General features: G+C 41.8%; 8 protein-coding genes across 22 annotated transcripts; 3 read left to right on the forward strand and 5 right to left on the reverse strand.

The window, feature by feature from the left end:
• The first annotated feature begins 11,027 nt into the window (after positions 1-11,027).
• On the forward strand, positions 11,028-104,426 carry llgl1 (LLGL scribble cell polarity complex component 1). Of its 4 annotated transcripts, none has more exons than XM_052021184.1 (23): positions 11,028-11,358; positions 12,653-12,750; positions 53,993-54,074; positions 56,129-56,259; positions 60,578-60,736; positions 66,450-66,612; positions 73,600-73,732; positions 75,439-75,493; positions 76,094-76,248; positions 76,912-77,129; positions 77,593-77,660; positions 79,278-79,431; positions 80,981-81,085; positions 81,710-82,002; positions 82,767-82,920; positions 84,082-84,235; positions 85,130-85,246; positions 89,881-90,047; positions 91,210-91,474; positions 92,178-92,304; positions 93,660-93,754; positions 95,681-95,804; positions 102,759-104,426. In XM_052021184.1, exons 1-23 carry the CDS (start codon positions 11,278-11,280, stop codon positions 102,766-102,768), a joined length of 3,108 nt encoding a protein of 1,035 aa, XP_051877144.1. In that variant the 5' UTR covers positions 11,028-11,277; the 3' UTR covers positions 102,769-104,426. The 4 variants fall into 4 exon arrangements, with proteins under 4 accessions (XP_051877144.1, XP_051877145.1, XP_051877147.1 ...); XM_052021188.1 differs by lacking the exon at positions 11,028-11,358 and adding an exon at positions 11,450-11,463 and having other exon boundaries at positions 12,657-12,750; positions 102,759-104,413; XM_052021185.1 differs by lacking the exon at positions 95,681-95,804 and having other exon boundaries at positions 11,136-11,358; positions 102,759-104,413.
• Positions 104,427-107,978: 3,552 nt separating this feature from the next.
• flii (FLII actin remodeling protein) lies at positions 107,979-151,783 on the reverse strand. Its single transcript, XM_052021368.1, is given in 32 exon segments — positions 107,979-109,075; positions 109,819-109,884; positions 110,447-110,552; positions 110,961-111,070; positions 111,695-111,814; positions 112,182-112,242; positions 113,077-113,231; positions 116,619-116,826; positions 117,117-117,256; positions 118,322-118,507; positions 121,017-121,208; positions 121,298-121,402; positions 124,328-124,499; positions 125,182-125,265; positions 127,662-127,736; positions 128,917-128,996; positions 131,856-132,035; positions 135,240-135,286; positions 135,289-135,452; positions 135,691-135,716; positions 138,388-138,521; positions 139,765-139,912; positions 141,223-141,307; positions 141,805-141,962; positions 143,208-143,383; positions 144,683-144,786; positions 145,379-145,540; positions 146,087-146,172; positions 147,392-147,472; positions 147,977-148,048; positions 149,357-149,467; positions 151,660-151,783. Coding segments are annotated over 32 exon segments (3,792 nt in total). The 5' UTR covers positions 151,723-151,783; the 3' UTR covers positions 107,979-108,940.
• A 10,174-nt stretch (positions 151,784-161,957) lies between these two features.
• top3a (DNA topoisomerase III alpha) lies at positions 161,958-187,499 on the reverse strand. Of its 4 annotated transcripts, XM_052022056.1 has the most exons (19): positions 187,294-187,499; positions 186,585-186,644; positions 184,849-184,922; positions 183,309-183,384; positions 178,897-179,005; positions 177,983-178,126; positions 177,302-177,472; positions 176,658-176,758; positions 175,454-175,528; positions 174,059-174,141; positions 173,331-173,538; positions 171,631-171,816; positions 171,021-171,150; positions 170,219-170,332; positions 167,835-168,000; positions 166,086-166,229; positions 164,786-164,908; positions 164,035-164,702; positions 161,958-163,261 (listed from the first exon to the last, which is right to left on the reverse strand). In XM_052022056.1, exons 1-19 carry the CDS (start codon positions 187,429-187,431, stop codon positions 163,137-163,139), a joined length of 2,895 nt encoding a protein of 964 aa, XP_051878016.1. In that variant the 5' UTR covers positions 187,432-187,499; the 3' UTR covers positions 161,958-163,136. The 4 variants fall into 4 exon arrangements, with proteins under 4 accessions (XP_051878016.1, XP_051878017.1, XP_051878019.1 ...); XM_052022057.1 differs by lacking the exons at positions 183,309-183,384; positions 187,294-187,499 and having other exon boundaries at positions 162,015-163,261; positions 186,585-186,633; XM_052022059.1 differs by lacking the exons at positions 183,309-183,384; positions 186,585-186,644; positions 187,294-187,499 and having other exon boundaries at positions 162,015-163,261; positions 177,983-178,130; positions 184,849-184,892.
• Positions 187,500-197,289: 9,790 nt separating this feature from the next.
• Positions 197,290-218,104, reverse strand: LOC127573777 (histone H3.3A). Of its 6 annotated transcripts, none has more exons than XM_052022279.1 (4): positions 217,960-218,104; positions 201,345-201,487; positions 198,329-198,482; positions 197,290-197,654 (listed from the first exon to the last, which is right to left on the reverse strand). In XM_052022279.1, exons 2-4 carry the CDS (start codon positions 201,470-201,472, stop codon positions 197,526-197,528), a joined length of 411 nt encoding a protein of 136 aa, XP_051878239.1. In that variant the 5' UTR covers positions 201,473-201,487; positions 217,960-218,104; the 3' UTR covers positions 197,290-197,525. The 6 variants fall into 6 exon arrangements, with proteins under 6 accessions (XP_051878239.1, XP_051878243.1, XP_051878238.1 ...); XM_052022283.1 differs by having other exon boundaries at positions 217,978-217,996; XM_052022278.1 differs by lacking the exon at positions 217,960-218,104 and adding an exon at positions 217,360-217,501.
• Positions 217,467-314,328, forward strand: unkl (unk like zinc finger). Of its 2 annotated transcripts, XM_052022276.1 has the most exons (17): positions 217,467-217,671; positions 217,974-218,183; positions 252,516-252,692; positions 261,323-261,456; positions 270,114-270,249; positions 272,633-272,750; positions 277,252-277,336; positions 280,295-280,476; positions 281,755-281,794; positions 281,870-281,943; positions 283,938-284,003; positions 287,618-287,783; positions 300,082-300,174; positions 301,748-301,966; positions 305,276-305,478; positions 306,237-306,494; positions 307,308-314,328. In XM_052022276.1, exons 1-17 carry the CDS (start codon positions 217,607-217,609, stop codon positions 307,461-307,463), a joined length of 2,382 nt encoding a protein of 793 aa, XP_051878236.1. In that variant the 5' UTR covers positions 217,467-217,606; the 3' UTR covers positions 307,464-314,328. The 2 variants fall into 2 exon arrangements, with proteins under 2 accessions (XP_051878236.1, XP_051878235.1); XM_052022275.1 differs by having other exon boundaries at positions 281,755-281,943.
• Positions 314,329-314,749: 421 nt separating this feature from the next.
• gnptg (N-acetylglucosamine-1-phosphate transferase subunit gamma) lies at positions 314,750-339,008 on the reverse strand. The gene is made up of 11 exons (XM_052021988.1): positions 338,826-339,008; positions 338,443-338,497; positions 336,377-336,444; positions 336,043-336,097; positions 333,132-333,215; positions 331,877-331,970; positions 331,417-331,531; positions 330,884-330,966; positions 328,181-328,318; positions 322,747-322,825; positions 314,750-317,583 (listed from the first exon to the last, which is right to left on the reverse strand). The coding sequence occupies exons 1-11, from the start codon at positions 338,860-338,862 to the stop codon at positions 317,492-317,494; spliced, it is 900 nt and encodes a 299-aa protein (XP_051877948.1). The 5' UTR covers positions 338,863-339,008; the 3' UTR covers positions 314,750-317,491.
• A 106-nt stretch (positions 339,009-339,114) lies between these two features.
• On the forward strand, positions 339,115-352,885 carry tsr3 (TSR3 ribosome maturation factor). 2 transcript variants are annotated; one of them, XM_052021986.1, is made up of 8 exons: positions 339,207-339,345; positions 342,034-342,157; positions 342,458-342,671; positions 344,234-344,427; positions 344,922-345,092; positions 345,379-345,439; positions 350,824-351,028; positions 352,509-352,885. In XM_052021986.1, exons 2-7 carry the CDS (start codon positions 342,034-342,036, stop codon positions 350,990-350,992), a joined length of 933 nt encoding a protein of 310 aa, XP_051877946.1. In that variant the 5' UTR covers positions 339,207-339,345; the 3' UTR covers positions 350,993-351,028; positions 352,509-352,885. The 2 variants fall into 2 exon arrangements, with proteins under 2 accessions (XP_051877947.1, XP_051877946.1); XM_052021987.1 differs by lacking the exon at positions 339,207-339,345 and adding an exon at positions 339,115-339,134 and having other exon boundaries at positions 350,824-352,885.
• Positions 352,886-355,910: 3,025 nt separating this feature from the next.
• Positions 355,911-437,522, reverse strand: baiap3 (BAI1 associated protein 3). Of its 2 annotated transcripts, none has more exons than XM_052022221.1 (34): positions 437,465-437,522; positions 427,492-427,627; positions 414,805-414,895; positions 413,796-413,873; positions 413,356-413,463; positions 412,018-412,077; positions 409,652-409,718; positions 408,221-408,434; positions 404,221-404,265; positions 398,403-398,480; positions 393,295-393,397; positions 392,643-392,750; positions 391,963-392,055; positions 391,283-391,386; positions 390,277-390,394; positions 386,538-386,662; positions 384,530-384,620; positions 383,243-383,299; positions 382,272-382,369; positions 381,378-381,429; positions 380,338-380,489; positions 378,079-378,199; positions 376,412-376,555; positions 375,263-375,340; positions 373,322-373,537; positions 372,334-372,402; positions 371,438-371,517; positions 370,585-370,693; positions 366,371-366,442; positions 365,385-365,468; positions 363,229-363,349; positions 361,537-361,660; positions 360,847-361,052; positions 355,911-356,410 (listed from the first exon to the last, which is right to left on the reverse strand). In XM_052022221.1, exons 2-34 carry the CDS (start codon positions 427,569-427,571, stop codon positions 356,310-356,312), a joined length of 3,447 nt encoding a protein of 1,148 aa, XP_051878181.1. In that variant the 5' UTR covers positions 427,572-427,627; positions 437,465-437,522; the 3' UTR covers positions 355,911-356,309. The 2 variants fall into 2 exon arrangements, with proteins under 2 accessions (XP_051878181.1, XP_051878180.1); XM_052022220.1 differs by having other exon boundaries at positions 372,322-372,402.
• Between the last annotated feature and the right edge of the window lie 70,274 nt (positions 437,523-507,796).

The raw sequence follows: 507,796 nt of genomic DNA on the forward strand, positions 1-507,796 counted from the left end.
AGGAAATTGAGATGAAAATTGTTTCATTTCATAAGTGTTTCATTCTATATTCACTGCTTCCTGGGAGTATAATTTTTGCCATGGTGCAGTACAAGTACTGATGTTTGCATATTTTAGTTGTGCTTGTCATTATAATTATTAATGTGTGAGTGAAGCAACATATTAATTGCACTCATTAATCTGATAATTTATCTAAATATTTCCCTGTATTTGCACATTTAGAACAGTTTTAAAACAAATCCAGCATCTAAGTACCAGACTTCTCTGTAACACTCTCTTGAATATGTGCAATTCCTGTCTGGGTCACTTCCTGAAATACTTTGTCACACTTTTTACTATCAGCATTTTGCATTGGGTCAGATCACATTAATCCTAACTCCTTCCCAACATTCACCAACCACACTAGCACTAAGTTTTGTTTTATGGCCATACGGTTCCCAATGCATTGCTAGTGGTGCCAGTGCAGCAGGATGTAAGCAGCAAATAGACTGCAGGCAGCTTGTGTTATCGAAAGGCCTTTCTGCTGTTTTCAAATGTCTCAGACATTTGGAAGTAGTTGGAGGAAAAAAAAGTGCAATAAATTTGAAAACATGAAACTGTTCTTAAGTAAAACAATGTTGTGAAGTGAAAAAAAAACATAAAACTAAAAATAACCTTTTGCGTGAATGTTGGCAAACTTGTTCAAATTGGCCCCACTAAGATGCATTACCTGTGGCGGCCTATCTGGCTGAGCCAGGTATGAAGTGGGGATCCAAGAAACAGACTTGAGTTCTAATGCATTCCTGACTTTTGCATTGTGGTGTCAGGTGCGATAGTCTGAAACACACTAATGTGCGGCTACAGCTAACCTGTGGTTCTCTATGGAACTGCAGGCAAATCATCAGCACATTCCGCCCCATAATAAATGCCAGATTTATGGCCTCCTAGGCCAAAACACTGAATAATTTTTCATCTTTTTTTTGTGTGGTAAATAAAAATTTCATTGTTCAAAATGAAGGTTCAGATGGAATAAAATTGTATATTTCACAGAAGCATTATTAAACTATCAATTGAATATCTGATCTAATATGTTTCATCTCCAATGCCTTTTGTTCCCATTCCTGCATTTCTAATTTCCAGTGTCCCCTCTGTTTCGAAGTAGCCTACCACATATTCTCAAAGGCATTTGGGGATGAGCAATTACTGCTGGCCTTGCCAGTGATGCCCACATCACAAAATAAGCAAACAGTATGCATGGACTTTTCCTCTTTATCTACATAGTGCTCATGGATAACATTATCAGAAAACACACCATCATATTACACTACAACATCAAGCTCTACCTCACTTGCACCTATTTTGATCCCTTCATCCCCTCAGGTTGCTTAACCAACTTGCTGAGCAGAAATTTTCTCCCAACTATATATTGGGGAAAATAAAGGCTAGAACCTTTATAAATTTCTGCTAAAAATCCATTCGCCAACCACTGACTACCCACCCTCCTGGCTAATTGCCTGAGATGGAACCAGACAGTTTACAACACATTTTATCCTAAAGTGATGTGGATATGTTTGAAGCTCATATTGACTATATTAGCATCATCACATCTGTCCAAATTTAAACTTGTCTATTCATGAAACTGTGATCAGTACCTCCATTAGCCCTTAGACTTAACTATTCCAACAAACACCTGGCCAGCTTCCCTCTTGGGTCATCCAAACCTTTGCCTGTGTTCTAATTAGCACTGTCAAGTTTAACCATCACAACTATGCTTAGTAACCACTTCAGTTCTGTAATATGGTGATCAGAATGATATACAGTTATCAAGCTGTAGTCTAACTAGTATTGCATACAGTTCTAACATAACCACCCTGCTCTTCTATATTGTCAGCTTGTTGAGGAAAGCATCCTGTGTGCCTTTTAACAACTTGTTGATCTGCTACCTTAATTTTGCCTTTATAAATTAGACTTGTAATGTTCCTTTGAATCAATTCATCCACCACCAAAGTTAGACGTGTACTTGTATTTAATGGTTTATCTCTTTTTTTAAAAGAGGACAATGATAGCAGTACTCAAATCTGCTGGCCTTGCTCAAAATTATGGTCAGAGGCTTTGAAATTTCTTCTGCCTGGCAGGCAGAAGAAAACAACCTGGGATATACTTCATCCTGGCTTGGTGATTAATCAATCTTGATTCTTACTAGTTCTTTTACTATGATTATCCCTTCAATATTTCATACATGTCCTTAACTACAGTATTGACATCATCCATGTCTTTAGACAGCCACAAAATATTCATCAAGAATCCTACCTATGCCCTCTGCCTCCTCACAGGTTACATTTTTGGTTCTTAAGCAGCCTCTTGCCTTTACCTTCAAGTATTTGGATTTCCTTTTTTTTGTTCCCTTTGGTAAATTGGTTTATTATTGTCACATGTACCAAGGTACAGTGAAAAACTTGTATTGCATACCGTTCATGCAGATCAATCACACTGCATTGAGGTAGTACAAGGTAAAACAATAACAGAATGCAGAGTAAAGTGTTACAGCTACGGAGAAGGTGCAGTGCAGGTAGACAATATGGTGCAAGGTCATAACGAGGTAGATTGTGAGGTCAAGAGTCCATTTTATCATACTATGGGAACATTCAATAGTTTTATAACAGTGGGATAGAACCTGTCCTTGAGCCTGGTTGTACATGCTTTCAGGCTTTTGTATCTGCCCAACGGGAGAGGGGAGAAAAGAGAATGTCCTCCTTTGGTTATGTTCGCTGCTTTAGCGAGGCAGCGAGAAGTATAGACAGTCTATGGAGGGGAGGCTGGTTTCCGAAGCCATGGTGCATCCAGATAGGATGCTTTCGGTGATGCATCGATTTAAAAAAAATTGGTGAGGATCAAAGGAGAGATGCCAAATTTCTTTAGCCTCCTGAGGAAGTAGAGGTGTTGGTGAGCTTTCCTGGCCATGGTGTCTACGTGGTTGGACCAAGATGGGTTATTGATGATGTTCATTCCTAGGAACTTGAGGCTCTCAGCCCTCTTGACCTCAACACTGTTGATGTAGACAGGAGCATGTGTACTGCCCGCCTTCCCCCACCCCACCCCCCACCCCCTGCCGAAGTCAATGACCTGTTCTTGTTTTGCTGACATTGGGGGAAAGGCTGTTGTCATGACACAGTGTGACTAGACTCTCTGTCTCCTTCCTGTACTCTGACTCATTATTATTTGAGATATAGCCCACTGCGGTGGTATCATCTGTAAACTTGTAGCTATGGTAGGTATCACCTGCAACTTCTTACCCTGTCTTTGCCTTCCTAATTTACCTTTCAATTTCATTCCTACATTTTCAGGCTTTCTGCTATATTAAGCTCTTGGGATATTGCATAATCATGCCTTTTTCTGCCCTAGCATACCTGCTATGCATCTTGTCATCAGGAGATCTAAATTTGGCTATCCCATTCATTTTCTTTTGTAGGAACATGTTTACTTTGACCCCTTGAATCTTCTTGAACACTTCCATTGCTCTGAGGCTGCTTCAAGTACTTGTGTCCAGTCCATTTTTGCTAAATAATTTCTCAGTTCAGTAAAAATGACCTATTTTATTTATTAAGCTTACTTTGGGAAAAAAAAGCCTCTGGAGGAAATGGGAAAGAGGGAAATAAGGGTGTAGGAAACTTTGGGGCACTTGAGGGAGCTGGAGTTGGAGATGAGATGAATGACATCGGAGTAAGATGAAGGAAAAGATAAAGGCATTAACACAACATAAATTGGAGAAGGCATGGGCCATTTGGCTCTGAGCCTGCTCCAATGTTCAATAGAATCGCAGGTGATTTCACCTTGGCCTCAACTCCACTTTCTTCTTTTTTCCCATACCCTTAACTCTCCTATAGAACAAAGATTTGTCTATTTTGGCCTTAAAAATATGCAATGATTTAGTGTCTACATTACTCTGGAATAGAGATTTCCAAGGATTCAACATGGAGGTAAGAAAAATGTAGAAAATTAATGGATTGTGAAAAGAAAGTGTGGCACTTAATAAGTGAGGGTCAGGACATTGTGATGGAGGCGAGAAAGGAACTACTGAGAAGATTTTCTGCAGAACTCTGAGGGGAATGAAACTGTTTTTGGCTTGCTGGACAATTTCACACCCCTTCTGAAGTGGAAGAAATTGAGAAAACACCAATTCGTGGAGGTACTAGAGTTACCCAAGCAAAGAGACAGCTGAGTCAGGTAAAATCTAATCTTCCACTTGTTATACCATAGAGAACCTTCAGTCGTGCAGCAAGTAGAGCTACTCCCTTTCAGCTCCAGTGACTCGTGTTCAATCCTAACCTCTGATGCTGCTTTTGTGGAGCTTGGTCCTCCCTCCTGTGGGTGCACAGATTTCCGTCAAGTGCTCTGGTTTCCTCCCACATCCCAAAAACATGCAGTTTGGAAGGTTAATTAGCCACTATAAATTGCCACTGGTGTGGAGATAAGTGGTAGAATCTAGGGTAAGTTAGTGGGAATGTGGGGAGAATAAAATGGGTTGGGGTATGATTGGTGTAGGTCAGTGCTTGATGGTCAGCATGGACTCTGGGGAACTGAAGGGCCTGTTTCTATTCTGTAGACTCTGACTCAGAATCAAGTGTCAATATACACTTATGCCACTTAATTTGCATACCTGCACTTGTGTGCCCACCAGCTGGCAATGACAGTGTGATATATTCAAGTTTTTATTATAAATGCTGATATTTATAATGGTAATGTAAAAGTAAAGACTGATTCTTAAATTGAATCCAATCTGCATACCCTGGTTCAAAATCTCTCCATCTGAAGACCACATTTGGTCTCGACTGCCTTCTCCAATATTGCAGCAATCTCATGCTCTTGTCTCCCAGTACTGGAATTGAAAGCAATGTCCATGAAACAACATAAATGCACAAATTTTAGTTCTGTTTTGCTCTTCCCCAAGTACAAACTAAAGACAGTCACAAAGAACAAGTCTGAACATGTGGAACTTCTAGTGAATCCTGTAATTATCAGGCATTTGTACATATCTTTAACTTTAATGTTCAGTCTTGTTTCACAGTCAGTGAATTAATTTTGAAATGCAGTTACGCTCCCAATTTCCACACAGCAACATCTAGGAACTGCTGTGTAATAAATGAACAGCAAATATTTGAAGAATATACACTGGCCAGTAAACTTAAGTGCTCTTTTGAATAGTATAATTAGGATATATGCACAACCAAACAAGATTGACACAGCATCTTATCTGAAATACAGACCCCAGTCATATCTCTCCCAGTGTAATGCTCACTCTGCCTCTGCACTAACTTGCAGGCCTACGTAGGGTTCTGAAGTTTGCAAGCTACCATAACCCACTTCAACATTCAGAGAATGATATTACTTACTACTTGGTGAAAGTGTTTTAAGTTATTTAGCTTCATTTCCCCCAGTTTAGTCCCTCTTTTGTTATCATGAGCTTAATTATGCTCTATGTAAAAGATGACTTTTTTTAATGCCTGCCCCCAGTATTTATTTGGGAACTTTTGAAGTTCCCATTTTTGTCTCTGGTTTTCTTTCAATTTCAATCGATCCTAATAAAAACTTTAAAATATCATTTTTAAATTGTACTTTTTAAAATAATAGTGGGTTAACTAAATACCCAAAATGCTTTTTTGCACTAAGATAATAATGAATTTATAAAGACTGGCTCTTTATCTTCTTTCTTAGAACCACTTTCCTGAGTTAAACCCAGTTCCAGGTTTTGTGTGATAAACGGTTGGTAGTGTTGGATTCCTGCACCTTTAACATGTGGGTTGGGGCCTTAAATATTGATTTTCAACTGATACCACCAGATGGCAGGAGAGTTAAATGAGAGCAGTGGTAACTCTGGCTTCAGCAAAGAAAAACAATGCCATCAACTCTTAATTCAAAGTAATTTCTTTTGCTCAAAGAATTTGAATTATCAGTCAAATCAACCAATTTTACAAGAGCATGATTACATTTCTAGACAGGAGAAGTGTAGCCATTGAAAGGATTTAGAATCGAAGATAAGAATTATAAAATTGAACTTAACTGGGAGCAAATGTATGTCAAAATTGGAGGGAAGGGTAAATGGGATGTGCAGGTTAGGACACAGGCAGCAATGTTTTGTGCAAGCTCAAGTTAATGTAGATTAGAAGATGAGGGGAGCATTGGAATAGCTGAGTCTGGGTGTTACAAATAGCTGAATGAATTAAGCAACCTATGCAGAACAACTTGTGTATTTATGTTTCTTAACCTAGGCAAAGGAGCATTATCACACACAATCTCAGCCACAGGGACAGATGACAGAAAACTTGCTCAAAGTTGTAAAAGCTTTGAATAGAATTATATGTTGTCTATAATGTGGAAAAAGTCACCCATGTCAATACTGAAAGATAGAGAACTGAGAAGGTCTAGGTTTGATCTCTGACTTTTCTGAAGTAGCTGATACCTGCTGGGAGGCAGTCTGGGGTGTTAAATGGGCTAGCTGGGGCTCCACATCTGGAAGGTATCCCTTGAACTAATTAGTGCTATGAAATTCTAAAGAACAAGTTCTACAGCAAACTTTATGATTCTGCAGGAAAATACCTTCAGTGATTAAAGATAAAATACCAAATAACGTTGTGGATGCTGAGTTTGTGAGTAGGTAGATATTGTGAATCTCAATGTCTCTTTCATTGTAAACATTGACAGAATATCAAGATGCTCTTCAAAGTTAACTCAAAGCTCCAGCTGGTACTGTTTCTCCTTTCACCATTCCTTGTAATTTTGTAACCTGGGCACATTATGTCACTCATGCTGCTCTCTGTTTTTCATGGCTCTTTCCCAAATGTTATAGTTTCTCATTCCTCACTGATCTGTGTGTTACGCACCCAAGGCAGTTCCAATGTACCACTTGAGTCGAGTGTATTTTCCTGAGACTGTTGATAGTTATACTGCATTAGCCTGTGTTGTGAACCCAGCTATCAAGCCATTTGTCAACAATCTGTCATTCAAGTGCTCAGCAGCTACAGCTTACGGTGAGATCACTGGCTGAGGTCCAAGTGGGTCACAGGATGGGATAAAAGCACCAATACTTAGAGATTATCATGGGAGCTTTAGAGTCGGCAGACTTATTTGTGAGAACATGTTTACCCTGAATCTCTTGAATTCCTCTTATTGCTTATACCTTCAAATACTGTCCCAGTTCACTTTTGCTTAATCAGTTCACAATCTAGTAAAATGTGCTTTTCCCAACTCAGAACCTTTAATACTATTTTATCCTTGTCAATAATTATACTAACCTAACTTAAATATGATCAGCACCCCCACATGCATGCTCTCCCTCTGATACAAGTGCACAGTGGCGTTAGTAGAGCTTCAGCGACCTGAGTTCAATCTTGACCTCCAGTGCTGTCAGTGTGGAGTTTGCACATTCACACTATGACTGTGGGTTCCCTCCATGTGCACTGATTTTCTCCCACATCCCAAAGATGTGTGGGTTGATGTTAATTGGTCTTTGTAAGTGTGTAGGTGAGTGGTAGAATCTGGGAAGATTTGATGCAAATGTAGAGAAAATAAAATGGGATTAGTACAGGACTCAGTGAGCTGAAGGGCCTGTTTCCATGCTGTATGACTCAATGATTCCTTCCATCTGCTTTGCTGCATTCCCTGAAACTGAATGCAGAATTACCTACTGAGTCCTTTTATTTGGCTTGCTGTATCCTATCTAAAATAATTCTCATAAATGCAATTAAGGAATTCTGTGTCCTCTATAACTTTTACACTGACTGTATCCCAGTTATAATTAGGGGAATTGAAATTGCTCTCTACTACATTCTGGTGCTCATTCACCTATCAGAAATTTGATTTTCTGTCTTGTTCAGACTGGGTGGAGTTCTACAGTACACTCTGAACAATGTGATTGCTCTTTTTTTGTTCAGCCCATTATGCTCTCATTTGATGACCTTTCTAATATTATCATCCCTTTTCAGCATTTCCCCCACCATCTCACCTGAAAACTCTGTAACTAGCAACATTGAGATCCCATTTCTGCTCTACTTTATGCTAAGTTTCGGTGAACCCTAGAATACATGTTATTCTATGATAATAACGTATTATCAGGGCCTTCAGCTTATCTGCTTATTCAGTGATATAATATTCGGTAATATAGCATTAGGCACAGTCAGCCTCTGTGTTTGTCTATTTTCTTTCTACCCTTTGGTTTCTCTTTCTTATAAACTCTATCACTAATGTTCTGCCTTCCATTTCCATTTTTGCTTATCCCTTCTGAAACTTTGCTCAGTTTACTATCCCTCCACCAAGCCAGTTTAAACCCTCGCCAACAGCAAACAATGCCAATGAGGTTATTAGCCTTGGGTATAACCAGAAGATCTGGACAGATCCCAGTTTCCTCAGAACTGGTCTCAATGTCCTAAAAATCTAAAGTTTTCCCTCTTGCATCATCTCTCCAGCTGCTCTAGCTTCCTATTTCTATACTCACTGGCACGTTTTGAGGTCCTGCTTCCTAATCTCTTTCCTGACACCTTATGTTCGCAGCAACCTATGCTGTTAATGCCAATAAGGACCATGATTCTGGATGTTCACCCTCCCCCTCAAGAATGTTCTGTATCCACTCGCTGTTATCTTTGATCCTGACTTTGTGACTGCAGAAGTCTGTCTGCTTCCCTAGAATAGAATTCCTGATAACTATTCTCTCTTGACCTTTAACCTTATCTGAAGATCATCGTGCTGTTAGTGTGGAGTTTTCACTTGGTGCACTGATTTTTGCCCGCAGATATGTGGGTTGGCAGGTTAATTGACCATTGTAAATTACCCCTAGTACATAGATGAGTGGTAGAATTTGGGGGAGGAGAGGTAATTGATGGGGATGTGGCGAGAATAGGTTACAAGAAAATAATTAGTGGAAGATGGAGTGCTTTATGAGCCAGCATAGATCTGATGGGCCAAATAGCCTCCTCTTATGTTATAAGGAAATATGATTACTGATTAGGGACCAAGATGCCCTCCAGGATCTCCTGAACAACCTGCCTGGTCTTTTTATTGTTCTGGCAGTCACCCAGCCCCTCTCCATCTGCACTGTCTTGACCTGTGGAATACTCAGCTCCTTAAATGTTCAAATCTCATATCTCTCATCCTCATGGATAGGTTGTGGTCACATCAGCTTTTGCTCAAGCTCCAAAACTTTCTTGTCTCCTCTCCCATCATGTCCATGAGAAAAACAAAATACATACGTTCATTTCTAGATGACCAGAATTAAAAATCAGAGGTTGTGTTAAACTTGTTGAGAAAATTGGTGAGACCACATTTGAAGTACTATAAACACTTCTGGTCTCCATGTTATAAAATGGAGTTAGAGCCATTGACAGAAGTATAAAAGTTGAGGGGGAACTTTTTTTTACACAAAGGGTGGTGTGTATGTGGAATAAGTTGCCAGAGGAAGTGGTTGAGGCAGGTACAATAACAACTTTTAAAAGACAGTTGGACAGGTACATGGATTGAAATGGTTAAGAAGGATATGAGCCAAATGCTGGCAAATGGGACTAGCTTGGATAGGCAGCTTTGTTGGCATGGACCAGTTGCACCAAAGGGCCTGTTTCCATGTTGTATCTCTCTCTCTCTCTCTCTCTCTCTCTCTCTCTCTCTCTCTCTATCAAAAAGCACCAGAATAATATCAGAACTGTGAGGTCTCACTTATCAGTAAAGATTGGCCAGACTGGACTCTTTGCAGAAGTAAGGAGGAGCGGTGACCTCACACTCAACATCAGCAAGAAAAAGGAATTGGTTGTAGAATTAAGGAAGGGGAGGTCGAGAGAACACACTCCAGTCTTCATTGAGGGGTCAGCAGTGGAAAGGGTGAGCAGCTTCAAGTTCCTTGGCGTCAACATCTCAGAGGATCTACCTTGGGCCCAACACATTGATGCAATCACGAAGAAGGCACGCCAGTGGCTCTACTCCATTAGGAGTTTGAGGAGATTTGGTATTCCACTGAAGACTCTTGCAAATTTCTACAGATGTACAGTGGAGAGCATTCTGATTGGATGCATCACCACCTGGTATGGAGGCTCCAATGTGCAGGATTGAAAGAGGCTGCAGAGAGTTGTAGACTCAGCCAGCTCCATCACGGGCACAACCCTCCCCAACATTGAGGACGTCTTCAAGAGGTGGTGCCTCAAGAAGGCAGCATCCATCATTAAGGACCCTCACCATCTGGGACATGCCCTCTTTACGTTACTACTATCGGGGAGGAGGTACAGGAGCCTGAAGACCCACATGCAATGTTTCAGGAACAGCTTCTTCCCCTCTGCCATCAGATTTCTGAATTGTCCATGAACCCGTGAACACCATCTCGTTAATCTTTCTTTGCACTATTTATTTATTTTTGCAACTTATAGTTTTTTTACGTCTTGCACTACTGCTGCTGAAAAACAACAAATATCACAACATATGTCAGTGATAACAAACATGATTCTGACCTGATGGCAGTCAGGATATTGTGGATGAGGTCAAGAATAAAACTTACTACCTTTAATGGTTGTGATCAAGATTAAGGATCAAGATTTGCTTTATTGTCATTTCTCTGAGTATTTACGTACACAAAAAAAAGTTAATCTGGGATTCCAAAGGGAAATTGTATAAACACTTCAGCGAAAGTAATTTTCATGGTTACAAGGGCGGGAGAGAGGACTGAAGCCATCGAGCTCCATGGACTTCTGTGCCTTGACTAGACATACAATGGCACTAATAAATGCAATGTGGAATTCGTTAGAAATAACCTAGAAAATGGTGAGAATATGGTGCTCTTGTTGCAGAGCCTAGTTGAGGGAAATGGCATTGATGAACTGAGGGGAAAACAAAGGAGGACTCTGCTGATAAGGTGAGCAGGAGTCACAGACGGTCCTGAGACAACAGCGGCGCCATCACCCCCCCGGCGGGGCCGGCCTGTCTGCAAACTCCAAGCGAACTACATTTCCCAGGATGTAGTGCGCGACAGGGCGGCGCCGCGCGATTGGGACATACACCATCGCACGGGAGGAGACCGCGACCACCGATTGGTCTCGCTGGACAGATCCTGATGCCAATCAAAGGGGAAGCTCCAATAACTGCGCTCCCCCGCGAAGGCGGGGTTAACCGTGCAGAGCCGCCACAAAAGAAGCGGCCGCGGAGCCCTTGGTCCCTCGGTGTGAGTTCAGTCTTCCCGGCTCGCTTTCCCTTGATCCAGCCGCAGCTCCACTCGCTTCCTGCTGATAACACGCACCTGTACCGGGCCCGCCGGGAGTCTGAGCCGAGACCATGATGAAATTTCGATTCCGCCGGCCGGGTAACGACCCGCAGCGGGAGAAACTCAAATTGGAGCTGTTCGCCTTCAATAAGGTGAAGGAAGATGGGAGGTGAAGGGGGGCGGGGGGGGGGGTAGGGCGACGGAGGGTGGGACGGGAGGTGGGGTAACTCGAATTGGAACTGTTCGCCTTCAATAAGGTGAAGATGGGAGGGGGAGGGTGCAGTGGGGGGAGGTGGAGAGAGGGTGCTATGAGGGATGGTGAAAGGGGAGGTGGAGGAATGACCTGACGTGGGAGAAACTCGAATTGGATCTGTTCACTTCAATAAAGATGGGGAGAGGTGGAGGCTGGGAGGGTGGTGGGGGATAAGAAGAGTGTAGGGGAGAGGGGGTTGAGTTGGGGAGGGTGAGAGGTTATCTGGCGGTCAATAGAAGAAAGGTAGGGAGGTTAGAGTGGTGGAGGATTTGGAGAAAGGTACAGCGTTGTAACCTTGAGTGCCAAGATAAGGAGAGGGGATGATGTTGTATGGGTCTTGAGAGAATGAGGGTGGGGAGGTGTGGAGACGTGGAGGATGTGAGGAGGAAAGGGGATGAAATTTGGTGTTGGGGGTTGATCTGTTAGACACATTTTACTATGTACCTTAGGTAATAAGCCACTCATCATGTGAGCTTGGGCTCTATTATTCTAAAGCCAAAGTCACTTGTCATGTGAGCTTGGGCAGCCTTTATTATTCTAAAGCCAAAGTGTTGGCTCTGAATACCACTTGCATTTAATAAAATCTTTGGTAATAAGGGAAATGATTGGCTTGTATCAGATGGTGTTTAAGAACCTGAATGTTTGGAAAATTTACTTGATTTTGTTTTGCCCTTCCCCTGGAGTTTTTGTAGTCTTTAGATAAAGAAAACACATACATGAATGTGATTCATCACAACTTGACCATATGAGTACTTCACAGCAGCAATGACGTGCACTTGATTGTGTGGTGCATCGTGGCTACTTGCAAAGAAAGCTAACAAAAGCCCTTTTACTTTATTTCAAATTTTGTCACTCTGCAGCTGAGAAGAACATTGGGCTAAAATTATTGCTATTACTAACATGTTGAATTTTTTTTCTACTTGTTCTCCTTGGGTTCTAGAGCAGGATTTCTGCATCTCTACATCCCTTTTTTTCCTGCTTGCATGGGTCTAAACTCTGGAATTCCTTAAAATATGCCCTCTTTGACCAAGCTTTTAGTCACCTAATCTGATTCCTGTGGCTCAGTGTCCAGTTTTGTGTGACAAAGAGCCAAATGATGTTTAGTATTTTTAAAGTGCTATATGAATGCCAGTTGTTGTAATGAAATCTTTACACTGAATAAATCATAAATGCATCTATATCCATCCTTCTAGACAGTCGAACATGGATTTCCAAATCAGCCTAGCTCTTTGGCACACGATCCGAAACTCCGGCTAATGGCTATTGCAACCAAATCAGGAGCTTTGAAAATGTATCCTTTTTATAAAAACAAATCCTTGGACTGTGGTGTTGTTGATGCACGTGAAGGTAAGCATTTTATGCTGCCCTTTTTGAAACTCATTAAGCAGCAAATATGTGTGGGTAGTTTGGAATTGCAGAAGCTTTAGATGGGATACATACATGGCATCTGATTTGATTACCATGACAACATACTCTTTATTGTGGAAGATGAGTGGCAGATTTGAGAATTTTGGATATTGTTGCCATTTCACTTTATTTCAGTTGTAGTTGATTGTAGTGCTTTCTCAATGTGTTCACCTCTGATAATCAAGTTAGAATTTCTAGATGGAATGGTGTTAAAATTTGATGTTTGGCACTTATCATTGGCTATTGCAGCGGTATGGAGCAATAATTGCTATGTAACATGATTCCAGTAAACTTGGTAAAATCAGGAATTCCTGCTGGTTATGCATAAACTTTTGGGGCAGAAAAACCTTTGCCAGTCTCTCCTGTAATATCATTCTTGTACTTTGATGTCTAAGAATGTTGATTTTTTTTTACTTTTTTTTCCCCTGTTTTGTGTTTATTGAGACTCTTTTGGATGCATCTTGAGTGTTTTCTCTCCTGCGGAATCCCTTCTAGAAAAGGGAGTAGGAGGAATGAATTTGGTTAAATTAGAACCTGGATTAAATCCCTGTTTCCACTGCACTTTGCTGCAGTGGAAAAAATTTATAAACTTCCTTTGATTGTGACTGCTAGCAAGTGTGACTAGGGTGCAGGGAGGTAAGAATGCCTCTAGCTGTGTTTAACAACATTTGAGTTTGCTGTAGTAATTAACCCAAATATTATATAGACAGACCCAGCCTGGTTTAATAGGAGAAGTTGGGAATAGGTGAGGGGCAAGTGACAACTTTCCCTGGGAGAGTGCTGCTTTTTTTTAAGTTATCTGTATTGGTGTTTGTGCATGGACGATATTGGTGGATTGTTGTCTCTTGTGGGTTCTGGTGGCTGAGACTGCTTGTGCAGTGCCTGCTCCAGAGCATTGTAACTGATGTGGTCACTGACCTCTGTTCTTGCAAGAGCATTATTAATGGTGCAGTTAAATCACAACATCCTGTGCAAGTTGAAATTACTGTAAGTGTTTAGAACAATTTAATTATTTCAGCTTTAGCAATTATGAATTAATCAAGCTTAAAAAAAAATTGACTTATTTTATCTGCAATGAACTGATTGGAGGAAAGAATAATTGCCTTGAAAAAGCTGCATCAAGATGATCTATTTGGGTAAATGCCCCAACCAGTGTGACACTGGTTCAAAGTTTTAAAAAGACGAGCACTGTAAAGTCCAAGTAGAAGAGACAACATTTAATTATAATGTTCAAGTAGTCTTGTTGGCATTTCTCACAACTTCCAATTCCTGAAATCCTTTTGTAAGTTCTACTATATATTTTGCGTTCTGCAATTTTCAAAATATGGAATGGAAAATGTACTAAGCAGTTGTTTCATGTTAAGCTTGTCACTTTGTGCCAATATCAGCAGGACCTGAAGTACAAAAGTGAAACAAACTTCACAAATCATAATGCATACAATAAAATGATCTTCACTGCAGACTGGGATATATTGGATCAGTGTTTATTGATCAGGAGTGTTGTCAAGGAGTTGAAGGTGGGATGTATAGCTCATAGCAACTAGAACTTTTTTTGGTACAGCAGAGTAATTCACTTAGTTTTTTGAGGAAATCTCAAGTGCGGTGGATAAGGGAGAAGCTGTGGATGCTGTGTATTTGGATTTTCAAAAGGTCTTCGACAAGGTGCCACACAAGAGGCTGCTAAATAAGATGAGCTCGTGGAAATACAGGAAGGATATTAGAATGGGTGGAGCATTGGCTGATAGGCAGAAAGCAAAGGGTGGGAATAAAGGGATACTGTTCTGGTTGGCTGCTGGTTACCAGTGGTGTTCCTCAGGGGTCGTTGGGGCCGCTTCTTTTTACTGTATATTGATGATTTGGATTATGGTCTAAGTAGTCTAGTGGCTAAGTTTGCAGACAACACCAAGATAGGGGGAGGAGTACAGAGTATTGAAGAAACAGAAAGGTTGCAGAGAGACTTAGATAGCTGAGGAGCATGGGCAAAGAAATGGCAGATGAGATTGAATGTTGAGAAATGTGCGGTTGTACACTTTGGAAGAAGAAATAAGTGGGTGGATTATTATTTAGATGGGGAGAAAATTCAAAGTACAGAAGTGCAAAGGGACTTGGGGGTCCTTGTGCAGGATACCCTAAAGGCTAACCACCAGGTTGGATCGGCAGTAAGAAAAGCGAATGCTATGTTGGCATTGATTTTGAGAGGTATAACTTATAAAAGTAAGGGTGTGTTGATGAGGCTCTGTGGGGCACTTAGTGAGACCTCATTTGGAATACTGTGTGCAATTTTGGGCCCCTTATCTTAGGAAGGATGTACTGATGTTGAAGAGGGTTCAGAGAAGATTTATGAGGATGATTCAGATTAGAAATTTTTTAAAAGCTATTTATACCCTCTTTTCCGACACCATATAAAACTGAAATTATGGAAAAAATTTTAGGTCTTAATCCTTATCAGAAGGGCTTGATAGCAATAATCTATGATTTAATTATGAAAATACGTCCAGAATCACTGGACAAAATTAAGAATGAATGGGAAAGTGAACTCCAGACACCTTTACCACAGAGACATGGAAGAAAATTCTTCGTTTAGTTAATACATCTTCAATGTGTGCCAGACACCCTTTGATACAGTTTAAGGTAGATCACAGGACCCATATGTCAAGAGATAAGCTAGCCTGTTTTTATCACCATATAAATCCTATATGTGACAGATGTATATCAAATGTGGCTTCTCTGACACGTATGTTTTGGTTCTGTCCTCTTTTTGGAAAATTATTGGAAAGACATTTTTAGCATTATCTCAACTGTATTGAATATTGATTTGCAACCTCACCCTATCACTGCAATTTTTGGATAACCAAGGATCAAGTCTGGCCATTTATCTGCTTCCGCTTGTCTTTGTCACATTAATGGCCAAACGATCCATTTTGCATAAATGTAAGGATCCAATACCCCCTACTACTATTTCAATGGTTGTCTCAAATTATATCATGTTTTAAATTGGAAAAAAATTAGGAGTGGTACTGTTGATCCTTCGCTTAAATTTGAAGATATTTGGAGTACATTTATTCAATACTTTCATATGATATAGATCCCTTTTCAATAACTTTTTAATTTAGAGGAATGGAGTTGACGACATAATATTGCTCTGTTTCTATTGAGAAATTTCAGTCCAGTTTTTTTTCTTTTTGTTTGTTTTGAAATTTTCTTTGGTTTGGTTTGTTATATTATTTACAATGTTTTTTTTGATTTGGAGATACTTTTTCTTTTGTACACTAAATCTTTTTCTTTCCTTTTTTATATCATATTCATCTACTAAGAGATCGTGAGATCTAAAGTTTTTTTATATTTTATTATTATGATTATCTATGCCATGATTGTTCTCTTGATCTTTGTATTACATGTACAATCATTGATTTTGTATATTAATCTGTATGAATTTGGAAACTAATAAAAAGATTGAAAAAGAAAGGAAAGAAGAGAGATTCCCAGAATGAAAGGGCTAACATACGATGAGTGTTTGTCAGCTCTTGGACTGTACTCACTGGAGTACAGAAGAATGAGAGGGGACCTTATAGAAACATTTCGAATGTTGAAAGGACTGGGCAGAATAGATGAAGCTAAGCTGTTTCCCTTGGTGGGTGAGTCCAGGACTAGAGAGCACAGTCTTAGAATTAGGGGGTACCCATTTAGAACAGAAATGAGAAGAAACTTCTTTAGCCAGAGGGTTGTGGATGTGTGGAATTTGTTGCCACATACAGCTGTGGAGGCCCAATCATTGGGGGTGTTTAAGGAGGAGATTGATAGGTATCTAATTAGTCAAGGTATCAAGGGATATGGGGAAAAGGCCGGAAATTGGGGCTAGATGGGCATAGTTCAGCTCATGGTGAGGTAGCGGAGCAGACTCGATAGACTGAATGGCCTACTTCTGCTCCTTTGTCTTGTGATCTTGGAAAATGGTTTGTTTGAAGAGCAGAGGAAAGGGAAATCTCTCTGGATTGTATTTCCTAAATGAGTGGTGGCTCGTCGTATGTAAATAATAGCATAAAATCAATCTTTCTCATTTGCTGCAGTGGCTATCAAGCATGATTGACAAAGATGTTACTCAATTACTTCCATTCTGGCTGTAGTATAGATACTATTTACAGCCTGAATTTGGGTAGCAACAGATCTTCATGCTACTTACCAAATTAGTAAATATGACATTGATCATTGATTATAAGGGAGTATGGATGAAAGAAGGTTCCTCAATTACGAAATAAATGTTTTGTAGCCGAACATGGCGTGTGGCAGAAAAGAAAACTCAGAAACGTGGAGGCTGGACTGGAGCACACTTTACTGACTGAAAATAAAATGCGCGTGCTTGCAAAAGGACCCGATAGCCTCTCTGGCGGAAGTGACGTGAGGTCCCTGCTGGAAGGCCTGCCCCGCGGTTAGTCTACGTCACGCTCCCGTGCATGCACCCGCGGCCACTGATGGTGGTTCGAGTTTTGCAGATCTGGGCCGCTACACCCCCCCCCCTCCCCCAGGCAGAATTGCCCATGGGGGGCATGGGACCCCCAGTCTGTCTGTCCCTCTTGGGCGGCCTGCCCACCGGCGCGGGGAGGGCACCTTCACGGGCTGCCCGATGTCCAAATGCGCTGGTTTGAGGTGGTCCACTGTGAAGGTCTCCTTGCGGCCACCCACCTCCACGACACACATAGATCCGTTGTGCCAGATCACCTTGAAGGGTCCTTCATACAGCCTCTGCAGAGGTGACTTGTGCATGCCCCTGCGAATGAAAACGTACTCACAGTCCCGGAGATCCCTAGGGACAAAGGATGGTGTTAGTGCCATGTCTGGAGGTCGGAACTAGTGCCAGGCTCCCCACCTTGTCCTGCAGCTTCGTCAGCACTTCCGCCGGCGTCCCTGCTGGACCTTGGGCCTCTGGCACAAACTCGCACGGGACCGTCAGGAGGGTGCTGTAAACCAACTCCGCCGAGGAGGTGCTCAGGTCCTCCTTGGGGGCCGTGTGGATGCCCAGTAGAACCCAGGGAAGCTCATCTGTCCAGTCGGGCCCTCTGAGGCGCACCATCAGGGCTGACTTGAGGTGCCTGTGGAACCGCTCGACCAAGCCGTTGGCCTGTGGGTGGTACTCCGTGGTGTGGTGTAACTGGGTGCCCAGGGGCTGCGCCAGTGTTGTCCACAACCCTGACGTGAACTGTGCCCCTCTGTCAGAGGTGATGTCCGCTGGGAGTCCGAACCAGGCGATCCAGTTTGCGATGAGCGTCCTGGCGCGGGACTCAGTGGACGTGTCCGCTAGTGGCACGGCCTCCGGCCATCTGGTGAACCTGTCGACCATGGTGAAGATATACCTGGCGCCCCAGGAGATGGGCAGGGGGCCAATGGTGTCCACGTGGATGTGCTGAAACCTGCCAAGCGTCAGTTGGAACTGCTGGAGGGGAGCCTTCACATGCCACTGGACCTTGGCAGTCTGGCAGTGTACGCAGGTCCTGGCCCAGTGTCCGACCTGCTTGTGCAGACTGTGCCAAACGAATTTGTCTGATACCAATTTGATGGATGCCGGGAGTGTCAGTCCCAGAGGAACAGGAGGCTGTTGTGATGGCCAGCTGTCGAAGCCACTAGTGACGGCTGGCCCCGGCGTTTCCCGGAAAGGCACATGGTGGACAGCAGCGGCGCATGTTTGGCCCCCACCTCTGATGGTAAAAGCACCATTGGTCTGAACCCTCATCTCTGTCCCCCGTGGGTCTTGGCGGTTTCGGTTGTGGGGTCTTGGCCTTAGGCTGCACAGTCATGGTTAGGCAGATGGAAGCCGCTCCCCGCTGCTTACCCTGCCACAAAATGTCCGCCGAGGCTGCGCGGGTCGCTGAAATCTTCACCTGCAAGGAGGAGGCGAATGTCCTCTGGCATTGCTCGAGGAACAGCCCCTCAAATAGGAGGCAGGGCTTATGGCCATCCATGAGCGCCAGCATGTCGTCCATCAGCTCGGATGGCTTGTGGTGGCCCAGGCCGTCCATGTGCAGAAGCCGCATGGCTCATTTGTAGCGGGAGAGTCCGAAAGTGTGGAGGAGGAGTTCCTTGATCTTAGTGTACCTGTCCTCCATGGGTGGGTGGTGCAGGAAGTCAATGATCCGGACTGCCATGTCCTGGTCGAGCGTGCTGACCACGTAGTAGTACCGCGTGGCGTCGGCTGTAATGCCTCGGATACTGAACTGGGCGTCAGCCTGCTGGAACCAAATGTGGGGCTGAGCGGCCCAGAAATTCGGTAGGTTGAGCGAGACTGCGTTGTGCAAGTCGTTGGGATTCATGTTGCGGGTTCCAGATGTCGTCTGGGAGTGTTAGGGTTACCAAATGTAGCCGAACGCAGCGTGTGGCAGAAAAGAAAACGCAGAGATGTGGAGGCTGGACTGGAGCACACTTTACTGACTGAAAACAAAATGCGTGCGCTCGTAGAAGGACTCGAGAGCTTCTCTGGAGGAAGTGACGTGAGGTCCCTGCTGGAGGGCCTGCCCCACGGTTAGTCTACGTCGTGCTACCGTACATGCGCCCGCAACTGCCGATGGCGGTTCGAGTTCTGCAGGTCCGGGCACCTACAGTCTGACTTATTTGAGATACTTGACAATCCCTTTACTATATTGTTTGATGCTGCTATTGATGATTTACATAAATGTCAGAATAGCAATTTGTCATCTTTTTGGGATTCGGATTAGTTCCTCTGGATCACTGGTCCAAACCTCTAAATGCAAGTTCAAAGCTTGAGGCATAATGATTTTATTTTCTTCTGCTCCTCTGTGAAATAGAGATTGAATGAGCAATCTAGCTTGAGACTCTTCAGAACTTAAATAACAGTGGTAAGAGGGTGAATGGGGGAGTGGGGAGGGGCAATTTTGACTGCAGTTGCGTAGATATAATGCAGAGGAATTTATCCTAAAATTAACTTTATTACCCTGAGCACAATCCTTCCTGGTGACTTACTCTGAATAAGCAATATTTTACAGCTGACCCAGCATTGCTTTGGTTTTAGTTCTCTCTCTGAGCAAAGAGTCTTTAACAGAGGATGTGTCGGGGTGGGGAAAATGGTTTGGCTTTTATATCATGAATGCTCAATAGAGCAGTCCAAAGGGTCCCTTTGTTAGTAGAAACCTTGTGTCTGTGTATTGTTGAGATCTGCATGAGAGCATGACTGGAACTGCACAGCAGCACATAAGCTTTGCCTTGCTGGATAAAAGATGTGCTTACTGACCCTTCAGAGCAGTCCACAATCTTTCTCTTTAGTCTGATGCTTGTCCTGTCTGTTTCTGAATGCAGCAATGTTGGTTTGCGAACATTTATTGTAATATTTAGTTTCTTGCACCTATTTGTGTCCTTTGACCCCAGCTTTCATGATTGGTTGTATTGAACGATGTCACACCCTGATTTTGGTTGTAATTTTTTTGTGAGTTAACTCTTCTGACCAAGGACAGGCAATGAATCTGCTTTCCATTTCTTCCCTTCTTCCTACTTTTCTCATCTCTTCCCACTCCAGTACTGTTATTTTGAAGTCCTGCTGGATGTTACTTCACTCCCATTTCTTGTCAAGTGTTCTCTTCATTCCTTGCAATAAACCTTAACCTCCTAACTCCTGTGTCTCTGGAAGAGGTCTAACACAGTGCCAGGTTATTCAATATTGATGTTGTATTTGCTCCTGAATTGAGCTTTTGAGCACCTTCTGATGATGCTACTTTCATCCCTGACTGATTCCACCCTTTCCTCAGGTCATCTGCTGCTGCACCCTTCATACATGCTTTGGGTGACTTTAGACTTGACTGTTCCATTGTTCTGCTGATCAGCATTGAGAACCTTGTCCATTGCCATAGAAAATAGCACTAGGACTAAGCTATTTGTCTAGAATTCAATGACCTTGGCTAATTCTCTATCAGAATGCTATGCTCCAGCTACCAACACCTTTTGTGACTAGAGAAATACTTATTTCCTTGATCAACATCTTCAACCACTTGCCCTCCTGTGGCAAAGAATTCCACACGTTGACTGCTCACTGTAAAGAAATTTCTCATCTCCAGTTCTATCTGTCTTGCCTGTATACTGATAAGTGGCCCCTCATTTTAGATCTCCCTCAATACCAGGGAAAATATCCTCCACTCCCATTTCTTTTGCCCCTTTTCTCTCTTTCTTCCCCCCCCCTCCCCCAATCCAATCTGACTAGCCGTCGGTATTTTAAGTTTCAATATATTTCCTCTCATTCTTTTAAACTTGAGTGGATACGAGTGTAGTTGACCCAATTTCTTGTGCTGTTCTAAAAATTAGTCTGGTAAATATTGTTACATTTTCTCTACCAATGGTATCTTTTGGGTGAGGAGACTGAAACAGCAAACTGTGGCGACTCACCTTACCGGTGTTGAACTGCCTCCCGAGATCACGAGCGTCATCGGAGGCCCCGACCCAAGATGGCGCGGGGCCCTCCTTCTCCATCGTTGGGCTAGGAAAGCCCCTGCCCAGGAAGGTCAGGTGACCCGCGCGTGAAGTCAGCGCAGGAACTGAAGTGCGGGAAGAGTTCGAGAATAAAAGGCACACCGCGCCCCTGTCGAGCAATCGACTTCTACTCCGAGCAATCGACTTCTACTCCAAGCAACCGACTCTGTGTCCTTATTTTATAGTAGTGTAGCTAGCCGCTACATTGGTGACCCCGACGGGCCCAAACGTTTTTGGACCCACGATGTCTGCACAGCAAGAGGTACAAGCAGTAGCCCTTAAACTGCCCACCTTTTGGACACTCTGGCCACATGTCTGGTTCAACCAGGCTGAGGCCCAGTTCCAGATTTGTCAGATCACCAGGCACAACACCAAGTACTACTACGTGGTGAGCGCCCTCGACCAAGACACCGCAGTCCAGGTCGAGGACTTCATCCAGGCACCCCCGGAGGAGGAGAAGTACGATAAGTTCAAGACCCTCCTTGAGACTTTTGCCCTTTCCCGACGCGAACGGGCCTCCCACCTCCTCCACCTTGATGGGTTGGGTGATAGACCCCCCCTCTGCGCTCATGAACGAGATGTTGGCCCTGGCAGACGGCCACAAACCCTACCTGATGTTTGAGCAGGCCTTCCTGGAGCAGTTAACAGACAACATCCACCTGCTCCTGTCAGATGCCAACTTCAGCAACCCCTGGAAGGTGGCCGCCTCTGCTGATGTCCTTTGGCGGGCGAAGAAGGAGAGCAGGGCGTCTGTCGAGTGCGTTGCCACGCCACGTGCCCAGCAGGCCAGACCCAGCAATCGACCACACTCCACCCGCCACCAGGTCTGAGACACTGACCGACCAATGGTGTTCCTACCACCAGTGGTGGGGCGCAGACGCCCGCAGGTGCCGGCCACTATGCAGGTTTCCGGGAAACGCCAGGGCCAGCCGCCGCTGATGGCTATGGCGGCTGGCCACCCAGATAGCCTCTTGCATGTGTGGGACAGGCATTCCAGCTGTCGTTTCCTGGTAGATACTGGAGCTGAGGTCAGCGTCATGCCTCCCAACAGCCATGAGACTTGCAACTGCATACCTGGACCTGCCCTCAGAGCCGCTAACGGCAGCGCCATCTGGACCTTCGGCACCCGTTTGGTGCAACTCCAGTTCGGCAGCAGCAACTTTACCTGGAAATTCACCCTGGCCACCATCGCGCAACCACTCCTCGGGGCAGACTTCCTTTGCACCAACAGTCTGCTGGTTGACCTGCGAGGTAAGTGTTTGGTACATGCCAGGACCTTCCAAACGTTCTCGTTGGGTGAGGCCAACCTACCGGCCCCACACCTCGACTCCATCACCATGTCGACGAACGAGTTCGCCAGGGTCCTGGCAGAGTTCCCGTCTGTACTAACGCCCCAGTTCTCCTCCACCTTGTCCAAGCACGGCGTTCAGCATCACATCCCCACCCAGGGCCCACCCCTCAACACCCGCGCCCAACAGCTATCCCTGGACAAGCTCCGCCTCGCGAAGGAGGAATTTAAGAAGATGGAGGAGTTGGGGCTCATCCGCAGGTTGGACAGCCCATGGGCCTCTCCGATACACATGGTTCCCCAAGGTAGCTGGAGGCTGGCGACCCTGTGGCGATTACCAACGCCTGAACGACATAACTACCCTGAACCGGTACCCCGTGCCGCATATTCAGGACTTTGCTGCCAACCTGCACGGGCAGTCCATTTTTTCCAAGGTCAACCTCATCCACAGCTATCACCAGATCCCGGTGCATCTGGACAACATTCCAAAGACAGCGCTGATCACACCTTTCGGCCTCTTTGAATTTGTCTGGATGCCCTTTGGCCTCAAGAACGTTGCTCAGTCCTTCCAACGACTGATGGATGTGGTCGGGCGCGACCTTGACTTCGTCGTCTTATACTTCGATGACATCTTGATTGTCGCCACCAGCAGCAGCCACCAGGAACATCTCATGCACCTCCGCCAACTCTGTTCTCGTCTGAGGGATTTCGGCCTGACCATCAACCCAGCCAAATGCCAGTTCGGGCTCGAGACAATCGATTTCCTGGGCCATCGGATCGACAAACACGGCGCCTTGCCCCTGCTTGCAAAGGTCAACACCATCCACCACTTTGCCAGACCCACCTCCATCGAGGGCCTGCAGGAATTTCTTGGTATGGTAAACTTTTATCACCAGTTCATACTATCCACAGCCCACATCATGTGACCGTTGTTTGCTCTCCTGTTGGGCGGAAGCAAGGACATTGTTTGGTCAGAGGAGGCTGACACCGTGTTCGTCAAAACCAAGCAGGCCTTAGCGGATGCAGTCATGTTGGTGCATCCTCGTACGGACGTCCCGACTGCCCTCACGGTCGAAGGCGTTCTAGAGCAGCTCATCGAAGGGCGTTGGCAACCGCTGGCATTCTTCAGCAGACACCTTTGACCACCAGAGCTCAAATATAGCGCTTTCGACCACGAGCTGTTGGCGTTGAACCTGGCCATCAGACACTTCCGATACCTCTTGGAGGGCAGGCCGTTTACAGCTTTCACTAACCACAAGCTGTTGACCTTCACTTTCAACGAGGTCTCGGATCCCTGGTCAGCACGGCAGCAGCGGCACTTGTCGTACATGTCAGAGCACACCACTAATGTCCGCCATTTGTCTGGGAAAAAGAATGTGGTCGCGGATGCACTTTCACAGCCCACCATCCAAGTTTTGTCCCGGGGATGGATTTCAGCACTTTGGCGGAGGCACAACAAACGGACATGGAGATTCCCAGCTATCGCACTGCAGTCTCGGGCCTGCAACTGCAAGACCTACTGGTAGGCCTCGGTGAGCACACCCTGCTCTACAATATCTCCACTGGTAAACCCCGCCCCATTGTTCCAGCTGCCTGGTGTCGATGGGTGTTTGATTCCATCCGGACTACTGTCTGGATGATATCTGACAAGTTCATCTGGCGTGGTCTGCGTAAACAGGTTTCCGAATAAGCCCGGTCCTGCACACACAGCCAAACCTCAAGTACAGCAGCATGTCAAGGCCCCTCTGCAGGACTTTCAACCTATCCGCCGGAGGTTCGACCATATTCATGTTGACCTTGTCGGTCCCCTCCCACTCTCCCGAGGAGCGCGGTACCTCCTCACGATTGTCAACCGCTTTACCTCCTGGCCCGAAGCCATCCCCCTCACAGACACCTCCACCCAGTCCTGTGCACGGGCCCTTTTGTCAACTTGGGTGGCCCGTTTCGGTGTCCTGGCCCACATTACCTCTGACAGGGGAGCTCAATTCACCTCCGGCCTGTGGTCTGCCGTCGCCAACTTGTGGGGTTCCCAGATCCACCTCACCACCGCCTATCATCCGCAATCCAATGGGCTGGTGGAAAGGTTCCATCGACACCTCAAGTCGGCACTCATGGCCCACCTTAAGGGGCCCAACTGGGTGGATGAACTCCCCTAGGTCCTGCTGGGGATACATACCGCGCCAAAAGAGGACCTGTATGCCTTGTCCGCGGAGATGGTCTATGGAACGCCCTTGGTTGTCCCGGGCGAGTTCCTACCAGCCCCTCGGGGACCAGAGGAAGAACCTGCTGCGACGCTCGACCGGCTGCATGAGCAGCTAGGCAACCTGGCCCCGATACCCACCTCGCGACACGGACAGGCCCCGACCCGTATGCCGACGTCCCTCCGAGACTGTAGGTTTGTCTTTGTCAGGAGGGGTGCGCAACAAACACCGCTGTAGCGGCCGTACATAGGGCCATTCCGGGTCATCAAGAACAATGGGTCTACGTTTGTGCTGGACATTGGGGGGGGGGGCGCAAGGAGGTTTTTACAATTGACCGGCTGAAGCTGGCTCATTTAGATCTGGACCAACCGGTAGTGGTCCAGCGAGCACGACGCAGGGGCAGGCCACCCAAGTCATAGTTTATTTAATTCTGGCTTTCGCGATGGTATCGCCGGTGCTGGGGAGGGTTATGTGGCGACTCACCTTACCGATATCAAATTCACTTCTGAGATCGCGAGCGTCTTCGGAGGCCCTGACCCAAGATGGCACGGGGCCCTCCTTCTTCTCCGTTGGGCTAGGAAAGCCTGTGCGTGGCAAGGTCAGGTGACCCGTGCGTGACGTCAGCGTGGGAAGAGTTCGAGAATAAAAGGCGCACCACGCCCCTGTCGAGCAATCTACTTCTGACTCCAAGCAACTGACTCCGTGTCTTTATTTTATAGTAGTGTAGCTAGCCGCTACAAAATAATACATCAGGTCACTGTGTGTGGCCTCGCCAAAGTCCATTATAATTGTAGCAAGTCCTATATACATCGTCGTGTGGTGCAGGCGAACATTAACTGCCTTAATTGCTTGCTGCATCTATATGTTGGCTTTCAGGAGCTGATGTACTAGAGCACCCAGATTTCCCAGACTTTTGCCTTTTAAATGATAGTCTGCCATTGTGTTTTCCTACTGAAATGGATAACTTTAATTCATGTTGTTGTATCACATCTGCTATGTATCTGTCCACTTGCTTGACTTGTCCATACAGCCATGAAGCCTCGTTGCATCTTCCTGTCATTTCACAATCATATCCATTTTTGTCACTGGGAAACACATATATTACATTTTGGTTTCCTTGTCCAAATCATTAATGTATATTATGAAGATCTGGGGCTCAAGCAGGGATCCCTGGGGTACCCTTCTAGTCACTGCCTGTCACCCTTCACTCATTTGTTTCCAATCTATCAACCAGTTTACAATCTACGCCAGTACATTACTGCCTGAACCCATGTGCCTAAATATTGCATCCTAACCTCGAGGGAATTTGTCAAAGGCCTTCTGGAAAAATCAAATGTGCCATATCCACTGATCTCATATCTATTCTACCGGTTATATCATCAGAAAACATCGGCAGGTTTTTCAAATGCCTTTTCCCTTTCATAGATGACTTTAATCTTGTTGATATTTTCTAACTGTGCTGTTATTATATCTTTTATAATAGAGTTTAGTATTTTCCCTACTTGTGTTAGGGTAACTGGTCTGTAGTTGTTTTGCTCCCTTCCCTTTTCAAAAGAAAAATGGGGTTACATTTGCTACCCTCCAATCTGCTGGAACTGTTTCATAATCTGTAGTATCTTGGCAGATGATGATCAACACATCCTCTTGTTTCCATGGCTACCTGTAGTGGTATTCTGGGTTCAGATTACCAGGCCCTGGGGATATATCTGCTGTTAGTAATAAAGTCCAGCACTTTTTTAAAACCACCTCTTTAATTACTCCTCTTTATTATACTCTTGGTTTCCTGGCATTTCTAGAAGGATATTTGTCCCTTTTGATGAAGACGGAACCAAAGTATTTGTTTCCTTAGTCATAGTTGTATAGTACAGAAGTGTGCCCTTCAGCCCACTGCTAATGCCAACCTTTTTGCCTATCTACACTAACTGCATCTGCTTGCATTAGGTCCATGTCCTTCTATGCCTTGCCTTTAAGTGATTGTATCTGATTCCACAATGAAATCATCATTTGAAATCATCCTCTGGCAGTGAATTCCTGATGTCAAGCACTTTTTTTTTAAATAAGGGGAATTTGAGAGGAAAGGATTTTAAAACTTTCTTCACACTGTAAAGTTGTACCCTCTTATTTTTGATTCCCTTACCACGAGAAAATGATTTTGACTATCTCTGCCTTTTATAACTTTATGTACTTCTATCACCCATCAGCTGCCTTCGCTCCAGCAAAAACAAGTCCAGCCTATCCATTCTCTTCCCATAACTAAAATCCTCCAATCCAAGGAACAACCTGGTGAATCTCCTCACTCTCTCCCACACAATTACATCCTTCCTTAAGTGGGGCTACCAGAACTGTACACACTACTGTGGTCTAACCAGTGTTTGTGAAGTTGCAATATAACATCCCAACTCCTGTATTCTATGCCATGGCCTATGAAGGCAAGCATACCATGTGCCTGTCTTCACCAGCCTATTGAATTAGTTGCCAACTTCAGGGAACTATAGACTCGAATCTAAAGATCCCTCTGTCCAACATTTCTTATTGCCCTACCATTTACTGTATATGTCCTATTTCCCAAAGTACATAACTTTGCAGTTGTCAGAATTGAATTTGATCTGCCAGTGCTCTGCCTAACTTTCCATCCAATCTGTAGCCTTAGACAACTTTCCTCGCTATCCACAACATCAACTTTCCATGTTATCCACAAACTTGCCAATCATACCACTACATTAACATCCTGAGTTATTAATAAATATCAGAAACAACAAAGGTACCAGCACTTATCTCTGCAGTACACCACTAGTCACAGGCTTCCAATCAGAAAAGCATTCTTCTATCATTGGGCTCTGCCTCCTATCACCAAGCCAATTTTGGATCCAATTAGTCAGCTTGCCTCTCTTGCCATTTCTCTGTTCCCCATTATAACTTCTCCCATCTCTGCTTATAATAGGCCTACATTAATCATTCCTAATCTTTTCCAAGTCCCATTAACCTGCCTTCCTTTACTGATTAACTTGCATTGGTTCCTAGTTAAGTTGCATCTTAAAATTTTCTCCCTCTTTTTTTTCTATAAAATAAACATTGCAGAGATGAAACAAACAATGGTGCAGTCTCCTCCATTTGCAGAAGATCTTATCTCTGTGTTCAAGTTTTGGACTTTAGGGCAACTAAAACTTTGAAGCACAAATGTTTGTGGCTGTGCATTTTGATGCAGAAAGGCTTCAAGGGAGCATAGGTTAGGTGAATGGGCAAGGATGTGGTAGAGACAAATGTGAAAAATGTGTGATCGTCCAATTGGATAGAAAAGTTAAAATGATGAGATACAAGTGAAAATCAAACTGTAAATGCTGGAAATCTGAAATAAAACTGTGGGTGAACTGTGTAATGGGTTGACGGAACCTAGAGGGGAATGAAGGGGGGCTTGTGGGAGTATGAAGGAAAGGGGAATAAAATGGGAGGATTGGGTGGTGGGGGGGGGGGGGAAACAACCTACTGGAGGGGAGGGTTACCTAAAATTGGAAAACTCAATATTCATGCCATTGGGTTGTAGACTACCCTGGAGGAATGTGAGGTGTTGTTCCTCCAGTTTGTGTTAGGCCTCATCCTGGCAATCGAGAAGGCTGAGGATGGCTGGTCAGTCGGGGAATTGAAATGACATGCAACTGGGAGCAATCGGTCCACAATGGTCATCCTGAGCTCCCAGTTGCATGCCATTTCAATTGGGTGATGAACAAAGAAGACAAATGTTCGGGGCAAGATGTAATCTACCACTGGTTTTAATACTATATCTTACTCAGTTGCCTATAAGATGGATAACAATGAAGTTGTACTGTTTAAGAAATATTCCTGGATGGGAGGGAATAAAGTGCATTTGTATTGTGTTCAGTTAATGCAGTACAAATGTATTAGAGTGTTACTTTGCTTTTTAACAATGGGGAAATGCTAAGGAACACTCCTGGTAGTGAAATCGCCAAAGAAAGAGTTCTTTGAAGCACTTGCTGTTGTCTGCTAAGTAGTGTGTGTTTGGCAGTAGGCTGCAGAGTGAATCATTAGGAAGTGGGTCAAGCTAATTGTGGGCCATGGAATTAACTGATTTGCATTGTGGCTGTGCTTTGGGCTTTGATTAAATGTGTGAGCAAGTGGCCTTTCAGCGAGATTGGGAATAACCCATGTGGCATTGCCATCATTCACTGATATTAATTTTTATATTTTATGAACTAATCCATAAAATGACTATGTGGCTGAATTCTTTACTCCTTTTGAAGTCTGGAACCACATTTGTCACTCATAATTATTGAATGAGCCAAGAACTGGGAAAATAATTACCAAAGCAGCACTGGTTCCTCTAATTCCTCCAGGACTTTGGAATTTATTTTGTAGCAGGCTGGAGTAATATTGTATGGAAAAATTAATATTTACTTCCTGAAGTAAATTCCAAAATTATAAAATTCTACTGCTGTGTTCCCCTTAAATGTCTATGTAAACAATTTGTTGTAACTGCCACAGGTGATATTACTGTATGGAGCAGAAGTAGAAATACTTAAGAGTACAGCTCTGACACTGGATGCTGCTGAGTACTTGGCTTGAATGCCCTTTGCCAGTTCTGACAAAGGGTCTTCAAGCAAAAATGTTAACCCTGTTTCTCTTCCCACAGATACTACCTGACCTGCTGAGTGTTTCTAGTGCTCTTCAGATTTCTAGCATCAGTCATTTTAAAATTTTATTTTGATTTTCATGGAGATTGAATGTTAATTTTAATACCTGATGTTACTGAGAGGGTGTACAATGGTAAGCAAACTCTTAACAGGATTTGGTACCTACCAGATATGCGGAACGAAGATGGGTTGAAATAATGCTGGAGCTGCTCAAACAGATCAGGCAGCATCTGTGAAGAGAGAAATGGAGCTGATATTTCATCAGAACATAAAGCATGCTTATTTTCTCAGTTTATGTTGGAGTTGCTAGTTTGACTGGGCTGCTTAAGATGCAGACACCTGCCAGTGGTCAACCCTCTTAACTCCATAGTGTACTGAAGAATGTGCCTACAGAATAAGGCACATAACCTGATATCAAAGCCAGTGAACAGCCACTCTCTGCCTTGGTGTACGCTACAGTGACTGTTGTGATCTTGGTGTTTGGCCAGCAAAAATTAGGGGCTGCAAACCAAAGATGGCTTTCAGAGTCTGTGCAGCTACTGATGTCAAATGCGCTGAACCGATGTTGGAAAATGGTGGGGGCTGCTCCTCCTAAACCAGTGCTGAAGGGTTGGTAAGTTGTATCTCCTGAGAGCAAACTGATAATAGCAGTGTAAACTTGACGCTGAGGAAGTACTTGACTGTGGCATTAAAAGTCCCTAGGACTTAAAAGAAAAAAAAGACTTTACTGACTGGAGTTGTATAGTGTGTACGAAAGATGGTTATTGAATATCAATGGTTAGCCTCAAGATGTGCTACAAGAATTCCTTGGGGCCGTGTCAGAGATCAAGCTATCTTCAACTGCTTCACCAATAACCATTCCCTTATAGTCACAAATGGGGATGCTTGCTGCTGATTGTACTGTTCAGTTCTACTTGGATTCCACAGGAAACAAAGCAGCCCATGGTTTTGTACAGCAAGATGTAGCCAATGCTCAGGTACAGACTGATATAGGTAAAAACAAAACATGTTGTGCACATTACCAGCCAATTGGTTTGCCCAACTATCTACCCTTGACATTCAAGGGCTTACCATTACTAGGTTCCTTCCATAAATGTTCTAGGGATTACCTTTGATTCGTAAACTTACAATGGGGATGAAGCCATTTGGAAATCATACTGGACAAAAATGCGATCCAGTCTAAACCATCTTTCAGTGCCATATCTCCTCAAATCCAACTGCCACTTGCTTTGAATTTATACCCTCTGACAATTAACCACTCAACTAAGGAAAGTTTCTGTCAAAACCCAGTATAAATTTATGCAGTGCAATTATATCATTCCTCAGCCTTTGCTGTTCTAGCATTGGGATTCAATAGCTTCCATTTATACAACAACTCTAGCCGAGCATAAACATCCCAAGCTGCTCATGAGCTTTACCAAATAAAAAAAGTGACTTGCAGATACACAGATTGGGATGGATGACTTAAGTGAGGACTTTAATGAGTAGCTTGGAGCTAAGAGAATTCTGGTGCATCCTCAAAAGCAAATTATGCTGTGCCTCCTGGCATGTAGTTTCATCAAGCCAGGGGTTGAATCTGCTGTAGCAACCTTGGTTGTCTTTCAGTATGTTCTGCCTTTTGAATTGATCAGTGTCTAATGAGATTATTGGTTTAGCAGCCAGAAATTTGATTGTTGGTGCCACCTGATGAATTTTGCATATAGTATGTCATTAGTGCAAATATTTTCTGCACCTTTAATTTTGATTTCTGATCATATTGTAAGAAGTGTTTTCAAATCCATGATGTATGCTTCAGTAGCGTTGTTGCATTTAATTTATCATTCTGGCTGTGGTTTACAAATATTTGCATAGGTCTCCTGAGAACTTGTCTCAACTTCAAACAACCAGTAGAACATTAAAAGGCAACTGTTCTGGTGGAAGATGGAAAATACAAAGTAATAAAGAAGCTAGAGGGGTTGTGGGAAATGAAAAATGAATTTCGAATGCCTGTCTCTACTTGATTTGAATGCAGTGTACAAAAGTAACTTCCAATTTGTACACAGGAGATGTCTGTCATCACCTTTCAATGATCCGACAATTGTAGCCCATCCTCCCACCCTCCAATTATCAGAAGCATTCTCCAGCAGCTAGAAGGAAACAAAAACTTTGTCTTGCCTTTTAAATGCTGCTGTTTCCACCATCCCCATTGCTCTCTAAAATCCCAGACAATAAACTCTGCTCCATTTGTGTGTTCAGCAGACTTGCATGCCCTGTAATGTTCTGTACGAAACCTCCTGTTGAATCTGGTAGCTGTCTTATTGTAAACTTAATGTTTTTATATTTCTCCCATTGAATTTTGTCATATAGTAAGTAGACTTGTTTAAGTGCAGTTATTGCAAACTCTGCTACAGCTTAAGAAAAAGTATAATTATTTTTCCTAATCACTTTCTCAATCCATTATTTTAAGACAGTAGATGAACCCAGCTGACGTGGCTTCTGCCATTAAAAGAAAAATAGATGTCTTTGTTTTCCTCTAATGGGTCCAACTCGTAAATGTTTCTAATTATGCAACAGCCTCCACCCCCACAATATTGCAACATACTCAGGAAAGTATCCTACTTTAAGGAAAGAGGAAGATAGCACTTTGCCAAGTTTATGGATTGTTTTATAAAGAATCTTCTTGAGCAAATAACACTGGAGGCCTGAAACACTGCTGGAAATCCATTGCAGGCCTGGTGGCCTTTCATAGATCAGGTGGAGAATTTCATCCTGTATCTAACTCCATATAAAACATAAGCCATTCCCAGAATGACTTCTATTTTTTTTAGTGTTGTCTCAGAATTTCAGATCTAGAGAGCATATAAGTGTATGATGACTCCATCAGGAAGAGAATTCCACATCTAGAATCTGGTCGGGTTACCAGTTGCAGAATCCTGTTGTAGCTGTTGCCACTAACCTGAATAACAGCACCTGTTCTGGACATTGGGCAATCCAGTAGATGTCCTGAAACTCCACAATTTTGCATTTTACAAGAAAGTTAGTTGTGTTATACAGAATGGCAATGGGCCTCCAGGTTGTGCAGAAATGTTATACTCCTTGTGATTTATCTTGCTGCATTGAATGTATATTGAATGCTTTTGTGAACCACGAATTGCTACCAATCACTCTGGAAATAATTTTGAGCAGTTTGCAGGAAAATTAGCTCAAACCAGGATGCTACTTTTACTTCAAGCTACTCAATTTTAACATTTAATTTTCTGGATTAATGTTATAATTTTGCACATTGTTTGTGTTTCCAATAGCAATGTGTCTTTACTGAAATTCTTGACTGTTTTAGTATTAGTAAAGAATAAAACACACTGGAGTTTAAATGTATACACAGTTTCTGCAAACAAAAAAGTGCTTTGTCATCGGGAGCAAAGATCATTGGAAAATTCAGTATTTATGCCACTGGACTGCAAGCTACCGAAGCAGAATGTGAGATGTTGTTGTTCTTCCAATTTGCATTTGGTCTCTTCATAAATTTTAATTTTCAATTTCAGATAACCCACATCCCTGGTGTTCTCCTCCACACACACACTGCCTTGTCCACCTAGTTTTCTTCTCCCTTTGTTCATCTTTCCCATCTCCTTCCCCACCCCACCCCAACCTGGTTCTATCTGCCCATCATCCCCTCCCCATCTAGTTCCACCTATCACCTACCAGCTTTTATTCTCTTCTCCCCACCGCATCCTTTGTACTCCTACATACTGGCAATCTTTTCTCTTCTTTATCCTGATGCAGGGTCTGAACCTGAAACATTGATTTGTGCCTTTTGACCTCCACTGATGCTGCTGGGCGTGCGGACTTCAAGTGTTCTGTTTTGTTTTGCTCCAGATTCTGGCATCTGTAGTCTCTTTTGTCTACATAAGTAGGAAGTTTTGCTATCAAAGGAGCAAGATCTAAGAGGCCAAATACTGTTCGCCTCCCAGACTGGTGTATGGATGGATATGCAAACAACATTATAAAAACTTTCTGGGCTTTTGTGGAAAATGTGTCTGCACTTAAATGGAATGGAGGGAGGAGAATAAAATGGTCTCCATCTGTAGTCATGAAATAGAGAGGAAAGACCCCTATTCTCCTTGCCATTCACCACTTTCTTGTGTCCATCCACAGTTATGGTTCCATCCATTGTTGGGTACAATGGCATTCATTGGTTAATTGTTAAACAGTGAAACTCCGATAGCCCACTATCTGACCATTTCGAAATCCTGATGGCTTGGCACCTGGCTCACCAGGTGATGTGTGCAATCTCAACTCGCCTAGACCCTGGTTCCTGTGTTTCCCTTCCAATTTATTGCGCCCTTGGTTCCCACACAACCCTGTTATTTGTTGAGTTTGCTGAACGTCTTTGTTTTTTAAAAGGTTAATTAAAAGTCTATAGTATTGATAGTCTGGAAAATGTGTTGGTCCAGCACCACTAAAGTCCTGGGCATGCCAGATTAATGGAGTTTTACTCTAATGGGATCAGGGGTAAAAAAAAATTAAGGAATAAGTGAGTGTAGACTCTTTGACCTCCTTCACTGTTCACCTTTTCAATGAGGTCATAGTTAATCTTATTCCTCAGCACCACTTTCTAGCCTTAACCCAATATTCCCTTTTTACCTTAATGGCCAAAAATGGTTTCCATACTCGTGATGTAGACATTCCTGCTGTTGCCCACTTATCACCTTAACAGACACTTCTGCTGTGCAGGTGTCTGTTATACTGTGATGTTTGAACCATTACCTATTGACACTTGCCATTGTGAAATACCAGCTGGTTCCTGCCACCTGTAAAATTGTACAGGCATACCTTGTGTAAGAGCAGGAGAAAATTGGGAGATATTGCCAATGCAAACTCTGAAACCCATTGAGATATTGGAAGTAGTCTGCATTCCCTCTTTCTCTTCAGGGAAATATGCAGTCTTTAGCCTTTCTGAGGTGGTGCATTTTGATGTCACATGTCACTATATTAACAGTCATAGTTGCAAATTTACCATACTTTGACAGGTTGGTTATCTTGTCCCTCATTCTTGTTCCACTCTTCTCTGTATCAGGGTTTTAATATTTGTTTCTGGTGAGTGGGATTTGAACTAGAGTTTAATATGAAAATTGAAATTGCTGTATAAATAAGTTGCAAAAAGGCCTAGGGAAGTAGACCCAGTAGGTCTCCCAACTAGTACATGCTGCTTTATTTGGCAATGTCAGAACAACATTGGATTGCCCATGTTCCCAAAAAGTCTAAAGTAGAGTTTATTGTCATATGTACACGTATGCACAAGTACGATGGAAAACTTACTTGCAGCAGCATCACAGGCACGTAGTGTCAGGTGAACAGCAATCACAAGAAAAACATACATTTACCATAAAATATACTGTTTTTACAAGAAAAAAAATTATAACAAAAACAAAGTCCATTGTAGTGCAAAGTGATCATAGTGTTGCTAATATTGAGGTAGTGATTAGGGTTTTGTATGTTGGTTCAAGAACTGAATGGTTGAAAGGAAGTAGCTGTTCTTGAACCTGGTGGTGTGGGACTTCCAATGAATGTTCCAATTCCAGTATAATTCTGCACCTCTTGAAAGTGGAATTTGGTGTCTTGTATTTAAATGAACACTTTGGAGGTGGGGGGTGCAGGAAGGAAATCACAGGACTGCAGTTTTGTTCTAGTCAGGGTTTTGCTTTTGTTTGTAGCGTGCATAAATTGAAAGAAATGTCTCCACGAATTGAAGTTTCAACGGCAACATATTGAGGGAAAGTCAGTTGGAGGCTTGCAAACATGGTTTGTTTTCAGAACGAGTAAAATTCACAGATCTTAATTTGACAAGATTATACTGACATGAGGACATTGATTAGAGCATTGTGGTCAAGCTGGATTCAGTTGCTGCTTAATATTTGCATGTCCTTTCCACTAGAAACAATTAAACAATGAATACTTGCCAAACCTGCAACTTCTGCTGGATCTAAGTACTGGAATGCCTTACCCAAAAACATTTTGAGATTATCTTCACAGCAGAATGAATAGTGGATCAAGTTCTCTCACTGCACCACCACCCTCTTTTAAGCAATTGGGGGGTAACCAATAAATTCTGACCTTGCTGGTGATGCTCAGTAATACATTTTTTTTCCTTTTTTTAAAAAAAACACCAAGGGCAGGACTACCTTCTGGCCCAGGCTGCACGATAGAAGGATGGAACTCCCATTGTACAGAAGGCTGTTGATGCTCACTCAATTAATTTTGAATCAGATTTAATACATTTTTTTCCTAGACCAGGTATCCAGAGTTATGGAGCCAAGGCAGAAGAATGTAGATAAGGTACAGATCACAATCTCATTGCATTCATTGGAGGAAATATCTCAAGGGATTGAAGTTTCAACTATTTTGTATTAGCAGAAGTCAATTGTGAATTTAAGATTTGTTGTTTTTTCCAGTGAGGCTACATGGCCCTTCCCATTCACTTGTTCCAGGTTTCCTAGAAATCGAGCCTTGATTCAGCTCTGGTTTGTTAGTGCATGAGAACTGGGGAGTTAGAGCTTGAAAGCTTTCTTTGGCACATGGGCAGTTGGGCATGATTGGTTCATGGGTGGTTGTGTTTGCAGTACTGAGTTCCTAGTTTCTGTGTGCTGAATGAAGGACTGGTTCTCAAATTGAAAGTGGGGAAAGGAGAGAAAATCATTTGTAGACTTCATAGCTGCAGGGAATTGGCAAGGCCTGCCTGCCTGCCTCCCTCTAGGCTTCCTATTGGATTGGGTCAAACTGTCCTGTGAAATAAGGTGCCTTGGTGGCCCTAATCTGAGTCAGAGATTATAAAGCATGGAAACGGGCCTTTCAGCCTAACTAGTTCATGCCAACCATGATGCCTATCTAAACTAGGTCCATTTGCCTGCGTTTGGCCCTTTGCTATGCATGTACCTGTCCAAGTGTCTTCTTAGCAATGTTATTGTACCTGCCTGTACCACTTCCTCTAGCAGCTCATTCCATGTACCCACCACCCTCTGTGGGGAAAAGTTTGCCCCTCAAATCCTTTCTCGCCTTAAACTTATGCCCCATAGTTTTAGACTCCCCTAACTTGGGAAGGACTATGACTATCTACCCTATCTGTGCCCCTCATGATTTTGTAAGCCTCTAAGGTTACCCTTTGGCTTCCTTCACTCCTGTTACCAGTTTATTCCTATTTAAGGAGTCATAACAAAGTTGCAATAATTTATAAATTGGAGAAATTACACTTTTACTCCTTGGTCTTTGTTAAATTGGCTGTTTTTATTCAAACCAGGAAAGGGTATTGCAATTAAAGTAAAAGTCTACTGTGACAGCTGGTGTTTGTGGAGTTGTATCTGTACAAAGGATTACAGCTTTCAGACTGAGAGAGTAATTGTCTTTTTGTTAGATTTAGGGTGAGGAATGATGTTTTGGGGACTTGGATGATAGCCATTTTTAAAGTATTTGTTCTAGTCACTGACTTAAATTCTTCTGTCAAGAAATTAGGTGATTGAATGTGAGCTAGGGGTTTGCACTTGTGTACAGAACAACTTTTTGGGAGCTAAGCTTTTATCTGTTGATTGAGCACTACTTGCTATCTAAGCAATTGTTCTGTTTTTTTTGCAGCAGAATTACTTTTGTGTAGTTGAAAATGATTGCAGTGCTGATTCATAAAGGAGCACAGTGTGATTGCAACTTGTGAAGGGAGATTTTAAAACATTGGTAACTATTTGTAGAATGACAACTGCTTTTAGCTTCCTCCCTATGGTGCAGAATTTTTATGGTTGAGAGAGAAGCAATTGCTTGGAGCCCTTTAGTAAACTTTTGATAGGTGGGAAAGCTGATACTTGCTAATAGGCTTGATTTCTGAATGCTCTCCCCTGTTCATTTCCTGGTTCTGCTCCAAGTGAAGGCTGGGGACCAGCGTTTGCTGCCATCAAAAGATTCAGGTTCTGGTCTTGGTTTTTAAGTGGAAATCTGATAGCTGCTTTGCATATTTGGAATATAGAGGCTAGGTTGTTCCATTAACTAGTTGACTGGGTAGTGGAAATTCAGTGCAATATAAACAATTGTTGCTCCTGTTAACATTTCAGTTTCAGCATTACCAGATAAATTGAGTCAAGCGCCACTGATACTCATTTAGCTGAGAGTAACATCATTTCAGTCTGGGATGGAAGAAACGGAAGACTTGTCCTCTGAAATAATGCACAATGAAACCAACCGGGGAGCTGATTTGGTTAGACTTGTTGCATATAATAGGACAGGGTTAATTAGTAATCTCATTGTCCTCTTTGGGGGGGGGGGGGGAAGTAATCATTATCAGTAAAGCTAAATATGCATGGTGAGAGTGGTGCATTGGTTAAGGTCAATTGGGAAATGAGATTAAAAGATTTGACAGATAAATGATGGAAGGAAAGGAATTAAAGGATAGGAACAAATTTTACTGTTGCTAGGAAGCCTGAAAATTGGGTGAGTTGCAAAGTGTCAACAAATGATTTAATAGCTGATTGTAAAATTTTTTTTGATCTCCATTTTTGTTTTAATAAATTTTAAAAAATTACTACTCTGCAGACCTACTTGGAAAAAATGTTTGTACCAATGCATACTGGCAATAAATGGCAACAATGCAGAATTTGCATTTTGCAAGTATAATGTTAAAGTGGCTTTCAAAATGTACGCGTGGATTACTGGCCATCCCACTTGTTTGTTGGTGAGGAGCAAATAAAATTGCAGGTGGAAATGGCTATAAACCAAAAGATGATGTATGCATCTGTGTGAAAGAAAATGGAGATTTTGCTGAAGTTCATTCTGGTAACTTTCATTCCAGGGCTAGTGTTACCTCAAAATAATTCTGTAAATTTGTTTCTAACATACAGCCAAGCAGCTAACAGGCTGAGACTGACATGAATTTGTACACTATGGGATTATGTACAAAAGTAAGGTGCTATCTTACCATGATTAAAATTGAACAGGCTCAATGGAGCCTACTTGCTCTGTTTCTTATGAACAATATGTACTTGAGAAGAAATGGTGGAGGCTCCAGGATATGAAACTATTCCAAGAATGGGCACCTTAATGAGGGAGAAATTGTACATTTGGTATGGACTGTACATTTTTTATTGATGCCAATGCTTCATGTGCTATTCGTGTTTCTCCTTTTCATGTTGCAGATTAAAGGTGGCTTCATGAAAAGAAACTAAAATTGAGTTAGCAAAATCTAAGGATACAAGGGGCACACTGTAGGAAACTTTTGATAGAGAACTGGGGCCTTAGAAACTAAGATGCAGGAACTTTAACTGCTGTTGGCCAGTTTGGATTTTCCTGTCTGTTGTTGGCCTTAAAGGTCACACATTAGAGTTTTGTTTTGTCTTTTGTTTTCCAGCATCTCAGTTGTGGCTGCAGGCAGCAGTCTCGTCAAACAATGTCATTAAGCCACTGTATTGCTGAGCTAAAGTGAGTGAATAATTCTCACCTAAAAACACTCGAGTCATGTTCCTGTTTCTTTTCTCTCTGCCTCGTCCCCAACCCAAAATACTTCATCTCTACAGGCAGTTTCTGGCAAACATTTTGTGTGGAACTCTACTGATGTGATGTCTTGGTATAACTCTAGTGATTTGCTGAGTGATGGATTATGGCATTTGGCCAAACAAAGCACTTTACAGATGCTACACAGTCTCCCCAGTGAGTAACTTCTCCAATCTGGTCCTAGAGCTCTCCATGCCCTGAGGCTGAAGAACGCCAAGCTTCATGCATGGTTGCTTTTTAAATATACCAGTAACATTTAATTGTGAAGGTTAAGCGAGGCTATAAAACATGTATGTAAATTTCCAAAGTTTTCCACAATGTTGCTGTGAACTCTTGCACTGTCTGGATTGATCAATGCTGCCCTGTAAATGAGCTAGTATTACTATTGTGATCGTGAGTTGTCTCAGCAGTGGCTTCCAGTTTCTCTGGAGGTAATGCACTTTGAATGCCTTTTATTCTGCTCGGTCACAGGTCGGCTGGCTGATCAGGCCTGCCCCTGGAAGTAAGTTGAGATTTGCAGCTTGGTTTTGCTAGATAGTGTACACTTGACAGACACAATAGATTGCAGGGAGCTCCTTGTGCTTCATGCTGCCTTACAATATCCTGTAAAATGGTGGGCTTCGCAATTCTTCCTTTTTTCAACAGTTGAAAGTATTTTTAACAAAATGAGATCTCTTATACCTCCATCAAATTGTTTAGACCCCTGAATAAGTGTAGAGTGGAAAGTATCTGTAAATTCTGTGAGTACTATCAATTTTATTTTTGTGGAAGTGTCTGCGGTGTTTTGGTTTTTCTCATAATACATTTTGATCTTGCGTTGGGTACTGCAGCATCTGAGATTCAAAATTGCTGGAGAAGAGAAGCAAGTGTGAATTTTGAATGTGATAGTGTCATTTCATTTGGTCACTGGGAATGAAGTAAATTAAAAGTAAATGCATGCTGCTGGCACCACAACTGGATGTGATCCTAAATCCCAAAAACACATGGAACCAAGTAAAATTCCAAATGGAGCTTGTTTGTGCAGTAGATTGACAGTTGAGTGGCATTCCCATTATACCAAGGAGTCCCATGTTCAATGTATATTGCACTCTGAGGGTGGAGGGGGTGGGTAGAGGATGTCAAATTGGTCAGTTTGTGCTGGCAGTAATCACTGGGAGTCTGGGATGATTGAATGCTGATGGCTTGGCTGTGGCACTGAAGTCTTTGGCACTGGGGGCTTTCCCAGAAAGGATGGCCACCAGAGCATGGTATCAGAGGATGGTTAATCCATGAGTGGAGGGGTTGGGGGTTGCCAAGGAGCTGGAATGTTGCTGGTCTGTTTGGGTGGCAGCAGTTTGTAATTTGCCATGTGAAGTGCTGCTTTATAAACACCTTAAGGTATCTTAACATTTTCAGCAAAATCTGCATTGAGTCTGATATTTAAGTGGGGAAACTGGAAACCAGATGAAGAGGATTTGAAACTGATTCTAGAGCTTGGGGGCCAGGCATCTGAAAGCAAGAATGGCAATGATGGAGCAATTAAACAAATGCAGCTGTTTGAGGGTAATATGGATAAGGGAAATTTAGAGAGTGTAGAAGGATTTGAAAGAGGATGTGAATTTTTTTAACAACATTTGTTGCTTAACCAGTAGCCAGTATTGGTCAACAAGTACCAAGTGAAGAGTGGACTGATTTAGGATAGAAGATGCAAAGCTCAAATGAGCACAAGTTTGCAGAGACTGAAAGATGGGAAGCTGGACAGGAGAGCAAAACTATTGCCATCAGGAGCAGTTAGAAATCATTTGGTGTTTTTGGAGTTTCAAGTGGTGCAAGTGCCCTTGTTTATTTTCACCTTGCCATTTCAATGAGGATAAACTTTGCCTCTGTCTTGGTCTTGGTGCCATCCTGCATTGAGATGAACAGCTTTAGGAAATTACTGGTGTTATGTCCAAAATTCACATTCCATCCCTTTACATCAGACTTGATGCATAAGCTATTTTTTAATGAGAAAAACTGCTTTTGGAAAAATAGATCATGTTGCTGGGGAACATTTCGAAGGGAATGTTCCACTGATGGCTTTAGTTTGAAAGGCTTTAATTAGTTCAGAACGAGGCAGAGTCCTCTTCAAGCCAACTTTGTAATTTTTTTAAAAGTAAATATTCTGTAGACATTCCAGGAATCCTTTGGTAAGGAGACACTTGGAACAAATGTCTTTGGTGCTATTGTAAAAGTAATCTTGATTTTTCTATTGTAAAGTGTACACTAGTGTTTTATTTCGCTGTAATTAACTGCATATGGTTCCTCTGTAAAGTTGCATTCCTGTTTAAAATCCCCCCATAATTACCTTTCTCAGAGTATCATGCTGTGTTGCTGTTGGCTGTTACACTTTGTTGAGAGACCAATCACTGTACTTATCCACTAACAAGGGAACCTAAACATGCTTCAAATAACATTGTTTGATTAAAAGATCCTGCCAACAGATTCCAGACGAAGGATAGGATGTGTTTTTAATTGCTTCCCTACCTTTTTCTCTTCTCTCTGATGCTGACTCTTGTTGAAATACAGTTCATGTTAGCAAGCTTCAGAAATCTCAAAACCAGTCCTCCTCTGACCCTAAAGTGTTAGCAAGCAGTTTGAAACTGGACATTACTATACCCAGTTCTGGTCTTCGCTGTCATGTGAGCAAGGGACTGGAAGAGGATTGGGATGAATTACAGTACCCGGTGTTTTTGTTGTCTGATTTAAGAGAAAGTAATTGCTAACATGTGCAACTTTAGCAGAGAAAGGATGCTCGAACCTAGAAATTGGGTTGTCAAGTGTGTGAATGAACTCAGTAATGAAATAAACCGTTCTGGTGGAAAGTTGTTGACCTAACATCCTGGGAAGATGCCAGAATTTGCACATTGGATGCTGAGTTTTTGTTTAAAGCATCCATATAAGATTTTTTTAAAAAAGAAACTTCTCTCCCTAAACAAAATTCCAAAACTCATAGAGGGGGTGGATGCTGAATCTTTGGGTATATTCAAGACTCTGGTTTTTGATGCTGGGAAAGGAATCTTGGGATTGAGAAAGAAAATGGCCTTGAAATCACAGGATCAGCCATAATCTTATCGAATGACAAGAAGTGATCCAGACACTGCATGGTTAACCACCACTTTGTGCTGGCGTGTAGTAATTATCAGTTGGGCTAGTTGAGGGTACTCACTTTTTGTAGTAAAAGACTTCATGCTGCAACAGCATTTTGTGGAGAGGGCCAGATTGATGATCTGAAATGACTCGTGTCAATCTGAGAGCCCCAAATGTCATGAGAGATCTTATTTGAATTTGTTAAAATTTCTCGGGAAATGGCCATCGCTAGTATTGCCTATCCTTCATTGCCTTTGATAGATGCATTAAACTCCTATGATCTTTATGCTGAAGAAACTCTTGCTCTTGGGTCTGGAGTTCCAGGATTTAGACCCAGCGATGAAGGAACAGTGATATATTTATGTCAAGGTGGTGAGATATTTGGGGAATCTTCAAGAGTCTGTTCTTGTGCATGTGTTGCCCTAGTCCTCACCTGGTACTAAAGGTTATAGGTTTGGGAGGTGCTGTTAGTGTAGCTTGGGTGAGTACCTATAGTACACTTGCAGATGGCACACTGCAGCCACAGTATGCTGATGGTGGAGGGAATGAACGTTGTGGATGGGATGCCTATCAAACAGCTGCATTGTCCTGGATAGCACTGAACTATTTGAAGAGTTGGTGCTGCACTTATCCAGGCAAGAGGCATACTCCTGACTTCTGCCTTGTAGATGGTATAAAGACTTTTGGGTGTCAGGAGGTCAGTAATTTTCTGCAGCATACCCAAACTCTGACCTACTTTTGTGCTGGCAGCAGTAGTGGCTGGTTCAGTTCAGTATCTGGTCAATGGTAATTACCAGGATGGTGTTTGTGAGAAACTTAGTGATGGTAGTGCCATTAAACATCAAGAGTATGTGGTTAGAGTCTACTTGTTGGTCACTGCCTTACACTTTCATGATGCAAATGTTGCTTGGAATTTCAGCCCATGTTTCATGTTGTCTGGGTCTTGAAGCATGGAGTGCTTTATTCTGAGTTATCACAAACAGAATTGAACATTTGATTGCTCAGCAAACATGCCCACATCTAACCTTGTGATTGAAGGAAATTCATTGAAGTGCCTGAAGATGATTAGGCTTGGGACATTGCTCTGCAGAACTCCTGTAGTAATGTCCTGGGGCTGGGATGATTTGTGCAAGTAGTGATTCGAACCATTGAAGTGTTTTCCCATTGATTCCTCTTTAGTTTCATCCAGGCTCCTAGATGCTGCATTCAAGTGCATCCTTGATGTCAAGGGCAGTCACTCTCCTACTCTCCACTAGGATTTGGCTGTGGTCTACATTTGGACCAAGTCTATGATGAGGTTAGGAGGTTTGTGGTCCTGGCAAAAAACAGTTTGGCATCTGCAGTCCCTTGGAGACACGAGACTGCAGATGCTTTATTGTGGTGCAAAAAGGAAAGGAATCGTTAATGTTTCAGGTCGAGACCCTGCATTAAGACCAGGTGCAGCTCAACCCATTGGGTTCCTGCAGCAGTTTCTTTCAGTGAATTAGTTATTGGAGAATAGGTGCTGCTTGACAACACTGTTGACAACACCTTCCATCAGTCTGATGTCTGAGAATAGACTGAGGGCTTTAATTAACCATAATTAATTTCTCCTGTTTTTGTCAACAGATATACCTGTGTAACTTTCCAATGTTAGATGCCAAAGTTATTATTGCACAAGAACAGCTTGGCAAGAGGTACTAGTTCTAAAATTATTTAAGTGTTGCAGCAGGGATGTTGTTTGGTTCCGTAGCCTCTATCTATTACTCATTTCTTGATATTGCATGGCATGAATCAAACTGGCTGGACACAGGTTTCTTTGGCGTTGGATCTTGGGAAGAAGATGAGACTTGTTGAAAAGAAGGTTCTTCTGACTGAATATGGCTACAAATGCTTAGTGGGCAGGCATTCAAAATCTTTTGACAAGCAGTAAGCCAGGAATGGGGTTTAACTGACTGGCAAGGCTCTCTGCATTTTTTTAAAAAAAAACAATCAGCTGGTCTGGGGGCCATGTTGCTGCTGCAAATATATCCAGGGAAGAAAGGAAGGTATATGTGTGGGTGGGGTATTTTTAGAGGTGATGTGAGCTAAGGAAGGAATGTATTATTAAGAAGATAACCAGTTTCCTGCATGTGCATTGTCATCAGAATTAGTATGAATTCAGTTTTGTTGTCCACAAGATTAAATGCACTTTTAACTATACATTCTTATTTGTGGAAAACGTGGACATGGCAATTGGATTTCACCTAGATGGGGATAAGTTGTCATTGTGTTTGTGCTGTAGTTTACTGCTTTCAGGTTGGAGTGACTGTCGAGTTTACCTTGGTTTTGCATTGGGTTGTAAGTTGCGAGCATGCCATGGACTGCATTAAAAGAGGATAAAAAAATACTAGATCTGACTTGAGCTTGTTTTGTGGGTACTGGCTATGATTAGAACCTGTGTAGTTTTGGAACGTCATATGGTAATTTTCATTTATCAATGTCTTTATCTGAGGGAATAAGTTGTAAACTGAAATGGGTCTGTGCTCATTCTCTGAATTCTCCAAGCTTCTACAAAACTGGATTTACCATGAACCTTGGTAGGTGTAAGAGCATTCCTCCTCCCTTCATCCTAGTGAATCAAGATGATGAAGTAAAACGTTGGTCTTCTTGGTCGGTGTAAATCTGAATAGCTGGATTATTGGGTCCAAGTTATCTTAGCCAAGAAAGTGAACATAAGGAATTGGAGCTGGAGTTAGCCATGCTGCTTTGGAACTTGCTCTCATTTGACAAAATCATGACACTTTAAATTACTTTGCAGTCCCATCTGCATTTTTTTTTGTGCAGTTCTAAAACTCTATAAACCTCAGCTTTAAATGAGCCCTCTTGGGTCAGGAATTACAAAGATTTACAGTCCTGAGTTTGATCCTTCAAACAGTTTCTAGTGCTAAAATGTCTGTCCTAAATCTTGACACTGTTCCCAAATCTGGACTCTTCAGCCAGGGAAAACTTTTCTCAACATCAGTTGGATGCTAAAGCCACTTCAGAATCTTGTTTTGATAAGATCACCTGTCATTCCTAACTACTTTTAAGCCAGCTTGCAAAAGATCATGTTTTCATTTCTAATTATTTTCTGTACTTGCTAATTTTGATTTGTGTACAAGGGCACTCAAGTATATTTGAACAACAGGATTTATAATTTTTTTCTATCCTTCCTGTCAGAGAGTAGATTTAAGTATAGTCCAACCAGTTTCTTTTATCTGCCCTGGTGGTGACAATATTTAAAAAAAATAATAGATTTGATAAATATGAGTTCCCCTTTTCACAAGAGCCTGTTAACTCTGCTCAATCACGTTGCCCTTTTGTGACTTTAATCAATTCCAGCATTTTCTTGGTTAGCTTGACATTAGTTTTGTAGTTCACTGTCTTACAATATCCTCTTGGTTAGCGGAGTTTCGTTTACTTATTTCCAAACCAATGGAGCCATTTGAGAATTTGGAAAACTTTTTGGTAGGTCATAACCAACACATCCACTGCCTCTTCAGTCAACTCATAGAACCTCAACATCTTGGCCTTCAAGTCCAGTGGATTTGTCAGCCTTTAACCCCATTAGTTCTTCCTGCCATCATCACTGATAAAGTTTTAATTGACGCCCTGGTACCATGCTACATTTGGGATGTATTACTGTTCTGTGTGTGACGACAGGACAAAACTTAATGACATCTCAACCATTTCTCCTCACAGATGATCCTATCTCAACATTTCAAAGCTATTGTACTAACTTATTATTTGCATGTTTCTAAAATTCTTCAAATCTGTTTAGTTTTTGCTAGATTTCTTTTTCAATTTTTTCTGGGTCATCCTTTGGTTACAATCTTCAGGTTTACCTGAGCTGTGCTTCACTATAAGCCCATTTTTTTAATCTAATATCATTCTTAATTTTAGATGGCCACTCATAGAATATTTTTCCTATGGAGTTTATTTTTCAATGGGATGTAATTTCATTCAGAATTTTAAAATTTGCATAATTTGCCTCTTAACTGTTTTTAATCTGATTTCTTAACTCGCCATGACGCATTTGCCCCTCATACTTTTCTTGGCAATATTTTTAAGACTACAGTTTCAGGCTTGGGAAGGAATTTAACAGTATTTTGATATTGGCAATATTAATCCACTGGGTAAAAATGATGATTATTAATTGTTTCATTTATACAAGATCTAAAATAGCCTATTTCCTGGTTTGTCTGCTACATTTTATTCCAGGAAATTGCTACAATCCACCTGCACCCTAGAGGCAATTTTCAGTGGCCACTTTAACCTACCAACCTACATTTCTTTGAGATTCTGATGTGGGGGCGAAATCTGAGGTCACAGAGAGAATGTACAAATCCATACAGCCTGCGGTAGTTGTTGGGATTGAAACCTGGATCCACAAGAGACTGCAGATGCTGGAATCTGGAGCAACAAGTAATCTGCTGGAGAAACCGCTCCCAGCAGGAGTTAGACCCCAGCTCCAACCCTTGTTGTGTCTTCACTATCCCCTCCAACCTTCCCCTCTGAAGTGAAACGTTCTGTTCTCAGCGGGGGCCTTACCTTCATCCCTGTGTCCACACCTCAAGTGCCGCATCTGCCATGATGCTGAGCTCTTCTGTTGCTTCCATCTTCAGGCCTCCTACTTTGGCAAGGGTTCTCCACTGCCCACTGATGACCCCTTTTCCTGCCTTAAGCACTCCTCCTTCTCTTGGACACCCAGCTCTAGCCTTCTCCCCACTCTGGATCTTTTCATCTCTAACTGCCGACGGAACATTAACCGTCTGGACTTCACCACTCCATTCCAACCTCACCCCCTCTGAATGCACTGCTCATTCTCTCCACACTAATCCTGACCTCTCCATCAAACTCGCAGACAAGGGCAGTGCTGTTAGTCTAGCAGACTGACCTCTACCTTGCCGAGGCCAGACAGCAGCTCTCAGACACCTCTTGCGTGCCCCTGAACCAGGACCCTGTAGTGATTCACCGCACTGGCATCGAACTGGCTCCTGACATCGTCGGAGGCCCCGATCCAAGATGGCGCGGGGCCCTCCTTCCCCATCATGGGGCTAGGAAAGCCTGCGTGCGGGAAGGTCAGGTGACCGCGTGACGTCAACGCGGGAACTGTAGCGCGGGAAGTTTTCGGATATTAAAGGCGCACCGCACCCTTGTCATTCATTCGATTTCTGATTTTGAACCTGCGACTCTGTCTTCATTTCATAGTGTGTAGCTGGCCGCTACATTGGTGACCCCGACGGGCCCAAACGTTTTTGGACCCACGATGTCTGCACCACAAGAGGTACAGGCAGTAGCCCTTAAACTGCCTACCTTTTGGACCCTCAGGCCCCGTGTCTGGTTCGACCAGGCCGAGGCCCAGTTCCAGGTTTGCCAGATCACCAGGGACGACACCAAGTACTACTATGTGGTGAGCGCCCTCGACCAAGACACCGCAGCCCAGGTCGAGGACTTCATCCAGGCGCCCCCGGAGGAGGAGAAGTACGATAAGTTCAAGACCCTCCTTCTCGAGACTTTCGGTCTTTCCTGACGTGAACGGGCCTCCCGCCTCCTCCACCTCAATGGGTTGGGCGACAGACCCCCCTCTGTGCTCATGAACGAGATGTTGGCCCTGGCAGATGGGCACAAACCCTACCTGATGTTTGAGCAGGCCTTCCTGGAGCAGTTACCTGATGACATCCACCTGCTCCTGGTAGATGCTGAGTTCAGCAACCCCCGGAAGGTGGCCGCCCAGGCGGATGTCCTTTGGCGGGCGAAAAAGGAGAGCGGGGCATCTGTCGAGTGTGTTGCCATGCCATGTACCCAGCAGGCCAAACCCAGCAATCAAACGCACCCCACCCGCCACCAGGTCTGAGACACCGACCGACCGAGGGTGTTTCTACCACCAACGGTGGGACGCTGATGCCCGCAGGCGCCAGCCACCATGCAAGTTTCTGGGAAATGCCAGAGCCAGCCGCTGCTGATGGATACGGCGGCTGGCCACCCGGATAGCCTCTTGCATGTGTGGGACAGGCATTCCGGATGTTGGTTTCTAGTGGACACAGGAGCTGAAGTCAGTGTCATGCCTCCCAACAGCCGCGAGACTTGCAACTGCACACCAGGACCCGCCCTCAGAGCCGCCAACGGCAGTGCCATTCAGACCTTTGGCGCCTGTTTTGGTAGACCTCCAGTTCGGCACCTGCAACTTTACTTGGAAGTTCATCCTTGCCGCCGTCACGCAACCACTCCTCGGGGCAGACTTCCTTCGCGCCAATGGTCTGCTGGTTGACCTGCGGGGTAAGCATTTTGTACATGCCAGGACCTTCCAAACGTTCTCATTGGGTGAGGCCAAGCTACCGGCCCCACACCTCGACTCCGTCACCACGTTGACCAACGAGTTCGCCAGGGTCCTGGCAGAGTTCCTGTCCGTACTAACGCCCCAGTTCTCCACTACCTTGCCCAAGCATGGCGTCCAGCATCACGTCCCTACCCAGGGCCCTCCCCTCCACGCCTGCGCCCGGCGGCTACCCCCGGACAAGCTCCGCCTCGCGAAAGAGGAATTCCAAAAAAAATGGAGGAGTTGGGGATCATCTGCAGGTTGGACAGCCCATGGGCCTCTCCGCTACACATGGTCCCCAAGGCAGCTGGAGGCTGGCGACCCTGTGGCGATTACCGACACCTCAACGACATTACTACCCCGGACTGGTACCCCGTGCCGCATATTTAGGACTTCGCTGCCAACCTGCATGGCGGTCCATTTTTTCCAAAGTTGACCTCGTCCGCGGGTATCACCAGATCCCGGCGCATCTGGACAACATTCCAAAGACGGCGCTGATCACACCTTTCAGCCTCTTTGAATTCGTCCGGATGCCCTTTGGTCTCGAGAACGCTGCTCAGCCCTTCCAACGACTGATGGACACTGTCGGGTGTGACCTTGACTTTGTAGTCTTATACCTCGATGACATCTTGATCGCCAGCAGCAGCCGCCAGGAACATTTCACGCACCTCTGCCAACTCTGTTCTCGCCTGAGGGATTTCAGCCTGACCATCAACCCAGCCAAATGCCAATTCGGGCTTGAGACAATTGATTTCCTGGGCCATCGGATCAACAAACACGGCGCCATGCCCCTGCCTGCAAAGGTCGACGCCATCCGCCATTTCGCCAGACCCACCTCCATCAAGGGCCTGCAGGAATTCCTTGGTGTGATAAACTTTTATCACCGGTTCATACTATCTGCGGCCCGCATCATGCGCCCGTTGTTTGCTCTCCTGTCAGGCGGAAGCAAGGACATTGTTTGGTCGGAAGAGGCTCTCACCGTGTTTGTCGAAACCAAGCAGGCCTTAGCGGACGCGGTCATGTTGGTGCATCCTCGTACGGACATCCCGACTGCCCTCACGGTCGACGCCTCCAGCACAGCGGTTGGAGGCGTGCTAGAACAGCTTATCGAAGGGCATTGGCAACCGCTGGCGTTCTTCAACAGGCACCTTCGACCACCAGAGCTCAAATATAGCACCTTCGACCACGAGCTGTTGGCGTTGTACCTGGCCATCAGACACTTCTGATACCTCTTGGAGGGCAGGCTGTTTACAGCTTTCACCGACCACAAGCTGTTGACCTTTGCTTTCAACAAGGTCTCAGATCCCTGGTCAGCACGGCAGCAGTGGCACTTGTCGTACGTCTCAGAGTTCACCACTGACGTATGCCACCTATCTGGGAAAGAGAACGTGGTCGTAGATGCACTGTCACGGCCCACCATCCAAGTTTTGTCCCGGGGGTGGATTTCTGCGCCTTGGCGGAGGCACAGCGAACGGACATGGAGATGCCCAGCTATCGCACCGCAGTCTCAGGCCTGCAACTGCAAGACCTACTGATAGGCCCCAGTGAGCGCACCCTGCTCTGCGATATCTCCACAGGTAGATCCCACCCCATCATCCCAGCTGCCTGGTGCCGACGGGTGTTTGATGCCATCCATGGCCTTGCACACCCATCCATCCGGACTACTGTTCGGATGGTATCCGACAGGTTCGTCTGGCATGACCTGCGTAAACAGGTTTCCGAATGGGCCCGGTCCTGCACACACTGCCAGACCTCAAAAGTACAGCAGCATGTCAAGGCCCCCCTGCAGGATTTTCAACCTACCCGCTGGAGGTTCGACCATATCCACGTCGACCTGGTCGGCCCCCTCCCAGTCTCCCGAGGGGCGTGGTACCTCCTCACAATTGTTGACTGTTTTACCCTCTGGCCTGAAGCCATTCCCCTCACAGACATCTCCATCCATTCCTGCGCACGGGCCCTTTTGTCAACTTGGGTGGCCTGTTTCGGTGTCCCAGCACATATCACCTCAGACAGGGGAGCTCAATTCACCTCCGGCCTGTGGTCTGCTGTCGCCGACTTGTGGGATTCCCGGATTCACCTCGCCACCGCCTATCACCCACAATCCAATGGGCTGGTGGAGAGGTTCCATCGACACCTGAAGTCGGCACTCATGGCCCACCTTGGGCCCAACTGGATAGACGAACTCACCTGGGTCCTGCTGGGGATACGCACTGTACCAAAAGAGGACCTGCATGCCTCGTCCGTGGAGATGGTCTACGGAATGCCCTTGGTTGTCCCGGGTGAGTTCCTACCAGCCCCTCGGCGACCAGAGGAAGAACCTACTGCGACGCTCGACAGGCTGCGTGAGCGGCTAGGCAACTTGGCCCCGATACCCACCTCGCGACGTGGACAGGCCCTGACCTGTATGCCGACTTCCCTCCGAGACTAAGTTTGTCCTCATCAGGAGGGGCATGCACCGAATACCGCTGCAGCGGCTGTACGAAGGGCCATTCCAGTCGTCAAGAACAATGGGTCTATGTTCATGCTGGACATTGGGGGGCGCGAGGAGGTTTTTACAATTGACCTGCTGAAGCCGGCTCATTTAGACTTGGACCAACCCGTGGTGGTCCAGCGAGCGCGATGCAGGGGCAGTCCACCCAAGTCAGTTTATTTAATTCTGGTTTTCGCGACGGTATCACCGGTTTTGGTGGGGGTGGGTGGGGTTATGTAGCGACTCATCAAACCGGCTCCCGACAGCGCAAACGCCGTCAGAGGCCTTGATCCAAGATGGCGTGGGGGACCTCCTCCTTCCCCATCGTCGGGCTAGGAAAGCCTGCGCGCGGTAAGGTCAGGTGACCGCGTGACGTCAGTGTGGGAACTGTAGCGTGGGAAGTTTTCGGATATTAAAGGCGCACCGCGCCCGTTGTTCATTCGACTTCTGACTTCAAACCCACGACTCTGTCTTCATTTCGTGGTGTCTAGCTGGCCACTACAACCCCACTGAGAAGCATCAGGCCACTGTCTCCCGCACCATCACTGATCTCATCACTTCTGGAAATCTCTCCTCTATATCCTCTGACCTCATTGTTCCCCAACCCTGCACTGCCAGTTTCTAGCTCCTACCCAAGATCCACAAACCTAACTGCTCTGGTAGGCCCATTGTTTCCACCTGCTCCTGCCCCACTGAAATAGTATCCTCTTATCTCAACTCTGTTTTGTCCCCCTTGGTTCAGTCCCTTCCCACCTACATTTGTGACACTGCATGCTCTCTACTTCAACAACTTTCAGTTAACTGGCCCTGACCACCTCATTTTAACCATGGATGTCCAGTCCTTGTACACTTCCATCCCCCCTCAGGAAGGCCTCGGCTCTCTGCTTTCTTGATAACAGACCCAACCAGTTCCCCTCCTCTGTCTGGCAGACCAGTACTCGCCTGTAACTTTCAGCTCCTCTCACTTTCTCCAGACAAACGGGCGCCAGCTACGCCTGTCTTTTTGTAGGCTGCTTGGAATTGTCCATGTTAAAGTTACACCAGTAACGCTCCTCAACTCTTTCTCCTCTTTCTCCGCTACGTTGACGACTGCATTGCCGCTCCTTCCTGCGGAGCTTGTCAGTTTCATCAACTTCGCCACCAACTTCCACCCTGCCCTCCAATTCACTCGGTCTGTCTCCAACACCTCTCTCCCCTTTCTTGATCTTTGTCTCCATCTCCAGAGACAAATTATCCACTGACATCTTTTACAAACCCACTGACTCCCACAGTTATCTTGACTACACCTCTTTCCACCCTGTCGCTTGCAATGATGCTATTCCCTTCTCTCAGTTTCTCCTTCTCTGCTGCATCTGTTCCCATGATGAGGCTTTCCATTCCAGGACATCTGAGATGTCCTCTTATTTTCCAGAAAATGAGGATTTCCTTCACTGCTATCAATGTAGCCCTCGCCCATATCGCCTGCCATTTCCTACACATCTGCCCTCGCCCCACTTCTTGTTCCTCCCCCCTGCCGAACATAACACGGTTAGGGTTTTGTCCTTCCCTACCACCCCACAAGCCTCCGCATCTAACATATCATTCTCCACAACTTCTGCCATCTCCAATGGGATTTTGCCACCAGCCACATCTTCCCTGCCCTCCCCCCCCCCCCCCCCCCCCCCACTTTCCACAGGGATCACTCTCTGCAACTCCCATGTCCGCTTGTCCCTCCCCACCGATGCCCCTCCAGGCACTTATCCCTGTAACCATGCCAAGTATTACACCTGCCCCTACACCACCTCCCTCACCACCATTCAGGGCCCTAAACAGTCCTTCCATATGAGGTAGTCCTTTGCATGTGAATCCATTGGTGTCATGTGTTGCAGAGGCTGCTGCATCGGATGCATCGGTGAGACCCAACGCAGATTGGGGGATTGCTTCGTCAAGCACCTTCGCTTCGCCCTCCGTAACAGCCAGGATCTCCTGGTGGCCAGCCATTTTAATCCCACTTCCCATTCCCACACTGAATTGTCTGTCCACACCCGCCTCTACTGCCAAGTTGAGGCTAAACGCAGATTAGAGGAACAACACCTCATATTCCGTCTTGGTAGTCTCCAACCTGACAGCATCGGCATCAATTTCTCTAACTTCCGGTAACCAATCCCCTCTGGCCCCTTCTCCCCTTCTTTCCCCTCCACCTTCATGACCTGCCTATCACCCACCTTCCTCTCTCTGGTTCTCCTTCCCTTTATTTTATGGTCCATTGTCCTCTCCTATCAGATTCCATCTTGTTCAGCCCTTTGCCTCTTCCACCTATCACCTCCCAGCTTCTCCCATCATTCCTACTCTGCAACCCCCCCCCCCCCTCCGCCACCCACCCACCCACCTACCTACCTACCTACCTTCCCCCTCTCAACTGGACTTGCCTATCACCCACCAGCTCGTGCTCTTTTAACCCCCTCCCCCAATCCTTTTATTCTGGCATCTGCCCTCTTTCTTTCCAGTCCCAATGAAAGATCTTGGCCCAAAATGTCAACTGTTCATTTCCATCTATAGATGTTGCCTGACTTGCTGTTGCTGGAGAAACTCGGCAGGTTGAGCAGCATCTGTGGTGGGGTGGGCGAGTGGAGGGAGGAATTGGTGATGTTTCAAGTCAGAACCTGATGGACAGTTTCGACCCAAAACAGTGCCAATGCTTTTCACCCACCCTCAGATGCTGCTCGACCTGTTGATTACCTCCAGCAGATTGTTTGAAATTGGATTGTTGGAGCTGTGAGGTACTTGCTTGATCAGCTGCACCACTATGCTGTCAAAGGACTTGGTTGCATGGAAGCGATTGCTTTTGAAGCTTTTTTCTTAAGAAATAAATGGCAGAGAGATATCTTTTAAAATATAGGGACCGAAATGAGGTGCTAAAGGAAAAGAGTAATTGGGAATTCACTGGTGGTTAAGTGGAACAATGCTGGTCAATCCATGCTACTACTGTAGCACCTGATGGGCAGTAAGATGGGTTACCTTCATTGCAATGCATTGGTGCTCTGGAGTGCTTAAGAGAGCTGAATGCAGAGGAGCAGGACTGTTTTGAGCACAAATTCCATTTAATTATGGTAACTTTACATGCGTTTATTCCTTAATGTTTGATTTTAAGCTATGGAGTTCCGGGCGTGGAGTTTACAGGGCTGCACAAAGAAACTGGCACAGTGACACAGATGCACTTTCTACCTGGACAGGTATGCCAATATTCAACATTGTGCAAAGAGAGGAACATCAAGGGAAATGGTTTTGTAAAGAGGTTTGCTCTATTATTTAGAGGGATTTGGAGAGAAAGTACCATGAGGGGTGTTCAGGTTGTAGAGGCAACCAGCCTCTTGCCTGTGTTATGGCAGTTCTGATTTGGGCAATGGTAATTTGCCCTTGAGGAATTCACAAATCACTACCAAAATATCTGAGATATGGGAAAAAAATTCTGACAGTTTATGAAGAAACAAGTAACACTTGCTCCCAGATAATGTAAAAAGAGCTAAAGGCGAAGCCAATGCCTACCTGGTGCCTTTAAAGACCAATACAGAGAAGCAATTGACAAAATAACATTGTTTTTGTTTGTAGTTCAATACTATGTCAGAATAGGTCAAGAACAAATTGTCAAGTTCTAATCAGACCACATGTTTACTGTACCCATTTTTAATCAAGACATAAGGATGTTATTCAGTTACTGGGGCCAAGGCTGTGGGAGAGAAAAACATTTGCATTCCTTCCCAAGTTGTGAGGAATGACTGCAAGGTAGGGTTTTTTGGCCATTTGAGGAGGCATCCAAGCTGTGGTATTAAGCGCATATAATATAGTCAAGTAAGTACAAAAATGAAAGCTGGGATATTTCTGTTCAAGTTTGGATGAATGTTGCTTAACTACATTTTATGCATGGAATAAAAACATTTAGCAAGAGGAATAGAGATGACCCTCAATCATCCAGTGAAGTGGAACCCTAAGATCTTCCCAGGCAGATGAACTAGTGTTATACCAAATGGCTTTTCTAATCTATAATATCTTCTGATCTTGGAAGGTGGTCATCATTGAGACAGGTTCATGACAGTGAAGCAGAATATAATGCAGCCATAGGTTTAATTTAAATAATGGCATACTATTAATGCAATGTGTGGTAGTAGGACAAAACAATCAGTGTAAACAACTGCATCTGGCCAATGTTACTGATAAACTTGAGGGACTGTAAGTATGATTTCAGTTGTTCATTTCCTGGAGGAACTCCTAGATTTGGCTAGATTCAAACTCCTGAGTTTCATTGTTCTCTCACACAAGACAGAAAATGTGTCATTGGGAAGTGAATGAACTGTCATATTAATAACAAAAAGTTTTAAGAGCAACATTAATCCTCTGCTCACTTATGGGCTGACATGTTCAGTGGGGCTCATGTGCTGGGTCACTTCCACAGTTAACTCCCCCCCCTCCCCCCATTAACTTGTTCAGTGCTGTGCTTGTAAGCACGTTAGCAAACAAAATTCACTGTTCCTTCCTATCAGACTGTATTTACATTTTCTAATCAGAAATGGGACGGATGCACAAGGTGAGGCATCCAAGTTAGAGAGAATCTGGCTAAAAGGCACAGTTCTATTGCTGCACCTATAAAAACTTCAGTCAGGTCCCTGTCTCTGTAATTGAAATAAAAGTAATTAATGGAAATACTCAGCAAGTTGGGCACCATCTACTAAGAGAAACACAATTAGCATTTCAAATTGACAACCCTTTTGGAACTGGGAAAAATTAGAAGATAAGCATGCTTAAATTTGCAGAAAAGGGCGAAGGATGGAGAGAACAAAGGCAATGTCTGTGATGGGCTGGAGATGATGGTTGATGCTGATTGGCATTGATTAGGAGAGGATGCTGAAATTAATGGCAGCTAATCTATCTGAAAGTGTAAATTGAGGGGGGAAGAATCCTAGTGAAACTGAGATGCAGGAGAATGGTGGGGAAAACCCAGCAGGTCCAACACCAATCTATGTCATCAGTCTTCTCTTGGTCTCCACCCTATCACAAAATTCCTGTTTATGTCCAATAATCTCTCCTCCTTCTGTGCATTTTAAACACGAGTCTTCTAAATTTTTCCCAATTCTGAAGAAGGATCATTGTTCTGAAATATTTGTTTGGTTTCTTTCTCCACAGATTCTGCTTGATCTGAGTATTTCCAGCATCTTTGTTGTTTCATATTTCCAGCAAGTTAGCTATTTTTTCTTTTGTAATTCACCATGTTTTGTATTTTTCCCTTTCCCAGGGCCGTCTACTGTCTCTACTAGATGATAATACCATTCACCTGTGGGAGATTAATCAAAAGAACAGCTATTCTTTCCTGGATGAAGTTCGAACTTTCAGACTTCCTGGGCGGCCAGGATTCGATGGCGCTAAGTACAAAAACCTAATCTTTTATTTTGGTAATGTAAGTGATGAGGCAGAAGGGAAAGATGAGCAGATTGCTGTTTGTATGGCGAAGGCAAATAAGTATGGCTGTTTGAAGCTATAATCCGGGTTTTTAATTCTACACTTAAACATATTTTAGCTTTGTCTTGAGAACTTGTGCCCATTGTTCTGAGAGGGGAGGGCATTGAAGGTGGTGGTGGGAGCAATGCGAAGAGGAGACACGAATAATGGGATAACGTGGCCAAAGTAGGTCTGTGACATTGACAGAAAGGGTTTCTGGTGTTGGAATTGTGGGCTTTGGACACAAAGATTTGGAAGGGAGCAGGGGAAAATGGCAAACTTTTATAAGTTATCAGAAGTAGTCTGGATGGTGAGGACTTGCAAGAGGTTTCTTTGGCAGATTCCAAGTGAGGAACATGCAATTTGGAGTTCCAGGTATGGGCCATGACATTGGCTGCCTCAGGTTTCTCTACAATGTGTGAAACTTGTTAAAATTAAGTAATAAGCAGTCTTTTCAATTTTTCTCTTATCAATGTCCCAATGAAGTTATTGCTAATAATGTTACTGTTTGTCTTTGAGTTGAAGGGTAATGTACTGATGCAATTTGGAAAGTAATCAAAACACAGGTGATTATGGATGATGGCACTTTAATCTGTTTACATTTGGATTCCCAGCCCAGTGGGAGTCTGTTCAATGAAAGTCTTTGGCATCCATACTTTCACTTTGTTTATCCTCCAAACAACACTGGGTTTATACTAGTAGATTGAGATTCATTGCTGCTTTAGTTGCAGCACAGATAGTAGTTAAATATTTCAGCCAAGTGCGCTCTTTGGATGCTGTATCCATTTGCCACTTGATTTGTCTCAAATCTAGTAAGTCCCTTGCCTCCACTGTAGTTTTCCAACTGTTAGTCAAACTCTGCATAAATACTGAGCTTGTTTGGCTGTTACTGAATGTTGGTTATTGCCATGAATCTAATTTCCCTTGCCCGTTCCCGACCCATCTGCTAATCAGCATCAGTGCACTAAACATCACATTTTATAACTTCAAATACCAGCACTGCTTTTTAACAGAACCTGGTGTGCAATGAGCTGCTTTCAATTGGAAACTGGCTGCTGAAATCTTTCATGAAGAATTCAGTGATGCAATATTTTTACTTTTTCACACTGTGTGAAACTGTAGTCTTCAGACCAGTTCAATTCATTCTGTGTGTTGTCAATAAACAACTAAGAGCACTGGGTACAATGAAGGCTGTGCAATCAGACAACCTCCTGCCTGTAGTGCTAGAAATTTGCATTTCAGAATTAAATGTGCTTCTGACTAAGTTAGTCTAATAAAATTACAATATTGGCCATTACCCATACATGGAAATTATTCCAGGTATGCACTGTCCATAAAGTAAGGAAAATCCAATCTGGCTAATTAACCAAACCCATCAGTGTGCTCTGTTATCAACAAAAGTGATTATAGACGTCACTAGCTCCACTATTAATTGGCACTTTTATCTGCTGTCTGATTTGGGTGTTGCTAGGACCATTTATCTTCAATTCTCATGCAAGCCCTGATCCAAACCTGAATCAAAGAGCTGAATTCCAGGGATAGGGTAAGGCATGAAGACATCATTTGACCAAGTGTGACATTCAGAAATTAAACTGAAGCCATTGACAATTGATGGAAAAACCCTCTATTGACTAGAGTTGTACCTCAAACAAAGGAAGATAGTGTGGAGGACTGTCGAAGATTGCAGAGGGACATTGATAGGATGCAGAGCTGGGCTGAAAAATAGCAGATGGAGTTCAATCCGGAGAAGTGTGAGGTGGCACGCTTTGGAAGGACAAACTCCAAGGCAGAGTACAAAGTTAATGGCAGGATTCTGGGTAGTGTGGAAGAGCAGAGTGATCTGGGAGTTCATATCCACAGATCCTTGAAAGTTGCCTCACAGGTGGATAGGGTAGTTAAGAAAGCTGATGGGATGTTAGCTTTCATAAGTCATGGGATCGAATTTAAGAACCGTGAGGTAATGATGCAGCTCTACAAAACTCTGGTTAGACCACACTTGGAGTACTGTGTCCAGTTCTGGTCATCTCATTGTGGGAAGGATGTGGAAACGTTGGAAAGGGTGCAGAGGAGATTTACCAGGATGCTGCCTGGATCGGAGAGTATGGATTATGAGGAGAGACTAAGGGAACTTAGGGCTTTACTCATTGGAGGGAAGGAGGATGAGAGGAGGTATACAAAATGTTAAGAGGAATAGATAGTGGACAGTCAGCGCCTCTTTCCCAGGGCACCAATGCTCAATACAAGAGGGCATGGCTTTAAGGTAATGGGTGGGAAGTTCAAGGGAGATATCAGAGGGAGGTTTTTCACCCAAAGAGTGGTTGGGGCATGGAATGCGCTGCCTGGGGCGGTGATGGAGGCAGGTACATTAGTCACATTCAAGAGATTGCTAGATAAGCATATGGAGGAATTTAAAATAAAGGGATATGTGGGAGGAAGGGGTTAGATAGTCTTAGGCGAGGGTTAAAGGTCGGCACAACATTGTGGGCCAAAGGGCCTGTATTGTGCTGTACTGTTCTATGATTCTATGAAGATGGTGATCATGGTTATTGAGGGTTACGGGGAACTAGCACAAGAGGAGTTGAGGTCAGCCAATGGACATATTGTGGGAGTTTCTCTAAGGGCAGTGTCCTGGGCCCAATGAGAAGTGGGGGTGTTCTCTAAATGTACAGTGTTCAATTCTATTTACAACTCTTCAAAAATGAAGTAACTAATGCCTGCAGATTGTAAGAGCTGTGTAACAGTCAAAAACTGATAATTGGCAAGTAATTGACAAAATTATGGCCATATTTTTTTGTGACTATAATAGTAGGTCAAGAACTATGTATCCTGCAGCAAATAACTTGCCTCCTGACTCCTTAAAGCCTTTCTACCATGCATGAAACACAAGTTGGGGGATGTGGTGGAAATTGCTGCATTTGTCTGGGTGAGTGCAGCTTCAGTAAAAAGTGGAAATCTGCTATGAGTGGAAAAAATAACTAGAGGCTAGTGTCTGCTGGACATGATTTTCCTGAACAACCTGGAGGTATTTGTAAGATGGTGACCACATCTGTTGAAGAATCTGGGAAGAGTTAATTCGTAACTTTGAATGCAATGTATTATTTGAACAGACTTGTATTAAATACAGTAAGGGAGAGCACAGGCTAACTTAATACTGAAGAAGTAAAGGGTGTAACATTGTAGTGGTTGCTGGTAAAGAGAGCTGGGTTAATGATTATGGTGATTGGCTTTATTGTCTGATGGCTGGTGTAAGTTGAGAGTGGTCAACTTTCATTGATAGCCTTGTGGTAGCAGATCCTTTAAGTAGGATTTTTTTTCCCTGCCAGTATATTTTTTGGCTTCTGTTCCTATGATGCTTACACTGAACTGTAGAGTTTTATTTCTTTTTATTAGGTCATCTTTCCTTGCAAGTTATATTTTTCTTCCTGGATGTTGCAGTGTAATTTTTAGCTTCAACTGTCCAATTTCCAAATGTCATTATTAAAGAACATTCACATCCCACAGACATTTTCATAATTAGCTATGCTGGCTAGATTGTCTCTTCCCCCAACTTTTCTCTCTTCCCATGTCTTTTTTTTTGGTCTTGAATCCAGAGGATTCTGCTAAACTTTGGAAGCAGTGCTAGAACTGCAATATATAATGGGATGGAAGTCTGCAGAAATGGCTAGGCTTTAGTTACTAGACTTGTTCTCTTGCCTCTTTTTGGCTCTGGTAGCTTGAGTGGTTAACTGACCAATGTGTAATATTAACCTTGTAGTTTGAGTGAATAACCATCAGAACTAGGTGCAAGACTCAAGTTGGTATATTGGCTAGGATCTTAGAGATAAACTTTTTACTTGCGGAATGGTAGAAGGGAAATGTATCTATTTTAGCATAATAGTGATCCCTGCTGCAAAGCACAGTGTATGGTGGTGGATAAGGGTGTTTGTACCCCTTACACATGGTTGAATAGCATGCTATTAGTGCAGAGAAGTGAAGGAACTGCAGTTGATGGAAATCTACAACAGTTTGTATTTATTGCATCTTTACAGTGATTTCACCGGCCAGGTGAGATCTACCCTGAGGTGGTTAAGGGAAGATGATTTCCAATTTGCATTGATTGCTGTTAATCCCTATCCCAGTGTTCTAATTTTTCTGTAGTAGATGAGAACTCCCCCAAGATTTTTCTAATATGCTGAAAAACTAGTGAGTTGTGGTTTGCTATCTACAGATGATTAGCATGCTAAAATGTCATTATTTTCTAATACAGTGTGCCTCCCAGCATTACCAGAATTACTGTGATCATGTTGAGGTCTTGCTCCAAGTTGGCATGTTTGGGAACAGAAGGTGGAGGTGTGTACTTCCTGGATTTACCCTCAATGCAGCTGTTGGATGACAGAACTCTCCTTCAGGATGAGGTCTTGCAAGGGTAAGTATTTACTCTGAGATTATTTAAATTGTAACATAGTAGAAAGTTGAACATTGGGCTGATTCCTTTTCCCCCTCCTCCCTTCTAACTAACACTGGAAAAAGTTTGGTCTCTAGGAAACTTGTATCCCATTTTCTCTACAATCCAGCATAGTTCAATTAACATTGCCTATACTTAAGAGTTTTGAGTGAGCTGGGAACTGGTTTCTTGTGTGGGATTGGGCAAGAGAAGTCAGTCAATGGTTTAAATTTGTGTTGCAGATTTTGTTCTGAAGCCTGTTTGTAATTGTGACCTGAAGTGTGAGTGTTTTGCATATCCTTGTACACCAGTGTAGTGTTGTGTTTGATTTTTTTTTGTAATGTTTTGGGCATTACTTTTAAACTGTACTTTTAAAATTCTTCTTGCAAAAGCAAGAGTAATTGCCCGACAATTAGCCTTGGAAAGTGTGTACATTTTTAACTCTCAAATATCTGTGGACAATTGATCATTGTGCCCTTGCTTTGCTAGTAGGTTTTGGATCAATAGCAATGTACGTGCAGCATAGCAACTCTTTTCCTGCTTTTCTGCAACTTCCTTCATGTTGGATATGGAAAATATTACAAGTACTCTGGGTCAGGTTTAAGTTTTATACCTGTGTAGATGTGTCTGTGGATTAATAAGTCTTTTATGTAGTTCTGTTAGACTTTTCATATTCTGCCTTCGTCAGTAAAAGATTCAGTGTGCTCCATTAACTACCTTGTCTACTTGACCTGCTACCTTAGGGCAATTGTTGTGCCTTTGCTCTGTTTAGTTTCTTACGATGTATTATACCTTTTTTTTGTTCTCTAATGCCTTCTTCCCCAGATGGATTTCCATTTTGTACTTTTTTTGTTCACTTGATCAGTGGATGTCATTCTGTCCCCATACTATTTTTGTCTTTGGGCCCTATGCCTATTATTTTATTTTGTTATCCTCTTGCACCATATTTATTTGTTGATTTCACTTGGCAATATTTTTATGTGCTGCCTTTGTTTTCCTAATTTCCTTTGAGTCAGAGCTATACAGCATGGAAAACAGGCCTTTTGGCCCAACTTGTCCATGCCAACCAAGTTGCCTAACTGAGTTAGTCCCATTTGCCCATGTTTGGCCCATATCACTCTAAACTTTTCCTATCTATGTACCTGTCCAAATGTCTTTTTTAAATATTGTAATTGTACCTGCCTCTGCCACTTCTTTTGGCAGCTGGTTCCATGTACAGACCACCTGTGTGTGGAAAATGTTGCCCCCTCAGGTCCTTTTTAAATCTTTCCCCTCACTTGAAACCTATGCCCTCAGGTTTTGGGCTTCCCTACCCTAGGGAAAAGTGTGGCTATTCACCTTATCTAATCACCTCATGATTTAAAAACCCCTTTAAGGTCACCCCTCAGCCTCCTATGCTCCAGGGAAATAGTCCTAGTCTGTCCAGCCTCTCCTTATAACTCAAACCCTCCAGTTCTGCTAACATCCTCCTAAACTTTTTCTCACCCTTTCCAGTTTACTAAACTATCATAATTTAGTATACTTCTTGTCTTGTGTATTCATTTGCAGTTTGAAACTTGAAGGTGGGTGGGTTGGGTAGATCTAGCTTTGGGAGTCCTTGTCGTGAAAAAGGTGGAACATAATTTGGTCTATGGCTGACTATTTCTCTAACAGCGTCCCACTTCCTGATATTGATTTATCATCGTAACCAATTCTGGTCCACTTTTACTAAATCATATGTCTGCCTAATAAAATATATGATATCAAATCTGAGAAATTTCACTTTGGCTTTTTCCACCCCATTTTGTTGTGATTGATGCTAAATATAATGATCACAAAAATGCTCTTCCACTGGTTAGTTTCCAGGACTGTGGCTGGGTAGTAAAATCGGTTCCAGAATTGAGAATTGCCCTGTGTTGTTGGATTTCTTGCATACTGACTCTGGAGAAGTTCTATTGGATGTTTTTGATAATTCCACACTACACATGCTCTTACAATATTTCTAGCTCAGTTACTATTAGTGGTTGAATTAGATTGTTACTGCACTATTAATTTTGGCAGTTCTCACAAATTTCCATATAAGTTTGCTCTTCTATCTAGTACTTTTGGCTGCCAAATAAAATGCACCCATGTACATGATTTTTTCCTTTGGTTCCTTGGTTCAACCCTATGGCCTCATTTGTTGATCCTTGTGGCATAGCATCCCTCGTGGCAATACTTGGTTCCTTTTATTTTTTATCTCTCTCAGGAAGTGGGCATTGCTGGCAAGGCCAGCATTTATTGCCCATCCCTAGTAGTACCTGAAAGTGTACCTCACTGGTCCATTTCAGAGGATATTTAAGTCAACTAAACTTTTGTGTGTCTGGAGTCTCATGTAGGCTAGACTGGATAAGATGTCCTCCCTGAAAGGACCCAGATGGGTTTTGACTACAAAACTTTTGGATTGCTGTAACTGCACTTTTTTAAAATTCCAATTTACTGAATTTAATTTCCACAGTTGCCTTGGTGCAATTCAAGCTCTGGCCACTAGTCAGGCCAGGCCTGTGGATTAGGAGTCCTCTAGCTTGACTGTTGCATTACCACTATTCCCATTTTAACTTTGAGATCCTCAACCTCCACCACCACCCCCCCCGCCCCCCAATTGAAAATGATGTGACCAGAAATATTGAGCTGCTATTCCTACCTTTTTAAGATTGATATGCATGTAACCATACTTTTACATGTCCTTGTGCTGAGAGTGGGCACTGAAGAAGTGTTTTTCCTTTTTTCCCAACCTTTATTCCTTTGCCTTCCCTGTGCAACTTGCCTCACTCCTGTTTCCATCTCCCTACCAAGTTAGTGTAACCCAGCATGATTCTAGCAAATGTGACCTTGGATGTGTTGTGTTTCATGCCATCTTTTTGATGCAGACGTGCAAACCATCCCTTCTGACACGTTTGTTATTGTCAGTCAGCCAGCTACCTTCCCTACAGATTGTACAGGCAGACTTGTGTAGTTTTGGTTGTGGTTCTATATTGACTGCAGACCTGCAACATAAATCTGAATGTGTTGAGTGATTCTGGTACTAATCAATGTCCAATGACCTGTGCTGGACTAATCTACCATCTTCTGGAATTAGTCCATGTCCAAACTTCTTTCTACCTTTCTAATTCTAACTTTGATTCTCTTTGATTTGGATGCATTTGTCTGGCTGGAGTGGGAAGGAGGTGCTGGTCCCATCTTAAACTGGATCCTTTGGTACTAAGTCAGTGATCTGTGATTTGGAAGCTCTTCCTCTTTGGTGGAAACCATTGAGTTGGTGGAAACCATTGAGTTGGTGGAAACCATTGAGTTGGTGGAAACCATTGAGTTGGTGGAAACCATTGAGTTGGTGGAAACCATTGAGTGGAAATCTGCCCCGATGCTGCAATTATTGTTCACTTGCATATCCTTTGTGGCTAATAGGGCTTGTACTTTGTGTGGATTTACCCTTATGGAAGAAAAAGAAAGTAGCAGATACTTGGACTTGGGTAGATAGAGTTCAAAGTTTGTAGTTGATACAAAACTTAAATGTAGTGAACACGGAAGGTAGAACCAGACCTTGGAAGACCTAGACAAAGGACCAGATACGTGAAAAATGAGGTTCAATCCAAAGTAGTATGAAAAGAAGATGATTCAAGACAAAATGGCACAATTACAGCATGAGTGAAACACTGCAGATATTGAAAATCTGAAAGAAAGGTTCAAATTGCTGAATATACCTAGCAGGTCAGTTATATTTGTGGCAAGGGACTGCAATGCCTTGTTGTTAGAACTATTTTTGAAGGTGCAGGAAGAGACCTGGGTGCGTATGTATTGAAATCTATGAAGGTGGTAGGGCAAGTTGAGAAAGCTGTTTCTTTTTCTTTAAAAAAAAAAGCTGTATGGAATTCTTGATATTATTCAAGGTAATGTAGTAATGTTTACACTTTGGAACACCACAGTTTAGGCAGGATTCCAAGCCCTGGCACGGCCTGTAGACATTTACTGGAATGGAACCAGGGATAAGGGGTGTTAGAGAATGGATAAACTGGTCTTCTCCATATGGCAGGGGAAAAGCTTTAAAAGTCTAAAAGAATTGGAGTTGGCTAGTTCTACTAAATGATCAGAATAAGCATAATAGAACTCCAACTATGCATTATGACTGAGTGATGTCTTAATCAGGCCTATTTGCTAAAAATGGCAGGTCTGAAAGCTTGTCAACTATGTAGGTACAGTAAAGCAACTCCCCAGGACAAATTATCTACACAATGCCATTGACTGTAGTCCGTTGCGTAGCTAAAAATGTGTAAGAACACTTTATTACTTAAGAAAAATTTCAAAGGATCAGCGACTATATTCGGTCTTGTATTTCAAATGGTACCCTCATTAGACCCTGTCGTGTAAGGCCCTCTTCAGTTAGTTGTAATTTGTGTTTTTCTCATTAGTGAGATAAAAAGAAGCTTTGTCTCCTGGTGGGAAAGTAACCACTTCCATTGAAATCCCTGGAGGAAGCTGGCAAAGTGCTTCAGTATTGAGTATGTGGTTAACTTGGCAAATTATTACAAATATTCAAAAGGATAAATGATGAGTCCTTTGCTTTATAATATGTCAATGTTTCGTATTTAATGATTGTAATACACAGAGCATTGTTCCCACTACCAGTGACAGATGTGTAACAACCAGTATTTCACCATATTTTGGGGGCACAGTTGTAATTATCCTGTGCCTGCTTCAATTGTGAAATAATTACACAGGGCATTCTAAGCCTTTTCCACTTTTTCCAGCCACTTAATCATTTGTAATCAAGTAGCCTTGTTCATGCAGATAGCTCCTGATCCTTCCTGTAGGGTTATTTGCACTGAAGACTTGGTCTTAAATTTAACCTGCTTGCTCAAATAACTTATGTTTGCTATCACCTTGTGCTGAATAGTACAACTTCCTGTCCAAGCCTCTTCATTTGACAGAAATTAAGCCATAAAGTGTAACCCTTAAAAGTTTTATCACATCTGGTGCACTGCAATAAACACTAAACATTCAAGAGTGTGGTTGATGCTTAAATTGCAACACTGTTTGTGAATTAAGGCCTTATCATACTGGCAACTTCAAGTCTGTGTGTTTCGCTGTTTCCTAAGATGTTTTGATTCATTGCCTGGTTAAGTTTTAGTAAGGTAGGAATCCTGCTAGGATTTTTCATGTGTTACGCTGATATATTGCAACTCCTAAGTTCAGGAAGGAAATTTTATCTGAATGCATTGGGGGGGGGGGGGGGGGGGGGGGGGGGGGCGGGGAATGCAAAAATTCACCAAGAAACTGGTAAAAGTGTTAACATGATTTAGCAGGTGATTTCATGTGAAATTTAACTAACTTAACTATAGAACCACTTTTAATGGCTCACTTTAAGGTTTCACTGTTTTATAACCAAATGTACACTGGGTGGTACAGGGTAAATGGTATTCTATTGCAGGAGGGTATTGCAGTCTGTTTCATCTATACTGTGTCCTTGGAGCAGCAGGCTTATCTCCAAGCAATGTTTGCTCCAGCAGGAGCCTATATTGAGGTGCAAGTCAAGTGTAGAAAAGCTTCTACATTCAAATGTAAGCTTTACTTGAAATTGAAGTACCATTGCTGAAGCAGACTGTTTGTACAGGTCTGGTTCTGGCTGAGTTACCTTGTTCCTTTTGAGGAATGGTTATAATTTCCTGATCTTGCTTTTTAGTGTTCCAGATGATTACAAATGTGGAAAAGCTCTGGGACCAGTTGAATCTCTCCAGGAACATCCAGCTGATCCAGACAGGATACTTATTGGCTACAGCAGAGGCCTGGTGCTCCTGTGGGGGCAGAGCACCCGACAAGTAGAGAATCTGTTTCTAAGCAACCAGGTACCTGGAGGGATAGCAGCACCAAGAATTTTTACATGATACCTGATTGTGAAATTCACTGTTGTAATTAAGCTCGCTGTCAGCTGTTTTCACTAGTAATGGAGTTTATAATATAACGTGGCAGTGATTTGGCCAAGAACCATCTGCAATGTCATTTTTCCTTAAGTTTAACCCATGCGAGTCTAGTTCACCCATTTCTCTAAATCCAGTAGCACCCTAAATTTGAAGTTGCTGTTTTCATGTTCAAAGCTTCTGGTTAAGTTTTAGTAAGGTAGGAATCCTGCTAGGATTTTTCCTCTCATCTCTTAACCACCACTGGGAATATAACCCTTTGTTATTCAGCTGTGTCTTGTTGCTGACTAAGCTTTAGGCCATTCAGGTCCTAAACTCTGGATTTCCTTTCCTAAATCTCTACAACTTGCTCCTCAGGGCATTCCTTGTCACAGTCACTCCTTTGCCCCTTATTTTCTCCTCCATACATCAATTACTGTAATGTTGTTATTTCCTACTCTTGACCTGAAATGAGAGAATTCTTTATAATTTGTTTCCAAATTCCACTTTCTCAAAATCTCCCATCTGTTTTTTGTTTTCTTCCCTCAACTTCTCAAATACAGTTTATAGGAATATCCACTGACACTCTCAACTACCTTTTTAACTACACCACCAACTTGCTTCCTGTAAGGATTTGATTCTTGTATTTCTACATCTCTTGCATTTGTTCCAACAATATCACTTTCCAAGATAGTGGTTTGGATTGCCCCTCACTTTGGTTGACATGGTGGTCAACAGTGTCTGTTTCATTTCCTACACTAAATTTACTCCCTCCCATCCCCAGAAGCACAGTAGGTTTCTCCATTACCTCTCCTTCCACCACGATCAAACATCAGAATTGGTTCAGAGGTGGCAATCTTTCCATCCATAAACACTGTCAGCAACCCACCATAATGTCATAGTATCTATGACATTAGTAGAACTATATTTTCCCTATGCTCTAAAGAAATGTTTGGCCTACTGCACCTCACTTGGCTAGTTTGCTCCTCTGCTTTCAGAAGTCTGCTTCATTCTAAATTAATGTTGTTGTACTGAACTCCTATAATTGGTCTAAACTCCTCCTTTGTACTGTGCCACACTCTCCTGCACCTGATCTACTCGGTCACTTTCTTTAATTTGTTCATGGGTTGTGATTAACACTAGTAATGCCAACATTTATTACCTCTAGTTACCCCTGAGCCAGTTCAGAGCCAATTACATTGGTGGATCTGGAGCTGCAGTAAGGGTTCTGCTGCATTAGTGAACCAATTAAGTGACTTCTAGGTTACTGTTACTGAGACTAGTATTTTAAATTCCAGTTTTAATAGATTTAAAATTCTGCAAGGGACTAGCAGCAGCAGTCAGGTGTCCGGCACTGTGAGGTTGAGGGAAAGGGTGCAGTCAGACAGGACTATAGTGATAGACTCGATAGGGGGACAGACAGAAGATTCTGTAGCTGCAGAAGAGTCACCAGGATGGTGTTTTACCGCCAGGGTCAGGGATGTTTCTGAGCGGGTGCAGAACATTCCCAAGGGGGAGGGGCGGACAGCCAGAGGTCGCTGTATGTGTTCGTACAAACGATGTGGGTAGAACAAGGGATGAGGTCCTGCAGAATGAGTATAGAGAGTTGGATAAGAAGTTAAGAAGCAGGACCTCTAGGGTAGTGATCTCCAGATTACTACTGGTGCCACGTGCAAGTGAAAAATAGAAAGATAGGCCAGATGAATTTGTGGCTGAGGAGCTGGTGCAGGGGTAGGGGTTCAGGTTCTTGGACCATTGGGATCTCTTCTGAGGTAGAGGCGACCTGTATAAGAGGGATGGGTTGCACTTAACCAGAGAAGGACCAATATCCCTGCAGGGAAATTTGCTGGTGCTACATCGGCGGATTTAAACTAGATGGGTGGGGGGAGGGTGGTGGAGACTCTGAGAAGCAACAAGACGTGGGAATAAAGCAGTAGCCAGGGAGAGCAAGTTTAGTAATCAGGATAGCCAGGGGCACAGTAAAGGGAGGGGAAGGAATACCTGGTTAAACTGCATTTATTTCAATTCACGAGGATTAACAAACAAGGCGGATGAACTCTGAGCGTGGATTAGCTCTGGGGGCTGGGATGTTATAGCCATAACAGAAACCTGGCTGAGAGAAGGGCAGGACTGGCAGCTCAATGTTCCAGGATGCAGATGCTGCAGGTGTGACACAGGTACAGGTAAGCGAGGATAGGAGGTGTTGCCTTTTTGATAAAGGAGGATGTAACAGCAGTGTTTAGCGATGACATCCTTGGAGGATCATCCAGTAAGGCCATATGGGTAGAACTTAGGAACAAGAAGGGGAGGGTCACTCTAGTGGGGCTGTATTATGGACCCCCCAGTAGTCAGTGGGAACTTGAGGAGCAGGTGTGTAGACAAATTGCTCATAGTTGTAAGAATAATAGGATTGTATTAGTGGGAGATCTTAATTTCTCCCGTATTGACTGGGCCACCCAGAGTGTTAATGTCCTGGATGGGTGGAATTTGTGAAATGTGTCCAGGAAAGTTTCCTGAGTCTGTGTGTGTGTGTGTGTGTGTGTGTGTGTGTATAGGGCCCCACTTGTCCTCTTGGGGAATGAGGCAGGGCAAGTAATTGGAGTGGCAGTCAAGGAGCACTTTGGCTTGAGTGACTATAATTCTATTAGTTTTAAGGTAGTGATGGAAAGGGAGAAAAAGGATAGGACAGGCCCACAGGTTAGGGTCCTAAACTGGAGCAGGGCTAATTTTGAGGGAATTGGACAGGATCTGTCAGAGGTCAATTGGGAGAGCCTGTTTGAAGGGAAAGGAACAAATGGCAAGTGGGAGGCTTTGGAGTGAGATATCAAGGTTCAGGGGCTGCATGTTCCTTTTAGGGTGAAGGGGAACCCTGGCTAATGAGAGATATTGGGGCTCTGGTCAAGAAAAAGAAGGAAGCATACATTGGGTTTAGGAGGTTGGGGACAAGTGAATCCCTTGATGACTGTACAAAGATTAAGAATACTCTTAAATCAGGGAGGCAAAGAGGGTATGAGATAGATTTGGCGGGCAAGGTTAAGGAACATCCCAAGAGGTTCTATTGATATATTAAGAGTAAAGGATGGCTAGGAAGGGTAGATCCCCTTAGGGATCAGCAGGGCTGCTTATGTCTTGAGCTGCAGGAAATGAGTATTTCTCCTCTATGTTTACTGAGGAGAAAATCATGGTTGCTCGAGGTGAGGGGAAACAAGTAGAGATGTGTTGAAGAACAATCATATTACCAGGGAGGAGGTATTTGTAGCCTTGCAGTGCATTAAGGTGATAAATCCACGGAGCCCCATGTCTACGTGAGTTTCCTCCGGGTGCTCCGGTTTCCTCCCACATTCCAAAGACGTACGGGTTAGGAAGTTGTGGGCATGCTATGTTGGTGCTGGAAGCGTGGTTACACTTGCAGGCTGCCCTGGAACACTACGCAAAAGATGCATTTCACTGTGTGGTTCGAAGTACATGTGACTAAAGATATCTTATCTGAGTACATCCTCTGACTTTGTGGGAAGAAATTGTGGAGGCCCTTGCAGAGAGATTTGCTTCATCGTTGGCACTGGTGAAGTTCCCAAAGATTGGAAAGTGGCTAATCTCACTCTATTGTTAAGAAGGGTAGCAAGGACAAGCCAAAGATCTGCAGGTCAGCCAGCTTGACATCAGTGGTGGGGAAGTTACTTGAGGGTATTCTGAAGGACTGGATCTACCAGCATTTGGATAGACAGTCTGATTAGGAGGAGTCAGCATGACTTTGTGCATGGGAATTTGTGTTTGACAAATCTTTTTACAGTTCTTTGAAGAGGTAACCAAAAAGGTAGATGAGGATAGGCCAATGGATGTTGTCTTTTTGGACTTTAGCAGGCCTTCGGCAAGGTCCTGCATGGCAAGCTGGTCTGGAAGGTTGGGTCCCATGGACCGGGAGAGCTAGTTAGGTGGATTCAATATTTGGCTCGGAGGTAGGAAGCGAGGGCAGTGGTTGAAGGTTGTTTCTTGGAATGGAGACCGGTGACTAGTGGTGTGCCACAGAGGTCAGTGTTGGAACCCTTGTTATTTGTATCAGTGATTTGGATGTGAATGCACAAGGCTTGATCAGCAAGTTTGTAGATGACCCAAAATTAGGAGATGTTGTTGATAGTGAAGAAGGTTATCATAGATTACAAGGGGATCTTAATCGGTTGGGGAGGTGGACTGAGGAGTGGCAAATAGATTTCAATACAGTTAAGTGTGAGGTAATGCATTTTGGAAAGTCAAACTAGCGTAGGACTTGTACTGTGAATGGTAGGGCACTAGGGAGTGTAATGGAACGGGGGACCTAGGAGTACAAGTGCATAGTTCATTGAAGGTGGTGTCACAGGTAGATGGTGGTGAAAAAGGCACTTCAGTCAGAGCATTGAGTAAAGGAATTGGAACATTGTTGCAGTTGTACAAGTCACTGGTGAGGCTGCACTTGGAGTACAGTTTTGGTCACCCTGTTATAGGAAAGACATGGTTAAACTGGAAAGAGTGTAGGAAAGATTTGTGGATATTGCTAGGACAAGAGGGCCTGAGCTATAGGGAGAGGTTGGCCAGGCTCTGTCTTTATTCTTTGGAATGTAGGAGAATGACCTTAAAATTGAGTGGCTTAGATTAAGGTGGATGGTAACTGTCCTTTCCCCAGGTTAGGGTGAGAGGGGAAAGATTTAAAAGGGACCTGAGGGGCAACTTTTTCACCAGAGGTTGGTGAGTATATGGAATGAGCTGCCAGAGGAAGTGGTTGAGGCAGGTACAATGGTATTATTTAAGAAGCACTTGGATAGGTACAGTGGCATGCAAAAGTTTAGGAACCCCTGGTGAAAATTTCTGTTACTGTGAATAGTTAAGTGAGTAGAAGATGAACTGATCTCCAAAAGTCATAAAGTTAAAGATGAAATATTCCTTTTGACATTTTAAGCAAGATTAATGTATTATTTTTGTTTTGTACAATTTTAGAGTGAGAAAAAGAAAGGAGCATCATGCAAAGGTTTGGGCAGATAACTTTTACCAAGGTCTCAGGACCTTCATTAGCTTGTTAGGGCTATGGCTCGTTCACAGTCATTGTTAGGAAAGGCCAGGTGATGCAAATTTCAAAGCTTTATAAATACCCTGACTCCTCAAACCTTGTCCCAACAATCAGCAGCCATGGGCTCCTCTAAGCAGCTGCCTAGCACTCTGAAAATTAAAATAAATGATGCCCACAAAGCAGGAGAAGGCTATAAGAAGATAGCAAAGCGTTTTCAGGTAGCTGTTCCTCAGTTCATATGTAATTAAGAAATGGCAGTTAACAAGAACGGAGGAGGTCAAATTGAGGTCTGGAAGACCAAGACAACTTTCCGAGAGAACTGCTCGTAGGATTGCTAGAAAGTTAAATCAAAACCCCCGTTTGACTGCAAAAGACCTTCAGGAAGATTTAGCAGACTCTGGAGTGGTGGTGCACTGTTCTACTGTGCAGCGACACCTGCACAAATATGACCTTCATGGAAGAGTCATCAGAAGAAAACCTTCCCTGTGTCCTCACCACAAAATTCAGCATCAGAAGTTTGCAAAGGAACATCTAAACACGCCTGATGCATTTTGGAAACAAGTCCTGTGGAATGAAGTTAAAATAGAACTTTTTGGCTACAATGAGCAAAGGTATGTTTGGAGAAAAAAAGGTGCAGAATTTCATGAAAAGAACACCTCTCCAACTGTTAAGTACGGGGGTGGATCGATCATGATTTGGGCTTGTGTTGCAGCCAGTGGCACGGGGAACATTTCACTGGTAGAGGGAAGAATGAATTCAGTTAAATACCAGCAAATTCTGGAAGCAAACATCACACTGTTTTTAAAAAAAAAAGCTGAAGATGAAGAGAGGATGGCTTCTACAACAGGATAACGATCCTAAACACCTCAAAATCCACAATGGACTACCTCAAGAGGCACAAGCTGAAGGTTTTGCCATGGCCCTCACAGTCCCCCAACCTAAACATCATTGAAAATCTGTGGATAGACCTCAAAAGGGCAGTGCATGCAAGACGGTTGAAGGATCTCACAGAACTAGAAGCCTTTTGCAAGGAAGAATGGGTGAAAATCCCCTAAACAAGAATTGAAAGACTCTTAGCTGGCTACAGAAACCATTTACAAGCTGTGATACTTGGCAAAGGGGGTGTTACTAAGTACTGACCATGCAGGGTGCCCAAACTTTTGCTTCGGGCCCTTTTCCTTTTTTGTTACTTTGAAACTGTAAAAGATGGAAATAAAAAAAAAGTAATCTTGCTTAAAATATTAAAGAAATGTGTCATCTTTAACTTTATGCCTTTTGGAAATCAGGTCATCATTTACTCGCTTAGCTATTCACAGTAACAGAGAATTTGACCAGGGGTGCCCAAACTTTTACATGCCACTGTACATGGAAGGGAGGGGTCTGGAGGGATATGGGCCATATGCAGGAAATTTGGGTCCAGCTAGGAGGACGGTGAGGTCAGCATGGACTTGTTGGGTTGAAGGGCCTGTATTTGTGTTCCATTGGTCTGACTCTGGTCAGAATCCCACAATAGTAGCTGCATAATCTCTGGTTCCATTGATCCAGAACTCTGGCTCCTTGTTAAGTCCAGTAACTTAACAGCAAAAGTATTTGAACATGCTTCTAAGCAGTGCCTTTGCCTTAGTAGGCCCAGTAATATCCAAACTTCTAAACAAAATGCCAAAGACCCTCCTTATAGTCCAATTCCCCACTAGTGAATCCAGTTGTGCTCTGTAATATAGATGAAGTGAGCCACTTTGGCAGGGCATGGAGCAAGCACGGGGTTGAATAGGCTCCCTTTGCATAATACATTTACTAAACCATTCCCCAATATTGGTTTATTAAAGTGGTATAATAAGACAAGACAATTTGGTACAATGAGTGCTTCCATATGGTGACTGAGGATTTTTGTCCTGCAGCAGCTTGAAAGCCTGAGCTGGGAGCGAAGCAGCAAGACATTTGTGAGTTCCCACAGTGACGGAAGCTACATGGTTTGGCCAGTGAACAATGCAAAGTCCAAGAACCAGCCTATCACCTCTTCTATTCCATATGGTGAGAGCAACTGTGGAATTACATTTCGCACTTTATAGAAACTTTTATTTTTAGGATGAGAGAAACTTAATTTGCTTAAATTGTGTATGTTTTATCTGCCTAAGATTGGAAACCATAGAACTCTGTATAGCTCTTCTGCACTTGACTAACACTTGCATTGAGGTCTTGCACCATTACAAGAATAACATTGTGCAAACTGATTTTCATTGGGGCTGCATGTGGGAGGTAATGAAGCTATGGATGTGTTTTTTTTTTGCAACTTGTTCTGCAGTCTCCAGGAATGGAAAAGTGATTTTCTTCGTTATGGGTAGCTGTGTGCTTCGATGTTGGGAGCTACAGGGGTAGCGAGAAAACAGTAACAAGGCAAAATTGCTTCATGAAAGCATTGTGACTTGCTCTCCTCTGTGGGGTGAAAATCTGATTCCCATCCACTTCAGTTTCTGCTTTGTTTACGGTATCCAGAGTTTGTGGTTAAATGAAGCTGCAGTCTATAGATGATGCAAAATATTTTGAGAAAGTAAATTGTTTGAAATGGGGAACAGCAAAGGAAAGCATCCTGGGCTGCACAACTAGAAAGCCTAACTGTCCTTTGCTTTCCATTTCACCTAACTTCCCATAATCCTCACTGCTTTTTCTGTAGGGATCCTTGCCATTAAACCTACAGCCCTTGACACTGACCTTGCTAATATCCTAAAAGAAATACTGAGAGGCTTTTCTCAATTTCTGGCATTCTCATTTGGTTATGAGTTGGGAAATGCCTCCACCCCTTGTAGTTCAATGCAGCTGCATGAGCAGAAAGCATAATGGCATGGAATCAAGATTCAGTTCACAAGTAAGAGACTGCACACGTGTTTTTAGTGGCTGAGTGCTTTTGGGTGGACCTTGATACTAAAAAGTGCCTGTCTTCAAAATTGAACCACGTGGCTTATGAGATAAAAGTCTCAGGAGGACCATGGCATTTCCTTCATCTTTCCCAGGCGGGTTTGAAGTATTGGCACACTCTATAAACTTCAACCACACACTTCATTCTCTGCACTGTTCCCAGTGGATTAAATATTCAACATATTTTTTTTTCAAAGAAAGCATGTTATTTCTGCCAGTTTGAGTAATTGCTTCCTATATTTTCTGGTTCAATAAATTTGTGCCTCTCCTCCCCCATGCAACTAACCTCTTGTACCCTTGTAATGGTGCTGTTTACTATGCTTGTTTCTCAGAACTTGCTGTGTATGCCTTTTCTGCATTCTTTCCTTAGTCCAAAAATAGCAACTTTAAAACCTTCTTTTCTATTTGGTCTTTTTCAGCTTCGGTTAAGTACTCCCTTCTCACTATTCTAATAACTTGTACTCTTGCTATTGCCTCTGGTGAATCTGCCTCCTGAACTTTTTAAAGAATGCATTGTCGAACTCTGTCCCACAGCTGTGTTTAGCTTGGGTGGGTGGGCTCCAGTCAGCTTCAGCTTAACACAAGTCTGAGCTGATATGAAGCTTGCCTCTTGCTCCAGCTGATTCTCAGAGGAAGGAGTGGGGGGAAGGGGCGTGCTGAGTTTGAAAGTTGGTGAAATGTTGCATGTGCATTATTCTTAACCCTTTATTTTGAGAAACTTTGAGAGCTCTACTCCAATAACTTTGCCACAAACCTCCAGATTATTTCTTGATTGCTAATAGTTTAAGAATATCTTCATGAATAAAATTTCTTTCCTCCTACAGGACCATTCCCTTGCAAAGCCATCAATAAAATTCTTTGGAGAACATCAGAAACAGGGCAAGTATATTTTAGATTTGAAACAGCACTCCCACAGTGCTTAATTCTTTTGAACACTTTCATCTCTCTCCTCTGACTACTTCACCTCTGGTCTGAAGACTGCAGAATAGAAAGAACACAAATCTTACTCTGGCACTGTACCAACATTGATATTTTCTTTGGCAAGTCTTGTGCTTATACTGACCAATTGTTCTGGCATTAAACAGCTGAATGAATATTTGTTCTTTCCCTTTTCTCTTTTATTCTCATGCTGCTATCTAGTTCTATGAGTGCCGCTTTCCCAAGTGTTTTAAATGCATGAGGTTCCTTGGGGGCCGGTGGAACATTTCTTGTTAAAGGTCCACAGATGAACAGTTTTCTTAGTCACTACACAAATATTGGCAGTCTTCGCATGTTGCCCCTCTACCTCCCCAAGCCTTGCATTCCATCCCCTCCCCTGGTTGGCTCAGCACAGATGGCAGCACATGAGCTGTAGAAACTGCTGCCTTGATTTGACTTTGTTCCTTTTGTCTAAGAGAGAATAAGAAGACTTCAGTGGATTGTTATTTGGGATGGTTCATCTGTTTAACAGTAAGCATCTTTTTCTCTTTACCCCTCCAGGAGTCCATTCATAATCTTCAATGGTGGAATGCCAAGAGCCAGTTATGGAGACAGGCATTGCATTACTATAATGCAGGGCAAGGCCCAAGTTACTCTAGACTTCACCTCGCGTGTGATTGACTTCTTTACAGTACATAACATAGACCCTGACCAAGGTAATATTCTCCTCTTGGATGTAGTTTGGTGTTCGCTGGCTTATAGATTGAGTGGGGGGATAATTGTTGACAGGCTAGTAATGGATTGTGCTTCAATCTAAAAGAATTGGGATGATGAAACACTGTGTAGACTATCTGCTAGAGGAGTGTTTGTGTATATATATATATATATATATATATATATATATATATATATATATATATATGGTGTAGCTACATGGTGCAGTGAAGCAATAAAAAGATTGATTGGCTAAATGGAAAACATTTGCTGTAGTGTGGAGAATTTTTCCTAGGCCAGTGATGTACTGACATGGAATTGGCAGGGTAGTGGGAATTCAATAGGAGCAGTAAGAATAAAGGAAGTGGGCTAGAGGAGGTGGTTAGTACGAACAATCCAGCATTCTGAATTGAAAATGATGGCAAACTCCACTTTTATACTCTCTGCAGGAATTTGATGTGATCATTTATGGAATTATGTAGTAGTATTTGATGACTAATCTGGTTACTGGTGAAAATTTGAATTTATTTTGCATTTAATTTACTAGTTAGGCAGCCTGTAAAGGATAATTCGATACAACTCAACCTACACATGCTTTGTCTTATCTCGTCATGTTTCTATATTGCTTGCAAATGCAGATGGTAGTCTTTGTTTTTGGCTTTAAGAGTATGACAATCCCAGAGCCCTTCTAGTGCTGGTGGAAGAAGAGCTGGTGGCAGTGGACCTGCAGACTCCAGGCTGGCCAACCATCACTCCACCATACCTAGCGCCACTCCATTCCTCGGCCATCACTTGTTCCTATCACATTTCCAACATTCCAGCCAAGCTTTGGGAGAGGATCATCTCTGCAGGGAAGCAGCAGAACCCTCAGCTTTCAACAGTGGTGAGTAACTGAGCTGCAGGATCATTTGGGAAAAGTGTAAGCTCTTTATTATCCTGCTAATACCAATACTATTTAAAAACTTCATGTCCAAGAATGATTTTGGTCACATGATGTCCAGCTGCAGCCCAGCATATTTTTCTTTAAAACTGATGAATTTTTCAAGTGATCACTGAAATACTCATTACAGAAAGCCTTGAAGGAATTACTATTATCTGCTGGTTGTGGTTAAATGTCAAGTTTAATTCTTCTGTGGCATTGCAGAATGTTTGTTTTCTTTTGAATCATTTATTCATAATTATCCATTTTATTAATTAAAACTTTATAAACCAAACATTTTTCCCTGCACCTAGCAGCAATTGAGAGAACTGGCTGAGTTGATGGTTTTGAAGTGCCACTTTATCTGCAGTTAATTTGTTGCTTTCTATTGTACAATGCATTTCTAATGTCATTCTATATTGTTTAGGAGTGGCCAATTAATGGTGGGAAAAATCTGGCTCCAGAACCTGTCCACAATGGACTTCTGCTAACTGGGTAAGATTTTCATGCCTGTTTGTATCTTTTTTTTAAATTTCATTAGAAAGTGCTGTTAACATTCTCTTCTCATATTTGAACAACCTAATGTTGAACTTGGTTTTCCAGCACTGCTGTTTGTTTCTGTCCTTTCTCTACCCCACTCCTTACTGGAGTTTACTTTGCTCCTAATGGCCATACCTGCATCAGAAATGAGAGCCCATGTAAACATGGAGGCTGTATGCAGTATCCAATTGGATTTATTGATGACTGGTGTTTCACAGGCTCTGTCCCTTGGCTGTACAGCGTGACTGATTTTTTTTTCTATTTGATTTTCTTTTGGTCCCAATGTAATCTATGATTCTACTGTAATGAAGAACCCATTAACTATTTCTGACCTTTTGGCTGCTTGTCACTCATTCATCAGCAATTCTGCTGTACAACTTCCTGTACTTGGATTACATCCTACAATTGAGCAAAAAGTTCATCTAGTTTGTTTCAGAAATGAATATTTACCAGCTGGTGTATGGTGATGAATAAATTCAGCTGTCACAAATTTGTATGTCACTTGAGGGTTAGCAATGGAATGGGGGGGGGTTAGCAAGAACTGTCATTAATGAAACAGCTATCCAGACCCAGTTTAAAGTGTATCTACTGTTTAAATTTGAACCTCAAGTCCACGTTTAGACTTGGCTGCAATGACTTCTGTAGGAGATAAATGGAAGAATGCTTCAAAGTGCTTTAGGGAATGGGTTACTTCAGGAATAGTGGCTGTGATGTAGGCAGAAGGAGAAATCACATTTGCCATTGCGAGATCCACAAGTAGCACGTCAGTAGCCAACTGATTTTTGTTGAGAGCTTATTGTTGCTCAGGATGCCGACTAAACTCTGAGTTTTAAAATTGGCGATCTTGTGGCCACAGGATCTGTTTTCAAAATTGGTACTGGTTTATTATTGTCACTTGTACCAAGGTACAGTGGAAAAACTTGTCTTGCATTCCAACAGTACAGGTCAATTCATTACACTGTGCCATTACATTGAGTTAGTACAGAGTGCATTGAGGTAGTACAGGTAAAAACAATAACAGTACCAAGTAAAGTGTCACAGCTACAGAGAAAGTGCAGTGCAATAAGGTGCAAGGTCACAACAAGGTAGATCGTGAGGTCATAGTCCATCTCATTGTAAATTGCATCTCAAAGTTAGCATCTTTAATAAATTTGTTCTCTCAGCACAAGACTGAACTGTCAACTTTATACATCATCTCTTGGCTTGATTTTAAAGCTGATCCTTGTGGTGCTGCACAGATGATTTCAGATTTGATCTCTTCTGTTTAGATGACTTTGTTCAAATTTGCATTTTGAGCTCCATCAGTGGGGTTGTTGTCCTGATTACTCTCCGGTAACTTCTATTAAAGATGCACAATGTCAGCTGCATGCTTGCCCTATGAGTTTCTCCTTCGTTCAAGAGCTTTTCTACACTATTGACTTGTATGTAATTGGTTTTGTGCAGTACTTGCATCGTTGGATTCTGGGCAGAAAACTAGGCAAGAAATGTACAAATGCATGATCTTTCATTGGATGGAAAGTCAGTGGACATTAACCAATGGAAATATTTACTCATTAACCCTTTTGCTCTCAGGCATGAAGATGGGACAGTACGTTTCTGGGATGCATCTGGGGTGTCGCTGAAACCTCTTTATAAACTAGCCACAGCAAATATTTTCCAGACGGATGCAGACCACAATGAGGGTTTCCCACAGTGTGGGGAGGAGGAATGGCCTCCTTTCCGCAAGGTAATGTGCTCCAATTCAACAGCAGGTATTTCTGAGGCTTGCAGGCAATGGGGTACAAAAATGATTGCTGGCTGACTTGTCTCCTGGGAGCACTAGTGTGTAGTGGAATAAAAACAAAATCTTGGAATTGCATACATCAGGCAGCAATGCAAGTGCTGGAAGTACTTGGCTTGTCAGAAAACATCTGTTGACCTTTCAACAGAACAGGAAAATGTTAGTGAAGTAATGGGTTTAAAACAGTACAGAGTGACAAAAGTGGGTTTAAAACAGTACAGAGTGACAGAGTGTTCCTGAATGGGTGGAGGCAAGTGAGTAAATGACAAAAGGGGGTTATATGGTGCATCTAAGAAGCACCAAGTTGCATCCAAAGGTATAATTGACAAGAGCAAGGTCGTTGGGAACAGCTGTTGAATAGAAAGTGAGAGCCGTGGTCACGATCTTAAATTGTTGGACTTGGTTTAGAAGGCACTGATGAGCTTGCATGGAACAGTGAGGGAATTAGATGTTAAAAGGACATTGGGGAATGAACTCCCAGTCATCTGTCACTTTGACTTTGACTTTAAGATCACACTGAAAGTCTGAACAGAGGTGGTCTTCTGCAGAGTGATCACCTGCTCTGAATTTGGTGTTTCCAGTGTAACAGAGATTGGATCCTGAGCAGAATATATAATACTAAATTCAAAGTATGAGTACATATTTGGAGCATCTGGAAGGAGTTTGCAAGGCTCAGGGTCATGGGAAGGGAGTTGGAAGATGTGCTGAAAAAGATGGACAATGTGTGTTGAATATTGAGGAGTGAAAGAAATCCTTGTTTGAGGGGGGAAAAATTTCAAGACATGCCAAAAGCATTGAAATGGAATGTGACACCTTCAACAATGATGCAACAGAGAAATTGAGAATCGAATAGAGCAGTACAAGGGAAGCAGCTGGTTGCGGGAGTCAGTGGGTTTATGGTGGATGTCATTTTGCTAACTGAAAAACATAATGCTGGGGGAAAGCAGCAGGCCAGGCGTCATCTGCAGAGAAAAGCATTTGACATTTCGGGTCAGGACCCTTCAGGACTGAAGATAGGAAAAGGGGAAGCCCAATATATAGGAGGGAAAAGCAGAGCAGAGGCGGGGTGGGCACAGGGTGGTGATAGGTAGATGTGGGTAAGAGATGATGATAGGCAGGTGCAGGGGAGGAGTGGAGAGGAGAGCAGGTTCACCGGCAGATGGGTAAAAGGTAAGGGGGGGGGGGGGGGGGGGGGAAAGGCTAGGAAAGGGAAGAAGAGGCATGGTGGGGGGTAGTTCCCTGGAAATGGGGGGTAGAGAAGTTGAGATTTGGAGATGAGTCGTGTGACAGGGAGAAAAGGATGGAAATTGGAAGCACTGTTGATGAAATTTTGTAGTTCAGTGAGATGAGAAAATGGCATTGATAGTCATTGTACTGGAAAAAGGTTGTGCATACCAGAGTAGGTGCTCAATGCAAACTTAACAGTTTAATGTTTCTTTCATTTCCCCTTCCCCTTCAGTATTTTTGAGTATGACCTCTTCTGTCTGTCTTGTAGGTTGGCTGTTTTGATCCCTATAGTGATGATCCGAGGTTGGGAATTCAGAAGATTTCATTGTGTAAATATAGCAGTCGGTTGGTGGTTGCTGGTACAGCAGGACAGGTACTAACATTTCCCATTGCTTTCTGTTTAGAAAGTTGAAGTACATTGACTTGCTGGAGGATGGGAGTGGAGGAAACAAAGGCCCTTGTCTGGCTTGGGGAGTGGGGGCGGGGAGCGTGAAGGAAGGTGAGGAGCAAATTGTACTTGGGGCTGACTGGGTGTGGTATTTGGTTTTAATTAGTCTGAAACAGCCTCTCGTGGTCGAAAGCCATCATATCCCTGCATGGAGATGCAAAGAATTGCAGAGTTTAGTCTTCAACCTCCAATGGCTAAAATACTTGGAAGAGAGTACTGCCTGCAATAAAACCCATGGCTGGTTTGTATACCAGGGAGAAATGAGTTATAAAGGAAGGAACATCTTCCGTGATATTCTAAATGAGTAAAGGCACTTGTGTTGCCCTGGAACTGTTGGGGGGGATGGTGGAGAGCTATGGAAGGGTGCAATTAGTGATGAACCTTTTAAAGGAGGCACTTGCAGCTTCTCTTGGCCCAAAGCCAGTGTGAATCTAAAATGAGGGAGCCATTGCTGAAACCCAGAGTGTGGCTTTTTTTTTCCATCCTCTGCAGTTAACATTCATTTTCTTTTATGTGGGGGAGAAAAAGTGATGTATTTTCAATCCACAGGTTATTGTTATGGAATTTAATGATGAAAAGTTGGAACGAAAGATTAGTCTCTCTACAGTTGACCTCCTTCAGGATCGAGAAGGCTTCACATGGAAAGGTCATGATCGATTAAGCCCAAAAGGTGGTTTAATCAGCTTTGTAGGTGGTTTCCAGCCGAGCTTCCTGGTTCAGTGTATTCCTCCAGCATCTGTGACAGCGGTGGCTTTGCACACTGAATGGCAGCTTGTGGCTTTTGGCACCAGTCATGGTTTTGGCATCTTCGATTACCACAGACAACAGCCAGTGTTGGCTAGGTAAGTGTTGGCATCTGTAAATAGAATTGCTTTAATTCTGTCCCAAGTAGTGGGGAATGGGGAAAATGGGCAGATGGTTGGTGATTCTCATTAGTCATACTCATTACTTGTTGTCTTCCACCACCAACCCCCCCCCCCACCCCCGGCATTCTTGTCAATAATGATCAGAACCTGGTAATCTGTATAATCTGTAGGAAGTGATATTAGCTACTTCAGCATAATCCCAGTGAGGTTCCTTTTTTTAAAAAGCAGTTTCTAGAGAGAATTTATATGAACTTTTCTTTATCACCAGCCTCCTCACCATGGTACTCTTGTCTTTCTCCTGAGTTACAATCTCTGGCGAGCACTACACATAGGGCACTATCTAGGAGGAGTTACATAGAAGGGACTGTGTAGCTGAACCTAATATAGTGAGGGAAAAATTGAGAATTGAACAAATTGATCTTTAAGCTATTGTACTACTCTTTGAGTGACATTTCCATTGTCTGGGACATGCATTTCATTGTTGTGATCTGCAGGGACAATTAAGAATTTGCTGATGTAAATAAACTTCCTTCTACCACCAGTCATCTAATTTGATCAACACCATGAAAGATAACTCCAACACCTTGTCACCTTTTCTGCCTCATAGTTTAAGCCAATTTCCTTCAGGCTTTCAGAATGGTTTTTCAGGGCTGCTGTCTTTCGCCTAGATTTCACTAAATTTTTTGGTACTGAGAGAGAATGGAACGGAACAGTTTCATATTGTTTATTGGACCTCCTAGGTGCACATTGCATCCGAATGACTCTTTGGCAATGGAGGGTCCATTATCCAGGGTGAAATCGCTGAAGAAATCATTGCGTCAGTCATTCAGAAGGATACGGAAAAGCAGGGTTTCTGGGAAGAAGCGACCGTCTTCAAGCAGCCCCACCAGCAAGGTAGTCTGCTTAAGTATTTAGACTTTGCTCCTGTTGTCAGTCTCAACCAGAAGCAGTTCTCTGGACTACGTACATTTTCGTCTCTGGTAACTGTCTTAAACTGAACCAGACTATTCTGTTTCAGCATCATATTTGAATTGAGGTTTAGGCCACACATTCTCTATTGCATAAACTTCCTACACCTTCATTCTCCTGATGAAATTTTTGTCCCTGCACTTGTTACTTCTAAGCCATATCAGCATACCTTAACTGTCTTTTAGCCTCTAAGCTTGGGCAGCAGAGTTTTGAATGATCTCTCATCCCAAGTCACCAGGTCCCTTTTGCTCCCCACCTATGTGGTGCCTCTCCTACATTAGATGCTGGTTAAGAAACACCTGATTTGTCTACATATTTTTCCTTGTTTTCAAATCTCTTTTTCTCCTGCATGTCCCTAACTATCTGAAATTGCCTCTTGGTATGTAACCCTTTGTAATATCTGTTCTCATCTGATTCCAGCACTTATTCAATTTTATTAACTCCACCACTGGCAAACGTATCTTTAGCTTCCAGTGTTGATATTTCCTTTCTGAACTTTTAACCCTGCTTTCTTCCTCTTAAAATCGTCCTTAAACATACTTCCACTTACCCAGTACAACCTATGTGGGTCAGAGACAAATTTGTCAATGCTACAAAAAATATTTGAAGGCATTTTCTATGTTTAAGCATTGCATGTTGTTGACTGTGGATGTTTAAAATGGAAAAGCAGCAATACTTCTCCATTGACCAAAACAGATGCATTTTTGAGTTGCGTGAAGAGAAAGGGATGAAAACATGTAATATCCAGACTTGAATTTTCATTTACTAAGTGTCTTATGACAAGTGCGTTCTATAGTAGAAAAGTAATACTTTTTCTAAAGTGATTTGTGCTGTATCATTTAGGTAATGTGACACATGATATCCTTTCTGATTCAATCAACATTCTAAGCTGCTTGTAACATTGTAAGCCTTCATCTGAATTTGATCTTAAACATCTGGATGTGGTACAGCGATGATTAGATCCTTGGGTCATGTCTCATCGAACAGGTGCTGACCTGTCCTTCTAGATTGGAAAAAGCACTGAATATGAGATGATTACACAGGTTTAATATCCTTTTTGTAAAAAAAAAATCTCCATCATAACAGGTCCAAGAAGCAAATGCCAAACTTGCTGAGCAGGATGGTCCTTGCGACGTGGAGGTGACTCCAGTACAGAGACGGATAGAGCCACGTTCTGCAGATGACTCTTTGTCAGGTGTTGTCCGCTGCCTTTATTTTGCTGACACGTTTTTGCGAGATGGTGAGTGCTACTTTCTGGATGTGTGACTTGTTGCCATGCTGGTGGGTTTGGTGTAAAGTGGGAATAGGTGAGAAGAACTAAACTAATCCTGTGGAGGCAACCAGAGATTGTTTTTCCCCCTCTATCAACACTGCTCATGGTTCTGAGGAAGGGTCACTGGCTGAAACATTGACTGGTTAATCTTTCCTTAGATGCTGAGTTTTTGTTTTAGATTCCATCATCTGCAGTTTTATTACTGTTCAATAGTTTACTTATCCTGGGCTGTCTTCAGTAAGGGATGTCAGCATCCCAGTACTGAGGTACAGAGTTGACACTGTTTCCTAATCTTAGTTCAAAAATAAAAGACAGCACAGAAACAGGACCTTTGGCCCATCAACTCCATACTGACCACCAAACACCCACTTGCACTAATCCTACATCAATCCCATTTTATTCTCCCTGCATTCCTATCAATTTACACCCCCCCCCCCCCCCCCCCCCCGATTCTACCACTCATGTGCACTAGGGGACAACTTAGAGCAGCCAATTGACCTACCAACCTGTATGTCTTTGGGTTGTTGAAAGAAACCAGAGTGCACAGAAGAAACCTAAACGGTCATTGGGATAATATGCAAACTCCACAGAGCACCAAAGGTCAGGATTGAACAGGCATCACTGGAGTTGTGCCTCCCAAGTTGTTCAATGCTAGTGAATTGCAGCCACCCCTATGAACCTACAGCTCTCATTACTGAGTGTGGTCACATGCTTTGACAAGAGCCAGATAGTCTGGTGTTGGTGCTGTCCTGTTCTTGTACACATTACGAGGATCACTTTATTCCTCAATAGCTTTACTGCATAGGCAGTCACATTGCAGAGTCTGCTCTTATGGTGTAATGCTTTTTATTTTACTTGTAGCCACGCACCATGGCCCTACATTGTGGGCAGGAACAAATGCTGGGTCTGTTTATGCATATGCACTAGAGGTTCCATCCAGAGAGAAATGGACAGAGAGGTCCACAGAGGCTGTATTGGGTAAGATTCATGCTCCACTGTTTCTGTGCTATTGTTCATTCAGTTTGGGGCCTGTTACTATGGTACTACCAGCTTGCTGTGAAATTTACTATTGAATCATCTGCCATTCCAGATCACAACTTGTCTTTTCTCTATGAAATAAAGGGTGACATGAGGAAACCATTTGTTCTTTTTCCAAACTTGGCTCAGTTGTTGAAGGCAGATTTTTCTGCCACTGACTGCAGTTCCTTTTTTATATAAGAAAAAACTTGTGGATATTATGATCTTGAACATTTTTATCAAAACTCTTAAATTTCTATGCCTTGATGAAGAAAATGCCAGAACTCCCAACTCGCAACTCCCCATAGGGAATGCATACTTCTTAAACAAGACCACTGGCTGAAAGTCAGTGAAGTACTCGCACTGACAAAGAGCCTAAAAACACACCCATCTGAAGTCCCACAGCCCCAACTGGAACCAAACCCCAGAACTCATAACAGCCCCACCTCCCTGGTGTACCTTTTGGCTGACCACAAATCACCAACTGGCAACCTGATAACTGACATAAATGATGAAGTTCTAGGCTTTAACTTTTAAAGGAAAACCTGGCCACCTCTCAACTACTTAAGGAAAGGCCAGGAGAGATCTGATCATCTGCTTCACAAGTGGAACATGAGGAATATCCCAAATTGTGACACTGGCCACCCAAGTTAAACCATCATTCACATACTCAACTCCTGCCCTAATATCTATTTCTGATTAGTTTCTGCCTCACCCGAAGTTACTGAATAGGCTGCTAATTTTGACAGCAATAATTCTCATTGCTTCCCTAGCCACACTAATATATCCACATAACTGAAGTTCGTCATCTGTTTCCATTCTATTAACTCTTTGCCCCACTTGTCCATGGCTTGACATTCACCAAAATGTGTAACGTCCAGAATTGTCTGGATAATCCAGCTGTCCCTCGTCAGAGGGTTAAAGGTTTAGTGTAACCTCCTTGCCTTCGCACTCTAGCTGCTGTGTCCCATATCAACAACCTTCTCATCTTGTCCTTCCACCATCAAAGACTTGTGAACCCATAGTTCTGTTCCTGCACTCTCTTAAAATTTCCTACTAAAATGTATAACTTTACACTTCTTGGCATTGGGTTTCATCTTGCAATTTTGTGTCAATGCTGCCCTGACCTTTATTCCCATAAATTCTAACTTTGCTGAACTTGATGCAGTATTTTATCAAATGCCTTTTATAGGTCCATGTGAATTGCTCTACCTTCATTTTCATTTAAGTTTCAGTAAATATCCTTTGCACCTTCTTGATAGCCTTGACATCTCTCCTCAAGAGCAATGCCCTTACATTTTCAAAAAGCTCAATCAAGATAGGCAACTTGCCTCCAACAAATCTAGTAGTAATTTTCATTTCTTCCCTGGTACCTTTTAAATCTCATTGGTTAATTGCAGTCTCTGAGGACAGGTTCAGTAAATTGTGCTTTCTCCTCTGATGCTAGTAATGGTTATTTCCACCTAAAGAATTGTCAAGTGTTCATGGGTGAGGTGAGCTGTAAATTGTCGGGTTGTGTCTGATCCAGCATTGCTCACTGCACTGCCGTTCAATCATGAGTGAAGCAGAGCCATGATGGGTTCTCCCCATGATTTCTCTCCTCTCCCCAGTATTGCACTTTTGATGATCACAGATGCTACTCTGAGATCAAGTACCTGAAAGGTAGTGGCAAGGATGACCAAGCAAGGATAGGTAGCATGAAGTTGTGCTTATTTCCCTAGTAATATTTGGTGTGGGATGGGAGAGTGGATGAGGGAATAGGGAGGAATAATAGTGATTTAAAAATAATGACATTTTGCCTGAAGGAATGTATGAGAATCATAATGATCAAAGGGAGCATTGTGGATGACACACACTCATGGAATTTTCATTTCTTTAAATGTTTTAAATTTGACCACTTGCTTTGTGTGCCATAACATTGTAAAGGGCGGGAAGTAGAGGTGCACTTTTTTGGGGGAAGAAACATTTGATAGGGTGGGTGTGAGGAAACTGTTCCCCTAAGTTTAGAACAAGTGCCTATAACTAAAGTAGATACTAACAGTTTAAATCAAGAACTTGGGAGTAATTACTTTATGTACAGAACAGTGAGAATATAGAACTTTTTGCCTTAAGGAACAAATAAAGCATCTATGCATTTTAGTGAAGTGTTGAGAAAAGAGATCGAGGTTTCAGATCTCGGTGGGAGAGCATTTTGGAGATAGTGACCATAACTCCTTGACCTTTATCATAGCCTTGGAGAGGGATAGGAGCAGACGATATAGGAAAGTATTTAACTGGGGGAGGGGGAATTATGATGCTAATAGGCAGGAACTTGGAGGCATAAATTGGGAACAGATGTTCTTGGGGAAGTGTACAGTAGAAATGTGGAGGTTGTTAAGGAATATTTGCATGAGGCTCTGGATAGGTTTGTCCCGTTGAGGCAAAGTAAGGATGGTACAGTGAAGGAACCGTGGTTGACACGAGATGTAGAATATCTCTTCAAGAGTAAGAAAGAAGCTTACCCAAGGCTTAGAAAGCGTGGATCAGACAGGGCTCTGGAGAGTTACAAGGTAGCCAGGAGGGAGCTTAAGAATGGACTTAGGAGAGCTAGAAGGGGGCATGAGAGGTCCTTGGTGAGTAGGAGCAAGGAAAACCCCCAAGGTGTAAGTGAAGAATAAGGGGATGACTAGAGTGAGGGCAGGACCGATCAGGGATAAAAGAGGAAACATGCCTGGAGTCGGAAGAGGTAGGGGAGGTCCTTAATGAATACTTTGCTTCAGTATTCACCAGAGAGAGAGAGACCTTGATGTTTGTGAGGATGGCGTACGATAGACTGATGTGCTAGGGCATGTCGACGTGAGGAAAGAGGATGTGCTGGAACTATTGAAAAACATTAGGATAGATAAGTCACCGGGGCCGGACGGGATATATCCAAGGTTATTATGGGAAGCTAGGGAAGAGATTGCTGTGCCTTTTGGTGGTGATCATTGTGACCTCACTGGCTGCAGGAGTAGTGCCAGATGATTGGAGGGTGGCAAATGTTCCTTTGTTTAAGAAAGGGAGTGGGGGTAACCTTGGGAATTACAAACCAGTGAGTCTTACTTCAGTGGTGGGCAAATTACTGGAGAAGATTCTTAGAGACAGGATTTATGGGCATTTAGAGAAGCATAGGCTGTTTAGGGACAGTCAGCATGGCTTTGTGAGGGGCAGGTCATGCCTCAGGAGCTTGATTGAATTCTTTGAGGATGTGACAAAGCACATTGATAAAGGTAGAGCAGTGGATGTGGTGTACATGGATTTTAGTAAGGCGTTTGATAAGGTTCCTCATGGAAGGCTTATTCAGAATTCAAAAAGTCAAGAGGTATGGGATCCAGGGAAACTTGGCTATGTGGCTTCAAAATTGGCTTGCCCATAGAAGAGAAGGTGGTGGTAGATGGAGTATATTCTGCCTGGAGGTCAGTGACCAGTGGTGTTCTGCAGGGATCTGTTCTGGGACCCCTGCTCCTTGTGATTTTTATAAATGACTTGGATGAGGATGTGGAAGGGTGGGTTAGTAAGTTTGCTGATGACATGAAGGTTGGTGGTGTTGTGGATAGTGTAGAAGGTTGCTGTAGATTACAACAGGATATTGATAGAATGCAGAGCTGGGCTGAGAAGTGGCAGATGGAGTTGAACCCGGATAAGTGTGAAATGATACACTTTAGGAGATTGAATTTGAAGGCAGAATACAAGGTTAATTGCAGGACTCTTAGCAATGTGGAGGAACAGAGGGATCTTGGAATCCACATCCATAGATCCCTCAAGGTTGCCACGCAGATCAATAGGGTTGTTAAGGAGGCGTATGGAGTGTTGGCCTTCATTAGTCGGGTTATTGAGTTCAAGAGCCACGAGGTGATGTTGCAGCTCTATAGAACTCTGGTCAGACCACACTTGGAGTATTGTGTTCAGTTCTGGTCACCTCGTTATAGGAAGGATGTGGAAGCTTTAGAGAGGGTGCAGAGGAGAGTTACCAGGATGTTGCCTGGATTGGAGCGCATGCCTTATGAGGATAGGTTGAGTGAGCTAGGGCTTTTCTCTTTGGAGAGGAAGAGGATGAGAGGTGACTTGATAGAGGTGTACAAGGTGATAAGAGGCATAGATTGAGTGGACAGTCAGAAACTTTTTCCCAGTACGATAATGGCTAACACGTGGGGACGTAACTTTAAAGTGATTGGAGGAAGGTATAAGGGGGATGTCAGATAAGTTTTCTTTCCATGGAGAGTGGTGGGTGCGTGGAACGCACTGCCAGCAGAGGCTGTGGGGGCAGATACATTAGGGACATTTGAGAGACACTTAGCCCTCCATTTCTCTATCATTCATGTGGCTATGTGGGAGGGAAGGGTTAGATAGATCTTAGAGCAGGATAAAATGTCGGCACAACATTGTGGGCCGAAAGACCTGAACTGTGCTGTAGTGTTCTATGTTCTAAGGAGCAAGATTTGGAGGAGGTTTGTATGATGAATAAATGCCAGCCTTGACTGATCAATCTTGTACAATGCATTGACCTGGATTACATTGTTTCTATTGTACCCACGTAATGGAAATTTTTTTCCTTTCACTTTCACTCCTAATTGTAGGTAAAGAAATTCAGCTGATGCACCGAGCCCCTGTGGTGTCAATTGCAGTCTTGGATGGGCGAGGGAACCCACTCCCTGAGCCACTCGAAGTGTCTCGTGATCTGGCCAAAGCCCCAGAGATGCAGGGCAGTCATTCTGTGCTGATAATCTCTGAGGAACAGTTCAAGGTAATGAGTTGGAATATCTCTGAAACCAAATGGAGAAAAGGACTGTGAACCTGCTAAATGGAAGGCCTCAAAGGGAAGTGATAGAATCACTAGGGTTAACCTCAACCAGATCTGGAAGGAACATTTATGTAGAGGTTGTGAATTGTTTTTTAAATATTGGAACTGGAAATGAAAGATTTTCGAATTTATTAGCTGAGAGAATATCTGGATGTTTTGGAATGAGAAACAGATTAGTGTATATCAGGGAGGCAAGTTATCCAGTGCAAAGTACATAGAGCTACTGAGCTTGTATTTATAATGCAGAAAAAACTTGTAGACATTACACTATTTCCCTGTGTTTTGTTTTTCCTCAATCTCAACTATTCAAATACTTTGCTGACGGACTTCCCATCTATCCTCGAGAGAATTGATATAATCTCAAACTCAGTTAGTATGTTCATATTCCCACCAAATCCTGTTTTCCCCATCTGATCTGTCTTCTGGTTTGGCAAGGTCTCAAGTTTTAAAATTCAGCCCATTAATTTCAAATCTCTCCATGTTCCTTCCCCACCACCCCCTCCACATTTGTGTCACCTCACTGGTGCACTAGTGTTCATGGGTTCTGTTGCTGTTGGCTTTAAACTGTGGAGTTCTTTGCACTTCACCACCACCTTGGAGATGCACAACATCTCCAGTTGTGAGTGTAAACTGTTACTGAGTGCATCCAATTTTCAATCTGAGCTCCCTGAGGATGGGTTGATAGGAACTAGGATTGATTCATCTTGACGTTCTAGTCCTTGGTGTATATGTTAAAGTTTGGTTAAATTCCTCTATCAGAATGGAATAAATTAGCAACTTTACAAAACATTTAGTTCTGAACTATCCCCAGTTTCTACTTTATTTGTTGATCTTGGGCAGGGCACACGTTTGTGTAAAACAGCTGGAGTTCCTTCTCTACTCTCAACTAGCTGAAAGTGTTTGTGTGTAAAATTGACTAAAGGTGGAATCTGACTTGGTTGCGATACCTTTTGTGATTAACTAGCTACACAAAACCTCGTTGTGTAGTGCTTGTGTAAGGCAGTGTCCCAGAGCAGTACTGCCACCTTAGTTTTCTTTCTTCAGTGGGTGAGAGTTGTATGATCCTTTTGCAGCATAATCTCACTAAAACTTTGATTGTGTGTAGGTGTTTACACTGCCGAGGGTGAGTGCAAAGACCAAGTTCAAGCTCACTGCCCACGAAGGCTCCAGAGTAAGGAAATTGGGCTTGATGAATTTCCCCAGTGTTGCCTCGGATGAATATTCAGAGAACTGCTTGGTGTGTCTAACGAACCTGGGAGACATTCACATCTTCACAATCCCAGGGCTCCGGCCTCAGATGCGCTATGACTGCATAAGAAAAGAAGATATCAGTGGTATAGCTTCATGTGTCTTCACAAGGACTGGCCAGGGTAAATCAGATACAAGTGACGTTGAATATGTTTGAAGCAAGTTGTGGTACAGTCCACACTGGTGTTCTCCTAGGCTGCTTTTCTCAATGTCTGTTCAGCTTTCTTCTGCTGGTAAAGGTGTTTGGCTGGTCCCTGGTGCTGACATTCAAGGTCATTGTTGGGACTCTCAGTCAAGTGTATCCAATCATTTTGATTCTCTGCTTTTCAAATGTAGTGCATTGCCATGTAGTTAATATAAAATTCATCTCCCTTTTAAAAGAAAAAAATACATACCCTGTAATCTTAAAGCACAGGCAACTTGGCCCAGTCTGCTTATCTGGCTCCTTTGAAGGAGCCCGTACATTAGCCCCACCCCCTGCTTTGTGTTATCCTTAATTTTGTGCTGTATTTTAATTTTGGGATGCTCCAGTTGGTTTGAAGCTGATTTGTCTGTGAGATCTGTTTTATCAATTAATAATGATGTGATTTGTAGTTGATATGTCTGCTTATTTTAGAACTATTTCTCGTTGTATTAAACATGCTAAGTGAGAGCATGTTTGTTGTGAAGAGGCATGGAGACTGGGTGACCCTTGGTAAAACATTTATCCCATCTTCCGGTGAAATAGTGCAATGTTGTAAGGAACTTTTGGAATTACAAGCCTTTGAGTAGGAACTTTAGTGTAGTTGAGACTCCAGCTGATTATAATTGTTTTTCTTGTTTTAGGCTTTTATTTGATATCTCCATCTGAATTTGAGCGATTCTCCTTGTCTACCAGGAACATAACTGAACCGCGTTGTGTGGTGGCATGGGAAAGTACAAGAGAGCCCCTGAGCTCAGTCTCCAGTCTATGGCAAGTTGTATATCACGAAATCAAATTATGGCAATTCTACAGTAAAGTGTGTTGAAATGTGTTTGAGTTAGAGCCAGGTGGAGAGGAGAACTTAACATGTGGTTAAAATAAAGGGTATTAATAGAGAAATGATGAATTTAACCATTTTGAGACACCCATTATTTGGGTGGCCAGGTGGTCAAGTTTACCGCATTTTAGATGAAGACTAAAGTTGTTCCCATGGTTAGTGAAAAAATGATCATAGCATGGGAAGACATCATTTATTCCTTATCTGGTTGAAGACTAACTATCTGCCCTCTGGCACTAGTCCTTTGGTCCCAAAGGTCATGGTTCTTTAAGTATATACATCCAAGCATTGCTTAAATGTCATAAGTTTCAGGCAGAGAGTTGCAGACTACTGCCCCCTTTAATCTTTATCAATTACTTGAAATTTATGCCACTCCTTTTTTTAATTCCCCTGCCATGGAAAGTAGGTGTTTCCTACTTACCCCATCTAGGCTCCCCAAACAAGTGTCCTCTCTGTTTCCTGTTTCAGAGAAAATTTGACTTTGCCATATCCAATCTTGTTCTTTTTAAATAACATTTTCCAGTTCTGGCAACAATCTTGTAAATCTTCTCTTCAGTGCAGTTGCATCTCTCCTTTTAATGTGAGCAGAACTGTGCCCAGCAAATATACATTATCCCAGCAGCAATTAAACCTTTTGATCAATGCACCCTTCCTATTGTTCCACCAGTTGACCTTGTTTCTCTTGGGACAATGCATTGAGCAGTGTATAGATGTGTACTCGAGTTATCTCTGATAACTGGGCACTGATGTTCATTTGGAACATCGTGGAGCTAAAGTCTTTGAAATCCACGCTGCAGTTTCAGTGCAGTGCCAGTAAGTACTGTACTGCTGAAGGGGAAGTGTGATGGAAGCAATGCATTTTATTTTCAATTGTTGTCATTTCTGCCATTTTTTTGTATGATCATAGTTACCTGAAATTGCTGCATCTTCTTTAGCAACTTGGTCTGTGTAACTGAATTCCCAAAGTGGCAGGTTCACAAAGATGGAGCAATAGAATTTTGTTTGGAAGGTGATGTTCTTGACGCAATTTGGCGTTCCTGGGGGCTATTGATGTAATCTGGACAAGTTGCGGTTTTGCATCTTGTTGCCAGCATGTTGCAGGAAGTGTGTATTGAGTCAGATGGTGTCAATAGATGAGTTCTGGCCTCCCTCCCTTTATGCACGGCAGCAGAGTTGCTGGGGTCAGCAGCATGCAGGCTGGATTATTGCTGATCTTCTGTTATATATTAGCCCTAGCTTCTATCTTGGTTTCCTGCAGTAATTGAGATTTTCCTTTTTAAATATTCAGCAACAACTTGCAGGGATCACCCAAAGTGAATCGTGCCAATGGAACGCACAAAATTCAGAACAAGGATGAAAGCAACTCATTGGGAGCTACTGATGGTATGTCTCACCTGTCTCTACATCTTTGCGTGATGCTGTCTAAAATGTCTGTTAGAAGCAATTCATCACAAAGCTCTGGAATGAATGAAAGAACTATGAAAGCAAAACTGAGAAAGAAATTAAAGTACTGTCTTTAAAAACAAAATGGTGTTAGTTGAAGCTGGGTAAATTTCACCCAGAAGCCTTGTGGAATTGAAGACCAGTCAGAGGGAAAGGAGTACAGGGCACTTATTCACCTTGTGAACAGTGGCTCCAGATCTCAAATTCTCATTAACCAGAAAGAAGCAAAGAGACTTGAGGCTAATCATAAAGCTTGTGGTCTGATTTACAAGGAAAGCCTACAGAGACTTGAGTTTTCCGACTTGGAGAACTTCACTGTCAGTCTGGAATGTAAACTGGAGAGCAGGGTCAGGAATTGGAAAATTCTAGATTTACAACACGGGAAACCATTCATCCCGTTGTCCAATGTTGAATAAAATAATTTATCCAGCCTCATCCCACTTTACCCACCCCTGCACCTCCTGACCTTTCAACTACACCAAGTAGTGTTTAAATGAGATGAGGGTTTCTGCCTCTACCAAATCATCAGGGAGTGAATTCCAGGTCCTACCCATCCTCTGGGTGCAAGTGTTTTTCTTCAGCTCCCCTCTAATCCTTCAACTAATTACTTTAAATCTATACCCTCTGGCCTTTGACCCTTCTGCTTAGGGGAAATAGATCCTTCAAATTTATTGCCTAGTCTCCTCATAATTATATACACTTCAGTTAAGTCTCCTCTCCATCTGTTCCAAAGAAAACAGTCCAAGCCTATCCAGTCTTTCCTTGTAGCCAACATTTTCTGGTCCTGGCATCATCCTTGTAAGTCTGCTTTGCACCCTTCCCAGGGCATGTACATATCTCCCACAGTGTGACCAGAACTGTGCAAAAGAAGTGGTCTAACTAATGTTGTATACAGTTTGGGTATGGCTTCTCTCGAATTCTATGTCTCAACTAATAAAGGAAAACATCCCATATGCCTTTTTTAACCATCCTATTGAGCTATCCTACTACTTTAAGTTCCGTCTGTTCTTTCACACCTCTCTTTATTATTGTGTATTCATCCTGTATGCCTCATCACACTTCTGCAAATGCAATGTCTCAGTGTCTGCAATTGAATTCCATTTGCGACTTCTGCCCAACTGAATCTATACCTTTTCTGTAGTCTACAGCTTTCTCGCTTTTCTCCTTCACTGTTAACCACAAGGCCAAGGTTTGCATTTATCTGCAAACCTCCTCATTCACACGCCCCCCCCCCCCCCCCCCCCATTTAAGTTCATATTACAAGTAAGGGACTGAATACTGCATCAATAACCTTGAAGTTGCAAAAAACACTTGTTGACCATTAGCCTTTGTTTCCTGCCACCGAGTCCATTTTGGGACCAATTTACCACACTCCTCAATTCTATGGGATTTGCTTGTTGACCAGTCTGCATGTGGCTGATCTAAATAGCAGCTTCATACTTGTGCAATGTGAGTTTGGAAGCAGGAATTCCTTGGGTAGAGGGTAGATGGCATTTAAATACTGCAACAGTCAATGCAGTGAAGAGGGGAGGACAGGGTTAATGCATAACTGGTGGTTTGTACTGAGGTGCATGGGGAATAGGAATTGCAGGGTGAAATGAGGCAGGGAACAGCTTGACGCCAATTCTAGTTGCAAGAAAAGACAAAAGCTCCAAGCCTGTTTGATCACATTTGAGTTGATTGGAAAGCTGATATTCCTAAGGTTGGCTGTTTTGATTTTTGTTTTGAGCCCAAAATTATTATGGTGACAGGTTAAGTCATTAATCTTGAAGGGCAAGACTGTTATGAGATATAAACAACAGACTGTTTTTGAGCAGTTAAGCATCACTAATTCTGGTATAAGGTTGACTGCTTACCTTGTGACAGGGGTGATGGAGGATTTCCCACTGGCATTGTCTCAGACCCCACTTGACTCCCCCATCAGTAGCACAGACATCACTCTGGATGCGAGTGGTGATATGACGGTCGAGGATGTGAAAGACTATTTGCCGTGAGTATATTTTGTAATCTGATGTGATGGTGGGTAGGGGAGGGATAGTGGATGGGGTTTCAGGTCTGCATTTCACCATCTCTACTATTGTTTTAAAGTGGTGCTTCACGACTTTGGCCATTTTCTTTGCAGAAGAAACAAAAATCAATGTCTAGGGTGTGGTCTCTGTTCAGTACAGGTTTGCCTGTTTTGTGTACCCCTTAAGGGGGGAAAAGATCAAGATGCCATTTGTTTTTGAAACTGCTTTATCGGCTCGTAATCCTACATTTGTGTTTATAGAAGGCCTTTGTGATCTCATTGTGTAACATTATCAATGTGTTTCAAAGATCCCAGTGTTCTTCACATTGCACTGTGAAATGGTCTGATTGTGGTGTAGTCAAAACAATGCTCCTTCAATGGAGCCAGAAGATCAACAATTACTATCTGATCCGTGGTTGTGGTTTTGGTCTGGTCTTAAATTGCTTTGTGATTTAGTTTAATGGTGGCAAGTGGAAGGCCAGATATTGACTCCTTTAAAACTACTATTTGATTTCATAATTCCCTGATCACCACTGAAATCTGCTCTGTGGAGTATGATGGAAAACCACAGATCTGAGAATGACGCCCTTTCACGTGTTGATTTGTGGACAGATGAGAGAGAGATTCTGCAAGGGCATAACTGATCATAGTCTCATTCTCATGGTCATTGGTTCTATTTTGGTATTGTCAATTCTTTTAATTTCACTTGCCCTCTTAATGCACCCAAATTCCAGAAACCTTGCACTGTTCTCCTACCGATGTCACAAGGTAATAGGAGCAGGAGTAGACCACCAGCCCTTGTGCCAGTGCCCCATAACTATCAATTCCTCTTATTTTCCAAAAAAATTAATCAATCTCCACCTTAAATACATCTAATGATCTGGCCTCCACTAGCCCCTGCGGCAGAGAATTCCAGAGATTCCAACACAAGATCATATGTGATTGAATATGGTCACCTCTTAATTATGATAAGCCAACTCTTTCGTCCTGGGTTTAGCCTGCTGAATCTCCTTTGGACTGCCTCCAGTGTTACTGTATACGTTTATAAAATGGGACTAAAACTGTGCACAGAACTCCAGGTGTGGCCTTGGATTGCAAAATCTGTCCTGCCCATGTTCATTCTTTCATATGACATCATACTCCTGCTGAACTGACTTGATTGACTTACCTTACTGCCATCTACAGCATCCATAACACTAATCAGGCTTTCAAGCAACCTTGTTATTCCCGAACAGCAATTAATTTCAGCATAAGAAAACTTCTTGATGTGCTTTGAGCTTGATGAGCAACAGCTGGTAACATCACATAAATGATGTCAGAGAGATGTTGCTAGAAATGTCACATAGTCTATCCCCAGTTGCTCCTTAACTACTGATGCAATTGAGAATGAACTACATCTGTGAGTCTGGAGTTGTATCTAGGCCAGACAAGGTGAGAATGGCAGATTCCTCTCCCTGAATGATATTAGTGAGCCAGATGAGTTCTTGCAAAATTCCCATCGTTTCGTGGTTATTATCAGCATTAAAACATCTTTTTCAAAGAAAATCCATATTGACAATTTCTTGCATTTAAATTCCACATGTACCATGGTGGGATTCAAACTAATGTCTCCAGATCAATGATCCAAGACTCTGGATGCAGGTCTCATGATGTAACTATTTTGATACCATACTCCTTTAATCAATGCATTCCCTTCATAACCCAAATTCTCCCTCTGTTGGGAGCAGAATGGGAGCTTAAAGACGGTGGATGTAATTTTATGTGCCATAAATTAAGTAGAATTAATTAAAATTTTCTATGGTTGATGCCTTTCTTGATTATGCATGATTCTGGATGTTATCAATTGATAGCTAATTATTACCTTTTACATTTGGGGTTACTGATGTGGATTAAGCAGTGTTAGTTTAAGTTCATTATGATGCCAGTCATGTGTTCCTGAGCAACTAATGTTGGCAAATGCTGACGTCTAAGTGGCGGGTGCATTTTGTTGAGATAGTCTGTGTAATAGGATTGTGCACTTTCTCGTAAAATCACAAAGTTCAGTCTTGTCAGTCCCCAACTTTGCATCATTGTGTTTTGGAATTTGCCCTCTTAGCAACAAACTTGCTTTTGTTTTAGATGAAAGGAAATTCTGGCATTTTATCCATCACCGATTTCCTGTGGTGGCCATGCCTTCAGTTGCCAAGGCCTAAGCTCTGGATTTGCTTTCCAAAATCTCTCCTCAAAACCTACCTCCTATAATTTCTTCTAGGCATGTTGTTGATATTTACCTCTGGTCTCCTGTGGATCTGCCCTTCTCCTGCTACTCCCTTTGCTGCCTGGATTTTCCATGCTGTATTTTGCCCTGTCTGATGCTTTAAAGAGCCTGCCTCCTTGGTACTTGCCCTACTTGCTCTCTTTTTCTCTCTGAGATGTGTTATTGTCAGTAAAGATTCTACAATACATTGCCCTTCATCACAGTAGTTATGATAATGTTCATGCCTGCATTACTCTGGTTTCAGCTTCATTTCTGTCTGTCCTCTCCATGGCCTGAATGTAGATAATTGGCCAACCTGTCAGATGGATGCTGCATCCTGTACATTGAAGCATGTGGTTTAGATTATAGATGTGTTCTTCAGTTCATTTTGGGGATTTGTTGCCATAGGTGCACAGGCATTGTTGGCATGGCAACCAGAGGGCCCACTGCCAGGCTAATTTGCTATTAAATCTGTGTCCTGTAACTTGAAACTGCTTTGTTCATCAACTGTGACATGGCAGCGTGAGCTGTCCAAATGAAAAATTAGGGAGTGTTAATGTTAGAGAAGGACAGGAAGAGGGTTAGAACATTCAACATCACTTATGGCAAGTCAATTTAAAAACTTGAATCTACTGACTGGGAAACAGTTTATGCCTGGTACAATCACCAGTCAGACTCTGCCTGATCGATGGTCTGACTTGCTACCCTTGTACCCACAAGATCTACTTTTGGCTTCACCTTTCCTCCCCCAAGAACTGACTACAAGGGTAATAAATGTTGGAACATGGGGGAAGCTACAAACTGTTTTTCTGCAATCAAACGGCAAAATGGCCAAGAAATCTATTACCAAGCACTTCCGCAGCAAAGTGTGTGTTTGTAGATGTAGAGTCTAAGTTATGTCAGGGTCAATTATACTTTTCTAACTCTTCTGACAAATGAAGCCACTGGAGATTGAGCTATTAGCATAAGCCAGGCCAGTGAGAGTGGGAAGGAATATGGTTTCCAATGTCACTGAGATGTTCAGGCATTACTAGGGATGACAGTTCTTGCGTTCCCATGAAATGAATTGGCCTCAAAAGAGGTAACCCAAAAGTGCAACTAATTTTGAAGCCAACTATTATAAATTTGTTCCCTGCACTGCCTGGTGTTTCCTGGAGTATTTAGCTATTCATGGAGGTTGCAGAAAAGGAGTCATCTTGGCCTCCCTCCTTCCCTCCCTAATATTGAGTAGCATTTTAGATTACCTATGAGAATAAAAGTACCTGTGCAGAGTTCCATGCTTATCTCCCCAAATCTCTATGGTCTTTGTTCTTCAATGTGTTCAACTGTTAACTGCTTAAATTTATTTCCCCAATTACTGGATTCCCATGTCAGGATTGTACAGCTTTACTCTTCCTCTTCAGACTCCAGGTTGAATTATTGGACGATTAATCCAGAGACGTGGACAAGCTGGAAACAGGAGTGCAAAACCCACTAAACCAGCTTGGGTAATTCAAATTGAATAAATCTGGAATTAAGTCAGATTTATTCTGTTATGGTGACCATGACATTACCAGTTTATCCTTCAGTGAGGGAAATTCACTATCCTGTATGTGACCCCAGACCTGCTTCCCTCTGAAATGACCTGACAAGCCATTCAATTGTATTGAAAGTTGGTTTGTTACAACAAAATTAAAATAAAATCAAATGAGTCAATTGGCATCAACACCAAATTCGGACATGGGGATGGGGTGTGGCTGGGAGAGAATCACTCACAAGCCACTTGACCTTGCAAAACTCTCCTTGTGAACATTTGGACACTGAATGAATCAGGGGAACTACCCCACAGTCTAGCTGAATAGCATCCTGGTATAGTCATGCTATGACTGCAAGGTATGCTTCTCAATTTCCTATGATAGATGGAGGTAGGATATAAAGACACATGGAGCCAGGTGAGTGGAGGGTGGAGGTGGTATCCCTGGAGGGATAAATCTGTCGAAGGCTGGATTATATCTGTTACAAGTGCATCTATTCATAACAGCATTGTCTGTCTGGTTTATTATTCCCAATTTTCTTTCTCCTACTCCTGTTTTAAATAGTGGGATTAATGTGTTTGTTACCTTCCAGTCTGTTGGACCTTCTCCAGAATCAACAGAATTTTGGGAGATGATGTAGTGCATCTACTATCTCCACAGTTGGTACCTTTTTTAAAAACCTTGATACTGGGTCCTGGGGATTTTTTGGTTTTCAGTCCTATCAACTTTTTACAGCAAACACTAATTACCTTCAGTGGTGCTCACTGTTTGAGGGGATTAATTGCTAATTGATGAAATTTCTGATCTATAGCCTTGTCTTGGTTTCTATCACTCTGTCTCTTTCTTCCTCTAACTTTGAACTCCTTTGAGCCAGTTCCTCTGGTTCTGTGGATAGCACTTGCACCTAAGTCGAGTATTTGTTGAATGAAGCCACATCTAGAAAATAAGCTGAAAATTCTTGGCTGGCAACTCACAGTAGTACTAAGTACCTACTATCTTGTGGGTAAGCTGGTTAAATCTTGTTCCCCATCTGCCCTCTCTGGATCATAGATGCCAGGGAACTTCAGAAGAACAGTGAGGCCAACATTTATTCCCCAACCATCATTGCTGTAGCATTAATTGAAAATCAAAAAGGCTGCAGATGTTGAAAATATGAGGTAGAAAATACTGGAAATCTCAGCAGAACCACAGCATGTGTAAAGTGCAACAGAGTTGATGTTTCTAGTCAAAGACCTGTCATCAGAACTGGCTGATAAGGGATCCTTAATATGAGACATTAACTCTTTCTATATATGCTGCCTGTCCTACTGAGTGTTTCCACAATTATTGTTTTTTTTAATTATTGCTGAGAGCTTGCTATCTGTAAGTTGACTTCTGTGTTGCCTATATTGCCATTGTGATAAGGTAGCTTGCTGACAGTAAAGTGTTGCTGTTATGAAAGGAATTTAAAAATGTATCATCTTTTCTCACCATCATCTCTATCCTACCCCTCAACTGTAAGGAACCACGGAGGTTGAGATCATCAGATGTGTATCTTGCTTCCAGATCCAAGATTTTAAGATCCCTTCCCTTGTCTTTCCAACTATCTTCTGAGCTCATCCTTCCAACATACTCTTGATCCCTCGAACTCAGTAAGCTGATCACTCCACTATGCTTCCTGGCTTCCATTTTAGCTGGTGTGATCATCTCCCCCTCAAATTTTCTATACCCACATCTGCCCCCCCTCCCCCAGGTCTCTCAAACCTGTCCCCTTACTGGAGCTCACTTTAATCCCTCCAAGGTTTCTGCCACAAACATTTGAATTGCCCTCAGGGTATCATTAAAGACTATCTACACTGTAGTCTCTAAATTGCCAGTCTGGCTGGCATCCAGTACTACATGAGCAGAATTTTTCTCCAATTAATATTTGGAAGGCCAAAGTATTGTCTTCAATTCCCATCACAAACTTTGCTGCTTGGCTGAAAACACTATCCCTCTGCCAGGTAACTATCTCCCTGTAAACTGAAGCAGATGATCCACAATCCCTGTTGTGTTTAATCTTGATGACCTTGTATGCCATCTCTTGCACTTTCACCTGACTCTGCTACTGCCTCAGTGCATCTGCTGAAGTCTCCTCCATGTTGTTACCTCTAATTTGAGTATTCCATTGTCCTCCTGGCTGCCCTCCTGCATTGTACTGTCTGTAGTTTCAAAATTCTGCTTGTGCGTTAACTTGCTAGGTTCTGTTCAGCTATCACCACATGCTTGTTAATCTATATAAGTTTCCAGTTTAACATAGTTTTAATGAGTCTCATCCATGTTTAAATTCCACTAAAGCCTTGCCACTCCGTCTCCTATCCCCTCCCACCCTAAACTCTTAGAAGTTTTTTGTTCCACCATTTTGATCAAGCACCTCTATGATTGGTGGCTGTCTGTAGATGTCAAGGTTCTGAGTTTTGAACTTCCCTCCTGAACCTTGCTTGCCACCAAGATGTTACTTAAAACTGTGCTTTTGGTCACTTCCCTTAAGTAATCTATTTGTGATTCAGTGTCATATTGATGCTGTGTTTACACTTCCTGCTGTCTTGGGGAAAGCAGCCAACATAATCAAAGGACCCCTCCCACCTGGTTATTCTCTTCTTCCCCACTCTGATTGGGCAGAAGATACAAAAGCTTGAGAGCATGTACCACGAGGCTCAAGGATGGCTTCTAGCCTGCTGTTAAGACTCTCATATGCTAAAGATGAACCCTTGTACTCTCTCAATCTACCTTGTCATGGCCCTTGAACTTAATGCACTGCACTTTCTCTAACATTGTATTCTGCATTGTTTTTCCCCTTTTGTACTACCTCGATGTTATTGTGTATGGAATGGTCTGTTTGGATGGCATTCACGGACAATAAACCAATTAACAATGCCAACAACAGTGTGCATTTATGTAGTCCCTTTAACCTATTGAATATCTTAAGGTGCTTCACAGGAGCCATTAACAAACAAAGGGAGATCGGTGATTTATGGTCTTCACGTCATTTGTTGGCTGACTTGGTTTGGTTCCATCAAGCAGAATTGAGTCACTGTGATAATGTGATTCATTGACTTAGAGCGAGGAGAGGAAAAGTGGCACATTTGGTTCAATGTATCTATTGAGAATGTGTGAAAGAGTTGTTTTCTGTTTGTAATTTGGAATGTCTTTTTTTTCCATTTTCAGGGACTGTTAATGGAATGAGATGGAGTTTCGGATACCTTGTAATGTGACTGGCTAGCTGTGCAGAAAAGGGAATTTTATCCACATCAGTACCCAAACCTTGCATTGGGGTGACGGGCATCGATTTCAGAGGTTTAAACTGTCACGGTTTCTGTGCCAAAAGACGTTTCCTTATTAAGACCCTAATCTGAATCTACACGCAGCACCAGCTGCCTCTGCCTACCTTCACTCTTACCCAACACTACACAGATAACTTTATAAAGACTGGATTTCATATGATGAGTGAGAGGCACCTCCGATATTGTGGCTGATTTTTCTTTTTCAAAATTTGACACATGAAGAAACAACAAATTTGGAAACAGTTGATCATTAGTTTATACTTATCCTCACAAAAATGCCTGTCTAAGAATCAGCTTTAAATGACATCAATCACATTTTGTTTCCAGACTTTGAAAAGAAATTGAATTTCAAGGAAGTTTTTGTGACTCTCCTTGCAGCTTTTCTGTTTTATACACGAGGTTTCAATGATGTGAACATAATAGGAATCCTTTGGCAGATATTCCTGAATATTGTTTACCCTCCAGTAAAGGGTTGAATAATTACTGAAGCCTCCCTGAAGTAGCCCTGGGAGAATATTGGAGTTTAGTTTTCTCTGCAACATAGTAATAGTTGGATTTTGAATGGAACAGGTGACTGAACCAATTCAGTGCAATCTACACCAAGTTTAACTATGCTACATTTTAACCACTTTTTGAAATGATGTATAATTGTGTTCCTTGATATACAATGTAATTCGCCAATGCACTTGCACGTTAAATGGGCTTGAGGGTGTGAATCACCTTACTGCAGCATACATGCATTCTACGATGCCAATTTTAGATGGCATAATGACCAGTTTTAAGCTGTTTTTAATAGTCCAACTGTACAGTTTTCAATAGCTATATTCCAGCAATTTTTATGTTCAGCTTTCATCTGAATGTGTCTGAGCTAGGGGGTCTTCTCTTCGCCCCTCCTCGACACATGCACACAAAGTGGAAATGATCTTCCTGGGTTCTTATTTTTCTAGTGTTGATCATCAAGATGATGGTGTGACAACCTTTTCTAAGGGCATAATATGTTCATTGCTTCTTTCACACACAGTTTCTTCTGATGGAGGAAGAAATCCAGAATTGTGCTCAAAGCTTGCAAGTCTTAAATGATGTTTCATCACTTTTTGCTATTGATGAATCTCATTACCCTGGATATCGTGTCCAACAGTGCAGTGTGCTTCCAACAGTGTTACATTGGTCACTCCTCTTGAATAGAACGGTACTGCACTGGTGTGATTTTTGTCTTTAATTTTACTGATGGTCAAGCAGAACGGTAGTTTATTTGTAAATACACCTCTACTGAAGGATTTTGTTTTTCACAATTTCTACAGGGCTCTTCACAGGATTGTTCCCTTCCTCGTGTGGAAAGTGGTTGGTACTTGCATCCTTCTGTCTGTATTTGTCATTATTGGACACTTTGACTCCGCAGGCACTGTGAAAATTCCAGTATTTTTTTAAAGATTTTGTGCTGTTTACAATACCATTTTTTAGTAGAATGTGCGCTGTTGAACAAAAGCTCATTACATTATCAAATGGATTTTGCTTTTTAACAGTAATAAAGCATTTAGTGTCTCCTGAATTTAACTCTCTGGTGCTAGCTTTTTCCTAAAGTCACAGTCACAAGAGATTGTTAGATAAGCATATGGAGGAATTTGAAATAGGGGGATATGTGGGAGGAAGGGGTTAGATAGTATTAGGTGTGGTTTAAAGGTTGGCACAACATGTTGGGCCGAAGGGCCTGTATTGTTCTATGCAGAACAAGAACTAGGCCCTTCACCCTACGCAGTCCATGCTGACCCAAGTACCCATCTATTGCTATCCCATTTACAAGCAATTGGTGCATAGCCTTCTATGACTTGGTCATCCAAATGCTCGTCTCTATATTTAAGTGTTATGAGTAATATCTGACGAACAGTGGCATTCATCTTCAGTTGCTCCTTTTGATACTCATCTCTGTTGGTAACTTGCAAGATGTGTTGCCTTTAGCCATAGGCTGATAATGGGCAGGTTGAAGACCCAGTTATGATAAAAAGGTCCTTGACCTGATGTTACCTGTTCACAGATGTTGCCTGACCCAAGTGTTTCCAGCATTTTCTGTTTTATTTCAGATTGCCATCATCTGCATTTTTTTGATTCTCAAGGGGTTGTACAATAAACATCTTTGAAGAGGTCTTTCCAACCACTGAGCAATGTTAATGCAATTAAGGTTAATTCCTTAATTACTGTAATCAATAGCCAGCGAGTTTTCATTTGGAGCCTCAAGCACAGCTGATGGATTGGTTATTCCATTGCAATTGATTGGCTGCTTGATTCTCCCATACTTTGTCTCCATTTCCTGTGGCACAAACTAGGAGTCTGTAATACCATCCACTTGTCCTAGATAAGTTCATCTGTAGGAAGCTTGACACCATCCAGTTTAAAGTAAACTACTTGATTGGTATTGCACCCACCACTCTAAGTATTCACTCTCTTCTATTTGTATACCATAGCTGAAGTGATGTCCTCTATGCAGTGCATAGAAACACCTACAGCACAATTCAGGCCCTTCGGCCCACCAAGCTGTGCTGAACGTCCCTACCCTAGAAATTACTAGGCTTACCCATAGCTCTCTATTTTTCTCATCTCCATGTACCTATCCAACAGTCTCTTAAAAGACCCTATCGTATCTGCCTCCACCACCGTTGCCGGCAGCCCATTCCACACACTCACCACTCTCCTGAGTTTTAAAAAAAAACTTACCCCTGACATCTCCTCTATACCTACTCCCCAGCACCTTAAACCTATGTCCTCTTGCTGCTACCATTTCAGCCCTAGGGAAAAGCATCTGATTATCCACCTCTCATCTTATACACCTCTGTCAGGTCCCCCCCTCATCCTCCTTTGCTCCAAGGAGAAAAGGCTGAGTTCCCTCAACCTGCTTTCATAAAGCATGCTCTGCATTCCAGACAGCATCCTTGTAAATCACCTCTGCACCCTTTCTATGGCTTCCACATCCTTCCTGTAGTGAGGTGACTGGAACTGAGCACAGTACTCTAAGTGGGGTCTGACCAGGGTCCTATATAGCTGCAACAATACCTCCTGGCTCCTAAATTCAATTCCACAATTGATGAAGGATAATACACTATATGCCGCCTTAACCACAGAGTCAACCTGCGTAGCTGCTCTGAGAGTCCTATGGAGTCTGACCCCAAGATCCTTCTGATCCTCCACACTGCCAAGAGTCCTACCATTAATACAATATTCTGTCATTATATTTGACCTACCAATATGAATCACTTCACACTTAGCTGGGTTGAACTGCATCTGCCACTTCTCAGCTCAACTTTGCATCCTATCTACGTCCCACTGTATCCTCTGACAGCCTTCTATACTATCCACAACACATCCAACCTTTGTGTCATCCGCAAACTTTCTAACCCATCCCTCCACTTCCTCATCCAGGTCATTTATAAAAATCACAGAGTAAAGGTCCCTGAACAGATCCCTGAGGTACATCACTGGTCACCGACCTCCATGCAGAATATGACCCTTCAACAACTACTATCCACAACACATCCAACCTTTGTGTCATCCGCAAACTTTCTAACCTCCCTCCACTTCCTCATCCAGGTCATTTATAAAAATCACAGAGTAAAGGTCCCAGAACAGATCCCTGAGGTACATCACTGGTCACCGACCTCCATGCAGAATATGACCCTTCAACAACCACTCGTTGCCTTCTGTGGGCCAGCCAGTTCTAGATCCACATTGCAATGTCCCCTTGGATCCTATGCCTCCTTACTTTCTCAATAAGCCTTGCATGGGGTACCTTATCAAATGCCTTGCTGAAATCCATATACACTACATCTACTGCTCTCCCTTCATCGATGTGTTTAGTCATATCCTCAATCAGGCTCGTAAGGCAGGACCTGCCCTTGACAAAGCTATGCTGACTATTTCTAATCATATTACACCTCTCCAAATGTTCATAAATCCTGCCTCTCAGGATCTTCTCCATCAGCTTACCAACCAGAGATAAGAATCACTGGTCTATAATTCCCTGGGTCTCTACTCCCTTTCTTGAATAAGGGAACAAGTGCAGTGCATCAACTAGTCTAAGCTTTAATACTATTGCCTTCCCTCCCCAAATCTCTCGCGATGGGCAACTGGTATGTGGAGAATTCCACCAATGGAATGTTCTCCAAGCCACAAATTATCCTGAGTTTTGAGTTGGTTCATTCACTCCAGTAACTGCCAATTCATGGATTAACTAGTGGGACTTGCTTTGTTTCCAGTTGGGAGGTAGCTGGATGTGGCCTCTTCTTGTCATGCCACCAGGAGGTGGAATCCGCTACCCTTTCCAGCAGCAGTCAATCCCCCACCATTAACTGAGATTGTGGCTGAACAGCAGGAAGCCTTAGCAAAACAAAATGGCAGCAAAAGCTGGCCTTAAAGTGTTAATTAATTTTTTTTTTCCAAACTCTTGCTTTCTCCCAGGTGATTGACATGGAAACCATACTAAAAGTTCTCAGCTGTGCCCTGTTTGTGAGGATGGGTGCAAGATCACTCCCTTGCCCAAAAAAGTTTCCTGCCCCTGCGGGAAAAGCTGGTCATCCTGCAGACTTGAAAGGAGTTTGGCAAACGATATGGCTCATTGCCAAAAATCTTGAAATTTGTCAGTAAAAGAAGTGTGACAATCTAGTTAAAACACCCAAGTACCATGTGTAGCCGTGTCATTTTACCCCCTTCTGTACCTGCAGTCAGGTTGATCCCTGAGTTTGTGCAATGTCATGGGCTCAGACCCTGGATGGGTTGGCTTCAACTGATGCCCCTACAACTGAAGGAGTAGGTGGATCCATCAGCATATGTATGTTATCAGATTAGAGGTGAAAACTGAGGGCTCTTGAAGGCCCCATTTCTACAATCTTGCACCCTATTCTGCTTGTAATTGTGTGTGTTCCCTACTCTAATTTTAAGGTTGCCACTGATTTCTAATGCTGTAATGGGAGGTGATTACATTGCCTGGAATAATAGCTATGTTCCTACCTTATTCATGCAGCATGATCCAAGTATTTTGTTATGTGCTGCTTCACAGCTCCCTTAGAACAATATGTACTACATCAAGTAACACTTACCTGAGAGTGAGAACAAGTACTATTGGAAACCATATGCTGGGAGTTTATTGCTCATCTTTGCAGGAATTAAATAATTTTACATGTCAAAATGTCTTTTAACAAAATTGCTTTAACGTCACGCCAGGCTTATTTTTGTGATCACCCATTTTCAGTGTAAAAGTTCTAAATGCCCAGCTCTCACTATTGAACATCACAGTGCATTTCCTTAGTTTTGTAACCATATTTTAAAAAAAGCATATGTAACACTTGTGGTCATTATGTGCTTTGGTTAATGTAAATTGTACAATAATCAAGTTTTAATCACTTTCTGAAATTCTTCTCCACAAAGTTGCAGACCACCAGGCATTTGAAGTTAAATAATGCTTTAATTTTGGCACTAATTTTCCTCCCCACAGCATAATTTAAACTTGCCTTAGTGCTATTGTAAATTTTTGGCCAGCAGGGATTATGGAACTGATTTCCACAATGGCTGTGGTTAAATAGATTAGTTGAAATGTTTTAGATGTGCTAAGGTTTTATCATCTTTCTTGCATAATTACACTTTCTGAAGTGCAGACCTGGCACAGTAAAGTTCTTGGAACTGACAGAGGGAGGAAGATTGGCCTCTCATAGTGAGCACCATGTTTCATTCACAAGCATAAATCAGGACTGTGCATTCGTGTAAAAAGTTTTAAATTAGGAAATACACCAGTTCTATTCCTGATCCAGCAGTCACATGCTTTCTTCACCCTATTGTTGACCCAAAGAACATAACTATACTACCTCAGTTATAAACTAACAGCAGGCTGATCAAGTCTTCAGTGCAGTTACCAGGCAGCTGAATAGAAAATAATTTGCTTTAAGCAGAGCAAATTTCACTTTTTAAAAAGCTGCTTTAGAAAACAGATCCTAGTGAGGGTGGGCTCCCGCATTACTCATCCTATTTCTGTAAAGGAAGGGTAAAAGAAAATCACCCACTCCAGGATAAATGGTGATTAAGTGCTTAAGCAGGTGGTTTTTTGAAGATGCCCCAAGCATGAAAGCAGCGTGTAAAGTTATGGGGTTCATTCCCTTTCCGGACCAGCCGTAATTTGCGTGGGTGTTCACTGTCTTTAGCTCTCATGTGTTGAATATAAACCTATGAAGAAGAAGTAATTTTATTACAAATCTGAATAAGTTTTACTGAAAAAATATATCCATATTTAGTTCAGGTTCTGTATATGTTACCCTCTCTTTCTCCTCTTCTGCCCCCCCCCCCCCCCCACCAGAAAAAGTAACAGGGAGAAATGGATTAAGGATTTTGGGGGGAGGGGCAGAATAAGTTGTTGGAGAATATTAAAGTAGGTCTGAATATGGAGCAGGCTTAGAGAGGGAAATGGTATCACTTTGCTTGAAGCCTGACTGTATAACTTGTGAGCAATTAATTTTAAACTACCATGATCAGCAAAAATCATCTTGGTTATCAAGGTGGACTAGAAGAACTCTACCTCTATCTACATTTCTCTAACACGTAGTCTAAGTAGGGTTCAAGAAATGAAAATACGAAATTTTGTTCTGATTTATAATTTGTTTTAAGGAATTGTATCTAGATGCAGTGGACAGAAATGATTTGATTTCCCCATCAAACAGTGGGCTTTTGGAACAAGGTGCCACCTTGTACAGCAGATGCCAGTTTATTTCTTCAAGGGTAAGCTGAATCAATTTCTGTTCAAGGTGGACATCACCTCATAGAATGGGACTGGCTTCAATCATCCAGAGGGAGAAAGTAACTAGACTTTACACTGACTTTAAATTTTAGTCCTGTGATAAACAAGGTTTTACAATTCTTCTTCCAGTGGAATCGACAGAAAGTCTTTCACTGCTTGTAAACCTGTCACTTACCTGGCAAGCCTTGAGGCTTAGTTTGATCTCCACTTGACTGGTCTGTGTTCCTACCCACATATAAACCTGAAAAATCCAGAAGAAAATTTTTAAAACTATGCATTTTACCTTTCCCTCTGGTCCTAGTATTTTCTATTCTGACTTCTCAATAATAATGGGCAGGTGTCAAAGGTTAGAATCACACAGTAGCTGCCCAATACTTTCAAGTCCAATTATATTCTCTGTTCAATAACAGTACTACTGATTGATCATGAATATTTTTTATTCACAATTCCACCACTCTAGCACATTGTAGACTAGTATAGCAATCTCGCTATGATGCAGAATCAAAAAACTGGCTATATTGTTTATTTACATAGGTTTTCAAACAAGCTGAAATTCATGAAGTGTTTATATAACACACTGCTAAGATTCATTCAGTTTGTTTGGCAGTTGTGTGCTGACAATTGCACTTGTGTTTAATGAGCTATCACTTTGTATGTCATCGCTGTAGGCATGGGGACTACTTCAGAAAACAAGTGTACCATATTGAACTCTTGGGGGAGGAGTGCAAATTCAATTCACCATTTCAAAGGCCTGATCTTTTAGTGTGGTTGCTATCTGTATTTCTCATTCAGTATGTACCAACCTCTCTTCCATTGTCAAGTAACATGATGTCATCATCTGCAAGGTCATCCTGACAGAAATCAGAACACTTTTCTGACACTGAGAAATAACCTTTCTCATTGGAGCACCTTAAAGGAAGGACAACAGGGTAAATGACACATTCAATCAGTGATTACTCTAGCAATTCCTGGATCTAAAGGAATATCAGATGGAGGCTGTGGTGCCTAAGCCAGTCTTGTGCAAGAACAATCTGTTCAGTTCTGTTACCCAGCACTTAGCTGTAGCCCTGATGATTGTTTTTCAAAGCAGCAGATGTCAGGCACTGAACTCACTCCAGATCATGACCACAAATGAAAAATACACAAATTCACTAATAATACAAACTGTATTTAGTGTAAAACACCTCCCATTAAGACCTGTCAAGCTAATGTGACAAAGTTTGTATCCAATTTTTTGTATAACCACACAGTTGCATCATGGGGTGGCTTAGCACTGCTATGGTAAAACATGTTGGGGAAAAAAAAATCTCTGCTCACATACCTAAAAGCCTGGAGTGTTTCATGTACTCTGCATCTTCATCGTATTGCTTTTCTCCACCTATTCCAACCCAGAAGAAATTTTCAGGCTCCTCGCCTTCATTGATTACCTAAAATAAAGCAAATCAGAATTTAAAAGGAAAAAAAAATACAAACTGCTGAAGGAACTGTAGAATTTAACTTGTGCAGTCTTTACTGATGACACAATTTAATACACCCATTGCATTCCCTTCCATGGCAGCAACAGAATTTAAGAATGAAAACTCAGAAAATCATGCAGCTGTGAAATGGGCATAGTCATCTACCCCATTATTTTCCTTCAGGGGATCACACAAATATAAGACGTAATCCTAAAGTGAAGAATATAAAATAATGCTGAATTTACTCTTTCACTTGTTTTCATTAAATTAGATTTACATCATTCAAGTTGCTCATCACTGCCAATTATACAAGTAAACCCTCCTTTCCCCAATGTACCAGACAGAAAACTGGTTTAAGGATTTGGGGGGGGGGGGGGGGTGTAGGGGGCAAGTTGTCAGAAGGAGAGCAGCAAGATGATGGACTTATTGCTCACATCACCTCTCCAGAAGAAAAATTAAAAGTGATAGGAGAGAATGGCTTTTTGGGTCCAGTGTCAATTCATAGTAACTTTAACTATGCCAGAATAGAAAGTGATTTTTCAAACAGGAGATCGTGTAATTTAAAATAATTTTGAAGAATTGGTCACCTGTTGCTGTAAGTCTCATCAACATATTATTCATGATATCTTCAGCGAGTTTGGCCTCATCTGGGTCTGCTGCACGCCCAACCCAGGTATAGACGATACCTTGGTTATCAATACTCTCAAAGGGAACCTGAGGAAATAGTGCAGACAGTAATCATTCACACCATGATTTCTTCACATCTGATACCTGAAGTACAATTCACATGTAGGGAGCAAGTACTTTGACCAATTTCCTCACATCACACGACAGATAATTTCCTCACGACAAACACAAGGCAGCTGAGGAAGCTAACTCAGCGCATCCTTGGATTGTACATGCTTCAGCTGTCTGACCAATACTAAATACAGCAACATAGCCCCTTAAGATTTGTATCCTGTCTTCCAATTACATCATTATTCAACAGGCCAAAAACACTTGCACAGTGCCTGATTATACACAGGGCACAGGGAGAGAATGTGGCTTCAACTTTAATTTGGTCATAATTTTCAAATATTACCTTCAGAATGTAACAAAACTCTGAGTTCAACATACTAGAATCTGTGCTGATCTGGATACACCTGGAAACAACAAATATATGTTAATTAAAAAAATGAAATTGGTATCTCCCATACCTATTTCTGGGTATTAACATTAAAGTCAACAGAGAAGGTACACCAGAACCAAAGGTCATCATTACAAGGAAGTAACAAATAAATCCAATGGGGAATCCAGAAGAAATCCTTATGCAAGTAGTGCAAAGATGTAGAGTTTATGACATGCATTCAGAGGGAAGTCAGATTAGCACATAATGCAGAAAGGACAAAAGAATGCAATGATGGGGTGAGATGACAAGGGCTGGGATGAAGTTCCAGTGGAGCATAAACACCACCGTGGAGCTGTTGGGATTAATGATCAGTTTCTATACTGTAATTATTTTGTAAGTGTACACCATTGATCCCTGGACTGATCTCTGGTCTGTGCTGAATTAGCAGATCTCAATCAGAACAACAACTAGGGATGCAATCCACCACACAATCCAAACTTGTTGGGTTCAAAAGCAGAGAGAAAGAGGGGAAAAAATAGTCTCATGTAGCTGCTTCCCTATCACCTGCATCCTCTTCAAAGTCACACAGAAAACCAGCACTGTCATCTATTACTGTTCTTTCATGGTCACAGAGAAGTATTAAATAATACCATGATGGTACCATCACCATGTGAATTTCAAGGAGATAGTTCACCACCTCCTTGTCAGTACAACTTGGTAACTAGTAAAACCATTCTCTACAGTGACAACTAATATCCTGAAAGTAATGAGGTGACTTAGGAATCACTCCTAACGCAGAGTTGGTTTTGGCAAGAAGTATTAAGGAAAAGGAACAATACATATTAAAGACAGATCTGTAAAGTCAAACCTGGAACAGAGGGCACTACCATTCGTGCGTACGTGATAGAGGCTGGGCTGCAGACCATTCTCTGGAGTCTTTCTTTTTCCTTTGTGAATAATGAATTTCCTTTTGAAGTGAGATAGAAACTTCAGGTTTTCCTGCTGTTGGGTCATCCGTACCACCTAACACAAAAAAGACAGAAATCCTTTACGTAAACTTTTATCTACTTTTATTTCCGGATTCCCATTGCCCTGGCAAATTAGTGTAAACAAATTACCCTGCTGGAATACTGGCAACTCTCTATTGAGATGCAATTCATCCAGTATGTACAGGAACCAGTCCCAATGCTGCAGGGATATGAAGTGCTCCTTTCTGCACCATCCCTTTAGTCACACAATCATCTACACCTTTTATTCAAACTAGCACATGTAATCTGAGAAGTTCTGGGTTTTCAGTCTCTTTCCTTCCTCCCCAAAATCCATCTGCAGAATTTCTTCCTTTGTACCAGTGCTGTTGGTAGCAATGTGAACCACAATATCTGGCTGCATTAGACAGTGATATGTACTCAGAGAACTCTGGTACTTATTGTTTAAAGGAGATACTAAGTGAATCACTGTATCATTACAGCACAGGTTGGGCTCATTCATCTCACTGAGTCATTGCTGGCTCCTAATAAAGCAATCCTATCAGTCCCATTACCCCATTCTTTCTCAAGTGCCCTGCAAAATATTCTCCCTCAAGTGCCTGCCCTATCCATTTTGGTAGTACCAGTCGATTCTGTTGCTATCAGTGGATCCCAGACCATAATTACTCTTGAGCAATGACGATTTTTTTCTCACTTCTGCCATGTACCTTTTGCCCCAAAAGTTAAATGCATGTTCCCTGGTCTTTAAACCTACAGCTACTGGGAACAACTTCCCTCGATTTACCCTACTTAAAGCAGTCATGATCTTATGCACATCTGCAAAGTCTCTCAACTCCTTTGTTTCAAGAACAAACCCAGCCTCTCTGGTCCAGCCCAAGTCCCTCAGCACTGGTAACATTCAAGTAAACCCTTTCTGCATGCTCTCTGGGATCTTCACATCTGCCTTCTGTCAAAATGCTGTCAATGCAACAGTTACAGTGTACTGGATAAAAATAGATAAGAGGAATTAGTTCAAGAATCAACAGCTCTCAAAAGTAGAAGAGTCATCCTCTCCAGTAGTGATGCAACCCTAGTTACTGAGAGAATGAAGGATGGAAATGTGGAAGTTCTAATCTTCCAAAAATACCTTGCATCTCAGAGAGGTGCCAGAGGATTGAGCAAAACAAAATGTTACATTAGCATTTTAAAAATATGGGAGCAAGACATATGAACCTGGCAATTACAGGTCAATTACCCTGCAGTTACCAATCCCTACATTAGCACTCTGTTAAGGTAGCACTTCATTCACATTCACTCTGCATGACTATGTACACGGACTGCTTCATTGTCCAAGGAATGCAGAACAAGGAAGTGCACTGAACAATCAGTGAACAGCAGTATTTTTAAAATTTGTGGGGATCAAAAGGGAAAATGTTATGGCTAGATTCAAAGGTAGTTGTTGAAAGTTAATCATCTCAGCTGCAGGGCATCACTTCAAATTGCAGGACACAATTTCACGAATTCCTCAGAGCAGTAGCCTATGCTAAACTTTTTTCAGACAGTTCAGTGATGACCTAGTATCAATCTTGGCCGAAGGCAGCACAATATTCTGCTTCAATCACAGTTCTTCTGATAATGAAGTAGCTCCTACTTGTGTACAGCAAGTCGAGACAACATTCAGGCTTTGACTGGTAAGTGGCTATAACATTCAGTATTAATAAGTACCCATGAAGGTTGAACTACCTTCCATGAATTCATGGCATTATCATCAGAAAACCTCCACCATCAACACCTCAGAATTACCATTTACCAGAAAATCAATTTGGCAAATCACATAAATGCTAATAGCTACTGAAGCAGACTGTATATTGTGGCCAACATCTCACCTCCTAACTCCTCAAATCCTCTCAGAGTACTACAGCACAGAAATAGGCCCTTCGGCCCATCTAGTCCATGCTGACCTGATCTGCCTAGCCCCATCTACCTGCACCCAGACCATATCCCTCCAAACTCCTCCCATCCAAGTACCTATCCAAACTTATCTTAATGTTACAATTGAATCCGCATCTACCACTTCTGCTGGCAGCTTGTTCCACACTCACACCACCCTCTGAGGGAAGTTTCCTCTGATCCCCAGTAAATATTTCACCTTTCACCCTAAACCTATGTCCTCTAGTTCTAGTCTCACTCAACCTTAGAGGATAAAGCCTGTATGCATTCAGCCTATCCAGACCCCTCATAATTTTGTATACCTCTAAGATCTCCCCTCATTCTCCTGTGCTCTAGGGAATAAAGTCCTAACCTATTCAACCTTTCCCTATAACTCAGGTTGTCAAATCCTGGCAACATCCTGTAGTTAGGTGATCAGAACTGCACACAATACTCTAAATTCGGCCTCACCAACGTCTTGTACAACTTCAACATAACATCCCAACTCCTGTACTCAATGCCCCGATTTATGAAGGCCAGAGTGCCAAATGCTCTCTTTATGATCCTATCTACCTGTGACACCACTTTCAAGGAACTACAGACCTGTATTCCCAGGTCCCTTTGTTCTACCACACACCTCAGAGTCCTACCATTCACGAAGTCCTACCCTGGTCTGTCCTCCCAAAAGTGCAAAACCTCACACTTGTCTACATGAAATTCCATCAGCCATTTTTCAGCCCATTCTTCTAGCTGGTCAAGATCACGCTGCAAACTTTGATAGCCTTCCTCGCATCCACTATGCCCCCAATCTTGGTGTCATCTGCAAATTTGCTGATCCAGTTTACCACATTATCATCTAAACTCTCCACCAACTTCCTGGCACAAGTCAGGAACAGATGGAATACATAATGGTATAACTACCACAAAACTTGAGAGATTTGACAACATCCATGCAAAGCAGGCTCTTTGATTGACTGCCTATTCACTACCTCCAATGCCAACAAACATGGATGCATCTACAGAAAAATGCAATGCAGCACGAAGCTAATAATTGGCAGCACCTTTCAAACTCATGAGATTTTTATGGCCTAAAAAGGGAACGACCAAGTACATGGGAATACCATCATCTTGGAGATCCCTTCCAAATATGACACCACTGTATTCTTTCCTTCTCACTGGTCAACATCTTAGAACACATTACCTAACATCGCTGTGACAGCATTTTTACCACAGGATGAGTGGATCTTGAAGGCAGCTCACCACCATCTTTACAAAGCACCTGCCAATGGGGAATAAACGTTGGCCTTGGCAGCAATTCTCAAATCCTAAATGGGGAAAGAACATCTCACCTAAAAAAGCATTGGCACAGTCTTAACATTGTTGCCCAAGAGTCAAAGCCTTCAAGGAAGAAATCTAATGATGAGTAAACACAAATTTATCTCCAGACATTCTACACCTCGGCCAACTGTTACCCCAAACATGAAATGTTTTTGTAATGTTGATACCAAGTGTTTACCTCTAGCTTGCCAGGGAAAAGGCTCTCAAATTTCTTTTGCAGGCTGAAGGTGAAAGTTAGCCATCCCATGTTGGAAGCCTCTCTGCCCTGCCAAAAGTACACCACACACTGAAAATCTTCCTCCTGCTGCTTTTCTTCATCATCTCCATCTTCGTCCGCCTTCTCTTTGTCTTTTTGATCATCGTCATACTCCACTGGAACCCAGTACCTGAATCAAGCAAATGCCAAGATCATGAAGACTTACTACACGTATAATAGGCAATGGAGTGTGGTGAGGGCACAGCAGGAAGGGATATGGATTTGAGAAGTTCATCACAGCATAGCTGATGTCAAATGATTGAAAACAACAGATTTATGAAAAAAAGTGAGCACGGTATGACATAATTCAAACGGTTCAGTGCAGATAATGCTGTCAGGGACTTCGACGTTTACCAGCCACTCTTTTTCATATAAACACAAGGGTGTACTAGTACAGTTACCTAAACTTTAAATGCTTACCTGCAAAGAAAGACATAACAGTCCTGTGTGTAAAAATGACCGAAATCTTCTTCAGGAAGGCGTGCAAATTTCTTTCCTTCCAGAACAAATCCTTCCATTCCATCCAGGTCCTCATTCCACTCCTCCATCAGCTGCTCAGCCTGAAGTTAAAAGCAAAACTCAAATGTTTGCTAATTAAGTTGAATTTCATTCACACCAATACATAGCTTGGAGGGTTAACATAGGGTACACCATTTAATTCAGGAGCTAGCAAAGTAACCTTCAGCAAGCTGAATACCGCCAAAAGTTTACTGCCAGTACTAACATCTACTGTACAGAAGTCAGGTCACTCAATCAAATTTTGCCATTGAATTAAATAATACTTGAAATCACACTTCAAAATCACTTTGATTATATACTCTTTAATACTCTAACATGTTAAGATCCTATCTCAAATTTTGAATTTTTCAATAGACAATAACATTCCTTCACCACTCCAACCTGCCCACTCACCCTTACCCCTTCACTATGTAACAGGAAAGTTTTCCAGATTTCCACTACTATGAAGTTACTTTTAAGATCTCCCTGTTTAGTCAAGCTCTAATATAACGTACTTGACGTCTCCCATCACAATCGACAATGTCTCCATCCACCCTATCAACTCTTTAGTAGTTTAAGTATCTCACTATGATCATCCCTTAATCTTCTAGATTAAATGAAGTAAAAAGTTGGTCCATATGGGAAATTGAACCAATAGGCAGCCATATAGCCACTCACATTTGTTCCACATTTAAACAACTGCTGATCATGCTGGGATCCACTTCCCTGCCTGATCCCTGTATTGTCCAATTCCCTTCAGTATTGGAAATCTACCCCCTCACCCTTGATATATTCAATGACTTACATACACTTCCCTCCAAGGCCGATTATTCCAAGATTTACAATCTGCCGTATAAAGAAATTTCTCCTCATCTTAGTTCTAAAGGCCACCCTTTATCCTAAGACAATGACCACCTCCCTCCTATCCCAATTTGAAGAGAGCCTCTTAACATCAGAAATTCTGCAGAAAGATAATAGTCCTGCACATAAAACTGCCCAAAGTCGTCTTCAGAGAGATTTATAAATTCCTTCTCTTTCAACATTTATTTCGTCAAACCTGTTTCCAAACCCAAACTCTGCAACACAGATCATTTCCTCCCATTGTTCTGTTTTGGCACAGCTAGTACCTCCAAGAGTGGCATTGGTGGCTGTCGAGGCAAAAATAGGGCAGTCAGATCTGCCTTAATCTGGTCTTTCTTCTCTGCATCCTTCTTCACTTTATCAGCAAGTCCTTTCTTCAGCACTGTCTCTGCACTTCTTGTATAATCCACCTTCAGAACGTCATCCCAATTACGGAATTTAGACTTAAATACCTGGTTACAAAGAATGAGTCACGTTAGTTAGAGAACAACCATGAATACAATAATTAAAATCAAAAGAAAAGCAGACTAAGAGATTTCTAATCAGGCGCTTGAAAGAGCTGCAAAATACGTTCCCTGCAAAGTCCCAATTTACACATTATACACTACAATACAAAAAAAAATGCTAGAAACAGTCAGCAAGACAAGGAGCATCCATGGAGTGAGAAACTGAGAACGTTTCAGGCTCAAGAGTTTTCATCCTTGGAATAAGTGGAGATAAAGGTTTTAAAACACAGAGAAAGGTGAGGAGAGGGGAGGAGAGAACAAAAGACATGGACTGTGATAGAGTGGAAGGCAAGGGAAGTTCAAAGGGGTGATAAATCAAAAGAACAAAAGCTTAAAGGAAGTGAAAATAAAGAATGATCATCTGAAGTTACCAAAGAATTCTGGAAGGAATGCTGGAATGCCAAATCTCTCAAACTGTCAAGCTCAGTGTTGAGTCTGGATGACCCAGTCAGAAGACAAGGTGTAGTTCCTTGAGCTTACATTGAGCTTTGCTGGAAGTATATAGAAGGCCACAGATGGAGGTCCAGTGGGAGTGAGACACAGAATTAAAACGACAGGTTTAGCAGTCATACCTGTCAACTGGGCAAAGGAGTTCTGCAAAGCAGTCCCTGATGTAGAAAAGTCCACACCGTGAATAACAAATACAGTATACTGAATTGAAAGAAGCACAAGTAAATCTCTGCTTCATGTGAATAGACCATTTGATATCTTGGATAGTGGAAAAGTGAAAAGGACATCTACTGCATCTCTTCCAACAGCAAAGAAAAGTGCCATTGGAAAAGGATATCGGTGGAGATGGAAGTGTGAATTAGAACATCCCAGAGGGAACAGTCTTTTCAGACTGCAGTAAAGGGAAGACAGGGGAAGGAATCTGGTGGTGGCATCACATGCATGGTATCAAAAATTGTGGAGGATAATCTGTTGAATGCTAGAGGGAAGTGAGGAAGAGTGGAATCCTACACTGATTTTTTGAGTAGGGAGAAGGGGCATAAGCAGAAGTGTGGGAAATGGAATGGATATGGTTGTCAAACATGATGGGAAAGGAATCACTGGATAAGGAAAAAAATGATGTGCTGGAAGCACGGTATCAAAGGCAGGAAATCAGAACAAATACAACAAAGATGGATGAACTGTGAGAATGCAACAGTGTTGCAGGAAGTAGGGTGGAAGAAACATTAGGCAAGGTAGCTATGAAATTCACTGGGTTCACAGTGAATGCTGGGCATTGATCAAAATGGAGATAGAGAAGTCAAGGAAGGGAAGTGTTAGAGATGTGAAGGTGAAAGCAAGGTGGAAGTTGGCCAAAGAAGTGATAAAATGCATCAATACAAGGGGGAGCAAGGAGACCCAAGTAGGTCTGAAACAGAGAATGTTGTACATATTCCCACATAGACAAGCACATGGGCCTATACAGATTCCACAGCAACATCTTTTATTTGGAGGAAGAGAGTACAATGAGAAGTTGTTCAATTCAAGATTATAGGGATGAAAGGGAAGAGGTAGAAGAGCCTGTGTCCCTGGCAGACTTGAGGCTGGAGAGGGGAAGTGAGTCAGTGACTATGTGAGGAAGAATGGACTGATGTTCTGTATTGTGGTCCTGGCCCAGAGAGCTGATATCCAACCTCTTAGTAGAGCGAAAAATCAAAAGAACTGCAGATGGTGGAAATCCAAAATAAAAACACAAATTGCTTTACACACTCTGCAGGTCGGGAAGCATCTGTGGAAAGGGAAACAGAGTTAATGATGAATGTTGGTGAACCTGCAATGTTACCTCTGTTTTTCCTTCCACAAATGCTACCCAACCTGCTGGGTGTTTGCAGCATTTTCTGTTTTAATCTGAGGCAGAGGTCAGTTTGTCAAACAACAACAGTATTTTGCACTTGTCTTACAGTATATTGTTATGTGCAGAACTTGCAGTAACAATTCCATCTAAGTGCTTCTAAAATATGTACCAAAAATCTGGTGACACTATAAGCAAATACTATATAGTAAATGTTACTATATGAAAAAGGGAGCAACTCAAAGAAAGAGGGAAAAATTAACTGTCCGATTAGTAAAATTGCAAAACCCCTCTTTATAAAATCAAACAATGTTCATACATGGAAATTTCCAGCCCTCTTTCTAATGCTATTTGTACTGGTGCCCATGTCACTCCTGAATTCTGGGACACTGTGATTCCGACTGCATTAATCGAACAAATTAACTATTTATTACACTCCCCATTCCCATGCCTAAATCACTTCAGTGAAATCAAGGTTCCTCACATTAACCTTTACCCTAGCTCAGTCTTCACTAGGTCCTCAGAGGTAATAATTTACCTCTTACCACTGCAGCCTTCCTTCCCTCTGTAATCTACAAACTGTTAAAACAAAAGCTCAATGTTGAGTTGTTGTACTGACTCCCCATTTCTTCATTGTATTTTACCAATGCAACCCCAAGCCATAGAGCTTCCTACTTGACATTCTGTTCCCTCTAAGTTTCGGATCACAATGGCATGCTTGGGTCGATGTAACATGCTACACAGCTCCTGTCCCAGCTTCAAGGCCGCAGCTCTGACCAGTCGTGGAGACTTGCGTCCAATCCAGATGAAGACGTCTGACCAGCAATCCAAGATATAGACAGACTTTGTATCCAAAAGACTCTGGACCTGAAATGAAAGCTCAAAGTCTTATAGGGAACTGACAGGAAAGCTAGAGTGATGAATTTAAACTTTATATAAGAGAAGAATCACCATACCAGTCTCATTTCTGGCAACAGGTCAATCTTCGGCCTCACTTTATGTTCTACGGAGAGTTTGTAATTAATCTGAGGAAGCTCTAAGTATCCAAGGCCTAATCCAACCTAAGGAGGGAAAAAGCAATAACATTTTAAAATCTGTACCGGGATGGGAGAAAAGGAGAGAGAAGGTTGAAATGAGGGGAAATTTATAAAATTTTAAGATAAAGGACAAGGTAATAATGTGGGTATTGAAAAGCAGAATATGACAAGAAGGAATAGAGCACACAACAGTAATAATGCAGAGCAAATAGAGACAAAAGTAGCAAAAACTTGAAACAAAGTGAAGATTAAAGTTCCCATCTGAATGCACAAAGCATTCTTCACAGGACTGGTGAATCAGAAATACAAACAATAAATAGATAAGTTTGATCAAGCAGGTGACCAAGGCTGGGAATTGACTAATCCAAGGTACTTGACGTTTCAGAAAATCAGGTAGAATGAAAAGAAGAAAACACAGATGCTTGAATTGTGAAATATAAACAGCAAGTACTGGGAATATTCAGCAGGGTACAGAAAGTTGTTGGGAGTAGACTACAGCCCCTCCAACCTTAGCTGCAATTGGAGAAGACCATCAATTCAGAAGCAGTGGGGACAGCTAACAAAAGGTATTGCAATAATTATGAAAGACTTTAATCAGTATATGAAAGTCAAATCAGCAAATCTGGTTTTAAGATTGTACAATCCATTTGAAAAGTTTCCTAGAACCGTACATGTGGATTCTCTCAATGAACTCATGTTAGGAGGCAAGATTAATTAATATCCAAAGGTAAAGATCTTCTATGGAAGAGTGATAATATGATAAAAAAATTTAAGATTGGGAGTGACAGGCTTGTAATCCAAACCTAGAGATTTAAACTTAAATGAACACAATTACACAAGGAACAAGTTTAAAATACTCATCAAGTACTTTACAAGTTTAATGACTTGTGCCTTGTAGATTGTGGAACATTTTGGAAAGTCAGGTGACAAGTGGGGAAACTAGATTTGATCTCAGCCATGGTGTTCATGTGGGCCAGTTGCTTATCTTTCTGGTCAATCTTCTCCTCAAGAACGTCAATGGGGGAGAGGCAACTCAAAATGGTAATGCATTCAGTGCTGTCATTGGGGATAGTCAATACCTAACATTTACGTGGTGTAAACATTAAATTGACCCTTTACAGTCCATGTCTGAATGTTGTCTAGGTCTTGAATCAGCAGATGCCTGCATGCTGCACGAAATATTGTGGGTTCAATTGTTGATCCATTAAAAAATATAATTAGCACTTCACGCTTGTTTCTTATTTTTTGTTTAGTTGTTTTTATTTCCCCCAGTTAATATTATTGTTTTACAGGTATTTTCAATTATTTAAAAAAAACTAAATATATGCATCAACTTTTAGTTTGACCACAAACAAATAAGATTGGTGGTCTGTACAGAGAATCCGCATGTTAAAGACATATCCTTAAAACAAAATGCAAATGGCTTTACAAAGTAAATTGCAAACAGTTTTATCAGTGTAAAAAAAAGGTCACATTTTTTAAACTAGGTCTCTGGAGGGGCTTTTCAAATTTTTTAAATACTCACAGCCCTAAACACAATACATTCTCTAATGGAAATCAAAAAAACTACAGATGTTGGAAATTTGAAATAAAAACAGAAAATGCCGGAAACACTCAGCAGGTCTGATGAAGGGTCCTGGCCCTGAAAGGTTAGCCGTTTCTCTTTCTGCTGGATGTTTCTGGTTTTATTTCAGAATCTCTAGTGGCTGAGTGAGTAACTGTGTCATCTAGTTTCCAACCAAGTTACAAAGGGCTGGAAAGCTCAACTCTGAGCTCAGCTGCTGGTCCTAGTATTCAAAAAGAGATGACGGGGTAGAGGAAAGAAGAAATAGAAGGAAATCATTAGGATTAACTAATTAATACCAGATAAATAATGATGAACCCTTCTGGAGAGTTCAAGATTCTGGGCTAGGACATGATAGACTTGCTGCCAGCATTCATTGTCAGGAGCTCACAGATCAAAAATGGGCACCTAGGGTGAAAGCAAATACATGTAGCTCTGACTCAGGAAAGGAAGTGTGAAAAATTTGAGATTGTGCAATTGTATCTTGCTGGAAAAAATTCTAAGAACATTGTACTTGCTGCCAAGAAGCAGCTTAGCAACCAGGGGTAAACCAGCATGGGAGAAAATGTATAACATGCACCATGCTGTAAAGCTGGTCAGGATAAACTAAATTAATGCCAAATCACACAGCCAGGCTTCCACTTGACCCCACAGAAAGGATTAGCAGGCATTAGCTGCTGCCTTATCCTGATCCTGGTTATACACCACAACAATTAGCAGTAGCCTGGTTTAGAGTTAGGTAATTAGCAGAAGAAATTCTAATAATTAACTGAACATGAACACATGCTGGCACAAAAACAAACAAGTAGGAACATGATTTGTACAATGTAGTGACACACAGGCTTGTACACACAGCAGTTTGCAAACAACAGTCATCCCTAAGCACTCGTTTTAAAGATATTCAATAGCTCAACAGGATGGGTTGACTGCCTTCCTGTGTCGCACGATTCTACAAGCTGATTATTAATGTTGTTAAAAAGCCTCCTGCTAGACTGAGCATCTGTACACAACGAAGAGGAAATGCTACAGCACAGGGATGCAGATGCAAGTCCAACAGATCCCAGTTTCAGTGTTGTTGCAGAGGTAAAAAAATTGTGCTACATATAGGACAGAAAAGCACTCCTGGTCAGTGTCATCTAACCCCTAGTGGGGTGCTCACAATGGCATTAAGCAAAAGTGTGACTGTACTTATTATGAGAGTAAACCAGGTGGGGAAGGGGGGGGGGGGGGGGTGGAGGAAAGAGAGAAATTAAATTTTCTTTCAATACATCATCCCAAAAAGCTCAATTCTCAGAATAAAGATAGTATGCACAGCATACATGCATTACACTAGAAGAGTAATTTCTGCTGAAGATATAATAAAAAAAAAGTGTCTTATTTTTTACCTTGTAAAGCTTAGGTCTCACTGGCTTGAAATCATCTGCCACATGACATGTAATCTGCTCAGGTTGTCCTCCCAGTGTCTCCCAGAATTCTGGTGTCTCCTGAGTCTGTATTAATTGTATAATCTCTGCATTTCCCTTTCTCTCATTTTTATTTATTTTTTCAGCAAATAGCCTGAAAGGCAAGAAATTTCAATTTCAATATATTAATCATGATTGAACAGTTCCAACAGTGATCCTCATAGAATTGTCATCCTACTGAACTTCAAAAAACACAAACTGGAAATAGCCCACACAAAAAACAAATAGCTTCAGTCAGCAGGACTCAGATCTCACCTCAGTAATCTCATAAAGCAGTTCTTTGGGATTGAGGATGACAATAGTAATACCTCTTACATGGTGAACAAATAAGAACTTAAGGAAATTCATATATGAGAAAGACCAAGTGACCCACTCAATATATCTCTCTCCTAACCCATCCAGGCAACGTCACTGCATTTCTACTGTCCTTAATGATTTGATACTAGTCTTACCTGAAGACAATTACAAATAAGTATTTTTTGAAATTCTTTGGATGTTTTAAAATTACATGCATTTAATTTTACCATCTCTAGCTCCACTGCCAGATTTGCCTTGAAGTAATATTCTGGGTTCACCTCATCTATACATTACACTTATGTACCTCTGGGAGGCTTCCCATAACCTTTTAAGTAAGCTGAAGCTTCTACAATCCTTCCTTGTGGCTGATCCCCTTTACACCTGAAGTGGTCTTGCTGCATCCTTCTGTACCCACTCAAATGTTTCCATGTCCTTTACTGGTGAACAAGATCATAGGCAATACTCCAGATGAATTGTACCTAGCTTTTGTGCTTGCACTCAAAGTGGCCTGGGAGCCTCTCCAGACGTAAATCTCAAGTCCATGATCAAGAAGGAACACAAAGCTGGGGGAAATAAAGGAAAATAGTTAGCACTATATTCAGTAAAGGAAATAAAGGAATCTCACAAAGTAATAAAAAAAATGCTATAAAACTTATAATCAAAATGGATCACTGACATACCACCATCAGGCTCAGGATTTTCACCCAGCTGGTGGTAGGGATCCAAAGGGATGGTAGAGTGAGAAACCCTCAACAATTAAAAGTGGCTGAATGCATACTTGAAGAGCCATGACTACTGGGCTACAAATCAAGGTGGTGAGATTAGGACAGCACATATACAATGGGCCAAATGGCCTTGCTCTGTGCTACAGATTTTCTATGATTCTAAGAGCAAAAAAGTCCATTGGGCATTAATTCACTCTTCAACGGAGGGTGATGTTCACAACCTCCCTACGTTTCTGATTTCAGCAATGCTTTGGTTGAGCAGCTGCATTAAACCACAACAATGAAAACGGAAGAGGTAAGGAACACAAGCATCATGCAGCCACTTTCATACAGTTCTCAGCAGCCATTCTCCCCAGCCTGCCCTGCTGAACATGCTGCCTTTTTACAGGATTACATTTTTCACAAGTGCAGGGTTAATAGGTCCAGCTGACTGTTCTTCATACACAAGCCCTGAAAACCACTAACAAAGACAATTGATAAAATCATAGCATGGTTACAGCATAGGAGGTGATCATTTGGGCTATTGTGTCCAGGCTGATTTTCTACTAAAGCAACTCAGTAGTTCCAACTGTCTTACCCCCATCCACTCCCTTGTAGCCTTTCAGATATTTTCTCATCACATATTTATCCAGTTCCCTTGAAGGATACTTGTAGGCAGTGCATCCCTGATCCCAACAACACTCTGGAAAAAAAGTTTTTCCTCTTAGGTCCCTTCCCATTTATTTTCTACCTGTGATTTCTGCTCCTCAAACCCCACCCCACCCACTCCATGGCAACAGCCTCCCACTTTTCACTTTGTCCAGACCCCTTGTCATTTTATATCCTTCAACCAAATCTTCCCAAATCCTTCTCTTAAGAAAATAGAACATAGTACAGTACAGCACAGGAATAGGCCATTTGGCCCATGATGTTCATGCTGACCATGATGCCAATTTAATCTGCCTGCATGTGATCCATATCCCTCCATTCCCTGTGTGTTCCAGTATAAGTGCCTCTTAAACACTGCTATCTACCTGCTTCTGTCTCTTTCCCAGGCTGTACATTCCAAGCACCCATCACTTTGTGTTAAAAAAAAACTTGCCTTGTAAATATCCTTTAAACTTTTCCCCTCTCACTTTAAAGCTATGCCTTCCAGTATTTAACATTTCCAATTTGGGAAAAAGATTCTGAATATCTACCCTATCTGTGTTTCACATAATTTTATATACTTTTATCAGGTTGCATCTCAGCCTCTAATGCTTCAGAGAAAATAATCCAAGTCTATCCAACTTCTCCTTATAGCTAATACTCTCTAATCCAGGCAACATCCTGGTGAACTACTTCTGCATTCTCTCCACAGCCACCATGTCCTTCCTGTAATGTGGTGACTAGAATTGCACACAATACTCCAAACGTGGCCTAATCAAGTTTTATACAGCTGTGACATGACATCCTGACTTTTATACTCAACACCCACCCTATGAGACAGTCCCCTCCTCTCTAATCTATCCTTGTAACTGTAGTCCCTCAACCCAGGAACCTTCTCATAAATCTTTTCTGGACCCTCTCTAATACCTTCACTTAAAGACATTTGGCAAATGAAGTTTACTGTGGAGAAACATGCTGTGATTCCTACAACAAGATGATCAGAACTGAACACAATACTCCAGCTGAGGCCAGACCAAAGTTTTAAAGGTTCAACATGATTTCCCATTTTTTATGGTCTATGCCTCAATTGACAAAGGTCAAAATTATGTACATCTTGTTAACAGCTTTGTTGACCTGCCCTGCTCCTTAAAGTGACGTGAACACAAACCACCAAGTCCCTCCACCCTTGCACTCATTTTAGAACAGGATCCCTTACTCTATTTGCCTTTCCTCACTCTTCCTACCAAATGCATGAGAGCACATTTCCCTGCATTCAACTTCATCTGCTACATATCTGCCCATTCAACCAGCCTTTCTGTGGCTGCAATTTATCACTATCCTCTTTGCAGTTCACAATACTGCTAAGTTTTCTGTCATCTGCAAATTTAGAAATTGTGGTCTGCATCCCCAAGATTTAGTTTGTGTTCTCAACTGGAAAGCAAAACAAGCTTTTGATAGCTGCTTTTGAGCACAATCTGGCATGATGAATTAAGAATAAACACAAGTAGAATTTACCTATTTTATCAAATAAAGGAGCCCCATACACACAAAAAGTTAAAATAACCCCTGCTGACAATAACAAAACTGAAACTGCTTCAAGAACTTACCGAGGATCCAAACTTGAGGCTTTAAGTGGAACGGATTCCAATTTTATATTCTTCTTACCATAGCATCGAAACAACCTGTTGGGATGAGGGGGAGAATATTTCATAAAAGCCAAAAGAAGATCCTGGACTAGAAGCTTCCTTTGCTCAAGTACAATTTTGTTTCTTTTGCTCAATAAAAGAGAGTCAATAAGTTGCAATACTCAAATGGAATCATGAAATTATTATTAGAGACAAAAATTAGTTCAATTGATAAATTACATTTTATAATAGGGTTAACGTATAGAAAATTGAGACATTACAAAATACAGTTACTGAGAATAATGGCAGACAATTTCTCTTTCAAAATGCTGTTTGAGCAATCCAATCAGTTCAACTGTGATAGACAATTGTTTACATCCAAAAATGTCATTTTAAAATCAATTCACAGCTATTTTCCCTTACATCAGTGACTACACCTTAAAATACTTTATTAGCTGCGAAGCATTCTCAGGTGACTGGAGATGATGAAAGATGCCCCATAAATGCACGTCTTTTTTTTCTAATGAAAACCTAACTTGCAATTTTAAAATGGAGTTGGAGTTGAATACCACTGGAGCAGCACAGCTGAATTTTTCCACACTTTCTAAACACAATTCTCTTCAAGACATTTGGTTTCACCTCATGCCACATGTTCATTGTAGAGAACCAATAAATTAAAACGTATGTACTCATATGATTTGATATTTCCAAATTTGGATGCATAGATATAGATTACTGCAAGCTTGGGGAAAACTACATACTAATCATCAGGACTAATGGGAATGCTGTGGTGAATTCAAAACATCATTTAAGATGGATCTTTTCCTCTTATCAGAGGTGCATAAAACTAGAGGACACAGATTTAGGGTAAGGAGTAAGAAACTTAGAGGGGATCCGAAGGAAATCTTTTTTAACCCAGAGTGTAGCAAGTATCTGGAATGCACTGCCAGAGATTGTTGGAAGCAATGTTGCTTATAGCATTTAAGAGGTATCTAGACGAGCAGTGAAATCGCCCAGGCATTGAAGGCTATGGGCCAAGTGCTAGAAGATGGGATTAAAATGGATGTGTGCCCACTGGTCGGCGTGAACATAGTGGGCTGAATGGCCTGTCTTCATTCTGTATGACTAAATACATTATGCAATAATGAAGTACATTGTGTTAAAATGTAATCTACCCTTACTCTGACTCTCTTTCCATCCTATCTTCCTTCAGAAAACCAGTTTTCCTGCCCTTTACCTGGTGATATACTGTGTTTCTTCTACCGTGTAGAAGCCACTTGCTGTTCCTCCTTCAATGTAGGCAATGTTATCAAATATCTGCAGACATTAAAAAAATCATAATTAAAAAGGTTGAATTCATTAGGTACAGTTTTTAACACAACTGAAAGCAATGCTGATATTTGGTTACATCATCAGCTCCTGTTTAAAAGGAACAGGGTGCCACATTTGGTGATCTTATCAATCCTGACAGGAACTTTAATTTAAAACTGTTTAATTGCACTACAAGCAAGTTGCTGTGAATTGCAATTGCATGTGATTTTTATAATGGGCTGCTCCAGGGGCCAAACTGTAAAGAAAATAATTCTTCACTGAACCCTGAACAACAAGTTCAAAGGCACAAGTGTCTACCATTAGTATTTCCATTTATGGTCAATGATGGCCAATATGAAATTGAGAACATTTTGTTGAACTTAAGAGAACCACAACCCAAGCAAGACTCAACATAAAGAGGAGGGAAGGTAAAAATTAGCCTGGTTGGAGGAGTGGCCCTTCTTCACCTCCACTGAACTACAACCATTGGCAGCTTAACCTGTCAGCAGAAAGTCCCTTAAAATTTTCAGTCAATTGATCAAAAGACTTAAAAGGTTTTAATTTGCATACATAATCATAATAAAGTAGCTTTAAGTGAGTTAACAGCTCAAGAGACAAAAAAAATTCAGTTCAATTAATAAAATACATATTTTAATATACACCAACAAGGCAAGATATTGTGGGCAAACAATTATTAAAGAACCCGTATCTTTTTAATTCCCACTTCTCCACCATGTGGTTGTAGTGGAAACCCTGGGAGTGGGTACGAAGCCATGCCCTACTTCAAAAGAGGACGCAGCCAAGCAGCATCACCTGTGGTTTCCATGTCAATCATCTGTGAAAGGAAGATATGGGGCGGTACGGTAGCATAGCGGTTAGCGTAATGCTATTACAGTGCCAGCGACCTGGGTTCAATTCTCACTGCTGCCTGTAAGGAGTTTGTACATTCTCCCCGTGACTGTGTGGATTTCCTCTGGGTGCTTCTGTTTCCTCCCACATTCCAAAGACATACAGGTTAAGAGCTATGTTGGCGCCGGATGAGTGGCGACACTTGCGGGCTGCCCCCAGCACATTCTTAGCAACGCAAAAAGACGTATTTCACTGTGTGCTTCAATGTACATGTGACTAATAAATGAATATCTTATATCAGATATGCCATCAGCATATGCAAGGGCTGGTCACGTGACTTCCCCCATGCACGATAAGCAGCAAGTGAAGGAAGCTCACCATGTGGTCAGCCCAGGCTATGCAATTGTGGCTGCAACTACAAGCAGAAAAGGGGACAGACGTCAAGTCAGACAACCTGGCTCAAAATGACTTACTAAGTGCACTATTACTAGTTTCCCAAAAGGACTTCAGCATTTACCCAATAATTTATGTCAGGCTAATTCATCTTAATTCTCTACTTCCTTACCCCCTCCTTTGAGCAAGCCAGTAGCTGACAATGAGTAATTGCAGACATGGTAGTGTAGCGGTTAGCATAACGCTATTACAGCGCCAGTGACCTGGGTTCAATTCCCACCGCTGTCTGTAAGGAGATTGTACATTCTCCCCGTGACTGTGTGGGTTTCCTCCGGGTGCTCCGGTTTCCTCCCACATTCCAAAGACATATGGGTTAGGAAGTTTTGGGCACACTATGTTGGTGCCAGTAGTGTGGCGACACTTGCAGGCTGCCCCCCAGCACATTCTACGCAGAAGACGCATTTCACTGTGTGTTTCGATGTACTGTACGTGTGACTAATGAATAAATAAATAATAAGATATCCTTAATATAAAAAGTTTAATATAAACTAGTTTAGTGCTCTGATGAAGATTTGAATGGGATCAATTAATAGCATCAGTCTAAATTCAGCAATAGCATTCTTGCCTGGTTCAGAAGACATAGGTTCCAGACCCATCTGAAGGCTTGATGCTCCAGTGCCACTGGATCTTACTAATCAGTTAGCGCATACTGTGTGCACCCTCAGGTGGTTGCAAAAAAAAAGCAACATCACTATTTGAAGAACAGGGAAGTTTCTCTAGAGCTCTAGCCAACATTCAGCCTCAGTCTATAGTACAGATTATCTGATCGTTCAACACATTGCTTCTGTATGAGTTTACTGTGTACAACTTAGCTGTCACATATTGCAATTTTTATAGTAACCATTTGGCTGAAACCAGTGTAATGCCTTGAGGTCATATAAAGGTGCCTTATTAATGATTTCTTCCTTAATTAAATAAATAAGAAGCTTGGTCTTCAGTTAAAGATCAAATATGTGCAGTAGATATGAACCATTTAGTATTGATTGTGATCTTTGCTAACTGCATCATTTGATTAGTTGGGTTTGAATTTCTTTGCTGGAATTATTTATTTAGACTTTAATACTGAGACATTCCACAATGAAGACACCTTTATATCATGCACATCGATAGCTCCGGGGGTACACAGATAAATGCAATCATGTCATATCAAGATATATAGAGTAAAAAGTCCCAGATCTGATCCCAATATGCATTTCACTGTTAGGCCAAACTAGAAAAAAAAAATCTCATTCTTTCATCCACTGATTCACTGGAAAAGGCAATCTTGTCAAAATCAGACAACCAAGGTATCTGCTCAGCCAGGTTTGAACATTATATAGCATCTCTACATATGAATGCAGCTGCTTATATTGGTGAAGGGTAATGCTACGAATGGACCTGACTCATTACTTCCGACCTTAGTCAGCATTGTTCCTTTATGAAAGAGATGATACTGGGATGAAGTGAAAATAATTTGGTGTAATTGATAGCAATTCACATCATCAACTAGATGCATTCCAAATCACTACTGAGACAGTACTGATATCTAAGTGCAGTGACTTTTATACCCAATCATATACTAACCGCACTAAATTCTTCACTCTCATCGCCCATTTCCTCACGAATTGTCCTGCACTGTGCTCCCAGAAAATTACGGAGATTGACTGCATGGATGGCAGCACATGCTTTTTTATCCATTGAAGCTTCCTGTCCAATCCAGTAGAAAATTTGCCAGCTCAAAGCACCGTTCTCATCCAGTATAGTCTGCAAAATATTGTCAAGTATTTTAAATAAATCTTTCAAATACTACAACAATCGAGAGCACAAAGAGTATGATTTTGTTTTCAATAGCTGACAGTCATTAAAAATAAATCAACATCACGAAAATTGCAACAGTTCAAGGATCATAATATTGTTTGAAAATTTTATCCTGCTTCAGGATTATCAATGGAAGATAGAAGGGGAAAGTAGAGGAAAAGTTAACACACAGGTGCTTTGCAGAAATGCAATGTTTTACCCTGAGTTGCATAGACTGTAACATCCATGATTGATTATTTCAAAAGTCAAAAGGAATCAGGAAAATAGGAATGCAACAATGATCGTCCATGGTGCTGTAATTATTACAACTGCATGTTTAGAGCAGCCAAGGTAGTCAATGAGATTATCATAAATGGAGCTTTTCAGAAAGGATGCCAAGTAAAAGAGTGTGTAAGTGTATACAATAACATTAAGCCAAAACAGCACATAAGCCAACAATAAGGAGGTAAAACTGACGTGTCCTCGGCCTTGACAGAAATCTGGGGGTTGTGGGGTAGGTAGGTGCAAGGAAATAGGAAGAAATGCAAATGAAAAAATTCTGCCCTAGAGATTTTTCCACAGACACCAGATGCAAGCAAGATCAAGCCAACAAGCATTACTCTTAGGGTAAAATAGCATATCAACAGTCATTGTTTTGAAACACTGAGGTCCTGAAAGCCCCCAGTATCTGTGACACTGTACATTAGCATATCTTAGCAATTTCAGGAATGGTGAGGGTAGGAGGGTTGGGATAAAGATGAGAAAAAAATTCACTCTTATACAAATCACTGTGGCCAGCTGATGAATGATTATGTGCAAGTCCAGAGAATTATTTGAAAAAGCAACACAGTAAAGCCAAAAGAGCTGGTCATTGACTTCAGGAAAGGGGGCAGTGTACATGCACCTGTCTACATCAATGGTGCTGAGGTCGAGAGGGTTGAGAGCTTCAAGTTCCTGGGAGTGAATATCACCAACAGCCTGTCCTGGTCAAATCATGTAGATACCATGGCCAAGAAAGCTCACCAGCACCTCTACTTCCTCAGGAGGCTAAAGAAATTTGGCTTGTCCCCTTTGGCACTCACCAACTTTTATCGATGCACCATAGAAAGCATCCTATTTGGATGCATCACGGCTTGGTACAGCAACTGCTCTGCCCAGGATCGCAAGAACTGCAGAGATTTGTGGACACAGCCCAGTGCATTACGGACACCAGCCTCCCCTCCTTGGACTCTGTCTTACCTCTCACCGTCTTGGTGAAGCAGCCAGCATAATTAAAGACCCCACCCACCCAGGACATTCTCTCTCTCTCCTCTTCCATCGGGTAGAAGACACAGGAGCCTGAAGGCACATACCACCAGACTTCAGGACAGCTTCTATCCCACTGTGATAAGACTATTGAACAGTTCCCTTATACAATGAGATGGACTATGACTTCACGATCTACCTTGTTGTGACCTTGCACCTTATTGCACTGCACTTTCTCTGTAGCTGTGACACTTTACTCTGTACTGTTATTGTTTTTACCTGTACTACATCAATGAACTCTGTACTGACTCAATGTAACTGCACTGTGTAATGAATTGACCTGTACGATTGGTTGTAAAACACCTCGGTACAAGTGACAATAATAAACCAATACCAATTCCATTTGTCAGGTGCACCTCAAACTGAATTCATATATGTTTAAAAATAGAATCTACATGAAAATGTCTATGGAAGTTATATTTTTTAAGAATTTTCTTTGTGATGAGGAAATCATTACAGAAAAACCTTTACAGATAGCTGTTAACCAATGGAGGTCAATCAGCTATTAATGATGTCAACACGAGAATCTGATCAGATCTACACAGCGGCTTCATCTTCACCGGGCCATAAACCCTGGAACTCCCTATTCAACAGCACTGTGGGATCCGAGAAGGGCCGCAGAAGTTCAAGAACTCAAGGTGGTTTATCACCACATTCTCAAAGGCAATTAGGGATGGGCAACGTGTCGGCCTTGCCAGCGAAGCACAAATCCCCCCCAAAAAATTACTTTACAGAGGCCAGTTCACATGGGGTTGAAAATGATAATGCCATTCTAAGCAGGTTTTGTTGAAGTCAAATAGCAAGAACAACCCAATCATGGAATGTCTATTGATGGATTATCTACTTGAAAGATTAAAATATTTTTAATAACATCTCACTAATGAGAATGAATTCTTCTACAAAGAAAATGCTTCCATGTTATAGTCAACAGAAGTAGATATCTTGTCAGTCATATTTACAGATTGTTGAGACTATGAAATGTTGTGGAATTATGCTTAATGCTTATCAGTTTAAAAGATTATTCTGGGAATAACTATTACATTTTGTATTTTTGTATTCAGAGCAATTTATCTTTTTTCCAATTATATGTTAGATTGGTCACTCACTGTATTTTGTAACTACTCTGCTAATTATTTCTCAGTAAATAGCGTGATTACTAGTTTTGGCATTTCCACCCTTCCAACCTGGTTGAATATATAATCTCCTGTACACTGCATTATGGTACAAGATTGATAATAACCCTTCATCATACCATATCATGCAACTGGGAGACATGGGTTTGTAAATGGATTACAGGCCATCCCCAGGTTAAGAACGCCTGATTTATGGACATTTGTACATACGAACAATCTCCCATGATATTATTAAATTCAAAAAGCCTGACGTATGTAACCTTTGTTCTTACAAACAGTAGAACTAGCTTCCATTCTCCCTCCACTTTCAGTAAGTGTTCTTCCTTATCAGTGCTTTTGATGACATTCATTACAACACTGGAGGTTGTTACCACAATCAAGTGATTTTTCTGTATTTTCCAACACAGACAAAATTGACTTATGATGTCTGTAAAAATGGAACCTGTTTGTTACCCAGGGACAGCCTGTACTGCCCTATTTTGTGGAATAAATAAAAGGATAGAAAGAGAAAGTCTTTATTGCACCAAAGGTATTCATCTGGTTGGAGAGCTTGTGAATAACAATAGGGCATAAAATAACACTGTAGGCATTTTCTTGTTCTGGAGAGACAGAGAAGGAATATGGAATTAATCTACATTTTTTGATTGTTCACTTTATGAGGCATCTATCTAAGCACTGGTATATGAATTCTGCCAGTATGAAATTCTGTTCTAGTTTTTCCCGTGATGGTTACCTTCAGGACAATGTAACAGTCCGCTTCATAGAACTTGCCATGAAAGCTTCATCAATTTGAGTAGGAATAAAATTCTCTATGTGCCAAACCATGACCCCCGGGATCTGACCAATATCCTCAGTAAAGAACTCGGAATAATCAAGTGGAGGTTTCTCAAGACCCTGATCCCATCGCCTGGTTTTCAGGTCTGCGTGCTTGACCTTCGCCCACCTCCTGCAAGAAAAGGGGTAAATGGTATAGAACAAAATTTTTTTAATATAGTCAATTTATCAGCATTTACCTTTGGAAATTAACCACTGTATGAGTACAGAGCAAAATTAAGGAAGCCCTACTACCATCAATATTTGAGAGATCCACGCTTCATTTCATTCTTCCTAAGATTTAGGATTAATTTTTTTTCTCTTTTATTGAGTATAGTCAATGATTATTTCTGCCTTTCTCATTGATATACCTGCGACAATAGATGCAAACCAGTTGCTAAATTAAGAATGTACACTGTTTGGTACGGCAGAAGAATCCCATGCTCCTTTCCAAATAATATGTTTGAAGGAAGTTGTTCCTGACAATGACCAGTTTGCAGTACTACAATCCGTAGGTCAGCCTGATACGTGGGTCCGATCCGTTCTGGAGTGGGACTTCATTCCATAACCTTCTGATACAAGGAGGCAGAGTACTATGTTGATAGTTGAATCGTGTTGCCGAGGGGAGTAAATCCTGAATTAGTAAACCTGGTTAACATGCAATTTTTTCTCCCCAGTTGTGAAAAGGTACTTCAGAAGCAGATTTGTTGGTCTTGATGCCCATTACTGAACCAAAATGTTACACTTCTTTCTCCCCACTTTCTTGTGGCCTTCTTTGAATGTATTGATTCTTCTTGTGGTGTGTCCTTTCTCCATTTGTATACCTACAATTCTGAGTGCTGGCAGTTGTTCAGATAATACCGAGACCCATGCTTTATTCACTGGCCATCTATAATCATGCAAGTTACTTTGCTAACTCAAACTACAAAGTTCATTTGTTGTGCTTTGATAATGGATGGGGGTGGGGGAGTGCGTGGCCTGGGAGTGCGTGAAGAGGGAGCTGGGAGGTAGGATAAACCTAGAATTTCCTTTGGCCAGCGAGGATGTGCCCTAAATTTCTACAAGTTTAGGTAAACCAGCAATTATCATAGATTGAGCCTGATTCTTTGCCGCTCAGCATCATATCACATAACCTGCTCCCCATACTGATGTAATAGAGAGCTCATTTAATTTTGCTCTGTCCTCATACAGAAGTTTAGGAACTAGATAGTGCTAGTGTTGTTTTAGACAGTGCTGACAATTTTAAATGAACATATAGAAACCTGGCAAATGATCACAATGTCCATCTTCCTAAGATTTTACTGTTCATATACTTACAAATTAGATTTAAATTGTTAGAAAAGACCATAAGACATAGAAGCAGAATAAAGCCATTCAACCCATTGAGTCTGCTCTGCCATTCAATCATGGCTGATTTATTTTTCCCTCTCAACCCCATTCTCCTGCCTTCTCCCCGTAATCTCTGATGCCATAACTAGTCAAGAACCTATCAACTTCCACTTTAAATATACCCAATGACTTGGCTTTCACAGCCATCTGTGGCAATGAATTCCACAAGTTCACCACCCTCTAGCTAAAGGAATTCCTTTTCATCTCTGTTCTAAAGGGATGCCCTTCTATTCTGAAGGCTGTGCATTCTGGTCCTAGACTCTCCCATCACTGGAAACATCCTGTCCACTTACAATCTATCCAGGCCTTTCAATATTCGGTAGGTTTCTATCTCATTCCGTCTAAACTCCAGTGAGTACAGGCCCAGAGCCATCAAACGCTCATGTGTTAACCCTTTCATTCTCAGGATCGTTCTCAGTAAACCTCCTCTGGACCCTCTCCAACGCTAGCACATTCTTCCTTAGATATGGGGCCCAAAACTGCTCATAATATTCCAAATGTGGTCTGACCAATGCCTTATAAAGCCTCAGCATTACAATCCTTGCTTTCATATTGTAGTCCCTCTCAAAATGAATGCTAACATTTCATTTGCCTTCCTTACTACCGACTCAACCTGCAAGTTAAACTTTAGGGAATCTTACACTAGGACTCCCAAAGTCCCTTTGCACCTCCGATTTCGGAATTCACTCCCTGTTTAGAAAATAGTCTACACCTTTATTCCTTCTACCAAAGTGCATGACCGTACACTTCCCCATGCTGTATCCCATCAGCCACTTCTTTGCCCATTCTCCCAACCTGTCCAGGTCCTTCTGCAGAGTCCCTGCTTTCTCAACACTACCTGCCCCTCCACCTATCTTTGTACTGGTATTGGTTTACTATTGTCACTTGTACTGAGGTACAGTGAAAAACTTGTCTTGCACACCGATCGTACAGGTCAATTCATTACATTGGAACGATTATAGTAAGAGTAATGAGTAGATCTGTAGAGAGCAGCTTGCAACGTGTTGCCCTGCTCTGGCACCATCTTGCATCATCCACAAACTTGGCCACAAAGCCATCAATTCCGTCAGCCAGATCATTAACATGTAATGTGAAAAGTAGCGGACCCAACACTGACCCCTGCGGAATACCACTAGTCACCGGCAGCCAACTAAAAAAGGCCCCCTTTATTCCCACCCTTTGCCTTCTGCCAGTCAGCCAAGCTTCTATCCAAGCTAGTACCTTTCCTGTAATATCATGGGCTCCTATCTTGTTTAGTAGCCTCATGTGCAGCACCTTCTCAAAGGCCCTCTGAAAATCCTAGTAAACAACATCCACTGACTCTCCTTTGTCTATCCTGCCCATTACTACACTCACTTCTGACATTTGTGACTACACTCACTTCTGCCCCCTGAATCTCTCGAAATTCTGGCATGTTGCTGATGTCTTCCACAGTGAAGACTGACGCAAAATACTCATTCAGTTCGTCTGCCATTTCTTTGTTCCCCATTGCAAACTCTCCAGAGTTATTTTCCAGCGGTCCAATGTTCACTCTTGCCTCTCTTTTACTCTTTATATATCTGAAAAAACTTTTGGTATCCTCTTACCAAAAGAGTCACACATTAACAACTAGCCCTCAAGAGATTTCCATATTTATTTTGTTCTATGTTTTCAATTAGAATCATTCTTCAACTAGTTACCTCTAATTTTTTGTTCTTTTCCTGTGCTACATCACTCATTCCTTTCAGTACTTGTTTGGCCTGGTCATCCTGGGTGGAGTCCTTCCTTCTCCGGAGGCGCATTTTCCGAGCTATTGGATCTCGAGCAGTGACTCCTGTTGTCAAAAGGGAAAATTATAACTCCTTTTTTTAATGGCTTTTTAATTCTCTATTTAGGATGTAGCACCCAATTCTTCCAAAGTGCATACATCGGTCAAGGATACAATCAATATCAGCCAAGGTTACAAAGCTCCTGCCAGTCAAACAGCTAGATACTACAGGCTTGGCTTATAGAAAAACAGCCCATGTGATGTACTGAAAAGCTTTCCAAAGCCCAGAAACACTTACAAGGCCCAATACAAACTTGAGGAACAAAGCCTCATCTTTGGGCACATTGCAGCCTTCTGGACTCAATATTGAGCTCTCCAACTTTTGATAACTTGTTTTTTTTTCTTGCTATCTGTGTCAGAAGTGGTTATTTCTGTCAGTAGTCTATCTATGATTTTGGTTCAGTTTTTTTGTTCTCCTTTTCTATATCTGGCCTGTTGGGCACATCTCACAGTCTGTTATTAGCAGAACACAAAGCATAATGTTTCCAGGAGATTACAAAAGAGAATGATTTTACAAGTATTTTTTCTTCCTATTCAACCTTAAGGAAGTAGTTACAGCAGTCTGAGAGTGGTAAAGAACAGCATTAATCGTAATTAAAGAGAAGTGAAGGCATCAGTTGGAACGTGGGTATAACTGAATTTATTATTAAATATCTTTATTAGTCACATGTACATCGAAACACACAGTGAAATGCATCTTTTGCGTAGAGTATTCTGGGGGTAGCCCACAAGTGTCGCCACGCTTCCAGCGCCAACATAGCATGCCCACAACTTTCTAACCCGTACGTCTTTTGGAATGTGGGGAGGAAACCGGAGCACCCAGAGGAAACCCATGCAGACACGGGGAGAACGTACAAACTCCTTACAGACAGTGGCCGGTGATAAGACTGTAACAATAAGGATTTAAAATGACCACATTCCAACCTCATTGTGAACAAACTGGCTTTCTGCTGGTCGTGGTCCTGGCCTCTTCCCTATCCCATGATGTTTCTTTCACTGGCCTGAGATAACTCACTTTCCACAACGTGTTATCTAGACTTTAACTTTCTTTACCCCTCCACCCTGTCACACATTGTTGCTAAACACCTATAAACAGAGTTGTTTTGCAATTCACTAAGCAATGTCACCACAGCTGATTTGCTTAAACAAAAACTAATCATCTTTTGGAGCTAGATAATTCAGCTTGTTAGAATGGCACAAAATATATTGCACAAAGTGAATAAACATTACATGTCACAATTATCTGTACCTCCACCAGCTGCTGCAACTGTAGCCGGTGATGCACCAGCCAATCTAAGCTGGTTCTGCAAGGAGAAATCAATATTGTAAAATTCTGCCGTTCGATCCACTGGTTTAGGGGGCATAATCAAGTTGGGATTCTCCCGAACATCCAGAACCTAAAAAAAATAAGAAAAGATTAAGTTAACTTGTTAGAATGAAGGGTTAAATGACACAATACTGGAGATCTGAAATAAAGTCACAGAGAGAGAAAATGTTAACCCAGATTTAATTTTCTGATTTTTTTTTGCATCTGGTTTTACAACGGTGTCATTTCTCATTACACAAATACTGACTTCTACTCCAATTATTACTATCATCTGAAGTTGTTTTGTACAGTTATCAATATTTGGTAAGTCTATTCAAATAATCTTTCAAAATGTCCATGTCCAAAAAGTCCTAATTTTTGTCCAAACATTTACTTTCAAGAGAAGCCATGAACTTATTGTGTTTCAAACTGCTGACATTTCCCTCCATAAGCTTCAAAAAGTTTGGATTACTGCACAACCACAGATGACCCAAATTTGCTTGCTTTTTATGCTGCGGTCTTCCAGGCTACACTCCAGTGTTGGACTCCTCAGAGTCCAGTGGCAACGTGCTGCAAATCCACATGTTTGTTGGAGAAACTATCCACTAAACCTGTACTATTGTTAGACTAGGTGCAGGAACAGAGAACCCAATCAGTTTAACGAAGAGGAACTGCTGCAAGGGAGATGGCAAGTATAAACTAATTCACATATCTTGAGTTAATTGAGTTCAGTAATTGCTGTCGTTAGGTTTTCATTTTTAAAAAAAAGTATTAACATTTAATTCATTGATTTAAAAAAAGTTTCCCAGAACATTCAAAGTCCTGTTGCAAGGTTTCCACCCAAAACATCAACAATTCTGGTCTCCCCACCTCCCCTCCATGTCCATCCCACATTGTTTGTTGTTTCAAAGTCCTTGACAGGTTTGACGTCTGACAAAGCCTTGGGTCAAAGTTTAACAGGTGACTAAAGTTTTTTTCCCCCAGCCTGTTCAAATGAAATTACATCACATAAGGACCTGCCACCACAAAGGGCTATGCCATTGAGGATCAGAATAGCTTCAGCAGCAAATTGATGTCAGCCAACATGGGACAGGCAAGTCTGGACAATCCTCGTAGGTCAATGGCTCACTGCTGGCAACAGGTTCTTGCCCAATAAGTTCCTGTAACGTTTCCTCATAATCCATTCTTGAACATTTGTACGTTTCACTGCCCCGTGCAAACATTGCTTCAACTTGCTCATAATCAAAAGAGTATTTTACCAATTACACATGGTTCTGAAAACTGAATTCCAAAATTCAAAAAATATGTGCACCATCACATGTAAGTAACCTCCACTGGCAGAGAATTGCAACATGGCATTCTACAAGACTTTCATTTAAAGTTGTGTTGGAATTAACCTACTTGTAGATCTCCAAGGAAATGGATGGCTTCAGGCAAAGTGACTAGGCGATTTTTATTAAGAACCAGCTTCTTTAGTTTTCCGCATCTGCAAACAGAAATCCATGTTAAAACTTCCACCTCTAAAGATAAACTCTTCCAATGGTTGAAATTTTCTCCACAAGACAGGAGAGTCTTAACTCAATGTCCAGCCTACACCGGTATCTAATCCCAGACAAGCTGCGTACAGGAGGAAGATTAAAATCAATTGCGGCAGTTCCAGGTAAAGATGGTGGGTAGGATGCATTGGAGTTAAATGATGAAAGAAAGAAGTGATGGAGGCTGTCACTCCTGATTATCACCCACCTCCAAAGGGCTAAGTTTGGCTGTTAAATCCTATAAATAACCAATTTATATTCGTCACCTCAGCTTCGACAAAAAAAAGTTAATGAAAATACTGAAGCATCATAGATGTTATTTCCCTTCCTCCCCAACTAAAACTATACTGCATGCATTGAAGACTATAAGGATAAATTAATTCTGAACACTGCCATAGGAGGACTTTTAACTCAAAGCAGAACCAGAAGAATGAAAACAAGCTCATACCTGCACAAGCTCTCTGGGATCAGCTCAAGGTTATTATTGGCAGCCATAAATTCCTCTAGATTTGTCAGTTTCCCAATGCCTGATGGGATGCCATCGAAATCCAATTTGTTTGAATTCAAGTACAACTTCTTTAGCTTTGTTAACTTGCAGATGGCTGACTGAAGAGGAAAAATACATGTCCAATTCTTTAGCTGAAAATGTTACACATCTGAAGTATATTCATTGCTTGTCACTTTCATTATAAATAATTTGTTGCTTTGGATCGATCACATTCAGTTCACAAGTGCAACTAAATTCATTTGCTCCAGTGTTTATAAGCAATCACATTCATTTCACTTCCATCAGTTCTTTTCTGCACGGTGATCAAAATAGCAAAAGGAATGCTGGTCTTTATCACAAAGGGCTTGGAATAGAAAGAGGAAATGGTGATGCTTCAGACTAACAAATCCATACAGGTTACCTTTCATCCTATACACCAAACAAGCTATAGGTTTATACATAATTATGAAAGCATGTGGGCTAGACGATTTAGAAAGGACATGCACGTTAAATTCAGTGAAGCAAAATCTCACATCATATGGATACTATGGTGGTCTCAAGTTCCTAGCACCAGGGAATTCTGGACAACAGCAGTACATCATACTTCAGTCCTTATTACTATATGTTGATAAGTATGTTAACATACTTTCAACACCCATGTTCAAGCATAAAAGGTGACAACATTAATTTTAGAGCCGAGTTTCCCTGGTTTTCCAAATTGCTCCTGATTACAAGATGAACACGGCTCATACCTGCACAGACTCTCCAGGATCAGCTCAAGGTTATTAATGGCTACCATACATTACTCTAGATTTGTCATTTTCCCCAATGCCTGATGGGATGCCATCAAAATCCTGCTTGTTCGAGTTCAAGTATAACACCAGCACATTTCCCAAATAAACACTGCACCACAAATATCAAAAAGCTGCTAATTATGGGCAGAAACCTTGAGAGCAAGAGACTTACATTACATTATATTTAACTCTCATCTTTCCTTACAGATGGGTACAAAACTGAAGAAAAATTTCTTTCATTCATGGACTGAATCAATCTTCAATATCTGATTCTCACGAGAGGCTCACTAAACTGACAAAAGATGCAACATAGGTTGTGTCCATGGCAGATATGTTTGTCTCAGATGATGAACAATCATGCTTTAAAACAGATTATCCAAAACCCCAGAATTATTAGCCTGTTAAAATAGCCAACATCTCTTTGATTTGTAAACCATTCTGGAATGAAGCTGCCATCAATATAGCAGAAATAGAACCACACCATCCAAAGCAATAATTGGCATCATCTTTCACACTGAATTGCCAGAACAAAAGGCAAGGCCTACACTTAAAGCAATTTAACCATCATACAGGAAGCGAAGTGAGTTGGTTCCGGGAGAGATTCAGTGTGTCCAGCTGCGTCCACTGATCGATGCAGAGTGAGAGCTCAGAGATCTGATTGGTACTGAGGTTTAGCCGCCGCAGAGACGAGAGGGTATATAAGCATTCAGGTACACGACTAAGGTCATTACAAGACAAGTCCACATCTGGAAAACAAATGACAACATCTTTAAGATTTGAAAAGTTAAAATGTTTATTTGATCCTGCTCAAATTAGCAGGAGCTACAGGTTAAGTTGATTGCCAGGCACATCATTTTAAATACCTTAAAATTAAAATTACAGAAATATTTTATTACCCTCTTACTGGACATCAGTTAATGTTTGAAAGAATGAGCCTGGCATTATTTCTAAAATATCCCGTTTGATTTATGGAGGCAGTTGTGTACCATAAACAAAGCACCAAGATCTCTCTTGGGATGATCAAATGCACCCCATTTCCAGTGGCAACACTTCAGCAGTGCCAAACAGTACTACCATTACTAGTGTCCTTGGCTGACATTACACTCTGGCTTTAGGCATGAGGATAAATCCAGGGCAGGCCTGGTTGCTTCAGTGTTACTCCTGGTGCTCTGTTACAGCACAGGGCTAGTTAAAATCAACTCATCGATTCCACATCATGAAACATTAAAATATTGTATGTAAGCTATGGGCAACTCCTACATTAATGGCCATTCGGATAATGGAAATTTGCCAACAGAACTCACAAATCAATACCTAAAAATTTGAGATACAGAATAAAATTCACTCTCACTGATGTGGAAAAAGTAAATAAGTAAATGATATTTTTCAGCTCGTGTCTCTTGACACATGGGCTGATGATGTGGCTTTGTGTTAAGGCAAATCGAGATACAGACTGTGCTTAGGAATGCAATCCTTGTATAATGCAGGAGTTGCCTGTGCTCATCTACTCCTGAGATAGGATCATAGAGACAGGGGTCAGAACAAGGAGGGAAAAGGAAGGTTGTCAGCTTGATTCAACAGGACTGATACAATTGAGCTAGACACGGATTCATGCAGCAATATGTCCCCTATTAATATTGATTTACAACCAAACATTTAAAAAAAATGAATAACTGGGCAGTCTCAATTGCACAATGCAAAATTCTGGCACATTCCCATCCAGGATGAGGATGAAGGTCAACCTCAGGCCACAAGGTGGAATTAAAGACCTATAGCTTAGCGCAATATGAAATCCTGGTGTAGCACAAAGCCACACGGCGTGAATGAGCATACATAGGGAAGAGTATAGGTACTTAAAGCCAAAGCTAAAGGACTATATGATGGGCATCGAAACATTGGGCTGTATAAAATTTCAAAAGGGGAAGACAAGTACAATGCAAGATTTTGCAAGTAAAGACGTGGGAAAAGGAGCAGCTTTTTTTTTAAATGAACAGCTTGACTAAAATGTGCAGAAGCAACTTACTTTAACAAAGAATTTATCTTACCCAACAAACCAGACAGGCCCTCTAAGCTCGTGGGCAAGTTACTTTGCGTACGTTGTGTATTTCTAAGATGCAAAGTTTGTAGAGCTGTCATTGCAGGAAGCTGCCTACAAGAGATTAGTACAGTGAATTACACACCCCACTAGAATTCAATGAAGGCTTCCTAGTTCTACAGGTTACCATACAAAATCAACATACACAGTCAACTGTTCAGCAGTATAGCAAATGGTTGTAGTTCTAAACTATCATCTCTATTATGATGCTTCAGAATCATAGCACTGTTGGAGCACAGAAGGGTGTCACTTGGCCCACTGTGTCAGGATTTATTACCAATTACCATTATATCAACAGATATAACCATTGTGGGTGGTGTGAAAAAGTTGTTTGATGTAATGGTCCGGTTCCTACTTCATTGGTGCCAAAAAGCCTCAGGGAGCAGACTAGTGGAAAATTAACTCTTGAAGTTTATCAGTAGTTGAATACCCCACAGTTCTGTGCACTCTGTGATAGTCGTTCATTGACATGAAGATAGCTCATCACCCAGAAAGATCCATTCACAGCATTTAACAATTTCTGAAAAGATTTCCCCTTTAACTATGGCACCCATTCATCTACCAAAATCATTCATCATCTTCTGTTATTCTTAATTTTTTATGACATAAAATTAAACAGAGAGATTTTGTTTTGGTTGTCCCTTACCGCATTTGTGCATGCATGAGTGGGTTGTTGTTCAAAATCAGTGTTTGGAGATGAACCAAGCGTCTCATCTGAGGAGGCAAACTCTCCAGCTTATTTTCACTCAGGTCCAAGTACAGTAAATCAGTGAGATTTATAAACAGTTGGTTTGGGATGTTGTCAATACTAAAAAAGAAAACAAGGTGTTAGGAGTAGGAATATATAATATCCAAGTACTAGGATAGAAAGGCAAGCAAAGTAACAACAGAATTATGTTGCAGCAAAGCTTGCTGGGACATGGGTTTCAGTCTTCATATGTGAATCCATACTTGTATCTGTGGAGGGCAGTATCAAGCAAGAGCTAGGGAGGTTTTCCCTGCTGGACATAGGGGAAGAGACAAAGTGGTGGAAAGTTGGTAGGGTTGGAGGGTGGTGGGGGGGATGGAAATCATACTCAGGCATATAACTACAAGTAGCCAGCTTCAGAACTTTTCTAGCATAATTCAGCAAATAAGCTTCTCAGCTGCTGGAGGGTGTGTGGGCAAGGAAGAACTTTGGTCCTACAGTTCCACAATACAAACTTATCTTCAGTTTATTGCCCAATCTTCAACCAGACAGGAGAAGAACAAATTGGAGAAAAAAAAAGAAAAAAAAATACAATCCTTAGTAAAATAAAAAAAAGTTGAAAAAAAATCCCACTACAAATGTGCTTACTATGAGATTCATGCCTACCTGTTATGACTCAAGTTGAGCACCAGCATATTTTTAGCGTTCTCCAACTCCCTAGGAATCTCAGTCAACTGATTATAGCTGAGGTCCTGAAACACAAAATGTGCATAAATCAAGTAAGTACATTCTCAAAAATACCAGTCTGATTTTATCTGAATAAATTCACTCCCAAAAACTGACATCCTTGGCTCTTGTTGAGATTACCATGTTTTTGCATAGAACATCTTTTCAGTGCTTGCCCACAGAGTTATTGTTACTAACAACTGCAGCATTAAAAGGAGTTGAAAAGCATGGGAATGAAAATAATATACTGTCCGATCACTATGAGTTCTCATTTAACAAATGCCGCTCAAGATATTTAGGTATATGGTCAATGGCATGGATTGTAAGATGGACCTGGGTTTGATCCTGACCTTTGTTGACTATGTGGAGTTTACAAGTTCTCCTTGTATTTGCAGATTTCTATCAGGTGCCCTGGTAATTCCAAAGACATGCCGGTAGGTTAATTGACTACTGTAAATTATCCCTTAGAGGAAGTAGATGGTAAATGGGGGTTGTTTGATGGGCATGTTGAGAGAATAAATTGCAGGTCTACAGGGAAATAGGACTAATGGGATTGCTCTGCCACAGCTTGCATGGACTTGATGGGCTGAATGACCTTCTGTGTCATAATAAGCAAGAAAAAGGTACAGAATAAATCAGTATTTTGCTTATTTGTCTTTACTCTTTGAATAAAATATACACAACCTCACAGAAATAGCACAACAAAAGACTGGAAGCTACAGTGGAGCTTCAAATCTCTTGTCTTGCATCCTTTGGAACATGCAAGGCATAGGCGCGGTGCCCAGACAAAAAGGAGTAATGCAAAATAATTGCAGCTGATGCTGAACTAGAAAAGCCTGCCAATGACCACAGTTTTCAGCTCACACATGGAAGACCATGGGCTAAATATTGTGGGACTTCTTCCCCACCAAACTCCCTGCCAACAACCCCATTCTCCCTCAAAAATTACACTCATTGTAGTTCTGACAGGAAAAAATTCAGTGGGATCATTCATTTGCAAAACATTCATATAACATCAAGAACCGAATACAAAGATGGTACTGAAACATCCTCTAAATGTGTTTTATATTGAATAGTAAACCAATAGAAATTAAGCAGAGAAATATGAAAGCACTCCTGACTGGTCCTCTGGCTTTACATATTTATTGTTAAGTCACCTTCAGTAAACAAGCCACATAGTTCTAATTCCCAGAAAAGATTTCCCCCACAGTGCACACTGCCCTATAACAAATCCTTTCAACCTACCAGCACAGAAAGATCATCCAACTGGAAAATATCATCAGGAACACCAGAATTTTTCAAATTATTAGCTCGAGCAACAATGGCCTATAGAGAACACAAAAAGTATTATACACAATTACTCTCCCAGATAGGACAGCAAAAATATTTTAAATTGGAAATGGAAAAAAAACACCAACATACCAGTTGCCTGAAGGTTTGAATAAATTACAAAATCAAGAGCCTAAAATCCAAGTCAAGTTCTTTCAATGAATCACATGTTATGCCCATCTTCTAAACACAACTTAACTTAGTTACAGCTTCAAATTCTTAAACTCTGACATTCAAAAGATGGTTCATTGCAATCCAGTGATCCCAAGATCAGATACAATGTAAAATTGTGATAATGAGCCCATTGAAACAAAAACATCTAAAAGTCATGGAAAGCAGACTTAGGAACATAATTTATGAAGGAAATATCCATAATAAAGGCACAATGCTCTGGAAAAAGTTACTTTTTTTTATAAGAAAAGGTTTTTGTTTTATAAAGAGCTCATTATTTTAAGGATCATTGAATTAGTTCCCACAGTCCTTTCTGAAATTATTACTCACCCGCAAGCAAGGCAGGCAAGAGAGCTCCCCATGAAGTGTTGTCAAGCTGTTATGACTCACTGATAAATGTTCCTACAATGAAACCAAAAGCCCTCAAGTTAGAGCAGAATAAACCATTCCACATTTTTCTATCATTAACGTACACTTTAAAAAAATATTGGCATAGATGATGGACCAGTTTCGTAAATAGACATGCGAAGGAAATCCTTTACAGTTCTATAGTTTACCGTAACCAAGATCTCAAACCCCAGCTATAGTACTGAACAATTTATTTTCCCATGATTACTATTAGACAATTTACAGAAAAGGTCTTGGTCCAACTAACAAAACAATTTCCTCATAAAACAGCAGCATCTCCTAATAGGGGTGATTCTGAGTGGAGATGACTTCCATGGAAGTTAATTGTTTCCTGTACCACCCTTTAAGTATAAACATAGACAGAGAACTAAAAGGATATCAGATCACAAGATGTTTCACACACTTGGCTATGTCCTTCCACCAATGCATATATAGATACAAGCCAAATAGTGATCAATAGTAGATCTTCAGCTGATTTCCACGCAAGCTCACTGAAGTTAATTTAAATATTACAAAGCTTTTCCCTCCACGTAGTCCAGTTTAACAAAGTCCATTCAATATACAGTTTGGAATCAATTACAGTTGGAGCTATCTCCCCATTCCCAGGGCTTGGGTATCAAGAACTAGAGGGCACGGGTTTAAGGTTTAATAGGAACTTGAGGGACAACTTTTTTTTTACACAAAGGGTGGTACGTATGTGGAATGAGCTGGCAGAGGAAGTGGTTGAGGCAGGTGCAATAACAAGTTTTAAAACACAGCTGGACAGGTACATAGATAGGAAAGGTTCAGAAGGTTATGGGCCAAATTCTGGCAAATGGGACTAGCTTGGGATGAGACATCTTGGTCGGCATGGACCAGTTGGGCCGAAGGGCCTGTTTCTATGCTGTATGACTCTATGAATCTACTACTTGTGATCGCTAAAAGATATTGGACCTGGACAATAGTGAGAGAGGTTGACAAGGCTGGAATTCAATGCATTTCCCTCTCCAATAGGTGTCAAAGGCACATGTTGTCCATACTTCCATACAACTTTTGAAAGAATTTTATGACAACTGAATTACTTAATAGCTGGTTAGTTTTGACTGCCTGGTCTGCACTTAGTAAGGACATACTTGGTTGAAATCAGGAAATTAATTGTGTGGAAAATCAAAATGGATCCCACATCGTAGCCATCTAGTGAAAACAAGTATTGACCGATTCTCAAGGGAGACATTGCTTGGTGCTAAAATTAAGGACAGAAAGTGGAGAATGAATAACACTTTCATGGATTGGATTTTGTATTTGAATACAACCACACTTTACCAGTTTATGAAGAGAAGCCAATTCCTCTGGTAAGTAGCAAAGTCCTGTCCGATTCAGTTTCAGCCATCTCAAACTGGTCATGCATTTAACATGCTCAGGAAAATAACCACCCTTTGGAAAAGAAGAAACACATTAAACTTGCAGATTAAAATATGCAGCCCTAAAACATGCCCTAGTTAGACATCAACAAATTTCAAGCAGACTTTAATGTTATTAAAATAACAACATCAACTGCTCCCACAAGTTATACCATTAACAAAATATTCAAGGCTGTATTCAAAATGTCAAAGGCAATGACCAAAAAGTCAATCACTCAGTGACATCATTTGAAAACAAAGCATCACTTTTCACATGTACATCAGCACTACCTATTTCTACATTATCATCACCTTATTCAAGCCTTCACAAACTCTTAAGCTGCCAGACTTCTTGCCTGGCATGAGACTTATAATTTAGGAATCTAATTACAAGTACATTGAAGTTCCAACACATTTAACCTTAGATGTTTTAGCCATTACATCACTGCTAAAATGTACATATTAAGTATCCCTGCCACTCTCCACAAACCCACTCACATATTCTCCCTCTCCAAACAAATAAAAAGTGTTGCAATGCAAGAAATAAAGCACCCAGATACTGCACAGCTAGATCTCACTAACAACAATATAAATGACCAGATTATTACTTCTATGTGATGTTGATCAAGGGGTAAAAAGTGAAAGGGCTTCTGCTTATGACTGGGCAGTTTAGCTAATGCACAGAGTAAATGGCAGGTGTTCAGTTTCACAGGGTACCGGGATTTTGGCCAGTGGCAAGATTAGGTAATCGGGGTGGGGGAATTTAATTTTTGACTGGTGAGCCAATCTAACAAATATAGACATAGCAGGGCACTTCAGAACCATGGAATTCACATCTCACGTCCTGTACAACCACAACACAGAAAGCGTCACCAGCTGGAGGAGATCTGGATTTTGGAGCTTCAGCAACAGCTGACATCAGCACATTCCATCCATGAGCCTGTATTTTGTAGATAGTATGTTTTGGGAGACAGTCCCCCATCATCAACAGAGTGCAGGCAGAGACTGTGGCCTACATCGGTATCAATGACATTGGCAAAAATATGAATGCAGGCAGATTTTAAGGAATTAGGAAAGAGATTAAGAAGCAGGGACTCAAAGTCTGGTGATCTCCAGATTACTCCAACTTCCATGAGCCAGTGAGCGTAGAAATAAGAAAATAGTGCTGGTGAACATGTAGTTGGAAAGAATGTGCAGGAGGGAGGGCTTTAGATTCCTGGGGCATTGGGAAAGTTCTGGGGAAGATGGGAATTGTACAGGTCAGACAGGCTACACCTCAACAGAACAGGAACCAACCTCCTTAGAGGCAAGTTTGCTAGTCTTGATGGGAGGGTTTAAATGAGGTTGGCAGAGGGATGGGAAGTTGAGCATAGATTCAAAAGAGAGAAAAACAGACTTGGACATGGAAGATAGGAATTTAGTGAAATTTTGGAAGGAAGTTAAAAAGGTTGTATGTGTTGGTACATTCCGAAATGCATCAAATTCTGTGAACAATGTAGATCAACTGAAAATACTTAGGATAGACATGGGAGTATGATATTGTAGCTATTACTGAAACATGGCATAAAGTTGGGCACAGCTGTTTAACATTCCTGCTTATAGGGTTTTCAGACAAGATAGGGAGGAGCTAAGAGAAAGGAAGGAAACTAAAGAAAAGTGTGATGACTCAATAATGGTTAAAGAAACAATTAAGACAATAAGATTATGAGCTGGAAAGTATAGTTACACTAGTCTGTACTTTTTCAACCAACATGTACATGATGGATCAAATAGTCAAATGGCCCCCTTGTGTCATAAATTTTCCATGATTTTATGATTCTCCATTCATTATTATATCATCAGAAAATATTTGTCTAAAAACTGACATTTGCCAAATTAAGCTGTTATTGTGATTGAAAGCATTACCATTTTAATAACAGAAGTTTCACAACTTTCCAAGGAAAGTAGTCATAAGATTAAGTAAATATAGAATATCAATGACAGAAGTGATAAAAGATCAAGAATTTTGCATTAACTGTAAAAAAAATACGAGGAATATCAAAATATTCAGTAGAATAGAAATACTACATTACGGGATACAACTATATAAACACCCCGGGCCTAGGCTACCTGTCTCACCCAACCAGACTCCTACACAATAACAAAATCCTAATACCACAGTACCGACCAGCCACCAGCTCCTTTCTCCACTGAATGTTTGTAATCATCATAATGTAACTGACTTACTTTGAAATCATTTCCACTTAAATCCACACCTCTGATGAAGGGCAATACTCCGGTGGCAGCCATGGCCGCTATGACAGTCCGCCTCAACCTACCACCATTAACCCCGCCCTTCCTTCGCAGGTCATTGGCAGAGACCAGTCACCTAGGCGGGCTCTTACTGATGTTAGGAATTATCATTGGTCTAAACATCTATCAAACACAAGCCTTTCAGAAGGTTTGGTTGCACTATAGCGCACCAGTTTCCGGATGTGAGGCAAATGCTTCGCCTCTTATTGATTGGCTGTTCTAGGTTGCGGGTGCAGTCTGTATGCTTACTGATTGGACAAGCGAAATGTCCGTCAGGGTTTGTGGGCGGGTTCCTCTACAGAGCACCCAGAGGGAAATACGGGACGGCAGTGACCGAGTTCGGATGTACTCTAATGTTGAAGTGGTCGAGGTGCAGTCATTTTGCATTGCCGACCTGGAAGCGAGGGTGAGATTCTCCGCTCCGGTGTCACTTTAAACTTTAAATCTTCCGTTTTTATTAATTTGTCGCATTGTCTAATTTATATGTAGGTTATGTCTAAAACTGTTGTAGATGCAGTTCGAAATCAAAAATCTGCAGATGCTGGAAAGCTAAAATTAAAATGGAAAATGCTGGAAATACTCAGCACGTCAACTGTTGAGACAGAAACATTATGATTTCCGGTCCTGAACTCTTCATCAGAACTGGGACGGAGAGAAAACGAGGACAGTAAAACTCCAATAATCTACTATCCAACCATTTGGAAATACTAATGGTTCATCTTCTGGCCATGCTCCCTTCTGACTTATTGGATGACTTTTGTTAAAAAAAATTATGATTATTTATAAAAATGGATTCTGCAGCTTGGTGCACCATCTCGACAAAATGCAACCATACTGCCCAGAATTCAGATTCACTTCATGCGTTTTTTTTATTTCAAAGTATATTCATAGAAAAATTATAAAATATAGAAATACAGGATGTTGAAATCAAAATTTCATTATTCTCTTACTTAACATTAACATATAACCAGTTATCATTCATTTATGAGCTTAAAATAAATAGTTCATGAGGTTTTATCATAAGGTTTAACTAATTTGTTTGTAATGGCAGGAGGGCCCTGAAATGTGGTGCTTCCCTGTAGAGTACTCACAGTCCTCTTAAAAAAAACAATTTCATGTATGTATTTACAATGCTGTCTGCTGCAGTTAACCCAAAAATGATTTATTCTCAGCCAAGTAGAAACAGAATTAACATTTCAGGTTGATAACCTTTCAGTAATACCCTTCAGCATGTTTTGTTTTTGCTTTTCAAGGGTGAATAGATATTCCAAGGTGTAAAAAAAAGTTTAATCAGAGATCAGTTGAGTCCTATTTAGTGGAGAGACAAGAGACTGCAGATGCTGGAATCTGGAGCAAAAAACAAATTGCTCGAGGAACTCAGTGAATCAGGCAACATCTGTGGAGGGAAATTGATAGTCAACGTTTTGGGTTGAGACCCTTCATTTGGACTGGAGGAGTAGAGGAGAGATAAGCAGCATTTTATGTTAAGTTGTGCAGTTCGTGACACTAATTGTCCTTCAGTTTGAAAAAGTACTAAGAGGAAAAGAACCGCATTATAAATGTGTAAGGTTTAAAGAGGCCACCCATTTAAGGCTCAGAGGGCATTTCCCCCCTCCCCTCCCCTCCCCCCGAGAGTTGTGAGTCTTTGGATTTCCATTTCTCAAAGGGTAGTTGGTGCAGAGTCTTTGAATGTTTTAAAGGCTGACCCACAATAAACAAGAGGGTGGAAAGTTACTGCAAGAAAGTGAGAATGCAAAGTTGAGGTTAAAATTATTAAGCTGGAAGAACTCAGGAGGTCAAACAGCATCTATGGAGGCAAAAGGTACAAGTTGACATTTTGGGTCAGGACCTACATCAGGACATTTTATTCCAGATTCCAACAACTGAAGTCTCTTGTCTTCTTGAGATTAAAATCAGATCAACTACAATTTTATTAAATGGTGGAGCAGGTTTGAGGGATCAAGTGGCCTACTCCCCTTACTTCTAACACACTTTTACCGTACAAGACAGAAATGGCTCCTGGTATCCACTGTATCCAAATCACTTCTCAAATATCCTCTCTGTCTGAGGTGGTCATTTTTTTCCTGATATGCCATTCACTTTAATCAGTGATCAAACATCTGTACCTTGATAACTGAAGACTGTGTGGTGTCACCTTGTCTGCCTGTGCCACTTTTAAGAAGAAAGTGGGGAGGATCCAGTTTGATCCACAAAGAAATCAATAACAAAGCTTAAAACTAAAAATGAGACAAAGCATTTTATTCTCTCAAATGTGGAAGAATGGGAGGCGATCTCACAAAAACATAAAGGTCTTAATGGGCTTTGCAGGTTAGGTATGGGGTAGATGTTTCCCCAGGATTGCTAATCTAGAATTAGAGGTCAACCATTTAAGACCAAGATGAGAAACATCTTGCAGACTTCTTGCAAATCGCTGTCCTTCTTGCTAGTAGAAGTTATTAGTTTGTGAGGTGTTGTTAGAGTAACCTGTGCAAGTAAATGCAATGTCATACATTATAGCCACAGTGCAACAATGGAAGGAAATGAATGTTTGGGTATTTCCCATGTGCTAGTTGGAAATAGGACAAGATTGGACACTCATGTTGTAACTCCCACAGTCAAAAAGGCCATCTGCATTCACTATCCTGCCTTGCTTGTGAAGTCTTCTGGCATTTATGGAGCCTGATCCCAGTAGATATCACTACCATTGGACATGGGTTAATGAACTGGAGAAAAAAGTATTGTTCACTGTCGTTTCCCCCCCTTGTTTGCTATTCTTGGTGATGCCCCAGTATGGCCGACAAGTATGGTGCATGGAAAAGGAACCCAAAAGGGACAATGACACAAGAGATTCTACAGAAGGGACAATGGACTGGATAATGTTATCGACGTTGCTTGCAAATGTCCAGCTATGCTGGGTGTTATGGACTGCTACATCTACACTACTGCTATATGGCAGTAACTTAAGAGCATTGACATCATCGAAGAGGCTTCCTGTTGCTTTGGGTTCATGCTCACTGTGAACAAAATATAAATAATCAATAAATTTGCTTGAACCAAGGTCTTGAACAGTCCTATGTTGCATAGGATGCCCTATATTTAAATGGGAAATTGGCTGCCTTGTATAAAGATCAGTGTGGGATTCCCTATTTACTGTATGTTACTGATTCAGGCATTTGACCTGCAAAGGGTTGAATCCTATAACAGTCCTGAGCAGAATAGCTCTAGGAATGCATTTGTCTTGGAGATGGCCTGCAGGAACAGTGTTCTGATTTTGCCCTTGGGTGTAAGTACCCATGGTTCATTGCTGATTTTTGGAATCAATTAAAGGCTTTCCTCAGAGTGAACCTCCCAGTAGGAAATTCTGGGAACCACCGGGGGAATCCTTCCCTTAAACCCACAACAAACCCTGCCTACTACAGAAGACCAACCACCTGAACTGGCAGCTGTCAAAGACTGCTGCAGGGGGGGAGGAGAGAGGGAGGGAAAAAGGTGTGAGGGTCGACAGCAGTCCTTTTTGAGATAAGCTACCCTATTATTGGGAAATTTGTTGTCTTTTTGAAAAATAATTTTCCTGACCCAAATACCTGATCTATATAAATTAAGACCTTGGCATGCCTGAATAACAAAATGAAGACCTGAATGAATAATTTATCCCAGAGTGACTTCAATTGTCCTCAAGTGATTCCAGAGTAGTGTTTGTTCTGGAGTTACCTAACATATTAACCAGGATTTTGCAATCAGCAGCGAGAACTCAGCTCATCATTGACCTCAAACAAATACTTTTAACAACTTCTGTCCCATTGTTCCTGTTGGGTATTACAGAGAACAGTACAGTACAGTATGGGCCCTTCGGCTCATGTTGTTGTGCTGACCCATATAAACCTCATCCACATTCTATCCATCCCCCTCTCTACTTCACCTCCCATAAACCTCTATTTTCTTTCATCCATGTGCCTATCTAAGAGTTTCTTAAATGACCCTATTGTATTAGCCCCTACCACCACTCCCAGCAGTGCATTCCAGGCACCCACCACTCTCTTTGTAAAAAAAACCTACCTCTGACATCCCCCCTGAACTTTCCTCCATGGACTTTAAATGAGTGACCTCTAGTATTGGCCATTACCACCCTGGGGAAAAGATGCTGGCTGTCCACTCTGTCTATGCCTCTTATAATCTTACATACTTGATAAAGTCTTCTCTCATCCTCCATCTCTCCAAGGAGAAAAGCCCTAACTTGCTCAACCTCTCCTCGTAAGACATGTTCTTCAATCCAGGCAGCATTCTTGTAAATCTCCTCTGCACCCTCCCCAAAGCCTGCACATCCTTCCTATAGTGTGGCGACCGGAACCAAACACAATATTCCAGATGTGTTTAACCAGGGTCTTATAGAGCTGCAACATTACCTCTTTGCTCTTGAACTCAATCCCCCAGCTAATGAAGGCCAGCACACCATATGCCTTTTTAACCACCCTATCAACTTGTACGGCAGTATGTACTAGAACCCCAAGATCTCTCTGTTCCTCCACACTGCTAAGAATCCTGTCATTAACCATGTACTCTGCCTTTGTTAGATCTTCCAAAGTGTATCACTTCACACTTGTCTGGATTGAACGCCATCTGCCACTTCTCTGCATCGTCAATGTCCCATAGCAACCTATGACAACCTTCTGCACTATCTACCACACCACCAACCTTTGTATCATCTGCAGACTTACTAACCCAACCTTCCACTTCTTCATCCAAGTCATTTATAAAGAAAAATCACAAAGGTCAGGGGTCCCAGAACATATCCCTGCAGAACACCACTAGTCACTGACCTCCAGGTTGAATACTCCCCTTCAACAACCCTCTGCCTTCTGTGGGCAAGCCAATTCCGAATCCATTCAGCCAATTTTCCTTGGATCCCATACCACATGACCTTCTGGATGAGACTACCATGGGGAACCTCATCAAATGCCTTGCTAAAATCCATATATACACCTACTGCTCTACCTTCATCAATCTGTCTTGTCACTTTCTTGAAAAACTCTATTAGGCTCATGAGGCATGACCTGCCCCTTACAAAGCCATGTTGACTATTCCATACAAGACTATGCGTCTCCAAATGCGCAGAAATCTTGTCCCTAAGTATCCTCTCCAATAGCTTTCCCACCACTGACATAAGACTAACTGGTCTATAATTTCCAGGATTATACCTTACACCTTTTTTGAACAATGGAACAACATATGCCATCCTCCAATCTTTCAGTACCACTCCTGTGGCCAGGGAGGACTTAAAGATCATTGTTAACGCTCCAGCAATCTCTTCCCTCGCTTTCCATAGTACCCTGGGGTATATCCTATCCAACCCGGGGACTTATCTATCCTCATGCTTTTTAGTAGCTCCAACACTGCTTCTTTCTTAACCTCAACATGTTCCAACACATTTGCCCTACACTAACCTCCCCTTCGTGCAAGTCCCTCTCCTCGGTGAACACTGAAGCAAAGTATTCATTTAGGACCTCCCCTAACTCCTTTGCCTCCAGACACATTTTCCCTCTCATCCCTGAGTGGTCCTACCCTCACCCAAGTCATCCTCTTGTTCCTCACATATGTGTAGAACGCCTTAGGGTTTTCCTTAACCCTACTTGCCAAGGCCTTCTCGTGCCCCCTTCTAGCTCTCCTAAATCCCTTCCTAAGCTCCTTGCCTGGCCACCTTATAACTCTGAAGAGCCCTGACTGATTTTTGATTCCTAAACCTTAAATAAGCTCCCTTCTTCTTCTCGACTAAACCTTCCAGCTCTCTTGTTAACTATGGTTCCTTCACCCTACCATCCTTTCCTTGTCCAAGTTGAAACTTGTTTCAAAGCAACCTTCCCAATGGGAATTTCTCTAAGCAGAGAAATCCCTCCCAATGGGGCAAACCTGTGCCATATTTTTGTAATACAATGTTGAAAGCCCTGGTCTCAGAACCTTTTAACCAGCTCCATTGTGAGTTGATGTTTAAAGGGGGTTGATAGGCAGCAGAGGCTCAGATCACATAGAACTGATCCCTAGGCCTTTAGATCACATGGATCCAGTTCTGCACACTATTTATCCTTTTGTCACTTTGGGCTACAAATCTGTCTGGATTTCTGTTACTAGTTGCTGTACACAGCAGGATCTTCTGGATTGCGTTCACACCCCCCCTCCCCCCACAGAGATTCTCAAAGGAAATTTGTTGAGATTGTCTACTTGTGTAAAGATTTCACGAGATAGCTCCTTGGACAAGCCAGGCTTTCAGCCAGTAGGGGAAGAATCCAATGGATTGAAGCAACCCCATGCCAAATATAGAGATGAGTGAATCCTTGCACAGAATTTCAAGGACAAAGCCCAAACATAAAATCAGGTGAAGGTGCATTGCATGGTCATTAATGATCCACCATGAATTTTCCTAGGCTAACTATGTTAGACTTTGTGAAATCTACCAAAGAATGTTGTTTAAAAAATAGAATTTTTATTTGGCTTATGGGATGTGGATATTACTGATAATATATGCACTACTGTCTTTCCCTGTCCTCCTTCTTAGGAGGCAACCACATTAGCAGTTCTGGAATCACATTTGGTCCAGCCAGGGTAAGGACCATTTTTCCCTGAAGGATACTAGTGAACCAGATGTTTGTTTTTCTTATGATATTTTCATACATTACCAAGATTAGTTTTTTTTTTAAATTCCAAATTTATTTAAATTCCACAACTCTCATTGTGGGATTCCAGACTCAAATCTCTGAATTGATGGTCCTGAACTCCAGCTGCTCATCCATGCATTCTTATTGTGTTTGATAAAAGCTCTCTGGGTAATATAACTGAAGTATATGGACACAATGCCATATTTAAACCAGCCATGATCTACATAATTAGAAATTTCATTCTGTATCACGAATTGCTTTACTGGGATCAGCTGTGACAATATAGAAGTGTTTACTCCTCAATTAACCTGCACTGTATGTGCTCTGGGATTGTTTAAAAAGTCATATAGAATAATGCCCTCTGTTGGGAGTATTTGCAGTTCCAGGTTATAAATTTAATTTTGATTAAAAAAAGATGCTTTGAAATTTATAGTGTTCTAGTTGGCTCCGACAAATCCTTTTCTAGTAGATTTCCTAGATATTTTAATGGACTCCACTCACTTTCTCCAGTTGAAAGGTATAGCCATGGCTCTTTTTAGGCACAAACTTCACCTTCCTTTTTGTTGGATATATGAAACAGTCTTTGTTTCAGGCCCACTCCCCCAACTTTTTTTTGTCCCATTACATTGACGATTGGATTAGTGCTGCTTCCTGCACTCATGTAGAACTCATTTCATCACTTTTGCAGCCAATTTCCACCCTGCTCTCACCTTCACCTGGTCCATCTTTCTTCCCTTCCCTTTCTGAACCTCTGCAATAATATACAAAACTTGATCAGTTGAAACCAAGCTGACTGGCAGTGGGGCCCCTTCACTGTTGTAGAATGTAGATCTGTGTTAGGTCTGTTTTAAATTCAAAACATAAACCTGATAGAAAAATACTTTTATTCCTGCTTGAGAATTGATTCCTCATCTTAAATCTTAATTTAACTTTCCAAAATGTGGACCATCTAGTGTACATGTTAACTGGGAACATCCTTATTTTTTCAAATTGAGTTTTAATCAGCTGTGGTTATTACTTTTACGTGATGTGTGAGATGAATTCCTGGCAATATTACTAGCATTTTGGATATCTTATTCCACTACTGCTGTTGCTGTCATTTCCTTCCTTGGTGTTTGTGGATGCAGCCAGTATAATCCAATGTGATGCTGATACTTAATAAACCACTCTCATGGTGGTACATTCAGCATTCTTGAGAAATGTCTGCCATTAATTATTCCTTTTTTTGCACAATATTGGACAGCATGGAGGATTAGGCATTGCTGGAAACAATCTTGTAAATGAGACCTTAGCCCCAAATGTACATGGACTTTCAGGGATTCCTTGTGCCACACAAGAAGTTATTGAACAAAGTTAGAATACATGGGATTGGGAGTAATATACGTGTGGATCCATTAATAGACAGAAGCAAAGGAATAAATGGATCATTTTAGGTTGGGAAAGCTGTCATTACTGAGGTAGCACATGGATTACTGTTCACAATCTGCATCAATGATTGAGATGAAGGAATCAATACATCTAAGCTTGTTAATGATACAAAGCTTGGTGGGGAGTTGCAGAGAGGCTTCAGAAGTACATAGAGTGTTAAGTGAATGTGCAAGAACATGACAGGATATAAAGTGGAAAAAAATGTGAAATTATTCACTTTCATTAAAAAAATAGAAGACTGAATGATGGGATTGAAAATTTATGGTGTTAATAGGAACATGGATGTCCTCGTCCACAAATCAACATTAACATCCAGGTACAACAAGCAATTAGGAAAGCAAATGGTGTGCTGACCTTTACTGCAATGCAATTGGACTACAGGAGGTAAATACATCTTACTGCAATTATATTGGGACCTGATGAAATCACACCAAGAACCTTGTGTACAGGTTTGTTTTTCCTATTCAAGGAAGGATATATTTGACAGAGGGAGTACAAGATGTTCAGCAGAGATTCCTGGAATGGGGAAGGGTTGAGAAAAAGATTAAGCAGACGCTTATACTCTCAAATAAAGAAGAATGAGAAGATTATCTCATTGACAAATAGAAAATTCTTACAAGGCTTGAAAGGATAGAGGCAGGGATGACATTTCCCCTGGCTGACACGCCCTTTAGAACATGCCTCAGAATAAAGAGTTGGCCATTCAGGATAGATGAAGGAATGGAACATAAAGGTAGATGAAGAAATGTCTTCATTTAGAGGAAAGTATGCTTTGGAATTCTCTATCCAAGAGGACTGTAGCGGCTCAGTCATTTTAGGTATATTAAGAAAAAGGTCAATAAAATTTTTGGATACCAAGGGAGATGGGATTAGTACAGAAAAGTAGGCACTGAGGTAAAGATCAGCCTTCATCTTATTGAATGGTGGTTCAGGCCCAATGGGCTGAATGCTCTACTCCTGTCACTTCACAGGAGAGCAGTGTGCTGCGAAATTGAATGCCCAATTGTACTTTCCATAAATCACCATGGAGACAGAGACACACACAGTAAGCTGCCAGGGATCAGCAAGGATACCTTATCTATTTACTTGTTACTTCAGGAGGGTTAGGAGGGAGGCAAAAAGGAAGACTCCCTGATTAAAACAGTATAAATATTAATAAGTTGCCTTCCTCCAGAGTTGCAGTGGATATTTTTGCTTCACAGCAATAATGGATGAAGGAGGTGCTTCTAAAAAGCTAACACCTTTAGATTGGATTGTACCCACAAAAACATTCATATTAAAAATCCCCTTAACAAACCGTGAGATTCATTTTGCACAACTTAACATTCTCTGGATGAGCAATATGGAGAAATCCAACTGTCCTCATTATAATTGAAAGATTAAAGATCCAGACCTTGCGTATTACTTTGAGATCAATTCATGCTAATGTACAAAGTGAGCACTGTTTGTTAATGGTTCTGCAGGTTTCCTTTTGCTTCTAGGTAATTAGAGAGTAATAATTATAAAATTTTACCTGAAAGACTGAAGGGGATGGGCATTTTGTGTAATCTTTGTAGAATAAGAGCACCAAATTTCATAGTGATTCTGTGGCACATTCTGTCCAAAACACACAAGTATAAGTTAGGGCTGTCAAGCAATAAAAGAAATTATGTCCTTAAAAATAATAAATTTTAATTGTACCACTAACAGGAGAATACCAACATTCCGATTTTTAGAGTATATTTTGTTTTGCTTTTTTGGATTACTGATATTCTTGAAAGGCCCAATGGAAAATACTTTGCCTTTTTAATCTTTAATGATGTAATTTACATGTTCAAATCTCAGTAGATAGTCTGTTTTATTTCATTAGGGCAATGTAGTCATTTAATCCGGTGGATTTTAGGACAACATGCAACTATTATGGTTGATCAACTGTTTTAACTAATCTCAAATGTTAAAACAAGCTAGAGGTACTGAATAACTCCCACTTGTTTCTTTTTAAAGTTGGGAAATCATATTCCACCACACAAATTCCAATTCTATTTCATTCTCTTGGTCAAAGTGTTCCAGGTTGGGATGGAATCCCTGCACTAAACATGCAAGAGACAGTCAACATATTGGTATATCTTGAGGGAAATCCAATTTAAACCTCTACCATGAAAATAGAAATAGACTGATAAAGTAAATAATGATTTATTATTTGAATTTTGAAATAAAACCAGACTTAACAGTAGCCACTAGTGTTAAGATAAAATTAATTTTAATTCTTGAAAGTTCTGGTGTTTTCTGGGAGTTACTCGATTCCATCTCTTCTGGGACTTTGCTCTCTATATTATAACTTAAGTCCAGTGGTTCAATGCACACATCCAATGTTGGTTACAGAGCTGTTCACACTGCGACAGATCATTCCCAGAGTTACACCCTAGTATTATACAGTGAAAACCTGTATCCATCCTTACTGTATCCATATTGTAGCCTTTTGTACCTACTAATACTGTATTAAGATAATGAATGCTGTAATCATTACTGTACCCCAGTATTATACAGTGTAGACACAAGCCAAAGCTAAAGTTTAGAAGAATGGCTGTTCTCTTCCCCAAATGAAGGAAATAAAGATGATAAAATATCTGCACTTCTATTGCACTTCAGTGAAATCCTACTGACAGTGCAGCCAATGAACTATTCCTTATCCCATGGCACAACATACAACAAGACTCACAAGAGGTAGTGCAGCAATACAGTAACATAACCTCCCCATCCAAAAATATAAATTTAATTCCCTGGATTTACAGGTGATTTACCCCAAAAATCAAATGCAAACACGTTGAACTGGAACTTAAACTCATGGATAACCCTGTAACATAACAAAACGTTATCCTCTCAATTCAAGGAGCCAAAATCAAAAAAAATCAAATCCTGAGCATCCAACTAACTTTTAAAATGCTGGCTAAAATAAATTGTGGTCCTTAGAGCTCCTCCAGACCTCCCACTCCTCAAATTCTAAAATGTGCCATCTCCAGAAAAGTTTGGTTTGACAGAAGGTGCAATACTATTCCAAGAATAAAATTCATCAGTGGAGGACACAGAGCAGCTGCTTCTGGAGGTGGGGTTAAGTAATGGATTCCATTCTGTATCTCTCTGTACCCAATACATGGGATGACAGGGTCCATGTAATTCACTGTCCCTTTCTGAACAATGAACTCTTCAAATTCTACATTAAAGATAACACGATGCAGAACTCCTTATGAAGGGTTTGGTTAGTTTTTGTGAGAAAGATCAGGAGAACTGTGATGAGGCTGACAGCTTTCTCTTCAGGCAGTTTATGACAAAATACCGGTGATGGGATGATGAGAAGAGTCACCGGTTTTGGGGGCATTTTGTCCTGGTATGCCCCGGCTGATGGCACAGCCCACAGGACCGTGGCTTCTTTGCTGTAGGACCATTCTGAAAAGAACTTCCATCCCGCCGTTTAGTTATTGAACCTGAAATGGACAAAAAGAATAGAATTAGATAAGAAGGTCTGAACATCCCAAGTATTCCTTCGTCAGTGAATGACCCTAAAATAAGTACAGACTGAAACACCTGTTCAATGGCACTCAGTGATTTTTAAACATTTAACTGGCAAGGCCATTTACGGCTCTGAACACGTCAGCCAGATCAGCAAACCTGGGCATTACAGCAGTCCTGCCTTGGCACAATGAGCTATCCAAACAAATCCAAAGGTGGTTTACAATGCATGTAATAGACAATTTCCAATCTCTGTTTCAATAAATAGTAAACCATATTTGGAAAAGAACACATGGTGACTCAAGGCATCTCATTGTAAACCATAGCACTCCAGATGGCACTTTAGAAGCTTCAGTTTGTCAATGAGTATTGTGCAGGGTATTTGGTAATTAAATGTGGACATTACTGATGTTGTCCAGTCATTGTGGCGCAGCTAATGGAGCCACTGTCTCACAATGCCAGAGACCCAGGATTAATCCTGACATTGGGTGGTGTCTGTGTAGGGTTGGCACATTCGCCCCATGATGCTGTGAGTTTCCTCCAGGTGCTCCAGTTTCACCCCAAAGATGTATCGGTTGATATCTGTGAATTGCCCCTACGTGTGTAGGGCAATGGTAGAATCTGGGGGTAGTTGATAAGAATTGGGGTGAATAAAAATGGGATTAATGTAGGAGTAGTGTAAACGAGTATTTAGTGATTGGCACAGTTTCTCTGCTGTCTCTCTCTATGACTCAATCGTGACACTTACCTGGCCACTCATCAGCCCACTGGAAGAAGCCACACTGCTGTTCTCTGGGTTTGGAGCAGGTGTGGAATGCCCGTCCCTTGTTGGGTCCGTCCTTCTGTACTGTGCGTGTGACAGCTGGCTGGTTGCACATGCACACTGCTTCCCCTTCACCAGAAGTCCCCCTGATCTCAGCTTGACGGAAGTTCCCTGCATCCGGGGTCACATTCCTTCTGCTGACAGCTCCTCCATGGCTCCCCAATTCCCCAACATCCTGCTCAGCCCACAGAAAGAAGTTGCATGTGCCCACACTGCACTTGTAAAATTTCCGTCCCTGGTTTGGTCCATCCTTGCGGACAGTCAGAAGCAATGCATTTTGGCCACAGTTGCACACAACTACGTTATCATCACCTGCCATCACTGATGGGATAGTCCTGGATACTGGGCCCATAGACACAGTTGGCACAGCCATTCTTGGATAGTTGTTCCTATTATTTACGCGATCCCGTGACCTAATCTCTGGTCTGTTCTGTGACAAGTGGTTGGCAGTTTGATTGTTCAAATGTGATGCTGCACGTAAATACCTCAGGTCCAGGATCTCTCTCAACATCTCATCACAACCCCCAATACAGCCAACGAACTCCAAGGGGACCAGAGGAGGCACACTACCTCGTTTGAACTTGAATTTTAATCTGAAAATTCAGAACAAGTCAAAATGATTATGGTTTCTCAAAATAAAACAATTAGGTTTAGATTTTGCTGCTTTACTCATTACCTGTGAACTGGGTGTGGTTTACAGGTGGGACAAACACTCTCATCCTTGCTGACTCCAAGGACAGAATCAGGAAACCAGACTGCAGACTTGCAGCTTGGGTACCCTGTACATGAAAGGTAAAACCTGTTGTGAACACAAAGACATAATGAGTGACAGAACTACCAGTGCAACTTGCCAACACTGTCACAGGGTGACTAGGTACAGGTGATATATGCCAACAGCCCATCATGGCAACAGAATAATAGCTTTATACATTACCTTTAACATAGTAAAATACCTTAAAGTGCTTTAAAGCTATGTTTTCAGACAAACAAAAAAATTACAGTAAGACATACAGCTATTAAGACACAGTCACAGAAGTGGGTTTATAAGGAATTTATTAAAAAAGGAGAGCCAGAGAGAAATCTGGAGAGAATTCCAAAAATAAGCTTAATTCACTTTGATAAGAGATAAAACAATTGCAGAAGATTTAACCGAGGGAACCAGGAAATAATGAGTGTGGAGCCCTTATTAGGTCTCATTTTCCTATCCAATACTATGTTCCCTCCACCCCACCCACCCCAACACCCAACCCCATACTATATCACAGGATTCCTTCTCCACAACCCCCATAATTTGTGTTCATTGAATTCCTCTCCCACCTTACTGTGTTCACAGAATTCTTTCTTGCCTCTTACCCAATGCTTCCCATAAACATACTAAGGGGGCAAGGTATGAACTATGCTGATTTACATGAATGCCCAGAATATGAGAAATTAAGTTCGAAGTTATGGTAAACAATAACATAACTGACTGAAAACCTCTGAAGAATAGATCTGCACAGTGCTACCACAAAGCTAGTTTACTGAGGGGTATTCACCCAATGGAAGAGAGTGGCATGTTCATTGGTGGAAATTTATACACAACAAACAGGAGAAAGAAAGCCAGAGAGGAGACTGTGGAGGAGTGTGTGCAAGTGTGGGGGGGGGGTTGGGGGGCACACACAAGACATAGATGAAATCTAGGCCTCTGCATCACAAGGGAATGGATGATGAGGGCAACTACAGTTAAGAGGAGAGAGGTCAACAGTTTTATATGGCTTCAGAGAATCAGGCATTTGAAGTAAGGGTGGGTAAATGAAATGAAGGTGGGTAATTGAAATTAAGGTGCAGATCATCCATTATGTAACTGAATGGCCATAAGGCTCCGAGAAGGAAATGGCAATAAACTTGCGAGGACAAATATCCACCTCCTGTTCCTGTGTAATAAGCATGAGGGGCTTAATGTCAGCTTCCTGTTCTAGTGTTTCACAGTTACTTACCCTCCATCTTTCTTTGGTTTGAGAACCATATCCCTGCCACACTGGGGACATTTTCGAACAGGTTCTGAAGTCTCCATCAGGAACTCTTCAGACTGTGTGATTTCAGTCATTTCCCCCAAGTAATGGGACAGAGCCTCATCCAGCCTATCAAAACACCAAACATCTAGTCTGTCAGCTTCATATTCAGAGATCAGGATAAAAATGCTCTGTATATTATTTACCAACATCACATCTCATGGGAACCCTCCCCAGTACTTCCTTGGATTCTGTAGCACCTATGACATAGCTGAATGCCTTTACTGAATCTTCTGCATTTATTCAGTACTCTTGATGTAATAATCATGCCAGATGCTTCAGAGGCAAAAGTTCATGAGCAGCATGAGATCCGATAATCAAATTGTAACAAATGAAAAAGGAGAAAACAGGTTGATACTTAAAATCAGGAAAATGTGTTCACAGTGAGAGATTGGGAGAGAACATGAAAGGTGGATGACAGTGAGGAAGTGGGAGCTATGAGGAGCCTTGGGAAGAGGGAGGGCTGATGGCCCAGGGAAGTGCGCATGGGGAGGGTCTACTTTAAGGGGACACTAAAGTGGAGGAATTGGGGGCTGCCAAGATGGGAAGGGCAAGTGGGCCTGCAAGATGGAAGGGGAACAATGGAGCAGGATAGAAGGGTCCAAGAGAGTGCAGCAGGACCATCAAGGTGAAGGGATCCTTGAGAATATGGCGAGGAGGGTGAGGAAGGTGGCAGTGCTAATTGAGAGGGCTGTCAGGGGCAGGAAGTGGAGCTGTTAAGCCAGGGGGAGTGTTGGTATCCCCAAGACAGATGCTAAAGAAGTGGGTGGGGGGAAGTGGAGTCTGCCAGTTGGAGAGGGGCAATCAAGGAGATTAGGAAGGTGGAAGAAGAGGATCTGCTGGGTAGAGGGGTAAGGGGAAGGAAACCGCCAAGGGAAAATTGGGGTAGAGAATTACCATACATGGAGTGGCAGCTGAAGGGGACCTGGAGGCTGCTGAGTGGGAGAATGAGGATGGCAATGGAAGGAAAACAGCAGGAGGTGTTGCAAGTAAATGGGGGAAGATGATGAGCAAGTGGGTGGGGCAGTAAGAAGAGTATGGCTGCACAAAAGAGGAGGCACCCCGCACCCTTCCTGGGATGAAGTAAGATGACGGGAGACCACCAACATGGGAGGGAGAAAGAAGTGGCCACCAACAAGGAGGAGAGCTAGGAGAGAGGAGGTGCACAGGGAAGGGAAGAGAGAGCAAGGCAGCAATAGCAATGAGGGTGAGCGGGGTGGCACAGGACTGCCTCAGGGTGAATTGGATCATTATCAGAAGGAAGGGAATCTCTTTTGAAATTCTTTCCAGCAAATTCCTTGATATCCTATTTGCTTTGATCAAGGCAAAAAGGATCTGGTAACTACCCTCAAGCCCATACTAATAATAAAATAAATTAATACCAAAAGACAACACAAAAGAAAAGGAAAGACTGGAGTCAGCTAAACTAACTATGAACTTATGAGATTGCCAATAAAAAACCAATTGAGTCGGCAATGTCCTTGTAGGAAAAAAAATCTGCTGTCCTTACATTTGGCTTCAGGCCCATACCCACATGGCTGACTCTTAACTCTAAAATGGCCTTACAAAACAGTTTTACCTAATTTTATAAGACAACTGAAGATGGGCAGCAAATGGTCACTTTGTCAATGACACTCATGACCCAAGAATATTCCATTTATTACAAACACTCACTTCTTTGCCTTTGTCACGGCTTCGATGAATACCTGCTTGTATTTCTGAACATACTGCTGCAGCACACTAAACTTGTCCTTTCTCCCCTCGCAAACCAGTTTCAGATTCGCCTCAAGCTCAGCTCGTAGATCTGGCTTGGACATTTCGTATCCCATGGAATCATATCCTACAGTAGAAACACAAATGGTCACAAATATATATAAAAAAAAACAGATAGCAAGAATTTCTATAGGTATTTAAGAAAGAAAATTAAAGTGAGGGTTGGTCCTTTATAAAATAAGTCCAGAAATTTGATATTGGAAAATAAGGAAATAGCAGATGACTTAAACTTGTAAGCTTGTACCAGTCTTCACTACAGAGAATATGAGAAGCATCCCAGAAATAGCAAATTGTTGGAGCTGGGGGCTGGCAAGAACACAGATCCCAATGGACTTCAACCTAGGGTTTTAAAAGAAATACCTAATGAAAGTTGGTGTTAATGATTTACATAATCGTTAAGACACAACGATTTACATCTTTTATTTTTCCAATATTCCCTAGATTCAGGGAAGATTTCAATATATTCGAAAATATGAATACAACTCTTTTATTCAAAAAGGGAGACAGAATCCAGGAAACTGCAGGACGAAACAAAAACTGCTACAGGACAGTTGGCTTGACATCCATCATAGGCAATATATTAGAAGCAATTATTAAGGACATTATAGCAAGATAATTAGAAAATTTCAAGGTAATCAGGCAACACAATTTGTGAAAGTTTGTAGAAGTGAAATAATATTTGACCAATTCATTGGAGTCCATTGAAGAAGAAATATATGCTTTGACTATATGTACTAAGATTTCCATTAGGCATTTGATAAAGTGCTGTATGAACAATAATTATGGAAGTTAAAATTTCATTTTGTATTAGGTAATATATTAAGGGGGATAGAAGATTGGCTAGCCTACAGGAAGGAGTGTAGGCATAAATAGGTCGTCTTTGGATAGCAAGATGTCACGAGTGGTGTGCCAAAGGGATCAGGGCTTCAACTTTTTCCAATTTAGCTAAATCACTTAGATAAAAGGTAGCTAAGAGACAAAGGTAAACAAAGTAAGCTGTAAAGAAAACCTAATGATTTTCATCTTTTGTGTCATCCTTAAATGGGCATAGTTTTAGAAATGGAAATAAATGTGGGAAAAAGTGAAATTGTCCATTTGGCTAAGAAAAATAAACATACATGTGAATGGTGAGAAACTGCAGAGGTCTGAGATCTAGAGGGATCTGCGCATCCTATTACATCATTCACAAAAAATTAGTATGCAGGTACAGCAGGTAATTGGGAACTCTAACAGCTTTATTGTTTATTGCAAGGAGAATTGAATACAAAAGTAGGGAGTTTATGCTTTGGTTATTCAGGGCATTGCTGAGTTCACATCTGGAATGTATGGTCTGAATTGGTGCCCCTATTTAAGGAAGGTTGTAAAAGGAAGGTTGGAAAGAGTGCAGAGGTATACTAGACTGATATCTGGAACAGGATGAAAGATTAGACAGGCTAGGTTTGTATCCACTCTAGATTAGGTTAAAACTTACTAGATCATGAGAGGTCTTAGTAGTGTGGATGTGGATGGATTTTTCCTCTGCTGAGAGAACTCAAAGCCAGGTCACTGTTAAAAAATACAGGGTCACCCATTTAAGATGGGAATGAGGCAAAAAATTTTCTCCCAGAGGACTGAGTATTTTTGGAATTCTCTCCCTCAAAGGGTGGTGAAAGCAGTGTCTGTGAATAATTATTAAGTCAGAGGTAGATGGATTCTTTATAAGCAAAGTGGTGAAATGCTACTGGGATTGACAGAAATGTGGAGCCGAGGTCACAATCAAATCTGATTGAATGGCAATATCACTAAGTGGCCTACTCCTGCTCTTAATTTCTATGTTCAAATTCCCTAGGCATTCAACAATGGTGAAATTTATCTTTATGGTTTGAAGTATCTGTAATGCACAAGCTCTAGGTCTCAAACTAGAAAACCATAAACTAAGATCCCTATGCTTATTACTTTGGGCAAGAAAAGCAGCAGGGTTTGCTGTAGTCAGCCAGCTGCACAGTCAGTATCTAATGATTAAAGCAAGCCTCCAGAGGTCTCCTCTACCCATACAACAAGTCATTGCACTTCAAACACACCATGGCATTATTTTCCAGATTTCAGTTACATTGTTAAAATAGTTATCATTCAAAACAACTCATAGTCATGACTGAGTTATTTACAAAGTCTTTTATTCAGTGCCAACATCATGAAAGGAAGCACTAAATTAGAGATTACTGTGCAAGTGTACTGATTTCATAATAAAACACTACAAGAAATTGTTCTATTCTTAAAATCACTGGTTTTAGAAATTTCGCTCTGACCTTCCACTAGACCCATTCCCAATTCCCCTGGGAGAAATCGTTGATCTGGAGTCAAGCCCACATACATTCGGGATTTGATCGTCTCGATGTGCTCTGCATGAGTGGCATCAGTCCCTGAAAAAAAACAAATACACATCAGCAACACAGATCTACTTCACAGGCTTCTATAACATGTCACATTCACTCCCTGACACTGGGGCATTCAGGGAGCATCTACAATTACCAAGAACCCAATTTTACAATAGTTTATTGTCACAGAGAGGTATAGCATGGATACACACCCTTCGGCCCACCGAGTCCATGCTGACCATCAACCACCCATTTACACTAATCCTACATTAATCCCATTTTTTTTATTCTCTCATGTTTCTTCCCCATGTTCTCATCATCTCTCCCCAGATTCTACCATTCACCTACACACTGGGGCAATTTACAGTGGCCAATCAACTTACCAACCCACATCTTTAGGATGTGGGTGGAAACCGGAGCACCTAGAGGAAATTCACAGAGTAACAGGATGAATGTGCAAACTCCACCATGCAAACAGTCAAGCCGTGGAAATGTCTTAACCCAAATCCAAAATGACTTGGATGGTAATCAGAAGCAGGAATTTCCATTCTCTTCTTCAGGGACATGAAATTGATTGGTGCCTGTCCTCTGCAGAGCACAGTCAACTCATCATAGACTAAGCATAGAACCAAAAACTCAGAGGTCAGCATGGTATGGGGTCATGCCAAACAATGCCTGCAGTCTGTGAAAACAAGAGGCACCAAAATGAAGAGATCTTCAGCTTCAGACTAACCTATGCCATGCTTCTCCATCAGAGCAATAAGATCAGCCTCAGTCAAGAGCTGGGGTGGACTCGTCTCTCCATCGACCATCTCAATAGTGGTGGGCTGGAATTTCTTCCCTCTCTCATATACTGGTATAATCTAGAACAGACCATTTACGTTAGAACCACAGGAACTCTCAGACAAATCATTTGTTTCCCATTCAAACTACAAATTCCTTGTGTGAAAATTAGGTGAGATGGAAGAGGTGCAAGCATTGTTTTTGATTGTAGAGACGTCACAATTAGACTCAAACTGGTTACATTTTCTATCCCCATCTTGACATACAATAATCACAACAGATCCATCAGTTGATATTCACTGGAAGTTCAGAAAGAGATCTGGAACAGGCACACCTTTTCAAGAAAGGTTGAGGCTAATTGTAGCCCACATACCAGAATAAATAGAATATTTGATGGTACACGTGTCTCTAAGTTTGATCAATGGGTTTTACACTTTCCTCCTGTTCAAAAGAATGAAAATCATTGCCTTAACCAGAGAGCATCCTGCAATACTATAATCCACACTATAATACTATGCTCAAGGAAATGGGTAACGACTTATTTTGTTCTTCATACATACCTTAGCATTCCATTTGTCATATGGATAAACCTCAAGATAATTCCGTGCAATAATCATAAGCCCATGTGCAACAAAAAGTTCTCCTGCAATGTCAATTTCCACCGTCGTTTCCTGTCCTTGTGCATCCTGGGAGCAACAAGCCAGAAAGTGGCGGACAACAAACTCATAAAGACGCTGCTCATTTCCCTAAGAAAGAAAATAAATGTTTAGTACAACTTGCACGTACAAAATTGGTTCCGCATTGTTCTGTCAGATATGAAAAATAAAACATTTCCAATTAGAAAAATACTTCAATCCAAGCTTTTCAAACTCAAGGAGGCACTATCAGTTCAAGAATATGCTCTTGTTATGTCCTTCATTTTACCCCTTGCCCCAGGATTTTGCTGCCTCTCTCAACAATCTCCAAAACCATTCCTCGAGCTGCTCCAAGTCGATCTTTTCATACAACATCACCCCCCCAACACACACACACACACACACACACACACACACACACACACAAAGGGCAGTAGAATTCACTGTATATAGGTAGTGAAGCAGTTAAATTATTAGATTTGTAACCCATAAATCTGGACAGACAATCTAATAATGTGAATTAAAATCCCACTACTCCAGCTGTGGAATTTAAATTCAGTTAATAAAATTGAATTAAATACAATCTAACCTCGTCCATAAAATTACTGGATTGTTGTGAATTCCCATCTGGTTCTCTGTCTTCAGGTGAGGAAAAATGCAATCATTACCCAGTCTGGCCTATATGTGACTCCAGATCCACCAAGTCTAAATTGACCAGGCAAGTCACTCAGTCGTGCCATAACTTCATGCAAAAAATATATAACTGGATGGAGCACCCAACATCGACCTAGCCACTGAATTGGGATATGGTAAAGTTGCTTCCAGTACAGTGAATCTTGTACAGTGTACCCCACGTTACGACAGTTCAGATAATGGAAATTCACCCTTACAGAATTCAAAAATCACTACCAAAAATTTGAGACTTGGAAAAAAAAAATTCATTCTTATGGAATTTGTGAGAAAAAGAAACAACTGAATAAATACAAAAATCAAAGGAACGTATCATAGTGTTTTTCATCAGGTCAAACAAAGGCTAGGATATCTCCTCCTGATTATCATCCACAATCCTTCCTCAGCTGATGAGTCAAAGGTCCTCCAGGTTGAACAACAACCAACAACGAAAGTAGCAAGGGGAACAGAATGTTATGCAGGTGGGGGATTTCAATATCCATCTCCAAGAATAACTTGGCAGCATCATCAATTCCTGAAGGATATAGCTGTCAGACTTGGTGTCAGATTGCAAGTGAAATAACACTAGGAATAAACCTAAATGATCTCATCCTTACATGTGATAGGTGTATCTGTCTATGATCATACTTGGTAGAAGTAAACACAGCACATTCCCTGTGGAGACAAAGCCCTGTCTTCATATCAGAAGCATACTCCATTGTGTTGTATAACATCACAATCATGCCAAATGGGATAGGCACAGAACAGATATGCAGCTCAGAATTGGGATCTGAAGGCAATGTAGACCATCAGCAGCAGAAGATATACGCACTACCACAATCTGTAATCTTGTGGCCCTCCTGCAACCTAATCCTGAGTCTGCATAGTTTTTAAATTAAACAAGCAAAATGGATTACAATGAATTGATAAAAATTCAATTACAGGAGAGCCAATACCTGCAGGTTGTTGGTATATTTAGTTGGATGGATTGGTGGATGGGCCTGATCAGATTTATTTCCATTTCGAGGTTTTGGCCCACCTCTGTCCAAAATACCCTGAGCGAATGCCCCCCAGTGTGGGTCCACAGTTTGCTGCTGCACCAGCATGGAGAGGTTCAGGTCTTTGGGGAAGATATTGGTTTCTGTACGAGGGTAGCTGATATATCTACACAAACAGGAACAAAAAACAATAATGTGCTAAGAAACCGAGCTAGGTCTTTCATGTGACAGGAGTTCTGAGCTCACTCAAATCTTAAGTCCAAAGAAATTTGCCTGGATACAGTGATTGTGGACTATTTAACCACATGGTTAAGGGCAGTACATCTAAATTTGTCCTAATTGCCATATGCTAACAACACCCAGGCAACTCAGAAGTCAATAATTCATCATGTCAACTATCTCCAATTCCTTCAAATACGTTTCACATTTACGTTCACCATACACAAACAGAAATCATATGTAGGGTATCTAATATACTGAATAGCTCAGAGTACACATGTAGAGGAGACGTAAATACCAAACAGAGTCAGGAAATATGACCAAATTGAACATTTGAAGAGACTTAAAAGGAGCAGGGAAATATAATAAGGGCTCACAGAGTAGGATCTTAGAAAATTCCAAACACTAAATAAAGAGGTGCTGATATTGTTTGGACAGCTCACATAGAGCAGCACACAGACCCTCACCCTTGTGTGTACAACTTCTCCGCTATCCTCATCGTCTCCTTTGCATTGATTTTTAACTTCTTTGAAGCCAGTTTCTCCAATTCCTGTTTTGTAAACACAATGTTAATTTTTTAATTAAATTAAATTTCCAGTCCTTGTTCATCATTCAAATACTTTCTCCTAATATCAGTGCCCTTAATATAGTAAAGAGTTACGAGAGGTTTCATAAAGGCAAAACAGTAAGCAAGGCTGAGTTTGAGCAAAATAACTTAAAGGTATATCTTAAAAGTATATCTTAAAAGAAGTTTTTGAAGCTGCTAAAGAGCAGCATAGGATTAATCCTATTAAATCCTTGTATTTCATTCTGTGCAATCATGATTATCTTTAACTCTAGACACCTTGTATAAATTTGGAGTTTCCAAACATTAAACAAAATTTTCCAACCAGCTGACAGGCGTCAGCTTTAATGTGCGCTAGAAAGCACACTTGCAGAACCCCCATTATTCATCAGGAAGAAAAAATATTGATGACTTTTTAAAGCTTGAGCTTTAAATTCAGGAGAAAACACAAGGCTTGTTTGATTATAAACTAAATCTTTATGATGGTGTATGTGGATATTATGAGGCAGGAGTAAGCACAATAAGCAAACAGGCTTCATCCAGTACCCTGCCATATATACTAGGCATTCCTGGACAGTCAACAAGAGCAGGAATTCTAGCTCATATCTCATTCCAATCCATGGAAACAGAAGTCAATATATAGGTTCTTCCCAGATTATAGCAGGGTTCTGCTCTTGAGAACTGTTCATAGCCCAAACAGTTCACAAGTCGGAAATGTAGCCACAAACCAAGTTCCCACCTGGGACAAAATGCCTGTAGCTCTGCAGCAGCTGGCAAACCCATACCGTCAGTCTCCTAACTGCTCGTTTGTATGTACAAGCTGTACATAAGTCAGGCGTTCACAAGTTGGGGAGGACCAGTACCAGTCTAGCCAAGGTCAGTTAACTAAACAGGGATCAGAAATTGAAGCTAGAAATTTATTGGCTTGTATGTCATGGCTGCCCCAAAGTAAATCATCAAAGAAGCAAGTACCATTCCATTCTCAAGAAGACACACAAAATGAGAACATCTACTAATAGTATAGAATGTTTAATATGGCAAATGAAAAAGTTAATGCCAAGCTCATGAGGAGATACTTGGAATGATGTTGGAAGGTTATAGGTCTTGAAGATATTTAAGGAGATAGGGGAGGAGACGACCATGGACACATACAGCAGTGAAGAATTAAATCCTGAAGCTGACACATCTAGAAGTCATGTAATAGCATGGCCGAAACACACTTTTATACAAGCCCATTTTGTTTCTTAAACCATTGTAGCTTTTCATGATGTAATTTGTGCTACATCCAGATACACACCACAGTGTCAAGAGGCAAGGGTCTCCATTTGCTCTTCGGTTTAGTAAAGACATCAAGTACTGTAGCAACTGGATCCTGTGATCAGCAAACAAAAAAATCAAGACAGTGTATAAAAAAAAACAAAGGCTTTACAAAATTAAGTAGTAATTAGTTATTTCTTGTTTTATTTTAATACCAGCCCATGGAAACAAAAGACAAGCTAGGTGTGAAACCTTTTCACTAAAGGGCTGATTTCTTGTGTTCAATGGTACAAAATGATTTGTTTCAGTGTTGAGAGATATTTACTCAACCTAATTCCCTCCCAATTTTCTCAACCCCATCATGCACCTAATCAAATTAATGGGGCTAAAGTCACCTTTGCAATTATCTGTGAAGAGGTTTCTCCTGCCCTCTACTAAATCTCTTAATCATTTTATCTCCATTCTGTCTAGGCACTTCAATGTAGCAAACAGCTTGTTCTTTTGAGAGACTCTGTCCCACCTTTCAGATTTTTATTATAATGCCACTTAATGTAGATTATCCAGTGTGTCTGTATTTCTTCAGGCAGCATCTTACCGAAGCCATGCTGTGCTCTTTATAAAAGGTCCAATATTACTAAGTCCTTTATTACATTGAGTTCCAGTTAGGGTTTAATAAAAGCTTACCTGGCATACATACATAGTTTTATGTTTAAACCTAAACCTGCCCTAATGTTTAAACCTAAAATTCTACTTCTAATTCCAATCCATGAAAGGTCATTGTCCTGATAATTACTTTCTCTTTCCACAGATGCTGCCTGACTATAGAATATTATCAAAATTCCTTCCCACCCACCCCAGCCACATCAATCACGTTAATCTATCCCCCAAATCCTTCTGCTCTCCCACAGTCCCAATTCTATTTCCATCACTGCACGAAACCATAGAAGTTTTATTAAACCAAAATTCATTAGCTCACACTTACTGATAGTGCATTCTCTCTTAACATGCATTTCCAATTTCTTCTCACTTAAAGAATTGCTCAGCCTATTTTTGCATCATTCATAAACGTTGACACCATCTCCGCTGAGCTTGTATCCAAAGTACTGATCTTCAATGATCAAAAGAATATTAACTATTTTCTTTATTTTCTTCCTTAAACCAATTTTAATATAGTTTGCTCTTCTTCCTAACCTCCAAATATTTCAGATTCAGGAACAATAATACAGACATAAACAAATGCTCACCTCCATGCAAATCTGGTAAAGTACAAGACATGCTGTGTGGTTGAAAAGCCGATGTCTCTTCCAGTTAAATTCCACATTACCATCTTCATTCTCGTGGGTAACTGAGAGACGAAAAGTCCCCCAGTGACATTTAGCAGAGTAGACATATAAAAGGTTACAAAAGCAAACCGAGAACCCTGACCTCTCATACTGTGAAACCATGTAATAAAAGCAGATCAAAATGGTGAGGAAACATAATAGTCTGAATTGAGGGAATTATGTGGAAAAATTCTTGTCCCAGTGGTCCTTATACAGTTATATATCCCTTCAGAATTGTCACCATTTGGGCCTAGGTTACTTGGATATCTAGGCATAACTGAATTTACAGTACCTAGATTCAAAGGCAACATTTTAGTGCAGAGTGCACAGTATCATACTAGTGAAAATTAGTATTGTTTCCTCTTTCTTTGAAAGCAGATTCATCCAAGGATCTAATTTCATAGGCATTCCTACTTTCCACGCGTTTTCCTTTCAAGTACTCATGTTTCAGGTATATAAGCTTCTATGAACTGTTCAACCAAGGGGGCGGGAAGGGATAATACACCAGAGTTTGAACTTGCTGACATGTTATACATTTCCAGAAAGTTTTGGGAACTACACCGTACCTTTGATTTTATAGAATATTTCTTGAATAAAAGCCTGGATTGCTTTGAAACGTTCAACCACAAACCCCAGTGTTGGAAACTGGCAGCTGCCATAGCTGATGAGTTGATTTGACAGCACATTTGGAAATATTTTCTGTAGTCGCAAGGTCTGAAACCGGGTGAAAGCAGCACCTAGAAAGAAAAATCACACAGCTCACTTCAAAAAGGCAGAAGATGGGGAGCACAAAAAGGCAGCAAGAGGCCTCAAAGACACCACTGGGGGGTGGGCAGGGGGGTGGGGGAGAACAATAGTTCATCTGGGAGGCAGGGAATAGGGAGATGCATGATTGCAGGAGTGCATGGGAGTTAATGGGGGTATGAGAGACAGACTGCAGGGATAAAGAGATAATAGGTCATGGAGAAAATGGTGGGCAGAAGAAAAAGGCAGTGGATTGGGGGAGGAGGATTGATACAAATCCTGGCAGTAGGAATACAGATCAGAGAGGTAGCCAGAATGTTGGGTTGAACCACAACAACAGAGTGAATATTTTGAACCTGAGCAATGGAGTTGTTGTGGGGGTGACAAGGAAAGCAAACATGACAGGAGCAGGTGTGCTTTGGTAACCAACCTGCAAATCACTTAGCATTGTTTCATGTGGACAAGCTCACAGCAAACATATTAAGTCTAGGTAAGCCTCTTACCTATCCTAAGGTCCAACTCCTGCCTTACATCAACAGCATCACTGACTTTCTGGTCAGGTTCCACTAGATTCTCACAGGCTCGTCTGATGGAATGAGGGGTAATCTCAGAAAATCGCGCTCGTAGCACCTGTAGGTTGGGCTTCACTGTCTCAGGGAAGAGCATGCAGAGTGAACACCATTAACAAAATCAGTCTTCACAAAATACATAGCAAAGTGTTTCATCATACAACAAAGCTGTTCTGAAGATAAATAATACAACTTGGAACACAGCCTCACCTATTCCCAGTCCTTGACAGATGTCACCCCGAGAGCAGACCTCAGCAGAGACCAGCCAACGGCAAATGGGTAAATACCCTCTCCATTCCTCATGGATAATTAATACTAACTATAGTGCCAGCTACCAACTACTGACTAAATGTCAGCAATGAAAATTGAGGGCTTCTGATCAAAGTGGGTGGTTGGTGGGGAGTGTGGTCAGCCAAAGAGAATATAGGGCAGAGGTTTAGGTAGGGAAAGACCATGTTTTGCTGTTCAGAATGATATTTCCGCAAAATCACTTACTCAACTCAGATACTAATCTCATTTGTTATTTTTGAAATAAACACAAAATGCTGGCACAGCACAATCGATACCACGCAGCTGTAGTACACATCATTGGTACAGCACCACCAATCTTCCAATCTTACATTAGCCATATTGCATGCCTCCTGATAGCCAGCTAAATCAGGATTAGGAGGGATTAGAAAACAAACTGGATCTAGGCATTGCAAAGCCTGCAATGACCCTGATTAACATTTTAACCCTTCCCGTCAGCCCTCCAAAACAATGGATATTTTTGTAATTTTGTTTTAAACTATAACTCATACACACAGGCATATTGCACCAGTTGAACCCTGCACAGTGTGCATATTTACCTGCTTTACACACATGAACTATTTCAAATCCAATGTTTTCCCCTTCACGATCACAGTCAGTCCAAAGGATCAGGGCCTGACATTTCCTCACTTCTCGCTCCAGGGTCCTCTGGAAAACAAACAAAATTAAAGAAACAGCTGTAATAAGCAAATTCTACAGATACAAAGTACCCCACCCTTCACATTATCCAATAAATCACAACTTGATTAAGTAGAGCATGAGCTAGATACAGAAATCATAGAAATATATGCACAGGAGGCCATTCTGCCCATGAAGCCCATATCCCAGCTATCACTACTTCAGGAGCACATCCAGGTATCAATTAAGTTTCCTTTCAGTCTCTGTTAGAGTCATATAACACAGAAACAGGCCATTCTGCCCACCACATCCACGCCAACCTATTTGCCCATCAATTGCAGATGATACTAAAATAGGTGGAGGTGTAGATAGAGTAGAAGGTTATGAAGAATTACAGGGGGATCTTGATCAACTAGGTATGTGGGCTGAGGATTGGCAAATAGCTTTCAATCCACATAAGTGTGAGATATTGCATTTTGGGAGCTCAAACCAGGGTAGGACTTGTACAGTAAATGATAGGGCCCTGGGGAGTGTTATGGAACAGAAGGACCTAGGAGTGCAAGTGCATAGTTCACTGAAAGCGACTTCACAGGCAGATAGGGTGATGAAGGCATTTAGCACACTGTCCTTCATCAGTCAGGGCATTGAGTATAGGAGTTGGGAAGTTATGTTGCAGTTGTATAAGACATTGGTGAGGCCACACTTAGAGTATTGTGTACAGTTTTGGTCACACTGTTATAGGAAAGATGTTACTAAACTAGAAAGAGTGCAGAAAAGAATACCAGGATGTTGCCTGGACTTGAGGAGAGGTTGCGAAGACTAGGATTTTATTCCCTGGAACATAGGAGATTGAGGGGTGACCTGACAGAGGTATACGAGATCATGAGGGGCATAGACAGGGTGAAAGCAAATAGTGCTTTTTCCCAGGGAGGGTTTGCTCAAAACAAGAGGACATAGGCTTAAGATCAGAGGCGAGAGAGCTAGAAGGGACATCAGGGGCAGTTTCTTCATGCAAAGTGTGGTGCGTATTTGGAATGAGTTGCCAGAAATAGTGGTTGAGGCAGGCACATTAGCAACATTTAAAAGCCATCTAGATAAGTACATGCATAGGAGAGGTTTAGAGAGCTACGAGCCAAATGAGGGCAGATGGGACTACCTCACTGGGCAACACAGTCAGCACAGATGAGTTGGGCCAAAAGGGCCCATTTCCATACTGTATGACTAAGACTAATCCCATTTTCCCCACATTAGGACCATATCCTTCACTTCCTTGCCTATTTAAGTATCTGCCTAAATGCCTTTTGAAAATAGTAATTGTATCTGATTCTACCACCTCCTCTGGCAGTGCATTCCAGCTATCAACTAATCTGTGCAAATTAAAAGTATCCCTAAGGTCCCCTTTAAATCTCAGATCTCAAAGAAAAATTCCAAGACCAACCAATTACATTTTATAATTAAATTTCTCCAAAGCTAGCATCATCGTTGTGAATCTCCTCTGGACCCTTGTGTTATCATATCTTTCCTGGAGTGTGGTAATCAGAACTGTACAACGCATTCTAACTGTGGCCTAATCGGTCTTTTATACAGTTCCAGCATTGCCACTGCCTTCTTATATTCCTTGCTTCAGCCAATAAAAATGAGCGTCTTTGTAGCCTTCTTAAATAGCTCATCTACCCGTCTTGCTGCCTTCAGGTGATCTGGTACACTGCATCCAACCCACTGGAAGTTCCAAGTTCAGCTCACCTCAGTAAACAGTGGGCCCACACTTACCTGGAGCAAGCTCCCAAAAGCCCACAGCAAATAACAAGCACCAGTTCCAGAAACACATTGACAGTTGGTTAAGCTCTACCATTTATTCTTTTGTAGCGGCTGCTACTGCGATGTGAAAGCAAGACACTAGTCAGTGGGCTGCAGAACAAAAACTGATTTATTTTCCCGCCTTGCGCAGGCCTTTTAAGAGGAACAGTTCCCGCCCACCAAAAACGGAAATGACGTGTGCGCTACGTCATCAAACTTTTCCCGCACGCGGGTTCTCCCCATCACCTGGGGAAGATGGAGGCCCAACGCCATCTTGGGCCTCGCTGCTCCGACGACACGCGACCCGACCCCCGAGCCGGTTCGCTTGCTCGGACGGTGAGTCGCTACACTTTCATTCTTTTTCTTTGTCCTTCCAAAATACAGTACTTGTCACTTCTGAAGGTTGAATTCTGTATGTTACTTTTTAGCCCACATGATCAATCCACTGATATCTTCCTGAAGCCTCCAGTTTTCTTCCTAACCATTAACTACACCTCCAGTTTTGATATCATCTGCAAATTACAACTGCAAACCCCACTAAAAACAATTTTCCTGTCACTAAACCAAACAGAGAGTGAAGTTCCTTCTACACAAAATATACTCTTTTAAGAAAATAAAACCCAACAGGAAGTGGTTCATTTATGGTTGACAAGAGAAATTAAAGATGACCTTAAACCCAAGGAAGAGGCTTATAATGTTACCAGACCTAATAGAAGGCCTGAGAATTGGGAGCATTTTTGGACTCAGCAAACAAGAACCAAGATATTGGTACAGAAAAGCAACACTGAATATGAAGTGGAAACATAATATCGGGAAGTAAAATGGAAAAGACTAGTGAGCAAATGATAAGGGAATGGCAGAAGAATTAAACAATTACTTACAACTGTTTTCGTGGAAACTGCCAAAGATATCACAGAATCAAGGGCTTAGTGAGAATGAGAAACTGAAGAAACTGGGTGTTAAAATAAATAAAAAGTACAAAAGAAATTGAAGGCTGATAAATCCCAAAAACCCAATGATTTACATCCCAGAGTTATGAAAGAGGTGGATTTAGAAATAGTGGATCTTCTGGTCATCAACCTCCAAGGTTCTATGGATTCTGGAATTGTTCCTGTGGATTGAAGGGTAGCTAATGTGACCCCACTATTTAAAAAAAAAGGAAGAGAGAAAACAGGGAACTAACAAACTGTTAACCTAATGTTAGTGGTGGAAACTGCTGGAATCTAGGATATAATTACAGAACACCTTGAAAAGAATGACACAACTGAGCAGAGCCAAAGCCAACATGGATTTATGAAAGGAACATCACATTTGACTAACCTGATGGAATACTAGGGAAACCAGTGGATGTGGTGTATTTTGATTTATAGAAGGCATTCGATAAGATCTCAGACAGATCGATCAACAAGGTCAGGGCTCATGAAATTGTAGGTAACGCTGACGTGGATTGAGAAGTGGTTATTAGACAGAAAACAAAAGGTGGGAGTAAATGCATTGTTCTTAAGTTTGTGAGCTGTGACTTGTAGTGTACTATAGGGATCAATGTTTGGGCTGCAGCTATTCACGATCTTAGTCTATGCAAAAGTCAAATTATAATTTTGTTTACATTTCTGACATGAAGCAAATATCAGAATTGTCCTCTCCTTTTTATTAAAAAAAAACAAAGATTGATTTTCACCATTCAGCTCTAAAAGTGAGACACGCTTAGCTCTGTCTAAGGGGCTGAAATGTCATATTTCCAAGTTTGCTGATGATACTAAACTGAGTGGAACTGCAAGTTTTGACGAAGATGTAAAGAAGATTTAAAAGGACATGGACAGGTTGAATGGGAGGGTGAATGGACATAGCAGATAGAAAATAATGTGGAAAAATGTGAGTTCATCCATTTTAGTGCACGGAACAGAAAAGGATGGGGAGATTTTTTTTTATATAATGTTTTTTAGTCTCCTTATTTAAGAAGGGATATTTTGCCCTAGAGGGAATGCAGTGAAGATTCACTCAACTGGTTCCCAGGGATGGCAGGTTTGCTATGACATGAAATTGAGAAGACTTGGTCTATATTTTCTAGAGCTTAGAAGAATGAGAGGACATGAGAGGAATGTCTCAAGACATTCACAATTCTTAAGGGCTTGACAGACCAGATGCAGGGAGGACATTTCCCCTGGCCGAGGAGCCTAGGACCAGAGGGTACAGTTTCAGAATAAGGTGGAGGCTGTTTAGCACCGAGATGAGGGCAAGTTTTTTCTCAGTGAGAGGTGGTGAACCTTTGGAATTGTATATCCTAGGCTTAGCTGTTGTGTTCACTCAAAACAGAGATGAATAGAAGATCAGCCATGTTCTTAATGAATGGTGAAGCAGACAAAGGACTGGGTGGGCTACTCCTGCTCCCATTTCTTACATTTTTAGAACGGCTAAGCAAAGTATAACACTAGTTAGATACAGAGTAAAACTCATTTTAAGCTGTCCCATGGACAGGTACAGGTGCAGAGTGAAGCATATGGAATACAGGATCCTGATAATATGTTAATAAATATACCTTAATATCCACATAGTTCTCTGGACAATACTTCTCAACTTCAGCATCAAAGAGAGCCACAGGATTACAGCTGCGCCTAGATATTGGAAACAAAAACTTCACTGAGCAAAATCCAGACAGAGTGGAGAGTATCTCATTTTTAGAGCGAAAATCAATTTTTGTTTTAAAAAAGGACAGGACAATTCTGATATATTTCTGATACGAGAATAAACAAAATTATAATCTGACTTTTGCTCAACTGTAAATTTCAAAGATAGATCAGTTTAAGTCGTTAAGGAGATTATAATAAATTGACAAACACCTGACTACTGGGCATCGACGGCAGTGCCTATCTATTTTCTGGCAAGGCTCAGATTCACAATCTAAAACACTGAGAGGGGTGTTTACTTAAACAAGGAAGTCTCAAACTTCCCAAGAGTTCTTCATTGATATCATTCTGACCGTATTCCAATGTTCAGTTCCTCAGAGCCTAATGATAAAGCAACAGCTTCATGAAGTTTCACAGAAGTTCTTGCAGGAAATCTGGATGCTGATCATGCGTCAATTGCACCTTTTATTTCAGTGGACAGTAACAGCTCCAAGAGTTGGACAAATTTTATTTTTTGAAATAAAAAATAACTGAATAAAAAAAAGACTTAAAGGTATGTATTTAATTACATTTGTAGTTTCCAGCATTTCTATTATCATTTTAATTGTTTTAGTAGCATGATTAACTTTAATTGTTTTGACATTCAGATATTCGAAGGGTTCTGAAAGCCAATTCAGCCCAAGGGAATGGCTAAACCAGCTGTCAAAGCTTCAATGATTAGGAACCGGCTAGAGGGATTGTCTTTGTCTATCATGAAAGCCATTGATAGCCAACAATAACCACCTTTGGAACTCAATCACCCAGAAGATGCCTAGGTAAATATGGTTTTGGAAATGATTAAACATGGGTAAGCTTGCTGCTCACCAAGGCAGATATGTTCAGTGTCCCAGACTTACAGTATATGAATGGGCTTCAAACTCACCAGTGCAGAGATCAATCTGCCCCTGACTGTTAAATGTATGCAAGAAGTCTCAGTAGGATTTTAAAAATTTCCATTGTGTATAAGCCACAGTACTTAACTAAATTAGCATCAGCAATTCAGGAACTATAAAATAATCTTAGGAGACACAAAGATGTCCAACTGGTAGAGTGAGGTGCTCACGTTATTTAGTTGCTGTAATGCAACACCGAAGCAAACTTTGCAGACCTTTAGTCTGGATTTAACCGCACTAAATCCTGCTTCCTGGGTGCCTGATACCAATATTCCACATCCAAAATTGAAGAGTTCCATTTCTTGCATGAACACAATCAGCCAACTAGATTAAGTCATGGAAAACTTTGTAACATTTACATCTTCTGCACTTTTGCTGCAACACTTTCTCATTGTATTAGCAGTTTCAATAATATCTATTGGAGTTTTAAATTTAAACCACATTATTCTAAAAATATACTGCAGCAAGCAAACCAAATTTATGCTTGTGGAATGAAATATGTATCAAAATAAAAACTTACCATTTCTGAAAAGGTGATTTGAATTCCAACTCGAGTAAGTGACCTGAGACAGAAGTCATCACAATAACAACATTCTGTAGATTTGAAGGTAGGAGGGAAAGGAAGAAAAAGAAGCACATTCAGTCATTAGCAACAGTAACATAAACTTTACAATACTTTCTGTAGTGGTTTTGGTTCTTACTTCTTCATACCCTTGCAGTAGGACATAGAAAGATCATGTACTTTCAATCCTTCCTTGACGAAGGACCTTTTCATTCAAAGACACATCTTAATATTAATTTTAAACAACCTTGTGGCAGGATCCGGTTGCCAAAAGATGGTATCCAGCAGTGTGTTAGGTTTTGAATGTGATCTTCTGTATAGAAAGATGTCTACAGAATAGGATGTCTTTCTTATTGATCACTCTTCCCAAAAAAATGGAAGTCAGAGTCAAAATCGAGTTTATTGTCATATACACAAGTAGATGTATGCACAAGTGCAATGAAAATCTTACTTGCTGCAGCACCACAGGCACATAGCATCAGATAAGCAGCATTCACAAGAGAAACATAAATTAAACATAAATTATACACAACTTTTACAAGAAAGAACACAATTAGAACAAAAAAAAAGTCCACTGTAGTGCAAAGTGGTCATAGTCTTGCTAAACTGTAGTGATTAAGGTTTAGCCAGTTGGTTCAAGAACCGAATGGTTGAAGAGAAGTAGCTGTTCTTGAACCTGGTGGTGTGGGATATTCAGGCTTCTGTACTTCCTGCCTGATGGTAGCTGTGAAAAGATGACATGGCCCAGATGGTGGGGATCTTTGATGATAGATGTTGCCTTCTTGAGGCAGTGCCTCCTGTCGATACTACCAATGGTGGGGAGGGATGTGCCCATGGGCAGAGTTCACTACTCTCTGCAGCTTCTTACATTCCTGTGCATTTGAATTGCTGTACCAGACCATGTTACAACCAGTCAGGATACTTTCAACAGTGCATCTGTAGAAGTTTGTTGGAGCGCTTGGGGACGAGCTGAACCTCCTTAACCTCCGAAGAAAGTAAAGACACTGGCATACTTTCCTTATGATTGCAGCTATGTGCTGGGCCCAGGACAGGTCATCTGATATAAGCCCAGGAATTTAAAGCTGCTGACTCTCTTCACGCCAATCCCCCAATGTAGACTGGTGGATGTTCACCTTCCTTCCCCTTCCTGAATTTATGAATGCCTTCCTGCACAGCCAGTTTGAACTTTTAAATTAAAATCTTTCCACTGGGAACTCAAGTTCTGGTACTATAAAAATTTTCATCTTGTGTTCTACTTCTAAGAATTCTATAATTTTCACAAGTTTGGGGAGGTCTGTCCATATACTTTTAAAAAAATAAACAACATTGTTTCTTATAAACAAAATTCTAGATAGCCTAGAAACAGAAGTATTAGATTATTATCCACAATCACACCTGCATCACCAGGCATTTTTTTCAGAAAATTACTAAACTCAGAAAGCAGCAAAGTGCCATGGCCTTTCTAGAGACTTAATGCATATAGCCATTCAGTAAGAAAACCAGTCTGCAATCATGTAAAGCCTAGGGGTGTGTCTGTCCGTGTATGTGTGTACGAGTTGGAAGGGAAGTTGGAGCAATTCACTGCTCCCAGTAACCCATCACTTGGACCTTCTCAGCACAGATACAGCAGGCAGAAGGAATGGCACCAAAAAATTTGTAAGATTCTATTTAAGAGTATGAAAATGAAAACATACCTGACCAAACAGATTACACTCATATTCATAAATCTTGTTGAATTTTGAAAGGCCTTCTCTCTAGATGAGGCAAAAAGAGGAATGTTATCAACATCAAAAAGCAAAACACAGCAGAGTGGAAATCTAAAATAAAACCAACAAGTGCTCAGACAGCACCTATACAGAATGATAAAAGAGCCAATAATTCAGGTCAATGAAGAGTGGGAAGAGAACAACCAGATACTGTGCAAAATATCTATGACGGTGGTAATCTGGGAGCTGCAGAGAGGGAAACATCCAGAGGGGAAGGTAGTAAAACATCTAGAAACATTCAGGAGATGGGTGGCAATATTTGAAGGTGACAGGGACCTCTGTAGGCGAGGAGGCTGGGGGCGATGTGGCAGACCTTAAGTAGAGTGGGGAGGCCGGGGAGAGGGTGATAGACCTTCAATAGGGTGGGAAAGCCAGGAAGGGATGGTAGACCTTCCGGGGGGGGGGTGGACCTTTAGTTGGGGGGCGGGAAAAAGAGGAGGTGGTGGGCCTTCAGGAGGGTGGGGCAGCCGAGGAGGGAGCGGTGGACCCTGATGGCTGTGTGGGGAGTGGTGCCCGAGTAGTGGGGGGGTTGTGGGGTATAGTGTCTGGTGCTTGGGGACTGTCCCAGGGGATGATGGTGGCCAAGGGGGGGGGGGGGGTGCCCTATGCCCCAAATGTCCAGGGACCGGGCCCTTACCCTCCGGAAACGTCCAGCCGACATGATCTCCGCGATGGCTTTGGCCGCGTCATTTTTCTCGGCCACACACAGCACCTGACGGGCCTGCAGCCGGCGACCTATAACGCTGCTCATCATCCGGCTGAGCACCGAGATCATGCCGAGCCAAGGCCGGGCCCTGCGCTCATGGCGCCAGCCGAACCCGCCATCGGCAGTGGCGCCGCAAGCAGCCCGCGCGCGCCCTCTGCCGCCCGCGCTCCGCAACTGTCGCTGGACAGACCGAGTCCGAATGTTCGGGCAAGTCACCCCAGACCTGATGTCTCATGAAGGGCAACATCTCCTACAGGGTAACCTACCGGACGAAAGACCTCCACCTTCATGTACGCTTCTGAGACGGCGACTACCTACAGCAGACACCTCAAAGTATTGGTGAAATACCACCAACAGTCTCTGCAAAATCCTCCAAAACCACTGTAGGATGAGTTAACCAACATCACTGTCCTCTCTCAGGGCGACATCTGCAGCATCAAGGTTCAACCTACGTCGGCCCCATTCCTGAAGCAAGCTCATTTCCAATCTCACTCGCTGAGCTGCAGTACGCAGGCGACGTTGGCAGATGCACAACACGTTCAGTGACCGAGCTCCACATCATGATTGACTGGCTCACCAGTGCACATGCCAGAGAATGAACTTTAAGATATAGATATAGATGAACTTCCATAAAGCAAAGGTGCTCCTCTCCAATTCTAAAGGTCCATAATGAGAGCCTTGAAAACGTGGACTACTTTCCGCATCTCGGAAGCCTCTTTTGAGCAAAGGTGAACATCAATGTGAAATTCGCCATTGAGTTCAGTGCACTTGCACAGCCTTTGACCATCTAAGGAAAAGGATGTTTGATGATCAAGAACTCTAACCAGGTACAAAGCTTATTACCTCTCAGGCAGCAGAGATCCCCACCCTCGTGTACGCTTCTGAGACAGCGTCTACCTACAGCAGACACCTCAAAGTATTGGCGAAATACCACCAACAGTCTCTGCAAAATCGTTCAAAACCACCGTAGGATAAGTTAACCAACATCATCTGTCAGGGCAACATCTGCAGTATCAAGGTTCTAATTACTCTGTAAAAGCAAGTCATTACCAAGAGCAGAAGTTATTCAAGGATGTTCTTAAAGCCTTCCTTGAAAAATATAACATCCCCATTTACTCATGGAAATACCTGAACCATGACTACTCAGAGTGGAGAAAGAGTATTAGGGATGGCATAAAGAACCTTGAGCCCCTGAAAACAGCAGAAGGAACACAACTCCTCCCTGAACACGCAGCATCTGCCCCATAAAGCACCTTCTGCGCCACAAGTGGTAGAGTCTCCAGGTCCTACCTTAACCTCAGCAGTCACCTCAGAACTGCAGGAGTGGAAGCAGGTCATCCTCGTCCCCATGGGACAGCTAAAAAGCAGAAGAACTATCGCCAGGCATCCCAACCAAAGCTAGTTGCCTAGTAGTCTGCTCTAAAGGAGCCCTGTATCTGATAAGGAATATAATTAACAGTCACGATATGCGCTTTAAATCTGGGTTTTTACCCTATATAACCTAATGTTAATAAAAACATTCGCAAAAGTTACATATCACAGAAGTTACATTGAAATATCAGAAAATCTGTCCCAAAACTCAGATCTAAAAATAGAAAACAAAGTTTGAAAATATTAAAATATTATTTCTCCCCATTAAGATCTCAACCTTTAATGATGTTATAACAAATCATGGGTGTTGAACCTGGAGCACCTTTCTGCTGGTTTTACCCTTTTGCAAGATTTACCTTGTCAAGCCAGAGGGATCCATTTCTAATTGTAATAAGACTTTTTTTTCATCTGGATCACAATGACATTTTAAGAGATACTGAAATGGAAGTTAACGCTCTTGCACTGATTAAATTAACTGTGGGTTTATTGCTATCAATGCCTTGCGATTATGTTGAGTGACAGTTCCCTGCTGCAGTGTTAACCGGAACCAGAGGTGGGGCTAAGCACAGGGCTGGGGAAGGCTGGGCCGGTTTCTTTCTTTTGTGTGGAGGAGGATGGTGGCGTGTGTGATTTTATCGCGAAATTTACAGGTCTTTTCATCCTCAAACGGACACCTGATAGGAACGGCTTTCGCAGGGTTCAGGTGCGTTAATTATAGAACAATTTAGAGACTTTGGCGACTGAGTTGAGAGGTTGGGAGGGATCGGTGGCCCTAAATTACAGCACATGACCTTGAAAGTCGTCCTTATTCAGAATGAATTCTTAGTTGGGGGGAGGGATCTGTAATTTAGCAATTTAATACCGGGGTGAATCGTTTTTGGATTTGGTGATGTTTACGCCAGGGACTACTGTAAAGGAGCTAAAAACAAACTGATGGGGGAATCCCCCCACAGATGCCGCTGAACCTGCCGAGTTCCTCCAGAAGCTTCAAAACGGAGACATAAGAAATTCTGCAGATGCTGGAATCTGGAGCAACACACACACACAATGTCGGAGGACCTCAGCAGGTCAGGCAGCATCTATAAGAGACCTTTGCTCCAGATTTCAGCATCTGCAGACTCTCGTGTCTCCAATACTGTAAAGGAGATTGTCTTGCTTCCCGGGGATCTTCCAAACGTCTGAGAAGGCATACTAAAGGCTTGTGTGAGACGGCACGTCCAAGAGTTTCCTCAGTACTGTGTGAAACTGGATTATGTTTGGGCATATTAAGACGGATTGAACTTGTTCTGTATTTTGGTAAGGGCCTATGTAGGAACCCAAGATGGATCATTCATTTAATACATAAGGTTGCAAATGCATTAGCCATGTCTTTGGTTCTCATACATGCTGGTCTTCACCATTGTTCAGGAAGGGGATGTTCTTGAAGCCTTCTGCATACTGTCTAGTTATCTACAAACATTGATGATTGAATATAGCAGGACTGCAGAGTTTTGATTGAGGGGTCACTGAGCTGTATCTATTACATGCTGCTTTTGATATTTACCTTTGATGCAGCTTCACCAGGATAACATCTCATCTTCAGGTATTCCTGTTGCTGCTCCTAGTACTCTGCTACACTTCACAGTGAACCAGAATTGGTCCGCTGGCTTGGTTGTAATGGAAGAGGGCCAAGGGGTCACAGATCTTGATGGAATACAGTTCTGCTGAGGGTGAATGCCCAAATTTGAACTGCTGAGTCTGTTTGGATCTGTGTTATGTAGATGATCGTTGTGCCATACAACATGACAGATGTCCTCAGCAAAAAGATAAGACTTTGTCTTTAAAAACATTGTGTGGTGGTCACTTCTATAAATACTGTTATGGGCAGGTGTATCTGTGATATACATAGTGATGAAGATGAGGTCAAGTACATTTATCCCTCATGTTGATTTACACACTGCCCACTGCAGACCTACCCTGGCAGTTATGTTTTTCAGGACTCGGTTGGCTTGGTCAATGGTGGTACAACTCTTGCTATTAGACATTTATGTCCCTCACCCAGTATATATTCAGTCTCCTTGCTACTCTTTCTGTTTCTTCCAGTAGTTCAATATGGCAGAGTACTGATTCATTAGCTGAATGAGGATGGCACGTGGCAATCAGTTGGGAATATTAGTCTGTTGCTATGAGACTTCCTGGGGTTTGGAGATAATGGTGAGAACTCCTAGACCACTCCTTTCAGATGTGACCACTGTGCACCCTCCTGTCCTGGTACAGAATGTGCCCAGACATTGTGAGATGAAATTGAGATGTCGACTGTAAGATACAATTCCGCGTGTACCCTCAAGCAACTGCTTGACTAGCCAGCAGGACAATTCTCACAGGTTAGATGTCAATGAGCAATTTGGCTAGGAGCTATTTTGCCATGTATGGTTTCAATTTGGAGGTTAAGTGTAATATTGGGTTATATGGCCAGTTGTATTTTTAAACTATTTTAATATAGTGGTTTGAAATGCTTTGTAAGACTTTAGGGATAACTGTTACTGTGAAGATCAGTAATTTTTTTTAGATATGGGAATTAATAGATGTAGGCTTGGTGCAAGAAAGTGAGGTTGAGCTAAAAGATCAGTGATGATCTTATTGGATGACAGAGCAGGCATAAAGAATCTAATGGCCTACTCCTGCTCCTATTTCTCATGTTTACATGCAGGCTAGTCTGTGTAAAGTGAACCAGATGAGTCACCATTGCAGAGAATGACTTTTATTTCTAATTTCAGGTAACCTAATAACTGAATTTGAATTCCTTTGTGTCTCCAATTTGTTAGTCAAGACCTCAGGATTACCACTTAAAGTACCCTAACCATTGCATCCAGTGCCCTGTTGTAATACTTCATTTTGCAAAATATCCTAAATTGCTTCAAAGCATTATCAATAAAATTTGACACCAAGCTGCACAATTTGGGCTGATGACCGAAAGTTTAGTCAGAGTTTTGAGGAGAATCTTAAAGGAGAAAATGAAGGGAATTCCAGAGCTTAGGGCTTGGGCAGCTGAAGGCACAGGTTTCAGTGGTGAAGTCATTAAATTCAAGGATGACAGGGTTCAAGGAGAGCAGACATCTTGCAAGCCTGAAAGAAATAACAGAGAAAGTGAACAACTAGGCTACAGAAGGATCTAAAAGCAACGGTGCAGATATTAATATTGAAGCTGTGCTTGAAAAAGGGGAATATGGGTGAATGAGACCTGGTGTGAGGTAGAAGGCAGAAGCTAAGGGTGCCATTAGAATGGTCAAATTAAGAAATAGTCATGGTATGGATAAGTTTTTTTGGCAAAAGATAGGCAATGTAACACCATCATCTTAGTGATGGCCTGATCAAATCTATAGCTCAACTTGGAGTCAAATCAAATTTGTGAACATTCCCATTCTGTTTTAGACCGATGCCAAGGGGAGAGAAGGAATTAGTGGCTCGGGAACTTGAATTACTCTAATTTTATTGAATATGATACAGCTCTTGCACATTGTGGCCATCCTCCACAGCACATGATCTAATCCTGTCTGATCCTGACAGCCACCAAACAGATGTAAGAGCTTTATATCTGGATTACTAGATGGGGATTGGGACATGGAGCCACCTTTAGAGGAGAAAAACAATGTATATTTTATTAGCATAGTCTAATCTACAGTTTACAGCCTGATTCAAACCAACTGTTATTGATTTTGTTTTCACTTTAGAACCAACAATTCAGCAAGAGTTTTCTTCTCTACAGCTCCAGGTGACCACAAATCGTCACTAAAGGATGTTGCAAATGAAGGAGCCATAAAATTTAGCACCAGTAAGGCAAACAGCCGTATTTGGTCTGTGGAGAAAGCACTGGGCAGTGATTACCAGAAACCTTGGTGGAAGGTTCTTCCCTTCAGCCTTGCTGGAATTACATTTTTAGCTTGGTGCTTCTTCAGGAAAGAAACTGAAGTTGACAGAATCATGGACCGAACACTGAGTGATCATTTGCCAGATTTCAGTCTGTCGAAGGATGAGCCAGAAGAAAATGCCAAGCAACCAGACAAAGCAATGTAATAAGTGGAGGATGCCAGCTCCCCCAATTTTGCATCAATGATGCAAATTGTACAGGCGGTAAAATACATTATGTAACTGCCGTCCAGAAGCAAATTACTGCAGAGTTTGGACATCTGAAATAAAATGAAAAATGCTGGAAGTATTCAACTGGCCAGACAGCATCTGTGGCGACAGAACCTTCAACATTTCAAATTGATGACCTTTCATTAGAACTGAATAAAGTTAGAAATTAACAGTTTTAAATTGCAGAGATGGGAAGGAGGGGCAGGAAAAACAAAAAGGTCGGTGTGTGAGGGGATTGAAGCCAAGGGAAATTGAAAGATACCAGTAATGCTGGTGCTGGCTGAAAGAGAATGAGAAAGATTAGCAAGCTACAAAAGGGGAATCTGGAGGTGACATAAATAGCAGACAAATAAAACACAAAGTTGCCAGAAAAGGGGAAGAGTAAAATTGAGATACAAGGTTGAAGTGGCTGAATAACTTAAATTATTGAGTTCTGAAGGCTTTAATGTATCCAGAAGAAACCTTAGGCCCTGTTCCATAAACTTAAGTTGAGCTCTGCTGGAGCAGTGTAGGAGGCCAAATATAGATGTAGGAGTGGGATGGAGACATTCCCTTTCTCTGCAACTTTAAGTTTGTTTCATTTCTAACTATTCCCAATTCCGATGAAGGGTAATTGACCAGAAATCTTAACTGTTTCTCCCGCTACAGATGTTGCCTAACTTGCTATTTCCAGCATTTTCTGCTTTTATTGCCTGTAACTGCAGACTGTTTAAACTTAAGCTTAAATTTGTATAGGTTGAAGTTTGACTGGTGGAATATTCCATCCAAGTTCGTAAGATTCCTTCAGAAACAGAATTTTGAGATGTACGCGACTTCCCTACTTTCTCCCTACTGAAAAGTATTAAGAGAGTGAAGTGTTGGATGACCTGCCATAGAATGGTACAGATTCATGTCTGGTGCATCAATGATTCTGACCTTTCTACACCAGGAGTTGTTCACATTTGATCCTTCATCTTTGCATGGTTACCCAGTTGTAGCCTTCGTGGCACCAACATAACTTGTGTTGTTCAGCAACTAGTTTGTCTCTGCGGGCTAGAAATTTCTACTAATATGTTAGTTATGTATTTATAAAATTGATTAATCTGGGGAGCTCCTTTGCCTGAGGAGCTGAGTTCTTCTGTCAGAGAATAAGAAACTAAATGGGCAGTTTCAGGTTTTGGCCCTCCACATTCTCTGATTGAAATAATGATGATTAGGATGAAGGTCTGTGGCCTGCCTGACAATGATAATGCATGATTGATACCGGTCTGATAGTGCAGTTTAACCATACACCATACCTTGTTATCTGCCATGGTCTTTTTTCATTTCCACCATTAACAATAGATCTGTAACTATAAATAATACAGCTCCCCTTAAGTATCCAAGGGGAGATGGTAACAAAAAGCTGTGTTTATCTCAACCTCATTTCCTAGTTTGTATCCAACTTGAGGAGTGTTCCCATTGAACTGAGAGCCCAAAAAGATGCAGAGAAGGGATTTGGACTAGGTGGTGGTTGGTAGGTAATAGTTTTGGGGGGGGGGGGGGGGGGGGGGGGGCGCAGAGAGAGGAAGCTGGATCGCAACACATCGGTAATTACTTAAGGCAGCATTAATCAAGTAAAACAACCACGGGAATCATTAGTACAAACTCTTAATCTGTGCAGATGTAAATGCTGTAATAAATGTGATGTGAAGGAAGACTATTTTCATTTGATCATTGAGATTGTTCAACCGTTTTGATTTTTAAACTGAAGTATTTCTGTGAGTATATTTTTTGAGAACAAGAACTGGAAAATTATTGTTTAGTCTTATTTTGTACTGTTCCTTCAGCAGGTACTTCAAGATGTTCATTGTGGCACTGGAGTTTGAATCTGGTATTTCTATTACAGAGTTTTCTTGGCTAATTATTTCCCTTCCCATTTTTCCAACTTTACATTGTTTAGGTTCTCAATACTACCTTCCCACATGTTTAAAATGCACATTCTGTAATTTTGTGAAAACTGGGACATAAATATATTCCAGGGTACTTTACATTTTGGAAGACTAGACATATAGAAAAAGGATGTAGGCTTGTTTGGCCAATGACAGATGAAGTCAAAATAGTTGTAAGAAATTATTTTGGTTCATACAAAGTAAAAACAAAATGCTGGAAAAACTTAGGTGAGGCAGCACCTGTGGAAGAGAAACAGAGTTAATGTTCCAGATCATAAGTCCTTCTTCAGAACTGGTGAAAAAGCTTTCCTGATTGAAAGTTAGGACTTCTGTTCCCCCATACATTTTACATTGACTATCCAAGTTAATATTAGGATAATTGAAATATGCCATTATTACTGCACTTACACTCATCAGTAATCTACCTACAAATTTGCTTTTCTAATCTTCGAGGACCCTATATTTCATTCTCAATAGTGTGATTTCACATTATTTAGTTCAGTCCACATAGCCCCAATTGACAATCATATTATTCCTTTAGAGCCATAAATCATCTCTTTAACAAATATTGCCACTCCTTTTTAAAAAAAACCATCTTGAATCTCATCTGAAAACCTGGTAACCAGGAGCATTGAGCTGCCAGTCCTGTCCCTCTAAGTCGTATTTTCACAATAGTTATGCTACCATATGTCTACCAGTGCTTTCAGCTCATCTGCCTTTTTATATTCCTTACAAGCCATTAAACACAGCCAGATTTTTGTCAGTTTTCTGATCTTTGTCGTCTCCAAAACTCACTCATTTTCTGCAATCCATGTCCAGTTCTGTTTGTCTTTTTGGAGACTTTGGTCAGGTCAACCCATGCCAAGCTAGTTTAAACCCTCCCTGACAGCACGATGAAAATATTGGTCCCAGCCCCGTTGAGGTGCAACCAGTATAGACAATATTATTCCTACCTTCTCCAGAAGGAGTCCTAATCCACAAGAATCTAAAGCATGCCCTCCTACACCATCTTTTAAGATGCACATTTATCTGCACAGTTCTATTTCTACACTCACTGGTATATGGCCCAGGTATAATCTAGAGATTACCTTAAGGACCTGCTTCTTAACCTTGTGTACAACTCCTTGAAATCTTGGACCTCCTCTCCTCCTCTAACTATTTCATTGGTACCAAGATGGACCACAACATCTGGCTGTTTGCCCTTCCCCTCTGGAGGACTCTACAGTATCCTCAACCTTGGCACCAGAGAGAAAACATATTGTTCTACAACTGCATAAATATCTGTACACTTCCCTAGCTCTAAAAATACTCCGTGTTCCCCTTTCTCTTTTCTCCACAATTGAGCCACTTGTGTTACAGTCGGAGTCTTGCCTGGACTTAGGGGCCCCAAGTTACAAGGAGAGGTTACTTAAACTAGGACTATTCCCTGGAACATAGGAGATTGAGGTGTCACGCTAGAGGTATCTAAGATCATGAAGGGCATAGACAGGGCAAAAGCACAGTCTTTTTCCCCAGGGAGTGGGCACTAAAAACAAGATGGCATAGGTTCAAGATCAGAGGCGAAAGATTTAAAAAGGACATTAGGGGAAGCAGCTTCATGCAAAGGGTGGTGTGTATTTGGAATGAGCTGCCAGAAATAGTGGTTGAGGTGGGCACATTGGCAACATTTAAAAGCCATCGAGATAAGTATATGGAGAACCAAACACAGGCAGATAATGTTGGTTTGGAAAACAACATGCCTCAGGCTGCATATTCACCATAATTAACAGTAGGAAATAAAACAAGAGAACTGCACAATCCCTGCTGTAAGCTATTTGGGTTCTAACACAATGTTCATATTGCTGATACAAATCTCACTACCTGCATAAACTTCTAAGTTCAACCACTTGAAGTAATGCTCGACTATTTTTGCTATTATCATCTGACACCCATAGCCAGAGAATTAGGTAATGGCTGTTAAAGGACAGAACTTGCATATGGATGCCAGCAGCAGGTTTACCTTGCTTTTTGATCAACTTTTTTGTTCAACCAAAAAAAAATAATCAGTATTTCCATTAGTCTGTAGGATATTTGGACTGCATTTATCTGGGTCACAACATAAGACAATGTGACTATTTCAAAATATGAATCTGCATCTTAACTGTATCATAACTTGCAGGTTTGCCTCCAGGTCACATTCTATCCTGACTTAAATAAATTGCTGTTCTTTCATTTCTGCTGGGTCTAGATCTTAGAACTCCTTACCCAACAGCACTGTGAGAGTACCCTTACCACAAGGATTCCAGCCATTCAAGAGGGTTGCTCACTAACACCTTTTCATGAGCAATAAATACAGATCTTCCAAGTGACATCCACACCTCAAAGTAAAACTCTGAATTTGAAGAAATGCCAGTAAGACAGAGCTGAGGTAGTGAAGTTTAATTTGGAATCTCAGTGGAAACACCCCCCCACTAAAAAAAATGCAATACAATGCAAGTGTGCAGGTCCCATCCCCAATTTGTGTGCATGTATTTAAAAAAAAGTTAAAGACTAAAGATACAAAATGTTTTATTTTGAAACCTGAGCCAATAGTCAAGGAATGTTTACAAAATGATCTGCTACTTCCACACTGTAAATTACTGTTAATACTAACAAAAATATGAAACATGGCCCAGCCTTCACAAGAAGCCAAGACTGCAGTCCAAAAGTGTTTTAGAAATTGGCATTTTCAAATACCGATTCCAAAATACGATTAACTTCTGGAGAAAATCTCAAATGTGCAGAGTTTCAAGCACGCTCTCCTCTGATTCGCCGGGCCAACTGAATGTCTTTGGGCATAATAGTCACTCTTTTAGCATGGATGGCACATAAATTGGTGTCCTCAAATAAGCCAACCAGGTAGGCCTCACTGGCTTCCTGAAATAAAGTTAAATCTTTCATTAAAAAAGTTATGATAGTTTAACATTTACTTCCTTATTGACTTTATACTCCGTAAATTTCCAATGAGGCCAAAGTTCCATTATAAATTGCCTGGGATTTATTTTTATTCCCCACATGCAACATGATCAGCTACTGTGTTGTTATATCTAATTCTTTTCACACCATTGTCCATGCATTTCCCCAAAAGTTATCAAAACATCCATGAGCAACCAGTTAACCAACTTAAGGTAGCTTTGAGCCAAGGTACTCAACCTTGCTAGAGAACAGAATTGGAGATACACTAAACAAAGTCCAAAGAAATCTCCAACATTAGTGTAATATTCTCAAAAGGAATGAGCAATACAAGGTACAGTAGTATCCTATGACGGCAAGTGTTAGTATTCTTAATAGGGCTGTTCAGATTAAACAAATTCATAATTGAAGTGGTGTATTTGAAACTAATAGTATACTACATTCAAACATTTGCGCATCTGACTAGCAGACCACAAGTATTTAGGTAATGGGGTAATGGAGAAGTCAAAGGCAAAGCCGTACTATCTCCAACAACCTAGCCAAGGCACGAGTTTGGTCATAGGTATTAGATATTAGAGCCTCAGTCACAAACACGATAGGATCACTAGATTTGAAGTTTCCAATAGCAGATACCATACCTGCAAAGCTCCAATTGCAGCACTCTGAAACCTCAAATCAGTTTTGAAGTCCTGGGCAATTTCCCTCACCAGACGTTGGAAAGGTAGTTTACGGATAAGCAATTCAGTGGACTTCTGGTATCTGCGGATTTCTCGGAGAGCAACTGTGCCTGGCCTAATTGTGTAAAGACAAACATTACTCAGAAATGCAAATACACACTTTTCATTTATTTACTTATTCACAACACAAGTTCAACAATCTGTGCTTAACTATATCATCCTTTCTGAAGAAGGCATTCCCAGTTGGTTATGTGGCTGGTACTGGTTGCAAATTAGCTCATCCACATTTGGGAAACAGTTCCTTCACCCAATATTTTTACTGCCTTTCTTTGGATGCAGTCCATTACCATTAATACTTCAAAAATTAGTTGACAAGTGCCAGGTAGTCAGAGCAATGAAAATAAATTGCTTCTGTACATCAAATTGCACAAGCCTCTTTTTGCTCGTGTATCTCCAGAGGCTGCGGTATAAAGATATCACCAATATACTTTCATGACAGACAAAAAACAACCATAAACCAGCCACATCCCTAAAGCCAGCTCCTGAATGGTAAGCTCAATGCCCCAGTCAAAAATAATAAGCCCCTAGAAATGCTTCTGTCTGTCAAAACTGTCAAAGTTTGTATGTCTGAATGTTGATTATTTTTAATAGTTTACGTCAATCTTTGAAGTTTAAACAATAAAAATGGTCATACAATTAAAACTTGGACAACACCAGAAAACAAATCTATTTGATTATCTGAGTTGACTCAGTTCAATAAAAAAGTGTAAATAATTTCAAACTTAACTCCCTCAGTGGCATTTTTCTTCATTGAAATGAATGGTGTTCGTGACTGAGTTTTCAATTACCCGTCACTTTAACCAACACCCCATTTCTTTAAAAAGACCAGAAAAGGCCTCTCTACAATACCCTCCCCATCACACCCCTCATTCCAATCAAGGCACTGGCACTTACTGGATTATGTTAGAACGGTGAGAAACAGCAAGGTCATCCACATGATCATGCAATTACAAGTACAGATAACTGATGATGACATTGCCTAATCTGCCAATCTGTCTACTGGCCTGGTTCCCAAACAGCAGCAAAAGAAATTGACATTGGTGGTCTCAATGACCCCAAAAAGCTCTTTCAGACAATACCTTGCAGATAATCTGATGACTCTCAACTAACAGGAGCCACAGGATGTCTAGTGCCCAGTCTTCCTTGAAATCCACACCACTAACACCTGTGAAGAGCTTTTAGCTTCTCTACCAGGAAACACCACAACTCATATGATGAGAATGACTAGATCAACCAGGAACTAACTAACTGCAAACACAAGGTATTCTTGAATTGGAAACTCTAAGCATCAAGGGAAAGAAACAGGCATCTGGCAAATGGTCAACAGAAAGCCTGGGACTTAGAGAACAAATAATGGATGGAGAGAGCAAAGGAGGTCTGTAACTTAGGATAATCATAACATGTAGTTTCTTCAGTGTTGTAAAGATTATCTATGGCCCAAGCACCCAAGGGGCCACTGCTCAGAGCCAAGAATGGTGGAGAGGTTACCAAGGATTGATTGGTAGTCAGTACGCACGGGAAGGAGCACTTCAAAGTAGTCCTCAACTGAGATGTTGTCCTTGATTCCTGAAGTAACCCATCCGGTCTAATCTTGCCGCCACCACAGAGCAACAACAGGTTGAAGTGTCAAAGTCTCAGGAGCAGACAGTGTCCTTAATGGAGTTCTAAAACTTGGCAGAGTAGAACTTCAGACAAATTCACTATCTCATTTCTCCATTTTGTTACAATATTGAGGAAGGAAATTTCAGCCCATAAATCCTATACCAGTTCAAAAAACATCCTATTCCCCCACTAATTTTCCCTGTAACCTATTCCTGCACACACCACCTCCAGAGTAAAGACAATTTACAGTGGTCATTAAACCAACTAATCCACACATCCTTCAGATATGGGAACAAACTAGAGGGCCTGTGGAAAACCCACATGGTTACAGGGGAACATGCAAACTCCACTCAACAGCACGCAAGGTCAGGAATGAACCTGGGTCGCTGGAGCTGTGTGACAGTGGCTCTATTAGCTGTGTCTCTCTGCCATGTCCTACATTTGGGAAAAGGACATCCCGGGGTCCCCAGACACTATAATCATGACCCTCTTTAACAAAAGGAGTCAAAGCCAATTGCGATTACTACAGAAAGTTCTTCCTACTGTCTACAGGGAACATTATTGCAAGGGTCCTCCTCAACCACCTTCTTCTGGTGACAAGAGATGCTCCCATATTTTAGCGTATTCCATCCCCGGTGTAGGGACAATGAACACTATCTTCATTACACAACTCCTGAAACAGCATCAACTTTTTAAACCTCAAAGTCTTTGCCTCTATCAGTCAAGATGGAAATTTCACTGCTCACTGCCACTTGTGTCTTTCCTCTCACCTGGCATACACCAAATTAGAGACCATCCTACTTATCTCTGCAACCTTAATCGTTTCTCATTTCTGATGAAAAGTTAGCAGCCTGGAACGTTAACTGTTTCTCTCTCCACAAATGCCGCCTGACTCGAGTATTATCAACGTTGTTTTTGTTTCAGAAACTGCTTTCCCGTTACAATTTCAACAGGCAGATTCCCCTGTGAAACTGCAGGAAGTTGCCACTTGACTCCGTGAGGAGCCCAACATCAAAACAACCAAACTGACAGCGGATGGGGACGTCTCTGGAAGCTTGGGATTTTTCTTTACATTGACGTGAACGATCAAGTACCTCCTATTGTCAATCTGGGGCTACCCGCAAAAGAACAGTGCACTCTTCCCAGAGTGAAACCACATTAACTATTAAAACAAATGAAACTTCAGGCAACAAACTCAAACGACTTAGCATGGGGAAAAAGTTACTGCAGAATGGTAAGGCAGGGGGTCTATTAACTGGGAATTCCTCCATGACACTAAGAGACGGGAGGCAGCATAAGCTGGAGTCTCACCCACCTATAACGATGAGGCTTCTTTACCCCACCGGTGGACGGTGCGCTTTTCCTGGCTGCCTTGGTGGCCAGTTGCTTCCTGGGCGCTTTGCCGCCGGTCGATTTTCGGGCGGTCTGCTTGGTACGAGCCATCTCCGGTCATAGAATCTATACATACGGACGGAAAGATTAAACTTGACTACGTTCTACTTCAGTCCAGGGCCTTTGCTCTTCTGGCCCCCTCTCCACTCACACACCGACCTCCCCGCACTTCGTGGCGGCGCTGGAATTCCGACCGAGTCGATTTTATCTAATGAAATGGCGGTCATGCAGCCCTGCTCAACCACCCGACGGCCAAACATTCATCTCGGAGCCCAGCCCCACCACAGTCAATATCCCGGCACAGCTCACGGTGGCAACAGACAATGGCCACCATTGTTTATTCCGTTTTCATCCCGGAACCACCACCCCGCCACCCACAGATCTGAAATAACCCGGAATGAACGCAATCCAGGGGCAAAAGAAAACACACGAAGAGACAGAACGAAGGCGGAAAGACAAATCAGAGGCATTCCTATTATGAATCTCTATTCAGAATTTAACGCACAAGGTTTGCAAATCTTCCCAAGCTCTTGCTGCTGTACAGCCACTACTGTACTTGGTTCCCGTTTGACGTCACTCCAGGGCCAACGTTCCATAAATTGTCCCTTAAAGCGCATTGGCCAAAGCTGCTGAAGCAAATTGTACTGTGACAATAAGCAACGCTGGCTCCACCCCATCAGCGTTTCATTCTCACCTTGATTACAAATAAGGGAATTGTTGCAGTGACCAAATGCTTTTTTATTTCCAAAACAAAACCGTTTAGGTCCTATACTTATCGTTTGAATACAGGTTAAAAAAAATAGAGGAATGTGTTTTACTCTAACGTTACTGGAAATTGAAAAGCAAATTAAATCAAAATCCAGGAGATGGGTGCTGACCACCGATCACGGAAGGCATCGAAGGTGCTGATGGAAGGTGGGCAGCCGCGTTTTCTCTTCACTGTCTTCAGAAAAGAGAACGGGCAGTCATGCTGAACGAGATCCATTCCGATTCCCTGCCTGGACTTGGGGATAATTCTTAAATCAGGCCTAGGAGCAGTCCAAGAGTTCCATTTAGAGCTGCTCATCCTGTAATTTAATCTGCTCTACACACATCAGCACCTCGCCTCAAAACCAATGTATTTCCAGTTCTCATTTTTACACTTCGTTTATAAATCCCGATAATTGAAATTAGTTTTGCAATTCAATGGAATAACCTTACATATTTCGCCTCTTTCGTTTTTGACCTAGTAAGCGGCTAGGATGAGGCACCTTTCAAGCAAGACTTGTCCTTAAAATACCTTCCCTCACTCATTTTCATTCAGTGTGTACACAACATATACTCGTGTCATTCTCGCATTAGACATTCAAATCAGGATTCGGTAGTTTGCACAGTTGCAACATTGCGGAAATAACCTTATGCTCATATCAACAATACCCATGATTTACAACACAAATGGTGTCCTGTATTGCAGTTTCTGAATGACCCAGAGATGAATATCACTAACTCATTTAGCCACATTAAAAAATACTGATCAGTAAAATGAGGAAAATCCAAAGATGTTTTAAGTATACAAAGTGCAAGAGGATAACTAAGAAAGGAGTAGAGCCCATTTCAGACCAAAAAGATAAACTGTGTGTGGAGGCGGAGGATGTGGTAAAATAAATATGTCGTGGCTGTTTATACAAGGGGGGGGGGGGGGAATGCTAATCGGGTAGTTGAAGAGGAAGTGAGAAATACTGATGGCATAAGCAGAGAGGAAGCATTAAATTTAGCATGTTTAAAACTGGCTAAATCATCAGTCCTGGATGAAATATATGCCAGCATATTAAAAAAAGCAAAGGAGCAAATGGTGGAGGCTCCAACTCCAATTTTTCAGTTAGGCTTGCTAACATTGAACAGTTGTTTAAAAAGGGATGAGATAAACTACTTGGTTTAACTAAAGGTCAGTTAGTTTAATTTCAGTGAAGGACCAATTATTGGAATTAATTCTGGTGGACAGTATAAAGCTTCATTCTGAAAGGCAAAGATTAAACAAGGACATTCAGCATGGATCTGTCTGGCTAACTTTATTGAATATTTCAAGAGAGAACAAAGGTTGACATGTGCAGTGCATTTGATGTGGTCTATTTTGATTTTATAAAAGGCAAGGTTCAGGTCCCACTTGGCATCCTGGTCAAATAGGGAACGCCTAAGGGGTCCAAGGAAAATTGGCAAAATTGTATCCAAAATTGGCTTAGGAACAGGAAGACGAGTGTAATGGTTGACAGATGTTTACATGATTGGAATGCTGTGACCCAGTGGGGTTTCTTGGAGTTAGTATATGGTTGCTCACTTCCTGTAATATTAAGGATTTAGATGTAACTGTAAAGCATATTAAAGTTTGCAGATTATACAAAACATGGGTGTGTAGTTGACAGGTGGGATTTTTTTTGCACAACTGCATTGCATTCTAAAAGTAGTATGTGTAATTTAATCTGGAGGCAATGCATTTTTGAAGATGAAACATTTTGGGAGAGGCAAGGAAATAGAGTAATTAGGAGCATACTGAGCATGTAGAGGAACAGGAACTTTGAAGAATAAGGCCACACATTCTTCAAAAGGTAATAGGACAAATCAGAAAGGTGGTTTAAAAAGACATATGGAAAACTTTCCTTTATTAGCTGAGGCAGTGAATATAAGAGCATGGAAGTAAAATTACATACAACACTAATTAGGCCACAGCTTGAGTACTGCATACAGCTGTGGTCACATCACAGCAAAGATATGATTGCACTGGAGAGGGTGCAGAGGAGAGGTACAACATACAAGTACATTGCCAGGAATGGAGCATTTTAGCTATAAAGATTAGGTAAGCTAGAATTCATTTCTCTGGAACAGCAGAGACTGATCAGAGGGTTAACTGAAGTGAATATGGGACCTCAATGAGAAGGACCTTTTCCACCCACCTGATTAGAGGGGCATACATTTAAAAGTAATTAGCAGAAGGGTTAGAAGAGAGACAAGTAAAAATGTCTTTGCCCAGAGGATGGCAAGGGTTTGAGACTTGCTGACTGAAATAATGGTAAAGGACAGTAAGCATTGCAAACCCTTGTTTTAAAAACACTACTTGAAGAACTGAGAGCTATTGGATCAATCGCTGGAATGTAGGATTATGCTGGGTAGCTTTTCTTTTGATCAACACAGACATGAGTTGAATGGAATCCTGCGTTGCATGTTTTCTGCAATTCTGATTCTACTGTTTATTGTTGCAGTCATTCAATTGAAGCTGAAAGTATGGCCTGGTAACGTCTCCATGATTAAACACATGACATAATCCTCAAGGTGACAGTGACCCCATATCCTTATAATAATCTTTACCTTCATTGTTATTAGATAAACAACTCACTACTTACCTATTTAAAAATGTAACAATACTGTATAAATACATTTACACTGGAGGCACATACACTAGCAAAGTCACAGATCAATTGTAAACTTGTTTAGTTACATTCAAAAATATAAACATGCAAATCTGGTTATGTTCAAGAAATTACATGCATAAACTATTGAAGAGATTACAGATTCATTTTTCTCCTCTTATCTTCTTGTAGACCGGTATTTCCATTTTACTCTTGAACCTCCAGTAGATTTTGTCCTTGATCCACATAATTAGACACCAGTTGACATTATTATAAAGACGTTAGTGCTTTTGGCCACTTCTCTGGAAACCTGCATACCCAGTGAATTGGTTGCACTCCACCCATCTCACTTCTGTGCTCTCTATACTTCCACATATCCTCTTATTCATTCCACACCCCCCCCCCCCCCCCCAAATTCTTGTACTGGTCCTATCCACCATTTCCCCTTTGAAGCTTTGACTGGCAGACCTCATGTCTGCTATCGTTTTCTGAACCTTTTTGTTTTCAGCCTCTGCCACTACCAGAGCACCTCAAAGCCAAATCCGCCTTACTTGGGCAATAGCAAGTTGTTAAACCAGCCTCTCTCATTGAGAGTGATTTACAACTCCTATTGTATACCAATACTGTGTTACCATAACACCATGCCTTCTTTTTGCTATTTGTCCAGCTCCATCTGCAACATATTTGATACTTTATTAGGAGATCCACAAGTATCAATTTATGACCGAGGCCAAAGATTTTGACAGTGATTCTGTATGCTTTGAAACAAATGCCTTAAATCAGACTCTGGTCTTTATCGTGGTCTTGCCTCAAGGTTTGTATCTGATCCCAGTCAGCTTCATTGGAGTCCAGGTCTTGGGGGTTGCATTTGTTCCAGCTTAGCCAAATCACAGCTCATGCAGGTTGCCTCTTATTCCAAACTAAACATTCCAATAAGATTTTTCCAAGTACCACCATTCTGAATCTCAGTCACTCCCATTTGTCTGGTATAGCAAGATCACTCCTTATTTCACAGTTCTGAACTAGTTTCTTGATTCAGATTTCTCTTTTGCTTTATTGTCCTCACGCGGACTTCCACATTCTTTGCTTGCCTTTATATCTGTTTGTCGCAGTATTTTTACTCTCAACCGTTCTTTACAAATGCATTATACTTGCGGAGCATGCGTATCCCAACTTTCAATCAGAATCAATCCGGATTCTCAGTGCCATTTTCGGATATCTTAACCTCCCTTTAGTGCAGATATTCCCGAACACTGGAAAGCTTCGATCATTTTCCACTTTCGCTCGGGACTTGTTGCTTTAAGTAGCATACCTCTTTCAACTGGCTCTTTGTAGTCTGTGTAATCAACTCTTTTGAAGAACCCGGCCATTTCTCTTGCTAACTCTGTAGTACCTTACCCCGAACACACCCTCTTTCTCGATCTGGCTCTGCAGTGCTTCTCAATATCCGTGCTGCTGCCGACCTTTCACATGGCCACACCCCTTCCTGGAGCGGAACGTGTGGTTTTGCTTCTGACCCACCCTAGCACTTCCCGTCTCCGCTTGTACAATTGGTTCAACTGAGTGTCTGTCTCTTTCCCCCTTTTTACTCAACCAGATTCGTGGCAAAACAAATGATTCTAAAGGGAAAGTCCTGTCTGCTTGCTGCACGTTTTCGTGCTCGAGTATTGATTTTTGTTTTAAAAAAACCGAAAGTGCAAGCACTAAGACTTTAAACCAGTCGTTGCTCAATAATGCCACTTTAGAGTGCAGTTTGTCACAATTATCGGCACCATGACTATCCTTATTTCTCCCCGTGCTCGCAATACTACTCCAGGTTATGTGCAGAAACGGCCGTTACTTTTCATTTGTGAGATACGTTCAAAGTTGTGCCTTTGAGGGTCTTGTTCCATTGCTCAGTGGTCTTCATTTAGTAGCATATCTTAGTAGTCGTGAACATGTTGCTTTGTCATTCCACCACCTCCTCTGGCAGATTCCAAATATCAAGCACTCTGTTTAAAAAAAAACTTTAACCCTCAGATCCCCTTTAAAGTTCTTTCCTCTCACTGGCAGGGGTATTTGCAGACATTTTTAGCGTCTCTCTGCTTCTATCTGAAGTTCCCACCTGCTTTAAGACCACTTTCATCCTGGTGCCCAAGAAAAACAAGGCAATGTGCCTTAATGACTACCGCCCAGTGGCTCTGACACCATCATAAAGTGCTTTGAGGCTGGTGATAGCACACATTAACTCCAGCCTCCTAGACAACCTTGATCCACTGCAATTCACCTACCACTGAAACAGGTCTACAGCAGATGCCATCTCCCTGGCTTCGCCCTATACTTATCTCTGGAGCATCTGGACAGTAATAACCCATGTTAGGCTATTGCTTATTGACTATAGCTCCACCTTCGATACTATAATTCCAAGCAAACTCATCACCAAACTCTGAGACCTGGGACTCAACACCTCCCTTTGCAACTGGATCCTCGACTTCCTGACCAACAGACCGCAATCAGTAAGGACAGGTAGCAAGCACTAGGGATAAGCAGCAACACCTCCACCATGGTTATTCTCAACACTGGTGCTCCACAAGGTTGTATCCTCAGCCCCCTAGTCTACTCCTGGTACACACGAGTGCGTGGCCAGATCCTGCTCTAACTCCATCTACAAGTTTGCCGATGATACCACCATAGTGGGCCGTATCTCAAACAATGATGAGTCGGAGTACAGGATGGAAATAAAGTGCTTAGTAACATGGTGTCATGACAACAACCTTTCCCTCAATATCAGCAAAACAAAAGAGCTGGCCATCAAACTTCAGGAAGGGGGTGCATGTGTTCGGTCTACATCAACAGTGCTGAGGTTGAGAGCTTTAAGTTCCCAGGAGTGAACATCACTAATAGCCCGCCCTGGTCCAACCACGTACATGCCAAGGCCAAGAAAGCTTACCAGCACCTCTATTTCTTCAGGAGGCTAAAGAAATTTGGCACGTCCCCCTCAACCTTCACCAATATTTTAAAAATATCGAAGAACCATAGAAAGCATCCTATCTGGATGCATCACAGCTTGGTATGGCAACTGCTCTGCTCGAGACTGCAAGAAACTACAGAGTTGTGGACATAGCTCAGCACATCACAGAAACCAGCTTCCTCTCCATAGGCTCTGTCTACACTTCTCGCTGCCTTGGTAAAAGCAGCCAGCATCAAAGAACCACCAACCCCTCCCCCCCCCCCCCCCACCAAATCAGGCAGAAGATACAAAAGCCTGAAAGCACGTACCACCAGATTCAGGGAGAGCTTTTATCCTGCTGTTACAGGACTATTGAACTGTTCCCTAGTATGATCAGATGGACTCTTGACCTCACAATCTACCTTGTTATGACCTTGCACTTCCCTGTAGCTGTTACACTTTATTCTGCATTCTGTTATTGTTTTACCTTGTACCTCCTCAATGCACTGTGTAATGAATTGATCTGTATGAACTGTATGCAAGACAAGTTTTTCCACTGTACCTCAGTGCATATGACAATGATAAACCAATTCCAATTAAACCTATACTCCCCCTTGGTTTTATACTCCCACCAGAAAAAAAAATTCATTATCTACCTCATCTATTCCCAGCCTATCCAATCTCTCCTCTTAGCTAAAATCCTTTAATCCATGCAACATCCTGGTTAATCTCCTCCATACTCTCTCCAGCACAATCGGATCCTTCCTACCAGGCAACCAGAACTGCACACAATACTTCAAGCACAGCCTAACCAATGTTTTGTAAGGTTGTAATGATGCCCCAGCTCTTATATTCTATGCTCTGATCTATGAAGGAAAACATGCTACATGCCTTTTTCACCACCCTATCATCCAGGGTTGCCACTTTCAGGGATCTGTGGACTTGGACCCCTAGGTCTCCCTGTTCATCAACAATCATCAATGCCCTACCATTTCCTATTCGACTTTCCAAAATGCATTACTTTGCACTGGTCAGGATTAAGTTCTATCTGTCAATGCTCTGCCCAACTTTCCATCCAATTTATATCCTGGTGTAATCTTGGACAACCTTTCTCACTATCTACAACTCTACCATTTTGTATCATTTGCAAACATACTAATCATACCTTCTAAGCTCACATACAAGTCACTTGTATATCACAAACAGCAAAGGTCCCAGCATTGATTCTTGCAGTACACCACTAGTCAGAGACTTCCAATCAGAAAGATATCCTTTCACCACTACCCCTTACCTCCCATCACCAAGCCAGTTTTGGATTCAATTAGCCAGCTTGCCTTGGGTCCCAAGTGCCTCAATTTTCTGGAGGGTCCAACCACGTGGAACCTTCTCAAATGCCTTAAAGTCCATATAGACAACTTCCACCACCCCACCTTCATCCATTTCTTTTGATTAAAAAAAACCCTCAAATTCGTGGAATATTTCCCTTGCACAAAGCTATGCTGTCAATTCTCAAATCTTTTCTGGATCTTCTCAATGCCTTTACATCGTTCTGCCAATGAGGTAATCAGAACTGAACATAATACTCTAAGCGGAGGCCAACCAATGTTTTGTTAACATTCAACACGACTTCCCAATTTTCATACTCTTTGATAAAGCAGCCCAGAATAATGTGTGCCTTATTAACCCTGCCACTTTCACCCAGGTCCCTCTTCATCCTCTTGAGAACAGTACCCTATATTTTATATTGCCTTTCCTCATTCTTCCTAACAAAATACATCTCACATTTCATCAACCATACATATGCCCATTCCACCAGCCTGTTTATATCCTCCTGCAATTTGTCACAGTTCACAACACTAAGTTTTGCCAAATTTAGAATTGTGGATTACACTCTCAAGTTTGAGTAACAAGTACAGATCAAACAAAATCAATGGCTCTAACAGTGATACTTGGGAATGCCATTATTTATTTTTCTCCTGCAAGAAAATAATGACCATGACCCTGTTAAGTCATATCCATGCCATATGCTTCAGTTTTGCTGATAAGCTGTTAGATGGCACCTTATCAAAAGCCTTCTGAAAATCCAAGTAAGCCACATCAATTGTATTGTCCTCATCAACTCTATCTATTATATCAAAAAAGTCTATCAAAGTGGTTAAACATGATTTGTCCTTAATAAACTTGTGCTAACTTGCCTTAATCAGTATTCCTCCAGATAACCGTTAATCCTGTTCAGGATCAGTATTTCTAAAAGCTTTCCCATCATTGGAGTTAATCCAACTACTATTTTTATGTGACTGAGCAAGCAGTCACAGTTCCATGTCACAGTTCCAGTCTTTTCAACAGCATCAGATGAGGCAGTCTATCTGGTTGTGATACCACCAGAAGTAGATCTCCCAGGGCAGGGGCTCAGTACGTGGGAGATGATCTGACTTGTGTAGCTCGGACATTATTCATGTTCCACTTAAAGAGCAGGTGGCCATATCACCCCCGGTCTTTTCTTGAGATTCAGGATTGTCCAGGTTTTTCTTCAAAGGATAAAGTCTGGCACTTTATTCTAGCTAGTAACCAGGTTGATTACAGCTGTTTGCCATTGTCCAAGTGGTGCAGCTGCCATTAATTTGTAGGGTCCATGAGATTTCAATCTGGTGTGTGTGTTTTTTTTAAAAAAAACATTCTTTGCCAGTGGGAGTAATTTATTGGCTATTAGACAGTGCCATTCCTCAAGGAGGGCAATGTTTTCCCTGTGGACATCAGATGGTTTACTATGGATCAACATGGGAAATCACTTGAGTAGTGTTAGTTTCTGTGGTCTAGAGATGATGCTTATGGATTCCTAGAGATGGATATGTAGCATTGGTTGAACAGCAGTATTCTGCAGTTGGGGCTTTCATGGCAGAGCACAGTGTGGTGGTACCTTCTGACTCTCATTTGAGATTCACTCACTGTAACCTTGACTCCAATGTGCGGAGGTACTGCAGCTGTCAGTGTATTTTGAGGTTGGTAATGGGTGAACTGGAGACAAACTTTTTGCTTGACTTTCAAGCTGTTCAGATGATGACCTGGAACAACATTTGGTCAACACCTTTATGTCAATGTTGTACAGGGCCAGTGCCAGAGAGGGCATTATTGATTGTGCAAGGATGGCTAAATCAGATCTTCAAGGCACACTTGGAATTATTGGAAGCCAATCATTGGTTTAATATTGTCACATGTACCAAGGTACGGTGAAAACTGTTTTCCATGCCATCCTTACAGATCATTTCATTACAACATTGAGGTAGTACAAGGGAAAACAAATAAAAGAATGCAGAATAAAGTGTTACATTTACAGGGAAAGTGCAGTGCAGGCAGACAGTCAATAAGGTGCAAGGCCATAAAGAGGTAGATGAGGTCAAGAGTCCATTTTATACTAGGGGACCATTCAATAGTCTTATAACGGTAGGATATAAGCAGCCCTTGAGCCTGGTGGTACATGCTTTTGTATCTTCTGCCCAATTGGGGGGGGGGGGGGGGGGGGGGGAAAGAGAAGAGAGAATGTCCAGAGTGGGTGGGGTCTTACAAAATCATATCTTACAGACAAGATGCTGGAATCCTCCATCATAATCCATGGGCATGTTCTGTCCCACCAGCTGAACAAACATCACTATGGTGGCATTCTGGTAGACAACAACTTTGGTAGTCCTCAGCATTGACTGCATACCCCATGTAGTCTCATGGCATCAGGCCAAACATGGACAAGATTTCCCCTAGAGTCACACCACCCTCAGATGCTGAATTAATACTCCTCCATGTCCAACAATGCTTGGAAGAAGCACTGAATATAGCAAGGATGTGGATTGCAGAATTTAATATCCATTACCAAAACAACAATGCACACCTCCAGCCAAGCTGTTCCAGTAAAGCTACAACACTGATTTCTATTCAACAATGTTGAGAATGACTTAGGCACGTCCTGTTCACAAAAAATGCAGGAAGAATCCAATTCAATCACTCTCAAAGTGCTAGAAGTTGTCATCGAAAGTGCTATCAAATGGTGCTCACTCTCCACTAACCTGTTCACTATTGCCCAGCTCAAGTTTTGCCAGGAACACTTGGCTTCAGACCTCATCATAGCCTTGGTCCAAGCATGGACAAAAGCCAAATTCTAGAGGTGAGGCAAGAGTGATTGCCCAATAAATCAAGGCTACACTTGACTGACTGGGCCATCAAGGAACCCTGGTAAAATTGAAATTGAAGGGCATCAGGAGGAAACCTTACTAATGGTTGGTGTCATACCTTGCACAGAGGAAGATTGTTGTTGTTATTGGAGACCAGAGTCCCAGGACATCACTGCATGAATTCCTCAGGGCAATGGTCTAGGCCCAATCATCTTCAGCTGTTTCATCAATGACTTTCCTTCCCCCACAGGGTCAAAAGTAAAGATGTTCAGCAAGAATATTCAATTACAATCACAACTCCTCACAAATGAAGTACGCAGCAAGGCCTAGACCACATTCAGGCATGAGTTGATAAATTGCAAGTAACATTTTCACCACTGAAGCAGGAGATAGTCATTGCCAGACACAAGAGTTGAACTATCTACCTTTGATATTCAGTTGCATTCTTATTGCAAGTCCCTTACCATTAACATCCTGGAGTCACCATCGACAAGAATTTAACTGGGCCAGCCACATAAATACTGCAAAACTAACTGGACTGATAAGTGGCAAGTAACATTCTCACCCTGAAAATGCCAGGCATAACCAAGAGGCAATCAGAAGAGGAAGTGGGTATCCTGCTGTGAATGACTCACTTCCTGACTATCCAAAGTCCTCACACCATCTACAAAGCACAAATCAAAAGTGTGATGGAATATTCTACACTTGCTTGCAATAATGCAGCTTCGACAATTCTCAGGGTGCTCAATGTCATCTAAGACATAGCTGCCTATTGATGAGTACACCACTCACTACCCTTAATATTCATTCCCTTCACTAATAATGCAATTAACTGTGTGCCATCTATAAAATGCTCCACAGGTACTCTCCTAGGCAACTCCAACAGCATCTCCCAAACCTGTAAACTCTACTGCCAATAAGGACAAGAACAGTAGGTGCTGGGACCATTACCACCTGCAGGTTCCCCACCAAGGCATATCACCCCAACTTGGAAATATTGTTGTTTCTTCATTATTGCTGGGTCTTAATCTTGAACTCTCTACTCCAAACCACTGTGGCATTGCCTTTATGAAAGTGACTGTAGTGATTCAGGGAAGCGGCTCACCACCATCTTTTGAGGGCAGTTATGATTGCAATAAATACTGATTTTGTCATTGATACCTTTATCCTAATAAAAAAAAGTGCAAAAACAAATATGCTAGTCATGGCTGACATAAAGCTTGGGGGCGGGAGGGGGGGGGGTGTTGTAGGTGTCAGATACCTATTGCACCCACCACTTCAGATTTGTACGTTTGTCCTCTGCCCATTGACAGGTGTGGAATCCAGCAGCAGAGTGGAAGGTCAGAGGTCCCAGAATCTGAGCTCCTGACCTCTGCTTTGCAATGTGCAGGTGTGGAAGTCAGGAATGCACCATCTATGAAGAGGACTTAGCTGTCAAGTTCTCTTCCAAACTGCAGGCAAAAGTATGCTTTAACTCTGATTCCAAACTAGAAAAAGATAAAGCAAGTGTTAAGTTTCAGAAAGAATGGAAAGGAGGAAAGGACAAAATGGAAGGTCTATGATGTGGTGGATGGGAGGAATAATTAAATGTCAAAAGGGATGATGGTTTAAGGTGAAAGGGGATGGTAGCAGGCCAAGTTAAGAAACACAACGTGACCCTCAATGAGGTGTAACAGGAGACAACAAAATGATGATTTCCTGAAATTATTCAACTCAATGTCACATCACAGTTGTACCAAATGTTTGTTAGACAGCACTTGGAGTATTGTGTACATTTCAGGTCACCACACTATAGGAAAGATGAGATTAAATTTGAGAGAGTGCAGAAAAGATTAACAAAGATATTTCCCAGTTTGGAGGGCTTGAGATACAAGAGATTAGATAGGCCGGGTCTGTTTTCCCTGGAGTAAAGGAGGCTGAGAGGTGACATGAATAGTAACAACATTTTAGAGGTATCAGGACAGGTATTTGAATGAGCAAGACAAAGGGAAAGGGAGTTAATGCAGGCAAGTGGGATAGTATAGACAGGCATGATGGTTGGCATAGGGCCTGTTTTATGCTGTACAACTCTATGTCTCATCATTAAGCTCAGAAGGCTGATGTGTGCATGCCTGAAAGACAAAAATGCTGGTTCTAATCCTTTAAATGTTCCATTGTAAAACATAGGAGCACAAAACTGATGTCTGAATGGTATGTGAAATTAAAGTGATTGGCAAACAGAAGGGAAAGGTGATAAAATGATAGATACTGTTCTCTACAGCTGAGAGTGCAAGTCCCAAAAGGACAACTCTTCAAAAGGGAAGAAAGTGTAGGAGGAGAAGGATCCAGTTACTGTGATCCATAAGGAAACCAATGAATAGGGCAAAGAAAGAGGAGGTTTTGTCAGACTGATTGGGTCCAAGTTAAAAAGCAAATTCACAAAAACTAATAATTCCTGGATAGCCACCTGAGCCAAATTAACAAAGCATAAATAAAATCAGCAAGTTGAATACGTGGGTCAAACTTTGGTGTGGGAGAAATGGGCTTCAATTTATGGAGCACTGGATCCAGTACAGGGGAAAGAAGAAACTTACCACCCCCCCCCCCCCCCCCCCCCACGATGGGCTTCACTTCAATCAGGCTAGAACAAGTGTCCCTGCAAATCAGTTCGCTAGGGATATAGATAAGGTTTTAAACTAAATAGTGAGAATGGTGCTGGTCAGGAGACATTTCTCAGAAAGAGAAAGGACAAAGATATTTTGCTCTGTGCTCTATGTAATGATTGCCAGAATCAAATCAGGAAGGGACAATGCATACTAACACAAGGCAGTACCTCCATTTAGAGTCAGAGGAGAAAAATAGCAATGATATAAAATTGAGACCCATTATCTGAATACACATAGCACTCATATCAAGACAGGCAAATTAATGGGACAAATAGCAAATGCATTGAATCTAGTTGCCATTACAGAGATATAGTTGCAAAGAGACTGAGACTGGCCATCGAATGACCTGGTCAACATAACTTTTAGAAAAGATGGGCAAAATAGGAAAGGAAATGGTGCAGCCCCTATTTCAAACATGGTATAAAAGCAGTAGAGGAAGGAAGGATCTTAGCTCAGAAGAAGATCAAGCAGCTGAATCAGGTTGGGTGGAATCAAGAAGCAGCAAGAAACGAAAAGCATAGGATTTGTATATTGGCCCTGAAACAGTAATGATTAATGGGACATAACATAACCAGAAAAATAATTAGAAGTGCATATAATAATCACGGGGTCTCTAATCTGCACGTAGACTGTAGATCCACTTGTTGGGAAGAATAGATAGGTTGGCTCCTACATTATGTCTAACTGCTCCCATTTACTCATTGACCAGCTTATCCCAATGGTTCTTCCCCCCCCCACCAAGTTTTACCCCATTATAGACATCCCCACACTTCTCCCACAGCTTAACGAGCTTTTGTTTGTACTATGTCCCAGTTCTGACGAAGGGTCTTCAGCCGAAAACGTTAACTATTTATCTTTTCTCCGATGCGGGCCGACCTGCTGAGCGTTTCTAGAAATGTGTTTTTATTTTAGGATTTCCAGCAATATGCAGTTTGTTTTGATTTTCAGAGGCACAATGATCTCGGATTTCAGGTCTGGGAAAGACCCAAGATCGGAGGTAACGGTGAGAAATGCTACTCACTCTGTTGTTGCAAGACTGATGCTATCCCTCAGCACAGACCGCGATTAATTCGTTCATACTAGGCCAGGACTTTCAATGTCTGGGCAGTGAGACAAGGTTTAAATGCATTTCTAGACTGTGTGAACACTCGACGACACTCTACTCACGAGCACCCCTTAAATAAGTGGTCCAGGTGATTTAGGTTTCAGGCAGTAGTGCCAAATAATATACTTGGCCGAGGGGCATCGACATTTCTAGAAACATTCGTTCCAGTTGGATGTTCAGGGATGGGTTGTTTGATCAGGGGGTCAAATTTGTGTCTTGTTTGGTTACAGGACTGTAGCAAGATGTCAAAGGAAAGGACACCAAGCAACTCCGGACATCCTCAGTTTTGGAGGTTCAATGTTTTCATAGATTAAGTTTTCCTGGATTTGTTGCACGTTTGGTGGGAACGCCATCACGAACTATGAATATCCAAAAATGGCGTAAAGTTCCGTTCACCGAATTTACAATTCCTCACACTACAGCACATTTATTCGAGTGTTTTGTTCTCAGTGAGGTGGGATTTGATACCGCGGCTTCCGCGCCTACTGGACGACTTTGAAACTTAGTCATTACAGCCAATCGCAACAATGCAGGCTCTCCAGAGTCCCATTCCCATCTTTAGCTCTGTAAACCTACAACTTATTCTCTCCTACACGCACATCGACTCCGCTCTGATTCCTTCACCTCGACTTTTCGACCCGAAACGTCGACAGTTCCTTTCTTCCCACAGGTGCTGCTCGACCTGCCGAGTTCCATCAGCAGATTGTTTGTTACTCCTAATTCCTTTACCGACACCAAGGGATAATTTATAACGTATAGTTGCAAATTGACCCACCGTTTTTGAAAGGCGAAAGAAAACGGAAGCGAACACACGCAGTCACGGACAAAACGTGAAAACTCTATATAGGTAGGACCCGAGGGCAGGTTCGAACACAAATTGACTGAAGCAGAGCGGCGGCGACGCTAACTATTGCGCCGCTGTGTTACCCACCAGAGATTGATACGAATCCACTAATACCGTATTTTGTGTTGACTGGTCACTTTCAGTTCTGAATCAGGTTACGCTGTAGGGCATGACTGTCCTGAATGACTTGTGTTGTGATGGATGTCGTCCCTTTAAATTTAAAATATACAGTCGTTCAAAGAATATCGAAAACCTCAGCGTCGTTCGACGAGAAGGAGCGAGTTCTTCAGGCGGTACAAGCGTTCAGCTACTCGCTGACAATCTGACTCAGCATGTTGAGTCACTACAAACACAACAGGAGCTCCACGTGTTATATAGGATTGTAATCCAAATCGACGGGATTTGGAAATTACACTTCCAATGTTTCCTTTAAATTTTCGGCTCTACGAAAGTGCCACGTTAGTAATATCATTTAAACATCTACCAAAGGTGTAGATTGTGGGGTTCAAATTTGCATAGTTAGAGAGAACATATTTTCACCAATCTTAGCGGGTCAGCATATAAATGCGTTACCATCATTAATCATTTCGAAAGATTACATTTCTACAGCACTGTTCGCGATCTGAGAAAAATCAACCCTTTCATTGGCAATGTGGTTACTACCGCGATATAGCCAAACATTGGCTAGTAAAAGTTACTGACAGTGGCCACTTCCCTCAGCTTAAACCTACGTTCTCTCATTTCCCAGCGACGATTTGATTACAAACGGCATTGCAAATTTACAAAAGGGAACAGGAGATACAATCTTCTTGGCGTACGGAGTGATAATGGGATCAGCAGCTTCAACTGATTTCAATGCACCATTTTAAAATTACCTTCACAAGGGTCAACTCCTCCCAGTCTCGCAGAGCCTGAATTTCTGGAATGTACCTTACCGCCGGGACGGGCTTCTGCGGGTAGTGGTGCCGGTGCCGGTGCCGTCCCCATCCCTACGGACTCCGCAATTTGTGCTTCCTCCCCCGGGAACTCTGGCCACGTGTCCCGGGCCAGCGTTTGAACCGTCCCGCCAATTACCCGGCGCGCTCCGCGCCGCGCACGCGCATTCCATTGTTTTGACTAAAAATGCCGTCGGTTTCGAAAGCTGCGCCGAGCGCTTCTCCTCAGACCGAGAAACCGTCTCACTACACGTAGGTACCGAGTCCGCCCGCCGCGGCAACGCCACGGGCGCGCCCGGAGCACGCTGCAACCCGCTGGCCGCGAAAAAAGCAGCGGCAGAAAAGCTGCACAACAGATCTCTTCACGCCAGCTAATTTAGCCTCGGAGCAGCGACCCTCCCCCGCCCGCCAGGCCCAGGCCTCGGCCCCCCCCGTCCGCAGGCCCATCCTTTGCCCCCTCTCACCCCGCCCCCCCCCACCTCCACGTCCGATCAGACGCATCCCTCGGCCCCCGGATCCAAGTCGGTCTCTAATCTTCACCTTTTATTTTGCAGGTACCTTAAGGAGTTCCGCACGGAGCAATGCCCGCTCTTCTTGCAGCACAAGTGCGCCCAACACAGGCCCTTCACCTGCTTCCACTGGCATTTCCTGAACCAGCGACGGCGGAGGCCCATCAGGAGGCGGGACGGCACCTTCAACTACAGCCCGGACGTGTATTGCACCAAATACGACGAGACGACGGGGATCTGCCCGGACGGAGACGAGTGAGTGAATCGGGTACTGTTTTGTACTGGGGCTGCGGGAGGTGTGTGCGAGGAGATAGCCAGAGGGACGCGCCAGGGCCCGCCCCCCTCAGGAGTTTCGCTGTTGCCGTGGACTGGGGGTTCGGGGCTGGTGAATGGAATGCTACTCGATGGCGGGTTTGTTTAAGTTGTAGATTCGGCTCTGCGTTTTCCATCGTGGGGACACTTGTCCCGATGTTGACCCGCAGCAGGCTGGGTTTCTCTGCCTCGGGTTCCTGAAGTTGCCAGAATCCGTAACTTGGAAAAACGAATTTCTATATTTGCCCAGTTTATTTCATTGTAAAGTAAATATCGTTCACCTTTTATAGATGAACGAAAATACTGCGTCTGAATTTAATTTGGATTTGTTGATGGAAATCTTTTGGATAATCGTAGAGTACACAAACTTTTAAGGCTGTGAGTGAAATGTGGGACTTAGATTTATTCTAGGTAATGAATTTGCTTAAGTTTCATTTTGTTAATTTTAGTCACTGTATTTTAAAGCAATTATATGTTTGAGAATTGATGAAGCTAGTTTTTACACTGCTTAAAGATGCTGCAGTGACCGTGTGATTTTGTTTATTATATTTGTCACTACTTTTTGCTTTTTTTAAACTCTAAAGTCCCATGGTACCTTATCTACATCAATAGATGTACATTGCTGCTGGAACTACTTTTTGACAGTATTGAATAGTGTACAGTTTGCTGATTTTTCAAGTTTTAGGAAAAAAAGTATTCAGTTAATTCTTTAATGTATTTGAAATTTTTTTAAAGTTGGAACTGTTTTTTAAATTCTGCACAATAAAGTTGAAGGGGCCTTTTTCTGACTTTAAAACATTGGGCAGTGCTGCAGTTTGTTAAACACTACATTATCAAATATGAATCTGTAAACAAATTGAAACTCTAATGTTTCTTTGTAGTGATATGTATTTTTTTCTATGCTTCAAAGCTTTACTGGAATGGCATTTTCTGGCAATGTAAAAAGAGGAAGATAGTTATTTAAATAGTTTTATGATCTTGTTGTCCCAAATTTCATCACAGCCAATTAAATACATTTAAGGAATATTACTATACAGTTGTATGGTTTATTTGTCCTCATTTACTTGCAATTAGAAACAGACATCATCATTTGAAAGCATGTAAATTGAATTCTTTGCAGTTATATGTGCATTTTATTAAAATTTTCTTTCTTTTCCCCAAAAAAAGATAGATTACATAATTAAATGGCAAGTTGGAAAGTTTGGGCAGACGTTGGGTGATGTCACTTTAAAATTATATGAAAGGTTGAATGAAGGTGCTTGTTTACAACTAAGTGGTTGGGATTCACAGTAATTACATATAAACTGCTTGTTGCAAAATATTTTTCAGTAACTTTTTTTAAAAACTTACAGATTTTTACTTTTGCTAGCATCTTTATAAATGTAATAGACACGATTGAAAATAAAAAAATAGTCTAAATGTAATAAAGTAAGTGAGTTGATGACATGCATTTTATGGACCATTTATACCATTATATATTTAAATCTGTATTAATACTTAGGGTAATGTACTATTATCCTTGCATTTGCACTAGTCAATGAGGATTTGTGTGCACATATTGCATTTTGAGTTCATCAAAGGATCTTTTTAGATGACTGCTTAAGTGGTGACATGATGCGGAATTTTTTGCAGGGGTTGCTTTTGAAGCTTGTGTTATTGTGGGTTCCAATTGTATTTTGGTCTGAAGTCGTACTGTTTTGCTGATTCACTTTTTGCTATATTGTAGGCAGTGGGGTAAATTTTGTTTTGACCTGTAAGCAAAATAATGTTATTCCTGCTGGACTAGTATTTCAGGACGTTGTGTATACTTTGTGAAATTTATGATTCTTTTAAAAATTGTCAATTTCTGTTGAAAGCTTAATCATTAGGATTTAAACTAAATTTGCAGGAGAATGGGCTCCAATAGGAGAAAAGCAGTATTTGGTGTAGAAAGGAGTGAATATTGGATCACACTAGAGATAAGAGATGATGAAGAAACATCAGAAATACAAAGGCCAAGTTTATTAGAATATATGTACATAAATGAGCAAAGTGAATAAGATAGATGGGCTGCAAGTCCAAATAGCCATGTGGGAATATGATGTAGTGGCAATAACAGAAATGTAGCTTTAATATGGTGTGGACTGGGCTACACACCCTAATTGGATTCAGAAGTGTTCAGAAAAGATGAAGAAAGGAAAAATGGAGGTGAGGCAACAATACTGACTAGGGGAGATGTTGTCATATTGGGGAAAGTTGGTGTCCATTTGGTCAGAAATGAGAAGCAAAAGTGGTGTGAATTGCTACTGGGGTTATTCTATAAGCCAAATAGTTGGTGAATGAGTGAGAAAGCAAATCTTCAGAGAAAGCAGCTGTGCAAGTATAGTGATGAATAGATTGTGCTGACTTCAAAAGGGAAAATTTTGCTCAACTATCATTATTAAATTTCTGGAAATGTAGCAGGAAACAGTGGTAATATCGTAGATGTAGTTCATCTGGATTTTCAAAAGGTACCCCATTATAGACAAATGAATAAGGTCAAACAATTGTTAGTTTCATTTCGGGACGGAAAGCAGAAGGTGGGAGTGCAAGGCAGTGGAAATAAGTAGTTGGCGGTGTTCCATAAGAATGGATGCTGGGATGCTGCTGTTCACAATTCATGCTCATGGTTTGGACTCTGGATTAAAAAGCACAATTTCTAAATTTGCCTATGATACCAAATTAGGGAGGGAGAAGAGAGGAGGATAGTGAAGACACTTGCAGGGCTGTGGGGATAGAGTGGGAGAATGAAAATGGCTAGATTCCTCTACCTAAAGTTGGATGGACACAAGAGGCTGAATGGCCTCCTGTGCTGTAATGTTCTGACTTAATTAGTTGTTGTGTTGTGGAAACAAAGTGCTTTACCTAACCAGCCTGATAATGCTTGCTCTCCAGCCACATTCACTTGGCTGTTCGCATATCCCTTGATCCTGCCCCGTCTTGAGCCCACACACACACATGTGCATAACATGCCTCTTCAGTCACTTATCCACTCTTATCTTGACAGATTTGGCCTGGAATTCCACAGTGCCTTAAGTCTTTGAAGAAGTTTATAACATTAAATCTCTTGCATCAGTGGGCCTTCAATTTTGATAGGGAAAGGAAGCTAGTCTAAACTTACTGCAGTGCTTTTTCAACATATTTGAATTCCCATCTCTATTATATAATTTGCCTCATTGACTTACCTCTCTCACACCTTGTAGCTTGTAGATTTTGTGTGCAATTTTTTTTCTCCTGTGTAGCTTCCAAATCCTTTTATTCTCTCAGCTCTTCTAGCTATGAGCCTTGTTTCCTTATGGAGTGACTTCCAGAGGTTTTGAAAGATATTATCCTGATACTTTGATAAAATTGATTGCCCTCGGATGACATGGCGGTCACTTGTACTAGGAGCCCCCAGTTTTACCTTTTAATTGTCTGTCTATAATGACTGGATTTCCTGAGAGCGCGTTCTTAAATTGTGCCTATGTTCCTATTGTTCATCTACAAACTGTTCATATAAATTCTGGAGAATACAGATATCAGAATCAATAACATAATTTCAAGTTGGGAGGTAGTCATTACTGAGGAGCAATGCAACTGATGACAGGAGAATATTTATAAACTTGCAGAATGGGCAAATCATTGGCAAATAAAGTAGAACATGTAAATTTGAATAAATACATTTTAGTAGGAAGAATATTACTTAGAAGTTGTGAGTCTAGGTGGTCTAGGCAGAGCAACAAAGTGATCTCAGTGCAAATACACCAGTCACTGGAAGTTGTGCTGCAGGTTAGTAAGGCTGTGTTCTTTTAAAAATCAAGCAAAGCACTGGGGCTTAATTCTGGAGGGATAGATTTGAAAATAGAGCAGAAGCAAATTGAATCTTGCTTGAACCATGTCTGAAGTACTGCATGCAGTTGTGATTGCCATATAATTAAAAAGGATATGAAGAAACTGGACAGGGTGCAGCGAGAGTTTACAAGCATGATAACACAAAAGTGAAATGGGTAAGGAAGAACAGTCTGACTGCATTTTTCCTTCAGAAGTGGCCAAATAGAGTTCTTCAAAATAATGAAAGGTTTTGATAGGGTTGATAAAATAAGATGGTTCCCAAGAAATTCAATAGGGAATTCGGGAAAAACCTTACCCAAAGAGGGGTGTGAATGCGGATCTTGCGACCATAGGGAATGGTTAAAGCAAAAAGTAGGGGCAGATGAAGAAGCACAATGAAGAAGGGGATAGAGGGTTGTACTGATATTTTTTGGTGAGGAAAGATAGGAGGTGTTTTAAGTGAAGCTAAAATATTGTCATGGACTGACTGGGCCAAGTAGCCTGTTTCTTTGAAATGTACCAAAGTCCCCAGGTTGGATAACAATCCCTTTCCTGTAAACTGTCCATAAGCCGACTTTCTCTGCAAGTCAGGAACATCCATTTTCTATAGTAATCCATATCATATTGCTCTACATACACTTGCTATAATTTCATTTTATTGAATATTCACCCCAACACTACCCATAATTAAACTAATGGAATATATCCTGTATTTAGTCATTAATGAATACTACAAAACATTTTATTATTATTAACTTGAAAAATGCTTTAAAATATGTGGTGTAAAGTCAGATTTCCATAAGTCAGGTCATCTGTAACCCAGAGAGCTCCTGTATCCGATGGAATCTGCTCAATTCTGTATGCTGACCCATGATTTGTGCCAAACCAAATGGTTTACAGCCTTTTGCTCAGCTCCATTCTGTCGCCATCAAAATATTGCTTAGTTTCACATCCACTCTCCTTAATCTCTACATTGTACAAAACTTAGTTGTGCACATCCTGTTCAGCTTGTCTTCATCCAAGTCTTGGCTAACTTGCATGATTTTCAGTGCATTAATGTATATGGGTGTTTGATTTTGTATACCTGCCCTGTTATATCTGGAATAAGAATAAAGACAAAATATTTTTTGAAATTCTTCATAATTGTTTAATTAGGCATTTGTGCTTGGAAATGAGATGGTGGTGGCCTTGATTATTCCACAGTCAAAACCCTAGGTTTGAGTAGGGATGTGGAATGTTGAAGATCTTTCCTGGATAGGTGTAATGAAATACTTAGAGGTTATAATTAAAAGCCAAATCTTTCTTTCTGTGGCTGGCAATTCCAAAGGGAACCTCTGAAGTTCAACCATTGCAATGGAAATAATGTTGGAATTGGACCCGTTGGCAATTCAGGACTCGCTGAATGATAAACGTTGCTGCATCTGTCACTGTATTTATCACTGACTATATGGAGCTCAGTGGTGGAACTTAGTCTTGGTAGAATTCCCCAGCAGTACATTGGGAAATTGCCTGTCCCCTCCTATGTGAGGTCAGACCTGATGTTGAACCAGAGACCCCATTCGTATGGATGGTGTATATTGCCCTGCAGAAGAGGGAAGATGAGCTATTACTTTTAATTTTTTAAATGTTTGTAAGCATTTTTAAGAAACTTCCGTTAAATTTTAAATATTTATTGAAATTGATGTAAATTGTCTTTGTAATGCACCTTGATGTCCGAGCTGTTTAAAAACTATTACTTTGGCCCCTGTCAAAATTGTGAAGCAAAGCTCCACCACCGGGTTTGTCTTCTGTTTGGGCAATTTGGTATTGCCTCAGTATCGAGCTGCCCAAGGCCTAGTTGCAGTTTAGAAACCACTGCCTGACAGTCAGTGAGCATGGTCCTCTATATATGACACAAGTAATTGCAGATGGGCAGGAACCATCAGTATTGATCCTGGGTGGCCAGTCGGTTCCAGAAAGATCTATCCCAATGCCGCAAACCATTCAGTCCAACTGTTCTGTTTAACCTTTTGTGGGTAATAGTTATCAGAATTGCCCACTCTATTCACATAACTTTCCAGCCTCTTTCTCCATTCAGCGATACAATCCATTCTTGACTATTGACAGTTTCTTGTTGAGTTAATGATTCTGGAAGTGAATTACAGTTTCGCAAAGTCTCCTGCCCTCTAGTCTAATCTTTTGTTTCATTCTCTTATTTTTCTCTATTTGAAATAGTCTACTTCCATCTTTTTATAACTTTAAACAATATAATGAAATGAGATATGCATTGAATCAACAAGACTTTTATTTTGAAACCAAAAAGTAGTTAGGATAGCACTACTGCTCAATGACAACTGCTCAATCATAGAAGAGGCTATTCAGCTCCTTTATGTTGCTCTGCCATTCAATTTAATAATGTCTGATACATGCCTCAGTTATATTGATTTTGACCCTTATTCCTTGATATGTTGCCTAACCAAAATTTATTTGTCTCGGTCTTGAAACAGAGAGTAAATACATAAAAATTATTTTATTTTTGTGTCTATTCCATCGAATTCTTCAATCACCTTAAACACTACAGTTAAATAGCCTTACAATGATCCACGTTCAAGGTAATGAAGTACAGCTTTATAGAATTGGGCCTCAGTTGATCTCTTTAGACTACAAGATAAAGGGGAGACACGAGACTGCAGATGCTGGAATCTGGAACAACAAATAATCTGCTGGAGAAACTCAGTAGGTTGAGCAGCATCTGTGGGGTGGGGGGAACAAAGAAAATCTGGTGAATCTGTGGCATGCTGCCTTAAACGCTTGTATATCCTTCTTTGGTGTCTGAAATGAAATGTTTTTCTTCTGTTTATGTACAACGTAATATATATTTCAAATTGTCTGTGAATCATGGATTCATAGGTCCCAAATGTTACTCTGGTTGTTTGATATCAGTCAAGTTAGTAGTCTATAAAGTAAAGGACTCTTGAGGATTCTCAAGAATGGGAATAGAAAATCAGGCTAGGTATTGAGTTATGTTTTTGATTAACTGCACTGCATGGATAAATTGTACTTCATTGTGATGTCCAGTTAAATCAAACAGATTGCACTTAGTGTCAAGTCTTCACAAGAATGACCAGGGTGAGTGAGAGGTGCTGTTTGAGCATGTCCCAGCTGTGAGTCAACTATACAATTGAAGGAAATATAGGTAATTGCCAAAACTCAAAATAGTTTAATTATTTTAGCAAATACACACATGAAATTCCTTTGGAAAAGAATGGCAATGCTCTATTCAAAATATAGGCATGTATCTAACCCTCTGGTTGCAATATATAACATTTAAAATTTTAAGTGTACCTTTCATATAATAGCTTTTCATATCCTGTTCAGGACTATCTAAAGTACTTTGCAGCCAAAAGAAACGTAATCACTACTGTAACACAGGAATAACAAGCAGTTTCAATCAGTTTTCTCGATGAGTAGAAATCAGTATCATTTCGAATACATAAATTAATCCTCATCCAACACAAACTGTTCATTAATGTAGGGTACAAGTTTTCAACACAACCTTCCTGCAACTATTTAAGGCCCTAATGAAATCGCACTTGACCTACTGTGTCTGGTCCCCCTACCTAAGAAATCCTATACAGCCGTAGAGAAATGAGCCCTTGGTTCCACCAAGTCCATGCCAACCATTAACCACCCATCATCATTAATTTTACATTAGTCCTTTTTAATTTTCTCTCATTCTCACCAGCTCTCACCATATTCTACCACCACTTGCACACTAGGGGCAATTTATAGGACAATTAATCTACCAACCCATATGTCTTTGTGAGGAAACTAGAGCACCCAGAGAAAACCCATGCAGTGCTAGTTGTGACAAAGTGCCATGCAAAAAGAAGTGTTGACAAAAGGTTAACAAGGTTTATTTCTGGAATGGTAGGGTTATTTTATGAGGAGAGATTAAGCTGTCTAGGTGGATACCCTAGAGTTGAGAATGAGAAGTGATCTCATTGAAATATACACATTCCTTATGTGACTTAACACATTATAAATAGGCATAGTTTCCCCTGGCTGGATTGTCACAATCTCAAAAGAAATGGACTTCAGGACATAGATAAGGAGAAATTCCTTCATCCAAAGGATCTGGGTAGATCTTTGGAATTTTCTACATAAGAGGGCTGCAAAGGCCTAGTTGCTGATTAAGTTCATGAAAGAAATTGATAGGTATTTGAATATTTAGTTATTCAAAGGTATGGGGACAGCACACTAAAATGGCATTAAGATAAAAGCTCAGTTATGACTATTGAATGGCACAGCAAATGTGTGAGATGAATGGCTTACTCTTGTGTTATGTTACAACATTTTCTTTCAATATAATATTTATGTCTGCAATTGAAAACGTAGTTAATACGAATATGTTGTTGTGCATGGAATATGAGAGAGAAAATGTGTGACGGAAAGTAAGTGGGGGAAGGGGATTGATGGGATCCCTCTGAGAGCTGCAGACTCAATGGGCCAAATGGCCTCTTCCCCCCCCCCCCCTCCCCCCCCCCCACCAACCCCTTCATATCAAGAGGATATATATATATATATATATATATATATATATATATATATATATGGTATTTTGTATAATGATTCACAGTTTCAGCATATTCTGCTATGGAAGAGTATTGCAACGTTTTTCACTGTTTGCATGGGAGCTGCAATAGCAGCTGTTATTCTGCACCAAATTTGGTTGCTGTTGGGGCAAGACTATCAGTAGAGTTTGTGTATAGTGGAAGGAATGTTTGTGGAGAGGTGTCCCCCTTATTCATTCTGGTCAACCAGCAGGTCTTGCTACATAGCATGAGTGAATGGACTGATTTATTTAAAAATATTTTTTGGCTGAGTGGAAGGGGAGCAGGGGAAGCACCACGTCATCAACCAAGTGTTAAACCAACAGGATTTCCAAATAGTTAGATCGTGGATTATTGGAGTTTTATTGTTATTGCCAAAAAGGTAAGTTCATATCTGTCCACTTTGCTTAATGGGTAAATAAGCTCTGTGTGCTGCTGAGCCGTGGGGAAAGTTATGGATTCAGGGCAGGGTTTATGCTCACTGAGTTATAGTTGGGCAGGGATCAGTTTTTTCTGTTCAGTTTCAGCTTGCTTACTAACAGTGACACAAGAAGGCCATTCGGCCCATTAGGTTGAGGCCAGAACCCAAAAAACTGCTTCTGTTGGCTCAATATAGCCTCGTGCATTTTCCAGTAAAAAGAATTTCTGAAGGAAATATTCATAATGGGAGAATTCAAGTTTTTGTTTGATGTGGAATATTCTTGCTAGTGACTCCAGTTGCTAAATGTGCCAGGCTCTGAATGAATTCTAGCTTGTTGCCAGACATTTTTCCCAGAATAATGGACACTGAGGTGGTGTATGAGAAGGTATTCAGTTCTTCTCAGTAGTGAGATAAGAGATATCTTTATTAGTCACATGTACTTTGAAACACACATTGAAATACATCCTTTACATAGTGTTCTGGGGGGCAGCCTGCAAGTGTCGCCTTGCTTCTGCTGCCAACTTAGCATGCCCACAGCTTCCTAACCCTTAAATCCTTGGAATGTGGGAGGAAACCAGAGCACCCAGAGGAAACCCACGCAGACACGGGGAGAACATACAAACTCCTTATGGACAGTGGCCAAAATTGAACCCGGGTCACTGGTGCTGTAATAGCGTTACGCTGATTGCTACACTACCATGCCTGCCCATAAAATTCATATCTCCCCAGCAGGGAATTGAAACCCAGTCTCCCATGTGACAGGCAGGGATACTAACCACTATACTACTGTATCATTTGTACTTGTTTCATTTAGTCTGTCTTGGTCTCCATCCTATCGTAGATATTCCATTGCTTTCTCAACCCACTTGTTCCTCTGCAGTTTAAAATATTTTTGATTTTTAACTTGCTCAGTTCTGATGAAAGGTGTGTTGCTCTCTCCACTGACCTAAAGTTTGATTTTTTTTTTTTGTTTTTTAAAAAATAATTGAAACCAGCCAACTGTTAGAATGAGGCATTTTTCCCCATGTGCGCCACTTTGAAATGGTCCATTAGACCGTTAGAATGTTGTAGTTGATTAGCTTTGGTAATTATTGGAAAAGTAATCATTCCTTTGATGCATAAACTCTGCATCATTGAGTCAGTACCTTACCTGATATATCCTGTGCAACATGCCCCTCATGATTTTATATACCTCTATAAGATCACCTCTTAGTCTCCTACACTCCAAGGAAAAAAAGTCCTAGCCTGCCCAGCCTCTCCCTATACCTTGTCTGGATTAAACTGCATCTGCCGTTTCTCCATCCAAATTTTCAACTGATCTATATCCTGCTGTATCCTTTGAGAACCTTCCTCACTATCCACAACTCCACCAATTTTCACGTCAACTGCACACTTACTAATCAGACCACCTACCTTTTCATCCAAATCATTCATATATATTACAAACAGCAGTAATTAAATATAATTACTTCTTTCCATAATCTGACTGTACATCTGTTCCTCAAGCTCCTGCTGGTTATTGGGAGGCCTACAGTATAACCCCATCATAGTGATTGCACCTTTCTTATTCCTGGGTTCTAACTTTATGATCTTGTTGGCTGAGCCCTCCAAGATGCCCTCTTTTGGTGCAGCAATGACATTTTCACCCTAATTGGAAATGCAAAACTCCCACTTCTTTTAAATCCCTTTCTGTCTTTTCTGAGGCATCTATACTCTGGAACGTTGAGCCGTCAGTCCTGCCCTTCTCTCAACCAAGTTTCTGTAATGGCTGCAATGTTGGAGTTCCATGTACTAATCCAGGTTCTAATGTCATCTGTCTTATCTGTTACATTCCTTCCATTAAAATAATTACACTTCAGAGTACCGTTCTTGCTGTGTTCATTGTCCTGTGAGTTTGGATAATATTCAATACAGTCCAACTAAACCATTTTATGAAGCGGGCAAGATTGAAGATCTGGATCATTTCTGAGGGCAACTCATGTAAAGCATAAAATAATACTGATATTTTTGCACAAAGACACCAATGATGCAGATTGCTACTAGTCTAGTTTCTATTCTGATTGATACAAAATAACAAACTAATAATAATTTGCTTGCTTAAAATGTAGGTAATTATTGCCACTGTTATTGTGTTTGGTGGTATAATTTGCCTTAATTAGTTCTGAAAGCATAGTTATATTTGGGGCTTTTGATTCAGCTAGTAGTCTTTTTTTAAAGTACTGCTTTACCTATTAAATTAAATTTTAATTATTTACAACTATACAATTTTACCTATTACTTTCTAAAAATACAAATTACAGAATGTAGTCACAGATTACAAATGAAAGTGTCAAATCAAATTTTCTGAGCTAGCGATTTTGGGAGTTCAGCTGCTTTGCCCCTCTGCAAGAAATTTTCAGTTATCTTATGCTACGTTATTCACCTTCTGGGTGCATGTCTAAATCCTACTATGGCAAATTAATCATTTGAATTTGGGCTCAAAAATGTTGAAATAAAAAGTGAAATGTGATAATGTATATGTCAGATTGTTGTAACCATTCGGATGATTCACCAGTGTATTTTAGAGAGGGAAATCTGTTTTCCTTATCCTATTTTGACGTGATATGATGTGATTCCAATCCTACAGAAACCAGTAATTAACCATTGTCTAATGTGGCCTTTTAATTCAATCATTTGTAACTGATTGCTATCAGTAGTTCCAGAGGCTGGCCCACTGAACCTTCTCAGTCAAGTGGAGATGAATATGAATGTGCACATCTAGGGCTTGAGGTTGCAGAAAATTAATCATGACATGCCATATCTTAAAGAAGCTGCATGGTGATGGATGTGGTCACAAGCAGCAATCCATCTGTATGTATGTAGGCAACCACCCTGGCTTTCCTCAGCATCCTAGGATGAATCTGTTGGAAATGAGAGGTTTATTAAATTTGAGTTATATCCACCTATTCAGTATTGTTTATCTTAATGAATATCGCCATTCTTTGATGTGATACAAGGTCACAAGTAGACTTCAGATTGTCCCCATTGTAGCTCATTCCAGACTATTGATCAATTTCTAACAGGCCATTATTTTGTTGTTTTGTAAAGCATTCCAAAATGATTGATCTGGGGAAGTCATCACAGAAACAAACAAAGAATAATGATAAAAGTATGATTCACATGAAATTCATGCCTTCCCTGACAGTATTTTTACAACAGTTTTACAATGTTGTGGTCTTTTTTTTAATTTGAGGAACTTCACATTGAAAGGAGCCAATATTTATAATGCTGTAAAGATGCTATTGTCAGAATTGGTGACAAGTATTCAAAAGAAGGAAAAAAAATTACCTGGACCACTGAGGAAAAAGTTGGGCAACGTCTCTGAACCAAATGGCCGCCTTTCATGCTCTTGCAGTTCTAATAGTTTGATTAGATTATTCACAGATAATTGGAGTAAATGTGAACCAAGTCTACGTGATTTAAGATGAAAGATTTAGTTCTTCAAACTCTGGTGTTTGGTGAATGCACAATGCACCTTCAGAGCCAGTACATCGCTTCAGAACCGGTTTATCCAAAATTGAATGCAAGACTCCAGATGGTGTGTGGCCAATGCTTTTCACAATTAGAGTGATTTCCTTATTTTTGAAAAGCCAGTTGCTATGAGATAAAGGTCAATATTGCATTGATCTTTCTGTTTGTGTTTTGCATCTGTGAAGTTGCTTTTGGTGATTTCTGTGAAATGTTTTACACTTTAGAATTTGAGTTAGTGCATAAGCTTTAAATAAGAAGGAGCAAAAGTAGCTATTTGACCCCTTGCATCTGCTCTTCACATCAATGCTGATCTTTTACCTTGGTGCACTTTTCTACACTAATTCCATGTTCCCAGATTCTCTTAATACTTGAAAATCCATCAGTCTCTGAAATAATTATATAAAGGATGTGCAAGACATTTTCATTGTACACGTTTTTCCTTTTCTGCACAACCTCAAAAATTAATTAGAAGAAATATCCTGTGCATTGAGTAATTGATATAGAACAGCAATTTCTTTATATCAAAGTTAATTAATAAACCACAGCTGGATAAATCAATTTGAGATATTTTGAAAGTCTCCTGGTGTATGATAACTTGGTCAGTTACTTACTCCAAAAGTTCGTTTTACTTAATGTGAGAGCAGTTTTTACTTCCAAATTGGGGGAAGCATATGAAATGGTTTTTTTCCCCCTCCCAAACTGTTGAGCTTTAAATGTAATAAGTGGTATTAAATATATTTTTTGTAAAGTTGAGCATTAGTTTTTAAGTATATTTTAATTGCAGCATTAAATGCAATAGATTGTAAAATATAAATATTCCAGTGTTTAACTGAAATCCATCCTCTCTTTTCTTGTGACCAACCACCATAATCTTTTACGGGCTTTAGCATGGCATGGCATTTGTGCAGATTTTTGTTCTATTTCTTTGAGTGAACTGCAGTAGTATTTCTGCACTGCTGTTAGAAAACGCTGTTTTTCATGATGTGTGGCAATATTTGTTCTGGTGTGAAATTTTTAGTTTTGAGTTGTGGAAATTATCAAGAGTTTACTACTGGTAGCCATTTGAAACTTAACTGTAAGTTTGTTAAATTGGGAGTAAAGTCATTTTGTATATCTTGGAACAAAAACTGTTGTGGTTTGTTCTGTGAATGAGAAAGCATATGTAAAATAAGTGCTTTGCAGTGTGACTTAGCCTGCAAAATTTCAATGCGGCTAGATACTCATATCAAAACATGGCTGACATTTGTGTATCTATACCAGTTGCCACAACCTGACTTCAGAATCAGGATTTCAATCCATAAGTTGCTATCATTGTCATGTGATGAAATAATTTTTAAAAAGACAGTTTTTCAAAAGACGAAATACTATCAGAAGGTAAATATGTGTGCTTTTGAGCTGCAAATCTTGTTCAAGTAGCTGTTCTTGAACAAGAGTTGATGAGCTGCTTTGTTTGGCTGTGATGCTGTTCATGTTCTGATACCATTTGTAGCTAATTTCCAAATTGTTGACTTCTCTAGGAAGAGTTACTGGAATGGATCAAATCTGTTGTCATTTTGTGTAGTTAAGTTGAACTTTGCAACCCTAGCCATGAAATGGTAAATTGATTGTGTGCTCTCCACTACACCTTTTATTCTCCACTATATTGTGCAACTAATTTTTGCAGATTCATAGTGGATTATCATTTAACTCACGGCTGTTATGTTTATTATCCACACCAAAGCATACTTCTACTTGACTAGGTTTACTGGGCTTAAGGACCCATTTTTCTTTAAAAAATGGAATACCTCAACTATTTCTTAAGTTTATCTTGCACACTGGCTGGCAAGTCCACAGAATGAGAGTGGATGGATAAAAGCCCATGGCAAGGGAATGAGTTTATGTTGAAAGCGTTGAATGCCTCCTGTACTACTTGAAATCCAAGTGGGTTTGAGCACGAACATATGTTCATGTTTTCTGCTCCAAACTGCTTTTCTATTAATGTTAGTAGGGAGTTTGTGCAAATCCTGAAACTTGGAATTTGAGCAGCAGGCAGCTGATCCCATTGTCTGATAGATTCACTAAGGATGTCCACAACTACTGACAACAGCATATCTGACTGCTTCAAACAGGGAATTCCCTTTTCTGCACAAAATAATTGATATGCAAGTCATACTGACAACTAACAAGAAGGTATTTTGACTGTGCTTGGTTATAATCATATATTTTAGAAATTAATGTGCATTTGTATTTGTTTTGCGTTGTAAACAGTATTTAATGTAAGTTCTACATATCTGGACTGAAATGATATTTTTAAGTACTTGAACTTGGTACAGAATAAATTGAAGCTGGTAATATAAATAAGCTTAAAACTTATTGCTAGTGAGCAAATCAAGAAGTATTTTTATGCCTGCTCTGCTTTAGGAGATTAATATCAAGCTTCTGTGCATTACTGTTTTGGGTTAATGTGCTTTCCAATATCTTAATTGTTGAGGGTGCCAATATAAACTGAGTCGACTGCAGATATATTTCCCCTTATGTGGTTGTCATCCAACGGACCTGCAGAGAAGTAAAGGCATATAGTTTCAGTTTAACAGCAGTGCAGTACCTGGGATAGGTACTCAAACAGACTTCATGTTCCTACTGTCACATTATGTATGTGCACAGCATTAAAATCGCTTTATGCACTGAGTTTATTTTCAGGTACTGAAGAGTGAGGGGAAAATTTGATTCTTGGTGCAGGTGACCGAACCTGATCTAATTTTGCATTTTATTAATGCAATTGACTGAGATCTAAACGCTGACAGTAAGTTGTACAACCTTCTGTAAAAGTCTTCCCAGATTTTATTCTTTGGCTATATGATGAATCACAGCAGGCAGTTTTTCACACTTTTTTTTGCAAATTCAGATTAATTTCTTTCTGATTAAATATGAGTAGCTTCATTGCTGAAAATGGAAAAGAGAAAGAACCTAATTTTTACTATCAATATTTATTGGTACTTTTGAATGTTTACTGCCCTGTGAAATTTGTTGCCCTGTTTGTTGAGTTAATTTTTCAATAGCTGGTTAAAATGAAGATGTTTTAGGTAATGGGCCAAGATGATTGGAGGAACCATCTGGTTGTACCTCATGGGTTTTGAGGTTGTATTCATGCTGTTATGCCAAGGCTATAATTCTTGCCTGCACTCAAAACATTACTATACTTTATGGTATTCATTTAACACATAGAATACTCCTCTGGAAGTCACATAGTTTCAACAAGCACCAGATTTGGAAACACAATCTCTTATACAGCTAGCTTGCTTTTGTATAAAGTCTCACTGGGAGGTTTTACTAGAATTTAAATAATTGATATTGCTTGTGTGATCAAGCGTACTTTGTTGCCTTAACTGCTATCCTGACAGCAGTAAACCAGTTTACTACAGACCATAATTAAGCTTACCACCCTTCTGGTGCGTGTATGGGACTCTGCCTGTAATGATGCTACTTCTATGTATCAGATTTGGTGGGTTAGAGTACACCCCTTACGTTACCTTAGCCTTTGAATTTCAATTTGGAAGAACCACCTGCAGCACATCTTGCATAATATTGTGCTACTTCTAACCATGCATTGATCCATATGTTTGCTTTGCTCACATGGCATAATATCAGTGAACGACAGTCTTTCCCCTGATTCTAAATTTATTGAGTTCCATTGCTGGCCGGGATTATTGTTTATGCAGCATCTTAAAAAGTAAGCAATGTAGTAAGTTCTTGAGTATGGATGTGACATTCTCATACCTCATGCCATCAGATACATTCAAAATATTGCTGTGGCAATTTGCAATTTTTATTTATTTTGTGATATTTTGCAAAATACAGAAAATTACAAACTGATAGTTTGTGCAAAGATATCTGTTGTAAATTGCAGAATATGAAGTATTGCTACTCTTATTTTTTAAGCAACTTCATATGGGAATTTTGGAAAGCATAGGCAGTCAGATGTTAGGTTAAGAATTACAGAAATACCAGTTAAAACTACTGAATTGGAGTGTTATGGAACCATAATCTAGGGCATTTTGCTCAGTTTAACTTGCTGTTGAACAATGATTTCAGATTTGGAGCATTTAGAATGAAAACTTACATTTTAACTTCACAAGCAAACAAACTTTAATAATATGTGGATTTTGTTCCTAAAAGTACTTTCATTTATATTGTGGAAAAATCACCATGTTGCAGTTACTTGGATACATTAATCTGCTAGGATGTGGTTTTAAGCACTTTCGAATAGGAAGCAGAAAGCAAAACTGGTTCTGTTTCTTGTAACAGCTCATTTGATTTATTGTTTAAAGATTATCACCACTACCATGAAAGAATTACATCAGAAGGATGTTGGGTTCCTGTTTTAAGTTGAGATATTCGAGTTTGTGACTTGAAATATGTAATATGCAACAGGTTAATTGACATCTTATACATAATAACTGCATATAAGAATGCTAATTTTTCCATATTTGTTGCTTGTTTGATTTTGAGTCTGGGAGATCAGTGCCAATAGACTGATTAGTAGTACTTTGTACTTTTAGATCTTGCACCCATGCCTTAGAGCAAGATTATACTTCTTGTCCCCTCTTTTTGGTGGGGTTGGGGATGTCACTTTATAAACTTCCAGTGTTGAAAAGAGAAAGCTAGTTATATTTGGACGCTTTAAATCTTTACAAAAAAGATGTTAAAATGCATCTATTCCCACAACTGTATATTTTTAAAATGGGAAGTATTTTCGCATTTGATGCTAAATAAATTCAGATGGGAATTCTGGGGAAAAATGGTAGCCAAGATGGTGACTATTTTGGAAGTGCGAAAATATGACAAACCACTGAAGTTCAGTATTTCAGAATTAAAGGTAGGGAATTTGATTATATTTGTTGGCTTTATTTGTGAGATTTGCATCAGTTTCTATTCACAGTTCAGATTGTGAAAAGCTAGGATGGTAAAGTGCTGTTAGACAGTGAAATTCTGGATTTTAAACAAGCCATGATGAAGGAATGGCAATATATTTTCAATTTGGGACGATGTGCAACTTGGAGTCAGTATTCCTTGTATTCCTGTTGCCCATGTGATTTTTGGTGGTATAGGTCACAGGTTTGGGAAATTCACTAAATGCCTAAAATAAAAAGTGAATGCCAGAAGCCAAGGGCACAAAAGCTGTGTAATACACATTATGGATCATCTAACAAATTTGTGGGAAAGATGTGATGAAAAATTAGGTTGGGAAATGAACATGAACGTGAGCAAAGAGTTCTGTAATGGCAAAGGAACTAATGTTGTTGTTATCCTTCTTTCAATTAAAGGAGACGTAGCAAGGAAGTGAGGAGAGATGAAAGCAGTTCAAAATATACGAGAAAGAAAAGAAGAAATGACAGAAAGGTATACAGAGAAAGATGTAATCAGGTAGTGTAGTTTTGAGCCTGATGGATATAACCGTTGCATTCACCGCCAGCCTTTATTCCAAATAGCTCTTCACATCCAAGGTCTTGAAACAATGGCTAGAGTAACTGCAGAAGGAAAAAAAACAGTACAATCAACATAAGTTGATATGAAATGTAGCTGTAGAGAGTTGCAGGATGAGCTGTAACTGTATACTGCTGGTCAGTGAGGAGCAGCACAGAGTATAGCAAGAAGTATTATTTTTGCCCTGGTTGCAGGTGGATGACTCAGCTAAGATGACTCCAGACTATTGCGAAGAATGACTTAGTGTCATATTTGCAGTATGAAAAGTGAATTATGATGTCATATTGTCTAATCAGGCTAATTTAATATTGGGTGTTAGTTTCAATAGAAGCTATGATATATTGGGTTGGGGAGAAGGTATAGAAAAATGGAGGTTTTTTTATTCTGGTAGAATGTATTCTCCCTCAAACCCCCTTCTTCACCCCCCCCCCCCACCCAAATTATTCTAATCAAGAAAATTAAGGTATTACATTTCAAAATGGATTGTTGCATATTTTTTTTGTCCCATTGCAGCTTTTGTAAATGTTAGCCTACATTATCACTGAAAGCTGTTGTACAAATGAAAGCTAGTAAGCTCTTTAAATTTAGAATTTAATATAAAGACATCCATCTAACATCACAATTGAAATAATATTTCAATTCAGATCCTTTCCTTTTAGATCTGAACCAATGTACTGTGTAATTTCAACATCAATATATTTGAACTTGTATCTTGTTATATGTAAAGCTTCATGTTTCTGTATATTTTTGTAGAAGAATAGGAAGAGAAATAGACTTAAAAATGCATTAATTTGTACATTTTGAATGTTTTCCTTTCTGGTATGAGAAACTTGATTGTTTCAACAGCAGGATTCTTTACTTTTCTAATGCCTCTTTACTGTTCCCTTATTTTAAAAAATCCAAGAAGCTTTATTAAATAGAAATGAAATTGTTAAGAAATGAATACTGAAACAAAATCCTTTCTAACTTCTATGGATTTTATCCACAATACATATTATGCTGAGGAGCCATTATTTGCCAGAAAATAGTTAATTGAGTAATTAAAGGTGGGAACACTTCATTGATTTAATAAGAGTCAGTCACGACACTTCAAAGAGCTACAGATTTTTTTCTTTATTACTTTATTCTCCCCTCTGTTAGCGGGGAGATGGCAGTGGAATGTTAAACAATGCAACTAAGCCTTGTGGAATTCACTAATTCATAAGGGGGATGAACAGTAAGGAGATTGTGAAGAGGCTAGACCAGAATAACAAATATCTAGACATGTCACTATTGGCTCATTTAAGCTGAGAAGTTATGACTGGGTGTAAGGAGATGGGGAGAGGGTTGTGGTTGAAATTTTAAATGAGAAGCTTCCTACACTTTTAACAAGAAAAAAGATGTTACCATATTTGCAATGAAAGATGAGGGAGCTGAGGCTAAAAATAGATGATATCCAAGGTTATAAGGTTAGTAATAGTGAAAATTACAAGCTATACTGTCCATAATCTTCCAGTCATTCTTCAGTGGTGGGGTTGGAGGGGGAGGTGTAGGTGGAGAATTGTAAGAGTTATACCATTATTCAGAAAACAGGAACCTAGCAACTTCAGGCCAGTCAGTTTAATCTTTGAGGTGGGAAGATTTTGGAAACAATTCGACACATTTAACTGTCAATTGATAAATATGGATTAATTTACAGATTTGTAAAAGGTAAATCTTTTTAAGCTAACTAGGTTTGTGTTGAGGTCTGGGTTGATGAGAGTGGTGTATTTAATGTACTTCATACCAATTTCTGTAAAGACATTGGATTAAGTGCTGTGCAATGTGCTTGTCAGTATGCTTGAAACCCATGAAGTAAGTGGGGCGATGGCAGCATGGATAAGAAATTGTTTTAGTGATGGATACACATGGTGAATGGTTCTCTTTAGGGGAAGGTATATAGTGGTGTTTCCCAGGGAACTGAAGACACTGCTAGGACATTGGATTGGATTTTATTAGACCTCTACCTGAAATCCTCAACTATGGTCACTGCACTAAGCTGAACTGTATCCAGTAAGATTGGGCTTCTATATCACTTCAGAGTTGTAAGGTGAGGTACAGAAAACAGGTCAAAAGTGGCAGAATACTGGGGCCTTGCTCCAAAACTACCCAAAAAAAACTTTGCCAACTGTCATTTTGAAGCTTTGATTGTGGAACCTCATCTTGTCTGAAAGCTGTGAAACAATTTGTAATTTTTAAATTTCTCTGGTGTTTTGGAGGCACAAAAAAAATGTAAATATTGCAAAAGTAATTTGTTTATTAAAACACAGAATGCTTAAAAACTGTTAAAGAAATAATTAAAAACAATAATTTGCCTTCTATTTTGCTGATTGTAAATCCCTGTCCAAGTGCCAAATATTTGGGGTCTCTGACCTGGCCTAGGGTTGGAGAGGTAATTATTCCACCCTCCCATCCCCACTATCCAGTGTAGTACTGGGAATACCAGGAAGGTCAGAGGTCAGATAGTGGAGTCCCATGATGGAGTATAGTAATATCTGTTATTTGATAACTGCCAGCCACAACTTAAAAGATTTGGCTCTCTATTACAAAAACAGAAGAAATCTAAACAAGAGTAGGCCATTCAGCCTTTTAGCCTATTCTGGCATTTGATTAGATCATGTCTGATCTTGTACCTTAGTGCCACTTTCCTGTGATATCCTTGTATCCCCTGATATCTAAAGACAGGACTGTTTTACAATTTGCAGACATTGCGCAAAATGGAAGTATATGAAACAGTGAGGAGGATAGTGTTTTTCAAGATGAAACATCCAGGCTGGTAGAATAATCGGAGACACTGTGGTTGAAATTTAACATGAGCGTTGCCATTTTTTTTTAAGAAGGAATAAACAGCGTAAATTCTAAAGCTGGTGGATGAACAGATGAACTTGGATGCATTTGTGCCTAAGTCTTTGGATGTAGCATAGCAGATTGAGAAGTCAATTTAAAACACATACAGGCAACCTTATTTTTCACAAATTCCATGAGACCTTTACTTTTCACATAAATTCCATGCGAGCGAATTTTATTTCTGTATCTCAAATTTTTAGGTAGTGATTTGTGAATTCTTTAAGTATGAATCCATAGCCAAATGGCCGTAAGGCAGAGCGTTGCCTGTATTGAATTTGGGGTTTCAGAAGTAGCAAGAAAGTACAGAATGAAAACATTTTTTTTTGATGAATCTTTTATAAGACACTAGTTTAACTGGAGCAACTGTGAACATTCCTGTTACTATACATTTTTGAAGATTGTGAAGCTTGGAGAGGAGGCAAAAAACAAGAATGGTTCCTATGATGAGAGTCTCATGTTACAGGGATAGGTTGGATAAGCCAACATTGTTATCCTTGGAACAGAACAATTCAAAATAAATGCACTCTGGGCAGTAGTGAGTGAAAAGGTTGAGAAGAAAGGAACAGAGAATTAATTAGTTGGCAAAAGAACCAAAGACAACTTGAAGAAAAACCTCTTTATAATTTCAGTAATTAATTTGATTTGGTGAATGAAGTTGATTCATTTGTGGCTTTGGAGCAATTATATTGTTTTTGCAAGGAGTTAGCACAGATTAAAGGAGCAAATACCCTCACAAGAATGTAACACATGAAATGAGGGCAGAAGTAGGCTGGTTTGCCCTTGGATCCTGCTCCACTAATTAATATAAGATCATAGCTGATCTAATCTTGGCTTTAACTTCTGTTCTCTCCCATACTCCCAAGTAGTTTAAATGTCTGTCAATTTCTTCCTTGAATATAATCCGTAACTTTGCCTCCACAGCTATCTGGGGTAGAGAACTCTGAAGGTGAAGAACCTTGGTGCAGAAATTCTTCCTTGTTCTGAAACTGTGCCCCCTAGTTCTAGATACCTCTACTTAAACATCCTTGTGGTTTCCCTTCTGTCAATTTCCCTCAGACTCTTTGTACATTTCAGTAAAATCACTCCTCATTCTTGTATACTTCAATGTGTATAGCCCAACTCCCTCGAAGTTTTTTCATATGTCAACTCCTTGGTCCCAGGAAACAACCTAGTGAACCTCCTCTGCACTACCTTCAATGCAAGCACATCATACCTTCAATATGTAGATCAGACTAAATGTAGTATTCCAGGTGTGGTCTCACCAGCACCCTATAAAGTTGGACCAAAACTTGCCTATTTTTATACTCCATTAGCCTGCCTAATTCCTGCTGTACTTGTATGCTAACTTTCTCTGTTTAATGTTCTGAGAGCCCCAGATATCTTTGTATAGCAACACTTTGCAGTCTTGCTGTTTAAATAATTTACTTTTTTTCATTCTTCCTTCCAACATGGATAACCTCTACATTTTCCCTCAATGTGCTTCATTTGCCAGTTACTACTTTTAATTAATCTATCTCTTTGCAGGCTCTTTGTGTCCTCCTCATAACTTGACCCATTTATGCTAAGCTGTTGTCATTTTCAGCTGTTACTATTCTATGATTCCAAGTTTATTAACTGAAACAGCTGTCACATGCCCAAACTCTGGCAACACTGGAACAAAAAAAAGTTTGTAAAAAGAAGTAGAACTGTATTTAATACTTTATTTGGTCAGTTGATAATGTTGATTTTAAAAAAATCAAAGTACATGGAAGGCCCATTGAACAGCTACTCTTGGCTTATTCATTTTCTGCCCCTTTCCCTTGACATCACTAATACACATTGGCTGGCATTCCTTTTCTGTGTTCCTGCCTGCATTTCTGACTATCTGCCTCCTACTTTTCTATTGGAATTTTCATTAGTGTTAGAGGGAATCCTGGGAATGCTAATGTTAGTAGGAGTGCTAAGGGACTAAAAGGTCATTCTGGATGAGTTGTGGTTGGGGAAAGCAGATTAGTTATCTGAAATTATCAGAGGAATAAAACCCATGAATGTGGGAATTCTGAAATAAAAATGCTGGAAGTGTGGATTATCTGAAATGTTGAAGTTTAGAAGACTGCATTGTATCTAGGTCTGAAGATGAGGTGATGTTTCTTGTGGTTGCATTGAGTTTCATTGGAACATTATAGGAGCACAAGTTGGAGGACAAGACAAAGCTTAGGCACACTTTGAAAGTGTTATTTCCCCAGTTAGAGTAGATTACATTGTGAACATAGGACAGTAGTGCACAGGAACAGGCCCTTCAGCCTGCAGTATCTGCGCCGACCATGATGCCAATCTAAGTAATCCCATATGCCCACACATAGTCCATAATCCCTCTATTCCCTGCCTGTTCATGCCTGTCTAAATGCCTCTTAAGCATTGCTATCCTACCTGCTTCTACCACTCCCTGGCAGTGCATTCCAGGTACCTACCAACGTCTATGTGGGGCAGAGGGAGGGGGGTGGAACTTGCCTTGCACATCTCTAACTTTTCCCCCTCTCACTTTAAACGTAGGCCCTCTAGTTTTTGACATTTCCACCCTAAGGGAAAAAGACTCTCACTATCTACTCTATCTATGCCCCTCATAATTTTATATACTTCTATCAGGTTGCCCCTCAGCCTCCTACACTCCAGCGAAAACAATCCAAGTCTGTCCAAACTCTCCTTGTAGCTAATATACTCCAATCCAGGCAACACCTTGGTGAATCTCTTCTGCATTCTCCAAAGGCTCTGCATCCTTCCTGTAGTGAGGTGACTATAACTGCACACATCAAAGTTTTATACAGCTGCAGGGAAACATGACTTCCTGACCTTTATACCCAATGCCCCAAATGATGAAGGCAGACATGCCGTATGTCTTTTTTTTACCACACTATTCACTTGTCACTTTCAGTAAGCTATGGACTTGCACCCTAAAATCCCTCTTTATATCAATGTTCCTAAGGGTTCTGCCATTTACTAAATACTTTCCCCTTGCATTTGATCTCCAAAAATCCATCACCTCACACTTTGGATTGAACTCCATCTGCTAATTCTCTAGTCAAATTTCCAATTGAATTAGATCATGCTGTATTCCTTGACAACCTTCTTCACTATCTGCACCTCCACTGATTTTTGTGTCATCTGCAAACTTATTAATCAGACCACCTACATTTTCATCAAAATCATTTATAAATATTACAAACAACTGAAGTCCCAGCAGTGATCCTTGTGGAACACCACTGAGCAATGAACTCACTAAATTTAAAGTTGTACACCAGATGCACTGGTCAGTGGGAAGAGAGAAAATAGAAGGCCAAGTGTTGCTTGAGAATGTGCTGTAGGAATGGGAGTGGCACTGACGAAGTTAGAGTATTCCGGAAGGGACGGTCCATTCAGAATGCTAAGAGATGAAAAGGTGGTGGTGTCATGTCAGCATTTGTTGGAAATTGATTATGATCTGTTGAATGTGGAGGCTGGTTGGATGAATGTGGGGACAAGGGGAATTTGATTTTTGTTCTGGGAGAAAGGAGAAGTGTGGGAAATGGAATGACCAAGGTGAGAGCCCTATCAACTACGGAGAATCTACAGATGGGGAAAATGGAAATTCTGGGCAGTAGGTTGTAAGAGCTATGGAGGCACTAAAGAGGGGGAAAACAGCCTGGTGCTCTTTTCTGTTAAGATTTGACTGAGGGGTGATCTAATAGACATATAATTATGAAAGGTTCTGTTTTCATGGAAAAGAAGAACAAGTAGCCACCCAAACAAGTTACCAAGGAATCAAGTAGGATAGTTCAGGGGGTGGGGGGGGGGGGGGGTGGGGTGGTGGGGAGTAGAGAGAATGGGAGTTTTGCTAGGACCAAACCATGTATGTTGTGTTCAGGTCTCATCTAATTTAGAAAACTAAATTGCTCTTGGATTTGGGTTAGAATGGGGTAGGCTGACTCTCTACTAATAAATGTCTTCATCCTCAGGACTTCATAAATAATTGGGCTACTTTGTAAATTCAGTATCACATGTTAGTGGGGAGCCATACAGGGTTGCTGGGTTGAGTGGGTGTGTCTTGTGCTGCATGTCTAGGCCAGGACATCATTTTTGGATGTTATTGGTTAGATGTTTTAAAAAAAAAATTCTTCTGGCTTAGATTGGATTTAGATTGCCCATAATTGGGTTGGATTTGGTTTTAATTTTATTTGAAGGCAAATCCCTAGTGAAAAAGTTGTGTGTGTTGTAAAGGGGATTAGCATATATGGATTTAAGGGGAAGCTAAGTAAACAAAAAAAGCAATGGTGGGTAATGTTGAGAATTGGATAAGAACAGATGAAGAATCTTGAATGATACATAATTTTGGCATTGGGTGAATGGCCAGTTTCTGTGCTGTATTTTCACTGTAACATTTTACGCAGTGGAATTCCTAGTACAGTTGTAATAGTTTTCTAAATCACTTTTCTTTTTGGTGGGGGATATATAACAGAATGCAATATTTTTTTCCTGAGAACAGTACTGTTCACAGATTTATGGACATGTAACAAATAAGAACAGGAATTGGCTCTAAAGCTGATTGAGCCAGCTCATCCTGTTCAATAAGATCATGGCTGATCTGATCTTACTGTTATGTAAACTCCTCCCTATTGCTGTTGATTTTTGCATTGGATTTCTGAATGAATGATTAGTTTAAATAAACTATTCATAAAGAACCAAAAATATTCATTGAAATAAGATTTCCAAAAGTAAGTTAGTTGTTTAGTGTTTTCATTAGGCTTTACCTGTATCATTCTTAAAGCAAATGATCACTTAGAATTTTCATCAGAATTTTGCTGCTTGAGTTGAAAGGTCACTTTAATATCTTTTCTCTATTTCATATCTAGTTGGTATTGCATGAATTATCTTGATGTTACAAGTGGCTTGAGGGCTGTTCTATAACGTATAAACAAGAACAGAGCACTTCAGCATTTTTTTTTACAGTTTTGTTAAAATATCCTTTTAACAAGGTATGTGGAGGTTTCTTCAACTGCTCAATTAGTCCTAAGACATGACTGGAAAAGCTCTACAAAACAACTGAATAATGGTTGGTAAAAACATTTTTAACCAATCCATTAATCAGTTGTTTTGTAGAGCCTTTCTAGTTATGTCTTTTGACTAACAGAGTAGCAGAAGAAATTCTTTAGTTTCAAGCATGCAGAGAAAGCCATTAAGAAAAAGAAAATCTTTGAACCAGCTACATTGCTTGTATGAATAAGAAGGACTTTGGATCTGGTGACATGATATCAAACTGATATATAGCATCCAAAATGGATTCTCTAGTGAAAATACCATGCTATATTTGCTATATCCTCTTAGGTTTTTTAAATAATTTTTAAACTTCTGAGGTGCACCTGCCAATATTCTGTTCTGGAGTGAACATCACCAATAGCCTGTCCTGGTCCAATCACATTGACGCCACAGCCAAGAAAGCTCACCAGCACCTCTACTTCCTCAGGAGGCTAAAGAAATTTGGCATCTCCCTTTTGACCCTCATCAATTTTTATCAATGCACCATAGAGATCATCCTATCCAGATGAATCAAGGCTTGGTATGGCAACTGCTCTGCCCAGGACTGTAAGAAACTGCAGAGAGTTATGGACACACCTCAGCACATCACAAAAATCAGCTTCCCCTCAATGGACTCTATCTACACTTCTCACTGCCTCCGTAAAGCAGCCAGCATAATCAAAGACCCCACCCACCCCTGACATTCTCTCTTCTCCCATTGGGCAGAAGATACAAAAGTCTGAAAGCACATGCCACCAGGCTCAAGGACAGCTTCTATCCTGATGTTAGAAGACTATTTAATGGTTCCCTAGTATGTTAAAATGGACTCTTGACCTCTCAGTCTACCTCGTTAAGACCTTGCACCATAATGTTTACCTGCACTGCACTTTCTCTGTAACTGTAACACTTTATTCTGCACTCTGTTTTACCTCAATACATTGTAGTGAATTGATCTGTATGAACAGTATGCAAGACAAGTTTTTCCACTGTAGCTCGATACATGTGACAATAATAAACCAATTTACCATTGTGAAGGTTGAAATGACGACAAAAGAAGTACAAGCAGTTTTGTGGCCTATGGTGCCCACAGTGATAATGTGAAAGAGTGGTTAAGTTTCTCATTTTTATTATTTTGAAAGTGACAGCAGGAAAATCACAAGGTGAAGCTTGCATATGTCTTTTGTCTAGTTTTACAAAAGTAATTTAGTGGTGGAAAGTAGCCAGCACTTTAATCTGACAATCCATGGATACAAAACTGATACAATTGGAAAGGTTTTCCTTCTTGCTACTTGCTCTTTTTTAACTTAGGAACTTGGCAATACTGGATAACTATGGTTTGCAATCCTGACTAGGACAATCCCAAACTCTAGTTCTGTGTAATGCAGCAATGACAGCAAATTTAAGAATGGACTCACTTCTCGGCTTGTCTACCAGATTTCAGATGGAGAACCCTCTTGTCTAGGGAAAGAAAGTGGTCCTTCAGCTCCTTGAGCCCTCTCCCATCAGGCAGAAGATGCAAAAGCCTCACCACCAGGCTCAAGGACAGCTTCTATCCTGCATCTACATACACTATGTAGATCAGGCTGATTTTACATTTACCTTTCATGGTACTGCAACAAATTAATTTGACATTAAAATCAGCAAGGTTGTTTATCAGTGTAGATAGAAGCATAAAATTGCAAAGCAACATAAATAGATTAAGGAAATGGATAGAAGTATGCAGGAGAGGATAAAATACTCCTCAGATTGTAAAACGATGGAGAGAGATCTGAAAAGACCTAAGGTTAAATTACTTAAACGTCATGGACCATTCTAGAAAGTTATCAAGTGCTAGTGAAATCATCTTATGGCTGAAAGAGCAACTTGTATATTGAAGTGCAGGTTTTAGGACTATGTTCTGATGTCTGGTATGGCCATAGGAATGTCAGCGTGTGTCTTGTTAAAAATGGGAGGGATTGTCTTTGACATTGTTTGTATCGTGTTGCCTCATTCACAACCATGGTTGATTTGAGTTTCATCAATGTAAAAGATGGCCATGTCTTTCTTGTCCAGTTTGTATAGGGTTCAGAAATGTCCAAGTGTTTCATGAAAGATCTAGTTCATATAGTAGTTCCATTGGGTCAGTAATTGTCTTTGAGATGTTGCTTCTATTAAGGCTTTCGTTATTCCTCACTATTAAATAAGTTGAATTGTTAGAGTTGTTCCCGTGTTAAATTCCTTGATTTGAGCTGTGATCTTGGCATGCCTTCCATCCTCCAGTGAATTGAAAATGGTGGTTGTAATCAGCAGGAGGCTGACTGAGGCTTTCCATCAAACATTTGGTGGAGTGATGGCCTCCTCTGTGTCAATAGCTAGTCGACAGCCATTTACTTGGGTGCTCCAGTAATGACATACATGATCCCATTTAATTCACAATCTGTTCCTTGGTATGACAACTGTCCATCCACGAAACTGTAATGCTTGGCCAGAGCAGCTGTTTCTTCTGCACTTTCTGGTTCCTGTGAGCTTCTGATGGGAGTGTTTGGTGTCTTCTCCTTTTCCCTGGCTTCAACAAATATTGCTTGAAGATGGGTAAATTTCCACTGAGCATACTGGTCAGTTTACATCATTGGCATTGAATGCCGTATTCTGTATCTAGAGGCAAAGCTGTCAAACGTTGCAAAATTGCATTTTATACCAAGCAGTGCCAAGGCATATACCCTGTAGCTATTGCAAGGAATGCATCTCTTGTTTATAGCAGAGTCTCAAATTGCCCTATGAAAATATTGCGAAGATGGTGACATGGATCAATGACCTGCACTTCTAGAATCCCATATTTGCTTAGTGTCAAAAATGCTGATGGGCAAGAGATGATGAATGGAAATGATCAGGGAATATCATTGCAATCAATGGAATACCCCACTAGATCAGACTTTCCTCCCTATACTCTGGAGGAAATAGATGTGACATTTGCTACAGCAGAAAAAAAACACTGCTTTAAGCCAGGATTTGCATTGAATTTCTGAAGAATTTTGATGAGAAGACCTATCTGGCTTGCAAGACTTTCACAGCTATCCACAAAAGCAAAAACATGCAAAAAAAAAGTAGATGAAGGTGAATACCTTGCTCAGCCCTCAAGGGCCTGTGTGGCCCACTCCTCCTGTTCGTAATTTAATTAGATCACTACTATGTGATTGTAAACTCAACGTCATTCACGCCTATCCATTGGTAAACACTGCCCCTCCCCCACAACCTTGTTTATCTATCTTTCCCTTAAAAAAAATTTAGACTTGATACATTCCACTCAAGTCATTGAGCTAGGCTCTAAACAAGGTCACTCAATACACTGAGTGCAATTCAATCTTACGCAGCTATAACCAAAATTCCTTATGTAGGCATATGTCTGTTAATGTTTTATCATAATCATGCACTTCATTTGCTGTAAAGTACTTTGGAATGTTTTGAGGTTTTAGAAACGTCTTAAACATTGTTGACATCACTGTTGCCATCAGTCCAAACAAAAACCTATATTCGTTTCTTTTGTTGAAGTTACCTTTCATATCAGTTTTTAAACTGTCCCTCAGCCTAAAAATAGTAGTAATTTTTTGTTTAAAAAAGACTTCTGTGATCAGTATAGTATTTCATAATCTCAATTTTCCCTAAGGTGCATTACTCCATTGAATTTGGTTTTGAGGTGCAATTATTGTGTAGCATAAGGAGCAAGCAGCTTTAGCGATGTTTGGCAGTGATGCTCCTGCTCTTAGATAGCGCTGTAAGATTCTTTTGCACCTGCTGGAGGAGCAGACTTTGTTTAATGTCTTGCCTGTAAAATAACACTTCTGCAATATAGCTCTCCTCCTCCAAATCCTGAATTATAGTGTGGCCTAGATTTTGTGATCAAGGCTTTTGGACTGGGACTTGAAACTCCAAACTTCTGACTGAGATGAGAATGCTAGCTAGCAGAATTTAGTTTGGAGCAGGCACCTGGTGTTTAATACGTACTAATCATACCTGATATAAGATTTCAAGTGCCATAGAAAAATGTTGCTGGATGTGAATTTCCATGTTCAAATTGAGTCTGCCTCATAAACAGCTGTGCACCCTGCCTGGTCACGATTATTTATCCCCTTCTTCCCATGTAAGATATGACCTTGTTGATAGTTTAGGTAAACTAACAAACAATCGTGGATAACAAAATGGCCCATGACAGACTGCATGTATACACTGGATAAAATATTGTAACTTTTTTTTAGTCTAATGCTAATTCTGTTTTGTTTGAGAGATTTTGTAATAAACAAAGATGTCTAGAATAAACTTGTTTGGTTTAACTGATGAAAAGTGTTATAGCCAACCCAGAGTAAATGCTCTCCATAGTCAACCAAGCATGGTCGTGTATAGTTATTTTGTAGTTGAGAGTTAATATCATTTTAAGAATTTAAGTTCAAAGAGAACGTTTGTACTAATAATGCTGTTTAGTTTTTTTTCACCATCAAAATAAAATGTCTAAACTAATGGGTTGTGAGAATTAACAGTTAATATAGGTGGTAGTTTTTTTTGTATAATTTCTTGAATAATGGGGGGGAAAACTAGCAGGATGTTGCAAGAAAGCTCAGGAAAAAATTGGATGGTTATGAATATAAAGATTGGTTTTCTGTTTTTAGCATTTGCCTTAAAAATCAAAGGAACAATTCAATAATTATTTGTCTTCATACATTAACATTCACTTCTGTTGGCATGGGATTTCAAAATTGATACATCCTTCCTGACTCACTTCCATGCACTTTGCAATATGCTTGTATAATTTTGCAATAGATATGAAAGTTCTAATGAAAGGTCATTGACCTGAAACATTAATTTGATTTCTTTTTCCACATATGCTCCTAGATCTGTCAACCACTATTTTCTGTTTTGATTTGCATCAGGAATTGTGGTTGACATTCCAGAGGCAATGATGCCAAAAGTCTACTACTTTAAACAAATATGCACAGTGCAACATTTTTAATATATTTGAGAAAGCGTGACCACATTGTGCATTTATTTATAATTAACTAAAAATATAATAAAGTGGAGTAGGAAGCTTGGTTCTTCTAACTCGCTGTTTACAATTTTGGACAGGCTGGAAGGGGAGATATGGGAAAGGAACTTGCATGTTAAATTATAAGCAAAATGATGATTTTCCTGCTATTGAAGCACTTAGTATCTCACCATTTAACTTGTCACCCATTTTCTAAAATATTGAGATATTGAGGGAAGACTTGGAGGAATGTATTAAGGATTATTGGAATACTTCACTAATTTGTGCGTAGCTTAAGGGGAAAATCTGAAGTCCTTTGGGACTTAGCAAGAACATTGAACTACTTCACTGCAATGTCATAGATATCTTTTGATCAGAGATTGGCTACCCATTTTATCTTGTTTTTGCAAGTATTGGGCTTGTTTTTGCAGTCAAATGCAAAGCAAAGATTGTCATTGCTGATGTTGAAGTAAGCTGCCTTCATACAGTTCCCTTTTCTTGACTCTTATTGTTGTTTCAGAGGAATCCTTGACACCCAAAGGACCTGTATAATAAAGTTAGCAAATGAATGAAAAAGTTCTGTACAATAAATGAGGAAGAACAAAAAAAGAACTCTAACATGGTAGGTTAGGGTGTAAGCTGAAATATCATAAACTTTTTAAAACATTAATTTTATCATGAAATAATTGAGAGGAATTTACAATTCCTACATCAGATTGTAGGTTTAGTACATTTTTGGATCAGTAACTATAGCTTGGTATACATCTATAAGAATTCCCTCAGACCTTATCAAACAAAGCTTGTCCTTTTTCCGAGTATTTAATATCTAATTATGGAATGTAAATATCTGAAACTTTCATCAATCCTATTGATTTCTCTTGATTGCAGTAGACATATTGTGCAGCCTTGGAAGTAGTGTTGATACTTATGTAATTAGTAATCATGGCAGGAATTTGAAGATTTGGTATTGGTTTATTATTGTCACTTGTATCGAGGTACAGTGAAGAACTTGTCTTGCATATCGTTTGCACAGATCGATTCATTACACTGTGCAGATACATTAAGTTAGTACAGAGTGCATTAAGGTAGTACAGGTAAAAACAATAGGAGTAAAGTGTCACAGCTACAGGGAAGTGCATTGCAGGTAGACAATGAGGCGCAAGGTCATAACAAGGCAGATTGTGAGGTCAAGAGTCCATCTCATCGTATAAGGGAACTATTCAATAGTCTTATCACTGTGGGATAGAAGCTGTCCTTGAGCCTGGTGCTATGTGCCCTGATGGGAGAGGAGAGAAGAGAAAATGACCTGGGTGGGTGGGGTCTTTGACTATGCTGGCTGCTTCACCAAGGCAGTGAGAGGTATAGACAGTGTCCATGGAGGGGAGGCTGGTTTCTGTGATGCGCTGGGCTGTGTCCACAACTCTCTGCAATTCCTTGCAGTCCTGGGCAGAGCAGTTCCCATACCAAGCCATGATGCATCCAGATAGGATGCTTTCTATGGTTCATCGATAAAAGTTGGTGAGTATCAAAGGGGACATGCCAAATTTCTTTTGCCTCTTGAGGAAGTAGAGGCACTGGTGAGCTTTCTTGGCCGCGGCGTCCACGTGGTTGGACCAGGACAGGCTATTGGTGATGTTTCACTCCTAGGAACTTGAAGCTTGTCAGTCCTCTTGACCTTGGCAACCGTTGATGTAGACAGGTACATGTACACCACCTCCTTTCCTGAAGTCAATGATCAGCTCTTTTGTTTTGCTGACATTGTCACTAAGCTCTTTCCTGTACTCCGACTCATCGTTATTTGAGATATGGCCTACGATGGTGGTATCATCTGCAAACTTGTAGATGGAGCTAGAGCAGAATCTGGCCACGCAGTCATGAGTGTATAGGGAGTAGAGTAGAGGGCTGAGGACACAGTCTTGTGGGGCACCAGCGTTGAGAATAATCATGCTGGAGGTATTGCTGCCTATCCTCACTGATTGTGGTCTGTTGGTCGGAAAGTCAAGGATCTAGTTACAGAGGGAGGTGTTGAATCCCAGGTCTCGGAGTTTGGTGATGAGTTTGCTTGGAGTTATAGTCAATAAACAATAGTCTATAACGCAGGTGTCTTTACCGTCCAGATGCTCCAGAGCTGTGTGTAGGGCCAGGGAGATGGCGGCCACTGTAGACTTGTTACAGTGTAGGCGAATTGCAGTGGGTCGAGGTTGACTGGGAGGCTGGAGTTGATGCGTGCAATAACCCAGGCTCTCAAAGCACTTCATGATGGTGGACGTCAGAGCCACTGGTCGCAGTCATTAAGGCATGTTACCTTGCTTTTCTTCGGTACCAGGATGATAGTGGTCTTCTTAAAACAAGTGGGAACCTCAGATTGAAGCAGGGGAAGGTAAGTATGTCTGCAAATAGCCCTGCCAGCTGATCAGCACAAGATCTGAGCATTCGGCCAGGGGACACCACCTGGGCCAGATGCTTTCCTCTGGTTCACTGTCCGGAAGACTGATCTTGAGTCCTTGATGGTGACCACAGCTTCAGTTGCATTGGAGGCTGTCAGGGTGGGTGGTGACAATCCACTTCCCTGTTTAAAATTTGCATGTGTAGAAATCCCAATGTTAGTATCAATATTAACAGTATATTCATGGCAAAAGTTGAATTTCATTGTCAGTACAACCACAAAATGCAGGACAAAAAACTAGAACTCAATGGGTCAAGCAGCATCCGTGGAGGCAAAAGGATGGTTGACATTTTGGGCTGGGGACCCTGCATCAGGATTGAGTGACACAGGACTCCAGCAGTTTGGTAGGGTTTTTTTGCTCCAGATTCCAATATCTGCAGTCTTTTGTGTCCACAAAATGTGGGCCATGAATAGTATGCCGGTATGAAATATTTCAGGGTAAAATGATTGACCAGAAAGAAATGTAATATAATTTTTGCATTTGTATATAACACTTTCATTGACGAATGTTGTTGCACTTTAATTTTGTCATTCAGAGGTCATCCCTATAAGTAGTTTGAGCTGATCCTTATGAAACCTTACTGATTATTTCCAAGGATCTCAATCCTTCTAAATTTGTACTTTCCCTATCCAGTCCAATGTGATCCAAATCCTCATGAGGACCAGTGCAAGAGTGAAGATGTGTATAGTGCTTTTTCCACCAATTTGTATAAATAATGGCAATTAGTTTAACTTCCCTTCTATCAGCAGATATAATAACTACTACTGCAAGTTATTTTTCTTTTTCAATCCTTCATTCACTTACCCAAGTGGTCACAGTAGTGTGCCTTGTTTTGGCCTCTTGATGCATGGTATCTACAGTAGAATGGACACTTGATTCATTACTTTCTCATGATCTTCAACTTCCAACCAATTGAGATGACATCATGAGTTTGTGGTATCTTCATAGGTGAACACAAAGCTGTCCTACTTAATAAATGGCGCGGGAACTTGAGCTTCTATTATTTGTGCATAAATATGTGCATAACACATTATGTCAAATAGGCCCAAAACATGCAACATGGTTTGTATTGAAAAATAAGTATCTGGGTGAACTGCAGCTAATTATGTAAAATATTTTCTCCTTAAGGTGTCCATATCTCCATCGAACAACTGGGGACACAGAAAGAAAGTATCATCTACGTTATTATAAGACCGGTACATGCATCCATGAAACAGATGCTCGTGGGCACTGTGTGAAGAATGGACTTCATTGTGCATTTGCTCATGGACCACATGACCTTCGCCCTCCAGTGTATGACATAAGGTACTTTTGTTTTTATTATGATTATACTATACATTATTTTCTGACTGCCTGTTATCTCTTGTATTTGTGTTGTCTGTAATCTTTGGTTCAAACTCTTTCTAGCAGATAAGGTTCTCTTTCTTTACACATTCTCCCAATGAAACTGTCAAACTTTCTTGCTCTTGGACTGCTCCTTGGATTTTTCCTGTACATCAAGCCACTTAATGGTTTCCCTTGTCTGACTGACTCCTACGAATGCATTGCCTCAGTTATGGATTGTTTCATCTAGGCTGTTGTGTGGATACATCAGTAGGCTGCACCACAACAAGTGGAACATTTTCAATGCAGTAATATGCTGGATTTGTGTAGATAACAGTAAATATTGTTGTATGTTTTATATTGTGTATATAAACAAATATTGTTGTTTATCGATAAATGGCTTATCAGGCAAGTTCTGGTTTAACCATTTTAGAAGTGAAGGTAAAGCTATAGTAGGCCATTTGTTTTATCGTGGTCCATTTGGAAACACCCATCAGTACGTCAAGGAATGTCTTTTTTTCTGAGACAATTTTGGCTCCCAAGTTGAAGAATTTTGATATTTCCACTATCCTGCCCATGTCAAACACTAACTCCATTTGCCAGTGTTGAGTGCTCCTCAACTGTAATCAGCAACCCATAGTTTCAGAGTGGAACGTACTTGTATTTGCCCCAAACATGTGCCTTCTTTCCATAAATCTTTGGCACTAGCTTGATATTTACGTTCGAAGTTGACTGCTAAATTTTGTTGATTTTAATTGGCATTCCGAGTTCTGAGTTTAAACCCTGTAGCAGCTGAGTAATATTTTCATACTTTATATGAATTTTAAATGCAGAACTTTGGTCCTGGATTTAATTTGAAGACAAAGGTGAAAATATTACCTGAATAAGATAATAATACATCCTTGAATAAATATAAGCTCAGGGTTTTATATATTATTAAGTCCTGAAAATTTATCTGTTGCCTGGGGACTGGAAGAGACAAAAACATATCTGCCTTGCCTTCCTCCTCCACCAACCCCCCCCCCCCCCCAACATGGTCCTGACGTGTACTTTCACAATACTGTTTAGAATTTCCTCCCTGATTTCAGAAAAACAGAAGTGATGCATGTGGGCAGTTTGTGAATCATGTTTGCTATGTGGTGGATTGCATTTCATGTGTTGTGTGAAAGAGTGGTGAAATATCAATAATCAAAATGAAAAATGCTGGAAATACTCAATAGTTCAGACTATGTGGAGAGAGAGTGAATTAATGTTTTAAATTGACTTTTCATCAGAAGTGTTCATCAGAATCAACTTAAAAAATTAATTCTGTCTTCCTATCCACACATACTGGCTAACTTGCTCAATGTTTTCAGCACTTTGTTGTTTTAATTTCTAGCACCTGCACCTATTTTTCTTTGAAATATTAATTGCCTGGTTCCCCTTCCTCTTTTTGGGGATAGCTTCATCAGTAATTATGTGACACTTCTGTTCATGGCTGACAACTCTGAGAATAACATTCCTGCCTTTTCCCTAACAAGGCCAACGTTGGTCTTTGCAGAGTGTGTTATTCGAAAAATGATTGAGATATCCAGTGAATGTACATAACTTTCTTCAGTCAGTGATTATATCTAACCTTTTTATTCCTAAATTTAGTGATGTGACATGAATTAAAGTAGAACTCCAATGCAAGAACTGTCATAAAAATCACTACAATTGTTACAAGAACTAATGTTTGTGTTCCAACATCAGCTGCATTACGTAAAGCATAAATACCTGTTGCTGTGTTTATCTTTAACCTGTTTAAGGTGAATTCCCAATCTAAAAATATATTTTGGCCTTCAGACTACTGCCAGGTTTTCTACTTCTTAATTAGCATTCACTTCAGTTTTATTTGCAATAGGTATTAAAATGAGACAAATACAGTTCTATAAACAAATCAAATCTTGCTGTTATTCATAGGAAATGAAGGCCACATAAAATCCTCGTTCCTCTAACTTGCATGCAACTGAAAATATTTGAACTAGATTTATGAGCAACTGATGTACGGCATTAAATATGGCCAGCTGCCAGTAAATGCAGCATAATAAATTGGGGAAAAAAAAATAAAAATTAAGACCTGTCTGGCTTATCTGCATCATCGGATCATTATTGTCAATCTTGTTTACATCCAAAATATCTATTCTCTTCACAGATGCAGATTTGCCTATGTATTTTCATCACTTTGTTTTTATTGCATGTCAAATTTCTGAGATCCAATTAGCATTTCATATCCCATGTAGCTTACTCGTCATAATTCAGTCATTTTCCTGTTTTAAAAATGGAATTAAAGAGTTAAGTGAGTTAAACAATCTCATATAGTAGAAAACTTAGTTGCGCCATAAGATAAACAAATGGCAGGTAATTAAAATTGTGAGATTTTGAATTAACAGTAAATTGTCACATCAATTCCTTAAGAGCTCTTCAAGTACATCTTGTAGCTTTTATTTATTTGATTGCCTGACTCCAGGTAATTTCATGTTACCAGATTTGTTTTCTAGTATTCAGGAAGGGTGTTCTGAAGAGCAACAAGTGATGGAAATACCAACAGGTCAGCATCCGTGAAGAAACAGCATTGCTGTTTTAGATTGGTGACCTTTGGTGTCTCTCCACAAATGCTGTCTGACCTGAGTGTTTACCTCCTATTCCGCCTTGGGAGTCTCCAACCTGATGGCCTCAGCATCGATTTCTCTAACTTCTGGTAACCCCACCCTTTACCCCACACTCCTTTGTCTTCTCTTATTCGTGTGGCTCCCTTCCCCCACTTTGATGACTTGCCCATCTCCTATCCTCCCCTCCTCCATCCTTTATTCCGTGGTCCACTGCCCTCTCCTATTGGATTCCTTCTTCAGCCCTTTGCCTCTCCTACCTATCACCTCTCATCTTTCCCCCTTCCCCCTCTTACCTGAACTTTCCTATCACCTGCCTGTGTGTGCTCCTCTCCCTCCCCCACCTTCTTCTTCTGGCTTCTGCCCTCTTCCTTTCCAGTCCTGATGAAGGGTCTCAGCCCTAAACGTCGACTATTTATTTCCCTCCATAAATGCTGTCTGACCTGCTGAGTTTCTCCAGCAGTTTTTGTGTAGTGCTCCAGATTCCAGCATCTGCAGAATTTCTTGTCTCCAGTATTTTCTGTCTATGCTGTGTGGAGAGGGTTATCATATGATTATAATTGTTGTTTTAGAGTCTTGTGCATTCTTGACTTATTCATTTTTAATTGAATGTTAAGTTATTTTAACAGAAGGAAAAATGATACTCGTGTTGTTTAATATGGAAACTCTCATGAGTCCTCAAAATGGGATTGAATTGGGATGGCATAATTTTAAGCTTATTGGATTTTTTGTTCAGGATGTTTTGCTGTTTTTAATATTATTAGTAGTTTCTCATTTAAGACATGGAACTTATGTGCAAAGCAAATATTAGTTTCAGAAAGTTTCCCAGTTTCTCAGCTCCCCTTGTGGTTTATTGTTTGGGTAGGCAGGAAATTTCTTTCTTGTAGTAACTCCTTGGTTGAGTTGAGAATCGGACAGTACAGAAAAGGGCCTCTTCAGCTCACTGCACCTGCACTGACCATCATTTACGCTATCTACCTGAGGGGCAATTTAAAGAAGTCAATTTAACCCACCAACCCACACATCTTTAGGATGTGGGGGAAATCCACATGGGCATAGAGAAAATGTGCAAACTCCACACAGACAACATTGGATGTCAGGATTGAAGCCAGGTCACTGGAACTTTGAGGCATCAGCTCTACTAGCTGCCTATTGGGCACGTGAATTGAGATTAAGCATGTAGAATTGGGTATAAATTATCATCTGGGTGGAGTGCATGTTAATATGAATATGCCTACTCATATTAGGTATATTTAAAATAACTTCAGAGTGGGCAGGTTTTCCTTACATTATGAACTAGTGAAAATCAACCCTATGGACAACTTTCTTGGGGTGGGAGGAGGGGAGGGGAGGGTAGACTATCCCTGCAATTTATATTTTGGGTCATCTTTTGCTTCATCAGCTTTGTGGGTAAGTAAGGAAAACAATTGTTCTGGTCTGAGAAATAACTTTTTTCAGTGGATTATATTTGTTTTTCCTGATCCTAACCTGTGAATGACAAAAGTGAGGTCAGCTGTATAACTTGTTAGTCCAAGGATTTATCTTAAAGTCTAACTTGTACTTTCTCTGCTTACTTCCTTTATGTCCCTGGAAGGGAATTCTTCAACTGTGGACGTTTATTTAAACATGGGACTAGTGTTAACCAGTGGCAAAAACAGCAAATTGGATTTGTTCAGCGCATTGAAAGATTTCTTCATTGTTACACAAAAAGCAGGCACAGTCGTGGGAGATCATTTGGAATGACCAAAAGCTTGGGCACACAGATGGGTCTTGACAAGGTTTGTGTCAAGAAAAGGATGCCATCAGTGGTAAAAGGAGATGTATGGAAGATTGGAGTTTGAAGATGAGTGTTGAGGAATATTCAGGAGAAAATAGGACATTGTAGGTAATTGGTGGAGAAAGTCCTTGGAGGAATTTTAGATAGAAAATATGTGAAAATGGAAGATAACACTGAAACTTTCATCTGGTGCAAGTGCTATTATTATTGTGCTCTAATTTTGCATTTTGTCAGCTTCAGTCTTATTTACTTTTCTATCTTCTGTTCCATGATGCCTCTGATTTAGGCCTGTAGTACATCTTCCAGATTTCCACTAGCTGGCTAGTGCCCTGTTTATTATTACTCATAATGAAGTTGCCTCAGAGGATGTGGATCAGCAATCTAATAGAGAAAAAGCAACTTCACTGGCTCAATTTTTCTGTTCATAGCCATATAGTTATTTACAATATAAACTTGTTGATATGCTAGGATGTGCACCAAATATGGGAATTTCATATTTACCCCTGACTTGAATGAAGTTGCAGCTATCATCTGTGAATGATATAGAGCCAGAAACTGCTAATCTGGAATTGTAGCTGCAGCTGTAAGAAATATAAATGTCTGGGTGTATTAATACACTTTTAAGTTAATTGAAGTAAGATTGCAGTTCCTCCCTGCTTTTATTCCCCTTGAGCAATTTCACTATTTTAAAGAAAATTATCGGAGTTGACATATCTCCCTGCTCTGTCGTTTGGACAAAGTATACAATTGTACATAAAGGAGCCAAATGGTAAGTTTGATTTTACTGAAGCCATGTGAATCTTTATGAGAAAAACAGAATATGTTTAAATTCCACTAAAATACGTTGCTATGTATAATCCTTCTTTCGTACAGACCTGTTTAACAAATGCTCAGTGAAACGTTAAGTACATCTCAATAGTCTCTGGAGCAGAAAATAACTGCTGAGCAATTTATAAGGCTGATAGCAGCTTGATTAGGAACTAATTTTTATGTAGATACATAATTAACACATACAACAAATGTTTGACAGTATTTTCAAAACTTGAAGGAATAGTCATCTTAATTTGAATTTCCACATGTACATTTTTCTGTTAATTGCTTGAGCATTACATAGTCTGGCCAGACTTGCCATCTTCCATCATCTTGTTTTGAAAGTTAGACATGGAAATTCAGGAGGAAGTCGTGGTGGAAGCCAAGGCCCCTGTCATTATTTGATATGAGTCTTCAGCTAGTTTGATTCAATCAACTTGACTTTAAATAGCGGCTGAGAGCACTGGATTATTCGGAAAAGAATAATTTAAGAATGTACTGCTCTCTATTTAAGAAAGGAGGGAAATGTATACCAGTTAGCATGACGGTAGTAGGGAAAAATGCTGGAATCTATTGTTGAGGCAGTAGTAACAGGACAGTTTTAAAAATAAATGAAAAGTGTGGATAGAACCCTCATCATCTGGGACATGCCCTCTTCACGTTACTACCATCGGGGAGGAGGTACAGGAGCCTGAAGACCCACACTCAACATTTCAGGAACAGCTTCTTCCCCTCTGCCATCAGATTTCTGAATGGTCCATGAACACTACCTCGTTATTCCTCTTTTGCACTATCTATTTATTTTTGTAACTTGTAGTGATTTTTATGACTTTGTCTTGCACTGTACTGCTGCCACGATACAACAAATTTCATGACATATGTCAGTGATAATAAACCTGATTCTGAAGGAAAAATCACGTTTGACAAATCTGAACTTTTGCAGTTTTAACTGCCCTAGTAGATAAATGTGAGCCATTGTGGTGTATTTGAATTTTCAGAAGACTTTCAGTAAGATACCACATGAGATTATTAAACAAAATTAGAGGACAGTTTTGAGGGGAATATACTGGTGTGAATGGAGGATTGGTTAATGGACAGAGAATGGGAACATAAGGGTCTTTTCAGGCTGGAAAGCTTTGACTGATGGGATGCTGCAAGGGTCGATGCTAATGCCAGTTTTTCATAATTTACATCAATAATTTAAATGAGAACAACCTATCCAAATTTACTGATTATATAAAACTAGGTGGTATTGTGGGCTACAAAGAGGCTTTAGCGGAGAAAGGTCATTTAAGTAAATGGGTGAGGACCTGGAAAAAGAATATAATGTGAAAATGAAATCCACTTTTTGGTAGAAAAATTAAAGGTGGAAGATTATTTTTTGAATGGTGAGAGACTGAATAGTGTAGGTGTTCAAAGAGATTTAGGGTTAATTGAAACAGAAATGCCAGAAACATTCAGCAGGTCAGGAGCATCTATGGAAAAGAGGAACAGAAGTAACATTTAAGGTGAAATCCTTTTGTCAGAACTCTTGACATCTGTTGGAAGGGAATTAGAATTAATGCACAGCTACAGCAAGCAATTAGGAAGGCAAGTGGTACATTGACCTTTATTGCAAGTGGATTTGATTATAAGAATACAAGAGTCTTTCTCCAATTATGTGGTCCTGGTGAGACTATATCTGGAATACAGGCTTGTCTCCCTACCCAAGGCAGAATATATGTGCAATCAAGAAAGTGCAGTGAAGGTTCACCGGATTGATTCCAGGGATGGTGGGTTTGTTGTCTGAGGAAAGGTTAAGCAGACTGGATTTAAACTCTCAAGTTTAGAAGAATGAGAGGAGATATCATTGAAACGTGCTGAATTCTTGTTGGATTTGACAGGATAGATGTGGGGATGATGTTCTGCCTGGCTGGGGTGTCTAAAATGAGACAACAGTCTCCAAATAAGGGATCATTCCTCAGAAACTAATGATACTTTTGCCTTCTCTTTCCCAGGGGTTTTGGATACTTAGTGGCTGAGTACATTCAACTTGGCAGTAGATAGATTGTTAGATAAGAATCAAAGAATTTGGGGTTAGTTGCAGGAAAGTGGTGCTAAGGTAAAAGACCTTACTGAATGATTGATCAGGCATAATAGGCTGAATGGTCTCCTCCTAATGTTTACATTCTTGTGGATACAGCAAAGACGAATGGGACAAGATAATGTGGCAGCTGTAGATCTGATGATTTGAGCTCTAGCATCCAAGCATCAGGCTAATATGTACTTGTACAACTGTCATATCTGACTACATGGAAAATTGTACATGTGATCTTTTTCATAGAAAGCAAGACAAATACAGTCCAGCTAATTACTGCTCCAAATGGCTATGTACCCACCACTCTCTGTGGAAAAGCCTGACCCTTGGGTCCTCTTTAAATCTTTCCTCTCTCTCACCTTAAATATAGCTTTAGATTAGTCCCCTAGTTTTAGACACCTTGAGGGAGAAAGACTGTGGCCATCCACCTTATCAATGGTTGTAATGATGTTATAAACCTCTAGAAGGTCACCCCTCAGCTTCCTTCACTCCAGGGAAAACAGTCCAAGCCTGTCCATTCTCTCCTTGTAACTCAAGTCCTCCAGTCCCAGCAACATCCTTGTGAATCTTTCCTGCACCCTCTTTAGCTTAATCACATCCTTCCTATAGTATGGCAACCAGAACTACACACAATTTGCAGTCTCTCCACCATCCTATATAATGTGACATCCCAACTCTTGTACTCAATGCCCCATCCAATTAAGTGAAGCATGCCAGATGCCGCCTTCATCCCCTTGTCTACCTGTGTTGCCACTTTTGGGGAAGTATGTACTTGTGCCCCTAGGTCTCTCTGTTCTTCAACACTCCCTGGGGTCCTGTGTTTTTACTGCATTATCCTGCCTTGGTTTAACTTCCCAAAATGCATCACTTCACACGTCTGAGTTAAATTCCATCTGCCGTTCCTTTACCCACTTTCCCAGTTGATCTACTTAACCAAGCTTTGAATTCCTGAAATAATAATTGCAATTTAGCCAAGAAAATTTTTTGTTAGAAAAAATACTAAATTAAATTAAGTTGGTCTGCAGCTTGGAGTAGCTTTTGGTCGGAGTCTGAGCAGTGCCAGAGGCCGTTCTCTTGATTGTGAAACACTATGCAGAAGTAGTAAAATAAAAGTGAATAGCAAATGTCAGGAAGGATTGTTATTGTGGACTTTTAAGTTTTTTGGAAGGAGGTGAGAGATTTCTGGTATATCCTACAAGCTAGCAGGATTATATTTACAGTCACTTGCTTGTCTGCATAATTCCACGTATGACCCAATTAAGATTTAGACAGGTAACTGTATGTCCTAATCCATTTTCTTGATAACTATTTTCTTTTGTAGGGAACTCCAGGCACAAGAAGCATTGCAGAATGGCCAGCTCGGAGCAGGGGAAGGCCTTCCTGATCTCCAGCCAGGTGTGCTGGCGAGTCAAGCCATGATAGAGAAAACACTATCTGAAGATCCAAGATGGCAGGGTGAGAATAGAGTGAGCCACCTGTGTAATGTCACTTGACTTGATTCCTTAATCACTGGGTGTCACATCATTTTTAGACGCTCTTCATTATTTTAGTAGGCTTGTTTAACTATCTAGCTTTTTATGCAAAAGCAACAAAACACTTCAAGTTATATAGTGCATCAGAATATGAGAAAGCACATCAAGAAAGGTATGATATATTAGCGCCAGAGAGTGGTCAGTGAGTAGGCACAGAAGTGGGCTGTTGACCCTTTGGCCTATCATGTCCCAGCTGGTAATCAAGTATCTATCTATACTAAATCTGTTTTCCAGCATGTACTCTATATGTTCTACGCCATGACATTTCAAGTGTTCATCTAATTACTAAAATGTTGTGAGAGTATCTGCCTGCACCACCCCTTCAGGCAGTGCGTTCCAGATTCCAACCACCGTTTGAGTGGGAAAAAAAATTCTTTTACCCCCTTAAACTTTTTCCCTCTGGTTTTAGGCATTTCTACTAAAAGGAAAAGTTTCTAACTTATTTGGGCCTCTCGACTTTGTGTACCTCAATCAGATTCTGCCCCCCCCCCCCCCCACCGCCTTGAACATAACCCAACTTGTCTAGTCTCTCCTCGTTGCTGATGGGCTCCTTTCCAGCCAACATCCTGATCCTGGTGAAGCTCCTCTGTAACACTTCCAGTGTAAACACATCCACCTCATGTGGTGTGGTGATCAGAACTGCACACACTATAACAGCTTTGGCCTAACTAATGTTTTATGATTGTACCATAATCTCCATGCTTTTATATTCTTTACCCACTCTAATGAAGGCAAGAATCCTGTGCACTGCCTTAACCACCTCATCTACTTGTGCTGCTGCCTTAAGGGATCGTTGAACATGTACACCAAGGGTTGTCTGTTTCTCAGTACTTCCTAGGACACTACCACTCATTGTGTATACCCTTGGTTTAGTCCTCCCAAATATATTGCATCATATTTTTCAGGATGAAATGCCATCTGTTGTTTCTCTGCCCATTTTACCAACAGATCAATATCATTTGTAGCTGAAGACTACCTTCCTTGCTTTCAGTTACACCACCAATTGTGTCATCTATGAACTTACCAGTCACAACTCCTATGTTCATTGTCAGGTCATTAATGTATGTAGCATATAGCAATAATCCTAGCATTACTCTCTGCAGTACACCACTGGTTGCGGGTTTCCATTCGCAAAAACAATCATTGACTGTCACCTTCTGCCTTCAATCCCAAACCAGTATCGGATCCAATTTGCTAAATTGCACCAGATCCCCTGGGCTCTTTCCTTTTGAATCAGTCTCCCATGCGGGACCATGTCAAAGGCCTCACTGAAGTCTGTGTAGACTACTTCAATCATGCCACTCTCATCAACGTACTTAGTCGTCATCTCAAAATTCAATCGTTAATCATATAGGACTTCCCCTTATCAAAGCCATGCTAACCATCCTTGATGAGTCTCTGCCTCTTGAAATGCAGTTTAATCCTGTCCCTCAGAATCTTTTCCTATGATTGCCTTGCCACTAAGTTTAGACTCACTGTCCTGTAATTATCTGGCTTATTCCTGTTGACCATCTTGAATAAAGTACCACATTTGCTGCTGCTCAGTCAACTGGCACCTCTCTATGGGCAGAGAAGATTTGAAAATTTTTCTGAGCTTTGGCAATCTCCTCCTTTGCCCATCATAGTAGCATGGAATGCATCGCCTTTGGCCCTGGGGATTTATCCATCTGTAAGCCTGCTAAGACATCTTACACCTCACCCTTTTCGATGGCAATTTGTTCTAGAATTTCGTTGTCCCCCTCCCTGAACTTTCCAACTAGAGAGTGCTTCTCCATATCGATACAGATAAGAAATATTCATTTAAGAAGTGGCTTACATCCTCCAGCTCCATGCACATATGCCTATTTTGGTCCCCTATGCACCCTACCCTTTCCTTGGTTACTCTCTTAGTCTGAATGTATTTATAAAATGCTTTGAGATTTTCCTTAATCTTGCCCACCAGTGCTATCTTGTGCCTGCTCTTTGCCCTCCTAATTGCTTTAAGTATCCTTCTTCACGTTCTATTCTCCAGAGGAGTCCCTGCAGCTTTTAGTTCTCTAAACCTGCCATAAGCTACCTTATTTATCCAAGGCTCAATATTCCTTGACATCAGGGTTCCATAGAAACCATAGAACCATACAGCACAAAACAGGCCCTTCGGCCCACCGTGTCGTGCCGTCCATCAGACCACCCTCACACTACCTAACCCCTTCCTCCCGCATATCCCTCTATCTCACGTTCCTCCATATGCCTATCCAACAAGCTCTTGAACCTGTTCAATGTATCTGCCTCCACCACCACCCCAGGCAGTGCATTCCATGCACCAACCACTCTCTGGGTGAAAAACCTCCCTCTGACATCTCCCCTGAACCTCCCACCCATAACCTTAAAGCCATGACCTCTCGTCTTGAGCATTGGTGCCCTGGGAAGGAGGCGCTGACTGTCTACTCTATCTATTCCTCTCAATATTTTATATACCTCTATCACGTCTCCTCTCATCCTCCTCCTTTCCAGTGAATAAAGCCCTAGCACCTTAAGCCTCTCCTCATATTCAATACCCTCCAATCCAGGCAGCATCCTGGTAAATCTCCTCTGCACCCTCTCCAATGCCTCCACATCCTTCCTATAATGAGGCGACCAGAACTGAACTGAAGTTCCTTGGACTTGTTGGCCTTGCCTTTCACCATTATGGGAAGATGTTGGCCTTAAGCTTTAATTATTTAATGTTTTGGATGACTTGTGCTAGTCACATGTTGTCTTGAAGTACAAGCAGTCCCCTGGTTACAGAAGGCCTGACTTAGAAAAATCCAACTTCATGTAAATTCTCCCAGGCTGTGGTCTCAGATATAGTACTCTAATCTCTTCACCAGGAAACAATGCAGAGATCACACATGGTAAAAAGCCAATACCTTCTCCAAACTCTCCTTCAGATAAGATCAAACATTACAAACTATGAACCACCTCTTGTTAGCACATACTTTCTTTTATTAAACTGCCAATATTTTTCTAACTGGTTAGCAGATCAACTCCCCCTGTCACTCCGTCAGGCTGTATTCAGACAAACATTTGTCACAGTTCACTTGCTGGTAATAACTCTCATCACCTATGCTGACGTTCCACAGTCTACTCTTTGCAAATTGGTCCTCAAAGGCTGTTGAGACTAAAGATTTCACATTACAATTTGGGGGAAACTGTTTGTTTCCACCTTGCAGAAAATTTAATTTACAGACGATTCTCTATCCTTGTTCTTCTCCCTAAAAACCATAAAACTAAAAGTTATGATCACTGTCTTTGAAATGCTATCCCACCAACATTCCCTCCACTTGAATGGCGATATTTGTAAAGATTGGATGCAGTACTACCCTTTCTGTAGTAGGAACTGTCTATGAACTGGCTCAAAATCTCTTCTGGACACACTTTTAAAAATTCTGTCCCTTTTAAGCTTTTTCCATATAAATGATTTCATTTAATATTGGGGACATTGAAAGCCCCTACTACTTTTGACCTATAATTTTTATACATCTCTGATTTGCTTTCATATCTACTCCTTTGTCTCCTGCACAATCTTTGGAGGTCTCTAGTGAAAGTGAACAGCCCCCTTTTTTGTTTCTAAACTCAGCTCTACTCATATAGACTCATTTAAAGAACCTCCTAGGATTTCCTCTCTTTACTATTTGAGTAATTGATTTCTTAATTAATATTGCCATGTTACCTCTTTCACATAATCTCCCTTCCCACCTCCTGTCACGTCTGAAGATTCCATACCTGGAGCATGAGAAATCTAGTTATTTTGAAAGGTAATACTGAGAAATTAGTTCAAATCTTTGGAGAACTTGGATTCAATTTACATAAAGTAATCTGCTGCTGTCAGTAAAAAGTGGCTACAAAAACCCACTAACTCGTTATGTCCATTAAGAAATGGAATCTTGCTTTCTGTGGTTCTCTGAGCCTTTGACTCCTGTCCTATGCCAAAAGATGGCTCCCAACTGCTCTAGAATTGTGGTATCTTACTGTTTATTGAAATGTGTGCCTAAAGAGGGGTAGTAATGGTAGCTCATGATTCTTGGTTAATATGGGGCCAGTGATATAAATACATTAAGGGGACAAAACAACAATAGTGAGGGATTTCAGTTGCTTTAAAATGAATCAACGTGCAGTCGGTGTGAAAGGTGTACAGGGCACAGGATTGCATTCAGGAGAATTTATTTTTCAGCCAGTATGCATGAAGTCCAACAAGAGACCGGAGGGCATCTCTGGATTTAGATTTCGGAAATGAATATGGGCAGTATCAGTGGAAGAGCATGTCCATAGTATTGATCATAATTTAGTTAGACTTTTGTTATGGAAAAGAATAAGGATTAAATGGAAGCAAGTTTTCTGAATGGGAATGAGGCCTAGAAGTGAATAAGCAAAAATGGGCTGGAAACAGCTACGTGAATATAAATTGGTGTCGGAGCAATGGGAGGCATTCAAAAACGAGATTCAAAGCATTTGGAGTTAATTTTTTCCCATAAAAGAAAAGGGCAATACTTAATCTTAAGCCCTTCTCATACGAACTATGCAGAACCTTTTTGCTACACCTGCTTTGTTTACAGTCACATTCTCTTGTCCCTGACCAAATCGGAGTAACATTTAATTGGTGTGACTCTTGATGAATGTGTCCCCCTCCCCCCTCCCCGATTAAGTTCCTCTCCAGTCTTGAGGAGATGTCTTGAACCCAAATATTGGCTAAGCAATACCTCTTTCTGCACTCCTGCTGTTTGCTGGTAAAAATGATGTTGATGTCCTCACCTTACTGACCTCTGACACTAATTGTGTTGGCTCCACCCATGTAAATGACTTCCTGTACCATGGTGTTGTGGTCAATTGGCTTATTCACACTGCTGCCAAACAGGTAATGATCTTAAACTGGTTGGACAACTGCAGAGGTTGAGACTCCAGCTCTCTAAATTCCCTTATTTGCCTTATTTGCAGTTGCACTCCCCTAACCCTGACCAAATCAGAAGAACCTTTTAAGCAGTGGGAACTTTTCAGAGTAAGCTAAGACAAAAAAAATTACGTCAGATATCAAGAGCTCAATGCTACAGAAAGTCCAGGAGAGTATAGAAAGTGTAGAAGTGAAATTTAAAGGGAAATTTAGGGATGCAAAAAATGTATGGAAAAAAATACTGGCAAGTGAAAGCAAAGAAAATTCAGATGTTGTTTTCTAAGTACATAAAGAGCAGGAGTAAAGAAACAAAGATGTATAAGAACTTATTAGCGACCACGAAGGAAACCTATGTGTGGAGGTGGAAGATGTGGGCAAGATCCTTAATCAATGGTTAATTCTGATACAGTTCGCAAGAAAGTATGTTCCCTAGAGTTGGAGAATTCAATACTAAGTCCTGAAGGCTGCAGTGTGCTCAGATGAAAGTTGAGACTTGCATTGAGCCTCTTTGTGACAATGCAGGAAGCCACAAACAGGAAGGCCAGAGTGAGAGTGGATGATACTTTACCAGCGTAATGGTCTTATAGTACTTTCCCATACATCCGCAGGAGATGAAATACCAATCCTTTCATCTCTTTCCAGGAACCAAAACAGTCTTTCCAGGTGAAGTAGTGACTCGCTTGCACTTCCAATCCTAGGGTATTGCATTTGTTATTCACAATGTGGCCTTCTCTACATTAGAGTAACCAAATACAGACTGGATGATCGCTGTGTCTAGCACCTATGTTCAGTCCACAAGAGTGACCCTGAGCTTCCAGATGTCTGCCACTTTAATTCACCATACCAATCCCTCTGTGGTCTAACACACAAAGCGTTGGAGGAACTTGGCAGGTCAGGCAGCATCTATGGAGGGAAAGACCCTTCATCAGGACTGCTTTTTAGGAGATGGAGGAAGTTTCAGAGAATGACATTGGATGTGGAAGATGGGATGGTAGGTGAGGACGAGGGGAACCCTATCCCTGTTATGTTGGGGGGTGGGGTGATGGGGTGAGGGAAGGTGTGCGGGAAATGGAGGAGATACAGGTGAGGGCTGCATTGATAGCAGTGGAGGGGAAACCTTGCTTTCTGGGGGAAAAAAGGGCATCTCGAATATCCTGGAATAGAAAGCCTTATCATGAGAACAGATGCAGTGGAGACAGAGGGACTGAGAGAAGGAAATTGCCTGATGAGGGGTCTCTGTTCGAAACATTGATGGTTCATTTCCCTCCATAGATGCTGCCTGACCTGCTGAGTTCTTTCAGTGCTTTGTTTGTTGTTCCAGATTTCCAGCATCTGCAGTCTTTCTTGTGTCTCCCTCTGTAGTCTCTTGAATTCTTGCAGAGTCCCAACATAAGCCTGAAGAACAACATCTCTCTTCCATCTTGGTACATTGCAGCTTTAAGGTTGAAGTAATTAGGTGAATGATGTTCATATTTAGAAACAGAATCGAACCATTGCTCATGGAACCAAACAACGAGTTGTTATATTCATCCTGTGTTTCAAACGTCTTTTCAGGGTGAAATATAGTTTGATTCTTTTTGAAAATCATTGGGACTGAAGAGCTCTGTATGTACCTTTTATGCATTTTTGAGTTTACTGGTAAAATTAATAAACACTGCCATCTACTGAACAGTTTAGTTCATCAAGAAAGCTAATATGATTAAATGGCATTTTTGATTGTTGTTTGCAGCTAATGCAAGTTGGTTGAAATAGTTGATGTTCTGATATCCTTGTATTAAAGGAGGCTTACATAGTGAGTGACATGTTAAGTCTAAGTGGCATAAATCATATTTATGCTTATGGTTGAATTTAACTGTCCTGTTCAGTTGGTCAATGACCTCAAGAACTGACAGCAGTAAAATATTACAGGTTTGGTTCCAGCCTGCTGTGTTTATGGATCTCCACTCGAGAGTGATCAGTCTTTGAGCTCGGGTTCCCATACCAGTCGTTGTATAGTCATGCTTTTTGCCTAAGAAGTGCAGATGCCTGTGGATTAGCTTCTAACCAATGTCAGAGAGTTGAGGAGAAGGAAAACTAAGTTCTATTAACAAACTTTCCAATCTCAACAATAATATTTGCAGTGAGCACACAAATTTCCTGCGATGCACTTGTGAGTCATTGAAAAGTTGTGGGGGTGCTTTCTGTCCTCAAGGTATGGAATTATACATGCGTGGTGTAAAACGATTCCTATTATCAGGTGACAAATATGAGGTTGTTTATAACCCTCATTAAAGACTTCACAAAGTGTGCTCTTCTAATTGATATTATTAATTCGGGATTGAAGCATAACTCTTTAACTGCAGTTTGATTTCCATACTAATTAGTATTAGAGTTAACTATGGGGCATTAATGTTATGGTACCTCAATGAAAGCAGTGTTTTGCATATGACTTCCTAATAGTGGCTGTTGCATTTACACAGAATCTGACTGTTACCCAAAGGCAGAATTGTAAACTAAGAAGTGGGTTTAAAAATTCTGCAGTGGGGGAACACTATCTGATTGTAAGTGCTGTTCTAAATATGAAGGAAATATGATAACTTCTTGCTGTAAACAATGGCCACTGTCACTTGAAAACTAAAATATTTGACAAACTGAATTTAAATAAATAGCATACTTTTTTTATGTCATTGATGCATTTCAGGTGGATTATTTTCAGACTTCTTTTCCACAGATTGTAAACTGTGAGTCCAATCATTGACAGAAAATTATCTTACCTTGGTAAAGCCCTCATAGTGTTTCACTTAATGTTATCAAGCAAAGCTAAAATGAGCTACGCAAGATGATTCAAAACTTGAGCAAAAAGTTAGGTTTAAAGCTGAATTTAAAAGGAAAAGGGACCAGATTCTAGAGTTTTGAGGTCTGTCCAGCTGAAGGCATGACGATCAAAGGTGGAACAATTAAAATTGGAGAGACACAAGAGACCAGAATTGGAGGAACGTACTGATCATACGGCTTGGAGGGCTGGAGAAGGTTGCAATGATAGAGAATACCTCAGAAGAAATTGGAAACAACATTGAAAATTTTAAAATTTATGACTAGTGTGTGACACCTTTGTACTTGTTTATAATTTAACAGAGTTTTGTAAGAAGTTTCACAAGGTGAGAATGTTTCTTTATGCTGGAGTTGAAAAGGATGGGTTGTAAGTGTGTGAAAGGTGGAGGTGGGATGATTCTACATCTAGACAACAGGATCTTGGACCGATACTAGGTTGCAGAAAATCTGTTTTTGGAGTTAGTTGGTGCAATGGCTGTTTGTCAGGAAGGGGTTCTGCTTATGCTTCAAAGGAACTTCTGAGGGTCAGACTCTTGGGGGATGGAGAGAGAGGCCTGTAGATCTTTGCTAGATGGAAGGTGTGTATATGTGTGTGTTTGGGGGGTGGGGGGGGGGGGTGTCGCGGTGTCAGTACTTGTTGGCTAAGCAGTTACATTTGTGTGCATGGAGGGCTCTGTGGAAAGGAGGGTTTCTGTTTTTTGTAGGAAGAAGAGGCTTTGTGTAGGAAGGAGGTTCCTTTACTTTGGAGTGGGATAGACCTGTATGTATTATTTTCAGCAGAAGTTCATTTTCCAAATTACATTTCCACTTTGTTGTGGATTATTGAGTAGTGTAATCTTAATGTAAATTTGCTTACTTTGCAGAAACAAACTTTGTGCTAGCAAATTACAAGACTGATCAGTGTAATAAACCACCTCGACTCTGCCGACAAGGATATGCTTGTCCTCATTATCACAATAGCCGAGACCGAAGAAGGAATCCGAGAAAATTTAAATATCGGTAAAGAATCAGTTTTATTTTAGGAGTGTTGTTTGCTTTTGTGTGATGCTGATTTGCACCTGACCATTCACAAGTTTCACCTCTCCTAGATATATACAAGTAATTTTTGGTGCATGGTTTGTGTGCTTTGTTTATGTTTGAACTTCCATTATATTTTGGTGTATGCCACTATTTAGAGTTCAATTACATGTCCTATGTGACTTGGCAGGCAATGGGCCAGGATAAAATGGCAGATTGGAGATGTATATATTGTCTACCATTATGTTCTCCAATACAGGACAGCAGTGTCCATTTTAATTAACTTATCACATTCATTGACTGTTATGCTGCTGTTTTCGATTTGCCAGGCTTAAAACATTAAGAGGAAAGCTCCCGATTTGAATCTGACATCATTGATTAATGATTATATTGTCTGCTAAAAAGTTTAAGTTAAAGTTAGGCCAGTATAAAGTCAAATTTGAAAAGAATATGATGAAAGAGGAGATGATACTTTTGGGTTTAAAGTTTGTAAATAAGGGAGAAGGCAAGATACAAAGAAATGAGAAAATATTTTCTAGGTCCAAGGAATGAATGAGATTAACAAGTAATAGGAAGATTCCTGATCCTTCCCTACTCTGAGGAGACACTGCAAGTTACCACAGAACTTGCATTATGGAAAGTGTTCAAAACCATACTGGCATTTGTTTTTGTTTCTTCCTTGCTTGCAAATTTTTGAGGAATGTGGCTTAGTCATTTGATTATCAGATTGACAATTGGCTGGTTTTAAATTTAAATTGGACGTGTTATATATTGGAGGCCAGACTACACAAAACATCTGTAAAGGCACCATATTAAAAACCTTCTGTCTGGTGCAGATTGTCCACCACTTTGTGCATTGGATCTTTGGAATTCATAGAACCCTAACATTTTACAGCACAATGAGGAAAGCCATTTGGACAATTGTGTCCATGCTTGCTTGCTCCTTGTTTGAGCAATCCAGAGCTAAACCCACTGCTCTCCTCCCTCCATATTGTTCCCATTGCATTTTATTTATCTGGTAGTTCAACTCATTAGGCAATTCTCCCTTAAAATGGATTTCAACTTGTGAAGCAGTCCATGCCTCTTAATGTATTCAAAACTTATGGTGATATCATAAACTAACGAAAGTAGTCCCCTTGTTGGTAAAGTTGCAGGGTCTCAACCTGTGATCCCACAGCTGCAGTTTGTTTCAGTGTTGAGTAGCTTCTGGACTCATTTCATAATAAGCCTTCGATATTGCAGTTGGGACTGTGCTTTTATAAAATTTATGCTGACAGCAACAGTTTACATTTGTACAATGACAAAACTGCTTAAAAATATGGGCAGGTCTGAGGAAATGTTAATTTTTTTTCTCAGTCCACAGCCTGACCTATTGAGCGTTTTCAGCATCTTCTGTTTTTATTAATTTGGATATGATGTTTAAAACAGTGTTTGTGCAAAAAAAAGGTACTTTTCAGTAAAAAAAAAAGGTCTTTACTGATGAGGCTAGCATTTATTGCACATCATGCATTTGTGCCTAAATATCCAGATGAGCTACCTTGTTTAATGGCTGAAATCTGTTGTTGAAGGTAATTCTCACAGCGCTGTTCAGCAGTTTTCATTTGTAAAAGCCATAAATGTCTGAAGCTGGTCACAAGGGGGTGCTATTCATACACCCTGAGACTTAATGTCATACTGGCAAATACGAGTTAATTCCTGAAAGAAGGGATTTGGACCACTTGTGGGAGTTATTGAAGCTGGGAATTAATTTATAGCAAATTTGTAACAATAACCAAAAAATTTCATCCAAGAGGTGTTTTTTAAGAGCCTTAAAAGAGGATGCATTGGCTGGGGATGAGTAAAAGGGACAATGGTTGAGGTTGGAGTTGCTAACGTTTTGATGGGTGGGGATGGCTGGGGTGACTGTAGCAATGGAGGAGCTTTGGGGAAAGAGACTGGTAAGACCTTAAGGTAAGTCCCTTCTTGCATTCTCAGCTTGTTTTCTTTTTCGCTTCCTCATTGAAATCAAATATTGGGACTGTCATCTCTATCTTATGGTTAAATTTGTATCTCCTAAAGTACTTAAACATATTGAGATATGAGATGCTGCTGAGCAGGGAAAATTGGGGAGATCTCTACCAAAATATCATCAAGCCAGAGCAGCAATTAAAATGTCACATTATTGTGTTGTTTGTGCGATGCATTGAGAAATGACAAATGTATCTGCTATCTAGTCTCTCCTTTAGTATTCATTTTATGTAAACGTCTTATTATTATTGTCAATCCCTGATAAATTAAGGATATATTAATGCACAGAAAAGTGTACAGATTACAATACTTGTATCTCATACCTTGCAGAATAAATTTATTTTGCTTTGTATTTTAGGTCAACTCCTTGTCCTAATGTCAAACATGGGGATGAATGGGGAGAACCCACAAAATGTGAGAGTGGAGATAATTGTCAGTATTGTCACTCTCGTACTGAGCAGCAGTTCCATCCAGAGGTAAGGCTGTAAAATGTGTAAATGGATGAAAGGTTGCCAGTGAATGCGGGTTCTGTAATCTGATTGAAAGGATGGAATGATGACTTTGACTTAAGATGGCTTCACTCTGAAAAATTTGGGTAGAGTTACAGCTAGATACAGCAGAGACCATTCTTCACGTATAAGAACATAATAAGAGCAGGAATAAGCCATTCAACCCCTCAGGCTAGCTTTACCATTCAATATGAATATGGCTGAAATGCTCCAGGCCTCATTTCCTGTGCCCCCATTCACTCACTTCTCAAAATTATATACCTACTTCCATAAATAGGTTATAGAGGTTAGATTATTGATGCTATTGGGATAGAGAATTCCAAAGATTCATTACCCTCTGCAAGAAGTTGTTCCTATGCACCTCACACAGTTATTCCCAGCAGACTAGTGTCCAAACTCCACAGCCTGGGCCTGAATACAACAGTTGGTAACTGGATTATGGACTTCCTGACCAATCGTCCGCAGACTGTCAGGTTAGGAGGGCACATATCTTCCACCCTCACCCTGAATACTGGTGTTCCCCAAGGGTGTGTGCTGAGTCCCTTCCTGTATGCCCTTTTTACTCATGATTGTTCATCCGTCCATGAAACAAACACCATCATAAAGTTTGCAGACTATACGACAGTCATTGGCCTGATCATGAACAATAATGAATTGGCATACAGCGATGAGGTACAAAACCTGACAGCCTGGTGTTCCGCCAACAATCTCATTCTCAACACCCAAAAGAATAAAGAGACTGTGGTGGATTTCAGGAAGTCAAGGAAGTTAGATCTTGGTCCAGTGTTCATTGGTGGCGAGGCTGTGGAGAGAGTCTCCAGTTTTAAATTCCTGGGGGCATACATCACCGAGGACTTTTCCTGGGCAATACACACCTCAGCTGTCATTAGGAAGGCACAGCAACGCCTCTCTTTTTTGAGGAAATTGAGGAGAGCCAGACTGTCTCAGAACATTCTGGTAAATTTCTACTGGTGTGTGGTGGAGAGCATTCTGACATACATCATTACTGATTGGTATGCCAGCTGCACTGGGAAGGAGCAGAAGGCTCTGCAAAGGGTCATTAAGATGGCCCAAAGCATCATTGGGACTCAGTTACCAGCGATGGAGGACATCTATCAGGCTCGATGTCGGAGCAGGGCTTTAAACATCATTCGAGAACCAGCTCACCCTGCTTACTACCTTTTTAAACTACTCCCCTCTGGTAGGCGATACAGGACAATACATGCACACACTGCAAGACTGAAACACAGCTTTTTTTTCCCAAAGCTGTTAAATTGTTGAACATGGACTGACACCTCCTATACATACATACATACGCATACTATGTCTTCCCCCCTTTACAGGCTGGACTCATCATGGTGTTATTTAATATATTGATATGCTGCTGATTATCATTATTATTATTATCATGGTTCATTTGCACACTGCCTTTTTATTTTTTTTAATACTTTATATTTGTGTGAGTATGTTTGTTTTATTTTATAGTTATAATTGCTTTTATTAATTTACTGTTTTGGTTTTTATTAGGCAAGGGAGTGCCATCGTAATCTCATTGTGTTGTTGTTGCAACAGTACAATGACAAATAAAGAAAAGAGAGAGTTTTAAATGACTGCCCCATAATATTTTAACTAGTAACTTGCAACTAATAAATCTTTGAAAAGCTGTTTGACTTCAATATAGCACTGAGAGAGTGGTGCATTGATGCATTTTTTTTCAAATAATCATGAATTATATCGGCACCTTTTGGGTGGATGAAGAGCTGGGCATGGTATAGTGGCCAACTTTAATTCCTCAACCATCATCACCAAAAGAGCAGATTATCATCTTGTCCTAAAAATTTCCTGCTGTTTTTCCTTTTTTTTTCCCCTTATGGCAACAACAATTCAAAACTAACTTGTTGCCTTATTTTGTTTTTCGAGATATCTTGAAAATACCTATTTAAATGCATGTATTTCTTCCTACCACCAGATCCAGACTTGACCTACAGACCCAGCAGAAATCATCAGGAAAGATGCTCTTTGACTTTCTCGCGTTTAAATTAGCCGCCCATAAAATTGGACTGTACAGAGGAGTTCCTCCCCCATCTCCTAACTTTTATACTGAAAGGTGCCCTTGCACTTTTTTTGAAAAGTATATGGCCTGTAGTTGGTACCTTACAGTGGACACAGCTAAGACTGAATTCTTTCTTCTGTATTCCAAAGTATAGAGGGATTTTATGATCCCTTGGCTCACGACAAGAGTCAGCAGCATTGTTCCTGCTTCTGCTTCCATCAGCCCCAGCCTGTAAAATGAATTTAATATCATAGCAATGAAATAGGATGGGAGGGTGTGCAGCTTTGGTGAATGTTTTTTATTATTGGAATGAGTCTTGGAGTCAGAGTTTTAATAAATGTAAACTTTATTTACAACAAAAATAGATGATAACATATTATCCTGCACATTTATAGATATAAATTGACAGTAAATCTGAAAGAAAACTAAGAACGTATGTTCTATTATTGGAAGACTCTCATAGATGTTGTCAATTTTTAACCATTAAGTTTTTTTTTATATATAGTGTATTTGTCATTCCTGCTCTTTCAGCATTGTCTTCATATAAAAATGTTTTGTGATTGACTGATAATACCAGCTATTAGTCAGAAAATTGACTTACTTGGATGCATGCTGTGGACTTCGCTGCATTCATGTGGTTTGAATGTAAACTTAAGTTTGTTAAATTTAGGTATTTTTTATATCTACTATTGCCTGCTGATCCCTTTTTTTTCTGGAGTTCCCTTTCCATATTTCCAGTTTTTCCCCACTCTGGTTACCATTCTTTATACTAGATTGGGCAAGGGCGTACATAATTGCCTCTATGCTAGTAGGTGAATTCCTTTTGGAAGTACATAAATGAAAATTAGTATTCAGATACTTTTCTTAAATGTAGAAGATAGATACAAAGGAATATGAGCTGATGAGGGATATATTAAGAAGTAGAATTTAATGTCTGAGAGAGGTGCAGAAATATCTGAAAGCAAAATCCAGTAAGTAGAATCTAGTTTGTTGGAGGCATAGCATTTTATGGTAGCAACAGAGAATGATGCACAAAAATTGTTGTAGGGTGAATGGAGACTTCTGAGCACGATTTAAGGTCATGGAAAAATCATACTAAGAGCATTGATATTTGGCAAGAGGAAGTTAGAAATTCAGTGTCAGCAAACGGGTAACAGAGGTCAGCTGGAGTAGAGGTGACGAGTCTGTGGGATTTAATGCATTATGGGCTGTGAGCCTTAGTTTTATAGGCTTGAGTTGTACAACATAGAAACAGGCCCTTCGTCCATGCCAACCATCATAGTCATACAGCACAGAAATGGGTCCTTCAGCCCAACTTGTCCATGCCGACTGTGTTGCCCAGTGAGCTTGTCCCATCTACCTGTATTTGGTCCATAACCCTCTAAACCTCTCCTATTCATGTACTTATCTGGATGACTTAAATGTTACTAATTTGCCCACCTCAACCACTATTTCTGGCAACTCATTCCAAATACGCACCACACTTTATGTGAAGAAGCTGCCCCTGATGTCCCTTTTAAATCTCTTGCCTCTGATCTTAAACCTATGCCCTCTAGTTTTTAGCAACCCCTCCCTGGGAAAAAGACTATGTGCTAGCTATAGCTATACTATCATCCCTAGCTATACTAATTCGACTTGACTGCATTAATCCTATATCCCTCTATGCCTTGCCCATTCAAGTAGCTGTCCAGATGCCTCTTAAATGTTGTTTCTGTTACTGCCTCCACCACCCCATCTGGCAGTTCATTCCAGAAAAATTACCCCTCAGATCCCCTTTAACCCTCCTTCATCTTGCCTTGAACCTCAAGGGTGTATTGGGCACCCCTACTATGGGAAACAGACTCTGGCTATCTACCCTATCTAAGCCTCTCATAATTTTTATATACCTGTATCATGTCACTTCTTGGCCTCCTTTGGTTCAGGGAAAATTGACCCAGCCTATCCAACTCTCCTTGTAACTCGAGCCTCCAATCCAGGCAACATCTTTGTGAATCTTCTGAACTCAAACCTAATCACATCTTTCCTGTAGTGTGGCAACCAGAGCTGCTCACACTATTCCAAGTGCAGCCTAGTGAATATTTTGTACAACTGTAACAAGACTTTCAATTCTTGTACTCAAAACCCCAGCTGATGAAGGTAAGCGTGTCATGCGCCTTTTCATCACCTTGCCTACCTGTGTCACCGCTTTCAAGGAACTATGTACTTGTACCCTTCGGTCTTTCTGCTTAATAACAATTCCCAGGGCTCTGCCATTCACTGTGAGAAAGCTAAACTTTCCAGAACTAGAGGATTTGAGACTGGGCAAGAGATGATTTGAGTAGTGAAGGTGGCAGGCAAGCACAATTGGAGTTTCAGCATGTAAGTGAGCTAGAGAATATTTTTCTTTGCATTAACTTCTTTTCCACCACCCTCTAGATCTACAAATCTACAAAATGCAATGATATGCGACAGACAGGATATTGCCCTCGTGGGCCTTTCTGTGCATTTGCACATGTTGAACGTAAGTTGGCAATCTGTGTTTTTCACATTGAGAATCTTCATTTTCCTGAAGCTTTTTTTAGTTCTGTCACATGTTGTTGTTCGGCAGCAGTACACATTTACTTAGTTGAAGCATAATTGATTTCTGATCATAAACAAAAAGTCACAAAACACAATATTTTAGTTTTTTAATAGCTTTATTATCCAGAGATGCAAATATTGAGGTCTTTTGAAACCATTTCATATTCAAAACATTATTATTTTTAACCACAATGAAAGAAATTGGAGAAGAGAAAACAGAAGTGCAGACCACAATCTTTAAGTCCTCCTTGGATATGTTAAGGGACTGATGGAGGCATTTGTGCAATAAAAAAACAAAGTGTATAGCCCCTGATATAGCAAAGTGTATAGCAACACATATAGATATATCTGTTGAAACCCAATTGGGGTCAGACACTTTGAATGCTTAATTTTAGATTGAAATTGCAAGTACTTAGAAAGGCATGGCTAAATAATGACAGCCCACTGGATCTTTTGAATACAAGCTGTCATTAACAATTTTCAGTACTCTGAAAATAAATTAATGCAATGGATGTCATGTGTACATTGCTGCCTTTTAATCCAAAAACACTATCTCAGCTTTTAATGCATTAAATGAATAGCTCCACTGCACTCTGGGGTCGAGTATTCCAAGGAGTCATGACCCTCTAAGAGAAGGAATTCCTTCTCATGCCACCTTAATGGGGAACCCCTTTATTCTGAAATTTTGCCTTCTAATTCCAGATCCTCTCACGAAGGGGAATATCTATCCAACAAATGTTCTACTGCTCATCTGGTACACAAAATTCCTTCTTCCTAGCATTGTTTGTAAAATATTTAGTGAGTTAAATATTCTTATGCCCAGAGCTGTACTGCTTTAGTATGCAGAAACAGTGTTGCACAGACTCCAGATGGCTCCTACTGGGAGAAAGATTAGAAATGACCTACCCTATCACTTTCTGCTATCTCTTTCTCTCATTCTCTATTGAAATATGAAATAATAAAATTTGGTATGAAAAACAAGGAAAAACTGATGATCAATATAATAGTTTTATAAAACCTGGCAGTTAATGTACAAATCTTTGAAATAACAGAAGTTGAGAATCTTTTTTTAAAAATAAGAATTCAATATGTTATTCATAAGCTTTTTAAAAGCCAGTATTTATAAAAGCACTGATAAAGCCGCAGCTGGAGTGTTGTGTTAAATTCTGGGTACCACATTTCGGGAAGGATCTGTAGGACTTAGCGAGGGTGCATATTCAGTTTACTGGAATTGCATGAGGGATTCAAGAGTTCAGTGGTAGCATGAGAAGATATGGTAGTTTTCCTTTGAGCAAATGTTAAAAATCTTATGTTTAAAATTGTGAATTGTTTGAAAAGGTAAGCGAGGAGACCCTTCTTCCAATAACAGAAGGGTCAGTAACCAAAAGACAGATTTTGTGTTGGTAAAAGGGTGGGGGGGGAGTTATGGAATTTTGTGGTTAGGGGTGCAGTGCCTTAAATGATGGTGGAAACTGATTCAATGGTATAATTTAAAAGGATATTGAATATCAATGAAAAGGAAAATAAAAATTGGAGTGATTTGGGGAAAGGCCAAAGGGAGTGAAATAGTTGAAAAATTGTTTCAAAGTCCTGTCATAGGCATGCTGAGAAAATGGCCTTTTTCTCTACAGTACCATTATGAAGTTATTTGAATCATTGTCAATAACAAACATTATTGAAACTTGATGATTGTAGTATTTGGCAAATATCATAGGTTTGAAAAATATTTCACAAAGATCATTGAGCAGATTAGCATAATGTACTGTAAGATTGCAGTATTGCAGATATCTACATTAAAATATATATGCAGTGAGGGGTAAAACAAGAAATGTCAGAATGGAATTAAGGCAGATACAGAAAATATGAAATAAAAACAAATGTGCTGGAATTACTCAAAGGAAAGTTCATGTTTCAGGTTACTGACTTCCATCAGACCACTAATCCCATTTCTTGATACTAAATGGAAAGATGCTAAAAGTTTTTTTTTTATAAAACGTCCTGTGGATTCAAGTGCCTAAATCCCTGAAAGTGAGAGAGTAGATATTAGCAATAGGACATTTTACAATATATAGCTTGTGATTTTTTTTATTAAGACTGTGGTTGGCCCATAGTGCAGTTTCAGCCTTGCCATTATACAGCAGCCATAAAAAGCATTTTGTAGATTCTACAAGGTTGTGTCAGGGATGAAAAACAATAGTTTTGAATCTCATTCAAAGTACTAGAGTAATTTCCACTGAAGCAGAGAGTGCAAAGAAGAGCTTTAATATAGAGGGATAAAAGGATCAGAACTTCTCTGGTGACTACAAGGAAAGGCTCCTTTTGAGAAGCCATATACAAAAGCTGATTAATATAAAATGGTCATTTAAATATGATAGAGGAAGTTGGGGGATATTTCTTTATATGGGGGCTTATTGGAATATTTTGCAAATGTTAAGGCATAATGAATATTTAAATGGATAGCAATAGCCCTTTTAACTATAATTTTTTATGCCATTTATTATTGGGGGGGGAGGGAAGGAGAAATTCCCTTGATGACCCTGTGAATACTTTATGAACCCTTTCACATTCTGTCTTCCATTCACAGTTTATAGGCCTGAAGACTTGGTTTTCTGGAGGATGTGTGATGATTTCAGGGGGATGAAACAAATAGTCTTTAGAAGCATTACAGCAATGCATGAGTGATGGGACAACTGTTTTGTAGTAGTTAGTGTATGTACAATCCAGCTCATGATGTGAACAACTGAGGAGTGTTTTGATTCTTCTGCATTTACAAGTTTTAAGTTATTATAATATTGGAACCTGAATCCTTAAATAACTGGTTATTATTTGTTAGGTTAATACTCTTTTTATTCATCAAAGCATGTGTTTCATTATGAATTTTGATTATTTTTACTTGTAGGGATACCCTCTACTGAGGAAGTGCAAATCATGAATCAGGTAGCCTCAATGATGCAGGCAGGAGCTGTGGCAGGTGCTCAGCCCAAGCAAGGCCCTCGACTTTATTCTACAGAAAGTCTTGGATCTACTAATGAATGGAGCACGAGTATTAATGCAGCCAGCAATAATGGACAGATAGGAAATGTGAGCAGACTTCTTAATGTTGTCTCATGTTATCAAACTGTCTATTCTACCATCTGTATCCTGACAAGCTTCACTTATGAGGATGTCAATGTAGTGCAATTTTGACATCCACAAACAGCCTGAAGCATTCCATAGAGATGTGGATGGCTTTGTGAATGATTGATAGGAAAGTTCTAGAAGTATACTCTTTCATGTATGCTGTTCTGAAATTGAGTCCATCATTTTTAGTGTTAGCTTCCTGAAAATCATAATTCTTAGAATCCCAATCTTCAAATAAGAATTAGCCTTCCTTTGTTTACATATATGGCCATGTTGGGTTTAAGGTGTGAAAGGGGTCCAAAGAGACTTTCTTTTTATATGGAAGGTTAGGTAATAAAGTAAATGTGTTCAGAGGAGAAAATTTGCATTAGTTCTGCCTCTGCTGCTGTTCGTCAAAACCACACTGAAAGCTTTGTAGCGAGGAACTGCCTACCACCCATTGTATGCTAGTGATCTGCTGCCCATTAGTTATTTGATGAGTTTTCCACTGCTGTGCACATTAAGAATCACAAGGTGATAGATAAGGGAGCTGATATGAGTTGGTATATGTTCACCCGTAGGCAAACAGTGGCTATCCTGGCCAGTTAAGTGCATGACCAGAGTTCACAACATCTTTTCATTGAATCATAGAAATGTACAGCACAGAAACGGATCCTACAGCCCACAGTGTCCATGCCAACCATTATGCCTATCTGTATTAATCCTATTTGGCCGCGTTAGTCCATATCCCTCATCTCAGTTCCTATCGAAGTAACAGTCCAAAAGCTTTTAAATGTAATATTATCTGCCTCCACCACCACCTCTGGCAGCTCTTTTTCACATGTTCCCTACGCTCTGTGTGGAAATCTCCTCAGATCTCCTTTAAATTTCTCCCCTCTCACTTTAAACCTGTGCCTTCTGGTTCTCCGATCCAGTTTTTTGCCCTTTCCCCTTAACCCTTGATTCTCTTCTATCCATCTCAGCCCTAAATATACCCAAATACTCCACTTCAACAGCAGTGAGGAAATAGTGAGAGAAACCAGGAAGCTGTAGTGGAGCAGCAAGAATATTGTCATTTATGTCTTTAAGTGTAATGTTTTATTTTAAGAAATTCTGTTTAATTGAAAAGTGTTGCACATAAATTATATTAAGTAATAATACAATTCTGAATGTATATTCAAATGTCAGTCAATATGTTGTTAAGTGACTCACAATTATGAACAAATTTGTTTTTGTTTTAAGTGTTTTTTTTCATTCCAGGTTTCATCATCAAGCAGCCCAACGGTTACTTCAAGTTCAGGTAGTAACAGTTCACTGTATCCTGTTGGACCAATAAGTAGGTGCAAATATTTTACTAACAGTAGTTTATGTTCAGATGCTGCGACATCCAGTGTTTCGTCACCAACATCTACGTATCCAAAAGCACCGGGCTTTGAACGGGAAGATCAGGTAACTTGTATACAAAAATATCCACGTTATGATTGGGGCTAGTTTCTAGTCTTTTTTCCAAAAGTAGGTTTTCCCATTTTGTGTTTACAGTAACCTGTTGACAGGTATTCAAATTGAGGTCCATCAGGAACTGTTAGTTCCAGACCTCATTAGAATATTGGCCCAATCATGGGCAAAGGACTGAATTCGTTAGGGTGAGGTGAAATTAACTGCACTTGACATCAAGACAGCATTCAAGGAAGTATGGCAACAAAGAGCCCTAATAATATTGAAACACTGCATTGACTATATTAGCACAGAAGATGATGGTTGTGATTGTTGGAAGCTATTTACTTCAACTAGGCATTGTTGAAGATCAGTGTCCTATGCTAAATCACATTCAGCTGCTTTATCAATGACCATTATTTAGTTATTTGGTCAAAGTGGAAAGCACAGATGCATCCACAAATCATCATAAAATGGTGCAAGTAATGACTGTAGCTGGGTAACATTCAGATTTGGAGAACTAAATAACAAGTGACTTCCAAGTTCACACTTGTGTGGCATGTAACTACTTTCAGAAAAAGTGTATCTGACATTACTGAATTGGATCACAATCCTGAACAACCAGAGATGAAACGTTAAGCGGACCGGTTGCGTAAATACAGTAAGTGAAGTTCTCACAACACCTCAAAATCAACAACATCCAGGCTGATTTGGTATCTCTTCCATTCTAAACACTAATTCTGTCAGCTGCAGTATGAATCTAACAACTCACTTGGCCTTCTTTGACACCACCCTTGGAAGGACAGTAAATGAGGTGCATAGAAACACCAACTTCAATTCTTCTCCAAGTAGCAGAGTATGATGATTTGGAGGTATATCACTTTTTCGTTGTTGTTTAAGACAAAACTCTGGAACCCCATACTTAACAGCAGGGTATCTATCACAAAGATTGCACTGGCTCACCAATACCATTTCCAGGACAGGATGTGCAGAAAAGACTGACCATGGCAGCTAAGCCCATTCTATTCTGTACACTGAAAATCCATCATGTGTAACTTGGCTCTTGTCTGTGATCTGGCAACAGTTTGGAACCATTTTGACCACTTCATTTTGGGTGCCAACTTTTGATAATTGATGTATGGATTTGCAGTGTAATGTCTCTTCCACTTAAGTGTTACAAGATCATGGAACTGGTTTTCCAGATCAATACAGGTGAGTTCCACTCTGACCAAACGCCAGAGACATTTTGAAGGCACTGTTTGAAGATGATGAAAAAAGTTTTAGTTTTAAATAATTTGGAATGGCAATGATGTTATGCTGTTCCTTTGCAACCTGCTAGTTTTAACTTTACTGTGCATCATGTATCTTTCTGAAGTGAGTAGCAGATTGATCTGTACTGCAGCCTGTCCTAAACCTGACTTAACTAGGAGCTGGAAATTGCACGGCAGGTGAGATTTGCTCTTTCTCTGTCACACCCCCCACTTGTTAAATTCCAATTGTGCCACTTCCAATTGTGAAGCCACCACCAGTTAGAAAAGTACCTTTCCATACTCAGAAGAAACCTAGCATTACAACCCAGGATCTTCCGTCCTGCACCAAAAACAAGAGCTTGTAGATTCTCTTGTCAACGGACAACTTGAAGGTCAAGAGCAGTTGAGATCTCAGTGATGAACTTTATTTTTCTTACAAATTGAAATAGAAAATTTTGGATCAATAATCATATCAAGAAGGTTTGAAAGGAGTTGACACTTTCCCCTCCAGCCTTTGCAGGTGTTGTGTGCATACAAGTGAATATGGTGAGATTGGTTGAGTGGTGGTGCAGATATGTTTACTAGAATGATTACTGCAAAGCTACCTTTTCTGGAGATGGTGAGCATGTCCAGTTGCTGATCTAACTACAATCCTCCCTACCCTGAGTGGAGAGGGAGTATCAAGTACTGATGTTAGTGATTAGAATGATAGCTATTTGAGTTAAAACGGATATTTGAGTAAAGTTTGTTTACTTGCAGGCAAAACAACATAAGAACCAAACACTAGAGAATAACCAGAAATTAAATGAACATGATAGTAAACAGGTGAGTGAGAGAAATTTAAGTCTAATTTTTGACTTCAGTGGTTTACCAATGGCTAGTTGGACCTCGTTCTGTGTTGGCTTGATGTAAAATGCATAAGAATGAGTGGTCTTTGTAAGAATGTCAAATGTGTTCATTGCAATGAGAAGAATTTGTTTAGCCATTGTATTCATGTTACTCTCTGAGATTTTGACTGGACATGTTTCAGTTTTAAAAAAAAAACTTCATCCACATTTATCCAAGGGGTAAACTTATTTTGATTTTACTCATGATGTATTCGTTGAAAATTTGCACAGGAAACCAGTAGGGGTTGCAGTAATTTTTACTATTCGCTACCACCATGCGCTCGCTCTCTCACCACCCCACCCCACCCCCACGACTGGCCTCAAGTGGTCAGTCTTGTGAGGGTATTGTGTCAGCCAGCCTTGATCTTGTCTGTCTTCCAAAATTGAGCACTTGCAGCAAGGGTTAGTGAATAGTTTTGAAATGACAGATATCATCCAGCTGTCTATTTTTCTTCTATAGATTTTATCCCAGGGTAGTTGATGCATCTTAACACGCCTGACAGTAACACGGCAAGGGCGCTACCAAATTTTTTTTATGGCCTCTGTGTAGTACACATACCATAAGTAATAGAAGTGATGTAGGCCATGTGTCTCCTTTTGTTTGCTTAATCATTCAATAGGATAAGGGAAGACTTTCTTTTCAACTGCTGTGCCTCTTTCCTTCACTAATCCTATATCCCTATGTTCCCTTGGTATATGGAAAGCTATCAAGATCAGCCTTGAATATATTCAGTGTCTGATCCTCCATTTTATTGGGTAGAAAATTTCAAGTATTTGTTACAGTTTGAGTGAAGAGATTTCTTCAGTCCTGAATATACACCCCTTATTTCTAGACACTCCAGATTGGGGGAGGGGAGGGGGAATAACACCCCTACATGTACGCTGCCAAGTCCTGTGCAAAACAGAATGTGTATGTTTCAATAAGATCATCTCTCATTCTTCTGAACGTGGAATATAGGTTCAGACTGCTTAATCTCTCCTCATGTGACAAACCTGCCATCCCAGGGATCACTCTCTGGTGAACCAATCCCTCTGTATTGTCTGTATTGTCATGTAGCCTGTCTATATTCCATGCAACCATGTGGATTCAAAGCAGGTCTAGGTTCCTTGAGCCTGCCACAGTTTAATAAGATCTGATTGTAACCTCAATTCTGCATTTCTGTCTGCCTCTGGTAACCCTTACACCCATTGTTTACTAAGAAATTATCTACCTTTTTCTTAAAAATATTGAAAGACTTTGCTTCCACTGCCTCTCTTGAAGAAGAGTTCCAAAAACACCCAACCTTCTAGAAGGGAGAGAAAATGTTGTCTCATCTGGGTCTTAAATGGGTGATCCCTTGTGAAAATGGTGACCCTAGTTCTAGATTCTCCCACAAAGGAAGTATCGTCTCCACTTTCACTCTTTAAAGATACCTCAGGATCTTAAATAAAAACAGACAATGCTGGAAGCATTCAGCAGGTCAGGCCGCATCTGTGGAAGGGAAACAGTTAATGTTTTATGTTGAAGACTCTTCATCAAAACACAGTTTTCCTGATGGCCAAAAGAGAAAGCAGATTGTTAGCAGATTACAAGTTTCCCCAAGGAACTTGTTGCTTCAGTCAAGTCTCTTCTGCACTCCAGTGGAAGCAAGCCCAGCTTATCCAGCCATTCCTCAAAAAAAACCAACTAATCCTTTTCAGGTGTTGGTCTGTTAATTTCTGAACTGCTTCCATTGCATTAATATCCTTCCTTAAGGAGACTAATACTGTGCATGGTAATCCAGATGTGGTTTCACTAATGCCCAATATAATTAAAATATAACCTCCCTACTTTTAAAATCAATTTCTCTAGCAATAAATGTTAATATTCTGTTTTCTTAATTACTTGCTTCACCTAAATACTAGCCCCTTGCAAATTGTGCAGCGGGACACCCTTTACATGTCGAAACTCTACAATCACTTATCATTCAGATTATTTTTTCCAATACTTTAAAAATACCAATGCTAATTTCTTTGAGCTTCTTGTTTCCTCTTGAACTGTTGTTTTCTGTTACTTTCTGAGAACTTTTATGTGTCTTCCATGAAAATGGGCACAAATATTAGTTCAATTTCTTATTCCGCTGTATCATTTCTCCTGTCTCAGTCTGAAAGGTTAATATTTGTAATATTTTCCTTTTTACATATCTCTAGAAACGTATACTGTCTTTTAATGTTTCTTCCTAAACTCTAGTGTTTTGGTTTCCCTTTCCTTGTCATTTTCTTGGTGCCCTTTGCTCCCCACTTCTTGGCATCATTATTAGCTTTTTCCTTTGATCTAATACAGTCTTTAACTTTCTATGTTAGCTGTAGCTGGATTACTTTTCATGTTTAGTTTTTCTAATATGTCCTTGATGCATAGTTTGCAACAAATATATATCACATCAATGCTTCAAATGTTAGCCATTGCTTGTCCATTGTCAATTCTTTTAATGTGCTTTCCTGGTCTACCATAGCCAACCCACACCTCATGTCTGTCATTTGCTTGAGACCCCAGTTTCATAATGAACTAAATCACATTCAGTCTCTACGTAAAATGTATCATGTTATGATCACTCTTTCTTAAATCTTCCTTAAAGGCCCCTTAATTTTTATATTCATTTTATGTAATACTAAATCTAAAATAGTCTATTCTCTTGTTGGTTCGTCAATGTATTGATTTATGAAACTATCCCTTTACAGTGGGGGAATTCATCTTTTTTGTTTTTACTGCTAATCTGATTTCTCTGTTCCATATGTCTATCTATCTATCTATATATATATATATATATATATATATATATATATATAGTCATCAAAACAATATATTTTGAAGATAAATGTCTATGCCTTTATGAATTCCTTCTTCTTTCATCCTTGGATTTCCCGATTCTGGTGTTTTTGTTTATTGGGATGTAGATGATCTTTCTACATAACTTGATGGAAGGAGATGGATGAAAGCAGCCCTAAATTCCTAACTTTGGCACCCACTTTATAATGTGGGGAAAACACTGAATTGTTATTTACTCAATCTTTAAGTAAAAGCAGCATCTTAAACATGTCCCGCAGCATGGTGCATTTGAAAATTAGTTGCTTCCTTGATTTTGGGCAAGTAAGATCCTAAGTAATCTGTTTAAATGAAATATTCATTACACAGAAATGAACAATGAGATGGACTCTTGACCTCTCAATCTACCTCATTATGGCCTTGCACTTTATTGTCTACCTGCACTGCACTTTCTCTAACTGTAGCACTTTATTCTGCAATCTGTAACTGTTTTCCCTTGTACAACCTCAATGCACTGATATGATGAAATGATCTGTATGGATGGCATGCAAAACAAAGTGTTTCACTGTACCCCAGTACAAGTGACAATAATCAGTTTACAGTATTTGAACTTCAAGGAAAAAATGATTTTGAATAATACTTGAAAGAAACTGAATGTGGATGGATTTGAATTGGTTTTACATTGAGGTTTATCTTGAATGCTTAACAAATGCTTTTTGTAAACAAAAAAGTTAAATATGTTCTAATCAAATGCATTCTGTCCCCTGCAGAACCTTTTAAATGTATTTTCAGTGGTAAATCCACTAACATCCAGTATAACATCGAGTTTGGCATCTAGTATTGGATCTGATACTTCATCTCCCTCCACTTTGTCAACAATGAATGCCAAAGCAGTTCCATTTTATCCTGCTAGCAATACAGTGGAATCAGTAATTGGTAAGTGCTAATTATAATTCGGACATAACCAGATGTTGTATTTACAGATTGCTGAAAATGATTCCCGGTAGTCAAGATCTGTTATTGTGATAACAGAACAATCTTTAATCTGAATATACTGAATTGTACTCTCCTGTTGGATATTGGTATCGTATTGACTGAACTTCAGAAATCTTCTCACCATGAACAGCAAACTCTGTCAGAACACAAAAAGCAAGGAGCAGGCCAGTGAACCCCTCCTGCCTGCTCTGCTGTTTGCTGTGATCATGGCTGATCTATTGTTGGCCTTAACAACGTTTACCACCCTCTCCCCATGTCTTTTGACTCCTTTGTACTGTAAATGTCTGCCAATCGCTGCCTTGAATATATTCAATGACTCCCCCACCATAATTCGGGTATAGAGAATTCCAAAGATTCACACTACTCTGAGAAGAAATTCATCCTCCTCTTCATCTAAAGCTTATGATTCTTAGTTCTACGTATCCCCACTAGGGGGAAACCCAAATTTGGCAACTACATTGACAATCCTCTCAGAATCTTTGTTTCAATAAGATCCTCTCATTCTTCTATACTTCAGTGAGCATAGGACCATCCTAATCAACCTTTCTTCATGTGCTAACCTTCTATCCCAGGAATCAATCCACTGAACCTTCTCTGCACTGCACCTAATGTGTGTAAATCCATCCTTAAATATGGAGACAGAACTGTATACCGCCCCATGAGCACTATCTAAAGTTGAATCAATTACATTAGCCTTCCTAATTCCTTGCTATACCTGCACGCTAACATCTTATGTTTCATGTACTGGGAGCTCCATAGCCCTGTGTACCACAATATTTTGTGTTCTCACTCTGCTTGGATAATAATTTGCTCTTTGATTCTTTCTTCCAAAGTTCATGATCTCAAATTTTCCCACATTATTCTCAATCTTCTAACTTCTTGCTTGCCCACTTACTTAACCTACCTATACCCCTTTTGCAGGCTCCTTGTGCCATTTCTCACAACTGGCTAACTCCACTTGCCTCCTGTGTCATTAGCAAATTTAATTACAGTATACTCAGCTCCTTCATCCAAGTTGTCATTGTAGATGATGATTTGAAGATTGCAATGGATTGGCTGTGATAGGTTCCTACTGTCAATGGTTCTATTTGATATTTACTCAGAAGTTGAATGGAAACCAAAAGTCTTGCTACCAGGGAACTTTTATTCTAATCACTGTTTTCCTTGTACTTACCTTGACAGCTTGAATTGAATTGGGTTTTCAAGGTTCACTGTTCTGCAGCAACAAAGCATGGGTCAACACCATGGGTCAACCCTTTAGTTTGCAATATATTTTTAATTTGATTCCTTTAGTGGGTCAGTGAGTGTGCTGTTCCACACCAGAAAGATTCCAACTTTGAAGACTTGCATGTAATGACTTAACAGAAAGGTGCAACTTTTGGCTTTTGCATCAATAGCTAATGATCCTAGTGCCTGTGCTGGAAGTGCTGTGACTGGATGTTAAACACAGAGGCAGCTTTTGACTTTGGTGCTTTCTCCTTCACTATTCCTTCCAAACTGTAATCAATATTCTCCCACTAAAATGTTTCTAAGTTTAAGAGATCAAAATCAAAGTTATCTTAAGAAGTCTAACATCAAAATGATTCCTGTATTAGATGCAAATCACTGCTGGGAACTGTCTGTATGTGAGTTAGTGCTTTCAATGAGGGGGGCTGTAGGGAGGACGTCTGAAGAATTTAATAGAGCCATTGAGCAATACAGTGTGGATACAGGCCCTTTGCCCCAATGAGTCCATACCAACCATGGTGCCCACCCAGCTAGTCCCAATTTTCTGTGTTCAGCCCACATCCCTCCCAGCCCTGCCCCTCCATGTACCTATCCAGGTGGTGCTTAAATGATACTATTGTACCTGCCTCAACCACTTCCTCTGGCAGCTCATTCCATGTGCTCACCATCCTCTGCATGAAAAAGTTGCTCCTCGGGTCCCTTTTAAATCTGTGCCCCCTAGTTTTGAACTCCCCTACCCTGGGGAAGAGGCAGTTACCATCCACCTTATCTATGCCTCTCATAATTTTAAACATTTCTATAAGATCGCCCCTCATTCTCCTACATTCCAAGGAATAAAGACCTAGCCTGGCCAACCTCTCCCTATAACCTGGGTCCTCAAGTCCTGGCAACATCCTCATAAATATTTTCTGCACTCTTTCCAGTTTAACCACATGTTCTATAATAGTGCGACCAAAGCTGTGCACAGTACTCCCAAGTGCGGCCTCACCAACGACTTGTACAACTGCAATAAAGTGTTCCAACTCCTATATTCCCTGACTGATGAAAGCCGCGTGCTAAACACCCTTTTCATCACCCTGTCTACCTGTGACGCTGCTTTCAACAAGTTATGCACTTGTACTCCATGGTCCCTCTGTTCCATTACAGTTCCTAGTGCCCTACCATTCATATGCTGGTTAGACTTTCCAAAATGCATCATCTCACACTTCTCTGTATTGAATATTTTGCATCTTTTCATTGATTTCTTGGATGAATTCTGTGAATTGAAAACATACTGATTGAAAATTTAAAGATCTGCCCACCAATGGCATTTGGAGCTGTTTGAAGAAGAATTAGTAGAGGCTGCCAGCCTTGGGCATGAAGCAGTGAAATGAGCTAAAGAGATGATGAGAAGTAGTTTCTGATTGCAATGAGAAAATTACTTTTTTGGCTTTTAGTAGTGAAACTTATTAGCACAGAAGCAATTGAGCTAGTGGTGTTTCTGGATGTGAAGTACGGCCTTGGATAACTTTAGTATTCAAAGAAATAACACCAAGAACTTTAGGAAATCAGAAATTTTTTATACCAGTTAGTTACTTTCATCGTAATGTTGTCTCGGAGTTTCTTATGTGATTGTGGATTAGTTTGTAAGCTGTTCAATATGAGGAGATTTACAAGGCTCTGAAAAGTGTTCATTCCTGGGTATGTGTGCCAAATGTTTCTCGATTGTTTGATTGTATTCTGTGTAGAGATTAAATTGAATTGACCGATTATCTGCAATTACTTTGAGATTGAAGAGAATTAAGTGTACCAGGTGTACAGATTTCACATAGATGTTGCAGAAATTAGTTTTGGGACTGAAGGGTTCTGTTTGGAAATGACTCAGCTGTTATGCAATATAAAAGTTTCCATTTATGTACCTTTTAAAGTACCATATGGGATCTCTATCTAAGGCCTCTAATCTGTGGTGGGGAAGGGAAATGAACTGGCAGTCCTTCTCCTGATTGCTAGTATCTTCAGCACAACTGAGATTTTGTTTTTTTATCTTCCTCCACCCCAATCTAGAACGTTCACATTCATTGTCTAGCTTACTAGTTGAATAACATACATGGGTGCTCAATTGGCTGTGGAACTCTATTGGCAGCATATGTTACTTTAGGCTAGTGATTCAAAGTTGTGGACCATTGGTCTAAAGATGTGCGTTCAAATCCCCCAACACCAGCAAGGGAACGTGTATTTAACCAAGTAAATGAATCTAGAATGCCAGAGAAATTGAATATTTTGTCTTCTTGAGGAGAAGACTAAAAACCTTCACAAATGGTGGAAGACTACAAGTTTAGAACAAATGAAAGTACAAATTATTTATTATTAGTCCAAAAAAAAGTCCATAAGAAGTTGGTGGGGCAGAAACGTAGTAAATCCCCAAAACTTGACGACCAATGTCCCAAGGTTTTGTAGGAGGTGGCTCAGGAGATGGTTGATGCACTGATAATCAACTTCCAAAATACCATAGGTTTTGGAACCATCCCAACAAAGTGGGGTTACATTTCCTACCTTCCAATATTTCAGAAAGATGGGAGAGAGAAAATGGGGAACTGTAGGCCAGTTAACCTTTCATGAATAGAAGGGAAAGTGCTAGAATTCATTATGAAGGGAGTGGTAACAATGCAGGGAGAACAATAATAGGATTGAGCAGAGTCACTGGATTTATGAAAGGAAAACAACATTTGACAAATCTGTTTGAGGATGTTTATAATAGAAATAACTAACAGCTTACTTGTTGATGTGTATTTGGATTTTCAGAATCTCTTGGAAAAGGTGCTATACAAAAGATTTATTAAACTAAATTAGATCATATGATATTGGGGTAATGTACTGGTGTGGATTGAAAATTGGTTAGCAGACGGGAATAAATGAGTCATTTTCGGGTTAGGAGGCTGTGACCATTGAAGCTGTGCGAGGGTTGGTGCTGAAGCCCCAGCTGTTCACAGTCTCTGTCGATGATTTTGATGAGGGAATCAATTGTAATATACAGTATCCAAATTTGCTGATTATACAAAAGTAGGTGGCATTGTGGGCTGAGAGGAGAATGCAGAGAGATATAATCAGGATAAATGATTGGGCAAGGAAATGGAAGTTGTGAAAAATGAGGGGTTGTCCATTCTGGTAGAAGAAATAATGGCATAAAGATATTGGGGCTTAAAGGGAAGTTCTGTACATGAATCGCTAGAGTTGATGTGCAGGTTCAACAAGCAGTTAGAAAAGCAAATTTTATGCTGGCCTTTATTGCAAGAGATATTGCTCCAATTATAGAGAACATTGGTAAGACCGCATCTGAATTATTGTGTATAGCTCTGGTATTCCTACCCAGGGATAGAGGGAGGCCAGTGAAGGTTCACCAGATTGATTTCATGGATGGTTGGTTTCTCATTTGAGGAGAGATTAAATGGACAGGGCCTATATAGAACTCCTGATTTCAGAAGTACTTTTAGAGAAGCATACAGAAATTTTAAGGGGCTTGACAGTGTAGTTACAGATTTGATCATTTCTGTGGCTTGATCCATTCCACAACACCTCAACAAGTTGCTGAGAGCACTAGATACAGCAAAGAATGCTCCAGGACTAGCTGTGATTCAATTTGGCTTCTACTAAAGAAGTTATAAAACTTCCCATTTATAATTTCATTTTGGTTAATTCCTTCCACTCCCAACCCATGTATGTCATTCATCAGTCAAGGGATGAAGGTGTGGTCAACAGTGCTAGCAGGATGTACATTTTTTTTCCATCATTAACTTTTCTCCTTGTATTTAGTTTGGGTTCTCCAAAACTGTCCTGTTCTTGAGCCTTGGTCCATACCAAGTTGCTGAATTCCATATGTTGAGAGAGAGTGATCATCCCTCACATCAGAGCAGTAATTAACCAAGAATGGTAAAACTAAAGTGGTGGGAAAGCCCCCCACTGGCTGGAATTTTATTTTGCACAAAAGAAAATGTGTATATTGCCTGTCAATCATTTCATTCCCCTGATATCACAGTGGGAGTTCCTCAAAGCAGTGTCTTGCAACCAGCCATCTCCTGCTGCTCTATCAGCAACCTTCCTTCCATCATAATTTCATTGGTGGGGGATGTTTGCTAATTGTACAATGATTGGTTCCATTGCAGTTCTTCAGTTAATGAAGCAGCTTTTTCCTGTATACAGTCATGGACTACCTGGAAGCATGGGCTGTCAAGTGATCTAACTTGCATGCCACTTAAGTGCCAGCCAAAGGCCATCTCCAATAATTGTTCAAATGACATTACTTTTCTGATTTCCCCCAGCAATTTGCATTAGCAACCATGGCTACAAGAGCAGGTTGGATACATGGAATTAAACATCCAATTTATTCAAAACTTTAAATTTTCCAGAAAATCTTTGGTTCCCTTCTATATGTGCTTCAATGAAATGTTGGCAGAGCCTAGGCTGAGAGGAGAATTGCACAGTAGTAAAATTTGTTTGGCTTTAAAGCAAGTGTTGGTACATTTCCACTTTTTAGGAAAATAATCACCATATATGCCTTCCTACATATCATTTCTTGGTGTTGGCAGGCATGTAAACCAGGCAGTCTGGTTCAGGTTTCCTTTATTCTTCCTGATCTCTACCCCCATCTCATCCACCCACCCTACCCTGGATTCATTAGATTTTATTTGTGTTAGAAAAGAAGAATGTCTAGTCAGCTCTTTGAAACAGCAGGAAAAAGTGGGATGAGCTGAATGGCCATATTCTCTTTTTTTTTGAAAGAAAAACATTCTGTGAAATTCTTATCTGGGATTTGTTAGGCAATAAGATCCATTTATTTGTTTTTGTCTATCGTTCTGAAAGAAGCAAATATAAGAACACAAAATAGGAGCAGTAGCAGGCCGTGAGGCCCTTCAAGCCTGTCCTGCCATCTAATATATAATTATATTTGGCTTTCCTAAATGATTAGCTATCACCTCTTTAATTATTGACTCTAGCGTCTTGCCAATAATAGCTATTATACTAACTGGTCTGTAGTTCCCTGCCTTCTTCCTTTTTTTTGAGCAAGGGAGGCAAATTGGCTTCCAATCTTCTGGTAACTTGTTTAGCGAGTTATGAAAAATTTCAACCCAATGGGTCTACCATCTCTGCAGCTACTTCCTTTTAAAAGCCTACTGTGCAGTCCATTGGGTCCTAGTGGCATCAGCCTTTAGTCCCCTGAGTTTCTCCAATACTTTATCCCTCCTACCATGTTATTTGAAATTGGCCTGTCTGAAATTTTGTGGATATTAGCAATGTTTTCCGCAGTGAAGACTGATTCAAAAGATTATTCAACGTATCTTTCATTTCCTTGTTTGTTATGAATTCACCAACCTCATTCTCTAAAGGCTCCACATTTACCTGACCTTAGCTGCCCTCTTCCTATTACTATGTCTGTAATGCTCAGGCAAGAGTTTATCCCAATCAAAAAATCCATGCGGAGAGGCACAATCCGTGGCTAACAAAGGAAGTAAAGGATAATGTTAAGTTGAAAACTAAGTTATACAAACTGGTGAGGGCTAGTGGTAGACCAGAAGACTGGGAAGTTTTTAGTATCCAGCAGAAGACCAAAAAGCTTATATGAAAGGGGACTTCATTTCCCCTTTCATATAAGCTTTTTGGTCTTCTGCTGGATACTAAAAACTTCCCAGTCTTCTGGTCTACCACTAGCCCTCACCAGTTTGTATAACTTAGTTTTCAACTTAACATTATCCTTTACTTCCTTTGTTAGCCACGGATTGTGCCTCTTCCGCATGGATTTTTTGATTGGGATAAACTCTTGCTGAGCATTATAGACCAGGTGTTTGAATATCTGCCACTGTTCCTCTACTGACCTGTCTCTTTGCTTGTCCAAGGTGGACTTGGCAAACAACTCCTCTCTCTCGTACCAATATAATTGCCGTTATTTAGATTGAAGACACTGGTTATGAACCTATGGTGTTCAACCTCAGACTGAATTTGGAATTCTATCATATTGTGGTCATTACCCCCTAGAGGATCTTTAACCACAAGATCTCTTATTAATCCTTCCTCATTACACAGGACCAAATGTACAATAGTTAATTCCTAGGTAAGCTCTGCAATGTGCTGCTCTAAAATGCAACCCCTGATGCGTTCCATAAATTCTTCTATGATACCTTGCCAGTTTGGTTCATCTAATCAATATGGAGATTAAAGTCTCCCATGATAATTGTAGGGCCTTTCAGACATGCCCTTGATATTTCCCCATTTATGCTGTGACCTCTTGAGAGGTCACATTTTTGGGATCTGTAGACCACTCCCACCATGCTTGCTTGTCCCTGCTGTTCATGATTTCAACCCAAACTGATTCCACACTGCTATTCACTGCCGTTATTATCATGACTTGCTATTGCTCTGGTGCCTTCCTTGATTAACAACACAACCCCACCTCCTTTATCCTTTGGCCTGTTCCTTTGGAAAGTGTATAAACTGGAATATTGAGCACCTAGTCCTGGTCACCCTGCAACCAAACATGAGTATCAACTCATTTACATCCTCTGCCCTGGCCTATCACACTATGACTCTCAGTTTCCCCATCACTATCCCTTGCCATTGCTTTCAATTCCTCCTGATTTCACGAGATTTATTACACCTTCTGTTCTGGGAGCCCTCCCTACTAAGTTTAAAGCCCTACCTGCAATGCTAGTTAAGCAATTTGCCGTGACACTGGTCCCAGCACAGTTCAGGTGGACCCCAGCACAGTTCAGGTGGACCCCATCCCAATGGGACAGCTGTCTCCTTCCCTTCTACAGGTGCCAGTGTGCTATGAATCAGAACCTATTTCTCCCACACCATGCTTTGAGCACTGGCATTTACTCCTCCTAATCCTGTTTACCCTTTGCTAGTTGGCATGTGGCTCAGATAATAGTCCAGAGATTATCACCAGAGTGGTTCTGTTTTTCAGTTTTGCCTCGAGCTTCTCATAATCTTTCAATTGAACCTCCTTCCTCATCTAGCTATGTCGTTAGTACCTGCAATTACCATGGACTGGATCCTCCCCCTCCCATTCCAAGTTTTCTCAAGTTCAGAGGAGTTGTCCTTAGCCCTAGAACCAGACAAACAACACAGCCTTCAGGACACTCTTTGCTGTAGAGAACAGTGTCTATTCCCCTAACTGCTTTCCCCTATGACTACTACATTTCTGTCTTCCCCCACTTGAATGGCTCCCTGCACCACAATGCTATGGACAGTTTGCACATCCTCCCTGCAGTCCCCACCCTGGTCCATATAGGGAGCTAGAACCTGTTAGACGATGAGAAGGGCTGAGCTTCAGAACCTCTACCTGCGTCTCTGCAGTCACACCATCTTGTCCCTTACCGTTCACCAATTTAGAGGTAGTTAATCTAAGAGGTGCGACTGCCTCCTGAAATACCATGTCCAGGTAACTCTCCCCCTCTCTGATGTGTCACGGTGTTTGAAATTGAACTCTTGGTCACCAGCCCTGAGCTGAAGTTCCTCAAGTAGCCAACACTTGCTGCACATATGATTACTGTTTACCACAATGGGGTCCACCAGTTCCCGCATATTGCAACTGCAACACACTGTCTACTCGGCCAACTGTTCTAATTAATTAGTTGTATTTATTAGTTGAATTAGTTTGTTGGGTTTTTAATAGGAGTACAGACCTATTCAGACTAATCCACTGAATTTGTCTATTCACAAACTGCTCAATAGATGTTGCATTTAAGAGCAGGCTTGGTGATTACAGTGTTAAATGAAGTTGTCACTAATACAGCCAGCTTCCTTCTCAGAGGTGTCGGGTTGCTCTGAATGCTGTTAGGCTGCAGAGAACACGTGATGCAAATTGCTTTGATTAGTCAGTTTGTGAAGAGGGAGGGGTGTGTCTGACTGGAAATGGGTGTGGAACAGAGGCTGGTGCAGAGTGACTCAGCAGTCAGAAGGCCAGCACGAGTCCTGAACAGCTTACTCCGCCAAGGTGAGGACACATTTACTATGAGAATTCATAAGTTCCTGCAATGTCCTGTTACTGCTAAGCTCTCAGTTACAGTCATATTCCATTATAATCTATTGTGTTGATGGGTAGGATTTTCTCTTGAGTTTTACGGATGTTTTAAGAAAATTCACAATAAGGAAGATGAGTGTAATTCTGTTTGAATGTCTTGCTTTGTTAGGTAGTGGCATCATCAGTGCTTGAACAGATCAGGGCGCAAGTGTTTGATTGAGAAAGGGATGTAACCTGTTCTTTAATATGTGGATTAGGTTTTGAACTCTGTAATCAAGCCCACATATTCTGTGTAGCCTTTAAAGTATTGATTCAGTTTGTCAAACAAGATGTAATAATGTGAAGGGTCTTGTATATGTAAAATTTCATATTAAACCTAAAAGTATGTTTTATTATGGTATCAACAGCTTTGTACTGACAACTCACCGAGTTGGCTAATACGTCAGTAATGTTTGGGCTGATACATCAGGCCTTTTGTGGTTGGTAATTTGGGGAAGAGGAAAGCCCAGTGTAAGGCATACATCAGGAGACTGCACTTGAGGTGTATGTAAAATGGGGGTAAAATCTGCAGTAATTGGTTGGGCTGCAGCACTCACTGTTGAGCCATCTGAATAAATACTGAGGCTATAGGTGAGGTAGTGAGAAGGTGGACATCACCTTTGCAAACATACTCCAATGACACCTCAAGACAACAGTGGAAATAGTAAATTAAATTTGATATTGAACAGCCCCTGGTTACTCAAAAGTACTTGAGAACAAAAGGTTCTGTCCAAAATATTTTACTATAGTACTCCAATTTAACTTAATGGACTGAATGAGCATCAATTCTCCTGTAACATTAAGGACTGTGTTCTTGATCTTGTTTTTTTTTAGTTATAAATGGCACATTTAACAGTAACTGGGACCTTGATTGTACCTCTACTCATGTATTTATATTGCACTAATTGACTTGGTGTATTGCCTGTTTATTTAAAAAGCTGGTAAGGGACCATGATGATTATCAGCTGTGTACTTTGATAGCAGTTGCTTTGATTTTTTAATCTGCATCATTGGTGTGCGGCAGACTAAGAAGCTATAATTTGATGCTGTTGAAAGCTATTTTTTTTGTTGGTAATCAGTGAAAGTCCCTTGTGCAATTAAGGATTCCTTTAACTTTTGATTCTGAACTTCCTTAAACAGGTTTATCTTTAATTTAGTGCAATTACTGTATCTCATGTCACCACCCACCCCATTCTCATTTACCCTGCCTCCTAATCAACTCTGAACTAATCTGGAATTTGTGCAGGGAAAAGAAATACCATCTAGTCTTAGTAATGGAGACCATGAAAACGACAGGATTGTCATTTTAAAAGAAAACCTATCTGCTTCATTGACGTGCTTCATGGAAGAAATCAGCCATCCTTGCCCATCTGGCAAGATGGGTAATGTGTCAGTCCAGACCCACTCCACTTGGTTGACTCTTGAATGCCCTCTGAAATGAACTACAAACAACTCAGTTAAGAAGGCAGTTCACCACTACCTTTCAAGGGCAATTATGATTGGGAAATAAATGCTGGCGTTGCCAGTGACATCCAGATTCCAAAGGTGAATTTGAAAACAAATGAAGTTGCTGGTTTTGTTCCTTGACCTATTCTGTATTCGTTTGTCTCAACAAGAAAGATTGTGAGCTCATGCAATTGGCCCGGTACCTGTGGTTAGGGAGGACTAATTTGCTGTATACTACTTACTACTGTAAATGGATGTAGGTGGTTGTTGAATGAAGATTAAGCCATGTTATCGAGGTCACTTGTGAATAAGGGTAAAATCCCAGGCTATTAACAAAATTGTATCCTGGCAACGGTGCCATCTTAAGAGGAGCAGAATGAGCAACTTGGCAACAAAAATGGAAGTCTGTGAAATTTGTTGTGAAAGAAAATATTCTATTTATTTGATTTGATTGGTAGGTTGAGTGTCATAGTCATTGAAGCAGGTTTCTTTGGCCCACTGACCATCAAGCATTTACCCTAATCCCATTTTATTCTCCCCATATTTCCACCAACCCCCCCCAAACACTAGGGGTAACTTACAATAGTCATTAACCTACCAACCCACACATCTTTGGGACATGATAGGAAACCTATATGGAGGATTGAACCTGGGCTGTTGGAACATTGAGGCAATTGCTACTGTGATGCCCTCTGATTCCCTCCCCTGCTTTCCTGAGCTATAGCCTGTATTTTCTGACTTATGCAGATAGTGGTCATTAGTTACTGATCTGGAACTGATTTGCTCTCGCTTTTGCTCGGCACTGAGGCCAATTCTATCAGTCCTTCCTGTCTTGCGTGAGATCTGCACAGACTAGGACTGGAAATTTCTGGTCAATATGTCTCGCAATACTAGAATTAGAATATTACAGGAGTCTGTTATTCAATTTTATTTGTTGTACCTTCCTTTTCATTCCCAGGAAAATTTGCTAATCATTTCTGTTTACAGTACATATGAAACTATCAACTGCAGTATGCAACTTCCAAATTAAAGTATTATTTTCTGCATTTAATTATACTATCAGACCTCTGAAAATTGTGTACTTAAACAGTGTCAGCACTGCGTTTTTTTTTCCCAGTCTTGTATTCCATGTGAACTAGAATTCTGCAGTCAGTTCTAAGATGCAATGGTGATGCTGCCGTAATGGTAACCTGACCTATTTTCCATAGCTCTTTACTGTTGATCTTCTTTAAACATTACTTTCAGTTTGAAGTTTTACCTCATACTTGAAGTTCCTCATTTTCCAATCAATGCCCTGGCAGCAGAACTTGTACAAAAATTGCTTGCTAGTACCAGTGGTATCCTGTAAAACTATTCACTAACTTTTCACTTACTGTTTCTCCATGATGGCAGACTGAGATTGGCAACTTCTCTTGTGGCAGATCTACATGGGACAAGATATAGAATGAGGGGCCCAATGTTCCCAAATTTATTTGAGCCTCTGTGTGAATCTAATTTGACTGATTAATCAAATTTCTTTTCCCACCTTAGGTTCTGCTTTAGATCTTCATTTTGGTGACGTAAATGTTGCATCTCTTGATAAAGAATTAGAGGATCAAGATACTGGTGACATAGGATTAAAAGGTAATCATCAGAAAGTAATTTTGTTTCCCGGCATATTGTAATCTCATTCTTGCCTTCTCCAATGTTCTCCTCTTGATGTTAGTGCTGAGCTTTGGTTTCATGTGACCAGCTAATCTTTCTTTACTTGGCTCTGCTGAATGTAGGAAATGTCACTTTGCAAGTTACTTGACTGATTACTGAGGTGCTGAGAATTTTGTTTCCTAGTAGCTCACCACTTACCTTGGTCTTGTAGCAAGGGTATTTTATTTTTCTTTACAAAATTTGGTACTTTATTGCACACTTGCTTAATGGAAGCAAATCTCCATAGAAAAATACAACATCCAGAGTCACACAATTATTACCATGGCTTAAAACAGTATATAAATCAGTGACCTTTTTATCTTCACTCAAATGTTCCATCTTGAACCATTTTGGCAGCTTAGACTCAGTATGATTTTTCTTTTTCTCCAGCCTTTCCCCAGAATGCAGCGATTAATTGACAGCACCTAGACTATCACCTGTTAAGCTCAGGGAGACTTAAATAGGCCAATTCTAACCAAAGGGCTTTTAGTAAAATATTTATAAAAACACCTTTTCATACTCTGTTGTAAAATGTTTTTCTACTATTAAATTACTTTTGAACTCTTGTTGGAAAATGCAAGGAAAATCTGAACAAGTTGCAAACTGCAGTGGTACTGATCTCTGCAGTGCAATTAAACTCTGATAATCCATTATCCGATTGTTCAGCATCATGCTGATTCAAAAGTCAAAGTCAAGTTTATTGTCATATGCTCAAGTGCATGTACGCACAGGTGCAATGAAGAACTTACTTGCAGCAGCATCACAGGCACATAGCATCAGAGACACAACATTCCCATACTTCCTCTGGCGCACTGAGGCTCTGGTATCCACACAGTGTTTGACATATCCAATTTATTTGCTCCCTTTGATCACCAGATCCCAATTCCTGTGCTCCCTCTGACACTGCAGCTCTGGTCTTGTCTTTCCTCTGACATCCTAAGACCCCAGTTCCTGACATCTCTTGAAACTTACTCGGTTTGCTGGAAAACTTATTATGCTACAGTACTTTGTAACATCTTAAAGTGAATTAGACACTTTGGAGTATTAGTTGGAATAACACCCAATAGTTTAGAAAATGCACAAGCCTGGCACCACCAAAGTCCCAAGCATGCCAAATTATCAGAGTTTTGTTGTATTGTGATGCACTCTCACTTTGAATTATGTGCTTAAATTTCAGGTGTGGGTCTTGAACCTAAAGTCTTTAGGCAAATTGTGAAATCAAAGAGCTTTTCTCTTTAATTAATGTGTGTATTTACAGGTGTTCCTTTTTCCTTTCCCCGCTCTTCCCCTCAGCTCCAGATTTCTTTCCTACAGTAAGCTCTAACCTGTTGACACTTGGACAGATTTGACTTGGAGCACGTGAACATGACTGCTTTGCTACTCCAAGTCCCAACTGAACACTGAGCTGCTTATGCTCCAGTATCAATTAAAATGCCCATTAGGAGTATAAACTTTTGTAATGGATTGTATCTTCTGACATAATTTTTAATACTCGTTTACTTTGCATTCACAGGTCAGAGACTATTGGGCAGTTCGGCTCCTGTAAATATTCCTGGATCTCTTGCTCGTTCTTCATCTTTGCATTCTTCTTCCTCCTTATCTGCCTCTCCACTTGGTTCCCTTTCCCAGTCTTTTCTTTCATCCAGCATGGCTCCACAGCAGCAGTCTCAGCAGCAATCAAAATCTGAGCATACTCTCCTGGGTACTTCAGCTTCTTCTCACAGTTCCTTGGGTAAGTTGTTCTTGCCTTTCCCAGATTTCTATTATGCATTTTGACAATAATTTTAAATTAAACTTTTAGAAATCTATCAATGAATTGACAATAGATCTTGCATTTGCAGTAATCGTTCTGTTTTATTCATTATCTTGTGGGTTATTAAGTAATGCTTCCTTGTGTAGTGTGCTGAACAGTTGTAAGGAGCAAACCATGGTATCCTCTCACAGATCCACATGCATTTAGGTTTTGGGTACTTGTAGTGTCATCATTTCTGTGTTATCATGAATGATGTGTAAAATCACAAAAGTTTTCCTTCAGTACTGCTGGTCATTTGACCCAATATGTCCTTATCTTCTCATGAACAATTTATTCAGTCTCGTTACCCTACTCTTTTCTCATAGACCTGAAAAATATTTTCCCTCTGATCCCTATGTGATTCTCTTTGAAAATCTTGATTGCCTCTGTTTCCACCATCCTTGCAGGTAGTGAGCTTCAAATCATAATCACACTCTAGTGTATTTTAAAGAAAAATTCCTTGTATCCTTAATGGTGTCTAGCCCATCGCTTTGAATTGATGTCACCTGCTTCCTGAAATATCTGATTGGTATAGCTTCTCTCTGTTTACCCTTTTGAAGTTCATGCTTTTCTCCATCTTATCAAAGTTCCTCTTAAACTTCACTCCAGTAGGATCCCAGTTTCTTCAGTCTAATCTTGTAGTTGAAATCTTCCTTTCTGTAGCCACTCTAGTACATCTCTTCTGTATCTCTTTGGACCTGCACGTGCTTCCTTAAGTGTGGTGACAAGAATTGTATACAGTACTCCATTTGTGGACTAACTTTTTTTTATGCAGGTCCAACATGCCTTCCTGCTCTATGCCTCTTTATGAATTCCATGTGAAGTGAAAATAAAATAAATCTCTAAGTGCTGGAAGTCGGACATAAAAACAGAAAATATCAAAAACTCTCAGTTCAGGCAGCATCTGTGGAAAGAAAAACAGTTAACTGTAGTTCTGATGAAGGCTCTTGAGCTGTAACAATAACTGTTTCTCTTTCCACAAATGCTGTCTGACCTATGCGTTTCCAGCACTTTTTTGTTTCTCCTCCAAGACCACATGTTCTTTACCAACCCCTCTCTCAGTGTGACCTTCCACCTTCAAGGATTTGGGTCCTGTGTTCCTGCATACCTTTTAAATCTGTGCCTTTTCGTCTACATTATCTCTCGTGTCTTTCTGTTGCAATGTTCACTTCATTCTTCTTAAAATTTCACTTGTTATTCTTCAGTCTTCTGACACCTCCCTGTATCTTTGGAGGGTTTGACCATTAGGGAAAATTGTAACACCATGAAGGATCTATGTGGAGAGGATGTTCCCTCTTATGGGAGAATTTAGAACTTGAGGTTGCTATTCAAAAATAAGAGGTCCTCCATTGAAGACAGATTTACCACATTTTTCTTCTAAGGTTTGAGAGTCTTTAGAACTCTTCCTCAAATGATGGTGGAAGCAGAGTCTCTGAGTACTTTTAGGGAGAGGTAGATAGATTCTTGATAACCAAGAAGGGGTAAGGTTATCAGGGATTGGCAGGAATGTATAGTTGAGGTTATTGTCAGATCAGCTCTCATCTTATTGATTAGCTGAGCAGACTCAAGGGGCCAATTGCTTTACTAATGCTCCTAATCAGTATGTTCTATGTGAACCTTGTCATCCAGGGGCACCAGATTTAGAAGTCCAACCTTTTTCTTTGTGGGAACGTGCTAGCACTGAAACCCTTGAATTTCTGCCTTGAAACCCTCTCAATGCTCTGACACTGATATTCTCTTCCCCTTTGCCATCTCCACCAAGATGTAAATTTCCTCCTTGGTCCATATCTCTCATCTGCATAACATTCATGTGCCTATAGAATACTTGTTTCTTTTTGCGTTAACTGACATTCTTTTACCATGTCCTCCAAATGCCCTTATTTTTCTTTTTACCCCCTCTCTCAGCTTGCTGTATTCAGCCCCGTTCTCACTTGAATTCTTCATCTGATATGTATCATACACTTTTTTTCTGTTTTATTCTCTTATTTTCTGCCTCCTTTTGTCATCCAGGGAGCTCTGGCTTTGGTTCCCCTACCTTTGTGGAATGTAAAGTAACCTCTTCTTGAAACATCTCTTTAAAGGTCTCCATTGTTCCATTACAGTTTTATCTGCCACTTCACTCTGCCCAGTTTCCCCTCATTCAGTTGGTTAGACCTCTTCCACTTAAGTTCTGCCTTTAGGTTGGTAATGGAGAGGGGGAAGGAATAATCCATATCTTTGATATTCTCCACAGTCGCATGATCCACTTGGCTCACCTCATTCCCTAGAAATAGATCCATCAATGCATTCTTCCTCATTGGATCAAAAATGCACTGATCAAGGAAGTTCTTCTGAACAGATTTCCGAAATTCTCCTCCTTTATTCTAATGTGGTAATTGAAGGTTTGCAACATGCACACGCCTCTAATTGGTCTGGAGATTTCCTTCAGCCCACCCTCACCATTTGGTGTCTACAGAATAACCCCAATAGCTTGATATTGTCCTCCTCCTTAACTCATCTTTAACTCTGCTATCCTGCCTGCTTTTCTGCACATCTTGTATCCAGAATTATAAAATGTCCAATTCTACTCTTTTTGTTTTGAAGCCATGTGTCAATTATTGTTGCAACATCACATTTCCCACATCTCTATTTGTGCCTGCAGCTCACCAACCTTATTCATCACATTTTGTGCATTTATACATGCTTTCTAAACCCATGGTTGTCATTCTCATAGCGTCACTTCATTTGCCCTGACCTGAGATGCTCTACTTCCTACTGTCGTGCCAGCTGCCACTTCCACTCCCTTGTGTCACATGTTCCTCACTTCCATCTGCATACTGGTACCTGTTCTCCTGCCAACTTAGTTTATTGGTGGAAACTTTCTCTCAAATTTGGCTAGTATCGAGAAGAAGTACTCGAGTCATATGGCACTGGGTCAAGAGAGAACAGAGGCACAAAACTGGATGAAGGAGCATGAATTAAGGGCACAGTTCTGGATGGGGGGTGAAGAGGGCATTGCACTGGATTGGGACGTTAATAGGATAAAGAAGCATAATGCCTTGAATAGAAAGAAATTAGGGAAGTTAGCTAAATAAATATCCAGAACAATGTAGAGAATGAGTGCTGGAAGCTGCCACTGCCATTCTGTTTTGCCTTCAAAGCGAGGTTTTTTGGATGATGAGGCACCAGTATCAGAACCTGCATGTCATTTTTTTTTGCCCTACTTCCCCATTGAATTGTGCACTTTGAAATCTGTTTTCCTTCCATTAGGTTTGAATGGTGTTTCTGGAAGCATCTGGGATCACTTTGTTAGTGGTAACTTCTCTCCCAGTCCATCCCCTGTATTCAGTAGTAGTGCCACAACCACTACTGCTGGCTCTAACAACAGTGAGCTCACCAGAGTGCGGAGAGAACTTGAGGAGGCAAAACGGAAGATCAAACAGTGGGAAGACTCTTGGCAACAAGTGAAGCAGGTGGGTGTGAAGGAGGTAGACATGCAACTTTAAAAAATCTTTGGGGCAAGTTCTTTAGTGCTATCCCTCCCACCAGATAGTGGATATATGCTACAAATTACTAGAAAATATGGATCGTTTGATACACTTACAAAGGAATTGGAGCAGCATTAATCAAGAGAAGGGTCTGAGGTTGTACACTTAGTAATAGATGTGTATGATTTTCCAGAAAGTTGGTAAGAGAATGTAGAAATCCTACCAGTGGTGGGATGGTTCATACTTCTGAGAGGCTTGCATGGGCTTTATGTGAATCATAATGTCTTTTCATTCTAGTTTATCTGTTAAGTTGCTGATCACGAGTTTATTTTCAATATGTACTGTTGCTATTACATGAAACCAACTACATGTAATAAACTGCTGTTTGGTATCCATTGTAGCAAATCATGTAACCGAATGACTACATTCAGAACTGAACCACTCTTACGGATGGTGCCATCACAACAGAAACAGACTTCACTTTAGTGTATCTCCAAGTGTCTCACTGAGATCTTTATATTGTTGTTGATTTGCATCAGCCAATAATTTTATTAGTGCAATGTTGCTTCTTCAATCCCAGATTGAATGGGAAGATCATGAATTAGTATTTGGTTTTGAATGCAGCATTTCTCAAAAATGCAGTTATCATAAGCTCCAAGTTTACTTTCGAGAATGAACTAAAGTCCATAAGAGTAGTGTGTCTTTCTTCCTTGCTTGTTTTATGACATTGCTTCTGTTATCAGGCATGTGACGCATGGCAAAAGGAAGCTCAGGAGGCCAAAGAAAGGGCAAAAGTGGCTGATACCGACCGGCAAGTAGTAATACAACAGAAGGAAGAAGTAGATAAACAGCTAAAAAAGCTTCAGGAGGATTTTGATGCTTTATGTCGTTCTCCAAACTTTCCCCTTCTTAGAAACTATGGGGATATAGACAAGCTTCCTTTACCAAAGCTTCATTCTATACAAAGCCAATTGCGTGCAGATTTGGACCTTGTAGATGGGGTGAGTTGGAACTTGTGTTAGCATGTAGAAAATAGAGGCATAATGTATATATATTTTTAAAAGAAAACAACTGTTCTCTTCCACTCTCCACCCTATTTTGAAACCTCCTGTTGCACTATTTATCTAAGTGAGAATGCATTACCCACTGTATGACTGATCCTTTACATAGCAGGAAGCCATCGGTTTCATTGCTGATCTGGGACAAATTGGCTGATTTCAGTTCACCCTATCACTGCTGGGATAGAGCTCTCCTCACTGCTATCCAGTTGTTGAAATTGTGTGTGTGAGAAATTTTGTCCTGGACTGAATAGTACTTGCACAAGTAATGCAACTTTGGCAGCAAAGAACTAAAGGGCTACATCACAGTGTATTAAGGACTACATCACAGTGAGAGTTGGCACCCTCAGAGGGCAACTTGAGTGATTGTATTCTGCTGTAGCACAAAACCTGGGAAATTAGTTACTTACCTCTACCCTTGTGCCCAGGGAATGAACCTGAAGAACAGAAGCATTTTATTTTAAGTACCATGAACTGGCAACCAGCTGTGTTATATGACCAGACCTTCAGCCAGCAGGTTCCATAAATAGTAGGGCTGTGATATTTTGCTTGACGGTGGAGGAATGGGACTAACAGATACTGAGTTTGTAATAAACTAGAATATTTATTGCACCAACAGTGGTCTTGAATGCATGGTGAACTAAAGCTTTTGTGTAACTTCTACGAGTTTTAAATGAAAATTGTATACAGAATGTTATAAACTTGGCAAAGAAATTGCTATATTCAGATCACAATTTATTTTTCATTTCAATACAGGTAATATATCAGCTCCAGTCGAAGAAATGCATTGTATGCCAGGAACGTGACCGTTCTATATTACTCCAGCCTTGCCAGCATTATGTCCTCTGTGAGCACTGTGCACCTAACAAAATTGAATGTCCCTATTGTAAAACTAAAGTAATGAACTGGTGATGAATATATTCTAGGTACAGGGACTAGCCTTTTGAAGAACGACTACACTATTCTAACAAATCAAAGCTGTAGTGCCCCCCTCATGTCGGAAATATTTTAAATTACGCAGTGAGTACATCCTACCCTACAAAATACAGCATTTGTTTCTGTATTTATTTACTAATTTTTAAAATACATATAAGCTCTTCTTTTTTCCCCCGGGAAAACTTGCAATATGCATCTTGGTAAACCAGTTATTCACAGTAACTTCTTTGGTATTTTCTTGAGCACAGTTTGCTTTAGTCTGACCGATGTGCTTTATAGACAGTGTTGCTGCGTTTCCATCACTTCTGAGTTTACAACTGGACCCTTACCGCATGCATTCAGAAATGAAATTGAAGTAAACTCTAGGCACTTCAGATAACAAGTTCTAGTGTAGGATCGACTTGCTGTGTATTTCCAATGAATACTGCATGCAGAGCACTGCAGCTTTAGCATTTTTATGTTCTAGTATTTTACATATAAAATTTAAAAAGGAAAAAAAAGACTAGGTTATGTGAAGAGGTTTAATTTCCCGTAAAGCACTTTGTTAACCTGGGTTTTTTTTTCATTTAGAGGATATAATAAATTGCTTTCAAGCTGCTTTGTAGTTTTTTTTTCAGAACATGTGATGATATAAAGCTTTGTATGTGTACTGTGAAACCTATTAATAGATATTTGGTATTCCAATTCTTACTGTTAAATCATAGTACAGTGAACATTGTTAGATTTCCTATTCTAATTAAGTACAATTATAAATATTAGTACTGTGCAACTTGCTAGGATTTTTACATTTTTCAATTTATAAATTAAATGCAAACTTTTAATGCTTAAGAGGATAACCAGCAGCAATTTCATAAAGGCACATATGCTAAATAAAGCAAACAAATAGTCTGAAGAGAAGTTTGCTATTTTATATAACAAAACGAACCAGTCTTTTTTTTTGTTTTTTTTCTCCAAAGTGAGCTGCATTGACCAGCTTGTGGTTGGAGATTTTTTAGCTAGCATCATGAAAGTTTTTAATGAGTTGTTTTTTTCCTCCTTTGTTGGTGCAACTCCTAGCCTTTTAAGTATTTTAAATTACTATCTAATTTCTGGCCACTGTTACCAAGTGCCTTCTGCCTTGCCTAAATCTAAATTGCAATGACAACTTTTGTCAGACAGGCAAAGGTACTTTGAAGTGAGATCTTTGCACTGATTATATATACACACATTTATATTTAAATATATAATTAATGCGAAACCACAGACCAGCTTTCTCTTAACTGAAAAGAGGTAAGGTGCATAACATTCAGGATGAAACCATACTGATTGTGGATGTTGTAATTTCCACCACTTCTTGTTCTGTCTGATTTTTTGAGTATACTTATTACTGGGGGGGCTAAGACCTGTCCTCTTTTACATTGGTCACTTCGATTGAACAGCATTGTATGTACAAGTTATAATTAAGAATGAAAAAACTGACCTATTACTGTGTTGATTTAAATTATTTGTCTTCACTTCTTGTCATTCTGTATTAGAAGTCCATTAATAATATTGCCAACAAAGTGTTGAACTGCTGATTAGTGATGTTCAAAGAAACTGGTGTAGTGAAGTGTATTTGGTATCATGAGTGAAAGGATCATGAAGTGTTGTCATTAACCAATTGTGTGCAGACCTCTGTCATAGAGTCATAGATCAAAACAGCACGAATACAGGCCCTTCAGCCCAACAAGTCCATGTCGACCATGGTGATTTTAAATTTGAGACCTCTGTAATTTTAAAATTTGAGACCTGAGTATTGCTTAGCCTCGTGTGAAAATGTAGGGAAGTGCAGGTCCTTATTGGAACATCTTTGAGACAACTTACTGAAGGAGTACCATATGAAATGGAAAAAGTCCAGTTCAGAGTAGAAGCTAATTATAGTCATGGAAATTGATGTCACAACCAACCTTGCATCAGAACAGCTTGTTGGTTTAGAAGAAATCTGAACTAAGGGAGAAGTTGAACCAAATTTTGAAGTGTTTACAGTAACATGTAATCAGGGCAACTTTGAAATTCCCATTTGTCTATATATAATTAATAGATTTATGAGAAGTCTTTAAATTATATAAATGTCCATGATATTTTAAATATTAGATCAATTTATCCAAGCCAAAACCTCACAAGCAGCCAGAACTAATGTCCTATTTAAATGTTCCTTTTCAGACTTGTATTTAAGTTTGCTTCTTTCAAGGGTGGGTCCATTATTGATTGAAAGTCTAAATGACTATAACACTGTATAGTACAGTGAACTAAATGCAGTGGTTAAGGACCAACTTCATAGCGCATGAAACACACTGCCATTGACCTTTGAATGCATTTATAAGTATTCATTAAACTGAGCAACTTGTGTCCTGGTACGCTGTGGATTTAGAGACTGTTTTAATCATGTCATTGGGTGGATAATTCAGGTTTGAATTTTCTTCCCTGATCAAACTTTGTATGCTTGTCAATGTTAATTTTGCAACTGAGTGGAAATTGCTTCTAGACTAATATAAATTTACCATGTGAAATTCATTTATAGCCCCACCTACCAAAACCTCTGTCTCCCCATAACGTCCGTAAGACAGGTATTGCTGAACTGTGTGCACAAACCAAACAAGCATTTGGCACTTTGGTGAAGTGTTATAATGGACTTCTGGATCACATGTAGTCTTTGCCAAAGAACTTTTCTGTATAGCAGTTTATTATCTGTAGTTTTAACAAGACATGTATATACTAAACGGTAGCTCGTTATAGGCAGAATTGCTGAAACAGTGACCAAAATTAGAAATTTTAATTCTGTATTGTGTTCTCAATAAGGGAAAAAAGATTCCACTTTTTGTATAAAAATGAAGCTTATTACATGAAATGCTCTTTGATCACAGACTGCTAACATTTCTTTAAAAGAATGTGGATTGTGTGGAGTTCTGCAGCTATAAATTGTATTGGGGGGAAGAATAGCAACTTTACATAAGCAGTCCAGAATTTGAGGTTTACTTTCATCTATTCAAGATTATTGTGAAGAAAAATTTTGCTTGGTATTTGTTTTTTTTCAGAAGAAATAGTGGCCATATGCATCAATGCTTAATTAAATTGCTTATAAGAATTTTGTAGATTTTTTTGTATTGAAACATGTTAATGGTTAAGCCTATTACATATTAATGCTTGTGCACTACTGTTGGCATTCATGAGGAACTATGTAACTGAACTCGTTCATTACTGCATGTACTGTACTCTGCCATCATTGTGATAGAAAACCAATGACTTTGAAAAAACAAACACCATTTATTTTCACTTTGTGGGCTGGATGCGCATCATTGACTGATGTGCATCATTCACTATACATCTAAGTATTCACTCCCTTTTCATAAACCTAGCAATTTGGCCAGCATATAGTAATTGGAAGAAAACAGTATGGCAGGAAAATAAGAGTTAATATAAATCAGTATTAAGAATTTATGTTGAATTTAAAGATTATCAGTCATCTTTAAATTTGAGAAGGCAATTTCTTAACAGTTTTCTCCAAGTACTTACCCATTAGCGGTCTACACCAAAGACTTATAAAGATGACAGAAATGCCAGATTGAATATAGAACAGTACAGCACAATACTTGCTTGCAGTTTTATTGCTCTTCTCCCTCTTCACTTGAGCCTTGCAGGTCAGCATTGGTACAGAATGACAATGTTATGCATAATGCCCAGTCAATTTGCTTAAAATTTCCTTAATTGATATGTTTTAAAGTTATGTAAAACTTACATAATCCTAGCCCAAGCTAGGATTATCATCCAGATTTTGTAAATTTTCATGAGATTGCTGTCACTGTTCTAGTTGGATCCTGTATGTCCCGCTGCAGATGTCCTATCTAACCCTACATTTTTCTGTTCTTTGCACCCTTGGCAGAGTTGTACCAAAGCTTGTACATCACTGCAGCAATGAACAGTTTGATCACTCATTTACTGTCTAAATCTACATAGCACAGGGGATCAACAAAGCAGAATTCATCTCTTTTATCTTTTTTCTCTCCTTAATTTCTGTCACAGTTATAAATTATAAGATACTTTGGAGATGTTGAGTGATCTGGGACTGTGAAAGCCAAGTGTAAACCACTGCCTCACAACACCAGCTGAGCACTTACCCTTCTGAAAACCCCACTACTTAGCATTATTTTGACTTTTGTACAACGAGAACCCAATGAACTCCCATTTTAAAAAAAATTGGAAATGCAGTTACAGTTGCAGAGCATTTAATCAGAAACATGAAGCCTTGAACGCAAAATATCCTAAATAAAGCAGTGAATTAGTGTTTGATTCATTTTCCTTAGTTCCTTCCATTCACTGAGAGTGAAATGTATGTATTAAATGCAAGTTTTCTCCTACCTGCATACTCTGCGCTAGATGTTAAGTATGAAATATGCACAGAAATAACCTGTGGAATAAATTGTTAGCATTAATGGTGCCAAACTGGTAGGAAAGTGTAAATGGTCAACAAGGAACATTTTAAAAAGTAACCTACAGTGCCAAAACTGCCTTAAGAGCCACTCAACCATTAAATGCCGAATGCTATGCCCCCATCCCCAAGAAACCAGTTGTATAGGAAAATTTATGTCCAATAATATTACAAAAACATTTCAAAAGATAAACATCTGTACATTGTCTGGTGTGCTTTATAATGAACAGACTTGAGTAGAATTTTAGATTCAGTCATTCAAGACTAGGAAGGAGGTACAGTTACATGCAGTGTGGTAACGAACGAATTGCTGAAATTCCCATAGTGAGTAGCTTGTCATTTGTTGTACAACAGGGTTGAAATGAATCTTTCCCAGGTATGTGAAGTCACTGAATGTGTGTTGGTATACAAACTATATCCCCCATATAACGGTTAACTGTAGTGCCCAATAGTTCCAAAATAGAGTAGAATTCTGCACCAACTTGACATATTTCAAGAGTTGTGAAGTGCACAGCTAGGTACCTAGTGCTTGGATGGTAGGATTTGGTGGGATTGCATTTTTTCAACCACCACAGACCTAATGGGCAGAAAGAACTTCTGTGTCATAATTTGTTCTATGATTCTGTCTCCATCAGTAATTTTTTTTAAAAAAATTGTAACAATCCACAATTACAGCTAGTTTAGTGTTAACAATTCCCAATCCTATCCAGTGCCATTGCCCTAATATTTGATTCATTATATACTGCTCTTTCATTTGTACCTGGACCTTTTACTACTGGTTAATTCCATGTTAATGAAGATGAGAGTGGTACAGTTCCTTATCACACTCTGCCTCCTTAGGAGAATTCATTAGCTGTGCTCATGGTCTTCCCTGATGGCCCTCAGCAGAAGTGCAGCACTTCAGTACATGAATATACTTGTATCCTCCCAGTGAGTGATATGCTTTATCGCTCATCAGTAGGTGTGGTTTAAGGCTCATTTATTGTATTATGTGCTTCAGTACAGAAATAACTTGCTGCCATGTCAATGAAAGTATTACATTCTGTGGCTGTTGCAGTAACAACTATTTTCTGCAGAGTTTGTAGGATGAGTTAAGTTGTTATATCTAATCAAGTTTATAATGTCCATACAAAAAAAATCACTATGGGCAACAAAAGCAAACAATAGTTAACCAATAGTCTGAGACTAACCTTCATCTTGAACCTGACAATAATTAATCTTAGGGTTTGCAACTTTTTACTGCCAGAATTTTTCACGGAAACAAATTGGCTTCATCATGTAATAGCCCATAATTGTCAGATGGTAGATGTGGTGAGATGGCCAATGACAGAGTCTGGGACTAACCTTCATCTTGAACCTGACAATAACGCCATTGATGTAAATGTACAGATTAAAAGTAATTTCAGTCTTAAGACCTTTACTGCAAAGTTTTAATTTCTTAATGGGATTAGTTTCTATGTGAACACACTTTCAGAACCTTTATATGCAAGTTCCTCAGCCTGGGAAGAGCAATGAAATGGGAGGGAAAAATTCTTATTTTCTCAGGGTATAAGGAACAATCTGTAAACCATTCTGTAGCAGTCAAGCTGCATTTATAGATCTGTTTATTTTGGAAGCTCTTTGAATAGGGATAATATTATGACCAGGGCAACAGGCATGATGGGCTGTTGGAAGAATCCAGCAGCTAGGTAGTTGTGCTGGTTTCTGTGCACATCACCACTTCATATAAAATGAAATACCCAACTGGCCCCTTCGATTTTTACCCCAATCATAATTGTGTATGTCTCTTGAAGCATTTTTTTAAAATCAGAGGACATACAAGGCTGACCAGTCTAAAACTTCTTTGCACGGGTAGCATACAGCTAAACCAGTTAATAGTTGCTTTGGATCTGCAACAAACTAATTTAGCCATTGTCTTCTCATGGAAATTTGACATTCAAGAAAATCATAAGGTGCAAGAATTCAATGACATTACTGGCGAAAATGTATTACATTAGTAACATATCCCTGACTCTGTGATTTATGTATTGATGTGGAATAGCTCATATCTTAACTAGTGTCTAAATATTACTGAAATATTGTCTTGGTATATTAATTTTTTGTGTGGTCAAAGCAAGACCTTAATTGAATATTATGGGAATTTTTTTCATTTTGTGTATTAATTTATGGAAGCCTGTTGTACGCGGTCTAGGTGAGTGTACACAAACAATGGCGATCTGAATGGAATGTTCTTATAGAAGGTATTTATAAATGCATAATCATTTTACTCTAGTTCATTGTTTAAATTGTTAACACTTGTTAAGATTTTTACACTATAGCATTTATGCAGTGGTTTACAGAATTCATGGAATTATTTTTATTATCAATATGGGAATTAAAATAATTTTTGATCCTCAACCTGCTATTATTCATTGCTTGTCTTTCTCCCAGCTGACTTTCATCCTTAAGACTTAAAACTGAGGAAATAAATTCAGTATAACCAAATTGTGATTCACTGGTCTCATCCAACTACCTGTGAATTACACTGAGATTTGGGGATCACTTGGCTCCTACTTTGGAAATTTGCAGGAGTGGGTGGTTGAGGGCCCTGTGCCCTAATGCGTAGCTAAATTTGATTAACAATACTGGACCCTATTTAACATGTTTTAAAGACAATTGTTAATTTTAAGTTTATTTGGGATTGAGAGGGAATAACACTTGCAAAATTCTCTTTATAGCAAATGCCTCAATCTGTGATTAGGCTCAAAGTATAAAATGTGCACTTTGAATTTTTAGGTAGTATCCGAACACCTCAGTGTATCTGTTGGTATTGGTTTATTGTCACTTGTACCGAGGTACAGTGAAAAGCTTGCCTTGCAAACCGATCCTGCAAGTCAATTCATTACACAGCGCAGTTACATTGAGTCAGTACAGAGTGCATTGATGTAGCACAGATAAAAACAATAGCTAAGAGTGAAGTGTCACAGCTACAGAGAAAGTGCAGTGCAATAAGGTGCGAGGTCACAACAAGGTAGATCGTGCGGTCATAGTCCATCTCATTGTATAAGGGAAATGTTCAATAGTCTTATCACAGTGGAGTAGAAGCTATCCAAGTCTGGTGGTACGTGCCTTCAGGCTCCTGTATCTTCTACCCGATGGAAGAGAAGAGAGAATTTCCCGGGTGGATAAACTTCACTGTGCTCCTCCTTTAAGCGAACTAAGCTAGTCGTGAGAAGAAAAATAAACGATCCGTTTTGGAAAAAATAGGGACATGATGGTGCTATTTGGGATTTTTTTTAATCCCACCACTATTTTTATGAGCTTTTCAATAGTAGTTAAATAGACTTCGTACTGGACTCCAATTTAAACCATTTGCTGTGGATTAGAAGTGGCAGAGGCTGGTGGGCTCAGGAAAAACTAATTAGTATCAATGTCAATAACTTTTTTCACTGTCAACTCTTTCTTCAGTTTTCTTTTAGATGTTGCTAAGGAGCCGGTTTCTCTTTTTTAGGCTGTACAGTCTGGATCAAATTCTGCTGTTACTATAAAATCATTGCTTTCAATCCGTGTCGTCTGTCTTCAATCTCCCCTCACAGACAGGTTACAATTTTGGGAATCAGCAGTACTATTCATCCCGTACGAGTATAGTTCCCAATGCTCAATGGGAAACACGTTACACAATGCTAGCTTTAGTAGTAGTGCAATTTACTAAACAACATTGGCAGTAACGGCAACTTTAAATAATCCTGATGCAGGGTTTGGGCCCAAAAGGTCGACGATTCCTTTCCTCTCACAGATGCTGCTGGACCTGCTGAGATCCTCCAGTAGATTGTTACTCCAAAAAGGATAAATAGTTGGGGATTTTTTTATTCATTGCTATAGCCAGAGTAAATAGTGTTTTTCCAATGTCTGTCAACCAGCCCTCCCTGCAGTTGGTAGCGTTGTGCTTCTAGGGTAGAAATGCTTACACAAGCATAAAAACCGCCGTTATTTTTACCCTGGTAGATCGTCAGTCCGAAATTGCAGTTTAACATCGGATCAGCGGTTAATCCGCTACGCAGTAGAAACCGCCCCTTTTGGTCGCAGCTCACCAAACTAACTTCGTTCCACGAAACAAGTAGACGCATTGATACAAAGATCGAATGCTTTAAAATTCTCTGCACCAGCCTATAAAGTGCGCTTTTAGGCCAAAGTGCTCGGGCTCAAACGGCTCGAAGAATGGCGGATCACTAACACATGTCGGAGGGTCCAGTAGAGCGCATATAACGGGACCTTTACGGTGAACGAAGTTCACTTGAACTTTCAATTTGGGGTGGGTGGAGGGGAGGTAGTGTGAAAATAAAAGGATAGGCGCAGCTGAAATAAAGTGGCTGCGTATTTATTTTGCTCTAGATCGAATGTACATCTATGTAACATCATTACCTGGGAGTGTTCCGAAGCTTCTGAAGTACTTTTTTCAAAAAAAATGCATACACACTTGTAGGAAGTGCCACATCCAAACTGCACATAGCTAGTGCTCACAAACAGTATCGTGATTTGAGAAATAAATCAGGAACTCACTTATTCCTCAAAAGTTTCCAACCTACGGTTAGTCCGGGATTACCTCGGCATTAGATTGCGACCTAAAGCGAAACCTTTGGGTCATATCCATCCACCACTCGGTCCCAATCTCCCATCATGCTGACGACAGCATTTGACTTGGTCGAGGCTGGTGGGGAGGGAAGGGAGAGAAAAACGGGAGGGAATGTGGTTCTTCTTGCGTGAGGTCCCGACCGTTGGGCGGTTCAAAACGGACCAGTTGTCTGGTTGGGGTCGCCGTATAGGGTTTTTGTTTGAACGCTGAGAAGCTGTTCTGCGACGCTGCTTCCTGTGAGTCGCAGCCTTGCAATACCAAGGAGAGCCCTGGATAGGCACGTATCGTAACCCGTCAATTCCTGCTTATTGCAGCAGCTTTAGGTTTCCACCTAGACCTACAGAAGCCGACACAGGGAGTAAAAGGAAACGACGGCTGGCCTTCATTCACTTCGAGGATGCAATGTGGTGCCCACCCACTCCCTCCAAGGCACCCAGGATCCGGCTGTGGTTTAGAAGTGGTTCAGGAACAGGCGCTGCTCCGACCCTCACTGGCAACTCAGACGCCTCCCTTAACCTTGACTCTCTTAGTTATTCCACTCAATATACATTTTAAAAAAAATTCCACTTCTGTTTCAAGGTCGATTTTAATTTTATGAATTTGGATAAAGTAATCCATTAACATTTCACTGTGATGTAAGGCTAGCGACCTGAAACATTCTGTTTCTCTCCACGCTGCTGGCTCACGTGTTAATTATCTTCTGCATTTCTTGTTTTATTTGATTGCCAGCTACAGTTTTCGCTTTTTGAAAGTTTAACCCCTTGCACCCCTTCACTGTTCTCGATCTTGCTCTAATCTGAACATTTTATTTCACATCTGGGATGTAGAAACCAATTAAAATCTGTCTACTCAGAATAAAGTCCAATCCCCTTTGGCAAAAAAAAATCAGCAGTACCGGCACCAGCGGCACTAATGCCTATATCAAGGCCCAGACCATCCAGCTGCTGCTCACGGCAACTCGTTCGGAACCCCTGGGTCCCCCCGCCGTCGTTTGTTCCCTAGGATTTGAGGTGTGGTCAATGCAGGCGTTTCCTCGCTCGCTGAGAAAGAAGGAACATTAAACATTATTTCAATGGTGACTCTGCTACAGAGCTGAAACCGTCCGCACTGACTGCTCCCATGAACCCCTATCCCAGCCTTCTCTCCAACCCAAAGGCAAAATTCCTTGTTCCCTCACAATCCTCCCACCCTTACCCAACATTCCCTAATTCTAAACTGTTCTCCCACTGAACAGCAAAGGGAGAGAATGGAAAGAGGTGGAGCAGGTTCTCAAAGAATTTTAAGTAGGGCAAGATTTCCAGACCAGAGGTTAATCGGAACATAAGGGGTTAGACAACCAGAACAGAGGATTTTTTCCCCCACCAAGAGAGTTGTGAATCTTTGGAATTATCTATTCAACAGGGCTCAACTGCTCAGTACATTTAACTAGTTTTCAAGTAATCTGCATTTTCAAATATCGCTCACAGATATTTCCTGCAACTCAAATGCACAGAACAAAATTGAACTGGACAGTAATCTGGGTTGTGCCCATCTAATGGATTGTCGGTAGTGCTTCCATGAGAAGCTCCTCAACTTCAAACTGGTGGCTCTGGAGAGGAGCAAATAGTATCCTTGATTTATCTCAATACATTTATATTAAAAGAGTCATGGGACAGAGAGTTGGTGCAGGAAATTGGTGCTGAGCTAATTGAATGGTGGAACAGGTATGAAGGGCTGAACAGCCACCTCCTGCTTCTATTTCTTGTGTCCTGCTGAAGTATGAATGGCTCAGATAGTGGAGGGCGAGATTACTCAGGGGATTCAAGCAGGTTGAGCAATAGAGAAATAATGGGTCAGTGACATTGTAGCGGCCCGGATCCACAGAACTCGAACCGCTATCGGTGGCCGCGGGAGCGCGACATAGATTAACTGCAGGGCGGGCCTTCCGGTAGGGACCTCATGTTACTTCCGCCAGAGAGGCTCGCGGGTCTTTTTGGAGCACATGCGCTTTGTTTCAGTCAGTAAAGTGTGCTCTGGTCCAGCCTCCACGTCTCTGTTTTCTTTCCTGCCACACGCCACGTACGGCTACATTTGGTGACCCCAACGCTCCCAGATGGCATCTGGAACCCGCAACATGAATCCCAATGATTCGCACAACGCAGTCTCGCTCAAGCTCCTGACTTTCTGGGCCGCTCAGCCCCACGTCTGGTTCGAGCAGGCTGAGGCCCAGTTCAGTATCAGAGGCATTACAGCCGACGCCACGTAGAACTACTACGTGGTCAGCATGCTCAACCAGGACATCGACTTCCTGCACCATCCACCTATAGAGGACAGGTACACTAAGACAGGCTTCTGTGCATGGACGGCCTGGGCGACTGCAAGCCATCCGAGTTGATGGATGACATGCTGGCGCTCATGGATGGCCATAAGCCATGCCTTTTATTCCAGCAGTTGTTACTCAAGCAACTGCCAGAGGACATTCGCCTCCTCCTCGCAGGTGAAGATTTCAGCAACCCACGCAGCCTCGTGGCCAGGGCGGACATTTAGTGGCAGAGTAAGCAGCTGGGAGCAGCTTCCATCTGCCTAACCATGACCGCGCAGCCTAAGGCCAAGACCCCACAACCGAAACCGCCGAGACCCATGGGGGACAAAGATGAGGGTTCGAACCAATGGTGCTTATACCATCAGAGGTGGGGGGGTCAAACGCGTGCCGCTGCCGTCCACAGTGTGCCTTTCCAGGAAACACCAGGGCCAGCTGTCGCTAGTGGCTTCGACAGCTGGCCATCGCGACAGCCTCCTGTTCCCCTGGGACCGACGCTCCGGGCAACATTTCCTGGTGGACACCGGGGCCGAGATCAGCGTCCTTCCCCCCCCTCAAACATGGACACCCGTACCGTGGCCCCAGGCCCTGACCTCACCGCCGCGAACAGCACCACCATCCGGATGTACAGCTCGTGTACCATACCGCTGCGTTTCAGCCCCAGCTGTTTTACCTGGACCTTCACGGTAGCAGCGGTGTGGCGGCTGTTACTAGGGGCGGATTTCCTACGGGCCAACCGTCTTCTGATTGATCTGAAAGGCCGGCATTTGGTCCATGCTGAGACTTTCCAAACCTTCCAACTCGGGAAAGCCTAGTTCCTGGCCCTCCACCTGGACTCCGTCACACTCTTGGGTGACGAGTTCGCCAGGGTGCTGACAGATTTCCCCTCCATCATCACCCCACAGTTCTCCACTGCCAGTCCCAAGCACGGCGTGCAGCACCACATTCCCATGCAAGGACCACCGCTGCACGCCTGGGCCCGTAGGCTTCCACCCGACAAGCTCCGCCTCGCCAAGGAGGAGTTCTGGAAAATGGAGGAGATGGGGATCATCTGCTGCTTGTACAGCCCTTGGGCATCGCCGCTGCACATAGTGCCCAAGTCCGCAGGAGGTTGGAGGCCCTGCAGGGACTACAAGAGACTCAACAATGCCACAATCGCTGACAGATACCTGGTGCCTCACATCCAGGATTTCACAGCCGACCATCTTTACAAAAATCGACCTGGTCCGGGGTTACCACCAGATCCCCGTGCACCCCAACGATGTGCCCAAGACAGCCCTCATCACCCCTTTTGGGCTGTTCGAATTCCTAAGGATGCCCTTCGGCCTCAAGAACGCCACTCAGACTTTCCAGAGGCTAATGGACTCGGCCTGGATTTCGTCTTCGTCTACCTAGACGACATTCTGGTGGCCAGCAAGTCATGCAAAGAGCACGTGGCACATTTGCACCAGCTCTGCCAGTGCCTGAGCGACCACGGACTGGCAATTAACCCGGCGAAGTGCCAGTTTGGGCTGACAGAAATAGACTTCTTGGGCCACAGGGTCAGCCAGCACGGAGCTGCCCCTCTGCCGGACAAGGTCCAGGCCATCCGCCAGTTCCCCAAACCCAGCACAGTCAAGGGCCTGCAAGAGTTCGTGGGGATGGTGCATTTCTACCATCGGTTCGTGCTGGCGGCGGCGCGCATCACGAGACCCTTGTTCAGTCTGATGGCCGGCAAGGCCAAGGAGGTGGAATGGGACGCAGAGTCCACAGAAGCCTTCGAGCAGACAAAAGAGGTGTTGGCAAAGGCGGCCCTCCTAGTACACCCGAGAGTCGATGTACCCACGACGCTCACAGTCGACACGGCGGTTGGCGGAGTCCTGGAACAGCTCGTTGAGGACCAGTGGTGACCGCTCGTCTTTTTCAGCCGACACCTGCCACCACCGGAGGTGAAGTACAGCACTTTCGACAGGGAGTTGCTAGCACTCTACCTAGCTATCCGGCATTTCCAGTATTTCCTCGAAGGAAGGGATTTCTCCGCATATACGGACCACAAGCCCCTCACCTTCGCCCTTGCAAAGGTATCGGACCCATGGTCAGCTCAGCAGCAGAGGCACCTCTCGTTTATCTCGGAGTTCACCACCGACATCCGCCACATCGCGGGGAAGAACGTGGTCGCCGACACGCTGTCTCGTCTCCACATCCACTCAGTGACCACCTCAGCCCCAGGGATTGACTACACGGCGCTGGTGCAGGCACAACAAGCGGACACCAACATCCTGTCCTGTTGCACCGCCGCTTCGAGACTCCAGTTGGAGGACGTCCCCGTCGGCCCAATAGCAGTTCGGCTCCTATGCGACATGTCGACTGGCAGACCTCGGCCCGTGGTACCAGCAGCATGGAGGCAGCAGGGGTTCGACACGCTACACGCCTGGCCCACCCAGGCATCCATCAAATTGGTATCAGACAAATTCGTTTGGCACGGTCTGTGTACACTGCCTGACCGCCAAGGTCCAGCGGCATGTGAAGGCTCCCCTCCAGCAGTTCCAACTGACGCTTGGCAGGTTTCAGCACATCCACGTGGATATCACTGGCCCCCTGCCTGTCTCCCAGGGCGCCAGGTATATCTTCACCATGGTCAACAGGTTCACCAGATGGCGGGAGGCCGTGCCGCTAGCAGACACGTCCAGAGTCCCGCGCCAGGATGCTCATCCCAAACTGAATCACCAGGTTCTGACTTCCAGCAGACATCACCTCCAACAGAGGGGCCCAGTTCACTCAGGGTTGTGGACAACACTGGCACAGCTCCTGGGCACCCAGCTACACCACACTACGGCGTACCACCCACAGGCCAACGGCTTAGTCGAGCGGTTTCACAGGCACCTCAAGTCAGCCCTGATGGTGTGCCTCAGAGGGCCCAACTGGACAGATGAGCTTCCCTGGGTTCTACTGGGCATCCACATGGCCCCCAAGGAGGACCTGGGCACCTCCTCAGCAGAGTTGGTTTATGGCACCCCCAACAGTCCGGGGCGAGTTCGTGCCGGAGGCCCAAGGTCCAGCAGGGACGCTGGCGGGAGTGCTCACAAAGCTACGGGACAAGGTGGGGAGCCTGGCATCGGTTCTGACCTCCAGACATGGCACTAACACCGTCCTTTGTCCCTAGAGATCTCCAGGACTGTGAGTACGTTTTCATTCGCAGGGGCATGCACAAGTCACCTCTGCAGAGGCCATACGAAGGACCCTTCAAGGTGATCCGGCACAACGGATCTACTTGTGTCATGGAGGTGGGGGGGCCGCGAGGAGACCTTCACAGTGGACTGCCTCAAACTGGCGCATTTGGACATCGGGCAGCCCATGAAGGTGCCCTCACCGCGCCAGCAGGCAGGGCAGGCCACCCAAGAGGGGGACACAGACTGGGGGTCCCACACCCCCGATGGGCAATTCAGGTTGGGGGGGGGGGGGGGGGGGGGGGAGTGTAGCGCCCGGACCCACAGAAACAGAACTTGAACTGCCATTGGCAGCTGTGGGCGCATGCACAGGAATGCAATGTAGATTAACCGCGGGTTGGGCCTTTCGGCAGGGACCTCATCACTTCTGCCGGAGAGGCTCGTGGGTCTTTTTGGAGCGCGCGTGCTTTGTTTCAGTCAGTAAAGTGTGCTCCGGTCCAGCCTCCATGTCTCTGCGTTTTCTTTTCTGCCACGCGCCGTGTACGGCTACAACATGTACGTTATCTCCCAGCTATGCTCTCTCCCCTCAGGCAACAGGAAACAGCAAGGCCCAACAGCTTGACCCAGATCACACTATCAGCATCAGGGAGGCAGCCTAGACCTCAGCTCAACAGGTACCATGTCTATTGGGCCTGTGGAAATGATCCCAGACTGGAATAAGAAAGGAGTGACTTGTCAAGGGCTGAGACAATACTGACCAGACAGGAATGTGGATATGTTGTGGTGTTTCAGTATATCCTTCAGTCTCTGCACTTCTGCTGAGAGTTTATTCCGCTCCTAAAAATGGGACCAAACAAAAAAAAAATAATCAAGAAACAGTGAATGGAACGAGCTGCATTAAATTGATCTCACAATCAGATTGAGTTGTTTAGAGGAGGTAACTAAGAAAATTGATGAGGGCAAGGTAGTAGACGTGGACTTTAACAAGGTTTTTGACAAACTCCTGTATGGGTAGGCTTGTCCAGAAGGTTGAAGCACAAGAGATCCAAGATGTGTTGGCAAACAGGATCCAAAATTGGCTTGGTGATAGGAGGCAGAGGGTAGTAGTGAATGGGCATTTCTGACTGGAAGTTTGTAACAAGTGGTGTACTGCAAGGATTGGTGCTGGGATCTTGTTTGTCATATGGTTTCATTAGTAAGTTTGCTGATGACACAAAAATTGTTGGAGTCATAGATAGCGAAGAACTTTGTCTACGGATATAGGGGAACACAGATCAGCTGGAAAGTTGGGTGGAGCAATGGCAGACGGAACTTAATTCAGACAAGTGTTGATATACAGAGAGGGCGGCACAGTAGCATAACAGTTAGTGCGATGCTATTACAGCGCCAGCAATCAGGGTTCAATTTCCGTCACGGTCTGTAAGGAGTTTGTACGTTCTCCCGTGTCTGTGTGGGTTTCCTCTGGGTGCTCCAGTTTCCTCCCACATTCAGAAGATGTACGGGTAGGTTAATTTGGATTTAAAAAAAAAATGGGCAGCGCGGACTTGTTGGGCCAGAAGGGCCTGTTACCATGCTGTAAATAAAACTTTAAAAATTTAAATTTAAAGTTCTTAGGGTGCAAGTTCATAGTTCCCTGAAAATGGTGAGCACTGGTGGATAGGATAGTGAAGGGGGCATTAGGCATGCTTGCCTTCATAGGCTGAGGCATTGAATATTACAGCTGGGACATCATGTTGCAGCTGTACAAAACGTTGGTTAGGCTACACTTGGAGTACTGTGTGCAGTTCTGGTTGCCACACTACAGGAAGGATATGGTAGCATTAGGAAGTGCAGAAGAGATTCAGCAGGGTAGGAGAGTCTAAAACTAGAAGACACAGGTTTAAGATGAAAGGGGAGAAATTTAAAGGAGATCTGTAGGCAAGAAGGTGGTGGTTATATGGAACGAGCTGCCTGAGGTGGTGAAGGCAGATACAATTACAACATTTAAGGCAGCATTTGGACAGATACTTGAGTAGAAGGATGTGGGCCTAATGCAGGCATATGGAATTAGTGTAGAAAGACAATGTCAGCAGGAATGAATTGGGCCAAAGGACCCATTTCTGTACTGTACAGCTCCATGACTATATGAACCAAAACCAGAAATGCTGGAAGAACTCAGCCAGTCAAGCAGAATCTGTGGAAAGAGAAATCAGTTAATGTTTCAGGTCAATGACCCTTCATCAGAACTGAGAAAGCAAGATAGTCTCAGTACTGGAGCTGGGGGGGGGGGGGGGGGGGGGGGGTGGTGTGCAGTGGTTTGAAGGTCAATGAGTGAAACAAAGGGAATGTCAGTAATAGGATGAAATAACAACCAGCCAATGGACAGTCCTTTGTCCTTTTCCTACTGACAGGCTAGTGAGCAATATTCAGCATATAAAAGAGAGGCAAGCTCTGGCAGAATAGCCATCTGAAGCTGCCAGTTTGAGAGGGCTGTTTTGAGGTCAAAATGCTGTGCAGAAACTTTGATAAGGGAGGCTTTGATGAGCAGCAACAAGGAACAGTAATCAGGGCAAGGTCTTTCCTTTTTTTCCTCTCTTTTAACCTCGTACTAACTTCAGAGGTAGAAATGGCAGTTGGAGTGGTAGGCTCCCCGTGAGATGTGGGAGATCAGGGAGAAGTCCAGTGTCCCCGAGTGGGCACAGGACATTCTGAAGGGGAGGATGAGCAACCAGAGGTCATAGTCCATATTGGTACTAACAGGCAGGAAGAGAGACAAGGTCCTGCAAAGTGAATATAGGGATTTAGAAGATAAAGAAGCAGGACCTCCAGCATCGTAATCTCAGGATACTCCCTGTACCACCAGTCTGGAAGGGGGGTGGGACCCAAAATAGTAATGTTTCAGATGAGAAAGTTGAAACAAAGAGGTTAAAGCAAGTCCAGTAGGCAGGCCAGGCAGGAGGACAGGGAAGGAGGGAGGTTTGAAGGGCTCAACTGCATTTACCTTAATTCAAGAAGCCTCACAGGTAAGGCAGAGAAACTTGTAGGATGGATTGGCACATGGGATTGATCACACCAATACAGAAATATGGTTGAGGGATAGGCAGGATTGCCAACTCATAGACACAAGAGACTGCAGATATTGGAATCTAGAGCAACACACAAAAAGCTGAAGAGTCTCGACCTGAAAAGATGATTGTCCATTTCCCTCCATAGATGCTGCCTGACCCACTGAGTTCATCCAGCTTTTTGTGGACTGGCAGCTCAATGTTCTGGGGGTGACAGAGATGCTAGTAAGAGAGGAAGGAGATTTACACTATTGAGTAGGGAGAACATCACAGCAGTACTCAGAGAGGATATCCCGGGGGGAGACGACATCCAGTGAGGCCATGTGGGCAGAACTTGAAATAAAAAAAGGGTGATTACTTTGATGGGATTTACTACAGGTCTCCCAATAGTCATCAGGAATTAGAGGAGCCTGCATGTAGAAAAATTGCAGATAGTTACAAGAATAATAGAGCTGTAATTGTAAGTGATTTTAACTTCCCCAATATTGACTGGAACAGCCTTAGTACTAACAGATTAGATGGGACAAAATTTGTTAAAGTGTCCAGGAATTATAAAGCAATATGTAGATGGCCCTACTAGAGAAGGGGTGACACTCAATCTCCTCTTAGAAAATGAGGCTGGACAAGTAGTTGGTGTGTCAGTGGGGGAACACTGCCCATAATTCTATTAGTTCTCATAAAGTCATGAAAAAAGATAGGACTAGTTCACAAGTCCTAAATTGGGGCAAGGCTAATTTTGATGGCATTAGACAGGAACTTGCAAAGGTTGATTGGGAGAGGATGTTTGCAGGTAAAAGGGACATCTGGCTAGTGGGAGCCTTTTAAAAATGAGATAGCAAGGTCATTATATTCCTGTTAGAATGAAGGGCACAGCTGGCAAGATTAGGGAATCCTAGTTGACAAGGGATATTGAGGCCCTGGTCAGGATAAAGGAAGTATTTGTCAGGTATAGTTGGCTGGGATCAAGTCCCTTGAGCAGTACAAGGGATGTAGGAGTATAGTTAAGAAGGAAATTAGGAGGGCAACAAGAGGCCACGAGATATCCCCAGCACCCAAGGTAGAATCATCCTAAAAGATTCTATTAGTATACAAGGAGTAGATCCCCTTATGGATCAGTGTGACAATTATGTGTGAAGCCTTGGGAAACGGGCAAGGTCTTAAATCAATACCTCAGCTGCATTTACGTTGAGAAGGTTATAGAAGTTAGTGAGTTCAGGGGAGGGAACAGTGATATTCTGAAGCATATCAATATCTTTGTTAGCCACGGGCAAGGAACCAGAAGACTGGAGGATGGCTAATGTTGTGCCTTTATTCAAGAAGGGCAGCAGGGATAAGCCAGGGAACTACAGACTGGTGAGCCTTACCCTCAGTGGTGGGAAAGTTACTGGAAGGGATTCTGAAACACATGTTTTATTTGCTTTTGGAGAGGCAAAGACTGATTAAGGATAGCCAGCATGTCTCACGAATGAGTTTTTTTTTGAAGAGGTGGACAAGAGATGTTAGCTACGCATACTTTAGCAAGGTCTTTGACAAGTCTCACATGGTAGACTGGTCTGGAAGTTTCTAACACATGGAATCGACGGTGAACTAGACAATTGGATACAAAATTGGCCTGATGGTAGGAGGCAGATGGTGGTACTGGAGCACAGATTTTCCAGACAGGAGGCCTGTGACTAGTGGTGTGCTGCAGGGATTGGTGCTGGGTTCTCTTGTCATTTACAGTACATAAATGATTTGGATGAGAATGTAGGTGGCATGATTAGCACATTTACAGATGACACCAAAATTGGTGGTATAGTAGCCAGTGAAGAAGGTTGTCTAAGGTTACAATAAGATATAGGCCAACTGGGCAGGGAATGACAGATGGAACTTAACTCAGACAAGTGCAAAGTGATGCATTTTGGGAAGTCAAACCAGGGCAGGATATACAGTGAATGACAGGGCCCTGGAGATTGAACACAAACAGAAAGACCTTGGGGTAGAAGTGCAAGTGAATCACTGTTTGACCTGGAATGATTGTTTGGGTGCCTGGATGCTGGGAAGGGAAGAGGTGAATGGACAGGTGTTGCATCTCCTCTGGTTGCAATGGGAAGATGCTGTGGGCAGGGGGTAGTGGGTGGGAACGGAAGAGTGACCAGAGAAATGCAGTAAGGGGAGGAGAGGAGAAGATGCAACTGGGGATAGGATCATGTTGGAGCTGGTGGAAATTATAAAGGATAATGAATTGAATACAAAGATTGGTGGGGTGGAAAGTAAATACCAGGAAAATTACCTTTCTTCTGTCCCAGGGAGAGGTGATGAGAACAGATGTGCAGGAAATAGAGGGAAAGTGGTCGAGAACTTCATCCACTACAGCAAATTAGAAGCCACGTTTTAGGAAGGAGGATAGGACAGAGGGATCAAAGCAGTAGGCCTCATGATTGGAACAAATGGGACAACAATGAAGGGATGTCCACTCACTGGCTACATTATTTCATCCTAATACTGACATTCCCTTTGTTCCACCCATTGCCCTTCCACACCTTCTTTCACTTAGACTAACTTGCTTTCTCATTTCTGATGAAGGGTCATTGACTGGAAACATGAGATGGTTTCTTTTTCTGGTTGCTTGACTAGCCAAATTCTTCTGGCATTTCAGATTCAGATTCCAGCATCTGCTGCTTCATTCTGTATTAAATTGAACTGTGGATCCTGACTGACCAAGACACACTTTAAAAAATACAGCATTTTAACGAATGAACAACTTGACAAAGGCTGTGGACCTGGTACATTTGTTTTTCCTTTCAAAGATGTTAATGACCCTGCTATTTCCAGGATTTTCTACTTTTATGCAGAACCTAGTGTTGTTTTTGAAAAAAAATTACCAACTGCTGGTGTAAAAAAAAAATGAAAGGAATAGTTCCCAGAGGACTCCAGTAGTAAGTGATACAGCCATGAAATCTGGACTGAAAAAATAAAACACTCTGCTCATACTTCACTCTGCCCAACACCCAAGAGGCAAACCATGGGGAGCAAAATTTCAAACAATTTCCGAAGAGAATTAACCAATCAGAAGTTGCCATAAATAAACGCTCCTCCAAGTCAACTCTCCTCTTATCACCTTGCCTCGTACTCCCACTCCAAAGCACACATTTCCCAAGTACCCTACCTCAGTGCATCTGTCTAGGGTCTCCTCTTGCAAGTGGTTTTGCTCTTCAGTTTCTGTTTTCACTTGACCAGTTTTCAAGTGACCAGTTTTCAAGTAACCTGCATCTTCAAATATTGCTCGCAGCAATTTCCTGTAACCCTGAAATACACAAAACACAAATGAACCTGGACAGTGACCTGCCTTCTGCCCCAAATGATCAAATGTCAATAGTGCATCACGAGAGGCTTCTCAGCTTCTAGCTGGTGGCTGCTGGAGAGGAGCAATGGGATTAGGGACAGCTACAGTATCCCTTCATTTAATTGACAGAGCCTGACTGTGAAGCTTTTCCAGGTGAAATTATTTTTTTTTTTTACAAAACTTAGTACCTCAAGTAAACAGCACCTTTGAGGGCAGCAGAGTGGTACAGTGAGTAGAGTCACTGCCCCTCAGCACCAGAGACCTGGGTTCAATCCTGACCCCAGGTGCTGCATGGAGTTTGCATTTCTCCCTGTGGGTTTCCTCTGGGTGGTCCAGCTTGTCCCAGCATCCAAAAACATGGGTTGATGGGTTACTGTAAATTGCCTCTAGTGTGTAGGAGAATGGTGGAATCTGGGGGAAGTTGATGTGAATGTGGGGAGAATAAAAAATTTAAAGTAGGATTAATGTAAACACATCAATAGTTGGTGTGGACTTGGTGGACCGAAGGGACGATTTCCTTGCTGTACATCTCTATGAAGCTATGACAATTCAGGCATAGAGATACCAGTTGATTTTCTTGCCTTTTCCTCCATTAAGACTGGTGCAAGCCAGTACACCTCAGAACTTTTATTATGCTTTCAACAGGTCTTTTACCTTCATGGATTCCCTTTCACCACAGTGAAAGGATCAGCACCTTGCCGGTTCCATTTCTCACACCATTGGTCTTATCCCTTTCTCCACCTCCACTTCCCAGAACAAATACTTCTCCTTGTCCAGAATAACTATCCAACAGTCTTCACATTCAAAGGAGTACTCCCTTTGGAATGTCCTGGTTCGCTATCTCCATTTTCAAATTACATTTCCATGCAATAATAGGAGGTACGTCTGTCCTTTTAACTTCTTTCTCACCAATATCCTCAGTCTTTCTATGTGAAGCACTGATTTACTTCTGTTTTCAATATGGTGTATTCATTCAGGACACCAGAAGCAGATCAAGAGACAACTTTATGGAACACCTTTGTAAAGCCAGTTACCCATCTTTTTAATTCTGTCTCATTCTCACTGTCCTCAGCTCTCCCATTCAAATTTCAATTCAAGTTCAAAAAACAGCACACATTCCAGCAAAGCACACCAAAACATCTGGACTTGACAAGTTCAATTTCAAATAATCAGTTTTTATTCCAGATTTCCAGCATTCAATCCAATATTCTCTGGTAGTTGCTAATTATTCTGAATATACAGCTCCTCCTGACTGGCCCTTGTTCCTTAATTGTCCTATTGCTATCTTTTCAGGATTAGAATCAGGTTTATTATCACATCTTATATATTGTGAAATTTGTTGCTTTGCAGCAGTAGTACAATGCAAAGACATGAAATTACTATAAATTACAAAATAAATAAATAGTGCAAAAAAAAAATTAAGTAGTGTTCATGGACTGTTCGGAAATCTGATGGTGGAGGGGAAGAAGCGGTTCCTAAATCATTGAGTTTGGGTCTTCAGGTTCCTGTACCTCCTCCCCAATGGTAGCAATGAGAAGAGGGCACGTCCTGGATGGTGAGGGGGGGTCCTTAGTGATGGATGCTGCCCTCAATGCACCACCTCTTGAAGATGTCCTTGATGGTGTGGAGGGTTGTGTCAGTGATGGAGCTAGGCGAGTCTACAACCCTCTGCAGCCTCTTGCAATACTATGCATTGGAGCCTCCATACCAGGCTGTGATGTGACCAGTTAGAATGCTCTCCATCGTACATCTATAGAGATTTGCAAGAGTCTTTGGTGACATACTAAATCTCCTCAAACTCCTAACGAAGTAAAGTTGCCAGTGTTCCTTCTTCATGATTGCATCAATGTGCTGGGCCCAGGATAGATCCTGAGATGTTGACACCCAAGAACTTGAAGCTGCTCATCCTTTCCACCGCTGACCCCTCAATGAGGACTGGTGTATGTTCTCCCAACTTTCCCTTCCTGAAGTCCACAATAAAATCCTTGGTCTTGCTGTGTTGAATGTGAGGTTGTTCTTGCAACACCACTCAACTAGCCAATCTATCTCACTATCTTTTCTTACTTCCTATCAACATTCCTTTTGTCACTTAATCTCTCCTGCCTTTCACATACCTTTTGTACCCTGCCTCTCGTCCCCTTTCTCAGCATCTTAAAATCTTCAACTTCTCCCAATGCTGATCAGAGCTCATGGTCCTGAAACATCAACTCTGACCTGCCGAGTATTTCCAGCATTTTGTCTGTATTTTGGATTCCAATCATATGCAGCATTTTGCTTTGCTATTAGCATGAACTGTAGGAGCAGCCATAGTACATGAGATCCTGGTCACTGAAACAAGATCTTAGATTTCCAGCATTCATGCCACCATTCTCTCAATAATTCTGATAATTATTCTGTACTTAATTCCTCCAGAGAGGTCCTTTGGCCCTTAGTTATCCTTGAATCAGATATTGTAGTATTGCCCTTTTTATCTGATTGTTAGTTTGCACCTATTCCGACCTAGGCCCAACTAAACACACAACATACTTGCTGAGTAATGAGGCCATCGTGAAGTGACTGTTCCGCTTGGTCCCACCTCCTCTGCAGCTCCTCCTTCAGATTAGGGTAAACTACAGAAATAAATAAATCTTAGATTTTGTATGGCTTTCTTTCCCCTATTCCACCACCCCCCAAATACACAATTTTGCACCCATTAACCCACCCACACCTTTCCCCACTCAAGAGCACCCTTCAAATAACCTCTCTCTCATCATAACCACCTCCCTTAAACATAATACATTCTTTCCATCTTCAGACCTCGTGCTCAGAACCTCCCTCACACCTCCCCCATCCACATATCCCAGCCCTTCACCCTTCTGACAATATTTACAAATATAGTACCACCACATAAACCACATTCAGAATCTGGCTGGATCAAAGCACGTTGTAATTCCCAGGTGTGGGATGGCATCATTCAGTTGCACTGCAGCTCCTATTTCAACAGGGGAGTGACAACATCACTTTGCCTGAACACCCATCCTCGGCCCTCCCACAGACCAAGAAATGGCTTCCTTACTCACCCAGTAAGGATTGGGGATGGCAGACCAATGGTGTCTCGAAGGTCAGCCAGTAGATGCAAGTGTGGGGCTCGGAAACGTGTGCCAGTTTGTGGCTGGTTCCACATGTTAAAAGGACCTGTAAAGGAGAGATAAGAGTCAGTTGGTGGAGGAACAGAGTTGGAGAGTGGCAGAGCTATTAACCTCACTTTGCCTGAGGAACCCAGGATCTGATGTGAGCGCTCTGAAAGACTGTAACCACCTTGACAGCAGAACAAAACCCCTCTCTTAGTGGCTCAGTGAATTGCCACTTAATTTTGTGCAATATGCTGTTAGCTTATTTTACACTGGGTAGCAGCAGCAACAACACAGATTTTGGAATTATTGGTTTCCAGCTCCAGATTGCCTCAGCTTGCAAGTAAATGGTCCTTGAGGTGGTGTCAGTTCAGATTCAACATTCAGCACAGGAATAGGGAACACCTACCTTGGTCTGTCTGTTCCTGCTGGCACAAGAATCTCCCTCCTTCATCCACATTCCCACAAAGGTATTGTTTTCAATCTCCCATTCCTGCCATATTCTATAGAACAAAACAGTCAAATTTCAATCCTTTTTTTCTTCATCCTGAGTCCCTCCATGTTTACGCCCTAGCCTAAATGTAATTGCATGACGATTTATTCCATCTCTATCCTCAACAACACTCACCACGTGCCAATGGGGATAACCTAACAGGTCACATTCTGACATCAGTTCACTTAGGGATCTCTTTCCTAGTGTTCTTTTAAGCACATCTAACTCTCTTATTCACAGTATTGTGCTAGTTCCTTTCTGACAACATAATACAATTTCTTGAAGCCCATTTAAGTTTCTTGCTCAACAGTGGCCGTAACCCATTCCACACATAAAATTCTGATATCTGGCATTCAATTGTTTGGAAATCCCATAGTTTGAAATCTGTCCCACTTATTAGTACATTAAGTCCTCATTATTTGCAATCCACATAATTGCAAAGTCAGCAGTATATCACTGGCAGTGTATTGTTTGGGGTCAGGAATACGGGCAAGTTTGCAGCCAGAGCTGGGGTCCAGTCATGGCCAGGATCCAGAATGCTTTTATGTTTCAGTTTGCTTGATATGTTGAAACTCACTGGGTTCCGTTTCCCACACTCACTTACCAGGGCTCAGTTTTGTGTTTCCTTTAACACATCAGGTTCACCAGAAAATTTATTTAACATGTTGCAGTGTATTATAAGTGTGTTGGTGCAATGTAATGTCTAACAGTTCAGAAAATCTATCTGTCCAACACCAAAGTCCTGAGGGTGCTGGATTACTGGAGTTTTACTCTACTTTCTACTTGGGATTTCCTATGTTGCCTTGCATTTGAATTATGGCCTGGGCTCTACTCAGTGGAAAGGTTTTGGGTTCTTCACGGAGCTTCACAAGTTTAAACATTCTATTATGTTCACACAGAAATTTCAAAGTGAGAGAAATGTCGAGTCTTCAGTATTTCCAATCTTAAAAAGGCAAGGAAAAGAGAGTCCTAGATTTGGTAACTTTGTGAAGGGTGGATCACATCTAGGGGTAACTTTCTGTTTGAACAAAACTAATTGGAATAAAGCTGGATTCTTATCAGCAAATGTTATGAAATATATCAGATACATTCAACTCATTCTTCAGGACCAACCCAGCCCCCAACCAATTTATATATCTCTCTCCTCTCTGCACCATCATAAAAGACATACCCCAGGATCCCACTGTATGCATTCCAGCGAAATGACTGCTCATGTTGTGTAATGTTGTGGAAAGGACAGAACTCATACTTGTACCTGCAGGGAAAAAAAAGTCAGCATGAAATTCACAGATGAAGCAGTCCACTGAGACCAATGTGTCGTCTCTTTTGCAGAGCTGTTCAATTAGTCTTAATCCCCCACTCTTTTCCCACAGTGCTGCTACATTTTTCCCTTTCAATTACTGAATTCCTCAGAGAAGGCACCAGTGAGAGCAGCCTTGGTAATGTAGAAGTTTTCCAAAGCTCTTTATTAAAGTATCATACATGACTACTGGATTGGGTATGAGCATGTAAAACGTAGACTGGGGGAACAAAAAAAAGATATATATTACTGCAAAAAAAAGTCAACTAGTGGCAAGCAACAGTCAGTGTGGAAGGCAGATAGCGAGGTCCCAAGAGAATTAGTCCTGGGATTACTGTGAATGACAATTTGTATTAGTGATTTAGAAATTGTGTTTTTATTTGAAATTCGCAGGTTAATGTGGTCAGTAGGGGAGAACACATTATAAATATTAATAAATTTGGGAAATTAATTTTAATATGAGCAAGGCAGTGGATTTTGGCAAGAAAAAGGTGGTCACAGAATGCCAGGATTGGGGGGGGGGGGGGGGGGCGGGGGGAGTGCAGTTGTGTAGAGAAACAAAAGGATGTGGGAGTAGAACACGTTAAGAGTTATGACATAGATTAAGGTAGTCATAACAAAATTCAAAAGTAGAGAAATTATGCCAAGCTTCTATCAAATTCTGATCAGAGCATATTTGAAGCATCATTTACAGTAAAAACCCTGATAATCCAACTATTTTGAAATTCTGGTGGTTCGGCCTCTGGCTCAATGGTTAATAATTCCCACATTCCCACTCACCTGCTGGGGTCTGGGCTCTTGCACCCCCTTGAAAATCACATACTTATGTTTCCCATGCTCCCTGGAAACTTTCAGAACCTTGTTTCCCCATGTGCTCTTTAAGCTGACTGGGTTCACTGGAAAGTTTATTGTTCTACTGCGTAACATCCAAAAAAATTTTGAATTAAAAGCAACATCCAATAGTCCTGAAAATCTGCTAGTCTACCACCACCAATGCAGAGTTTACTATACAAGGCTCATCACACAGGGCCAAATCATATTCCATTTGTTCCACCACCCAGACTCACCTCATGCCTGTACCACACTAGAACAGCAGACGATAGGAGTAGTCGTCCTCAAGCCTGCCCTGCCATTCAATATAATCATGGCTGATCAATGCAGGCCTCAACTCCTCTTCTGTACCAGTTTTCCATAACCCTCAATTCCTTGATCTTTCAAATACTTATCCATCTCTACTTTAAATACATTTAATGATCTGGCACCACCCTCAGGGCCAGAGAATTACTACCTCAGAAGAAATTTCTCTGCATCTCAGTTTTAAATGACTAGCCCCTTATTTTGTAACCATGTCTTCTCATTTGTGACTCTCCAACTAGTAGAAGCATCTTAACATCTAAGCTGTCAAGCCCCATTAGGAGCTTATATGCTTGAGTAAGATCACCTTCATTCTTCCAAACTCCAAGAAATGCAGACCTAAACTATCTAGCCTCTCAAACAAAAACAGAAAATGCTGCAAACACTCAGCAGGTCAGGCCAAATCTGCAGGAAGAGGAACAGAATCAATGTTTCAAGTTGGAGACTATTCATCAGAACTGCTTCAGCTTTCCACCCCCCCCCCCCCCCCCCCCCCCCCCCCCCACCACTGTTTCTGGTTTAGATTTCCAGCATTTGCAGTTTTGTTTTAATCTTCGCTACCTAGCCTCTCTTGATAGTACAACCCTCTCATCCAAGGAATTAGCCTAGTGAACCTCCTTTGGACCACCTCCAATGCTACTACATTTTTTTTATTTTAGGTATTGACCAGACAGGGATGCTTGGGTCCAGTTGCTCGAGGCCTCTCAATCCAAAGTTGGCTATTGACCATACAGAGATGGTGCATCACTTAGGCTGTCCGGAACACCCTTATTTTACAACAGGTAAAGCTGGGGCAGAGGCTCACCTCCAATCAGAGCTGAAAAGGTTTCTGTTTAAAGTATTTTTAAAATGCCTAGAGTCAAGAACCATTAAGATTGCTTTATTAAAGCAGAATTTTAAAGTGCATTAAAACATTAATAATTAGAAACATTAGAAGAAAAAAAATTGAACTTGTCTTTTTCATTCTAATTTCTGGATCAGGAATATGTTTACTTGAATGGGGATTACAATCACATATCAAGTCTAGATGTGTTAGAATCGCCAACATGATCAGGCTTGGCCAATGAACTCCTTGTGGAGATAAGCGAAATAGATCTTTCAGAGAAGGTGGTAGAGGCAGGTACAATTACATCTAAAGTACATTTAGACAGGATAGGAAAGATCTAGAGGGCCATGGGCCAAATGCAAGCAAATGGGACTAGCTCAGGTAGGCAACTTGATTAGCATAAACAAGTTGGGACAAAAGGCCTGTTTCTATGCTGTATAACTCTTATAACTATGACTTAATTCATCCCAGACTTAGTGGCTGTGGATGTCCAATCTATACTTACCTATAAGTAGCTAAATGCCCCCAGTTCCCTTCAGAACTGCCAACCACAGCCAGTTTGATTTAGACCATTATGCGAGGCACATGATAATTATAAGGCATTATAATAGGTACTGAAGTGGATGCAAAATAAAATATTTACAAAGTCAAAACCACAACTACTGGGTTGTACCCAAAAGGAAATGCTGAATGTATACAATTTCCCTTTGAAACTGTAGATTTCATCATCACTGTATATCTTTATACAAAATGCTAGTAAAACATACCACCCATCTAACTGGGAGATTATAGTTACTTGCAGTCAATAAAATTTCTACTCACGATGACTCGATCATACTGAAGCATTTCCCGGCAAGTCTGTGCAGATGAGGGGGGCCTGAAAGAAAAAGAACACTTGGCACTGTACATTAGATATATTGGTGACTGGGCAGAGTCAATTGATCAATAAATTAGAGCTGGTGAGAGGCAGCAGGGGAAAGAGGAGTGGTAAAAAGGTGACATGGGAGCAGAAACAGTGCCTAGGGGATTTAATCTGGGACAAGGGTGTGCAGAGAACACAGGTAGTAGATGAAGGTAGTGAACAAGTGGTGGTAGGAAACTGGGGCTGGGTAGGATTCAGGCAAGAGTGAAGGAGGAAAATCCTATTATCCATTACCTGAAATGGCAGCAGGATTGATTTTTGGTTGAAGCCGGTTTACTTGGGACAGGAAAGGATTATTCAGCCTGAAATACAAATAACTGCATTTTATTGAAGTTTTGAGGCACAGTGGTGTTGGTGCCAAAGCTGGGGGTGGGGAATGGTGCTGATAAATCAAAAATTTCTAATTTTCTTCCTCATCTGTCAGGTAGTTCCAGAGAAGGCCCAGGTTCCAGACTGTTCCTGATTGTGTCTTGAGGTACTTTGTTTGGGTGAAACTCACACCTGGTTCTCCAAGGTTACATAGTCACATTCTCCTAAAGGGCTACAGATCATTCTCTCTCTCGGCCACACAATACAAAGATCTCAGGTTTACCCATTAACCAATTTTGATTGTGGCTGATTCATGACCTGGTTCCATCTATTGTATTTTTTTGTATGCTTAGTTAACAAAAAGCTGTCATACCTAAAATTATCAGTTATATTGATGTTAGAGTTTGGAAAAGACAATTCCCTTTGCATATAGAGAGACACTGATCCAATTTGAAGACTGCCCCTAGTTCTAGATTCCCAAACTAATGGAAATTGTTTATCTGCCCTTTTGGTTCCCCTTAATATCCAAGGAACATCAATTAAAGCCACCTTTTAACCACTAGGAATATGTCTAAAGGGTGTACCTACAATTTAACATGGAGTTCATGTATCATACTGATAAATCAACACTGTTTCATAGTTCATGGTGGGGGGGGGGGGGGGGGTGGGAGGAGACAAGGTTTGCTCATAGGATTTCAGGTGTTGTTAAACCAGGGCTTTGTGTAGCTGCAGCACTATATAGCCTCTTGCACTCTAGTTAGATAGGGAAGCAGTCCATTTGCACTTTTTGACTAGTTTCTGTACTGTCAAGGATAATTTAATGACTTGGTAAACAAATCACTAATTCTCTTTGAACCTACGTAGCACAAACCATGAAGCATTTTGATTAACGGTTTAGCTGATTATCTATTCCATTAATTGTCACCAACACTGATTAGATTCACTCCCAAACAGATTCTTCTGGAATTCCATTTCTCACAATCTGCCAATGTAACTTGCTACTGATTATCCCTACTTTCTGCTACCACTCACTCTTCACATCAACATAAAATTTGCCTTCATTTGCACACTTATTGGAAAAGGTTCAAGGGCAAGGAGGTCATTCTGCAACTTTAAAGACTTTGACAGGTCCAAATGTACACTGTACATTTTTAGTTTCCATACCCAAGGAAAGATGTACTTGCCTTGAAGCAGGTGCAATAGAGCTTGACTAATTGATTCCTGAGGTGAGGAGTAAAATAGGATTTAATACTGGAATTTAAAATGAGAGAGGAATAAAATTCTAAGGGAGTTTAATGGGGTAGACCCCAAGATACTGTTTCATCAAGGTCAAACAGTACCAAATTAATTACCACAGTCTCACAATAAAGCATGTCATCCAGCAGCCAGAGTATAGTTAGATTATATGCAATATATACCTCTACTTTATTTTCCTTGCTAGGGATTTTTCCATTCTTGCTCCACTACACAGTACTGGTCACCATTTTATACAGTGCCTTTCACATTGTTTTCTGGAAATCCAAAACCACTTTAGAGAGCAAGAATAACTTTTAAGTGTAATTCTGTTCTTATGTAGGACATATCACAATTTGTATTTATCATGCTCCTACAAACAGCAATTGGTTCACAAGCACATAATCACCTTAAGTGTCATAAGGGCAATACACATTTCCAGGACCCTGGCAAGAATACTTCAAATAATGTCATGGAATTTTTATATCACCCGAGGGGCCAAACACTCTTTTAGCTTACAGTTCCCCAGAAAAGGTTTCCTTTACATTGGAGTGTCAGTCAAGCTTTTGCGACTGGGATATTTGGAGTAGGATTTGATCCACAACCCTTTGACTCGAGAAGTAACAGAACTGGTAGCCACAAATTACACTGGGAGGAAAAGTAGCGAGATGAATAAAGTGCTCTCGTGTTCTGCGCCGCTGCCTGACCCGGTCCATCATTCTGACCCTCCATGGAGTGCTGCCGTTGCATCTATTTACCCGTAGGTGTTGGGCTCTTCTACAATTTTCATCTTAGCAGCCGAGATGCTGAGAACTGTAGAAGGGAAGAAAATAAAATGCTGAAAGAATTGAGAGCAGCTGTTGACCTGGCGGCATTACATCCAGGATAATAACATGTCAGAGCGGTGGGGCGGATCAGGGGTGGGGAGTCCGAAACTAATACATCAGTCCCGATCTCACGGCGGTGGAGCGGTCAGGGTCCCCTCTCAGGACCAAACCTGCCGGCTATGGACTGGCCACAACTTGTGGACGGGCCGGACGAACGTCAGCTGCGATACCCCCCTTAGTCGGGGGACCAGTAACTACGTGCACCCAACACCCCGGTCTCTACTAGTGAGGAGGTCGCCAGGCCGCGGACTCACCGTGTAACCAGAGGAGGCTGAAGCCACCCATCACCATAACGACGGCCGAGCCAAGCCGGCTTCCGGGGACCAAGCCGGATGCACCCCCACAGCGCGGGCTTCTGGGTAAACTGAACACCTCCACGGCCAATTTCGACGAACCGCCGAACGACAAACAAAAGTAAAAGGTGCCGGCGAGGGTATTTTATCAGAACAGCCCACGGCGAGGATGGGAGAAATCGCCAAAAAACTGCAGGCGCCTTCACATGAACTTTTCGGCCGGAGGATCGCGTGACGCAGCGCAAAGCTTGCATTGATTGGTTAGTGAAGGTAAGGGATCGACGTTTGATTGGTGGAGCGGCCCTGGGGGCGGGTCATCGGGGCTCCTCTGTTGCCCGCCGCTGGGCTCTGGGAGTTCGCTGGTTTGAGAGACTTTGTGGGGAGAAGAAGGGCTTCAGCCGGGGGGGTTGCCGTTTGCTGAGGCAGAAGTTTTCGCACGGGGGCGGGTCATAAATCGGACTTAAATTCGGCAAAAATAAAGGTAGGTGGCCGTGGCCACGAGTCGTGCGTGGTTGCTGTAGGGCAATGTGGTGAGCAGGGCCCTGAGACAAGACATGTCTTCACCCAGAGGTAGTGAGGATCTGGAATTCTCTGCCCTAGAGGGCTGCAGAGGCTCAGATGCAGAGGATATCAAGGGATGGTAGGGTTGTATTGAAAAAAAAGTTTGGCAGGTGATCTCTGCTTTTCGTGATTTTTATTAATGACTTGGATGAGGGGGTAGAGGGGTGGGTTAGCAAGTTTGCAGACGACACAGAGGTTGGTGGTGGTGTGGATAGTGTGGAGGATTGTCGAAGATTGCAGAGGGACATTGATAGGATGCAGAGCTGGGCTGAGAAATGGCAGATGGAGTTCAATCCGGAGAAATGTGGGGTAGTGCACGTTGGAAGGACAAACTCCAAGGCAGAGTACAAAGTTAATGGCAGGATTCTGGGTAGTGTAGAGGAGCAGAGGGATCTGGTGGCCCATATCCACAGATCCCTGAAAGTTGCCTCACAGGTGGATAGGGTAGTTAAGAAAGCTTATGGGGTGTTAGCTTTCATAAGTCAAGGGATCAATTTTAAGGGCCGTGATGTAATGATTCAGCTCTATAAAACTCTGGTTAGACCACACAGAGTACTGTGTCCAGTTCTGGTCGCCTCATAGGAAGGATGTGGAAGCGTTGGAAAGGGTACAGAGGAGATTTACCAGGATGCTGCCTGGTTTAGAGAGTGTGTATTATGAGGAGAGACTAAGGGAGCTAGGGCTTCACTCTTTGGAGAGAAGGAGGATGAGAGGAGACATGATAGAGGTGTACAAAATATTAAGAGGAATAGATAGAGTGCACAGCCAGCTCCTCTTTCCCAGGGCACCAATACTCAATACAAGAGAGCATGGCTTTAAAGTAATGGGTGGGAAGTTCAAGGGAGATATCAGAGGAAGGCTTTTTACCCAGAGAGTGGTTGGGGCATGGAATGTGCTGCCTGGGGTGGTGGTGGAGGCAGGTACATTGGTCAAATTCAAGAGATTACTAGATAAGCATATGGAGGAATTTTAAATAGATATGTGGGAGGAAGGGGTTAGATAGTCTTAGGCGAGGTTTAAAGGTCGGCACAACATGTTTAGAGAACTAAAAAAAACAAGTGAGAATCCTACAGGAGTATAGAGTCTGTGTGTGGTGTTTAAAAGATAATAGGAGGGCGAAGAGGAGACACAAAATGGCATTGGCAGAAAGATTAAAGAAAATTCCAAAGCACCTGAGAGTATGTTAAGGGCAAGAGGGTAAACAGGGAAAGAGTAGGGCCTATTAGAGGCCAAAGGAGCAATCTTTACACTCTCAGTTGTAATGCATGGTTTTGACGTGAAACACAAGAGATGCTGGAATCTGGAGCAACACACACAAAAAGTGCTGGAGGAACTGTTTTGACCTGAAATGTCAACTTTGCATCCACAGATGCAGGCTGACATGATGAGTTCCTCCAGCACTTGTTCTTTTCAGGGATTGATTAGGCGTGGTCTTGTTTGACTAATGTGATTGAATTTTTTGAGGAGGTAACGAAGTGTGTAGATGAGGGTAGATCAGCAGTGGATTGGTGCTGGGATGCTTGCAATTTGTTGCATATCTTAGCAATCTGAGTGTGAATGTAAGAGCTGTGATTAATAAGTTTTCAGATGACATAAAGATTGGTAGGAGGTTAGTCTTTTGCTACAAAACAATATTGATCAGTTGATAAGATGGACAGAGGAAAGACAGATGGAATTTAAAGCTGAAAAATGTAAGGATGCATTTTGGGAAAACTAATATGGCTAGGATGTACATAATAAACAGTAGGACTCCAGAAAGTCCGAGGAACAGAGAGAGCTTAATGTGCATGTCCAAGCATGTCTGAAGGCAGCAGCACACATAGAAAAGATGTTTAAGATGGCATGTGGTATATTCCTTTATTAGCCAGGGTACAGAATATAAGAGCAGGGAGGTTGTGTGCTACAACTATATAAATCATTAGTTAGGTCATAACTGGAATAGTGTGTGTATTTCTGGCCACCACACTAGGAAGAATGTGATTGAACTGGAGATGGTACAGAGGAGATTCATCGGGATGTTGCTTGGGGGGGTGTTTCAGCTGGGTTTGGTTTCCTTGGTGTGGGGAATGCTGAGCAGTGACCTGATTGACATGCACAGAATAGTAAGGAGCATAGCTAGGGTAGATAGTGAGATGCTTTTCCTCTTAACAGTGAGGTTATTATCAGAGGGCAGGTATTAAAGTAAGGGTAGGAGATTTAAAGGGGATATGATGAAGAATTTTATTCACCCAGATGTGGTTAAAATCTGAAATGCACTGGCTGAGGGGTGGTAGTGGCAAGTACTCTTAACATTTAAGTATTCAGATGAGCACTTAAAATGATCAGTATTGTTAGGTACTTGATAGTTGACACAGACACACTGGGCTGAATGGTATGCTTCTGTGTTCTAAGACTCTACGTTTAAGTCAGATCGATAGATTTTTGTATATTGAGAGAACAGGAGGATATGGTGTTAGTGCACAAAGTGAGGCAGAGGTATAAGGTCATCCGTGATCTTATTACATGGGCTGACTGCCCAGTTTCTGCTTTTATTTCGTGAAATGTTGTTTCAGCTGGTATTGCCTACATTGTCAACATCTTTAATTCCATTGCTATCATTCTTGTTCAGATGGGGCGGAAGAAACAGTTACAGAAAAAGGAGCATGCATCTCCGAAATGGAAAGATGTCCGCCATAGGGAGAAGGGTCGATCCTTGGAGTCATTCGGAGAGGATCTTCAAGATGCTTTACCAGGTGCATGGTTGTTACCACGTTTTAACTCTATACGGATCAAATCTTGGTTGGGGATAGTCTTGACTTCTTAGCCCTTTGCATCCTGTGTGTGAGTGTGTACGGCTAATGTATACAGTGTTCTAATTTGGTTTTGATTGTACTGATAAGCTCTTGTTTGTTATAGTAGTGTGGGTCATTTTCTGCCTCACTTCGTAGTAAAACAGTGGAATGCAATCAGACTGAATGGTCAACGACACTCTGCCTTGAGTTTCAAATTTCTGCCTTGTTGACAACCCTGACAAAGCACATGTTGATTTTCAGCTGCTGGTGATGGGACATCTGAGGATGGAACATGCCCGAAATTCCACTTCCCATGTCCACTGGCCATGTGGGAATTGGGACACTGTGATCCAAAAAGATGTACAGGCAGGAAACTTATTCGCAAAGGGTTTGTCCGCAACCTGCGCATCAACGAGAGGTTCAGTGGACTAGTTCTGACTCCTGTAGGAACCAAATACGTCTCACCCTCTGACAGGTAAACGAAATATCCATCGAGTAATGTAAGACTCGTTAACAAAATGTTTGTGCATGTGCTTATCCATTAAAGCCACTTAAAGCTTGCAAGTTGGCCTTGGAATGAGCAGTGCTACTATCCTTGAACAGGGCTCAGTTCTCAATGGTGTTGTGTGATTTGCTTCTTGTGATTGCAGATTGCAAGTATTGCACCACGGCCCTGTTTTACCATGTCAGATCTTGACTGGCTAATTTGGGTATAGTATTGGTGCAGGGCCTTTTGGGCAATGCATTTCTCCTCTGGCCCTGCTGTGAACGTCTGCAAATTGTGCCTGCTACTATAATTCGTGGGTGGTTGTGGAATTCTACGAGTCCTGTTTCCTTTCTTTTTGTTTGAACACAGCTCTCTGGAGTTATTCCACTGAGGATGTACAAAGTGTGAAACATAGAAGGAGTTGGTCATTTGGCCCTTTGGGGCTGCCCCGTTGAGTACCTTCCTGGCTGATCTCTAACTCAATACCACATTCCTGCGCACTCCCCATATCTCTTGATGTCGTTTGTCTACAGATCTGCTTCCTTCCTAAATATATTCAGTGACATGGTCTCTTTGCCTTCTGTGGTAGTGAAATCCACAGGTTTACAATCACCTTTGTGAAGAAATTTCTCCTCATTGCAGTCCAAAATGTCTTACCTTGTATCCTGAGACTGTGACCCCTGGTTACAGACAATCCTACCATGCCCAGCCAGGGAGAATGTCCTTCCTCCATTCAGCCCTGTAGGAATTTTGTAAAGGTAAATGAGATCTCCTGTTATAAACTCTAATGATATACAGGCCTAGTTGACCCAATCTCTCCTTGTATGACAGTGCTGCTATCCCACTAATCAGTTTGGTAAACCTTTGCTACACTCTCTCTGTAGAAAGTATATCATTTCTTGGCTAAGGAGACTAAAACTGCATACAGTGCTCTAGATGTGGTTTCACCAAGGCTTTGTATAATTGTAGCAAGATATCCTTGCTTCTGTACCTCTTGCTGTGTAGGCCAACGTATTACTTTCCTGAACTTGTCGCTGTACACGATTATTTTCAGCAGCTGGTGTACTTTTGCTATCTTCAGCCCTGAAGAAGGGTCCTAATCCGAAACGTTGACCGCCTGCTTTTGTCCGCAGATGCTGCCTGGCCTGCTGCGTTCCTCCAGCATCATAGTGTTTTTCATCTAGATTCCAGTGTCTGCAGTCCTTAGTTTCTCTAACTTCTCATTTATTCATGTTAAACTGCATCTGCCATGAATTTGCCCACTCATTCAACTTGTCTAACTCAATTCTAACACTTTCCAGTTCTGATGAAAATGTTGTTGACCTGAAACTTTAATACTGTTTCTCTCTCCATGGATATTGCCTGAGCCTCTGAGTATTTCTAGCATATACATTTGCATTTCAAACTACCAGTTCCTGTAGTATTTAGCTTTTGGGTTTGGTTGGAGTTAATCACCAGTGCAGGCACAGTACAGATAAAATACTGAATAAGACCCTTACTGCATTGTCTAATATTCTATCCTCCTAGCTCTGCACTTTCTACCCCTCCAGAGAGATTGTGGAGCAGCGGGGTGTGGCCGTCATCGATTGTTCCTGGGCTAAGTTAGTGGACACTCCTTTCTCAAGGATGAAGGGCAGACACCTCCGACTGTTGCCCCACCTCATTGCTGCTAATCCAGTGAATTATGGGCGACCCTGCAAGCTTTCCTGTGTTGAGGCTTTTGCAGCCACCTTTTCCATCGTGGGTAAGTTGGAGGAGCTGTGTTGACCGAGTTTCAGATGTGTCCTTTCATCATTTCCAATCTGCTCCCCTTCAACTGAGCCACACTGGCTTTGTGATTCACAGCAGTCATTGCAGACAGGGAGGGTTGGTAGTCAGATTATGGAGGGAACTGCAGCCAAACAGGTTCCTCCATTTTCTCACATTCCATGTACAGATTGGATGCAGTACTCAGGAGGCAAGTAGAAGGAGGGATGATGATGGAATCTGCCTATGGCTTTGGACCAGGGCATAATGGATGGGAATGGAGGGTCCTGGACATAGAGGAGGGTAGTGTTGTACTCTAAGATGAGTGGAGAGTTATGGAACACAGTAACTGGAGGTTGGACAAGGGTGCTGGTGCAGGAGTAGGGAGAAAGAAGGAATTGAAGCAGGTTATGGGAGTATAAAGAGGAATTTGGGAGACTGAAATTTGGGGGAAGATTGACCTGTCCTTGTCATACTGTTTGGTTCTTGCAGGGTTTCCAGAACTGGCTGAGATTCTACTGAAGAAGTTCAAATGGGGGAAAACCTTCTTGGAACTGAACCAAACAGCACTGGAGAAGTATAGTATGTGTCAGAATGAGGTGGAGGTCCAACAGGCTGAGCAGGAGTGGCTTGTTGAAAAGCAAGAGCCAGAAGAACTGGAAGGTAAAAGCTCATCCTATATGTAGCCTCTCTGAAAGTATTTGTTCTGTGTAGGTGCAGCCTCTGTGGTCCATTTATGAATGTAGTCTGAGTATTGACAGAACGCGCAGTCTTCGTACTGTTCCAACAAATGCTTCTGGCTGGTGAACAGGAACTGTGCTCCCCTCTGGGGCACCAGTGAAACCCAGTGAGTGTTAGCACCTTCAAAAGAAAAGTGTATGAATGTAAAGTCGCTGGCAAATGTGATGCAACTAGTGACTCTGTTATTAAAACTGTTTCTCTTTTGCAGATCCATTTGATGTTGATTCGGGAAAAGAGTTCTGTAATCCTAATAGGCCCAACCTTGGAAGGTAAGGGCTAAGCACATACACATTGTATTTTAATTCTTCAAGTTTTTTTTTATCAGTTGGATGTTGTGAAAGCAAAGCCATCCTATTCACCTCCTACCTATTTTAAAAACTCTTACTCCTCCAATTCCACCAACTTGGCTACTGGTTCCCCGCAGTGTGAGACCTTGATATCCTGCTGCACCCGAGTTTCTTCATTGTTCTCATAGTCAAATACAGCAGCTTCAATGTGAAATGAAGCAACCTGGTGGTTAAATATTGACAGGAGGCCAGCAATCTGAGAATTGATTATAACTTTATGGTTGAAGAGAGGTGGCAGGTGTCAAGGAGTGAATTCCATTGTGTGGGGTAGAAATGACTGTAATGACAGCAGTACTAGTGGTACGGAGATTGTAGTACGGACTGAAGGCTTTGGTGCTGGTCTTCTCACTGTTTAGCTTAAGGAAATTATTGTTATTCCAAGACTGGATATTGAACAAGCAGTCAAATATTAGTGGAGATATTTGAGCAGGATGGAGAGGCAAAGCTGTGACATCAATTTATATGTGAATTCTGACCTTGTGTCTGCAGGTGAAGTAGATTAGATGGAGGGGGAAGTGGGGGATAGATCTGGTGTGTTGGTGCTTCCTCCGCCATCAGATAAAGACAAGAGGGAAACAGATTTTCTGGGCTGAACAATCAATGGGCCATGTTCTGGGAGGAGACTGGAAATGGTCAGGCATTTCAAAGAAATGGGGTATTTAATGTGTGCTGTTTCTCAAAGAGGAATTTGCTTGGGATAACTCAGGGATTTGCCAGTTAACTCAACTTTGCATCCTTTGCCACAGTTGCCAATCCTTCGGTCAGTCTGATCTCTCTAATTGATGCACCTACTGTCTCCCACACCAAAATACTGTGCTGCTATTTCCCCAGGTGAGGCTCATCACTCACAGCTTTTTGTCATGTAAGCATTGTTACCTGGGGTTCCCTCTTTAGCACTGAAACACTATGTGATCATCTATAAAATGGTCATAACTGGCCACTTTAATTCTGCATTTGGGTAATCATGCCAAATCTTGAAATGTCACTTGGACTGTTTGCTTTCCTTGAGATATTTTCTGGTGATTTAGTACCAGGATTTCATATCCAATAACTTGATGTTTTTGCCTAAAAAGAATCAATACTGGAACTGCAGTTTTGATAACACCCTCACAAGGTTCTTGTAAACATGCCAGCAGCATTGCATTTCTTCCCAAAATGTAGAGTTTGGGCTAAGAAATTTCTACCCAGAGAGCAGTTCATTTGATGCAGAATATGGTCAAGCAGCATAAATGATTATGATATCTTAAGCACAAGGGAATTGCTTCCAAGCTGTTCTTAACTTGTGTAAAAGACCTTTCGACTGAAGTGGTCCCAACCCAGTTTCCACTGACTGTGTTTGTTTGGAGGGCTTATATTGGTCTTGTACTGGTGCTCGTGTGACTATGGCATTCATTGCCTGACTAGTTATCAGTTGAAATCGGTAAAAACATTAATTGAAAAGACAAACTGTTTAAGACTGATGATTTGAAGTCAGATGAAACTGATTTTAAATAAGTGAGAAATAGGAAAAAGGAGGAAAGAGTTGGCTCAGGACAAAGTAGAACATAGAACAGTACAGCATAGGAACAGGCCCTTCGGTCCATAATGTTGTGCCGAACCAATTACATTAGTAATGAAATGCCCAACTAAACTAATCCCTTTTGCCTACACAATGTCCATGTCCTACCATTTCCCTCACATTCATGTGCCTATCTAAGAGCTTCTTGAATACCCCTATTGTAATTGCCTCTACCACCACTCCAGGCAGCGCATTCCAGGCACCCACCACTCTTTGTGTAAAAACAAAACTTGCCCCACACATCTCCTTTGAACTTACCCCCTCTCATCTTAAATGCATGCCCTCTGGCATTAGAGATTTCAACCGTGCAGAAAAGATACTGGCTACCTACTCTATCTATGCCTCTCATAATCTTATAAACCTCTACCAGATCTCCCCTTATCCTCCGCCGCTCCAGAGAAAACAACCCAAGTTTGTCCAACGTATCCTCATAGCACATGCCCTCTAATCCAGGCAGCATCTTGGTAAACCTCTTCTGCACCCTCTTCAAAGCCTCTACATCCTTTCTGTAATAGGGTGACCAGGACTGAATGCAATACTCTAGGTGTGGCCTAACTAAAGTTTTATAAAGCTACAGCATAACTTCCTGACTCTAACTCAATGCCCCGACTAATGAAGGCAAGCATGCCATGTGCCTTCTTTACTACCCTATCAACCTGTGTAGCCACTTTCAGGGAGCCATGAACTTGGACCCCAAGATCCCTCTGCTCATCAACACTGTTAAGGGTCTTGCCATTAACAGTGTACTGTCTCTTTACATTTGATCTCCCAAGGTACAACACTTCATATTTGGCCGGATTTAACTCCATCTGCCATTTCTCTGCCCATATCTGCAACTGATCTATATCCCACTGTATCCTTTGCCACAACACCACCAATCTTCGTATCATCTGCAAATTTACTAATGTACCCATGTACATTTTCATCCAGGTCATTCGTATGCATCACAAACAGCAGAGGTCCCAGTACAGATCCCTGAGGAACACCACTAGTCACAGACCTCCAGCTAGAATAAGTCCTATCAACTACTACCCTCTGTCTTCTACAGGCAAGCCAGTTCTGAATCCAAATGGCCAATTCTTCTTGGAGGCAGGACATGGGGAATGATTAAAGGGTGCAAGGCAAAAAGGGTTGGCATTGGGCAAGTCAAGAAAAGCATAACATGGAGCTAAAGGAAATGTAAATAGCCATTGGCATTGATAATACTATTGCTATTCTCATTTAAAAAAAAATTGTTATGAAATATTTGAACGTGGTGTTGTGCCCCCTAAAAAGGGAAGGGAAGATAGGATGTGTTTGGCCGTAGCATTTCATTGGAGCTACCAGAAATAACCATTGAATATGGAAACTGATGGTGCCAAAGATGAGATTTAAAAGGACTATTTCCTGTTACTAGGAGGGTAGTGAAGGGTTGCGAGCAGAAGTATGGGAAATGGAACAGACATAGTTAAAGGCTTTTCCTGTTAAGATGTAAGAAATCTTCATTTAAGCTTTTGAGGCCATATTTGTACCATCATTAAATCTCCTATTTCCACCTCCTGTGCCATCACCTGACTCTGTTCCTACCTTCGTGAATCTACTACTGAAACCCCTGTTCATGCCCCTAGACTAGCCCCATTCCAAAGCACTCCTGGCTGGCCTTATTCTTGTGGTCATTTGTCCGAATACGTTGTTCAGCCTGGGTTCAGTGTTTTTATTTGATACTCCTGTGAAGCACTTCAGGATGGTTTTGCTATGTTAAAGTTTTCTGTAAAAGTTGGTTGAGTAAAAAAGATGTATCAAAAGTATTCATTCAGAGGGTGGTATCATCAGGATAGGTGGAAGAAAGATGAGAAATTTGGAAAATGCAATGGAATCCTTCCAGGAAAAGGGATGCTAAGAGTGTAATATTGGGAGCCAGTGTGTTACAGTTGATTTTGATTGCTGGTCTATCCATGGGAATAGAGATAAATCACTGAAAGAGAAGAATTAAAAATGCACCACGTGTAAGTGAGGTAGTAGTGGAAATTTGCTGTATAGTTGATGAAATTTTCTAATGCAGGCCAAAAGCAAGAAAGTGCACTGGTAGTCATCAGGTGAAGGAGAGGTGCTGATGACCAGTTTACAGAATGTCTCACATAGCACAGAGGAAGATAAAGCCTTGGCCTGCATGGGTTTCCATAGTAATACCTTTATTTGAAGAAAGTGAGTGAGGTCACAGGAAAAGTATTTCAATATGAGAATGTTCAAGTGAATGGAATATTGGGTATAGTTTGGCCTCCATTCAGGAGAGAAGGAAAGGCCTGTTAGACCATTACAGTGGGGGATTGAGGTATAGAGGGCTTGGACATAAAGTGTAAAAATCTCCTGGTTAGGATCTAGGAATTGTTAAAGTGGCTGACAGACAAAAGTAGGTGGGACAAGAAAGAACATTGAAAGAAAATTTTGTTGCATAGAAAGGAATCCATTTCATGAAAGGATGGATACACTGGGGCTGTTGTCAATCTTGTAGAAGGGTTGGAGGTCATGGAGATGAGATCCATGGTGGTTGAAGTACATGTGGGTCTGGGAAACGGTAGCTCAATGTTCAATGGTGACCTCTTTGTACAGTGAGAGGTAGGGAGAGGCACAACCTCCACAAAATTCTCCAACCAGCAGCTGTCTTAACCAGAGTTGAAGCCACAGGTCTACTCTGCTGCTGTAGAAATCAACAAATGATTCCATGTTTTTAAAGTCTCTGAATTAGAGATGCAGTCACTGCTTCTGAAAGTGGATTTTTGATTCTCTGCTTTTTGTGCAACCCATCCTTACACCTTGAGGTTCCATTCTCCCTGTTCCAGTCACAATTCAATTATCTTGCTGATTCAGGATTCAACTTGGAATTTAAAAAGGAAACTTGGGTGTCATTGCACCAACAAAATTAGTGCAAAGGGGTGAATTTTTAACAACTAGATCTATGGAACTCCAGGTTAATTTAGGATCAAATGATAAAGCTGAAACTAATCAGTTCTTTAATCAGGATAACCCAGGATGTATTCAGAAGGATTAGCAAAGTTGTATCTCAAATCATATTCAATTTTTTATTTAAGAATTTAACCTGTCCTGATCAATTGTGCAGCCTCATCCCTCTCCATCCCCAGAACCCTAACTGGCTTCTTTATTTCTTGGGGAAACTATGCTTTGGATAGATCTTTGGAGCTGATTACTTTACAGGACTGTATATAAATTAAAGCCATTTTGTATTGTTCCATTAACCTCTCCCAGGGTAAATACAATGCAAGGGCAATTTTATCAAAATCAGTTGGGGCATTCTTTGTAGATGTGATAAAATAGTCTGTACCTTTTTTAATTCTCTTGACCTATCTGCAGTCTTTGACATGATTGATCACATCTCTGCTCTTCAACACCCATTATGTTTTCACTAACTAGATGGGGCTGCACTTGCCTGATCCTTCCTTATCATTCTGGCTATAGCCAGAGAAATGCAGTGGCTTCTCTGTCCTACCTGCACTGTTATTTTTGGCATACATCAGACATCTCTCCTTGGAACCTTCCTATTTCTGTGCTGACCTTCGACAGGGCCATGTGGCTGTAGATCTTATTCAACCTTGGGTCTAGTCATCATCAAAAGATTTCCAGAAATAGGAGTGACTTCCCAAGGCAATACTTTAATGAGTATGACACCTGGCAACTTTTAAGCTCATTGAAATTGTGAGAAAACTTTGATTCATTCACATTTCCTTGTATCTTTCATTTAATGTTGTTTAAGAGTTGTGGAGCTTGAAGAAAGAAGTGATGAAGATTCTGAGGAAGAAGATGAAAATAGTAAACCAGAGGAAGAAAATGAAGCAGAGGTTTGCAGTGAATATGAAGAGCAAGCAGCGAGCAGTGAGGAAGAACAACTTGCTGGAAAGACCATCAGGGTTGCAGAGGATTGAGGGTGAATGTAATAGTGAAGGACTCTGCAGGACTTGGTAGGAGGCCTCCTCCCTGTTAACAGACACGTTTTTATTTTTAAAATGTCAGTGTGTTCAGAATACGTATTTATAACTAATAGTTGGGCTCTATGTAGGGCACTGTTTATTTGGTCAAATTAAAGGACTTGCACTTTTACAGTATCCTTCAGTGTTAAGAATAGTAAACCATTTAGCCTCTCAAGCCTATTCTACCATTCAATGAGTTTCCAACTGCTCTGTTTTTCCTTTTACAAAACTCCATTTATTTTTCCATATATCCATTTATGGGATCCAAATTTCAATCAGAGTGCAGAAGTTTCTTCTAAGTACAGTCATGAATAACGTTGGTCTAATTTTTTGGATTATGTCTGAAAGCTCAAATTGCCCCTTAAACTTCTGAATTCCAGCAAATCTGACCCTAGTTTCTGCATTCTCTTTCTGTGAACTAGCACCTGGTCTAGGTACATTAATGCTGCACTTCCTCCAGCACAGATAATTTCATCCAAGGACATGGTGCCCAGAATTTCACACATAACTGCAAATGTGGGTTTAACGAGGGCATTGTAAAGCTGTAGCGTAATTTCTGTCTCCTTGTACTCCAGTCCTTGGGGTATAAAGGCCTGCTTTCCGTTAGCTTTCTTGATTAACTTCTATAGCTGCTATTTTAATTATATTAATAAACAATTTTCATGTACCCCTAAAAATCTTTAGACATCCAGGATTTCTAGCTTTTAACCATTTAGAAAATACTCTTTTACCCTTTTGGGTTCCAAATTAATGACATCTGTGCACTCATTTTTGAATCCATTTGCTACAGTTCTTTTCCATTTGCTTTATTAATACTTAATTGTAATTTAATGCTGCCTTCCACATTGTATTCAATGCTATCTGTATCATCAGCAATCCTGGACATCCTATTAATGAAGTGAATAGCTGTGGCCCCAGCATTCATCCTGCCAGGTTGAGAACCCATTCACTAAATTGGAATCATAGAAAATTTATAATACTGAAGGAGACTATTTAGCCCTCCATGTCAATGGCAATGCAGAAAGAGGAGCCACCCTAATGCATCCTTCCAGTATGATGTCTGAGGTCCGTGGTGTAGTAGTCAAAGGGTTAAAAGCAACCATCCCAGAAAGTTTGAATAAACATTTGGATGTCGCCACATACAAGAATGGTTAATGGTCTGTGAAGTTCTCTGAGAATGCTAAGAAAATATAAGGAAATTGATAACTTAATTCAAAGAGCCAATATCTGGGTATTGATTGATTGCACAATTGTGAATCAGGAATTGTTTTGAGAAGCCATTGATGGCAATAAACATCTTCCATGGCATTTAGGTCTTCAAAGCTAGAAGAGTTAGTTCTTACTTTGGTAATAAGAGATATTTAAAGGCCTAGGCTAAGTCAGTGAGTTACCTGTGTGGTGGAACTTGGTCATGAGACCCACATGGGAAAACTGTCAAGAGCAATCAATTCCATGCTCTGTTTCTGTTTAGCTCAGTTCCAATGATGAGGATACTACACAATTATTGAAATGGAAAATGGAGATTGTCATATAATAACCAGTAGTCCAGCTGCACTGGTACAAAAATGGACAAAATAGGTCGGACCTGGACTAGAATATTGATGTGAAACAATCTCATTGGAGAACAGAAGGAACTGGAGCACGATGGATATTGGAAACAGGATTTAACTCCCTACTGAAACTGGAATGATACAAGTACCTGGGACTAACACAGTAAAGAGGAACCTTGGGTGTGGGATTTGGAGAACAAAGTCACATGCTTGTACTTTACTTTTCTAGTTAAAAGTTTGAATAAAGCTAAGTATATCTTTTACCATTTGTGAATAATGTATCTTTAATATTAATGCAAATTTGGCACAATAGTAGCCCTACAGGTTGTGTCTATCAAGTACACGCCCAAATATTTTTCATGTTATTCAGGTTTCTTCTTTTCTAGTCCTTTTCAGACTGAGTTCCAGTCCCCTACTGCCCTCTGAGAGGGGAAAATGTACTGGGGAAATAAGTCCTTCCTATTTACTTCAAGGCCTGTCAAAAATCCTCCTTCGGCCCCTTTTCCAAAGGAGTGTAAATACCAGCCTGTCTGTCCTTTCTTCATAGCTAAACTTTTCTAGTCCCGGTAATAACTCTGTGAAGTGACTCTGCACAGTCTCCAATTATGTTTTGTATTTGGTAGCACAGTGGCACAGCTGATAGAGCTGCTGTCACAGCTACAGTAATCCAGATTCAATCCTGATCTCCAGTGCTTTTAGTGTGCACGTTCTCCCTGTGATTATGTGAGTTTCCTTGGGATACTCTAGCTTACTCCCACATTCCTAAGGCGTCCTGGCTGGTAGGTTAACTGGCTACTTAAATTATGCCTAGCATGTAAGTGAGTGGTAGAATGTGGGAAGAATAAAAGTCTGTTATTGTGAGTGATAGTTGGTGCAGACTTGGTGGGCAGAAGGGCATATTTCTGTGCTATGTTTCTCTGACTTAAACTGCACAATTCTCAAGTTGTATCCTGACTTAATGTTGCATGTAGTTCTCTCATAATCTCCCTGCTGTCATCCTGGGCCTTGGTTAATAAAGCACTCATATGCCATTTTAATTATCTTAAGGATCTGTGGACATGTTCTCCAATTCCCTCTGTTCCTTCATGCACCTTAATATCTCCCTATTTATTGTATATTCCTTTATCTTGTTGCTTCTCCCTAAATGCATTGCCATTTACCTCACCAAACTAAATTCAACTTGCCACTTTTCTTCCTAATTAGCCTGCTTGTGTAGTGTTCTTGCTCATCCTTGTGCTGTCTAAAGCTTTCTTTTGTCACTATCAACTGCATGGGCCAATTTATCTGCAAACTTTATCATTCCTCCCCTCCATCACCAGTGTTCGGTCATCTGTGTCATTAATGTTTATTCCAAACAGCAAGTGAATGAAGGTACTGAGCCCAGTGGAACCCTGCTGAAAAGTCTTCCAGCTGCAACAACAAAATCTGTCAACATTAGCCTTTACTTCCTGCCAAATTTGATTCCAATTTGCCATACTGTCTTGCACACTTTGGGCTTTTGCATTTTTGACTAGCTTGTCTTGTGGGATCAAAAGCATACTGAAATCTGTGTAGATCAGACCAAAGCATCTAAGTTTTGACAAAGGGTCTTTGACCTGAAACTTAAATTGTGTTTTTACAGATGCTGCTGACCTGCTGAGTGTTTTCCGTTTTTTGTTTCAGATTTCCAGCTTCTGCAGTTTTTTTTTGCTTTTCATAGGGCAATAAGAGTCCGGCGCCACTTATGTAGCCAGGGTAGATTGGACAACGCCAATATCCTTTCAAAATGACTTGAGGTATTCTTCACCCTTGCACAAGATAGCCAACATCCAGTATAGGGCTCAAACCAGCTTTAAAAAGATACAATCTACACCCATAATTATGGAATCTCTTAGAATTAATGCTTTATTCCTCCCCCTCCTCACCACACTGGACAGCCTCCTACTCCCAAGTACCATATTTTTGCATTCTCTGTATTCTTCCAACAGCCTTTATTCTTGCCACATGGCAATTCCATTGATCTTGTTGGTTAGGAGCAGTTTCTGAATATCTTCATGCTCTACCTTGCTTGCTTTTACCTTACTCTGTACAATATCAGTTAAACCAACCCCATTCTGATCGGGAAAACTACTTCCCCAGCTCTTGTTTTGGAGTGTCTCCAATTCTCCTCCAGTTGAGAGCCAGATAGATTCTAGATGGAACAAACTACTGTAGAAGTGTTTGTTCAAGTTTGCGCAGATCTGCGTAGGGGCAACCTCTGGAAGCTCCAAAGTGCTCCACAGGTAGTGGTACAGTTTTAAATGTAAAGATTACCTAATTGAGTGATGGAGCAGACCTGAGAGAGTATATGTTTCCTCCTGCTATATTTTGTTTAAAGCTGCCTTGCAGTCATCTTGCTGCCTGTAGAAATTGGCTACATCTCACCTTGTCGTTAGATAATCTCAGAACCTTCTCAGCTTCATTGAGCAAAAAGCAGCATCCCCAGGAATCTAGCAACTGTACACTTCACCCAATTGAATTGGGTGAAATGTACAGTTCACTTGAATTTTGAAATCTATGATTTTCATTCATTGCCTTAATATGGCATTCTACTGACATCTGTTAATGGCTTGTTTTTGGCAGCATGGACTCTGCCTCCTTTAGTTTTATTAAGCTGGATTTCCTTGTTCTCTGTGACTTTCAATCCTGTGGAACCTTTGTTACAGTTTTCTCCTGAATTTAATTTGAAGTGAGATGCAACCTTCAGTGCAGTTTGCTCATTTCCTTAGCCCAGGTAATTTGCATTTGTAGATAGCACTTTGTGTGAGATGAATTAGTTGGCAATGTCATCAATGGCAGTGACTCGGGTAAATGTGAGAGCTAGTTAACCCACAATGATTCAACAATTAAATAATAAGATAGTGATTAAATGCTGAATGTTGTGCTTAGAGGTTGGACATTTAATGACCTAAAAGCAGAGGTAGGATCTTGGCTTAAAATTTCACAAGGACAACAAAGCAAGAGTATGTCTCATTTGAATACTTTTAAACATTTTCAAAATTACAGTTACAAAAATCTGACAGAATTTTGGACAAAATTACCACTTTTTCAACATTTCTCTGCAATAGACAGAAGTCACTGAAATTCATTTAAGAAAAAACACACTCAACATTGATTTGTCTCTCTATAGTAATAAATGGGAGCTACATCACCTCAGTGGCTGCCTACACACCAGTAAGAAGCTTCAGATTGTATTCAAAATTGCAAGAGACTAGGAGCTACTACATTATTTCCACAGTGATGACAGTGAGATGCTATAAGCACTGGATAAATACTGCACTTCCGCTCTTCCCCACCGCGCACCCCCCCCCCCCCCCCCCCCCCCCCCAGCACTGGATCAGTTTTATCCCTACTGTGCTGAATTGCCTTTCGCTGATGGATCACTATTATTCCCATACCACTGGATCACCTCCACAGCATTAGATCAACATTATCCCTACTGTATTTGATCATCCCTGTGCCAATGGATCATTATTTCCCTAGCCCCAACATACCTATGGAACTAGATCGATATCACTGCCTCTCTTGTGCTTGCAGCACAAGACAAATATTGCCCCTTACCCTGCCTTGCGGCAATGGGTCAATAGAGTCTCAATGTTGAGGGGGTCTGGAACAACTTTAATGTCACATTTACAAATCATGACTCCAACACTTTACGCATTTCTGTGTGTCTGAATCTTTTACACATTTAAAATTTGCTTGGTTTACTCTGGAGACACTTCCATCTCCTTCATAATCTTGACAAAATCCTGCGCTTCTTTATCACCAGTGCGTCCTTCCAGTATCTTCATGATTGGTTTCATCACTGCAAAACAAAATCAGTCTTTAGCATTCAGTAGAGAGTGTGTGTATATCACAGGGAAGTGGTGTTGAACCATATGGCCAGGGAAGTCCCAATCTACTGCCCAATGCATTTAGCAATAGGGGGCACATTTTTTCCCTTCTTCTTCTTGGTACAGACACCTGCAGAAAAGACATAAGTAAGGACTCCATCATGCTCAGGTGCAAACCCTACCAGTCAAATGTTGGCTGCCCTATCCAAAACATTCCACCATCATCATACCATACCTAGTCTACTTATTCACAGAATGCTCTACCACCTGAACCTGTGACCTGTACCACCTAGAGGGCTAAGGGCAACAAGCACATGGGAACATTACCACTTGCAAGTTGCCTTCTATGTCTCACCATCCTGACTTGAAAATTTATCACCTCTCCTTCATTGTCAATGGTCAAAATAATGGTACTACAGTCCAACAACATTGGGAAAGTGCTAGGATTTTAAGAAGCAGCTTACATCAGCCTCTCAAAAGACACTTAATGATGGACAATAAATTCTGTTCTTGCCAGCGACATGCTGATTCTACAAACATACTTTTCTAAAGAAAACATTTGTTGATATTTAATGTCCATAATGGAAAATGAAAAACAGCTACCAGAAAGATGGCATTGGTGGTAGCATGCCTCAACACAGCAAGGAGAAATCTGGAATTTTAAAAAGATTGAATAGTGAGTCTCAGTCCCGATACAAATCAGTTCTACATTTTACTGATAGGTTCATACATTGCATTCTAATTGATCCCTCAACATATCTTGAGGACAAGTAGAGTTCAGATGAAGTGAATTATTGGCCAAGAGAACTGGATGCTTCTTTAAAGACTGAGAATTTTCTTAGATTTTCTCCTGCTTCACTCCCATAAGAACATTAGCAGAAGAAGCAAGATTAAGCCATTTGCCTCCTTGAGCTCGTTTCACCATTCAACAGGATCATGATTGATTCTTCACCTTAAATATGCTTTTCTTCATAGTGTCCAGATTCCTTGATTTCTACCCCACCCCCCACCAAGTATTCAAAAATCTATTAATCTGTCTTCAATATACTTGATTGAACAGCCATAGTGCTCAGGTACAGAATTCCAAATGCTTGAGTAATGAAATTTCCCCTCATCTTGGTCGTAAATGACCAAATCCTTATTGTAATTCAGTAACCATCTTGTTTTAGATTCTTTAGCCAAGGGAAACATCCTCCCAGCACTCATAGGCATCTTAAATCCAAAGTACAAGTTGCAACCTTTCTCTCCTCCCAAACTTTGGGGACTTCAGTTTTAGGAAAGCACCCTTGGGTTAGACCAGTTGGAAGGGGAAATAGAGAGGTCTGTGTCACAGTATGGGAGATTATTCCCATTGGGCAGCGAGGGGTAAATGCCACAGTGTGGGAAATGTAGCCCAGCAGGAACGGAGAGGTCAGGGTTGTGGTGTAAGAAATGCAGCCATCCAAGAGTGGAGAGCTCTGATGTGAGTGATGCAGCCTCACAGGTCAGGTTTGTGGTGCGGGAGATGTGACTGTGTAGGAATGGGGAGGCAGTCCCAGCAGCAAGTGGGTCTAACATTGAGGCAGTATGGCAAGCCAAATGCGACTTCATTTTGCAAAGACTGGTATATGCACTGGTATACAAGTTGCAAGCTCCCCCTGTTCCCTCCTCGTCAGTTTAGGCCCCTTTAAAAAATGCCTAGAAAATGGACACACACCAGATTTTACCCTATCAATTCCTTAGACAAAGTGGTTAAAATTCAGCAGAGTATTCAAGGTGTGAGTTTGCCAAATTCCTGTTTGATCCCAAAATAATGCCAATCTCCATTTGTTTTTTTAATTATTTACTGTACCAGTATGTTAACTTTATTTGATTTGCTTACAAGGAAAAACACATCCCTTTGTCTACTGACATATTCAGTATCTCATCATTTATTTATTCCTGTTATATTATTATTTGCAGCAAAGTAGATAACTTTATGGATCTTGACATTATATTCCATCTGTCATGATCTTTACTGTTTTTCAGTCTATATCCATTTGCAGGCTGTTGGTGTTCTCATCACAGTTTCTCTTTCCACCTACTTTGTACCATTTTAAAATTTTGATAATATGCTTAGTCCCATCCTTCAAGATATTAATAAAGATTGTAAATAACTGTGGGCCCATCAATGTGCATTATCAAACAGCTAGTCCATGCTAATATATCACCCCAGTTTCACTGGCCCTGGACTTGTGTAATAATCTCATGTTTTTCACCTTATTGAATCTGTTTTTGAAATATCTCAACAAACACTAGTCTCTCCTAGTTACAAACTCAACATTCTATAAACACTACTTCCTTTTCTTAAATCTGGGTTGAATCTCCTTAATCACGTTGTGTTTTTATGATATCTGTTATGCTTCTAGTTAGTTGCTAGTATTTTCCTTACTACTAATGACAAATTAACTGGCCAATTGGTTATATTTGCTACCATCCAATCCACAGGCATCATTATAAAATCTAGGGAATTCTGGAAGATCAAACCCAATACATGGACTCTCTTTGTAGGTGCCTCTTTTAAAATCCTCTGATGTAGGCCATCATCAGGGGAGCTTGCAGTCATACCCTAATGAGTCTGACCAGTAATAAGTCTGAACAGGCATTTAAGAGGAAATATGCCAACCTCCTGGATCAAAGTATCCTGACGTTATAGCAACATTTATTGTCAATACACTGACATATATATGACATGTGTAACAGTTTCCAGCTCAGTCACTCTAAAATGAATTCCACAAGATTCCACTTACTGTGAATGTGATTGTAAGGCTGTCCACAAACTCCTGTGTTGCCTGTCCCTCAATGAAATTTTGTCTTTTAGCAACATAGCTTTTTGTAGTATAATTGATCTAATTAAGCTGAGTAGTTTGTATTAAATATGGGTATGCAAATTATTCAACTGTTCTTTTGTGACCCAAAGCATCGACAGTTTCTTCCCCGCACAAATACTGCTCGATCCGCTGAGTTCCTCCAGCAACTTAAGCTCCAGATTCTAACATCTGCAGTTTTATTTTCTTTCTTGTAATATCTTTCCCCTATGCTGCTCTGCCCTGTATTGTGGAGGGTTGTGGCTGTCACGTGACAACACTGCCCCTACCTGGAAGGATGACAGCACTGCCCATCACCTGGTCGAAAGACACACCACTGTCAATCAAGGTTTGGCTCCACCCCACCCATCAGTGCACACTGACCATTGGTCCCTTTAAGCACCTTTGTACTTGGCCTCAGGCCATTGGCCTGTTTGAACTACCTGGGCTGGACCCCTCAGCCCTCCAGCACTATAAAGAGTGCCACATGTGCTTGGTTCTCTCTCTCTTTTGTCTCTGAGGGATGCCGACGTAAGCTGTGCACTGTTTAAGAGAAATTACTTAGGATTCCTGGTAGCGTAGAGCTATGCCTGCACTGAATCAAGGGGTGGCAAGTATCATATTGACTGTTCCTTGATTGTATGTACCCACTTAGTTGTGTGTGTATTTTACCCCTGTTGTGATTTTCCCATGCTCACTATAAACTGTGCGCGTGTGTGTTATCCCCATTACCTTTTCCCCACGTTTGTCTTTGTAAATAAAATCCTTCCTTGCCAGACTGTGTTCAGAGTCCTTCACTTTCGAGACCTCGAATCTGTTTCTTTCACTCACGACAGCCCCACAGAAATATAATTTCAACATTGAAGAGATTATCCCTAAAGAAGCAACATGCTGTAGGAAATGCTACAAAGAATTTGGCCTTCCTATGTCCTGTGTTCATTATCAACTCTTAAATCAGTGTTTAGGATTATGAGCTTGTCATGTTGTAGTTGTACTACAGTGGCACCACTTGTGGATTCGTGTCATAACGTTACAGTGCCACCCTTAATTGGAGCCAGTTAATACAGGACCTCAATGTGTATAAACAGGCAACTGCGTTAATCCAGCACACTGGGACTTAGGTGGTGCTGGGCCGATGGATTTTCTAGACTATCGGATTTAATGTGAATTAATACTCCAACACTTTTTAATTCACTTTTTTCAGATGTTACACAGTAGTATAATCAATTTTCCACTGAACCTGCTAGGTTTAAAGAGAGTGCAAGTAAGATAACCTGGTGAGTTTTGAGGGAGTGTGAATATAGAACCAGGCGAGTTTCCAGGGAGTGTGGGAAATGGGGCCCTGGTGAGTTTCAAGAGAGCGCGGGAACCAGGTTAAAGGGTGCATGGGAACTGGGGTGCTGCTATGTGAATAGGAAAATGGGAACCAGGGCCTCTGTTAAAGGGAGCAAGGGATGAGCCAGATGCCAAATCATTTCTGATACTGAACCTGGACATGTGCATTGTAAAATAAAACTTTGACTAGAAGTTGGTGCAATTTTTTTTAACATACTATGAATAGATTTTAAACTTTAGTTTCTTACCACTGAGATCAGGGTGAGTCAGTTTTAGAAAAACCGGAGAGACATTTTTTATTCCGCCAGCAATGGCAGGTTTTTGGAACCCATGAATCTCCTGTAGCAGCAGCACAGCCTCTCCTGCAAAGTCATTGGTTGACAGCCAGTCGTGGTCCATGACTGTGAAGTGAATGCAAGCAATGTTGTTGCTGCACATCTCTTCCGTCACCGTGCTGGAAAAAAGTCACAATGCGGTAAATAAATATTGGAAAAGAAGAATCCTTCCACCCACCCGAGTCCAAGATGGGTGGGAGAGGTAGATGACTGCATGTTTGGTAAATTGTGGAGGTTTGTTAGGAATTTGGGTAATATGTAATTGTTAATATAATACAGCTGGAATTGTCAAGGCATTTGATGGGCCAGTGCAGAGAGTACTCTGTTTTTTCTGGTTTGAGAGGGTTTGATGAAATTGTGTTGAAGGAACTTAAGGAACCTATGCTATACCTGCCCTCTGAGTATCTGACGAAGCAGAGGCAGTGTAGAAGGTGCTTTACCTATGAGAGTTTGGGAACTTACTCTGCATGTAATCTCTGCTGTACCTACTCTGAGAAGGACATTGGAGGAAGCTTAATTCTGTTTCTAACCTGTGCTATATCTGCTAGTGCATTGATGGTAGGAAGAATGCAGCAATGTAGATAGCTGAAGAAAAATACTAACAAGTTAAACTGTTCGTCGAAAATAGGGTGCAGTGTTTTATTCTTGACTTGTGTTCGCTGGCTCTTTGCTCCTGGGAAGATGTGCTGAGGAGCGAGTTCGATGATGACAAAAGGATCACTGAGACCTATAAATACGGAGACCAAGAGAATAGCAAATTATCAACTTCTAATATCATCAATTCATCCCAACCCAGCCAAAAATTTATAGATTGGATTTCTGCAAACTGCAACATTTAAAAACTGTACCCTGTATGAACAGATGAGACCTACCATCTCAATAAATATTCTTAGTGTGACCAATTTTAGCACCTCAGTTTATAAACTGGTGGCTGGCGATCAGACTGAAAAAGGTAAGACCCTTTTTGTGAAACCCTTTTTGTAAGACCGTATTTGTGAAAATATTTAAATCAGGGTGTGGATCAAAATGGCTGAATTGGTGGATCTAAAGAGACCACATTTGGTCATAATGGCCAAAAAGAGGTTTTGGTGTGATAGGAAGAGTGCAAATGGAAACGCTTGCTGCTGGTTGCTCTATGAGCACAAAACTCTATCAACAGCTTATTTTCAGCTCAGCTCTGGGAAGTAAGCTGTTGAAATGCAGCTTGTCAACTGAACCTCAGCACTGGCAACTCACAGATCAAACTCAAATGGGGAAAAATCATGAAAACAGTTCAAACTGGTGTCACTGCCGGCTTTCCCAGTGTCAACCTAATTTATTCCATCATGAAGTCATTCCAGGGACTTGTGTAACGGATCAATCAACAAGGAAAAACCCATATTTCTAAACATCATTCATTACCTCAGAATATTGCAAAGCACTTTTATATCATATCAAATACATTCTTTGAAGTGTATTCACTGTTGTAAAATTGGAAACAGCAACGAAATTGTGCACACCAAAATTTTCTCCCAAAGCTGTCTATGAATCCTAAATTCATTGCCCTAGCCTCGACTCATAGCCACCGAACAATCCCTAACCAAACACCCCCATCCCCCTCCATAAGTATCTAACCTCACTGCTCCATTGTCTCCACGTCATCTTGCATAAATCCATAACTAATCTCTACATCCTCAGCATTCCCGTCACCTGTATCAAATTCAAACAAATCTCACTGCCTCCCTCTCTCCCTAACCCCCCAATATCAATACTAACTAATCCCACAAGCCTACATGCACCTTCCTCCTTTCAAATCTAACCTGCAGTAACTGAGTCTTGACAACTTTAAAATTGCTTATTTTGAAAGACGAACAAGCAAAGTTTAATCAATATTCCTTTTAGATCAATCACATAATGTTGGGGGTGGGGGTTTGTTGCACCAATTTTAATTTCAAAGTTACATTAACTGTTTCCCCTACTCCTTTGGACTTCTGAGTTCTCTCACTGTTTACAACACATAATAGTGTAATGGATACTCAAGTGCCACTGTAACTAATAATGTCAGCTAAAACTGGAAGGGAATCAGGAGTGGAGTGTTAGGCAATGCCATTTAGCATGGTCCCTTCCCAGATTTTCTGTCCATTTCTTTGACGTTCCTCTGCATTTTTTTAATGATTGTTTTAATAACCCCATACATTCCTACCACTCTTGAAGGAGGTTACATAATATGCATGTTAACTTGTCGTCTCTACATATGTTGATCATGTGTATTTCATATAATTTATATAAGATGTCTTGCAGTTATGGCACTCTCACCGTTTGCATCCAAGGCAATCAGGTTTGTAGCGTGTAAGATTTCAATGTACAGCTTGTGCTCAGCAGCTTCATAGTAGCATTTAATGCAAAGCATTCCATATGGCGTTGGCTCCAGGGATTTCTACGGAGGAATATTGAAATTAGCATACATTTATAGTGGAGTTATTCCTTCCCACTTATTCCTCCCTCCTTCCATGAATGGATACCGCACTGCATCATATCTGCTCGTGCTTGACTTGATGCCATGAGATTTCATGAGGTTTGGAGTCAAAGTGCAAGAATCCAAGGCCACCACTTCCTACCTATATATTACAATGCCACCACCTCTGGTGGGTCTGCCCTGCTGCTGGGGCAAGACATTTCCAGGTATTGTGACAGAAGGGTCTGGCATCGTGTCTATAATATATAATTCTCTGAGAAAACTGTATCAGGCTGTTGCTTTACTCCCCATGGGACAGCTCTCCCAATCTAGACATCATTCCCCAAATGTTCATGGAGAACTTTGCAAGAACGGCTGGGCTAAGAACATTTTTGCCACATTCAAATTAAGGCCTAGTTCAGCAGCCAGGTTGTTGCTGGGGGGTTTGTTCAGTTTTATCCTTATTCTATTGTATTGATAGGGGATGTAGTTGCCTGGCCTCCTAATCCATTCCAGGTAGCAGTTAAGGGTTAATCATATTCATGCAGTCCCGAGGTCACATATAATTCAGACAGGGTAAAGACAGAAGATGTCCTTCCCTGAAAGGTTTCAATGAACAAGTTTTGTTTTGACAATCCAATAGTTTTGTGGTCACCATTACTAAAAGTAGTGTTCTTTTTAGTTTTTAAATTCAGATTAATTTTAACCAAATGTAAAATCCCTAGCTGCCATGTGTCTCCAGAATGTCGGCCCCTGGGGTCAGTCAATATTAGTAGTCCAGTCATTTAAGCACACCGACCATCTTGAGGCTGCATTTTGGAATAGCTTAGAAGGAGTTACACCATGTTTCTAATTTGTGATGAACCTGTCCTGTTGACGCTGTGAAAAAGGAGCCTTAGTTGTGCTGTCACCAGAAATAGAAAATGTTGGAAATACTCAGCAGATCGAGCAGCACCTCATATAGCGTCATACAACCAGAAACATGTCCTTTGGCCCCTGTGTCCATACCCATATATACCAAAGTACCCATCTATATTCTGTGGAAAAGAAAACATTAATAATTCTGATTAATCACCTTTCCTCAGCACCAGGAAAATTAGAATTCAAGTATGTTTTAAGTTTCAAAGAGGGAAGGGTGAAGGTGAAGCAGCAATTCAGTTGCAGGTTAATGTATTATTTTCAGTTCTCGCAATGTGGTCTCTACTACATTGGGGAAACGAAACACATAGTGGGGGACTGCTTTGTAGAACATCTCTGTTAAGTCCACAGGGGTGATCCTGAGCTATAGTTTTCTATCCCACTCTTACTGTGACCTCTCTGGCTCTGATCTCTTGCACTGAAGTGAGGCCCAACTTCAGCTCAAGAAACAGCACCTGATTTTCTGATTCGACACATCACAGACTTGAGGACTCAACATCAAATTCAGTGATTTCTGACATCTGCTCTTTTCAGTCAGAGTCAGAACTGGCCCGTTCTGATTAAAGGTCATCAACCTGTAACATAATTCTTCTATCTCCACAGATGCTGGTTGATCTGCTGGATATTTCCTGTGTTCTCATTTATTTCCGATTTCCAGTAACTGCAGTGTTTTGTATCTCTCAGTTCCAGCATTGTTTTTTCTGTATCCTTTGTTTTCCATTCACTTTCGATCTCCTCCAGATGGATCAGCTGCAGTTAACCAGCCTTCACTACTCTCTCTCAGCCTGCACCACCATTTTTTGTATCAATCAACCTCTCTTGTCTCCAGCTTATCGTGGACATTTCCCTGGTTAACATTTCAGGTCAATGACCTTTCCTCCTGCTTCTCTTCAACTTAAAATTTGTTCGATTTCTAACTTCTTGTGGTTGTGATGAAAGGTCATTGACCTGAAATGTTAACCCAGTTTCTTTCTCCAAAGATGCTGAGTATTTCCATCATTTGCATTTTTGTTTGTTTTGTGGTGTCCCTGCCCTGGGAGTGTTTGATGAGCCAGTGTAGATGGAGCTTTGCATTGTAACTGATCATTGATGTACTAACCTGCTGTTGTATCTTTGCCTGATAGGCTTTTTCAATTAGCTGCTGTGTTGAGCATTTGTTTAGATGCAACTCCTCCTTCAGAGCCTGTAAATCCAAGGTTCCAGTGGTTAAATGATTAGGAAATGAGAAAAATACATTGAAAAGAAGATTAGGAAACCTGCAACTATGCAGCAGTATATTCAGGGGTTGATCCATAGGGATAATGCAGACAATAAGCAAGTGTGGAAGTAAAGTGGGAAGCTTAAGGCACTATCAAAATAGTGTTGAATATATGTCCAATAGAGTGGGAGGCAAAACAGCAGAGAACTTAGCTTGTAGGGAAGGGTCAAGAATATTTATCCTGACATTCATTCAGAAGAGAAACAGTGTGAAAAATGGAGATAGAGGAAGGAAGAGGAGTTGGAAGAATGGGAACACAGAAGAACGGATAGAAGGACTGCAGAGAGAGAGGACAGGAGAAAAGAAAGGATGGTGAGAGGCAGAAATAGCAGGCTGGGGGCTAGGAGAAAATATCCTGAGGCTCTTACTAAAGAATTGAAATAGGTAGCCCTTCTATTTCAATTTAGAAAACAATAAAAATCTCAGCAAGGGAGAAGGCCATTCATTTCATCATGCCAATGCTGTTGCTTCCTTTGCATCTTTGCTGTCTACTCTTGCCCCATTTCTGTCTTTTTCCTGGACCCTTTAATATCTTTTCACTATGAGTCTCTCTCTTTAATTTGCTTTGTGATTGACACAGCTTCCATCATCCCTGTTGGAATGTTTCCCGTATTGCAATAACCTTTTGTGAAGAACACCTGTTGAATCTTTTTATGTTTGAAGGATGACTCCTGTGTTTTCTCCAATTAAAGACTCACCAACCAACAAAAGGATGTTTCTTTATTCATCTTTTTCTACTTGATATCCCCATAATTTTCCATTATTGGTTATTCCCCCCAGGAAGTTCCAGGCTGAGTCACCAGCGAGCATGCAACCACACCATTTACCTTGTAACTTTCATTCCGTAAGCTGTGAAGTGGCAATCCCTGTCCTTCAGCATGAAGAAACAGCACAAGAGCCTAAGGAGAAACAGAATTAATGCAGAACATTGCACCACCGCATGGGACCTTTTAGGCAGCATTTTGTGAGCTGTCGCTGAGGAAATGGCCAAACCATGTTGAACCCATTGATTAAGCCAAGTAAGGGTTGCACCTAGTCACAGGATTTATAGGAAGACGGGGGTAGATTCAGCCTGGAGGCACCACTGCTCGCAGTGCACTGGGCCACTATGACCTGCTGACACCAGCTGGCATTGGGCAGGGAGCTGGAGCTCCCACAAGGCTTTTCTGCAGGTCAAACTGGAGGGATGGGGTGGGGGGTGTGGTGGGAAGGTGGGGTTTTTGGGATAACTGGTGGTGAGGAGGAATATACATTGGGCTTCAGCCCTAGTTGAGGGAGGGTACCTAGCAGTCCAGGAATGAGTTTACATGGGGAGACAGTGAATGCTTGGTAGGTGGATCACATCAGTGCAATTCACGGTAATTAATTTTGAAGGATAGTAGAAATAGTTGTCATCAGGGACAGACTTAGAAACCTTAATGTAGTCAAGCGTAAAATGAGTCATGAGAAGTCAGTGAGTTTCTTGAGAAGCCGTTGTTGAGTCCTGAACAGAAATTCAAGAACCTCTAGTTTAAGCTGACATTTTAGTGCAGGGCAGTGGAGATGCCACACTGTCAGACAGTTCAGGTGGGTCTTACACACCTCCGGGCATCATTCTGAGGGCAGTTCTCTCATTACAGAAACCACATTTATCACTTTATATTCACAATCCTATAAGACAACAGGGAGTGCCTTGAGACATCCAATGAATGTAATGATCTGTAACAATTATATGGACAATGACTGTAGAATTGGAGGGTGTGAAACCTGGTGTAGGACTATGTCACATGGCAGTTCACATGCTTAGTGTAAAACTATAGTTTGCATTAAATCTGGAGTCTAGCAGCCACATAACAAAGGGAAAATGGGAAAAGAGGCATTACAGGAAATGCTGGCACATTTGGTCTGCATATTGGAGACATGTTAGCAACACGGAGATAAGGTTTAACAGGTATCTTGAAATGGATGGACAGTCAACAGAAGCCAATATACTAACATATTTCCAAAGACAAAGACAAATGGACACAAATTAACTGACAGGTGTGAATTTTGGAGGAAAGCAGAAACAGGGAATGATGGCTGGTTGAATTGGTCACCTGGTATACCATCAGGTCCGAGAGCCCGGTATGGAACTCATCCTGGGCATCAAAAGACTTGAGCTCAATTCAGAATTAGTTTACTGCTGAAAACAAGCACACTTGAGTATACAGTGCCCAGACATTGCAATTATTTGAGATCATCCATGTACTAGAAGCTTTGTTTTGTCAAGATACTGTTGCAAGTTTCTGGTCACTTAGAATGACTGCAGTTTAGTGAAAGTTGTAAGTAGTTTGCAGTACAAAAGAGTATGTGCAAAATGTAACAGGGGGTGTGTGAATATTGATTCACCATGATAACAGGCTGGAATTTCAGGAGTGGATTGGTTGAGCTGAGGACCAGCTGTTGCTCCTGCCAATCCATCAATAGCCATCGTCACAGTGAGTACTAGCTTAGAGCATCTTCTTGTCTGTTCCTCCAAGTAAACAGAGCCTTCGGCTGCTCCTCCTGCACCAGGGAGTGACAAGCATTGGAGATGTGGGTGGGTGTGTGAGGGAGGGAGGAAAGCACGGAAGGAAAGAGCTGTCTACTCACCTCTGCCTTATCTTTCCTTGTTTCCTCATCTGTTTCTGATATCACACCTTCTCCACCCAGACCCCTTTTCCTTCAGTAACTGCTCCTAAGCATGATCACTTGAGGACACATAGATTGGTAAGAGACAGCTAATCATTGCAGCTAGTTTAGGAAATCCACCCCATGGCCTAGGTGATGTTCATGCATGTTCTGAATAAAGTACTCAAAACAGCATTTAAGTATTAAAACAAGCTGAGCATTATCTCAGTTATTAATGAATAACTGAGATTGCACATCTGTGATCAGAGCTAGGTTAAGGGTTGATTGAGGTTCCCCAGTCCATGTTTTCCACTCCACAAGCCTCCACGTTCAACAGTTCATCCTCTGTAATTTTTTAAACCTCCAAGGTGATCCCACCACCAGTTATGTCTCCTCCGCTCTCTGTTCAGAAGTGCTAAGATCTGCTTTGCCAACCCTCCCTCTCATATGACCTGCAGGAGATTCAACACCTTTCTACCTTATCCCTTCCTATCATCCAAAGATCCAAACTGTCCTTCCAGGAAAAGCAGAGATTCAGTTGTCCTTCTCCCAGGTAAGTATCTTGCATCTGGTACTCACATTGTGTTCTCCTCAGCATTGGGGAAACCAATCTTCGTTTAGTGTGCAAAGTGACCCTGAGATTCCAGTTGCTTGTCACTTCAAATCTCCATTCTCCAATCTGACCTGTGTCTTTAGTCTCTTACACTGTTTGAATGAATGTACACTTGAGGAACAGCATGACACCTACGACATTCAACTTTATTTCTCTCTCTCTCTCTCTCTGACATTTCAGGTTTCGTTTGCCTCTTTCTAATTACACCTCCCGAGACTCACCTTTTGTTATTTATTATCCTTTACCAGCCTCTCTGCTAGCATCTTCACCTTTTATGTCATTCTCTCCACCGCTCCCCTCCCTTTGCAAATTTTAATTTGTCTCATTTCAGACTTTTTCAAGTGCTGATGAAAGGTTGTGGACCTGAAACATGGACATGCTTCTTTCTCCATGGATGCTGCCTGAATTGCTGAGTGTTTCCAACATTTTCAGTTTTTATTAAGAGTGAGTTTCCCTGGAGAAAATGTTTATAGAATTGGGAAACGGTGCCAATAGACTCAGTGCTGAATTTTGAATTTTAAAGGAAGACAAAGTGTTACAAGTTTTGATAAGGCCATGCTATAAATGTGGGTGATTCTCACTACTGCACAAAATAACTTTAAGTGATGAACTTGTTCCCATAATGAGCTTTGCAGCCATTTGCAAAGCAGTGTCTTATTCACTGAATATTTTTAAACAGACATTGAAATCACTTTAGGCAAATGACATGTAAAGCCACCAAGGCCTCCCTCACCCTCTTCCTCTACATCAATTAATCAAAGGACTTGTTCCTCACCTTAGTTGAGGTTATGGAGCCCAGTCTATGTGCATGTTCTGTTATGTTTTAATACTACCTATGCTACTACCCCTAGCACCAAACACACGCCCTTACTGAAATAATGGGTCCTTACTTTGCATACTTGCTATCTGGTCACCCTACTCCAGCAGGAAATCCAACATAAGACAGTAGAAGCAGCCTAGAGCAGATGAGAACAAAGACTTCTTGAGACCAAGAAAAATTCACAGAGCTTCAGGCATAAACTTTTCATCTCATGGGAATGTAGGCTGATATCTTGTTAACTCTGATAGACATTGACTGGAACTCTCTACCCAAAGCTTAACAGGTAATATAACCTTTGTGTAAAGTCACAGTGCCAGTGACCCAAGTTCAATCCTGACTTTAGGTGTTGTCTGTGTGGAGTTTGCATGTTCTCCCTTTGATCATGTGAGTTTCTTCCGGGTGCTCTGGTTTCCTTCCACATCCCATAGACGTGCTGGTTGGTAGGTTAATTAGCTGCTGTAAATTGTCCTTAGTGTGTAGATGAGTGGTAGAACCTGCAGGAAGCTGATGAGAATGCAGGGAGAATAAAAATGGAATTAATGTAGGATTAATATAAATGGGTGATTGATGGTTGACGCAGACTTAGTGGGCTGAAGGGTTTCAGCTGCATAATATCCTGCTTCACTTCGTATGCTTCATGGAAACTTGTGTATAACAGGGCAAAAGCCATACAAAGTTGAAAATTACCTATAGGAATGATCCTTAACTAGTGAAGCAACCATTTAAGAAGCCCAACTATGAGTTTGTACATTAAACTAATGCTGAGGTTGAAGATAGTAATAAGCTGGACAAACAAAGCAACAACATGTAATGAGAAAATGAATTGCATCTTTTTTACGTGGATTATTAAGCATCCACTCATGTGGTCAATGTCAGGATGCAATGGATACGGATACAGTTGTTTGCCACATAGAAATCTGCACAAAGTGGGGATGGGCTGGTGCAAGTGTTGGTGACTGGATCTTGTTTTTTGTTCTAACCTCCAGAGTAAAGTGAAATCGCTCGTAGAATTCAACAGACACCCCAGTATTTGTAGCCAATGCTTCAGCAATCAAATCCAACAGCAATTTCCACAGAGTAGTCAATATCCTGGGGAAAGACAGAAAAATCCATTGGCAGTGATGCCAGGAAAAAGAGTTTGGTTTGATTCAAAGGGTCAAACAGTGGAGCTTCAGCTCTTGAGTCATTGGGACAGATTCTTTTCAAGATGCCCATATATTAAAATATTCTTCAACAGTTTTAATCAGACAAAGCATAGAGTAAAGCTCATAAAATTAAAATAAAACTGCAGATGCTGGGAATTTGGAATAAAAAAAGAACTGACAAAAGGTCCTTGACCTAAAACATTAACTCTGTTTCACTATCCAGCATATTCTGTTTTCATTTAAAATAGAGTGAAGCTCCCTTTATACTACCTGAGCAATCTCTCCCAGTTAAGTAGAGCATGAAGGTTTTACTACATTGTTCCATCAAGCCATACCAGGACCAATACAGCATTCTTTAGATCATAGTGAAATTCCCTCAGAGTTGATCTGAAGTAGGGTTTATTTGGTCTGGATTGGATTGGAATCCATGTTCCAGAAGATAATGAATTGTTGGTCTTATTCAACTGTTGCAACCAAAGTCTCAAACTCATTAAGTCTGCTTTAGTCCACTCTGCAAACTGAAATCAATAATCCCTAATGCACGACCTATCTCTCTGATATTACAACAATGACTACACATCAAAAGTACTCAGTCAAATGTACTTTGGAATGTGTTGAGGGTATGAAAGTCCCTATGGAAGTGCTTTTGTTTTCTGTTATCAATTTGGATCTTATTGAACTTACTTACCTGCAGAGGTTCTCCTGAACAAGACATTCGCTGAGGATGATTAGGTTATCATCCAGGAATTTCATCAGTGGAGACACTGCCTGCAACAAAACAGACACAGGTGTGGGTGAGGGCATTGCAGTCAAGCCTAATCTACCCTGACACAATATTTTCAGACACATACCCTATTAAACACCACTGAAAACCTGGTTCATTTTCCACAATTTTACCCTCCTCACCCAACCTCACGTTGCTCATCAACCACCACATCCATCCTTTATTCCCAGCACCCTCCTCCTCTGAGAACTCAGCACAAACCATATAGTGTATCAGCTTCCTGCTTAATCAGGCTGAGAACCACGCTGGGTAAACTGATGTGGAGTTGATCCATCTCATTCGGTACCCAGATGTATGTCTTTACCTCTTGCTGTCTTGGTGAAGCAGCCAGCATAATCAAAGACCCCACCCACCCGGGACATTCTCTCTTCTCTCCTCTTCCATCGGGTAGAAGATACAGGAGCCTGAGGGCACGTACCACCAGACTTAAGGACAGCTTCTACCCCACTGTGATAAGACTATTGAACAGTTCCCTTATACAATGAGATGGACTCTGACCCTATGATCTACCTTGTTGTGACCTTGCACCTTATTGCACTGTACTTTCTCTGTAGCTGTGACACTTTACTCTGTACTGTTATTGTTTTTACCTGTACTACATCAAAGCACTCTGTACTAACCCAATGTAACTGCACTGTGCAATGAATTGATCTGTAAGATCGGTATGCAAGACAAGTTTTTCACTGTACCTCGGTACAAGTGACAATAATAAACCAATACCAGTACAAGAGATGGAGCATGCCCCTGCTGCTGAGTGGCTTCTAGGCATTCTATTATCACAATCTCACCATGTCACGTACATCATCAGGTTGGATGGAATCCGGAGACAAGCTAATGTGCTGAATGTACTTTCGCAAGTCAATGACCATCTGTAAAAATAAATCCACAGAAAACAGTATAGTGTTAGACTGGTGAATGAGAAATGTGCACATTCCTACTAGTATATCCTCTTCACAAGGGTGCAGACCAGTTCTGTGGTTTGATTCGGTGGGTAGAGGCTCACCCCTGGATTCCAAACAGATCAAACCCCAGTCCCACGTATCAAGCCAAGCCTCAGCTAATTCACAACTGGATCAAAACAATCTTGGCCATATCAGTCCAATCTCCACTCAAATCTCCACTCAAATTAGTCCAATCAAATTGATCTCCAGTAAGTCAAAGTGAATCCCAAAAAGGAATGCCACACCAAATTAGATCAAACTTATCCTGACCACATAAAACTGGTCCACATCAGATCTGATACTCATCAGATCAAACAGATTCCTAATGAATCAGACTGATCCTGACCAGATCAAGCCAGCTCCATTGGGACAAATGATCTCCATTGGATCAAACTGGCTCCCACCAGATCAATCAATTCCAGATGAATCAAAATGATCCCAATGATCCTAACTGGATCAAATGAGGCCCCATGGAATCACATAAATCCTCATCAGGTAAAGTTAATTCCCACTGGGCCAGATCCAAATGCTGTCCACCAGATCAAACAGATTACAGTGGGTGTAGATGGATCTAACTGGAAGAAACTGATCCCTGTTGAGCAGGTTGATCCCAATTTGAATGAAACGTTCCCCACTGGATCAAATCTATCCCCACCAGATCAAAGTAAACTCTACTGGTTTAAACTACCAATGGTTTACATTGATCTTCATTAGATCATGGCGATTCCAGCAGTTTACTCCAAATTCCACCAATGTTGCCATTTCCCATTGGATCACCATGATCCCTGGCCTAATCTTATCAGTGTGGGCATTGTTCTAATCCATCAGTTCGTGCCTTGGTAGTTACCTTCTCCACCAGCTGGTTGATCATGTAGTTGGACTGCCGCTGCATGCCTGCATCGATGCTCTGTAGCTGGGTGTCCAGTGCTCTCCGCACCTGCTGCTTCCCTTCCAGCCCACACAGCTGCTCAACTGAGGTCTCCACCTCCTGCCACTCCAACTCCTTCGGCAGATTCCAGATGTACTTGTGCACGTGCTCGATGTTATTCAGGACAATGCACAGCTGAGGAGGGAGAAGGAAAGTGACTATGACAGGGTGGAGAAGCAGCAAGACCAGTAACAGAGACTGGAATCAGTAGAATAAGGACAGTATACGAGTCGTCAGGCAGAGAATCAGGCACCCCATTATTCAGTTCATTTCTTGCAGAAACTGAAATCCCTCAGTGAAAACTGGCATGTACTGGGTTGTACTGTCATATGGCAGGAAACAGGCCCTTCAGCCCATTGAGTCCATGCTGACTGTCAAGCACCCATTTACACTAATCCTACACTAAACCTATTTTATTCTTTTCACATTCTCATCAACTCTTCCCAGATTCTAACACACACACTGGGAGCAATTTAAAGTGACCAATCATAGGACCATCCCGCATGCCTTTGGGATGTGGAAGGAAACTGGAGGACCTGGAGGAGCCCCACTCCGTCACAGGGAGAACGTGCAAACTCCACGTGCAGACAGGATCAGGAGATCAGGATCAAACCTGGGTAACTGAAGTTGTGAGGCAGCAACTCACACAACTGTGCCACTGTGCTGCCCTGGGTCTGCAGGAATTCAATCAACATGGTGGGCTTTTGTAGTGAACCCTGAGAAGGTTGTCACATTGCCAGTAATAGGAACTGCAGTATTTCACGAACTCTGCCCCTTTCTATCCTGGTCCCAAACCGATCTTTGCTGCAAAAAACTGATTTAAGGAGGTACAGAGCAGAAGAGGAAGGGCTCTTGTGTTGAAAGTACCACTGGCGCAATGAGGAATTGTGGGTAGTGGGTGAATTGAACTTGGGTTGGGTTGGGGGGTGGGGTAACATTCTTACACTCTGGACTCTGCTTTCAACTCACCATTTCTTGATTTATTACAGGCAGGAGAAAACAAGAGGACTCAGACCATTCCCAGAAGGTGTTTTGATCATTTAAATATTTTAATAAAATTGGAAGCCTCTTTTTTTCTAAACAGCTTTGCAGCTGTAAATGTGACGAAGGTTTCTCCAGATCTTGGGAAAGTGGTAAGCTAAAGGGAGACAAGGAGAACTTGAAAGATATGGTAAAGTAACTTGGCTGCTCTGCCTGTGGGTGTGGAGGAACAGGAGTACTTGCATTGGAGCTAAGTTTCCCCTACATTAGACTGTCACCCTATTACAGACACCACAGATCTTCCTGGTCCCACAGTATGTTCTGACTCCATCTCAGCCAATTGGAAGCCAAGCAAGTTAATTAGGCTGACAGAAGGGGCCAAGCATTTTCACTAAAAGCTTGTGTATGCTGGGTTGGATCCTTAGAACCAGGAATACAATAGAGAGCTACAACACTTGCCCTGCCTTGATGCCTCCAAAGCTACCTGGAGCCAATACCATAGGCTATTACTCTGCATCCACACCACATACATTTGGGATGGAAGGAAAGGAGTTTAGTCATTTGGGATTCTGTAGAATGAGAGTGATCAATAAACCTTTGGCAAATTGGGATTCTGTACAGTGGAATCAAATGGAAAAGGGTTTGGCCTTTAGGGATTCTATTCAGTGGATATGAATGGAAAAGGCTTTGGCCACTTGGAGTTCTGTATAGTGGGAATGAGTGGGAGGAGATTGGTTCATTAGGATTCTGTATATTAACAGTGAATAAGAAGAGGGATTCTATCTGGAGTCAATGGCTATACTATGTGATACCTGAAATGAAGAATGAGATACAATTTGTCAGATTCCTTCGCACTGACGGGGGTTCCTCAGTGCTCACCTGTTGTGTAATTTTCTTCTGATCATCTGCTTTTTGTCTGATCATTTCTGAGTACATCACGGCTGTATTACAAATATCCTGAAAGAAACCATTGAGATATTAGTGTATTGGAATCAGATGGGTCCATGAGAAGAGCTGTCAACTGAGTTTTTTCAGCATTTATTTCCAGATTTCCAGCAACTGCACTGTTCTGTAACTGACAGTTCCAGCATTTCCTGTCCCCATTCATCTCCATCGAGTTACATCTCCTACAGACAGACCATCTGCAGTTAATGTGCCTTCACCACCCTCTCTGCCACCAGAACCAATGGCATCATTCAGTCTCCCTATCACCAATACTCCCTTAGTTTTCTCCAGCCCTCCCCACTCTCTGCAACAAAACATACTTTTTTAATAACATTTCCTATTTTTGATGAAAGATCATCGATCTGAAATAGTTTCTCTCTGCACGGATGCTGCCTGACCTGCTGAGCATCTCTAGCATTTTCTGTTTTTATTTCAGATTTCCAGCATCTGCAGTATTTTGCTTTTTGACTGGTCCTGGGAATGCAGCTTGCAGAATAATCAATCCGGATACTAAACTGCATAACAAATTCCCAAAATTCCAAGTCTATTATGGCACACTCACATAGCTCATTGGAACAGCCTGAACTAGTAGAAAGCTAGAGCAGCAGCAATTTGAATATGTATAATTGCCTTTGACACAGAAGGCTTTGGAAGCATTTAATATAGGACAAAAGGAAAATAACGAAAGTGCTTGGGTACCTTCTGGACTGTTATTTTCTGGATAGCTCTAGGATAGAGGGAAGTAGGAATAAAGTACCATGAAATGTCTGCAGGACATGATCCAGTCTGGGTCTACTGAGGTGGAAACTAACCAGGCTGAGCAAGATCTAATGGAGCTCCTGGAAACCATGCAGATTACACCCTGTAATCATCAGCTTGGGTTTGTGAAGCAACCATCTTTTATTCCTCTCTTGTGACTTTCATTCCGTCCTCAGCTTATTTATTCCAGTTTCTTCACTCCAGCCAAACAATCTATCACCAGTTAAGCAAGAGAAGGAGACTGTTCCAGATCCCAGCAGGGCGAATGTGCTTGGTTGCTCAGACTTTCTCAAGATAACTGGAGGAATTGGTGTGGTTACTCACGTCAGTAATCTTTGTTACAAACACAAAAGCTCCCATCGGGTCAGGCCAGGCCAGCTGCAGCCAGAAGCTCTTGATCTGAGTGAAACAGGTCACCACATCGACAGCTGAGCTGCTGTGTTTGGACAGTGCGTCAACAGGATCAAGCTTGGAAAAACCCACAAACATTCACTGTCATTATCAACAGAAAGAAGAACAGGGCAGTACAGAATTCACCAGCAGACAGAGTCATGGACAGCATGAATTCAGTCAGACAGACCACAGAACAGCACAACAGGAGTATAGACCCACCAACCCTTGTTATTTCCCATCTTGCTGGCTCCACCCAAACTTTGAATCTCCTGTACATTCGCTCCTGTCAGGAACGCCATCCACCCACTGAATCTCCTTTCACACTCTACATACGCTACTTCAAAGAACGTAGAACCGTACAGGACAGGAACAAGCCCTTCATCCCATGATGTCTGTGCTGACCATGATGTCAGCTTAAAATAATCCCATCTGCCTCCTGCACATGGTCTTTAGCTTTCCATTCCCTGCCTGTTCATGTGCCTGTCTAAATGCTTTTTAAATATTGCTATCGTATCTGCTTCCACCCCATCCCCTGGCAGCGCATTCCAGACACCTACTACTCTGTGTATGAAAAAAACTTGGCTCCCAAATCTTCTTTAAACCTTCCCTCTCTCACCTTAAATCTATGCCCTCTAATATTTTACTTTTCCACCCTGGGAAAGAGACTCTGACTTTCTGCCTTATCTATGCCTCTCATAATTTTATATACTTCTATCAGTTCACCCCTTGGCCTCCGACACTCCAGAGAAAACAATCCAACCTCTCCTCATAGCTAGCATTGTCTAATCCAGGCAGAACCCTGGTGAATCCCTGTTGCACCTTAAGATAAGATCTTTATTAGTCGCATGTACATCGAAACACACAATGAAATACATCTTTTTGCGTAGTGTTCTGGGGTCAGCCCACAAGTGTCGCCATGCTTCCGGCGCCAACATAGCATGCCCACAACTTCCTAACCCGTATGTCTTTGGAATGTGGGAGGAAACTGGAGCACCTGGAGGAAACCCATGCAGACACAGGGAGAACATACAAACTCCTTAAAGACAGTGGCTGGAATTGAACCCGGGTCGCTGGTGCTGTAAAGCGTTACACTAACCACTACACTACTGTGCCTGCCCATACCCTCTCGATAACCTCCACATCCTTCCTGTAATGCAGCAACCAGAACTGCACACAATACCCCAAATGTGGCCTAAACAACATTTTATACAGCTGCAACATGACTTCCCAACTTTTATACTGCAAGTCCCAACTGATAAAGGTAAGTATACCATAAGCCTTCTTTACCATCCTTTCTACTTGTGTTGCCACTTTCAGGGAGCTATGGACTTGCACCCCAAGATCCCTCTGTCATGAACTCTCATTACATCTGCTTGTACACCTCATACAAACCTATCATAGCTTTTACCCACTCATTTTGTGTTGCAGTTCAACGATGTGAGTGTTCTGCCTTGTAGCCTCACTGCACAACAGATCGAACCTGTCAGCACAATCGTTAGCTGAATGCAGGAGACAGGAGCAAAAGGCCTACCTTGTCAATGTGTTCAAAAACATGAAAAGCTGTTAGCTGATTCCACTAACCTACTCAAATCAGTTACCTGATCCACCATCACTGCCTTTGTGATTCGTTCACATGCCTTCTCATAAACAATGTGTAGCCACTTGTTAATAGATATCTGGAACCAGTCATGGAAATTCCCAAGTTCCAGATCCGAGTCCCTGTAGAGGGGAGGATAAACAGATTTAGGGACTTGGCAGTATCCAGTATTAGACTACTTCCTGCTAGGTGGAATGAAATGTTCATTGGGATCTGATGATAGACCAGTTTCTGCTCTTTGGAATCAATATCACGATTCCCTGCTGAGTGGGATCTAGCGTGTTTGACCATTCCCTGTAGGATAGTATGAAACTGCTGCTCTTCTTCACCTGAGGGGAGATGCTACCTCAGTTTAGTGTTTCCTCGAACAGTTCTGTACTGGATAATCAGAGTAGATTTTATACTCAATTTCAGAGTGGTCCTTATACCCGCATTCTTCTGTACTGAGTGCTACCACTGAACTGTGATTGACACCCAAATGTTACATACAGTTCTGGGCACCTCACTTTAGAAAGGATGTCATGGCCTTGGAGACGATGCAGAGGTACCCTGGAATGGCCCTGGGGATGAGGGACTTCAATATGGAGCAGCTAGGATAGCTTTTAGATTGGAAAAGGTTAAGAGAAAATTCCACGGAGATGTTCAAATGGAGTAAAGGACAAAGAACAAAAGAACATGCATATGAACACATAAATTAGGAGCATAAGTAGGCTACTTGGCCCCCCAAACCTGCAACACATTTTCTAAGATTATGGCTGATTCGATTGTCATCTCAGCTTTACATTGCTACTTCTCCCTGGTAACCTTTTGGCCCCTTACTTATCAATAATCTATCTACCTCTCTCTTAAAAGTTATCAAAAACGTTACTTCCATTTCAGGGGAAGAGCATTCCAAAAACTTACAGCCCTCCAAGAGAAAAAGTTCTATTATGACCCCTTATTTTTAAACAGTGACCCTAGTTCTAGGTTCATTCACAAAAGGAAATGTCCTCTGCATGTTCACACCAAAAACGTCTTCGGTTAATATGGTCTCCTTATTACATAACCCATTATTTCACACATTTTGTTGCTCCCTATAACTTCAGGCCTTTCATCCAAGGTGCTATAATGAAGTAAAAAGTTGCACCCTGTATGGACACTATTCCAATCTCAAATTTCTCATTTTCCATCACATCTCTTTCGACGATGTCCTTTTTAATAATAAACGTTTATTCACTAAAAGCACTACAAAAGACATCCAGTGTCAATACACTACATCTAATACAGAAAAGAAGAAACTAAGCAACGACATACTACGGTAGAGAATGCAAACTAATACTAATGAAACACACACGCAACGCTACACCCATTAACGCGACACGCGACACTTCAAATAAGAATCGCGTTCGTACCGTCCACGACACACGCGATCCCCTGAGGGATCGACGATGTCCCTTTCCACACCTTTTTCATATCTTTTTTTCCTCAACTGCTTGTTCCTCTCCACCATGGTTGACATGATCCTCAACCATACCTGTTCCATTTCCCGCACCCTCCTTCATTTGTTGTGACCTTCCACCTCACCAGCCTCCACATTATGGATTATCCACCATAATTTCTCACATCTCCAGTCTTATGCCCTCCTCTGTGTGGTTTCTTTTACATTGGGAAAACAAAATGCAGAGTGGGTGACCTTTCCGCAGGCAGCTTTATTCAGGGCACAAGTTCCACCCCAAGCTTCCAGTTGTCTGTCAATTTAATTCTCCATTCCCCTCTGACACCTCTGTCTTTGTCCTCCTACACTTTTCCAATGAAGCTTAAGGTAACAATACCTGATCTTCCTTCTAATGTTCATTACAGACTTCCAGACTGAACATTGAATTCAACACTTTCAGATAATCAGCAATTCCATATTTTGCATTTCACATTTTCAACATTTATCATTTTTGGGGGGTAATTTTATATTTAATTCATCTTCTCCTGTTTTTCATGCTCCAGGCATACCTTCTGTTATTCACTAATGCCTTCACCACTCTTTCCCACCTGGCTCCGTCACCACTTTTGTCATGCATTCTCTCCTATCCTCTACCTTCTCTCAGAGACTCCTCTCTGCCTCTTTCTCCCATTCTCTGCACTTTGAAACTTGTTTTATTTCTTAACATTTCCTGGTTCTGATGACCTGAAACAATATTTGTTTCTCTCTGGAGCTCTCTGATCTGCTGAGTATTTCTAACATTTTTTTTCTTTTATTTTAAGGAGTTGGTGGTTTTAGTCAACTCACTTCAATGGCAGAAATTCCTTGAACTGCTTCACTTCTTTCAGAGACAGGTACAGCTCGAACAGGGTCTCTGCGATCTGCTGGGTCATTCTTGATCTCTCCTGTTCCATGGCTGCTCCCAGCTCCCCCATTAGTGTCAGGACATCTTCTGCAACCTGCAAGAGGCATCAAATAGGCAGCTTAAGGAATCAGTTTGTGACTCACCTAGAGATGAGGAGGCAGGCTGAGGAGAGCCAAGATACTCAGGTGGTCCTGTGTCACAATCTTGTTGGGCTCTTCCCCCTCTGTCCAATCAATGAAGAAGGAGCCTATCAGAAACAGAAGCCATTCTGATGGATTAATAACAAGGAGACATGATGGTGCTGGACATGTGGAGGCAGGTGGTGTCTCTGAACATAAAGTGAAGCTGCAGGACAGGACTGATGCTCTGATTCTGAATGCAGTAAGTTCTTATCATGACCAGGTTGTTAATTTGCAATAGACAATGCCCATATTGAGTGGATCCCACTCACTCATTGTGATAGTCAGGTACAGAGTTATCCAAGATCATCCACCCATTCAAAAAAATCTAAATAGGCAAGTGAGAGATGCTGTAAGGGTAACATAAGGATTGTGGTGGGAGTTAGTGGAACATATCAACACCAGGAGATCATCAAATGAGGTGCGTCAAGGGAGAAAAGTAGTACCCTGGACTCAGATTGCTGAAACATTTACATGTTATCTCAGTTTGGGAAGTGTCTGGCTGCAGGCTCACCTTTCACATATGGGGTGCTCATCCCTTACAGTGCAGGCTCACCAGCAAAGTCTCCCGTGGTGGAGGAGGGTGGGGCCAACCCTTCGAACCTCAAAAGGGTGGGGTCGGGGGGGAGGGTCTTACTCTCAGAATATCTAACATGAAGATCTCAGTCCCTCCCGTAGGTAGTTCACCTTCACACAAGAGGCTCACACTGTGACTCACTTACATACAGTACACTGGGGGCTTACTCTGAGTGTCTCAGTTCACACACAGTGGGTTCAGTCTCAGATATTCCCAATCTCCTTACCAGTTTCTCCAGCTGTTGATAGGTCAAACTGAGGTAATCAATCTTCACAACACTAGAAACAGAAAGAATAAGTTTATAAGGAACAGCAGCTCAGTGCAGTTACAACCCCTTAAGAAGTTTATTCACACACTCCCATGAACATCACACCCTCTCTGTGGCATACCTCATTACTCCCTGGCACAGATTGAGGCACAACATCTAACTGGTAGAGCCAGATCTGTGACTCAAGGACTTGACACAAGAACTTACGGCCATAGTCCAAGGACAAACTCAGTTTGTACTGACACAAAAAGTGCTGGAGGAACTCAGCAGGTCAGGCAGCATCCATGGAGGGAAAAAAACTGTTTATTTCCCTCCATGGATGCTGCCTGACCTGCTGAGTTCCTCCAGCACTTTTTGTATTGCTCCAGATTCCAGCATCTGCTGAATTTTTTGTGTCTTCACTTTGCACTGATGCCACATCTTCATCCCCATCTCCTGCCCATAGCCCCGCTCTCTCACCAAATCCCACAATCTCATTGCTGTTCCCCGTCCAACCTCAACTACCTCCAAATGCCATCCTCCCATCCCTCACCCAATCCAAGCCCACTACAGACTAAGAAAATAATCTACAATAAATCCAAAAAAATTGTCATAGGTGGGTAAGCAACCCAGAGGAGGAGCACTGGATCTGCTGATGTTTGTGGTGAATCATGTGCCCTCAAACAGAACAGAAAATGATCCCATGGAGCACACCGTGTCGTGATAGATAGAGGAAGCTTTACCATGACCCATGCTGTAGCGCTGGTTTTATTCCACAACATAAGTCACGTACATGGAAGAGCTTCCTCTACCTTAATTTAATCATAAAATAATTGAAATGCTGTAAAAGAGAAAAAAAACTGAAATGCTTACCTTAGAAATATTTTGCTGTATAGTTTTTGCTTTTTACGCAAATCTGTGCAAACTGTGTCGACCAACTGGACCAGAGCCCTCAGCCGAGCCTGATCTGACTGCAATCAAAGTCAGTGCTTTACAATGCAAGGAATCTTCCATTTCCACCTCACACCCCTCAAACCCAACTCACCCCAAAGTCCCAACCCCAACCTGCCCTCTGCCCCAAACACAACTCGCCCCCTAAATCCCAAACTGCCCTCCTCTCTGAACCCAACTCATCCTCCTAACCCCAACCTCAACCTGCCCTCCACCCAAACCCAAATTACCCCACAACCATACCTCACCCTCCCAAAGTTCACCCCATTCTGATGAATGGTCATTTTACCAAAACATTAACTCCATTTCTCTCTCACTCGATGCTACCTGACCTGCTGAATATCTCCAGCGTTCTCTGTCATTATTTCAGAATTCCAACATGTCAATTTTTATTTTTTGCTTTTATTAATTCACCCACTGCTGTAAAGCAAAACCCCTCACTTTCCAACAGACTGGTTGCCATGAGGTGGAGCCACTTGACTTCATTTAGTCTTTGTTTACTAAGAAGTGCAGTAACATGTTCCATCAGCTCAGCTTGAAGCAGAGTCATCCTTCCCCAAACTTGCTACATTCTGAGCTTGTACAACCAAGATGATCATGAAATTTAAAAACAATTGCAGATGCAAGAAATCTAAAAAAAAATCTCTAAATCTAAATCATAAATGCTGGAAGTACTTAGCAGGTCAGGCTAATCTGTGAGAAGAGAAACAGTTTCAGACCTTCTGTCTGGACTGATGAAGTAAGGTCCAACTGAGTTCTGATGTGTGGCCTTCAAGTTGATCATGAGTTCTTTAATAAACAAGGGAGACTGAGTGTTCAAGCAGCAATGGACAACAAGCCCAAGTCACATTCCTGTGCATCTGCATAGACTGCCTTTATTCACGTTAACATACCTTGGTTTCTGGTTTGAAGCTATCACGCATTTTCTCGTACCATTCAACTGTGGATTTCTATAAAATTAGCATAATACAAATTATATTACAGTGTTACTTCACTCAGGGTCACTTGATGCACTGTCACAAATGCATTAGCTGCACTTGATGCACAATCCAGTGCAGCTAAGTATATTCCGAGTCTGACTGAAACCGTGTTCAGCTGACTGCAAGGTACAATACATTTAGTACAGTGCATGTTCCAAGACTCTTGATTTTCATCAAGACCTGAAACTCTAAGTATAATCACTGCCTCAGGTCTAACCCTCACTGTCACTAGCACAAAACTGCACACTACAGATTCTCTCTGCACCCCTTTAAAAGGATCGAGGGTCTGTGGCTCTCCATGTTTCCCTGCTGACATACCTTTGTCCATTTAAATCAAAATTAGGGGCAGCTGCAGATTCTGAAACAATCTTTGTTGTCTTCCTTCTCACCCCAAAAGTAGTTGAAAAATTGAGCTGCACGTCAGCTAGTAGTACAAGAACTTTATCTTCCACTTCCTGGGTATGTTCTTTCACCCTCCCATAAAACCCACATGCCTTTAATGTTATTCAAATAAGATAGATAAGATAAGATATCTTTATTAGTCACATGTACATCGAAACACACAGTGAAATGCATCTTTTGCATAGAGTGTTCTGGGGGCAGCCCACAAGTGTCATCACACTTCCAGCGCCAATTTAGCGTGCCTACAGCTTCCACCAGTACATCTTTGGAATGTGGGAGGAAACCGGAGCACCCAGGGGAAACCCACGCAGACATAGGGAGAACGTACAAACTCCTTACAGACAGTGGCCAGAATTGAACCCGGGTCACTGGCGCTGTAATAACATTACGCTAACCGCTACACTACCGTGCGTATTATTCCATATTAAATTATATTTGCATTTAACTTTGACAGCCCATAGTTCTGGTGAATTCAAATATTGTTGTGACTCAGGTTCCACATCATCTTTATAAACCAGGATCATCAAAGGATCCTTTGGCCTCTTTCCCACTGTGACTTTCTACCATTTGCAGCTGTTACTAATGCATGTCATGGTTCATCTAGGATACACACTGTGTTGCAGAGAAGCCTCTTTAATAGCACTTTATCAACAACCTTATGCAAGCTGAGTTACTTTACATCAGATGGATTCTCTCCTCACCCCCATTAACAATGTGCAGATGAGGTAGACTGTGATGCTACTTTTTAGGTTGTGCCTGCAATTTCAAACTACTGATAATGAAAGTCACACACTGTACCTTTACTGTCGCAACTAACTCCACATGGAGTGGCTTGTGAACTGGGCAGAGTATTTTAAAGGCCTCCATGGAATAAATCTTCAGCAAGCACCTGAAAATATTGAAGATGGAAAGATCAGGAGAAAGGGTGAGAGGAGCCTGGAGGCTGGGAGATAAAGGGGGATAAAGGAGGATAAAAGAGCCAGGACAGGGATAGAGCAATGGAGAGAAAGAGAGAGAGCGAGAATGATAGAAAATGTGTCAGAGGGAGCAACAGTGAGAGAAAGTCAGAGGAAGGGAGATACAGAGAGAAGGACAAGGAAAGTGATGGAGGGTATTGAATCAGAATATATACAACACAGGAGAAGGCAATTTAGCCCACCATGTCCATGCTGGTCAAAAAAGGGCTTCCCCCATGAATCCCATCTTCCAGCCCTGGACCGATGGCCCTGCAGACAGCTCTTTGTGTACAAGTACTGTGCTGAGGGTCTCTGCCTCCATCCCATCCCCCCCCCCCTACCCCCACCTCTCCAGTTTTTGATTCCTTAGCTAAAGGAAATAGGTCCTTCCTATTATGGAGATGGAGAGAGAAGCAGTGAGTGAGAAAGAGACATTAGTTCTTGGTTAAGCAGTGTACTCTCCATTGCAGTGGTTCCGGTTCCCTCACGATAGTTACTGACTTGCTGGGACACATGAACCAAGAAGACTGCAGGTCTGATCATCAGTCTGTATGGCTGAGCTGATCACTGAAGGGTTGATGGTTGTGATAATGCCCCAGGCATGGCTGCCACTGCTGATTACTATTCAGTGAAGGGACAGAAGGTGAACTTTGTGGGTGTTAGATGGGCTGGCTTGGGGATCAGATATAAAGCTATCCTCGATCAAGGAATGCACCTGCACTCACTGGCCCAGTTTCCTCTGGCCTGGTTTGGCGTACTTCTGCAATCATGATCTGGCCTGGAACGCCTTGGCTTCTTACAACTTGGCTTGGCTTCATTCAGCCTGCATTAGTTCTGGCCACTTTATTGCCATCAGACACTAGAGATAAAGATCTGCCTTTTCCACTGTCCAGGAGTCACCTGCCTCCTTTGGGTGTCTGCTACTTTGGAAATGATCTCTAATGATAGATACCATTGTTGCAGGGGTGGGGAGGTGGATGCGGCAATTTATCATTTGTTCACGTGTGATGCACACTGACAAATATTGGAATGCCAACGCAGAACTGAGGGGTCCAGTTATCTCAGTCTGGCCTGTTCCATCTCAGTGTGGCCCAACCTGCGATCTTGTTCCACCTTGGTTTGCTCAAGGATAGCCTGATCTGTCATGGTTTCGTCAGATCTGGCCTGACTAGATTTGGCACAGTAGATCTACCTGGTCTAGTGTAGCTTGGCTCAGTTTAGCCCTGCATGGTCTAGTCATACAGCATGGAAACAGGCCCTTTGGCCCAACTCATCCATGCTGACCAAGTTGTCTACCTGAGCTTGTCCCATTTGCCAGTATTTAGCCCATATCCCTCTAAACCTTTCCTATCCCTGTACCTGTCTAAATGTTTCTTAAACATTGTAATTGTTTCTGCCTCTACCACTTCATTCCATATACCCACCGCACTCTGTGTGAAAAGGTTGCCCCTCAGGTCCCTTTTAAATCTTTCCCCTCTCACCTTAATTCTATGTCCTCTAATTTTAGACTCCTCTACCCTGGGAAAAATACTGTGACCAATCACCTTATCTATGCCCCTCATGATTTTATATATCTCTATAAGGTCACCCCTCATTCTCCTTCACTCCAGGGAAAAAAAGCCACTTGCTCCATGAAAAAGTTTCCCCTAGGTCCCTTTTAAATCTTTCCTTTCTAACCTTAAATCACAGCCTATCCAGCCTCTCCTCATAACTCAAGCCCACCAGTGCCGGTAACATCCTTCCTGGTTTAGATCAGTATAATCTGATTTGGTCTGGCCTAGTCTGGCCTAGTTTGACTTCCCCAGCTTAATCTGGCTCAGCTTGGTCTGGCACAACTCAGAATGCATTACCTCAGCATCAGTTCTAGCTGCTTCAGTGTCTTTGGAGCATTGAAAGGAAAGACCTGCCTCATCCTCTGTAGCAACATCCAGCAGTAGTCGATGAAAAGGACAAAACTATCACTCAGTGACTCTTCCTGCAACAAACCAAAGTTAAAGCTATGACACAACAAACAACAGTTGAAATAACCTTTGAGGAGGGATTATGCCATTTGCCTCAGAGTAAGCTGCAATAAGTCATCAGTGTCCTGATGCTAGGACTTTGTTCTCCAGGGGTGGATGTGATGTGGGGTTAATGGTGGAACATTTCAGACGGAGTGACTAGCTCCCGCAATTTACCATCTGTTCTTCTGTCTAGACTATAAGTTTCTGGATTCAGCCTTCATTGACAGAGTACGTACTTGGAGCAGTGAGCTCTGCTAGTTCTGCCTGGTTAGAGCACACATGGAGAATCGTGAGGAGTTCTGCATACATTAAGTTAGGAAAGACATACTTTAGAAAAAGTAGTGGCTTTCTTTGTAAGAGGAAATACATTGTAGTATTCTTAAAAGATGTAGTAATATAGAACAATAATAACACTACGTCTGTCTGATATCGTCCCCTTGATAGTCAAAACACCCATTTTGATCTTAGTTCTTCTATCACTTTCAGATATGAAGGCTTCCACTTGCTGGATGGAAGGCACCTCGTCAATTCTGAACGGGAGGGTGTTGGTTCTTGCATCAACTGAGGTTTTTCAATTTCTTCTTCAATCTTGAGATTATCTCTTTCGTGCTGTTGTGTACATGCTGACCTAGGTGTTGATCGTCAGCCTCGTGGGTAATCTCTAGAAGACATGCATGCATGGATAGCACAAAACAAGTGCGGCTGGTGCTGTTCCTGTTGCTGTTTGTAGCATTGCTTTGTAACCAATAAAGTTCTTGCTTCCCTTTGGCATGAGCAGTATGGATGACTTTCTTTAGCATTTGCATAAATCTTTCTGCTTCACCATTGGCTTGTGGCCAGCCAGGTGTGATCTTGTCATATATGAAACCTAGGTAGTTTGCGAACTTACTGTGTTGAACAATGATCCATTATCCATCTTCACTGTTTGCAGTGCATCAAGCAGCACGGATATATTCAAGCTTTGGTATGGTGACATTCACAGAAGTAGAACTGACCTTCTCTGCAACAGGGAACTGATTGTGGTCATTGACAACCACATGCAAATGATTGGCACAATATAAATCAGCAAAGCCAACACCAATAGTAACCACTTGGATAACTGTGATATTCATATCAGTTCCTGTAGATTTGACAATGTGGTTATTTGACACATGTGTTTTTGGTGATTTGGTGAACATCAAGCAATATCAACTTGGGAACCAAGCCTTCTTTAACTATTGTTTCGTTTCCTTGAACCCTTGATCAACTTCATGCACAGTGTCTATTTCGTAAGAGACTGTGGCTTTTATTTTGCAGTTCAAGGTCTGCGACAGGTGCAGTTGGAAGCTTTGTCCTGCATTTGCCATGAATGTGTAACATCACTAGAGGGTGCATTTTCTATGACCTTTTTCCATTTTGTGCCTGAATTGCTGCTATTCTCGGGGAAGAAACAAAATCTTGCTTTGTTACAGCGTTGATTTTGTTTAGTGTCATTGAGTTCAAACGCACAGCCAATGCTCTGTGGCCTTTTCTTCACAACTAGTGGAGTCAGTTGTGATCTTAACAATAGAAAGAGCTGAGCTGTGTTGACACACAGAAGAGTATCACAGCCACTTGAGATTAAATAAAATATCATGTTGGCTTTCTTGGAATTGAATGTCATTTGAGATGAAAATATTCCCAGAACTTTAAAGGTGTAGTACAATTGTAAGGAAATATCCTCACTGGGCATTTCCTCACTGAGTGAAGCTGCTTGAAGCCTTGTTCACTCATCACGTTGACAGGTGCACCACTATCAACCAGTACACCGAATGGCCAGTTGCAAATGTTCAGTTCTAGCCATGGTTCGGTGTCCTTACAAGTGTTGTGAATAACTCAGGATCATAAGAATTATTGCTGATTTCTACAATAATTCTGCAATCAACGTTGCCACCTGGTCTGATGAGGTCGGAAACACTTGATTTGCTGAATGACAAACCCTTGCAAAGTGGTTAAATTTTCCACATGATTTGTACTGTTTCCCTTTAGCAGGACTTTCGCTTTGTAAGGACAGTTGTCACCACAGCACTGTTTGGGATTTCTCGGTGATGCTGGCGATTGTTTTCTGTTAATGGTTCTTCTCTGGTGTTTATTTCTATTCTGATGGCACCTTGTAGTCTTTCTCTCTCAGCTACTCTAAAAATGACAATCATCTGCTAACTTAAGCAGTTCAGAGAATTTGATACACTTTAAAGGGCCTTCCATCAAGGGGGTTGCTTGGATATTCAACCTTCAAAGACTTCCATTTTTAGCAGTTGCTCCAGATCAGTCAATTCACATTTTACAGCAGGTTGTCTCAGATGCATGCAGTATTGATCAACTGTTTGTTTTTTAGCTTATGCAAAGGAACGTAATAGCCTCATGTACCACATTCTATTGTGGAGTAAAACATACAGTCGGTGCACTTTATGCTTCTATGTAGCAGATAATGTGTCCTAAATATCCAGTAATTCTTCCCCATCATAGAGTAACAGGAGTACTTTTTTCTTACGTCTGTGATTCCAAGTCCTGTCATCTCTCCATCAAACTGCAAAGCCACTTTTCTCAGTGGGCAGGACTGCAGATGGCTCCAAATGAGCAGCAAGTGGCCTAAGGTTAGGCATGGGCATTACCATCTTAGTAGTCAGTGAATGCAGTGTTGGTGGACCAAATTGTACAAAGTGTTACCGTTTATTCAAATGTAAATTCTCAACATTGGTTGGCCTGCACACACAGTAATTAGACTGAGAGTTCACCTCAGCAGCTGCAGAGTAATCTGGCACACTGTCACAGTTACCAACACTGTGAGCAATCCTATGAACTGGACTAAACATCAACAGCATAAGTATATTCTGGGTGGAACTCACAAACAGAATGTTCAAAATGATAGTACCTAGACTTCTAGTATATTTATCCTCTTTGCCAGTGTAAACTGTAACTGGTAAGTGCTTGTTATATGTGACAAATTAGGTAAACTTACTGCTGCATGATCTAGAACAATAGCTGCTTTCTTCATTACTACACCAAAGGTACTCGAGAAGTTCAGTGTATAACAGGGCATGTTAAATGAATACATATACACATACATATGTGTGCACATGCACCCACACATGCACACACATGTTCACACAGCTGTTAGTCATGTATATCTTATTTAAAGCATATGAAAGGGAGCCACATGCGCACATACAGATATTCACACACCCATCAACAAGCAAGGGACACATCAAATAGAGTGCACTCAGCCCATCGCACAGACACACAAGCACGCACGATCACAAAGTGCAAGCACAAACGTGTGGACACATATTGACCCAAATGCAAATGGAAACGTGTTCATGTTGACAGCATTTCAATTTAAGGGAACACAAACGCTGGCTGAATAAAGTTTTTGAAACATGCTATTTGAGCCAGTAGTTTGCCTACATACACTGATCTAACTTAACGGTACAGGTTGGTAACATGGGGAAGTATTGAAGAGTGTAGAGCACCAAAACTGTGTAAGGTGTCCCCACCCCCAGAGACAGTGATTGAAGTGGGAGGGAGGAATATCTTCCACCAGTGATACTCAGTGATCCCTGTGCCTTACCTGCTCTTGAGTGAGGAAGTTCAAGTCTAACTTCTGATCCAGGTCCTCAAGCAACTGGTGAAGGAAGCCATAGTCCACAGACTGGAGCTGGTGATGTTTGCTGTAAGCCAGCCACTCACTGCAGGGATGAGGGGAAAAAAAGTTACTCACTCATTGGTTCTGTTTGTTACTTGTGGATCACTCCATTTACAGTATATAGAGTGTCCGATGGACAATGAAAATGGAGTTTTATTCTCTATCTAGCCCTTGCTTATTTTGCCTGAGAGTATTTGATCGATAGTGTAGAGGAAACTTTATTCTTCGTCTAGTCAAGTCAGGTTGAGTTTATTGTCATGTGCACAAATACAGAGATACAGTACAATGAAAAACTTGGTTGCAGCAGCATCACAGGCATGTAGGTACAGACAATAACACAGAATATAAATTATACATTAATTACACATAAAATTACACCATACAATGAGAAAAAAGACTGTGCAAAAGCAAGACCTTAGAGCAAAAAAAAACAATTGAAGATAAGTCCATGGTAGTGCAAGAGGTGGTCTGTCGTGTTCCGTTGCTGAGGTAGGGTTAAGTTGAGCAGGTCGGTTCAAGAACATGATGTTTATAGGAAAATAGGTGTTCCTGAACCTGGTGGTGTGGGACTTCAGGCTTCTGTACCTCCTGCCTGATGGTAGCAGCGAGAAGAGGGCATGACCCATATCGTGGGGATCCTTGATGATAGATGCCACCTTCTTGAGGCAGTGCCTCCTGTCGATGCTGTCAGTGGTGGGGAGGGCTGTGCCTGTAATGGACCGGGCTGTGTCCACTACTCTCTGCAGCCTCTATTAACCTGCGCTGTAGCTGCCCTGGGGGTGACTGACATTGATCTCTTTATGAGTGATGTCTTCTCAACACAAAGCTCTCTGGCTCTCAAAATGATGAATGCCAATGACAATATTTAAAGCACTACTAAGATCAGCAAGCTTTATTACTTATGAAAAATTACAATGGGAATTATACTCACACAGATGCCTTTTGTTGAGGTGAAAGGTCAATTTGCATAGCATGTTGGGAGAGGATGGTGACAGCATGCTTGCTGAGGCCCCCACGGAAGCTGCTCCAATCATTCTGTGGGGAAGGAGGAGAGTCAGAATTACTCAATGGTGTGAGGAGTTTCCTGTCTGGTTCCCCCCCCCCCCCCCCCGTTCTGAAGGTGCCCACTCTCCGTGGTGCACCTCACCATTCTCCCGGCAGGAATGACACTGGCAAATGGTAGCAGAATCCCAAGGTTTTGGCCATCACTGTTGATGATGATCTCCTCTCACCTCACAGATGAAGGCAGGAGTGCAATCTTGCTTGGATTTTGCCAGGTCCCACCCCATAACAACAATCTCTAACCACATGAGTCAGCATGGACTCGGTGGGGTGAAGGGCCTGTTTCCATGCTGTATGACCATGACACATCAGCACAGAATGGTAACAGAAGCTGACACCTCATTGTCTACATGTAACACGAGGAAGCTCCCAATTATCACACTTTAAATTATAAACAACTACAAATGTTTTTACTGCAAATGCTTTTGGTGATACAAAAAGTTCAAATGCAAGCATTGAGGAGTGTGAGCATGCATGAGGAATTTAACATCCCCACACATTATGTCCATTCAAGCCTGACCCAGACCTATTTGTGACAAATGCACTTACCTTTAATTTGGGAAGCTCGGTTGTTAGTAGCTGCCTCAGCAGCAACTCGTGGATCATCACAGGTCCCATCATCTTGCATAACTCCGTATCCCTCTGCAAGAAGAGGTAAGAGCTGCCACCAATCCCATTGACCAGTCAGGCCACAGACACCAAGCCCACTGCTGTTCCCATCTCATCTGAACAAACTGATTCCCTGTGGGTATGCATCCTTCTCCTGAAGGTGCTGACTGTGGTACAGGACCTTCCTCTCCTGCAGGTGCTGACTCTCACAGTGGTATGGATCTCTCCGCTTCCGAAGGCATTGATTCTCACTGGGTTACAGGTCCCTTTCTCTCCTGGAGACACTGGATCTCACTGGGGTATGGGTCCCCTTCTCTTCTGAAGCTGCTGACTCTGAACCCCTGTGCCTTGGAGAGTATTCTCCTTGTTCTTGCCTGACAGCCTTACAGTATATCTCTGCTCAGCATGTGCACCCTCAGCAAATTTCTAAGCTATTCAACCCTAGTGCTCAGAATAGAGCTGAGTACTCAGTTCCCCCAACAGAAGCCCTGTCCTACAGTAAGGATCTCATTAAGAAAAAAATGACATATCATGGAGCCATGCCAGAACCTGTCTTAATATTGCTTATCACTTTACCGATGTAGTTCTGCTTGTGTCAACCCAGCCCCCTACCCCAGTACCTGCATCATGGTCAGTGAAAGAATGAGGTGACAGTCCCCTTCAACCCGAGAAGAGCTTGATCGAGGCTCCAATTTATACCACGTATCAATCCCTTCAACAGGAATTTCCTGATATAAGAACAGAAAAGATTCAGATTTTGAAATGAACCAGTGAAACACATGGAGACACAAGAGAATGCAGATGCTGGAATCTGGAGCAACAAAGAATCTGCTGGAAGAATCCACTCTGGAAGGACCCGCTGAGTTTTTCCAGCAGATTGTTTGTTGAACTGATTCATCCAACCTGTGAGCTGTGGCAAGGCTGGGACCCTGCTGTACAGTTTGGGTTCTTGGACAAGGCCTTGGGTATAGCCTGGGGTCAGTGGTGTAACCTAGTAGGACCTGAAGTAGATCCCCAAGCCAGGGCCTGTGGTACAGTCTGTTTCTGGTAGGGTTGGGTCCTGCCTGTGGGACACTGGAGCATGGGACTTGGGTACATGCAGCCTGAGCACAGACAGGAGGCTTGCAGTGCGACATGGTATAGCCTGGACACTGTGCTGCAGTCTTGCTCCTGTGGGACCCAGACTGCAGCCTGATTTCTGGGATTGAAGGCCAAGTCTGAGGAGAAGAACTGCTTTCTACTGTGGTCAACTGTCCCCTACATCACACTCACACTGACAGGAATATCGAGGCAGCCAAGGAAATCGTCAATGTTTTCTTCCTGTGATCCCGATGATCCGTTAGCTCGAGCCGACTTCATGATCTGTTTGAAGTATCTACATAAACAAAATAACATCAGCGAAGTGTGACAGAAGCAGGATACTCGGCGTTGGGGGCAGAGCTTGAACCGACAGACCAGCACTGAGCGACTGCTGGTTACATGGTCTGGACGTGAGCATCCAGCCAAACCCCTTCAAGAACGGGATAGTAGATAGCAAAGCTGCCTTTTATACAGGGTAGACTGGAATTTGCAGAACTCCCACGCTGTTGCATAGAAGGATATTCCCAAACAATTCAACAGTGCTTTCACATTCAGTTCAAACAGTCAATCTCTGATTAAGACATGAGAGACTGCAGATGTGCCCTGGACTATAGATAAAGTGGAGTTTCTTGCTATGACCATGTGGGCTTCCCTTGGGTGCTCCGGGTTCCTCTCACACACCAAAGGTTAATTAGTTAATGTAGATTACCCCTAGTCCAGGTTGCTGGTGGGGGAATTAGGGGTTAATGGGAAAGTGGGGAAATGGGATAGATGGGATTGCTCTGGGAGTGGTATAGACCCGATGGGCCGAAAGGAAGGAAATATGGAGAAGGTTTCCATTGGTGGAAGGGTTAAGAACCAGGAGACAAGGAATGAGATGACTGGCAAATGTTGATTCTGTCATTAACCTGGATTAGCAAAATGTTCTTGCAAAAGATAAACAAAGGGAAGGTTAGCAAAGACTTAGCTAGGATCAGTGCAGAAGAAGTTTGTCTTTTACATCAGTCCTCATTTAATTGTATGATTAAAATAATGTTTGAGGTAAGGGTGTTGCCCATCCCTTAAAAAATGTATTTAGAAGAAGTGAGGTGGGGTGGGGTGTCCCAAGAAAGATTCAGGGAGAGAGGAGAGACAGAGAATGAGTCACTGGGGGAAAGATTTCACCTTGATGCCATTATCAGCAAGAGGACAACTGAAAGAACCAGCAGCTCTCCATCGTAAAGCTGAACTGCACAGTCTGTGGGTGACTGCAGCCTTCCAAGGGGGAGGGCCAAAGCACTACTGCAGAGATTGGATTCTGCTCCATTGACTTTCTACCTGTTCCAAGGCTGGTGAACATGGGAACATAAGAATAGAACAAGGAGTAGTCCATTCAGCCCCTCCTTTCTACTCTGACATTCAATCAGAGCATGGCTGATTTTTTTTAACCTCACCTCCTTCCAAAGTGGATGATTTCACATTTTCCACATCACATTCAATTTGCGGTCTTTGCCCAATCACTCGACCCACCCATATTATCTGGCAGCCCTCCTGCATTCTCCTCACAACCCACACTGCCACCTAGCTTTGTATTATTAGTGAACTTGGAGTTACTACACTTGATTTCCTTATTCATTTCATTGACGTACATGATTAACAGCTGGGGTCCCAGCACTGAACCCTATGATATCCCACTTGTTACAGTCTTCCAACATGAAAATGACCTGTTTATTCCCACTTTTTGTTTTCTGTTAGCTAATCCTCAATCTATTCCAGTGTAATTTTCCTAATCCCATGCACTATTTTTACACTATCTTTATTTGATAATCTCTTGAGTGGCACTTTATCAAAGGCCTTCAGGAAATCCAGAAATAGTAAATCTACCAGTTTCCCCTTATCTACTATGCTAGCTACAACCTCAAAAGCCTCTAACAAATTTGTCAAGCATGATTTCCTCTTCATAAATCCATGATGTGCTTGTCCAGTCCAATTATTATTTTCTAAGTGCTCTGTTTCCACTTCCTTATTTGTAGATTCCAGCATTTTCCCTACTATTGATGTCAAGGTAACTGGTCAGTAATTCCCTGTTTTCCTACTTGTACTTCCAATCTGTGGGAATCATTCTCGAATCAATGGAATTTTGGGAGATGATAACATTCATCATAGCCACTTCTGTCAAACCCTTGTGATGAAGGTCACCAGGTCCTGGGGATTTATGGCTTTCAATCCCAATAATTTTTCCAATACTTTTTATACTTATGGTAATTTCTTTGAGCTCTTCATTCACTCCAAACCTATTGTTCTCCACTATTTCCAGAAGTTTTTAGTACCTTCTTCCATGTAGACAGACACAAAATATTTGCTTAATTTCTCTGCCACTTCCTTATTCTCCAAGATAACTTCTCTTGTCTCAATCTGTATGTGACAGACATAGCTTTTGTTTATCTTTTCCTTTTTACCTATCGAAAGAAGCTTTTACATTCTGCATTAGATGTTTCCTGCTAGCTCACTTTCCTTTTCCCTTTCAATTCCCCGATCCTCCTTTGCTGAATTCTGAAATTTTCCCTATCTCCACTTTGACAACATTATAACCAACATTGCAACAACTTTTTACTTACTACAAGTTATATGAATTGGTGTCAGAAGGGGATTCACAGATTTAGGAATAATAAAGAGTTTTGGTTTTGCAAGAATCAGTTTAGTTCAGTCACCAGTTTTTAGTCGTCGCTCAGACAGCGTGGGAAGCCGTTAGAACTTGGCTGTATGCATTGCTGTAGGGTACTCTCGGAGAGAGGCTGAGCTGCCTTGCTTTGAGTTGGTGCTGTAAATGTGGGTAACTCTGAGAACTAAGAGAATGTTGGTGTACTTCAAGTCAGTTTGATTGAGTGAAGGCAGAAACTATTGATAAGTAGTTTGTTAGAGAAGACAGGCAAAGTCATTCAGGAAAAAAACAGATATGCCCAGAGTGCATGCAATTTTATAGTTAGTTCAGGATCACAGAGGATCCCATGCAGAGGTTCCTGAGGTGTTGGAAAAGGAGCTGAAATATATGCTGAAGTTTAAGGGAGCCCAAATTAGGCTGGTTTGTGGAGTGCATTTTGGTTCATTATGTTTAGTTATGTTAAAACAACTAAGATACCAAAATTTAGAAATCAGGAGGGTACAAAGTTGGTGTTGCTTTGCTCTGTCTTGGAGGGAACTTGAATGTAAAAGGGCATCAAAGATTCCATTTGAGATTCCAGTTTCCATTCTAAAATCTTAAATTCCATTTTGTTTGAAAGTGCTTCTGAACGTTTGGCTATCCTAGTTTAAAAGTTCATCTTTAAAGAGTGGCCGCTGTTATTGCCAGTATCACCCAGAGATGAACACTGCTTAATCCCTTATAGTCAAGTATGTGTTTTGGAAGTGCTAAATTCTGTACATAGAAATGTTTTATCTATGAGATCCCTGAGCTCTGATTTAAATTCAGATATATTTAAGTTGTGTGAATATCTGTGGGACTTGGTTTCTTTAAGACATCAGATTATTCTTTGAAATTTGACAAACTTTTGACTTCCTAAACTCGATCTGAGGATATTGGGGCCAAGTTCCAACCTGTTGCCAGCTGCTCCTGAAGGCTGCAATTTGGCTGACTAGTGGTAGTGTAGCCTGCCCGTCTGTGCCACTGAATCAAAGGCACATGAATGAGAAGTGGCAGCATTGTGCACTAAAGTGGCATGGGGGACAACCTCTTGTCACTTTGTTCCCAGACAGGACACCTCATTGCCTGGGAGCAGAAACTACCTGAAGCCTAAAGGAATGATTAAATCTTGATCAAAGGTAAAATAAAAATCTGAAGTGGGTTTTGCTATCAAAGATAGAGATTCAATAAGGGAATTAAAAGTTGAACTCTATAATTAATAAACTGTCCATCTGAGTCTTGCTTGGAATTGGGATTTGTTTTCAAATGATATGTTCTGTCATCTCAGCACAACATGTTGCTAAATTGCTAAACAACAATGTGTTAATAACTTGGACCAGGTGGGAATATTTAATCCATATTTCTGTCCTTAACACTGCATAGGATGATAAAATTCTTCCCGTGTTCATGAATGGGAATTAATGGCAATTTATGGGATACGTAAAATTGGTGAGAAGAAATGATTGAAATTAGGTGATGGATGCAGAGTGCTAAGTGAGTGCTGGGATCGTGATCCTGAAAGACGTGCACCATAAATACATTCAAGCTGAACTCAGGGAAACCGTTGTTGAGTGTAATTAATTAAAAACTTTCTCTTGCCAATGTTGTGCCCTTGATTATGAACTTTTTAGGAGAAGTACCTGAGCTAACCTGGTTACCGTCTCAGACACAGAGAGAAAAGATCAAATGGCATGTGACATGACAATGAGACGCTATTGTGAGTGCAGCTGGTGAGGATGAGGAAAGGAGCATGTGGAAATGCAGACTTGTTAATGTGCTCAAAAGCTGACTAAATCATCAAGTTATTGACACAATACCTGTAGAGAAATTGACTGCGAGACCATCAAGATAGAGTTAAAACACATGGGCATTTTTGACACAAATCGAAGTTGGGTCCTGAAACAGTTGGAGACGAAGGGGAGATAATGCTTCGTAATGATTTTCCATGTGTGGTTCTGTGCTTGCAAAGGAGCACTGAAGAACCTTGTATGTTTACTGTTACAATGAAACGCTGTGATTTTCTTTGTAAAAGTTATTTACAGTGTTTGGTAAAGAAATTATAGAAATGGGCAAATAGCTTAGAAATATCTGGATTAGTTCAGTGCTACATGCAAAAATTCTGTAAGGATACTTCCTTCTTAAAGTGAGGAGCTGTAACACATAACTAAATATATCTTGTCCAGATTCTACCCTTTGTATTGATTGGTTACGTTAAATGAAGTACTGCATTCCAATTCCTGCAATTTGCCTGCTTGTTTATAACATAGAACAATGAACAGTCTTAGCTATGTAAAGTTCTTTCACAAGGGTACAGTTCAGAAAAACAAACCTGTATATGAGCATAATAGATAAATAAAGCTGGGTAAAGGAGCCATTGGGATTACTAATCTAGTGGGTTTTGTATGGAAGAGTTGTACAAAATGTTCTTGCAAAGGGGGTAAACAAATGTATAATTGACAATGATGGACATGTAGGTTAGGAACAGCCCAGAAGAAATCTGTCAAGTGCGTCAGTGGTCCTTTAATTGGGCAAGTGAGTCAAGGGGTATAATTAAAATAATGATTGCTGTTAAGGTCTCCTAAGTTCAAAGTTTATGACATTTAGGGATTGATTGGACAATGAATGGGGCAATATGACTTACCTGCCCATTCCTTTCAAACCACTGATCTGATTTAGATTTTTACATGCCTCGGCAACTGAAACATCATCATCATGGTCCCTAGGGAGAGAACAACAACACTGCTTAGTTATCCCTTTCATGCTATAGGACTCCTCTGTCAATGCAGTAGTATATGTGTACTATTGTGCATGGCTCTGAGGAAGTTCACAAGTGGTTTCATGTCATGCAACTCTGACACAAATACTGGGGCAGGAAGAAACTGAACCATCATACCCAAATTAGGCTGGGACCAGGATCTATTTACCAGGAATGTGGTGATGATGTTAGGGGGCATGCTCAGGGAGAGGAGGTAATATAATTTATAGTTCTAAAGCAAACTGATTGGATGAAAGGATGCCAATCATCAGAAAAAATATCAGGCACCACGGTCAATGGGAAAACTGAAGGATGTAAGTTTTAAACTAGGAGAGAGAAGTAAGAAATATGTGAGTAAATAAATGACTTAGAAGTATGTGTGGTGCAAGCAATTTTGCTCTCTGAAAATGCACATGTATAAATACTGAACAAATTACTTGCACAAATTCAGCTTGAAGAGTATGATGTGGCAGGTGTAATTGAGACAGCTTCAAGATGTTCAAGACCGTGATGTAAATATATCAGGTTATATGTTTCACAGGAAAGATAGGAAATATTGGTAGAGAAGGATGAACAGACTTAGTGATTAGTGTTGAAACCACACTATTGATGAGGGAAGATATAATGACTAGCAAGCAACAATAGGCAGAATTAAGAACTTGAAAAACATTTAATACTCATTTGAAATAGTTGTGAAATGCATACATCATAAAATCAGACAAGCCTAAAAAATAGTGTGACTTTATTAGGATAGCTTAACTTTCATGTAGATTGGGAAAAGCAAATTAGCTCATGTCTGAAAAATGAACGTACAGCATGCTCTTCTGCAACATGATCCCAAAAAAGGGATCAGGTCACACAGCACTTAGTAATGACTAACAGTCTCACTATCAGTGAAAATTTTAATATTTAATCATTATAATTACAATATAATTGAGTCCAATGTTGTGTTCTATAGCAAGAGATGTGAAATTGCTATTAGTATTCTAGACTAGATAAAGGTTAACTTCCATGTGCTGAGGTAGAGAGTGTCCATGATGAATTGAGCAAATCTGCTAATAGGTGAAACCATTATAGAGCAGTGGGAGGTGTACGAGAAGAATTTACTGTGATATAGTGATGATGTACAGAGGGATCTTGGGGTCCAAGTCCATAGCTCCCTGAAGGTGGCTGCACAGGTTGATAGGGTGATAAAGAAGGCATATGGAATGCTTGTCTTTATTAGTCGAGGCACTGAGTTCAAGAGTCAGGAAGTTATGTTGCAGCTTTATAAAACTCTAGTTAGGCTGCATCTGGAGTATTGCATTCAATTCTGGTCACCCCATTAGAGGAAAGATGTGCAGGCTTTGGAGAGGGTGCAGAAGAGGCTTACCAGGATATTGCCTGGATTAGAGGGCATGTTCTATAAGGAGAGGTTGGACAATCTTGGGTTGTTTTTTTCTGGAGCGGCGAAGGCTGAGGGGAGACCTGATAGGTTATAAGGTTATTAGACGCATAGATGGACAGCCAGTATCTTTTTCTCAAGGTCAAAATGTCTAATACTAAAGGGCATGCATTTAAGGTGAGAGGGGGTAAGTTCGAAGGAGATGTGCGGGGCAAGTTTTTTACACAGAGAGTGTTGGATGCCTGGAATGCGCTGCCAGGGGTGGTGGTGAAGGCAGATACGATAGAGGTGTTTAAGAGGCCCTTAGATAGGCACATGAATGTGCAGAAAATGGAGGGATATATGGACATTGTATAGGCAGAAGGGATTAGATTAGTTAGACATTTAATTACTAGTTTAATCAGTTCAGCACAACATTGTGGACTGAAGGGCTTGTTCCTGTGTTATACTGTTCTATGTTCTATACAGAATCAGTTCATATCCATCAATGGGAATGAGCTCTGGATATCAAGCCAAAGCCATGGAGAATGTAGAAGGTCAGCATAAAATTAGAGAAACGCATGCAAAGTGGTAAAAACTGGTACGAATCTGAGAAACTGGGAAAGGAACAAAGAACAGCAAGAGCAACAAAAGGATGTATGAAATGAAATGCGGAAAGAACATCAAAATCAAACAAAAATTTCTTTTTGCACATCAGGAAAATGAGAGCAGCCAGCAACAAAGTGTGCTCCTTAACAACAGATCACTGATACAGTAAATTAAATAAGGAAGTGGTGGATTTGCTCAATGATTACTTTGCTTCAGTACTTATAGAAGAAGAAGAGAGCAACCCTCAGTCATCCAAGGAAACCGATAATCAGTCAGAGCCAGAACTCAACAAAGTGAACGTAAGCAAAATAAGAGAGATTAAGAAAAGAATTGCAATAAGGAACAACAAATTCCCAGGAGCAAGTGGTAATGATATAAGGGTGTTAAAGGATATTTCAGGTTTTTAAATTGTAGTCATCCAAAGTTTTCTCATTTGAAGAATCATCTTTTAGATTAGATAATTATGCATGTCAGCCTGCTATTTAAAAATGGTGGGAGAGGGAAAGTGGAGAATTATGGACCACTAGCCTAACTGGTTGTCAGGAAGTGACGACAGTCTATAATTTTCCTTGGGATTGAGGGTGACCTGCTTCCACTATGGTTCTGCCAGCTCTGAGGGGGGCAATGTACCCAGTGAGAGACCCACAGAAGCTGCCTCAGGTAGGGTAGGAAATACTTGACATTCAAATGGTGGGGAGCTTGAGAGATGGTGCCATTTACGCTGGGCTTCTGAGTTCTCAATGCCATTCCAAATTTAGCTTCTCCACTTTAAGTGGTTTTGAGGCAGGGATTCTCACAAGTCAGTGTGGATGTTGCACCTTTTCAAGAAGGCTTTAAAAACATTCTTGAATCATTTCCTCTGACCACTGGGCAACCTTGTAGCTGAGATGGAGGTCAGAACACAGCCTCAGTTTCGAGAGCCTGCTGTCGGACATGTGAAATACAAACAGAAAATGCTGGAGTTACTTGGCAGGTCAGGCAGCATCTATGGGAAGAGAAGCAGTTAATGTTTCAGGTCTGGGAAACTGCCTAAGGAGATGAAAGAGAGAAATCAAGTTAGTTTTTAGTAGCAGAGGAGGTTAAGTGACAGATCATGCTTGGAGAGATGGAGGCCCCATGGGTTTAGGGTCAGTGGGAGAGACAGAGTTTCTGTGAATTCAGGGTCAGTGTGGGGGAGACGCCATGGGTTTAGGGTCAGTGTGGGGGAGACAGAGACCCTGTTGGTTTGGGGTCAGTGTGGGGGAGACGAAGACCCCGTTGGTTAAGAGTCATTGTGGGAGAGACAGAGACTCCGTGGGTTTAGAGTCAGTGTGGGGGGGAGATAGATACTCCATGGGTTTAGGGTCAGTGTAGGGGGAGACAGAGACTCTGTGAGTTTAAAGTCAGTTGGTGGTAATTGACCTCACAACTAGTGGATGGCTGGTCTGAGTCCGGGAGACTGTGATCTGGCAGTACATTGGGTGGGCAGGTTTCCCAGGACTTTGTGGGAGGGCTCAGACATCTTCAGGGTGAGCAGCTGGTAGCTTGAAAGTAAGGGTAAGCTGAGTAGGAGAGAGGTCCAGGGAACCGTGTGTCTGTAGTGACTGAATACCTTGAACTCTTTCAGTTGCTCAGAGAAACCTGGCATAGATTTGTTGAATGGATAGGTCATACCAATGAAACTGATGTAGGTTTTTGAAGAAGTAACTAAATTCATGAACAAGGGGAAGTCTATGGATGTTATTCATAAGGATTTCCAGGCAGTATTTAATGACATCGCTCATGATAGACTGTTAGTTAAAGATAGAAGCTCATGAAATTGAAGGAAAATTGTTGATCCGACTAGGAGGCAGATAATGGGTAGGCTGTCAAATGGACAGGATATGTCTCATGGTATCCTGCAAGGATCGGTGTTGGGAGCTGTAACTATTCACTGTATTTAGAAATGGTTTAGATTGTGGGATTGATACTCATATATCCAACATGGCCAAATGCATGAAGATTGGTGGCAGTGTAACTAAAAGGTTGAAAGCATAAAATTACAAAGGCTGTTACAAATTGAAACAGAAATGTGCCAAATAGGTTTCAACGGAAACAGTGAGGTCCACTTTCAACCAGGGAATGACAGAATAGTGTACCTTCTAAATGGTGTAAAACCAGAAGCACAGAAGTCCAAATAAATTTGAGCATCCTTGTACATTGGAGATTAAAATACTGTCAGAAAGCAGTGAAAATGGCAGTGGAATGCTGGCTTTCATATCTAGAGGACTAGCGTACAACTTACAGCAATACAAAGACCTAGTAGACTTAGACCCCAGTGAGAGTACTGTGAGCAGTCCTGGGAACCAGCTCTTAGGGAAAATATATATTGTCCTTGGAGGGAGTGTAAATTTACCAGAAGAAGACATGGAGTCCAAGCAGAGATCACTGAAACTAGGGGTGTATATTCTGGGATTAAGAAAGTTAAAGGATGATTTGATTGAAATTTTCATGATATTAAAATGGAACTGATAAAGTAGAGAGAAATGATTTCCAATGGGGGGTGGGGTGGGGGTGGGGTGATAGAACACTTTTCCACATATGGCAATTGACTCTGGGTTAACAGTTCATTTTAAATCTGAGATTGATGGATTATTTTGTAAACTAGAGGTATCAAGGGAATTGGAGAAAAGAGAGGTGCATGGCATTAGATCACATATCAGCTGTATCCTTAATGAATGACGGAACAGGCTCGAGAAGGTAGATAAGCTCCTCCCAGTCGCATGCTCTTGTGTTCCATTGATGGCTCTGAGCTGTGTTGAGGGAGTGTCGGGGCTCCTATTCCTATTCCTACTTGCTTCCTATTCACCAGGGTCACTGGTGAGAACTTCTGTTCGAGCGGATCACGATCAATGTCAAATATTTTTTCTTTTGGTCATCTGGGAGAGATGGTAGAGGGGGGAGGTTGGGGATGGTCAGGTCATGACCTTACCATACTCTGTTCCCTTTCTTTAACTCTGCTGCCCTTCCACCAATGGAGAAGGAATTACTGAGAAGATCACTCTCAACAAGAGCGTGCATACAGCGTGATGACAGGCGACTTTCTCTCAGGGAGACTTGGCACAGATGTTCTTGTCCACCTTATGGTGTGGTGCTACTTTATTTTTGACCCCAGCATTAAGGGAGTGACAGATATTACAGCCTAGCATGGTGACCATCGTTACGCTCTCAGAACCCAGGCAGAACCCTGTAGGACCAGATCTCAGCTCTGGGTGGAGTAGCTAGGGGAATGAGAATCCCTCTGATCTTGCCTTTACTCACTCCAGAAAGAGAGAGCGAGTGAGAGAAACCAGTTGAGACAGAAAGAGAAAAAGAGAATGAGGGATAAAAGAGAGAGGCAGTGAGACAAAGGGAGCAAAGGAGGAAGAGTTATGGAGTGAGAGACAGAAAGAAATAGGGAGAGAGAAGCAGAGGAAGGGAAAAGCAATAGAGAGAAATAAAATGTAAGGGAGAGAGAGAGAGATGATATACAGAAAGAAATGAAAGTGGGACACTGAGAAAGAAGGACAGAGATATAATGAAAGAAAGAGAAGGTGAGAAAAAGAGGTATAGCAGATGAGAAGAGAGGCAGAGGGAAGAGAATCAGAGACAGATGGAGCAAGAGAGTGAGGGAGAAGGAAATCATGGCGTAAAGAGAGGATTAGAGAGAGAGAAAAAGAGAGACCGAGAATAGAAATAGAATAGAAAGAAGACATAAGTGAAAAAAGCACTCACCAAATGTCAAGGTGGAGCTGGTCACTGTGGATGTCATCCACTTCACTGGAATAAACAAGAAATCAATGCTCAATAAACAAAGAAAGGAAGCTTTGCTTTTCCACAGTACCTTTCAAGATCCCATGCTGTCTCTTGGTATTTCACAGCCAATGAAGTACTTTTGAAATCTATTTGCTTTCCGGCCCATTCAGACCGGGGGTCTCACTCAGTCCGGGTCTTCTTCTACTCAGAGTCCCATGTATAGCAGGAAGGCCAAGAGATTCCTTACTTCCTATGGAAATACTGTTTGGGAGAGCTCGCCATTTGCAAACTGATTTTCTACATCATAACTGCAAAGCCAGTGGGCAAGACTTGGGCAGCACAGTGGTGCAGCTAGTAGGGCTGGTGCTCAGGTTTGATCTTCTGCTCAGATCCATGGTCAGTTCACAGACTGATCAGCATCTGCAACCTGTTCAAGTTGGTATCAGGGGCCAGAGTCAACTGCAGGAAGAGCGAGGGCGTGCTCTTCAATAAGTGGACTGACTGATCCAATGTCCCCTTCACCGTCAGGTCTGACTACCTGAAGGTGCTGGGGATGTAACAAGAATTGGCTGGAGCGGATTGGGGAGGTAAAACAAAAATTGGGTCTGTGGAAGTGGCCTTCTTTGTCAGTCACTGGGGAGAACTTGGTCATCAGGTGCGATGTGCTCTCAGGGCTGCTGTACTCAGCGCAGTTGTGGCCTGTTCCTCACTCCTTTGTGGACGAGTTCTTCCAAATAAACACCTTTGACCACAAGCCCATCAGGAAGTGGTCAGTGCAGAATGTACTTCAGACACTGCAGGACAGGGACACTATGGATTCCGTGGGTTTGTTCCTCGTGCAAACAGTCCAAACCATATGGCAGAACACCTCATCAACAGATCTGATCAACAAGCACAAAGACCTCGCTTGGTTGGCTGCTGTACTTAGTGCAGTTGTGGCCTGTTCCTCACTCTTCTACCTCAGCAATCATCCGGGACGTCTTCCAGTTTATCTGGGAGTCCAAGATGGAGCGAGTCCGATGGGTCACGCTGCACAATTCCCCTGAGAGTGGGGGCAAAAGTTACCCAACGTTGTCCTCATCCTGATGACCACCTTCATGTGTGGCTGAATCAGTCAGTGTGTGGACCCCAAGTATGTGGGCACCAAGTGTCACTATGTGCTGAGGTTCTACCTGTCCCTGGTGTTGCGGAAGATAATTCTGGCCCCTTTACCGCGCAATGCCCCAGTCAGCTGGACAATGCCGCACTACCTGACCTTTGTAGAAGAGTTCTTCCAAATAAACACCTTTGACCACAAGTCCATCAGACAGTGGTCAGTGCGGAATGTACTTCAGACACCGCGGGACAGGGACACTATGGATTCTGTGAGTTTGTTCCCAGTGCAAATGGTCCAAACCATATGGCAGAACACCTCATCGCCAGATCTGACCAACAAGCACAAAGACCTCACTTGGCTGGCAGTGAGAGGTGCCCTCCCAGTCAGAGCTTTCCTCTACAGATGACATATCACCCCGACGTACACTGCCCTCGGGACGGCTGCGGTGGGGAAGAAATGGTCACCCACCTCTTTGCAGAGTGTCGATTTGCAAAGAGGGTGTGGAGAAGGATGCAAGGGTCTGTGTCCCGGTTCATCCCCAGCAGCTGCGTGACAGAGGACTCTCTGATCTATGGGCTGTTCCCAGGGACACACACCGAGACAGACATCAAGTGCTGCTGGAAGGTCATCAACTCAGTGAAGGATGCCCTTTGGTCTGCCCGAAACCTGTTGGTCTTCCAGCACAGTGAGATGTCTGTAAGGGAATGCTGCTGACTGGCACAGTCCAGGCTGCAGGAGTACGTGCTGAGGGACACACTGAAGCTTGGGGCTGCCATTGCTAAGGCTCTGTGGGGAAGGACCACAGTCTGGGCTTCTTCCGCTACCACACATGGAGGGGCAGAGTTGGGCGGAGAAGCTCCTCGAACAATGAAAGGGGTATCACCTCAGGGAGCCACATAATGGTGCTATGTTTATTTGTGTGTTTTTGTTTCACTTTAAAGTTTACACTACTGAGTGTAACAACCATGAATGTTAAGATTTTTGTATTTTGCAGTGTGTTCTTCCTTTGTATTTATTTTTTATTATGAATAAATTTTATTTTTGAAATAAAAAAAAATCTCAGGTGCTGCCTGTGTGGAATTTGCATGTTCTCTCTGTGTCCACATGAGTTTCCCTCAGGTGCTCCGGTTTCCTCACATTCCAAAGTCGTGTGGTTGAAAGGTTAATTAATTATAGTAAATTTCCCCTGGTATAGGTGGGTGGATGAAGAAATCAGGTGGTGTTGATGGGCACATGAGAAAGAATAGGTTACTGGGAAATGTGTGGGAATGGGATTGATGAGATTGCCCTGAGATCTGGCATAGGCTCAATGGGCCAAAATGTCTCCTTCTATCTCATAAGGAAATACATGAACTTCCTGCTGGTGGCACACAAGCTGAAACTCATGTCAAGCTCTGGAATATTGGATCATCCTGGGCTGTCTGACACAAGGCAGCACGGAAGGGAGCTCCTACAGCTGGTCAAGAGAAAGAGCCCAACAAAATAGCAGTAAAAAGGGTTGTTCGTCCACCAGCAGTAAAATGATCTGGATCCATTAATAGTGGAAATTAGCTACAGATTTTAGCCTTGATTAAGTTATGCTCACATTATTGAATATGTGGACTTGTTATAAGACCAGGAAGACATCTAAAACATGAAGTTACATTGCTGAGACCTCAGATTTTTCCTTTCTCTTCACTTGTGGTGCAATACTCCTCTGTGAGTAAAGCTGTCAAGTACTGGAAACTCCAGTTTGCCATGTGTTTGAGGGGTGGGGGGTTGGTGATGTTGCTGCTATCAGCAGCCTGTGTGAGGACCAGTAATGCACACCGACGTGGCACGGGGTTCACCTTGGGGACAGTCTGCCGACCTCAGCTGAGAGCCGCTATAACAAACTCTGGGGAGGTGGGTGAGGGTTGCAGCAGCAGACTAGTGGGGTCCGTGGTGACAGCAATACAAGAACCAGCGGATCAGATTCTCTGGTTATTCACTAAAACCCTTCCTTTGCTCACACCTATCTCTCACCTACATGCTGCAACATCATAAAAAAAACATGGCATCAGCGATGACTCCCAGCTCTATTGTACCACCACCTCTCGACAACCCCTGTCCCCACAGCAGTGCTTAAATTCCCCACCATCCAGCACTGAATGGGCAGAAATTCCACCTACTTCCATCTCTGTAATCTCACTCAACTCCAGTCCTCAGCTGATCCATTCCTCTGTTACCTCTAGGCCTGATTATTCCAACACATTCCTGGCTGGGCTCATGTATTCTTTCATCTGAAAGCTTCTCATCCAAAAATCTGCTGAGCATGTCTGAGCTCCCACCAAGCCCTATTCACCCAATGCCATGTACTTGTTGTGTTGGTTCCAGTTCAAGCAAATTCTGATCTTTGTTTTCAGATCCCTCCTTAGTCCCTCTCTATCCCTGTATTTCTTTCACACAGCTCTCTGCACTACCCCTCCCACACTGGAGCACTCCCTCAGTACTGCCCCTCTGACAGTGCAGCACTCCCTCAGTACTGCCCCTCTGACAGTGCAGCACTCCCTCAGTACTGCCCCTCTGACAGTGCAGCACTCCCTCATTACTGCCCCTCTGATGGTGCAGCACTCCCTTAGCACTGACCCTCCCACAGTGCAACATCCCCTCAGTCTGACCCCTCCAACAGTGCAGTCTCCCTTATGTACTGTGCAGGAGTGCCAGCCTGTATCATGCTCTCGGATCTCCAGAGTAGAACCCAGAACTCACTGATTCAGGAGTGAGAGATCTACTAAATGAGCCACACTGACCCCTATGGAAATTGTTAATCCGTGCTGTGAGAATGATGATCAAAGTGTAGATGGTGTGATTGCCCCCAAAGCATTCCCCGAGATTTGGTAGCTCAGCCATAAAAATACTCACAATACGTAGCTCTCATTCCACACAGGATTCAACGTGTTTGATTTGACATCCGTGACCTGGATGTATTTGGCAGGCAATACATTCTTGAGGCTAGACCTCTTTTCCATCTTCTCCCTTTTCCTTCTAAAGCTGAATTTTCGACCCTTCTTCTCTTCCACCTCCTGTGTGGCATGTCCCTGAGTGATTCCCAGCATACAGTAGGGATCACTGAAACCTGCAGAGATACATAACGTCAGGGAATGGAAGGTGAGAGAGCTCTCCAGGGCATCACCCTGTTGGTTGGTGTTTGGTCAGATGAAGGGGAGACAGCTGGGGTGGGGAGTGGGGGAAGGGAGACCAGAAAGGGCTGCATTAATTCTATAAATGGTGCAGGAAGTGTGAGGTAGGGCTGTGTGTCTGCAGTGCAAAACATCACTGGGAGTAATCACCTGAACCAGAGAATTACCGGTGAGATTACAGAGTACTGAGTGGGATTGCAGAGTAATTACTGGGATCGCAGACACCAGGCACTCACAGCTCTGAATGCTATGAAATGAGCAAGCTGATTGGCTTCATGTCTGCACCTTCCTCCAGCCTGGTTTGTGTGTGGTCAGGGGCTCTGGGTGCACACTCAGTTATTAATGGAAGATCTAGTGCATTGTAAAGGCTATGAAGCTTTAACACAGCAATTCCCCCTACCCCCCCCAACTCCCCCCCCCCCCCCACCCACCCCAACCATCCTCTGCCCCCATCTCAGGCACTTCCATGTTGTTAAACAGCTTGCTGGCTCACTGACCTGCAGTGCCACAACACAGGCATTAATTTTACTGGGTAAACTCCTGGAATGTAACAGAGAGCCTGTGACTTGGGAAGGGACGGAGTGAGGCAGAAACTTCAGTGTTAACACTTTACATTTTCAGAATCAGAATCAGGTTTATTATCACTGAAATGTGTTGTTTTGCAGCAGCAGTACAGTGCAAGACATAAAAGTTACTCTAAGTTACAAAAAAAAGTTCAAAAGAGGAGTACCGTGGTAGTGCTCATGGGTTCATGGACCATTCAGAAATCTGATGGCGGAGGGGAAGAAGCTGTTCCTAAAATTTTGAGTGTGTGTCTTCAGGCTCCTGTACCTCTTCCCTAATGTGGTAATGAGAAGAGGCATGTCCCGCATGGTGAGGGTCCTTAATGATGGATGCTGCCTTCTTGAGGCACCGCCTTTTGAAGACATTCTCGATGGTGGAGAGGGTTGTGCCCGTCAACTTACCTGTACAATTCACCTGTCAACTTATTGTTAGTTTCTGTGTAAAAAATGTTAATGTCTGCTTTTAGCCCCGATCATTAACTGATTTATACAAAGATTTCCTCCCCAGAAAAGCCTGGCAGATCTGCCTGGGGATTAATGAAGAACTATGGAAAACACACAAGGCAGTTCCTAGGCTCTGGGTTACACACCGTTGGCATCCTTGGCTAACAGGTTTCTTGCCTCCATGACAGTCACCTTCAGGGTGAGGGAGGGTGCCTGTGAGAGACACAAAGAAGTACACAATATCAGAACAGCTGAGGATCAATCAGCTCAAGCATGGAAAAAAGGCAACACAGCTCCCATTTCCCTTCTCCAGCACGAGGGGCAATAAAGCAGCCAGTGTACAAGCCAGAGAGAGACTGAACCACCAAGTTATCTCATCACAGGTAAACCCAGAAACTGCTGCTCATCCACGGAAAGCAGCAAATGAAGGGAGGAAAGGGAGTCAACGTTTCAGGTAGAGTTTCCAGAGCTGGCAGCACATGCTGTCTGTTCTGAGCGTCCAGTCTACTTAATTACTTTTTCCAATATTGGTATTAGTATTGGTATAGGTTTATTATTGTTACCTGTACCGAGGCACAGTGAAAAACTTGTCTTGCATACCGTTCGTACAGATCAATTCATTACACAGTACATTGAGGTAGTACAGAGTGCATTGAGGTAGAAACAGCCATAAAAGAAGCAGCTGAGAAGGTACTGAGCACCTTGAGTCTCCACAGTGGGAGCCCCTGGAGCCATTCACAAACAACTGACATCCCAAACTACCCATCCAGCCCCCTGTGGCATTAGACTCTTCAGCCACCTCAGAACTCCCAGAACTACGGTAGAAGCAAGTCATTCTCGACTGCATGAGAAGAAAAGAATGATCACAATTTCACAGTTTTCTGATGATATGAAAGCTGGAAATGCAGTCAAGAGAAATGAGGATGATGACTTCCTTCAGGGAGATATAGACTGATGAAATGGACAAATGAGTGATAGATGAACTTTAAGACAGACAAGGGTAGGGAGAGATTTTGGAAAGGTGGTAAGTGTACCAGGAATGTGTGAGGTGGGTTCACTCCCCTCAGAGCAGTGAAGTTAAGGGAGATTTGACAGGGGGTGAATCATGAATGGTTTTTATAGAATAACTAACATAAAATCGTTTCCATTGGCAGGTGGGTCAGTGTCCAGAGGAGCCAGACTGAATATGCTTGGAGAAGGAATGGCATGAGAAAAACAGATTTACATAGTGAGTCGTGATTGGAGTCTGACAGGATTTTGAAAACAATCTAATAATAACTTTCAAAAGAAAGTTGCATAAATACCGGAAAGGAAGTGATTTCAAGAGCTATGAGGAAAGAAAAGGAGGGTTGGAGCTAATGTGATAACTTAATCAAAGGGCTACCAAGGCTAAGGGATGCCATTTGTACTTGTCATTTTATTTTTCGATATTGCTCATCCATGGATGCAAATACAATAGAGATGTTTAAGAGGTTCTTAGATAAGTACATGAATGTGCATCGAATAGAAGGATATGGACATTGTGTAGCCAGAAGGGATTAGTTTAGTTAGGTATTTAATTACTAGTTTAATTAGTTCAGCACAAAATTGTGGGCCGAAGGGCCTGTTCCTGTGCTGTACTGTTCTATATTCTAGGTTTTAAGTAGTGAGCACAAGACTACACACAGGAGTTCACTGTTACAGAACCAGGAAAGGATTTGGGTGCGGATCCAGGGAAAGAACTCTGAAAACAACCCTGGCCACCTCCTGTTAAAAGAAGTACCCAGAAACAAGGCATCTTTGTTCCTCACCCTGGGAATGAATTCTGGGCATCACACCTGAGGAATGAACCTCAGGAATTGAACACAGGGACACTCGCTGTTTGTCAAACTTTGGGACTCAGTTTGGAAACACATTCTTGGAATGCAGCTTGGGAGGGTGTCCTGTGAACACATATTGGGAGTAGACCTGGAACCTACTCAAGGACCACATCCTGGGCACTGCACCTCAGGACCACAGTCTGTCCTTCACATCCCAGGGTCTAACCCCTGGAGCAGAGCCTGAGAAACACACACCAAAAATAGACATCAGGAACAGTCTGAGAACAGATCAAGGGAACACAAGACAAGAATGCACCTGGCTGCAAGCACAAAAGAAACAATAACAATAGAAAGAAAAGATGCAGTTGATTGGCAGCTGGGCTTTACTCTCTGCTCCAGCCCCCTCTCATTTAGATCAATGGCCTTGAATGAATTGGCCAAATTAGAAGAAGCAACACAGAAGCCGAGTTTAACTGTTGCAGTTGGGGCTGAAAAGTAAATCAGGAGTGTAATTTGGTGGATGAATCAGGATTAGAGGACCAGAAATTGTGAATTGTTTTAATTTGAAGCCATTTGGAACAACAAAGGCAGAAATACTGGCAGAAGCTACCCGCCTTTGCTGGTGGCTCAGTTTAGTTTGTCTTCTGATTGTACTGGAGGAGGGTTTGATATGCGAGGGGTCATCCCAGCACTGCATTCTAACACAGTTTTACCTTTGCCTCTTTCACTGTGCACATCATGGCTTCATGGTCACACATGTCAAGCTTGAAGACCTGCAAAACATTTAAAGCTGCTTCAGCCTCTTGCACTCTACATACAATTATACACAGCAGAGCAATGCGAATTTCTATTTCTGACCTGGTACCTTCTGCCCTTGTGGGGACACATTCACCAACTTCCCAACTTGCTCTGACATTGACACTCGTTTCTCAGCAGGGGTCAGGAGCAGGAATCCTGGGCAAGACCAGTCTCCTCCCCGTCTGCAGTATAAACCCAGAATGGCTACTCCACTTCATGCCATGAGCAGAGGCTGATGGCAATGCAGGCATCTAAGCAAGAGGATAATTGCACTGCAAGGTTCAACATGTAACCTATATTTACCTCACACCATAAACAGACAGACTGTATGGATTTTCCATTTGCCGCTAAGATGCAGACCAACTGTTTTGGAGCAGGTTCGTTATTGAAATCAATACACATGGTTTTGGGAACAGTGGGAGAATGACAGTGTTTCTTTAACACCTGGGTGGTTCATTGAAATCTGATTCTCTCTCTCTCATCTGCCTTACGATCCTATCTGTCTCTGTCAGTTTACATTTTTATTAGTAACACTCAGTTTATCTTGAAGACACAAGAGACTGCAGACGCTGGAATCTGAAGCAACAAACAAGCTGCTGGAGGAACTCAGTGGGTCAGGCAGCATCTGTGGAAGGAAATGGACAGTTGACGTTTTGGGTCAAGATCCTTCTGGTCCAGATGAAGGGTCTCAACCCAAAACGTTGACTGTCCATTTCCCTCCACAGATGCTCCCTGACCTGCTGAGGTCCTCCAGCAGCTTGTTTGTGGACTCAGTTTATCTCTCTCTCTCTCTCTCTCTCTCACTCTGTCTCTGTCTCTCTCTGTCTCTGTCTCTGTCTCTCTCCCTCTATCTCTCTCACTCTCTTTCCTCGGTGGGCTTCCTCCGGGTGCTCCAGTTTCCTCCCACATTCCAAAGACGTATGGGTTAGAAAGTTGTGGGCATGCCATGTTGGCACCAGAAGCGTGGCGACACTTGCAGCATGCCCCCAGAACACTCTACGCAAAAGATGTATTTCACTGTGTGTGACTAATAAAGATACCTTGTCTTATCTTATTTCTCTCTCTCTCTCTCCCTCTCTCTCTTTCTCTCTGTCTCTCACTGTGTAATCTGGGGTTTCAGTGTGGAAATGCCTGTATTTTTAGAACTACAGGTTATGGAGCTGCTCTGGGTAATCCAGTAGAACTGCCTGTAGTTTTGGGATTTCAATCTGCCTATACCAAGTATTGTAATGGTGTGAAACTCCAAGGGTTACCTTCTGGATATAGTGGATCATCTCCTCTTGATTTGTGATGTGTGTTACGGAGGGAACACCGGTTTGATGGATCAGGGTGTAGAGTATGTCCTCATAGAGCAGCAGCAGCTGCAGTGACAGATACAACACACCTATGATCTTACATTCATAACAGTCCCAACATAGTCCTGCCCCACCCCTCTGCTCCTCACGTTTGCACTGTCCACAACCTCCCATCAACTACCATCCCCTCATCTCCTATCACCACCCCTACTATCAATATTACCTTCCTGACACAGTGATTAACTCTTGATACTCCATTCTTTTCCTTGAGTTCCCATCCAGATCCCTTTTCCTGCACCTTCCCTTTCTTGCCACATTGCCAACCACTCCCACCTCCGACCCCCATCACTACCCACCTTCCCAGGTCAACCCCAGCTCTCATTAAAGGTGGGCATTACCTCCTTGTGTGAGACCTTCAGCTTCTCACTGTGTCCAGATGCTTGAGGTGGAAGCAAGTCGCTGGAGTCCTCAGGAGGCTGTGGTGAACAGTGAGAGACCTCATTACATTTCACACTGGTTCCAAAACATTGTTAACATTGTTTGACAACTACAGTGTGGCACTGTCCATGGGCACTGACCATGGATACTGACCACTTGCACTGATGGGCACTGACCACAACCACTGTCTGCTGCATTGACTGGCACTGATCATAGACACAATGACCATGAGCAATGACCACAAGCACTGTCCATGGGCACTGTCCATGGGTATTGACCACAGCCACTGATAGGCACAGTCTATGGGTACTGACCAGAGCCACTAATGGGCACTGTACATGTGTACTGACCAGAGCCACTAATGGGTACTGTACATGGGTATTGACCACAGCCACTGAAAGGCACTGTCCATAGAATTGACCACAGCACTGATGGGCACTATCTATGGGTACTGACCACAGCCAGTGATGGGCACTGTACATGGGCATTGACCACAACCTCTGATGGGCACTGTACATGGGTATTGACCACAGCCACTGATGGGCACTGTACATGGACATTGACCACAGCCACTGATGGCACTGTCCATGGTACAGTAATTGATCACAGCCACTCTCTGCTACGCTGACTGGTACTGACTAAGAAGTATGGCCCTGGGCACCAGCCTGAGGCACTGACTAGTTCTCTGACCCATTGCTTCATGGTCTTACCTGTGCCCCATATTCTTGACACAGATATGCTCCCAACCCTACCACCCGGCACCACATCCAGAAAGTCAACCCCTCGAGGGGTACAGCCCCCACTGCTGCATCACACTGGACAACACTTTGTGGGCAATAAACATGGATGATCACTCGATCACCGTGGTCTAAGGCCACCAAACCGCCAAGGAGTCAAGGCTGCCAGAGCCAGGCAGAATGATCGTGGCTTGTTGTCAGGGGATATGTGTGAGTTGTCGCAGTTCCTTACCAGTGTGTAGTCTGATCGCTTCATGATCTCCTGCTTCTGTTCGATGGCAGTCAACGTGGCAAAAAAATCATCCTCTTCTCCATCATTGGTCCTGTCACAGAGAAGATATATTTACTAAAAGCATCTGAACCAGAAGGAGCGCTTCTGATACATTCAGCCAGGGGAATTGCTGGAATCTGTTATTAAGGAAATGGTAACACATAGCAGAGCTTATCCAGAGTCAACTCAATTTTATGAAAAGGAAATTGTATTTAACAAACTTATTAGAGTTCTTTGGGGATATAGTAAGGAAGGTAGATGGAGGGAAACCATTAGAAGTAGTGACATTGGATTTCCATAGATAAGAAGCCTAAGAAATGGTTGCTAAACAAGAGAAGGGTAATATATCAGCACAAATAAAGGATTGGATAACAGAGAAAAAACAGAGTAGAGATAAAAAAGATAATTTTCAGGTTGGTAAGCAGAAATTAATGGGGTGCTGTAGGGATCTGTGCTGGGATCTCCCCTAGTAAAAGACAAATGGGAGCCTTTTAAACATGAATTAACAAGTATTCAGGGACAGCATGTTCTGGTAAGAGTGAAAAGGAAAGAGGGTGGTGATTAGGGAACCTTGAATGACGTAGGTTATTGAAGGTTTGTTCAGGAAAACTGCAATCAAGCAAGTCCCTTGAGGAATATAGAGGGTGCAGGAGAGTAATTCAGAAGGAAATTAGGAGAGCAAAATGAGGTCATGAAATATCATTGGCAGGTAAGATGAAGGAGAATCCTAAATCATTCTCTGTATATTAGGAGAAAGAGGGTGGCTAGGGACCAAAAGGATAAGGATAATTTATATGCGTAGCCAGGGGATATGGGCGAGGTCCTTAATAAATATTCCGCATCTGTATTCAACAAGGAGAAGGATGTGAAGGATAGTCCAGGGAGGGATATGTTGACCGTCTAGATCATGTAAGTATTAAGAAAGTAGAGGTGTCAGATGTCTTGGAACACATGAGTAAATCCCCAGGGCTAGATGAGATCTATCCCAGAATGTTATGGAATACAAGTGAGGAGATTGCTGGGGCCCTGACAGAGATTTTTGGATCATTAACCACGGGCAAGATACCAGAAGACAGGAGGATGGCTAATGTTGTTCCTTTATTTACGAAAGGTCGCAGGAATAAGTCAGATAACTACAGTTCAGTTAACCTTACATCAGTGATTGGGAAATTATTGGACGAAATTCTAAGGGGCAAGATTTATGTTCACTTAGAAAGGCGAGGAGAGTTAGCATGACTTTGTGAGGGTGAAATCCTATCTCACTAACTTAACTGAGTTTTTTGAGGAGTAATCAAATAGCTTGATGAAAACAGGACGGTAGATATTGTTGATATGGACTGTAGTAAGGCATTTGAGAAGGTTCTGCATTATAGGCTGGTCCAAAAGGTTATGGTGCATGGGATCCAAGACAAGCTGGCTAATTGAATCCAAAATTGGCTTGGTGATGGGAGCAGAGGATTTTGTGGTGGTGTACCATAGGGGTCAGTGCTGGGATCTTTGCTGTTTGTGATAGTATATTAATGACTTGGATGTGAATGTAGGAGGAATGATTACTGAGTTTGTGGATGACGTGTAAGTTGGATGGAGTGTTGGCAGATAAAATTTAATACCAACAACTGTGAGGTGATGCATTTTAGGAAGTCAAAAAGTAGTAAGACAGATATGTAAATAGTAGGGCACTAAGGAATATCGACAAACAGAGAGACCTTGGGGCCCAAGTCCATAGTTCCTTGGAGTGGCAACACAGGTAAATAGGATGGTGAAGAAGGCATATAGTATTCTTGCCTTCATTGGTCTTGGCATAGAATATAAGATTTGGGATGTTATGTTGCAACTTAACAAAACACTTGTTAGACCACACTTGAAGTATTGTGTGCAGTTGTGTTTGCCATACTATGGGAAGGATGTAGTTGTGTTGGAGAGAGTGTAGAGTAGAAATACCAGGATGCTGCCTGGATTGGAGGACTTTAGTTGTGGGGAGAGATTGGACAGACAGGGCTTGTTTTCCTTAGAGCAAAGGAGGCTGAGGTGTAACGTGGTAGAGGTATGTAAGATTATGACAGCATAGATAGAGCAGATGGTCAAAATCTTTTTCCCATACCTGGGGTATCAAAAACAAGAAGGCATGGTTTTGAGGTGAGAGGTAAAGATTTAAAGGGGAATTTAGGGGTGAGTTTTTTACACAGAGAGTGGTTGATATCTGGAACACGCTGCCAGGGGAGGTGGTGGAGTCAAATACAATTACTACATTTAAAACGCATTTAGACAAGCAATTAAATAGGCAAGACATAGAAGGATACAGTCTTAATGTGAGCAGATGGGATTAACATAGATCGGCAAAAAGGTCAGCATGGATGTGATGGGCCAAAGAGCCTATTTCTGTGCTGTACAACTCTATGACTCTATCTATGACTCACTGACCCTAAGACTCTATTCACAATCTATATTAATGACTGCAAAGAAAGGGCCAAGTACAGTGTGTCCAAGTTTGCTGAAGTACAAAGGTAGGGGAGAGGTAATGTGTAAGGAGAACACAGAGAGTTAGAAAGGAATGTAGACAGGTTCAGTGAGTAGGCAAAAAGATGACTTGTTTTCCCTGTAGTAGAGGAGGCTGAGGGATGGACTGACAGGATTATATAAGATTATGAGAGGCACAGAGAGGGTAGATAGTCAAAATCTTTTTCCCATGTTGGAGCATAGTGTGGGCAAATATGAGATTATCTTCTCTGGTAAAAGAATAGCAAGGCAGAATTTCACTTAAATAGTGTAAGATTATTATAAGTCAGTATTCAGAGAGAACTAGAAATCCTTGTATAAGAAACACAAACTGTTATCAGAAGCAAATTATTAAGAAGGCAAATTGAACATTGATCTTTATTTTGAGGGACAGAATACAAATGTAAAACTTGCTAAACTGTACAGGGTTTTGGTGAGCCTGCACCTATGTAACTGTGGATAGTTTTGGTCTCCCTATTTAGCAAAGGGCATATTTGCCTTGGAGGCAGCGCATTATAGGTCCATTAATCGCTTCTTAAGATAAGTGGTGATCCTAAGAAAAGATTGAGCAATAACTTAAAATCAAAAACCTGCAGATATTGGAAGTTTGAAATAAGAACAGAAAGTACTGGAAACATCCTCTAGGTCAGGTAGCATCTATGGGGAAAGAAGCAGAGTCTAAGGTTTATCAAAACTTTATAAAGATTGAGCAGAATGGGCCTATAATCTTTGATGTATAGAGAAAGGAGGGGGAAGGAGACTGGAACTAGAGGCATTGTCTCAGCATAAAGGTTTGGCCACAAGCGGAGGAATTTCTTCTCTCGCAGGGTTGTGAACCTTTGAAATTCTCTCCCCAGGGAATTTTCTTTGCTGTGCCCCACTTCTTTCTCTACACTCCATCCTTACCTATAATCAATGAATAAAATGATTCAATGTTTTTGCTCCAACCCATTATAGTTTTACCATTCATACCCCTTGGGGTCCCACCTTCCATCCCCACTCTAGTCCATCTGGAAACTTAGGTTTTACTGCAGAAAACTGTGAACACTGATATATTAAGTATTTTTGAGGCAGAGGGAGAACGAATATTTGTGTTTTGGGGGGGGGACGGAATCAAGAATTATGAGGATTAAGCAGGAAAGTCGGAGTGTGGTCAAAGATCAGATCAGGTCCTGATGCAGGGTCTCAACCTGAAATGTCAGCAGTTCCCTTCCCTTCACTGATGCTGCTCAAAGGGCTTAGTTCCTCCAGCAGTTTGTTTTTTTGCTTCAGATCAGCCAGGATCTCATTGACTGAGGGAGAAGGAGAGGACCTGAGGGGCAAAGAGCCCAGATTCTGCTATTTCATGTGTTCTTATTTACCTCTCTAAAATGGATACAGAATTCTGAAAACTGATACCTCCCCCCAGATACAATTGCAGCCCCAACATTGAAGGCTACCCCTTCCTCAATACAGACATAGCCTTCTCCAGTACAGAACCTCCATACTGAATCTTGACCAACACATCCCCTCATACAGACACAGTCCCCACACTGAATTCTGATGCCCCTCCTATAGACACAGATGCACAATGAATACTAATCCATTACAGACATTAATGAAGGTTACACCCTTCTCTGACACTGACACTACCTCATACTGACTATGACACAGATACTGGTTTCAAGGTGTTCAGACAGATAAAGATCCTGAGAAATTTTGGAGAAGAGTTTATGGAAAATGTTTTGATATACATATAGTGAGGAGAGGGGAAGCATGTTGCAGACTGATGTACTGACTGCTATTTGGGTTATGGTTGGCAAATTTTCTTGAGCCATGGACCTGTTGCTAGGAGACCATCAGTTAAAGATCATCCTGATGGCCAGATTCACTGGATAAGCAAGAGACATGCATTCGAAATCAGACACAAGTTTGGAATGAATTCTTGAAGGTAAAATCAGCACAAATCCGCAGGAAGGAAATCAAAGTAACTGTCCACATTTGCTCCTGGAGAGTGAATCAATGAAAGAAATGGATGGAATCATGAAGGGGGAGAGATAAGAAGCAGATAAATGGCAGAAAGAGAGGGGGAGGGGGGGGGAGAGAGGTGGGGGAGAGAGAGGTGGGGAACGGGGGAGAGAGAGAGGGGAGGGAGAGAGAGAGCGAGAGCGAGAGAGAGGGAGGCTTGCAGACAAAATATTGGGGAATGGGGGAAAACGTAGAGACAAGGAAGGGAATAAGAATTAGGTGAAAGAGGGAAGATAGAGATAGAAACATAGAGACTACAAAAAGTAATAGGATTAGGATCTGTCCTGTGGACAGCTGTTCTAGGTGCCTGCCACAAGCTCTGTTCTCCAGCCTCTGATATCCTCCCACTCCTTGATCCCAGGGCTGAACCAACCTCCACAGGCAATTTTGACCCCAATGTTTCTCTATTACTGCCTACTTGCTTCTCTGTAATGGTGAAGCATAACAAACGGGAGCAGGAAGAGACCAAATGAGTTATCCTTGAGGTGCTGTGGTCCATGTGCTGAAAGCAACCCACAGTGTTGCTGGGCAGGGATTTCCAGGATGAAGGATCAGTGATTTGGATTGAATAAATTTAACTTGTCAAGTCCCATTCAATCTAATTTTTTCTTCCATCCATCCAGAGTTGACTTGGCTTTTTCCATATGGAAAAGGAAGGGAATAGTATGTTTTCGTGATTTATTCATTGATAACTGTTTTTCATCTTTTGAACAATTGTCTAACAAATACAGTTTGCCTAGATCACACTTTTTTTGATATTTGCAGATTAGAAATTTTTTAAAAGCTACTATACCCTCTTTTCTGACACCTTACAAAACTGAAATTACGGAAAAAGTGTTAGGTCTTAATCCTTATCAGAAGGGCTTGATAGCAATAATCTATGATTTAATTATGAAAATACATCCAGAATCACTGGACAAAATTAAGAATGAATAGGAAAGCCAACTCCAGACTTCTTTACCTACAGAGACTTGGAAGAAAGTTCTTTATTTAGTTAATACATCTTCAATGTGTGCCAGACACTCTTTGACACAGTTTAAGATAGTTCACAGGACCCATATGTCAAAAGATAAGCTAGCCCATTTTTATCACCATATAAATCCTATCTGTGACAGATGTAAATCAAATGTGGCTTCCCTGACACATATGTTTTGGTCCTGTCCTCTTTTGGAAAGACATTTTTAACATTATTTCAAATGTATTGAAGATTGATTTACAACCTCACCATATCACTGCAATTTTTGGATTACCAAGGATAGAGTCTGGCCATTTATCTGCTTCTGCTAACTGTATGATTGCCTTTGTTACATTAATGGCCAAATGATCCATTTTGCTTAAATGGAAGGATCCAATACCCCCTACTACTTTTCAATGGTTCTCTCAAACTATATCATGTTTAAACTTGGAAAAAATTAGGAGTGGTACTGTTGATCCTTCACTTAAATTTGAAGATATTTGGAGTCCATTTATTCAATATTTTCACATGATATAGATCCCCTTTCAATAACTTTCCAACTTAGAGGAACAGAGTTGACGACATAATATTGCTCTGTTTCTACTGAGAAATTTTAGTCCAGTCTTTTTTTTCTTTTTTTTTGTTTGATTTTTTTGAAATTTTTCTGTTTAGTTTAATTTCGTTTGATATATTGTTTATAAGTTTTCTTATTGATTTGGGTTTTTTTCCTCTCTTTTTTTATTTATATAATAAATCCTTTTCTTTCCTTTCTTTTATATTATATTCATTTACTAAAAGATTGTTGGATCTACAGATTTTTAATATTTTATTGTTCTTTATGATTATCTATGCCATGATTATTCTCCTGATCTCTTTGTATTACATGTACAAACATTGATGTTATATATTAATCTGTATTAATTTGAAAACTAATAAAAAGAAAGAATCAGTGATATATTTGCAAGGCAGGATGGTTTGTGACTTGGAGGGAACCAGAAGGTGCTGATGTTCCCATACGCCTGCTGTCCTTATCTCTTTGGACATTAGAGATCATGTGGAAAGGAGGAGATAGCAAAGGAATTAAAAAGGTAGTTTACAACAGTTTTCATTATGGAGGATCCAAGTAACGTCCCAGAAATAACATTAACTTGGGAATTGGAAGGGAAGGAAGAACTCAGCAAAATTATAATCACCAGGGCCGTGGTACTGAGCAAATTGTTGGAGCTGGGGCTTGACAGGGACCTGGTCCTAATGGACTTCATCCTAGGGTGTTAAAAGAAATTTTTAACGAGAGTTGACGTGTTGGTTTCAATTTTCCACAATTCCCAAGATTCCCAAGGTTTCATTAGATTTGAAAATAGCAAATGTAACTCAATTATTTAAAAAGGGAAGCAGGAGACAGGAAACTACAGGACAGTTAGCTTAAGATCTGCCAGAGGGAGAATGCTTGATGCTATGATTAAAGACATTATAGAAGGGGTCTTAGAAAAATTCAAAGTAATCAGGCAAAGTCAACATAGTTTTTTGAAAGGGAATTGATGTTTGTCCAATTTATTGGCGTCCTTTGAAGAAGTAACGTGTACTGTGGATAAAGGGGAATTGGTGGATACACTGTACTTAGATCTCGAAAAGGAGTTTGATAAGGTGCCACATCAAAGGTTACTGCAGAAAATGAAAGTTTGTGGTGTAGGAGGTGATATATTGGCATGGATGGAAGATTGGCTAGCTTACTTGAAGCAGAGGCTAGGCACAAATAGGTCTTTTTCTGGTTGGCAAAATGTTATCAGTAGTGTGCCACAGGGATCAGTGGTGTGACTTCAACTTTTTACACTTTACGCAAATGACTTGGATTAAGGCACCGAAGGTGTGGTTGCGAAATTTGCTTATGACACAAAAATGGATAGGGAAGTAGGTTGTGAAAAGGACATAAAAAAGCAAGAAAAGGATATAGATAGGTTGAGTAAGTGGGCAAAGATTTGGCAAATGAAGCATAATGTGAAAAATGAAAAATTATCCATTTTGGCAGGAAAAATAACAACGTATATTATCTAAATGGTGGCAGATCACAGAGCTCTGAGGTGCAGAGGAATCTGGGTGTCCTAGTGCATGTTTTTCAAAAGGTGAGTAGCAATTAGAAAAAAATAACAAAATGGTATTCTTCATTGTGAGAGGAATTGAATACAAATGCTTCAGTTATATAGAACATCAGTGAGATCACTTCTGGAGTACTGCATTCGGTATTGACTTCCTTATTAAAGGAAGGATGATAATGTGTGGGAATTAGTTTGGAGAATATTTACTTGACTAATATTTTAATGGGCAGGTTGTCATATAAGGAAACATTGGATAGGCTAGGATGATATCTACTGGAATTTAGAAGAATGACAGGGGACTTGATTGAAAAGTTTAAGATGCTCGGGAACAGATGTGGAGAGGATGTTTCCTCATGGGGATGAGGGGATCACTGTTTAAAAATACGGTGCCCATGTAAGACAGAGATGAGGCAAAAAAAATTCTCTCAGAGGGCCATTAGTCTTTAGAACTTTCTTCCTCACAGGGTGGTGGAAACAGAGTCTCTATTTTTAAGACAGGGGTTGATTCTTGATAAGCAAAGGGGTGAGAGGTTACCCCAGGTATGTGGGAATGGAGAGTTGAGGTTACAATCAAAATAGCCATGACCCTATTAAATGGTGGAGCAGGTTGGTGGGGTTGTGGGGCCTATTCCTGCTCCTAATTCCTATAAAGCAGCTGTATATAATTAAGCATAGAATGCTGAAAAATTCCTGTATCAATATCCTGGACTGAAAACATTGGGCTCCAGCAATCATATTCTTTGGCTGTGATATATAACCCTAACCTGTGGAGAGTTTCCCCTTTGATATCCACTGAATTCTGTTTCACCAGGGCTTTGTGATGCCACACTCAGCCCAATGCTGACTTGATGTTAAGGACAGTTACCCATACTTCTGAAATTCATCTCTTTTCTCTAAAGTCTGTGATGAGGTCTGGAGCTGAGTGATCCTAGTGACACTCAAATTAAGCATCTTATTACAGTGGACAACATTTTCCGTCACTTTACTGAGAACTGGCAACGGGTTGATTGGGTGATAAATGTCAGGATAGACCTTTGTGGACAGGACAGTCAATTTTCCCACAGTGTTGATTAAATGCCAGTGTGGTAATTTACTGAAGGAGCTGGGAATGAGAAGCAGCCAGTTCTAAAGCACAACTTCCACACCCTAGTTGGGATATTGTCAAATTCCATTGCCTTTCCTGCATTCAGTACTCTCAGCCGTTTCTCAGTCCAGACTGGGAGCACCAAGAGATTGCCAAGATCAATTATCCACTCAGTATTTCTGGCTGAAGATGATCACAAATACTTCAGCCTTGTCTTTGGTATTCATGTGCTCTGCTCCTCCGTTATTGATGAAGGGGATGTTCCGGAGCCTTCTCCCATCAGCTTGTCTACAGCAATTGTCTACAACCATTCAAAACTTGATATGGCAAGATCAGAGAGTTTTGATCTGATGTGGAGTGGTGGGATTGTTTAGCTTTGACTATTACATCCTGCGTGTGTGTGTGTGTGTGTGTGTGTGTGTGTGTGTGTGTGTGTGTGTGTGTGTGTGTGTGTGTGTGTGTGTGTGTGTGTGGTTTAGCACATGGGTAATTGTGCACTGAAGTTGTAGGCAGCTTGGAACTTCACTGACAGGTTTTTCTGGTGCTGCTTTACACTCTTTTGTATGTGCCTCTCCCTAACCCTCATTCTGCTGTTTCCCAGTTGGAATATCTGATTCTTGCTGGCTTCCAGTCATGATCTTCTTCCCTGATCTACCTGGATCCCAGCACCGGTTCCCATCCCTCACCCTGCTTGTTCCCAGCATTGGCCCCTACTCCTGATCCTGCTGATTTCCAGCCCCAGTTCCCATCCTGTTTCCCAGGTCCATTTCCCATCCCAGATCCTGCCGGTTTCCAGTCAAAACTCCTGATCCTGCTTGTGTCCTGACTTGTTCTTAAAGAGCTGCTTTTGGCTCTGTATTGATACAATAATCAAGCTTCATTCTCTCCATTCACATCCAGCACCAGGCACCTCTATGACTTGGGTTGTTAGGTGAAAAAAAGGGGTATTTAAAAACAGGAAGAATTATAGTGGGAGAGGAAAAAAGGAGAATCTGAATCACAAAGGAAGTGGGGGAAGGGATGAGCACAGAGAGCTGGGTATTGAGAAATCAAAACACGGAGTTTCACCTCCAGGGTTACAGTGCTATTTTACAAGTTTCAAACATTTTAGCTTCATTTAACCAGGGAGAGATGCTGAGATTCCACTGATCAATATCAAACTTATGAGGAGGGATTCATGAAATTGAACTTAAGCTCCTCGAAGATGGAGAATGTAATTGCTTAAAGTGGTGAGGTGCTGATGATAGTTTAGTGTATGAGTTATACATCTCCTGTTGAGATTTGAGTGTCACTGACAATGTCAATCCATAAAGTTTCCTAACAAATAACAAGTAAACGTTGAGTGATATCCGGCTGTGTTTACTTAACAATTACTGCACATTTATTCATTCTTGTATTCATCAGATGTGAAACCATGTAAGTGTGGGCTGGAGCTATGATAGACCTGACAGGTAGGACAGCATGTTCCCTTTCCTGAGGGACATTACTGAATCTTGTTAATGCCCTGGTGCCTTTGTGGTTTAAAGGTGAGGACAGATACCACAACAATAGCAACAACTCACATTTCCATGAAGTGTAGTTCTAATACAGAAATACATTGCAGAGGCATTCACAGAGAATGAGTCAAATTGACATCCAGGAGCCAGTGCTAAAGTTTATAATTTTCAGAACGAGATGAGAAATTAAAAGAATTCTCATCCGTAACCACAGCATACGGCATAGAGTCCCAGCAACAGGTTATAATGTTAGGCCAATCAAAGCCTGCCTAAAGGAGCTGGGTAAACACTTCCCTGGGGAGCAGAGTGAGAGGTGGCTCAGAGAGGCCGGAATACTCTGAGGGATATGTCACCTCGCCAGGAAAGCCAGGTAGATTGGTGGCTGCAGCATAGTTCATGTGTGAACTGCCTGCTGCCAGTTTACCTGGGGTCAGACTGCTCAGATGTTCAGCTGCAGGGATGACCTTCATCTCCTGGCCTCACCCCAGCTTCAGAGAATCAAATTCTTGCCCTGGGCACAAGCACTAACACTGCCCTCTGCTCAGGGCTCTGAATCCCCACCAGGGCACACTCAAGTAGAGTGGTGGACACATGTAGCCCCTTCCCACTTTACTGGCATAACTGCCCTTCAACACCTCTGGCCCAGGCACCAGCTCTCCCTTCCCTCCGCTCCACTGGGCAGGAGAATCATTCCCTGGAGTCCCTGAGAGATGGGAGCATGGGAATGGAAAACACCAGATGGTTGACAATGATTGTGTACATAAGTACAGGCAGAGGTGAACACAGGTGTGGCAGAGTGGTGCAGCAGTTAGTGCTGCTGCTTCCACTTGATCCTGTCTGTGTGGAGTTTGCACATTCCCCCTGGTTTCTGCCTGGTTCTCAGGTTTCCTCCCACATCCCAAAGATGAGTGGGTTGGTAGGTTATTTGGCCACTCTTCATTCACCCACCTCTAGTGTAGGAGAGGGGCAGGTGAACCAGCAGAGGAGAGATTCAATGAGGAAAAATGGGATAAGTGTAGATGGGTGTGGATGGTTGGCATGGATTTGGTGGGCCGAAGGGCCTGTTTCCATGCTATATAAATCTATCCGGTGGATGTAGAGTAAATTGAAATTGCTGGAAACAGTCAGTATGTCAGGTGGTATCTGTGGAAAAACAAATGTTAATGTTTCAGGTTGAAGACCTCCATCAGAACTGGGAAAGAGTGAAAAATCAGGTTACATTTAAGTTGCAGAGAGGGTGAAGGAGGGGCAGATAATGCAAAGGGAATGTCCCTGATAGGGTGAGGGCTTCATCCTCTCAGCAATTCTTCAAATGCCCCCATTAACCCATTGATCAGTTGACCTCTACAACTTATCACCATAGTAACTCTGGCTTCACCCTACCTTTCCACAGATGTTGTCTGACTCGCTGAGCATTTCCAGCATAAAGAAATGTTGATTTTAATTGGATATAGAGTAAAGCTGAGGGGAGTACAGGTGGAAATAAAGTACAGGCGAAGGTGGAGTGCAGGGAGAGGTGGAATATAGGGTGAGGAAGTTCATATGGGAACAAATGGAGGCAGAGATAAAGCTGAGGTGAGTACAGGTGGTGAGCTCAGGTGGAGATACAGGCAGAGGTAGAGTAAGGCACAAGTGAGTACAGGTAGAGGTGAAGGTGATGCACAAGCAGACACAGAAAACCAGCAGAAGTGAGTAAAGGTGTGGGTGATATTTACTCAGAATTTTAAAATGAATTGTGTGAAGGAGAATCCATTGGAAATCAGACCGTTCATCTTCTGTATAAGAAAACATTATAACTACTGCAAACAGATAAACATGGGAACCAGGATTGCTGAGCCCCTCCTGTAATTCGCTCCAATACAAACTAATGATGTCTCCCTTACTCACCCCCAGGGTCTGAGGTGCAGGCACCTGACACTCCTCCCCTTCAATTCCACCCCCCCCCCCAACAATGGCACCAGATACAGACTGTTGACCTACTTCCACCCCTTGGAAGGGGCTGTTGATCATTCACATCTCACTGCCACTTCAGGACCAGGTCTGCTGGACCCTGCGTGAATCCAAATAACCCATCCAACCTCCACAAGGACTGAGATCCAACTGCTGAGCCACTCTTTTATTAACCCCCTGCTGCCCAGGGATTGGGATACAGATTCCTGATGGCACACTCTTATTCTGCCTCACCCTGGAACACAGTTTGCTGACCCACCCTGTTGTCCCCACCTTGCCTTAGGCAATCTCGGACCCTCACTCTGCCTTGTGCTGATGTACCCCACAGCTGGTGACTGAGAAGATTCAAATCCCCCATGATCCAACATGGGAGTGGCCGTCAACCAACATAAGTTTCCAAGAGATTCTCAACTCCAGTTAATACTCTTACTTGTCAATCAGGGTTAGGTATTAGGCTGTCTGGGGACCTGTTCTTACTCGGATTTTATAAGATCCTGAGGGAGAGACATTGCTCAGAGGAACTTGGAGCAGTGGGGAAGGCAGAGGATGGGTTCACACCCGCCTTACCTGGACTTGCTGGCAGTGGAATAGGCTCCCTCCCCTGCTGCTGGCCTGCGGACAGACTGGCGACTCTGGAACTGCTGCATTGCACAGTTTCTGGATTCCAGTACGAGCAAGGTTAGTCAGAGGAAATTAAGCAAGCCTAAAAGAGGAAAACCAGTAACATAAAATAGTGAAGAAATGAGCACCATTTGAGTGAAACTGTGTTAAAAACTTTTCTGATTCAGCATCTGTGGCACGCCCACTCAAGGTAGTACGTTATACATTGTGATCGCACTTCCAGCACCAAACTCCCAAATCTACCTGCTGTGAGAGTTCACGTCTCCACTCCAGCGCTGAGGCTGAAAGGTCAAAGGTTCAAAACACTGTGCAAATCATGTTCGATTTATTCAAACTACAACACAGATGGTTAATGTTTCTGCGCAATGTTCCACTTTCCATTCATGAAACATGTAAATATATTTGCATTAACTTCTCCCTAGCACTCTCTGCACAGATACACGGAACACTTATGGGTATACAGAACACAGAACATCCCTCTTGAAATATAATGTATGGATACACAGAAGCCCTTGGGGATACAGAACATGGGTATACAGAGCTCCTCTTACAATGCATTGCAGGCACATGGAATGTGCAGCATGAATGCACAGAAAATCTCCTGGAATACAGTCTATGGATACACACAACCAATCCTGGAAAGCATTGCAACAGTACAAGGAACTTCTCTGGGAACAGACTACATAGGTAGGATTAAGATATCTTTATTAGTCACATGTACATCAAAACACACAATGAAATGCATCTTTTTTTGCATAAAGTGTTCTGGGGGCAGCCCGCAAGTGTTGCCATGCTTCTGGCGCCAACATAACGTGCCAACAACTTCCTAACCCGTACGTCTTTGGAATGTGGGAGGAAACCAGAGCACCTGGAGGAAACCCACGCAGACACGAGGAGAACGTACAACCTCCTTACAGACAGTGGCCAGAATTGAACCTGGGTTACTGGCACCGTAATAACGTTACGCTAACCGCTACACTGGAACACACTGCATATGTACACAGAACCACTCCTGGAATACATTGCATAGAAATACAGAACCATTTCTCACATACACTGCAAAGGGGCATGGAATATACTGCAAGAGTACACTGAAGGCCTCCAGGAATACATTACACAGATACAGAGAGTTCCTCCACTGCATGGATACCCAGAAGTACACAGAATTCCTGGAATACACTGCATGGGTAGAGCAAACCCCTCCAGGGATACATCGCATAGGTGCAATAAAACCACTTCAGGAATACAACACATAGGTAAAATGAAACCCTTGCCCCCCAGAATACACTGTGTGGGTATACAGATCGCTCCTGGAAAACACCATATAGGCACTATTAAACCCTCCAGCAATACACAGTACAGGTATAGAGAACCTCTGCTTGAATGGACTGCATTGGTGCACAAAATACTTCCTGGAATACATTGCAAGGGTGCACAGAACCTCTCTGGAAAACATGATGTGGATACCCAGAAACCCACCCACTCAGGAATCAATGCAAAGGTACACTTTTCACCTCAAGAAATAAACTACATGGGTACAAAGAACCCCTCTGGCAATGCACTGAATGGTTACAGAGAACTGTTTTGGGAATACACTGCAGTTACACAGAATCGCTCCTAGAACGTATGGCATGGGCACATAGAACCCCTTTAGAAATGCATAACATGGTAAACAGAACTCGGGGTAATACATTGCAGAGACATACAGGTTCACTATAGATACAAGGTATGGGTATACATAACTCCCGTATTCACTATGCAGTTACATAGAACTCTTCCCAGAATAAAAAAAAACAGGTATACAAATCACCCCTAGTAACGCACTGCACCCCCCACCAGCATTTTCTACACAGTTACTCAGAATCCCTCCTGGAATATACTGCAAGGGTATAGGGGATTCTTTTGGAAATACACTGCACAGGAATACAGGGAAACCATAGGAATAAACTTCACAGATATATAGAACCCCTCCAGGAATAGCCGGGATCATTTAACTTTGTGAATTCACTGACCCATTATTCTGAAACTCTCTGGAAATACATAGAGTGGATACACCAAACCACTCCAAGAATATACTGTATGGTTACAAAGAACCAATCCAGAAATCACAACATCGGTGCACAAAAACCCACTGGGAATAGACCGGTTACATTGGATTCTCTGGGAATGCTCTACATGGGCTCAATGACCCACCACCTCCCCCACCCCCCCAAGAATAAGTCACGTGTACATGGGCCATCTCTGGAAATGCATTGCTTGGGAATGCAGAATCTCTTTAGGACATAGGAAACATCCTAGAATACATTGCACAGGTACATAAAACTCCTCCTGGAATATGCTGCAAAGGTACACAGAACCCCTCCTAGAGCACACTGCAATCTCTCCAGGAAAACGTTGCTCAGATACAAAGAATCCCACCAGACACACAATCACTCTTGTGAATACACTGCACAACTGTGCGGAATTCCTCCAGAAATACTTAGCATGGGTTTACAGTACTACTGTGAAAATATACTAACTGGGTACACAGGATTTTCTGGGAATACACCACTTAGTTACAGAAACATTTCCAGCAATAATCAGCCCTGATCCATAGAACCCTCCTTCCAGCATACACTGCATATGTTACTGAAATTACGTCTGGAATGGGTACACGGAACTTCAATAGGAATACACAGCACAGGTACACAGAATCCCTCCAGGAATACATTGCACAGCTATACAGAATGCCTCTTGAAATATAGTGGATGGAGACACAGAATGGGTCCTGGGAAAACACTGCATGGACTTACGAAAAGAAAATCAGGTTTGACAAATGTTTTGGAACTTTTTTGAGATTTTAACTAGCAGGATGGTTAAGGGTGGACCAGTGGATGTAGTGTATTTGTAACTTTTAGAAGGCTTTCAATGTTGCCACACAAGAGATAATTAATCAAACATAGAATACACTATATTGGAGGTAATATACTGGTGTGTCTGGTTAACAGACAGATAATAGAAATTTGGAACAAATAGGTTCTGAGTCCTGAGGAAGGGTTTTCAACATGAAATATTAACTCTGTTTCCCTCTTCACAGATGCCGCCTGACTTGCTGAATGTTTTCATCTTTTTCTGTTTTTACTTCAGGAGTAAAGAAGTCAGTTGTGGTTCAGGGACTGTGGTCAGTGGGATGCCACAGGGAAGGGTGCTGGAGCCCCAGCTTTACATAATCTATATCAACAATTTGGATGAAGGAGCTGCGTGTTGTATATCCAAGTTTGCTGATAATGCAAAGCCGGCTACCAGTGTGGATTGTGAGGAAGATATAAAGAGGCTTCAGTGGGATAAATGCTAGGATAAGTGAATGGATGAGGACATGGCAGATGGAACATAATGTGGAAAAATGTGAGGTCATTCACTTTAGCAGAAAAAATAGTGACATGGAGTATTTTTTAAATGCTGAGAGACTGAAAGATTTTGGTGCACAGAGAGACCTGGGTGTCCTTGTACGCAAATCACTGGAAGTTAATGCACTGGTACAGCAAGCAGTTAACAAGTCAAATGGCATGTTGGCCTTAATCTCAAGAGGATTTGAATACAAGAAAATAGATGTCTTGCTCTCAGGTGAGATGCGCCTGGAATATTGTGTTCAGCTCTGGTCTCACTACCTCAGGAAGGATATACATGATATTCAAGGATGTTCACCAGATTGTTTCCTAAAATAGGGATTTGTCCCTTGAGGACAAGTTAAGAGATTGGGGCATCTTTAGTTTAGGAGAATAAGAGATGGTCTCATTGAAACATACAAAATTCATACTGGGCTTGACACGGATAATGTTTCCCCTGCAAAGTGTCTAGAACCAGGGGCCAGCTGTTCAGGACTGAGATGAGAAGAAATTTCTTCATTCAGAGATTGGTGAGTCTTTGGAATTCTCCACCCAAGAGGACTGTGGAAACTCTGTCACTAGCTATGTATTAAAGAAAGAGATCAAAAGATTTTTGAATATTAGAAGAAGGGATGTGGGATTTTTGCAGGAAAGTGGCACTGACTTATAGGATCCACTATGAAGGACTTTATTCCTTAGAGCACAGGAGACTGAGGAGTGATCTTATCGAGATGTATAAAATAATGAGGAGCATAGATAGAGTGAATGCACTCAGTCTCTTTCCCAGAGTTGGGGTATTAAAACCTAGAGGGCATAGGTTTAAGGTGAGAGGGGAAAGATTTAAGAGAAATTTAAGGGGCAACTCTTTTACACAAAGAATGGTATATATGTGGAATGAGCTGCCAGAGGAAGTGGTTGAGGCAGGTACAATAACAACTTTTAAAAGACAGTTGGACAGGTACATGGATTGGAAAGGTTTATAAGGTTTATGCGCCAAACACTGGCAAATGGGACTAGTTTGGATGGGGTATCTTGGTCGGCATGGACCAGCTGGGCCAAAGAGTTATGGGCCAAAAATGTTTCCATGCTGTATAACTCTGTGATTCTATGATCTTATTGGATGGCAGATCAGGCGTAAGTGGCTGAATGGTCTACTCCTGCTATTTTGCTATGATCTTAGAAGGCTATGATTTGGCCTATTGAATCAATGCTGGCTACTAGTAGAGCAATCCCATCAAACTCAACCTCCCCTCTCTCTCTGGAGCCTTGCAAAGTATTCTCCCTCAAGGTCCTAGCCAATTCTCTTCAGAAGTTTTCACCATCCTTCCAGTTGGCAACATCCAGTTTATAAGTATCCTCCATAAAAACATTTATCCTCACATCCTCTTTGTATCTTTTGCCCAAAATTTTAAACCTCTGCCCTATTAATGTTCAGTCTGCATTACATTGCACAAATAAACAGAACATATCCTAGAGTACACTGGAAGGATACATAGAACCATTACAATGCACAGGTATTAAAGAAAATACTCTGGGAATACATAACAAAGGTGCATAGAATTCTCTGGGAAGTACCTGCAGAATTCTCTGGGAGCACACCTCCTGGAATACACTGTGTAGGTACACAAAACCATCACAATGGAAATGCACAACATGGGCACACAGAATCTCTCCAACTGAAAATTACTTGGGTACACAGAATAAAATGCAATCCAGAGGTAAACAAATCCCCCCCACCTCTGAAATACACAACCTGGGTACAGATTAGCACTTTAGGAATACACCGCATGGATACACAGAACCGCAGTGTGAGTACACTACACAGATACATAGAGTTTTCTGGGAATAAACTGCAGGAATACACTGAAGGGTGCACAGAATTCCTCTGTTTAGACTGAGAGCAGGATTTGTGGTTTGACATTTGACCTGTGGGAATCATTCATAAATGAAGTAGAGAGAGCTTGGGGCTAATGTATTCCTGTAAGGGTGAAAGGTAAGGCCAACAAGTTCAAGGAACCCTGTATGTCAAGGGTCAAATGTAGGGGAGAAAAGTTTGTGGAAGGTTTAGAGAAGTGGGAGCAGGCGAGGCCTACTGAAGTAGAGTAAGTGGAGGTGGGGTGCCTTAAAAAGTAATTAAGTGGGCAAAGAGGGGGTACAAAATAGTATTGGAGGGCAAGATTAAAGAAAATCCCAAAGTAGTTTATGTATGTTAAGGCAAAGAGAATAACTAGGGATAGGATTGACTCATTAAGGACCAAAGTGGTAATGTGTGTGGAGCCAGAAGATGTAAGTGAAGTCTTAAATGAATCTTACTCATTTATATTCACTATGAAGAAGGTCATTGTAGTTTGGAACTTCAGTGAGGGGGACAGTGAAATTCTAAAATGAATTAACATCAAAAAGGAGGAGGTATTAGATGTCCTAGCAGGCTTAAAGTTTTAAAAATCCCCAAGGCCTGATGAGATATATCCCAAGCTGCTATGGGAGGCAAAGGAAGAGATTTTTCAAATCTTGTCTAGCCATAGAAAAAGTGTTAGATGATTGGAAGACAACGAATATAGTACCTTTATTCAAGAAGGTCAACAGGAATATGCCAACTAATTATAGGCTGGTGAGTCTAACATCAGTGGTAGGGAAACACAAGAGGCTGCAGATCTGAAGAGGTAAGTCAGTGTGTCAATGAGGATAGTCTACATAGACTTCAGTGAAGCCTTTGATAAGGTCCCAAATGGGAAACCCGTCCAAAAGATTAAAGCCCATGGTATCCGGGGGAATTTGGCAAATTGTATTTGAAATTGGCCATAGGTGATGGTGCGGGGTTGTTTTTGCGATTAGAAGCCTGAGACAGTGGTGTTGTAAGGGCTGTAGGGACTGGTATTGTTATATACATTAAAGACCTTGATAAGAATGTAGGTGGTATGATTAGTACAGCAATTGAAAAGAGGAGGGTGGTCTTCAGCTGCAGAAAAATAGGTGGGCAGGGCAATGTCAAATGGAATTTAATCCTGAAAAGCATGATGCGATGCGTTTTGGAAAACTATAATGCCTAGGATATACACAAGGACCCTAGGACTTGCTAAGGAACAGAGGGACCTTAATGCACTTGTCCAAGGATTCTTGAAGGCAGCAGCACAGGTAGATAAGGTGGTTAAGAGGGCATGCAGTATACTTACCTTCATTGGCCATTGTATAGAGCAGGGAGGTTACAGTGCAACTATATAAAACATTAGCCAGGCCACAGCTGGAACATTGTGTGCAGTTCTGGTTGTCCTGCTTCAGAAAGAGTGCGTCTGCACTGGAGAGAGTGCAGAGGAGATTCACCAAATGTTGCCGGAGATGAAGCATTTCAGCTGTGAGGAGAGACTGGATAGGCTGGATTTGTTTTCCCTGGAGTAGAGAAGGCTGAGGGAGGAACTATTTAAGGTATAGAAAATTATGAGGGGCATAGATAGGGTAGATAGTGAGAACATTTTTTCCATGGCAGAGGTGTCCACAGCCAGAGGGAACAGACAGAAGAGAAGGAACTTGAGGAAGATTTATTTCACCCAGAGTATGCTTGAAATCTGGAAACAGTGCCTGGTGGGTGGTGGAAGCAGGTAATCCCAAAACATTTAAGAGTACTTAGATGAACATATGAAACTTCATCGAAGTCTGCAGGCCAAGTGCTGAAAAATAGGATGAGTATAGATAGGTACTTGATGGCTGACACAGACATGGTGGGCTGAAGGGCCTGTTTCCACACTGTGTGACTATGACTTAATGACACTGCACAGGTACACAGCACCTCTTCCGAATATAATACATAGGTACATAGCACCCAAAGGTACACAGAGCCAGTCTGGGAATACACTGCAAGGATACAGAAGACACCTGAGGGAATATGCAGCCCATGTACATAAAACATCTCAGGGAATTGACAGCACAGATAGACAGAATTTCTCTAAGAATACATGGCAGGGATTCCTCTGAGAATATACTTCTCTCCTTCTAACAGGTATTCCCAATATCTAGCCCTTTGATGGATACTACTAGTGTCCATTCCACTGGCATGTGTTGTCTAGTGCCCAGCACACTAAGGGGTGTTCTTGCAATATGCAGTTCTCTGACAGGTGGTCCAGTGTTCTTGCAATATGCAGTTCTCTGACAGGTGGTCCAGTGGGGTCCGGGCCTCTGACAGGTTGTCCAGTGGGGTCCTGGCCTCTGACAGGTGGCCTAGTGGGGTCCAGGCCTCTGACAGGTGGTCCAGTGGGGTCCTGGCCTCTGACAGGTGGCCTAGTGGGGTCCAGGCCTCTGACAGTTGGTCCAGTGAGGTCCAGGCCTCTGACAGGTGGTCCAATGGGGTCCTGAAGCTGCTCTCCCAATGTCCAGCATGCTGATAGTTGTTCTCCAATCTGGTTCTCTAATAGGGCGTCTATCAGTCTCACCGTGTGCATCGGTTTAGAGAGTCGGCATCCAATGGCCCGCTCTCTAACAGGTGACTTCCTGGTGTCCAGCCCTTTAGCGGCTGATATTCCAGCCTCAAAGAGGTGGTCTCCCAGCGATCAGCGCTGTAGCAGGTGGGTTCTCCACCTTTGGTCCCAGTACTCCGGGTGTCCAGTACCACAGGCGCTTTCCCAGTCTCCACCCCACTAACAGACCGTCTACCATCTTCCAGCCTCGATAGTCTCCCGTGGCTAAAGATCGGTCCTCTAGCAGGAGGGCTGCCGGTCTCTGGTCCCTGACAGCTGTGTGACTGGCAGTAACGGCTCTACTCAATGTACAACCTGTGACCATGTCTCCCTCTCTGATTGCACAGTATGGATATTGAGAATACTTTATCTTCATTTGTGTGTGTTTTTTTTCTCTAACGCAGCGGGGAGAGCAGGAAACAGACTGTCGTTATGTCGAATGTGTTTAATTGCATTTTTGTAAGGTTAATATATGCGGATTGGCAAGTGGACATGCGTTTCACTTGCTGGGGCTGGATGTTCTCGGCAGCTTCAGCTCATACCCTGGCCAAGTAGGAATGTTACAACTAATTCGGAAGTCAGCACACAGGCGAGGATTGGAACCAAAGCCACGAAGTGACAGTGCGTTAGGTGTAGGGGAAGGAAACGGTGTGTACCAAACAGGGAGGCAGCTCGCAAAACTATGCTGTGGTACAAAAGAAAAGAAATGTAAAAGTACGCAATCTTCACGAAGAGAGGATCCGCACGTCTCGCCCATCTCATTATTCGGCGAGGAACCTCAGCTTTATCCATCCGCCTCGCTTGATACTCTGGTCTGGCGAAAATCCATCTGCCGCTCCCTCCCACACCTTTGGGAAAGTAAGTGTCCCAACTTCCCGACTGAGCGTCTGGCTGTGAAGTCGGCCCAGACACGCCAGCGGCTGTCTGAAGTTTCTCAACGTCACTCTTTAACGAAATAAAACCTGTGGGCTGGTAAATGAAGAACGGTTCCTCCTCAAGGATGATCGCGGCACTTGAAGCGACGCCTTAATGTGACATTCTATGGACTGAACTTTGTTTCACTGTGTCTGGGTGTCAGTTTCGCCGGTACGTCTTCAGATCCCTCCAGTGTTGGGCACCTGTTTATTACTCTGTTACTTAGCAAGGAGAGAGCAATTACTCTTAACGCTTCCGCTCTTTCAGTAAACACAAGAAGGACGGGCGGAGGGTGGGGGAGGCAGGGGTTGGCTGTTGAGGTAAAAAGATCGACTAAAGTAAAATATAATGAAAGGGGAGATGTGCGTGGGAAAGGTAGACGTGGAAAGGGGCAACTCGGCAGAAATGCGTTCGATTAGAAACCTTCAAGGCGGTTAGAATGGAGGAGGAGGCGGAGAGGCACAGTGTTAGTAATGGAGCGGTGCAAATGGACACCGAGACTGTCAAGACTTGAGGCGCAGGAAGAGAAGCTCGGTCCACCTTGCATTCACACTGTAAACAACACTGGGTCTGGCGTCACAGGCTGGGGCAAGAAAACAAAAGGGGGAACTGGCAGAGCGAGAAGGGAGAGAGAAACAGTGAAGGGGCGAATAGGCAGACGGATAGACAGACACAGATAGACACCTACGCACACTGGCACTGAGAGAGGGCGCGACAAGACGGCGAGGAAACAGGGAAGGAAAGATGATTGAAAATGAGAGACTGGAGGAGAAGAGGAAGGAAGAGACTCCGGTGCACTTAAAGAAAGGGGGAGAATAACCAATGTCGTGGATTTTTTTTCCAACCCAAGGGGACGCCTGGAACGTGAGATGTTGGGAGCAAAAAGGTGAAGCGAGGGATTGAGAAGGGGAGGGAGGGTCAGGGGAGATGGAGACAGGAGACAGCGAGGGAGACATTCACAGAGGGAATAAAAAAACAAGGGAGAGAATAGTGTGAGAGAGGGTCAGAGTGAGAGAGAGGGAGGAAAGGAGAGATATTCCTACAGGTAGCAATAAAGTCCTCGGAAAGCCGGCGGCTGCCACAATGTGAAACCCCTTGCCTGGTAACACAGCGCCCCAATCACATTCACCCCCCGTCCCGGGCGCCTCACCTGCACCATCCACCCCTGGCCCCAACCTCCGGGCTCCTCACCTGCTGCAGCCGGTTGCTGCCTCGGGCACTCTTGACAATTTCAGACACATCGCGCTGAGAATGGGGAGAAGCAGAGAAGAGCCGCCCACAGGGTGAACCAACCTATCAGAACACGGAGAGACAACTTTGGGAAAGCTCGCAGATGCAAGGGCAGCGCCAAAGTTTCTCGATTCAGAATTACCAGCTCATCCTCCCAAGAGTGTTGTCAATCAGACCCAAAGGCATCTTCTGCTGTTTCCACACATTCAATTCATTTTATTTCAATTTAGAAATTATCATGGTCCCATCCGAATCAATGTTAATGCAGTCCTGTCTCACAACAATGTCTATTCCAGCTCTGTCCAAACCAGCATTCATTGAATCACTCTCCAAATTCTGCATTTATAATGCTTCTTACCAAACCAATGGCTATTGCCGAAACAAATCTTTTCCAAACTATAGTGTCACCAAAACACTGTTAATTATAGACAGCTTATCACAGCCATCTCCAAACCTGGCCCGGTCCTCGTCCTGAATACTGTCAATGATATCGTTTTGCAGACAGAAGTTTATTACAGTCCTGTCCAAATCAGTGTTTTGCAAAGCCAGTATTTATGATAAATCTAATCATAATCCCCGTTAATTATACCCCCTTGCAAACCAAAGTTTATTACAGTCTTGCTAAACAGTGTTTATTAAAACTCCAAACAAACCAGGGTTTACTACTTTCCTACCCAAACTAGTACTTAATTTTGCCCAGTTCAAATGAACATTAATATAGCTCCCCCAAACATTGTAACTTATATCCAGTGTTTATCACCGACCTGTTAAAAACAATGTTAGTTACAGTTTAATTCAAACCAAATTTCATTATATCCAGACCAAACCAGTGTTTATTACAGTGTTGAAGCCAATGTCGATGGAAGTCCAATATGAACTGGTGCTCATTATAGCCCTGTACAAAACGGTGTTTGTTACAATTCAGTACAGACCAGTGCTTATTAGAATCAAGTTCAAACTTCATAGCTACATATGAACGTACAGACTAGGAGAAGAACAGGCCACTTGGCACCTTGAGCGCGCTGCATCATTTAATAAAATCACGGCTGACTTTATATCATCAGACCATAATCTCAAATCCCCATTCCCATCTATCTTTCAACTTTCACCCTCTTGCCTATCAAGTATCTGTCTACCCCTTGATTCAAAATATTCATGGATTCTACTTCCACTCTCATTTGAGGAAGAGAGTTCTGGAGATTTATGACCCTTTGAGAGAAAAAAAAACTTTGCCCCATCTCTCTCTTAAATGGGTGATCCCTTATTTATAAACAGAGAGCCCTAGTTCTAGATTCTCGTATGAGAGAAAACATTTTCTCCAAATCCACCTTGTCAAGATCCCTCATATTACATATTTCAATCAAGTTCCCTCTCACTTTTCTACAGTCTAGCAGATACAAGCCTAGTTTCTCCAACCTTTCTTCATAAGGCAATCCTCCAACTCCAGGAAATTCCAGGTTGCAAGAAGTGAAAAGCAGAAAGGAAAAAGCAAATAAAACTGCTGATGAAATATTTTGACCTGAAATGTTAACCCTATCTTTCTGCAGACACTGCCTGACCTGTTGAATAACTCCAGCAATTTATATTTTCATTTCAGGTAATTATAGCACAAACCAAATTTTTTTATGGTCCTCTCCAAACATAGGTTTATAACAGTACAAAGTAGTTTTCATTACAGCATAGGTAAATCCAATGATTCTTGAAGTCCTATCCAAACAAGTGTTCATTGCTACCCAGTCCAGTTTATTATAATCTTGTCCAAACCTATGGTTGTTACAGTACAATTCAGATGAGGGTTCATTACAATCCAGTCCAATCCAGCGTTTTACCGACCAATTCAACCCAGAATATATTATATCCATCCAAACCACTGTGTATTAAATTCCAGTATAGCCCAGTCTAAACCAGTGTTTATTACATAGCTTTCCAAAAAGTGTTTATTACTGTCTATTCAAATCATACCCTGGAACAAACCAGAATCACAGAATGGTTATGGCACAGAAGATGGCTAATAGGTCTTTCAAGTTCACATTGGCCCTACATAAAGAATCCAGTTGCTCCCAATTTCCTGCCCTCTCCCCATCACTTTGCAATTTATTTTCTTTCAGATACTTACCAGACTCCCTCTTGAATGCTACAATTGAAACTGTCTCCAGTACCACCCCTGGCAGAGTGTTTCAGACCTTAACCACGGCATTAAAATGTTGTTTCTTTTGCCAATCACCTTCATTTATGACCACTGTAAATTGTCCCCAGTTGTGGGTGGATGGTAGAATCTAGAGGAGTTGATGGGAATGTGGGGAGAATAGGTTACAGTGAAATTAGTGGGGAATGGAATTGCCATAGACTAGATGGACTGAAATGTCACAAAGAAATTACCCCTAGTTATTGGCCCCTCTGCCAATGCAAACAGCTTCCCTCTATACTCTTGGCGATTTTAAATACTTATTAGATCCCTTCACAACCCTCTCTGGTCCAGGCAAAACAACCCCAGCTTCTCCAGTCTATCCACATAAACAAAGTCTCACATTCCTGGAATCATTTTAGTAAATCTCTTCTGCACCCTCTCTGAAGCCTTATATCTTTCCTAAAGTATGGTACACAGAACTGGACTGTACTTCAACTGTGGCTGAACCATTGTTGTATATAGGTTCTTCATGACTTCCTTGCTCTACAAATAGGACGCAAGAGCAAGGAAGTCACAATGAAACTTTACACAACATTGCTTCTGCACACTTGGAGTACTGGAGTAATAACTATAACTAAAGCCAAGGATTCTATACACTTTATTAAACTGTCTCAACCCATCTTGTCACTTTCAATGAACTATACAATACACCTTCAGATCTCTTTGTTCATGCACTCCTTTTAAAAATGTTCCTTCAATTTATATTAGCTCTTCTAATTCTTCCTACCAAAACTGTAACACTTTGCATTTCTCAGCATTAAATTCCATCTTCCACCAACCATTCCTGTATCTCTTTAAATTTTATTTCTACCCTCCCCCTAGTTCACTACACGTAAATGGTTTGTGCCATTAGTAAATGCAAACTAGTGTTTATTACAGAGTAGTCCAAATCAGGCCACTACCATTGATGAAGGGTCTTCGACCTGAAACATTACTTCCGTTTCTCTTTCCCCAGAAGCTGCCTGACCTGCTGAGTATTTCCTTTCTCCCTTTATAAATTCAGTTTATTATAGCGCAGACCAAACCAGCTTTTTGTAGGTTAGTACAAAGCAAAGGTTATTACAATTCAGTCCAAACTAAATCATCATCTACTTCAAACCAATACTTATCTTCACTCACTCCAAACCTGTATTTGTTATTGCCCAATAACCAGTGTTTATTACAGCTTAACCAAGGCAGCATTTACTTCAGTCCAGCCCAAAACCATATGTGGCAATCCTGCCCAATCCCATCCAAATGACAGCTAATTACAGTACAGTTGACAGTAGTGTTTTATGATCTAGTTCAAAGCAGAGTTTATAGAGTCCAGTGCAAACCAATGTTTGTTATAGTCCTGTACAAAAATCAGTTTATTCAAGTCCAATCTAAATCACTATTACAGCCCAGTGTAAATCAATACTTATCACTATCATGTACAGAGCAATGCTTTTACAGTCTGGTGCCAACCAATATTTATTACTGCCCAGTTCAAACCAGTGTTTGTTAGGTCCTAAGAAATATACTTGTTGTAGCTTTGTCAAGAGCAATGTTAAGGAATTTATGAAACGGGAGCAAAAGAAGACCATATAGAGCCATAAAGAGCCTATTCTTCATTCAGTAAGATTGTGACTAAACCTTTGTATCATTTCCACTTTCCTCCCATCCCAAACCACTATCCTCTCAGCCTCATGAATCTCTTAAGTCTTAAGTACATTGATCTCAATCTTGAATATACCCATTGGATACCCAGAGTCCTCTTGGATAGAAAATTGTGCAAAGCAATTTTCTTCATCACAGTTCAATTTGTCCAACTCCTAACGGTGAGACTGTGGGATAGGAATTTGTCCTCGGTTACATGCATTAAGTATGTGATATGGTTGCGTATGCTCATTGTAATTACCAATCATCTCCAAACCACCACAAGTTACAATCCCAACCAAAAATATTGCAGAGCTCTCAAGTTCTGTACTCTAAACTATCATCTAAATCTGTGCAAACCAGTGTATATACACTTCTGTTCAAAGCAGTGCAACAATGAAAGCAGAAAATGTTGGAAACACTTAGTAGGTCAGTCAGCATCTGTGGAAAGAGAAACAATGTTTTGGGTCAAGGATCCTTCTGCTTTCTGGTTTTATTTCATAGTTCCAACATCTACAGTTTCTTTGATTTTTAATGCTCCGATAGCCAAGTACAAATTAATATTTATTGCAGGCCAATCCAAGCCAATCCTGTGCAAATGCTAATCACAGCTCTGTGCAAAACTAGTTATTCTTGACATGGTGGATGTGTGGAGGATGTTTAGGAGCGACCAATTTAAAACCAAAGTGAGGCAACTTTATTTTTCTCTCAGAAACCATGAGTCTTTGGAACTCTCTTCCTCAAAGGCTGGTGGAAGCAGAGTCTTTGAATATTTTTAAGGCTTGGGTAGCTGGATACTTTATAAGAAAAGAAGTGAAAGGTTACCACAGTTAAATGAGAATGCAAAGTTGAGGTTATAATCAGATCAGATATGATCTTATCGAAAGACACAGCAGGTTTCTGAGAGGCCTACTCCTGCTCCTAATACATATATTTGTAATTTTGTATTTCAGCCTGTTCAAACCAACCACATATCTGTCAGAATCAGTATTTACTGCTGTCCTGATTAAACCCAGAATTTATTACAGTCCTGAGCAGATGTACAGTTTCTAAACAAGCAGATATAATCTTCACCAAACCCGCAAATATATACTGTCCAGTCTAAATTAGTAATTATTATAGATCTGTCCAATATTGCATTTACTTCAGACCTGTCCACTGTTGTATTTATTACAGTCATCTTCAACACTGCAGTTATTACACTCTTGTTGAAGCCAATATATATGAAAACCTGGTTCAAACCGGCTTTTATTGCAGACCTGTTTGAACTGATGCTGATAACAGTTCTGAAGAAGATCTGCAATTATTTCAATTATTTTCAAATTAGCAAATAGTAGTCATATCCAAACCTGCATTTATTACTGGCCATTCATAAACAGAAGTATATTACTGCTATGCCACAACCAGTGTTCCTGTTCAAAATCAAAACTTATTTCCATTCTCTAAAAAAATATTTATTACAGAACAGATCAACTCAGCAATAGCTACAGTTCTGAACCACAGTATTTTCAATCATGACAAAACCACATTTATTTTACCTCTCAGTAAACAAAATACTTATTGCAGACAAAGCCAACCCTGTACTTATTTTAGTCCTGACCAAAACAAAATATTGCCCTATGCAATGAACTCACACTGAGAATTGGGAGTTTTTGTGTTCATTTTGTATTCTAGTACAGTTACTCTGTGCATTTACGTCCTAGGAACTTTGTACAACGTATTTTACATTCCAGTAAATTAAATACCTACAACCTAAACATTAGTTTTGTTTCTCCTCCTACAGATGCAGCCTGACCTGCTGAGTATTTTCAGCATTTTCTGTTTTATTTCAGATTTCTTGTATCTGCAGTTTCTTTGATTTTCAGAACAGAGGATGTTTGCTGATGATTGCTTGAATTTCAATTCCATTCACCACCCCACAGAAAATGAAGCAGAACATGCCTGCATGCAACAAGACTTAGACAAGGCAAGGGCTGACAAGTGGCGAGTAATATTCCCCAACAAGGGAGAATCTAATCACCTATCATTGACATTCAACAGCATTACTATCACCAAATTCCCCATCAACATTATGAAGGTCACCATTTACCAAAAACTTAACTAGATCAGCTACAGAAATACTGTGGCAGTAAGAGCAAATCCTGCATCAACTGATTCATGTCCTGACCATTCAACCCCCCTCACCCCCCCCCCCCCCCCACCACCCTTCACTCCTATAAAACCTTCCCTCCATCCACAAGGCACAAGTCAGGACAATGGAGTCCTGTCCACTTGCTGGATGAGTTTAGCATCAACAATACTGGTCTTATCCTTTGCCCATTCCTCCGTCGAACAAGCCATGACTGCAGCATGTGCCATCTGAAAAATACACTGCAACATCTCCCCCGAGCTTCTTCAACATCACATCCCAAACCCATGGACCCAGAAATGTGATTGTGTAGTGCAACATTTTTGCATTCTAGGGAATTCATTTCCAATAGTAAATCAAATCACAAAGGAAAATCATGGACATTGTGAGTTCCATGAAGTCAGTGAATTTGCTTCTGCATATTCTGTGAGTCTGAGGCAACAATGCATAGAGGGATCTTGGTTGATGGAAGAGTGGCTTGCTTCTTGATGAGGCCCACTTATGCTACTATAGTGCCTGAGGTGCTGTTTAATTGTTACTTAAAGGAGACCTGCTTGAGGAGCTCCCAGTCGCGGATCTGGTGATCGGGGCTCACTTGAATAGATCTTAATAGAACATTTGGTTGTTATGATGATTTTCCCTCATGTAAATAGAGTGTATTGATTTGATGACATGTACTGTTTATATTGTATTATGTGTGTATATTTTTATGAATAAAGTTTACTTTTGATATAATATGACCCTTGACCTTCACTGTGATCTTCATGCTCCCCTACCTGATCTGCACACAAGATCCTAACCAATCCCACAGCTCAATTCCTCCAGTAGTCTTCTGCACGAAGCCGACCCTTCAAATATCCTGCCAACTCCCCCTGTCAATCTCTTGGCTCAATTTCATTTGGCTCAACTTCATGGGAGGATCCAGTACAGAGAGTCATGCAGTGGTTGTCTGAGGAAATAAAGGAGCTTCTACGTGACTGCTCTGAGTCAGTGAGCTGGTCCACGTTCAAAGACTCAGCTGCCAGCCTTGATGAGTATGTCACTGCCATCATGGACTTCATCAGCAAGTGTGTTGAGGATGTGTACCAAAGAGGACAATCCGGGTGTTCCCAAACCGGAAACCATGGATGAACCGGGAGATCCACTTCTTACTGAAGTCGAGGACTGCTGCATTCAAATCAGGTGACCCTGACCTTTACAAGGAACCCAGATATGACCTCCGGAAAGCTATCAGGACTGCCGAGAGACAATACCGGTGCAAAATAGAGTCCCAGACCAGCCTTCAGTTGTGGCAGGGCTTACATGCTCTAATGGGCTACAAAAGGAAGTCAGGCAGCATAGTTAACAAGAGCACATCCCTTCCTGATGAATTTAGCGCATTCTATGTGCGTTTTGAACAGAAGGGGAGTGGATTGTCACCACCCACCCTGACAACCTCCAATGCAACTGAACCCGTGGTCACTGTTGAAGACATAAATCAGTCTTCCAGAGAGTGAACCCGAGGAAAACATCTGGCCCAGATGGTGTCCCTGGCCGAGTGCTCTGATCTTGTGCTGATCAGCTGGTGGGGGTATTTGAAGACATTTTAACCTCTCCCTGCTTCAATCTGAGGTTCCCACCCATTTTAAGAAGACCTCTATCATCCCGGTGCCTAAGAAAAACAAAGTAATATGCCTTAATGACAACTGACCAGTGGCTCTGACATCCACCATCATGAACTGCTTTGAGAGGCTGTTCATGGCACACATTAACTCCAGCCTCCCAGACAACCTCAACCCACTGCAATTCGCCTACCACCAAAACAGGTCTACAGCAGATGCCATCTCCCTGGCCCTACACTCCTCTTTGGAGCATCTGGACATTAAAGACACCTACATTAGACTATTGTTTATTGACTACAGCTCCGCCTCGAATACTATAATTCCAAGCAAACTCATCACCAAACTCTGAGACCTGGGACCCAACACCTCCCTCTGTAACTGGATCCTTGACTTTCTGACCAACAGACTCCAATCAGTGAGGATAGGCAGCAATACCACCAGCACGAATATTCTCAACACTGGTGCCCAGCAAGGCTGTATCCTCAGGCCTCTACTCTAGTCCCTATATATTCATGACTGTGTGGCCAGATTCTGCTCTAACTCCATCTACAAGTTTGCAGGTGATACCACCATAGTAGGCCATATCTCAAATAATGATGAGTCGGAGTACAGGAAGGAGATAGAGAGCTTAGTGACATGGTGTCATGACAACAACCTTTCCCTCAATGTCAGCAAAACAAAAGAGCTGTCATTGACCTTCAGGAAAGGGGGCAGTGTACAGGCACCTGTCTACATCAATGGTGCTGAGGTCGAGAGGGTTGAGAGCTTCAAGTTCCTAGGAGTGAACATCATCAATAGCCTGTCCTGGTCCAACCACGTAGACGCCATGGCCAAGAAAGCTCACCAACACCTTTACTTCCTCAAGAGGCTAAAGAAATTTGGCACGTCCCCTTTGACACTTACCAACTTTTATCGATGCACCATAGAAAGAATCCTATCTGGATACATCACGGCTTGGTATGGCAACTGCTCTGCCCAGGACCACAAGAAACTGCAGAGAGCTGTGGACACAGCCCGGCACATCACGGAAACCTGCCTCCCCTCCGTGGACTCTGTCTATACCTCTCGCTGTCTCGGTGAAGCAGCCAGCATAATCAAAGACCCCACCCACCTGGGTCATTTTCTCTTCTCTCCTCTCTCATCAGGGAGAAGATACGGGAGCCTGAGGGTACATACCACCAGGCTCAAGGACAGCTTCTATCCTATGGTGATAAGACTATTGAACAATTCCCTTATACGATGAGATGGACTCTTGACCTCACAATCTACCTTGTTTGACCTGGCACCTCATTTTCTACCTGCAATGCACTTCCCTGTGGCTCTGACACTTTACTCTGTATTCCGTTATTGTTTTTACCCTGTATTACCTCAATGCACTGTATAATGAATTGATCTGTATGAACGGTATGCAAGACAAGTTTTTCACTGTAGCTTGGTACACGTGACAATAATAAACCAATACCAATACCAATTTATACCATGCATTTTATGTTGGAGCGAATTCCCTGTGCATGTTTTAAATCCTCGTAAATTTAGGCTGATGTTCTTTACAACTATGAATTTAACTGTCTTTTAGAGCCTAGTGAACTTAAAATGTATGTTTTATATGCTAATGAATTATGCTACTGAATTTACTGGCTGGTGAATCTATAATATGTACAGTACTATTCAGCATGGATGGGTTATACCCCAATGTAGCACAGACCAATATCCTTGTGCAGAAGTTCATTAGTGCTGTTAGGGGAGTGGTCACAGGAAGATTGCATTGGAAGGGAATGAAAAAGATTCACAAAGGATTGGAAGATAAATAGTCTCAGAATAATTTTCTCAACAGGACCAGACTAAGAGAGAGTACAAGGAGATCTTGTATATTGAAGAAGGTTAGTGAGCTGCAGGCATATTTGACCACATAGAGTTGTGAAATTGTGATAATTATAACAATCTGGCTCAAGAAAAGAGAATGGAAGGGTTCTAAATCCTCCTGGATACAAGATGTTCAGAAAAGATAGAGGAGGAAGGGAAGGACAACATTACTTGCTGAAGGTAGAGGATATCCTGGAATGATCAAGGTCAGAATCTGTCCACAAAGAGTTAAGAAACAATAGAGCTGTGATTACACTACTTGGGCTATTGTCCTGGTCACCAGTTCATGAGCAGCAAATTTACCAGGGGATTATAGAGTTGACTGACTGTAATAGAGTAGTGATAATGGGGATTTCAACTATCCAAATATTGGACAGGAATAACAATAACATAAGGGGCAGACAGGAGATGAGCTTCTGCGGTGTGTTTTGGAGAACTTGGTCAGTACTTTTCCGACAGGAAGGCAGCATTGCTGGACTTGCTGCTGGGAAATGGGCCAGCCAAGTGGGGTAGGTATCAATGGGAAACCTCCAGGAACAGCAATGATAATATGACAGGGTTTAGAACAGCTGAACATGGAAAACGATACAGGCCACAAGTAAAAATAGAGAATTGGATAAAGGCTAGTTTCAGTGAGATGAGAGCGGGTCTGGTCTGGACAAATTAGAGTCAAAACTTACAGACAAAACTGTAATTGAACAAGGGAAAGAGTTCAAGGCATACTCATTTTAGCTGCAGTCTGGGTACCTACCCAAAAGGGGCTGGGCAGGGGAATTGAAGCCTGAGCTCCCTGGGTTGAGGCAAGAATCAGGAGGGTTGCGGGAAAAAGTGGAGCATTAGTGACAGATTGGAAGGGTAAGGGGAGTACACTGGAAGGGACAGTGGGATGAGATGGATCAGGAGAGTTGGGAGGCACAGGAAGGGAGGGACAGGAACGGCTGTAGTGAGTTGGTTGTGGTTCAGCATGTCGTCAAAATGAGGGTTGAAGATGATGGGATCCATATGCAGACATTTAAAAAGATATCCTCTTGGATCCAGCATCCTCCTCTCCCTTTAATTCCCAGCTTTCCCAATGCCAGGAAATGGTGATTATATCTGAGACACATGACCTTATTTTAATATTCAAATGAGCAGACCCACTGCCTGAAATTGATTGGTCTCTACTTCCCTTCTTAGAAGTGGGCAGGGTTTTGGGGCATCACTGGCTAAAATAGCATATATTTGCCCAACTCCATTTACTTGCTAACCAGTTTGCTGTGTGAGTGTGTTGACGTGATACATTCAGGTCCGAATGGGATGAGGAGAGATTAATAAACCAGGTAACTTTTTACAACAATTCTGTAATTTCATGCTTACTATTTCTACAGTGATACTAGACCAGATTTATTTAAACATTTGAATGTAAATTATTAGCTGCTGTGGTGGAATACAAACTTGTGCCTCCAGATCAGTTGTCAAGGCCTCTGGATGCAATGCCAGTAACTTACCCAGCAGACACGGAAGTGGGAATAAGACACTTAGCATTTGAACCTCTCTTGATCCAAACTCACCCATTTTCAGGGATTGATGCTCCTTCTATTTCGGTTTTAATGTGGCTTTTGTATCAAGGTCTATGGCTTTAACGATATTTTTGATTTGTCTGTGACACGGGGCAGGATGTGGAGAGGACGCTTAATGCTCCAACCGCACTTCAGTTAGACCTGAAGTCCTTATAACCTTCAGATGTGGTTTACTTTTAATTGGATTTGAAAATCTGTATCTCTTGATCCTGCAACCTGTGCCTCATTGTCTGGGCATTTTCTTGTGTGAGCACAGCCAGAATGTTGCATCTTGCTGGGGATTTTTCTGATGTTTCTGAGCAGAGAGAGGTTACATTAGCAAAGGTGCACTGGGAATTCATGTCTGGAAATACCCAGAAGACCAGCTAGCTTGTAGTGACACATTGGATGCAAGTGATCTGTAGCCAGGGTGGTGGGGAGGGGGGGGGGGGGGGGTTAAGGACAGCCCAGGCACCAGGTAAATGGAGCATCTGTCGCTGAGATGCAGATGAGGGCATTGATGGGACACAGAGCACTAGACATTTGGTGCATTGGTAGCCTTGCTAGAAGGTTGACTGAACGTTATGTCAAGGAGCTGGTGTCAAGATTTCTCCTGTGAGATCATCGGCCTGAAATGTTAACTTAAATTCTCTCTCCACAGTTGCTGACTGACCTGCAGAGCTTTCGCAGCATTCCAAGTTTTTACTTCAGGTTTCCTGCATCTGCAGTCTTTTACTTTCCAAGTTTTTTTTTGTGTGGCCTACTACGTGCTGCACGATTTCAGTATTGTGACAGAATGCTCTTCCCTATGACAATAATTACTGGGGGGCAATTGGCCGAGGAGCAGCAGCTAAAAGAAGAGGAGGAGGAGGAAGAAAATTTCAACCCCAGGAGCCTCTTTGTGAACAACTAAGTCAACAGTAATTCCAGTAAATCACCAACCAATGCATGGGAGCACCACTGGCAGCACATTTCCCTTCAAGTTGCATCCTGAGCTGGAAGCATGTTCAATGCTCCTCCTGGTAAATCTAAATCCTGGAACTCCCATCTCAAAAGTATTCAGAGGTGGCTCACCATCATCTTCTTGAGAACAGTCGGGGATGGTAATAAATGCTGGCCTTGCCATTGATGCCCATAAACAAAAAATAAGTAAACACAAGCCCAACTCTCTTCATCTTTGTTGTGAGCAGATTCTACTTTCAAGTTCCACACTAGAAATGAGGGCACAACATCTAGACTGCCATTCCACTGAGGAATAGCTGCTCAGTCAGAGGTTCAGATGTGGTGTTGTGCCCAGCTCCTGGTTGTTCTCTCTGATGCGTCTCATGAACTGATGGTATACTCCAAGGAAGTGCAGGGGTATTCTACTCCCTGCCCAGGCTGGTCTTTTTCCCTCAAGCAGTATCACAGAGAGAAATGATTTGGTCATTGTCACTGTGCTCTTTGTGGGATCTTGCAGTGCAGAAATGACCTGCCTGTTCCTCAACAGCACGAGAATGATTACAGTTCAAAATATATTTTACTGCTTGTGAAGGTCTTTAGAGCACCCTGAATTTTTTTTAAGGCTTGAGAATGATTTTTTTTTGATATTTAGGTCTGATTCAGCAGCAGGTCATATTCTAGCAACTCCTCCAGCCATAATGGACTTCCCCTTTAAGCCGCACAGACTGGTTTTAAGAGGTTTCTCCCAGTTGCTCTATCTATTTGTTCTGAGGACACTGTCTTCCTCATGAGTGCTTCCAAAATATTGTACCTTTCCCTTTACTGTAACTGACAGAGCCCTCAACAGTGTTTGCTCGATTTATTGTCTATCATAACAGCATCATTCAGTTGATGCAAGAATGAATAGAAACAACACAGAGCCCAATTTATCATGAGGGGGTCCAGCATGGGCAAGCCATACGGTAGCGTAGCGGTTAGTGCCACGCTATTACAGCGCCAGCGATCGGGGTTTGATTTCTGTTGCTGTCTGTAAGGAGTTTGTACCTTCTCCCGTGTCTGCGTGGGTTTTCTCTGGGTGCTCCGGTTTCCTCCCACATTCTAAAAGACGTACAGGTAGGTCAATTTGGGTTTAAAATGGGTGGCGCGGACTCGTTGGGCCGGAAGGGCCTGTTACCACACTGTAAATTAAATTTTTAAAAAATTCAGTAGACCTCCACATTATTAGGTGGTGCTTTTCCAAATACAATTACATTTTCAGTTCTGTGCAACAGTATGCACAGGATTCTAGAGCCCTGAGGTTACCACATTGGACATGCCCTCATCTCTTCCTCTCCCTCCTAGAGTCTTGACAGGGCCTCCTTGCATTATTTTCCACCCAACAGCCTTCACACTAACCAGGTCATCCTCTGTGCTTTCTATTACCTCCAGTACTCCATCGCTCCAACACTGGACTCTGCAGAGTTCATTCTGAAAGAAAGAAGTTGCCCAGAAACCTGCCATGGATTTTAAGCTCACATTAAACCCTGTTTCTGGTTCAAAGAGACTCAAGAAGTCTTTTCCCCTCAGTTTTAATGGAAGGAATGGCTGAAAGAGCCTCAGACAGGAGTTTAGTCATTTAAAACAGACTTTCAAAATACTCTTTTGAATCTTTTGATAAAAAAATCTAACACTTTGCTAATTTAGATGTTTCAGTCTTTTTAAAAGTGTTGAAAAGCTTTTCTTTCCAATATCTCAGCACACCCTCTTAACCTCCCCCACTTCAGTCTGAGGTTCCTACCTGCTTTAAGAAGACCACTATCATCCCAGTACCTAAGAAAAACAAGGTAACGTGCCTTAATGACTACCACCCAGTGGCTCTGACATCCACCATCATGAAGTGCTTTGATAGGCCGGTCATGGCACGCATCAACTCCAGCCTCCTAGACAACTGCACCCCAATGCAATTCGCCTACTGCTGAAATAGGTCTATGGCGGATGCATCTCCCTGGCCCTACACTCATCTCTGGAGCATCTGGACAGTAAAGACACCTGTGTTAGACTGTTGTTTATTGACTACAGCTCCGCCTTCAAGACTATAATTCCAAGCAAACGCCTCACCATCTCTGAGACCTGGGACTCAACACCTCCCTTTGCAATTGGATCCTTGACTTCCTGAGCAATAGACCGCAATCAGTGAGGATAGGCAGCAACACCTCTGGTATGATTATTCTCAATGCTGGTGCCCCACAATGCTGCATTCTCAGTCCCCTACTCTACTCTCTATACACTCATGACTGCATGGCCAGATTCTGCTCTAACTCTATCTACAAGTTTGCAGATGATACCACCATAGTGGGCCGTATCTCAAATAATAATGAGTTGGAGTACAGGAAGGAAATAGAGAGCTTAGTAACATGGTGTCATGACAACAACCTTTCCCTCAATGTCACCAGAACAAAAGAGCTGTCATTGACTTCAGGAAGTGGGGTAGACACATACTCCTGTCTACATGAACATGCTGAGGTAGGGAGGGTTGAGAGCTTCAAGTTCCTGGGAGTGAACATCACCAATATCCTGTCCTGGTCCAACCATGCAGGTGCCACAGCCAAGAAAGCTCACCAGTGCCTCTACTTCCTCAGGAGGCTAAAGAAATTTGGCATGTCCCCGTCGACCTTCACCAATTTTTATCAATGCACCATAGAAAGCATCCTATTTGGATGCATCACAGCTTGGTATGGCAACTGCTCTGCCCATGACTACAAGAAATTGTAGAGAGTTCTGGACACAGCTCAGCACATCAGAGAAACCAGACTCCCCTCCATGGACTCTGTCTATACCTCTCACTGCCTTTGTGAAGCAGAGAGCATAATCAAAGACCCCACCCACCCCAGACATTTTCTCTTCTCCCCTCTCCCATTGGGCAGAAAATACAAAAGCCTGAAGCACGTACAACCAAGCTCAAGGACAGCTTCTACCCTGCTGTTACATGACTATTGAACGGCTCCCTAGTATGATAAAATGGACTCTCAATCTCACAATCTACCTCGTTATGACCTTGCACCTTATTGTCTACCTGCACTGCACTTTCTCTGTAGCTATTACACTTTATTCTGTATTGTGTTATTGTTTTACCTTATACTACTTCAATGCACTGTGTAATGAATTGATCTGTACAAACAATATGCAAGACAAGTTTTTCACGGTACCTTGGTAAGTGACAATAATATTTCAATGTCAGTGCAGCATCACCAGCCTTGCTCCATTAAAATGCTCCTCTTTCAGTAGAACACTCCTTCAGTTCCCTGCTCTTCCAACAGTGAAGCACTGTCTCAATTCTGTCCTGTTGACAGTGAATTCCTTCTGTAATTCCTTCCCATTGGTGCAGTATTCCTTCAGTACTGCCCCTCCAGCAGTGCAGCGTTTCTGCAGCACTGCCCCCCCAACAGTGCAGTGTTCCCTTAGTACTGCCCCTCCAACAGTGCAGCATTCCATCAGTACTGCCCCTCCAGGAATGCAGTGTTCCCTTGGCACTGCCACTCCAGCAGTGCAGCACATCCTCAATATTGCCTATCCAGCACTCCCAAGAAATCAAGAATCCTCTCTGCAGAAACTAAGTGACATACTTTGAACAATGTGTTGGGCTGGTGAGTTAGTCTGAATTACTGTGAATCTATGCTCAAAGACACAACATCAGAGATCTAAACTGAAGGACCAATGATCCAAGGGAGAGAGAGCCAAGGAAGTGGTGAGCCAATATAAGGGACATGGTGATCTTGGAGACCAGACTCAGAGAGACTGAGGGATCTGAGAGGCCAGTGATCCAAGCGAGTCAAGCCAGCCAAAGTTCCCAGCTAACTGAGGGTCAGTGTTCTGAGGGTCTGTGAGTCACTGACACCAGTGATCCAAGGTAAACCAAGAAATCCAGGGAAATGGAGAACTGGCCTTTTGAGAAACCAAAGATTCGAGGCCCCAGTGAATCAAGGGCTTCGGTGATCCAAGGATCCCAGTGATCCAAGGGACCAAGGATGGAATGATCTGGGGGACCCAGACATAAGAACATAAGAAATAGGAGCAGGAGTAGGTCATCTGGCCTGTCTAGCCTGCTCTGTCATTCAATAAGATCATGGCTGATCTGGCCATGGGCTCAGATCCATCTACCTGCCTTTTCCCCATAACCCTTAATTATCCTACTATGCAAAAATCTATCTAACTGTGTCTTAAATATATTTAATGAGGTAGCCTCCACTGCTTCCCTGGGCAGAGGATTCCACAGATTGACCACTCTCTGGGAAAAGCAGTTTATCCTCATCTCCATCCTAAATCTATTCCCCCGAATCTTGAGGCTATGTCCCCTAGTTCTAGTCTCACCTACTAGTGGAAACAACCTTCCTGCCTCTATCTTATCTATCCCTTTCATAATTTTATATGTTTCCATAAGATCCCTCTCATTCTTCTGAATTCCAGCGAGTATAGTCCCAGACGACTCAATCTCTCCTCGTAGGCTAACCCCTTCAACTCCAAAACCAACCTGGTGAACTTCCTCTGCACTGCCTCCAAAGCCAATATATCTTTCCTCAAGTAAGGAGACCAGAACTGCACACAGTACTCCAGTTGCAGCCTCACCAGTACCCTGTACAGTTGCAGCATAACCTCCCTGCTCTTAAATTCAATCCCTCCAGCAATGAAGGCCAGCATTCCATATGCCTTCTTGATAACCTGTTGCACCTGCAAACCAACCTTTTGCAATTCATGCACAAGCACTCCCAAGTCCCTCTGCACAGCAGCATGCTGCAATCATTCACCATTTAAATAATAATCTGATCTTCTATTTTTACTTCTAAAGTGGGTGACCTTGCATTTATCAACATTGCACTCCATCTGCCAGACCCTTGCCCGCTCACTTAACCCATCTATATCTTTCTGCAGACTCTCTGCATCCTCTGCCCAATTTGCTTTTCCACTCAATTAGTGTCATCAGCAAACTTAAGTATGCTCCACTCCGTCACCTCTTCCAAATCGTTAATGTATATCGTGAACAGTTGCGGGTCCAGCACTGACCCCTGCAGCACCCTGTTCACCACTGATTGCCAACCAGAGAAACACCCATTTATCCCAAATCTCTGCCTTCGTTAGGTTAACCAATCCTCCATGCATCCGTATCTTATGGATAAGTCTTTTATGTGGCACCGTATTGAACGCCTTCTGGAAATCCAAGTATACAACATCCACCTTTTCCCTTCTATCCAATGCGCTTATTATATCCTCAAAGAACTCCAGTAAGTTTTTCAAACAGGACCTGTCCTTCCTGAATCCATGCTGCGTCTGCCTGATGGAACCACTGCTATTCAGATTTCTCGCTATTTCTTCCTTAATGAGGACTTCAAGCATTTTCCCGACTACAGACGTTAAGCTAACTGGCCTATAGTTTTCTGCCTTTTGCCTACATCCTTTTTTTAAACAGTAGTGTGACATTCGCTGTCTTCCACTCTGCCAGGACCTGACCAGAGTCCAGAGAATTTTGGTAAATTATCGCAAGTGTGTCTACTATAACCTCCACCATTTCTTTCAGTACCCTGTGATGCATCCCATCAGGACCAGGGGACTTGTCTACCTTTAGGCCCACTAGTTTGCTCGTCACTACCTCTTGCTGACAGCGATTGTATCGAGGTCCTCACCTCCCATCGCATCCATAACATCTATCTTTAGCATGTTAGACATGTCCTCCACCGTGAAGACCGACACAAAATAGTTGTTCAAGGCCTCGGCCATTTCCACATTACCCAATATTAATTCCCCCTTCTCATCTTCCAAGTGACCTACATTCACTTTAGCCACCCTTCTCCGCTTCATATAATTATAAAAACTTTTACTACCTCTTTTTATATTTTGTACTAATTTACTTTCATAATCTATCCTCCCTTTCCTTATTGCTTGGTTAGTGGTTCTTTATTGCTTTTTAAAGTTTTCCCAATCTTCCAGTTTCCCACTACTCTTTGTGACTTTGTATGCATGAGCTTTTAGCTTGATGCCTTCTTTTATTTCCTTAGTTATCTAAGGCTGGCTCTCTCCATCCTTACTGTCCTTGCTTTTAACTGGAATATACTTTTGTCGAGCACCGTGAAAAATCTCTTTGAAAGTCTTTCACTGTTCCTCGACTGTCCCACCATATAGCCTGTGTTCCCAGTCTGTGCTAGCCAACTCCTCCCTCATCCCGTTGTAGTCTCCCTTGTTTAGGCATAAAACACTGGTTTTAGATCGAACTATTGCACCGTCCATTTGTATGAGAAATTCAATTATACTGTGGTCACTCTTTCCAGGCGGATCCCTAACTACAAGATCATTAATTTTACCTGTTCCATTGCACAGGACCAGATCTAAGATAGCATTTTCTCTGGTAGGTTCACTAACATGCTGTTCAAGAAAGCTATCACAAATGCATTCTATGAAGTCCTCCTCAAGATTGCCTCGACCAACTTGATTCGTCCAATCTATGTGGAAGCTAAAGTCCCCCATGACAACTGCCGTTCCATTCTTACATGCATCAAATATTTCTTGGTTTATTGCCAGGTTGAGGATCCTGTCAATCACAGAAAGGAAAGTGAGGGCATTGCTGAAGACATTGAGGTGACACTTGAACAACACTGACAGGTGGGCAGGGACTCCCAGTGCATTAAAGGTTAGGCAAATGATCAATATGTACTGGGAGTTTACTTCTCCAGCAGAATCAATGGAGAAAAGGGCAAGAATCGCATCATCAATTAAATAGAAACAAGCCTGACAATTGTTAATATTAAAACCAGAAGATTACCAGGAAACAAGTGCCCCAGAATCACTCAAGAAATTATATTTAAAGGTTAGATGAAGACAAATTATTTCAGTGGGTCGGTACAGACAGTGGCTGGGTATTGGCTGATTGTAGCTGCCAGCACATTTGAGATGAAGGATTGTACATGACAGCAGGGGGAATGTAGTAATTGAAATGAGCAGAGATGTTTGGGCAAAACTGCTTCCTCTGTTTGCTGTCTGAGATAAAGCAAGAAACACACAGAGTAGCTATCACAACCGAAGAGTTTGTGAGTCGTAGACAGAGGGAGATAATCATGAAACAGAAAGAAGCAGAGGGGATGCCAGGGACACAGAGGAAAACACAGAGAAGAGAGAGAGTGAGTGAAAGAGAGAGAGAGAGAGGTAGAGTGAAAGGGAGAGAGAGTGAGAGATAGAGAGTGGAAAAGATGAGGGCAAGGATACTGAATGAGACTGAGACACAGGAGAGGAGGGGAAGACATTTAAAGTCTGGAGTCCAGTCAAACAAATGCAGTTTGTGGTCTTGAACTATATGGAAAAATGTGATGGTGTCAAGATGACAATGGGGTGATGGTGGGTGGGGCGGAGATGATGGGGTGATATCAAGATGACATTGCAAGGTCACAATGGAAGAGTTACGCACAAGTGGTAGAGATGACAGTGGAGAGGTGAAGGTAGAAAAGTGACATGGAGAGATTACAGTGGAGAGGCAGTGGTGGAGAGGTGACAGAGAGATGATGGTGGAAGTTAATGGTGATGAACTAACTGCAGAGGGGTGACAGTGGAGAGGTGACAGTGTGTTTGCAAAGAACAGGTACTGGTAGAGAGATGAAAGTGTTGTAGCTGCAGTAGTGAACTTGCAGTGGGGGAATCAGTGGAGAATTTGCAGTGGATACGTGATGGCAGAGGGGTTATATTGGAGAGGTTTTAATGGACACTTTTCACTGGCTAGGTGATGGTGGACAGGTATCAGTGGAGTAGTTACAGTGGAGAGGAATTGGTGAAGAGGCATTAATAGCAGATATACTGAGCATTGTGTGTGCAGCAGCCAATTTAAATTTAAAGATGTGAGATACCAACACTGCCATAAATTCCTAACAGTGCAACCTGTGGCAGTGTTAAGTGACAGAGACCAGGGCAGGTCTATTGGTGTGGTCCAGGTGGGGACTGGAGTGAAGGAGTTCCAAACTGGAAGTAAAGCAGAGAGCAGCCAACATCTAATGAGTATCTTTGACAGGGTAGGGGACTGAAGTCAAACTGATATTTGGAGAGAGAACTGGGACTTTACATCTGGTTCTTTTATCAGGCTGTCATGACCCAGCATTGAATAGCTAAGCAATGGACATCATTGATGGTGCAGCCATGTAGTGGGCAAGGGCTGAATGGGTGAGGAAGTTGCAGGAGTCATTGTATTCTAGGTGTTTACGTGAAGGTGGATCATAGAGTCACTTCAGTGGAAGTGAGTCCTCCGATGCACATGCAAGCTGAAGAGCTTTTCCTTAACCAGTAGTGTATTCAATGAGACCCCTTCTGGTGGTTCAGATCCAGGGCACAACTGGATGAGTAGTAGTCTCACTCAATATCCAGGACCAATAATCGATCAAGTGACACCACAATCAGACTAACTAGTCACTTACTCTATTGCACCTTGTGGGATTTTACTGGGTAAATAGGCTGTTACATTCTTTGCAGCATCAATTCTCATAGAGCCATAGAGAGATACAGGACAGAAACAGGACCTTTTGCCCACCGAATGTAGAAGGATCCTCTCTAGAGTCAGTATGGGTGGAAGTCAGGAAAAAGAAAGGAGCAGTTACTCTACTGGGAGTATTCTATAGGCCGCCCGGTAGCAGTAGGGATACTGAGGAGCGGATTGGGAGGCAGATTTTGGAAAGATGCAAAAATAACAGGGTTATTATCGTGGGAGACTTCAACTTCCCAAATATTGATTGGCACTTGCTTAGTGCCAAAAGTTTAGACGGGGTGGAGTTTGTTAAGTGTGTCCAGGACGGATTTCTGGCACAGTATGTTGACAGGCCGACTAGAGGGGATGCCATATTAGATCTAGTTTTAGGTAATGAACTGGGTCAGGTGACAGATCTATCGGTGGGTAAGCATTTAGGGGCAACAACCACTGCTCAATAACCTTCAGCATTGTCATGGACAGGGTTAGGAGCAAAGAGGACGGGAAGATACTTAATTGGGGAAAGGCGAATTATGAGGTGATGAGGCGAGAACTTGGGAGTGTAAATTGGGATGACATTTTTGAAGGGAAATATACTGTGGAGATGTGGTCATTGTTCAGGGATCTCTTGCAGGATGTTAGGGATAAATTTGTCCCGGTGAGGCAGGGAAGAAATGGCAGGGTGAAGGAACCATGGGTGACAGGTGGAACAACTAGTTAGGAAGAAGAAGGCAGCATACATAAGGTGTAAGCAGCAAGGATCAGACAGGGCTCGTGAGGAATATAGCGTAGCAGGGAAGGAACTTAAGAAGGGGCTGAGGAGAGCGAGAAGGGGACATGAAAAGGTTTTGGCGAGTAGGGTTAAGGAGAATCCCAAGGCTTTTTACTCGTACGTGAAGAGCAGAAAGATGGCTAGAGTAAAGGTAGGTCCGATTAAAGACAAAGGTGGGAAGCTGTGCCTGGAAGCTGTGGAAGTGGGTGAGGTTCTCAATGAATACTTCTCTTCTGTATTCACCAAGGAGAAGGGTCTTGATGACGCTGAGGACAGTGTTGGTAAGGGTAATGTTCTAGAGTATGTAGATATCCAGAGAGAGGATGTGTTAGAGCTGTTATAAAATATTAAGACAGATAAGTCCCCGGGGCCTGACGGAATATTCCCCAGGCTGCTTCGGGAGGCAAGGGAGGAGATTACTGAACTGTTGGCTAGTATCTTTGAGTCCTCATTGTCCATGGGGATGGTACCAGAGGATTGGAGGGTGGCGAATGTTGTCCCCTTATTCAAAAAAGGTAGCAGGGATAGTCCAGGGAATTACAGACCAGTGAGCCTTACATTTGTGGTGGGTAAGCTGCTAGAAAGGATTCTAAGAGATAGCATCTATGATCATTTAGAGAATCATGGACTAATTAGGGACAGCCAGCATGGCTTTGTGAAGGGAAGATCTTGCCTCACTAGCCTGATAGGGTTCTTTGAGGAGGTGACCAGGAAGATTGATGGGGGTAGTGCAGTAGATGTGGTCTACATGGATTTTAGTAAGGCGTTTGACAAGGTTCTGCATGGTAGGCTTCTTCAGAAGGTCAGAGGGTATGGGATCCAGAGAGGCTTGGCCATGTGGATTCAGAATTGGTTTGCCTGTAGAAAGCAGAGGATTGTGGTGGAGGGAGTGCATTTGGATTGGAGGGCTGTGACTAGAGGTGTCCCACAGGGATCAGTACTGGGACCTCTACTTTTTGTGATATTTATTAATGACTTAGATGAGGGGGTGGAAGGGTGGGTTAGCAAGTATGCAGATGACACAAAGATCAGTGGTGTTGTGGATAGTGTGGAGCGCTGTCGAAGCTTTCAGAGGGATATTGATAGGATGCAGAGCTGGGCTGACAAGTGGCAGATGGAGTTCAATCTGGAGAAGTGTGAGGTGGTACCGTACACTTTGGAAGGACAAACTCCAAGGCAGAATACAAGGTAAATGGCAGGATTCTGGGCAGTGTAGAGGAGCAGAGGGATCTGGGGTTCATATCCACAGATCACTGAAAGTTGCCACACAGGTAGATAGGGTAGTTAAGAAAGCTTATGGGATGTTAGCTTTCATAAGTCAGGGGATCGAGTTTAAGAGCTGCGAAGTAATGATGCAGCTTTACAAAACTCTGGTTAGACCACACTTAGAGTACTGTGTCCAGTTCTGGTCTCCTCATTATAGGAAGGATGTGGAGGCGTTGGAAAGGGTGCAGAGGAGATTTACCAGGATGCTGCCTGGATTGGAGAGTATGGATTATGAAGAGAGACTAAAGGAGCTAGGGCTTTACTCATTGGAGAGAAGGAGGATGAGGGGAGACATGATAGAGGGATACAAAATATTAAGAGGAATAGATAGAGTGGACAGCCAGCGCCTCTTTCCCAGGGCACCAATGCTCAATACAAGAGGGCATGGCTTTAAGGTAATGGGTGGGAAGTTCAAGGGAGATGTCAGAGGGAGGTTTTTCACCCAGAGAGTGGTTGGTGCATGGAATGCGCTGCCTGGGGTGGTGGTGGAGGCTGATACGTTGGTCGAGTTCAAGAGATTGTTAGTTAAGCATATGGAGGAATTTAAGATAGAGGGATATGCGGGAGGAAGGGGGTAGATAGTCTTAGGAGTGGTTTGAAGGTCGGCACAACATGATGGGCCGAAGAGCCTGTATTATGCTGTATTGTTCTATGGTTCTATGGAATCCATGCTGGACATCAACCACCCATTTATAGTCATCCTACATTAATCCCATTATTTATTCTCCCCACATTCTCATCAACCCCTTCCAGATTCTACCACTTATTTACATGCTAGGGGTAATTTCCCGTGGCTAATTAACCTACCAACCTGTACGTCTTTGGGAGGAATGCGGTGCATCCATAGGAAACCCAGTGGTCATAGGGAGAACGTGCAAACTCCACACAGACTGCAGCCGAAGTCAGGATTGAACCCAATTCACTGAAGCTCTGAGGCAGCAGCTGCCTTGCCTTTATGATTCTTTGAGTCCTACAGAGTGGCAGTGACTGCACACTGAGAGGAATTTACCATGGCTGAAGAGCCTGGAAGGTGTCTGACTGATGTGGAGCTCAGCAATGGTCCAGCCTACTTGCAGATTAGTATTGCGTTGCTGGCATTCTCTGCTTGTATTCAAGTGATAGGCTCACAATGCTATCTGGAGATGCCATACCTACCTCAAGCAGACGTCAGCAGGTCAAGTCTGCAATGAAAAAAGCTTTGACTGGATAGAAGTAATCTGATTTCAGTTTGCCTGGTTTCCATGGAGATTTTAAAACTGGACCGAGAGAAGTGTGGTTCAGTCATTTGTTACCGAGCTGCTGAGATGGAGAAGTGTAGCCTGTGACGTGGAGAGGACAGTGGATGAGTGAATGAGGACAAAAATATATCAGACTGAGGATAAATGGGAAATATTCTGGGATCCCATAAATTCCAGGTGAATCCTGCCGGGAGTAGTTCTGTGGGTTACTTTCTTGAGCTTGAACTGCTGTGGAGGGGTATGGCTGCACCTGTCTGCAGTTCTGGTCACCATGGTGTAGGAAGGATGTGATTAATCTAGAGAATATGCAGAATGGTATGTTTCCTGGACTGGAGGGCTTGAGTTATAAGGAAAGACTGGATAGGCTGGGACGGTTTTCTCTGGAGTGAAGGAGACTGAGGGGTGACCTTATAGAGGTTTATAAAATTATGAGGGGCATAGATGGGGTAGATAGCCACAGTCTTTTTCCCAAGGTAGGGGAGTTTAAAATTAGAGAGCATAGGATTAAAGTGAGAAGGGAAAGGTTAAAGGGGACCTAAGGGCACCTTTTTCACACAGAAGGGTGGTAGGTATATGGAATGAGTAGCCAGAGGAGGTAGTAGAGGTGAGTACAATTACAACGTTTAGAAGGCATTTGGACAGGTCCATGGATAGGAAAGGTTGAGAGGGATGTGGGCCAAACACAGGCAAATGGGACTAGCATAGATAGGCATCTTGGTCGGCGTGGGTGAGTTGGACTGAAAAGTCTGTTTCTGTGCTGTACAGCTATTCATCTAAGTTCAGGAACCTGTCCAGCTGTGACCAGGTAGTGTTCCAGCTGTAGGCCCAGCTTCACTCTAACGGCAGTTGAATGCACCCTGCCAGTTCTGGGCTAAGAAAAAAATCCAGTGTTGGGTTGGGAAACTCTTCCAGCTGTGGACTAGATACATCCCAGCTGTGGTCTGAATAAAGCCTCACTCTCCAACTGTGAGCTCAGGACACCCTTTCCATCTGTGGGTTCGGAAGCCCCCAGTCCAGCTGTGGGCACAGGAGTGCCCCTCCAGCTGTGGACGTGGCTCTAATCCACCTGTGGGCTCAGGAGACATTTTCCAGCTGTGAGGTGCCCCTCCAGTTGTGAGTTCAGCAAGGTCCCTTCCAGCTCTGGGAACAGGAAACCTCCCACTCCTGCTGTGGGCACAGGAGCACCCTTACAGCTGTGGGTTCATGGCTTGACCAGCTGTGGCCTTGGGAAATCCCCCCCTTCCAGCTGTGGGTTCAGGAGTCACCAGCTTTGGGTATAGGAGTGTCCCTCCAGGTGTGGGCTCATGGCTCCACTCCAGCTGTGGGCATTGAGAGCCTCACTACAGAGGTTCACCCCACACCTCCTGTGGTTTACGCATGGTGATTTGGAGAGTGCTGTGTTCAGTTTGACTCACACTGAGTGCTGCAAACTATTCATCCATGGAAGGTGCTGCAGATGAACCCAGAAAGCAGTGGAATTAGTTTTGGATTGATACATTTTTTTTTGCAATGAGCTAAGCAGGCTTTACAAAATCTTGTAAAGCTTCCTCGTGGAAAGTTGAGCCTTTGTCTCATCCCAACATTTCCAGATTTAAAGCAGTTTTAAGTAAGACAAGATGACTGCTGCCACCTCCCTCGGCTTTCCTATTGAGAATGAGCTTGTTGAGCTGTCAGTCACAAGCACAGAGCAATCAGATTGTACATTTGACTGACCCTCTTCCTGGATGGCTTGAAGCAATACAATGTATGTATTTGAGATTGTCTCAGGGCTTCATAATATGTGCTTTTGATTGCATCTGCAATTACAACTAATTTGACAAAATAGCATCCAAAATACTCCTGTGTCCATGGCAGTTAACTCCTTGAGACCTGAATATAATTGCAAATCAACATCATGATAGAAATTAAAGCCAAAGAGGAAAGATTCTGAAACATTACTAACTGGACAACATGGTGCCAGCAGGGTCATCTTCGTGGAGTCTAATTCCATTATTATTAAGCTCCATCAGGTAGAGAAGGTTTAGAACTGAGGCGCACAGCATTTTGGGGAAAGGGCCAGATGGGCAATCTGAGATACTGAGAGCCACTTATGTGAAGCATATTTCATTTTAACAAAGCAGAATTTTTCTGTCCAAGCCTCTAGGAACTTTCAATACTCACTAACAAGTTTTCTCTTCTTTTTCTCTGATCTCTCTACCCTGCCCTGATTATCCTGTCAATCTCATTGTTTTCAGCACACATTTTTCTTCAAAGTCTTTGGCCTCCTTGATGTCTCTGCTACTCCTGCACTGTTACAGTTGTTGGTTCCCTTATTGTTTCCTCACCCCTCACCTTTTGATTACAAAGTTTAAATATTTTATTTAACACACACACACACACGCACACACATAGACACATACAGACAGACAGAGAAACACACACAGACGTGTACACGTATACACACAAACACACACATATACACAAAGACAGAGAGACACACACACACAGCAAAACATATAGACACACACACACATATGTATATGTATATATATATATATATATATATATATATATATATATATATATATATAGACAGATGACAGGCACACACACACGCATCAACACATACAGACACACACATACATATACACAGCAATACAGACAGACAGATGCATACCACACCGAGAAATTACGGTAATGTCAATACATTTCTGAGATTAAACTGCGCAAATCCTGTTAAGTAAAAAAGACCTCCACCAAATTACTCTAGACTTGCTCAGTGGCTTTCCTTTCTCCATTGGTCCTTCGCATGGGATGGCCTCTCTTAAGACTGTCCTGCAGGACATACTCCTGGACTTTGGAGGGTGCTAGCTGACACTCGGTTGTGGACAGTTCCTTCACTAGGGAGACCAGCAGGATAGGACCTGGTCACAGTGGGTTTTTGACGAAGCTGATCAATTCTGGTGTGCATCACAGGGAACAGCCCTTGAAGCCCTGAATTACTGAGGTACTAGGGATGAATTGGGACTGATGCCCTTGAATGTCTTTTCACACCCCCTGTGCAAAGCCACATCCTGGCAGAAGATGGGTGAGACTTATCCCTGTCACAGCCTTGAGTAGAGTTGGCAGAGGTACTTGGGTTCTCTGCACTGGAACAACCTTCCACACCACCATCCAGGGTATCATGGTGCCTACTTCACTGCCTTGCCATGAGATAATTTGCTAAATGGCACTGCCTGTTTCATTCAGAAATAAAATTACCATCCACTCTCTCCTGTGTCTTCGGGTCTCCAGCACTACACTATTGCTACACTACCGCAGGCACGGTAGTGTAGCGGTTAGCGTAATGCTATTACAGTGCCAGTGATCCGGGTTCAATTCTGGCCACTGTCTGTAAGGAGTTTGTACATTCTCCCCATGACTGCATGGGCTTCCTCCGGGTGCTCCGGTTTCCTCCCGCATTCCAAAGACGTACGGGTTAGGAAGTTGTGGGCATGCTATGTTGGTGCCGGAAGCGTGGCGACACTTGCGGGCTGCACCCAGAACACTCGACTGCAAAAGATGCATTTCACTGTGTTTCGATGTACAAGTGACTAATAAAGGTATGTTATCTTATCTTTTCAAACATATTTTAGATTGACCACGACCAGATTTTTTTTGTTGTTGTTCAGATTAGTTCCTCTTTACCTGGGCCAGGTGAGGGGGTGCAGTGCAACTTGCTGGAATGTCCTACAAGTGATTGGCCAGGCCCACAGGCCCAACCTTCTCAGACGGGATGGGAGGTAGGGAAAATCTCGGCATGGAATTTCCATGCCAGGGCTCGACAAGTGAAAGTAGACAAATGGGATCAATGGTGGATTAGGGAGGCTCTTTCCCAACCCCTCCGCCCCCCCCCCCCACCCCCTGGCTTTGAGTTGAGCTTCGTGCATTGTACATTGAAAACATGGTCAATCCTGGGCCGGCAGACCTGGAGATCGTTCAGTAACTAAGTCAGCAGTGCTATGGCGAGCAGACCAGAGTAATCCAATGAGTATCTCAGACCTTATCACCGGGGTCTTCTGCTTATGTTGAGGCAGTGCTTCGTCCTCTAACCAGCCTACGTTTGGCCTTGTCTCACTTCGGTGCAAGCCTAGGCTACCCAAACCATTCCTGGCTCCTTCAGGTGATCAGAATTCCACCACACCAAAACCCTGCCCTCATTCTATAATTATATTATTATATCATTATATTATGTAGGATCCATCCTGGGCCCAACACATTGATGCAATCACGAAGAAGGCATGCCAGTGTGGCTCTACTTCATTAGGAGTTTGAGGAGATTTGGTATGTCACCAAAGATTCTTGCAAATCTCTATAGATGTACAATGGAGAGCATTCTGACTGGTTGCATCACAGCCTGGTATGGAGGCTCCAATGTGCAGATCGCAAGATGCTGCAGAGGTTGTAGACTCAGCCAGCTCCATCATGGGCACACCCTCCCACCATGGAGGACATCTTCAAGAGGCGGTGCCTAATGAACCTCACCATCCGGGACATGCCCTCTTCTCGTTACCAACATCAGGGAGGAGGTACAGGAGCCTGAAGACTCACACCCAACAACTTATGAATAGCTTCTTCCCCTCTGCCATCAGATTTCTGAACAGTCCATGAACCCATGAACACGACTTTCTTATTTCTCTTTTGCACTATTTATTTATGTTTTGTAATTTATAGTAATTTTTATGTCTTGCACTGTACTGCTGCCACAAAACGAGTTTCATGACATATGTCAGTGATAATAAACCTGATTCTTACTCCAGTGCACTCTAACTCACAATGCCAGCATCAAATGGTGATACATCTGCATAGTTTTGTGGGACAAAATGCCAGTGACATTGTTCATTTATGAGGAAACTCTGCTGTCTGTGAATGTCGCCTTGTCTGGTACCTGCTGCCACTGGCTGGAGATAACAAGCAAGTAAAGGCAGCCCTGCTGGACTTCAGATGGCTGACTCCCAGCCGTGGATTAGCACTGCTTGCCAATGACCATGAGAGCAGTCAGATCCAATAAGATTCCCTTCCCAACCCCAGGTTTGGAGTGCGTGTGCAAAGTTCACATGTGGGATATCCTGTTAAGAGTCTGGTCCAGGCAGATCCTCAACCAACAATCACCCCACCACCGCCTTCCACCAACCTCCCCTCACCCCATCCTACATGTGGGCAATCTGATTCTGAGCAATGAAAGGCAGTCAGATATCTTTGTCACAGCTACTGAACACATCTGGTTGGGATGATTCACCAGCTCCAGAAGAGATATACACCCCTTAGTGATGATCTCAGACAGAAGCTTGCCATAAAGTAATGAGATAGGCCACCAATCTCTGGTTTTGCCCCATTCCACCACCACTTGTAGGCAAGGGTGATGATGTGTTCCTTCACAGACTGGTAACACAGTGCCTGCCAGAAACGTATCGTCATAGACTTCCAGTAGACCTGGTTCTATCAGGTCTCATGGAGCCAAATACGGTAGCTGTTTTGTATCTGAATCCTAACTTCTCAAAGATCTGTGTACCAGCTGGAGCTGCTGGTACATACCCTGCTCTTCACCACCTACCTGGATCTGAAGGTCCGAGAGGCTTTGCTGATTGTGGGCTTGGTGTCATACAGGGCTTAATTTTCAGTGTGTTGGACTGTGAAAATGTTATTGTGACACCTTGCTCCTTCGGGCGACTTCTCACAGAGCTCCATCCGTACAGCTTCTGGAAGGAAAAGCCTTTGCACATCCTGCCCATCCCATGGAGCAGATTCCAGACTGATTGGGGAGCTTGGAGTCCTTAAAGGTAAAGAGCTAGGCTTTTGGGTCCTTCACCTCTGAGTTCCTTCATGACATTAATCTCATCACCTGTAGCTGAAACAGCAACACTGGTCTCTTTGTCAGCCCCTGGCACCTTTGAAGAAGGAATCTCCTTAATTGCTTCCCACCAGTGGAATTAAAGAGAGTTCTCCCACTCCTCCAGGATGGAAGCTGTGTGGGTCCACAGCTTCCACACGCCCTGCACCTGTGGCTGGCAGTCAGTCAGGAGGAAGCAATGGCCAGGGGAGAACAGAGGCTTGATGTTGGTGGGTCTCACCTTCAGCTTTAGAGGCGCGGAAAGGAAATTCAGCTGGAAACGAGAAGAACATTTGGTGTGGACCAGCTGTATCTCGATAGGGCTTTGAAAACATTGAAGAGCTTTGCACTTTTAACTGCTTCCATCAGGACTTTGGAGGTGCAACCCAGTTCTTCATCATCCCTGATACATCAGTGTGCTGTGGAAAGTCCAGTGAAAATGACCAACTGGAGGTCATCAATAGTAACAGGAGGCTAGAGGAGTTTCAGCCACTCACTCATGATGATCACGGCATAGACACTCCTCATCCCTACCCCCCGCCCCTCACCCTTGAGAAGACATAAAGACATTTCTTTCTCAAATGAGTATCTGGACATCTTTTTAATGGATGAAATGAATCGGGTAGAGACACAAGACCATCATACAATTTATGAGTTGTGGATGATGCATGGTTGTATTAAATGAGGACACAGTGTTGTTATGTCAACTGTGTTGAAAATATAGATGTTGAAAGAGTCTTGCACTGAATGAACATTCAGTTTATCATTTTTCAGTTCATTGTTTATTAGGCTGTGTTACATGAAGATCTGTAGACAAGTATATTCTTCTGTGGGGATTCTAGAGCCCAGCCTGTGTGGACTCCTTTACACAGGTGGAAATGGTCACTGAGACTTTCCCAAAAAGTACACGTTGATTATTGTGAGAAAGGGTTTGATAACTTCTTGAACAGTCTAAGCAGATTCAAGTATAACCTGTTGGGTCCTTCTCTACAACAGAGCATATTATTGAAGAATCGAGATCAATTTTCTCATATCATGTCTTACAGATGAACTAGTCATAGATAACGGCCTTTTCATTCATTTCTATTTAAGTGCTTTATGAAACAAAATGGTATTAGGCAATTCCTTATTTCACCATATCATCCAATATCGAACGATTGCTTGTCAGAGAAGTACTGCAGAAACAGGTAATACAGGGATGCTTGAGTTTAATGATGAGATATTGAGTAGTTAACTATTTGCTAAACTAGCGAATGACACCATATTCAAAACACAGCTGTGAAGTTACTAATATGTAGAAGACTCAGAACATGATTGAGCTTACTTCAACCAAACCTTGAGGGGAAGACGGGCATTGACACAGAAAGATTATGATTCAAGCTGTGGAGAAAAACAGCTCTTATACAGTATACCTCAGCCATCTGGCATCCACGGGGAATGGGGGCTCTCCCTTGCATGAGAATTGCTCAAAAACAATTGTATACTAATATTATATGCATGAATCTTTTAAAAAATTGCTGAACTATATATCATCTCCTTACTCTTTTAAGTAACAATGTTTTACACTGCACTTCTATGTTTTAAGGCTAAACTGTATTAATGTGAATTACAGCAAAAATTAGTCAAATGAATGTACTCATCTTCAAGGAGGATGTTTCTGCTAATCTACCTACAACTGCACCACCTTATGTATAAATAAACTAGAGAAGTCTTTAGCACTTATTTTGCATGATACTTGAAATAGAATTCACTATTTGAGCTTCCATAAAAGATGATTTTTGCCAGTTGCCTGAGAACTCTGGATGCACAAATACCAGATAAGCAAAAGTTTGCTCAACTATCTGACAAACCTGACATTCGGAAATGGGATGTTGTTGTTATAGTGGAGGTAGGAAGTACAAAGAGATACCTTGTGAAATAGGATACAGAATTAGAACTGGGCATCTAATGAAGCGTTGTCACACAGCAGGTAGTGCTGCTTCCTAACAGCTTCAATCCTCTCCTCTGGTGCTGTCTGTGTGGAGTTTGCAGAATCTCCCTGTGACCACATGGGTTTCCCCTGGGTGCTCCATTTCCTCCCACTTCCCAAAAGCATGCTACGTGGTTAATTGACAACTGTAGGTTGTCCTAGTGTAGGTAAAGTGTACTTAGTGTAGTGCAGGGAAAGTTGATGGGCGTGTAAGAGGGAATAGTTTGCTCGGTGGTAAAGGGGTTAATGGTAAAACTGGTCAGTGGGCCTCAAGGGCAAAGTGGTCCAAAGGGTGGATTTATTCCCTGCACAAAGGAAGGTGGTTGTGATTGTTAGAATCGATCATCCCAGCCAGAATGTCACTGCAGGAGTTCCTCAGGACAGTGCCCTTGACATTCAACTGTTTCATCAATGACCTTCCTTCCATCATATGGTCCAAAGTGGAAATCTTCACTGACGATCACGCAATGTTCCTTTCATTCACAACTCCCCTAGAAAATGAAGCAGTCATCCCTGGATGCAGCAAGACCAAGACAATATCCAGGCATGTCCAGATATGTGGCAAGCAACATTCACATCGCTAAAGTGCCAGGCAATAATTATTCCCCAATAAGAGCGAATCTAACCATCTTGATATTCAATGACATTACCTTCACTGAGTCTCCCATTATCAACACCCCAAGGGTCACCATTGACTAGAAACTCAGCTGGACCAACCACATAAATACTCTGGCTACAAGAGCAGGTCAGAAGCTGAGTAACTTGAGGGAAGTGAATCACTTCCTGACACCCCAAAGTCTGTCTACCATTTATAAGGCACAAGTTGGGAACGTGATGGGTTACTTTCCATTTATCTGGATGAGCTCAGCTCTAATAACGCTCAAGAAGCTTGACACCATCCAGGACAAAGCAGCCCACTTGATTAACCACCACTAGCACAAGGAGGCTGCAGTGTATACCATCTACAAAATGCACAGAATTTGCCTGCCCAGGTAACTCCAACAGCACACCCCAAATGCATAACCTCAATCCCCAACAAGAGCAAGGCCAGCAATACTGCGGGTTCCCCACCTGGTCACGCACCATTCTGACTTGGAAATATATCATTGGTCCATCATCATCACTACACCTAATCCTGGAATTCTGTCATCAGCACTGTGGGAGCACCTTCACCAGAAGGACTGCAGCAGTTCAAGAGGCAGCTGACCTCCACCTTCTCAAAGGTGATTAGGGGTGGGCAATAAATGCTGGCCTTGACAGCAACCCCTGAATCCCAATGAATAAATTATTCACCACACCTCTCCTGCCTCACTATCTCTCCTTATTCAAGATGCCTCTTAAAACACAGCTCTTTAAACTACGCTTCTTTTAATCATTTGATCTAACATGTGACTTGGTGTGAAATTCACTTCTGTGAATTACCTTATGGATGTTTTACAATATCAAAGGTGTAAGGTGTTCCTGTATTTAACCTATGCTTTACCCTCCTTAAGAGTCCTTCGTAACAGACATGATATTTGCATTTTCCATTGTTTTCATAAATCCCTGCTATTATGGAAAGGAAGGGAAAGATTTTTTGTTACAGCTGTTAATTAGACCAGCGGAAACAGACCTTGGTTCTCTGAAATATATTAATCTCTGTCAGCCTCATTTACATATTAATAAAACTGATTACCCTTCTGGCTATGAACTCTTGGCCAGCCTGCATTATAAAATTGCTGATGAATATTTATTGAATTCCTCAATTGTACATTGCAGCTTCTCACCAAGAGCCCTCAGGGATTTATCTATTTACAATTTTGGTGTCATGCTTTTTTAATTTGAAATTCAGAGCCGCTCAGAGTGGAGCAGCAGAGAGCTGAGATCTGTCCCGTGGCAGCAGGGTGAATGAGACGATTTGCCCCAGGACCTCTGAGCAAAAATAACACAGAGCCAAAGCACTGATGCTGGAAATCCCCAAAGAAAACAGAAAATGCAGCAGGTATTCAGCAGGTCAGGCAGCAGCTATAGGAAGACAGACAGAGTTGACGTTTCAGGTCAATGACCTTACATCAGAAACTATACAACATTATGAGAGGCATAGATAGAGTGGATAGAAAGAAACTTTTCCCCATGGCAGAGGTGCCTAAGACCAGAGGGCAGAAGTTTATGGTAGGAGTAAGAGACATAGAGGGGATCTGAAGAAGAATTTTTTCACCCAGAGAGGCTGGTTGCAATCCGGAACGTTCTGCCTGAGAGGGTGGTGGAGGTGGGTGCTCTCACATTTAGGAAGCATCTGGACAAACACATGAAGTGCCAAGGCAGAGAGGGCTCAAGTGCTGGTAAATGGGATTAGTATCGGTAAGTAATTGATGGTTGGCATGGACAAAGTGGGCCAAAGGGCCTACTTCTGCGCTGTATGGCTCTATGACTCTAGGACAGATCTTTAGAATAAAAGAATTAGCCAGGCTTCTGCATCTGACTTCAAGCCAGTGATTGGATAGAGTGAGATATTGGGTCATAGATATTATGATCTTGCCCAGACCATTAGGCCTCCCCTTCACCCCCTCTTATGACAATATTATCCTAACTTGTTGCAGTTGTGTAGTTTCCAAAGGTCTCAAGGCCTTGACATGGTTGCTGCTTCACAGAGTGGAGTAGGCTGTGAGTGGCAACTAGGCCTCAGGCAGAGCGAACTGTTCGGGGGTTGCTCATGACCTTGTGATAGTATCTGCTGTTCCTTCACTGTTTCCAAACGTCTCTGATGATTAGACATTCAGGATCAGTTAAAAAAAAGGTTAAATAATTCAAACATCAAAAATTATTAATAAAAACTAAACATTGTTATAAATTCACCCAAGAACAAAATTATTTGATAAAAGTTAATGAAAGTTTTAATATTTATTGAAATAATGTAGAAAACAAACTACTTACCTTCACTTACTTGTTTAATGAAAGTCGATCACAAAAGAGACTGCAGATGCTGGAATCTGGAACAAAAAGTTGACCCACTGAGTTCCTCTAGCGTTCTGTTTTTTGTAAACGAAAGCTGATGGCTGACATGAAGTTGAGGGGCCAGATACGAAATAAATCCTGTCCTTTAGCTCAGGCCACTGTGGAATAATCTTGGAATTTGACCTTTGTGCATCTGTGCTGCAGGAGGTGGGAATGCACTGGCACATAAACTGTAGCTAGCCAGCCATTCTCTCTGGATCAGCTTTCCATCTGCGTAATTCACTTGTGTTGGTTCCCACAGCTGTCACTGGATTAACATTTGTTAGTGGGACAAAGGTATCTAGTCAACAGGCAGGTCTGAAGGGTGCAGCATTGAGGTCTCTTTCAAGTGCCTGTGACCTACTCTGCACTCTATACTGAGGTTAGGAAGCAGTGGGCTGGAGGTTATAGGATGTGAGCAGTAACCCTCCAACATGCCAGATATTGATATCTAATGGGGCCTTCCTGGTAAATTGATTTATTATTGTCACATGTACCAAGGTACAGTGAAAAACTTGTCTTGTGTACCATTCATTACAACAGTGCATTGAGATAGTACAAGGTAAAACAATAACAGAGTGCAGAATACAGAGAAAGTGTCAGTGCAGGTAGACAATAATGTGCAAGGCCTTAACGAGTTAGATTGTGAGGTCAAGAGTCCGTCTTATTGTACTAGGGAACCATTCAATAGTTTTATAACACTGGGATGGAAGCTGTCCTTGAGCCTGGTCGTATATGCTTTCAGGCTTTTGTATCTTTTGCCTGATGGGAAGGGGCAGAAGACAGAATGTCTGGGTTGGGTGGGGTCTTTGATTATGCTGGCTGCTTAACTGAGGCACTGAGAAGTGTAGACAGAGTCCATGGAGGGGAGGCTGTTTTCTGTGATGTGCTGAGCTGTGTCCACAACTCTCTGCAGTTTCTTGCGGTCGTGGGCAGAACAGCTGCCATACCAAGCCGTGATGCATCCGGGTAGGATACTTTCTATGGTGCATTGTTAAAAATTGGTGATGGTCAAAGGGGACATGCCAAATTTCTTTAGCCTCCTGAGAAAGTTGAGGTGCTGGTGAGCTTTCTTGGCTGTGGTGTCAATGTGATTGGACCTGGACAGGCTATTGGTAATGTTTACTCCTTGGAACTTGAAGCTCTCAACCCTCTCGACATCAGCACCGTTGATGTAGACAAGAGCATGAGCACTGCCCCCCTTCCTGAAGTCAATGACCAGCTCTTTTGTTTTATGAACATTGAGGGAAAGGTTGTTGTTATGACACCATGTCACTAGGCTCTCTATCTCCTTCCTGTACTCCGACTCATTGTTATTTGAGATACGGCTTACTACAGTGGTATCATCTGCAAACTTGTAGATGAAGTTAGAGTGGAATCTAACCATGCCGTCGTGAGTAGGGAGCTGAGGATGCGGCCTTCTGGGGCAACAGTGCTGAGAATAATCATGTCTGCATCTCAAGCAGCTTTGTCCTTTACGCAGCAGGGACTGAAACTCAGAAACAGGGCCAGCTGGGTCTGTGAGTGACAGCGGTTCAGAGTGCGATCTGCAGTTGCCTGGATACAAATGGCCAGGGCCTCTCTCATGGATGGGCTGCTCTACAAGTTTATTAACACTTGGGCTGAGGAGTGTTGCTGTGACGATTACTCAGCAATCCCAGACTGTTCGAGCAAAGGGCTTAAAAAGCAAAATCCAAAAGATGATAAATTTAAGATAGGAGGCCAGTGAGACGAAACAAATGGATCAACAACTGATGGGTGTTGAGTAATTCACATGGGTAAAAGAGAGTCAGATCACTGAGCAGCAGTCAGTGAAGGAAAGTCGTGCTGCCGTCTGTGCCAGACAACATAATCACGTCTGCTCACTCCCACTGCTCACTAATGCTTTAAAGTCTAGTCTAAAGTTGGATTCTTCCTCATAACATTTCATCTTCACCAAGCTCCTCATACACACACACACACACACACACACACACACACACACACACACACACACACACACACACACGCATGCGCACGCACACACACTCTCACAGACATACATGCATTGATGCACACAGACACACATGCAGAGATGAACAGATACATGCACAGACAGACAACCGCATGCCCACAGACATACAGACCCACACACACACACACGCACAGACTTACAAACACAGATACACAAATAAAGACACACAGACAGAGGTATGCCCAGTTGCACACATATAACATGCACACTCTACAGTTGTCAATACTGTACTTCAAACATCAAGATCTGGTTTTGACTGGAGCAATTTTTGTGGCTTACATCTGAGGCTGAGACATACTTTCCCTCATTGGGAAAATTTCTCCCAGGTATTGCTCCCAGGTGAGTATCATTAAACTTAAGGTCAGTGGTGAGCCAGATGTAGTTGGCACTGTGAAACCCTGAACCCTGTGCTTATTGTGTGACGTTCACCCTGAGACCAGATTGGGACTCAATCCTTGTAGGTCAGGCGTTCGAGACAGTAAAATTATCTAGGAAAATAGGCTGATATTCTAAGGAACAGACATGTTTTTAATTAAATAGGCATCACCTTTTCTAATATGGGACTTCCTGTCTCCTTCATCTCCCTTCATTTTCCTTTTGCTCCTTCTCTACCTTTGTTTCCTTCCTTCCCTCCCCATCCCTCCCACCACAGCTCTCCCTCCCTCTCTCCCTCTGCTGCCCTCTCTCCTTCACGTTCTGCATCCCTATAGCATCGGGTTAATCTTTTTCAATTGCGCAAAGCTGTTAAGGTGACTTGAGATCCCGCTGAAGGAATAAATGGATGTGTGGCAGCAGCGATGAGAAGGTGGCTAAAGATAGTCATCATCAACATTTGCTCTTTTGACTAGAGGATGGGGGACAGTTGTTCCCTAATGACTGCTGCTAGAATCACTGCCTTTTAAATTTAAATTAATGACTTGGATATAAGTATGGAAAGTAGAATTACAAAATCAGCAGATGACACAAACATTGGAGGTGTAGCAAACAGGAAGTTAGTTGTCACCTGCAAGAGAATGTAAATAGTTGGTCAGGGAATGGATTTGTAACATAGATCAAAGACAGTTACTTCAGTTTTCCTAATGCTTAGTTTAAGGAAATTTCTGCTTATCTAATCCTGGATGCCGACAAGAAATGTGGGAAAAATGGAGAGTACTTTAAACCACTGAACTGTGTAGGATATATTTCCAGTCCTTGCAGTAGAACCGCAAAGTACATTTAAAATCCATAAAGCCCCCCTGTGATATATTTAAAGCACTTCTAGTGTGTTAAAGCAGATTTAAAATCCATGGCTATATATCTGCAGTATAATTAAGGTCCTTCTTTCATGTAGAGTAGACTTATTTTTTACATTCATTCATTTTTCAGGGTTCAGGCATTGCTGATAAAAGCCAATATTTATTGGGCATTCCTAACTGCCCTTGAAAACATGACAGTAAACTGTCACCTTGAGCATCTGACATCCTTCTGCTGAAGGTGCTGTCGCAGAGCTATTGAGCAAGGAGTCCCCTGATCAAAGCCCAGCAAGTATAAAAGACCAACAATATATTTCCAAGTCAGGATAGTGTACAACTGATGGGGATAGCTGCAGATGTTGGTTCTCCTATGCACCTGTTACTCTTGTCTCTCTTGAGGTCACAGTCAGAGAAGCCCAGCCAAGTTACTACTGTGTGCTGGTGGTGAAAGGAATCAATGTTTAGGGTGATGGATAGAGTGTGAATCAAGTGAGCTGCTTTGTCCTGGATGGTGCTGAGCTTCTTGAGATTTGTAGGAACTGAGCTAATTCAAGGAAGTGAACAGTATTCCATCATGCTCCTGACCTGCCTTGTGGATGGTGGTAAGCTTTGGGGCATCAGGAGGTGGGTCACTTGTCACAGGAAACCCACTCTCTGACCTTCACAGTCATTATATGGTTGGCCCAGTTGAGTAACTAGTCAATAGTGGCCACTAGGATGTTGATGGTGGGGGACTCGGCAATCATAAACCCACTGAATGTGAAGGGGAGGTGGTTAAATTCTCTCTTGTTGAGATAGTCATTGCCTGGCACTTTTATGGAATGAGTGATACTTGCCACTTATTAGCCAATGCCCCAGTGTTGCTTACAATCTTGCTGCATGCAGGCATGGACTGCTTCATTTTCTATGGTATCATGAATGGAACAGAACGTAATGCATTCATCAACAAACATCCCTACGTCTGCTCTTATGATAGAAGAAAGGTTGTTACGATAGACAATGCCAGCTCGAAGTATATTTAAGACAATTGTAGTAATTGTGTCAAGCAAAATTGACATGCATATACTTCCCATGCGAAGGTTATTTAGAATGCTTGTGCTGTGTAGGGTATACCTGAAATCCACATGCTATTATGTGAAGTATATTTAAGACCCTTTTAATGTGTGGAGTATATTTATTATACATATATTTCCAGCTGGAAGGATATTTAATGCAAAGGAATCAAGAGATATGGAGTTAGTGAGGGAAAGTCGCCCTGAATATGGGTCGTATTGAATGGCAGACCAGGCATGAAGGGCTGAAGGGCCTACTCCAGCTACTATTTCTTATGTTCTTATGACTATTGTGTAATTAAAATCCATGTGTCATCTGTTCGGAGAATACTTGATACCCTTGTACTTCACTGTTTTTAGTTGAAGTTCATAAACCATATGTGAAGTATATTTAAAGCCTTCATACTGTGTTGAGTATAAGAAACATGTACTACCTGCTTTTAGTATATTTATGACCATTATATTAAATGTGTAGAGCATAATTAAAATCCATATACCACTGTACAGAGTATATTTTGAATATTAAATTTGGAGTATATTTAGGATGTATTATTTAGAATATATTTAAAATCTATATGCTACCTTTGTGCAAGATATTTAAGACCCTTGTACTATGTAGAGTACACGTAAAATCGATGTACAACCTTTATTTAAGGCCCAACACTCAGTGTAGAACATATTTAAGATTCATATACTATCTGTGTGATGCATGTTTAAAATCCTTGAATTGCATATTTAAAATCTGTACATTATCTATGTTAAATATAGTTAAAATGTTTGTATTATCACTTACTGCCTGTGTGTATATTTAAGGTCCTTGTACTGTGTAGAGTGTAATTAAGATTCATATGCTACATGCCCAGATTATAACTGAATTAACTGTGTAATGTACAGTGGCATGCAAAAGTTTGGGCACCCCTGGTCAAAATTTCTATTACTGTGAATACCTAAGCGAGTAAAAGATGACCTGATTTCCAAAAGGCATAAAGTTAAAGATGACACATTTCTTTAATATTTTAAGCAAGATTACTTTTTTATTTCTATCTTTTACAGTTTCAGAATAACAAAAAAGGAAAAGGGCCCGAAGCAAAAGTTTGGGCACCCTGCATGGTCGTTACTTAGTAACACCCCCCTTGGCAAGTATCACAGCTTGTAAATGCTTTCTGTAGCCAGCTAAGAGTCTTTCAATTCTTGTTTGGGGGATTTTTGCCCATTCTTCCTTGCAAAAGTCTTCTAGTTCTGTGAGATTCTTGGGCCATCTTGCATGCACTGCTCTTTTGAGGTCTATCCACAGATTTTCGATGATGTTTAGGTCGGGGGACTGTGAGGGCCATGGCAAAACCTTCAGCTTGTGCCCCTTGAGGTAGTCCATTGTGGATTTTGAAGTGTGTTTACGATCGTTATCCTGTTGTAGAAGCCATCCCCTTTTCACCTTCAGCTTTTTTACAGATGTTTGCTTCCAGAATTTGCTGGTATTTAATTGAATTCATTCTTCTCTCTACCAGTGAAATGTTCCCTGTGCCACTGGCTGCAACACAAGCCCGAAGCATGATCGATCCACCCCCGTGTTTAACAGTTGGAGAGGTGTTCTTCTCATGAAATTCTGCACCCTTTTTTCTCCAAACTTTCCTGCTTCCTCACCACAAAATTCAGCGTCAGAAGTTTGCAAAGGAACATCTAAACAAGCCTGATGCATTTTGGAAACAAGTCCTGTGGACTGATGAAGTTAAAATAGAACTTTTTGGCCACAATGAGCAAAGGTATGTTTGGAGATTTGGAAATCAGGTCATCTTTTACTCGCTTAGCTATTCACAGTAATAGAAATTTTGACCGGGGTGCCCAAACTTTTGCATGCTCTGTATATATAAGCCTTTTGTACTAATGTTCTCGTGTTCCATACAGGTTGGCAAGCTCGGGGTTAAACCTTGAGGGATGCAGCTTGATGTTCTTCTTTGTTTAAGGAAATGAGAGGAGTCTTCTCAAAGACTGACTGTTCCCATCTTATCTGCTGGTAAGTGAGAAGTGATAAGGGTTGGTAAAGTGCCTGTGTGTGGGTGAGACATGGTCACGTCCTCTCTCAGGGAGGTGGGATGCTCTGTAGATTATCTTGTGCCAGAACAGAAAATGGAAAAGAGCTAAAAAAGAAATCTAATGCAAGACAGCTGCTCACTGGCTGTGTCAAAGACTTTAATCTCAGCTGAAGTCACCTCACAGATTCATGACTGACATCTCACTCACGTCCTGAGCCTCCTGCTGAGACAAGCAGCTCTCCAATGTCTCAGGTCAAATCTAGTCTTCGATAAATTAGCTTTCATCCTTGAAAAGAAAATTGTCAAGCCTCTCATAAGCAATCACGATCTGGTTTCATCCCTGACCTTCATGTGGCTGGAGCGTTCATGTGTGGTGTTTATGAGATTTGATGGTCTCTCATCTAAGGTCAATATCATCCTCTGTGTGTCCTTGACCATGGGAACAAGCATCACCAGATCCCATATTCCAGCAGGTCAGTACCTACTGTGAAAGGTCAATCCTCGCACTGACAGAACCCATATCCAGGGAGGGGGAAGGAAACTGAAGGACTACCCCAAGTTTTTATATCCTCCTTCCTGGTCTGTTATCTTATTCTTTATTAGATAAAGCTAAGGCAAAAGATACAAGAATGGAAAATTTTCAGGAAAAGGGAAAATACCCTGAGAAAATTTATTTGCAAGAGCACAATACAAGAGTCAATAAGTCAACCTCTGATATGGTCACATGCAGATTAGGTAGGCAGTTTACACCTCTCTGTTATACTACAAAAAAAGAATACAACCATGAAAATTTCACAGAATCATCTCAGAACTTCATTGGGATGTTCTTAGGGATTGGGAGTTATACAGAAAATCTTGAAAATTTAGCATTAAGGGATAGTTGGGATTTTAATCTTCAGTGATACGAGCAGGAGTTTTACTGAAGCTTTTAAAATAGAACTCACTGTACAACAAACCCCAAAAACCTGATGTTAGACGTCTGATTGTGGTCATCTTGTGATTGAATTGCCATTTGGGAATTGTTACTGATGTGTTGACATTTCATTCCTCAGTCTTCTGGTTTCCATGGTACCAAGTTTACTTCATTGTAAAATATTTATTGAAGGTACAGGGAGTAGTGAAGTGTGAGATTGAGGATTGACTAAGTCTCTATGGAAGTGAATCCTGTGGAAGTGTTGGGACAGCAAGTCAGGTCCCTCTGGGATTTCAGTCTAATTAGAATAACCCTTAGAGATGATGTGTAGTGAAATTGTACCCCAGTGTTGAACTTGTCTGAGGCTACAGTACAACTGTGCCATAGGGGATCTGTACCTTGGATACGAGTCAATCAAAGAGCAGTCACTTGAACTGAATCTCCATCCGATGTTAGCACCAAAGGACATTTAGTGTCAGAGTCATAGAGCAATACAGCATAGAAACAGGCCCTTTGGCCCAGCTGGTCCATGCTGCCCAAGATACCCATCTAAGCTAGTACCATTTGCCTGCGTTTGGCCTATACACCTCTAAACCTTTCCTATCCACGTATCTGTCCAAATGTCTCTTAAATGTTGTTATTGTACCTGCTACAACCACTTCCTCTGGCAACTCACTTCCATATACCCACCACCTTCTGCGTGAAGAAGTTGCCCCTCAGGTCCTTTTTAAATCTTTCCCCTCTCACCTTAAACCTATGGCCTCTTGTTTATCATTCCCTTTCCCTGGGAAAAGAGATTGTGTGCATTCACCCTATCTATGCCCCTCTTGATTTCATACACCTCTACGTCAGTCTCCTATGCTCCAATGAATAAGGTCCTAGCCTGGTGCGACTGTATTAAACTATGGATAGATAAAAAATGACGAAAAGATTGGTTACCAAGCTGCATGGAGAATGGGAATGATGAATGGAGGCCATCTGCCAGAGAGTGAGGCCAAAGCTGCCAAAGGTACAAATGGTGGAGCTGCGCAGAGTGGGGGATATGGGAAATCAGAGTCAGTGTGTGGACAGTGAAAGATAGGAGAGTGGAGACACTGGACTGGGTGCCGCAAGGATTCCTCAGTATTTGCAGTAGCAATTGACTACCACAGCTGAGGGTCGGGGATTAATTTACCCCAGTGGACATCTTGGAAAAGCACCAGCCAAAGTGACGGGAGCCTAGCAGATCAAGCTTTGACGTCAACTGGCTTTATGAGCTCCTCAGTGAGTCTAATTAATAATCCATTTGCATGAATTACTATTACAGATTCAAAACTCTTCCAGTCTTTTCAACAGATGTAAATTATACTGAATGGAACAGATTTATTCTTAATGTCATTCTGCTGTGAGATGCAAATAAAACAATGAATTTGATAACCATCTTTCTATTATTCTCGATCAGTTTAATCATGGAATGAGAGCGCCCTGGCTCATTATACTGGTGCCTTTCATACATTTGCCCCAAACCCAAACCTATGGTTTGGAATTGTGCTCAGCAGTAGGCACCTCCAAGAAAGACCAATTAGGCTCGGAGAGGTTCATCCCACATTCACCAGCATTTAAAGGGTTTCATTTTGAGGAAAGGATGCATAAATTGTGCTCCTTGAGTTTACAAAGATCAAGGGGTAATCTAATTAGGATGTTTAAAATGTTAAGTATATTCAATAACGTAGATGTGGAGAAACTGTTTCCTCTCCTTGAGGAAACCAGAAATGAGGAGATATGTTCATTTGGAGCATTTGCAGTTCTGGTCGCCCAGCTATGGGTGGGAGTCACCAAGCTGGAAAGGAAGCTGAAGAGATTCACGTGGATGTTACTGGGACTGGATGGCTTGAGTTATAAGAGGAGTCTGGATAGGCTGGGACTTTTCCCCTGGAGCGTTAGAGGTTGAGGGGTGACCTTATAGAGATATATAAAATTATGAGGGGCATTGATAAGGTCACGGTCTTTTTCCTGGGAACAGGGAATCTAAAACTAGAAGGCTTAGATTTAAGGTGAGAGTGGAAAGACTTAAAAGGGACCTGAGGACAACTTTTTCATGGAACGAGTTGCCGGAGGAAGCTGCAGACACAGGCACAATTACAATGTTTAAATTCTTTTTAATTTCAAAAATAAACTTTATTCATAATAAAAGTTATATACAAAGGAAGAACAGTGCAAAATACAAAAAATTTAATGTTCATGGTTGTTACATTCAGTAGTGTAAAACTTTAATGAGAAAAAAAACACACAAATAAACATAGTACCATTGCCACATTATGTGGCTCCCTGAGGTGATACCCCTTTCATTGTTCGAGGGGCTTACCCATCCAACTCTGCCCTTCCATGTGTGGTAGCAGAAGGAGCCCAGACTGTGGTCCTTCCCCACAGAACCTTAGCAATGGCTACATTGAGCTTCAGTGCGTCCCTCAGCATGTACTCCTGCAGCCCGGACTGTGCCAGTCAGCAGCATTCCCTTACAGATGTCTCACTGTGCTGGAAGACCAACAAGTTTCGGCAGACCAAAGGGCATCCTTCACTGAGTTGATGACCTTCCAGCAGAACTTGATGTCTGTCTCGGTGTGTGTCCCTGGGAACAGCCCATAGATCAGAGAGTCCTCTGTCACGCAGCTGCTGGGGATGAACCGGGACACAGACCCTTGCATCCTTCTCCACACCCTCTTTGCAAATCGACACTCTGCAAAGAGGTGGGTGACCATTTCTTCCCCACCGCAGCCGTCCCGAGGGCAGTGTACGTCGGGGGTGATATGTCGTCTGTAGAGGAAAGCTCAGACTGGGAGGGCACCTTTCACCGCCAGCCAAGTGAGGTCTTTGTGCTTGTTGGTCAGATCTGGCGATGAGGTGTTCTGCCATATGGTTTGGGCCATTCGCACCTGGAACAAACCCACGGAATCCATAGTGTGCCTGTTCTGCAGTGTCTGCAGTACATTCTGCACTGACCACTGCCTGATGAACTTGTGGTCAAAGGTATTTACTTGGAAGAATTCTTCCACAAAGGTCAGGTAGTGCGGCATTGTCCAGCTGACTGGGGCATTGCGCGGTAAAGGGGCCAGAATTATCTTCCGCAACACCAGGGACAGGTAGAACCTCAGCACATAGTGACACTTGGTGCCCACATACTTGGGGTCCACACACTGACTGATACAGCCACACATGAAGGTGGTCATCAGGATGAGAACATTGGGTACACTTTCTCCCCCATTGTCAGGGGAATTGTGCAGCGTGACCCATTGGACTCGCTCCATCTTGGACCCCCAGATAAACTGGAAGATGTCCCATGTGATTGCCAATGCAGAGGAGTGAGGAACAGGCCACGACTGCGCTAAGTACAGCAGCCCTGAGAGCATGAAAAACACGATGATGCTGGAGGAACCCAGCAGGCCAGACAGCATCTGTAGAGAAAAGCAGGTGGTCAACATTTCGGGACAGTCCCTTCTTCAGGACTGAAGATAGGAAAAGAGGAAGCCCAATATATAGGAGGGAAGAGCAGAGCAGTGATAGGTGGACAAAAGAGGGGAGGCAGGGTGGGCACAGGGTGTTGATAGGTAGATGCAGCTAAGAGATAGTGATAGGCAAGTGCGCGGGAGGAAGGGAGAGCAGATCCACTGGGGGGTGGGTCAAAGGTAAGGAGAGAGAGGGGGAAAAGGTAGAAAAAAAGAGGTTAGGTAAGGGAAGAAGAGAAGAAGCCTGGTGGGGAGGGCAGGGGAGTTGTTGGGAAGCGGGGGTGGGGATTACCTAAAGTAGGAGAATTCAATCTCCACCTATCACTGCTCTGCTTTTCCCTCCTATATATTGGGCTTCCCCTTTTCCTCTCTTCAGTCCTGAAGAAGGGTCCTGATCTGAAACGTTGACCACCTGCTTTTCTCCACGGATGCTGCCTGGCCTGCTGAGTTCCTCCAGCATCATCATGTTTTTCATATAGATTCCAGCATCTGCAGTCCTTTGTTTCTCTAGCCCTGAGAGCATATCGCACCTGATGACCAAGTTCTTTCCAGTTATTGACAGTGAATGCCATTTCTGCAAACCAATTTTTGTTTTGCCTTTCCAATCTGCTCCAGCCAATTCTTGTTACACACCTCAGCCCCTCCAAACCAGATCCCCAGCACTTTCAGGTAGTCAGACCTGACAGTGAAGGGGACATTGGATCATTTGGGCCAGTTACAAAAGAGAATGGCCTCACTCTTCCCATGGTTGACTCTGGCCCCCAATGCCAACTCGAACTGGTTGCAGATGCTGATCAATCTACGAACTGACCATGGATCCAAGCAGAAGACGGCAACATTGTCTACTTACTTGTGTGCCTCCACTGCCTGGCAATGTCACCCCTCTTTAGGGCAGGCACGGTAGAGGGCAGGCACGGTAATGTAATGGTTAGCATAACGCTTTACAATGCCAACGGCCGCTGTCTGTAAGGAGTTTGTACGTTCTCCCCATGTCTGCGTGGGTTTCCTCCGGGTGCTCCGGTTTCCTCCCACATTCCAAAGATGTACAGGTTAGGAAGTTGTGGGCATGCTATGTTGGTGCTGGATGCGTGGTGATACTTGCGGGCTGCCCCCAGAACACTCGACACAAAAGATGCATTTCACTGTGTGTTTCGATGTACATGTGACTGACAAAGATATCTTATCTTATCTTACGTTCTTGTCCTTCCTGATAGATTCCACAAAGAGTTCTATGCAGCACACAAACCAGACAGGGGACAGTGGACAACCCTGCCTGACACCAGGCTTGATGGGGAAACTATCTGTCTCCCACCCATTGATTTAAACTGCTCTACGGATATCTGTTAGAGCAGTTAGATCCAGTTTCTGATTCCCTCTCCAAAATCCATTTTGGAGAGCACATCCAGCATGTACGTGTGCAATATACTGCCGAAGGCCTTCTCCTGGTCCAAGCTGACCAGGCAGGTGTCCTGTACACAAGGCTGTCAGAGATTTTCCTGCCAGGTACAGCACAGGTTTGGTCTGGGTGGATGGGTTGACCTGGTTGGCGATGGCCTTGGCCAGGATCTTATAGATTACATTCAACAGTGAAATGGATCTCCAATTCCTGATGTCCTCCTTCTCCCCCTTCTGCTTGTCAGTGAGGGTAATGATGCCCTTCCTCATGGAGTCAGGCATTATGCCAGCCAGAAGCATCAATCTCACAGAGCAGAGTACAACACTGCCGGTAAGCTGTTGCTTCTGGGAGTTTTATTCATGCCAAGAGAATGGATGGAGCCAGTCAGCTCCTCTGAGGACAGTGGCTGATCCAGACTCTCACGTTTGCTGTCATCTAACACCTCCGTGATAGACCACAGGAAATTTCGGGAGGCTGTGCTGTCTGTGGCCTTACTGCCATACAGACTGGCAGAGACGGATCTGCAGATCCTCAGTATGTCTGTCTGTGAGCATGTTACTGAACCATCCTCTTCCTTAAGGCTGAGGTTCACAGAGCTCCCCGTGAACCTTTTGGAAGAAGAAGCGTGAGCACGTCTCATCATGTTCCACAAAGCGGACCCTGGATCTGAAGATGATCTTTGAGGATTCAGAGGCAAAGAGCACAGCTTGCCGGCTTTTCACCTCTCAGATTTCCTCCCTCACATCCACCCCCCTTGACTGCAGAAGGAGAAGTTGCTGTAAGTCCGTCTGGAGTTGGCGTAGTTTCCTCTGACTCTGTCTAGCTTTCTGAACACCTTTGAGGATGGTGTACCTCTTGAGGAAGAACCTCTTGATGTTTTCCTTGGTAGCCACGACTAGTGAATCGAGGAGTCAAAGAGGGCCTTCACGGTTCTCCAACCTGCGTAATCCCTCTTTAGTTCCTCGATGTTCTCTGGGGTCCGCAGCTTGACTTTCAACTTCCACATCCCCCTGCCTGCCTTTAGGTCCTCCTGTAGGTGACAGGAGGCTCGAAGGAGGCAGTGGTCAGAGAAGAACACCGGCATGATGTCAGTGACTGCCTTTGACATGAAGAGGAAGTCTAGCTGGGACCATACTGAGCTGTCCATTCCGGTCCAAGTGTATTGTGGCTGTGCTCCACCTGCAGTGTTGGTGAAGGTGTTGCATAACTTTGCATTCTTTAACCATTCCCATCAGGAGTCTGGAGCTGCTGTCCAGTCTCCTGTCAGTGCTGCCAGATTGTCCAGCTGCATCAATGATGCAGTTAAAGTCACCGGCCAGAACGACTGGTAGAGATGTTGTCAACAGCAGTGGGAGCCTCTGTACAACTCCCGGTGTCCTGGAGCTGGAATGCGCTGGATGCTGTGCTGCGCCCAGTCTCCTGAAGCCGGGGTGCATTGGACGTTGTGCTGCTCCCGCTCTCCCGGAGCTGGGATGCTCTGGACGCTGTGCTGCTCCCGGTCTCCCGGAGCTGGGATGCGCTGGACGTTGTGCTGCTCCCGGTCTCCCAAAGCTGGGGGTGGTAGGCTGAATTTCTTCCTCACCCATTTTTCTGGCCTTCCCTCCTCCTTGTCCTCTCCATTTTGGTGCTTCCTCTGCCTGTGTTGATGGTTTCCCATATTGGCTTCATCCTCCGACAGGAGAGGTTGCTGACATCTGTCTGTTGCATTGCCTTTTTCTTCTGATTACTTTTACTCTCAGCAGCCCGTTGTCTCTTGGGTGGTGCCTTCTGGGACTTTTTTCTTTTCACCACCTGCTATTCCCCTCCTTTTCCCTCTGCTCTCCCCTCTTCCATTGACTCCTCCTCTTGGGGAGGTGCCTGGGGGTTTGTGGCTGGTGTTTGGGAGCTCAAGGCAGTTGGCTTTTCCTCATCTCTGGTCTCAGTCTCTATTGGGGCCTCTGCAGTGGTGGGGGGGGGGGTGGTGTCAGAATTCCTCTGGGGGTTGTCAGTGCCAGCTCCCCCTCTTATTGCCTGTGCATAGGTAGAGGCATGTTTTGGGCAGGTCTTATAGAGATGGCCTGCCTCCCCACACAGGTTGCGACTTTTGCTTTTGCTATAGTGCTTGGTCTGGTGGCCTTCCTGCTTGCAATTCTTGCAGATGACTGCACTACATTGGGCTGCCACATGTCCAGGTTTGTTGCAGTTATGCCACAGTCTGGGTTGTCCTGCATACACCATGTACCCATGGTTTCCTCTGATAGGAAACACCAAGGCAGGGTGGATGATGGCACTGCTAGCATCCACCCTTAGCTTGATCTTCACCTGGCGCTTGCTGGTCCAGATCCCAAACAGGTCTTTGATATCCACGCAGCTTCCTGCTCCCCCGACGTAATGAGCCAGGAAGGTGAGGGCGTCCACAATGGGCACATGCAGATTGAACATGTGCACTGTTATCTCTCGCTCCCTCTGGGTGGGGAGGGTGAAGAACGTCTGTGCCTTCAGCAGTGACAGCGGAGCCTCATTCCCCCTCTCCTGAAAGTCCTGTAGCATCTTCTGCCATCCCACCGGGTACTTGAAGGTAACATCAAAGTACCCATTACCTGGGAAGTCCTGGAGGCAGTAGATATCCTTCACCTCAAACTTGCAGCTCTCCAGTAGGACCTTCTTGACGAAGAGGTCCCTGGTGAAGGGATTCTCCTTGCTGAGGACTTTCACTGCCACCCTGACAGTGTTTTGGATCCCGTGTCCTCCTCCCGAGGCACTCGTCGCTGAAGCCATCTTGATGGAGCTGATTGGTTATAGCAGGTTATGTGCTGGAAAAGGATGTTAGATTGGTTTCCCAATCAGCTTTAGGATCCACCCCTATGTCAGCAGGTTAAGCTCTCATCAGGCAGCCACTTGATCACGAAGATCTTCCTTCTCCTTCAACGTCACTGTTTGAGTTCACCTGCGAATCTGTCTCTGTGATTACCATCCTGGGACCTCGGCCCTCCTGATCACTGATGGTCCACTGCCAGGTAAGTAATGTTTAAAAGACATTTGGACAGGTCTAGAGGGATATGGGCCAAACACAGGCAAATGGGACTGGTTCAGATACATATCTTGGTCAGCATGGATGAGCTGGGCCAAAGGGCATTTTCTGTGCTGTATGACTCTATGACTCTATGAAAACAGGTGAATAAATCTGGAACTCCCTTCCCCAAGAGACTGGGAATACTTGGTCAACTGAAGTTTCTAAGACTAAAACAGGTGGATTTTTGTGCAGTGAAGGTGTTGTGAGTAAAAAGCACTGAGGGGGCAGATCAGTGAATGGCAGAGCAGGCAGCTGGCACAGTATAGTCATCTGTCATTCCTATTCACTTTTTCTATTGCCATGGTATGTTTTCTTTACAATTAACTATCTAGCATACTTTTACTAAGTGACCTACTTTAAAGAAAGTCTTGTACCAAATCCCACCTTGCTGTGACTTCAGCGCCTCTCACACAATCTCTCACCTTAAGTACAGTCACTGGTGTTAGATAGAAATTGTTTTCCACACAGTTGCCACACTGTGGAAGAGTGGAGATAATGCCAAAAGCTAGGAAGCCACAGCTTGGTTAAACCCTGTTAATGCAGAGGTCTGTAACATATGTAATATTTAACTGCTGTATCATTACAGCATGTACCTCACACGTCTGATTCCATGCTTAAAATTGTGCACCGACCTTTCCTATTCTCAGATTTGTAAATGCTAATGTTTTAATTATTCTGCTAACTGCATATTTTAACATCTCATTACTCAGCAACCACAACATGATATTTTAGTGTAAATGTCATCCTTATGATCCTTAATGAAACGGAAATAGCATAATTATTCATTAAAATAGAAAGTATTCCTTTTAAGAAGTTATTTATTTATATATTTGCATTAATTTTAATCAACATCAGTCAGGTGTCAGTCCTAAGGAAAATTGTTCTCAAAGGTTTGTTTTATTAAACACTTGCCTGGGTTACACAGGGTAAACCATTGTCTACAGTTCTACTGCTCTCTCCTATGGGTACGACATGGCTTAGATATGGAATAAAGCTCCCTCTGCACTGCCCTGTTAAACACTGCAACATAGGTAAAGCTTGAGATAGTGTAGTGTCTGTAGGTTCTTGGCAAAGGTAAATAACAGTGCTCCCTTTATTGAAGGGAGTAAACCCTCTACTAATGGCAATGTCTGGTACAACAATGTATCAAAAGTCATACACCACAATAGATATCAGTTTCATACAACAATTCTGCCCCTTAAAAAGACGAATAAACCATGCAGGTCATCAAATATTTACATATATAAAATTATACAGTTAATTTAGTTACATATATGAAATCTTGCAATTAACCAATTACTTGCAGAAATTTATGTACACTGTTTTCCAGTTATAAGTTCCCTCAGTCTCTTGGTATTCTTTTCCACAAAACTCTCCATTATCAGTTGCACTTAACATCCTCCAAAATATCTTCTCCTGGCACTGATAATACCAGTAAATCACTTCCCAGGATAGTCTCATGTATCTCTTATCTCACAGTCTGTTCTGCAATTATTGCTCAACATACTTCTCTTCATAACCATGAAGGTATAAACACCAAATTATTCACATAAAACTTAACACAAGTCCAACAATTACTATCAGATATGACAGCAATTACAGTTATACATTTTATTTAGTACATTATTGGATATATGAACTCAGTCACAACAATCTCTACCTTGGTTGCTTCCTAAAGTTCTTCATTTTTGTGCTTCTGCTTCACCCTTTTGCACATCCTGCCCCAAACTTTGACTTTTTATAGACACCATAACTTTCTTTTTTTCCCTCACTGACTCTTTTGAAGTTATAAAGTCACTGCACTGACCTTCCCTTTCTAGATCAACTCCAAGACTTTCAACCCTGCATGTCCACTTTCACTTGGTTTTGCAGCACTCTGGTTATACTGTATTGGGTTGATGTTAATATGACCATATCTAGTCTGACATCCTGGGATCCTTAGAGCTTTCAAACTGACTTCATTCTGCAAAGAATAACAGTGTTGAAGACACTGAGCTCCTCCCCAGAACTTCCAGATTTCCATACCACATAAATTGAGGCCATTCTGACCCATTGAGTCCATGCTGACTCATAGAGAAATCCCATTCCCCTCGAATTTTCCCTGCAACCTATTCTCCCCACATTCCCATCAACTTCCCCCAGATTCTACCACTCAGTTATGTACAAGGGCCAGCTACCTGGCCAGCCTGCACATCTCTGGAATGTGGGAGAAAACCAGAACACCTGGGGGAAAGCCACATGGTCACCTGGAGAATGTGCAAACTTCAGTAGACAACAGCTGAGGTCAGGGTCAAACCCAAGGCTGCACCTGTGAGGCAGCAGCTCGACTAGTGGAACCACTGTGTGCACTTGAGTACTGTGTCCAGTTCTGGTCGCCTCATTATAGGAAAGATGTGGAAGCATTGGAAAGGGTGCAGAGGAGAGTTACCAGGATGCTGCCTGGTTTAGAGAGTATGCATTATGAGGAGAGACTAAGGGAGCTAGGGCTTTACTCTTTGGAGAGAAGGAGGATGAGAGGAGACATGATAGAGGTATACAAAATATTAAGAGGAATAGATAGAGTGGACAGCCAGTGTCTCTTTCCCAGGGCACCAATGCTCAATGCAAGAGGGCGTGGCTTTAAAGTATAGGGTGGGAAGTTCAAGGGCGATATCAGAGGGAGGTTTTTTACCAAGAGAGTGGTTGGGGCATGGAATGCGCTGCCTGGGGTAGTGGTGGAGGCTGATACGTTGGTCAAATTCAAGAGGTTGTTAGATAAGCATATGGAGGAATTTAAAATAGGGGGATATGTGGGAGGAAGAGTTTAGATAGTCTTAGACGTGGTTTAATGGTCGGCACAGCATGGTGGGCCGAAGGGCCTGTATTGTGCTGAAAAAAAAGAAAAAAATTCCAGGGACGTACAGCCTAGCAAGTTGTGAGCATGCTACTTTGGTGCCGGAAGAGTGGTGACACTTGCAGACTGCCCCCAGCATATTCTCAGCGACGCAAAAAGACGCATTTCACAGTGTGTTTCGATGTACTGTGATGAATAAATAAATATATAAATATCTATATAATTATCTATATCTTAAGTGTCTGGGAAGATTCACTTGTCCATGAGGATTCTCTCAAATTTCTACAGATGTGCTATAGAAAGTACCCTGACGGGTGGCATCTCTGCCTGGTATGGCAACTGCTCTGCTCTGGACCGATGGAACCTGCAGAGTGGTAAACACTGCCCAGTCCATCACAGGCTCGTCACTTCCTTCCATCCTGTCCATCTTCAGGGTGCGTTACTTCAAGATGGTTAATAGTATCATCAAGGATGTCTGCTTCCCTGGTCATCCCTTTTCTCTGTACTACCTTCTGGGAGAAGATACAGGAGTTTGAAAGCCTGGACAACCAAACTCAATGACAGTTTCTTCCCCACTGCTCTCAGACTTCTGAATCAATCACCTCTTTCACATCCCCCTTCCCAATGGTGCTGCCGTGTTCTCGGACTCTTAACTTTACCTCTTTTGGTTATTCTGTTATCACCACTTGATCATTTCTTCTTGCACTAAAAAAATTGCACTCTTATCTTTGCATCATTCTGCTGCTTTGCTCTCATTGTTGCATTCATTGTTCTATTTATAATTACTTTGTGAGCTGCACATGCACCCTGGTGTAAACACAATAAACTAATCTGAATCTGAGGACAAAAGAGACTGCAGATGCTGGAATCTGGAGCAACACACAAAACACTGGAGGAACTCAGCAGGTTAGGTAGCATCTATGGAGGGAAATGGACCAAATGTCCCTCCACAGATGCTGCCTGACCTGCTGAACTCCTCCAGCATTTTGTCTATTAATCTGAATCTGAATCTGAAATTACCTCACCATAGCTCCCTGTGCTGAGCCTTTTGCTTGCCACCTTGTTTGTGGGATCCCTTAATGGCCCAACCATTGCCACGCTACTCCTGTGATCTCTCATACTATTCAAAGAGATTATGCATTTCCTCTAAACTGCAATGAGTCCAATTGTCCTGAGAAAGCAAAATCACTGTCCAAATAATGCCTTTGACTTGTGCTGCTCTTAATGGCTTGTCTTCCACAGGCCCTGGACATGGAATATCCTTATGGGATACCTCAACCTGGTCTAATTTTCTGTCCAGATTGTTACTTTGCATTACTGGTCTGTTCTCAACTTCACGGTGGAATAAAAGAAGCTGGAGCAGCATGAATAGAGAATTGGTTAAGCAACAGGAATAGGAGAGCAGTGCAAAACTTGGAGTGTACTGGACCATTAGGAGTTTAGCAATAAACTTCAAGGAGGCAAACAGGCTAGTAGAATGGGCAAAGAGGTGACAGCCAAAGGTTAGTGATGAGAAATGAGAAGTAGTACATTTAGGTCGGAAAAATGAGAAGGATCAAGATAAACTCTAAGGTACAACAAATCTGGAATATTGGTGCAGTTTGTTGCCCTACCCTGGTTATATCACCAGGCCATCTTGAACACACATTCAGAGGTTGGTGGCTCCAGTTACATCCATGAAAAGGTCTCCTGCGTTTTATGTCACATGACCTGCAGCTTTCCTGCATTTCGCACTCACCTGACCTGCACTGACCTGCTTGTAGTGTCCATGTGACTTGGCTGTAGAGAAGATCACACTGCTACTATTATTTCAGTGGGCTTGTTCACTGCTTTCACCTTGGAATTGTGTCCAATGTGAAAGTATCTCACATTTATAAGCACCACTTCATACTGGTTGCTGTTCTACATGTTATTTTGAATGTTAAGTCCTGCATATCAAATAGTTTTACCTGAATTCTCTCATCTGCCATTAACTGATCCCTTAACACTTGGTCTGGAATGGATTGGTAATTGCCCCTCTCTGCAGGTATCTTCAGCCTGATTATGTTTTCACTGGGCATTTCTTCTGGTCCTGGCTGCATGAGCTAACATGCAGCACTCAGAACTCTCCAACAGTGCCATATTAAAATATCCCTTTGGCGTTTTCACTCAGTGCCCACATGAGACCTTGCCATGGCTTGTGCGTTGGTTTAGGGTGGCAGCGTAGCACAGCTGGTAGAGCTGCCATATTACAGTGCCAGAGACCAGGGTTCAATCCTGACCTCAGGTAGAATCTGTGTGGGGTTTGCATGTTCTCTATGGACCACGTGGGTTTCCTCCAGGTGCTCCAGTTTCCTCCCACATCCCAAGGGCATGGGGGTTGGTAGGTTAATTGGCTACTGTAAATTGTCCCTAATGTGTAGATGAGGGATAAAATCCAAGGGAAATGATGGGAATGTTGGAGAACAACATGGGATTAATGTTGGTTTAGTGCAAATGGGTAGTTAACAGTCAGCATGGACTCTGTGGATTGAAGGGCTTGTTTCTGTGCTGTATCTCTCTATGACTCTAAACTTACCAGCATCCCATATATCTCCAGCCCTGCTGACTACCCCATTACAGCCTTCCTGTTCTCCTGTACAGCCATGTACTCTACTCTGTGCCCTCCATCAATGATATAATTCATACTTAGGAAGATGTGCATACACAGGACAAATGGCTGAGCCTGCTTGCACCCACCATCCACCATGTCCATGACCTGCCCCCATCACTGCTGTACCTAGAGGACCCTGCTCTGTATTAACTTAGCTCTGGATCATTGTCCCACTACTCTCTCAAGCAGCTGCATCCCAACTCAATGCTATTGTGATGTCTCTAGACTTACTGGTCTTGCTGCGTGCATCTTTTATCAAAGGCAGTAAATTGAAGGTAGTTTCTGATTTAGCTATGCTTAAAGAAACTTTAACTATTAGATACAGTTAGATAGTAAAGCTGAAGTATGAAGGACAATAAGTAATGGACATGGCACAAAATGTTGCAAAAGTGACAGAGAGGTTAAATGAAAGGGCAATGCAATGGCAAATGGGAGTTCAGTGTCTGTGGAGGTAGATTCCCCCTACACCTATTCTCTGAGTTCAGGCTGAATGTGTCCAGGTGGGGTAAAACTTACAGAGCAGCACAACCTCGAACTTTCATTAAAAGTTTATTAAACCTTAAATGGTACAAGAAATTACAAATGACTTACAGGATATAAATTTATTTGATTATATGACAAAATTGTATAACCATACTACAAACTGACACGCACAGATATGGCCTTTGTATTTTTAATAATTTTAAGCACTGACATTACTGTACTCCCTGTGTTGGTAGTGTTTACTCTGGACCAGGTCTTAGAGAATCACAGAACTGATAAGTAAATTGTGTCCTTGAGTTTGCGACAATGGCTCCTTTCACATATTCTTTAGCTTATAGACTATTTTAATAGTATATTTGATGGTATATTTAATGACATGATGGGCTAGAAATTTTGATCAAATTTTAGTCAATGTCACTTTATTCTGGTATACCATGAGTTAAATGCTATCTGAAGGTTTAGCTACATGGCAAGGATGAGATTAAGATAAATAGATAAATTAAGACAAATAGAGATAAATAGACATAACAGGGTATTTTTTAAATGGTACAAACTACGAAGTACACAGGCACAGCACATTGAGTAACAGGATGTGTGTAGGGGATGGGGTGCAGTGGTGGGTTTGTTGCTGGTTTATGAAGAGAGGAAATCAGAACCTTGGACAGGAGCTGCCCAGCATCGCTGCATTCTGTTCTGGGACTCCTCTGGCCAGTGCAGCACAGATTCACAGGAACAGTATCAGTATGTTAAGTTAAGAGGGCAGGTTGTAAGAATAAAGGCTTGTACTGTCTTCAGTTTAACAAATTGAAAGGTGCTTTGATTTACAAAATCGAAAGCATTTGATAGGAGAAACAGAACATTCCACTGGTGGGGAGTCAAGGGGTGGTCAGAACTAGTCCATTCAGGAGGGAGATCAGGAGGAACTCCTCACACAAATGGCCATGGAAATTTGTAATTTGTAATTGGAGACTTCGAGGCTTGGATTAAAAGATTTTCTTTGATGTACTTGAAGGGGAGTGAGGGACATGATGGCCATAAAACTGAGGTTGTGAGCTCTTCTGTTGCTCTGCTGAGGGCCCAGACTTGAGTGCTAGATTTTTCCAGTTAGGGAAATGCTGTGTCACATTTTGTAATGAAGATTGTCCTCACTGTGAACATGAAACACACAGTTCTCTTTACTTCCCCCACCTACCGTCCAGACAGGCTCAGAAGAGTTTGCCAAAGGGACATGCTCACCCAGTGGCGGAGAAAATTATCCTTAAAAACTGAGTAAATTGCCATGGTGTCACTGAAATAACCTGAATTATCACAAACTACAAAGGGTTCAAAGAGTCTCATTATTTCAAAATAATTGAACGTCTGAACAAGGATCAACTGTATTCGCATTTTGATTCAAATATCAGTTCAAATAATTGCAGTCTGTCTCACGTCTGCCATCACTGAGATCCTGACAGAGATAAAAGACTTGCTTTGCTCTGCTGCATAATGTGCAAGGGAAATGCAAGAAGGGAATTTGCTGTTCACCATGTCTTTGAATTAGCATCAAAGTGTATCTTGGATTCATAAGGGGATGTTTATTATTAACTTTTTTGTTTTTGAGCACTATTTCAAAAGGAAATTTTGAATTAGACCAGATAATGATGGCAGTTTCATGTTCAGTGTTTTCTGCAAAAGAAGCAAAAGGAGGTGCTGGGGTTAGGCAAAAAAAGGAGAGAGGGATAAAGGAAGGGAGTGAGGGATCTCCAACTGAAAAGAACCTGGAGTCAGGCAAGGCTGCCCACTTTCCTCTGTCTTGTTTGTGTGTTGCACTGAACCCTTCGTTGAATCCGTCAAGAAGGATGCAGACATGAGAAAGGGGATGGTGCCTGGCAGTGTGTCACTCAGATGAAAGCCTCCCTGTACATGAATAATATCACCATCCTCTGCTCAGACTCACTGTCAGTCCATGGGTTGATCAGCATCAGTGACCAGTTTAAAATGAGCTCAGGGGCCAAAGTCATTGCAGCAAGAGTGGCGCCATGTTCTTGGCAACTGGCCCAACCAATCCTCTTCATCATCAAGTCTGGCTACCTAAAGGTGCTGACATTCTGGTTTGGAGGAGCTGGGGCAAGAATTGACCAAAGAAGATAGCCAAGGTGAAAGGAAAATTGGGAATGTGGGAAAGGCACTCCCTCTTGATGGTGGGCAAGAATCTGGCCACAGGTGTAAGGTGATCTTGGTGTTGCTGTACATGGTGCAAGTGGAGCTCATACCCTGCTCCTTTGCCATGGCTGTCACCCAGAGAAACTTACGTTTCATCTGGAGATCCAGAATGGATCATGTCCATCAGGTCATGACGTACAAGCCTCCAGAGAAAGTACCCAACATAACTGTAATCTTGGTGGCCATTTTTGTGTGTGGTTGCATCAAGCTGTGCATAGAACCGAAGTTTACAAACACCAAGTGTCATTATGTGCTGAGGTTCTACCTGTCCCTGGTGTTGTGAAGGATTGGCTTGTTGCCACACAATGTTCCATGTAGTTGGACCTTGCTGCCCTTGCAGAAAATTACCTTTGACCACAATTCCTAGGTACGTTCCCAGGGATACAAACCGAGACAAACATTGACTGTTGCTTGGAAGATCATCGATTCGGTGAAAGACGCACTGTAGTCTGTCCAAAAACTTGTTGATCTACCAGTGTAAGGAGATGTTGGTCAAAATCAAAGTCGAGTTTATTGTTATATGCACAAGTACATGTATGCACAGGTGCAATGAAAAACTTACCTGTAGCAGCATCATAGGCACATAGTAGCAGATACACAACATTCAACAAGAAAAACATAAATTAAACATAAATTACACAAAATTATACAAAAATGAACACAATTAGAACAAAAAAAAACGAAGTCCATTTTAGTGCAAAGTGTTCAAAGTGGTCACAGTGTTGCTATGCTGACATAGTGATTAGGGTTGTGCAGGTTCGTTCAACAACCGAAAGGTTGAAGGGAAGTAGCTGTTCTTGAATCTGATGGTGTGGGACTTCAGGCTACTGCACCTCTTGCCTGATGGTAGCTGTGAGAAGATGGCATGGCCTGGATGGTGGGGATCTTTGATTATAGACGTTGCCTTCTTGAGGCAGCACTTCATGTGGATACTACCAATGGTGGGGAGGTATGTGACCGTGATGCATTGGGCTGGGTCCACTACTCTCTACAGCTTCTTAAGTTCCTGCTTGTTCGAATTGCTGTAGCAGAGCACAATGCAACCAGACACTGAAGCTTGATGCAGCCACTGCAAAGGCTTTGTGGGGAAGGCCCACAGAACTGCTGGACACTGAGGGTCTGGGGCCCGTGTAACAGCCTCTCAAACATTTCATGGTGCATTGTTTAAGAAGGAAATGTGAGTGGAGTTAGTGCTTTGTAAGAGAATGTGTTGAATTGATGGTACAATGAATGCAGAGAAAATCATGTACTGATTGTATTTACTATATATATCTTCAATCAAGTATAGTTTTGAAATATAAAAACATTGGATAAATGTGTACAGTAGGTATAAATTTGCTTTCAACTTTCTTTCAAGTTGTTTGGAGATCCCGCTCTCAGAGTGTGGCTGCCCTTTTTTTTGCTCTCTCTAGTTCAATCCACACAGCCTCATTTGATGATCCTTCTAACGCATCATCCCTGTGATTTCTTTCACCAATGTTACCAAACTACTCTTTCTAAACCACTCACAACATTGTCTGAAAACCCCATAACCAGGAACATTAAGCTGCCAGATCTGCCCCTCTTTGAGCCATAATATACTTGCACATGTCTATCAGTATTCTCAACTCATTTGCATTATTCACTATACTCCTGAATTCAGGTATATACTATAAGGCACAGCCAGATTCCATTTCAGTCCATTGTCAGTTTCTCTCCCTATCGAAACCTCTCATTAATTTTCTGCTGCCTTTTTCCAGTTCTGCTTTATTTCCCCCTCCTACATCTTTGTTCGGCTTTCCTTTCCCTGTTAAACTAGATTACACCTCCCCAATAGCACCAGTAAACCTGTCTGGTCTGTATTGGTCCCCAGCTTCCCTAGAACTTTCCTATTGCCCCAACAATCTAAAACCTTCCCTCGTTCACCATCTATAGCCACACATTCACCTACATCATCTATTTCTGTACTCACTGATGCATGGCACAGGGAGTAAGCTGGAGATGACCACTTTTGAGATCCTGTTTCTTAACTTCTTTCCCAACTACTTAAAATTTGCCTGCTGCACCTTATTACTTTTCTGTTGGTATAGACTACAATCTCTAAAATAAAAACAGAAAATTGTGAAAACATTCAGCAGGTCAAGGAGCATCCATGGAAAGAGATATAGAGCTAATGTTTCAGGCTGAAGACTGTTCAGCAGAACTCAGCCAAGATTATTGAGTCTTCAATGAAGGGTTTTCAATCTGAAACATTAACTTTGCCTCTCTCTCTCTCTGCAGACGCTGCCTGACCTACTGTGTATTTCCATCATTTTCTGTTTCTATTTCAGATTTCCAGCATCTGTTGTTTTGTTTTGAGTTTCATGGACCATGACCTCTAGATTCTCACCTTTCCCTTCTGAACTGTTCTGTAGTCGCTCAGTGCAATCCTTGGGCCTGGAACAAAGGAGGAAACATACCAATGTGGAATGATATCTCTGATGGAAAAATGTCTAACTCTCCCCTAACTATAGCATTCTTGACAACTATTGCTCTCTTCACCTTTCTCTTCCCTCCTAAACACCTGAGTCAGCCACAGTGCTATGGTCTTGGCTGTAGTTGCATTCTCCAGGAGAAACCTGTCTTCATTGGGACTGGAATTGGATACGGGTTACTGAACATGATGCCCTCAGGGGTCTCCTGACATATCTGCCTATTCATTTTTGTCACCACGCAGCCCTCCAGACCATTTCCTCGTGCATTCTCCTGAAAAGTGCTATCCATGAAATACCCAGCCTCACAGATGGACTGCAGTGATACTGTCTGCTGCTCAAGCTCCAAGACCTGGAGCTGAAGCTCCTCCAGGTGATAACTCTTCCTGCACCTTTTTAGTCCAGCATACCTGGACCTGGAGAGGCCTGGAGATCCCCTGGGCATGGAATGGGCCTGAGGTGCTCCGTCATGCCTCTATTTAATAGGTTAACTTACTAAGAAGAAACTAACACATAACTTCCCCTGCTCACTTCACCTAATTGCTCACTCACCAAAATCCTGAGTTCCATACTCTGTAGATTCTGCACTGGCCTCCCACACTTCTTACTCCGTATGTTGGAGAAACCATCCAGTGTTTATTCTGGCTGAACTTCCAAAGACCAGAGTCAGCCCCCGCTAACAGTAACTAGCTGGCAACCAGTTCTCACCAGCAACCTTTAATTGTGCAACTGCCATTAGCAGGAACCTTGTTTACCACACACTAAAGAAGTGAAAGTCCAACATTAATTGCTAAACATTAGCTGCAAAGCTTAACAGAAAGTTTAAGAGATCAACCCTCTAACATCCTTCAAGTTCCCTGCACTCATCAAACTCATGAGTTTTGTTCTCTGCAGTTGCAGCGTTCTGTAGTACTGGACTCTACCACTCTTACTGCCTGGAAACATCAGTGGTTATGTACTGCCTCTGGAAGAATGCCACTAACTTAGTATTTCATGCTACTGACTAGGGATGGACCAGTGATAGAAACTGTCTGATCCTGTGCATCTCTCAGCCTTTTGTGCTGTTATTTCCTTTATCTCTGTTGCACTGTTATTCTGCTGGTTAATTTTGATGAGTCGCTGTCCCAGATGGATGGAGGATGGGGCGAGGGGACTGCCATTCTTTTCCTCCATTGTACAAATGCAAATGTTCAATATCCAATAACATCACCCAATATGTTTTCAAGTTTTCACTTTGTTCTTAACCACACTATCTTTCTCCAATATAACTGCAAAATACTTTTGTGTTCAATTTGATATCCCTTCCAAACTTCACTTCATGTTTTTTTTGTAGTTCTTACTGTTTGTTTCCTAAATTTTTGCTGTTCGTTGCCTTTTTCTCAGTTGCCTGGATCCATACTGGTCTCTTGCTTTTTTTCAATGTCTTTTCTATCACTTTTACACTATGCCTTTTCTTCATTTACGCATGGCTATGTTTTCATTGGAGGATGCAATTAGAGCTCCTGCTAGTGCAAATGGTTTCTGTATCACATAAAGTTACTGTTGAATGCTTTCAACTGATTATTTTACTGTTACGCATGAGTTGAATTGTCCAGTTTACCGTGGACAGTCTCTGTTTTTCAGTCTCATGCAAATCAGCTTTAGCAAAAGTTAGAATCTTCTTGCTGTTTTGCATTTATCCCTTCCAAGTATTACACTAAACTCGATCACGTCATGGTCACGACTACAAAAATGTTCACAGACTGTTATGCTGTTGACTAAACCTGGCTCATCACTCATTTCTAAATATAATATGATCTGTTCCATTGTTGATTCTAGGATGTTGTGTTGTAGAAGACTCCCTTGAACACATGCCAGAGATTTACAATCTTTCATCTTGATTTATATGAAAGTTAAACTCCCCCATTAAAACCACTTAACGTTTGCCACAGATTTGACTAATTTCTTCATCTGTCACATCATAACTTCTGTTAAAAGGCCAATACACAATTCTCACTATGGACCTTTTTAAAAAAAAATTCAATCCATAAATTTTCCACTGCCTACTAATCTTTCATTATATCCTCTCTTTTTTATTATAAGTAAATATTTTATTCATAATAATATATACAAGAAATACAATCAGTACACCTTTTCCCTACAATCATTGTGCCACCAATTTAATACATTGTCTTACAATGCAAAAATGTCACTCATGTTTTCTCCTTAAACAATACACCCATGGGTGCTTGAGTGGTTGTTATGCAAGGGCCCAGTTCCTCAGTGTCCAATGGCGGTAGGACCCAAAACTGTGGTCCTTTCCCACAGAGTCTTCGTGGTGGCTCTACCGAGCTCCTGTGTATCCCTCAACATGTACTCCTGGCAAACCTAGCATCTCTGGAACCATTCTGTTGGATACTTCTCACTCTCTACTATTTCCCTGTCTTACAAGCTGGTCTATTTGATCCCCAGTGCCAACTTTCTAGTAATGGTTACCATATTATGCCAGCCAAGCCAAGATGAATTTGTTTCTGCTGTTCATGTAAAATGCTTTGTACTCTCTGTATTTGTATAAAGCACTAGTATTCTGGCCATATACCTTAAAGTATCCTTCTGTACAAACGTTTCACTCATATTTTACTTGTAACTGTCCTGGTTTAATTATATCTTGTTTTTCCCTTGATTATTAGTCCTCTAAATATTTTTTCTTAATCTATTCTATGATTCTATGCCTCTACTCTCTTCATTGTGTTTATTTAAGAACTATTATTTAATCTATCTTTTTTGCTTGGCTCAACACAACCTCAAACCTCACCACAACACACCCAATTTTCAAGTTTAAGGTCCTTGTGAACTCACCATGGCTGTGAAGTTCATCTAAGTCACAATCGAAACAAAACCCAAATATATGTACAGAGTCATAGTCATAGAGTAATGTAGCACAGAAACAGGCTGAATTCCTCCATGCTAACCAAGTTGCCCACCTAAGCTAGTCCCATTTGCCCACATTTGGTCCATATCTCTCTAAACCCCTCCAAATCTATGTACTTATCCAAATGTCTTTTAAATGTTATTATTGTACCTGCCTCATCTACTTTCTCTGGCAGCTTGTTCCATATATACACCAGCCTTTGCATTAAAAAGTTGCCCCTAGGCCTCTTTTAAGTCTTTCCCCTCTCACCTTAAACCTCTGCCCTCTAGTTTTTGATTCCCTTTCCCTGGGGAAAAAGACTGTGTGCTTTCACCCTTACCTATGCCCCTCAATATTTTATACGCCTCTATAAGGTTACCCCTCAGTCTCCTACGCTCCAAGGAATAAAGTCCTAGCCTGCCCAACCTCTCCCTATAACTCAGGCCCTCAGGTCCTAGCAACATTCTTGTAGATGTTCTTTGCATTCTTTCCAGCTTAACGATATCCTTCCTACAACAGGGTGACCAAAACTGTACCCCATACTCCAGTTGTGGCTTCACCAACGTTTTGTACAACTGCAACATCTCAGCTCCTATACTCAGTGCCTTGACTGATGAAGGCCAGTGTGCCAAATGCCTTCTTCACCACCCTGTCTACCTGCAATGCTACTTTCAATGTATTTCTGGGTGAGTTAACGTCAGCCGTTAATAAGGTATGGAATTTTTGGTGTGACAATTCAGTGTTACCAGAGCACTGTTTCTTCAGCGTGCCAAACTGCCAAATGATGTCAACATTTGTGCAACACCCAACAGTTGTTTCTGCCGACGGTTTCAAAGGATGTAGTTCTACTCTGAGAGCCCTGCATCCTTCTGCTTATGATTGGTGTGGAGCACCCCAGGGTCCTGACTTTCAGTCTTTGATTGAGATGGATTGAACCTTATAGCCAATCAATAGTTGTGGCATTTCCTTCCTTTTCATTGCACTCAGGGACACAAACGCATGCTGTCAGTATCCTGTCAATCATTTGGATTCTCTCAGCCTTTAATGGGGTTTGCAGTGAGTTCAGTGTTTAGCAGGTCGAATCACTTTAGAATATGCACAGCTGTAAATGAGACAGTTAATGGGTTTAGTATTTTTTGTTCACAAAGTGAGTCATGTTTTTATGAAAGTGAATAGGAGCCTTTTGATGCTAATTTAATCATATTAAAAATATGATTGAGCAGACTACGCTCCCATGCCCTTATTCTCTCAACTCTGAGTGCTGAACAGCCTGTCACCTTGGTAACCAATAGCTTTGTGGATCCATTTGGTGCTGTACTCTGCAATATTTAGTCCATTTCCTCAGCAACTAATTATACCTGGGAGAGAGTTTAGTGAGGGGTGCACTGTGGCACAGTGGTTAGCACTGCTGCCTCACAGCTCCAGGGATCTGGGTTCAATTCTGACCTCCAGTGCTGCTTGTGTGGAATTTACGTGCTCACCCTGTCACTGTGTGGGTTTTTCCCAGATCCTCCAGTTTCCTTTCATATTCCAAAGATGTGCTGGGTAGGTTAACTGGCCACTACAAATTACTTTGGGTAGGATAACTGCTAAAAGAATCAAAGGAGAGTTGGTGGGCATGTGAGAGAGAATAACTTGCAGGCCAGCAGAGGGATAAAGACAGGAGGAATGGCTCTGCGTGGACAGCTCTGCTGGTCTCCTTCAGTATTGTAGTAAATAAGTAAAATAGTCCAAGGGTTCCTACAGACGGAGGAATGAACTTAGAGAGACATCTGTGCACTCACAAACTTGAGCTGACCTATTATTGCTGGAAGGGGTGGCACCCAGCAATCAGCAGGGTTTGTCCAGAGTTCGTGTTGACAGATCCAGGGCTACCTTCTGGCTTCACTGTAAATGTTTGTCTCCCCGTCTCCGCTGCGCTAGCAAGACAGACAGGGATAGTGTGGAGAATTCTGGGATGTTGATGGCAAAGGATACAATTCTGCGACACAAACATTCTGTTGGCCAGCACTTTAACCCGGGTATCAGCTAGCAGCTGTTGAAAAGAAAGGCTTCACAACATTGACCACACTTTAAGTGCTTGTGTACTTGAAGCAGTCACTACAATGTGCAGATAGCTCCAACACTGTCACACCACGGGCAGCCCTATGATTGGTTTCAGATGACACAAAGACTTTGCCCAAAGAAGGTTCACTTTTCCAGTGCTGAGAGATCAAACCTGGTGTGCTGTTGAGGGATGTTCACCCGGATATTACTGAGAGATACATGCCAGGAATATTACTGAGAGCATCGCACAAGGGGTATTAATCAGAGCAGCGTGTTACGGTATTGCTGAGAGCAGCACACTGGGGGTATTACCAGCAGCAGTACACTGGGCGTGTTGCAGAGATTGACATACTGGGGTATTACTCAGAGCAGGACCCTAGGGGTCTTATTGCAAGCAACTTACCAGGGGTACTATTGAGGGCAGCACAGTAGGGCATTACTGAGCAGCTTTGTGGGGTTACTAAGGAGATTGGCACATAGGGCATATTAACGAGTTATGTTTTGGGAGCATTTCTGAGATCAGCAGACTAGACATTATTATTGAGCAGTTCACTCAGGGTATTTCTGAGGGCAGAATGAAGGGGCTGTTACTGACAGCAGCACACTGGGGTATTTCTGAGAGCAGCACACAGGGGCTGTTACTGACAGCAGCACACTGGGGTATTTCTGAGAGCAGCACACAGGGGCTGTTATTGAGAGCAGCACACTGGGTACTAATGCTGGGAGAAGAATACTGGAGGTACTGCTGGAAGCAGCACACAGGGGTAGTAGCGTGAGCAGTACAGCGGGGGTATTACTGGGAGCAGCATATGGACAGTATAACTTTAAAGCAGCAGACAGAGTATTACATTGATTGGCATATGGGAGTAATACTGAGAACAGCACACTGGGGATATAACAGAGAGAAGCGTACTGGGGACATGACAGGGAGTAGCACACCAGGGATATTAATGTACACAGTGCATTGGGGATGGTCACTGGGGATATTACTGTCTGATGTGTCCAGAGAAACTGTTCCCTGATTGCATTGTATACAGATTGTGTGTTTTATTGAATAAGGGACTGATTTCATTTTAAATTTATTGATTTAATTTAATTCTCCTAACCTTGTTGTTTTAAATTAAGGTCATTGGGTAGTCAGCTAGAATTGGTTAACTGAAGTCTGGTGACTCATTCTTCTACCTGGGAATACAAATCTGCAGTCTGAAAGAACAGCATTGCGAGGTTGCAGTAAGTATGGAGTGTGGATTTAGGAGAGGCTATTGTAGTGGTGTCAGAATTAAATAAACTGATTAAATTCAATAAATATTTTAGTGCAGACAAAGCAGCACAGATGATGTGTGTGCAGCTGCAGTGTGTGTGGAGGTTGATGGAAACCATCAGGATCCACGGTGATCACATCTGCATAAGTGGCTGAGACTCAAGGAGCTTCAGCTCAGTAGATGAGAGCTCTTTTCCAAGGTTTGGTCATTGCAATGCATGAGGGGGTTACCCAAACACTTTGTTCCATGAGGCAGTCACAACCATTAGATTAAATACCCAGATTCAGACAGTCAAGTACAACAGGAGGTTATGACTCTGAACGAGGCAGGCGATTCAGAATGAAAAATTGCAGGAGACTCAGCCCTTGCACTTGTTTGACAGGTGCGAGGTTGATGAAAGCAGCATGAATGAACATAGTGACCAAAGTACTTTGGTACGGGGGGGGGGGGGGTCATTCGAATTGGGCAAGTGAGAATGAAAATAGTGGTGATAGGGAACAGTATATTTAGGGGGATAGACACTGTTCTCTGCAGGCTGTGTTGCCCACTTCATGTCATAGTTAAGGACATCTCTGTGTGGCTGGAGAGCAACTGAGAGTAGGAGGGGAAAAATCCAATTATCATGGTCAATGTGGGAACCAATAACATTGATAGGATAAAGATTTTGTTGAAGGAATATGTGCAGCTAGGGTCCAAATTAAAAAAAAAGCATAACCAAGTTAATAATCAGGGGATTACTATCACATGCAAATTAGCACTGGTTATGATAATAACAGTTGGTTCATAGGTTGGTGTGGGAGGGAACAATCTCAATTGCACTGAAGAAAGATAAGAGATGTTCCAATGGGACTTGACGACCAGCATCCCATCAAATCAAATAAGTAGGGATGTACTCAAGGCTTGAAACTAAGTGGGGTGAAGGTAGGGGTTATTTTAGATCTTGTGTTTTGTCATGAGAAAGGACAGGTGGTGAGACACTGGGTAGTACTGATGTTCAAAGAGACCCAAGTATGTTTGTAAACAGGTTCCCAGAGACCAACATGCAGGTGGTGAGACACAGAAAGGTGTTTGTGTTCAAAGATGCCTGGGTGATTTTGTACATTAATTACAGAATGTTAGCTTGCAATTGGGAAGGCAATTGTTTTAATTGGCCTTTATTGAAAGAAGAATGGATTACTAGAAGGATCCTTACTTCAATTATTTCAAGCCCTAATGAGATCACACCTGGGATATTGTGTAGCAATCAGGTTTCTCTACCTGATGAAGAGTACACAATGACAGTTCACCAGTTGTTTCCTGAGATGGTGGGTTTGTTGTCCAAGGACAGATGAAGCAATTTGCACCATTATTCTCTACAGTTTAGAAAAATGAGAGGTAATGTCACCGACAGGCCACATAGAGTTGATGTCACCCTAGTAGAGGTGTCTAGATTTAAAGGTTGCTGTCTCAAAATAAGGTTAGCCATTCAGTGCAGGCATGAGAAATTACTTCTGCCAGAGGGTGATTAATCTTTGAATTGAACTTGGGTTGCTGGAGTTGTGAGGCAGCAGCTCATTGTGTCACTCTATTTCTTACATGGATATTACAGTCAGCCCTTCACAAAGCACATCACTGGGAGGTGTTCACTTAAGGTATTCTCAAGGGGCAGGGTCCTTGTTTATCTACGGAGGGACACAGGTCCCAGTTATCAATGAGAGAAGTCACCTGGGTACTACTAAGGGACCCAGGCCCAGGATATTATTGAGGGAGGAGAGCATGGAATGTTATTGAGGGCAGTACAGTGGCACAGCTGCTGCTTCACAGGTTCAGTAACCTACATTCAATCCATGCCTCCAGTGGCATCTGTGGAGGTTTCATGTTCTCCCTGTGACTATGTGGGTTTCCCCTGGATGCTCCAGTTTACTCCCATAACCCTGCTGTGTAGTTGATTAGTAACCATTTTGGGTGTGTTAATGGGAGTGCAGGGAGAATAAAATAGGTGCATGATGGCTGGCATGAACTCAGTGGGCTAAAGGGTCTGTTTCCGTGCTGTATTCCTATGACACAAGCCTGGCATTTTTTTGTGGCAAGGCTGAGCAGTGCAGAGCTGGGGTTAAAAACTGAGGGACATCAGCTCAGAATATTAATGAGATACTTAGAACCAAAATGTCATTAAGGACACTACCCAGGCATAAAGATTTTACTGAGGTATACCAGTGTTGCAGTAAAATTCAATTTGATGTATTTCAAAAATACAGGTTGAAAATATTAGATTTATCTGCACGTGTGGGAGTGGACTCAAATATTCAGAGTTTGGGTTGTGGCAGGTCCTTTTGGGGTGGGGTTGTCTGCAAAAGAAAATGAGGAAAGCGAGCAGATTGACGGTGTATAAACACTGACATCTTAAGGCTGATGAATGATAGAAATGGACAAGACTGGCAGCTGAAGCAGCAGAGCAAGACCCACACCAGAATGCAAAATGAGACACTACAGAAGCTGGAGGAAAAATAAAACAGAAAATGCTGGAAATATACAAACGGGTGAGGCCACATCTGTGGAAAGAGAAACTGAGTTAACATTTCTGGTCAGTGATGTGTGTTGTTTTGACCCAGAGAAGCCATTTAACTACATAATCACCCTCCCATGCATGAAGTGCTGTAGTTGCTAGGATACAGTGCCAACATTTACTTATTTTGTCCAAGGTCACTTGATGCGAAATTGCCAGTGCACTTCAGGCCTTACAACCAAGGCTACAGTTCAATCCCGACCTCAATGGAGGCCCATTTTCATGCACTTATGGCAGTAGTCAGAATCTGACTTTTGGCCACAACCTGTTCCAGCACTTGTATTACTTTGCATTACTTAGCTGCAAATTATTAACAATACTATTAACTAACTGCACCAGTCCTAGCAGAACAGCCTTCAACACCTCTCTCTATCTCAAGGAGAGAGCATGCTCAATCAGCCCATACAGTAAGTGAAGGCCCCCAGAACTTTAGATTTTGTTTCTGTCACTGACATGCTATCTCAAGTCTCTCTTTCAAGAAAGAATGAGTTTGTTCTGATTTCTTTAGCAAGGGCCACACTAATTTGTTTTCATCTATTTTCAGATTTGCAAACTCTTGACCTCTCAGCCACTGAATTGACTGCTTTCATTTATACCTTTCATACATTTTCAAAATATAGCCCTGTAAACTATGAAAGATTAATCAGAAAAAAGGCCACAGCATCAAAATGACAACACTATTCTGGCCTAAGACATTTATCTCATTTGATCATCTATACTCTAATCTGTTAGAAAACCACAACTGCCTCCCTCTGGTTATGCACTATTAACCAGAAACAACACTGCTGCACATCTCTCAAGCATCCTTGTCCCCCCTATGTCAGGGAGCAAAACTGCAGAGGAGGGAAAAGGAGCTGTTCTTTCCAATGACACTGCAATAAGCTCCAGAACTTTTACTCTGCACAGAGGATTATTCAAAAAACAGGTTATTCAAAAATTTATCAGTGTGACAAGTGACATTGCGATTGATTCATTACCATTTAGCAATGACCACAAACACTAACCTGCCCCTGCAAGATTTAGGGCTGGTGTTTGGCATTGTCAAAAGTAGTTTCAAAATCTCTGGTAGTGGAAGCATCATCTTACAGTTTATACTTGAACAATCCATGAACGAACAAATGCATGTAGTTTAAAGGCAACTTCTACTGGCCCAAACCCAATTTTCTTCTATCCATTTGATCATGTACCAAACTTCGATTTTCCCCAAAATCTTTTGCGATGGGAGGTGGTTGTTCTGGTAGTGTCATAAAATCATTGAAAATAACCATACCATCAAATCCATTAGTCATCAAATTCCAAATTAAAAAAAATACAATCTACTTTTGTCACTATAACCACAAGCTGAGACTCCATGCTGGAATCAGTTTCT

Source organism: Pristis pectinata, chromosome 8, assembly GCF_009764475.1.
Source record: "Pristis pectinata isolate sPriPec2 chromosome 8, sPriPec2.1.pri, whole genome shotgun sequence".
NCBI lineage: Eukaryota > Metazoa > Chordata > Chondrichthyes > Rhinopristiformes > Pristidae > Pristis > Pristis pectinata.

Coding starts and splice junctions, on each gene's coding strand:
- llgl1 (XM_052021184.1), top strand. CDS start 11,278: ATGATGAAATTTCGATTCCGCCGGCCGGGTAACGACCCGCAGCGGGAG. Junction 11,359..12,652: donor AGCTGTTCGCCTTCAATAAG/GTGAAGGAAGAT, acceptor CCATCCTTCTAG/ACAGTCGAACATGGATTTCC. Junction 76,249..76,911: donor TAACATAGACCCTGACCAAG/GTAATATTCTCC, acceptor TTTGGCTTTAAG/AGTATGACAATCCCAGAGCC.
- tsr3 (XM_052021987.1), top strand. CDS start 342,034: ATGGGGCGGAAGAAACAGTTACAGAAAAAGGAGCATGCATCTCCGAAA. Junction 344,428..344,921: donor AGCCACCTTTTCCATCGTGG/GTAAGTTGGAGG, acceptor TGGTTCTTGCAG/GGTTTCCAGAACTGGCTGAG. Junction 345,093..345,378: donor AGAGCCAGAAGAACTGGAAG/GTAAAAGCTCAT, acceptor TCTCTTTTGCAG/ATCCATTTGATGTTGATTCG.
- top3a (XM_052022056.1), bottom strand. CDS start 187,431: ATGATCTCGGTGCTCAGCCGGATGATGAGCAGCGTTATAGGTCGCCGG. Junction 168,001..170,218: donor GGGAATGGGTCTAGTGGAAG/GTCAGAGCGAAA, acceptor TTTCTACTGTAG/GATATGATTCCATGGGATAC. Junction 164,909..166,085: donor AAACCAAAGAAAGATGGAGG/GTAAGTAACTGT, acceptor TGTTCACAACAG/GTTTTACCTTTCATGTACAG.
- gnptg (XM_052021988.1), bottom strand. CDS start 338,862: ATGGTGATGGGTGGCTTCAGCCTCCTCTGGTTACACG. Junction 331,971..333,131: donor GCATACAGTGGGATCCTGGG/GTATGTCTTTTA, acceptor TTTGTTCTATAG/AATATGGCAGGAATGGGAGA. Junction 317,584..322,746: donor CATATCCACATTCCTGTCTG/GTCAGTATTGTC, acceptor CTTCTTTCTCAG/CGAGCGAGGAAACGCCTGCA.
- unkl (XM_052022275.1), top strand. CDS start 217,607: ATGCCGTCGGTTTCGAAAGCTGCGCCGAGCGCTTCTCCTCAGACCGAG. Junction 272,751..277,251: donor AGCAGCAGTTCCATCCAGAG/GTAAGGCTGTAA, acceptor ACCACCCTCTAG/ATCTACAAATCTACAAAATG. Junction 277,337..280,294: donor TGCATTTGCACATGTTGAAC/GTAAGTTGGCAA, acceptor TTTTACTTGTAG/GGATACCCTCTACTGAGGAA.
- LOC127573777 (XM_052022279.1), bottom strand. CDS start 201,472: ATGGCTCGTACCAAGCAGACCGCCCGAAAATCGACCGGCGGCAAAGCG. Junction 198,483..201,344: donor AAGAAGCCTCATCGTTATAG/GTGGGTGAGACT, acceptor TTACACAATTAG/GCCAGGCACAGTTGCTCTCC. Junction 197,655..198,328: donor CTGCAATTGGAGCTTTGCAG/GTATGGTATCTG, acceptor ACTTTATTTCAG/GAAGCCAGTGAGGCCTACCT.
- baiap3 (XM_052022220.1), bottom strand. CDS start 427,571: ATGCAGCAGTTCCAGAGTCGCCAGTCTGTCCGCAGGCCAGCAGCAGGG. Junction 391,387..391,962: donor CCGAGCTTCCCAAATTAAAG/GTAAGTGCATTT, acceptor CCTTCCCCACAG/AATGATTGGAGCAGCTTCCG. Junction 370,694..371,437: donor GTTCAGGAGAACCTCTGCAG/GTAAGTAAGTTC, acceptor GTCTTTCCCCAG/GATATTGACTACTCTGTGGA.